Source organism: Martes martes, assembly GCF_963455335.1.
Source record: "Martes martes genome assembly, chromosome: 4".
Lineage (NCBI taxonomy): Eukaryota > Metazoa > Chordata > Mammalia > Carnivora > Mustelidae > Martes > Martes martes.
In genome coordinates this window covers 127,305,654-127,796,761 of record NC_137891.1, presented here as the reverse complement: position 1 = coordinate 127,796,761, position 491,108 = coordinate 127,305,654, and the positions used below count along the sequence as shown (strand labels likewise).

The 491,108-nt window shown below is 39.2% G+C and overlaps 3 protein-coding genes and 1 pseudogene across 13 annotated transcripts; 2 read left to right on the top strand and 2 right to left on the bottom strand.

Annotated features, from left to right (window-relative positions):
- Positions 1 to 51,354: 51,354 nt before the first annotated feature.
- On the top strand, positions 51,355 to 294,698 carry AK5 (adenylate kinase 5; the record flags this gene model as incomplete). 5 transcript variants are annotated; one of them, XM_080801036.1, is made up of 14 exons in its annotated part: positions 51,355 to 51,414; positions 55,859 to 56,045; positions 60,569 to 60,736; positions 65,327 to 65,496; positions 65,601 to 65,714; positions 114,450 to 114,641; positions 185,710 to 185,800; positions 194,458 to 194,534; positions 234,820 to 234,862; positions 239,845 to 239,889; positions 264,860 to 265,023; positions 266,101 to 266,217; positions 277,826 to 278,014; positions 294,636 to 294,698. In XM_080801036.1, 14 exons carry the CDS (start codon positions 51,355 to 51,357, stop codon positions 294,696 to 294,698), a joined length of 1,680 nt encoding a protein of 559 aa, XP_080657162.1. The 5 variants fall into 5 exon arrangements, with proteins under 5 accessions (XP_080657162.1, XP_080657161.1, XP_080657163.1 ...); XM_080801035.1 differs by having other exon boundaries at positions 294,630 to 294,698; XM_080801037.1 differs by lacking the exon at positions 266,101 to 266,217 and having other exon boundaries at positions 294,630 to 294,698.
- A 5,497-nt stretch (positions 294,699 to 300,195) lies between these two features.
- On the bottom strand, positions 300,196 to 419,788 carry ZZZ3 (zinc finger ZZ-type containing 3). 5 transcript variants are annotated; one of them, XM_080801031.1, is made up of 15 exons: positions 419,606 to 419,775; positions 369,435 to 369,569; positions 369,289 to 369,354; positions 367,731 to 367,884; positions 360,920 to 362,475; positions 325,163 to 325,301; positions 321,986 to 322,133; positions 321,787 to 321,902; positions 320,838 to 320,909; positions 314,109 to 314,210; positions 313,373 to 313,468; positions 310,725 to 310,877; positions 305,160 to 305,294; positions 301,987 to 302,087; positions 300,196 to 301,691 (listed from the first exon to the last, which is right to left on the bottom strand). In XM_080801031.1, the coding sequence occupies exons 5-15, from the start codon at positions 362,422 to 362,424 to the stop codon at positions 301,547 to 301,549; spliced, it is 2,712 nt and encodes a 903-aa protein (XP_080657157.1). In that variant the 5' UTR covers positions 362,425 to 362,475; positions 367,731 to 367,884; positions 369,289 to 369,354; positions 369,435 to 369,569; positions 419,606 to 419,775; the 3' UTR covers positions 300,196 to 301,546. The 5 variants fall into 5 exon arrangements, with proteins under 5 accessions (XP_080657157.1, XP_080657159.1, XP_080657156.1 ...); XM_080801033.1 differs by having other exon boundaries at positions 321,787 to 321,899; XM_080801030.1 differs by lacking the exon at positions 369,289 to 369,354 and having other exon boundaries at positions 419,606 to 419,788.
- On the top strand, positions 347,407 to 347,818 carry LOC308340720 (ubiquitin-conjugating enzyme E2 C-like; annotated as a pseudogene). The gene has a single exon. The product of its transcript is annotated as a ubiquitin-conjugating enzyme E2 C-like (transcript).
- A 9,430-nt stretch (positions 419,789 to 429,218) lies between the features above and the next one.
- USP33 (ubiquitin specific peptidase 33) lies at positions 429,219 to 486,368 on the bottom strand. Of its 2 annotated transcripts, none has more exons than XM_080802519.1 (24): positions 486,135 to 486,368; positions 468,227 to 468,358; positions 467,980 to 468,033; positions 467,494 to 467,556; positions 465,541 to 465,693; positions 462,179 to 462,281; positions 461,266 to 461,335; positions 458,872 to 458,985; positions 454,960 to 455,038; positions 452,918 to 453,335; positions 450,510 to 450,650; positions 449,126 to 449,241; positions 447,899 to 448,071; positions 447,702 to 447,796; positions 446,929 to 446,962; positions 444,317 to 444,362; positions 443,694 to 443,874; positions 442,915 to 443,041; positions 441,846 to 442,015; positions 440,639 to 440,720; positions 439,779 to 439,887; positions 432,308 to 432,410; positions 430,760 to 430,828; positions 429,219 to 430,401 (listed from the first exon to the last, which is right to left on the bottom strand). In XM_080802519.1, the coding sequence occupies exons 2-24, from the start codon at positions 468,305 to 468,307 to the stop codon at positions 430,244 to 430,246; spliced, it is 2,739 nt and encodes a 912-aa protein (XP_080658645.1). In that variant the 5' UTR covers positions 468,308 to 468,358; positions 486,135 to 486,368; the 3' UTR covers positions 429,219 to 430,243. The 2 variants fall into 2 exon arrangements, with proteins under 2 accessions (XP_080658645.1, XP_080658646.1); XM_080802520.1 differs by having other exon boundaries at positions 429,220 to 430,401; positions 447,702 to 447,772.
- Positions 486,369 to 491,108: the final 4,740 nt, after the last annotated feature.

Below are 491,108 nucleotides of genomic sequence, written 5' to 3'. Positions count from 1 at the left end.
TGTATTGTAAAATAGATACAATGTTTAAAAAGTTCTTTGAAAGGTGAGGGAGAAAAACCTGTGATCCCGTAAACTTTAAAAAGGTATTTAGTATTCTGCATAGCGCTGCCAGTTCTTTGAATATATGAAGCTGTGTGTGAAGCGAGACGGTGTGGGAAGTGCAAGCCTTCGGGCACAAAAAGATGATTGATTGGATTAAATGGAAAAATGGGTGGTTGCTGCAATTAACAGGCTTGGGGGCTATTATGAAAAGCTTGAACATGGAGAAATTGTTTAAATTTTTGTTTTTTCTGTAATCATGGAACTAAAATTTACTCCAAATAGAGTCTGAGGATTTGATAAGATCATGTGTATTCATTCCATCATGTTCGTTATAAGCATTCAACTTTGAATCATTTTTATCTAGCATGACAAAAACATGTTTATGCTTCTTCGCGATCTTCATAATTTTAAAATTGAGTGGTAACTTCAAATTCCACCCCTTATTTTTGCCTCAGACAAAATAATTATCCCTCCACTGGACAATACAAAGTTTCCAAGTTTTACCATAAAGATAATATTGTAAAGCATACCTTTGTGCATTTGGCCTTTTACATTTGTTGAGTTAATATTCTTTATATAACTTCCTAGAACAGGAATCTTAAGTCAAAATGTACAAAAATTTTAGTGCCTATCAATAATATTGCTTTCCAAAGTATACACTCACAGTGCCATAAAAATACAACCTAACACCAAATTATACTGTTTTCCCCTCTAAATTCCTTGCTACAAAATGTTACCTCAAGGTGGTTATACTTCTAGTTCCTTGACTGCTCTCAAGATCTGATGTGTTTCCTTGTGTTTATAAACTATCTTACGTACTCTGATGTAAATATTCTGTTCATAGCTTTGTTATACATATGAATTTGAATACCTTTATGAAGAAGTGGCATTAAGCCTTGCCATTTTAAAAAAATATTTTATTTATTTGACAGAAATCACAACTAGGCAGAGAGGCAGGCAGAGAGAGAGGAGGAAGCAGGCTCCCTGCGGAGCAGAGAGCCTGATGTGGGGCCCAAACCCAGGACCCTGAGATCATGACCTGAGCCGAAGGCAGAGGCTTTAACCCACTGAGCCACCCAGGCGCCCCAAGCCTTGCCATTTTTTTATGCTATTGTTTTTCCTGGTCTCTTGTGTCTCTTTCCATTTTGTTTCTTTTGCTATTGTATTTTGTGATGTATTTAAAGTTAAGTAGTCAAATTTCGGGTTTCCCTTGTAAAGCCAAGAAAGCACACTATCAGATTGTCTTACACCTGAAATGTCACAAGTTCATGCAGGTCTCAGATCAAGTCTTATTTTCTTTGATTATAAATTTAACTGTTCAACTATATAGAATATATTTCTGTATATACCATGAGATGTTATGCGAGTTATCTATTGCTGCATAACAACTACCCAAAACTCTATAGTGTGTCCATAGCTAGAGAAACAAGGGTGTAGAAATGGAAACATGATTCTAGGGAGCCATTCCTGTAACAATCTACTATTTTAATCAAAATTGATATTCCATTATCCAACAGGATTTTCTACATAATGCTTACCTTACCCATTGACTCATAATTATTCTCTTACTAAACATTCATCAGAAATAAAGTACTTCTGGACTTTCTTTTCTCTTCAGTTAAAATTTATGTCTATTTTGGAGCCAGTACCATGTTATTTAGTCACTGTCGTTTTTAATACGTTTTAATATTTGGCCATTAGGGTTAACCATTTACTGTACTTAATTTTTCACAAAAATTCTTTGATTTTTGTGATTTTGCCCAATAATTTGCCAAATGAATTTTATAATAATTTTTCCAAGTTATAAAAAATAATACTATTTGAATTTTTAACGGAATTATACAGAATCTATTAATAAATTTGAAAAAGGCTGACATCTTTATCATATTTAGTCCTTCATCCTGGAATATGGAACTCTCTCACTTATTTGTGGTTTCCTTTTTTAATTTCTTAGTAGAACTTTAAGCCAGAGATATCTAAATCAAGCTACTTCCTAAGCATTGTTAACATTTGTGGGGTTTTTTGTATTGTTAACATTTGTTGTAATTCTTAATAGATTTCTTCATTATATAGGAAATACATATATAAATTATAAATAGGTAATATCTATAATATTATGTATGCTACTCAGTTATTTTCTAAGTACTCTTTCATTGTTTTAATAAGAAGTATTTAATTATATTAATAATGAAAATTACTTGAAACTTCTGTTTGACAAACTGTTTTGGCTTTTCTAGTTTTTTAATAATGTTATCCTCAAATTACTTTTTTGTCTTTTCCTTTCCAATATTATTTCTTGTATTCCTTTTTCACAGTTTATATTATGGCTGAATACTAACTAATAATGTTAATAGCAAGATTTTCTTGTTTCATTTTTGTTTTAAGAGGGATGGTTTTAGCATTTTTCCATTAAATCTATCATTAGCTCTTGGATTAGAATAAGTACTCGTTGTCATGTTAAAGAAGTAGATTTCTATTTCTCTTTGTTTTTCTGTTGAACCACTGATTTTCAAGTGTGGAAGACAGCCGGCTTTGTACCCAAATGTGGGACACACGAACAGTTTTAAACACCACTCAACACGGGAAATAATTTTTTTTATCTGTAAACATGTGAAATAGCATTATTTAAAATTTGGTTAGAAATTGTTAGCCACAGATACAGAGAACAGATTGGGGGTTACCAGAGACGCGGGGCAGGGGTGGGCAAAAGGAGCAAAGGCAGTCAGAAGGTATAAACTTCCACTTACTGTATAAGATAAGTAGATCTGGGAATGCGATGTTCAGCATGCTGACTCTAGTTAATAATTCGGAGCCCCACCCCACCCCAACCTGTAACCTCCCCGACCTGGAGCACTCTGTGTGTCCCACCGGCCCTGGGGCAGCCAGCCACCTGAGGGCCCCGCCAGGGAGGGAGCATGGCAGTCTTGGCGCTGCACTGTTCCTCCCAGACGGGGACTTGGCAGTCTCTTTGGACTCTGAACTCTTGAGTTTGGCCAGCCTTTAGAATACAGAACACCAAACTGTGATCAGTATAAATTACCAGGATGCCCTAGAGACTTTAGCCCTGGGTGTGGAAAGGACATGTCCGCTTATCCCAACCAGTGTACTCTGTGCATGAAAATCAGGGAAGATGGTCATGATATTAAAATAATCCAGAATGGACCGTGTTGATGGGGAAGTTTATAGAAGAGAAATTGGAGAAACCACCTTCAACATTGTGCTAGATGAATTCCATTTTCCCTTTTTCTCTTTCCTATGTTTCTTTGCACAGGATTTGTTAGTCCACATTTTCTGCGAGGAAGTGTGGAAGAGAACAATGTACAATGACTGATAATTAAAGAAAACATGAAAAATCCTTCTTTCTTGGCTTTTGCCCTTTGAGTGAACCTTACTGCCCAAGAGACTTGTGTATTGCTTTATTTAGCATTGTATTTTTAAAATCAGCATTGTATTTTTTAAAAAAGACACAATACTGTAGTGTACTGTAGTGTAGTGTATTTGAAAGTTGCTAAGAGAGTAGATCTTAAAAGTTTTCATCACAAGGAAAAAACTGTACACCTAAAGCTATAACAATGTTATGTCAATTATATCTCAATTTTTTAAAAAAATTGTTAACTAGAGTCTGCATTTAGACTAGAAGTCAATTCAATTACTCATTTAGTGAATAATTGACTTAACTAACAGAGAAAACAAGCATTTGATTATCGGATCAAAATCACACACATCCATGGCATCTCTAATAAAAGTTTTTATGCATGACCCTCACAGGGAATTCACCACAGTCTATCCATGCTGTTATTATTGTTCTCCAATGAAGTGATAACTCAGATTGAGTCTGTCAACTCTAGTGTTAGATCACTGTTTATTCTTGCTCTCTTTTATTACCTATGCCCCTACCATTTCTTCTTCTGTGTCACCTTTTTCTCTCTTATCCTGTCTGCTCCAAGAACACTGCTGTGTTATTCATTCACTGAGTGAATATTTATTAAGCACCAGTTACATACCAGGCACTGTGATAGTCACAGACAGTAATAGGAGAAAGAGCAAAAACTGAGCAGTTTGCTGCTCTCATTGGACCTTACAGTCTCGGGGAGATAGGTATTAACAGTAGAAGCACTTAAACAAATGTAAAAATTTAACAAGAGAATTCCTAGTAGGGAACCCAGCCTTGTAAGAAAAACCAGAGTAGGCTTCCCTGAGGAAATGGACTGAGCTGAAATTAATGAGTTAATGAGGCAAAGATGAAGAGAAGAGCTTTCAAGACAAGAAGCAGCTCTTACAAAGAACCTATAAAGGAAGGAAGCTTGGATTATTAGAGGAACTTTTTGAATGACCTTATGCATGTAGTTCAAAGAATGAAAGAGAGAGTGCTGCAAGATGAAACTGCATTGCTAAACAGGTGTCACATCCCTTCAAAGCTTTGGGGATCAGGTCAAGGAAAGCCTCAGAATGGCAAAAATCATGCTGGCTTCAATGAGAATGGCTGCAGGTAGAGCATCTGAGAGGCCATGGCTATAGTCCAGGGAATGGTAGCTTGGACCAGTGTGGTAAGGGTGGAGATGATGGAAATGGACATGATGGAAATTCAATTAGAATTTTAAGATCACAACCAACAGAACATGGTGATGGATTATATTTGGAAAGCAGGAGAGAGGACAATTTCAAGGATGACTTTTCAATATCCAACTTGTACAACCAAATGTTTTATAATGCCCCACCCGTTTTTTGTTTTTTGTTTTTTTTATATAAGGATCATAGGAAGTCAACCAGGTTTAGGATTCCTAGACAAGTGAGATCTGGTTCAAATATTTACCCAAAACAATTTGGAAGACGAACTTGCATAAACTTATTATCATTACTTTTGTGGCTGCTAAATAAATGTCACAAAATAAAATGAGTGGAAAGGATACGTTTAATCAGGATCAGAACATGGCTGGGCAGAGGGATTTTGCAATGTGGTTTTTACTATGTATAGTTTAATTGCCTCAGGCAAAACTGTTTGCACCACAAGGATCTGATGTATACAACATTTCATTCATATCTAACAGTCAAAATGTTTCTTTGGGCAAGATAAAATTCAAAAAGGAAATGAGATATTTAATAAAATACAAATAGAAAAAAATCAATTAAAATAGAGGAAAAGGTCTTTCTTTCCAGTGTGTTTGTATCATTTCCTAGGACTAATTTTGATATTGGACCACCTTCAATTCCATTTCAGTTTGGCTTCAAATACTACTCCTCCCTCCTTCCAGTGAGCCATTTAATAATAGCTTGTTGTCCTGCTGTAATCAATTTCTATCTCATGACCTTCTCATTAGCTTCAGAACTACCTCATAATAACATTGCTTCAATACAAGAGTAGAGCAATTGCCCTTTAAAGTCACATTTTTGGAAATTCTGTGATGTCATTAAAATGCCATAATGACCTGGTCAGAAAATCATGTTGCATGCTTTAGTGATGTAGAACTTGAGATCGCATTAGTAGTGTAATCAATTCTTGTCAATCAAAAAGCCACTGGTTCTGTTGGTACAAAGCTAATTGATAGAGTTCAACTCTCCATGAGCTGAAAATTTCCTGTAAGTGCAATTGCTTTTGTTCAATTGATTTTTATTCAATTGTATATTGCTTCTATTCAATAAGCATCTTGTGAATATCTCTGAAGTCCCAGGAAGATTTAATAAATATTTTAACTCTGCCCTGTTTAATAAAGTGTGGGACATCCTGGAAGGCCTCTCTTAGGAAGACGTACGAGTGGTGTGGAAGGGAGGGAAGGTGTTGTGTATTTACAGAAACCTGCTAAAAAGGTACTTTGTTAGGGCAGAATAATAACTCCCCAAAGACATCCATATCTTAATCTTTAGTACCTGTGAATATGTTACCTAACAGAATGAAAGGGACTTTGCCAATGTGATTAAGTTCTTTAGTAAGGGAGATTATATTGAATTTTCAGGGTGGGCCCAGTGTAATCACAGGGGTACTTAGAAGAGGAAGGCAAAAGTGTCAGGGAAGAAGAGATGTGGTGATGGAAGCCAGGGTCAGAGTGATGAAGAGCCACCAGCTAAGGATGTGAGTAGCTTATAGGAGCTGGAAAAGGCAAGAAAATCAATTCTCCCCCACACCTCCAAAAGAAACTCAGCTTTACCAACCCATTTTGGGCTTCTGACTTCCATAACTAAAAGATGGTAAATTTGTTTGTTTTTAAACTGTTTAGTTTGTGGTAATTCATTACAGCTGCAAGAGGACTACGACCATTACTTAAGCTGTCAACACTAGTCATCCCCTGGAGATCTGAGAAGGAAGATTGGGGTCTTGGAGGGCTTTTACTCTCCATTCTTCAGTATTAGTTGAACTTCTCTGTTTTATCATGGATTTATGCAGCATCTTAAAATAAACATTAAAAAAAACTAGAGGGGCGCCTGGGTGGCTCAGTGGGTTCAGCCTCTGCCTTCGGCTCAGGTCGTGATCTCAGGGTCCTGGGATCGATCGGGCTCTCTGCTTAGCGGGGAGCCTGCTTCTCCCTCTCTCTCTGCCTGCCTCTCTACTTGTGATCTCTGTCTGTCAAATTAAAAAAAAAAAAATTAAAAGCTAGATAATATTAGGTGAAAAAAATGTAGAAAATTGTATATGGAATAATTTCTTAACCATCTAAAAAAAAGACAAAAATAAGAAGGAAGCTTACTAAAATGTTACCATTTTCTAGTCCTGGGTATTGAGATTGTGGATGTTCTATTTCTATTTATCCGTTCATTTACTCAATGGTTATTTATTGAGCATCTACTCTGTGCCGGGGAATATGCTAAGAACTGAGGACGCCGATGGGAATAAGATACGCACAATCTCCACTACCATAGAACTTAGACATAGCAGGGAAGGCAGACATTAAACAGACAATTACACAAATCATTAATTAATTATATTGTGGTAAGTTCAACAAAGGAGAAGTACTGGTGACATCATCACAGAGGAGGGTAGCCTCACCTGGTCGAGGGATGCTTTCCTGAGGAACTACAGCTTAGGACTCAAGGATAAATGGGAATTTGCCAGAAAGAAATGGGATATACACTTTTCTTAATTTTCTATGAAGAGCAAATATCACTTATATTTTCATAAAAAATGAATACTTTTACTGTTTTTTAAAGGAATAACTAACATCTCTCCCTCTCTTTATATCTGGTAACAACAGCTGCTCAGTGCTGGAAATGCTCTGCTCACTGATTGATTTAGCCAAATTTAGTTTAACGATCAGACATTTCTCTCTCTCTCAAATACTTCAGTCAAATAAAATATTTAAGTTAATAAATTAAAGCCAGTAGACAAAAAAGTAAAGTAAAACAATGATTAAATAGCCTCCTTGTCTAAAGCTTACATTAGGAAACTGTTAAATTTATTACTTTTGGTAGCCGACCTACCAAGGAGAGCTTATGAAATGCACTTAACATTGACCTTGAGGGAAATAAGACCCAGCTTCTTTGCTAGCTGAAGTTCTATTTTTATCAGATCAAAATTAAGGAATAGAAGTGAAGGAACAAAGGACAGGAGTTATTTTGAAATCAACACAAAATATATCATTAAAGGAATTTTTCTCAAAGGGATTTCATAAATGAAATAACTTGATAGTAAAAATTGGAATTTCAAATTTCTCAAAATTAGAATCTTCTGTTACAATTCCAAGATAAGTATTTCCCAAACTATAATTTGAGATAGCTTGAAGGGGAGAGGGGAGAATACATCTCTATAATAAATATGATGTGATGATGTTTGTTGTTAAGAATTAAGATCTCTAGAAAAACCAAAAGGAAGAAAAATAGAGTCTATTAATAAATACCATACCACCATAATTGCTAAATAAGTAACCTGCTGTCAACTTTATTTAAGTGATCATTTTTATTTGTTTGCTTGCTTGCTTCTCAGTACACTGAGATGTCTGTAACATTTTGAGTGGTAATGTCCTTTAACGAGAATCAGCATAAAGGTAACTATTTTCAACAAAAAATATATCAGAGTGTAGAATGGACTTATAATAATGACATAATGAGAAATTACATGTTTGCAACAGATTTATAACGGCTAAAATGCAAACAAGAGAGACTATAAATAAAGATATTCATGAAAATGTTATATAAATTGAAGATTTAGAGTTCAGATATTCCTGCTATCAGTGAAATAAATAAAACATCTAGGATCTGTAGTGGGTTGAATAGTGTCCTCCCAAAGTTTATGAATGCTTGGAACCTCAGAATGTGACCTTATTTGGAAAGAGGGTCTTTGCAGATGTAATCAAGGTAAGGATCAAAATGACAGATCATAATGCATAATGTATAAAAAATCCAATAATTGTATCCTTACAAGAAAAGGCAGAGACTCACACAGAGAAGAGAGTCACATAAGATAGTGGATTAATGAAACGACCAACCTACATGACACCGAGGATTGCTAGGAGCTACCAGAAGCTGAAAGAGGCAAGGAAAGACTCATCCCAAGAGACTTCAGGGAGAGCATAGCCCTGCCAACACCAGTTTCAAATTTTCAGCTTCCAGGACCATAAGAGTCAATTTCTGTTGTTTTAAGCCACCTAGTTTGTAGTAATCTGTTATGGCAGTCTTAAACAAAATCCAGTGTAGTTATTTTCATAGCCAATATTTTTTAGTGTTATGCTATCTTTATTCATTATTTCCTCTATTTCTTTACCATCTTTTTTTTTTTTTTTAGAAAGAGAGACCAACAAAGAACAATTTGTTTTCTGATGATTATCACAATCAACATTTATTCACTCAATGAACATTTGAGCATTGCATCAGTAAGGATGATTTTATTTCAAAAGCAACAAAAAAGATACTTCATGAACTGGCCAGACAAGCAGTCCACTGAAAGGTAGTTTCAAGGTTGGTTTGCAAACTCAAATGATTTCTTCGAAGACCAAGTGTCCTCCTGATCCTCTGTCTTCAGGACTCTTATTTGTTTCTTGTGGTAGTAGGATGGTTGCTGAAGCTCCAAATAGCATATCCTTGTATATCAGGAAGGCATTCTTAGTAGCTTCCTGGCAGAGTTTCCCTCAAGTAAATATTTCCAGGACATGGACACATGCCCATTTCCAGACCCAACAAAAAGATACAGGATTGATAGGACTAGCAAAGATCAATTACTACTTGTCCCTAATGGCTGGTAACATTGCTTCCAGAGAAAGAGCTAAGATTCTGTGGGCAAAGAAGAAAGAGCAGAATCACTTGAACAAAGTATCTGCAGATTGAATTTGATGAAGTGGGGCCAGATTTCTCTCCAAAATAGATGTTCCATCTAAAATACCACCAGTAGGGGCGCCTGGGTGGCTCAGAGGGTTAAGCCTCTGCCTTCGGCTCGGGTCATGATCTCAGGGTCCTGGGATCGAGCCCCACGTCGGGCTCTCTGCTCAGCAGGGAGCTTGCTTCCCCTCCTCTCTCTGCCTGCCTCTCTGCCTACTTGTGATCTCTCTCTCTGTGTCAAATAAATAAATAAAATCTTTAAAAAAAAAAAAAATACCACCAGTAGTGCATGGGAATTCCTATAACCCTCACACTTGATTATATTTCCCATTCTTGGAGGGGAAAAGTGATAGCCTATTCTTAATATGCATTTATCTGAATACTAGTGCTTTTGAACATGTCTTCATACACTTATTAGCCTTTTGGATTTCCTCTTTTGTAAACTGCCTACTCATGTTCTTTGCCCACTTTAGAGGTGGATTTTCTGCCTTTTACTTGTTTGCAGGAGTTCCTTACAAAGTACAGGTATTTAATCCTTCATTGGTTTTAGACATTTCTGATATGCTCTCCCCCTCCTATAACTGGTCGTTCAACTTTGTCCATTTGTCCTTCATTGAACAGAAAGCCTTAATTTAATGAGATTAAGATAGACATACCTCACAGAGTCACTGTGAACTTTAAGTATGATAATGTATATGGGGCACCCGGGTGGCTCAGTTGGTGAGCAACAGACTCTTGATTTTGGCTCAGATCACAATCTCTGGGTCCTGAGATCCAGCCCTGCTGTGGGCTCTGCGCTCAGCAGGAGGCTGCTTGGGATTCTCCTTCTCCCTCTCCCACTCACATGCTCATGAGCTCTCTCTCTCTCTCTCTCTCTCTCAGAAATAAATAAATAACATAAATAAAACTCGTGGCTACAGTGTAAAAGCTTAATAAATAAATCTTAGATATTACTATTGCTTTTGTTGTAGTTATTTATTTGACCCTTTATATTGCAGAAGACTCATAAATATATCTTTTGCTACCTCAACACCCTACATGTATCTCTGTGGTAACAATTGCTAGATTGTCTCTCATGGTGGACCAACTGTGATCTCTGAGGCCAAAAATCATGCTTTATTCATCTTGTATTCCCATGACCTAGGACATGTTGAAAAGTGTTCAATAAATGTACTTTGAATAAATATATAAATAAATAAGATTTCAAAGACATTTAAATAATGAAGAATACTGGGGCACCTGAGTGGCTCAGTCGATTAAGTGCCTGCCTTTGGCTCATATCATGATCGCAGGGTCCTGGGATTGAGCCCCACAATTGGGGGGGTCCCCTGCTCAGCAGGGAGTCTGCTTCTCCCTTTCCTTTTGCCCCTTTTCCCCCTGCTCATGCTCTCTCTCTCTCTCTCTCTCTCCCATATAAATAAAAAATCTTAAAAAAAAAAAAAAAGCCATGAGATTCCATTACATGTGTATTAGGATGGTCAAAATCCAAAAACTGACAACAAATGCTGACAAGGATGTGGAGCAAGAGGAACTCTCATTCATTGCTGGTGGGAATGCAAAATGGTACAGTTACATGGAAGACAGTTTGTCAGTTTCTTACAAAATGCAATATACTCCTACTGTACAACATAGCAATTGATCTCCTTGTATTTACCAAATGGGTTGAGGGATTATATTCACACAAAAATATGTACATGAACATTTATAGCAGCTTTATTCATAACTGCCAAAACTTGGAAACAACTAAGATGTCCTTCAGTAGGTGAATGGATAAATGCCAGAAAACAAATTATTATTATTCAGTGCTAAAAATAAATGAGCTGTCAAAATGTGAAAAGACATAGAGGAATCTTACATATGTACTACTAAGTGAAAAAAAAAGTCAATCCGAAAAGGCTATGTACAATCGCTATATGATTCCTAGTATAAAACATTCTGAAAAAGACAGAACTACAGAGACTGCAAAAATATCAGTAGTTGCCAGGGATTAAGGAGAGAGAGGGATGAATAGGCAGAACACAGAATTTTTAGGAGAGTAAAACTATTCTATATGATTCTGGTGGTAGCTACATACCATTATACATGTCAAAACCTATACAATGCCCAATACCAAGAGTGACTCCCTAATGTAAACTATGGTCTTGGGGTGAGAAGGATGTGCTAATATAGGTTCATCAATTGTAACAAATGTACCACTGTGGTGTGGAATGCCAGTAGAGAGGAAGGCTGTACGTAAGGGGATGAGGGACAGAGGCTATATGGGAACTCTGTACTTCCCACTCAATTTTGCTCTGAAATAAAGTCTATTTTAAAAAAATAGAAGACATCAGTAAAAAGCACAGACCACATTATTGTTACAAAATGAGAAAAGACAAGTGGTGAAAGCCAAATTCAGTGAATTAATCTAGAAGAAAGTGACATGGTATGTCAAAGAAAGCAAACTTAGTCCATTATTCACGAGAAAGAGTGGCTATTTTTAAAAAATTATTCTATGTATGATATATACTTTTCTTTTGATTAAGTGTTGTTTTAACTACTAGCAAATTTTTTAACCATAGCAGGTAACAAATAGCAAGATGATAGATTTTATTTACAAATAAGGAGAGCAATTATATGGGGCAGTCAGCCAAAGAGAGAATGAGAAAAGTTAAGGAACATAGGTAATCTGTAAATGCAAAATCATTACCTAGACCTTTAATATATGAACACTGGACAAATTCATCAACAACTGACAAATTCTTTCAGACCCATCAAATATTTCACCAGCCTAAAAATTCTTCCCAGTAATGACTCTGAATTGGCCCAAGTGTTCTCATGGACCTGCAGAGTTATAATCAGCATTTTGTATAGTTTTCTTGAATGTATATGGTTGAAAAAAATGTTCATCATTTACACTTAAGGAAAGTAGGGTTTACATTTCAATTTGATAGATTTAGATAAGACATAAGAAAGAAATTCATGGCTATAATGCTTCGTTTTGTTTTGTTTCTTATTATGTTCAATTAGCCAGCTCGACTATAATGTTTTTTAAGGAGGCTGTGAACTACCTCCCCCAAGGATTTTTGAGAATATTGTAAAGACCAGATCTTTATAACGGTTTTGGCCGTAAGACCTCTTCGTATTGTGTGATGCTGTATGTACACCTTACTCTTTCTAACCATACATTTCACTTGCTTATTGTGTAAGGAAGGAGCATACTTCATGCAGAATCCTTGCAAGTTGCCCAAGACCAACAGGGATCAGTGTTGCCTAGAAATGCCTTTCTCAACTTTCTATTCGTTGAAATTCTTAGGTTGAACCTAACAGCATTAAATGCGGAGGCTAACGCTGGACATAGAACCTCTAGACCCTACCTTTTGGCTCTTGAGTCTATTACGGTAGTCGGGGCTGCTTGGAGTTTGGTCTCAGCTAGACATCACTAGCTGCATCTCCTTGGGTGAGTTACATAATTCTTATAAGCTTTGGTTATCTCATATGTAAAGTGGAGGTAATAATAATGCCTACTTTATGAGATATTGCATATATGCACATGGTAAAGCCCTTAGTTCAGTATCTGATACCTAATGAGTACTCAGCTAATGTTAGTTATCAACGTGTCCTTCTTCCCCTCCCCTATGGCCAGCCCTATTCCCAGGATCCAGCAAGTTCTCAAGTTTCTTCTCTGTCAGCCCCACCCAGTAAAAAATCAAATTGCAGGGCTGGCGGGGGGTTAGGGAGGTGGCAGGGGAGAATTATTCCAGTAGTCTGGCTGGTAACTGCCCTGCAAACTTCTGGTGCTTTCCTGAGTTTCACTTAATTAGTAAGATAATTTATTTTCAGTGCTCTTGTTTTTTCCGTAACATCAAGAAAATCTTTGAAAAATTAAAACAAGTATTTCTAATGCTTCTATCCATGGGGAAAGTAAAAAAAACAGAGTTAAGTTATAATCCACAGGGCCAGATATCTCTCTCTATTTAGTGGCATATTCTGGGGGAAAAAAAACCTAAAATTTTCACATAAATAGATCTTTCACAGCATTTCTAATTTTATCTGTTAGTTCTGATGAAAAATCCTAATTTTTTCATATGTGACTTCAGAAGCTTCTTTGTAAATAAGACATAAATTGTTTTCAAAGAGAGAACCATTAGTGAAAGATATGTTAAGGTTATTATGTCAGTAAATTTCTATACTTGGATCCTACTCTTTAAAGACAACAATTACTTTAGTTCTTAAGGGCATCATTAGGTAAAGAGGTCTCTAAACAAATTTAATCAAAATAAAAGTCATTTTTATTCCTTTGTGCTAGTATCACAAAATGAATATGAATGCTCTGTTTACATTTATTTCTTTTTATAGTTAGAGTTTTTTATAATTTGAAATCTAAGTTGATTTTCAAATAAATAAAACAAATTTTAATGTCCCTATGTGGCTCTCCCTTTTTTTCTCCATCCCTTCTTTTAAAAGATTTATAATTATTTATCTCAGAAAAAGCAAATGAGATCAGTTTAAGCCAGACCCAAGGATTCAAAGGAAGCCTTAGAAATAGAGAAAATTGTCTAAAACTGATTTTAGACACCTTAGTGAAGAACAAAATTCTACCAAAAGAAAGTGCTTTCTGATTAACTATGATGGGCCAGGCACAAGAGTAAGCCCTGAGAATAAAAAGTTGAATAACACAGTTCTTAGTTGTAAGGGTCTCATTCTGCAGGAAGGGAGGCAGAGAGCAGCCACTTGAATATATAATTGTGTGACAGGATTCTGGAGCTATAATGGAGGTGTATCTCATGTCCCACTGGGGGCGCCCAGGTGGTTCAGTCTGTTGAGAGTCTGACTCATGATGTCAGCTCAGGTTATGATCTCAGGGTCCTGCGATCAGGCCCTGCATTGGGCCCCATTCTAGGTATTGAGTCAGCTTATCCCTCTCCTTCCCCCGTCTTGTGCTCTGTCTTTCTTTCTCTCGAAGAAATAAATGAATAAAAATCTTTGAAGTCCCACTGGAGTACAGAGAAATTGTTAATTCTGTTACCTTTGTTAACCCTAGTTTTTCTATGTGTATATGGAGACTACATTAGCCCTGTCTTCTAGAGTCATTAAAAAAAAAATTGAATGAGATAATAAATGTGAAGTGTTTAGCACTGTGCCTGGCATGTGGCAGGTATTCAAGTTTGACTGCTGTCATCATTTCTGGTATTGCTACAACTATTATTAGGAAGAGCCAGAGAAAGTTATGGTTATAGCTGGCAACATTAGAACTGGGTGTTCAGAGATGGGAGGAAGGATAAGAATTTGGCTGTCTGGAAGGGGCAAGGGGCAGTCCAGGCAGAGTAAGGACATGAGCCAAGATGCTGAATAAGAGAAAGGCATGGTCTTAACTTTTGAGGAAAGTTGAGTAGCCCAAGCAACTGAAACATAGGAGTATGTTTCTGAGTAGTGGGAAATGGTGCTGTACTGTGAAGAAACTTGTACTCTGTGCTGAGTGCTAACTTCATCCTGTGATCAGTTTACAGCCATTAAAATTTTCCAAGTAGCAAAATCATATGATCAAATTTATGTTTTAGAAAGAAAGCAGTAAAGATACTAGACACAGGAGGCTATAGTAACAGTTTATGAGAAAAGTAGTAATATTAACACATAACGCTTATTATGCACATATGCTAATTGCTTACCTATTTATGTGTATTAATGCTTATAACAGTCTTATAAGGCAGATGCTATTAGTAACTTCACTTTACAGATGTATACACTTAGGTATACAGTTGTTCAATAATTTGCTTAAATGTCCATGGCTAGTAAATATTGAGACTAGGACTCAAACCCAAAAAGTCTTACTCTTGAATCTGCATCTTTAACCACTACCCTTCTCTGCTTTTCAAATAATAAAATCAAGCTAGAAAAAAAGCAGTAAGAATGGAAAGGGAAGTTGTATTCAAGAGGCGTTTTGAAAGTAGAATCAACAGAGCTTGATGACCAATTTTAATTTAATAAAGATGGATGGAGTTCCTACCACATGATGCACCTGCAGCTACAATAATGAAAAAAAAACAGACATGGCACACTGTTCTCATGAAGCTCTTTTGCCAGTGGAAGAGCACACAATATGTGGTTCATAGTAAAAACAAAGAAAGAACAAAATAGAATAACGGGTAGTGGAAAATAAATAGAAGGGAAGATTCTTCAGTTGGGTCAATCTTGACTCCAAGGAGATAGCCTTTAAATAAAGATGTGAAGAATCCAAGCCAGCCAAGGTAAACAATCTAAGTGATTAGAGTTTGGCAAAAGGAGAAGATTGGCAAGAGAAGAGGCTGGGGAATTAGGGAGAGACCAGTTTGTGTAGGACCTTTAAGGCCATGGTGAAACTTGGCCAAAGGTAATGAGATGTAATAAGAGGAGTACGAGATGCTCCACAGGGTTTCAAGGAAAGGAGTGAACTGGTGTTGATGGAAGAGGAGCAGAGGGATGTTAAGGATTCTTTCAGAATGGGTGACTGAGAAGATGATGCTATTTCCATCACAGATGGCAAATACAAAAGGAGGGTCAACCTGGGGCTTTGGGGGCTAATGGTAAATTCAACTTAGGATACTTAGAGTGAATTACTGACAGAATGGCCAAGCTAGAAAGATCTAAACTGGGCTTACTAGTAGAAGAGACAAGGATAGACTTCTTTATGTACGAGTCATAAGCTGGTCCTTGAAATGAATGGTGCTGTCACCCAGGGAGCATCTTCAAATCAGGGTTTAGGCAGAGAAAGATGGAAAACCAGCCTGAAAAGGGGCAATCAGTGAGGAAGAAGAAGGATCAATAGGGAGGAAATGAGGGTCGGGGTAGGAGATTGGGAAGAACAATGCAACAACCATCAAGAAGGAAGAGATCTGGGAGGAAGGGCTAGATTTGGGGATTCAGAGGTCATTATAACCTTTGCTAGAGCAATTGAAAAATCATCTCTCATTTTCCACGGAAACCCATCCAGGGCCTGGCTAATCCAATTGCTGCAACAACAGGTCAAATCACTTGCATGCAGTTGTTATCTATGGATATCTTTCTTTCACATTTCTGCTTTTATGATTTTAATGATTCATTGTTTCAGTTTCTGTTACTGTTTTTTTTCCACTGGGAGAGATACAGGAAGCTGGTAGGAAAGACTTGGGAAGGAATGTAAGCTAAAATTGGAAACAAGACTGTTTTATATAGGTGGAATGGAGGGGGCGATGCTCATGAGATATCCGAAAAGACAAACAAAATTGCAGATATCTAAAAGCAAAATGTTGGAGAAATGACAATTGGGCCAATTTTGTGGTCCTGACTAAGGATTCTTCTATGATAGTCATTAGTAATAAAGCTAGAAAGCTGTTTGGGACTGAATATGGAGGAGCTTAAATGCAAGGTTCAGCGTGTTTGAGTCTTTTCCTATAGGTAAGAAGAACCTCTAAGTACTAGGAAGGAAGGAAGGAAGAGCCAGGCTAAGACAACCGTTAATCTAAGGATGGTGTTTGACAGACTGCGGGCAACAAGGTGTGTTCATTTGAAACGCTGTTCCAGTTAGGGAGGGGTCAGGTGAGGACAAGGCTCATCTGTCAGACAGCATCTGTATCCGTCAGACATCTTCATCAGGCAGACAACATGCCGGGATGGCACCAAACACTGAAGAACAAGTACTTGAAAGACACTCAGAATCAGAGCCCGCTAGAGCTCCCCAAATCTACTCACCCACCTAGGAAGCAAGATCGATCGGAAGAGCCAAAGTACAGAGTCAAAACAGAGTAAGAACAACCGAGACATCCAAAGGGGAGGGACATGGCAGGAAGAAGGGAGGCAAAGGAATCCTTAAGTCCTAGCACAAGTACTGAGGTAATCAGCTGCCACGGTCCAGTGGGGAGAAGAGTTTCAAGAGTGAAAGGAGACTCTGGTGGGTCCTCGAAAGAGGTCTCTCTCCTGCCCCCTCTTGCAGCTGGTCTTGGAGAAAGGTGGCAGAAACAGACCGGCCAGGTAAAGTTTGAGGGGTTTCCATAGAGGAGACTCGTGCCTGCTTCACAGCAAAGCTCTGGAGGTGAAACACAAAGGATCCCAGAGAAGTGTCTTGGGCCGAAACAGGGTGAAGGCAGAGGCACAGAAAAGCCCAGGGACAGCTCCGGGTCATTCATCAGTGCTGGAGAAGTGAGGGGCAATGGCCAAACTTTCTCCTGGCTTCAGAGTATAAAGTAGACAAAGCAAACAGTGAGAGGCCCAAAGGGTCTTACAGTCCTTAAAGAGATCCCACCTGCAGACATTAGTGTGGACAGCGCAAACAGGGAACCACACGTGGGCCTAGTGGATGTCAGCAGGAGCAATTACCAGCTACCTTCAAGAAATCCAGAGCAGAATTCTCTGCTTATTCAATGCCATAATACCATCTATGACCTTCCAGCACCGGCTCCATGTCTCTCCAGGCTCAGATGAGATGTGGAAGGGACAGTGGTTTAAACTGAACTATGTTTAAACCTAAATGGGAGTGCCTGGGTGGCTCAGTTGGTTAAGCATCCAGCTCTTGATTTTGGCTCAGGTCATGATCTCAGGGCCATGAGCTCAAGCCCACAGTCAGGCTCAGTGCTCAGCACGGGGTCTTCTTGTTCCTCTCGCTCTGCTCCTTCCCCCAATCTCACTTGCATGCTCTCTCTCTCGGTCTCTCAAATAAATAAATAGATAAATTTTTAAAAATCTAAATGACTGAGAAATTACTGGATTTGCCTGAGTTAACCACAAATTACAAGACGAAGCTTTCTGCCATCAGATAGAATCAAGAGCTAGAAGTGGAAATTAAATTTAGTTATGGGAAAATAAAGTGAGTCGTCATCTCTTACACATTAGTTTGTTTCTGAAATTTGCACCTGCTGCACATACAGTCTTAATAACTATTTTGTTCCTTGAATAGTTATAATATTCTACTTTTGATAGAGACCAAAAAGGGTACAAAATGCTAAAAATTAAAAATAAAGTTGTATCAAAGCAATAATGTAATAGTGTCACAAGAATTACATATGAAAATACTGGTATCAGAAAAAATAAAGTTTTTATTCTGTTGTATATAATTAAGTGACACATCCATTCAATTTTCATTATGGCTTTCCTAATGACAGCTATAAACGATGCTAAATGTACCCTGTGCGGTTAAGTATGTCAAATACCACTTAATTTCTATTCTAAGAATGCAACAATAGAATCTTCCAGAAACAAGTCAATTAAATGCTTTTGAAATTACTTGGACAATAAAGATCATCAATTTTTACCTCAAAATTTTGTATCAGGGAAGAAAGTGCTTTTAAAAATCCATTCCATCATTCCAGCTGAGGATTGTGAGTGAAGTGTAGTGATGATTTATTTCAATACAAAAAAAAAAGGTTTATAAAGAAAATCTAACTCCATTAAAAAGAAAAGAGCACTGTGTTGCTTTCGTTTCAAGCATTGTTGGGTTTGATAAATTTAAGAGGTATATAGTCCTGTCATTCTCAGGCACCCCAGCCGGACAAGGGGGTTAGCATACAAAGACTAGGCAATGAATGTGGTCTTTGGCTCTGCACTTTTTACCCAGCAGAATTGCTGAAATCTGTCGGTGTTGCACCACAAAATGTTCTGGGAACCTCAACTCTCTTTTACCTTAGTGTTAATTTCCTTACCAAACAGGGCACTTACTGAGGTGTTCAGGAAATATCTGTTCCCTGATAATTGCTTAATAGTCTTAGTCCTAGGGGACTAATCAATCCAGATGGGTCCCTTCTCTATGCCTGATGAATCCCTTCAGGTGCCCATTACAGAAAATCTGCAGTGGGTATGAGGACCGCTTCAATATCTAGGACCTCCCGGGAGTATACAGAGTATTCATTCTAAAATGCAAAAGGCATTTCTACTTCAAAAATCCACAATATTATCTATTCTGCTAATACAGATTCAAGATCTGCCAAAACCTAGTTTATACCCACTGAAGGGTCTCCTGGAATAACACCGGCATGCTCCCAGCCTCTGCTTTTTCAGGGGCTAAGGAGGATGGCCCTGTGCCTTCTGGAACTCACAGATCATCAGCAGCAAACTCTCTTATTTTCCCAATCACTCCTCTCAACATTTCCTTCACGTTCTGGTAAACCCGGTTCTCTCCTGAGATCCTCTCATATGCTGTCTGTTTTTCTTCCATATTCCTGGAAATAATGGGCCTGCAGCTAAAATGGGATGTGAGATAGGTGTCCTCCGTGCTTCCCCTCCAGATCATCTCTTTTCTCCTCCCTGAAAGTCTCTGCCTTTGAATCTCATATCACTTGACCGCCACCCAATCCGTCTTTGTGTTGCAGTCATCCACCTGATTCTAATTCCTGGCTCACTGTCACTCTTTTCAGTGCTACTACTGTCTTAATTCTTAGGCACTTCAAAATCCAGGTAGATGACCTTTCCAATATTCTGGCGTCTAAATTCCTTCACTTCCTCTCCTCCTGGCCCATCACCTGACTCATTCCTTAGCCGTATCTTAGCCCTCATTATTGCCAAAAATGTAACCCTTCCTTCACTGACATTTCCAGCATCCATTCTTCTACCTCCACCTAATTTCTAGGTCACTCTTTTAACACCCTGTCTCCAAAGATCTCTGACCATATCAAAACCAACAATTTGTTGATTCTATCCCCTTTTCACTTTCCTTCACCTCATCTCAGGTGCTCATGGCCCCCTTTATCCAACTTGACTTCCATATTCAATCATTACAATCAATTATCCTGTGTTCATGTTCACGTCATCGTATTCCAGTGTACAGCATATATGCCTGCCTGAAGCCTAACCCCTGTTAAATCCAACTCTCCATCGACAATATGCTCAAACCCCACCTCTACTCTATCACCAAAACAGTCTTCAGAATATATCCTGAATACAAATGATGTGTATCCCTTGTACCATCATCACCCTGGTCCAAGCCATCATCAACTCTGGTCCAAGCCATCACCACCTCTCTCTAGATTAGTGTAATAGCCTCCTGCCTAGTTTCTCTGCCCTTGCTCCCCAGACTCTATTCTCCATACAGTAAACCTGTTATCAAGTAAGTCAGATGATGTCACACATCTGCTCACAAAATTCTAATCTCTTACCAGAGTAAAAGCCAAAGTCCTACAATGACCTACCAGGGCCTATCAACTAAATATTCGTACTAAGTAATTATTTGTTGCAGAAAGGAATAAATGAATATTAATGAATAAAAAACTATTCTAAAAATATATCCATAGTATCCAAAGATGCCCTCTCTATGCTCTCTTCTTTAGAAAGTTAAGAGCTTCGGGTTCAAAGGGGAATATACCTGACATACTCTGCAGACCGGGGATGGAAACTTTTTTTCTTAATTTGACTTGAACTCTATGAGGTCAAGGACAAAGTGTTGGTTATTTTGATAACCTTATCACTTAATACGATGTCTGGGACAGAGTACACATTCGTATTTGTTGTGTATACCACAGAATACCATATGTGAGGGAGGAAAGGATCCATGTAGAATTTGTGAACCTGCCCAAGTGGCTTGAGAAATGTATTAACTGACATTAAATAAACAAATCCCTACTGCTACTTATCCTAAAGGATACGGCAAAAAACTATCACATGATAAAGTGCTTCTTCAGAAATCAACACCTGCAATTTGGAGTGCCTACTTCTGTGAATTTCCATTTGGGATCCATGTCTGAAACCCCAGTTTGGTTTTTTTGTCCTTGAATTTTTAACCTATATAGCACTTCTTTCCCAGTCGGCAGCACACAAGCTTCCTGGACTTCAGTGCCAGTTGCTTTAGAGGATTCTGCCTGGCTTCTTGGAATGACCCCAAGACTCTCCAAAGTGATTTTCATCCCTGTCATGAAGTCTGTATTTTAAGTCAAGCCATCCTGAATGAATTCCTCTCCAACACGTTGGAATCCCATCCAGGTATTATTGCACACTAGAGTAACAAAGAGACAGAAACTTCATGTTGTTTACATAAAATTAAAATATATATGCTTTGGTATTTACAGATACTCTCTGGAAGGAAAAACAAGACACTATTAATAGTAGTAATCTTTGGCAATGGCATAACATGTTGGCCTAGAGGGCAGAAAAGTAGAATTTTCTTTTCATTTTTACACCTTTTGAGGTATTTAATCATTGACTCTATGAGTTTATGAGCTCTACATCGCCCCTCCTAACCAGGCTTAGTGGTCACTTCTGCTTCCTGGCCTGTATGTCTTTGCTGTCTAAGCTCTTCTCTTTCTCCTTCCAGAACCCTTGCCCAAATCTCTTTTCAATTTGGGGAGAAGGGTCCATTATTTTATATATTTTGAAAATAGCTTAATTAAGGGCAAAACAGTATAAATCTTTGTAGACATTCTACAAGTGTACTTTGTTACTGTGTTGGCATGTCTAATAGTCTCATTCAAGCCGTTTCCTAATAATAATGCTGGCTGGCATTTACTGAGCCTGATCCAAGTGCTTTGCATGTATTAACTCATTGAATACCAACAAAAACTCTTTAAGGCAGTACTAATTCAATCCCTATTGTTTATACATGGAAATTAAGACCCTGAGAACTTGAGTAACTTGCCAAAGACTTTAAGTAACTTGCTGGAAAAATCAGAATCAGAATTCAAACCCTGGCATTCAGACTCCAGAACCACACTCTTAACCAGTAAGCTATGCTCCCTCTTCTCATGCAAAAATTTGAAATATGTTTCTGTGAATTAAAAATAAAGAAATGAATTGATGGCTTTTACCTCGTTCGTTGTAAGTTATTCAAAGTAAAATTTTGGCTAGCTAGTTTCTATTTCACATGTTAGTTTGTTATGGATTTCTTTCCCCTTTTTTTTTGCTTTATATTATGCTAGGAGGGTTATTTTTAGTTTTGGGAAGTGTGTATACAAATTATAGTCTGATAGGAATGGGGACTGCTGGCTGAGACAATAGTTCCCTGTTTTTTGGATTTCAAAAACTAGCTATCATACTATGAAGATATTACAGCAGTTCCTCCGTAAGTGGATATTCTCACTGATCTTTGGAGATTACAGTAAGATTGTTGTAACCCATTATCATTTGAGGCTTTCTCTTTCCCTTGGGAATTTATGGAAACTTGGCTTGATGTCCTAATTTCAAGGTTTATGTGAGTACAGGGCCTCTCTATATCCTTCCTGTGTCTCCACTCAGATTCCTGCCCTGGGGCACAAAGTTCAAGCTTACCAATACTTTCCATGAAAACAAAATAAAGCAACACAAACAAGGAGTAATTTTTCTAAAGATTTGGTGTCTAACAAGGGGCATCTGTTGCCTATCACAAGGAGTAGAAGTCCAAACACTTCTGCCCAATGCATCCTGCTATCAGAGTCACCAAGGAAAAAACAACATAGTCAAGCACTGGATGGAACAATGCTTTACTCGCATGGGGAAGAGACAGGCAAGATTATCTCCAGTAGTGAGTAGGGGTCCCCCAAGGCCACAGAGTCCCTCTCAGCAGCCAGCACACGGCAATTGGCTTACATGCACCCCTCATGTGCTACAACAGAAGGACTTCTTTTCTTTCCCACAGGGGACAGACACAGTAGTGGGACTGGTCAGGTGCCAAAGATACACGTGCTTAAGAAGAATGAAGGAGTAGGCCTTGAGTCTGAAACAGGGAAAGAGATAAATCCAGGAAGGTGATAAATCCAGGTGATAAATCCCAGGTGATAAATCCAGGAAGAGCTTTGAGTGCTTTTTATCACTTGATAAGAAACTGTGATAAGGGCCATTCTCATGCAGCCGAGGGGGATGAAAGACTGTGCGCATAGACTGCTTTTCCATTTAGAAATACCACGGGGAGGGGCACCTGGGTAGCTCAGTCGGTTAGGCATTCAGTCCTGATTTTGGCTTAGGTGGTGATTTCAGGGTTGTGAGATGGAGACCCACTTTGGGCTCAGGCGCTGGGTGGGAAGACTGCTTAATATGCTTTCTCTCCCCCTCCCTCTGCTCCTACTCCCCCCAGAAAGAATTATCACTGGGAAGTGATCTTAAGACATAAAGTACAATCCAATGCTAGGAGGCTGAGTGTGGGGTTGGGGGTGGGGGTTAAAGCAGAAAGGCAAAGGTAGGATGAAAGGGCAAGAGAATTCAGTGATAAAATGGGATATCAAGGTTAGAAATACTTGAGCTTTTTCCCACCATAATTTAAAATATCTTAAGGATAAATATAACATACATAGTTAATCATTTAAATGACTCAAATACTTCTTTTTTAATGTTGGAAATGCTAAGGAAAAAAAAACACATTACCTAAATGAAAGAAAATATGTCATCATTAGCTATATCTAAAAACACTGAGTTAGTAGCAAAATGTAGAGAGAAAAAATCTATTCTAAGGAAATTTCTAAATCAAAATGCAAAGATATTAACAGATAACATTACTTTCAAAATAATTACTGAGTTTGCTATATTAAGAAAAAATTCAACCAACGTTTATAATGAAATAAAATGCCAACAGTTTTAGTTGAGGCTCAAACTTTTTCACTCAGCTTTATTGAGATTCAGTTGTATAATTGACATACAATGTGTGTTTAACATGTAGGTTGTGATGATTTGATACATGCATGTATTTGAAAGTAATTACCACAATAAGGCTTTAATGCATCCATCCTCTTACAGTATTACTTCTCATATGTGTGATAAGAGGATTTAAGATCTACTCTCTTAGCAACTTTTCAAGCAACTGGTAAATATACAACACAGTATTATTATTAATTTAGTCACTGCACCGTACATTAGATCCCAGAACTTACCCATGTTAGAACTGTAAGTTTGTACACTTTGACCACTTTTACCCATTTCTCTTGTCTTTCAGCGCCTGGAAACCACCAATCTGTTTCTATAATCTGGCTTTTTCAGATTCCATGTGCAAGTGAGATCGATGGTATTTGCTTCTCTCTGTCTGACTTACATCACTTAGCATAATGCCCTTAAACTTCATCCATGTTGTCACACGTGGCAGGATTTCCTTCTTTGTTTTATGGCTGAGTAATAGTCACCACATTTGCTTTATCCATTCTTCTGTCGATGGACACTTAGGTTGAATATTGTGAGCAATCCCACAATGAACATGCAGATATTTCTGTAAGATCCTGATTTCATTTCCTTTTGATATATACTCAGAAGGGGGATTGCTGTATCATCTAGTAGCTCTATTTTTAATATTTTGGGGAACCTCCATAATGTTTTCCATAGTGACCGTACCAATTTACATTCCTACGAACAATGCACAAGCATTCTCCACATCCTTGCCAACACTTTTTACCTCCTATCTTTGTAATGACAACCATTCTGACAGGTGTGATGTGCTATCTCATTGTGCTTTTGATTTGGATTTCCTTGATGACGAGTGATGTTGAACATCTTTTTATGTACCTGTTGGCCACTTGCATGTTTTTAACCTCCTTGGTTAAATTTATTACTAAGTATTTTATTGTTTTTGATGCTATTGTAAATAGGATTGTTTTCTTAATTTCTCTTTCTTTTTTTTCCCCCAAAGACTTATTTATTTACTTATTTGAGAGGCACGCCTGGGTGGCTCAGTCAGTTAAGCATCTGCCTTCTGCTCAGGTCATGATCCCAGGGTCCCAGGATGGAGTCCCACATCACGCTCTCTGCTCAGCGGGGAGCCTGCTTCTCCCTCTGCCTGCTACTCCCCCTGCTTGTGCTCACTTTCTCTCCCTCTCTGACAAATGAATAAAATTAAAAAAAAAAATGTCAGGAAAGGCATGACTAAAAAGAGGTTTAGGATGTTGGAGCAAAAGTATAAGGGAAATGAGGGAACAATCCAGATGGATATTTGAAGGAAGAGCTATCAGAAGAAACATAATCAAAGCCCATGAGAAAAGAATGCATGTGGCAGGATCTGGGAATCCTAAGGAGGCAGAATGAACAAGTAGAGGGGGGTGGGTAATGTAGGAGGAGGTCATGAAGTCAGAGGGAAGGGTTGGAGGTGGTGTGTGTGTGTGTGTGTGTGTGTGTGTGTGTGTGTGTGTGTGTGTGAAGGCAGACTGTGTAGAACGGTTGTAGCCAGTATAAAATTTTGGGATTTTTTTTCTGAGTGTGATGGGAAGCCACTAGAACAAAGCATGACATGACTGGATTTAGTTTGTAACAGGATCCCTTTAGCTACTGTGTTGAGAATAGAAATGGGCTCCATGGCATGGAAACGGGACGACCATCAGCAGCCCACTGCAGTAATGAAGGTGAGAAGTGATGTTCTTGGACCAGGGTGGTTGTCATGAAAGTAGAGCGATGTGGTCGGGTTCGGGATATGTTGCAAGACTATAGTAACAGGATGTGGGAGATGAAAGAAAGAGAAGAGTCAGGGAGGACCCAAGGTTTCTGGCCTGAGCAAGTGGAAGGATTAAATGGCCATTAACTGAGGTTGAGAAGACCTTGAGAGGGCAGGCAGAGTGGAGATGACCAGGAAGTTGGTTTTAGAATATTAAATTTGAGAAGCCAATTAGAATTTAGAGTGGAACCATCAAATAGGCAATTTCACAAGGTTTTATAGTTTGAGGAACGATCTAGGCTGGGGATATCAATTTGGGAAGACCAACCTTAAGATGGCATGTAAAACCACAAGACTGGTTGAACTTATAAGGGGTCCATAGAGAGAAAAAGTGTTCCAGAGCTGAGTCCTTTCCACAGTCCTCTGTAGATTGTACCCTCTACAGTCAAGAGTTAGAAAGAGAAAGAGGAACCAATGGAAATGACAAAAAAGGAGTCATTAATGCAGTAGGAGTTAAACTGGGATGTGTTGTTCTGCCGCCTCTGAGCTCAGGCTAATTTTACTATTAGACCTCCGTATGATTAATATGTGGATAATATGAATCAATAACTAATTCTGGACTCCATCTGATTGTTTTTCAATCTACTTTAAAGGATTCATAAAATCCTCCTTCCCAAGATGAAGTGAGACAGAGCCCACTGGCAGGAGGTAGTTCGTGCTCATAGATCAGTGAGAGTGAGGGACTAATGATACAGAATATTTGACTTTGCAAGTGTCTTGGAATGTCCAGGAATAGTACAACTGCTGTAGTTGCATCGTACTCAAATGGAGTAGAAGGGAATTGTAATCACAGGGAGCTGAAACACTGGAGCAATATTGAAATTGTGGTTATTGGATTATTAGAAGGCTTAGAAATAACACATGCAGAGTTCAAGTATGATTAATCATGAATCAATTATGATTAGTCACAAATAAGAAGGAAGGAACCCGGCAAAAAGCAAAAACATCTGAAATGATGAAAGATACCTAGATCATGAGAATATCTGGATGCACTACCTCTTTTCTGTTTTCATCTCAACAGTTACAGCCATGTTATTACACTTTGTGTCATTCTGAATTAGGAAGCTTGAGAGATGTTTTCGTTCCTGATTTGTTTTCAATGTACATTATTAAACATCTTTTCAGCATACAAAAATGTTATGGATAAAAAAGAAAAACACACTACCAGAGACAGAAAAGCTCAGTATCTTTTGCTATTCAAGTATTTATAGAACAAGTAAACCATGCTGTTTTCTTCTTATCTATTATTATTCTCATAAAGACTTTTTCTCCATGCCCCTTCCGTCATGACAGGAGACTATTTAGCTCTTTAGAGGCAATTAAAGTAATTTTTTGATGTTTCAGGACAAAATGGTTCCTACCAGTTTGGAAGAGCAAGAACTCAGAGCCAAAAACAACCTACTTGGTTACCTTTAAAGACCAAATTAAAGTGTCTCAGCTCTCCATTACCATTGTCTAACAAACAAGTCTAAAGGGTTTCATTGACTTCTAAAGTTACTTTCCACATTTTGGTCTCATTTTTTTCTGATTCATTAAGGAAGCTTATTTTAACTTAAAAGACTCTACAAAATAATGTCAACAGCAAATAGATTTTTACTTTCAGTGTGGTTTTTGGTAAACATAGTCTGACTATAATAGGCAGTTGGAGAATTAGCTATGATTAAGAGATTTACTAACCTTTATTCATCTGAAGCAAATACTAAGCAAAGGCCAGTGATTCTGACTTCCCTGTTCTAAAAAAATAAGAAGGCCTCAACGTACTGTAATCATACTAATGGTAATCTTCAATGTTTAGCATCATTTGTATGCCAAGGACTGTATTTGAACTCTACATGTGTTATTCCTAAACCTTATAATAATTCAACAAGATAGCTATTATTTTATGCTTTCTAAAGATGGAGAAACTGAGGCAGGGAGCTTAAGCAATGTGTCCAACACCACACACCTAATAAATGGCAGGGCTGGGAAATGAAGCTGCTCTATTTTCCTAACAAAATAGGTTTAAAAAAAAAACCAGGTTTGGTCATAGCTGGTTTTTCTGTATTACATTACTTCTACAATACATTACTTTTACAAGAGAACCTAATTTTTTAGACTTCTGGTGATCCAATTACTTATTTAACTCAATAATAGTGTATAGGAGAGTCAGGAATCCAGACTTGAAAGTCAAGTGTACAAAGTGAGTATGAATTCTTTATTTTTGTTATAGTTATTCTAGTTTTCCCTTGGCCCCCCTCATCCACCAGTAAGTAGGAACAAAAGTCCAACATACTTTAAAGCTTAGTATCACACAAATATTTTAAAAACCCATTTGGGACTGTGTTTTTTTTCCACTGTATTTTTTTCCTGCTTTGTCGAAGATTATTCAATAAATAGTGCTGGAAAAATTGGACAGCTATGTGTAGAAGAATGAAGCTCGACCATTCTCTTACACCATACACAAAGATAAACTCGAAATGGATAAAAGACCTCAACGTGAGGCAAGAATCCATCAGAATCCTAGAGGAGAACATAGGCAGTAACCTCTTCGACAACAGCCACAGCAACTTCTTTCAAGATATGTCTCCAAAGGCAAAGGAAACAAAAGCAAAAATGAACTTTTGGGACTTCATCAAGATCAAAAGCTTCTACACAGCAAAGGAAACAGTCAACAAAACAAAGAGGCAACCCACAGAATGGGAGAAGATATTTGCAAAGGACAGTACAGACAAAGGGCTGATATCCAAGATCCATAAAGAACTCTTCACGCTCAACACATACAAAACAGATAATCATGTCAAAAAATGGGCAGAAGACATGAACAGACACTTCTCTAAAGAAGACATACAAATGGCTATCAGACACATGAAAAAATGCTCCTCATCACTAGCCATCAGAGAGATTCAAATCAAAACCACATTGATGGGGCGCCTGGGTGGCTCAGTGGGTTAAAGCTGCTGCCTTCGGCTCAGGTCATGATCCCAGCGTCCTGGGATCGAGCCCAGCATCGGGCTCTCTGCTCAGCAGGCAGCCTGCTTCCTCCCTTCTCTCTCTGCCTGCCTCTCTGCCTACTTGTGATCTGTCTGTCAAATAAATAAATAAAATCTTTAAAAAAAAAAAAAACCACATTGAGATACCACCTTATACCAGTTAGAATGGCCAAAATTAACAAGACAGGAAACAACATGTGTTGGTGTGGATGTGGAGAAAGAGGAACACTCTTACACTGTTGGTGGGAATGCAAGTTGGTGCAGCCACTTTGGAAAACAGTGTGGAGATTCCTTAAGAAATTAAAAATAGAGCTACCCTATGACCCTGCAATTGCACTATTGGGTATTTACCCCAAAGATACAGGTGGAGTGAAAAGAAGGGCCATCTGTACCCCAATGTTCCTAGCAGCAATGGCCACAGTTGCCAAACTGTGGAAAGAACCAAGATGCCCTTCAATGGACAAATGGATAAAAAAGATATGGTCCATATATACTATGGAGTATACAACTCCATCAGAAAGGATGAATACCCAACTTTGTATCAACATGGACGGAACTGAAAGAGATTATGCTGAGTGAAATAAGTCAATCAGAGAGAGTCAATTATCATATGTTTTCGCTCATTTGTGGAGCATAAGGAATAACAGGGAGGACATTAGGAGAAGGAAAGGAAAAGTGAATTGGGAGAAATTGGAGGGGGAGATGAAGCATGAGAGACTGTGGACTCTGAGAAACAAACTGAGGGTTTTGGAAGGGAGTGATAGGTGAGCCTGATGTGGGTATTAAGGAGGGCACGTACTGAATAGGGCACTGGGTGTGGTGCATAAACAATGAATTCTGGAACACTGAAAAGAAATAAAAATAAATTAATTAATTAAAACAACAACAACAAAAAATCCACTTGGGAAGTATTCAGTATCTTTTTTTAAATTAATTTATTTATTTTAATAAACATATAATGTATTTTTATCCCCGGGGGTACAGGTCTGTGAATCGCCAGGTTTACACCTTTCACAGCACTCATCATAGCCCATACCCTCCCCAATGTCCATATCCCTACCACCTTCTCCCGTCCCCCCTCCCCCCAGCAACCCTCAGTCTGTTTTTTGAGATTGAGTCTTTTATGGTTTGTCTCCCTCCCAATCCCATCTTCTTTCATTTCTTCTTTTCCTACCTCCCCCCAGCCCCCCCCCCACACTGCATCTCCACTTACTCATATCAAAGAGATCATATGATAGTTGTCTTTCTCCGATTGACTTATTTCGCTAAGCATGATACCCTCTAGTTCCATCCACGTCGTCGCAAATGGCAAGATTTCATGTCTTTTGATGGCTGCATAGTATTCCATTGTGTATATATACCACCTCTTCTTTATCCATTCATCTGTTGATGGACATCTAGGCTCTTTCCACAGTTTGGCTATTGTGGACATTGCTGCTGTAAACATTCGGGTGCACGTGCCCCTTCGGAGCACCACGTTTGTATCTTTGGGATATATACCCAGTAGTGCAATCGCTGGATCATAGGGTAGCTCTATTTTCAGTTTTTTGAGGAACCTCCACACTGTTTTCCAGAGTGGTTGCACCAGCTTGCATTCCCACCAACAGTGTAGGAGGGTTCCCCTCTCTCCGCATCCTCGCCAGCATCTGTCATTTCTTGACTTGTTAATTTTAGCCATTCTGACTGGTGTGAGGTGGTATCTCATTGTGGTTTTGATTTGTATTTCCCTGATGCCGAGTGATGTGGAGCATTTTTTCATGTGTCTGTTGGCCATCTGGATGTCTTCTTTGCAGAAATGTCTGTTCATGTCCTCTGCCCATTTCTTGATTGGATTATTTGTTCTTTGGGTGTTGAGTTTGATAAGCTCTTTATAGATTTTGGATACTAGCCAAAATCTGATATCTAATATGTCATTTGCAAATATCTGATATGTCGTTTGCAAATATCTTCTCCCATTCTGTCAGTTGTCTTTTGGTTTTGTTAACTGTTTCCTTTGCTGTGCAAAAGCTTTTGATCTTGATGAAATCCCAGTAGTTCATTTTTTCCCTTGCTTCTGTTGCCTTTGGTGATGTTCCTAGGAAGAAGTTGCTGCGGTTGAGGTCAAAGAGGTTGCTGCCTGCATTCTCCTCAAGGATTTTGATGGATTCCTTTCTCACATTGAGGTCCTTCATCCACTTTGAGTCTATTTTCGTGTGTGGTGTAAGGAAATAGTCCAATTTCATTTTTCTGCATGCGGCTGCCCAATTTTCCCAGCACCATTTGTTGAAGAGGCTGTCTTTTTTCCATTGGACATTCTTTCCTGCTTTGTCGAAGATTAGTTGAACATAGAGTTGAGGGTCTATTTCTGGGCTCTCTATTCTGTTCCATTGATCTATGTGTCTGTTTTTGTGCCAGTACCATACTGTCTTGATGATGACAGCTTTGTAATAGAGCTTGAAGTCTGGAATTGTGATGCCACCGACTTTGGCTTTCTTTTCCAATATTCCTTTGGCTATTCGAGGTCTTTTCTGGTTCCATATAAATTTTAGGATTATTTGTTCCATTTCTTTGAAAAAAATGGGTGGGATTTTGATAGGGATTGCATTAAATGTGTAGATTGCTTTAGGTAGCATAGACATTTTCACAATATTTGTTCTTCCAATCCATGAGCATGGAACACTTTCCATTTCTTTGTGTCTTCCTCAATTTCTTTCATGAGTACTTTATAGTTTTCTGAGTACAGATTCTTTGCCTCTTTGGTTAGATTTATTCCTAGGTATCTTATGGTTTTGGGTGCAATTGTAAATGGGACTGACTCCTCAATGTCTCTTTCTTCTGTCTTGTTGTTAGTGTAAAGAAATGCAACTGGTTTCTGTGCATTGACTTTATATCCTGACACTTTACTGAATTCCTGTACAAGTTCTAGCAGTTTTGGAGTGGAGCCTTTTGGGTTTTCCACATATAGTATCATATCATCTGCAAAGAGTGATAGTTTGACTTCTTCTTTGCCGATTTGGATGCCTTTAATTTCTTTTTGTTGTCTGATTGCTGAAGCTAGGACTTCTAGTACTATGTTGAACAGCAGTGGTGATAACGGACATCCTTGGCATGTTCCTGACCTTAGCGGAAAAGCTTTCAGTTTTTCTCCATTGAGAATGATATTTGCAATGGGTTTTTCATAGATGGCTTTGATAATATTGAGGTATGTGCCCTCTATCCCTACACTTTGAAGAGTTTTAATCAGGAAGGGATGCTACACTTTGTCAAATGCTTTTTCGTCATCTATTGAGAGTATCATACAGTTCTTTATTCTTCTTTTATTAATGTATTGTATCACATTGATTGATTTGCAGGTGTTGAACCAACCTTGCAGCCCTGGAATAAATCCCACTTGGTCGTGGTGAATAATCCTTTTAATGTACTGTTGGATCCTATTGGCCAGTATTATGGTGAGAATTTTTGCATCTGTGTTCATCAAGGATATTGGTCTGTAATTCTCTTTTTTGATGGGATCCTTGTCTGGTTTTGGGATCAAGGTGATGCTGGCCTCATAAAATGAGTTTGGAAGTTTTCCTTCCATTTCTATTTTTTGGAACAGTTTCAGGAGAATAGGAATTAATTCTTCTTTAAATGTTTGGTAGAATTCCCCTGGGAAGCCGTCTGGCTCTGGGCTTTTGTTTGTTGGGAGATTTCTGATGACTGTTTCGATCTCCTTACTGGTTATGGGTCTGTTCAGGCTTTCTATTTCTTCCTGGTTCAGTCGTTGTAGTTTATATGTCTCTAGAAATGTATCCATTTCTTCCAGATTGTCGAATTTGTTGGCATAGAGTTGCTCATAATGTTCTTATAATTTTTTGTACTTCTTTGGTGTTGGTTGTGATCTCTCCTCTTTCATTCATGATTTTATTTATTTGGGTCCTTTCTCTTTTCTTTTTGATAACTCTGGCCAGGGGTTTGTGAATCTTATTAATTCTTTCAAAGAACCAGCTCCTAGTTTCATTGATTTGTTCTATTGTTTTTTTGGTTTCTATTTCATTGATTTTTGCTCTGATCTTTATTATTTCTCTTTTCCTGCTGGGTTTAGGCTTTCTTTGTTGTTCTTTCTCCAGCTCCTTTAGGTGTAGGGTTAGGTTGTGTATTTGAGACCTTTCTTGTTTCTTGAGAAAGGCTTGTACCGCTATATATTTTCCTCTCAGGACTGCCTTTGTTGTGTCCCACAGATTTTGAATCGTTGTGTTTTCATTATCATTTGTTTCCATGAATTTTTTCAATTCTTCTTTAATTTCCTGGTTGACCCATTCATTCTTTAGAAGGATGCTGTTTAGTCTCCATGTATTTGTGTTCTTTCCAAATTTCCTCTTGTGATTGAGTTCTAGCTTCAGAGCATTGTGGTCTGAAAATATGCAGGGAATGATCCCAATCTTTTGATACCGGTTGAGACCTGATTTATGACCCAGGATGTGGTCTATTCTGGAGAATGTTCCATGTGCACTAGAGAAGAATGTATATTCTGTTGCTTTGGGATGGAATGTTCTGAATATATCTGTGATGTGCATCTGGTCCGGTGTGTCATTTAAGGCCTTTATTTCCTTGTTGATCTTTTGCTTAGATGATCTGTCCATTTCAGTGAGGGGAGTGTTAAAGTCCCCTGCTATTATTGTATTACTGTCGATGTATTTCTTCGATTTTGTTATTAATTGGTTTATATAGTTGGCTGCTCCATGTTAGGGGCATAGATATTTAAGATTGTTAGGTCTTCTTGTTGGATAGACCCTTTGAGTATGATATAGTGTCCTTCCTCATCTCTTATTATAGTCTTTGGCTTAAAATCTAATTGATCTGATATAAGGATTGCCACCCCAGCTTTCTTCTGATGTCCATTAGATGGTACATTGTTTTCCACCCCCTCACTTTAAATCTGGAGGTGTCTTGGGGTCTAAAATGAGTTTCTTGTAGGCAGCATATTGATGGGTTTTGTTTTTTTATCCATTCTGATACCCTGTGTCTTTTGATTGGGGCATTTAGCCCATTAACGTTCAGGGTAACTACTGAGAGATATGAATTTAGTGCCATTGTATTGCCTGTAAGGTGACTGTTACTGTATATTGTCTCTGTTTCTTTCTGATCTACTACTTTTAGGGTCTCTCTTTGCTTAAAGGACCCCTTTCTATATTTCCTGTAGAGCTGGTTTGGTGTTTGCAAATTCTTTCAGCTTTTGTTTGTCCTGGAAGCTCTTTATCTCTCCTTCTATTTTCAATGATCGCCTAGCCGGATATAGTATTCTTGGCTGCATGTTTTTCTCATTTAGTGCTCTGAATATATCATGCCAGTTCTTTCTGGCCTGCCAGGTCTCTGTGGATAGGTCCGCTGCCAATCTAATGTTTTTACCCTTGTATGTTACAGACTTCTTTTCCCGGGCTGCTTTCAGGATTTTCTCTTTGTTGCTAAGACTTGTAAATTTTACTATCAGGTGACGAGGTGTGGACCTATTCTTATTGATTTTGAGGGGCGTTCTTAGCATCTCCTGGATTTTGATGTTTGTTCCCTTTGCCATAGTAGGGAAATTCTCTCCAATAATTCTCTCCAATATACCTTCTGCTCCCGTCTCTTTTTCTTCTTCTTCTGGAATCCCAATTATTCTAATGTTGTGTTGTCTTATGGTGTCGCTTATCTCTCGAATTCTCTCCTCATGGTCCAGTATTTGTCTCTCTTTTTCTCAGCTTCTTTATTCTCTGTCATTTGGTCTTCTATGTCACTAATTCTTTTTTCTGCCTCATTTATCCTAGCAGTAAGAGCTTCCATTTTTTATAGCACCTCATTAATAGCTTTTTTGATTTCAACTTGGTTAGATTTTAGTTCTTTTATTTCTCCAGAAAGGGCTTTTATCTCTCCGGAGAGGGTTTCTCTAATATCTTCTATGCCTTTTTGGAGCCCAGCTAGAACCTTGAGAATCGTCATTCTGAACTCTAGATCTGTCATATTACCAATGTCCGTATTGATTAGGTCCCCAGCCTTCGGTTGTATCCTTTTTTTTTTTTTCTTCAAGATTTTGTTTTTTAAGAAATCTCTACACCGAATGTGGGGTTTGGACTTAGAGCCCAGAGATCAAGAGTCCCATGTTCTACTGACTAAGCCAGTCAGGGGCCCCTTCAGTATCTCTCAGATGAACATATATAGCATTTCAGAGAGTCTTCCCCTGCTTCTCTCCTAAAATGGTCTTCCTGTGATGAGGAGAGTGCGTGGCCTTGGTAGGGAGGAGCCAAGGAAGGGCTGGAGTCTTCACTACCAGGTCCTCTGCTTCCTCTGGTCCCTGGGTGATAAGCTTTGTTCAGCTGCTGCTTGACTTTGAGCTGCTACAGATCTGTTGACAGTATAATTCATTACCTGGAGCCTATTGGCTTGGTCAGATGTCAGTCCTTCTCCCTAAGCCTCCTCATCTCAGGCAAGAAAATGACACAAATGTGTCCTTCTTTGATGACCCCAAACTACTTGCTTGTTTTCCTTTTTCTCAGATGTAACCCTTACTTTCAGGAAGACTTCCACCTCAGAGGGGGAGAGTCGTCATCATCCCCTTTCTGTGGTTATCATCGTTGATCTGACTTCCAATCTATTGTCTCAGTCTGGAGTGACTGGGGACCCAGCAGACCCCTCTGATGAAGGACTCGGATCCCTAAAGCTCCCTGGGACCCTGGTAGCACCTTGTTCTCTGGAGGATTCCTATTTAGCAACAAGCCACATCCCTTCTGGGTGTGTGCCCCTCTGCCTGCTGCCGAGGCAGTCCCCAACTAGTTCTGCCCACTCCACAGATGCTCTGTGGCACAGGTGAGGCCACCTACTCACGGGCCTGCTGTACTGAGTAGTGAACTCACAGGGAAAGTTCCTGCTACGAGGCCACCTGGCTCACTGTAGTTACACCACCTCTTCCCCCTGTTCTCCTTCTTTCAATAGTCCCAGGGCAGGTCAGCAAGCCATGAATCAGCAGAGGACCACCAGGCTTTGAGATGTCAGTCTGTCTACTAGCTATGCCACAAACTTTAGGGGGAGATTCCCTTGAGCTTCCTTCCCTCAGCTTTGAGGAAAGAACTGAGCACCTCACTTCCTTCTTCTGCAGGGAGAGGAGGAGATAACTGTCCAACCTCCTCTTATCTGTCTCACTGGTAAACTTTTTCCCTTTCACAGGAAAACAAACCAGAAGTCTCCTGCCAAGAAACAGGCTTTTTTAAATGCAGCATTAGACATCTGAGTAACTTAATTCTCAAAAATATGTTATCTCTTTTGTAAACACATGCAGTATTTATAATCTTTTGGAGCCAGAAAAGATTTCTGTTCTGACTACACCGCCTTGTTACTCATTCAAAATGATGCCAAATATTCAGGATTCAAGACATTTCATTTATTTTACTCTAATTCTAAATCTGTGTTTTGTTTTGTGTGTTGTTGTTGTTTAGCAGAATCCCCATTTTGTTTCTCTCTGTGTGGTAAGGTTCCCATTATAGTTACAGAGAATTTGAACACTTATCAAACTCCTGATAATCATTTATTATTATATAATGGGTAATTTTGATCAGCTGCTCTTTGTACATAATATATTTCTTCTTCATTAAGCAAGCACAGAATCATAAAGTTCAGACCTAAAAGGGATTTTAGACATTAACTCATATGAATCTCTTACAAATGAGAAAACTGGAACTGAGATTTTTAAAATAATTTGGCCAGCGTCATATTGCTAGCTCATTAGCAGAGTTTGGTCAGGGCTCGCTAATCCTTCAGAGCACTTAAAAATATTGAAGTTGGGGGCGCCTGGGTGGCTCAGTGGGTTAAACCTCTGTCTTCGGCTCAGGTCATGATCTCAGGGTCCTGGGATCGAGCCCCGCATCGGGCTCTCTGCTTGGCAGGGAGCCTGCTTCCTCCTCTCTCTCTCTGGCTGCCTCTCTGCCTACTTGTGATCTCACTCTGTCAAATAAGTAAATAAAATCTTTAAAAAAAATATTGAAGTTGGAATTATCTGTGTAATTTTTCATGTATAGCCTGACTTCCCTCACCCTCATCATACTAAATTAAGCTAGTTCAGGGAAGCAACTGTCTGCTTTATTCTCTTGCATTCCTATGCTTAGCACAGGCTAATGCACAAAATAAGTACTTGACAAATATCTGTTAAATAAAGGAATGAATTGATGGATGGATTCAAAGATAAGTATACAGATTCTACTATGCTTGATTTGGAAACTACAAAGATGAATAAAACAAGATCCAGAAAAGAAGCAGACAGAAACCAAGGAATTTGGGAGCCTCCAAAGAATGATTCACTGTAGGAAATCATGTTTCTTCTTCTCTTGGATTGGGAAGGGATCCCTGGGGAGGATGGGTTGAGAGCCTCAGCCCTGGAGCCCTTCATCAGCTCCTATAAGATCCAGGACATAGATCTGTACTCAAGAATTTACACATCATTACTCTCCAGACAACTGCATATTGCATTTTTGTTCTGTTTCATTCTAGAAGAGTGGCTCATCATATGTTAAAAATATACCAGTGTGTCCATAATTTCAGAGGAACAGGTGACTCACTGTTCAAATCACATGAAGGGAAATGACTACAAGTCAGCTATGAACTTATTGGCTCCAGAATAATTCAGGGCAGTAGACTGCCTAGTTCAATGAAGACACTGGCAGAATCTTTTCCGTATGTGGTTCACAATCACGTGTAGAAATGATTTCCTAGGCTCTTTAGAATCCCTTGGTGTTGCCATGTATTCTTGTAATAGTAGAGAGGTTATGTAATTGTCAGGTTAAATTCTTTTTTTTCCAACAAGGAAAGTATCATGGGAGAAAGATGAGATTCCTTCTCCCTGTCCTCAGGTTTAAATTCTCAATCATGGGAAGTCAGAGGCCATAAAAAAGAAAATGCACTTAGTTTACATAAACCACTCAACAAATTACTCACAGCATCTGTTCTCCTAACCACTAGTGAAAAAGTGGTAAGTGCCATTAAAGAAGGATGAACACTTCTGTCAGTGGCATTAGTTGTACCCATCCAGTAATCTACCTTCTGTCTTTTGAGAGGGAACCCAGGCTAGAAACTATACCATATGGCTGAGGTGGAAGTAAGGATTCAGCTGCTAGATATAAATATAACTGAAATATAAAACAAACATATAATTATATCACTAGTCACTGACACTCTCATGGCTCAATTATTTCAAGATGAAATGCCTCATATATATACTCAGCAGTGGACAGTGGTCATCAGCAGACTATGCATTATCCATGGGTCAGTTGAATAATATAAGCCTTCCACAGAGATTAAATTCAGAATTCTGGTTAAATAAAGAGATCAGATAAACAACAATAACAAAAAAAAATAGTAAGTCAAATCCTAGCGAATGTGGAAGAGATGTAGCAGAGATATTCCACACAAAAATATTTGCTATTAACAGAAAGAAAAAAATTCTAGAGGACTTGGAAAGTAAGTCTGTGGCAGTCTCAGGAAAACAAAAAGAGGGAATATTTATGGTATGCAGTCTGCAGCACAGCTGACAGAGTCAGAGATAGTGATCAAGATTTTGAAATTTAATGTATAGAGGTGCTTGAAAGTTTCTAGCAACAACCAAGACAGAAACAGTATAATGAAGCAAACAGAACAAGTTCATCGGTTTCATTTTGTGGAGTTCAAAAGTATATCTATGAATTAGGATTACTAGGGTAGAGTTGCTCACAGAGTTCTTTGAAGTCATTTTTACACATACCTACATTCACCTTGTACTTCATAATTCATACATATTCATAGAAATGGGAAAGTGGAGAAAATGGCCATTCCTGGAAAAGAAAGTACAATTGGCAGCATCAGTGGACATCTAAAACCACCCAGGGTTGTTCACTGGTTTGATTCCAGTGTCTTCTGGTCCTTGCCTTGTTGACAACTGCTATGAACGTGTGATTAGTTCACCATCAATTCACATCCACTTGTCAGAGAGCCTAGCAATTTGATAGAGATCTATGAACTTTATTAACATTTGCCCAAACAGAGAAAATGAAGTTACTTTGTCAATGACTAATTCATTAGGTATTCCTAAACTTTAGAACAATGTGTACCAAACCGCTGCTATGAAAAATATTTCTTACTTATGAAGATTCAACATATTTCTTGGTTGAGTGGTCTAATGGCATATGAAGCAAATTAAACTACCAGTGAAGTCCATTCTTCCTTCAATAATTAAAACAGTTTGAAGCTCCAGAGATTCCCATCTTTGCAGGATTCAAGACTTTTGAGAGCTGGTTCAAGGCAAAATTAGCCAACAAACCCATATTTGCCAAGAACCAGGATAACAACTAAACCTTAAAAATGCTCACAACTCAGTAATTCATAAGGATTTATATCAGCTGGTTTTTATATTCGGTTCATTATCACTATCTCTAATTTACTTTGAGATATAGAAACAGCTTCCTAAAGACAGTAAGAAGAAAGTGAAAGCAGTGAAATGGGCAGAGTAAGGGCTAACTGAGGGTTGGATATGGGGAAAGGTGGGCATTCCTGCCCTTTTTTTTTTTTTTTTTTGGATTTTATTTGAGAGAAAGAGCTGCCCACATACGACATGGGGGAGGGCGGTGGAAGAGGGACAGGGAGACTCTACCTTGAGTAGGGAACCTGTTGCGAGCTGGATCCCAGGAGACCCTGAGGTCACGACCTGAACTGAAATCTCACACTTAACTGACTGAGCCAACCAGGCGCCCCTGGGCATTCCTGTTCTAAAGTCTTTTAGTTACTTTTCATTTCAGAGATAAGATTGTTCCACTCGCTCTTCCACAAGCTGGAATGACAAACTATTGTCACAGTTACAACGTTAAAGTGCACAGATATTAATTATCATTCTCACCCTAGTACTTGATGTGACTTGCCTTATAAAAACATCATTTAAAAAAGTTTGAACAAAATGCTACCTGATTTTATGGGAAGCAGTTATTTCATGCTGCGGGAACCTAGGAAAGCTTCATGAAAGAGACTGCATTTCTTCGAGACACCTTGAAGCAAGAAGGATTTAGACATGCAGAATTGGAGAAATTCCAAGCAGAAAGAAGAGCCCGAGCAAAGGCAAGGAGGCATCAGGCATTAAATGTATCCAAGAAACAGGAAGCAAATCAGTTTAATTTGCACTTACATTGTGGGAGAGAAAACAGTGGATAATTAGGATCAGGGTCTTAAATAATAGAATGAGGAATTCAGTAAGCAACAGACTAGAATTTGGAGGCAGAGAATTAGGTTGTTTCAATTCTGCATTTACCAGCTCAATTAACCCTCACAATAACTCAATGAGGTGAAGGTTAATATTCCCATTTTTATAAAAGAGAAAACTGAGGCTCAGACTGGTTAATAACTTGTGAATTTCACACACCTGAGTAAGAAGGACACAAGACTAGAAAGCAGGACTCTTTCCTCTCTGCTATCTTGTCCCTTGCTGCACCGTCATCTTTGGTTTCATAGCCTTTTCCTCTGTGGAGACCATAAGCATTTTGCCACACCAGCTGAGTCTTTGTTTCCTAAAAACCTAGCACAGTGCTTGACATATGGTACGTGATCAATAAATGTTAGCTGAATGAAGGAATGAACATCTAGCAACCCGTTTTAATGGCAGAAGTGGAGCACAGGAGAAAGCCCTAGACGTAGAAAGGGACCCTGATGAGGGATTATTGGTGTAGCCATAAAATAGGTGAGTGAAAAGGCATTTGCAAGAAATACAAAAAGCCTTTAATGAATACACCGACTTTTCAGTGAACATAAGACTTTCTCTTTCCACTCTTACTGAATGGTAGCTACCAAGTCCAAAGATAATCAGGATGACTGTCCCTATGGAACCGACCACGCCATGTTAAGAAACAACCTTTTTTGAAAGGGGATAGTCAGGATAACAGAGATACACAAAAACTTCCTCTTCTCCTTTCACAAAGGCAGTTTCTATGTTGGAGTTTCCAAAACTTCATTAGCATGAAATTTTCACAAATAACACCTGCCAATTTCTGAAACTTACAAATGAGAATGTTGTGGAAGACAAGAGAAACCTAATTCAGAATTTCCTTAAAAAGAGTATGTTGTGGTCTTCTGCTGCATTTTCTGGAGATAAGAGAAGCAATGACCTCTGGGAATCCATTTGGAGTTTATCATTTGAAAACGGATTAACTGATGTAACACTTTGTTTTGTTTTAAATACGGAAGTGTAGCAATGACCAACAGGTTTTTAGAAAGGTATGAACAAGGTCACAACAACCTCTTTCTGTCCTGTTGATTGTGATTCTGCTAAACCAATGACCAGAGACAGCTGAATAAAAAGACACCTAGCACCTAGCACCAATTATCAGGGATTAGAAGACACTCTCTTATTTGTTTGATTGATTTAAATTGCATCCTGTTTTCTAGCTACAGGCATGGGAGATAATAGCAAAGGCAATTGAAATGCTCAAGCACCAAATTACAGTCATGAAAGAGAACTCTATAACTTGATTTAATTTGTCCCCTGCCCCCTCCCACCATTTAGGCTAGTCAGTGTCAATGAGTTTTGAAAATGATAATCCTAAAAAATAATAGAGCAAATAAATTTGCAAATTCAAAGCACATCAAACAAGGGGCCTGCAAATGCTCACAAAACAGAAGTAACATTTAAATTTACTATGAATTACTCAAATCATCATTTTAGAATATTCATTATATACATGGCACAGTGTAAACTACACAGGCGTACTATGAAGATACATTTTGGAGTCTGAAACAGATGATAGAAACAAATGAACATAAATAAGTTACAAAATATGTTAGAGATACAAGAACACTTTAGAAAGCACAAAAGAAGAAATTACTTAAATCCATTAGGGATGAATACAGATGGCTTTTGTGAAGAAGGTGCATTAAGCGAATCCTTATAGATATGGGAATTCTTCACTAAGTGAAAAACAGAGAAAGCTAATTATAAGCTGATAAAATAAGTAAAGGCTTAGAAATAAAAAAGTATAGGATGCATGGGTTACATATGATCAGTAGAGCAGAAGATATAACTAGTTAGGTAAACTGCAATGAAATTAGCAAGGACATGGAATTCTATGCTAAAAAAAAAACCCAGCAGTTTATTCTCTATACCAGCACTTTCCCATAGTATTTCCTGTAATGATAGCAATCTTCTATATCTGTACACATGGCTATTTCGTACTTAAAATGTGAATAGTTGAACTGAGAAACCACAGTTTTAATTTCATTGTATTAAGGCTATTACTAAATAATTAATGTATCAGATGTAAATAGCCACACATGGCTAGTTTACCATGCCAGACAGTGCAGACTATAGTAGCCACTTAAAGTTTTGTGCAAGAGAGTGGCATGATTGGAGAAGTGCTGTAGTGTTAGTTTTCCTTTGCACAATGTAAAATGTTGATTTACTTGGGGAAAGGACCTCTTTGAACTCATACTGCCCAGGTAATGTTTAGTTTTATGATTTCATCTAATTAAAAAAAAACAATGTGAGTGTTCATTAATTCTATTGCAGAAGAACAATTAATAAAGGAAACATGGGTAAATGGAATAGATTTTAAAAAACAGCAGATGGTAAATTCTGGTAAGTTTTAAAAATTTCTAGCACACCAACATGAATGCCTTGTGACTGTGGAGAAACAACACATTTCATTCCTTGGATGGAAAGATTATATCTTACTCATCCTAAGCTGATTAATGTATTACTAATAGTTTGCTCATGTGCCATACAGTAGAAACACAAAAATAAGCAATATAGACACTCATAGGGCATACTGGTTCTGATACATATGTGTGATTAAGAAATTTTAGGCCTCTAGGCTCACAGAATTGCCATTTGTCAATAATGATAAAAAAGAATAATAAAAAATTAATTGATGTCATATGTTTCTTTTTCTCTGGGGATTCTGTGAAACTTAAAAAAGTTTCTTACTTCAAAGTGTATGTCAGAATACTTATTTAAATCAAAATGAAAATGCTTCTTTATATATTTTAGCTTTAGCTTTTTTAAAATAAAGATTTTATTTATTTATTTGACAGAGAGAGAGAGAGAGAGATCACAAGTAGGCAGAGAGAGAGAAGGAAGCAAGCTCCCCATTGAGCAGAGAGCCCAATGCAGGGCTCGATCCCAGGACCCTGGGATCATGACATGAGCCGAAGGCAGAGGCTTTAACCCACTGAGCCACCCAGGTGAACCTAGCTATAGCTTTTTAAATTTAGAAATTAAATTTAGAAAATTTAGGAATTAAATTTAGAAATTAAACTTAAAAAAATTTAGAAATTAAATTTAGAAAAATAAGTCTGAGACAGATACCATATGATTTCATTCATAAGTAGAATCTTTAAAAAAAAAACAAAAAATGAATAAACAAACAAAAAAACAAAATCAGAACTATAAATACAGAGAACAAACTGATGGTTGCCAGAGGGAAGAGGGAAGGGCCAAATGGGTGAAAGTGACTAGGAGATACAAACTTTCAGTCATGAAATAAATAAATCATGAGAATAAAAAGCAGAGCATAAGGAATATAATCAACAGCAACGTAAGAGGACTGAGAGTAGCTACACTTGTGGTGAAAATAACATAATGTATAAACCTGTTAAGTCACTAAGTTCTATACCTGAAACAAATATAACACATGTCAACTATACTAAAAAAAAAAACAAAACTTTTTAGAGGTTCCTTGGAGTTCAAGGAATATATATATATATGTGTGTGTGTGTGTGTGTGTGTGTGTGTGTGTTCAGGGAACATACATATATATATATAAGTTCAAGGAATATATATATGTATATATATGTACATATACATATATATACATATATACGTATATGTACATATACATATATATAAGTTCAAGGAATATACATATATATGTATATATAAGTTCAAGGAATATACATATATATATATTCCTTGAACTTATATATATATAAGGTTCCTTGGAGTTCAAGGAATATATATATGTGTGTGTGTGTGTGTGTGTTCAGGGAACATACATATATATATATAAGTTCACGGAATATATATACGTATATATGTATATATACGTATATATATACATATACATATATATATAAGTTCAAGGAATATACATATATATGTATATATAAGTTCAAGGAATATACATATATATATATTCCTTGAACTTATATATATATGTATATGTACATATACGTATATATGTATACATATATATATAAGATTTTATTTATTTGACAGAGAGAGAGATCACAAGCAGGCAGGCAGAGAGAGGGGGAAGCAGGCTCCCTGCTGAGCAGAGAGCCTGATGCGGGGCTCGATCCCAGGACCCCAGGACCCTGGGATCATGACCTGAGCTGAAGGCAGAGGCCTAACCCTCTGAGCCACCCAGGCGCCCCTATTTATATTTATTGTAGTCAGGTTATGTTAACTGATAAATACAAGATCTAATGGAATATAGATTTCCCATTGGTAGGTAAAATATTTATGCAGATGTATAAACATTGAAATTCTAAAACATTAGGTTCCAAGTACATCCTTGAAATGACTGGAAATTCCTCTCTTCTACTTGCACAAGAGGTTAACTTTGTGCAACATGTAAGTTAACCTAAGGTGTAGGTTTTCTTTGGAGCTAAGATGGCTGCCATAGGCCAAAGGTAGTGGATGAAAACAGACATGTGGTCAGTAAGTAGCAGGGAGAACTCACCATATGCCACACTCCCTTCAGAGCAGGTCTGACTTCCCTTCTATGTATCTGCTTCTGTATGTTAGTAAACTACTTGTGGCCAATTAGTTAATAGTCTCCTACTATCTTCAGGCCAGAAATCATGCAGTCATCCTTGATATTTTCTTCCTCTCACACACCACAGCCAATCTGTCAAGAAATCCTGCTTGTTCTGTCTTCAAAATAGATCTAGAATCCAACCAGTCCTCAACGCCTTTACTGACTTCAGCTCTCATCTGAATCACATAGCCTCCCACTGTATGACCTGTTCTTACATTTACTCTTACCGCCTCCTTAAACACCACACAGATACTCCTTTTAAAATGTGAGTCAGGGGGTGCCTGGGTGGCTCAGTCAGTTAAGCGCCCAACTCTTGATTTTGGCTCAGGTCATGATCTCAGGGTCATGAGACTGAGCCGCTCGTTGGGGAGAGTCTGCTTGAGGAGTCTCTCTCCCTCTGCCCCTCCCCTGCTTGTCTCTCTCCCTCTGCCCCTCCCCACGCACACGCACGCACTCTCTCTCTCTCTCTCTCAAATAAATAAATAAAATCTTCAAAAAAATAAAATAAAATATAAGTCAGATCACAGTAGTCTGAGCTCAAAACCTTTCACAAATTTCCAGTTCCATTCAGAGTAAATGTGTAAGAACTTAACACAGTTTACAAGGTCCCACGGGATTTGGCCTCATTCTTCCCGGTGCTTCTTCTCCATCACTCTGCTCCAGCCACACCAGCCTTCTTGCTGTTGCAAACATGTCAGGCATCCTCCCTCCCTAGGACATTTGAACTGGCTGCTCCCCCAGAAATTGGCTGGGTTAATTCCCTCAATTTCTCAAATCTTTGCTGGAATGTCACTTTCTTCAAGACACCTTTGTCACTCTTTATTTAAAATTATAACCAGCCCCTGTCTCTCCTTATTCTCTATTTTTTCTTTTCCCATAGCATTTATCACCTTCTATTTTACTTATAACCTATGTTGCTTATTGTTTCCCCTTCCCAGATGTATGTTCCATGCATTTGTTTTGTTCATCTAAGTGCCTGGCAGCCCAGCAGGGTCAGCAATGCCTGCCGTATAGTAGGTGTGCAAGAAATAATCGACCGAATGAATTATCATAAAAGAATATTTTCATTGTAATGTGTGCAGCCTAATCGTATATTTATAAACCATTATATTTCTAGATATTACAAAGACATTACTTAGGCTAGATTTTCTCTGCACTTAAAGATACTCCCACATGATAAATGAGGAATCCCTATGAGTGGCTTTAACTCCTTTAGGTCATCATGATGGAACTTTAAAAGGCTTCAACGTGTTTGTTTAAAAAAAAAAATACACACACACACACATATACACACACATATGTATATGTGTATATATATGTATGTGTATGTACATATGTATGTATACACACACATATATATATATATACACATATATATATATGAAAGTTTACTTTTTCCTCCTAGGGTATCTTCTGAAATTTCTTCGACTGAGTCTTATGCATTCTATAGATACAGATATAGATGGTTCATTCCTGCTTTCATATGTATCTATTTTAGGCCAGGCATTGTCCAAGGCACTGTGAAAGTAAAGATTTCTAGGCCACTGTCCCTGCTTATGAGAAGCCCAGAACTGCACAATGAGCGAGACTAGGCTACAAATTATCACTTACAAACAACAGAGAGTTTATAGCAGCAATTGGACCCGAATGCAATCTTAAAAGCACAAGGAAAGGGCCATGGATTGCAAATTAACTTTTGATCTGCTTGTCATGTGAAAAAATAGCAGGGAACATTTAGTAAGGCATGGAACTTAAGAATGAGATGATCTGGGATCTGAATCACCCTTCTCGTACTTTTTAATATATCTCTTTTCTGAAGGATAATATACATACACACAAGTTGCATGTCTATTTATACAGGACAGACGAGCGTACCCATATAACCTGCTCCCAAATCAAGGAGCAGAACATGAGCACTATTCCCCCAGGCCGTCCTTGAGCACTCTCCCTATCACTTCACTCCCGCATGGGGAACCACAGTCCTGACTTCTAATGCCTAGATTAGTTTTTTCACTTTATAGAAATGAAACCAAATAGTTTGCACGTTTTGTGTCTGGTGCTTAGTCAATATTATGTTTGTGAGACCTGTCCATATTGTTACATGTTGCTGTAGGCTGTTGATTCTCATTCCTCATTGTATTCCATTTTATGAATGTAACATAATTTGTGTTCTACTGTTGGTGAACACTGGAGTAGTTTCCAGTTTAGGACTATTAAGAATAATGTTTCTATGAAGATTCTAATACATAACTTTTGGTGAACACAAAAATATGTATGTTCAGCTCTAGTAGTTATTTTCAAACAATTTTCCAAAGTTGTTGCACAAGTTTGTATCTCCCCAGGAGTGTGAGTTCTCATTACCTCACAGCCTCATTACCATTGGTATTTATTGTTTTTTTTTTCCAATTTAACCATTCTTGTCGGTATATAATGATATCACATTGTTTAATTTGTATATTTTTGATGACTAATGAAATTATTACTTTTCACATATTATTGATCATTTGAAGTTGGATTTGGAGAGCCTCTTTTTGAAGTGTCTGCCCAAGTCTTTTGTCCATTTCTCTACTGGATTGTCTTTTTCTTATTGAGTTGTAAAAGTTCTTTATATATTTGAGTCCTTTATTAGATGTATGTATTATAAATATATCTTCCTATTCAATAGTGATTTTTGTTTTCTTAATGATGTCTTTGAAGAATAAACATTCTTACTCTTAATGTAGTATGATTTGTAATTCATTCTTTTAATATCATAAATTATCAACATAATTAACATAAGTTGCTGTTTCAAAGCTCTTTCAATGAAAACTTATAAAGCCATTTTATTTTTTTTTTTTTTAAAGATTTATTTATTTATTTGACAGACAGAGATCACAAGTAGGCAGAGAGGCAGGCAGAGGCGGGGGGGGGGGAGCAGGCTCTCTGCTGAGCAGAGATCCCGATGTGGGGCTCGATCCCAGAACCCAGGGATCATGACCTGAGCCAAAGGCAGAAGCTTTAACCCACTGAGCCACCCAGGCGCCCCTTATAAAGCCATTTTAAAAGATAACTATACAAAGTCTGAAAATGTATGTAATTACAGTTATGACAATATTTCTGAAAACCTATATATCTGGAAAAAATGGAAGAAAAAACAGCTGAAAAACATTTTTTAAGGGTAGTGAAGAAATATCGAAAGAAAGTCTATTTTTAAAACCTTCTGAGTGCTTTTTACCATATACATATTTCTATGAGTCATGTGCCTTCGTGTACCCATCATAACAATCTTCCTCCACATATCTACTTCTATCATATTGCTAAAACAAATGTTTATATTTATCTGTACTTAATTACCACAAGTCCATCTGTCTCTACCAGACAATGAACCTCAACCTCTTGAGTCTTGCTCTTTATATTCCCAGCTCCAGTGACAAGTCTGGAATATAGAAGGTTATTTTGTAATTATTTAATGAATGAATGCATTGCTTGATGAATAGATAAATAAATAGGATTTTTCCAAATCTTAACTATTCTTTCTCTCTATATATTACATACTTGGAAATTTCCCTAATGCTTTCAGACATTATGGAAGAGTTTTTAATCTCTTACCTCTAAGTTCCTGTAATTTAGGAGTTCTTAGCCATCTTTAAGATCCAGAATCCAAACGTCTGGCTCAGTTACCAGCCAAGGTGGGGAGAAGAAATGGAGCATAGGGAAATTCTGCTTTGGCTAAAGAATTGTGTTACCACCATTATTTCAGCCTGCGTTTACCCCAGATTTCACCGACCAGTGTGTATATTCCACATTTACAAAAAGGTAAAAGCCTCAAGAAGACCTAAAATGAATACATGTAAACAAGAGGCACATTAGGACAATATACAGGGATATGGTAGGTCTTACACATTCAGGGTTTGTTTTTTTTTTTCCAGGGTAAACAAAATATTTACAAATGGCCCAAGATATACACATTGTATATGAGATATACAAAAGTTTCTTACTTTCCATCTGTACTTCATACAGACACTCTCCAGTTGAATGGAAGTTCTTTGACAGCAGCAATCATGTCTGTCTTATTCCCTGCTATATCTCAAAATCTAGCACACTCTCCCACTGTGGGAGCAGAAGACATTCTATCTGGTGACACCAGACATGCACTAATCATCTTGATTGGTTAGCGCTTGCAGGACTGCATTCCCAAGTCAACGAGGAGCAAAGAGCCATAAACCTTTTATATGCCATCCTTAGAATTTCACATTGGGCAATGATATGAAAGCTTTCCCATGGCAGGCATGTGTTCGTTGTTCCTTGTCCTTTCTCTTTCCCCTCATCCAAACCACCAGCCTGGATTTTAAGCATTGCCCTTCCCTCATACAGCCTTTCTCTACCTAGCCACAACTTCCTTTGCAAAAGTAATTATGAATATCTTGCCTTTCATACATCTGGAATACCAAAAAGCACTGATTATCATGCATAAGGCTACCTGAAAATTTGCCATACCTCCAGTTACAGGTATACCTCATTTTACTGCTTTACAGGCATACCTTGCTTTCTAGTGCTTTGCATATATTGTGCTTTTTAAAAATTGAATATTTGTGACAACCCAGTTGTCGAGCAATTCTATTGGAGCCATTTTCCCACAGCATTTGCTCACTTCATGTCTCTGTCACTTCTTGGCAATTCTTGCAATATTTCAAACTTTGCCATTATTATATTTGTTATGGTGATCTGTGACCTGTGATTACAACTAACTGAAAGCTCAGAAGATGGTTAGTCTTTTTAGCAAAAAGGTATTTCTTAAATAAGATATGTAGGGTAGTTTTTAGACATAATGCTGTTGCACACTTCAATATGCATAAACATAAACTTTTACACACACTAGGAAACCAAAAAAGTCATTTGACTTGCTTTATTGCAATACTCACTTTATTGTGTTGGCCTAGAACCAAACCTGCAATATCTCTGAGGTATGCCTGGACTAGATTTTTTCAGACTCTCTAGACTATTTTGTGAAATGCAGGCTTTCTTATCCACTGTTCTTCGTATAAGGAAGTTGCCATTCTTGCCTGGCTACACTAACGTGCATTTAGAATTATATATCCACTTACGTTACATTCCTCTCCAGGAGAGAAGATGTTAGCTGTGCTCTGTCAGATTTCTCTCTGTAAAGGGTGACCTTGAAAGGTCTTGCAGAAAGTGGCCTCTTAAATCCTGGGTGTTTAACCTCAGCTGTGCTTGCTCACGAAGTAGGCTCCATGCCATGCATCCTGGTACTTTTCAATTACTGTTGCAGAGAGAAGGAAAAATGCTTAACTACGGCCATAACTTGCTCTCAAATAAGGTAAAGAATGTCAGAAGCTGGGATTGTAAGTTATGTGGCATATTCCGAGGGCAGATATCAATTTCTGTGGAACTGGAATGGAACACCTGCCTCATTTAAAGCTACCATACGACGCATGGTTTCACAAGTGTTCAGAAAACTTCATTTACTTTACAAGACTCAATGAATTCTTGAGTTCCCTCCCTTGGGTAAAACAAAATGGTAGCTATAGTTAAGACTTCCACAGCAGTTGCTTGTGTGACAAGAAATAGAATCCAGGAAAGATCTGCAAAGATGAACATGAAAGGGACATTCAGACATGGGTTTTGGGACACAGTTGCAGTGTTGCTTCTCTCCCTGGCAGGTGTCAGTAGCCATCAGGGTCACCTTCTCTCTCACACACCGTCCCACAGTGTCAGGCCTCGCACACAGTTAGAGGTCATATTCTTAGGGTGGCCGGGACCATCTTTCAGACAGACAGTGAAAAGACACCTTAATGGGGGAAATGAGTCATCTTGGGAGCTAGGCGGAGGATGGGTATACCTTGATAATGGTGTGTTTTAACAGGAAGATTCTTTACTCTCATGGCTGCCTTCGCGCACCATCTAGTCCCTGGGTTCTCTGACGGCCCACGGCCCACTGACTGCACACCCTTCGGATCCAATTAATGATGGCGCCCACGCCACCTACCAAGTACATTTCCAATTTAAGCGGTCTCCAGCTCTCCACCACCACCACCACCCACTTCTCTCCTCCCCCTTCCCATTCCTCTCTGTGGGGGTTAGTTAACTAGTTGCCTACTTACTAATCCTTCTATTAAACAAGATTTCAGCCTCCCCCCAAGGCCTGACACTGAAATCTGTGAGGATTTGTGACTCTGACAGGGAAAAAATTAGAAAGCAGCTAGCAAAACTTTCCTGAAGGATAGACATACCCAAGATCTAAAAATTATCTTAAAAGGACGGATTCCACCCTGTAAATCCCCTCTTCTCCTTACCTCCAGCTCCCTTTGATGAAAGATCGGTAACCTTAGGCATAAATGACAAATTCTGTAACAATTAGGTTTCTTCCCGGGAGCTCCATGGGGATGCAGGAGTAACTCTGTGGTTGGGGTGGTGGGGGCGGAGAGGAGGCTTGGGGGGCAGGTTTCTAGAACCCCCAATTCTTCCTTTGGCCACCTGGTCCCAGGTTGCCGCGTCCCCCGGCGGCGCGCGCAGGTCAGCGCCGCGCCCGGGCGGTGGTGTGACTCGGAGGGGTGTGACTGCGAGCCCCCCGCGCGCGCCCGTCCCCACCCCCGCACCCTGTGCCCGCCCGCGCAGCGTGACTGGCCGCCGCCGCAGACCCGGCTCCAGGAGGCGCAGAGAGCGGCGCGCTGAGTGGGAGAGGCGAGCGGACTGCTGCCGAGCGGACTGCTGCCGAGCGGACTGCTGCCTGGCGGCCGCCGCGCCACCCTCCCTCCTCCGCTCCCTCCGCCCTTCTCTGGCGGCCGCGCTGCCTGGGAGCCCGGGAAGCCTCCGCTGCTCCGAGCCCGCAGCTCCGGCGCGGGGACCAGCGGCGAGGCGGGGGCGGCGGGAGCGCGGAGACCACAGGCCCCGGGGACAGGCGGAGGGGGGCACTGGCCTGGGCGGGCAGAGCTGAGCGTGGGAGTGTTTGCGCGTGAGATCAAGGGCTGCTCCCGTGCTCCGCGCGGACCCCGCCAGCCCCAGCCCAGATCGCCGCAGCCCAGGAACCTCCCGGCCCGTGCCCCAAGGCACGCGCGGCACAGCCATGAACACCAACGATGCCAAGGAGTATCTGGCCCGGAGGGAAATCCCTCAGCTTTTCGAGGTAGGGGGCTAGGGCTGGTGGACGGCCGGGGGGATCCGGGGAAAGCGTCTCCCGGCCTGGGGAGGGGGAGGCGGCGCCCCGTCCCACCTTGCAGACGCGGGGCACGGAAGTGAAGGGGCTTGCAGAAGCTCGCTTTCCCGCTTGCTTACTCGGGGTAGTCGCCTTTCCAGCGGGTGGCCGGGGTCCTTGTCCGATGGCTGGGCTCAGGAGCCCGCACCTCGCAGATCAAGTTTCAGTCTTCCAGCAGGGCTCTGGAAGCAGGTTGCCCCCAGCGTACCCCTCGGATGTGCAGGGTGGGCTGCCGGCGGCACTCGGCCCCGCTTTCTAGGGGCGAGGGCCAGGCCGGGTGGGTCTGGCGCTCAGGAGCGAGCAGGGACTCGAAACCGAGGGGTAGAGAGCCCTAGCCCCTCCGTGCGCGGAGGGTCAGAACCCCGCCGAGAAGGGGAAGTGTGGACGGAAGTAGCCTTCTGCGGGGATAGCTTGGAGGAGAGGGATGAAGATGCAAAAAACAAATCTAAACCCGTCGAGTGCAGCACTGTCTCCCGGGTGGCAGGCACCCAGCGCTGCTATGCGCTTTCGGTGAATGAACTCCTGAGCACGTTTTCCGTTGCCTTGGAAGGGATCATTCTCCTTCCTCGCCTCCCGGGCTCTAGCTTTCGCCTGCCTTCTCCATCCCACCTAGAGAAAGCAAGTCAGAGAGAGAGAGAGCCGCAAGGCGGGTGTGACTCCTGTTGCTCTGTCTTCGGACCACATCACAGCATCATCTCTACCGGGATCCCAGGGGATAAGGAACACTTGGAAATGTGGGAGAGGAGGCTCGAGGGATGAACTAAAGGAACCTTCTTAGTTCTAAACCGCAGCCTACGTCTTGGAGCCTTTTGCTTCCTTTCCTTCTCTCTATATTTGAATTTTGGAATATTCCTGAGTTCTTTGTGTTTTCGGTTAACAACAAAAACAAACAAAAAATGGAAGCGAGCCAAGCTTCATAGATGGAGCCCTGACAGATGAATTCCATTCACTGCAACCCCCACTCCGCCCCCCCTTTCTGAAAGATGATAGATAGACTGCAGACTGAGCCAGTAAACCAAGGGTCATGAGTTGTTGGAGGTTTGGTCTGCCAGAAGGAATTTTAAAACACCATTTGGGAAAATAATCTGTTGCCTGTTTTTCAAATTGTCTTTAATATGGGCCACCATAATTGCAGATCTTCATTTTTTTTTTTTTTCTCACCTCTGTAAGCCACTGGTTTCAGGTTGGTCTGAAGCCAAGATTTCCAGGTAAACCACACACTGAGCACAAGCCTGGTTTGTGAAACCCAAATCTAGCAAGTGTGTTACTCATGTTTGAAAAGAATAGGGAGGTGTTGCATAAGGACAGGTCTCGGGGGTGGGTAGGATTCTTCAAGAGTTTTCCTTTTTCTTTTTTAATTTTCAAAAAATAAATATGGAGCAGAAGAGTTAAAAACACTAGGAAGGTTTTGTCATGAATATTAATTCTGAGATAAATTTCATTTCTATACTTCTAAAAGAATAACTAGAAACATCTGCAGGAATGCCACCTGATCGCAAATTGCTGTCTATTTTCTTTGTAAATGTAGGTGCTGTTTTTCCTCCTTGGTAACCACAGAGATTTTTGATATTTATTCATTAAAATCTACACCGTGTATGCAGATAGGTGATAGCTGGAATTTTTGTTCAGGTATTATGTTTTGTTTTTCTGCATATGAATGGGACATTTAAAAATAGTGTGCACCCAGAAAGGGAAGTCTACTCCCTTAGGTGAAATGCAGTAATACAATGTACTTAAATGCAATCCTGGATAACTGGAAGATGGAAAAGACTTCTGGTGACCTCCAAAGACTGCATCCCACCAGTAAGAATCTATGCTTTATCCAGCACAAGACAGAAGTAAAACCTACTAGTTCTCCATGTAATAAACATAGACAGTAAAACCAAATGCTTTGTTTCCAAACTGGATTTTCTCCATCAAACCGTAATAATGGTATATGAAGTTTCTAACTATATAGTTTATCAGTTAGGTATCTACCAAACCAGAAACATTGCCTCAGCTGTAGACTTTAGACACCATTATAGATGAAGCAATTGATTATTAAATCTATATACTGTCAGACAGCTAGATGTATTTAATTGACCTTTTCAGATTTTCTCCTGACTTGAAACATCATATCTATGGTAGGTTCAAGTTTGAAATGTGCTTCCATTTTTAGAGTAAATGTTTAAAATAAAAAACACTTTCCCCTGATACTGTCATGATTTCTTAACTTTAGGTGACCTTAGGGTATATGTAGTGATCTTATATTACTGTACCTTAGAACAGAGATTTAGCAATTAATTTGAATTCTAATGAAAGTCAAATTAGATTATTCAGGTTCTTAAAGGATTAACTCAGAATAATAATGTCTCTTGGTTATCTTGAATCCCTGATAGTGGCTGATTATTAAAGGAAAGGGTTAAAATTATCCATGAAGGAGTGGAACTGTTTCCTTCTTAAATCAGTACCCTTGGGGGAATCGGATTTCTTTAGGGAGGCTGGAGATGTATATTATCCAGTTAAAAAAAAATTCATTAAGTATATTCACTCATTTTTGGCAAGGGTAGGGATTTTTAAAAAAGAGAGAGACCATGAGTGCTTCGTATTGTAGTTGGATTATGTATGGGGCACAGATAATCTGGCATTTTCTTTTTATCCCATTTCATATTTTTGCAAGACACACAGAGAGGAATATGTAGGTTTTGGAATCAGAAGCACTGAATTGGAATCCTTGGCTTACATGTTTCCAGCTGGATAACCTTGATCAACTCATTAACATCCCTGAGCCATGGTTTCCTAATCTATAAAATGGGGATAATAATACCACATAGGGCTAAGAGTATATTGGATGAGCTAAGGCATACAAAGAAACAGAGGAAGCACAGCCACAGTTAACTATACTAACATAGAAATGTGAGGAGTTAAACACAATGTGTGTGTCCATGTGTGTGTCAGCATGTGTCTATGTATATATAACCCAGGTCTTGACACACAAACGGAATGTGGGTGCTCAGATTAGTTTTTTCCTCTCCCTCTGCAGTTGAACTCCTCTCAGCACTCTGACAATTTGGTATTTGAGAGAACAAATGTACCTGGAAAGAACTACATACCACTTTTGAGCAAATTGCACAAGAATAATTTGAAAATAAAATACTTTATTTAGCAAAGATGTCAGTCTTTCAAAGGATGTGTGTGTGTTGTACATTAATAATGTATATTGGTGATAATATTCCTCTATGCTTTTTCCGTGAAAAACTGTAAAGGAAAATATTTTGCACATCAGTCCAGTTCCCAGGAGTCATCATTTCCAAATTTGTGGCATTTTTAGAAACCACTACATGTGACATATTCAACACCAGGTTTTCCTCTGTAATCTCAATAGATATTGTGGTGATCTATTTTATATCAAATAGCATTTTTTAACGTGTCAGATTATGTTTTGAATAAATGTGCCCCTACCATGTGCCAGGGACAATGTCAGGGGCTAGAGACTGAAAAATAAAAAAGACCTACTCCATGTTGTTGAAGAGTTTATAATTTAGAAAATGAGAACAACACATAAATTGATGGTTTCAGTATAAATGACGGTAAAACTTTTTTTTTCTGGGTAATATGGAATACCAGGAAGAGGTCCACAAGCCAACCTGGGCGTTCAGAGGAGGCTTCCTGATCATAATAATATTAAAACCACCAACATCTATTGAGTATTTACTATGCTCCAGGCCCTCAATATGCACTTTACAGATATTATATTTTTAATCCTTAAAAACTCTTGGAGGTAGGTAGAACTCCATTTCACAAATGAAGAAACCGAGGCTTGGAAGCTTTAAGAATGGGTAGGAATAAGACAAGTAATGACTGGAGCATTTTTGCACACTATACTTTACCTCACTTTAATAGGGTGCCTCCATTTTAAACAATGTTGTTGTCTGAATTGTGTAAAAGGCAGAGAATGCTGAGTTGAACACTAATGGTCAAGAATTTAGGGGTTATCTTGGGGCGCCTGGGTGGCTCAGTGGGTTCAGCCTCTGCCTTCAGCTCAGTTCATGGTCTCAGAGACCTGGGATTGAGCCCTGCATTGGGCTCTTTGCTTAGTGGGGAGCCCGCTTCCTCCTCCCCCTCTGCCTGCTTCTCTGCCTACTTGTGATCGATCTCTCTCTCTCTCTCTCTCTCTGTCAAATAAATAAACAAGTAAATAAAATCTTTAAAAAAAAAAAGAATTTAGGGGTTATCTTAATTACTCAGCAGATCGTAATTCCACCTCTAATTGTTCGTTAAAAAAATAAATGCAAAGAACAAAAGCAACCCAGAGTTCAAAGATGAGTCATACAACTATTTTAACAAAGGTGGTTTCAACACCTATTTCATATGGGCGTATTTTGTTGTATTCCAGAGCCTTCTGAATGGACTGATGTGTTCTAAGCCAGAAGACCCTATAGAGTACTTGGAAAGTTGTTTACAGAAAGTCAAGGAATTAGGCGGCTGTGACAAAGTGAAGTGGGATACATTTGTCAGCCAGGAAAAGAAGACCTTACCTCCTCTCAATGGAGGACAATCACGGAGATCCTTTCTAAGAAATGGTAATGTATATGTAGAATAATGGTTTATTATTATTATTATTATTATTATTATTATTACAGCAGTTCTTTTTATAAAACACACCATATAGACTGTAGGGGGTCATTTATTTTAATAGGTTTCCAAAAGCCTAGAGAGATATTTGGCCCTGGAACAGGATTAATCTCTGTGCTCCAAATTCTGATCACCCTTGTGATGAGACAAAAGCCCATGCCACTGTCCAACATTTCCCAAAAGGCTTAATGAAGTTTTGTATTTCTGACTTCATTATTTTGCAAAATGAATAACATTAGCAAACTATGAATTTTTCTTAAAATTGCAGTTTCCCAAATAAGTGGATAGACAAAATAGTTATTATGTAACAATTAAACATTTCTTAATTAGCTGGGAAGAGCTTGGCATAATATGTTTCCAAACTCAGAGTTCATATTAATGCATCTGCCTAAGTGCATATTAAGTTTATACTAATTAATCCAACAAGTATTTATTAAACAGGTACTGAATGCATCATAATAGATTAGGCATTTGGATGCTATAAAAGAAGTAGAAGACATGAACGTGTCTAGCAATTTTAAGAATAGCTTGGAACTAAGAACTGGAATTCACCAGAGGAAATTCGGGGTATATTCTGAGAACTTTCTGAACTACATGCTTATCAAAATTAATGGTTCAGCATCAGCCAGCCACCTTTAAGGCTCTGGTTGAAATTGAGAAGTATAATCTGTGTGGAACAGAATCAGAGGAAACCAAGTTTATTTTTTCCCAGTGGCCAAGATCATTATATTTTCAAAATTTACACCACTTTCAAAAATTGTACCATGAAATGTTTGCAGTATTTGTAATACAAGTATTATAAGCATTTGTAACAAATACAAGAGGGAAATAAACTCCAGTTTATTTACTTAGTCATGACCTGCTTAGATTTTATTTGAATCAGTATGTGTGTTGGGGGGGGGTTATAGTGTGTTAATTTTTAAGAAGCACAAACGGAAAGGGTAGGCAGAAACAACATTTTCTCAGAAGCATCTCCAGAGAGCAGGATACTCCCCTATCCATGTAGTAATCATCACTAGTTGGTAGAGGTCCGAAGGTACAAGTGACCATTGTCTCTTGGGCACATCACTCGGTAAATTTCTGCTTTGGTTAACAAATGATGTTTTCATAGCCTTGAAAGTTTCACGTACCTTCCCAAAACAGCTAACTTCCCTGGGTATTGTTATACTGTTAGAATCTGGCCCTTGTTTAATTCAGTGAGATAAGTATGGGGAACCATTTCTAAACCTTAAAGTACTAACAAACCGCAGGTATTACTGGATTTAGTCTAAAATATTTTTATATTTTTAAAATTTAAATTTGAGAGGTATGTCATCCCTTAGTCCAAAAGCTGCTCTTAGACTGGGTATGAAAAGTGACTGTTTTGCAACAAAATAAAATCCAAATGCTTCTATTTCATACCGTTACTTGGCTTGATTATACATAGAAGCCAGGTAGGCCAAGTGTGTAATAGAAAACAGTGGAGACTGTGGTCAGGTAAGTGAGAACAGTCATTGACTAAAGACAGTCATGTACAAATTTTGGAAAAATGTTGACTGAACAAAACACATCTACGGGGCTGTGTTAGGCCCACAAATCACCAGTTTGGAACTCCTGTGTGAGCAGGATAAGCTAAAACAGGAATGGAAAATATAGGTTTAACTTTCATTAGAATTACAATTGTGTATTAATTTTAAAATCTCCATATCTAGTAATACCTTACCAGAATTCTTTCTCTGAGATCTTTTAATCATCAAATAGAACCTTTCAATGTACTATGATGACAAGAATGCCATATTACATTCCTGTATCTAAGACACATGCTGAAAGACAGAAAATGGTTTCTAAATGGAATTTTCTGTAATAATAACATTTTATTTTATGAAATGCTTTGCATAGTTGTGCTTTGTAAGTTTTAGCTATAACTTATGGAATATATTATTAAATTAAAGGAAACTGATAACTTCCTCATAACTTAAAGCATCATTATTTCTAGAAATAAAGTGATTCATGCATATTTTGCTGAAATACTGATGTAGCTATGCTAATATATAATTATCATAAAAAATTATTCTATGAATTAAAACATTTTAATCATTTAGGCAAATTGCTTTCATACAAAAAGGTATGCTAAAAAGCAAAGATAAATTATTGACTGAAAGGATTTTATTATCAATGTAAGATAAGCATCCATTTTTTCCTCCACCATATGTACACAATTGAACAAATAATTAGTTGTGAATAAGAGTTCTAATCCTGTAGCTCCAAATGACCAAAGAGCTTCTGTTCTGGAATGTCTCATTATCGTCTTATACTCAACATGTTTAGAAGCAAGCATAGCATATTTGCTTCAAAACCAACACTTCCTTCTTTTCTTATTTCAATGAAGTCAGTCAGTGAGTCAATTGAGCATTAAAATAACCATTTATTAGCACTACTATTGTCAGACATTCTTTTAGGATTGAGGATGTAGCCCCTGAGAAAGAACAAACATGGTACCTGCCCTCATGGAGTGACCTAGAGGGTATTATGTTAAGTGAAATAAGTCAGTTAGAGAAAGACAAATACTACAGGATTTCCTCACATGTGGAATTTTTGTTTGTTTGTTTTTCACTCACGTGTGGAATTTAAAACAAAACAAACAAACAAAACCAGAATCTTAAATACAGAGAATAAACTGTTCGTTGTCAGAAGGGAGGTAGTTTGAGATACAGGTGAAATAATGGGGATTAAGAGGACACTTCTCTTGATGAGCACTGAGAAATGTACAGAATTGTTGAGTCATTGCATTGTAAACCTAAACTAATAAAACTCTATGTTAATTATACTTCAATTTTAAAAATAAAAAAGATAATAAAGTAAATTAAAAAGAAATGTTTTGTAAATACTATAGAAGTATAGATAGTGAGCACTCTATACAGGTATGATGTATGTGTATTATATACATATATGGTATATATACACACTATGTATATATATCATATGCATAAAAATAATATACACACATATATATGTAATATATATGTATATAAGTCATATACATATGTGTATGGTATATACATAAAAATTATATAGACTATAATGTTGAGGTTGTTTTTTAAGAATTTTTAGAAGAGAGGTTGATCAGGAATAATTGTTGAAATAAGAATAATGAAGTTGGTGATCATTTTGGCTATGGAATAAACAACATTGATGGTGAAAAAAAATACTTAAAATTAGAAGCAGAGTGGGTGATTTAGGAAATACTATATACGATAGGATCAACCACATTAACAGGGGAATGGATCCAACCTAGGCTTGGGTTCAGAGTAATGCTTGGAGACAGAAAGCTGAGTGGGTGTTAGCTAGAGAAGGATGGGGGAGTTTGAGTAGGTACTAGGGGATACAGGAGTTCCTGACCTAGAGGAAGAGGCTATGATATAGACAGGAGTGAGAGAAGCCCACTATTTCTAGAGCAGAAGGGAGAAGGAAGAAAGATGCTATACAAAATGCAATGTGTTCCTTATTTATCTAGACTTGAAACCTGGTAATTGTCTTTGTAATATCACCTCCTTTCATGTCATGGATCCCAATCTTAACCATGTTCTTCATATCTAACCACTCATGTCCATTCCCCGTGCTACCCCTCTAAGTGAAGCCCTCATTTCTCACCTGTGCATTACTGTACCTGACTCCTAGCTGCTACTCTTTGTGCTCTGCATCTCCCTACTTAATCCCTTCTAACCACTACCAGATTAATCTTCCTAAAAAACATTTCATATTAAATTATGTCACTGCTTTACCCCTCCCGCCCCCCCAAAACCCTCCGCTGGCTTTCTACCAGATTAAAGCAAAGGCTCTTCACCCCGTGGCCACACTCAGCCTACCCATTTTCTGGGTATTAGGACTTCTCTGTGCCCCCCAGAATCCTGACACACAGGGTGAGGAAGAAGGAGCCATGAACTATAGGAACCACGGCTGAGGCTTGAACAACATGGGAGTTAGCAGCTGCATAAGGTTGTGAAAGTTGTGAGATTGTATACTACACAACTCTAGGGAGCACCATTTGCAGAGACCAGGATATATACAAACTACCAAACAAGACTAGGCACTACTCAGGAAGTTTCCTATGAATAGGAGTTGGCAAACTATAACCCATGAGCTAAGTCTGTCTCAGTCTGTCTGTCAGTCTGTCTCAGACTGACCTGAGTCTGTTTTTATAAATAAGGTTTTATCGTAACGCAAGTTCATCCATTTGTTTATATGTTGTCTATGACTTCTTTCCTGCTACCGTGGCCAAGTGGAGTATGAGACTGTTCAATGTTCAAAATATTGCATATCTGGCCCTTTAAGAAAAAGTTTGCAGATCGCTTACAGGATGGGGTCTTCTTCCAGTTGAAAAAAATCAAACTCATTTAGTTTGAAAATTTTTCTCTACTCATGGGCTAAGTACAAAAAATGTTTTATTATGCTTATTTTTTTCCCGTTTCAAAGTTCTCTTACTCTTTTGCAGTAATGCCTGAAAATTCAAACTTTCCATATCGGCGGTACGATCGGCTCCCTCCAATCCATCAATTCTCCATAGAAAGTGATACGGACCTCTCTGAGACTGCGGAGTTAATTGAGGAGTATGAGGTTTTTGATCCTACTAGACCTCGACCCAAAATCATTCTTGTCATAGGTATGAGGGCAGAAAGCAAAATTCTTATACTACTGCTGTCTTTGCTTATATATTTACATTTCAAAAAATTATGTTAATTATATGTATTTGCAAATACTAAGTCGGGTGATGACAAACGATAGAAACGAGCTCAAGAGCTCGAGAGAGTAGATAGAAATATTTTTAGCATAATTTTCAGTAAAACGGAATTATTATAATTATAATATAATTATATGATCTTTTATAGAATCTCATTACAATGTCCTAAAAATTCTCTATAATAAATTGAAAGTATTAATTTCCTCAAGATTTATTATCCTATGGTTTTATCTGTTTAACTTTTAACATAGATAACTGAATGCACTTAGAAGTTTTCTAAACATGATATGTTTTTATCTTTTTAACTCAACAAATTGAATTTTTCTTCACTATTAACTTTAGAGGATAATAATAATAATAATAATATGTTGGTAAAGACTCATATAAATGAATCTCCCATATAGCAAACTGGCACCTAAAGAAATATCTAAGTTTTGATGTTTCAGACAAGCAAATCTAGTAGAATAGTGTTTTACACAGCACATAACATCTGAGTATTAATCAAAATAATAATAACAGTTCCTTTTTAACATTGCTTACTATGAATGAGTATGAAAATACTAGTCTGATGTCATTTCACAAGGAACGGATGTGGAAAATGTTGAAAGTCTTCTGCAAAACCCATTTCTGACCATTCTAGCAAATTCTAACTTCCTCAAAATCTGTAAAAATCATGAGAAGACCTGTGAACCTGCAATATGTCATCATTGTCTCCTGTTCCAGTTTGACTCATCTTTCAGAGAGATGACCAAAAGCGAAAATCAAGCGTGAATGTTCAAAGCTCTTCTTGTCAGTAATGTTAACAGAGGGCAAAACGAATACGGCCCCCATGCAAGGAAGTACTGTTTCCAGAAGATATAATGATGATGGCAACTAGGACAAAAGCATGCAAATAAACACACCATGCTATAACAAGAATTTAAGTTCACCATACTAGAAGGAGTGACATTGGTCCATCTCTCAGTGTAATGAAAATGAAATTGCAAATATATTTAACCCTGAATTGTTTAAAACAGTAGTGTAGGAAGAAAGTATAGAAACTGGCTTTCTAAAAGTCATTATTCTTATGATGTATGGGAGGCACAATTGTGCCATAAATCTCTCATTTTTTTAAAATGAAATGTTGTCTGTGTGTGCTTAAAAGTTGGAGGTCCTTACCTAGAAGATGAGGAAATGCTTTCTTAAAACAGAGCTACAAAAACAAACAAACAAACAAATAAATAAATAAAACAGAGCTACAGGTGAAGAATAATTGGAAATTATTTTGCCATTTTATGATGAAATATTCTTTCAATCTTATTTTTCTTGTTGCTGTTACTAAAATATTGGTAATTATTAATAGGACAAATAAATGGAGGCTTGACTGCCCATGAAAAAGGTATAATACCAAAATACTCTCATGTAAAACAACACATATATGAATTTTTTGTGCATTGCAAATTTTGTTTGAAAATGACTAAAATATTTCAACAAACTAAGATCTCTGGAGAAGATGTAAATGCTTCAAATCTCCTCTGCTTCAAAGAACTCCACAGTTCTTTTTTACTCAGTAAAATCAGCTGGCTTCCCAAGAGTGTGATTCTGGTTTTAGACTTACACACTATAAAGTTTTATGTATCCCAGGAATGATGCAGAACCAATGAGTGTAAATAACTTTTAGATTTTAGAGGACTGAGTTATGAGTAGAAAGGAAAAACCGAACTTAGGTTATCCGAGAAAATGGGGGCAATTTTATGAACTGTGAGGAATTATAATTGTACTCGAACCTTATAAATTTGTATTGTACCAGCCTAAAAAAGGAGTGGAGCAGGTACAGATACCCACGTGGTTTTACATTCAAATAAACAAAATTTCCTTTCTGGTGATGCAGAATTTTTTTTAACACTGGACTTCTTGGCACAGACATGAATCTCTCTTACGTTAATTATAAAATTTAAGAGATAGATGGATCCTAATATTTATAAGTATTAGCAATTAATAGAATAAAATTAAGCTCACTTTGGTTTCAGAGAGAATGTGAAATTAATTTGTTAGTTACGCCCATCTAATAAATTAATGCTATTCTCTTCAGTTGCGCAAATCATGTTTGTGTTGTCTGCTATTTGCTTCTGTTAGTTGACAAATTTTTTTTTTCTTGAAGGTGCCATAACTTTCTTAGCATGCTTGATTTTTTTGAATTCAGTGGGATTTATGATCTCTTAGTTTGATGGTTTATGAGATAAAGTGTGGAAATATAGTTTATGAAAGATAACTTTCATTCTTCAAGGATCAAATCAGCTTAAAAATTTTTTTAAGACTTTATTTATTTATTTGACAGACAAAGATCACAAGTAGGCAGAGAGGCAGGCAGAGAAAGAAGGGGGAAACAGGCTCCCTGCTCAGCAGAGGGCCCAATGTGGGGCTTGATCCCAGGACCCTGAGATCATGACCTGAGCCGAAGACAGAGGCTTTAACCCACTGAGCCACCCAGGCGCCCCTCAAATTGGCTTAAATTTGATGGACTTATTCATATAATTTTTTATTTCAAGCCAATCCATGAACCACATAATAGGTTAATAGGCCTGAAACAGCTATTTAGAACCCACACTTACTTTTTATCTGCAAAGGAATTAATTTAATTTCGTAGTAGTTCATAATGTTAAATCTAATAGGGTAGGATTTAGAGTTTCTTAGAAAGAGAATGATTAAAAATGCAAACAAATTCCTATCCTGAGTTTACTAATACAGTAAAAAAAAAGGTGAAAGCCACATGTCATCAGGTGTATTATTTGGTGTTGGGGTTGAGAAATGATTTGCATTGATCTTAGAATTCTGCGCCTTAAAATTTTTATTTTTGTTTTTTAATTTTTAAGGATTTATTTATTTATTGAGAGAGAGAGAGCGAGAAAGAGCAAGGACAGGGAAAGGGAGACTAACAGGCGCCTCTCTGAGCACGGAGCCTGAGGCGGGGCTCCATCCCAGGACCCTGCGATTATGACCTGAGCCGAAATTGAGAGTCAGATACTTAACCAACCGAACCACCCAGGCACCCGTGCACTTAAAAATTTTAAAGAGGAAATAAGCCCTGGCCAACTAAGTCTACTCATTCAGAACTCTCCTTACAAAAAAAAAAAAAAAAGAAACACCTTTCTTTTTTACTTATTCCATTTGCAAAAAATAATTATGAAATAATTATATATAATATGACTTCTACTTCCCCCGCCAAAGCTTGACATATTGAATTAGTAGGGAGAACATCAACTTACTTTTCTATTGAATTTTTATTTTCAACATTGCTTAATAAATTAAATTCCAAAACATTTGAAAAATTCCAAAACATTTCATTCCTTATTGGACGTTGACCTTTAGAAATATTTTTCTGCAGTCAATAATTTATGCTTAAATACTTGAAAATATTTCGGTTTGATAATTACGAAGAAGTAACAAGTCAGGGTGCCTGGGTGACTCAGGTGGTTAAGCCTCTGACTTCAGCTTGGATCATGATCTCAGTGCCCTAGGATCTAGCCCGTAGTCACTGGGCTCCGTGCTCCAAGGGGAGTGTACTTTTCCCTCTCTTTCTCCTTCTGCCTCTCCTCCTCCCCCTGTTCATGTTCTCTCTCTCTCCCATAAGAATAGAATGTTTAAAGAAAAAAAAAAGTGACAAATCAAAATCAGACTGGGCTGATTGCTATATGCTTTATTTAGATTGTTCAGACTTCAGATTCCAATTAGTCTAGGTTGTTTAGAAATATAAATTAAAATAATCCAATATGATTGGAAATAATATCTGAGGCATATATTTTATAATTATTTCAGGACTTAAGCTTCTGAAGTGTAAATGGTAATTACCAACGATTAGTATTGAGTAAGATTGCAAAATGTTGATTACTTCATACTAATGTATCACAAAATCGAAATTCTCATGAGTTCTAGGAAATTGTCCTGCTTTAAGAACCTATTCCATTCACTCTGTATTCATTGCATAAACCTTCTTTGGAATTTAAAGGAGATGAGGCAAGGAGACCCATGCACAGAGTTAAAAAAAAAAAAGATTTAGATAAATTGTCTCAATATTGATGTCCCTTTGGGTTTGAAAACAATTGTTACATTTCACCAAATTGCACATTAGCTCTTTGTTGGCATGGAACGCATTTCTGTTATTTTGATCATTACCTCTTGTGTCCCATAGATTTTTCTTTGATTAAGAGGGGAAAAAAATAGGTTTTGCAAAGAACATGGAACTGTTTCTCACAACTGCATTGTTCAATTTTCTAAAGTAGTTATTTAGTAAACGAGGTAAAGGAAAAAATGTCTCTTTCATCTAAGAAAGTCGATCATAGTTCCGTCCTTTCCTTAGCGAAGCCTACACTTGCTTTGCCTTCAGAGTTAGTACCGAGAATGGTGGAAGAGTGGAGTTACCCACCCTGCTACCCCTGATCTAGACTCTACGTCTCAAAACAGAGGTATTAGCTGTATAAAAAGGAGTTTCTTCTTGTATCCGAAGATCACAGTTCTGCCTGTTTTAAATGATAGGTGGTCCGGGAAGTGGAAAGGGTACTCAAAGTTTGAAAATCGCAGAACGTTACGGATTCCAATACATTTCGGTGGGAGAATTATTAAGAAAGAAGATCCACAGTACGAGCAGCAATAGGAAATGGAGTCTTATTGCCAAAATAATTACAACTGGAGAATTGGCCCCACAGGTACTGCTGTGTAATTTGCTTCTATTCTGCAAAGATTTTTATACCAGTGGTGAGTATAAGCTTCACTGTGGTTTTTTTAATCTTTTTTTTTTAATTTATAAAAGGAAACAACAATTACAGAGATAAAACAGAAATTGATGCAAATACCTGATGAAGAGGGCATTGTTATCGATGGCTTTCCAAGAGATGTTGCCCAGGCTCTGTCTTTTGAGGACCAAGTAAGAATGTCTCTATTTTAAATGATGTATTTTTGCTTAAAACCTTGAGATTTATTAAAAAAAAAAAAGATTTCTTGGAAGACTTGCTGTTATTCTGAAAGAATTCTGGTCTGAAAACAGGAAAGTACATCAGTATGGGTTGACAAAAGGTCATTTCCTTGGCATACATTCCCAAAAATTGGAGACCATCTCTGCCAAAAAAGAAAAAAAAAACTAAATTAATAATAGAATTTGTGGATTTTATTTTAAAAATGCAAATCTCTATGAATTTTATTTCAAAATACTTTACCTAAGATTATGTCTTTAATCTTTAATTACTTAAACCAAGCCTGTTCTGTACCACCCAGCCGTATAAAACATCACGCTGTACTTCTGTGGTTACCAAATCAGGAATCCCTCTTAAGTGAGGTGTAAAATACTAAACCACCTACCTATAACAAGGCAGGGTTCGTGTTGCCAAAACTTACTCAAATTTCAGTAGACTATGCATGCTCAACACCTAATATGTATATTCTTAAGGGAAATAAATCAATTAAAATCTTTTGTATATCTACTTAATCTTTGAAAAGCAGGGTGACTGATTATTCATGTAAAATTTTAATTACAAGAATAACATTGTGGTCATAAAAATTTTAAGTCCAGTGTAAAAAGTGAAAGTTTACTAACACCCTTATTCCATTCCACTGCCCTCCTCTCCTAAGAAAAACAAACACTGTTAAGCTGGTTATAGATCCTTCTAGCCCATTTTCTGTGCATTCAACACACACACAGCTATGCGTGTGCATATGTGCATGCTCATAGACAAATGCATTTTTAATTTTCATAGCTATTTCCAGATGGTCCTCCAAAAAAGACTTTTCCAAGTTATAGTCCCATCAATATTGAATGAAGTATATTTCTCCAGAACATTTCCAACTGGATAGAATTCATATTTAAGATTTTTGCCAGCCTGTTAAGTAAGAAATAGTATTTCATCTTTTAAATGTACATTTCTTGAATTACTACTAAGCATGCTCTCAGATACTTTATTGGTGATTTGTATTTCTTATGTGTATTACCTGCTTTGCTTTGCCTGTTTTTCTACGGACTTATTTATCTTTTTCTTACTTGTGAAGTCAGCTTCACAATATTCTCTAAATATTCAGGTTAACTGTTTGGGGACATTGGTTGTGCTGGAATGTCTTTCTCCCTCCTCAGGTTTCCCTCTCCCACAGTAGTCTGGAACCTCCCGTACTTTCCCAGTTTAAGGACTTGTTTCTCATTGTTCTGGCCTTGATGAGAGAAAACCCAGAAAAATCAATTTTTGTTGCTGCTGTGTTACCTGATGTTGCTGTTGAAAACGGGTGCTATGGCAGCCATTCCACGTGATTCTTGGCTATTGGTGGAGCCCCGAGAGCCAAGGCAGGCATTCCCACTCAAACCCAGTCCGCCCTTTGAATGACAGGCATTTGGCCGGCACAAGCAGCATGAGCTTCCTGATTTTTTTTCTCTATTCCCTTTTGAACTTTCTGTGAGTCTCTCTCTTCTCCCCTGAATAATAACTCAGGTAGATCTCATAGCTTTCCTGGTCACTTGAAAATATTAAACAGACAGGGGTGGCTGGGTGGCTCAGTCAGTTAAGGGTCCAACTCTTGATTTCAGCTCAGGTCATGATCTCAGGGTCATGGGTTCGAGCCCTATGTCAGGCTCCATGCTCAGTGGGGCGTCCGCTTGAGATTCTTTCCTGCTCCCTCTCTGTCTGCCTCTCTGCCCCCCCCCCCGAAAAAAAAATAAACGAATCTTTCAAATATTAACAGATAGTCTTACTTTCCAGTATTAAAAAACCCAGTCCATAATTACATCTCAGTAAAGCTGGGGAAACTTTTTTTCATTTAAAAAAAAAAAAAAAAAAAGTCCAGGGGGCCTGGGTGGCTCAGTTGGTTAAGCCACTGCCTTTGGCTCAGGTCATGATCTCAGAGTCCCAGGATCGAGTCCCGCATTGGGCTTGCCAGCTCCACAGGGAGACTGCTTCTCCCTCTGACTTTCTCCCCTCTCATGCTCTCTCTCACTCTTTCTCTGTAGTGGATAAATAACATCTTAAAAAAAAAAAGTCCAATATAAAATAAAAACTTCAGTTTTCCACTCAGTTTAACATATGTCTTCTTGGACCTGGTTCAGCCTCAGAAAGCCAAAGTGATGTCTCCGACTCCTGAAATTCTTCCTCATGTGGATTACAGTGAGGCAGGTAGTGGGGGAAAGGGCAGGAAATACGTAGCTCTCTGGCAAGTCTCTGGACACCTGACTGATCTCCACCTTCTCTTCCAAAGCCTGGACACAGGTGATGCGCCAGGGGTCATGATACTGGTTGGGGACACCTGTCAGCAAGTTCTGTAAGATGGTCTGGTATCTCTGTAATACATCCAGCTCCTTGCATTTACTGTTCTCAGCCTTTCGTCCGAGGCTGGAAAAGTCCAGTCTCGCATCTTTCTCCGGTTGGCCTTGGAACACCCTAGATAGAGGTTCTTGGCCACTGCAAGTAGAACAGTTGTGCTGAGTTGTGCCACCAGTGCTGACCTGCCAGAGTTCAGAGGTTGCAGAGGCAAAGCTGAAGTGTTTATGCAAAGCAAAATGTTGGGGTCAGCCCTGATTACTCTGTACCCTATGTAGGCTCAAGCCCTTGTGCTGTCTGTTTTTCTGGTACCATGTCTGACCCCAAATGTGTGAGGGTTTTCCCTCCCAGTTCTCCAATCCTCAGCACAAACAAGACATCTGATCATTGCATTCAACTTTGACACTAACTATCCGAGTTAGTCTGGACCCTACCAGTGAAGGGCTCAATCCCACAAGACTGTCCCCACTTCAGAGGTCACTGACAAGTTCCGGGGCCACCTGTATTTCTGTCCCATCACCTATAGATTCTGGGGTTCCCACAATGCCCTCATCAGTTTCGATAATTTGCTAGAATGACTCGCAGAACTCAAGAAAATGCTTTACTTACATTGTGAGTATTATGATGAAGGTACAACTCAGGAGCAGCCAAACGGAAGTGATGTGTAGGGCATGGTGTGGGGTTGGGCATGCAGAACTTCCACGTTCTCTCTGGGTGCAGCACCCTCCCAGCACCTCAACATGTTCACCAACCCAGCAGCTTCATTGCTGAGTTTTTCTAACCCAATCTCTCTCTTCTTCCTGGAGACCAGGGAGTGTGGCTGGAAGTTCCCACCTTCTCATCTCATGTTTGGTCTCTCTGCCAGCAAACTCCCATCCAGACACTATTTTGGGCCCTGCTGGAGTCACTTCACCAACCTTGACTGAAGTGTGGTCAGAAGGTGTTCATTAGGGACAAGAGAAGACAGTCTTGTTACTCAGGAAATTCTGAAGGTTTTAAAAGCTCCATGCCAGGAATCAGGGACAACAGCTAAATATGTGTTTTCATGAGACCACAACTCCTCGGGGTTTTTCTAGCTTTTTGTGTGTGTCTCTGTGGACCCGTATATACACGCATGCAGAAATCTCCCCCTAGACTTCCTCACAGGTCCAGGGCCTGAGAGGAGATGGATTTCTGATATTGACCACATACTGGTGATGGTCTTACTTCACACTTAGGTGTCTTATAGGACAAAGAAGTGTATTTTTTCTGTTAGGGAATATAGTATCAATATGAAGTCCAGACTGACCAGACAGCTTTTCTCCTTGAGGTCATTTGGTGAGCATGGTTCCTTCCACATTGTTGTTCTGCCATTTCCTGGGATGCTCTCATCACCTGGAGGGTCAAAGCAGGGTTGCCACCACATATGGTTTCCAGCAGGCACGTAAGGGGAAGAGAACGTAAACGTCTGAAGGTCTGAAGTCCCGGATGTGGATAGTGGTGGCTATCATGTCTGCTCACATAGCAATGTTAAGAATTTAGTCTTATTATGATTATGAGGCAGGCTGGGAAGAATAATCCAGCTGGGTGGCCAGATGCCTGCCTACAGTTCTGTAATTACGGAAGGATTGGAGAACTAACTGGCAACTTCTACCAGTTTGCCCCTTTGGTCATCCACATTTTGGCACGTTCCCTTCCTCCCAACATAGAATGTACTCACTCACTCCCAAGGAGATCACCCAGAGTCCCATCATTTAGATCAAAAGTCAAGAATTTCTATTTGAGGAGAGCCTGGGTGCCTCAGTCGGTTAAGTGTCTGCCTTCGGCTCAGGTCATGATCCCAGGGTCCTGGGATCATTGTCTTCCCTCCCTGCCACCAATAAATATTGGAGGAATAAGACCAGGAGAAGTGAAATAAAGGCTCCTGTTCAGAAAAGGAAATTCTGGAGATACATGTTGTCCTCACCAAACCATAGCAAGTAACAAATCCTTTCCCTAGCAGTAGAGTGATTTCAACTCCTTGTTCTCTATTGTCATCTGAAGCCCTTGGCCTTTTGAAAAGTTCTTCTTGTCCATTTTCCTACATGGCCACATCAAAGTATTGTGTTGGAGATGATGCCTTCTTTGGGATCTATTGTTAATTTGAAAAACAAAAAACAAAAACAAGCTTCTTCTGGCTATGCTTATGGTTTCTTTGGTAAAACCACTTCCTCAGGGGTGTCTGGGTGGCTCAGTCATTAAGCATCTGCCTTCAGCTCAGGTCATTACCCCAGAGTCCTGGGATCAGTCCCATATCCGGCTCCCTGCTCATGGGAAGCCTGCTTCTCCCTCTCCCATTCTCCCTGCTTGTGTTCTCTCTCTCCGTGCCTCTCTCTCTGTCAAATAAATAAATAAAAATCTTTTAAAAAAACAAAAAACCATTTCCTCAAAAACTTGGTAAGTAACTGCTCTTTTTGCTTCTAGTTAGTTCCATGTGCCGGTAACTATACCTAAAGTTCTTCTCTAGATTTAGATATTAAGCCATGTTGGTTTTTGTTTTCTCATTTTGGTGGTAGTTACTTTGAGGCCATATAAAACAACAGGCAGCATCCTTCATCCGGGTTTTGCCTTGGGGCTGGATTCCTTTTTTTGGAAAGCTGGGAGAGTGTTAACAGGAGTCCTTTGAGCAATAAGAGCTTTGTCTTCTGCTCTTTGGAGGTAAAGAAGCAGTTGATTTTTTTCAAACTGGTAAGTCTTAAGTTCCTGGACACTTTCTTTTCTCTTTATCTGTTAGCAAATTGGTCAGTTCTCTCTCAGGTTTATCTATCTCTTGTTCTGTGTTGCTAAATAAAAAAGAGAACAGTCAACACATATGATCATTCTAGCCCTTTCTGGTCATTTCTTCTCTAGCCATGGGCTCCATAGGAACGTGGTCTACCTTACAAGTTATCACAAGTAAGAGTTCTACCAAATATTTGCAATGGCATATCAAGTGTCATTAATCTTCCAGCCTAAAATTTCTTGCTCTTACTGCCCAAGCGAATCAATGCCATGTGGCATTGATCAATTACTTTAGTGTTTGATATAGTAGTGCCCCACTTACATGACTAGTCTCTGTATTATTTAGAGTAAATCCGGGATGCTGTAATAAAAAGACACAATGACACAGTGACATAACACAGAAACCTATTTCTCTTGTATGTAACAGCTACGCCGTGAATGAGGGCAGAGAACCTTCAACATGTATAGTCATTCGGAGATGCGGGTCGTTGTTCCTCTAGCTCCTAGGGCAGTGGTTCTCAAACTTTTTCGTCACAAGACCCTTTTACACCTTTAAATATTATTAAAGACCTCAGAAAGCTTTCATTCCATGGGCTACATCTATTGATATTTTTCATATGAGAAATTAAGGCAGAAATTTAAAAATATTTATTCCGTCATTTTAAAATAACAGTGAATCCATGCAGGTTAACACAACTAACACATTTTTATGAGAAATAACCATATTTTCCAAAACAATACAAAACAAAAAAAGTGATAAGAGAAACATTACATTCTGCAAATCCCTTTAATTTCTAATTTAATAAAAGACAGCTGGATTCTTATGTCTGCTTTTGCATTCTGACTTCTGTGATACCACACTTCATGTAGCCCCTGGAAAACTCCATTGTGCATTTGTGAGAGAATGAAGGTGAAAAAGGCATGGAATTTGTTAGTATAAAAATAGCTTTGACCTGCGGCCTCCCAGAAAGGGTCTCAGCAATCTCCAAGGGTCTTAAGAGCTCACTCAGAGAACCCTGGGACATGTTTGACATTTGCATGGTGAAAGCGACGTCAGCCATGCCATGCCCCGTGGCCAGCTTCCAGCTGGTTGCAACGGGACAAAGTCCAGAAGGCACATGCTCACCTTCTTAAGCTCCAGACCCTTCTTAAGCTCCAGACCCCAGACTAATGAAGACATTAGTCTTCACAGGCCATTGATGAGCCCTGAAGTCACATGACTACATCCTAACTTCAAGAACCATTGTACAATGGAGTCACGTGTTCAGGCATGGACCTAGCTCCAGAGCTGTTATTATGGAAGAAGGGAAAACAGATTTTGAGAGACAACCAGTAGTGTCCACCACAAGCAGCATGCATTCTTTCCCACCCTTACTTCTCAGCCTAACAGCTGAGCTCTCCCAGCCCTTGGCCTGCCATTGCAGAGGGTGGGGAGGAGATGGAGAAGCTACTTACCACCAGACTTCAGCCCTGGTCTCCTCTTTGCATTTGGTCATAGGTCCTTACTATCTGAAAAATTTCTTCTCACCTTCCACCTGACGAAAAGAAATAACAGATTAGTGAGGGGAGAGGAATCAAGATGAATGGAAATGGGAAGTCTAAGATCTTTTTACCACCAACCAAACATACAGCATAGCCAAGAATTTGCTAGATAGCCCAGACTCCAAGGTGAAAACCTAAGCAAAGTGTTTTTTTGAAGATTGTAGAATTTCATAGTTCATAGGATGACATGATGAACCTCTGTAGTAGTTTTCTTTACTGAGGATTTATTGCAAACAGTACAGCTGAAACCAGTAAGAACTCAAAGGTGCTATTATTGAAAATGAAGGAAAGCCTACACTAAATCTATTTTCTTTTTAAATCTGACAGTAGTTAACAATATATTCAACTAGCTAGCTCCAGCTAATTTTCCAATTTTATGTTTCTACCTCTGCATTCTGCGTGCTGGGCTACTCCCTATTTCTCACAATGACCTGCTCCTGCTATTTCCTCAGTGCTATTTATATCATCCCTTAAGCTGTTTTTTTCACTGTGCATTCCGTTTTTGAGCTCTATTTGTGTTGATACAAATAGACTTAGCTCAGTCTTTTAACTCATTTTTTTAACTCATTCTTTTAGCTGCTTCATAATCTTACTTTCTGTAAATGTATCATATTCGCAGGCGATCAAGTTGCCTTAAAATTTCTGTGGTTGCCAACAATGCTATGACCAACATCCTTGAACACATTTCCCTTTGCATATGTCAAGAAGATCTCTCAGGAATATTTCTAGAAATGGATTTTCTTTTCTTTTTTTTTTTTAAGATTTTTATTTATTTATTTGTCACAGAGAGAGAGAGAGAGAGAGAATAAGCAGGAAGAGTAGCAGATTGAGGGAAAAATTGGCTCCCCACTGAACAAGGAGCCTTATGCAGGACTTGATGCCAGGACCCTGGGATTTGACCTGAGCTGAAGGCAGATGTTTAACAGACTGAGCCACCCAGCCGTCCCTAGAAATGAATTTTCTTTTCTTTTCTTTTTTTTAAAAAAGATTTTATTTATTTATTTGACACAGAGAGAAAGAGAGATCACAAGTAGGCAGAGAGGCAGGCGGGCGAAGGGGGGAGCAGGCTCCCCACTGAGCAGAGAGCCCAATTCGGGGTCTCGATCTCAGGAACCTGAGATCATGACCTGAGCGGAAGGCAGAGGCTTAACCCACTGAGCCACCCAGGTGCCCCTAGAAATGGATTTTCTAATGTAGAAGGAATGTGTGTGTGTATGTGTATGTGTATAATTTTAAATCTGTATTTTAGATTTTTAAAAATATAATATTAAAAAGTGTTCCCATAAATTTATGATCCTTTTTTTTTCCCATTTATCCATACCTCACCAATACTTAATTTCAAATCTTTTTATTTTAGGTTATCTGATGGATTAAAAATGTAAATGTTTTGGTATTGCTTTTTTATTTTGCATTCTCTTAATCCCTAATGAACTGAAATGTTTTTTAAATGTGTTTGTTGGCTAGTTGTATCTCCTTTTTTGAGAATTGCCAAAATATAACCTTGGCACCTTTTTTCTGATGGATTGTTGAGTTTTTAGTATTGATTTGGACATTCTAGATACTAATCTTTTGCTGTGTATTTTGATTACATTTTTTCCATTTATATTTTTCCAAATAATGACAGAGAAACATACAAAATGATGTCCTATCTTTTGCCCTACAGAAGTTTTAAATTTTAATATGATAAATTTATCAGCATTTTTTTGACTTTTACATTTAGACCTTAAGAAAACGTTCCCTGCAGTGTCATAAAAATATGTAATATTTTTATTCCATATTCCATATATTTATATTTATATTTATATTTATATTTATTTTTAACTTTGCTTTGAAGGTTTAGGTGTTTATTCTATCTGCATTAATTGTTGTGCATAGTGTGAGGTAGAGATAGAATTTTATTGTATGTTTTAAGTGGAAATGAAAAACATATCCAGTGGTCCCAGGATCACTTGTTGTCTAGTACATATTTTCTTCATTGAAATGACTTATTCCTGGATTGACATGGGTCTGCTTTGTCTGTTTATATTTTTTGACATCAATTATCATGGTTTCATCCAAAGAACTCTTGTTATATCCTAATGCCTGAAGGACAGTCTCTTCCCCTTCTTTTTTTTTAGTTGGCTTGGCCTATAAATGTACTCTTCTTTATGAATTTTAGAATCCGTTTGTCAGACACCTAAAAAAAACTGTTGAGATTTTATTTTAATTTCAATATAGATCATATTATATATAGGTTAATTTTTAGAGAACCGACATCTTCCCATCCATGAACATTGCCCTATCATTTCATTTACTCAGGTCTTTGTTTATGTTCTTCAGTAGGTAAAGTTTTATAGTGTTCCGTAAAAAAGACTTGTACACTTTTTGTAGGTTCTCTTCCTGGTTTGCCGCTGTTATAAATAAGCTACTTCTTTCCTAATCAATTCTCAATTGATCTTTGTGGAATTTTTGTGTTGGTGAGTGTGTCTGTCTGTCTTTCCCCCTAGGTAGGCTCTTGTTCTGTCCTCAGGGCAGAGCTATCATGCTATAAACTTCCTTCCATTCTTCTTATTTTCCCACCGTTCCCACTCTCATGACCCCCCCACCTGCCCTGCTACCTTAACATATTTCTTTACTATACTGGGTTCTAGTAAGTGTCTTTTTTTTTTCCTGAAGTGGAAAAAAGGTATTAAATGTCATGAATATCCAGAAAAGGAAGGACTCAGGTGACTGCTTCAAAAGTGATCTTGAGTTCAATCTCTCAGACCCTCGCTGTTATCAGTGGAGTTGATTGTAATGTCAATGGAATACAGTGGGTTCTGACTCTCATTTACTGTGTGATTTTGACTGATTTACCAACTCTCTTGAGGCCTCAATGTTTTTCTTTGGAGAATGAAGATGATGAGAACACACAGGGTTATTGTAAAGATTAAATACGATCATGTACCTATAGTTCTTAGCACAATGTGTGGCTAATAGAGACCACTTAACAAAAGGATGTGGTTAGTATGATTAGACATATTGAGGATAAGTTCTCCATAGATTTTTACAGCGGAAGAGCCCTCATGGACTCTCCCTTCTTGTTTGCCAGAGCTTTGAAGGAGAAAGGACCGTCAGGTTCCTTCTAGGGGAACTTTCACATTGATTGATGCAGCCGTCGGAGGCCCCCTGGATTTGTTAAGCCAGCCCGTAACCACTCTGCTTTTATTTTATGTTCTGAGGTTCCTGACAAAACTCTGTTGAAAGAAATTTTTCTTGTGCTAAAAATGGCTAGAACCACTTCAGTAACCTGTCAGCTAGAGTCCAGGGACATTCTACACTGTGGGGCGGAAGCACCTGGAAGCCCACTGATTGAGTAGTGGTGTTCTCAGTATGCATCTTAGCTTTCTATATTTCAGCAAAACCAACGTTCCCTCCCCACCCCCATTCTGTGTACCCTCTTTTGATTCCACCCATTTTCCTGCTGGTTTCTCCTTTCTTGGAAGAAACCAGAGAGATGCCTCCTTTCCTTTCCTTTCCTAGTTAGCCTTGTGCATCCATATCCATGGGATTTTCACGTGAGTAGTGTTTTGGTGCCTCTGGCTGCTTTGTTGGGGACCTGTGCAGAAGTCCTTTGATGATAATGCTGGTTGATTTCTTCCAAGTGTAGTATGTATATATTGCTTCTGTGACCCAAATGTCCCAAAGACCCAGACATTTACTTTCTATTGTATTTATTGATTCCATTTGGTGTTCAGCTAGCCTGATTTTTCCACTGTTGCTATATTTCTTATTTTGTTTTTGGTGCAAGCAAGTATATTATTTCTAGAAACTTGCATTTGAAAATACATATTTTATAATTGATTCATATTGTGTTATCACTTTACTTCCCAACGTTAGCTGTTGTTATTCCACGTTACAGATAAGGACACTGAAGCTCTGATAAGTCAAGTAACTGGCCTAGCAGGTGGACAGAGCTGGGATTCCCAAGGAGGAGATACAGATGTTCTAGACCACTAGCTTTGGAAACTTGAGGTCACAAACTCAGGCTGAATGTGGGCATCAGGCAATTTTTTTTTAATGTGTGCTAAATTCTAAAATTAAGAGATTTCACATTAAAAAGCAGATTTCTACCCCATCTTGCAACGGTAGTGAAGTAGCGGCTCCCAGTTTACGCTGCTGTCATTAGACAGTGTAGGTGATGTCTTGTTCACAACCATCCCCCACTCCCACCCCAGCTGCTATCTCACTGGCCAGCACCAGTCTGGCCTTACGAGGCACCGGAGTCCGTGCCCCACAGCGTCCCTTGTCCTTCCCTTGTCTCAGCTGGGTCTGATTTTAATTATTGGTTTATCACAAAAAAAGATAGCTCACAAAGCTACATACACCCTATTCTGTAGGTGAGGCAACTGTCTGACATAGTGGGGACCACACTGTCCATCTAAATATTAAATGATTGTGAAGCTTTATCCCTCTTACTTGTCAAATTTAAAAAATTAAACAGAAGACCTAGTATTTTTCCCTGCACTTCAGTTCATCATCTTGAGCCATCCTCCTGGAGGGCCCACAGCCTATGAAAAGAATCATGGCCAAGGGGATGAACTATGACTTGATTTGTGACACTCAAGAGACCATTTGGGGAATAACTTCAACAATTACATAACACAAATTCAGACCTGTTTAAATCAGCAGTTCACCATGGTTTGTTTTCTGGGGTGTGTTATTTGTGGTTTTGAGTTGAGGTCCTGATACTTAGTAACAGCAGGCACTAAGCATTCTTACTCCATTGTAGAGGAGTGGTGAAGCAGGGAAGGTAATGGAGAGAGGACTTGATAGCCCCCGCAAGCCAAGACAACTTAGCTTTCACCAGCACCTAGGAGCCTTTGTTTTAAATAAAGCAATGGACCCAAGATGATTCCTGTAATCCTGCCACACTTACTCATGTGCATTCCTCCAGGCTTCTTGAATGAGGGATTCATGCTTCCGAGGGTTGAGCCCATGAGTGCACACGACCCTTATGAATTCCACCTGTCATGCACTGTGGGATCAGAGAGGGTGAAACCGGCTGGAGCAGGTGTTTATAACTATGTGAAAAAAAATTTCTTTCTAGTCGTGATTTCCTCTAGGATTTATAATTTAGCCTCAACTTTGCCATCTAAAAGGAACCTAAAAATAGAGTTAAATTCTAAGTTTGAATGAGTGAAATTGGATATATAAAACATTCTCAACCAGATAAGTAGAGTTAAAAAAAAAAAAAGCCACAAACCAAACACTTAGAGATAAAAGGAAACCCATCCTCAAAGGGCTATCATCCTCCTTGCATAGTGAATTGATTTGACAGACATAATTTGATTTGCTGTTCCTAAGGGGGACAAATTTGATTTGCTCCTAAGGGGGAGTGATTTAATTTTAATCACACAAATTTTTTCTAAGCATTAGCACTTTTTTGCTAAATATTGAAGGAAATATGGTCGTTTTCCCCTGGAACTAATGACCTAGAAGTTTGCTTCTGATTATTTAATAATTACATTTTGAAATTGAGAATATATTATTAGATGATTATTTTTTATTTATTTTTATTTTGATGAGCTGTGACTATAAGACCAATCAAGGTTAAAAGGCTGCTGAGGTTTTTATAACTGCATTGTATAAAGAGAAATTGTCATTTCCGGGTTTCTCAGGAAGATAATATTCAAAGTCCTCTTTGACTTCGCCTTGTAAATTAGGTACTGTTACTACATAAGACATCATCTAAAATTTATTTATTGGCTTAAAATGACAATACTTAAATTTCATATGTTTCTGTGGATCAGGAAATCAAGAACCACTCAAGATCTCTCAGGACATGGTGTTTAAATAGTGGTCGGAGTTAGGCTTCTTTATTCACAGGTCTGATGGTTGGTTTGGGAAGACTCACACAGCTGGGGCTGGAACAGCTGAGTTCCTCTGGCCTCTCTTCCTTTCTCACCATGTGGAGGTCCCAGGTGGGCTGGACCTCACAGCAGCTCAGGGCTCCAAAAGCACGAAACCCAACAGAGCCAGAAGGAAGCCCGATTGCCTTTTCTAACTCAGCTTCAAAAGCCATACATCCCTTCTGTGCAAAACAGAAAAGAGGAGAGGGGAATAAGAATCCACGATTTTTTTTTTTTTAACAGGGAGAGTGTCATTAAAAAAAAAAAAACTTGACATATTTTAAACCACCATACCATGACATTTGGTAAAGAAAGACTGGCTCATTCTTCACTTTGTTCATATCTGTCTCTTTTCATTTCCTCTGTTCCTAGCCTTTTCATGCCAGGTGCTCCCATCCACCTGCTTGCACTTTTAGAGGCCGCACTCTTCCAACCTTCCTTGTCTTTACTGCCTCCACAACCAGTCTGTCTTGTATCCTGTGGCCAGATTAATTTGTCCAAAAGACCACTGCCATTAATTCATTCTTTTGGTTGAAAGTTTTTAATGCCAATTACTGTCCAAAAGCACGTGTCTCCCTAGAGGGCTTGTTTCAGGATCAGGAACATGCCTTGTTTAAAAATGCGGATTATTCTGGTCCCTGCCTAGAATTACTGAATTAAAATATCTTGTACGTCGAACCCAAGGATGCTCAAGTTAAGAAGTTAAATACCTCTCTCAAAGCTGATTCTTAAGCAAACAAAAGTGCAAACTTCAACTTGGTATTTAACTGTACACAGCAAAGGTTCTCAGCCATAGTGTGTTGCCATCGTTACGGAGCAAGCGGGCTGTTGCTAACAATATCAAAGTATTAACATTGGAACCCATGCAGTTACTCCGATAACGTCATCTTCACTTGTCTTCACCCTTACTTTCTTGAGTGAGAGAGAAATTCCTCAGAATGGGAGCAGTTTCACATAAGAGGTTTCCTCATTATTAATGTCACAAGGTTCTCATGTCCCCCTGCAGATTCCCTGTACAATCTCACCGGAGCCAGACTTGGTTTGTGTTCCCACCATCCCTTGAATACATTTCGCCCTTGCCCCCTTGCTATTTGTTTCTCCTTGATAGTCATTTTTTACTGCTTGTCAAATCTTACCCCCTTCTGGACAATTTCCCTGAGGCTCTCCAAGCCTCGGAGATTTCTCTTTACTCTCAGCTTATTCAGCAAAATCGGTAACTGTCTTTAAGATTTATATGACACTTATCATATAGTCCCTTAAATTGTTAACTATTGGCTCATCAGCTTGTTGTGTTGGTCAGCTTCCAGCAGGAAAGAGGTACTGTGCTCAGACAGGCTACACGGAAGAGTGGTTGGTACAGGAATACTGAACAGGTGTGCGTAGGACCTGGAGAAAGTACAAAGGATAGTTCGATATCATGATGTTAGTAAAAGTGAGATCTGTTACCCTCCCTAGGCCTGTAGATTCAAAAAGGAGGAACAGTAGCTTGAATCCAGACAAAGAAACAGACATATGAATAAAGCCTCCTCATCGGAGCCTTGACCTTCATTGAGGAGAGGTACCAGCCTCTGATGACCCCCACAGGATGAGAGCCAAGGGAATAAATATCCAGACTTTCCCCTCTTCCCTTCATCTGATCTGCTGATGATCACCAGTCAGAACCAACCGGAAGCTGGAGGGCAGGGGACCCCACTGAATTGTTCCGGAAGAGCAATCATCCAGGACACAGAGTGGGGGGAGAGTGGTGGAAGGTGAGCTACAGAGGCCTAAAGAAGATATACAGCACAAATACAAATGTGTTAAAGTGGGGAGTCTTGCATCTATGTAGGTCTTTCTCACAGCCCTGCAATGCACTATGTACAGTAGTTGTGCAGTAACGGTAACCTCATTCTTTTATGCCAAATGCATTGGTTTCATTTCCCTGGAGTGCTTGATAAGGATGAGTGACAAAAGGCTTTCCCAATGTTAACATTTTGCATTTTTTGCACAGTGATTCACTCAAACATAAACTACTGTATTTTCTTAATTTCCAGGCCCAGTTCCCTTAATGTCTTTAATAGAAAAGGCCAGTTCCTTGAGAAAATGCAGATACACTTATAATTTGAGTCTCCTAAGTAATTACCAAAAATATAAATTCAAATTAAGCTAGCTGTCATATATTTCAGAAGCCCAAGATACTATTCTCAGATCCTACCAATTTAGACTCACTGACTATAAGCACATTACATTCTGTGAAGAGTAAATATGTGCACAAGGGTGCTCTGTGTTATGTGAAAATAAAGTCAGAGACGCTGGATTTCTAAAATGAATAAACAAGGTAATTATTTACACTGAAAAGGACTCCTACCTTTTCAGAAAGATTCAGCTGGGATTTCCATTATTTGGGTAAAGACAAACATACTTTATTTTTATGAGAGATGCTTTCTAAAAATAATGATATAGCCAGGTTGAAAATAAAGGACAGAAAAAGTTATACCATGCAAATATGGAACATAAGAGAGCTGGAGTTGATTGTTATTAGATAAAGTAGACTTCAGGACAACAAGTATTACCAAAGACCAAGAAGAACATTTCCTAGTGATAAGAATATCAGTTCATCAGAACAACATAAAAGTTTTAAATCTGTATATACCTAATAAATTTTCAAATGTGTGAATCAAACAATTGACAGAAGCAAAGGGAGAAATAAACAAACCTATACTCCTAGTTGGAAGTCTTAACAATCCTTTCTCAATCTTAGAAATAAAAACTAGGCAAAATATCTGTTAAGGACCAACACCTGAGAAATGATAAGCATATCTAGAACACAGTATCCAACAACTGCATAGTACACATTGTTTTCAAGTGCACATCGGACTTTCACTAAGATAAACCATATATTAGGCCATAACACAAGTCTTAATAAATTGTAAAAGCTTGGGGGCACCTGGGTGGCTCAGTGGGTTAAAACCTCTGCCTTCGGCTCAGGTCATGATCCCAGGGTTCTGGGATCGAGCCCCGCATCGGGCTCTCTGCTCCGCGGGGAGCCTGCTTTCTCCTCTCTCTCTGCCTGCCTCTCTGCCTACTTGTAATCTCTGTCTGTCAAATAAATAAATAAAATCTTTAAAAAAATAAAAATAAAAATAAATTGTAAAAGCTTGAAATCCTATAGAGTTTGTTCTTTGGCAACAATGACCAAAAAAGCATTTGACAAATGTCAACATCAATTCATTAAAAAAAACTCAGCAAATTGACAATATAAAGTGAATTCTTTTAATCTGATACGAAAGCCTATGGCTATTATCATTCTTAATGAGACATTGAGTGCTTTCTGCCTAAGACTGGGAACTACAGAGGTGTCCATTCTTACCACTTCTATTGGACACTGTACTGGATGTTCTAATACAGTAAGATAAGAAAAAATCAATAAAAAGCAAACATATGGAAAAGAAGAAGTAAAACTGTCCTTGTGGATAACATGATTGTTTACCAAAAAAAAAAAAAAAAATCCTAACTATTAAGTCCAAACTAATAAATCTAGCATAGTCACAGAATATAGGGTCAATGTCCAAATCAAATTTAGTTCTATATATTAGCAACAAATTCCTATGTATTATGAAATCAATTTTAGCTCTATATATTAGCAACAAATTCCTGTGTATTATGTATTATGAAAATATAGGGTAAGCTACCTCTGGTTTGTTGTTTAATTTCACTCCCCATGATAATTCCTTATTAAAATATTAAAATATTGACTTAGAAGGGTAACATCTTTTTATATAGCATTCTTTGAGTACATAGTCATTAGTACTTGTCTATATATGAGGATGGGACAGAAGGTAAAATGCTTATGTTTACATCGGAAAAGTGGTACTGACTACTGTTCTAATGTGTTTGGTACCTCTTGATTATTGCGTTTAATCTGGTGTAGTCCTCACTTCTTTCTTTTTTTTCCCATGAGTCATGGCCAGAAAATAGCTTCCCATTCATGCTTGAAATAATGTCCTCCATGAGGACATAGATTCATAGAAGCACAAATTTTGGAGGGTACTTTCTCCTGAATATCATAACTGATGGTCTCTGCCTTTGGGGGTGGCTGAGTCATTACAGAGACAAACAAAACCAGACAAAATTAGCATTTTCTCACTCAACTGACAGCAAAAGTACAGCTTCAACTACATGAAAAATATCTTGGGATTTGTTTTTAAAAACTACCTTTGAATCAAAAAAGTTTGGTAGCTACTGATCTCATTTTATAAATGAAAAAATTGAAGCCCAGAGAAGTTAAGTGAATGGCTAGATTTCACAAATCTAGTTAATGTGAGAGCAGGAGTAAGGAGCTCAAAGCCCTGAGCTAGAATAAGCAGGCCACACTTCTATGTCCAGTGCTCTTTCCACCCAACTGTATTGTCTTCCTGAACACTAAAAAAGGATGAGTCTAGTCCCAAAAGATAGGGATTGATCATCTAACCAAACCTTTCTGTAGTTAGAGCCAAAAGATGTTTTTAAGAATAGATAGCATATAAAAATGAATTTTTATTTTCCCAAATGGTCCATTTGAAAGAGAAATACATCCAGTTTTACAAGCTCTGTTATATTTACTTCAAAATCATTGTCTTCATAGTCACCTCCTCATAACTGTTCTCCAAGCATGTCTTAGAACTTTATAAATATTATACTATTTGGTTCTTCTCTACTGAGTAAATGTATTTGTATTTAAGAAAATAATTTTGGGGATGCCTGGGTGACTCAGTTGGTTGAATGTCTGACTCTTGGGTTCAGCTCAGGTAGTGATCTCAGGGTCATGAAATTGAGCCCCACGTTGGGCTCCACATGAGGAGTCTGCTTGTTCCTCTCAATCTACCCTTCCCCCTGCTGGTGCACTTGCCCTCTCACTCCCACTTTCTCTCTCTCTGATAAATAAATAAATAAAATCTTGAAAAAAAGAGAAAATAATTTTGGATTATATATAAGGAAAATCTTCTTTAAAGTACCAATTGTTAAGCATTAGAACAAATTATTAGAGCCAACCATTGATTTTTTTCTTGTTTAGAAATTTTTAGGAATTTTTTTTTAAGATTTTTTTTTATTAATTTGAGAGAGAATGAGAGAGTGCATGAGCAGAGAGAGGGGCAGAGGGAGAAGCAGACTTCCTGCTGAGTGAGGAGCCTGATGCAAGGCTCCATCCCAGGACGCCAAGATCAGGACCTAAGGTGAAGTTAGATGCTTAACCGAGTGAGCCACCCAGGTGCCCCAGGAATTCTTTAATACTGTTTTTGCGCACATTAAATACTCAGTATTTACCGAACGAACGAGTAAACGATGAATGAATAATAAAATAGATAATGTTTTAAAATCTCTGGTGGACCTTTCCATATCCATGATTCTTTGCTTTCTATTAAAATTTAATAATGAGCCTTCTGAAAATTCATTCAACTATGTTTTACTTGAACTACCAAATATTCTAATAAATATCTTCAGGCAGTGTGTATGTACGTATATACGTGTATGTATTTTAATATATACACAGTTAGAGATAGAAAAAAAGAAAGAAAGAAATACACACAAACACACACACAGGCGAGAAGTATTTGGAAAGTTTTTCCAGCTCAGATTTGTTTCTGTCCAAATCACTCATACATTTCAGAGCACTAAATTAGGGACGCCTGGGTGGCTCAGTGGGTTAAGCCTCTGCCTTCAGCTCAGGTCATGATCTCAGGGTCCTGGGATCGAGTTCCCCATCGGGATCTCTGCTCAGCAGGGAGCCTGCTTCCTGACCCCTTCTCTCTCTCTGCCTGCTTCTCTGCCTACTTGTGATCTCTCTCTGTCCCTGAATAAATAAAAATCTTTAAAAAAAAAACAAAGCAAAGCACTAAATTAATAACCTAAAAATATCCTGTTAGAATGATTATACTTCAGTCTCTGGCTCCCTGTTCAAGCAGAAAGGCCAAGGTGAAGGCAGCTACTCCTGTGACTCAAAGAGACTCAAAAGTCAGGCTTCAGGCCCATGGCACTAGCACAATTTGAAAAGACCCGGTCTTACAAGAGCTATGTCTTCTAGAGCCTTGGAAAACTACCCATTTACTAATTACCCATTTGCCATTTAAAACATTGAGTAGGGGGCACCTGGGTGGCTCAGTCGGTTAAAGCCTCTGTTTTCGGCTCGGGTCATGATCCCAGGGTCCTGGGATCGAGCCCCGCATTGGGCTCTCTGCTCGGTGGGGAGCCTGCTCCCCCTCTCTCTCTGCCTGCCTCTCTGCCTACTTGTGATCTCTGTCTGTCAAATAAATAAATAAAATATTTAAAAAATAAAAATAATAAAAAATAAAAAGTAAAACACTGAGTAGAACATTAAAAGTGGACATCAATGATTTTGGGAAATAACTTCATTGATTTTAATTTAAAAAATACCTCTTTTGTCCACTGCTACTTAGCACTGAAAATCCATTTGAGTCTGAGTGTGTGTGTGTGTCTGTGTGTGTTATGGCTATCGAATGAAACTGACAATAAATTTTTCCTTATGGCTTATGGAGCCACCTTGCTAATGTGTATAACCCAGTAGTGGTGAAAAGACTTCAATGTGTGCACTGCATTCAAAGATAATGTTTCCCTGGCCTACTACGTTGAGAAGGATTTTGGAGCTGAGTCCAGAGTGCTGTGATCCTTAGCAATAATGATTCTCTGCATATCCCAGATGGAAAGCCTCTCCAGAATGGGCCATATTTGTACTATACAGACTGAAGTTTTTTAACACTTTGACTTCCCATTCAAGATGTTCTAGAACCGGGGCACCTGGGTGGCTCAGTGGGTTAAGGCTCTGCTTTCGGCTCAGGTTGTGATCCCAGGGTCCTGGGATCGAGCCTCGCATCCGGCTCTCTGCTCAGCGGGGAGCCTGCTTCCTTCTCTCTCTGCCTGCCTCTCTGCCTACTTGTGATCTCTCTCTCTCTCTCTCTGTGTCAAATAAATAAATAAAATCTTTTAAAAAAATGTTCTAGAACCCTAAATCCACATATTACATCTCTATAGGAAAAAAACACAAAACCTTTATCCTCGTCATAGAAGTGGGGTTATATTTAAAGGAGGATGGGGTGGGTGGAGGTGCCTGCAAGACTATTCCTGATTGTCAAAAAGAGTCCCGATTTCACATATTCTGCTGGTCACTTCATTACGTAGTCTCTCAGCTTAGTTTGCTACTCTGGATGTGATGATAGCTATCAGACCATCAACTTCTAAAATGAACCTTCAGTTCATTCCGTTGTTATATCAGAGCAGTTTGTAACTGGAGGTCAGATTGTGAGCTACTTTTTGAGAAACAAGATGCAACTATTACACTTCTGATGCTTGGTAGCACTCAACTAAGTGAATGAGTGGGTAATGGAAGAATAATTTGATTATATCAGCAGGGTTTTTCATAGACCCATTTTTGCCTACCAGAACATAGACTTAGATATAACTTCTTCATTCATTCCTCTCCGTAAGTGCTTTTTCTTGTAAAATAAGAGCCCTGGAAAGTTTCTAGGGAAAGAAAACATCCCATGTATTCATGGAATATTCACATGGGCCACAAGTTTCCAGAACTTCAGGCCCTCTTCAGTGCCTCTGTTGTACCCTGCTGTGTGGCTTCCATTTTGGAACTTTATTCCAATACAATGGAATTTTCATACATACACTTTCACTGTGTTGAAATAACATTTTATGTGCCTGTTTCCACTTTAGATTGGGATATCCTTGTGGACAGGGAACGTGTTTTCGTCCATTTTGCATCTCTTTAATGAGTGTGGCAATTGGCTTATAGTAGATGGTTAATTAATATATGTTGAACTGAAGTAGCACCTGTAAATAACCCAGTATTGTTAGAACTCTATCAGAACATTTTCAGAAAAGAAAGGAATGAAATGATAGTGATTTAGTTTAATCACCTGTAGGCATTATTAAAATAATTAATAAATACTTGTGAAAAGAATGAAAGGATCTTCCTTAGTGGTTCTCATACATAGAAAATCTTGAGATTTTCAAGAAAATCTTGTTCAAGAAAATCTTGAGAACAAGGTGTTCTATGGATATGTTCTCAAATCCTGGCTGGAATTTGTTTGGATCTTACTTAGTTTCTCAGATGTTGTCTGAGAATATGAGTTTATAGTATTTTTCTTCATTGTCCATGTGAATGAGAAGAGTTATTCTCAGATAAGGTAAGCTTGCATCTCTTCTGGGAGAGAAATAGTAATATCCAGTGAATAGAGTAGGATACCATCACTCCTTCTCCAGCCACTAATAACATAATAGTCTTTTCTGAATTTCCTCAGAGACAGTCCTTGTGTTTGAATGAATACTAAGCAATCAATGTAGGTAAGTGTGAAACAGAATTGTATCAGGCATGTGTCTTCTTTTGAGGTGTTAGCTTCTTTCAGCCACACAAATCAAAATAGCTTACACCTAAGAAAATGACACCAGTTTTTCTTTTAGAATGACACTGAAGTTTTGAAAAAACTATTTTCATCTAAACTTCAAATGGGAATCTCTAAAAATGGCATTTCGTGGTGAGTTATCAGCCTATTTTCCATTCAGTAAGTCTGTGTGTGGAGTATTAATAGAACTATCATGTAATCTTACCTATTTTATATTCCCATATAGCAGTTAGCATTTAATATACCCTTGAATTTCATTTTCCTGCAGGAAATGCTTTAAAAAGATTTGGAAATGTGCTTCTTGCTATTAGAATTTATAAATCACTTTTCTAATACTTCTTTTGAATGGCGGCAGTGTCTCAAAGCATAAAATCCCGAGAAGGGAGTTGAGCGAAATTGGAAGGGGAGGTGAACCATGAGAGACTATGGACTCTGAAAAACAACCTGAGGGTTTTGAAGGGGCGGGGGGTGGGAGGTTGGGGGAACCAGGTGGTGGGTATTAAGGAGGGCACATATTGCATGGAGCACTGGGTGTGGTGCAAAAACAATGAATACTGTTACACTGAAAATAAAAATAAAAATTTTTAAAAAATTGGTATTAAAAAAATAAAATAAAATAAAATCCCGTTGTCTAAAATATGTAGGTCCGGGAGAAACTGCACTGTTCTTGCTTTTTTTTTTTTTTTTAAGATTTTATTTATTTATTTGACAGAGAGAGAGAGAGATCAGAAGTAGGCAGAGAGGCAGGCAGAGAGATGCGGAATGTTCTTGCTTTTTTAAGTCATATTTTATCTTACTTGATGCAAATAGAAATATATCCTATATTTAGCTTCAGTAATTTTTTTTGGAAAACTGATTGCTAAGCAGCAGATCAAATAAGGATTTGGACCACATGATATTTAGGAGTTCATTCCCATCTTCTTTGAATTTAGAACATAGTAGACAGTATGTCAGGTTTGCACCCACATAACAATGACAGGACTGCGTGGGTAATCAATTATTCCCATTGTCGATATTGAGGATTTAAATGTTAAATGTTTGTAAAGAAGCAAGGTTGAGAGAGGGGAAAGTTTAGAAGTTGACTTAATCATAAACATTAGCAATATGCTGAGATTTAACACTTCTTCAAGGTCTGTCCCCATGATTTTCTTGTCTGGGTCTGGAAACATCACCTAACCATTTGCTTCTTAACAGACAGTGTTTTCTGTGATCCCATCAGTCATGTGTCACATGCATTCATAATGCAGAGACCATAGACTGACCACTATGAATTGGGCAGGCATGACTCATCCCCCAGGTATATAAAGAGCTGATGTATTCTTTAACTCTACCCATTTGCCTTCATCCCTCGCTCCTGTCCCACCTTGTTTTATTTCAGACTGTTTGCCTAATGCTGGCACTAATAGTTCCCCCATTTTCTAAATGGTCATTAAGACTGAGCACCTCTATAAAGAGAACATTAAGAATAATGATCTTGTTCGGGGCGCCTGGGTGGCTCAGTAGGTTAAGCTTCTGCCTTCAGGTCAGGTCATGATCCCAGAGTCCTGGGATCAAGCTCTGGGGTGGGCTCCCTGCTCAATGGAAAGCCTGCTGCTCCCCCTGCTCTCTCTCTCTCTGACAAATAAATAAATAAAATCTTTAAAAAGAAAAAGAATAATGATCATGTTTTACACTGTATTTACTTGACCTCTTTATATGTAAGGGACACTTCATGGTAGACAGTGCAGCTCCATTAGCTCCTGCTTGCCTCCAGTCTAATATCCGCTTGCCCCCAGTCCGCCCTGCACTACCTACCACTGGCATTCATTCTAAGACATGAAATAAAATATAGTGCTCCCATGTTCATAAGATACAACCCCAACTACTTAGCGTAAAAGTCAATGCCAGCCCAGCTAGTCTCAGCCTACTTTTCCAGAACTTCAACTTCGCCTCATGAAAGGCCCTGAATATATATTAGAAGAATGAATTAAACAAATGAAGAAGTAGATACCCACATAATAAAATCAGTGGTGGGGAAAAGAGATCTTGGAAAAAATAGTGCTGTAAATTTATATTCATTTCCATATTGTCAACCTGGTAGATATTAAATAAAACCTTAATCTTTTCCTCTTCATTATGTTCCTTCATCTTGGCAGCCTAATGTATCCCAATTGTTTTATTGAAATGAAGATTTGTACCATAAAAACCAAACCACAGAAAGGTACTTTTCGTGAACTGTTGGTATCTTCTTAAACAATTCATGATATACTCTGTTCAGCAGGTGCGATTAATGTGGTTTGTGGCAAGTTGTGAAAAAAAATTTCATAGAAATGAATGCATTTGTAAGAGATGAGCACAGAATCATAGAAAAGGGTAGAATATAGCTTTTCAACAAGAAATGCCCAAACTGTAAAAATAACATTTCAAATACTAGTTGTCTCCTTACATTAGTTTCTTTCTTTTTTGACCTAATCATATTATCCACTCCAGATTTTTATTGACACTTTAAAGACCCTGGAACTTTCATAAACTCCCATTCGGAACACTCATTTCTTTTTCTTTTTTAACTTTTTAAAATTAACATATAATGTATTATTTGTTTCAGGGGTATAGGCCTGTGATTCATCACTCTTACACAAGTCACAGTACTCAACATAGCACATACCCTCCCCAATGTCCATCACCCCGCCACCCCAGCCCTCCCATCCCCCCTCACCTCCAGCATCCTTCAGTTTGTTTCGTGAGACCAAGAGTCTCAGATTTTGTCTTGTTTCATTTTTCCTGCCTTCCTCTATGATCCTCTGTCTTGTTTCTCAAATTCCTCAAATCAATGAGATCATAGGATAATGTCCCTCCCTGACTGACTTATTTCGCATAGCATAATACCCTCTAGTTCCATCCACATCATTGCAAATGGCAAGATTTCAGGGTTTGTTGATGGCTGAATAATATTTCTATCTATATCTATATCTCACATCTTCCTTATCCATTCATCTGTCGATGGGCATCGGGGCTCTCTCCCTAGTTTGGCTATTGTGGACATTGCTGCTATAAACATTCGGGTGCACGTGCCCCTTTGGATCACTACGTTTGTGTCTTTGGGGTAAATACCTAGTACTACAATTGCTGGGCTGTAGAGTAGCTCTATTTTCAACTTTTTGAGGAAACTGCATACTGTTTTCCAGAGTGGCTGCACCAGTTTGCATTCCCACCAACAGTGTGGGAGGGTTCCCCTTTCTCCGCATCCTTGCCAACACCTCTCATTTCCTGACGTGTTAATTTTAGCCATTCTGACTGGTGTGAGGTGGTATCTCACTGTGGTTTTGATTTGTACTTCCCTAATGCCAAGTGATGTTGAGCATTTTTTTCATGTGTCTGTTGGCCATTTGGATGTCTTCTTTGCAGAAATGTCTGTTCATGTCTTCTGCCCATTTCTTGATTGGATTATTTGTTCTTTGGGTGTTGGGTTTGATAAATTCTTTATAGATTTTGGATACTAGCCCTTTATCTGAGATATGTCATTTTGAGCACTCATATCTATATAGGGTTTCTTATAAAACAGAGGTTAAACCACAGCTTCTGGGGGCCTGCCTGCAGAGAACCTGATTCAGTAGAAGAGAGTAGAACGCGCTGATTTGGATTTCTTGCAGGCTTCTAGGAGATTGCCACACCAGGGCAGCCAGTGCAAATTTTGTTCTTCCAGGGCTGAAGAGTCTCCTTCACATCATTATCGCAGTTTTCCTCAGATTTCACTCAATTCATGTAATTTTATGTGGTTGTAATAGTGTTGGGAAAGGGGATTTGTCTTGGAGGGAAAAAAAAGACTTAGGGAGAATATTTTAACTGACATCAGGTATCATAAGAATTGCCCTATGGTAGTGGTCCTCCTCTTTATTCTCATATTTGCTTAAACATTGTGCTAATCATATTATGTTACAATTGTCTCTTTGCTCGACTATCAGACTATGAGCTCCTTAAGGTCAGGGAAAATGTCTAACTCCTCTTTCTAATTGAGCCTAATACTTACACTGATCATTGGATATATGAGAGATAAAAATGTTACTTGGGGAACAACAGACTATCCTCAGTCTGTTAGTCCTCCAGCATGATCTCTAAATCAAAAACATGCAAGGACATCAATTGACAGCAAGAAAAAAATCTTCTATTATGAAATTTTGTCTCTAAACCCAGTGAGACCCAAGAGTACTTTCTGAACTCCATGGAGAATCCCTTTTATGTAGCCTAGTGCCTGGGACCAAAGCAGGCCAAGGGAACTCCTCCGACCCTAATCCCAAATCTCAGATCATCCCACCATTGTCACAGAAACACAAATCCAGAGAATGCTAATGGAGGAGAAGAGGACACGAAGTAGAGACAGCAAAGCATGAGGTGGGCTGGTGCTTAGAGCAGCCCAATACAGGCCTTCTGATAATTAAGTTCAGCAAATCTCTCTAGCTGCGTATTCAAAGAGAAAGGTGAACAGCAGAAAGAGAGGTCGGTTTTACTTCTCCAGCTTCTTGGAAATGAAAGGATCCTAGGTGTGGGAAACCACACTTCTACATAGTACTACAGTACTAGTATTATATAGTACCTAGCACTGTGACTCAGTGAAAAGTCTTGATCTGACCAACTTTGGCCCTACTTTTTCTCCTTAAATGTGAAGAGAGAGGAATGGGAGAAAATGGAAGAGGAAACGTGAACTTGTTTGGTTTTTTTTTTTTTTAAGGGATAAACATTTTCCAATTTTTTGTCCTTTTCTATAAACTCAAGGCTCAGGTCATAGAGTTTATAGACATATAACCATGCAGAGCCTATGCATATTAATTGGGAAAAGAGAGTGGACAAAGCATATGACAGAGCTCATCTGTTGTTAGGATCCCAGTTCATCTCTTCCAGTCTAGAATCTTCCACTTGTAAATGTCAAACTTAATTGGAGAATTCCCCATCAAGACATTGATTGCTTCCATCCTCCTGGGGAGGGAAAAATGCCTACCTGTTTAGATTATCTTCTGTGTGGGAGGATGATGTTTAAAAGATTCTCATCTTGTGGGCTGCATACTTCACATAAAATTTTGGTGTTGCTTTCCTCTTAAGCCATCTACCTGCCCTTCTCTGTGAATTTGTTTTCTTGGAAAGACCACTCTTCGCTCTCCATCTTTCTCTAGTTATTCCTTCCTCATCTTCATGTCTCGGCTCATTGTCATTTCCTCATAGGAGCCTTCCAAGACCTCCATGATAAGGTTGGATTTCCCTATTATATGTTCTCATAGTAACAACGGCTCCACTTCTATGTCGTGGTACTTACCACGGTTACAGTTCTATATTTGTTCGTGAATTTTTTTTTTATTACAGTTTGACTTTGCCAATTGGCCATAAGCTCCACCAGGGCAAGAACATACCTGACTGGCACTCATTGTTGGTCCTTGGTGCATAGCATAGAATCTAGCATGTAATAGATACACAGAATATGAATGTACTATTTTATGAGCTATCACGAACTTGCTCCAGTTGTTGTATATTCTTGTTAATACTTGGTATTATTGGTCTTTCGTATTTTAGCCATTCTGGTGGATGTGTTGTTTCAATTTGCATTCCCTGGATTATTAATGATGTGGGCTTCTTTTCAGTTCATTTGTCATTTGGATATCCTCTTTTGTAAAAATGACAGTTCAAGTCTTTTACCTATTTTTCTATTGTTTTCGGTTTTTCTTCTTGATTTGTAAGAATACTTTTTTTTAAAGATTTTATTTATTTATTTCTGAAAGAGAGAGAGAGGGAGGGAGGGAGCATGAGTCATGGGAGGAGGGGCAGAGGGAGAAACAGACTCCCCGCTGAGCAGGGAGCCCACCCTGGGGCTCCATCTCAGGACTCTGGGATCGTGACCTGAGCTAAAAGCAGACACTTAACTGAGTCACCCAAGCACCCTGATTTGTAAGAATACTTTTTGTATTTTCAAAACAAGCCCTTTCTTGATTGTATGTGTTGCAAATATCTTCTCCAACTGACATTTTCATTCTCTTAATAGTGAATTTAATAAATAAGTGTGTTTTTATGTTAAAGGCATTCAGTTATAAAACTCTTTTATGGTTAGGGAATTTTAGGTCCTATTTAAGAAATTCTTATCTACCCTAAGGACTAGAAGATATTTTCTTATATATTATCTCCTAAAATCTTTACCATTCTACTTTTCGCATTTAGATCTGAACATCCATTTGGAATGAGTTTTGCATACTATACCATATAGAGAGTCAAGTATCATCGTTTTCTATATGAACATCCAGCTGTTCAAGTAGCATTCATTGAAAAGACTGTGTTTTCCCTACTCCATTGCAGAGACATCTTTGTCTTAAATCATATGCCCATATATTTGGACAGTGGATCTTTTTCAGAGTTCTGTCTCTGTTTCAGTGGTTTACTTATCTTCCTTAAAACCCAGTACCTCACTGTCTTAATTGCTGTGGATTTTTAATGAATTGAATTGCATTATCTGACAATAAATTCTATCAGTTTAACCTTTTTCTTTAAGACTTTCTTGAAGATTGTCTTGGCTATTCTTGGCCCTCTGCATTTACAAATAAATTTCAGTCTATTTTTCAATTCCCATGACATACAAAAATTGAACAAAGCTGCTGACATTTAGAGATTACATTAAATCTATATTTCACTTGGGAAGCATTGACATATTTTATGATGTTAAGTGTTCCATTCATGAATATGGCATATACCTCATTTTATTTCTGCCAAGGTCTGTGTAGTATTCTTGTGTCATTTTTCATTAGATTTTTTCCACTGGGTGATTAAATGATTTTTTTGTGTGTGTTAAGTAGCATTTTTATTTTTTCAACGAGCTATTTCAATTTTCACTATATATAAACACAGGTTAATAAAACACTACACAAAACAGTAAAATTTCATAGTTAATATTTATAGTTGCATAGTTTTGTGCTGACATGTTTGTAAGTATTGTATATATTAACAAATTTCACAACACATCATTATTCTTAGAAAGTGTCATTAAAAGACACCTAGAAATCTTATAATGTATGACAGTAAATCACAAGTTCTCAACAACAGCAAAAAAGAATAGTAAAGATTTAGAAATAAGTGGTAGTCATTTCGGTGTTTTAGTTTAACATTTTAGATTTGAAACCACAGTATCCACACAGCACACAAGGACCCTGGTACCATATACTCACTAAAGTGAGAGGCAAGCCCTGAAACGCTAAGTAGGGGCAGGTACAGATATCTTCAGTCACTGCTGATGGAAGAGTTTAAAATACAAAGTAAAAGGGTTGAGAAAATGTCATGACTGGGCATGTTGGAACTGAGTACTTGTATAGGATGTACTATCTGTCAGTAGGTCTCAAGAAACTGGGAGAAAAGTGTCTCTGGCTTCGGGTTCATAGTCTTGATACCCCTTCTCAGAAAACATCTCGTATGCCTCATTGTCCAGATGGTCAGGCGTATCTTCTAGAATTCCTTCCCGTGGGCCTCCTTCTTCACTCAGGCTAATGTGAAGACTTCAGCAGGCAGACATTTCTTTCTGGAGGTTCTAGAGTAGGAAGTATTTCCTTTCTGCTCCAGCTCCCTGAGCCTCCCCACAGTCTTTGGCAAATACACTTTGGGTTTTATGGATTTTCTTGGAAAGCCAGCAGTAGCTGGTCAAGTCTTTCTCAAGTAGCAACACACTAAAGCTCAATTAAGTAGCATTTTTAATCCATTTTTCAATTGCTTGTTCCTAGTATGTAAGAATAAAATTGATTTTTGTATAACTGCTTTTATAGGCAGAGAGCATGGTAAATTTGCATATTTATTCTAATGGCTTTTAAATTCTTTTGGCTTTTTTACATGGACAATCACATTGTCTCAAATGACTATTGTATTTCTTTCTTTCCAATCCTATCTTTTATTTCTTTTTCATGTTTTATTGTACTATCAAAAATCTCCATTACAATGTTGACTAGAAATGCTTATAATAGGCATCTTTATTTCAACATGGGGGAAGGTGTCAACATTTCTCAATTAAGTATGATGCTATAAATTTTATGTATTTATTCTTTACCAAATTATGGATGTTCTGTTGAATTTCTAGTTTGATAAGAGTATTTATCGTGAATGAATGTTAAGTTTTACCAAATTTTTCCTCACATTTATTTATTTGTTAAGATGATCTTTTGATTTTTCTCTTCTATTCCATTTATTTGATAAATTACAGTGCTTGATTTTTGAAAGGCAAACTAATTTTTCATGCATGGAATAAACCCATATTGGTCATGACACACATAATCTTTTTATATCTTGATGGATTCATTTGCTGATATTTTCCTTAGAATTTTTGCATCTATGTTCATATATGAGATTGTCTTGTAATTTTTCTTTTTTTAATGTCCTTATCAGGCTTTGGTTTCAAGCTTATGCTGGCCTAATAGAATGAATTGAAAAATATTCTATCCTCTTATATTTGGTAGAAGGGTTTCTATTAGCTTGGTGTCTGGTACAATTTACTAGTAAAGCCATCGGGGTTTTGAGTTTTCTTTGTACAAGGGTTTTGAATATGGATTTAGTATCTGATTTTATGTTTATTCTTCTATCAGTGTAGGAAAGTTGTGTTTTTCTAGAAATCTGTTCATTTCATTTAAATTTTCCAACTTGTTTTCATTAAGTTCTTAATATGCTTTATCATCTTAATTTCTGTAGGATATTTAAGAATTCATTCCCTCCCTCTTATTATCAATATTTATTTTTGCCTTCCTTCTTTTTGTTGATTAGTTTCACCTACGCCCTTAGTTATATTGTTTATTTTCTATTTTTTTCCTGCTATTATCTTTATCTTTTCCTTCTTTCTACTTTTTAGTCAACCTAAAAAGGCCTCATTTTTTTTTTTTTACCATTTTGAGATGAATGCTTAGATCCCTAATTTCAAGGTCTTTTCCCCTGAACATGTTCATTTAAGGCAATAAAATATTCCCATGACTATGCATGTAGCTACATCCCATAAGTTTTGAAATATCATAATTTATTGTCATTTAATTAAAGATATTTTCTACTTCCACTGTGGTTTCTTTGACCAAGGATTATGTTAAGGTGTACTATTTAATTTCTACACACAGAATTTTTTAATTTCCATTTTTGTTATTTATGCAGAGCTTACTTCTACTATAGTCATTGACAGTAATCTGAGTGAGAGTTTCAATCATTTGAAATTTATTTAAATTTCCTTCATGATTCAGAATATGGTCAATTTTTACAAACTTTCCATGTGTATTTTAAAAAACTTTATGTTCAACTTAGTGGTTGTATCTATCTATAAAGTTAATTATGTTAAGATCTCCTTTTCCCTTACTGATCTTTTTGTCATGGGTTCTACCAGTCACTTGGAAAGACATATTAAAATATCCAACTATGATTGTGGATTTGTGACTTTCTTTTAATTCTATTTAAGTTCAGCTTTGTGTGCTGAGGGACTGTATTATTGGGTCATGCAAATTGAGGTTATTATTTCTTCCTGAATAATTAACAGTTTATTGTAATGAAATGATACCCTTCAGCTCCAGTAAGACTTCTCTCCTTAAAGTCTATACTTTGACATTTGTTCAAGTTTTCTTTTTCACTTTTATTGAGGTATAATTGACAAAAATTGTACAACTTGATGTTTTGATATATGTGAAACGATCACCACAGTCTAGCTAACTAATATATCCACCACCTCACATAGTTACCATTTTCTTTGTTTTTCTTTTTTGTGGCGAGAACACTTAAAATCTATCCACTTAGCAAAGATTCAAGTATATAATACAACACTGTTAACTGTAGGCACATGGCTATTCTCTAGATCTGTGGAACTTACTCATCTTGCATAACTGACACCTTGTATCCTTTGGCCAACATCTCATTTCCCTCTTTCCCCAGCCTCTGACAACCACCATTCTACTCTGCTTTTGTGAGGCTGACTATTTTACATTCTGCATGTAAGTGAGATCATGCAGTATTTGTCTTTCTGTATCTTGCCTATTGCACTTAACATAATGTCTTCCAGATTCATCCATGTTGTTACAATGGCAGGATTTCCTACATTTTTAACACTAAATAATATCCCACTGTACATATATTCCACATTTTCTCTTTCCATTCATCTGCTGACATTTAGGTTGTTTCCATATCTTGGCTATTGAGAACAATGCTGCAATGATTATGGGAGGGCAGATATCTCCCTGGGATATTTGTTTCCTTTCGCTATATACATAGAAGTGGTATTTGTGGATTAAGATGTAGTCTATTTTTAACATTTTTGAGGACTATCTATACTGTATTTCATAGTGGCTGTACCAGTTTACATTCCCACCACCAGGGCACGAGGGTTCCCTTTTCTCCACATCTTGCCAATACTTGCTATCTTTTGTCTTTTTGATAGTAGCCATTCTCACAGGTGTAAGGTGATATGTCTCTGTGGTTTTGATTTGCATTTCCCTGATGATTAGTGAGGCTAAACCCCTTTTTAGGTAATTATTGGTTATTTGTATATCTTCTTTTAAGAAATGTTTGTACATTTTGCCCATTATTTTGGTAGAAAATGGATTATTAGGAATTTATTTTTTTTAATTTTTCAGTTGAGGTGTAATTGACATATCATTAGTTCATTTCAGGTTTACAGCACAATGATTCCATGTCTGTGTATGCAAAATGATCACAGTAAGTCCAGTTAATATCCATCACCATACATAGTTAAAAAAATTGTTTTTCTCAGGATGAGAACTTATAATATCCACTCTCCTACCTATTTTCATGTTTTTCCCCCCTTTGCCCTTCAAATATCAAATCAGTTTTGATATTTGTATATTTTTACCACTTTTCTATGGGTTAATGTTTCCGTAGTGTGTTTTTTCCATCCTTTTACCTTTAGCCTTTCTGTATATTTCTATTTTAAGTGTACAGTTATATCAAGCACCTCTGATGCCCTCTCTTATACTTTCATAGCCCACCTTTTACTTGGTCTTTGCTCCTGTGGTCAGCCTCACGCCACTGTAATGCATGGCCACTCCCTGGGGACATTCGACTTCCTGCCTGAGACTAATACGTCCACAGTGTGAAAGTATGGGGAAGGTAATATGCCTGGGGGCAGCTCTCGACCAGTAGGAGACAGCGGCTAGTGGACAGAGGCTCCTCACATGTGTCTCTCAGAAGACCCAGCAGCATGGAGGACCCAGTCCCTGGTCACAGTGACTAAGTGGGTATTATACCTCCGCCTTGGCTTGTCCCCTCTTCTAAAGTCTCCCCAGTCCCCACCACCAGCTTTCCTGTTTATGACTGCTGTCATGCTATAAGACCATATGGCCTGAAAAGCCTAAAATATTCATTATCAGGCCATTTATAGAAAAAAATTGCTAACTCCTGTTCCAGGGATCATAACATGCATCATTAACTTAATGTCTCATAGAATTCAGTATTTCTGCCACTTCCTGAACAAGTTCTTAAAACAGTTGAACTTCATGTACCTGCCTCATGACTAATCTCTATTTTTAAAGACCACAAAATACTTGTAGTGTTCTTTTATATGGTCAATACTCATTTAGTTTTACCCACATATTTACCATTTTATTGCTATTCATTCATTCCTCTGGGCCAGTTTTCTATCTTGGTTTATTTTTCTTCCACCTAAAGAATATTTTTAAATGTTTCCATTAGTGTAGAGTTTCTGAGGACAGATACTCTCAGTTTGTGTTTGAGAATATCTGTATTTACTCTTAATTTTTGAAAGATTTTATTACTGCATACAGAAAAGTAGGTTGGCAGTTATTTTGTATTGGCCACTTTAAAGATAGCATTTTAAAAATAAAATAAAATTTGCATTTCTTTGGGAAAAAAAAGATATCGTTTCATTGGTTCTTGGCTTTCATTGTCACTTTTGTGAAAATGCAGCTGTTTATTGTTGCTGTTGTGAAGGTAATCTTTCATTTCTTCTGGCAGCTTTAAAGACTTTTTTGTTTTGCTTTGCTTTGGTCTTTTTGTCTGTCTAAACTTGTAACAGTTTTACTATGATATGCTTAGATCTGAGGTTTTCTGTTTATTCTTTTTGGCTTTTATACTGCTTTTTGAATCTGAGACTTGGAATCATTTGTGAGTTTAGAAAATTCTTAGCTATTATATTGTTTAATACTGCTTCTTCATTTTCTCTTTTCTTCTAGACCTTTCTAAGCATTCTCTCTCATTTGTCTCTTTTGCTGTCTGATGTACTTTACCTACTCCTGTCTCCCCCTTGTTTCATTCTGGATATTTTATTCTGCTCTTTTAGTTCACAAGTTCTCTTTGGAGGTATGCCTAATTGGCTGTTAAATACATTTAATCACCTAATATAATGGGAATTTGGGGGTGACTCTAAATGGATTTACTCCTGGGAGGCTGGTTCACACACACTCTGATGGTGCAGCCCTGTGGAGTCCAACCAAGAGGGGGCAGCAGTAGTAGTTTCTAGAGCTCCTTCTCCTGGGTGGGACCCATATTCTAGTTTTTTGTCACCCAGCCTTGTAGTCTGTTTAAAGTTCTGCCCAGAAATTATTTCCATGTTAAATGACAGTGAAGTCTAATTATCTATCCTTTTTTTCCCTTTTATGATCTAATCTAGCTTCTGTGAAAATGGTGTGTGTTCAGTAAATGCTTAATGGATGAAAGAAATAATTTATTTTACATTTTCCCTGTGGGAAGAATAGGGAAGCAAATTTAAGCCCAATATTAGAAAGAACTTCCTAGTTATTAGAGTCTTCCAAAAACAAAAGGGGCTGTCTTGTAAGTAGTAGGTACCCATCCCAAGAAATTCTCACAAGAACATTCAAGTTCAAATGTTCAACTTTAAAAATCACTTGTCAAGAGACTGTGGAGATAATTACAGGTTTGGTATTAATTTGGGTCAGATAACCTCTCAAGTTTTTTCCAGTCTTCAGTTTCTGTGATTTCAGTTTTTGTTCCAATTTTTTCTTCTCTCTCTCTCTCTCTCTCTCTCTGTCTGTCTCTCTGTCTCTTTAGTACTTTGCTTCCTGATTTCTGACAGTGTCATCTGAATTATGAAATGTAGGCCTTCTGACACATCTTCATAAAGAATAGGCCAGTCAAAAGTCCTGACAGTTAGAAACAGGGAGTATTAAAACTAGCTCACTTGGCAGTCTGGCACAGTGAGTATGTCTTTGTTTATCAAAGGCAGTTACAGGTTCATTTCAACAGAGTAATCATTCAGGTAAGGGGCTTTAAGTCGATGGACAGAGGAAGATTGGCATGTCTATGTAACGAGAGAAAAAAAAAAGATTTAGTTGATTGGTTAAGAGAAAGAACATCAGCAGTTGAGACGCTTACTTCCTTGCAGACAAAAGTGATACCTCAAATTTTCTTCTTGTTTATATATATATATTCACTCATTCATTGAATCAGCAAAGGTATTTTGAGAACCTAGGGTAAGAAAAGGTATGTCAAGGGTCCACTTTGCTCTGTGATACTTTTCAACACAACACACGTGAATTTTATGAAAATTTTCTAGGGGCTTCACATCTTTTGGAATGCAGTGGTATGCACTTCAATCTTGGGGGGAAAAAACATAAATGATTCAAATATTTTTTTCCTTTAAAATGAAGTACTGTTGGAGAAGATGAGGCCCTAATGACTGGGCATGTGTGGGGGTTACTAGGACTCAGATGAGCACACGAATGGCTGTGGGCGCTCTGCTGAGCCGTCAGCCTGTTAGCCCCAGCTGCCACAGTCCTCACTAGTTCTACATTTTAATTGTTTTTTTTTCTATTTCTAATTATATCTTGTGTCATTTTTACCAAAGAAAGATAGCAAGTTAATTGCAAGTGAATACAGATTCACTTCAAAGTTATCTTTCTCAAACCTGAAGTTGCATTTCATTGATCAAAACTCTTAGATACTCCACATAAGTTTTCTGTAATCTTAAAGCTGCTTTTTAAAAAAATATATTTTTATTTATTTGACATAAATAAAATAAAATAAATATTTTATTTATTTATTTGACAGACAGAAATCACAAGTAGGCAGAGAGGCAGGTGGAGGTGGAGGGCGGGAAGCAGGCTGCCTGCTGAGAAGAGAGCCTGATGTGGGGCTCGATCCCAGGACCCCAAGATCATGACCTGAGCCAAAAACAGAGGCTTAACCCACTGAGCCACCTAGGTGCCCCCATAAAGCTGCTTTTTAAAAAAGGCTTTTAATTTAAAAAATGCAACTGATTTCTGTACATTGACTTTGTATCCTGCCATGTTACTGAATTGCTGTATGAGTTCTAGTAGTTTGGGGGTGGAGTCTTTTGGGTTTTCCATATAAAGAATCATGTCATCTGTGAAGAGAGAGAGTTTGACTTCTTCATTGCCAATTTGGATACCCTTTATTTCTCTTTGTTCTCTGATTGCTGTTGCTAGGACTTCTAATACTATGTTGAACAAGAGTGATGAGAGTGGGCATCCTTGTCGTGTTCCTGATCTCAATGGGAAGACTGTAAGCTTTTTCCCATTGAGGATGATATTTGCTGTGGGTCTTTCATAGATAGATTTTATGAAGTTCAGGAATGTTCCCTCTATCCCTATGCTTTGAAGCGTTTTAATCAGGAACAGATGCTGAATTTTGTCAAATGCTTTTTCTGCATCAATTGAGAGGACCATGTGGTTCTCTCTTCTCTTATTGATTTGTTCTATCACATTGATTGATTTGCGAATGTTGAATCATCCTTGTAACCCAGGGATGAATCCCACCTGGTCATGGTGGATAATCTTTTTAATGTGCTGTTGGATCCTATTTGCTAGGATCTTGTTGAGAATCTTAGCATCCATATTCGTCAGTGATATTGGTCTGAAATTCTCCTTTTTGGTAGGGTCTTTGCCTGGTTTGGGGATCAGGGTAATGCTGGCTTCATACAAAGAGTCTGGAAGTTTTCCTTCTGCTTCAATTTTTTGAAACAGCTTCAGGAGAATAGGTGTTATTTCTTCTTTGAAAGTTTGGTAGAATTCCCCAGGGAATCCGTCAGGTCCTGGGCTCTTGTTTTTTGGGAGGTTTTTGATCACTGCTTCAATCTCGTTACTAGATATCGGTCTATTCAGGGTGTCAATTTCTTCCTGGTTCAATATTGGGAGTTTATCATTTTCCAGGAATGCATCCATTTCATCTAGGTTGTTAGCTTATTGGCATATAACTGTTGATAATAACTTCTGATGATTGTTTCTACTTCCTTGGTGTTAGCTGTGATCTCTCCCTTTTCATTCATAATTTTATTAATTTGGGCTTTCTCTCTTTTCTTTTGGATTAGAAATGCAATCTTATTCAAAGTCTGAAAAGTCTTATACAAATTTCAGTCTTATATAAATTTCTCCAACCAAGATTTCAAAAGCCAACGTTAAAAAACAAAATATAGTCATGATGACACACATGTCTATCCATTACTTCATTGTGTTATGTAAGGAGAAGCACTTACATTGTAGCCTGAAGCAAAACACAAAATGTATTAAAGTAAACCATTTCATTTGTTTAAATGCCAAATGGAAGAATTTCAAAAGTCAAAAAGTTTTTATTTGCATTTCATACTAACCTAGTAATTCAGGGTTTCCCCCCCATAATTTGATATACACTGTAACTAAACCAAGAGTAATATAATATTTTATTTGTCATATATTGTCTTCTTCCTAATATTATGTATTTATTTAGGGAGAGAGTGAGCAGGGGCGGGGGCGGGGGGAGGTAGGGCAGGGGAGAGAGAGAGAGAAAAAATCTCAAGCAGTCCCCACGCCCAGTACAGAGCCTGACATGGGGCTCCATCTCACAACCTTGATTTCATGACCTGAACTGAAGTCAAGTTGGATGCTTAAACGATTGAGCTACCCAGGCGCCCCCATAATATAATTTGTTTTAAACAAATTTTGAAGGATGTAATTTGTTATATTGTGGAAGGCTAAATATTGCCAAGGATTTTATTAAACATAAATTTTACAATATAATATTTGATAAAATAAAGGTTTTAACTTCAAATAATACCCTTATTATATATCACACAAAAATTACAAAGTGATTTTCTAAAGTATTAAAGTATTAAGCTTTTCAGCTTTTTGGAAAAAAGAGCTATTTTTTTGAAAATAGTTTTTCAAAAACTATTTAGAAACGTTTGTTTGTTTTTGGTTTTAATTAGGAAATACTAGACTACAAAAAGGAGAGCTTTTCCTCCTTTTTTTTTTTCATTATTAACATGTAATGTATTATTTATTTCAGAGGTACAGGTCTGTGATTCATCAGTCTTACACAATTCACAGCACTTGCCATAGCACATACCCTCCCCAGTGTCCATCACCCAGCCACCCTGTCCCTTCCACCCCTGTCCCCTCTAGCAACCCTCAGTTTGTTTCCTGAGATTGAGTCTCTCATGGTTTGTCCCTCTCTGTTTCCATCTTATTTCATTTTTCCTTCCCTTCCCCTATGATCCTCTGTCTTGTTTCTCAAATTCCTCATATCAGTGAGATCATATAATTTTCTTTCTCTGACTGACTTATTTCACTCAGCATCATACCCTCTCGTTCCATCCACGTCATTGCAAATGACAAGATTTCATTCTTTTTGATGGCTGCATAATATTTGTGTGTGTGTGTGTGTGTGTGTGTGTGTGTGTATAAAACACATCTTCTTCATCCATTCATCTGTTGATGGACATTTAGGGAGAGCTTTTCCTCTTATTTTGAGAAAACGGAGGCTCAGAAAAAATGAACCATTTGTTCAAAGACCGAAAATTAATAGATGGCAGATTCTAGATTCAAATTCAAGATGATCTGATTCTAAAATTCATGCTCTTACTCACTAATGTTAATGTATGGCTCAGTGACAGTGGGAACTGGGTGGAGAGGAGTCTGAGTGGCATTTCAAAGACAAAATCCATAGACAATGCTGATAGCTCAAAAAGATGAAAGATTTGATGAGTGAATGTTCTCTTCTAGATGAGAGATTTAGGAAAATAGTGTTGCTACCATAAAATACCATAAAAGTAGAAAAATTAATAAATAAGTAAGATAGGAATTTCATTTAGGGAAAAGGGTGTTGAGATTGATTATGCCTTTGCTAAGTCACAAGTAACATGAAGACTTACAGTTAGAGTCATCATATTAAGCATTTGAAAATACAAGACTTAGGGGAACCTGGGTGGCTCAGTGGGTTAAAGCCTCTGCTTTCGGCTCAGGTCATGATCCCAGGGTCCTAGGATCGAGTCCCACATCGGGCTCTCTGCTCAGCGGGGAGCCTGCTTCCTCCTCTCTCTCTGCCTGCCTCTCTGCCTACTTGTGATCTCTGTCTGTCAAATAAATAAATAAAATCTTAAAAAAAAAAAAAAGAAAATACAAGACTTATTTTGTTGAAAGTCAGACCTGAAAATGTAGATTTAGGATCCATCAACTGAGGGCAATGGTTGAAACCAGAAGAGGTAAAAAAAGAACGAGAAGGGCATGAGAATCTGGAGACAAGACCTAAAAACAGTAACATGATCTAAGCCTCAAGGAAGGCCCCCACTTGTGGGCTAAAGGAGGAAAAAAAGGTGAACCAAGAAAATAAATAAACAAATAAATAACAAAAAGTTAAAGAAGGACCAGGACAACTTAGAATCATGAAAACCAAGAAATAATAAACATGGCTCAAATTTATTGAGCACTTACTGTGGATCAAATTTGTGCTGTGAGTTTCACATACATGATCTTATTTAATCTTTATAGTAACTCAAGGAGGCAGGTCTGTATATCTTTATGAACAGATGAAGACATAAAGGCTTTGCAAAATCAAGCCAATATGCCTGTTACTCAGCTGGCAAGTCCTAGGACAAAAACTGGAATGTGTGTTCCCAGCCTCTAGGGTCCATTTTCCAACCAGAGGTCTCTAGAGTATGGGAAAGTGTGGGAAGAAAATGTTAAAATTCTTAAAGTTGCAATTATTGTATCTCTTCTTTTTAAAATTGCATTTTGTGTATGTTTTACAGCAAGCATCCTATATTAGTATGGTGCTATGTGCATGTTTTCTAAATTAATTAATAAATATGTATTTGGGGCACCTGGGTGGCTCAGTGGGTTAAGCCTCTGCCTTTGGCTCAGGTCATGATCTCAGGGTCCTGGGATCAAGCCCCTCATCGGGCTCTCTGCTCAGCAGGGAGCCTGCTTCCTCCTCTCTCCCTCTGCCTGCCTCTCTGCCTACTTGTGATCTCTGTCTGTCAAATAAATAAATAAAATCTTTTTTTAAAAGTATGTATTTATTGGGGTATATGCTCAAATAATTTACTAATGTAAGGATGCAAAAAATATTGGAATCATTTCTTTATTATTATTTTTTTAATCATTTCTTTAAACTGCCATACAAAACTGCCTTTTTGTCTTGTCCCATCTTCATTAAGAAGCCACATTCACTTTCTATGGCCATGCAGTCTCCCCCCCGCCCCCACTGGGAGAATATCTTTTTTTTTTAATTAAAAAATTTTTTTTAATAGACATATAATGTATTTTTATCCCCAGGGGTACAGGTCTGTGAATCGCCAGGTTTACACACTTCATAGCACTCACTATAGCACATACCCTCCCCAATGTCCGTAACCCCACCCCCCTCTCCCAACCCCCCTCCCCCCAGCAACCCTCAGTCTGTTTTGTGAGATTAACAGTCACTTATGGTTTGTCTCCCTCCTGATCCCATCTTGTTTCATTTATTCTTTTCCTATCCCCCTAACCCCCCATGTTGCATCTCCACTTCTTCATATCAGGGAGATCATATGATAGTTGTCTTTCTCCCATTGACTTATTTCACTAAGCATGATACCCTCTAGTTCCATCCATGTCGTCGCAAATGGCAAGATTTCATGTCTTTTGATGGCTGCATAGTATTCCATTGTGTATATATACCACCTCTTCTTTATCCATTCATCTGTTGATGGACATCTAGGTTCTTTCCATAGTTTGGCTATTGTGGACACTGCTGCTATAAACATTTGGGTGCATGTGCCCCTTCGGAGCACCACGTTTGTATCTTTAGGATATATACCCAGTAGTGCAATCGCTGGGTCATAGGGTAGCTCTATTTTCAGTTTTTTGAGGAACCTCCACACTGTTTTCCAGAGTGGTTGCACCGGCTTGCATTCCCACCAACAGTGTAGGAGGGTTCCCCTCTCTCCGCATCATTGCCAGCATCTGTCATTTCTTGACTTGTTAATTTTAGCCATTCTGACTGGTGTGAGGTGGTATCTCATTGTGGTTTTGATTTGTATTTCCCTGATGCCGAGTGATGTGGAGCACTTTTTCATGTGTCTGTTGGCCACCTGGATGTCTTCTTTGCAGAAATGTCTGTTCATGTCCTCTGCCCATTTCTTGACTGGATTATTTGTTCTTTGGGTGTTGAGTTTGCTGAGTTCTTTATAGATTCTGGATACTAGTCCTTTATCTGATATGTCATTTGCAAATATCTTCTCCCATTCTGTCAGTTGTCTTTTGGTTTTGTTAACTGTTTCCTTTGCTGTGCAAAAGCTTTTGATCTTGATGAAATCCCAATAGTTCATTTTTGCCCTCGCTTCCATTGCCTTTGGTGATGTTCCTAGGAAGAAGTTGCTGCGGTTGAGGTCAAAGAGGTTGCTGCCTGTGTTCTCCTCAAGGATTTTGATGGATTCCTTTCTCACATTGAGGTCCTCCATCCATTTTGAGTCTATTTTTGTGTGTGGTGTAAAAATGGTCCAGTTTCATTCTTCTGCATGTGGCTGCCCAATTTTCCCAACACCATTTATTGAAGAGGCTGCCTTTTTCCATTGGACATTCTTTCCTGCTTTGTTGAAAATTAGTTGACCGTAGAGTTGAGGGTCTACTTCTGGGCTCTCTATTCTGTTCCATTGATCTATGTGTCTGTTTTTGTGCCAGTACCGTACTGTCTTGATGATGACAGCTTTGTAATAGAGCTTGAAGTCTGGAATTGTGATGCCACCGACTTTGGCTTTCTTTTTCAATATTCCTTTGGCTATTCGAGGTCTTTTCTGGTTCCATATAAATTTTAGGATTATTTGTTCCATTTCTTTGAAAAAAATGGGTGGGATTTTGATAGGGATTGCATTAAATGTGTAGATTGCTTTAGGTAGCATAGACATTTTCACAATATTTATTCTTCCAATCCAGGAGCATGGAACATTGTTCCATTTCTTTGTGTCTTCCTCAATTTCTTTCATGAGTTCTTTATAGGTTTCTGAGTATAGCTTCTTTGCCTCTTTGGTTAGGTTTATTCCTAGGTATCTTATGGTTTTGGGTGCAATTGTAAATGGGATTGACTCCTTAATTTCTCTTTCTTCTGTCTTGTTGTTGGTGTAGAGAAATGCAACTGATTTCTGTGCATTGACTTTATATCCTGACACTTTACTAAATTCCGGTACAAGTTCTAGCAGTTTTGGAGTGGAGTCTTTTGGGTTTTCCACATATAGTATCATATCTTCTGTGAAGAGTGATAGTTTGACTTCTTCTTTGCCGATTTGGATGCCTTTAATTTCTTTTTGTTGTCTGATTGCTGAGGCTAGGACTTCTAGTACTATGGTGAATAGTAGTGGTGATAATGGACAGCCCTACTGTGTTCCTGACCTTAGCGGAAAAGCTTTCAGTTTTTCTCCATTGAGAATGATATTTGCAGTGGGTTTTTCATAGATGGTTTTGATAATATTGAGGTATGTGCCCTCTATCCCTACACTTTGAAGAGTTTTGATCAGGAAGGGATGCTGTACTTTGTCAAATGCTTTTTCAGCATCTATTGAGAATATCATATGGTTCTTGTTCTTTCTTTTATTAATGTATTGTATCACATTGATTGATTTGCTGATGTTGAACCAAACTTGCAGCCCTGGAATAAATCCCACTTGGTCGTGGTGAATAATTCTTTTAATGTACTGTTGAATCCTATTGGCTAGTATTTTGGTGAGAATTTTCGCATCTGTGTTCATCAAGGATATTGGCCTGTAATTCTCTTTTTTGATGGGCTCCTTGTCTGGTTTTGGGATCAAGGTGATGCTGGCCTCATAAAATGTGTTTGGAAGTTTTCCTTCCATTTCTATTTTTTGGAACAGTTTCAGGAGAATAGGAATTAATTCTTCTTTAAATGTTTGGTAGAATTCCCTGGGAAGCCGTCTGGCCCTGGGCTTTTGTTTGTTTGGAGATTTTTGATGACTGTTTCAATCTCCTTACTGGTTATGGGTATGTTCAGGTTTTCTATTTCTTCCTGGTTCAGTTGTGGTAGTTTATATGTCTCTAGGAATGCATCCATTTCTTCCAGATTGTCAAATTTGTTGGCGTAGAGTTGCTCATAGTATGTTCTTATAATTGTTTGTATGTCTTTGGTGTTAGTTGTGATCTCTCCTCTTTCATTCATGATTTTATTTATTTGGGTCCTTTCTCTTTTCTTTTTGATAAGTCTGGCCAGGGGGTTGTCAATTTTATTAATTCTTTCAAAGAACCAGCTCCTAGTTTCGTTGATTTGTTCTATTGGTTTTTTGGCTTCTATTTCATTGATTTCTGCTCTAATCTTTATGATTTCTCTTCTCCTGCTGGGTTTAGGCTTTCTTTGTTGTTTTTTCTCCAGCTCCTTTAGGTGTAGGGTTAGGTTGTGTATTTGAGACCTTTCTTGTTTCTTGAGAAAGGCTTGTACCGCTATTTATTTTCCTCTCAAGACTGCCTTTGCTCTGTCCCATAGATTTTGAATAGTTGTGTTTTCATTATCTTTTGTTTCCATGAATTTTTTCAATTCTTCTTTAATTTCCTGGTTGACCCATTCATTCTTTAGAAGGATGCTGTTTAGTCTCCATGTATTTGTGTTCTTTCCAAATTTCCTCTTGTGATTGAGTTCTAGCTTCAGAGCATTGTGGTCTGAAAATATGCAGGGAATGATCCCAATCTTTTGATACCAGTTGAGACCTGATTTATGACCCAGGATGTGATTTATTCTGGAGAATGTTCCATGTGCACTAGAGAAGAATGTGTATTCTGTTGCTTTGGGATGAAATGTTCTGAATATATCTGTGATGTCCATCTGGTCCAGTGTGTCATTTAAGGCCTTTATTTCCTTGTTGGTCTTTTGCTTGGATGATCTGTCCATTTCAGTGAGGGGAGTGTTAAAGTCCTGCTTTTATTGTATTACTGTTGATGTATTTCTTTGATTTTGTTATTAATTGGTTTATATAGTTGGCTGCTCCCATGTTAGGGGCATAGATATTTAAAATTGTTAGATCTTCATGTTGGATAGACACTTTGAGTATGATATAGTGTCCTTCCTCATCTCTTATTATAGTCTTTGGCTTAAAATCTAATTGATCTGATATAAGGATTGCCACCCCAGCTTTCTTCTGATGTCCATTAGCATGGTCAATTGTTTTCCACCCCCTCACTTTAAATCTGGAGGTGTCTTCGGGTCTAAAATGGGTTTCTTGTAGGCAACATATCGATGGATTTTGTTTTTTTATCCATTCTGATACCCTGTGTCTTTTGATTGGGGCATTTAGCCCATTAACATTCAGGGTAACTATTGAGAGATATGAATTTAATGCCATTGTATTGCCTGTAAGGTGACTGTTACTGTATATTGTTTCTGTTCCTTTCTGATCTACTACTTTTAGGCTCTCTCTTTGCTTAGAGGACCCCTTTCAATATTTCCTGTAGGGCTGGTTTGGTGTTTATAAATTCTTTCAGTTTTTGTTTGTCCTGGAAGCTTTTTATCTCTCCTATTTTCAATGATAGCCTAGCTGGATATAGTATTCTTGGCTGCATGTTTTTCTCGTTTAGTGCTCTGAATATATCATGCCAGTTCTTTCTGGCCTGCCAGGTCTCTGTGGATAAGTCTGCTGCCAATCTAATATTTTTACCATTGTATGTTACAGACTTCTTTTCCCGGGCTGCTTTCAGGATTTTCTCTTTGTCACTAAGACTTGTAAATTTTACTATCAGGTGACGGGGTGTGGACCTATTTTTACTGATTTTGGGGGCATTCTTTGCATCTCCTGGATTTTGATGTTTGTTCCCTTTGCCATATTAGGGAAATTCTCTCCAATAATTCTCTCCAATATACCTTCTGCTCCCCTCTCTCTTTCTTCTTCTTCTGGAATCCCAATTATTCTAGTGTTGTTTCGTCTTATGGTGTCACTTATCTCTCAAATTCTCCCCTCGTGGTCCAGTAGCTGTTTGTCCCTCTTTTGCTCAGCTTCTTTATTCTCTGTCATTTGGTCTTCTATATCACTAATTCTTTCTTCTGTCATTTATCCTAGCAGTAAGAGTTTCCATTTTTGATTGCACCTCATTAATAGCTTTTTTGATTTCAACTTGGTTAGATTTTAGTCCTTTTATTTCTCCAGAAAGGGCTTTTATCTCTCCAGAAAGGGTTTCTCTAATATCTTCCATGCCTCTTTTGAGCCCAGCTAGAACCTTGAGAATCGTCATTCTGAACTCTGGATCCGACATATTACCAATGTCTGTATTGATTAGGTCCCTAGCCTTCAGTACTGCCTCTTGTTGTTTTTTTGTGGTGAGTTTTTCCGCCTTGTCATTTTGTCCAGATAAGCGTATATAAAGGAGCAAATAAAATACTGAAAGGGTGGCAAAGACCCCAGGAAAATGTGCTTTAACCAAATCAGAAGTGACCCCAAATCATGGAGGGGAGAAAGGGAATAAGAAGAAGTTCAGAAAAAAGAAAAAAAAAATTAAAAAAAGCAAACAAAGAAAAAATATAAAAAAGAAAAATATATATATATTAGATAAACTAGTTAAAAAACATTAAAAAAGAAAAGGGTAAAAGTTAAAAAAAATTTAGCAGAAGAAAAAAAAATTAAATTAAAAAAATTTTTAAATTAACCACAAGACTATAGAATCATGGGGAGAAAGCCATGAGTTCCGTGCTTTGCTTTCTCCTCCTCTGGAATTCTGCTGCTGTCCTTGGTAGGTGAACTTGGTCTTGGCTGGATTTCTTGTTGATCTTCTGAGGGAGGGGCCTGTTGTAGTGATTCTCAAGTGTCTTTGCCGCAGGCGGAATTGCACCGCCCTTACCAGGGGCCGGGCTAAGTAATCGCTCGGGTTCGCTTTCGGGAGCTTTTGTCCCCCGAACGCTTTCCGTAGAGTTCCAGAGGACGGGAATGAAAATGGCGGCCTCCCAGTCTCCAGCCCGGAGGAGCCGAGAGCTCGGGGCCCCAGTCCTCAGTGTGCCCTCAGAGAAAAGAGCCCACTTACTCCCGTCTCCCTGTCCTCTGGCCGCGCTCCGAGCTCACCCAGCTTGCAACCTGTTCAAAGTAACCCCGAGCTGAGAGCTCACTCCTCGGCTCTGTCTCTGTAGCTGGCTTCCCCGGTCTAATACCTGCAAGCTCTGCGACTCTCAGACACCCCCGATCCTTCTGTGACCCTGCGGGACCTGGGGCCACGCTGACCCCGTGTTGACTTCCCCCCAGTTTAGCCTCTGGAGCGATGTCCCTCAGTGGAGCAGACTTTTTTTTTTAAGATTTTATTTATTTATTTGACAGAGAGAGATCACAGTAGACAGAGAGGCAGGCAGAGAGAGAGGGAGAGAGGGAAGCAGGCTCCCCGCTGAGCAGAGAGCCCGATGCGGGACTCAATCCCAGGACCCGGAGACCATGACCTGAGCTGAAGGCAGCGGCCTAACACACCGAGCCACCCAGGCGCCCTGGAGCAAACTTTTAAAAGTCCTGATTTAGTGTCCTGTTGCTCCGCCGCTTGCCGGGAGCCGGCCCCTCCCCCCACGGTCTATCTTCCCATTGCTTTGGATTCACTTCTCCGCAGGTCCTACCTTTCAGAAAGTGGTTGATTTTCTGTTTCTAGATTTGCTGTTCTTCTTCTCTTTGATCTCCCATTGGATTTGTAGGTGTTTGCAATGGTTTGATAAGCTGTCTAGCTGATCTCCTGCTACCTGATGGAGTCTCAGCCTGCTACTTCTCCACCATCTTGACTAACACAATACTAGTTCTAATTGAGTTAAATGAGAACTGTTTATTTCATAGGTTCTTTTCAAATTATCCCTTGGTATTTTCAAAAATTTGTGAAAGCTTTTGGATTAATTCGTTCTTTGTAATCGTAAAAGGAACACAGGCCTTAGACAAGACTGATACCAGCTTTGACTTTTCTGACCATATGATCTCAAACAAACACCTCATTTCTCAGAGCCAGGTGTGTTCATGCGTAAACTGGAGATAATATGTACCTTACAGGGTATTGCAAAGTTTAGCAATATCATACAAAAATAACTTAGCACTGGGCGTGGCACACAATGGATACTTTAGATTCATAGTTATTTATTTATTTATTTATTTATTTATTTATTGGGGTGGGGCAAAAAAGGGCAGGGGGAGGGTGAAGGAGAATCTGGAGCAAACTCTGCACTGAGCCCAGAGCCCCATTCAGGGCTCACTCTCAGGACTCTGAGATTATGACCTGAGCTGAAATCAAGAATCAAGTGCTTAACCAACTGAGATAGCCAGGTGCCCCTACAAGTGATACTTTTAAAAGAACAGCAAAAAGTAATAATAGAAGCAGTACTAATTTACTGTAAAGAATATCTGTAGTTCAATCATCATGTCCCCTCTAAAATCTGGTCACATATACCTTTGGCAGATTTTTGCCTATACTGTCCTTTATTTAACCTGAGTACTTGTTTGAACATAGGCAAGAAGTATTTCCCAGAAATACAGAAGCCACTGCAGGTTGGGAATGCCATTTATATGAGCTACAAGCATACCTTAGAGATACTGTGGGTTCAGGTCCAGACCACTGCTATAAAGCAAATATCACAATAAAGCAAGTCAGGTGAAAATTTTGGTTTCCCAGCACATGTGAAAGTTATGTCTACACTATATACTCTAGTCTATTAAATGTGCAATGGCATTATGCCCCCAAAAATCTTAATTTTAAAACATTTTATTGCAGGGCTCCTGGGTATCTCAGTCAGTTAAGCGACTGCCTTTGGCTCAGGTCATGATCCTGGGGTCCTGGGATCGAGCCCCACATTGGTCTCCTCTGATGAATCTGGGCAAAATCAGTTGAAAACTTTTTGGGAAGGATTCACCATTCTAGATGCTATTAAGAACATTTGTGATTTGTGGAAAGAGGTCAAAATATCAACATCAACAGGAGTTTGGAAGTAGATTCCAACCCTCATGGATGACTTTGAGGGGTTCAAAACTTCCATGGAGGAAGTAGCTGCAGATGTGGTGGAAATAGCAAGGGAACTAGAATTAGAAGTTGAACCTGAATATATGACTGCATTTCTGCACCTCATGATCACACTTTAAGGAGTTGATTCCTATGGATGAGCAAAACAAGTGGTTTCTTGAGATGGAATCCACTCCTGGTAGAGATGTTGTTTGATAGCACATTATCCACTGTAGAACCTCTCCGAATTGGAGTCGATCTTCTCAAACCCTGCCACTGCTTTACCAACTAAGTTAATGTAACAGTCTAGAGAATTTTTTTTTTAATTTATTTGACAGAGAGAGAGAGAAGGAGAGCACAAGCAGGCAGAGAGGCAGGCAGAGGGAGGGGGGAAGCAGTCTCCCCACCGAGCAAAGAGCCCGATGCAGGGCCCAATTCCAGGACCCCAAGATCACAACCCAAGCTGAAGGCAGAGGCCCAACCCACTGAGCCACCCAGGCACCCCTCTAACAGTCTAAATCCTCTGGTGTCATTTCTACAGTCTTCAAAGCACCAATTGACTTTGCCCAGATCCATCAGAAGAATCACCACCTATGGCAGCTATCACCTTGCAAAATATGTTTCTTAACTAATAAGACGTGAAAGTTGAAATTCCTATGTGGCCCATGGGCTGCAGGATCAATGTTGTGTTAATAGGCAATGAAAGCAACGTTATTTTCACTGTACATTTCCATCAGAGCTCTTGGGTAATCAGGTGCATTGTTAATCAGCAATAATACTTTGAAAGGCATCTTTTTTCTAAGCAATAGGTCTCAACAGTAGGCTTAAACTACTCAGTAAACCATGTTTTAAACTGATGTGCCATCAACTAGGCTTTGTTTTTCCATTTTTAGAGCATAAGCAGAGCAGATTTAGCATAATTCTTAAGGGCCCTGGAATTTTCAGTATGGTCAATGAGACTGGCTTCTTAAAGTCACCAGGTGCATTAGCCCCAAACAATGGAGTCAGCCAGTCCTTTGACGCTTTGAAGCCGGGCATTGTCTTCTCTGTACCTGAGAAAGACCTAGATGGCATTCTCTTCCAGGATAAGACTGTTTCATCTGTACTGAAAATCTGTTGTTTCGTGTAAGCTCCCTGCATTAATTGTCTTAGCTAAATAATTTGCTGGGTAACTTGCTGCAGCTTCTCCCTTGGCACTTGGGGCTTCACCTTGCACATCTAAGTTACAGAGAAGCCTTCTTTCCTTAAACCCCATGAACCCACCTCTGCTAGCTTCAGGCTTTCCTTCCGCTGCTTCCTCATCTCTCAGCCTTCATAGAATTGAAGAGAGTTCGTTAGGGCCTTGCTCTGTATTGGGTTTATGGCTTTGGCTTAAGAGAGTGTTGTAGCTGGTTTGATCTTCTGTCCATGACTTTCTCCATACAAGCAATAAGCCTGTTTCACTTTCACTTTCTAATCCTTTATGGATTCACTGGAGTAGCATTTTCCATTTCCTTCAAGAACTTCAAAGTATGCCTTTATAAGAGCAGTGGCTCCTCTTATTCCTGTATAGAGCAGTAGCCCTAAAAATATATTGGCAAAGACATAGAGGGCCAAAGATGTGGCATCCTCAACAGAATTAAACGAGAAGAATGCCACTGCCCACACTTGCATTGGTTGGTGTGTTGAATGCTTGTCTACTTGTTTGATGCTCTTCGCAGATCTGTACTCCCGACTTGGTGGTGTTCTTGGCTTGTGCTAATCAGAGGCTCAAAGAAAGATTACTGAAGCGCGCAGAGCAACAGGGGCGGCCTGATGACAATCTGAAAGCTACCCAAAGGAGACTAATGAACTTCAAGCAGAACGCTGCTCCGTTGGTCAAATACTTCCAGGAGAAGGGGCTCATCATGACAGTAAGTGAGCTACACTTTTACATGTCTGGTATAAGAACAATCTTTCAGATTTCCAATTCACCTGTTCTCGTTTAGAAACCATCTTTACTTAAAAAAAAAAAAATGTGGCTTTTCTTGGGTTTTAGATCCAATGGGAAAAAAAATCAGTAATTTTTACCTGCTTTGCCTTGATTAAGTCATTATGATGAAAATACTTTCACTTTAGTTTAATTTTATAAAAAATGATAAATTTTAATCTTGGCTAGAATTCTATAGCCCCCAAAGATAAAAAGCATTTTTAAATAATTATTTGGATCATTTTAAGTAGTACTTGCCCAATTTCTCAACTCTTCTGTCTGTGGAAACCTAATAAAATTGATAGACTTAAAAACACATAGTTGACATAGTGTTCTATTAGATTTGTATTTTTAAGTTAGGTTTTTATCGCAGTGTACCATATAAGGAAATGAGATCCAAATAGCACAAAAAAAATTTCCTAAGTGTCTGACTTGCTTAAAGCAGTAATACTCTTTGAAAATGGAAGGCATTAATCATTCTGCTCTACTAACCCAATGCTGATATTAATGTTTTCATAATTAGTTTGTTTTGTGGTTAATGATACTCAATATACCAATAAAAGATGGGACTGAATCATTATTTAATACAGTTATGAGAATACAGAAAGTTAGAGGTGAAGAGGCAGCAAAATTATAATCCCATCACATCAGAAATTCAAGAGGAGACAAAGGTATTGGTCATCTGAAGAAAACTTTTTATGGGAGAACAGCTAACATCAGAGCAGCTCCAATGATAACTGGATGACAGCAGAGCTCAGCACATCCCTCCCCCAAGCCCTTGGGTTTTTCTCACCAGACCAGAGGTCTGGTGAGGTTACAATGCCCAGTAAACAATCTGATGAAAATAATGCATGCCTTTCTTAATAAAATGCACGTAAGATTTTTTTTTTAACAAATTTTAAGTAACTCTACTGAAGCTCATCCACAGAGCCCCTTTGACCTAGCAATTACTGGGTAAAAAATCTCTTCATTAGACTAAGATGCCCTTAGATCTGAGACAGTCAGGACACTTGAATAATAATCTCTTTGCAGCCTTTTTAGCACTCTAAAGAAATATTTATTCGAATGTGCTCTTTGAGTCAAAGTTGTCATGTCAGAGAATTGTAAATCTGATCTGAAAATTGTTCATAGTGCCAGAGTTCATTTTATGGTCTAAAAGAGACATTGAAAATAGGAAAGATTCAAGAAAATCAGGGTGAATGTTTCTCTGGCTATTTTTGTTGGGTTTGTTCCCTGTTTCTCTAGCAAATTACCAATGCTGACTTCTGCATTGTGTCATGAGAAAAGAAATTTACCCTGCAGACTAAACCCCCAACTGCAAAGTACAGAGCCAGAGTTTTAATTGATGTTTGCAAGGCTTAAAGGTATTACCAGAGCGTCTCTGATTACTCCCTGCCTGTCACGTTCGTCATCACAAGCAGAGCAGATTTCCCAAATGAATGCAGAGTGGGGATTGTTAATTTACTAATATTTTGCATGGAGGTGAAATGCCATTGCCAGTAATTGAGGGAGTCAATAACAATGTGGATGACAGCCTGTAACCTCACTGCTGAAACCAAATAAGCTTTAGGATAAACGCCTCTAATTATTGGGAGACTTGTCTTGGAAAGTCACCTTTTGAAAAGTGGTGAATGCAAACATAGGCTAGGCTCTGGGGAATAGGATTAGAAAATTTCGTCTGTCAAAGAAGCAAGTACTGCATCCTGAATCACACGTCCTCCTTCAAAACACGGATCATAGTTCGTTGGAATTAAAATATATTTGGTAATATTTCTACCTTAAAGATGAGTTAAATAATAAAAACAATCATCCTTATTCATCACAAACATATTGAGATTTTAATTTAGAAACTGGGCATTAATAGATCAAACCCAAATATTTCCTTTTCTCTGTAGTTTTTTCTGTTGCTTCTACCTGCCCCTCTTCATTGATTCATTTATTCATTTAGTAAATATTTATTGAAAATCACTGGGTGCCAGGTGCTAGGGATGCAAAGCTAAATAAGCAAAAGGTAAGGATCTTTGTTTTATTCCGTTACAGATTACAAATTCCTAGAACAGTACCTGCCTTGTACATAGTGTGCTCCCAGTAAATAAACAAAGCTTACAGTCTGTGGGGAAAGAGATAGTAAACAATGAGTTATTCAATGTGATAACTGTTGCAAAGAAGAATGTACAAGGCATCCTCACATATGTCATGCACCGTGTTAGGAATTGAGGGGAACAGACTCTTCCCACCCACAAGTAAGATTAATCATTCACGCTGGTTTGAGGTCCTTAAAGACCACAGAGACCACATCCCTCTTCATCTCGGTGCTTCTCTTCCTGAGTGCTTTGGAGTCTTGACACTCTCACTTGAAATCTCGTGCTCCAATGCCATTTAATAAATTCATGATATTCTAGAACTTGGTCTCCGACTATAAATTGGAGATGACGTTACCTACCACATAATGTTGTATGGGTGAAATGAAAGAACGTATGTACCATGGGAGAGACTGGCAATGCAGAGGCCATGTTGAGGGTACACTATGCAGCCCCACTGCCTGGCTGATTCCAGCTGTACCACCTACCGACTGCCTGACCCCCGGCGTGACTCCCTGCAGGCTACTTACCATCTCAGCTGCCTGACCTGTGAAATAGGTATAAACATCCATCCTGCCTCAGTGTAATTATAAAGAGTACATTGATACCAGGTGTTTAGAACAGTGCCTGAAACTTTGTAAGGGCAATTTAAGTGATTGATATTGTTTCGTAAATTCTTGTGTTTCTTCCTCTGTCTTCCCTTCACCTCTCCTCCCATCTTTTGGAACCTACAATTACCACTAACAATTCTGTGCTCTTTGAGGGCTCTCTGTTGCCTTTTCTCCCATAGATAGATTATTGAGGAAACTCAAAATGCAGAATCAGATTTTAAAAGCTTCATGTCAAATTCATTTTTTCATTTTTTCTTTAAAAGTGTCTGTTTCCAGTTTTTAAATTGTCCCAGTGTTTGTTTTTTTTTTTTTACTTCTATATTGTTTATCTAATCAAGCCATGTAATGGCTGTGTCTGAATAGTGTGATTAGATTGTAGGAAACATCAACTCATTTTTTTTCTTCTTTTTTTCTTCATCATTGACTCTACCTATTGGCAGATTTGACTCAAGGACAAACCCAGTGCAACTGAAGAGAAAACCTAATCAAAATAGTCAGGAAAATATGCTGTTATCTGAATACTGTATCTTATTGACATGGTTCCCATCACATGGACCTTTTCATTTTTATTCTTTCATTATACTTACCCATATACAGCCACCTGTGCATGAACTACATGCTATGAAATCACAAGGCTAGGATAGTGGGGACATCATAGAATCTTCTCAGACAACTTTATATGTTGTTTTTTAACTTACTATAGGGTCAGATGTAATTGCTCATCATATCTTTTACAGCTCTGTGCTCTTAATTAAGTTAGGTGCTATGAGTTCTCCAAGTTTTTCAAGAGTTTTGTTTAGAAGTTTGTTTGAGTATTACCGGGACCAAGAAAGCTGCTTGTTTAGTCTTACTGGGTAAGCTCTGTTTCATGACATTTTGGAAGCACTGGGCTTGATGAAACTATAGAGTTCTTAAAACATAATTTCCCTTCTATAGGTTTTTCAAAAGTCTCAATAATATATATATGTGTGATGATAATTTTTTATCTTTATTTTTAAAGCTTAAAGAAACCCAGGTCTGTTTTAATCATCCTCACTAAGCTGGATGAAACTCACTGAAGACATAGTATTAGTTACCACTAATGGTAACTTGGGTACCAACTTGGGGTACTTGGGTGGCTCAGTCATTAAGCATCTGCCTTTGGCTCAGGTCATGATTCTAGGGTCCTGGGATCGAGCTCTGCATCAGGCTCTCTGCTCTGCGGGAAGCCTGCTTTTCCCTCTCCCATTCCCCCTACTTGTGTTCCCTCTCTCACTCTCTCTGTCTCTCTCTGTCAAATAAATAAATAAAATCTTAAAAAAAAAAAAAAAAAGACAGGTCAAGCTTAAGTAAGTTTGATGAACTATTTAAAAAATATACACAGTTTTGTTCATTGTTTTAAGAAAAGGGTCTTCTAAAATGATTGAAAAATAATAGGGTAAGCTGTAATGTTTATATTGTTATTTTCCAAAATACACTGTGCTCTTAAGCCAGCCAGAAAACCATGCCACTCATCGGGGAAAGTGTTACACACGTGTGTGCATTGAATAAATGCTACTTAATATAGATAATAATCATTACCACTCTTTGAAAGGCATATTTTTAGCACACACACACAATTAGGGATGACATGCTTACAAATAAAGTCTCTAGATAAATCTATTTGGCTTTAAGGAAAGCTCCTAACATTCGCCTTTTCTCATTTTGCGGTGGATTAGGAAATACTTCATTGCAGACTGGCTTTGGTTCTGGGGAACCACTGGCAGAGAGAACACATCCTTGTCAAAACCACGGTATTGTTGGGGCACCTGGGTGGCTCAGTGGGTTAAAGCCTCTGCCTTCGGCTCAGGTCATGATTCCAGGGTCCTGATATCGAGCCCCACATCAGGCTCTCTGCTCGGGGAAGAGCCTGCTTCCCCCTCTCTCTCTCTCTGCCTGACTCTCTGCCTACTTGTGATCTCTGTCTGTCAAATAAATAAATAAATAAATAAATAAATAAAATCTTAGAAAATAAAATATACATTAAAAAAAAAAACCACAGTATTGTTAATTCACCAGATAACCCTGAGCCCCCCAGGTAACCCTGTATGCCCCATATCATTTCCTTCAAATTTGAGGATACCCATATTACATATTTCAAATTCACCACTGAAACTATGTAGTTCCCATCCCACCAGACACTTGTAGCTGAAGGGAATATAAACAGGAACAATAAAAGTTAATTTAGACAGAACTGAATAATTATTTGTCAATTAACTTAGTTTCCTAGGAATCGACACCACCATTTAAACCCTATCTCTAAGCGGCCAGTGCATAGCCATTGGTTAATCATCACCATCTCCACTAGCATTGCTGCAAGGAGGCGGGGTGGGTGGGTGGGAGGGTGAGGGATGGGGGTGGGTGGAAAAGAAATCTAAACAGCACAAACCCTGGGCAAATTCAGCCACTCACCTAAACAGCAGAAAGCCAGTGAAGATGCTTCCTAACAGTTTACCCAAACAAATTCATTCTCCTAAAATTACTCAGAGAAAGGTTCTGTCATTGCTTCTCAATACTTGAGGTTGATGAATTGGTAAATGGATAACAGAGTGAAGCTGTGTTTCCTTTAAATATTATCACATTGTATCTTGTTTAAATATTCATTGTCATGTAATGAAAAGGCCCATTAATTCCTTTTGGATGGGTTTAGTAACTAAGGCAGAATACAGTCAAGGAGCAGTTTTCAAAGGTTAGTAAGAAAGGCTATGGAGGTGTTCTGGTGCATACTTACTTGGGTAACAGTGTATACATGTGCTGAGTATACAGCCCTCTGAACTGTTTTAAATTCAATTAAAAAAAAAAAAAAGGCTAAGTGGACAGTGCCCTCTGGCATGTTAGAACCTCAGTAGGAAGATCCCAGAGGAAACATGGGAAATATCCATTTTGATTCGAATGCAAGGAAGCTTATAAGAAGTCATACTGTCTGGGCAACAAGCTTTTATAGAATCCTACTGTGTGTAGAAGCAGCAAGACAGAGCTGCCCTAGAAAAACTACTGTTGCTTCTTTTAGGAGAGTGGCATCTTTGTGGATTTTTTTGGAATGGATATTTGGATTTTTTTAAATTAACATATAATGTATTATTGGTTTCAGAGGTACAGGTCTGTGATTCATCAGTCTTATATAATACCCAGTGCTCAGTACATCAAGTGCCCTCCTTAAGATCCATCACCCTTTACCCCATCCCTCCCCTCCTGTCCCCTCCAGCAACCCTCACTTTGCTTCCTGAGATTAAGAGTTTCTTATGGTTTGTCTCCCTCTCGTTTCATCTTATTTGTACTCTCTTCTCCTATGATCTTCTCTTTTTTTCTTAAATACCACGTATCAGTGAAATCATATGGTAATTGTATTTCTCTGATTGGCTTATTACACTTAGTATAATACCCTCTAGTTCCATCCATGTCATTGCAAATGGCAAGATTTCATTTTTTGATGGCTGCATAATATTCCAGTGTGTGTGTATGTACATATATGTACCACATCTTCTTTATCCTTCCATCTGTCAATGGACATCAGGGCTCTTTCCATAGTTTGGCTATTGTGGACTTTGCTGCTATAAACTTTGGGGTGCAGGTGCCCCTTCGGACCACTACATTTATATCTTTGCAGTAAAAACCCAGTAGTACAATTGCTGGGTCATAGGGTAGCTCTATTTTTAGCTTTTTGAGGAACCTCCATGCTGTTTTCCAGAGTAGCTGCACCAGCTTGCATTCCCACCAACAGTGTAGGGGGGTTCGCCTTTCTCCACATCCTCGCCAACATCTGTCATTCCCTGAGTTGTTAATTTTAGCCATTCTGACTGGTGTGAGGTGGTATCTCATTGTGATTTTGATTTGTATTTCCCTGATGTATTTCCCTGATGTTGAACACCTTTTCATGTGTCGCATTCTCCCCTTGTGATCCTGTAGCTGTTTATCTCTCTTTCTCTCAGCTGTCTTTGAAGAAATGTCTGTTCATGTCTTCTGCCCATTTCCTGATTGGATTATTTGTTCTTTAGGTGTTGAGTTTGATAAGTTCTTTATAGATTTTGGATACTAGCCCTTTATCTGTTATGTCATTTGCAAATATCTTCTCCCATTCTATCGGTTGTCTTTGGTTTTGTCAACTGTTTCCTTTGCTGTGTAAAAACTTTTTATCTTGATGAAGTCCCAATAGTTCATTTTTGGCCTTTGGAGATGTGTCTAGCAAGAAGTTTCTGGAGCCAAGTTCGAAGAGGTTGCTGCCTGTGTAGTTGTCTAGGATTTTGATGGATTCCTGTGTTACATTGAGGTCTTTTATCCATTTTGAGTCTACTTTTGTGTATGGTATAAGGAAATGGTCCAGTTTCACTCTTCTGCATGTGGCTGTCCAATTTTCCCAACACCATTTATTGAATGGTGAACCCTTTTCCATTGAACATTCTTTCCTGCTCTGTGGAAGATTAGTTGACCATAGAGTTGAGGGTCCATTTCTGGGTTCTCTGTTCTGTTCCATTGATCTATGTGTCTGTTTTTGTGCAAGTACCATACTGTCTTGATGATTACAGCTTTGTAATAGAGCTTGAAGTCCAGAATTATGTTGCCACCAGTTTTGATTTTTTTTTCAACATTCCTTTGGCTATTTGGGATATTTTCTGGTTCCATGAAAATTTTAGGATTATTTATTTCAGCTCTGTGAAAAAAGTTGACAGTTGATGGTTTGATAGGGATTGTGTTGAATGTGTAGATTGCTGTAGGTAGCAGAGACATTTTAACAATATTTGTTTTTCCAATTCATGAGCATGGAACATTTTTCCATTTCTTTATGTCTTTCTCAATTTCTTTCATGTGTTGTCTATAGTTTTCTGAGTACAGATCCTTCCCTCTTTGGTTAGGTTTATTCCTAGGTGTCTTATGGGCTTTGGGTGCAATTGTAAATGGGATTGACTCCTTAATTTCTCTTTCTTCTGTCTCATTGTTAGGGTATAGGAATGCAACTGATTTCTGTGCATTGATTTTATATCCTTCCATGTTGCTGAATTCCTGTATGAGTGCTAGCAGTTTTGGATTGGAATCTTTTGAGTGTTCCACATAGAGTATCATGTCATCCGCAAAGACTGAGAGTTTGACTTCTTTGCTGATTCAGATGCCTTTTATTTATTTCTGTTGTCTGATTGCTAAGGCTAGGACTTCCAGTACTATGTTGAACAGCAGTGGTGATAGTAGACATCCCTGCCATGTTCCTGACTTTAGGGAAAAAGCTCTCAGTTTTTCCCTATTGAGAATGATATTTGCTGTGGGCTTTTCAAAGATGGCTTTTATGTTATTGAGGTATGTGCCTTCTATCCCTACAGTGTGAAGAGTTTTAATCAAGAAAAGATGCTGTACCTTGTCAAATGCTTTTTCTGCATCTAACAAGAAGATCATATGGTTCTTGTCCTTTCTTTTATTTATGTAGTGTATCACATTGATTTACAGATGTTGCACCAAACTTGCAGCCAGGAATAAATCCTATTTGGTCGTGGTGAATAATCCTTTTAATGTATTGTTGGATCCTATTGGCTAGTATTTTGGTGAGAATCTTTGCATCCATGTTCATCAGGGATATTGGTCTGTAATTCTCCCTTTTGGTGGGGTCGTTGTCTGGTGTAGAGATCAAGGTAATGCTGGCCTTATAGTAAGAGTTTGGAAGTTTTCCTTCCATTTCTATTTTTTGAAATAGCTTCAGAAGAATAGGTATTAATTCTTATTTAAGTGTTTGGTAGGATTCCGTTTGGAAGCCATCTGGCCCTGGGCTCTTGTTTGTTGGGAGATTTTTGATTACTGCTTGAGTGTCCTTGCTGGTTATGGGTCTGTTCTGGTTTTCTCTTTCTTCCTGTCTCAGTATTGGTAGTTGATACATCTCTAGGAATGCAACCATTTCTTCCAGACTGCCTAATTTGTTGGCATACAGTTTCTCATAATATGTTCTTATATAATAGTTTGTAATAGTGTTATTATAGTTCTTATAATTGTAATAGTATTTTTTTGGTGTTGGTTGTGATCTCTCCTCTTTCATTCATGATTTTATTAATTTCGGTCCTTTTTTCTTTTTGATAAGTCTTATGATTTTATTTATTTGGGTCCCTTCTCTTCTTTTTGATAAGTCTGGCCAGGGGTTCATTGATCTTATTAATTCTTTCAAGGAACCAGCTCCTAATTTCATTGATCTATTCTACTGTTCTTTTGGTTTCTATTTCAATGATTTCTGTTCTCATCTTTATTATTTCTCTTCTGCTGCTGGTTTTAGGCTTTATTTGCTGTTCTTTCTCCAGCTCCTTTAGGTGTAAGGTTAGGTTGTGTATTTGAGACCTTTATTATTTCTTGAGAAAGGCTTGTATTGCTATGTACTTTGCTCTTAGGATCGCCTTTGCTGCATCCCAAAGATTTGGAACAATTGTGTTTTCATTTTCACCTCTTTCCATGAATTTTTTTAAACTCTTCTCCAATTTCCTGGTTGACCCATTCATTCTTTAGTAGGATGTTTTAGGACCCTCCATGTATTTGAGTTCTCTCCAAATTTCCTCTTGTGTTTGAGTTCTAGTTTGAAAGCACTGTGGTCTGAAGATAGGCAATGAACAATCCCAGTCTTTTGGCACCAGCTGAGACCTGATTTGTGACCCAGTATATGATCTATTCTGGAGAATATTCCATGTGCAGTTGAGAAGAATGTGTATTCTATTGTTTTGGGTTGGAATGTTCTGAATATATCTGTGATGTCCATCTGGTCCAATATGTCATTTAAAGCCTTTATTTCCTTGTTGATCTCCTACTTAGATGATCTGTCCATTGCAGTGAGGAGGGTATTAAAGTCCCCTAATATTATTGTCTTATTATTGATGTGGGTTTTTTATTTTGTTATTAATTGGCTTATATAGTTTGTTACTCCCTTGTTAAGGCCATAAATATTTACAATTGTTAGATCTTCTTTTTGGATAGACTCTTTAATTATGATATAGTGTCTTTCCTCATCTCTTATTACAGTATTTGGTTTAAAATCTAATTTGTCTAATATAAGGATTGCCACCCCTGCTTTCTTTTGATGTCCATTAACATGGTAAATGGTTTTCCACCTCCCACTTTAAATCTGGGGGTGTCTTGCAGTCTAAACTGTGTCTTTTGTCAACAGCTTATTGATGTGTCTTGCTTTTTTATCCACTCTGATAGTCTGCATCTTTTGATTGGGTCATTTAGACAATTTACATTGAGAGTAACTACTGAAAGATACGAATTTAGTGCCATTGTATTACCTGTAAGGTGACTGTTAATTTCTATTGTCTCTGTTCCTTTCTGGTTTATGTTACTTTTGGGCTTTCTTTTTGCTTAGAGGATCCCTTTTAATACTTCTTGTAGGACTGGTTTGGTGATCACACATTCTTTTAAGTTTCTGCTTGTCCTGGAAGCTTTTTATCACTCCTTCTATTTTGAATGACATCCTAGTTGGATAGTAAAGTATTCCTGGCTGCATATTTTTCTCATTTTGCACCCTGAATATATCATGCCAGTCCTTTCTGGCCTGCCCGGTCTCTGTGGATAGGTCTGCTGCCAATCTAATGTTTCTACCTTGTAGGTTACAGATCTCTTGTCCTGAGCTGCTATCAGGATGTTCTCTTTGTTTCTAAGATTTTCAAGTTTCACTATTATATATCAGGGTGTTGACCTATTTTTATTGATTTTGAGGGGAGTTTTTCTGTGCCTCCTGGATTTTGATGCCTGATTCCTTCCCAAATTAGGGAAGTTCTCCACTATAATTTGCTCCAATATACTTCTGCCCCTCTCTCTCCTTCCTCTTCTTCTGGGATCCCAATTATTCTGATATTGTGTTGTTTATGGGTGTCGCTTATCTCTCAAATTCTCCCCTCGTGATCCAGTAGCTGTTATCTCTCTTTCTCTCTGCTGCTTTATTCTTTATCATTTGGTCTTCTATATCACTAATTCTCTCTTCTGCCTCATTTATCCTAGCAGTTAGAGCCTCCATTTTTAAAATTATTTTTATAAACATATAATGTATTATATGCTCTAGGGTTTGTGAATCGTCAGGCTTACACACTTAATAGCACTCACCATATCACATACCCTCCCCAATGTCCATAACCCAACCACCCTCTCCGCACCCCCCCCCTTCCTCCAGCAACCCTCAGTTTGTTTTCTGAGATTAAGAGTCTCTTATGGTTTGTCTCCCTCCTGATCCCACCTTGTTTCATTTTTCCCTTCCCTACCCCTCCACTCTGCCTCTCAAGTTCCTCATATCAGGGAGATCATATGATAATTGACTTATTTTGCTCAGCATAATACCCTCTAGTTCCATCCACGTCATTGCAAATGGCAAGATTTCCTTTCTTTCAATGGCTGCATAGTATTCTATTGTGTATATATATACCACATCTTCTTTATCCATTCATCTGTTGATGGACATTTAGGTTCTTTCCATAGTTTGGTTATTGTGAACATTGTAGAGCCTCCATTTTTTATTGCATCTCATTGATAGCCTTTTTTATTTTGCCTTGATTAGATTTTAGTTCTTTTATTTCTCCAGAAAGGGATTCTCTTGTGTCTTCTATGCTTTTGTCAAGCCTAACTAGTATCTTTATAATCATTATTCTGAACTGTAGCTCTGACATCTTACTTATGTCCATACTGATTAGGTCCCTGGCAGTCAGTACTGTCTCTTGTTCTCTTTTTTGAAGTGAGTTTTTCCATCTTGTCATTCTTGCAGAAAGTGGTCACTTTTCTATTTGCAGAGTTGCAGCTATTCTTTTATTAGATCTATGAATTGAGTGTGCAGGTGTTCAGAATGACTTGATAGCTATTTTCTGAATTCCTGGGACCAGAAGAAATTAGGGTCTCCTTCTCCTCCTCTATCTTAGACTCCTCTAGTAGTACTCATTTAATTTACTTATTAACATAGATCTTTGTAATCCTGGTTTTAAAATAACCAGAGCCAAATTTAAAAATGAACCCAATTACTTTCATTTTTTTAAAAAAATATTTATTTATTCATTTGAGAGAGAGGAGGAGAAGTGTGCTCAAGCTGGGGAAGTCAAGCCCACTCTGCTCTGACACGGGGCTCAATCCCACCATCCTGAGATCATGACCTGAGCTGAAATCAGGAGTCAGACACCCGGCCGACTTAGCCATCCAGATGCCCTCTGATTACTTTCATTACTGTGGGCTCTCAAAAATAAAATACATACTATGATACCAGTTTCCTTCTCTGATCTTTTGTATAGAAAGGAAAGTGAAAGCACTGAGAGATAAAGCTATTTGCTCACAAAGTGCATCCCACAGGTAACAAAGCATCATCCACTGTTCTGGGAGCAAATTAGGTTGCTGCAGAATCGGCCTCATAACAATGTGAGGAACAGGCAGGTACCGAATCCAAAGCAGCTTCTGTCATTCCGTCTCCCTAACAAGCAAGCACCAACTCACAACTTCTCCACACCCAAAGCTTGCTCAGTATCAGTGCTGTTCACACTCTGCAAACAGAATAAACCAAATGACTCAGTGAAAGCCTCTCCATTCAAAGTGGGAAATTGATGCTGACTATATGACAAGTCCATTGTCAGCACCCGATGATAAGAGCACTCACACCAATAAAGGCAATATTCTCATTGTGATGCTTCAGGCAGGTGTTTACAGGAAAATTGAGGATGAACTTAAAGAACGAACATGCTTCCTTCCCCAAAAGAATGTAAAATATTTTTGTGTTGACTGTATCATTTCAGACATCCATGAAATAGAGTCCAAAGAGGCCTAACACATGACTTTTAAATCATCTTATGTAGGGCCTGACATGATAACCATAAAGTAATATTACCTCGATAAATTGAGATGATACCAAGTGAACAAATCTGAAAGATTCACATGAAGAAAATTCCAATTCCAAGAACTATGGTAGATAAGTCTATCTAAGATAATTTTAGTGAAGGCTTGTGCTGTTTCTATGGGACTGGCTTTCATGACAACTTGTTTTTATTTGTGATTTTTTTAAAGTAAAATGAAACTCAGAGATAGTTGATAGCTGAATGTCATGTCATACTAACAGTTTCCTACAAACTCTCATTTCAACCTTACATTCCTGACAGGAAAATGTACAATACGCACGTATACATTTTCAGCTGGTCATGTTTCCAGGAGATGCTGTAGTCAGAAAAATACTTTTGACAATAGTGTCAGATATTCCACACTTCTAGAATTAGGTCTTAATTTACTTAAAAATGTTATACTGAGACTTATTGGGACATTGAGTAAGAAAATCATATTTTTTGTAAAGTTCTTGGACTAAATTTTTTTTTTCTTAAAGACCAAACTGGTTGGACTTCATCAATATCTTTAAAGAGAGATGGCAGTGTAGTTAAATAAGTGACTAAAGAGGATGAAGAAGAAGAAGGGGGATGGGGGGAAAGGGACAACAAAAGAAAAGGAAGGATAGGCATGAGAAATTTGCCAGTCAGGAAAATACCAAAAAAAAAAAAATATATATATATAATATATATTATATATAATGAATAGATTGGGTCTTAGAAACAATAGCTAATAATTTCTGAGTGCTAACTATGTGCTTCGTAGTATTCGAAGTGTTTCACATGTTTTAGGTCATCGATCTTCACTAACTGTCCATGAGGCAGGCAGAGGCCTGCCTCGTTTCACTGCGCTTCACAGATACGGCACTTTCTACAACTGAAGGTTTGTGGCCACCCTGCATCAAGCAAATTGATCGGTGCCAGTTTTCCAATAGCATTTGCTTACTTTGTGTTTCTGCGTCACATTTTGGTGAATCTCGCAATATTGCAAATATTGTTGTTATTCTTTGTAATGGCGATCTGTGATCTTACGACTCCCTGAAAGCTCAGATGATGGTTAACATTTTTTAGCAATGAAGTATTTGTAATGAAGGTATGCAGATTGAGATTGTTTTTTAGGCATAATGCTATTGCCCCCTTAATGGACAGCTGTTAGTGTAAACATAACATTTATACGCGCTGGGAAACCAAAAAATCCATTGGACTGACTTGATTTCAAGTCAGTTATTATTGTGGTGGTCTGGAAGCAAACCTGCCGTATCCCCGAGGTGTGCTTTTGTTGTTGCCATGCCCGTTCTTAAGTGAGCACACTGAAGCACACGAAGGTGTAGCTGGCCCAGGAGCCCACAAGAGTGGTGCGGCTTTAGCCCAGACCTCGGACGGCCACCCCAGAGGAAGCATCTGTGGTTCCTGTATTGTCCTTTCATTCTAGATGGTGAAGAGGAAAGCCCACTACTGTTTTCTCCAGGCATTTATCATTTGATAAAAACCTCTCTTCAGCTGTAATCTCTTCATTTCTGTTTCTCCAAAAAGAATATGTAAGAAAATTAACTCTGTTGGTGTGTTCCGTGGATAGGCTGTAAAACAAAACAAAACAAAAAGTAATTTTACTAGGTAACAGATGTAAAATAATTAAGGTAATTCATAAAAGTGATCCATCTGAGCACATACACAAGAAGGAAATTTTACCACAGAAGCCCAAGCCTTGTATTTTTGTTTATCACCATTACACATTATCTTCTTTGCTTGCTGAGTTTTACAAATCAAAGGTAAAGCCAAGGCTGCAGTTTAGCTACAGGCAAAACCCTGTCCTTATCTCCTTAGAGTCTTATCATTCATCTTATCCATTATGACCGTTCTTTTATAGTCATCCATTCAAACATTTTTATCCAGGGCCTTTTGCGTGTCAGACGTGAGCACTTTCCCAAGCACAAGGGCCCATGTTTGCGGCGGTAGGGAATCCAAAGATGATGTGGAGATAAATCTGCCTTCTTGGAGTTAGTGTGCAGGCAGTGAGGTAAACATAAATTGCCTGAGAACAGCACAGGATGGGGTAAATGCTGCTCAGAGAGGTATAATAAGCCAGAAGGAGTCAGGGACAGGGGAGTGACTTCCTCCTTTAAAGATTAGGAAAAGCTTTACTGGACATGTGGGCCCTTGAGGGGTGGGTGAGAGTTGGAACCCAGAAATGGGACGGAAGGGCATTTTAAGCGGACGTCAGCAGACGCAAGGCATGTAGGGTATATAATGGAGTTGTGAGAATTAGAAGGGTGCAGGGCCAGTTGTGCTGGACCAAACTGAGGAAGGCACTGCAGGCTAAGGAGGAAAGGGTATTCCGTGGGCGGGGCTGGCTTCAAAGACTCTGAGTGAGGGAAGAACCTATGAAGAAATGTAAGCTGATGGTTGTGTGCAAAACACCGAGTGGAGGAAGTGTCCAGAAGGGATCTGACAAGGGTAGATGCAGGAATGATGACTGCATAAGACACAAGGTTTTACTTCTCCTTGGGGCAGGATTGACAACCACCTGGAGCTGACTACAGACATGGGAGTAACTGAAAACGTGCTTGAAGAAATTAGCCGCCATCAGTCACTGGCATATGAAATGTGGCATAAATCGTACCGATGTAACTGTTTAGATTTCCCATTTGGATAGCGTTCGTGGCAGATTTGAAAGGAAATTGGACAGGAAACCAAAAGTTACATATCAAAGACTAGGATGAGCTAAAGTGCTATGAAGCAACCTTTAAATCCAAGCAGAGAGGAAGCAGGGTCCGTTGAATTACCAACTAGTCTTTCCACAGATAGTTTCAACATAACTCACCAAGTGAGTAAGTTAATGAATTAAGTGCAAAGTTTTGGATTTATTTGGAACCATTTATTTTTATGGCACACAGCCCTACAAATCTTATAGATATGAAGACATAGTACCATTAAAACACTGCATGGTAACAGGTTATTATGAAAAATAAAAAGTTGAGGGGTGGGGATGCCTGGGTGGCACAGTTGATTAAGCATCTGACTCCTGGTTTCTGGCTTGGGTCGGGGTCTCGGGGTTGTGAGAGCCAGCCCTGTGTTGGGCTCTTTGCTCAGTCCGCTTGACATTCTCTCTTCCTCTCCCTCTACCCCTCCCACTTATGCACTCTCTCTCTCTCAAATAAATAAGTCCTTAAAAAAAGTTTAGGGGTACCTGGGTGGCCGAGTCAGTTAAGCATCTCACTCTTGATTTTGGTTCAGATCATGATCTCAGGGTCATGAGATCAAGCTCCACATGGGACTCTGTGCTCAGTGGGGAGTCTGCTTAAGATTCTCTCCCTCTGCCTTTGCCCCTACCCCCACTCACATGTCTTTACCTCCTATACACACACATACACACACACACACACACACATTTTTTTAAAGTTTATATCTGTTAGGGATATGTGTGACTACAAGAAATGGAGTGGCTGAATAGCTATGGCTTAAGCAAACAGGTTTTTTGATATGTGCAAAAATAAGTAGAGATGGCAGATCCAAGGCTAGTTCAGTAACTTAATGGTGTCATCAAGGAACCACACTTCTTCTATCTTTCTGTTCCACCCTTTGTAATGTATTTCCTCATTGTAACAAAATGGCTGCTGTTGCTCTAGTCACCAAATCCATATTCTCAATAGGAGAAAGGGTTTAGCACAAGGGCTGGGCAGCCTCATCTGTTATACTTCATTAGGAAAGAAAAGCTTTCCCTCCTTCCTCTCCCTCCTTCACTGACTTGTACCTAGGTGTCGTGGCTCAGAACTGGGTCACGTACTTTCTGTTGCCTTCAAGGGGAGCTAAGAAATGAATTATTTAACTCCCCAGCCTCTGAAATAGAGGAGGGCAAAGGAAAAAGGAATTAAAACAAATACTGAGTAAGCCAACATAACAATAACTGCTGCAAGGTAAAAAATAATAATAATAAATAATTCCATTTTCTCTGTTTAAAAAGATATGGGACAGAGAAGAGTCAGAGTGTCGATGCACCAAATTAAAAAAAAAAAAGATATAGGGAAATACATTTGCTAGTAATCTGTTCAAAATGATTAAAGTAGAAAGTGTCTGCGCTGAATATTAATGGTGGCTTTTCGGCAAGCTCTTTAAGCATCCCAGGCTCTCCATTCACTTCATATCTAATTCTCACAACAGTCCTTAAAGTTTGATGGAGGAAACAGGCTCAGAGAGGTTCAGAAATATACCATAAATGCTAGAGCCAGTAAATAAGGGACTTGAGGTTTGAAATAGGTTCTGTCTCACAGAATCTACTCAGTCAGTAACAAGGGACTGAGCCAGACCTGCATCTGAGCAAGTCTCAAAACAATCAGAAAACCTATTGAAAAGGCCGTATGAATGTGAACCACAAGATGCTCTTGACTGAGAAATTGAATTCTGAGAGAAATAAAGGAACTAACATAGCATATCAAATGCTATGCCAGCTGCTTTATAAATATTTACCTCTTTTAATCACTCAAGCCTGTCAGGTAAGTATTAAAATTATGGGGTGCCTTACATGTGCCAGGAGTTTTACCTAAGTTATCTCCTTTCAGGTAAGGGCAGGAGTTTGCTGTCCTTTCACAGATAAATCCTCTACCACACAACCTGACTCTTGCCTCACCCACTCCGTGCCTCACGGCGGACACTGCCCTTTCTTCTCCCATCTGCCCTGCTTCACCCCTGGGACTCAGTGCGTGCTCTTGTGTGTTGTTTTCACTGTGACTGACTCCCTCATCTGTCATCCTGCCTGTCACCTCACCAGCCTCAGGATGGCTCATATCCAGGCACAGCCCTGAGCATAGGGGTGCATCTCATTTACCCAGCCCCAGCGGGTGGGGTGGAGACCAATACACAGACATGCCTTTATTCTGAAGGAGCCCACGTGGAGAGGGGAGGAGGGGAGATAGAAGAGTGACCTCAGTGTACAAAGGGCTACAAGATGGAACAAATTCCCTCTGCCTTCTCCGTGGTAAATCTGTGGGACTGAATGAACTTAAAACTCTCTGGGACACAATCTGTGGAGGTTACTCCATGCATTCAAAAAAAGCAATCAAGCATTTGAGGTTACTGAAAGAGAAGTCATAATCATTCCCAACTTCAGGAATGGAAATTGGAATAAGTAGACAGAAAAGACTGAATCAGGAGGCGGACCAACCAGGGAAGGAGTGGAGAAATAAAAGGAATTTTATCGTAACCATCCTAATACCTTGCTGAGTCCCACCTCCTTGATTTAAGGATTTAGCTGAGCACAGACTAAAAATAAACTTAAGAATACATTGTTAGGCAATTTATTTTGAGATTTGTAGCTAATATGAGATACTTAATGAAGACATTGATTTTTGAATTCTAATCTCCAATAGGAGGTAATAAAACAACCCTAGACTTAAAAAGAATGTCTGTAGAGAAGAAATCTGGATGTGTATAAATTGTAGTGTGACTTAGACTATTTTCAGTAACCAGCTTAGTGGGGACTGTGTAGCCAGAACAGTCCCAGATACACAGAGAATACTTTAAAATATTTGGTTAATCAGTGGTGCCTGGGTGGCTCAGTCAGTTAAGCATCTGACTCTTGATGTCAGCTCAGGTCTTGATCTCAGGGTTGTGAGTTCAAGCTCAGTGTTGGGCTCCACAATGGGTGTGGAGCCTACTTGAAAACATATATATGTATACACACACACACATATATGTGTGTGTGTGTGTGTGCAATCGATTAAGGATTACATCCTTATAGATTAAGGATGCAATCCTATATATATATAGGGTTGATTAATGCATTGATTAAGGAGTTGGACTGAATAAATTATTTTTAATAAGTTGAGTGTGAATAAGATGTGGTTAAACTTCATTCATTTGGATTGGATAGGTGCTTCCAAGTAGTGTTTTAAACTCGGGTTTTCAAAAACTCATGCCTTCCCCTGTGTCTGGCCTCGAACCATTGCTGATTCGCAGGTTATTTGAAGATGTCAGCAATCATGAGATTTCTCAGAAAATACCACAGAGTGCGCTTCAGACAGTTTCTACAATTGCTGTCAAATAAGGAGCAAGGAAGAAAAAGAGAAACAATAGATTTTTTCTTAAAGCAGCTTGTTTCTTTCCTGAAAATTTCATCTGAAAATATCAAGATTGTCATGCAACGTGAGATATGTTTTCTTCTCTATTCTGAAACCTTTGCTTAAAAATCTGAATACAGACACCACCATCACTTGATGTAGCCTCGATATGTTTATTTTTAGCTCTTCTACCAAAGCTTTAGAGTTCATATATTCATGACAAACTAAGTTTGACAGAAGTCCAAAAAGATGACTTGGTTCTTACCATTGAATTCAGCAGTAATTCCAGTGAAACTGTGTCTGTCTCAAGATCTTAAAGCCTCAGGTGAAACCGTCTTGGCTATGTTAGCAACGTTGGAAGACTGCAACTTACTTGTGGGTGCCTGTTCACGGCAATTCAGTCTGAATTCATAAAACCATGGAATTTGGTACTAACAATATCAATTCATTAATTTCCTAGAATTGCATGCATAGGTAATTCCATCACGGCACTGTTCTTCTCCATGTTCTGTGAAAGGATAGTTCTACTTTAAATTTGGAAGAGAAGAGAAGAAACACTGGAAACTTCAGTTGGTTCACATTGTCTTCTATTACATGTGTTGGTCACAGACAATATTCTGTTCAGGTAGGGGCTGTTACCCAAGCTTCCCCCACCCCCCAAGTATAATTAATGTACAGTGTTATATTAGCTTCAAGTATACAATATAGTGATTCAACAATTCTGTACATGACTCAGCGCTCATCATGATAAGTGCACTCTTAATCCTCTGTATCTATTTCACTCATCCTCCCACCCACCACCCCTCCTGTAACTGTCAGTTTGTTCTCTAGAGTTAAGAGTTTGGTTTGTTTGTCTCTTTTTTTCTTTGATCATTTTTTAAAATTTCATATGTGAGTGAAATTATATGGCATTTATCTCTCTGACTGACTTATTTCACTTACATTATACCTGCTAGGTAGACCCAACCATGTTGTTGCAAATGGCAAGATTTCATTCTTTTTTGTGGTTAAATAATATTCCATATGTATATACCACTTCTTCTTTATCTATTCATTTATTGATGGACACTTGGACTGCTTCCATATCTTGGTTATTGTTAATAATGCTGCAATAAACATAGGGGTGCATGTATTTTTTCAAATTAGTGTTTTCATTTTCTTTGGGTAAATACCCAATAGTGGTATTACTGGATCATATGATAGTTCTATTTTTTAATTTTTTGAGGAATCTCCATATTGTTTTCCACAGTGGCTGCACCAGTTTTCATTCCCACCAACAGTGCAAGAAGGTTCCCTTTTCTCCACATCATCACCAACTCTTGTTATATCTCATATTTTTGATTCTAGCCATTCGTACAAGTGTGAGATAATAGCTCATTGTTGTTTCAATTAGCATTTCCCTGATGAGTACTGATGTTGAGCATCTTTTCATGTGTCTGCTGGCCCTCTATATATACTCTTCAGAAAAAAACCTCTTTTCACACTGTCTGCCCATTTTTTAATTGGATAACTTGGTTTTTTGGCATTGAGTTGTATAAGTTTTTTGTATATTTTGGATATTCACCCCTATTGGATATATTATTTGTAAATATCTTCTTCTATTCAGTAGGTTGCCTTTTTGTTTTGCTAACGATTTTCTTCACTATGAAAAAGCTTTTTATTTTGGTGTAGTTCCAATAGTTTAATTTTGCTTTTGTTTCTCTTGCCAGAGGAGATTTACCTAGAAAACTGTTGCTACAGCTGTTGTGAAAATGCAAAAAATTTTGTTGTCATATTTGTTGTAAAAAAATTACTGCTTTTGTTTTCTTCTAGAAATTTTATGGTTTAGGTTTGATGTTTAGGTCTTTAATATATTTTGAATTTATTTTTGTGTACAGTGTAGGAAAGTGGTCTGGTTTCATTCTTTGACATGTAGCTGTCCAGTTTTCCCAATACCATTTGTTGAAGACACCTTTCCCATTGGCTATGCTTGCCTCCTTTGTCATGAATTAATTGACCTAATTACCGTGGGTTTATTTCTGGGTTCTCTATTCTGTTCCATTGCTCTATGTGTCTCTTTTTGTGCCAGTACCATAGTGTTTTGATTAACTACAACTTTGTAGTATATCTTGAAATCTGGGATTGTAATACCTCTAGTTTCATTCCTCTTTTTCAAGATTTCTTTGGCTATTTGGAGTCTTTTGTGGTTCCATAAAATTTTAGAATTATATTTTCTAGTTCTGCTGTTGGTAGTTTGAAAGGGGCTGCATTAAATCTGTAGATTGCTTTGGGTAGAATGGACATTTTAACTATATTGATTGCTCCAGCACATGAGCATGGAATAACTTTCCATTTGTTTGTGTTGTCTTCAGTCTCTTTCATCAGCATTTTAATCATTTTCAAAGTGTAAGTCTTTTACCTCCTTGGTTAATTATCCCCGTGTATTTTATGCTTTTTGGTGCAATTGTAAATGTAGTTGTTTTCTTAATTTCTCTTTCTGCTACTTCATTAGTGTATAGAAATACCATGGATTTCTGTATGTTAATTTTGTATCCTGCAACTTTACTAAATTTATTTATCAGTTCTCATAGATTTTTGGTGGAGTCTTTAGGATTTTCTATATATAGTATCATGTCATCTGCAAATAATGAAAGTTTTCCTTTTCCTTACCAATGTGAATGCCTTTTACTTCTTTTCCTTGTCTGGTTGCTGCAGCTAGGATTTCTAGTATTATGTTGAGTAAAAGTGGACATCCTTGTTTCTGATCTTAGAGGAAAAGCTCACTTTTTACCCCATTGAGGTTGATGTTAGCTGTGGGTTTTTCATGTATGTTAAAGTATGTTTCCTCTAAACTTACTTTGTTGGGGATTTTTATCATGAATGGATGTTGTACTTTGTCAAATGCTTTTTCTGCATCTATTGAGATGATCATATTGTTTTTATCCTCTCTCATTAATTTCCTGTATCACATTGATTGATTTGTGAATACTCAACCACCCTTGCAACACAGAAATAAAACCCACTTGATTGTGGTGAATGTTTTTTTAATGTATTATGGGATTAAGTTCTGTAATATTTTGTTGAGAATTTTTGCATCGATGTTCATCAGAGATAATGGCCTATAGTTTTCTTTTTTTGTAGTGTTTTTGTCTAGTTTTGGTATCAGGGTAATGCTGGCCTTGTAAAATGAATTTGGAAGCTTTCCTTCTCTTCTATTTTTTGAAATAGTTTGAGAAGAATAGGTATTAACTCTTCACTAAATGTTTGGTAGAATTCACCTGTGAAGCCATCTGTTCCTCAATTTTTGTGTGTTGAGAATTTTTTCACTGCTGCTAATTGGTCTGTTCAAATTTTCTGTTCCTTCCAGATTCAGTTTTGGAGGATTATATGTTTCTAAGAATTTATCCATTTTGTCTAGATTTTCCAATTTGTTGGCACATGGTTTTTCATAATATTTTCTTATAATCCTTTGTATTTCCTTTTTGTCAGTTGTTATTTCTCCTCTTTCGTTTTTGATTTTGTTCATTTGAGTCCTCTCCATCTTTTCTTCTTCTTCTTTTTTTTTAATGAGTCTAGCTAAAGGTTTACCAATTTTATTCATCTTCTCAAAGAACCAGCTCCTGGTTTCAGTGATCTGTTCTATAGGGTGTTTGTTTTTTGGGGGTTGTTTTGTATTGGGTTTTTTTGTAGTTTCTGTTTCATTTATTTCTGTTCTACTCTTTATTATTTCCTTCTTTCTACTGGTTTTGGATTTTGTTTATACTTTTTCTGATTCCTTTAAGTGTAAGTTTAGGTTGTATCTTTGAGATTTTTCTTGACCTTTTTTAAAAAATTTATTTTAATGTAGGCTCCATGCCCAATGTGGGGCTTGAACTCATGACCGTAAGATCAAGAGTAGCCCTCTCTATCAGCTGAGCCAGCCATCCACCCCTTCTTCTTGCTTCTTGAATTAGACCTGTATTGCTATAAACTTTACTCTTAGAATAGCTTTTTCTGCATCCCAAAGGTTTTGGACTATTGTGTTTTCATTTTCATTTGTCTCCATGCATTTTTTATTTCTTCTTTACTTTCTTGGTTGACCCATTCATTGTTTAGTCGCATGTTATTTAACCTCCATGTATCTGTGTTCTTTCCATATTTTTTCTTGTGGTTGACTTCTGGTTTCATAGCGTTGTAGTCAGGAAAGATGTACGAGATGACTTCCATCTTTTTTAATTTGTTGAAATGCTTTGTTTTCCTTTTAAGTGTTAGATCTCTGTGTTTAAATTTTAAAACTTACATTGAACATCAGATTTTTGTTCTCTTTCCACACTCTCAGAAGGCAAATCAGTATTCTTCAAAGAACGCAAATTCCAGAAATAATGTGCATCTTACCGAAGCAAAAGCTCCACAAAAGAAAGTATTTTTACTGATATCTTTACCACTGTATCCCAACTCTCAAAACATTGTCTGGTGCATAGTAGATGCTCAATTGCTGAATGAAACACAGACCTAAGCCAACACCCCTAGTCATATCCTGGATTTGGAGACATAAAGAGAAAAAGTTACATGCCAGACATTTTTATCAAAGGAGAAAAACAGAGCCATTATTTAAAAGCTAAGTGGTCAGAGGCAAACTGATCATGGTCCTGGGCCATTAATTAGCTCTGGACCTTGCACAAGTTATTGAAACTCTCAGGGCTGAGCTATGACATTTGAAAACTAAATCTCCTAATACTTAACCTCCTAGGTAGGCTGTGGATATTGGATGAGAAAAGGTAGCTAAAACATTCAGTACAATACTCAGAATAGAGAACATACAACTCAGACTATTGTTATCATTTTGATGATGTTGCCCCTTGTACTGACCAGAATTATTATTAGTCCTAATGCAACCACATGTGCCATGCTACTTTCTCATCTTGATTCTTTCATTATATTGGATGTATGACAAGAGACAAACCCTTATATTCCTGTGGCATGCTTAAAGTCTCAGGAATGTGGCTACAGCAGTTCTATGAAATGATGAACAGAAAATTGAACACAACTTAACAGTCCGAATGGAACCTTGCCAAACCTCACCAGCTATAAAAGCCCTTCAGAAGCTATTTTATAGGCTCCTGGTGTTGATTTTTCTCTCTTCTCATTTCTTCTTCCAATTTTGCTTTCACTATCTTCATTGATTTTTACCCCTTTCCCCTCTCTGAGGATAGTCTCAGTAGACACCAGGAACACTGGGTAGGGCTGCCACTTTCATAAGTTGCTCATGGCTGGGTCACTCAATCTCTAGTATATTCAAAGATACTCCATGCTAGGGAAAAGGTGCAAGGGGCTCAATGATAAATATGACATTAAGCAAAACATAGTGTGGCGGGCTGGGTCAAAGGCTAGCTTTGAAGTCTCAAAGACCAGGGTTTGAATATTGGCAAGTTTCTTAAGCTCTCTAAGCCAAAGTATCTTCATCTATAAAATGGTGATGGAGTTAACGGACTCATAAGATTAATTAAGGATTGGAAATAATATGAATAAAGCCCTTCTATCACCCGGCTGGTTAAATGAATAGTCATTAATGTAATCCATAGACCATGTCCCAAAACACTTAGAAACAAATCTAATGAAAATATGTGCTAAGTAATAATAATGAGTCATAGCTTGTATTTCTTGAGCACTTCATTGTGCTGAACAACATCATGCAAATATTTGGAAAATGATGTATGCCCAGTGATGAATTCTCTTATATCACATGCTCAATCATGTCTAAGGCATACCCATTCAAAGTGATGGATTCAATGGGAAAGCTAAAATCCACTTCTTGAAATCTACTGTTACTTTTCAAAATGGCTAAACCAGGAGACAACACCAACAGCTACTTATCTTAATGGAGACATTTTTTTTTTTTTTTTCCAGAAGAAGTGTCAACCACAAATCTGTCTTGGTAGATGCATGCTATGTTATTTTCTATCATTTTACTTCTCAACGTTGGCAAGCAGAGCTGCCTGAAGGATGGGCCGCTTTTTAAGTTTCTATCAAGAGGAAGAGAAATGGAGTCTGTTTACTTCTGTTTTTAATTCTTTTTATGTAAAAATCTTAGGCTGCCTTCTTCAAACAAGTAATATTTATGGAGAGTTTGTGTGTATGCATCTGTGTGTGTGTGTGTTTGCATGCACGCCTATGCGTGGGTGAGTGTTGGGGTTGAGGGATGCAAAAGACTACAAGAAAAAAATAAAAGTCATCCATTATTCTGCAACCCAGAAATAACCACTGTTAACATTTTGGGTCTTTTCCATGCAGTGTATTTCTATGATATTTTGACAGCGCGCTAGCTGAATTCATATTGTAGTCTGCTTTAAAATTTTTTCTAACTCAAAATTATATCTTAAGCATGTTTGGAAGACTTCTTTTGGGCAGTTTACCCTCTCAAAGCCTCCTCCTAATGACCTAGTGTTTCTACTTCAGAGAATTGACATGAAGCTCAAATTAGAAAAGATGTGTGCATCTTTTGTAAGTTACTTCTGGAGCCCACAAATGAAATTATTATTTGTTCTCACCTACACACTGAATAGTCAAAAGGCCCATATTTATTAAACATCTATAGAGCACCCTGTAGATCACAGTGAGGAGCCAGAAAAGGCCCAAGACGACTCTGACCTCTGAGATTTTATATTCTGTTCCCAGAAAAGAAGCAAAAACATGTTGAAAACCTTAGAGAAAAGCAAAGTGAAACTCTTCTTTTGACTAAAGTGGAACTTTGCCTTAAATATTTAAAAAACGTTCTCAGATCTTGAATTCCTTCTATCCTTGGCTCTTTCAATTTTAAAATGAGTCATGCTTCAGAGAATTATTTTTTCTTACCTCAGACATAATTATAATTTTACTCATAATAATGTAATTTGCCAGTTGAATAGTAAATTTCCAACCCCCCCTTAAAAAAAAGAGGAGATAAAAAGCCTATTTTTATAAACTCAGATAATTTATAATGATTGGTTTAAATTAAAACCAGTATTTTTATGGAAGAAAAAATTCCCTGGACTCAAGGGGGAAAAAAAAAAGGAAAAAAATAAAAAGAATCATAAAATCAGAGAACTCCTGCTAAAGGTTCTGTTAATTAATGGTATAGAAAAAATTTAAACTGTTTCTTTTGCCACAAACAGATAAGGGATATTTTTGCGTGATTCTCATGTCACCATGGAAAATTCATATATGTTTGGTTATGTCTGAAAGGTAGAATTAAATTATTTTTTACTTTTTTCTTCTCTTTTTCTACAAATTTTCCTACTATAATGTATACTCTGTTGATAATCTAAAAAAAAACAAAAATGATTAAAAACTGCATATGCTTGATGATTAAACATAACAGTAAGTCAGCCAGTTCAAATAAATAAGAAAAGGAAGAATTCAGCTGAAATAAACACAACAGAAATGCAATACTGACAGGAAACCGATGAAATATTTTCCATAGGAAAAGTACATACTAAGCTTACTTGAACTCGGTGTAAAACCCTCCCCAGATAATCCACTAGCTTTGCTTCATGTTATTTATTTGGTTTCACGGTATGTCAAACAACTGTCAAATATAGTGGCAGTGTTTTTTTCTCCCTCTGTGAAGTCTGCTGGGAATTAATGGATCAAAAGTTCTCCAAACTAAATAACTTTCAGAACCAGGAATTGAATTAACAGACCAAGGGGTGGATCTTGGGTTAGCTAAGGTTCAGGGAGAAACTGGTAAAGGGACCAAGTACAGAGTGTAGCAAGAGCGAGAGGAAGATGCAAGAATAGCGTTGGAAAATGGTTAAGTGAAGCCGTCAGCACAGGGAAAAAGAAGTGGATTTTTTTAAGGCTCAGCCCCTAGAAGGCACTAGGTTGTTTGTACTGACCAGGAGTATTATTAGAAAATATTTATTGTCACCGGTAAATAGATTGCAATTGGATAATACTGCCTAAAAACAATAGTCTTTTTTTAAAAAAGATTTTATTTATTTATTTGACAGAGAGAGAGATCACAAGTAGGCAGAGAGGCAGGCAGAGAGAGGGGGGGAAGCAGGCTCTCTGCTGAGCAGAGAGCCTGATGAGAGGCTCGATCCCAGGACCCTGAGATCATGACCTGAGCTGAAGGCAGAGGCTTAACCCACTGAGCCACCCAGGCACCCCATGAAGAGCAATAGTCTTAAGTTAAAACAACATCTCAAGGCTGGTCGAGGAAGATGAGGCAAGGAGGGGGAAGACAAAGTGGCCAAAGATGTGGGTTAAAGGAGAATTGGGTGTCACGGGTGCTAAATTGATAGTGCTCTGGGGAGAGAGGAGTCAAATGCCCAAAGTTGATTCAGTGAGAAGTCAGGCAAGATGAGGACTGGAAAAAGTCTTTGTTTTAATAGTTGGAAGGTAGTGCCTGAATGGTATCGTCTGCTGCTGGTTAGGTAGATTGAGAGAGAGAGACACCAGATTGGAGTAGGCAGAGGAGTTAGTGGGAGGTGAGAAAACGGAGCTGGGTGGGCAGGTGTCGACAACTCAAGACATTTGACTGTGAAGGAAAGAAAAAAAAAAGAAAAAGCAGTAGGTGAGGAAAGAGTTTTTGGTTTGTTTGTGTATTGCTTGCTTTTGGTTTTGTGTCACTGTTTTTGTTTCATGGAGGGGAGACAAATGTGCTTCGGTGCTGGTAGAAGGGACACAGCTGAAAGAAGACAGGCTCTGAATCTATGCATGTAAACAGCCTAATCAAAAAGTCTAGAATAGATCAAAACCAGCAGTTCAACTAATTTCTACAAATAGATGTTAAGCCCTTATAGGCCAGAGATTAAAAATGAATACAAGATAAATTTTCCATCTTTTAGGAGCTACCTTTTGACAGAAACTCACTCACAGAAAGGGTATTCAAGGCAAGATACAGGAGGCCATGTAATTAATATCTGTCAAAACAAAGTCCAGAAGAAAAACTAGCAGAAAAACAAGAAAGACCAATGCAAGCCCACAAGCCAAGACAAACTCTTCCAGCTTGGTCTCCTTAACGTTCCCCCAACGTGCAGTTCCAGCTCACCCTCAAGCTTTTCTCCTCCTGCTGATTGCCCTTCCTCTTCCCTTCTCCCTCTCAGGTCCTCTCCTCTTGTCCCTCCGTAGTTCACCTCTTTTTCCAGACTTTCCCAGCCTGGATCAGTCTCTTCTGTTTCCGAATTCCCTTACTCCTGAACCTTAACACCGGTACCACACATTTTCACTCTTAACTGTTTCCTGGGAGATGGTGTGGTTTTAGGGGAAGGAGCCAACTTTGGTTTCAAAGTGACCTGGGTCAAATCAAGCTTCTGTCAAATTCCTATAGGACCTGAGCAAGTCCTGTAGCTAGTCTGTCCCTCTCTAGTTGGGGAGACCTATCTCTGAGGGTTACCATCAAAAGTAAATGAATTAGTATGTATAAAGAAACCGAAGGAGAGTTCAGGCTGTTGATCCAGACCCTGTGTTCTGTATCTCTGAGTTCTGCTGTAGCATCCGGGCGGATTTACTTAATCTATCTGTGGAACAGTTTCCTCCTCCATTGAAAGGAGTTCCTAACTAGTACCTACTTCTCAGGCAAAACGTTAAAACAGCACCAGGTATGTAGTAAGTACAGTGTAAATGTTTGCTGTTCCTGTTATTTTCTTTGCTGCCATGAATTGCTAGATGTTACCCTCTAGCAATTCAACAATATTTCTAGTTTTCAGGTAATTCTACTTGAGCAAACACAATGTTTTAATTTTTGAAAACATTTTTTGCATTGTTTTGCTTTTTTTCATTATGTGTTCTTAAAAATGGATGGTATCATGTATGTATTAAAGTAGTTCAATACTTTAAAATTCTAAAATGCTAAAAGCTCTGGATCCAATTCCAGCATGTAGGGGGGTGGGACAGGAGTTTCCCCGCAGCCAATAAACAATGCTCCAACACCGGTTGGGTATCCTATAATTCAACTCAATTCTGACACCATCTACCCAGAGATAGCATCAGGATCCACAGGTTAAGGGCTCAGCCCCACAAGGCTGTTCTCTGAATCTTCCACTTGAGGTGCTAGTCCAAAACCCACCTGTGCTTCTGACCCACTGGCTCAAATTGGAGGTTTCAATGTCCTCCACCTTCAGTCTGATTAATTTGCTATAAAGGGTCACAGAACTCAGAGGAACATTTACCCACTAGACTACTGGCTTATTATGAAAGGATGTAACTCAGGAACAGCAAGATGGAAGAAATTCAAGAGCAAGTTATGGGCAAAAGATGCAGAGCCTCCATGCCTTCTCTGAGAGCACCACTCTCCCCGAATCTCCATGTACTCACCAACCTAGAAGCTTTCCAAACCCTCTCCCTTCGGATTTTGATGAAGGCTTCATAAGCTAGGCATAATTGATTAAATCCTTGGCCATCGATGATTAAACTTAATATCCAGCCCCTCTCCCTTCCCTCCTCCTCCTCCCCCTCCTCCCCCTCCTCCTCCTCTCCCTCCTCTTCCTCCTCCTCCTCCTCCTCTCCCTGCCCCCCCCCCCCGTGTGGGGGTTGAACTCACAACCCTGAGATCAAGATCTGAGCTGAGATCAACAGTCAGATGCTTAACCAACTAAGACATCCAGGAGCCCCCACATAGGTATTTCTTATCATAAATTACAATATCACAGATGCCATTAATTGCCCCTGCTTGTAAAATGGAATATCACAACTCATGAGTTGCTGACAGACCACTATGGCATCAATCTGATTCCTCTTCTTAGCTTGTGCTTCCTTATCCTATACATTAAAAAAAAAAAGGATGACAAATGATTAAAATGATAAAACTATAAATTGTGAAAATTACAAACTTTCTTAAAAGTACCATAACAGAAAATTTTCTCTAGGCAGGACATTAATAGCCAATGCACAGGAAAAAATGACAAGCAAACAAACACATTATAAAACCTTTTTACTTCACTAGTCATCAGAAAAATCAAATCAATAATAAGACTCTATTTTTAGGTGTCGGGTTAGAAGAGATTACTTAAAGTGTAGTATTCAGTATTGGCTGGTACATAAATTGTTGCCACCTTGAAAAACAATTTGGCAGTATGTATTGAGAGCCTTGGCAATGTGTATGCTTTTTGACCCAATAATTTTACTCCTAGAAATCTGTCCTGGTGAAATGAGCATAGATAAGGATAAGTGCTTATGAATAAGAATATTCATCAAAGATATATTCATTTTCTTGGTGATCTCATCCACCTTCATGTCATAAATTCTCTCTACGCTGCTTACTCCCAAATTTATATCTCCAAATTCAACCTCTTCCTTGAACTCTGGTCTCCAATATCCAACTGCCCACTTGACATCTCCATTTGGGTGTCTAATAGACATCTCAGACTTAACATGTACGACCTGAATTCCTGCTTCCTGATCCTTCTCCATGAACACATCCCCAGTCTTCCTCTACTTCAGCCTTCTACGTTTCAGCTGATGCCACCTCTGTCCTTCAATAGTAGTTCAAGTCAAAAAGTCAAGTAAAAACTTGGTGATCTCTGACTCTTGCCGAGTCTTGTACCACACATCCAGCCTGCCAACAAATCTTATTGGCTCTTCCTTCAAAATATATCAATTTCTTCTCAGAACTCTGCCACCCTAGTGTAAGCCACACCATGTCTCTGCTGGATTATCACAATAGCTTCCTACCTGGCCTCCCTGTTTCCAGACTTATGCCCTGCAGACAAGTCACACAGCAACACAAGGAAACTTTTGTTTATTTTTTGGAAAAAAGAGAGAGAGAGTTGGAGAGAGAGAGAGTGAGTGAGCGGGGGGAGGGGCAAAGAGAGAGAGAGAAGCAGACTTTCCGCTGAGAGTAGAGCCCTACCCCGGGGCTCCATCTCATGACCCTGAGATCATGACTTGAGCTTAAATCAAAAGTCTGAGCTTAACCAACTGAGCCACCCAGGCACCTGCAAGGAAACATTTTAAAAAGTTAATCAGATTATATAGTTCCCTGTTCAAGTCCTTCAATAGTATCTCATCTCAGAGTAGAAACCAGAGTCACCTTGCCCCACAAGGCCCTGTGTCTGCTGTGGTGTCCTGTTATGTCTCTGTCTTTATCCTTCCTTTCCTCTTTGTTTATTCCACTTCTAGCACTACCCTCCCTGCTGTCCTCAGAGACCTCCAGGCACAGCTCTGACCACAGGGCCTTGCTTTGGCCATTCCTGGGATGCCCCTCCCTGATATCCACATGCTTTGCTTCTTAACCCCTTCAAGTCTTTGCTCAGTTGTCACCTTCTCATTGAGATCTTACTTGACCCACTATTCAGAATTGCAGCTCCCTTCCACCACACTCTCTACCCCTTTTACCTGCATTAATTTTCTCCAGGAACTTTTACATGTATTACCTTTTTCTATACCATTTAATTTATTCTATTTGTTGTCTATTTCTCCCATTAGATAGTAAGCTCCATGAAGGCAGGGATGAATTTTTTTTTTGTCTATTTTATTCACTGCTATATCTCAATGACTAGAATTGTACCTGGTACATGGTAAGTGTTCAGCAAATATTTGTTGAATGAATTAACCAACTCACAAGAGCAAAAAGAAGAAATAAAGTCCTACAATAGGAAAACTATTAACTATATCATGGTACTTTTAAACAGTGAAATGTTTGTAAATGTTGAGTTGCATTTTAATAACTATACACATATGCAAAATTAAAAACTATCATAACATTTTTTTAGTCTTGAAGGAAATAGAAAAAAACTTTTTAAGATTTTATTTATTTATTTATTATTTTATTTATTTGAGAAAGACACACACACACACACACACACACAGAGCAGGGCAGAGGGAGAGGGAAAAGCAGACTCCCCACTGAGCAGGAGCCCAACGTGGCCTCGGTCCCAAGACCCTGGGATCATGATCCAAGCCGAAGGCAGATGCTTAACCAACTGAGCCACGTAGGCACCGCAAAATATAGCAAAGTCTTAATTCTGGTTATTTCTAGGTGATAATATTACAAGATTTTTTTTATCTTTTATATCACTCTCTTTTATTGCCAAATATTGGATATAAATGTTACTTTTATAAGGTTTTTTTTCAAAAACCATATAATGAAAATATCATTATCATCATAGTTACCATTTATCAAGAGAGTCAGAGGCTGTATGTACAGGTGTTGAGTCTTTTCCGTCTATTTGGAAGGAGACAGCATACAGTTTTGGAGTCAGACAGGTTCAAATCCTACATAGTCTCTGTAAGCCTCCATTTCTTCCTCCAGGAACTAGGCTGACATTACCTCCAGAGAACTTCTCTGCAGATGAAATCTATATAAAACATTTGACCCAGTACCTTGCACAGGGTAAATCTTCAATAATTTGAAGGTACTAGTACTGTTTTTGTTTTGGTTGTCATTATCTCTCATCTGTTTAACAATCTCTAACTGTAATATGGATAAAATAATTTACATTAATAGAGTATAGGAATTTGCTTAAGTTCACATAACAAATGGCAGAGCCAAAATTCCCACTAGAAGGCCATGCTCTTTCTACCCCACCGTTCAACCTCTACCCTACAAAGGAAGATTACCAACTTTTATTTTTACTGTGAGTACCAAAAAGTATGGCATCAAGTTATCTGTACTCAGCTGCTTTGTTCTGACACTCTGCTTTGAATGAATATGTGAACATAAACAATAGTTCTTAGAGTTAAATTATTAGGGAAGAATGTGTAGCTTTAACTTGTGGACAATTTTCAATTTAAAATCTCTCTACTATTCAATAAGGTCAAGTCATAATGACAAGGAAGTGTCACTGGACTGAAAAGTCTGGTAAATTATTCAGTGATTTAAAAGTGGCCTTTAGCTTATATATTCCCTAAGCAGAACATTTGGTGTTTTTAAAAAATTTCTTGAAAAATTATAATGAATGCATATTAACCTTTACCCATTATTGTTAAATGTCAGTGATCTGTCTGTGAGTAGCATCTTTAGAAATGCCAAGATTCTGAGGTTACTTTCTATTGGTCTTTGGTTCCAAAATTAATTATTCTCAAGAGAGAGAATAGAGGTATAGTACAGAAGGTTCTTTTTTCTTCTGATTGAATTGTGATAATAGCTTAATTTTTGTACATAGTTAAAGATAAATATATGTAATCCTAATTTAACAGTTCAGCTCCATTTAATAATTAAAAGTGTCCTACATGACTCCATGAATCTATACAATTTCCTGTTCATACCAGGATACCAAATGTTTGTTTCTTTTTTTAAAGTAATCTCTACCCAACATGGTGCTTAAACTCACAACCCCAGGTCAAGAGTCACATACTCCGACTGAGCCAGCCAGGCACCCTTGTTTGCTTCATTGAAATGGTGCCCATTTCCAACCTTATTCAAAGGCGTGTTTGTTACAGATGAGAAAGATGAGGCTCAGAGAAGTTAAATAACCTTTCTAAAATCACGTCATACATGATAAAACCAGATGTCAAACCAAGATCTAGTTCCAAAAGTTGTTTGCTCTCTAACACACAGCCTCAGATTTATTCAAAAGAATATACATTTTGGCCAGATTTACTTTTTAAAAAGCAATCTAAATTTTGGAGGCAAGATTTTATTGGCAAATTGTTTTTTCCAATGAAAACAGATGCTACTTTTATTTTCTCTCATTTTCTTCTTCAACTAAGTAATACATAAATCTCTCTTATAATGTTATAGGCTCTCCCAAATTATTCAAGTTAATGCAGTCTGCTGTTGTCCTCTTAGTCTGTTACCACACATATAATTGTTGTATCTCCTCTATCAATTAAACATGAGAATTATATTAATTTTGTCCTCTTCCCTCTGTATCATCTGAGGACAAGATGGGACCATACTGCCTTTTTTATAATACGCATATATGAAAATAGTAAATGTGAATTGTTTAAAATAAGAATCTATCATATTAAAGTTACTCATTTTATAAGAAAATTGTATTTTAGTTCAGAAGTAATCATTACTTTTAAAAAGTATTTAACATTTAAGTTGCATTGAGGGTAAATTCATCATAAATTATTAAAGGAAAATAGACAAGTTTTGAAGTTTGGAGGACAGCCATGCTTTTCTAAAGACAAAAGTAAAAACAGCCTTTAGCACTCCTGCCAGCTCATCCCATTTCCAGTATGGGATTTACTATCGCTGTGAGATAGCAGTTCTATCTGCTGAGAAGACCATATAATTTCCCCCTATTACTTTTCTTCCCAAAACAGCATCCCATGCTGTTGAGGGAAACTTTTCTCAGCAGCGTGTTTCGGTCCTCACAGACTGAGGCTGACATGCCGGGAGCAGGTCACAGTGAGTCTGGGACTGGATTCAGGCAGATGCCTTCTTCGGGGCTCTGGTCCCGCCCCGCTGGTTCTCACCTGCTCACGTCTGTCCCAAGCAACGAGTACACAGCTTTTGTTTCCACACTTCACCTCCAGTCCTGTGGAGAATTCCAGCAGTGAGCTTGGCTGCTTGATACTTTTTTCCCAGAGGTCATTGAGAGTGATAAAGCCCCAGATCTCAAAGCTGAAAAGAAGCAAATTCTACCTTCCAGCCTCTAACAAATCATCCCCCACACGGCTCTCACAAACTCTCAGGCAGCCTCACAGCCCTACAGGCTCTCTCAAAGTAAACTCTCATACCAAGCAGAAGAAATTGCAAACAGACCAGGGAGAATTTGGATGACAATTTACTTTCCACCTTCACATCTGATGTAACCGTAAATAACCTAGTATTTCTTAGTGAACGGGATTTAGAAACTTGAAAGATGGATCAAGATTGTCAGAAAGGACAATGGAATGGGAAAAAATACTGAATGGCATTCCTCCTCTTGGTTATTTTCCCACCTAGTACAGTGTTGTGTACGGATGCCATGGACTATGGACAGAAAGGAGTATTTGACCTCACCTGTGCAAGGTGTGAGATACCAGACCCCAGCTCTGGGCCTCTTCACGTTAGCATGGTGGGACCAGCCGGGGCTCCTGGATCCCCCCTCCCAGTTGGGCTTTGCTTCAGAGCAGCCTAGGGCTGCCCTGACCACTCCAATTCTTCTGGGATCATTCTGGCTATCTATCACTATCCTGAAGTTAACAATGACTGCCGTGCTTTGTTCTACAACTCCATTCTACTGTCTTCCTTTACTGGTTCTGTTTTTTATTCTTTTTTTTTTTTTTCCTTTTAATCATCTACAAGTGGCCGGAGGTCACTTTTCATTGCATGCTAATTTCTATCCCATGCTGAACAAGAGAGGGTGCGGGCACAGAGAGATTATAAACATCCACACAGTCTTTCTGTTCACATGTTTTCACACAGTTGAGTGGCTTCTCTCTTGCCATCAGAATACTGCTTGGGCTCTGATTCATAATAATGAGCTTTTATTCATAACTATAGTTCTTATGAACCAGAGCCCTTCTTGGCAGTGTTTAGAACCTTCCAAGAACATATTTACATGAATGACGTTAATGGAACGGTCCTGGCTTGACCAGGAGCTGGTTCTTTGTTCTGTATAGATAAGCAAGATGGGGTAGGGGCCCAACCTTATAATAATCCCTGAACCTAGAGACCTCCAGATGAAAAGAAGATTTTATAGCCCTGGAGTGGTGTTTGGAAAGGGGATTTCAAAGGAGGTCGCAAAAACAGTAAATTTGAGAGTCAATTCAACAGCACTTTAAGGCCTCTTAGTAAGTCCCTTTCTGTCTGGGGTCCCCTGATTGGGTTTATTTTTATTCTCACTGTTGCCTACTCCTTAACCATTTAAGACTCTAATCTAAAGCTTGGTTGAAAAGAATAAGGGCTTCTACCGCAGGCAGTCCTGTGATGGTAGCTCTGTCCCACCCACATGACGTTGGAGCAGCTTACCTTCCATTGGGGTCAGTTGCTTTTCTATAAAATAGAGATAATAACTCCTCCACAGGCTTATTAAGAAGATTTTATTTTATTTTAAAAAAAATTTTTTTAAGATTTTATTTATTTATTTGACAGAGAGAGAGAGATCACAAGTAGGCAGAGAGAGAAGGGAAAGCAGGCTCCCTGCCAAGTAGAGAGGCTCAGTCCCGGGACCCTGAGATCATGACCTCAGCAGAAAGCAGAGGCTTAACCCACAGAGCCACCCAGGTTCCCCTTATTAAGAAGATTTTAAAAGATATGGAGTTTAAGGAACTTTGCGTTTAATAAATATTTGATACATGAAAATCCCCATGATTTCACTGCTCCATGGTTAGTGTACGAACTAGAGAGTGATGGAGGGAAAGAGGGCAAATTTTTTAGCTATCGGGTTCTGATACTCATTAACACTCGTTAGGGAGATCTATCCTGGGAGAAGGAAGAGGGACCAAAGTGACAGAATTAGGTGATTGGATTAGTCATCCCCAGGCTGCTTGGCCCTCTCAGAAAGGACCTAGGGAAGGGACACACACACTGCTCCAAGAATGCATGCCCTTATCTGAACCTTTGGATCTCTCGAATCTGCTTTCGATTTCTTTTATTGTTCCTGTTCCTAATCCTTCCTGATGCAGCATGCACTATTAGCATTCGCTTATCTTTAATAAATCACAAATAATAACCCACTCACTTCATACATTTTTAGTAACTGACACTTACCAGACCTTGAATTCTACCAGTAGATTTTTTAAAAATATGTTTCGTTCGAAATTGTGCAGTGAATTTTAGAAAAGTGCTTTCAAAGATTCTAAGAACAAAAATGGCACAACGCAGAGAGAAATGCATGCCATTTCCTCTTTCATAGTAATGGTGGTGAAAATGCAGGGACTTAGCCTGATCGATCATGATAAATATTTCTTTTAAGAGCACTTAAACACCAAAATTTAACTGAAATTAAATTAAAAACTTAAAAATAAACACCCAAATTTAGACATCAAAGGACTTTCTACACCTTTTCTCCCATCTTCTTTTTGGAAAAAAATTATAAAGAAATTTCAGTGCTCTGGGGAATAAAAACAAAAGAGAGTCCTTCACAAAATTGGGCTTGTGATAAAATCTCTACATTTAATATTCTAAAACAGAAGTATGACATTTTTAATACATTTAACTTACTAATGTCAAAAGGCCAACGTTTTAGAATGAGTTTCTGAACCCCAGTCTCTCTTCGATTAAAAAAAATCTACCAAATCACTCTGGATATAAAAGGAATCAGATTTACTCATGCAAGAAGGGTAAAAGGAGATTTGGGAAGGCTCTTTGCCACAAGAATGCCCCTTACATAAAAATCTTTAGCCACAATTTTTAAGCATGCTTACATTCTTTTTTGTAGGTAAAAAGTAAATAGTTAAATATGGTATGTGTGTACCTACAAGATGAAAGATCCTTGTATAAGATTGCCCAATTTTTGTTCTTAGAATTTTAGCTTGAGTACCTACCAAGTGAAAATGCCACATAAATACCATTATTTATTTATTTTTTTATTATTTTCAGTTAACCACTGTATATAATAATTATACATAAATGTATATAATTAGTCCTTGATGCAGTGTTCAACAGTTCATTAGTTAAGTATAACACCCAGTGCTCATCATAGCACATGCCCTTCTCAATACCCATCACCCTGTTACCTCCTCTCTCCACTCCCCTTCCCTCTGAAACCCCCAGATTGTTTCTAGGTGTCCATAGTCTCTCATGGTTCATCTCCCTCTCTGATTTCTCCCCCTTTGGATTTCCCTCCCTTCTCCTACAGTCCTCCGTGCTATTGCTTATGTTCCACATATGAGTGAAACCATAGGATAATTGTCTTTCTCTGTGTGACTTACTTCACTTGGCATTTTAAGGTTGCCGTGTATTCCACTGCAGGGATCTATCTAATTTGCTGCCATTTTTTAAATTCTTTGACGTTTAGGTTTCTAAGTTTTTACCATTATAAAGATATAACAAGCCCTTTTGTTTATTCATGTCCACACCTTTAATTATGCTTTCAGAATTGGTTCCAAGAAGTAAAACTTCTGGTTCTTCTTTGAGAAGAGTTCTGTCTTATCGGTCAGTTTGATATCAACCTAACATGTAGTGACAAGTAATATTTGTTGAGTTAAAGAGTGAATAAATGAGTAAACATATGATTGAATAGACATCCTTAGATCATTATTCAAGATTTGTATACTCTCTGAAGTAAATTGTAAATGCTTTTGGTGAAACAAATATATTCTTTTTTAAAAAGTATTTTATCTATTTATTAAATTAATAAATTAATTTATTAATTTAATAAATTTATTTATTTATTTGGCAGAGAGAGAGAGATCACAAGCAGGCAGAGAGACAGGCAGTGGAGGGGGGGGGAAGCAGGCTCCCTGCTGAGCAGAGAGCCTGATGTGGGGCTCGATCCCAGGACGCTGAGATCATTACCTGAGCCAAGGACAGAGGCTCTAACCCACTGAGCCACCCAGGTGCCCCATATTCTTTATTTTAAAAGTAACTTCTAGGGCACCTGGATGACTCAGTTGTTGAGGGTAGTGAAGTCGAGTTCTGAGCTGGTCTCCGTGCTCATCATGGACTCTGTTTCAGATTCTCTCTCCCTCTCCATCTGCCCCTCCCGCTTGTGATTGCACTCTGTCTCTCTCTCTCTCTCAAATAAATAAAATATTTTTTAAAGGTTGCCCAAGAAAAAGTATGTCTCAGCCCATGAAATAAATATATTGAATAAATGTGTCATTCCTGAGATTTCCATTGAGAACAGTCATTTTCCAACCGAATGAATTCTAACTTGGTATCTGTAAACTCCTGAAATTAGGTTGGTATCTCAATTTCTTTACCAAAGCATGAACCTAAAATACGGAATTTATTTTTAGTCTGTTTGCCTACCATTCTCAGTACTGTTTCACAATAATTCAAAGTGAATATGCAAATCTCTTTTAAAACCCGGACCACTCCAGGAAAGCTGTGGGAGCTTTCCCTTGAACAGTTCCCAACTTTGTTTTCCTAGCCAAACAAAATGGCTTTTGGCTTGCTTTTACTCTTTCTCTTTCACTTTGCTTGATAATAAAGCGACCAATTAATTCTCCAAGTAGTTACCATGAAATCCTCCCTAATAAGAATTTTCTTTTGGGTTAAAGTTTTTGTCACATTGAGGCAACATGAGTGTGTATTTTTTTTTTTTTTTTTAAAGATTTTATTTATTTGACAGAGAGAGAAATCACAAGTAGGCAGAGAGGCAAGCAGAGAGAGAGAGGGGAAGCAGTCTCCCCGCTGAGCAGAGAGCCCGATGCGGGGCTCGATCCCAGGACCCTGAGATCATGACCCGAGCTGAAGGCAGTGGCCTAACCCACTGAGCCACCCAGGTGCCCCTGAGTGTGTATTTTTAAGAACCGAGAGAAGGAAGCCAAAAGGTCAGTTTTAGCAATGCCCCCTCCATGTACACCTTATTCCTGAGACCCATTTTCTGTAATAGCAGGTTTGTTTTAAGGAGGTGATATATAACAGACACCTAAAAGTTGTCATTGAAGAAGCAGTTAATACATTATGTTAATGTTCAGTAAATTTATCTGATTCCTCAATCTAATAATATTAGTAAGTGCATTCTTCTCAAACTCATAAAATTGATCCCTCTTCCTCCTGACATGGACCTTCTACGACATCAGTAACAAGGCCACTACTTACCCTGTGCTTATTGTGTACCAGGCAGTGAGCCAAGGGACTCATGTTTATTATCTCATTTAGTCCTCCCAATAACACTGTACTTTGAGGTATTATTTGCCTCATTTTATAGATGAGGAAACCAAAGCTATAGAAACTTGGAAGCCCTTGGCTGAGGTCATGCAGCTAAATAGCAAGGGCCATGTGCTTCAAGCCAGATCAGACCATGTGTTCATGCTGCAATGGAACACAGCAGGCGAGATCATTACCCTCAAGCAGGAAGGCCCACATATTTCATCTGGCCTGTGAACCTTGATCAGTAGTCAACCTACATGCTGTGCCAAGGCAGGACAGCAGTTTGAGCTCTACGAGGAAGAATGTTTGCTTTTTTTTTTTTTAAGATTTTATGTATTTGTGAGAGAGAGAGAGAGAGCAAGGAGAGGAGTAGAGGAAGAGGAGCAAGCAGATTCCACACTGAGCGCAGAGCCCAATGTGGGGCTTGATCTCAGGACCCTGAGATCATGACCTGAGCCGGAACCAAGAGTTGGACGCTTAACAGACTGAGCCACCCAGGCGCCCCCAGAAAGTGTTTTAGTGGACACTAATGTCTGTGTAAATGCCAGAAAAAGAGGTGACAGCTTGCGTGCTGGGGATCTGCCATGTGAGACCTAAAAGAAATAATCGTGGAAACACGTGGAAATAGGAGCTAACAGTGTTAGAGCTGTCCTTCCCTAGGGCGTTGGTGCTGTGGGCCCCATCTACATTCTCCTCATGTTTTGTTCAATATGAGAAGAAATTATTTTTCCTACAATCCCTGTGGGTCCCCAGTATTTTCATAGACTGAATTTCAGCTCCTCTTCGGGGCTGTTTCCTAGGTTCCTAGCTGGGGTATCGCACGGCAGATCAGCCATAGGGCTGGGAAACTGGGTCCCGCTGGGCCGCTTTACTGCTGCACTTGCCGCTTTTTCCCTCTGTGCGCACAACAGAATGTAGCTATTTAGAAAGGCCACAGTAATGCAACAGATCCAAAGTGTGGGTTCCATAAAGAGACAGTGTCATGGAAGAAAAGGACCATGGTTTGAAATTTGCACGTCTGAGACTGACTCTCAATCTGCCGCTCGCTATGTGTGTGACCTAATGACTTCGCTTCTGCATCCTGATTTCCCACCTTTGGAAACGGATAAATCATGTTAATACCTGTTTCACTAGTTTGCTGTGACGCTCAAATGAGAGAATGTAGGCGTAAATGTATTGTAAGCTCCCAAAAGCTATGTGTTTTAGTTGTTGGAGGCACGTGTAATAGCTAATGGTCTATTTTACTAAATGTTTCACAGTTTCTTATAAAAACAAACCAACCATCAGTAAAGGTCATGCTTCAGTGTTGACTACATTCACTGCAGCCTCAGACTTCTGCTGCCGCATGGGAGCTCAAAGAGAGCACCACTGGTTTATGTCTTGAGCCACCAGTTACTGAACAATAATTAGGGAACATGACCATGATTTGATTTAGAGTCTACAGCCACATGGTTCAGGCTCCATCCTTCTCTCTTCATACTCAGCGCAAATCCAGAGGGAGGGCAAATGTGTAGTTGGAGGCAGGCTTTGATGGGGCTCATTTACTAGGGACTGGGGAGGGGAGCCTACCATGGTTACAGCTGAGGCAAAACCGCGATAAAAGGTGGGAACTTCATTGCATTGAATGCCAGAAAAAAATCTTGTCTTTTTTTTTTTAATTATTATTACTCACTTGATCAGTGGTTTCCTGTGGGTTTCTCTTTGAACTTTTTTTTTCTCTTTGATTTTCAAAAAGAACCATTGACATTTTGGTGTTGCAGTTACTAGAAAGGTGATACAATGCCAACCAAAGTAAAAGGGATCCGGATAAAATGAGCAATACACAGAAGTTTCACTTTCATTAAGTGACACATTAAATAGTGTTGCTCTGGAGTAAAGCTGAAATAAACAACTGCATCCCTCTACTTGAGTGTGCAGCGTCATGTGACCATCAGTTGCTCCGAAAGTATGAAGGATGTTCTCCTCATCTTTTATGGGCTCAATTCCTCCTCTCAGACTTTGTGTTGTCATTCTTGGCTTCTTTCTTCATCCGCCTCTCTTCTCATACTCTCTATGGGAGCTCAAAATCAATAAATCAAACCCTCTGAGAGTCGGAGCCTTTCTACTTGAGTGTCCCATGGACAACGGAACACAGCCTGTCCAAGACTGAATTCACATTTTCTGCCATTTCCTAACCCTCACTAAAGACACCTTACCTCACTAAATGTCCGCACCATCTCTAAGGAGCTCAGTGTCAAAAACCTTAGTCATTCTTGACCACCCTCTCTCGCAAACCCCATGTCCAATCAGTGCTCAAGTCTTCCTAACTTTTAGAGATCTCCTCAGGTTGGCCTTTCCTGTCACTTCTATTTCATTTAGCATAGCCTCCCCGCCATTTCATCTTGCTGGCATTGCTACAATAACTCACTGCTTTCCCTTTTTCCAGTCCAATTCCTTCCAGACAACACCTGCATCTTTCCTGGGTGATATGTGTGATCACGTCACTCAAATGCTTAAAGTCCTGCATTGCTTCTCTATTACCTCTTGAAAACATGAGAATTTCTTAGCATAAATATAGAGCTATTCTACCATATTTCTTTCTGACACTACTGAAATACTAATGGTTGTGAGGGACACATACACAGAGTGATTTCATACGTTTGTGCTTTTGTAAAAGTGTTACTTTGCATACCTGTTACACTTGGAGAATTCCTTCTCAGGCTCTAAGACTTAACTTAAATGTCACAATCTCTATGAAATCCTCCTCCTTTGCATTCCTATAGCAACTTGTAAATACCTCCGTGATAGCACTCAGCATGCTGTTTTATGATGCACTTTTTCTTAAAAATCATGAAATAGTTTTATTCAACACAACCAAAGAAATAATCGGAGAATTTCTTTTTTTTTTTTTAACTAACATGTAATGTATTATTTGTTTCAGGGTATAGGTCTGTGATTCATTAGTCGTACACAATTCATAGCACTCAACATACCATATACCCTCCCCAATGTCCATCCCCAGCCACCACAGCCTCCCATCCACTTCCTCTCCAGCAACCCTGTTTGTTTCTTGAGATTAAGTCTCTTATGGTTTGTCTCCCTCTCTGGTTTCAGCTTGTTTCGTTTTCCCCTCTCTTCCCTTATGATCTTCTGTCTTGTTTCTCAAAGTCCTCATATTAGTGAGATCTTATGATACTTGTCCCTCTCTGATTGACTTATTTCACTTAGCATAATACCCTTCAGCTCCACCCATGTCATTGCAAATGGCAAGATTTGGGGTTTTTAATGACTGCATAGTGTTAGGTCCCCCCCAAAATGGGTACCCCAATAATGGGTCCGTGATTAAAGGAGTGAGACTGATACAAAGCGAAGGTCAAGCAAAGCTTTATTTCACACCAAGCATCAAGAATCAGACCGACCATCAAACAGACCCGGTCGGGGACGCCCGTACAGAGAGGACGACCCCTCCCTGCTTTCCAGACTTAACTTTTATAGAGCAAAGGCCATGTGGTTGGGCCTGGCCACACACAGGTGGCTAATTGAATTACAATTCACCCCACAATAGCCATGGAAACTAGCCCATCACCTTGGTAGCTAGGAGACAGTATGCGCCCCCACTGATCGGATGTCTCCATCTGGCCTGACCCACCCTTGTACCTGGGCTTTGTTACCTGGAACTGGTTTCTGGGACTTGTTTTTAAGTCCCCTGGGGGAAGGGGAGCAGGACAGTTTAAGGGTTAAACAACAAAGTTATTGTTTAACCTCAATGGAAGCCTCTTGCTAAAATAAAAATATAAAATAGGTCCTTACACATAATAAGAATCAGAGAATTCTAGGACAGGTCAATAGAAATCACCCAAAGGGGGGCACCTGACTGACTCAGTCGGAAAAGCATGTGACTCTTGATTTTGGGGTTGTGAATTTGAGCCTTAGATTGGGTGTAGAGATTGCTTATAAACAAATAAACTTTTTAAAAATTTCCCAAACTAAAACACGGCAGGGAGCGGGGAGAGATAAAATAAAAACAAAAACCAAAACAAAACTGAGCATACTAAATGATCTAACATACATGTTATTTGAATCCTGGAATGGGAAGAGAGAGGAAATGGCAGAAGAATTTAAGTTTAATTTAAATTTAAGAAACAATTTTCCAAAAATTAATGATGGGCACCGAACCTCAGATACAAGAAGCTCAGAAAATAGCAAAGGCTAAGTGTGAAAAAACAAAACACCTAAGCATATAATAACCAAGCTTTTACAAACGAGAGACAAAGAGAAAATCTTGAAGACAGAGGAAAAAAGACGCATTATATACAGAGAAACAAAGATAAGAATCACAGCACACTGCTTGTCAGAAGACTTGCGAGCCAGAAGACAATCAAGTGCTGATACGAAAAAAGAGTCAACAAAGAATCCTGTTCCCAGAGAAAGTGCCTTTCAAAATGAAGAAATTAACACTTCCTCAGACAAATAAAAACCAAAGAATTCGTTGCCAGCAGACCTATAATTCAAGAAATGTCAAAGGAGAACTCATTTTTTCTTATTTGTAATTGCTCAAAAAGAAAACTGAGGCACAATCAGCAGGCATGTGTGTTGTGTTTATAGCATATGTAAAAGTAAAATGCATGACAATGTAAACTGTAAAATTAAAAACAAATGTACAACCCCTGAAACAAATAATACATTATATGTTAACTTTTAAAATAAAATAAATAATAATAAATTGTTTAAAAATTTAAAAAAACATCAACAAATGTACAATGCATGAGCACAAAAGATGAGAGGTAGGATTTGGGAACATATACTTGTAAGGTCCTTACCGCATATGTGAAGTAGTGTAACTGTTTGACAGTGGAACCTGATTAATTAAAGACGTATATTAAAGCAAGGCTAGGTTAATAAAGAAACTGGGAAGCAGTCCTCATTGGAACCGCAGAGAGGGTAGCGAAAAAGTCTACAAAACTGAGGAAGCTCTCCAGGGAAGACGCTGGAGCTGTTAAGGCAACAAGGACAAGGGTTGATACAATTGAAGTGTCAGAAGTACTTAGAATCTCTAGGCTGAGGCGAGTTTAGATGCCTTAGGACAACAAACTGCCATAGATTTGAACAGAGAAGAGGTACAATAAACAGTGTTTGATGTGCATTAGGATTCTAGCTCTTCTGTGTAGAATGGACATACCTTCACAATCTTGTCTGGCCAAACGCCACAACACACCTAGGAGAGAATGTACCATGTTCCTACTTCGTAAAAACCATGTTGCTTCATTTTACTCCCCAGTCCCAGCCACCAGGTCACCATTACCCCCCACCCAGTCTTGTGGTCCGAACTTACCATATGCCCCTTGAACTTCGCGGGTCTAGGATGATCCAGTATGAGAAGGACTAGTGAGGAAATAGGAAGGAATAGTGTATTGCAGAGATTCCCTAGCTCGGGGGAGCCCTGGCAGAAAGCTTCGGATGGCTGTTTCCCTCACAGATAAGGCCCCCCCTTGCAATGGATGCAGTTGACGTCGTCAGCCCCCCTTCTGGACACTTGTACATCGCGGTTGCCGAGGGCATTCATCGTCATTAGTATCACAGGCCCCAAAATGCAGAGGCTCCAGGTTTCTTGCTTCCTTTCTCTGCTGACAACAGGTGATAGCAGAATTATTTGTCCTTTGTATTTAGGAGCCTTAAAGATTAGCATCAGAGACCTCAAGGGCTGGCACTCTGCATAGACTCAAATGCCCCCACCCCCAGCCCCGAGTGTACCATTTAGTTCCTTTATTCCTAGGGACCCAAATAATCTTTGTGGTGGCAGCAGGAGAACCTACAAATGTAGTATACTTGAGGGTGGAGGAGTGTGTTCTGTGTCATGAATTTACTGTTTCATTAGTTCCCTTTTAAATTCTATAACTAAGATATTTGGGCTTAAGCAGGGCATATCCATCTGAAAGGGCAAAGTGAATGGACAAGGTGTCCGTGTTGAAATTTGAAAACAATAAATGGCAGTAGAAACAAGAAATACAGTCAACTTTGTTAATCCCATTTGATCTCCGTGTTTCCATTGCATGGTGTTTCTCAGATTTAAGTTGTACATGTCTTGAACCTTAAAAAACACAAATAACTGATCTTGGTCAGTGCTTAAAGAATGCATTTCACACAGGCCTTGAAAGCCAACGGAGTCTCAAACATACTTGACTATTCCCTGTGGGAAAACCGGGTTTTCTCTCTGTTTCTGTAGCATGTCAACAGCTTGCAGGGTTCCAAGGAGCTAATAATTATTGATGACAGCACCCTGAAGTTCCTGCTGAGCTCACAGAGTCAAGAGCGTTTGAGACTGTGGAAAAGGCACACATTGAACAAGCCAGCTGAAACATGATGGCTGCAAGGGTACTGTGCCTCTTGGCACCCTCCCCCTCAGGGCTGGGATGGCCAAGGGCACTGCCCCGTACATCACACCACAGCCCTTGAAGTGGGAAGGGGAGTTCAGAAAGGGACACGAACCAAGCCTCGCACGCTCAGTGCTTCACTTAGTGATAATAATAGCTCACTTTTCAAAGCACTTGGGCACGGATGCCATGCCAAGCACATTCTAGCCAGCTCTCCCAAGCCACCAACGTCACTGACGGCACTACTACTATCCCTGTTTTTACAGACTAAAAAGGAGCTTTGGAGAAGGTATGTTAATAACACAAGGTAACACAACCAGTTAAGTAGTAGAGCCAGGGCTGGAGATCAGTGACTGACTCTGGAGGCCGCGTTTCCAACCCGTTGCACTCTGCCACCTCCCACACGTGCCTATCTGGAGGATGTTCCTCAGCTCTTCACATCTTTACCATGTGCAACACACGGTGGTAAGCCCTGGCGGAAAATTGTGAGCGTACTTCCTCACTTGAGGTGAGGAGCAGGCATTTACCGAGCACCTCCACTGTCCCAGGCACCATGCTTTAGTACTGGGGCATGAACACCTTTAACCAAAGATTTATTTCTTTATTTGACAGAGAGAGAAAGAGAGGCAGAGAGGCAGGCAGAGAGAGAGGGGGAAGCAGGCTCCCTGCCGAGCAGAGAGCCCGATGCAGGGCTCAATCCCAGAACCCTGAGATCATGACCTGAGCCGAAGGCAGAGGCTTTAACCCACTGAGCCACCCAGGAGGCCCATGAGCATGGTTAAGACCACCCTCAAGGGATGCCTGGATGGCTCAGTCGGTTAAGCATCTGCCTTAGGCTCAGGTCAGGGTCCTGGGATCAAGCCCTGCATCAGACTCTGTGCTCAGCAGGGAGTCTGCTTCGTGCTCAGCAGGGAGTCTGCTTCTCGCTCTCCCTCTGCTCCTCCTCCCACTCAGGCTGTCTTTCTCTCTCAAATGAATAAATAAAACCTTAAAAAAAATTTAAAAAGACCACCATCAAGAAAAGCAGCCACTGTTGGTGTGGATAGGCAGGTAACAGTACTGAGCACCACGTGCTGTCAAGGTAGAGGTGTACTGTAGACCCAAGCCCATCGAAGGTGGTCAGGGGAAGTCTCCGGGAGGAGGTGGCCTTGAATCCAGTTATGAATGAAAAACAGGAAGTAGCTGGGCGAGGCGTGGAGACCAGGAATCCCCAGCCAGAGAGAGCATGGAGGTAAAAGCAGGGCATGGCTAGGAAACAACAGATTAATTATGTCTGGAGTTTAGACGGAGGAAGGGACGTGGAAGAGATGAGGCTTAACAACCCTAACTCCACTTTTCAACTTAATACTGTTAATGCTTTAAGGTTCTCTTAGAACATGAATAAAGGAAGTTCTCTGTGTCTTAAGCAAGATTCAGTTTTGTCCAGATTCTAGTCATCCACTCATTCCTTCGATGAGTATTTAACTCTGGCCAACTTTGGGTAAGGTGCCATGGCCGGCACCAAAGCTTGCAAAGAGCAACCCACGGACTCTGCTTTCAGAGAGGTCACGTACGGGAGGCTGAGACAGATCACACATAGGCAGTTACTAAATATGTCTCTCTGGAGAAACTGATGGGCCCCATCTCTGACATCGGACAGGACTCTTGGCAAAATGGCCTCATTCCTAAATATGCCCGGTCGACCCAAAAGACTCCTAAGAGAAGCTTTCGGCATGGAAGAGGGTACAATACAAACAACAGAAAACAATGAACCCGAAATAGACGGACATGAGAGGAAAACATTAACGCCATTATAATTGTATCTTCTGGGAGATAGGAGAAAATCGTGTCCACATGGAACAGGGACAGGATGCGAAAAACAGCATTAATTATTTAACAGAAAATCATGGTATAATATTATTGGCAGATCCTAACAATAAGAGGTGGAAGGTGGTGTAAGTAATAAATTCTAAAATTGAGAACTCAAAAAATAGCAGTATATGCCATTTATAATCACAGTAAGCTTATAAAATAAATCAATAAATTAATAAATAAAAATCAATCAATAAATAATATATTTATTAATATAAATATAAATAAATTATAATCACAATAAATTTCTTTCCAGAAGAAACAGCTAACATAAAAATGTGTTCTGCCTGCAAGAGAAAGGAGAGTGTTATTTCTTCTTCTTTTTTTTTTAGAATGTTATTTCTCATTAAACCTTTCAATAACATACTCTTTTTCTTTCTATCTCTGGGGATGTATTGCTTTGATTTAATTATTTTTGAATTTAAAAAAAGACTTGGAATAGTCATAACCTTGCTTAGTGTAATAGCTGTGCTCCTGGCAATATGCTTAGATTAATTTTTATAAATCTATCAATATTAATTATCTCTGAGCCCTTTTAGTAAGCCCAATAATTATTCTAAGCTCTGTGGAGGAATAAAAGAATTGCAAGACAGTCCATTCCTTCCATGAGTCTTTGGTTTATTTGGGAAAACAGTGTTATAAGGCAGCGTATTCCAAATACTAATAAGAGTAACAACCTGGGATGTCTTAAGACTTCAGAGAGGAGATGATGTGATGTGGGCTCCAGATCACAGAGAAAAAAGATAAAATTGCACCTTGAGAAGAAGCATATGGTTAAGCGGAGGGGTGGAGGAGACTTTCCCACAGAGATAGCAGGAAACACAAAGGAGCAAAGGTAAGCAGCTCGGACGGGATTAAAAGATGGCCAGTGTATTAATTTGCTAGGGCTGCCATAACAAAATACCAGAGACAGAGACAGAGCTTAAACATAAATGTATTTTCTCACAATTCTGGAGCCCAGAAGTCCAAGATGTCAGCAGGTTTGGTTTCTCTTGGCTTACAGCTTGCCAAGTTTTTGCTTTGCTCTCACATAGTCTTCCCTCTGTCTTGTCTGTGTTTTAACCTCCTTTCTTGTAAGGACATCAGTCAGTTTGGATGAGAGCCCACACTGATGACCTCATTTTTACTTAGCCACCTCCTTAAAGGCCATGTCTCCCCATACAGCCACATTCTATTTAATACCTTAAATTCTAAGGTATTGGGGGTTAGGGCTTGAACAGATGAATTGTGGGGACACAATTCAGCCCATACCAGGGAGTAAACCAGCTTGACAACAGCATAGGATTTATGTTGAGGAAAAAAAACAAAAACAAAAACAAAAACGGGGGTAGTGTGGAAATCATTGTAAAAGGGCAGTCTGGAGAGGCCATGGCAGCATGGACTTTAGTTCATAGGAAATAATAAGTCCCTGAATATTTTTTTTTTCTCCAAAGATTTTACTTATTTATTTGACACAGAAAGAGAAATCACAAGGAGGCAGAGCAACAGGCAGAGAGTGAGAGGGGGAAGCAGGCTCCCTGCTGAGCAGAGAGCCCTGAGATCATGACCTGAGCTGAAGGCAGAGTCTTATCCCACTGAGCCACCCAGGCACCCAGTTCCTGAATATTTTTGACCAAGATGTAGACAAGATCAGCCTGATGGAAGGTAGTATGTGGGATGTTGTGATCGGGAGACCAGGCCAGGGAGTGGTGAAGAGTCAAGCGGTTACTGCAATATTCCAGCCAAGAGAGAATAATTCTAATGTAACAATGGCAATGGTGATGCAGAGGAAGGATATTAGAACATTACAGACGGGAAAAACTTCGGATTCACAGTACATTCACCACCAAGGAACTTAAAAAATTATTTTATCCTAATGGTCATTGGAAATTTCTAGAATGTCATTACAGCCAATCAGAAACTTTGGTTAGCACAAGCTAATTACTGTTACTTTATCGAGTTGACGAGGGCAAGCACTCAGGTTCTAGCTGGTTTTCAGAGCATTCTTGTGAATAAAAGTACATTTCCATTAGACTTTCTGAAATACACAATGCTTCGAAGAGACTTACAGATGCTTATCACTGCTTTCTGAAACCCCAGGGAGACTCCCAAGTTGGAAACCACTAAGTGGACCCAGAAAGTCTCCATTTATAGGTGAGGAAACTTAAACAGACACAACCCAAATCACACTTGAAGTTATTAGCAGAAGGGAGCCAGAATGAGCTTCCTGCGTTTTGTTCAAAATTAGTTATATTCTGCTGAGAGCTAACAGGACCTGCTGTCTGACTAGTATCACTTTTAGGGAAAAACTAAGTCACTTAAAAAGCAAATAATGATCCCCTCATTTATCTTTTGCTTAAGACTGAATTTTCCATTATTAAAGGGTTGCTGAAAGAAAGATAAGCCATTATTTCTGGGTTAAAATTGACTGGTTAAAAACACCACCTGGATACTTTTTCTAACATTGATTTCTCAGGTACTTAATGGCTTATTATCCTGCCATTTTAAACAAGAGCAAGCTTACTGTTTCTTGATATAGTCTGACATAATGGCACATTAATAATCACATTGTTTGAAAGTTCCATTGTCATATACACAAATAAATGGGGTCTTAACCCAAGGTTTGAATTCTACCCATTGTACTCCATGACATTTTTTTCTTCCACGACTCTGCAAACAGAATATCACAAGTGTTGGGCATGTTAATTGCTTATTCAGACCAACCTCAAAAGTCTCCGTAGTGACATCCATATTTTATGGTATAAGTCAAGCTGCTAGATTAGCAGATGGTTGTCGTTAAAGGGAAAGAAAAGTAAAACAGCAGGCACAGGTCTGCCCCTGTTGATGCTACATTTAGGGAGTGAATTAGTCTTCGTATTCTCTTTTGAATTACCACTCCAGTCATGTTCGCTCTCTCTCTGTCGGTAAGCTGTTCCCAGCATTCAGGTAGATTCTTTGCTGCCAAATCTTTAACATCTCAGTAACCCAAGATCTGTGTAAAATATTCTAGATCTTATCTTCCCTTTTTCACATTAAGCATTCCTCATGTATGGGAAACGAGGATAATTTAGAATGAAATGTGGGAGAAATACTTTTAAAAATCTTGTCAGCTGCATAAAACCTGACACTTAAGAGAACTATTGCGCACTACGGAAAACAAAGTGTGGGAAGGATGAGATCTATTTTTTAAAAAAAGAAGATTGATGACAACCTTGAACTTCCTGCACTTGGCCACAAGGAGAATGTAAAGTGGGGAGGCCTCTTTGGCAGGACAGCTCTGAGAGCCACTATTCCAGTGGGCTGGCTGAGTCACAAGCCACAGATTAAGGAAGCAAAGATGGGATATCAGGGACTGTGGGGAAACGTAGAAGAGACCAGCCGGAAGGCTGGATGGAAGATACGCTTGCTCACAGAATGAGAATGTCTGGAAGACAGGAGGCTTGGTAACAACCAAACAGCATAAACAAGGATCTGTACAGCTTATCCCACTGATTATAGTAACTGTCTTCTTTGACTAACCCAAAGCCTGAATCACAAAGGACTGTATTTGGGGGCCCTGAGATGTATTCAAACTAGATACCCTAAGGCTGATTTTCTCATGTTCCCAGAGGGAGACTAAGGAATTTCTTTGATGAGAAACCCTGTTGGTGAAAGTCAAGACCACATCTGCCTGAGAGAAGAAAATGTGGAGATGAGGAAGGAATAGTAGCATTCAGTTCTAAAACATGTAGAAAATTCTTGTTCAAAATGCTAGGAGAGAAAGCGGATGAATCTAGGGCTACCACAGAAAGTTTCTGGGCCTCGCTGATGGGAAAGAAGAAAGGAGAAAAGTAGCATTATCTGGGCCCAGAGGGTGCCTCGCACCAGGTCCTGAGAAGGGAGAAGATTGCAGGAAAAAAAAGATAAACGAAATGCATACAGTTTTCGCTCTTTCAAGAAACTGAGTGTGTGATTACTAAGAAATTTGTGGAATTGGGGAGGTAAAATAACTACAAGTTATGACTGTTTTAAGAAATTGTTATGACTTCACAACCACAGTTTTCTAAAATTCTTTTTTAAGAGAGGGTGGCTTGCAAGGCAGGTGGACCTCCAGCGTGGGTCTTTGTGAATTCAGGAGGGACAACAGGGCCTCAGCTGGACGCTTGAGGTCCGATTTAACCCTCTGATTCTGTGGTTTGGGGAAGGATCACCAGCAGTGAAGGATAATTAGCCATTTGGTGGGACAGGCAGAATATCAAGTTTATTCTGTTTTTGTCTGACTATCATACCCACTTACAGTTATGCTTAGTTTCCTTTAAAAAGCTACGTTGTTGTAGCATGATCTCAAATACTGTGAAATGCCTATACCAACCGCTCACCTGTAATTATTCATAATTGCATTAGTTGTTATGGTGTATGAAACACATACATGACGTATTGCCCAGAACAGGTATTTCATATGAAAATTATTTATTTTGGAAAAAAAGGAAATTGGATTTTGCCAGACTACTGTCCTGGATGGGGTCCTTACCGGCATCAGAAAATGGCTGATGAAACTGTAATAGTGGACACTCCGGCGAGAGTATAGAAACCCACTTCAGCTCAGTGTGTGAGTCCAACAACCTGGGCTCCTACACAGAAAGACAAACCCAGACCCTGTGTAATGCACAAAGGGAAAAAAAATCAATGGGAGGAAGCACAGAGCCAGGGAGATTATCAAAATTACCAATCCATCCAAAAAAGAAAGCTTGTATTTCAGTTTTGAAAAAAAAACACAGGAAATAAAGATAAATCCAAAAAGGGATTTTTTAAGTTCTTAAGATTTTTGTTCTATTTACTTTACATCCATTATATAGCATGATTTCTTAGCTTTAAAGGCGAGGAAGTTCTAAAGAAACTAAGATAATAAACTAATGAGTGAAATCTTAATAAGAACACTTTAAAAGTATGCATTCAATCACTCTAGGCAAATATTAGACTATTTTTATTTATGTATGTTAGAGAAGCTCTAGAAATTTGAGGTTAGTCATTATTGATGTATTTACTTGAAAGCCACATTATTAAAATTTTTACCAGAATGATGCATGGGCACATTTTGTCTTGCGTTGGATCTGTAACAGCAGAGACTCTGAGCGGTCCTTGAGGGAGTGCTCTCCCAAGACACCTGTCATCGAGTGAGGGGGACAGAAGAGAGCAGGGAAAGAAAGCAGAAACAAATAAATGGTTCCAAGAGCAGTCCAGCCCCAGCCTGACTTCACCAGCAGCCCTGGAGGGTGAATGGCATAGAGACGGCCCAGGGGAGCAGCTCTCACCAGACAGAACAGTCCTGGAGTGTCCTGTTAGCCCCCAACCCTGACACAACGGGGGATGGGCGTACTAACCAGGCACATATGTATTTTTTCTTTCAGTCCCTTCTTCACAGAAAAACATCCTCAGGCTATTGACATTGCAGTGTCTGTGCATAGCAGGTGTTCAGTTAATAACTGGTGGTTGAATAAACAAATGGGGAGATGCTACAGAAAAGATATTGAAGGGCATCTGGGTGGCTCAGTTTTTAAGCATCTGCCTTTGGCTCAGGTCATGATCCCAGAGTCCTGGGATTGAGGCCCACATCAGGTTCCCTGCTCAGGTGGGAAGGCTGCTTCTCCCTCTCCCTCATCCCCCGGCTTGTGTTCCCTCTCTCTGTGTGTCTCTCTCTGTCAAATAAATAAAATAAAATAAAAGATGCTGAAGAACAAGATCATAAGAAAACAATAATTATAATAATAACAACTAGCATGTATAAAACATTTGCCATGCGTAGACACTATGCATGAATTGTTTTTGTCAGGTAGGAATTTTTATTACCCTGTTTTACACCTGCAGAAACAAAATGGATGTGTTTTCCAGGGCCAAAGAGCTGGTGTGATAAGAGAGCCCACGTTCTTAACCTTATTCTTCCAAATGCTCAGAAATGAGGAAAGTGAAATAAATAAAATAAATACCCAAAACCACAGAGCCTGGGTCATCTGTAGCTTCCTAGAGTGTTTTTCCCTCTTTAAAAAAAATGGAATTAATAGCTTCATCTCCCTCCCTCCAAAAGGCCAGGAATGTTAACTCCAAGATAATCGTTGAACAAAAATCAGAAATTCTAGAATCCTTGGGTCATGCAGAGTGGTAGAAATACCCACATGATCCACAGTCTTCTGGTCTCTGCTATATGTTAGATTAACCCCTGAGTGTGTGCATACATTATTATGCATTTTAAATTGGTTGTTCATATGGAGACCTGGCTGTAGTTGAAAATTTGCTACAAATCTTATTGGAAGGCATGAGATTAAAATAGATGGTAATTGTTTTTCAGCATTCCTCCAGGGTGCAAGTTTTCGAACTCAAAATCTCACGAATCTTTTGGGGAAAAGTCTTTTTAATGCATTTGGGGCCTAATGAGTTGTTTTGCTCCTCAGTGTGATTACTGGTTTGCTCTGTGCCGTACATGAGATAAGGGACTTAAAGTTAAGACACATCCCTCTGTAATTCACTTGATATATTGGAGAAAAAACTGTACAAGAACACATTTTAAATGAATACTAATATTATCTTAAAATGAGATAAGTCTCTGGCTACTTATAAATCTTTAAAAATTTTGCCTCAAATTTTAAAGAGTGCCTCTATTGATTTGTCCTCCACACTCACTCACAGGATTAGGCTGAACCCCCTTGGCTGTCCCCAGCTGCATTCGTTGTGACCGAGCATATGCGGAACCAGAATCAACACAATCATGACAGAGGTTCTGCCTCCCCTGACAAGACAGCTAAGTAGGTCATGATTTTATGCCAAAAGGAAATGAGCTTTTGGTGGTCAAAGGACTGTTTCTTCATACTCTGTGGAAACCTATTATGGTGATCTAGGATTAGCGTCATCACTGTCGGCTCTCGTGCCAAGTTCATCACTCTGCCTGCCATTTCCTAACCTGCCCTTCCACCACGAAACAGTGGTGGGATTTCTTCTCAAGTATTTTAAAATTCAGGAAGGCACTTTATGGTACTGTAGCTGTTAGCAGCTTCCAGGGTAAACACGGAAATCTAGCCTACTTCTTAGGGCGTGATTTTTGTAATACCTTAAACTTCTTTCTAAGGCAGAACCGTCGAGATAACTCAGATCATTCACAGTGTTTATCCATTCAGTCATCCGTGGAGCACCTCCTCTCGGTGAGTGACTGCACTTGTACAAAATATGTGGAGGGAAAATTAGAGTGTGGCAAGATCGGGGTGATTCGTGGTTCTTGTGCTTTTATTTCTGTTCTGTTGGTTTATGAGGGTATTTATAAATTAATTTAAGCTAGGGGGGATTTTTAAAAAGCAGAAGCAATGATAAGACCTACAAAGTTGTCAGGAAGACAGGTAAATCATTCTGGACTTAAAAGAATGTATCCCACTGTAAATGCTTCCAGGACATGTGATTCTGCCAGACAACCATTCGCCACGCCCCCATACAGTGAAAGCAAACGCTTTTGGGGATCTGTGCACAAAGCTCTACAGCAATAATGGGTCGTCTTACTTAACCTTTTGGTGATCCAAAACCACAAGACAGAAAGAAGCATGATGGTTATCACCATTTTTGGGATGAGGAAAGAGGCTTGGCGTGTCAGTAACTCCTCCAGCATTACACAATGAATAATGGTAGCGCTAGAATGTGAATCCAGATGGTTAGCTCAAAAGTCTCACTCTGCACCTTATCACTTCCCTTGTTATCTGTGGTCAAAGTGAAACAATGAATTATTATTAATTATTTAGAAACTTAATTCTCTAACCAGACACCCCCCCCCCAAAATAGTGTAGATCTTTGTGTTTTCTGGTTCATAAATTATTGTCAGATAAAGAAGAGTATCTTTATTAGATTTGATGGGGCAGCCATAAACCCAGACAAGCACAATTATGGGTCCTAAATATTTGGGGCTCATGTGCCCTCTCTCCTATGACACTTTCTTTAATTCCTAATTTCACCCATGCTATATATCCTTCTTAATCTTCCTTCCCTCTCTGAGACCAATTAATTCTCCTTTCTCCTCTGATCTCCCAGTGCACATTTCTGTATAGGTTTGTGACAGCCCTTACTGTCTATGAATGTTAGGGTTCAAGTGAGTGCCCCCTCACCGGACAATGAACTCTTTAAGGTCCCTATTTACTGAACACTGAACCTCCAGGGCATGGCAGATAGTAGGTGCACAGTGTTGTTTTTTTTTTAATAAATAAATTACAAAAATTACCACAAATTCAATAACATCACTTTTTCACTTACCTTCAATGGAGAGGACATTCATAGGAGCTGAAAACAGAATCCTCTGTATTCTACTATACGATCTAAGGAGCCAAATGTCTTTGCATTCTATACCCACCGCAAACGTTGGGTACTCAACAAATATTTGTTGAGTAAATGAAAACTAACCGTGAGAACTTTCCAATGAGCTTGCAAGGGGCCCTGTGGGATTTGATAAATTTTCCAAATGTCCTACAAAGTCACTTTGTCATTTTGCATAAGTTGACTTAACTGCTTTTGCTTTTGTGTAATCAAAGCTGCCTCATTCCGTGAGCTTGGAGGTTGCATTTGAAATTCGTATTAACTGTGTTTTTCTTAGGCTCGGCTTTGTGTCCTGAGACTCCTAAGGGATGCTCATTGGCTTTGGTCTCCATTGACATGTCCCATGTGTACCAAGTGAAAGTTGTCTATAAAATTTGGGGGGGGGGGCGCCTGGGTGGCTCAGTGGGTTAAGCCTCTGCCTTCGGCTCAGGTCATGATCCCAGGGTCCTGGGATCGAGCCCCCGCATCAGACTCTCTGCTCATCGGGGAGCCTGCCTCCTCTTCTCTCTCTGCCTGCCTCTCTGCCTACTTGTGATCTCTGTCTGTCAAATAAATAAATAAATAATAATTTTTTAAAAATTTGGGGGGGAGCCCATTATGTTGCAAATACTATGCACTTTTTATACCTTACGTAAGGTTACCAATCCCAACCCCCTTTAGGAGGAAATGCCTCATGTCTGTGATGGTAGAGATAAAAATAAAAAGAGAAGCAGACTCCAGCTTGAGGCAACATGGAAGCTGATCGGCTTTTCAGATGCTGTGCTCACTTTGTCTTTAAATGAAGTCAACCTTTGTAGAACAGAATTTCTCATAGCCAGTGTCTTTGGGAGGCTAAGAATGGTTTCCTCTAGGGTCTCAAGTATGTTTGAAAATAAAATGGTAGAGGACTAATTAAACAAAAATAACCTCTAACAGACAAAAAAAAACAAACAACAACAACAACAAAAGAAAAACAGGGAAAAGGTAGAGCTGGGATGGGATGAGATACAGCCATATTCTACAGCTGTACCCTTGACTCGCTCATCTTCCTCCCCGTAGATTCCACATCAACTACTGCCTGAAGGATCTGTCAAGGCCATGCTACTCAACAGCATCGACTCAGTGCTACCCAGGAATCAAATTTGTTGAGTGCACAGTTGGTTGAGTGTCTAGAGTCTAGAACTCTTTTTCTAGATGAATCCACTTCGTGGATAAATTTAACAAATAAAATCTAGATATTGCTTATGGATGACTTGCAACCTCTTTTTCTAAGATTGCTTCCAGTCAGAGGTTAATCATTTTAGCAAAGAAACAAGAAGAGTAACTGTCCTTTTAGTTAAGTCAACTAAATGCACATAAGGTCTTAGCATCAGAAGCATTTATAGGGATGTTTGGCATATTAATTTCCGTCTTCTGTCCATAGACCTAATATAATCTTACTACATATCTGATTTCCATTCTCATAATTTTCTTTTTCTCTCTTGCCTCATTTATTTTTTCCCTAAAACTTGGAGCAAAACTGCTGAATTATTCAAAGGGCCCAACGGCTATTAAGTTGTTAAACAATCCTCCATTTGTTTCCACTCTTTAATTACTTTTTACTATCAAGACTGTCGCAGCCATCTTGCTAATAAGTTAATTATTCTGAAACAAGACCAGTTTGGTTTTTTGGGAACTTGGTACACATGGTATTATCACAAAGTACTAGATTTAGGGTTAGTGAGTAAAAGGAAAAATGAGAATGGTTGTTTAAATGACTCTGAATATGGAAATGACCTTAAAGCTGAAAATACGGAGGAAAAAAGAAATACGTGTGGGATTACCAAAAACATAGGGTTTGTGCTTCTCAGAGCCAAAATAGCTTAGTTATTAAGAGCACAGGCGTTGTAGTAGGACAGACCTGAGATCATACCTAAGCTCTGATCTTCACCAGTTGTATGACCTTAAGTAAGTACTTACCTTTGCCAGCAAACTAGTTCCTGGGGAGAGTGATCCTTAAGGTTGTTCTGGGGGTTAATTGGGATGTTTGCAAAGTGCTTTGCCCATTGCACCTACTCTATTGAGCATAGAGTAGGTGCTCAATAAATGCTAAGTACTGTCATGCACAAAAGCTCAGCTGTCACGTTCCTACGCACACAGTCCAACACACACCTTCTACATGCACATGTCCAGGGATTTCTGGTAGAGGAAACAGCTACCAGATCCAAAAACCCCAAGAGGACCTCCAAATAACTTCGGAACAAGAAGGTACATCACCCAACCCTTCTCAGAAGGCATATCCCAAGACCTTAAGGCAGGTGTCACCCTGGTCTTCTTCAAAGAAATGATGCCTTTCCTCCCTTTCCACTGCTCTTCTCTCTCCTTGGCATATCCTTCCCTTCCCGTCTTCATTTTGCCTAGTCTCACTTGTTCACTTGACTCCTTGCTCAGGCTCCTCAACCCCCACACTGCCCACTCGCTCAGCTCCATTTCCCAGGGCACCCCATGTTCGCCACCCCCCCCGCACAGCCCCTCCCACACGGAACTGTCATTGATTATTTCCTTATCATATTCTCAACATAGACCTTGCTCTCCATGAGGGCAGAAACTTTAATTATTTCCCCAAAATCACACCAACTTCATGTTCACATCTCCAACAAGAGGAAACATTAACATGATCCTTCTAAGAGCTATTTTATGATCCGCAATGACTGTTGACTATTCCCATAAAACATGTGTCCATAAATGTTAAGTGCAGTCCCAAAGAAATCTGTAAAGAGAAAGACAGCCTCTCAGTACTGGTAACACAGCACGTGTGTATGAACTACAAAGGAATTTGACTTAAGATTTTAACTTCTTTCCCACTTGTAAGCGATGTGTTTCATCATAATGTCCTGCTCTCATATCGCAAGATACATTTCCCTCTGCTTTTCATTGTCTAAGCTGACCTCTTCCATCCCACTTGGCCTCCGCCTGAGTCGCCCGCACAATTACAAACTGATCGTATTTGGCCATGGTAGTTAAAGTCAATACCACTGGAGAGAAAATTTGAAAAAAAAAATAAAAGAATGAAGCATCTCAACTAAGAAGAAAGGAAATAGAGAAAAATAAGTAAATATAAGGAACCAGAATGAGTTTGATCTTTGCTGGGCCTAAATTAGCCCCAGTCGCACATCTGGTGCTCAGGCAGCACAGCGGTGTTTTCCGATTCCCAGGGTACCACTTAGGGCTCGGCTGCAAGAGACACTTGAGCGCTACAGAGAATGGAGCCTATAATTAGAAAAGGTACCAAGTGTCACACGCAGCTGAAATTTGACTTCTGAGAACTCCTAACCAGCTTCTTTAGTTCGGAAGCTTTCTTGGCAGAGGTTTAAATCTCTATCTCACCAACTTGTAGTCTGATAAAACCTCAGATGGCTGGAACGCCTCGAGGAAGAGAGATAGAAGAGCAAATAGGAAGGGGAAATGGGTATTTTAACTCATTGGATTTTCTGAGTAATTCAGTTTGACAAGTGTTCGCTGTCTAACTGCCGGGCTCAGAGCCTTGCGAGGTGCAGCAGAGAAAAACTAGCAGCTGCACTGTGAGTCTTGTCTACGATGAGTGTGTCTTGTCTATTTTCCACTGTATTCTTTTCATCTTTTTTTTATCAAGCATTTCTCAAGGTATTTTAGCCCTTACTGGTGCCTTAATAATTACAGGAAGGCTAACATGATCTATTCTCCCCTCCACGCGTCTTCAGTGCCCGGCACATTCCTGGCACAGTGAGTCTTGACAGAACTGAATTACATCACATGTGCAGGATAAGAGATTGGACAGGATCCATGTTCATTCCAAGACATGTCCTAAAACTCTGCTTATTTGACAAAAATCCATTCTAACAACCTATTTCCCAGGCTACTGAGTGTACCTTAAGTTTTGAGGGAAAGACAATGTTTAATAGTATCATCTTAATAAAATACTAACTTATATTGGCATGTACTAAATAGGGGTTTGTTTCTTCTAGTTCCATGAAGTGTGTATACCTTTTCTGTGCTTTCCGCAGCAACTTAATTTTATTTTACTTTTCTTCTAGCTTGAGCTATCCTTGACATATAACATTGTGTAAGTTTCAGGTGTCTAATGTGATGATTTGATACATATATGTGTCGTGACATGATTCCCACAATAAGGTTAGTTAACACACCCATCATTTCACATAATGACAACGCATGTATGTGTGTGTGATGAGTACCTTTAAGATCTACTCTCTTAGCAACTTTCACATATATAATACAGTATTGTTAACTGTGGTCACCGGGCTGAATATTAGATCCCCACAAGGTATTCATCTACTAACTGGAAGTTTGTACCTTTTGACTGACATTTCCCCATTTCCCCTGCAACCACCATTCTCCTTCTCTGTTCTATAAATTTGTCTCTTGTTTTTTTTAGATGCCACATGCAACAACCTAATTTTTAAAGTGTCCCATCACAGTGCCCACAGATCAATGAGCAGGATCTTGGCCATTTGTTATCCATTCATGATTTGGACATTGGTCCGTCTGCTCTGGGTTCTATCTGAGCCTGCAAAATTTAATAACTCGTGAGTGCACCCACATGCCCTTCAGCTCAAAAATTGTTCCAGACCCAGTTCCTGCCACAGACTTGGATCCTTGATCCAAGGATCCTCCTCTCTGATCGGCAGCCTCCTGCATGACCAAAGGCCTGGCCTCTCCTGTCTTATTATGGGGGATGTGGAATTGTCCACCACCCCTGATAAGACAGCCAGAGCAAGGAGCTTTAGGAAAGTCATCTGGAAAGCTGCCTGTTGGTCAGAGGCAGAGCTGAAGCCCTGGCTGGACCACAGACGGGAGTGGCTGAGCTAGGCCAGTCCCTGGGCAGGGGTTGATGGGTCCCTGGAGCAGAAGCAGAGCCGCTTCTCCGACACACCAGACCAGACACAGACCCATAGCAGAAATCTGCTCTCCAGCCCCAAAGAAGCTCTTAGGAGGAGAGAAGACTGAGTTGGGATGAAAAGAGACACAGAATCCACACTAGGTGACTTAGGGCAGGGCTATTTGCAGAAAGACATTTTAGAAGGCTTCTAGGGAGGTCACAGCTGGAGTCAAGAGTAGACAAGGAGGGCTGTGGAGCAGCAGCCAGTTTCCCTGTGAAAATGGTAGCTTGGAGCTAAAGGCCCCCGGGGAGAGCTCTTTTAGGAGCTAGACTGTCATCTGCCTCTTATGATCAACTGTATCTCTCCTTGCTCCTTCCAGTGCAGCTGGCCAGCCTGCAGAGAGGGAGGTCCTTCTGCCAACAGCTCCAGCCACCTGGTAGGGTACACCCATCGTTCAGACAAATAAAACCACCAAGTATGGTCTAAAAATAGGGAATAGGATCAAGAATGTTTGAGTATATTACCTCTGGACCTGGCATGGCTTGGCTTCTGCATATTCTTCGAGGTCTGTCCTAGGAGTCTTTCTAAAAGCCTTGATTTGTTCTGCAAGTGCCCAGCTAGGATTAAGTCTGCCCATGAAGCTGGGAGCTGATCTTCACAGCCTTGCTGTGTGGTGGCACTCACAGTTTGGTGTAGACAGATGTGGATTCAGATCTTGGCTCTACCGCCTGCATGACCTTGGAAAAGTTATATTTAATCTCTCTGGGACCCAGTTCTTGATTCTGGAGATAATGATACCCCTTTTAGGTAGCTAGGTGGTGGACATTAAGGAGGGCACATGACGTAATGAGCACTAGGTATTACATGAGACTGATGAATCACTGATCTCTCCCTCTGAAAACTAATAATATACTATGTGTTAATTAATTGAATTTAAATTTTAAAATGATATTCCTTTTATAATAATGTTGTAGGGACTGAATGATAAACACTTATAAAAAAGTTCCAAAAGTGAGTGGCATATAGTAGGTGCTCAAAAACTTGTAACTGTGCCTGGTACTTTGTTGACTGGTTGTTGAGTGCTGATGCAGATTCTGAAAAAATGATCTCTCAGCCAGTGTAATAAGAACAATCAGGGGCACCTGGGTGGCTCAGTGGGTTAAAGCCTCTGCCTTCGGCTCAGGTCATGATTCCAGGGTCCTGGGATCGAGCCCCGCATCGGGCTCTCTGCTCAGCGGGAGCCTGCTTCCCTTCCTCTCTCTCTGCTTGCCTCTCTGCCTACTTGTGATCCCTGTCTGTCAAATAAATAAATAAAATCTTTTAAAAAAAAAAGAATAATCAAAATTCTTAGCCTCCTTTTCCAAGTCTCTATAGCAGGATTAGTCAATCATTATTACCTTAAGCTTTCAAGGTCAGGAAGAAACTTTTTTCTTAAAACGCATCCTATGTATTGCAACAGTTTTCTCTGGAACCTCTTTATTTTGTTAACTTACTCCCAGCAAAACTTTCCAGATGCTGTCTATGATCTGAATATCCAGTGAAATAAGGATTCTATACAAAAAGCTGAGAAGAGTCTTTTACTCAGATATCCACAGCTTTCCAGTGTTCTGTACTCATCACTTTGCATACCAATCATGTCTGTTTTTAGATCTATCTTCTCACGTTTCCCCCTTATTTCATTCTGTTAAGAAATATGTTCTACACATCCCGATTGAGCAGAGCCATACCACAGGGATTCTGCTAATCAAAATGGGATTGATTTGGCTTTCTCAGACAGAATCTTGTCCCTACCCACCCACCCCACCCCCACCAAATCCATGTAAGTGCTTTCCTTTCAGATTTTGTGATTAATTATGAAGCTTTAGCAACACAGTTCTGCAGAGTAATATAAACTGTCATTACTCCATCACTGATAACTACAGATTTCGCTCCAGTTACCACAGGTCTTTAAATTATTACTATTTTAATGCAATATCCAATTTTTGTTGGAGAAAAACAAAGTCACTGTGAAGAGGATGCCAGCCCGTCAATCAGATAGAGGGAAGTCTCTAAACTTCTAAAAGAGAGTATCTGAAGGGCCAGGTATCTGCATGTTGAGGGATCTCCAGCAGCAAATGACAAAAGCCATTGGTGGAGAGTGTGCTTAATTGAAGTCCCTTGCATGAAACCAAGGAGGGGTAAATAATTCAAGAAGCCAGCCCGATGCTCCGAGAATGACACTTACAGGGTATACAAAACTGAGACAATATGAATAGCAGGACCCATTTATTTCCTCCCCAGACTTAAGCAGGGAAAAAGTGGGAGGTAGACCTATACTTCATGAAAGGTGCAATCTGGAAAGAGAAATTGAAATGGTATTCTCCCTTCGAGTCCATTTAGAGACATTTTGTAAACCTAACATTCCTACCTAGCAGAGTGAGGAATGCAGAAAGCCTTGTCTCCATGGAGAAGATTTGGACAGGCTGCTGCAGCCTGAAAAGCAGAGCCCAAAGGAAACAAAACCAAAGCCTCCCGTCTGCCATTAAAATCCTCATGGGGCGCTGCCTCCCCTCCCCCTACTATAATTTCCTTCCCTAACGCAGGTATATTTTGTATGGTTTTGAAAGCTGTTCCAACATTTGTTATTCAAATGGAAACATGCTTGGGAGTGAACGGGGCAATTTGATAAGCATTTCATTTTGAAGCTGCCAGTTGACCTCCCCAGGTCTCTGACATTAAATGACCTGAAACAGATTATGCAGACCACGTCCTCAGTGAGCCTTTTCCTCAGAATAAGAAAAGAGTTTTGTTAAGATTGCCAGACAGAGGAGCGCCTGGGTGGCTCAGTCGGTGAAGCATCTGCCTTGGGCTCAGGTCCAGATCTCGTGATCTCTGGGTCCTGGGATTGAGCACCATGGTGGGGCTCTCTACTCAGTGGGGAGCCTGCTTCCCCCTCTCCTTCTGCCCCTTCCCCCGCTTATGTGCACACACGCTCCCTCTTTCTCAAATAAATAAATAAAATCTTAAAAAAAAAATATTGCCAAACAGATAACAGTCACCGAACAGATCAAGTTGCCCATCTAATCACTGTCTGTCCCAGGAGGCTTGTCTCTGACCTGTGAGATGTAAATGAACTTTCATTCCTAGAGCTTCCGTCTCCCTCTGACCACCGTGCCCCTGCGGCATCAACACTTCTGCTACGCGTTGCATTTTGAAGTTAACAGCCCAGGTACTAGCAGTTCAAAACCTTTTTCCTTAAAAAGGAAAAAAGAGAAAGAAAGAAAGAATGAATGAATAAAGGGAGAGAGAAAGAGGAAGGAAGGAAGAAAGGAAGGAAGGAAGGAAGGAAGGAAGGAAGGAAGGAAGGAAGAAAGAAAGAAAAATAGATCATCACAACCTGAGTTTCAAAACACGACTTGAGTTTCGAGTTTGCAAACCCGAAGCTGAGGATGCCTCGGTGAAGCTGGGGTTTCTCAGCTTTGGCACTCCTGATACTCAGACTGGGTAGTTCTCTGGTGCGAGGGGGCTGAACTGTGCACCGTAGGATTTATTCCTCAGTCTTTCTGGCCAGCAATGTCTCCCCTGCCTGTTGCGACAACCAAAAATGTCTCCCAACATTGCCTAATTTTGGGGTGGGGGAGGAAGACGGGGACAGAATTTCTTCCGGTTGAGAACCATTGGTGTATATGATCTGTGCAAAAGCAAGAAAGTAAAATGATGATTTAAGAGTCAGTTCTCCTCTTACCATACACACAACCTCTCCAACACTGAATGTGACCATTTTGCAAAACTCTTAGCCAATGAAGTGGCAATCATTCTGTTATTATGTAATCACAGTGCTCTCCAAGATCTGTGTGCCACATTATCTGCTAAGGGCATGGAGAGACGAGCCCCAGGCTAGTCCTGGAGTTGTACAAGTGGGATGTTGTCCGGGTCTCTGCAGTGATCCTGGTGCAGAAGTAAACGGGCCTCAGCAGCATTCGCTCAATCCAGGGCTAAGTTGGGTTATGTGGGTGTCGTTTTCCCTTCTAATAGGTCATGTTCATCATCTAAACGCTTAGGCATTGAAATCTACCCAGCATGTAGTAGTTACTCAGCAAACACTTGTTGAATGTTTCTCTGAATGGCGTTTCACTTGTTGCAGTTTGCCTTTTGGCTTGGACGATCAGGTACTTTAGTCTGTGCTAAAACTAAACATAGCTTTGTTCAAGTCAGTCAGAGGATAGAATATCTCCTGGAAATTCTCGAAGTCTCTTGTATTCATTATTCCATAATCCCCAAGCTAAAAAAAAAAAAAAAGTATGTGTGTGTGTGTGTGTGTGTGTGTGTGTGTGTGTGTGTCTCCAAAGTACAGAAGCAATCAAAGATCTGTAAGATACACTCCCTCAAACCCAGGTCGTCAAAGAGAGAGAAAAAAGAAGGACTGCACTTTACGCTAGGCCCTGTGCTGTGTGTTAAATACACACCATGTCCTTAGGCTTTGCAGCAAGTTGTGTGGGTGTTAAGAACAGGGGAAATAAGTTCCTCAAAGCCAGACACTGCTACAAGGGGAAGCAGAAATTCAAACCAAGCTCCAGAGGAGTTTTAAGCTGTCTGAGCCCAGTGCGAAGAAGCCTTCCCTGACTCGCTTGTGTGCCAGGCCTCAGGTGTTTATTGAACGGAGAGCCCTGCCCACCACTGTGCGGCCAGCATTGCTGACCGCCCAGCCGCCTCTTCAGCATCTCTGTACCCACCATGGTGGCAGCCTCTACAGAAACAGCACCCAGACCCAACCAGACCAGACCTACAGAGGCTCTGGCTCCTAGCACTTCTAGATTCAGATGTTGTGCGGCTCCCCATGGGGGCGCAGAGGAGTGGGGGGCCAGGAAGTCTTTGCAGTGCCTGCCCCAGCGGCTAGCCAGCACAACCAAGAATTAGAGGGTGCTTAACTCCTCAGAGGCAAAACTTGGACCTGTGAAAGGCAGGAAACCAGGAGCACCTGGGTGGCTCAGTCAGTTAAGGGACTGCCTTCAGCTCAGATCATGATCCCAGGGTCCTGCTCAGCAGGGAGTCTGCTTCTCCCCCCCCCCCCAAGCCACACACACATTTTCCCCTCCCCCACTCCTTCCCCTCCCCTGCCTCTGCCCCTCCCTCTCCCCCTCTAGCACCCTCTCTCCCCCAACACTGTGCTCACATGCTCTCTTGCTCTCTCTCAAAAAATAAATAATAAGAAAGACAGGAAACTAAAAGGAAACAACGTATAAATACATCTCCTGTCCCCCCTCCTGTCAGACTCTTCTGAAATGTAGAGGGTCCGTTTAGCCTTTCTAGAGACCAAGCACCAGCTCTATTTCCTTGTGGAGCTGTGGCCTGTCCAGGAATGTACTACCTTACATTTGTTTTCCTTTGTCCTTTGCCTTCTCTTTTTTCCTCACAAGTACTGCCCTGGGATTACACACACACACACACACACACCCTCCAGTAAAGTGTTAACCTATGTTTTGCCTTAGGTTCTGTTTTCTAGAGATCCCAAGCTAAAACATAAACTTATGCCCTTTTATTTATAAAATAACAGTGCTGCCACTCATACCTCAAAAGTCCAAGAAAAAAAAAACAAACAAAATCCCTCTTTAATACGTTACTCCTTACTGATGATAGCTAATAAATATTTTGAAAGAAAAAAAACAGCTATAATATGTATGGATATAAGGGACAGTGCATCAAGATGGCACTCGATGTGTCTTCATGGTCTCCTTATATCTGCCCTAACCACCAACTGCTTCTCTTATCTTGCTTTTAGATAAAAAGGACGTGTTAACACTCATTTGAGCAGAAGGCTATATTTGTCCTACTGTGATGGTATCTGTAGGATGGAAAGTGTCAGTCATCCTGAAATCAAGTCCTAGCTCTGCTTACTAGCTGTTTGACTTAAGAAAGTCATAATATCTCTAACTAGATATTTCCTCAGAAATATCTAGAAGGAAAACCATCTGTGTCACCTTTCTCATGGGCTGGTGTGACACAGTGAGAGCACTTTGAAACACCATTCAGACGCGTTTTAACTGGAAGAGGAGATAAGGAAATGACTTTCTAATTCAGGCTTCCAAAATTTCCCTTGCAAAGAATGATGACATGCTTCAGTAAGAGAATATAAAGGAGTAAATCACTTAAATCTCCGTAAACATCTTCAAGACAATAATTAAGATTAAAAGCTAAAGAATTAAGACTTCTGACCAAGATGGAATAAAAGAGACTGGGTTTTCCCTCCCATGTGAAACAGACAAAAGAAAAAGAAAAAAAATTAAAAAAAAATTTTTTTTTCAAGATACCTTTTATCAAGCACTGAGGTGATTCCTTGAGAGAAAGGAAAGAAATGCAGTGAGCCTGAGGATTGCTCTTACTGCTGTTGAGTTTCCCAGGGACAGAGCAGGAAAAAGGAAGCCTTGTGGAAACTGTGCAGACAGAGCGGTGAGTCCAAGAGACCAAGGTGACTGGAGGTCAGAGGACAGAGTACCAGAGATGTGAGCAACCCCGACAGAGCACTCCGGAGATCTGCCGAGGGTTCCCTTCCGGTATCCAGCCAGGTGCTAAGCAGTGCATGCCTATGAGCGAACTACCTGAAACTGAGAGAAAACCACCCAAAAGGATTAGCTGGTGCTACACCAGGCTTGGAATAGTGCCTTTTTCTGCCAACCAGACTGGAGAACCTCTTAATTCACAAGGTACTAGGTAGAGTACTTGGAAGATCTTGCCTGCACAGTGGGGAATAATTGGCTGTGCACTAAATGCTGTTCTGGTCCTGCCCAGTAAATTTTTTTTTCCCAAGTTTTTATTTAAATGCCAGTTAGTTAAAATACAATGCAACACTAGTTTCAGGAGTAGAATTTAGTGATCCATCACTCATATACATCACCTGGTGCTCTTCACAAGTGCTCTCCTTAATCTCCATCACCTGTTTCATCCCTCCCTCAACCACCACCCACCACCATCCACCACCACCCACCTCCACTCTGGTAACCTTCAGTTTGTTCTCTATAGTTAAGAGTCTGTTTCTTCATTTGCCTTCCTTTTTTCCCCCTCAATGTTCATTTGTTTTGTTTCTTAAATTCCACAGATGTGTGAAATCATATGGTACTTGTCTTCCTCTGACTGACTTATTTCACTTAGCATAATGCACTCTGGCCTCAGCCACATTGTTGCACATTGCAATATGTCATCCTTTTCTTGGCTGAGTAATATATACACACAGAGATATATTACATATACAACATATATATATATATATATATATATATATAATCTCACATCTTTTTTTTTATCTCACATCTTTTTTGCTAAGATTTTATTTATTTATTTGAGAGCACAAACAGGGAGAGGAGCAGAGGCAGACTCCCCACTGAGCAGGGAGCCCAGTGTGGGGCTTGATCCCAAGACCCTGGGATGGTGACCTGAATTGAAGGCAGACTCTTAACTGACTGAGCCCCCCGGGCACCCCAATACCACATCTTCCTTATCCATTCATCTGTCGATGGACATTTGGGTCTTTCCATAATTTGGCTATTGTTGATAATGCTGCCATAAACACTGGAGTGCATGTACCCCTTCAAATCAGTATTTTCGTATCCTTCAGGCGAATACCTAGTAGTGCGATTGCTGGATCGTAAGGTAGCTCTATTTTTAACTTTTTGAGGAATGCCCATACCATTCTCCAGAGTGGCTGTACCAGTTTGCATTCCCAGGAACAGTATAAGAGGGTTCCCCTTTCTCCACATCCTCACCAATACCTGTTGTTTCCTGTGGTGTTAATTTTAGCCATCCTGACTGGTGTGAGGTAGTATCTCATTGTAGTTTTGATTTCTATTTCCCTGATGGTGAGTGATGATGAGCATATTTTAGTGTGTCTGTTAGCCATCTGGATGGCTTTGGATAGTCTTTGGGAAAATGTCTATTCATGTCTTCTGCCCATTTCTTAACTGGATTATTTGTTTTGGGGATATTGAGTTTGATAAGTTCTTTATACATTTTGGGTACTAATCCTTTATCGGATATATCATTTGCAAATATCTTCTGTCATTCTGTAGGTTGGCTTTTAGTTTTGTTGGTTGCTTCTTTTGCTGTGCAGAAGCTTTTTATTTGGATGAAGTCCCAATAGTTTAATTTCGCTTTTTTTTTTCTTTGCCTCCGGAGACCTATCTAGTAAGAAGTTGCTACAGTTGATGTCAAAGAGGTTACTGTCTGTGTTGTCCTCCAGTATTTTGATGGTTTCCTGTTTCACATTTATGTTTTTTATCCATTTTGAATTTATTTTTGTATATGGTATAAGAAAGTGGTCCAGTTTCATTCTTTTGCATGTCACTATCCAGTTTCCCAACACCATTTTTGAAGAGGCTGTTTTTGTTCCATTAGATATTCTTTCCTACTTTGCTGAAGATTAATTGCCCGTATAGTCGTGGGTTCACTTCTGGGTTTCCTATTCTGTTCCATTGATCTATGTGTCTGTTTTTGTGTGAGTACCATACTGTCTTGATCAGTACAGCTTTATAATACAGCTTGGAGGCCAGAATTGTGATGCCTCCAGCATTGCTTTGTTTTTTCAAGTTTGCTTTGACTATTCAGGGTCTTTTGTGGTTCTATACAAATTTTTAGGCTTGTTCTAGCTGTGAAAATGCTGATATTTTGATAGGCATTGCGTTAAATGTGTAGATCATTTTAGGTAATATGGACAGTTTTACAATGTTTGTTCTTCCAATCCACGAGCATGGAATGTTTTTCCATTTCTTTGGGTCTTTAATTGCTTTCCTCATTGTTTTACGGTTTTCAGAGTACGGATCTTTTACCTCTTTGGTTAGGTTTATTCCTAGGTATCTTATGGCTCTTGATGCAATGGTAAATGGGATCAGTTCCTTGATTCTCTTTCTGCTGCATCATTATTGGTGTATACAAATGCAACAGATTTCTGCACATTGCTGTTGTATCCTGCAACTTTACTGAATTTGTATATCAGCAATTTTTTGGTCAGCCCAACAAGTCTTAAAACCAAACTCTGAAAGGATCAAGTTGTTTCCAAGTAACTAAACTGCATTCCAGAACAAAGCTCAAGAATATTTATAGGAATACAAAAATATCTAACACCCAACACAGTAAAAATGACGATGCCTGGCATCCAATAAAAACTACCAAACATGCAAAGAAACACCAGATGTTAGAATCAGCCACGGACGTTAAAAGTTAAAATTGTAGGGGCACCTGGGTGGCTCAGTGGGTTAAGCCCCTGCCTTCGGCTCAGGTCCTGATCTCAGAGTCCTGGGATAGAGCCCCGCATTGGGCTCTCTGCTCAGCAGGGAGTCTGCTTCCCCCTCTCTCTGCCTGCCTCTCTGTCTACTTGTGCTCTCTGTCAAATAAATAAATAAAATCTTTTAAAAAAAAGTTATAATTGTATTTCAGATATTCAAAACCTTAGAGACATAGATTTTTTTAAAGATGCAAGTCAAACATCTAGAGATGAAAACTATAATGTCCGAGCTGAAAGATACCCAGGATGAGATTAACAGTGTATCCATATAGTAAAATACTACTCAGCAATGAAAAGGGACGAATGATGGATGTGATATTGATGAATCTCAGAATAACTGGACTGAGTGAATGAATGCAGACAAAAAAGATTGCATGCTGTGTAAATCCTTTTACATGAAATTCTAGAGGATGCAAAATAATCTATAGTTAGAGAAACATAGGATCAATGATTACCAGGTAGGGGGGCAAGAGGAAGGAATTCATTTCCAAAGGGCACAAGGACACTTTTGAGGGTGATAATTATGTTTGCTGTTTTTATTTTTATGGTAATTTCACAGGTATACAGACATAGATGTCAAAACTTACCAATTTGTACGCTTTAAATATATATGGCTTATTGTATATTGATTATAATTCAGCAAAGCGTTAATTTTTAAAGACTAAAGAGATATGCATGTATTTAAAAAGACACTGCCCAACTCAGGACATAGAGGACTCATAAATAAAACCACATTTTTAAATATTTAAATTTTTGTAAATTTTAAAGAATGGTAAAATGTTTACATCTGTAATTTTTATTACATCTAAGTCTATAGTGTCTACGGACTGCATCTATTGTATAGTATCTATAGCATCTAGAATAGTAACTAAAACTTGGTTTGAGGGCTCTTTCATTTCTTAGCAGTACACTGGAAAATGTCCCCCCATATTTCCCCCCATATTTTCATGGTTCTTTCCATTAAAAATAAAAACCCTAAGAGCTAGGAAGCACAAGGTCAATTTCAATTATCATTTTTTCCAATACTTACTTTACATATTAAGAAAACTCTACACATTTTTCTTAAGCATAAGTGAGTGACTGTACACTTACTCCCAATACCTTTCTCCATCTGATATGTGGTCTCGGCTGAAAAACTCTCTGAGGGTCTGCTTATGACTCAAGGGCTTTAATTCAGTTCCTGTTGACCTGCTTCATTAGAGACACAGTGCTGTGATGCCTGCCATTCTATTTGGGAATGAACTAATTTATGTCTTCTCTTGTTCCCAACTTGTCTGTCCCGACTGTGTCCAGTTTGACGCTGACCGCGACGAGGATGAGGTGTTCTATGACATCAGCATGGCAGTTGACAGCAAGTTATTTCCAAACAAAGAAGCTGCGGCCGGTAAGTCACTGTGTCCTTCAGGCCACCGTATGGCCTGACCACCTGCCAAGTGTCTGGAGCTTTGTAGTAATATCGGAGCACAGCAATCTGCTGTAAGGCTTTAAGGACGACGCTATCCTCAGAGCTTTATACTTTCTGGTTTAAAAATAAAGGTACAAAACAAAATAGAAAAGAAGGACTCTCCATCTGGCCCTCATAGTTAATGGGCTTATTTTATTTATTTATTTTTTTATTTGATAGACAGATATCACAAGTAGGCAGAGAGGCAGGCAGAGCGAGAGAGAAGGGAGCAGGCTCCCTGCTGAGCAGAGAGCCCGATGTGGGGCTCGATCCCAGAACCCTGGGATCATGACCCGAGCTGAAGGCAGAGGCTTTAACCCACTGAGCCACCCAGGCACCCCATAGTTTATGTTTTTCCTCCAGTCATTGCACATGTAAAGTAGCAGGCAGTCCCAGTGTAACATAGGACGTCTGTTACTATAATTGAAAAAACCGAATCTAGCCCATTCTTTGTGCAACAATTAAAAGTTATAGTTCCTCCGGGACTCCTTAACTGTATTTGTCTCTGCCTTGCCCCTTGGGAAAAGCCTCCCCTTCTGTCAGAGAGCTACTCCTATCCCAACCCACAGCTCCCGTGTTGGCTCTGCGCCTTCCCTTCCTAAGCGCTCACACGTTGGACGTTGTGACAGTGCAGGGCTGTCACACTCCCTTCTGTAGGCAGTACTCACAGTTCTGTCCTTGACCCTTTTCTCACTCTCTTTGACTATCTGACTCTGTTCAACTCATTGTTCCTCGTGATCTCAACTATCAGCTGCATGCGGTTGACTCTCAAACCTTCATCCCAGTCCTGACCTTTCTTCTCAGTAATAGCGTCAGTGGGTAGAGACCAAAAGAATTCTGGGCTGTAAGGAAAAAGATTAAACACTTAAAATGTTCAACCATATTTGATTTGAAGCACCCTAAGAGTAGCTTCAAAGAAAGGCAGAATAAAAAGAAAGGCAAGGATATAGTCTTTCTGGGCAGCCCCACCGAGAACAGATAATAATATACACTCACCTGCCTGGTTGTCCAGTGATAGTTACAATAAGATGGCCTACAGCTGGAAAGAAGGAATACTGAGAAACTTGTACCATCATATAAACCAGAGTTCTGCTGCTCTGGAAAATGCTATGACACCTGGGCTTTGTAGGTCAATCCTTTATTTAGAACATTTACTTAGACATCTACCAACAAATATCTAATTGTTAGGTGTCCTCAGTTTGCCCACACAGTGGAGTAGAGGAGCTGATTTAAGCTACCCCTTGTATTTTTTTCTAATTTTTTAAAATGTTAATTCCAGTATAGTTAACATATACGGTGTGATATTAGTATCAGTGTACAGTAAAGGGATTCAGTAATTCCATACGTGACTCAGTGCTCATCGTGATAAGTGCATTCTTAATCCCCTTCATCTCTTTCACCCATCCCCCACCCACCTCCTATCGCATCACCTTCAGTTTGTTCTCTACAGTCAAGGGTCTGTTTCTTGGTTTGTCTCTCTTTTTTTCCTTTGTTCATTTGTTTTCTTTCTTAAATTCCACATGTGAGTGAAATCGTATGGTATTTGTCTTTCTCTAACCGACTCATTTCAGTCAGCATTATACCCTCTAGATCCATCCATGTTGTTGCAAATGGCAAGATCTCATTCCTTTTTTATGGCTGTATATATTCCATTGTACATATATACCACATCTTTTTTTTTTTAAACAGACTTTTTTTTTTTTTTTGACGATCCCTTTCATTTATTTGACAGAGAGAGACACAGCGAGAGAGCAAACACAAGCAGGGGGAGTGAGAGAGGGAGAAGCAGGCTTCCCACCGAGCAGGGAGTCGATGCAGGGCTCGAAGGATCCCTGGATCCTGGACTGATCCCTGATTCAGGGCTCCCAGGATCCTGGGATCATGACCTGAGCCGAAGGCAGACGCTTAACGACTGAGCCACCGAGGCGCTCAGTGTTTTTGTATTCTTTGGGTAAATACTCAGTAGAGGAGTTACTGGATGATATGGTAGTTCTATTTTCAATTCTTTGAGGAACCTCCATGTTGTTTTCCACAGTGGCTGCGGCCATTGGCATTCCCACCGACAGTGGGAGGGTTCCTTTTTCTCCATATCCTTAAAGTTGCCTTCTTTAGAACACTTGACCCTCTACTTCGTGGCTCTCTAATGGCATTTCTCCAAGGCGGCCTTATCCTGTAGCCATGCAACAGCGCTAGCCTCCGTGCTCGTGGGCAAACTGCATGCGGGCAGGTGCGGTATCCTCAGTGTGCTCAGCACCTGCCCCATCGCAGAGGTTTCTGGGGACCTCGTCTTTCCTCTCTATACCTCCAGACTTTTAAACAGCGGAGTCGGCTCACAGTCTCAGCTCCCACGAGCTCCCCTCCATGCCTCAGAAGCCTGAAAGCAGAGTCCTGTCCCAGCCTTAAAATAAGCCTGGTCTATCTATAACAGCCCTTGGTTGAGGAAGTGAGCAGGGAGGGACTGTGGTAAACCAGAAACACGCGGTGCTGCCCCTACAGGAGGCAGCCCCTTGGAAGCCCCATGCTATGGTTGCCATTAAGGAACCGGCCAATGGTTGCTGGATCCTTCTCTGTTTCAACAGAAAACAGAGCCTGCATCTGTAGGTGAAATCCTCAGGCTTGTAAATGCTGCTGACTCACCCAGTCAAACAAGCAGGTCCGTGGCCCCTGCTCTGTGAATTGCCAGCCCCCAGGTTTTCTCCCTCAACTTTTCCCTTCTATCTGGTCCCTCCCTGCAGAATCTCAGCCACCCCACAGCTCCCACATCACCTCATGGCTTTCCATTCTTCCTTTAAATTTTTTAAATAAAAATTGATCATGGGGGTGCCTGGGTGGCTCAGTGGGTTAAGCCTCTGCCTTCGGCTCAGGTCATGATCTCAGGGTCCGGTGATGGAGCCCCGTGTCGGGCTCTCTGCTCAGCAGGGAGCCTGCTTCTTCCTCTCTCTCTGCCTGCCTCTCTGCCTACTTATGATCTCTGTCTGTCAAATAAATAAATAAATAATCTTAAAAAAATTTGATCATGATGATCTGACATGCATATACATAGCGAAATGACTACTACAGTTAAGCTAAGTAGTATATCTTCTCTTCATTTAGTCACCATTTTTCTGTATTTAACCAGAGCACCAGAAATATATTCTCTTAGCAAATTTCCGGTACTTTTTTTTTTTTTTTAGATTTTATTTATTTATTTGACAGAGAAAGAGGGAATACAAGCAGGGGGAGTGGGTAGAGGGAGAAGCAGGCTTCCCGCCAAGCAGGGAGCCCAACGCGGGGCTTGATCCCAGGACCCTGGGATAATGACCTGAGCTGAAGGGAGCTGCTTAATGACTGAGCCACCCAGGTGCCCCAAATTTCCAGTACTTAAGGCAATATTATTAACTATAGTCATCAGGCTGTACATTACATCCCTAGATTTACTCATCCCACGTAATGCAACTTTGTATCCTTTGGCCAACATCTTCCGGTTTCCCCCACCCCCATGCCTTGATAACCATTGCTCTACTCTCTGCTTCAGTGAATTTGTTTTTAGACCCCACCCTATCAGTGAGGTCATGCAGTTTTTCTCTCTTAAGGGAGCCAGGCAAAAATGTCCCTATCCTCACGGCCCATGCCAATCGTCATTCCTCCGGAACACCTTGGGAGTGCAGTCCCTGTTCTTTATCCCCACTGCATTTGTCAGGGCTTTGTTACTCTTTGCCAGCCTTTGACCTCATCCCTGGTCTCTTATCTCATCCCTAGCCTCTCCCATCCGTTAGGAATCCTGTTGCTGTCATGGACTCCTCATCCATTGCAGCTCTGACTACCCTGCCTCCCCAACAAAACGAAACAAAGCAAAACCTTCAATGACTTCCCTGCAGGCTGAGCCCCAGTGTCCTTAGCATGACAAAAACACCCTTAGCTTTGCTGCAATGATTCTCCTCCTGCCCCAGCATCGCCTCCCCCTACCCCCGAAACCCCAACAGGCTTCCTCCAGCTCCAAGAATGTCTCAGGCACCTTCCTGCCTCTGGCCATTTGCACGAATTATTTGGTATCCTGCCCCTGTGTGCATTCTCTCTACTCTCTCACCCCTTAGACCCTCCTTCAGCCGGCGAGATCCTATTTTGTATCTTAGTTTAAATGTGATTTTCCTCAGGAGGCATTCTCAGCCTCCCTCCCAGACTAGATTAGACTCCAGTTCCCTTACTTTTCCTTCAAGGTGTTTATCACACTTGTGATCATATAATCCGGTATAGGGCTGTTTGTTAAAAATCTGTTTCCTTTATTAGAGTGCAAGACTTTATGAAGATGGAGAATGTGTGTGCGTGCGTGCGTGTGTGTGTGTGTGTGTGTGTGTGTTTGATACGCAGTGTGAATCTCATTGGAAATACCACAGAAGCCTCCTTTCACCCAGCTGGTCACCTCAGCTGAGCCACTTGTCTGAGTATGTGGACTCATAGCCTCTCCTCCTCTCTTCCGGTCTCTTTGACCTCTCTCTTTTCCTTCCTCCCCCTCCCCTGTCATGGAGTAACTGGAAAATCACTCCTGCTGGCTTGCGCCAACCAGTTCCAACTCCAGATCCCTTGAGGAGCTCACCTTCTAGTCCCAAATACCTTCCAGATATTTTTTCAAAGAAATGCAATGCTCTTCAAAGGAATTCTAATGCAAACTTCAGTAATAATTTCCATGCCTGTTGGAATAAGAGCTGTGCTCTCCGTGCCTGACGCCTGAGGCACATAGAAGAATTTCAGTTTGTGGAGTGAATGGAGAAGATCAAGAACTGCAAAAGCAAAATGCCTATGTCCTTTTAGTCTTTTTTCAGTCATCCAGCATGTATGTATGTATCAAATGCATAGAATTTCTAAGTTTTGTTCTTAAATTTAGAGATCTAAATTAAATTTAGATGAAATACAACGCCACCTAAAACTGTTTGCAGTGGAGCCGAAGAGACAGGACAAGGGAGAGCCTGCCTTGGGGCCGGCGGGTGGGGGGCACCGATGATGTGTTAGAGGGGCTTTATCTACAGGTCCCCTTCACTGCCCAAGAAGCTCTGCCTTGCAGGAGTGCCCCTCGATTTGGGACTCAAAGTGGGAGGAGCACCTTCCTTAAACTTCAGATTAAAGATCCACGAGAAGGAGAAAAGTCTGTGACATTGTCCCAGAAGGCAATATGGTTAGCTTTCCAGTACCTCTTAGGCCAATTTGTATCATCTTCTCACTTAAATTTAGGGAGACAACCTGAAAATAAATAATCTTTCCGAAGATGATCCTACATCCGAAATGGGTGAAGCTGTGTGCTCCCTGGGGGATTCTATTTCAGCTCTGTATCTACAGAAAGAATATTTTGAAATCTGAAAGAAGTCGAGAAATTCAAAATAGGGGGAAGTGAAAGCTGTACTATCACTTTCACAAAATGCCCTAATTTTGCTGTCCCTTTTGAGTTACGAGATCATTGCAGGTGTTTTATGCATTAAATGGTTCAATGAAAGAAGGCAAAAATGTGTACATATATCTACATTTACCTCCTTCTTCTGTATGTCAAAACTTAGACTATTATAAAGGTCCCATTTTCAGCAAACCCAGCAACCAATGCTAAAAGAACATGAAAGCTATTCAGGCACTATCTGAGCCGATAATGACAGCCATTGTCTAGTGCTTCCTATGATTTATTATTACTGTTGCCAGGAGCAACAACGTATCAAGAAATTCCATCCCTTAATGATACAATAAAATTTCTGTTAAAAGCATTTTGTTAGGAAAGCCAATCTCTTCTTTGTAAGCACAAGTTTTTTTTTTTTTTAAAGGTTTCCCCCCCCCCCCCCTTAAACAAAGATCTCTTCATTCAACCATCGCTGGAGATAGTTTTCTAACACTCTTGTTCCAGTTTAAATATTAACGTGTAATTATCTGTTAACCAGGTTGTTTAAGAGCTCTTCAAAATTTGTACTTTTTTAAAACAATTGAAAGAACAGTTTCTAATTAAATAAAATAAGTAGGACACAGGAACTAAAAGAGGCTGTATGTTTAATAAGCCTTTGTGTTCAGATCGCATTGCTCGTTCCACATAAATCACTCCAAATACCGCCGAGACGAGGGTATCGTTTGAATCCAAGTACCTATCACCACTCCTATGAGTCCACGGTGGGTAATATCCATATTATGGAAACAATAAAAGCTTTTATTGATATAGACAGTGATGCTGTCTATATCAGCCACTCAGAAAGGAGCATCAGTTGTCCCAGAGTGGAGGGGCACTCCTTGATTCCAGTTCTGGTTCTCCCATGTTCACAGCCACCTGGTGACAGGCCTCATCACCAGCCAACCACTGTTACTCATTTTCTGAGAATGTAGAAGAGATGGCAGACTCCACCAAGTCCCGTCCCATAGGGTACTGTGATGAGCGATCATATTCGTAAAGCTGTTTGGACCGCCCCTGCTGAACCTTCCGAGTAGGCAGGATATGTTGGGAGCTATGACTTCTGTCTTTGATCTCACTTTCTGTAGGACCTAGCCCAAGTTATTTGACTTCTGCAAAGCTCATCTTCTTCTTTTCTAAAATGGGGGGGTGGTATTCTATGAAATACTGGTCCTAAAACTTCCATGATCCTACAATGGAAAAATGCACGTTTACTTCTGACATCTTGACTGCCCCACACTACATAAGTGCAAACTGATCCAAAATGGGCTTCAAGACAATCAAATATTTTGGCTCTCAGATACACCTTATAAAATTTCTTATTTGAAAGATAGCAAAAGCACAAAGAAAATTACACACAATGGCATTACTTTGTAAAATTATACATAAACTTTAAGTTTCCATATGACCCCTCTAGTCTCACTTTGTTAATAGCATGTGGTGCGTTGTCTTGCCCACTCCTTTCTGGCAACCACCTTATTAGCAATGGACTTGGCAAGGGCTGTTCTCAAGATGTGCTGGCATCACCCGCAGCTGTGCTCTGCACACCTATGGCAATTCCACAGTTACTTACTCTTCCAAAATTCTTTGATGGATCAAGTATCTTTGTTCTGAAAAAAAAAAAAAATTTAAGATTTTATTTATTTATTTGAGAAAGAGAGTGAGAGAGGGCATGAGAAGGGAGAAAGTCAGAGGGAGGAGCAGACTCCCCGCAGAGGTGGGAGCCCGATGCAGGACTCAATCCCAGGACTCTGGGACTTGATCCCCGGGACACCTGAGCAGAAGGCAGTGGCTTAACCAACTGAGTCAGCCAGGCGCCCCTCCACTCTGAAAAATCGTATTGTCCTTTAAAAAAAGGGTAAAGATACACAAAAACCAGGTTGTTACTGCTTAGTACTTAGACAGTATGACAATGGGCAAGTCCTTAGTTGATTTGATAAACAGTGGGGGTAATCAGGAGTGGAAAAAAAAAAAATAACAGGAGAAGAGATGAGAAAAGACTGTGTGAGGACAAATCTTGAAACTCTCTTTGGAAGAAAGGATGAAAGCGCCCTCTCTGGGAGAGCTCTATCTGAAAAGCCATGTGAGATGCTTGACGTTTTGAATGTTCATTAAACATCAGTCAGTGTGTCTTCTGACCAAGAATTATTTGCAAGGACAGGTCTACAATGAAATGTGGAGTGGTTTGTTTCTTCACATACAGCATTTTATGGGTGGCACTGAATTCTGTCTTCCCGGCTAGTTGGGTGATAGGTATTTCCTGGGGGGAAAGAGTCATTAAAGAGGATGATAAATCAGTTGTGCTTCAGGAGCCCCATTATGAAAATTGCCAGCTTAAGTTTGAGCCATGAGGATTAGTGGGTAAGCAAATTAATGTAACCTGTAGTACCTAGGATGGGGGAAAACTCCCTATTAATAACTTCAGTTAACCTGACGTTTCTCATCATCAGAGACTAAGGTGACCCAAAGCCTGGAGGAAAAACTTGTCAGGTTTTTATGGAAGGAGCAAACTCAGCCCCACTTATTTCCGGAACTTCCTTGCTCTTCTCCCACTCCACAATTTGCTCATGGTGTTCTCTCTATCTCCTTTACTGCTACACACCCCTAAACCACTTCCCCTGCTGGACCATCCTTACTCACCCTCAAAATTCAGGCTCATAGATTTATTCCTTGTGATTGGTTCTTACTTCCATCATCACCTCCACTTCTAGTTGGAATTAGAAGCTCCTTTTTTTTTAAAGATTTTGTTTAATTATTTGACAGATAGAGATCACAAGTAGCCAGAGAGGCAGGCAGAGAGAGAGCGAGAGAGCAGGGAAGCAGGTTCTCTGCTGAGCAGAGAGTCTGATGTGGGGCTCAATTCCAGGACCCTGAGATCATGACCTCAGCTGAAGGCAGAGGCTTAACCCATTGAGCCACCCAGGTGCCCCAACTTAGAAGCTCTTTATTTTGGTTTCTGAACCTTGCTGTTGACAAATCAGTCTCCTCCACGGGACTGTCGTCTTCTTAAGGCTAGAAACAGTGTCTAGAATATCTATATTTTCTATCTAGGAGCCCAAACATGGTGCCCAGCAGAGGAGAAGAGTCTAAAAATGTTTGTGAATTTAATGTAACCATAAGAAGATACGGAAACCTAGTGGGAGATAGTTTTCTATAGAAATATGCACAGACAGCCTTCATCAGGTCATCTTTTCTTTCCTCTTAGGTTCGAGTGACCTTGATCCTTCAATGATGTTGGACACTGGAGAGACCATTGATACAGGCTCTGACTATGAAGATCAGGTAACTAAAGTCTAAAAATATCTCTCTATTGAAATGTTTTTAATTTTAAACTTTGTGTTTTATGAAAATTAGAATTATAAATCATTTTTGAGGTGTTTACAGGTAACAGCATATTCCATGACAAGTCATACTAACCTACAGCTTCAGCCCCCCTCCCCTTCCCCACAGTTTCAAAACAGCAATTAATTAAGGAAAGGTTTGTGGTTTGAGTTACATGAGAAGGAAGTGAGGTTATGTGAGGTTCTCTCATGCAAGAATTTGCCTGTCTCTCTCGATCCCTTTCCAATCAGGAACTAACAGTATTTACTGAGAACTAGCTACAGGCTCTGGATTCTGCTTTTCTATTTCTAACCTTTGAAAAGGACTAATGACCAACAACAACATAGCCAAGAAGTCAAATATATTTTCTATTTTAATAAAACCAGAGAAATTTATCTGGGTCATTTTCCTCTCAGCGGAAGAACTCTCCCTCCTGCTGTATTTTAATAATCCAGAATAGTTGGAAAATGATCTAACTCTCTAATTAGGCTTTTTGTTTAAAAAGAGGGTAATGTCTGAAACTTCCTTCTACTGCTCATCAGTGCTCCTCTACGATGACTGAAAGTCGAATGAACATGAGGGTTTTCCCCCCAATCTTCAACGTATATATGCCACGAATAAAGCAGATAGATCTGGGGCGCCTGGGAGGCTCAGTTGGTTAAGCGGCTGCTTTCGGCTCAGGTCATGATCCCAGCGTCTTGGGATCGAGTCCCGCATCGGGCTCCTTGCTCGGCGGGGAGCCTGCTTCTCCCTCTGCCTCTGCCTGCCACTCTGTCTGCCTGTGCTCGCTCGCTCGCTCTCTCTCTCTAATAAATAAGTTTTTAAAAAATTTAAAAAAAAAATAAGCAGATAGATCTAACCAGTATCCAAATGTAATGGCTGGCTATGCATTTCATATTCATATTCAGAAGCTATTTTCAAGGGACATCTTGGTGGCTCAGTCAGTTAAGCATCTGCCTTCAGCTCAGATCATGATCTGGGGTCCTGAGATGGTCCCAGGTAGGGCTGTGTGCTCAGTTTGAGGAGTCTGCTTCTTCCTCTCCCTCTGCCCCTCTAACCTGCTGGCACTCTCTCACGTGCACACGCTCTCACTCTCTCTCTCTCTCAAATAAATAATAAAATCTTTGAAGAAAAAAAAAGAAGCCATTTTCATGAGCATTAGGTTCTTTCTTTTATATTAAATAGCAAAGAGAAAATATTAACAAGTGATATAATAGGTACTGTGTATTTATAATATTTTTTGCATTTATTAACACTTAATACATACCCCACATTGTGCCAAGTTCCTTAGTTTTATTCTCTCACTAATCCCTTACAACAGCTCTAGGAAATAGGAATTATTATCTTTATTTTATAGATAAGAAAATAAAGACTCAAAGAGTAATTTGCCCACAGTTAAAAATAGTTTCACAGTGGGGAGGTGAACTTAGGGCACATTTCCTCACATCTGCGCCATGCTGCCTCCTAACTCAGCCTCCAAGGACAGGCCACTCAGGGATAGATTTTAAGAGCCTTTTCAGTTGCTCATTCCCAAGACCCTAGCAGAGGCAAATCCCAAACATCACTACTGAAGGGGAGCTCATGATCCAAAATTACAGGCTGCATAAAGACATGAACCATTACCAGATAACCAGCTGATTCAAAAAATGGAAGGTTTCACACCCCAAGAACTAGAGCGAACAAGAAAGTCTGAAAGAAATTCCAATATAGAAATACTTAAAATATTCAAGAAGATAAAAGGAAGATAAACCATGAAACAAGTACAGAAAAGAATGGGAAGGAAGAGGCAAGAAGGAAAAGGAAAGAAATAGCAATTCTAGGCACAAAAAATACTGTCATTGAAATAAAAATTCCATTAACAGTTGGAATAGCAGACTAGACACAGCTGAAGAAACTAAATGATAGAACTGAGGAAATTGCCTTAGAATAAACCAGAAAGCTAAACAGTTGTCAAATGTAAGAAACAATTCAGGAGTCACTGAGGATAGATTGATTGGGCCAACATATTCGAAAAAGAGTTCCAGGAGGAAATAGAGGAGGGATGGAGCAGAGGCTCCCTTTTATTTATTCTTTGATTTATTTTTTTTATTTTAACAGGTACTAGTTGAGAATTTTGCAGAGATGAGAAACAACACAAGTTCCCAGATTAAAGGAGCACATCCAGTTCTGAGCAGGATAAAAACAACGAAAACAAAACTCTTCCCTATTCTTTTTTTTCATTTAGTCATTTAACAAACACTAATTGAGCCCCTACTGTATGCCAGATACTGTGTAGGTACTTGAAATGCGTAATTATAAAAAATGGGCAAGAAGCTTACATTCTAGTGGAGAAGACAGATACTAAACAATCAACGTGATAAATGAGTAAATTCTCTAGATGTCGGAAGTGGTGAGTCCTACAAGAAAAGGAAAAGTAGAATAAGGTAAGAGGATTAGGAGTGCTGGGGTTGGGATAGTATTAAATAGGATGGCCTCATTGAAGAGGGAGGACCTGGCAGGGACTTGGCATATAATGTGAAACTTAGAATACCAAAGACAAAAATAAAATATCAAAAGCCAAAAGGCATTACCTATAAAGGAACAGCAATTTTGGTGACAGCAGAGTAATAAAAGCAAGAGCTTGCATTTCTCGAGCACCCGTTATAAGCCAGACACTGTGTTTTATGGTTTATGTGCATTACTGCTAATCCTTCCAAAAACTCAAGAAGGTAGCTCCGTGTATCCCCAGTTTATAGCAGAGGACACAGAAGCTCCCGGAAGTTAAGACGCCTCCCAAGACAGCCCAGCTAGTGAGCTGGGGAGTGAGGAGACAGACTTTGATTGGCTTGGCACCAAAATCTAGTTTCTCCTTTTACCATTCACAGTAAAGCCTCTATCCGGGTCGCTGATGATCTATTGCCAATTCCAGTTAGCACTTTTCAGTTATCTTTCTGGACCTCTGCTGCATTTTATTCCCCAAACTTTTACCATAAAGTGTTGTGTGGTAAATACCTTAGGCTCTGTGAGCCGTAGGCCTCTGTAGGGATTGTTGAGCAAAGGCAGCCATAACCCTATGGAAACAGAGGCGTACGGCTGGGTGCCAGTAACACTTTATGTATTGATACTGAAACTTGAAACCCACATAGTTCTCATGGGATTTATCTCAACTATTTAAAAACATAAAACCCATTTTAAGCTGAAAGGCTGTACCCAAACAGGCAGTGTGGTGGATTTGACCTGCAGGCCATAGTTTGCTGACCCCAGTTGTAAACCATCCTCCCAGGCTCCCATTCTTGACATTCTCCTTTCCCTTAGACTCTTGCCTCTCTAAATTATTTATTCTGCTCTAAATACTGCACATTCATTACCTCATTCTATCCTCAATTATAGGAAATAGATATTATTATAATATTGTTATAGTTTATTAAAACTTATTTTATTTAAAGTATATTTTGTCATTTATTCTATTATCATCATTTTATTATATTATATTATATATAATTATTTTATTTATAATATAAATTTTATTGATTTATATTATTATATTTGTGATATAAATTTTATTTCTATATTTCATATAATATATAAAATATAATTATTTTATATTTATATATGATTTTTTATAATTATAATTATATTATTATTATATTCCTTTCCAATAAGGAAACTGAGATACAGAGAAATTAAGCAGTTTATTTAAAGTTACACAGCTAGCAAGAGGTAAAGACAGAATTCAGACACAGCCATCTGACTCCAGAGCCAGGACCAGCACAGACAGGCTGGGGTCTGCCGTAGTAACAAATAAAACTCCAAATCTGAGCACTTGCCTTCCAGAGGTTCCTCTATATGAACCTCCAAAAGGGATCATGGATCTTTTGGAAGATGGACCTGCTCTTAATTGCATGTTAGGTCCTTCCACATTTGGTAGGCAGCCGCAGTCCCTGGCCCTCCCCACACACAGGGAGGCTGGCAAAAGGAGCTTGCTTAGACATCCAGGAATGCAGGGATGAATTTGGTGAGCACTGAGTCAGCCTCAGCCATGTATCTCTTGCCCTGCTCTGTGTTCACCCTCTCGGCGCTCCTCCTACTTGTCAATCCACTGGTTCTTGGTGTCCTTGCTAAGCTGCTCTCTGCTGGTCCCTTCTTTAAATGTGAATGTTTCCCGGCATCTGGGGCCCCTTCAATCCTCACTGAACATGTTCTCCTTTAAAAAGCTCAACCACAGCCAAGATCTACTCCGCTCGGGGCACCCAGGTGAGTTCCCACTGCATATGTCTGCCTGCTAAACAGCACTGCTTGGATTTCCCATGTGCCTCTCAAACTCAACACGTCCAGAACCAAAATCCCCATACTCCCCCACAAAATCTGCTTGTCCTTCTGTTTTTCCTATTTCTGTTAATGATACCTCCAGCCTGCCAGCTGCTCAAGCCAGAGACAGGATGTCTTCATAGTCTCCTTCCTTTCTCTCCCACCCTACATCAGTTTGATCAAGAAGCCAGTCAGATCTCCTGTATAGAAATCGCTCCTTCCACTCTGGTGCCACTGCCACAGCCCCGGTTGGCACCCTCAGCCTTCCTCCCTGGGATCACAGAGATAGTCTCCTGACCAGTCTCCCTGCCCCAGCCTCCTCACCCCTCATAATGGTCTTGTTGAAAAGCAAAGCCAGTCATGGGATCCTGCTTCTTAAACACTTTTTGTGCTCCAGCTACATTAAGGCATCTTCAGTTCCCCCAAGTGGATTGTGATTTACACAGTCCCTTTTCTCCGTGTGGAGGCTTCCCCAGCTATATCATGCCTATCCCAGATAGTCACACTCATGCACCATCAAGGCCATGCTTCTTTTCAAGGAAGACTATCTTGTTACATGTTCAGTTCACCTTCTCGGGGGGCCCATGATACCCTATGTTATAATATCCTCTGGCATTGCAGGGATTGTGTTCTGTTCTAGTTGTCCTCAATGCCTGCCACACAGTCTGCCACGCAGCATATCCCCAATAATAGTTCATTTTTAAAAGCCCATAAGATGACTTCAGTTCTTCTTCTGAATATGTAATTTTTGATAACTTGTTAACTCATGCTAATAACTCTTCTGAGCCTGGGTTTTCTCTTCTAGAAAATGGTGGTGATAACCTCACTTGGAAGTACTGTTGGGAGAGGTACACAGGGTAGGGGACCTTGTACGGAACAAATGCTCCATAAATGTAAACTCTTCTTTCCCCTCCCCCAAACTCAGGTTGGACTGAACTTTTCAGACATCACTGCCTTTCTGTGTTTGACAGAGGACCCCATGTCCTCAGCTAAGGGAATGCTAATTGAGCACTTCCGCTTTTCATTCTGGCATGTAAGAACATAATCGTAATCTGTGTTTCCTAACATGTAAAAAGTTTAACATGTAAAAAGCTGAACAGACTGAAAATTCAACAGTTCTTAGATCTCTCAGAGACTCGTGAGGTCACAAGGCAAACCACTATACCAAAAATTAGAGAGACAGACAGGCAGAGTAAAAAAAAAAAAAATCAAAAGAGTAGAAACCCACAAGCAAGAACCTCACCAGGACCAGTGCCAGGGTAGGAAAACCTAACTGTAATTGGGAAATTACGGGAGGCTCAGTGTGGGCAGGTGTAAGAGTTAAAAACCCCAGGGGGAGCCAATCATAGGGGTCTCCACACTTTCCTGAGTTTTATCTCCAGGAGCTCTACCAGGTCCTCAGAGTGAATATCAGAGAAAAATAATTTAGTGCTTCTGGCAAGGGGGATAGGGGGGAAAGGAACCATTTTGAAGTACACCAGAGCCCTCTGTTCTTAATAAGTCCTGTTCCCAGGAGAAACGATTTTATTAGAACCTAACTTGCTGGGATTTTATCAGAACCTTCCCTACCTGTGAGAACAAAAATACCTAACTCCGGCCCCCACCCCCTAACTATCCTGTCCCACCTAAAAGAGGGGAAAACCTAGGATACACTGGTGAAGTTCATAGTCCAGGGGCTCACCAAAAGACTGAGACCTAATCATAGGACTCTATGTATTTCATAGACTGTTTCCTTTGCCCCCTCACCTTACCACTACATTATTAAAAGTTTATATATTTCAATTTCTTTTATGTAGTACATCATGTCCACCTTTCAACAAAAAATTACAAGGCATACTAGAAGACAGAAACACATTTGAAAAGCATGAGAACAAGAGTAATAAATGGCAGATTACTGGACTTTTCAGAACAGGATTTTTTTCTGAAAAATATCATGAATATGTTGAGGGCTTAAGTGGAAAAAGCAGACAACATACAAGAATGGATAATATGCAAGGTAATGTAAGCAGAGAGATGGAAATCCTAAGAAATGCCAAAAAGAAATGCCAGAGATCAAAAACACTGTAACAGAAATGAAATATGCTTTTGATAGGCTCATTAGTAAGCTGGACATGGCTGAGGAAGAAATATCTGAACTTGAGGATATCACAATAAAAACTTCCAAAACTGAAAGGTACAGAGATAGAAGACAGAAAACAAAACAAAAACAAACTAACAAACAAAAACCCAGAACATTCAAGAACTATGAGACAATTACAAAAGATGAAATATACAAATATATTCAAACTGCAAAAAAAACAAAGATAAAGAAAAGTCTTGAAAAAAGCATGAGAAAAAATACACCTTATAGAGAAGCAAAGATAAGAAAGACATTCAACTTCTCAGAAAATATGCAAGAAAGGAAGAGAGTAGAGTGAAATACTTAGTGTGTAAAGGGGAAAAAATGTTTAAACCTGGAATTCTGTATCCTACAAAATTATGCTTCAAAAGTGAAAGAGCAAAAGACTTTCTCAAACAAAAATTGAGGGAGTTTGTTGCCAGGAGAACTGCCTTGCAAGAAATGTTAAAAGAAGTTCTCTAAAGGGAAGGGAAGTGATTTAGATTAGGAATTGGCATCTACATAATAAAGAAAGGAAAACTATTAGAGAATGAATAAATGAAGGTAAAATGAAAACTTTGTTTTTCTTATTCTCAGTTGACCCAACAGATAATAGTTTGTTCAAAATAATAATAGCAATGATGTATTCAATTATGCATGCTTATGTGTAAGTGAAATGAATGACAGCAATGATACAAGGCATGGCAGGAAGAATTAAGAATATTTTGTTATTATAAGCCATTCTCATTGTCCACTTATTTGAAAGTGGACTTGGGTTCTTTTAAATGTATATTGCAAACTCTAGGGCAGCCACTAAAAAGTTTAAAAAGAAATATAATTGATATTCTAAGAAAGGAGAGAAAATAGAATCATTTAAAACCTCAATTAAATGATTTAAAGCTCAGTTAAAGCCATGAAGGCAGAAAAGGATTGGAAGCGAAAAATAGAAACAAAGAAAATGGGTGATAAATAGAAAACAGTAACAAATGTGGAGATATTAATCCAACTATATCAACAAACACTTTAAATGTCAGTGATCACGGGACACCTGGCTGTCTCAGTCAGAAGAGCATGCAACTCTTTATCTTGGGATCAGGAGCTCAAGCCCCACATTGGGTGTAAAGATTACTAAAAAAAATAATTGAACAAATAAACGGAAATGTCAGCAATCTAAAAATACCAAGTAAAAGACAGGGATTTTCAGAGTGGTTCAAAAAATAAGACCCAAATACATGTTGTCTACAAGAAACCTACTTAACTATAAAGACACTTGTAAAGTAATGTAAACAGATGGAGAAAAATACACCATGCTACCCCTAACCAAAACAAAACAAGAGCAGCTATATGAATTTCAGACAGAGCAAACTTAAGACCAAAGAAATTTATCAGGGATAAAGAAGAGCATTATATAACAAGAGAGGCATCGGTATTCAAGAAGACGTAACAATCCTTAATGGATATGCACTGAACTACCAAGTGGGTCCAGGCTCACTGTCTACCCAAGTCCTTGATCCCACCCCTTCCACCTCTCTAGGACCTTGATCCATTAATGGGTATGTCTCCATCTTTCTCAAGGCTCTCATCCTCAAAGTATCTTTCTTTTTCCTCTATCTAACAACCCAACATCTCTACTTTGAAGAAAGGAGCAGTCAACAGCACCAAGTGTCATGGGAAGTCCAAGTGGGATACTGTCTTTTTTCTCCATTTTCCCTCAAAAGCAAACTGGGTAAAAGCAAAGTCAGTTCCTCTGCTCCATGACTTTACCTCCCAGTCTACCCTGGAAACCAGCTTCAGCCTACCCTGTTTCTCTAAGAGACTATCAAAAATCATCTCATTACTGCCAAGTCAGTAGGTCATTTACAATGTATGGAGTCCAACACACCGACGACACTTTCTGCTTTCTTAAAACTTTTGGATCCCTTGGCTTATGCCACTTCTATGGCTTCATTTTTTTTGTCTCCTCCCCTCATTATGGTCTGTGATATGAGAGGAGCCTGGAGAATGGTCTTTGTAGAGCAGTTATGTGTTTTGACTTGATTCTAAGACCCATGGGAAGCCTTGAAGAGTTGTTTTGTTTTGTTTATGGCAGGAGTATATGGGGGAGCAGGACTTAATATAATTACATTTCTGGTTTTTTTTTTTTTAATTGCTCTTGGGGCACCTGGGTGGCTCAGTTGGTGAAGAGTTTGCTTTTGGCTTGGGTCGTGATCTCAGGATAATGGCATCAAGCCCCGCATTGGGCTCCCTGCTCAGTGGGGAGCGTGCTTCTCCCTCTGCCTGTCACTCCCCCTACTTGTATGCATTCTCTCTCTCTCTCTCTCTCTCTCTCTCTCTCTGTAAAATAAATAAATAATCTTTAAAAAAAAATTGCTCTTGCTGCAATGTGAAGAACACATTGAAGGAAGGCAAGCAGGGTCTAGGGCAGATTCAGTGGTCCTGAAAAGAGGGGACAGGTAGTACCTTGCACCGGAGTGGTAGAAGAGACAGACAGAAAGGGATTTATTTGAGAGGTCCTTGAGAGGCAAAATCGACAGAGCTTCATATTAAAATGGATATGGGAGCCAACAGGGAGTGAACTTTGGAAAAAATGCTTGGGTTTCTAACGTGTACAGCTGGGTAGATGGTAGTGGCATTCACTGAGAAAGAACACTAAGAAAACACCAGTTCTGAAAGGAAAGAGCATGAGTGTAATTTTAGACATGTGAGTTCAAAATGCCTTAATGTATCCAAGTAGAGAATTCAAGTGAACAATTGAATATACAAATCTGGTGCTCAGAGGAAAGATCTGGGCTGGAAATAGATTATTTGTGAGCTTCTGAATATAGGTAGAATGTGAAGCTGCATATGGAGAGGATACTTAAAGAGAACATACTTGAGGAGAGAAGAGGGTGTACCACTGAGCAATGAGGACATTTAAAGACCAGGTAGAGAGGAAGATGGGGCAGGAAAAAGATGTCAAAGGAGCTGTTAGACAGGAGGAAAATCAGCAGAATGCAGTGTTCCAAAAACCAAACAAAACAGTATTTCAAGAAGTAGAGAGGGTCAAATGTTGATGAGACGATCGAGAGGGAGAATGGAAAATGGCCATTGTATATAGAAACATGGAGGAAACTGTTGACCTTACAAAGCACTGTTGGGGAAGTTGTTCTTTGTTAGTTTGTAATGGAAGTCAGCTGAGCATGTTTAAAAGCTCACAGGAAGGATCCACTCATTAGGGAGAAGGAAAATATACAAGACAGAAGGTTCCTCTGAATGCAGGAGGACTGGGTTCTGAGGTCAGGTGTGTAATGTGGGAAGTTAATATGTTCCTGTCAGATGCCTTGCAGAGGCAGAGCCATCTGTTGAGAGACACTGAGATTTGAAGCAAGTAGAGGATTGCCTTGTAGAATCCAGTGGAGAGAGAACTAAGGAAACACAGCAGGACTGGCAAGCAGTCAGGGGGTCCATTTGACATTAGTGCCTAGAAATTTATCTTGACCGATCTATCCTTCTCCCCTTTTTTTCTTTCCTGTCATTTAGCAAATGTTTATTGGGTACCACATTGGTGCTAGACACTCTTCTAGACGCGAATGATACAGAGTGCTGTGGAACTTCCATGGGGCACAGAGAGTTGGAGTTGTACCCAATATGTACTGCAAACAGAGAGAGCACAGCATCAGCCCTGGTGGGCCCAGGACAAGAAGGAAAGTGGGCAGAGGACAGTCAGGGGACAAAGTCCAGAAGAACTGGCAGTACCTTTGACTTCTTTAAAAATAAAACACTATGTCACAAATCTGAGCTCTTTATTAAAAAGAATATTTTATCCTGCAATCCTGGCAATCCTGCAAGGATTTCAAATCCTCCTCCTTCTTCCTTGAGCTCTTCTCTAATAATAAAAGTAAACATTCACTTCTTGCCTGCCCCACTGAACAGCAGGAGCGCTTGAGGCTTATACCCCTCCATCTCAGCACTTGATTATATTTAATCTCGTATTTCATTATAGACTGTCTCCTGTCAGTCCTTGATGGTCTCCTATGCGCAACCGTTATGAAAAAGAACATAGACCATGGAGGCAGACAGACCTGGTTTAGAGCCAATGTCGCATGTATAGAGGTCCAAGTTACTTAATCTCTTCAAGCCTGAGTTTCTTCACCTATAAAAATGGACGTAGTTCCTTACAGGCTATTTAGATTAAACAAGGGGCACCTGGGTGGCTTAATTGGTTAAAGGTTCAACTCTTGATCTCCACTCAGGTCATGATCTCTGGGTCATGGGATCGAGCCCTGGCTTCATTTTCTGTTTGAGATTCTTTCCCTTTCCCTCTACCTCCCCTTCTACTCCTCTCCCCACTCACTCTCTGTCTCTCTAAAATAATAAATAAAATCTTTAAAAGAATAGGTTAAATGAGAATCTATGGAAAGATACCTGGCACCGTAAACCATTCTTTTCTTTCTTTCCTTCTCAGAAAGAAGGACCCTATGATGTAATTGTTCTGTGCCTACTCTCCTGTGACAGGGACACCGTCTGAATCAAAATAGACTTAATGAGTAAAATCATAATGCCACATTCCCTGGCCAGAACAGATAACAGGGTTTGTGTGTGTATATATGTGTGTGTGTACTGAATTTCCATAGTGATATTCACCTTCTAAATCAAGAACAACTACATTGAGCCAAAGCATGTGTTGGTTTGTATTTGCAAGGCTGATTCAAACACTGGCATTCCCAAACCAGTATAGTTGAGTAACAAGGCAGTTTTCATAATTTGGGCACTTATTAACTTGTAGCCGCCATGCTGAGTCCTGTTCTAACGTGCTGATCAGGCTTTTGTGGCAAGTCCTACAAGGCCCAGCTGAAGCTGGAAAAAAAGAATGGCTAGTTTTCCCTCTCAGCTCTGCAGTAAGTACTTGTTCTTGGTAGCGAAAACTGTTGGTGGCCCAATGAAATAATAAAAGCAGAGACATTGGAGAGGGACCAAGGTCAGAAAGTTGTAAATCTAGCTTTTCCCAAGCACCGACACAGAAATACCTGCTGTGGGTTGAGGCCGCCAGCTCTCCCTGGCTGTCTTCATGGGCCATGGGGAGTTGGAGCTAATTGATTCTGGAAGAAGAAAGACTAGTCCCATTTGTAAATGTCATAAGTTAATCAGAATGTATTTCCACTATTCTTGACCCTTGACAGAGTCAGAGATGTCCTTCGTATTTTCAGTGTAGACATTAACAGCAATATTATATCGCATAGGTTGCCAATTTGGGCTGGAGTTCAATAAATTTCCACGCTCTAAAGATGTAAAGTAAATGACTCATCACTATGCCCACGTCTAGCATGACTATGAGAAAGATCTTTGAGGAGGTAATGAGAACTGATAGAATTCCTCATTTCAAGGCAGTAGAATATGCTCCCGAGGTAAAAAAAAAAACATAGGAAAGGCTGATTGGTAGAGACCAATTGCTTTCCTCTTTTCAAAACCCCTATTATTCTTGTCAGACAGGTTTGGTCATTAATCTCACAAGCTCCTGTGACATCCTATTAGCTAGAGTAATCTTGAATACCTTGTCATTTTGAAGGCACAATGAAAATATTTGTGCTAACACAATAGTATCCCTGCCTAATAAAGGGATGGAAATAAGAACTGTGTATGACCTGTCACCTGATGTGCCTCGGAGCCTCAAAAACAGGAAACTGTCATTAATGGGAAACCAAATAAGCTTCTCGGATTACAGTGTATTTACAGAAGTAGGGGTGGGGAGAGTGCTAAATGCTGAGAACCCGACCTGAAAGCAGAGGCTTGCACAGACTTCAATGCAAGTGGCAGGGAGCGATGGGATGAGGGTGCCCTTTGGTCTTTGGAGCTGGTTACCAAGCAGCAGTATTACCATCACCCACTTACCGATGATCTTCCTCTTTCTATAGGGTGTTGGGTCACAGTGTATATCCGTATATCAGTTTTCCTAGGGAATCCCTCTTTTTATTTGGGATGGCGGCTGTGCCTCCAGCACGTGAAGACCCCAGGCTTGGAGTCCTGAATGGGTCTGAGTTCTGGTTCTGCCACTTTGTGGCTTGGTGATGTTGGCACATTGGCTTACTACTCTGAGCCCCAGTTTGCAAATCTATAAAATGAAGACAATAATGTGAAGATAAAACAGCTGGTTTCTATCAAGGCATTCTATCAAATGGAAAACACTGTAGATGCAGTTTTGCAGACATGATTATTAACTGTACATTTCTCGTGTCCTCTTTTGAATGTAGAGAGAAAACACATTAAGGAACAATATTACCACTTAGTTTTTAAAGGACCCCAAGAAAAGACTAAAATAGTAAAAACAAAGAATGTGTTTGGGATTCCAATAACATTCTAGAAGTTTGGGGCAGACTTCCCTAACTTTGAACAGCACTTGTTGCCATTTTCAGCATAACTCTTGTCACATGGATTATGGCTTTCTGTGTACATATCTTTCTCCTCTAGTAGATGAAACCCTCAGACACAGACAATGTCTACTTTATTATAATTCAGTTCTTTGCATAATGCTTGACACAATATAGGAGGGTAATCAGACATACTTTCTCCATAAATAGAATGAAGAATTTCATAGTGCGGTACAAGGAGGAAATCTGACATTCTTACACGGTGACCAAAGACCGGGGAATAAAACAAATGTACGTGGGGATGATGATGAAAACATTGTTTTTTTGTTTTGTTTTAAAGATTTTATTTCTTTATTTGACAGACAGAGATCACAAGTAGGCAGAGAGACAGGCAGAGAGAGAAGAGGAAGCAGGCTCCCTGCTGAGCAGAGAGCCGGACTCAGGGCTCGATCCCAGGACCCCGGGATCATGACCTGAGCCAAAGGCAGAGGCTTTAACCCACAGAGCCACCCAGGCGCCCCGAAAACATTGTTTTAATCTATGTTTTCGAAGGAGGGTAACCAGGATGCTGAGAGGTCCAAAAGCAATCATGCAAGAAGTGGTTGAAGGATCTGGAAATATCTGTGCAGAGAAGTGCATTCTCCTAAAAGCATGATGACTGAGCCAGCTCTTGCTGGTCTGCTCAGTTGTGGTGGGTGGTGCTTGTGGTCTTGTGCCCATCTCTCTTCCTGATGCCTTGCGCAGCACCTGAGTGATACTTAGTAGTGAACTCTTCAGTGAAGGAATTCCATTGCCCGTAAGGGACTATGTCATTTTAGAAGAGGGAAATAGATTTTACCCTGCAAGAGAGAATTGAGCCCTAGAAATAGCAATGACAAAGCGGTGGGATTCAGATCAATATATAGAGAATTTTCTAACTAGTGTTAGGGTCCAGTTGAATATCTCACTGAGGATATTCAAATTCAGGATAACCATTCCTCATGGATGCTTTTCAAAACTGATCTGTACTGGCGTGGAGTAGGGGGAAATTACATGCCTCCTAAGGTCCTTCCTACCTCTGAGTCTCTTTGTGTACACATAAGCCAAGGGGTGTGAGTGTGTGTGTGTCTGTGTGTAAAAACATCAACTCCCCCTACCATCATCCCAGAAATATGTAAATATTATCCCCACTAGCCTGCTCCAGGGCCTGAGGTCCCATCACCAGGGAGCTGAAGGGGGAGGGGAAACTTGATGCTGTGTCACTAAAAGGTCTCACTACATTTTCCATCATGAACTTATTTAATCAAATGTAACCAACCACAGATGAATAAAATTGTCATCATTTTAGAACATTGTTAATTGTGTAGTCCTTTTCGGCTTTAAATTCAGACCAGTAAAAGTCGTGGTATTATCAAATATCAAAAACCATAGGAGTGTTCTTTAAAAACGTAACCCCGTTAGGAGTGGAAACGTATTAAGTTCCTGTCAGTCATGGACCCTGAAGTGTGAAGGAATGCCTCATCGTCAGCCAGAGGGGGTGCTGTCCAGCGTTACAACCAGTGGTGCACAGTACTTAAAACCATAGGCTGAGGGGTCGGGCTGCCTGGGTTGGAGTTCTGTTTCTACTAGTTACTCATCGTGCGACCTTGAATTTCTTTGTGCTAGAGTTTCCTCGCTTGCAAAATAGCGGTTTGGAGAGGGCTAGATGAGATAAAATAACAGTGCACTCAGAACAATAATAATACCTAAAACTAGTAAGTACCTGCTCCAAATCTGACATAATGCTAAGCATTATTCGAGTATCCTAACAACCCCACCTCCGGCCCCAAGTTTCAGTTGAGACAGAGGTATTAAGTGACTTGGCCCAGGTCACCCAGCTAGAGAGTGGCAGAGCTTCACACCTACCTAGCTCCACCGAGTCCACTGCCAAAACCCGGACTCCTGACCTCCTCAGCCTCCTTGCTGAGAATGTTGTTTGCTAGCCTTGCATCTGTGTGGGATTTTCAGGGTAGGAACCTAGAGGAGGAAGGGAGGCGGAGGAATAATAATAATATAATAATAATAGCTACGGTTTCTGGAGTGCTTTCTATGTTTCAGGCACTATTCAAAGCACTTCACATGCATTAAGCCTCACCAGAGACTTACAAAGTTTTGTTATTATTCCCATTTTACAGGTATAGAACTGAAGCCCAAAGAGGTTAAGTAACATGTCAAAAATTCAACCAGGCTGTCAGACATCACTGAGACTAAGTCTTAACCACCACACTATGGTTCTACTTTAGAACAGCCCTTGGTGGGACAGGAGACTTTGGGAAACCAGGAAACTATATCACTTCCAAAGGAAGACAGGGTGCTGAGGTGAAAAAGAAACAAAAACAGTTGAAACATAATTACCTTTTTGATGATTTTGCTAGAACTTCCTCCAACACTGGCAGTGGGAATGGGCCCAGAGACGGAGAGATGGGATGGACTTTTGAGGCACACGCCATGTGCTAGTAGGTATGGGGCTTTTTGTTTGCTTGTCTTGTCTTTGATTTTAGAAGCTTGATTACTCAGGAAGACCCACATTTGATTCTAAGCAGTAAATGCAGCAACACTCCTTTTAAAATCACTTTGCTCTTTAATTAATCTTGTTTGGGGGACACCAGCAGAGAACCCAATCTAAAACTTCCAGGCTTTTTTTTTTTTTAACTATATATTCATAACCTTGAAGAAAATTCAGAGTCAACAGCTTTTATTAAGTGGCTGCCCTGTGCCAAGAGCTCTCATGATCGGTTTAATCCTTGCCTCAACCCTGGGAGGAAAGTGTCATTATCCCCAAGGTCACAAAACTAATAATATCTTCATTCCAAGTTCATCTCTTCCCAGTAAGCCATGCTGCTGCCTCAGAATCTATAAGAATGACCCCAGCAACCATCTCCCTGCAAAAAACAAACAAACAAATAAACAAACAAAAAACTAGCTTGTATTTTATCCCAGTATTTGCAATCATAGGAGTCAGTCTCTTCACAGGCTTATAAAATGAGCACACCATATAAGCAGATGTCTGAGCTTGTAAGAAATGTCAAGTCTGCGATTGCTTCTCTTCCATTTCCTTGTCATTTACTTAAATTTAATAACTTCTTATTTATAAAAGCAAAACTAAATGCTCTAGAAATTTTAGAAAATTACAATAAGTATAAAGAAGAAAGTTAACATTAACATTTGATTAGTAGATATGCAGATATATAATAAAGTCCATAATCAATTTTTTCATTTAATAATAGAGAATTTCCCGCGTCATCAAATAATTTTTGTAAACATGTCCTTAATGACGGTATAAAATATAATTTTATAGGTATACTATGTTTATTTTCATCATTCCCTTACTCCAGGATATTTATTTTTCTCTTTTCACTGTTAGAAATAATGTTGCCCTGGCATGTCATTGCACATAGACCTTGCCCCATCTCTGATTATCACCTAGGAAAGATTCCTAGTAATGAGATTATTAGCCCACAGGGTATAAAAGGTAGAATTACGATATTTCTACTTCTTTCTAATCAGATATACTTCAGTGATAAAGCAAGAATTCTTGAAGAGACAAAAGGATTCTAAAAAGGAAGATTTTTAGATACGGCTGTTCATCTAAGTTATTTGAAATAAGAGCTGTCAAATTGGGTCCAATTTAGTTCTACATGACTCCGGATACAGAACATACATTAGATGCTAAAAATATCTGCAGTCCATTGATCAATAAGGTCTGTAATGCCAGTCACCCCGGGGGGCCAGACTAGTTTAAGGCTCTAGGATGTGCGGCAGAATCCCTTGTCGTTCTTTTCCTCGGAAACAAGGTAAATCCACAGTCAGTCCTTTATTTCAGCAAGCAGTTACCCACTTTCCTTGGGCCCAGCTGTGCGCTGGTGCTTCCACGCTTTCTTCCTTTCTCTAGAAACAGTATCATTCAAAACATCCAAGAGTTCTTGCTATTTCCCCAACGCCCAGGTTCCCTTAAATACTTACTCCTAGTTCCCAGAACATCTCCATTAGTTTCCTTACGTTTCATTTGACCTCCCCATTATCTGTAGAGGAAAACGTGTTTTTACAGGAACAAAAGAAATTTGTAGAAGCAAAACTAGGAAAGAAAAGTAAATTGATTCTTCTATATCAGATGGACTAGAAGCCATAGAGAATGATACAACAAACACCATTTATCCACTTCCCAGTTTAAGAAATAAAATGTTGCAAATAATTGAAGCCCTCTGTGCACCGCCTCTCCAATCCCCTGGCCCTCCCCAGAGATTACCACTATTCTGCATTCAGTGTTTATCAGTCCAGCTTCTTTATATTTCTACTCCATGTGTAGCTATGTGCCTAGAATGTAGGTTCTGGGAAAGCAGGTGCTTTGTTCACTGCTCCACTTCACCAGACCTAGAACAGCATCTGGCACATGGTAGGTAGTCAATGAGTATATGCAATATAGATGATGCATCCCTAAGCAATGTAGGAGTTTTTCATGTTTTTAACCCTTAATAAATTGTCCGATATTGTACATATCCTTCTTAGTCCATGCTGATAATGCAGCCCAGCTTCATTCATGTTTACTGCCATATAGCAGTCTGATAGAAGACTATAACGCAATTTCGTAATCTGTTCTTCTAAGAATCAACATTTAGGTTCCTTCCGATCTTTCACATTGTAAATTTGATACACTGAACATCTGGGAACTACCTCCTTTTCCATTATGTAGGGCTTCTCTATAACAAATAACGGAGAAAGTGAACAGGGTCTGGCCCTTGGCTCTGCTAAATCTCTCCGTCTTCTAAATCTCTACTAAGGTGAATGGGAAGTCGAGAAACCAGTTCAGCCCTCTGGCCCTCAGCTTCTTCACAAGTGAAATGAGGCCAGCTGGCCAGCCGCTCTTTCAGTGGGTTTGGGCATCTTCAACTTAATTACACATTTCCAAATTATTCTCACTGAACTGATCCTAAACATTTAAATGTAATCCTTATCTACCAAAAGTAATTGGATTTATGCAGTTTTATCACTTCATGCAATTCTATCAGTAAAAACGTATATAAGTACACTCATACTATATTTGAAATATGTGTCAACTCTAAATGAGAAACATTCAGAACACTTTTAGCAACAACGGTACAGTAGTTAGGTAGGGACTATAGACCGCCTCCATGTAACACTTCGGTATTTTTCTAAATCAGTTTGCTTTCACCGTCCTATCCTTGTAGGCAGTGGAAGTTCCATACTCAGTTATAGTATGGGGAGCCCCTTCTTCCTCTCCTCTGGAGTCTTACTAGAGTCTGGGAAGCTTTACCCAGTCCAAAAGTTTGAGTAAGAGGTTTTTGGTCTTCAGTTACTTATGGTCACCATGATGTTCGTATAGTTTGAGCCTTTGTGCCCTACTCAAAAGTGGGTCACTCCACTCACAGCATCCTTGCTGGTGGGACCAGCTGGATGAGAACCCAGCCATCCACCGACCAAACTCTCCCACAGGCTTTGGCATTTCCTAGTACTAATGGCATGAGAATGGGGCTCAGGTCCCATCCTTCCACACACTATCAACCCCCTCTTTGTGCTGGGGTAGTCTCGCTTCCTGGTTGGGGAAGGCAGTATTGGTCTACTCTCTTCTCTTCAGATCTTACCCTAATCACATCGTCTCTTGGGCAGCATTCCTCCATCTGTCCACACATGCATTCTGTGTGTGTGTGTGTGTGTAAGATGAACCAATAGCACAAAATAAGATGTGGTTACTTTTTCATCACATATCTGGCTAGCTTTATTTCTGGAGATTTTAATCATTTTTATTTTTATCAGCTTTTATTTACTCTGAAGATGATTGCATTCAAATAATGTATTTAAATTCTGAAGACGAGACAGTAGCTATCTTGTTGACTTCATGTTTTCCAAGGGGACTTAATAGATTTGCTAAAACCAGAAATTAATATTTATCACCAAAAAAAAAAATATATATATATATAGTCAGGCAAAGTCAAGTTGAATGGGTAGCAGCTGTACTTGCAGCTCTTCACAGGGGCAAGTTTTAACTGATTCAGCCTGGCACACAAGTAATTGGACAACATTAATTTTACACATTTGCTTGAGTATGTCTAGGCTACCGTTCAAATGGAGATGTTCTTTCTCAAGTTTTTGTTTGCTTGTTTTCTTTTGTGGAGTTTAATTTACAGACTACAATCTTTACCAAGAGTTAAGATCTCAGGTTTCATCTTCTCTCTGAATAAAGATCTTGAATAAGTTAGTTAATCATGTCCTTTCTTTGGCTGTATGGTAAGAAGCTTTTCCCACGGCCCAAGCATGGATGACCAGCTCCCTCTTGCTAAGTGCTCAGTATGAGTCAGCCATTAAGTTAATTCCTTCACATACTGTATCCATACCAAAGCCCCATCTGTTCGGGATTATTAAGCCCATTTCATAGATAAGGAAACTGAGACTGAGCATTGCATGACTTGGCCAAGATAAAACACCTAGCGTGTTGCTGAAGTAGGACTTGAACCCAGTCTCTTTGATCCAAAACCAGGGCTCTAAATCTGGAAGCCGTTGCTCTTGCTGGGCATTAGAATCACCTGGTGAGTTGGTAAACCTGCCCCACCCTCCCAAGGTTCTGATTTTTTTTGGTCTGGGAGAGAAACGTGGGCAAAACTATGTTTTAAAAACTCTCCCGGTGATTCTGATGTGCAGCTGGCCTGAGGGCCACTGCCCCCTGCTACAAAGCCTGGAAGGGATCAGGTGCCCAAAACTAGGAGAGCAGATCAAAGGCACCAGCAGCAGTAGTTTCCAAGATGTAAGAAGTTCGTTTAAACGTGAAGATGTGCCAATTCATGAAGGTGACCGGAAGTCAGAGTGAGTGTAATGGACGTGCCTGGGATTTTGCAAGTTCCAGACGGTTATTCGGCCAGACTTTCCCCATGGTGGCAGGGTTTTTCTGGTGAAGAAACGCTCCTGGGAGGACCCTAACCCAGCAAATAATTCGTCAGCGGTTGAGGAAGGAAGTGTGAGATTCCACAGTTTTTAAAGAACAGTAAAGAGAAGATTCTCGCCTCTGATCTTGCAGGCAACGGGGAGTCAGCCCCATCCCACCTCCAGCAGTCCCTTCTGAGCAGGGAGAGGTCTCATTTGGCATCTGCTCGAATGGAGACTTCTAAAGAGGTTGAAAGACTGTTCTGGTGCCGGAGAGGAGAGAGCCACCTTGGCCAGGCTGCATTTCTCCGTCTCCAGACTTGAGCTGGGGCTTAGAGAGTGAGGAGCATTTGGCGGAGCAGGGAATGTGTGTGTCAGAAATGGAGAACACAGACAAAGACACAGACGTGAAGGAGCACAGGCAGAGGCCACAGTTCCGAGGACCAACTATCCTGGCTTGCCTGCAACTATTCTGATTTTAAAGCCCAAAGACCCACATGCTAGGAAACCCCTTGGCTCTGGGCAAACAGGGATGGGTGCTTGGAAACCATAGTCCCAAAGAACCATGAGGAATGGGGAAGGAGAAGCATACAGCACATCAGTGAAGCCGAAAGCCTGGTTTTCCGCCTGCCCTGGGCAGCATTTTCTGAAGACCAATAAACTCTCTCTGGGTGCTTGTTTGAGCTGCTTTCCAGTGTCTCGGGTCCAAGTCTTCCTCTCTGTGTATTCCTTTCTTTTTTTCTGGAGCACATCCTGGAGTAACTTCTGAAAAACGAATTGGCAGAAAGTAAATTTTTTTAAGTCTCCCATTACCAAACGGTGTTATTCTCTCCTCATTTTCTGATAGGTTACCCAAGGTTTACCTGAGAGGGCAATCAATTTTCCTCAAAATGTGGAAGGCACTGGTCTAGAGCATATTGTCTTCTACTTAGCCATATTATAGTCTGCTGTTATTCTGATTTTCCATCCTCTATTATTACGACATGCATCCTCCCCTCAACTGTCACCTCCCTGGAAATTTTTAAAGATCCTCTATTTATACCTCATTTTCTGAAATTTCCCTGTGACGTACCTTGGTGGGAATCTTGGTTTCCTTCTGTGGGCTGGGCGTTTGGTGTGACCTTCCAATATGGAGACTCCGGCCCTTCAACCGTGGGACATTTCCTAGGTTTTTTCTTTTCTTTGCTCATTTTCTACCCACCGCTATTTCTATTCCTGACTTTTAGACTCAGCTGTTAGATTTCCTAAATTGATCTTTTCGTTCTTTTCTCCCATTTTCTGCCTCTTAGCTTTTCTATTTTCTGCTTTCTGGGAAATTCTTTAACTTCACCTTCCAACTGTTCTACTGATTGATTTCGGCTATCATGTTTCTAATTTTCAAGAGCCTTTTCTTTTTCTCTAACTGTTCATTTCTCACACCATAATTTTCTTTTACTTTTATGGTTGTAGTATCATCTCAGACCATTCTATAACATTTAGATTGCTTTCTAAATTTTCTTTGTTTCTTACATTTCTTACATTTCTTTGTTTCTTATTTCCTTCAGATGTATTTGTTTGTACCTCTTTCTTTCATATTTAAAGGTTTCTGCCCAAGTTTTGAGATCCATGGCCATCTATTTCTATTAAGAATGAGGCAGGCTGAGATGTCCAGGTGGCTCAGTCATTTGAGCATCTGACTTTTGATTTGGGCTCAGGTCATGATCTCAGGGTTATGTGACTGAGCCCAGTGTGTGACTCTGTGCTCGGGGTGGGGGGGTGTACTTGAGATTCTCTCCCCCTCTCTGTCCTTTCCCTGTCCCAGCACGAGCACTCTCTCTCTCTAAAATAAAGAAATCAATTAAAAAAAAAAAAAAAAGATCGAGGCAGACCAGCATGATTAGGCGGTGTATTCATTTCCAGTTGCTGCTCTACAAAATTACTACAAACATATGACTTAAAACAACACAAACTTATCATCTTACAGTTCTGAAGGTTTGAAGTCTGAAAGTCAAGATATCAGCAGAGCTGCCTTCCTTCTAGAGGTTCTAAGGAGAATCTCTTTTCTTGCCTTTTCTAGCTTCTAGAAGCTGCCCACATTCCTTAGCTTGTGAACCCTTCATCCGTCTGCAAGGCCTGCAGCTAGCCTCTTCCAGCCAATCCGTTCCCCCGTGTCCTCCCTCTCCCTGACTACTGCTTGTTTTTCATGCCTCCTATTCTGACTCTGACCTCCTTCCTCTTTAAAAATCCTTACGATTACATCGCCCCACCTGATCGTCAAGAAAATCTGCCCGTCCTCAGACCTCTGACGTAATCGGCTCTGCAAACTTCCTCTTGCCATAGATAACATGCTCGCAGGTTCTGAGGACTAGGATGTGGATTTATTTGGGACAGGGGTTTGGAGCATCATTCAGCCTATTATAGGCAGGGACTGGGCATTTCCTTGTCTACTATGTTCTGCTCCAATGCCAAAATATAGAAATTTTGCTATCGTTTTCCAAACAAGTAACTTCTGGTGTCTTGCCAGGGAACACGATCCTGGCTGTTAGTTTACTCACTGAGAGTGGACTTAGTAGTCCATGTTCCATCTCATTTTCAGCCTCTGGCCTCCTTTCTAGTCCCCAGGACTCAGGTCCTTTGTCTGGAACATGTATTCTATCTCCTTTCTCGAAAGAACCCAAGTAATCTTTTTAGAACGACTCTAATGTTATCACTCTCCTTAAAAACCTCTTAATGCTTCTCACTGTTCTCAAGATTAATTTCAAAGTCTTTTCATGGATTACAAGTCCATACGTGGTTAGGCTTCTGCTTGCTTCTCTAGCCTGTAAAATTTCTCCAAGTAACCTGTACTTGCCTATCCTGGCAAGATTGGGAGTCGGCTATTGCCTGTAGACTTCACTGAGTGCCCCACCAGCACCTCAGTAGCCTGGAAGAGCCACAAAGACAGACATCAAAACTGTCTCCATTCATTCATTTGACCCAATGGTTCTCAAACTTTAAGGAGAATGAGAATCATCTGGAGCATCAGTTAAAACAGTTCCCGCGCCCCACTCCTACAGTTCGCCATTTAGTGGGTCTGAGGTGAAGTCTGAGAATTGGCATTTCTTACAAATGTCAGGCAATCTGATGCTTCTGGTCCAGGGACCACATCTCCAGAATTACAGATTTAAAGACTACCTATGGGGCATTGTCTTGTTCACCTCTACATCCCCACAAGCTAGCACAGTACTTGGCATATGGCAGGGCCTTAGTAAATGGTTACTATCATTATTCTCATTATTGATGTAAGCAGTTAGAAAAGGAAATTTATCTTGAGTTTCTTGAACAGGGAATAATTAATTAAATATCTGTGCCTTCTGAACCATGAAAATACATTTTATACTCTTTTAAAGAAATAGAACTTACAATCTTTCATCTGGTACAGTGCAGGTACCCAGAGGAAACACTGACGTTCAGAGAAATCTGCAAAGGCTCTAAATCTTACATTCTTACAATAAGTGATCACTTTAGGCATAAGGTACATCTCATACCTCAGAAATATGACAGAGTTCTAGACCTTGCCCAAGGATACAATTTCATTAGTAAAAGAGTCATTAAGACAAAAATAGAGAACATTTTCAAATATAGTGACTGTGTCCAATGCATGCTAATAAACTGATTAACACCTTACAGGATTAAAAACAAGAAAAGACCTTATAAAATGAGTCACTATACACACAAAATAAGCAAAGGTGTAGAAAAGAGATTATGTCATTGCTAACTACATTGCAAAAGAGGAATCCATTGCAAAAGAGGAGCTTTCAAAATAATAGTAAATGTCACAAGAAATAGACAAAGCAAGTGGAAGGAAGAATGGATATTTACATATATGGACCCACTCAGCACTTCAACAGGAATTTGTTGCCAAACTCAGAGTAAGTTTAGAATTTGTTTGCTCACATGCATTGGCCCCAGTAAAAAGGAAAGAAACATAACATTCAATGTTATTTGGAAATTAAATTACCCATCTTAAAATTGCTCTGCCTTTCAGCTTGGTTTAAAATGATCCAGAGAGGCCATCAACATGTTCTAGGAACATTATTTGAAGAATAGAAAGTTTTCTTTACAGGAGGACAAACAGTAGTCTTTAGAAAAGCATTTCTTACTCTCTACTTTCTAAGAACATTTTCTGTCTTTCCAAGGCCCACAAGATCTTACGTTATTCATAAGGACAAGAGAGCAGATGGCCTGTATTACCCACATCATAAGCTTTACCATTACAGCTTTTGCACAAGAAAACAAGAACAAGCCAAGGAACCCTTTCACTGCCTTGGTCTGGCCCATTATAGGTGCTTATCAAATATTTATTGAATAACTGGGTGGGTGTATGGACAGACAGACAGTCCAATGAATGGATGAGTTATATATGAGTCCTGAATTTTCTATTTAAAAAAATTTTTACTTGAGCAATACATGTTTATTTTAAAGAAGTTATAAAATATAGATGTTTAAAAAGAAGAGGACCTATAACCATACATCCAAATTTAAGCTATTTAACATGTTAATACTTTAATTTTTATTATGAATTTTTGTATACACACATATCCATTTTTACAAAAATAGGGACCACAGTATGCTTACTATTTAGTTACCTATTAACATAATAATGTGCTGTGAATTTCTTTCAATATTAATAAATATGCTGTGCTCCCTCACCATTTTTAAATAGCTGCAGAAAAAAACACAATAATTTGGGAATTTTCTAGGTTTGGTTAGTCTCAATTTCAAAATCACATTCGATAAATACAGTGGCATTTTTCTCTATGCCTTAAAATAATGAAACTGGGTTTGTTGAAAATATTCAGATAGGCTAGGAAGATGATTATTGATTAACTTGAACTCTGTTTTAATGGAGAAAATTAATTTGTATCGATTCTGGGCAAACTAAGAAGCTCTGAAATGCTTAAAAGTTATCTTAAAATTTATTCTCTTGACTAGTTTAATCATGTCCCTGCTGTCTAATTTGAAATTTAGTAGCAAATCTTGTTTTTTATGGTATACAAACAATTCCAATTTTAATGGGATTATGATAAATATGGATTTGTGGGGTGTGTATTAGTGAAACATTTCTAATACGTTATAGGAGAATATGGAAGGGAGGAACCTTCACTCCTGATGTTAGAGGGGGGCTCAATAATTAGCACCCTTCTTTCTATCTGACTTCTAAATAATTGAGAAGTCCCCAAACAATCCCTTTTCTCCTCTGGAGAGCAAGGGAACAGAGCTCAACACAGTGAGTCTGATAATAATAAATGAGGTTCACATTTGTTAAGTGCTTTTGGAGTTCTACCCGTCATCTCATCTGAGGCAGGAAAATGTCAATATGTCAATTCAACAAGTACGTATTGAACATCTGTGTACTAAATGTCAGGCATGATGCCAGATTCTGGGGTGGCAGAACTCAATTAAGATTCACTTAGTGCTGGCCTTCAAAGACCTCAGTCTCTTGGGAAAGACAAACATGTTACCAAAACATATCCTCACTAAGTGCCTTAGTGAAGATACTTGTGGCTGCAAGTCACAGAGACCTGTTGAAGCTAGCTTCCACAAAAAGGGAAATTTAGTGTTAAACTTTGGGGACCTCTCACAAATCCAAGGAAGAATGTACCTGGCCATTAGGAAAAATGCAGAACTAGGTGCTGAAAGACCATTAAGAATTTCCCTTCAGGGGCGCCTGGGTGGCTCAGAGGGTTAAACCTCTGCCTTCAGCTCAGGTCATGATCTCAGGGTCCTGGGATCAAGCCCCGCATCGGGCTCTCTGCTCAACAGGGAGCCTGCTCCCCACCCTTTCTCTGCCTGCCTCTCTGCCTACATGTGATCTCTCTCTCTCTGTCAAATGAGTAAATAAATAAAATATTAAAAAAAAAAAAGAATTTCCCTTCATTCTACATCTCTACCCCTCTACACATCTTCTACTGGCCTCATTTACATGGTGGTAAAGTGTTCACCAGCTGGTCCAGCCAAAAGAAAGGCCGGTATCTCTCAGTGTAAATTCCCAGGAAAGGGTGTTAATTGTCCGAGCTTGGTGTAGGTGCACTCCTGATCCAGTCACCTTTGGCCATGGTTATAGTTTAGGGGCAGGATGGGTCCTGGGTATTGAATCTAACAGATGCTTACTATGTTGAGAAATGATAGGAGTGTTATGGGTTAATGAGGAGGGAGGCACCTGCTCTGTCTTGTGTGTGTAAAGCGCTGTGGAAGATGAAAAGATGAATGAAATACACAACCACCTCATAAGTTTAAGGCATAACAGATTCCCCACTGAGCAAGGAGCCTGACACGGGGCTTGATCCCAGGACCCTGAGATTATGACCTGAGCTGAAGGCAGACACTTAACCAATTGAGTCACCCCTCCACCTCTAACACAGGACAGAGTATGGTACGGTGCGCATTATCACAGAGATTCAGTATGATCTATGAGCACGTTGCCAAGGGAGATCCATTCTAGCAGGAGGAAAGAGAAGGACTCTTAAGTCCAACCTTAAAATGGATCTTTTAGTAAGAGGAGTTTAGGTAGCTAAGCAGGTCGCTCTAAGGAAGGATTATAGGCTGAATACAGAGGTTGGAAAAGGCAGTGCACATGAGGAACAGCATGGGGGGCTTTTAAAGAGAGTAACACTGGAGCAGCGGGCTGGCCCTAGTCAGGAAGGGCTTTTTCAGCACTGCTGTGATGGAAATTCCTTGTCATCCTTGGAGCAGGAAGACAGCATCAGATCGGTATTCTAGAAATATTCTGGGGACTGAGTGGAAATATGGACTAAGTGAGGAGACTGTTTGCAGGGAGGCTATTAGGAGGATATTTTAATAATTCAGGCAAAGAGAGATGATGGACTGGGGTCAGAGCAGAAGCAAAGGGAATGAGAGGTCGAGGGAGGGTGGATCTGCAGGACCTTTCACCCAATTCCAGGCTCAGTTCTGAAGCCTGAGTCTTGGAGCTCTTGGCCAAGGAGTGGGGGTACTCCTGGAAAGGGGGAGCTGCCTCTCCCATTCGCTCCCCTGTCCCTCACTGTGCCTGCCCGCCTGCCCTACACACTGGGATTGATGTTTGAATGTTGACCGGTTCGCAAGTCTGAATTCTGATGCAATGTCTAAATCCTCCCTCCCTGTGACATATTTTTCTCATTCATGAAAGCCAAGCGCTGCCACGCCAGGGTCCTGTGGAGAGAGAATACTGATAACAGGCCAGGAAAAAAAGCAGCAGCTCCAGATTACCTTTTTTAAAAGCTCACTGCAACTTCAGTAGATGAAAAATGTGTATCTGCAATTCATTGAAGGCAATGAGTAGTCGGTTCTTGAGTTGCCGTGGCAACTGCTCAATTAAGTGAAAAAAAATGAAAAAATAAATGTACTGTAGTTGCTCTTGAGCTTAACATTCTTTGAAGAAAAAAAAAGGAAAAAAAAAAGAAAGTAATATGTTTGGTGAGTTATTTTCCCCAAGGCTTTCCTAAGACTGCATTTTCTGCTTTGCCTTTCCAGCAGCACGCCCTGTCTGCGCCCCTCCATGCCAAGCTAAATGCTAGGCTTGCTGTCATCCGTGGTTAGCAACGCGGGCTCTCGGCTTTCACCTCGGAAGGTTCTGTGCTAACACTCGCTACATCCGGCTTCCACCAAAGGCCCCTTGGTTAAATTTCTGTTTTTAAGGTGGTAGGGTAGAGCCTATATTGGGAGAGTAGGTGGGAACAGTGGGTGGGTTCCAACACCAGATCTGACCCCAACCTTATCTTATAACCTTAAATAAGAGATGCGACTTTTCTGAAAACATGAAGAATTACCCCTGCCTTGATAGACTAAGAAACAAAGGGTATAATAATTATAACACCTTACGCTTGTACTCTGATAACGCTGTTAAGGAAATACTTTCAGTGGTCTCATTTTCTCTTGGCCACCGCTCTCTGGGGTGGCCTTTGTTCTTCCCACTTTGGACAGTGACCTTTACAAAAGCAATGAGCTGATCTTGTCACTTTCCATCTTACAGCTGTCTATGCCTTTCCTCCCATTGCTCTTGGGATAAAACCCAAACTCTCGCTAGAGCTCCCCGGGGCCTCTCAAGGTCAGGGTGCCATCCCCCTGCCTGTCTTCACCCAGCCTCGCTCTTCTGCCTTTAGCTGCTCCTCCTCTGGGTCTTTGCTTCAGCTGAGGGCTCCTCCTGAGACACCCTTATCTCTCCCCACCGCCATTCCCCTCTCTTGCCCAGTTGGCCAACCATGATCCACATCAGAGTTCCTATTTTTTTTATAATTTTTTTTAAGATTTTATCTATTTATTTGACAGATGGAGATCACAAGTAGGCAGAGAGGCAGGCAGAGAGAGAGGAAGGGAAGCAGGCTCCCTGCTGAGCAGAGAGCCCAATGCGGGGCTCGATCCCAGGACCCTGGGATCATGACCTGAGCTGAAGGCAGAGGCTTTAACCCGCTGAGCCACCCAGGTGCCCCCCACATCAGAGCTCTTATTAAATTTTCCTAGAATCTTGTATTTTATATACATCCATATTTAATATACATTTACTTATATGATCATCTAGTTAATATCAATCTCTCTAAATAAACACAAATCTCCCGAGCCCAGGGACTATGTCTAATTCTTTAATTTTAGTACATATGCAGGAAAGACATGAAGAGCCATTAGAGAGAAAGGTTTATTCCAGCCTTTAGAACATTCTCATTGTCCTTTAAAGTTTTATGTCTTGTAACTTCGGGGAAAGAGACCACTGTGAGCTCAAAAGATGTGTCTGAGGAGACCGGTCCTGCCCCTCTCCCCAGGTCAAGTGGCTTCATATCAAAAAGCACAGCCTGTATTCACAGCCTACCCTTTCTCTTCAGACCTCATCCACTCCTCAAAACAGCAGCATCGTGAAGTAGGAAGGCAGTGGTGGATCCTGTAATAGGAATCAGGGAAGGAGCAGAGAGGAAGGGCTTGCATGTTGGGGTTGTGTCAGAGTGGGGCTAAAAGACCAGGCCAAGGCCAGGCTGGCATAGCAAGTGCCAGGCTTAGAAGAAGAGCACATGTGTTGGGACGCCTGGGTGGCTCAGTGGGTTAAGCCTCTGCCTTCAGGTCAGGTCATGATCCCAGGGTCCTTGGATTGAGCCCCACATGGGGCTCTCTGCTCAGCAGGGAGCCTGCTTCCTCCTCTCCCTCTGCCTGCCTCTCTGCCTACTTGTGATCTCTCTCTCTCTGTCAAATAAATAAATAAAATCTTAATAAAAAAAAAAAAAGAAGAAGAAGAAGAAGAGCACATGTGGACTTGGAGGAGAAGCTTGGGTAGAGGGTGAGGGAACTCCGACTGATACCATGCAAGTGGCATTTGCAAGAACCGTAAAACTGTCATTTGCTCTCTCCCCCATAACTCTCGCTCTCTTTTTTTTCCCCTATTCTGAAATATTTAATGGAGAAAAAAATGACCTAGCTTCCCCTCAAGGCAGGCTACTACCAGCCCATGGAGGGCCTTTGTGCAAATTAGAAAAAGAGCCTCCTCTAGACACCCACATCCCTAGGGACACACAGGTTACTGGTGAGTAGGTTCAGTTCCTACTCAGCTCCCCAGCCAAGACCCAACAGTGCACAACCGCGGACCTGTACATGGAAGCCAAGCCTCAGAGGCAGGCCGCCTCCAGATTCCAGCAACAGGGAGAGGGCTGCCTTCTCCCAGCAGCAGGAGTCCAGCCCTCCATTTTGAGTGTCCCAGCTTTGACGAGTTAACTTCTCATCTAGGTTCATCTTTCCTGAGCTGCTTTTATTTCTGCTTTGGCAGTCATTTCTTTCTTCTGTGTGGCATTTTGTACGAGAGACGTTGAGAAGTAGAAAAGAGCAGGCTGGTTTCCTTGGTTTCTGCATCTGTGTGTTTTCTGGTAGTGGGTTGAATGTGTGATTTTCCAATATGATGTCATCGTGCCTTTTAAATTCTCCCAAAGTACTCTTTGCCAAAGGCTTTTCAAAAGGTAGTAAAGTATGTCTCTTTTACCTCCTATGGAACTTGGTACGAAGATTTTAAAACAAAGAGGAGATGAAAAGGCTGGCCTTCGAGTCAACATATTGCAGAAGGCACATAGCGAGGTCACTCTAGAAAACAACCCGTTGACCGTCTTCTGCATTGTCTTGGCAAAATTATAGCAGACAGCCAACAGAAAGGGCAAAGTCACTGGGGGAAAAGGATTTTCAAATATCGTTTCAAAATAAGAGGTGCTGCGTATCAGTGAACCATTGCTGTGAAACGGCCGTGGACTTAGTGGCTTAAACCCACATCCATTTATTATTTCTCTTGAGACAATGGGGCTGGCTAAGCAGGTCCACTGATGGAAGCTGGGCTCACTCACACACCCACCGTGTAACAACCCTTTTATGCGTCACCTTGGCTAGGCTCTGGTCCCAGTTACTTAACCAAACCAATCTAGATGTCGCTGTGAAGGTGTATCGTAGATAAGGTTAACATCTACAAGTTGTCCTCCGTAAAAGAGATTATCTTTTTTTAATTGAGATATAGTTGAAACATAACACTATATTCATTTTATGTGTATAAGATAATGATTTGATATATGTATATATTGCAGAATGATGACCACAATAAGCCTAGTTAATACCCATCACCACACACCATTACAAATTTTGTGTGTATGTGAAAACTCATAAAATCTTCTCTGTTAAGCATCTGGCAAAGATATAGGTCAGTGTTGTTGACTGTGGTCACCATGTTGTACATCACATCCCTAGCACTTGTTTTTCTTAGAACCTTTGCCAGCAACACTTGAGCACCTACTGCATACAAGAGAAAAGAAGGCAACACGCACTTGAGGCACAGGACTGGAAATTTAATTTAACTGTTTTTGTAGGGGCTGTATACATAGGCAAAAATATTTTCAATACAAAATAATTGGGGTGCCTGGGTGGCTCAATGGGTTAAAGCCTCTGCCTTCGGCTCGGGTCGTGATCTCAGGGTCCTGGGATCGAGCCCCACATCAGGCTGTCTGCTCAGTGGGGAGCCTGCTTCCCCCTCTCTCCGCCTGCCTCTCTGCCTACTTGTGATCTCTGTCTGTCAAATAAATAAATAAAATCTTTAAAAAAATACAAAATAATTACTTAACAAATATCTTTGTCTCTATTTGGTAATTCAAAAACCATTTTTGAATTTGCAGGGGAGAAAAACACCTTATGGACACAAACACAATCCAATCCCCAAAACTCTTCATGATTTTGAATTTTCTTATTTAATGGCACATTTAAGTTGATGCTCGGGTTTTGAACTCAGACAGACCTGAATTCGAATCCCAGCTCACACATTTTTTAGCCCCAACACTCAGGCAGATTTCCATAATCCCTAAAACAGAACTTCAAATACGTATAAGGAAGGTGATAGCAACTCCTTCACTAGGCTACTAGTGAACAAATTAAATGAGATCATACCCAATAAATGCAGTTGTTACTACTATAACCAATATAATAAAATGATAGGAATATTATTTCAGGGTTTAGAAGGCACTGAAATGCCTTTTTTTTTTTAATTGTCTCAACTGCCTGCTTACTTCACCTATTCGCACTTTTCCCTGAAAAAAAGCAACTGTGACAGTGCTGAGCCTTATCGCACCAACATGCTGGGGTGTGGAGAGACTTCTCTCCTCTAACTGGATGAGTCTGAAGGCTCATCTGTGAACTGTCAGACTTGCACACCTGACAGTCTGTCCCCAGAGACTGTCAGTGCAAATAAGTATCACCACCCAGGCTAACATTAAGCAAACAACCACAACCAATTAAATCAGTAATAATGATGATAAAGTGATCATAATTTATAATGAAAAACAAGAACAGCAGCAAGAAAGCCTCCTCCCCCAAAGCCATTAAGATGGCCAGTTTTAGCACATGCCACCCTCTATGGGAACAGATTCTTGGGATATGAATTAGAGTCCTCCAAGTGCTCTAAAAACACACTGATTTTAGGTTTGTATTCCAAATACTCTTAACCTTTTACAACTCATTTATCGGAATACTGGTAAGTGCCTTCAAGTATGGGCAAAAAATAAAATTCTATACACTTGAGCCCTTTTTTACCCAAGAAAGAATTTTGCAATCCTGGATAAGTTCAACAGGATTCGATGAGGTTGCTTGCACCTGCTAGTAACCTAACTAAAATTGGTTTAAACAAAGTAAAATGTTGCTTTCTCCCTTAACCACATTCTAGAGATAGACGGTTCCAGAGTCGGGCCAGCTGTAGTCACACAGGGCCAGACTGTTCCCCCTTTCCCATCTGCCCCCCTCTGTATGTGAGCAATGCCTCCCTTCAAGCTCTCCAGGTGGCAAGGGCAGCTCCAAACATCTCACCCTTACATGACTATTTGCAAAAATAGAATGGATGGGGCGCCTGGGTGGCTCAGTGGGTTAAAGCCTCTGCCTTAGACTCGGGTCATGATCCCAGGGTCCTGGGATCCAGCCTCACATCGGGCTCTCTGCTCAGCAGGGAGCCTGCTTCCTCCTCTCTCTCTGCCTGCCTCTCTGCCTACTTGTGATCTCTGTCTGTCAAATAAATAATTAAAAAAAAAAATAGAATGGATGAGTGAGCCTGATCCCCACGCTTGTTCCTGTTTCTTTTTAATTGGGAGGAAATCTGTCCACCGAAGCCCAGAGGCTTGCCTTTCACATCCTGTTGGCCCATTTCGGGTCACAGCCATAGGCCCATAAGGCAGAGAAAAGCAAGAATCTGGCATCTTCAGTGTCCAAGGAGGGAGGTGGCTCTGCCTGCAAGAAAGTGGGCTGTTGAGTAGGCATCTAAGAGTGTCTGCCAAAGCGGGGGTGGGGAGGGGGGGGTGGGAAGGGGGCTGGCCCTGGAAGTGTTCTGGAACCACCCGTTCACCTCCACCGACAGGAGCTCTGTTCTTCCCGGTTTTAGATATTAAATTTCCATATGAGATTCTGTTTGAATTAAAGCTTCCATGGATAACAATCACTGACAACCTTTTGTTTCAGCACATGCTCAAATACCTAATAGACTCGGTGAGTCGAAACTGTTGGCTCACCGTTACCTTCCCTGGATCTCGAACCATTCCTAGCATACAGGATGAGTTGTGTTAATTCCCTATTGCTGCTCTAACAAAATACCAGAAACTTGTTGGGTAAAGAGGACACACGTTGATTATTTTACAATTCTAGAGGTCAGAAACCCGAAGTGGATTTCACTCAGTGTCCCGACAAGATCTCATTTCCCATCAACTCAGGTCTGCACATTGTTTCTAGTGAGAAGAACACCTTTTTTGACTTTCTCTTTGGTCCAGCCAGGATGTTGTGGTTAGTTCCTCCTTGCTGTATGTCCCCACAGCCACCGTCTAACCCTGTTTTACTCCCCACGCGGCCTTACCCTCTAGAACCTCAGGGAGATGGATGTGGACATTTCAAGTTGGAGAATCAGGAAAGCAAGAGACATAGGACAAGGTTGGAGATGGACTCTGGGTTTAGGGGTGGTCCTTGGGAAGCTCTTTGTTGCATCTGTCCGTAGTGATCATCAGGAAGTGCTTCAGACTGCAGAGAAGGCATTGTGGGTGCTCACAGGATGAGTGAAGAACTCAGAGGGCAGAGGGATCGGGGGGCGGGGATCAGAGTGTCCTCTCAATCCTCTACTCGCTCACTTCACCCCACCTGCCTCCCCCCAATCTTATGTCCTTTTTAAAGAAAGATGGTGGGAGGGAGGGACAAAGGATGACTCCCCTGGGCAATTTTTCTCCTGGAAAACACATGAACACACATATAGTATGTGTTGTTCTAATAATTAACCTGATTTTCCTTTTTGCTGAGAGTGACTCATAAGAAGAGAATATTCTCACAGCACCTAACAGAGGGTTGGAGACAAGCCAGTGTGCTCTGTAGTTCCCAACATCGAAGCTATGCTTTGCCTTTTTATCTCCATTTTATAAGGAATCAGAAAACAAAGAGATAAAGGCCAAATCAGTCTCCTCGGTAAGACTCTAGTCAGACGTGACTTATGGCCAACATTAACTTTAAATGAGAAGAAATCAGAATGGGAGCTTGACTCCTTCCTCTACACCAGCAGCCTGACCAAGCCCTGCTTAACAACGGTGCTGCATCTGGCCTAGGAAGACAAGATCCAAGTTGTCTCCCAAGGTCTTCTAGCAGTGAGGTGAAAACAGGAAGTTGTAGGAAAGACTTTTTCTTTAAAATTTTTATTAGAGACACCAGCATTTCAATTTTACATAAAAGAAGAAAGACGCCATTCCTCCTAGAGAACAAGATCTGTAAACCACTATTTAAAGTAGTTCATGTAGAGAACCTGCAATTTAATAAGACTGGGAAAAGGTTAACCCAGCATCCCCTATATTTTTTTATCCCTGTTTACTCAATTATACAAGTACTTCCACAGCGAGCAGACCTCTAATTGTGTATACTTGAGTGAAAGAGAAATGAGACTTGCCGTGAAATAAATTCTTGGGTGTAACTAAATTACACACCACTTCCCATACTTTTTTTTTTCCAAATTGCACATTACTTTAAATGAAAACATGCTTTCAAAAAGAACTGTAAACACACCAAACATTTCCAAAGGGCCAGTCTCCCTTCTTCCCGCTGATAAGATGCAGTTACATTTCTATTCGCCAATATTCCCCTGTCGAAGATCTGAGGAATTTCGAAACTTCATTCACAGCTTCCCAGTGAACTTGACAGTTTCACTTTCAAATCCCATGGTAAGCACCATCCAGCTTCAGCTCCTCTTTTCGCAAATGACTCCCACTTCCTTCCTACTCATGTGACACCAGGAGCGTTCACTACCCCCACGCGTCTCGGACCCCCTCTTTAGACTGTGCTCCTGCGCTGGGTACACAGATGGGACATTACAGTCCTTCCCGGCAGCAGGAGAAGCACCAGAACCCAGGTTCAGGAACCAGGAAACCCCCGTCGCTAGGGCATCCTTCCCTGTCACACAAGCTTGCGGAGCCTGAATTTCCTCATGGGAACAATGGGAAATACCAAACTTGCCCACCTCCTAGTGTTTTTAGGATCGAATGAGAGTATGCACATGAAAAACACCCTAAATACTAACAAGTAGCAAGTCCAGTAACTGTTTTTAAAGTCGTTCACACGAGGTGTTCACTATTTTTGGTTTTAACAAGAAAGATTCCAAAATTTTCATTTTCAGGTGACCAAATGGGGAGATAGACTGGGAATGTTTGGGCTGTTCCTTTTTGGATTATTATTTCTTCCTGTTAAGATTCTGCTTCTCAATGAAGATGACCCCTTCTGAGAACTGCAGAACATTTCCTGCCTCACACCCATCCCCACCTTCCTGCTGTTGCTTCTTAGAACCAGCGAAGGAGGCATTAGATCAGTTCAAAAAGAGACCTAGGAAAATCCTTGTATGCTCGTGTTTCATTGTGATTCTTCCAGAATTTGGGTCATCTGCTTAGTACTAGTTGAGGTAAGAAAAAATTAGAAAAGACTGCTCCTCACATTCGTTTCAGAAACAAAAGAACCTTTTTGAGATCCATTTTTTTGAATCTTGAAGTTGATATCTGTGCTCAGTGTCAGAGAAAGAAAATAGTCTTTTCTTTGCAGTGTTTGTGAATTTTAGGGCAAGAAATTCATCTTAGCTGTGACATTCTGTTGTTAAATAAAGCCTCTTTCTCACAATCCCATTTGAAGCTATATACATTTTTATACCATGAAACACACACACACACACACACACACACACACCGTTTAATACAAACAAGAACTAGGAGGACACTCCCAAAATGACCTACTACTTCTCCCTTCTTCCCAGGGGAGCTTTCATTTCATGGTCCTCAAAAGGATTTTCTTTAAAGATTTTATTTATTTGAGAGAGAGAGAGAGAAAGAGAGAGTTCACCCATGAATGAAGCGGCGGTGGGGGGGGGGTGTCGGCGGGGTGGGGGGAGGCGGGGGAGGCAAAGGGAAAAGCAGACTCCCGCTGCACAGGGATGCCAATGCAGGGCTCAAACCCAGGACCCCAAGACCATGACCCAAGCCGAAGTCAAATGCTTAACTTACTGAGGCACCCAGGCACCACCCCCCCCACAAGGATTTTTAAACATCAACGCTGTCTACCTAAGGATGGACGGTAGGAATATCTGACAACCTGACCTCACCTCTGAGACCAGTGAGAGGATGCTGAGAAGGAAACACCCGTTGGTATCATGGCCCGGAGGGCAGCAAGGGGGGGCTCAGGCACACCCATCCCATGACCCACAGAACTGCAGTTATGCCATTCCTCAGACACAGGGTCGCAGCGGGGATCCAGTGAGCTTCTATCCGCAGAAACACTTCCAGATCTGGAAGGCACTAGTTCAGTGTCCACTTCGTACTGTAACCTGATCTGCTTGTGACAGTGCCGCACTAAACTGGTCCAGCAACCAGAAGTACACACCGTGCTGCGGTCAGTGCAAGCTGCAGGATGTCCTTTCTTAGGATTGGGGAACCCATCTGGGAGGCAATGTTGCCCTACTTTGATCTCTCCCCCCACATTTCAATAATTCAAGGAATCGGGAGTGACGGACATCCATACCGCAAGGTGGTGATGACAGGTGCGCTGACCGGATGGGGAAACACATGCACACGCCAGCTAGCTGCTCTTCCTGCCGATCATACCAGAACCTAGCCTTGCGAAGTTCCCTGCCTACACATCCGCACAGGCAAATAAAGTTGAATGCAACCCGCTTTTGCTTTCCTTATGGTTCTTGATTGACTGGAGAATGAGACATCTAGACCAAAAAAAATCCATAGTCCAAACCCAGTTTCCCATGAAACCACGAATCCTGTCCTGAGGTTCTAGCCGTGACACTTCAACAGGATTCTTGATTTCTCCTCCTCAGGTACCAAGGTGCTCTCATAAATATAGTGCAAGGAGGGGTGGAGACCTGAACTTGGTTTTGTGTGTTGGTGGTTTGGCTGCAGCATTTCCCATCTTTGCCAGCATTTATCACGTCATTGTAAGGCTGTGTCTTGGCTCCATATGTGTGAGTCATAATGGACACTTACATGAAATCTGGGCCAATATTAGTACTATTTCTGTCAGTTGATTTCAACTTGGTATTCTGCATTTTGCCCCCTAAACCTAGTTGAATACAGTGGAGAGCACCTCTGTCTCCTGGCACCCACAAAGCCCAACCTCACCATTCAGACTTACAGGCGACAGAAGGCAGACTAGATGGAGGACAATGCGATGAAAGGCTGTGTGTGACCTGAGGGACGCACCCACAGGCCCTCAGGGTGGAGCCTGGGAGTTCATGGGCTGTGCTTTCTCAAGGGGTGCCTCACTGAAGAGGCAGCTCCCAGCTCCCTGCTCAGAAACACCTTATCAGGTATCTCTCACATAAGCTTGTAGAGCATTTTGCTCCTTACGGAATTGACGTTCTGAATGAATGCCTTTCGCGCAGAACACACTTAGACGAGGAAAGAAAGAGACGACACATAGGGCCTTCAGACTCTGTATGGCTTCCTTTTCACCAAAAAAGAAGCAGAAGAGCTGGCCTTTCGTGTGTGTGTGTGTGTGTGTGTGTGTGTGTGTGCGCACACACACGCACGCACCTGTTTAAGGTGCCAGACTGAGTTTATTTACAAAAGATTCACATAGGAATCATGAGGTTTATAGAGCATCATGTGAAAAGAACACCCTCCAATCAAACAGCCCATTTACCTGGGCTTTCATGACCATGAATGCCGTGTGCATGGAAATAAAGCTGGGGCTCATTTGAAGCATTTGGGCAAACAGATTAGAAAGCTATGAAAAAGAGCAACGGATTAAAAACAGGTCAGACACAGGAAGCCAAACAGAGGTGAGACAGGCCCCTTTATAACACGGTGCCTTGTTTTATGAATCAGATGAACCTTGATCAGTCTCCTAAAACATGACAGCTAGGTGGAAGAAAGATCTGAGGCAGTTTAGCCTGTAAGATGAGTGAAAGTCTGATCATTCAACAATGATATTAAAAATCGAGGGGGAGGACTCCCTCACATAACCTGGATATGTTTGATAGCTGTTTGACAAGCAACAAGCAGAGCTTGATCTAACAATTCTTTTCCAGCAGAGGCTACTGAGCCACTTTTTATGTAGGTGCATCTTAGGTAAACACCAAACTGGTCCCTGTTTGAACAGGTCCCTGTTTCAGGTGGGCTTCCCTAGAAGCAAAACCTGAAATGAGGATTCTTTAAAAGTAAGTTATTAGGGAATGCTCTTCAGAGACAGAGATTCAGGATAGGGCAGGGGTAGGAGCTGAGCAAGGATGGGATTAGCTTCAGCCTGATCTCCAGGGAAACTTATACTGGAGTCATCCCAGTCTGAGGGCGGGGCCGGACTTCTGTGAGCCCTTAGCAACACTTTGAGGGATGGGTACACTAGCCATTTCGGAACAGGACACTAAGAGATTCATGGCGGTAGCTAAGCTGATGGGACTAAATCTTTAGGAGCCACGCTATGTGGTAGGTGATGTGGTTCTCATCCTAACCCTGGCTTCACTAAAGACATGCTGCAGAGTTGCCTGGGTGGCTCAGTTAAGCGTCAGCCTTCGGCTCAGGTCATGGTCCCAGGGTCCTGGGATTGAGCCCTGCGTTGGGCTCCCTGCTCAGCGGGAAGCCTGCTTCTCCCTCTCCCACTCCCCCTGCCTGTGTTCCCTCTCTCACTGTCTCTATCTGTCAAATAAATAAAATCTTTATTTAAAAAAAAAAAAAAGACATGCTGCTATGGCCATGGGCCCCTCACATGACCTCTGTAACCATCAATTTCCTCATCCGTACAATGGGAGAGGGGATGGCAGGGTTGGGTCAGATGATCCCTATAACTCCGAGCTCTGAAATGCAATTATTTCAACAAGAGAAGTGGGGGTAGGCTCACGGAGGAATAATGGACATTTTCCCTATTCATGGAAGGAAGCTAATTAATGTAAATGTGTCCCTGAATGACCACTCCATTAAAAACTCTTCTCTCACCTGGAATTGCTCTGGATACACAGGCAAATCTAAGAAGACAAGCAGTAAAGTTGCCCTGAAGGCGTATGTTCTAAAAAGGGCTGGCCTGGCTCCGTTTGCAAACAAATACTCTCAGAGCGGTTCCTCAAGGGAGCGTTAATGCAACCAGGCAACCTCATTTCACTGACTCCCACATCAAAGCAAATTAGAAGCAAGAGGCTGGAGTGAAGCATGAGCCACAGGCTGTCCCCACAAAATGGCACCACCTCTATGAAGAGCAGTTGGGCAAAATCTATCAGTTATAAATACATTTGCTCTTTGACCACACAGCCCCTTCTCTGGGAATTTATCCAGCAGGCATATGTGTATGAAATGACCTTTAGATGAGCTTACTCGCTGTGCTACTTTTTCCAAAATAATCCAAGATCGGAAACTACTCGGTGGTCCGTCAATAAAGGACGAGTTAAAAACAACAACTGTGGTAGCTTCCATACCATAGAACACTGTACGACCAAGAATATTCTGGATGGGCATGGAAAGTTCTCCCAGATACATCAATAAGTGAAAAAGCAAGGGGAAGAACAATATCATTCTAGATCAGTATGTATATTATGAACATATATGCAATGTGTAATAGAAGTTCACTCCTTTCTGTGTACAATATGGAGGTCACAAGATGATATAATTTTTTTTTTTTAGATCTTGTTTATTTGTTTGACCAAAGAGATATCATAAATAGGCAGAGAGGCAGGCAGAGGGGGGCGGGGGGAGCAGGCTCCCCGCTGAGCAGAGAACCTGACACGGGGCTTGATCCCAGGACCCTGAGATCATGACCTGAGCGGAAAGCAGAGGCTCAACCCACTGAGCCACCCAGGTGCCCCAAGATGTTATAATTATATTCAAATGCATCCATTGGTATCTGGAAGTTGTTTTTTGTGTATCTGGAAAAAGATGGAAATAAAAAACTTCTATGAGTAGTTACCTATACGGAATTGGGGAATGGAAAAATGGTATGGATGGAGACATAAGTAAAAATCAGAATTCGTATCAAATGTCTTTTTATAAGTTTTCATCCTACATTTTTCCCCCCAACTACCACAGGTTCTTCTGTAAGGAAAATGCAGCTGCTGCTTGGTTAAAAAATAAAATAAAATAATTTAAAAGCAGGCATCAATCAAAGCTGGTCCTTCCAGTTTCCCTTATTTCATGCTTCAGTTTTCAGGGATTGGCCAGTGGTTAACCGTATGACTCACAATGCTGGAAAACACTTCCTATCTGGCACTCCACAGAAAGCGTGCTACGTCCAATGTTACACCACAGAGTTGTTTGTAAAACCACCATGACTACACCCACCAGTGAGCTTTGGGTACTGAAGAGTGTTCTCTTCTTCAGATCAGCTTTTCTGATCACAGATATGTCATGCACCAGGAAAATGAGGTGTGACACTATACTGAGCAGTACAAGAAGAACAGCATGAACTCAGGGTTCGGTCTGGGCTTTGTCCCTCATTGCTATGTGATCGTGGGCAACTTGCTTCTCAAACTCTCAATTTCTTCATCTATAAAAGGCAGATAGTAATAGTGTGTCCTTCATAGAGTTGTTTGGAAGGTTAGGTATGTTAATGCATGTTGGCAAGAAATTTAGCATAATACCTATTACTACTGTCATCTAATATTTTGATTTTTTTTTTTTATGTACAGGGTGATGACCAGTTAAATGTATTTGGAGAGGACACCATGGGAGGTGAGTTTCCTTTACTGATCAGACCAGAGTTGTGTTTTAGTAGCTTTGAGCGTATCTTCTTTATTAAACACCAACCGAGAGATAATAAACTACAAACAGCATGTGGTTTTCCTTAGCCAGGCTCCATGATTCAAACTGGAACTCTTTGGATCTTTCCTCCCTTGGTCCATGCAAAGAAAGCAAGGGGGACCCCTTACTTAGAGATGCATTTCCTGACTGCCCAGAGAACATGACCCTCGACGTGCTCAGCGAAAATAGAATGTTCTGGTAAAATATGTCTGGGAAACACTGAATGTTCAATCCCCTTTGGAAGAGGCACACATAATAGCATAGCAAGACTCCCACAAGTCCTGCCATAAAGACAGCTGGCTAACTTTAATTTGACATTCTTTAGACTTATTGGAATTCAAAAGTCTTTTTCCTGCATAGTAGTTATTAATCTGCAGCGTGCTGTTGGGATGCAACCTAAGAAACACCCAAATTATCTTGCTTTGTAACAGTTCTCGTGTCAACAACAACTTTTTTAGCAACAACTAAAAAGTCCAGCCTTAACTAGTGACACATAGAACTGAAAATAGATAAAATTATGTGAATTTGAGATTGTCCAAAAGAGATAAGGTTCCCGATTGCCCTAGGTCATGTACCTTCTAACATTTCCGCTCGGTTATAAATGTTGCTGTAATTATGGCTCATGAAAATATGTTTGTATTGACTGTGAGCACATACAACTAAGGGATCTGGCTTTCCAAATAACCCCTGCTCTAATTCTATGCTGATCCATGAGCATGAGGGGGTAGATAAAGTGCCCTTTGATGATAATGACTATAACAGTATGTGAAAATCTCAGTTACCAGATGACGTCATGGTGATTCATGGGGAAAGGCACATACACGTGAGCCAAGTGCAAATAATCAACGTAGTCCCAACTGGATAGGGATTGACAGTTTGCCGACCAGAAATGCCCTTTTTCCTGGTTATAAGATTAACATGCATTCATTGTGGAAATTTTTTTAAGGTAGAAAATAAGAGCCGTCTAAAATCTTATGACCTCTAAATAATCATGGTTAACATTCTATATATTTTATTCCAGTGTGTTTGTTATATACTTATTTTTACATAGTTGAGAATACATATGTATATGCAAATGTCACTCTTTTTGTGTATATCATAAGCATATTCTCAAGTCATTACAAACTATAATGTTACCTTGTGATGACTACATTGTATAAATGGTTCATCATAGGTACAACTATACCTAATAATAACCACAGACACTTTCCTAGATTGCAAATAGATGAAAAGTTGCTCCACTTTATATAGAATTGTTGAATCACTATATTGTACACCTGAAACTAATATAACCCTGTACGTTAACTATATGGGACTTTTTTTTTTTTTTAAATCATTGCTCAGCTTCAAAAAAGGAAGCTGGAAGTCTAAAGAACATGAGATGACCATCTGGTCCACTAGTTAAAAGCACCAATGTATGCGCCTTTAATAGAAAGCTCCAGATAACATAGGATTTTTCCAGTCGCTGTAGGCTATTCTGTAAAGAGACTGCAGTATCTCTTTGATTAGAAAGAACAAAATTTTCATCCCTCAGTCTGAAAACCAGATGTTTCCAAAAACCCCAAATTCACATCTTTCCTCTGATTTTAGCTTCCCTGTTCCTTTCCCCTCTTGCTCCCAATCCAATTCTTCTTGTCCCATTCTGTCTCTGGAATTGGATCTTTCCCTCAGCTAATAGTGGATTCCAGCAAAAAGGTGGCACTGTGTATATAAATGAAGCATCCCCATTCTACCAAAGAGCAAGTTTGATAACTGTCAGAGGAGTGATCTAGCTTTCAAAAGTACTTATCATCTACATAAAACGTGAAGTGGAAGTCAGAGTCCTATCAGTTCATTTTAAGTGTAAAAATTGCAATTTTGTCACCAAGATGGGAAATAAAAACCTTGTACTACCTCTCCGTCATTTCATCCAAAATTTTAGTCGACTCACCGCCATAGGATGAGCAAAAACAGCTGCTTCCAGAACAGGAAAAGAGCTCCACCTACACTGGGAACTCAGGGCTGGCTCCACCCACCCCGGCCCCTCCCTCCTGGGTCTCCCTACCAAGCGGGCTGCTCCAGGAACTTCCACAGCCCAGGGTCTGAAATGCACAGCTCAGGGCCCGGGGCTCCAACAAAAGCACCAAATACCTTTGAACTTTAGAATCTTTACTTTAAAACTTCATGCATATTTTCCATGAAGTGAAAAAATCACAATATCCTACATCCTAATATGTTACTGTCTACTCAGCGTATATTATAGTTTGCAAAGCATCTCCCTTAGCCTAGGGGGTAACAAGAACCATAAAGTCTTCAAAATTGTCTTCAGTTCCTCCATCTGCAGTCGCATCTGTCCACTGAGGGAAGGATCTAGTCTCAGATCTAGTTTGTCCGGCATGGCACTCTAAAAACTTGACTCTAGAGGTCAGCTCTTGTCAGCCACAGTTCACAACACTCCACGCCCACCCACCTCGCTGGTTTAGAATCTTTGCCCGGCCTTCACCTAAGCACATCAAAGAAACTCTTCTCAAGTTCTTTGTCGAATCGGCCGGCCACCCCCAATCCCACCCCTGTGGGTATGAAAGTAAGCAGCTCAGACATGAGCCAGTCCCAGGATCGACTTGAACATGGTGACATCCTCTGAGTCGGCTAGAGCCCGCCCTTCAGCTTTTCACCATCATTTGCTCACGATGGCCTCTAAGTTGGAGCCGCACTTCCTTTAGTGGCTTGTGTAGACTCCCTCTATGAACTTCAGTGCATCGTGAACTAACCTCCTTCTTCTGTGCTGTTGGCCTGCCCCCAAAGTCTCTGACCCTGTCCTGGCACAGCTGAGTAGGCAGCCTGATCTCCATACCTTAAAGCCAGGGAGAGTTCAAGTCCTCACTAAACTTTTTTTTTTTTTTTTTTTTTTTTTGAGGTTTGGATCCCCTGCTTCCATGCTCAAACAGTTGACCCTTTCAGAGAGCCATTCCCAATTCAAGTTTGGGGTTGTGGTCATCTTTTCAAGTAACCTCACTCTTACGCAAGGTGTCTTAGAATTTGGCTTTACTTTAAGTATCTCAAACATGCAGGGCGCCTGGGTGACTCAGTCAGATAAACGTCCGACTCTTGATTTGGCCCAGGTCATGATGTCAGGGTCGTGAGATGGAGCCCGATACTGGGCTCTGCACTGGATGTGGAGCCTGCTTGAGATTCTCTCTCTCCCTCTACCCCTCCCCCTTCTCAAAAAAAAAAAAATCTCTTTTAAACACACAACAATACATTTGCATCATAAATTTGGCCAGGAGAGAAATGGGACCGTTTCCTGCTGTGGTCCATTCATTTACGGGAACCACAAAATCATAGGTATTTGAACTGAAAGAGATGTTAGAGATCACTACTTGACTTACAACATCTTTACTTTATGAATGAAGAAACTGAAGTCCAAGGAGAGGAAGTCACTAGACTAAGACTAGTCAGTTGAGAACCGAAGCAAAAGTACAGCTACTATCTACCCATCCTTCATGGCCACCTACTAAACCACATGACAGCTGGAAATCTTTGAGGGATCTACACACTCTGGAGGATATTGCACTTTGCCAAAAATTCCTAACCATCCCTTGCTTTGAAGTAGTAGTCCTTCTCTTACACTGTCGGTGGGAATGCAAACTGGTGCAGCCACTCTGGAAAACGGCATGGAGCTTCCTCAAAAAGTTAAAAATAGAACTACCCGGTGATCCAGCAATTGCATTAGTAGGTATTTACCCAAAGGATACAAAAATATATATTCAAAAGGTGTACATGTGCCCTGATGTTTCTAGCAGCATTATCAACAATAGCCAAATTATGGAAAGAACCCAAATGTCCAGCAACTTGATGAATGAATGGGGGGTAAATATATATATACGTATAATGGAATATGACTCAGCCATAAAAAGAATGAAATCTTGCCATTTGCAATGACATAGATGGATCTAGAGAGTGTAATGCTAAGTGAAATATGACTTTACTCATATGTGGAATTTTTAAAAATAATTTATTTAATTTAATTTAAAAATTTAATTTAACAGAACAAACAAATGTAGGGAGGATAAAATAGAGAGGCAAACCAAAAAACAGACTCTTGACTATAGAGAACAAACTGATGGCTACCAGAGGGGAAGTAGGTGGGGGATGGGTGAAATGGGTGATGGGGATTAAGGAGGGCACTTGCTGTAATGAGCACTGGATGTTGTATGAAAGTGATGAATCACTAATTTCTACACTTGAAATGAATAGTACACCGTATGTTATCTAACTGGAATTTAAATAAAAACTTGAAAAAAATAAATAAAGTAGTGGTTCCCAAAACCCAGTCCTCACTCTCATCATCTTTGTGATTTTTGCTCCATCTCTATATGTATATGACCTATACTAGGTATTATTCACTTAATATTTTTCTCTAAATTGGCTCACAGTTATTATTTAAATACACTTATTTTAGAAGGAATTTTATATCATTACCTTAAATGGAAAATAGAATTATTTTCTGTAAATAGGAACTATAGTTAAAATATTGTCTTCCAGATGCCCATTTGTGCTTTAAGCCTTCTTTATTAAAAGAGATCAGCAAATATTAAGAAAAGAATGTAAAATAATGTAAAACTGAGATACTTAAGAATATTTTAAATAATTTTAAAAACTATCTTTCTTTGTAATTCATGCTATTTATTGGCCTATCAGTTTTGCCACCTAAAATTGATAGTTTGCGTTAAAATGAAATAGGTTACCTGGGTCTGGGAATAAGGCTGAAATGGTCACTGGTGCCTATTAACTATGACCCATTAACACATTTACTCAACTTGGGCTTCTTACGAAATAAATCTACAAGAGTTTGGTTTTTACACAACATGAGTAATACCAGGGTTTCAAAACAGTTTTTCTTGCCAATAACTTAAATTATTCTTACTTTAAAGGTTTCATGGAAGATTTGAGAAAGCGTAAAATTATTTTCATGATTGGTGAGTAACCGCCCTCAAGTTTTCTAATGCAACTGCTACTAATACACAACTTGGTAGAGAAAAAAGACTGTTCTTTTCTCACTGTGCTTTGAAGTCTTGCTCCTTTTTTGGTTAGGATAATACCCCCGAGGCTGCTGGGTTGTTGCTTTCGTTTATGCAGTTTTATATTGTTTTGGGCTTTGTATCTTTATAGCGTAGACAAAGTAGGACTCGAAGGAATGCCAGACTCCTGAGTTTAGCCCTACAATAATAAAATACATTATAATCCTACATCAAAATGTAACACACACCTTTTCTGTTTGAACAATGAGCCAATGCTCCCCAAACCTCACTGCTAAAAATATCAGCAATCACATACTCAAACATATTTCAGTAACCATACCCTGCATTCCTTTTAGCTTGTGGTAAAAACAATCTCACTTATCTTATGCCTCGTGCAATGGAAGTCGCTGGTAAGTTAAGTGGTGGGACAGAATTCACCTGGGGTTCACCTGCTTTTTCTAAGCGCCTACTGTGTTCCAGTTTATCTCATTTAATCTTTCTCCAGTCCTACAGGTTGGTGGTTTATCTTTATGATATATCTGTTAACACAGGTAAGGAAACTGAGACTCAGGAAGGTAAAGGAGCTGGTCCGAGGTCACATAGCTAATGAGCGTGAGAGGCGGATGTCCATTTTTCCCCATGGAAATCAATGGGGCTATTTGAGCAACAGTTATAATTACACAGAAAAGCACAAACTATTGTCAGAGCACCTCCCAAAACTTGGTACTTTTCCCTCTAATGATTCAAGTCTGTAGAAAAGTTAATACACCTACCTTTGCACTTTTCAAAAAATGTCTATTCATATTCAGAAATAATGAAAAGGTCCACACCTCCTCAGTGAGTGGGAAAAAGAATGGTTATCAGCACCCAAGAAATAAAATTGGATAAACTTAGAATCTTACGCTCTAAAGTCGGGATGTTGCCTTGGAAATCTCTCACTAAATTTCCCTCCTTGTTAGATGAAGAAACTGAGTCCCAGAGAATTTAGGAGGTTTGATCAAGGCCATTCCACAACTGGTGACAGAGGGGAGACCAAGGCTGTAGCCTCCCATTCCAGACCTCTCCCACTCCACCACTCAGTTGTTGGGTTGTTTCCCTGGACTGTCTCCTACATTGAGTCAGCCACCCCATACTTACTGAGAATTGGACCTGCTCTGGGCAATGAGCAGGAATCACAGAGTTTCCTTTCTAGATGGAAAAGAGAACTCATGGAATTATTTTTTTTTAATATTTTATTTATTTGACAGACAGAGATCACAAGTAGGCAGAGAGGCAGGCAGAGAGAGAGGGGGTAGCAGGCTCCCTGCAGAGCAGAGAGCCCGATGCGGGGCTCGATCCCAGGACCCTGGGATCATGACCTGAGCTGAAGGCAGAGGCTTTAACCCACTGAGCCACCCAGGCGCCCCAACTCATGGAATCATTACCACATAGGAAGGAAACAAAGAGCTGAAGTAGAACCACCTTGGTTGAGTATCTGGGGTAGATGTGGGTAATCAGAGTGATCAAGCAAAGGTTTCCCCACAGAGGTGACGTTTAGGCAGGAAACTAAAGGAGGAGATGGAGCAACGGGAGGGATTCACAGAGGTGACAGGAGGAAGAATTCCAGCCAAAGAGAATAGCGTGTCTTGAGCAGTGAGAGTTCTGGAGCCCAACCTGGGTCCTATCCCCCGACCTGCTTGCCTCTCATTGACCTTAACCGTGGAAACTGGAGGAACTCTTGTCACACTTTTTATATTCTTTTCAGAAAGTAAAAGTACATCATTTCTGCTCCGAAACTGAAGAGAAACTGAAGAGAAACAGCAAAGAAAATTCCCCTTTCCACATAAAATTTAATCATTCTTCTTGGCACCAAGGCCACACGCAATGACTTATACATTCTGTTCAGCTTTTATCTTAGGGGCCAAAGGAATATCTAAGGAATGAGATATCATTCTATCTATCAATATCATATCTAAGGAATGAGCTTTTATTATCACATCGAGATCTGTGTTTTTAATTATGTGGTCCAAAACAAAGCTTCTAAAAATAGTACAGCATATTTTGTGGTTATTATTTTCTCTAGCGATAATATCATTACAGATTTACCCAGTTTAGCACTCACGATTAAATTCTGAAATGTATTTTCAAGCATCACTTCTATCTGTCCACATGTAACTAAAGACCTTGGGTCACCTGTTACTAAGACCTGTGCCCTTCACAGAGTCAAACAGCACAATATAAACTCTTTGACATCAGACACAGCTTGAGACCCCCTAGGGGTCCACAGACTACACTCCAAGAACTGTTGTTCTGAATAAAGGTTTTCCTTATATTAACCAAACTCTCCTGTATTTTAACTTACTGGCCAGTTACTATTCTTGTAAAGATTTCTGCCTACTATTTGGGCAGGAAAAGGTGACAAACCCACTGTGATATGAGGAAAAATGATTGTTGTTGTATTTATTGGACTCTGTTTGAAAATTAAGGCCTTAGTTCTATATACTGCCTTGACAGATGGCAGAGTGTATTTGGGGCTGTATTGCAGGTCAATTGGAAGCTCGTAAAAATACTCGGGATGTCATAGACACACCCATAGCAGTTTTGATGAGCCCTCATATACAAGAGTCCATCGATTCCAGTGCAACAGGTGTGGTGTTGCCTATATGAGAAGACAGTTGAACTTTTAACATTTCAGACTACTGTCTGGACATCTACCAAGACACATGGCATTTTAGTATCAGCCAGAAACTAGGTTGCCATCATCGCTGTTAGTCTGAAGATAAAAATCAATATTCCTAAAGCACTGTCCCCTGCTTTAAAGACCTTCAAAGCCTTCTCCCCACTGGCCTCTAGGTGCCTTCCCATTTCCCACTCCAACCCCCATGACTCTGTGGCTCCAACCACACCTGCCTTATCTTTATCTCTTGAACTTCCCTCACTTTTGCCAGTCCCGCCCCTCGAAATGTCTCCTCCCCTCGCTGACGATACCCCAAGGTCAGGTTTAGGTTCTAGCTCCCTGTGACGTCTTCTCTAGTGGCCAGCCTTCTGCCTGTGTGCTCTTCCATTGCTCATTTAGATGCCCCACAATGACTTAGAAAACAAGTATTTGTTGGCATAATGAATTCTTTAGGAGGCAGTGTGGTCAGTTTCCATAACAACCAAAGTAGCAATTGGAATTCTTGGACTGGAACTGACAGCCGGGTTGATGCTGCTAGTAGCTGTTGCTGGCAGGGCAGTTCTCAGGTTAATTATGAGCCTAATCAGACACTCCTGACTCCATTGTAGCTGCTCCCCTCTCCCTGAGAACAGCAACACCAGCTTACCATTCTCCCCAAAGCCGGTGCATTTCTTGCTCATTTGCGAAGTAGTTTGAGTCACGGTTAATAGCACTGACCACCGTCTGAGTGAAAAACATGTTCAGGGAAGGTGTACTGTCTGGGCCAAAAGGAAAGGAGGCAAAGATTGATCTAGTTAGCCCTTTGAAAGTGGTGTGAATATTACCTCTTTGTTCATGAAGAAGGCAGCTCTGTCACTCTTTCTAGAGAAATACTTCCCACAGGACAGGTATGGAATCTCATGGGATCAGACCAGTGATCAAAAGGATTGAAAAAGGTTCTCTGGACTTTGATAGTTCACACACAAGACGTAAGAACTGTGCTGCTGTACAAGACTGGGGCTCAGTCATGGCTGAAAATGGAAAAGTATTTGGATAATGTAAAAATGTCCTTTAAAGGACCTCATTATGTCCCACTAACAGGCTCCTACAGTTTTCACAACCTCTTCTGATACAATTCTTTCCTTTCTCTCTCTCTTTTTTTTAATCTCTTGATCATTATCTTGCTCTTATCCAATCTATTTTGTTCTCTTCTTTAATCTCTTGATCATTATCTTGCTCTTATCCAATCTATCTTGTTCTCTTCTGTGCTTTCCATAGCCTGCCTGTGCCCAAAGTGTGACATAACCTGAATTTCCACCAATTCCTTTCCAAAGCTTTGGTAGAAGTTCTTCAATTTAGAAAATCATCTGACTTTACAGGTGAGGTGTGATACTAATGGCGTTATGGTCAAGACATCATTCTGGGCCTATAGCATTCAGGACGTCAGGGCCACAGATGGCTTTGTGTACCTTAGCAGGAGTATTGATAAACGACTTCTAAGTAGTAAGCTTTGGGAGGCACTTTTACAATATTTTGTGTTATTCTGTGTATTTTTAACCCAGTGTAAACTAGTCCTATTTACTTACTTAGGGGAAACTGTAGAAATGAGAATTCTTACTTAAAAACTCAATATTTTTTAGAAGATTTTATTTATTTGAGAGAGGAAGAGAGAGAGAGCACAAGCAGGGGCAGCAGCAGAGGAGAGGGAGAAGCAGACTCCTTGCAGAGCAGGGAGCCTGATTTGTGGCTCAACACCAGGGCCCCAGGATCATGACCTGAGCCCAACGCAGACATTTAACTGACTGAACCACCCAAGCACCCCTAAAACTCAATATTTTTATGCCTGCCGTTAATTCACTATAGCCCTAATGTCATTTCATTGTTGCCCTTTTGTCAAAGAACTATGAATTAATCTAATCTTTAGGGAATATTAACTTGGGGCTCAGATTAAAATTTTTCATGACATCGATGCACCTATTTTGTTAAATAAAAACAAAAGGCAAAGCTGTTTGTTTTAATTTGAGGTAGCAGTATTAGAAGCCAACATCCACTGAGCACTTAACACACACTAGACACTGTATAATGTTATCTTATTTAATGCTTGGTTCCACCCTATGGGGTAGGTACCATCCCCAGCCTGACTTTTCAGGTAAGATGTTAGAGAGTTAAATAATTTGCTAGGTGGCACCTGGGTGGCTCAGTCATTAAGCCTCTGCCTTTGGCTCAGGTCATGATCCCAGGGTCCTGGCATGAAGCCCCGCATCGGGCTCCCTGCGCGGCGGGAAGCCTGCTTCTCCCTCTCCCAGCCCCCCTGCTTGTGTTCCCTCTCTCGCTGTCTCTCCCTCTGTCAAATAAATAAAGCCTTTTTTTTTTTAATCTTTAAAAATAAGTAAATAAAAAACTTGCTGATAAGTGACAGATCTGGGGCTTGAGAGCTTGCATTTTATCACTGGCAACAGATACTGCCAATTATTGTCCTTGAAGCGACGGACTTCCTTTATTTCTTTTCAAGAAAATGTCTGCTAGATACTCAAGTCTGAAAATCCATAGTTTATCTGTTAGTCCATCTGTGAGAAGGTAAAAATGGTGTTCAGCTAGGAAAAGCAACTAGTTAAGCAACACAAACAATCACATAGTGTTTTTCTTCAAGAAAACCATTAACCTAGATGTGCTAAAGCACTTTGTGCATACTTCACAGGAAATACTAAAATGACATAGACTTAAGGGCTGAGATTGAATAAAATTAATCTTTTATACTGCTTCATCAAGGCCATTCTTAACACTGGCATTTTCTTTTTGTTTTACTGAGAGTTCACTAGATGAATACATCTAGGACAATTGGAGGCAGCTTTCTTGATTCACGCTGTGGTTTTATAACAATTGCTTCTGTACGATAGTGAAAGGCAATAGACTCTAAGTGTTGTAATGAAAATAGGGGACCTCCCCCAAAATACAAAAACACAGGGCACCTGGGTGACACGGTCCGTTGAGTTATTCCACTCTTGGTTTCAGCTCATGTTGTGATCTCAGGGTCATGAGATTGAACCCCACTTTGGGGCTGCTTGAGATTCTCTCTCTCCCTCTCCCACTGCCCCTCCGCCCACTTTCCCTCTCTCGCTCTCTCAAATAAATAATAATTTAAAAAAAATACAAAAACCCTGGGGCGCCTGGGTGGCTCAGTGCGTTAAGCCTCTGCCTTTAGCTCAGGTCATGATCTCAGGGTCCTGGGATCGAGCCCCACATGGGGCTCTCTGCTCAACGGGGAGCTTGCTTCCTCCCTCTCTCTCTCTGCCTGCCTGTCTGCCTATTTGTGATCTCTCTCTGTCAAATAAATAAATAAAATCTTAAAAAAAATACAGAAACACTAATTCAAAGGTATATGTGCACCCCTGTGGTTATTGCAGCAGTATGTACAGTAGCCAGATCACGGAAGCAGCCCAAGTGTCCGTCGGTAGATGAATGGATAAAGATGTGGTATGCACACACACACCATAGAGTATTTTTTTTAAAGATTTTATTTATTTATTTGACAGACAGAGATCACAAGTAGGCAGAGAGGCAGGCAGAGAGAGAGAGGAGGAAGCAGGCTCCCTGATGAGCCAAGAGCCTGATGCGGGGCTCGATCCCAGGACCCTAGGACCATGACCTGAGCCGAAAGCAGAGGCCTTAACCCACTGAGCCACCCAGGCGCCCCAAGAAACAGACTTTTAACCATAGAGAACAAACTGATGGTTCGCAGAGGGGAGGTGGGTGGGAGATGGGTGAAACAGGTGATGGAGATTCAAGAGGGCACTTGTGTGATGAGCACAGGGTGTTGAATGGAAGTGTTCAATCACTGTATTGCACACCTGAAACTAATATAATGCTTTATGGTAACTACTGGGATTAAATTTGAAAGAAAAAATAGAGCACCCCACCCTACCCCTAGCATCTGTGACCACACTTTGAGAACCAATTATGATCAATTAAGGTATGGGGTCTGTTAAGCAGGTGTATGAAACCCTGTACTTGGCATTTGGGAAATCTTGGAGGATAAAGTAGTCCCTTGTGCTTTCTTTTCACTTGTCCTTCCAAAAACAAATAACCTCACAAATGTGAGCAAGGGGTCAGGGGTAAAGCGGTGCATCTACTGAAAGCTCCTTTCCCTGGGCTGCTGCGGGCCTGGAAAAGTTCTGAATGTTCCTGTGTAGCCAGTGGTGTGAGGGGTGCCTGAAAGGAAAGCCTGGGTGCTAGTCAGAGGTGGGCCAAGACAAATGCTTCAGGAGGACCCACAGGAGACTCCAGAGCAGGGGCTAGCTGCAGGTGGCGAGGACAGGTCTCGGGAATCAGTAGCACTGGAAGAACCAGGACTGGAGGAAGGGTGTGGAGAACCTTCAGGTGAGAGAACAGCCCTGACATGGAGACTGACCTTTGAGTTTGAATTAGTCCCATCAGGCCGCTGTAAAAAACTACCATAGCCTGAGTGGCTTGTAAACGACAGAAATTCATTTCTCACAGCTCTGGAGGCTGGGAAGTCTAAGATCAAGACACTGACAGATTTGATGTCTGGTAAAGGCCGACATCCTGATTCATAGACAGCTTCTTTTCCCTGTAACCTCACATGGTGGAGGGGGTAGAGGGAGCTCCCTAAGGCCTCTTTTTAAAAGGCACTAATCCTATTCATAGGGCACTCCACCCTCCTGCGCTGATCACCTTCCAAAGCCCCAATCCAGATACCATCACATTGGGCTTTAGGATTTAACATATGGGTTTGAAGGGGACACCAGCATTCAGTCATAGCCAAAAATGGACTATCATGGTTATCAGAAATTATTGGATGAGACTATGAAAACTCAGACTAGACTTCATTGAGTTTCTACTATAAAAATGAAAACAGGTAGCCCATCAGCTAGACTGGGTTCACAGAAAGAAGTATGTTTCCATCTGACTGTCAAACCTGTGGTCTGCCCTAACTGACCATCATCTCTGTCCTGGACATAGACGCATGATTGCCACAGCCCTTTCTCCATGAAGGCACGTGGTTATTAAGGGCCCTTTTGGCACTCTTCTGGCCTGACGTCTGTATTTTCAAACTCCGGCCTTTCAGGATGGGAGAGTAAAGAAAGAGAGACTTTGGGCCCTTTCCAAGAGAGCCTCAAATGCACTTACAAACCAATAGGATGGCTTTCTAATGTTGGAGAAATGCAGGCCTTGTGTAATGACAGCCAACCTACTTAATTACACAAACCTTTTTCCTGCAAAAAGGATCTAAGTGGGGCGCCTAGGTGGCTCAGTGGGTTGGGCCTCTGCCTTCGGCTCGGGTCATGGTCTCAGGGTCCTGGGATCGAGCCCCACGTCGGGTTCTCTGCTCGGCGGGGAGCCTGCTTCCTCCCCCTCTCTCTGCCTGCCTCTCTGCCTACTTGTGATCTCTGTCTGTCAAATATAAATAAATAAACATCTTTAAAAAAAAAAAAGGATCTAAGTAATGTTGAATAGAACAAAACACTTTCTTCATTTAATCAGACCAAATTAATAAACCTTTATCCCGGGCTTACTATGCTTAGGGAACTATGAGGTTCATTCAACACCACACGGAACAGTCCTTGGAACACTGCATGACATGGCAGAAGTACAGGGGTTTTTTCCATGTTTTTTAAATTATTTCCTCAAGAAAGGAACGTTGCTGAGTCAATTGAGTCATCCAGAAGGGCAAATTATTGCTAAAAAGAAAAGCACACAGGTGAATGACTTTAACCAAATGAAGAGTTTGGAGAGCTCACACCATCATACTCACTGTCCCCCTACCCATTTCTTGAAATCTTTTTGGAAGCACCATTAACTTACCAACAGAATCACCTGGTGAGGAGTTAGTTACTCAACCTGTTCGCTCACCCAAGGCCGCATCTCCAGGCCTGACTCACTGAAAGCTTCTTTTGCTTGTTCTGAGACCCACTAAGAATGATCAATGCCACAGACTCTAGAAGGACCCAGCACTGGATGTGAGAGAACACCCCAAATCTTATGTTTATATCTAACCTCTCAGTGCCCTTGGGCCAATCCCTTAGCCTCTCTGAATTTCTTTTAAAATAGTAAAATAAGGGTGCCTGGGTGGCTCAGGCATTAAGCCTCTGCCTTTGGCTTGGGTCATGGTCCCAGGGTCCTGGGATAGAGCCCTATATCAGGCTCCCTGCTTGGCGGGAACCCTGCTTCTCCCTCTCCAACTCCCCCTGCTTAAGTTCCCTCTCTTCCTGTGTCTCTCTTTGGCAAGTAAATAAAGTCTTTAAAAATAATAATAATAATAATAATAATAATAAAATTAAATGGCAAAATAGTATTTGTTTTCTGTCTACCCCAAATTTGAGCCACCAATGAATTGACACATTGTTAACTGTTCTCTCAACTGGAAGCATGTACAACGGAGACATCACCCCAAAGAAGTAAAGTGTGAAAACTATTGAATAACTCCAAGTCCTCATCTTCTACCTCTAAATATTTATTTTAATTACCTAACAATAACATTAAAACTAACATATTCTGGTGACTTACTACATTCTAGATACTATGCTGCCTATTTACATACTCTCATATTTATTTGTCACACCAATCATCAGTACTCATGTTCTTTCCCATTTTATAGATGAAGAAGTAGAGACTCAGAAGGTTAGGGAAATTTCCCAAAGCTACACAGTTTAATAAGTGACAGAGTTGGAACTCATACCCCACGTTTCCAGACTTCAATGCCCATGCTCTAACACTATTATAGATATGTAGTAAGGAGAGCTTGTGGGAGTAGAGTGGGTGGGGGAAGAGTTTGCTATAATTATGTGGATAAATGTCCCAATTTTCTATTTGACTTTGTTCCTATATAGCTAACTATTGATGTCTGAAAGCAAAGACAAAATAATAAGGCATCAAACGAATATCAATGAAACAGACCTCTGAGTGCCTCAGCCATGTTCTGCCAATTATTTGCAATTCCATAATAACTTCAAAACAGGAAACAATTTGAAGTCATAAAAGTATCTGAACTGGTCTGAACACCGCCCCCCACCCCAAAGCACATTGATTTTGGAATACACACTGCATCTTTTTACTGAGAAAGCATATCGTGGGTATCTTTTTTGTGAGCATTACCAGAAGTATTTCAAAGAGCCAGGGGCAACAATGAGCAAGTGTTTGAGAATGTGGTTCTGGGTACATCTGAAGGAACCTGGTGCTTCTGAGATTTTCTTTGTGGGTTGAATAGAGCACCTTGACCACATACTGATTTCAAACAATGGCTTAGTTTAGAGGTGGAGGGAAAAAATAGCCTCAGCCAGGATATACAGACTTTACATGGGCTGTGTAACTCTCTAATGATAAAAATATTTTCTCACTGCTATATTAAATTCTCCCATTAACTGTATATTCCTTTGGGTGACTTTCATTAATTCATTTGGTACATTTATTGAGTGTCTGCCATATAACAGCTAAGTGACAGACGTAATCATACAAAGATGAGAGATCTCAAGGAGTTCATATTGTAGGGAGGGAGCCTGCAACCCCCTCAACGCGGCACGTGTCATGGCAGCGGCACAACGGATGGGAGAAAGACTGAAGCTAGTTGTGGGTGTGGAGAGGGAAGTCAGCTGAATCCCGAGAAAGAAAAGGAATTGGCCAAGGGCCAAGTGGGAAAAAAGTTGGCGTGAGTCCATGACAAGGAGAGGGAGCACGTGCTCGAGAGCCTCAGAGGTGAGGAGGTGGGAAGTGGTGAGAGGCGGAGCTGGAGATAGACGCAGGGTCTAGGGCAGGAAAGGCTGAGAACACTGAGCTAACAAATACAGACTTCACCCTGTAGCCACAGGGAGCTGCCAAGGCTTTCACTCCGTCACACGCCACCAGATCTGGATTTCAGAAAACACATTCTGGAAGCAGTGAGAGGGCGCCTAGGCTCCAGCAGGGGGCCTGGCCCCAAGGTCAGATGGGGGTCCTGCAGGGGAGGAACAAGGAGGCTGTGGAAGTGGAAGAGAGGAAACCGATCCAAAAGATTTCGGGAAGTAGAATCCATAGGACATAAAGATCCATTGTGTTCGGGTGAATGAGAGGACTGAGCATGACTCAGAAGTGGCTAGTTTAGATGACCAGATAAACAGAGGTGTCGTTCAAGGAGATAAGACATGTGGAGAAGAAATGACTTTTGAGAGAGAGAGATGAAGAGTTTAGTTATAAACATTTTAGAATCGAGATGCTGGGCACCTGGGTGGCTCAGTTGGTTAAGCGTCTGCCTTCGGCTCAGGTCATGATCCTGGAGTCCAGGGATGGAGTCCCACATTGGGCTCCCTGTTCAGCAGGGAGTCTGCTTCTCCTTCTGACCCTTCCCCCTCTCATGCTCTCTCCCTTTCTCTCTCTCTCTCCCCCCCCCACCAATAAACAAATATTTTCAAAAGATTGAGATGCTTATGCTAACAGGTCCATTAGACAGAGGTCTTTTTTTTTTTTTTTTTTTTTTTTTTTTTTTTTTTTTTTTATCTAGTACCCAAAATAACAAGTCCTGGCTGTAGTCACAGATGTGGAATTCACCAGGACACAACAGCAGTGAAACCACGCATGTGCAAGGGATCACCCCAGGTTGCTTAGGGACCGTGAGGCTGCAGGGAGGTTGAGACCTGAAGTCGAGGAAACACCCATGCCAGAGCCCAGGGAGGAGAAGACAGAGAGGAAAGCAGAATATCAAGAGCAAATGGTGTCCTAGAAGGCCAAGGAGGAGAGAGTCTCCACGTGGGCCAGGTCAAACAGAATGTAATGAGAATTGTCCGCTGAGTCTGGCCACCGCAGAATTACTGGTGCCTTTGGTGAGAGCAGTTTCGGTGAAGAGAGAGGAGTAAAGCCATCTGGTTGAGGGGCGCTTAGGAGTAAGGAAATGAGGATGCGTATAGACTAACTTGCAAGAGATTTGGCTCTGAGAGAAAGGAGGTCAGAAGTGGATGTGAGAGAATCGAGCATATTTATATAAAAAAAGAGGTAGCGCTGGAGGGTCTGGGTGGCTCAGTCAGTTAATCGTCTGACTCTTGATTTTGGCTCAAGTTGTGATGTCAGGGTTGTGGGATCAAGCCCCGTATTGAGCTCCCTGCTCTGTGGGAAGCCTGCTTCTCCCTCCCCCCACTCCCCCTGCTTGTGTTTCCCCTCTCGCTGTCTCTCTCTCTCTCTCCATCAAATAAATAAATAAAATCTTTAAAAATAATAATAATGAGAGAGAGAGAGAGAGAGAGAGAGAGAGGAGGTACAGAATCTAGTTAAGAACACAACCTACTTGAGTTCACACGCTAGCTCCCCTCCGTCCTAGCCAGCTGACCTTGGGCAACATCCTTACACGCACTCTTCCTCAGTTTTCTCACCTGCAAAGTGAAAGTAATCATTTTATCTGGTCATAGTGTTGATGTGAAGATGACATGAGTTAACACATGTCACAGTCCTCCTAGTAAGTGTTCAACAAGTATTAGCTATCATTACAACTATCATATGGTGAGTGAGGGGAGACAGCCAATGAGAAAGAGGATCCCATGGGGCGCCTGGGTGGCTCAATGGGTTAAAGCCTCTGCCTTCAGCTCAGGTCATGATCTTGGGGTCCTGGGATCGAGCCCCGAATCGGGCTCTCTGCTCAGCAGGTAGCCTGCTTCCCCCTCTCTCTCTGCCTGCCTCTCTGCCTACTTGTGATCTCTCTCTCTGTGTCAAATAAATAAACAAAATACTAAAAAAAAAAAAAAAGAGGATCCCAAGAAAGGGGAGGCTTAGGATGGGATTGGAAGTGAATTAGACAGGAGTAAGGACACCTACAGGATGGGGGAGCCATGACGATTTAAGAGGTTGGGTAAGTTCATCTGTTTCTAGTGTCATTTGTTAAAAGTAAGCACTCCCTAAGGGACTGACCTGTTAAGTGGTGTTTTACCTGGAGCATCTGGGGTTGGCTGGCATCAGGGAAGTGGAAGTGAGAAAGCATCTCTTAGACCCTGGGCTGACACCTGCCCTTTGACGGCATTTCCTCTTGTGGCCACGTTACTGCAATTGTTCACAAGACGACACAGGTGTTGCTGTAGGAGGCCATATTTAGCCTTGAGGAACAAAGCAGAATAACAAACCAGAGATTAAGGCGAGGGTAACTGTTTTGTCCTTCCCAAAAGTAACATTCCCAAAGTATTTCCCTCTTGTTTTGCTCTAGACTCTAGAACTAAAAGTCTCAGAGCATTTTTGAGTTGTAAATGAACCATATTTCAACCAACCATCAGGTGGTCAAGGCCATGAAAGACTTTCTCCTCTTGTAACTGAGTGCAGCTATTTTGTGTTAATAGGACATAGTCCTGTGACCCAGTTGATTTATTTTTTTTTTCATATAGTCTGGGGCACTGAGTCTGAGGGCAGTGTTCCTCACAGCTCCACTATGCTTTGAGGAGTGGCTTCCACCAGAAAGTGGATCACCATGTCAGTGCCACGCACCTGCCCATCCACACCAGCCAAGTGACCCCAGTTTAAAGTGGAGGGAACTTATTTGGTCCAATTACATATTTTCCTGCATGGACCAACTCCTATAGTAAATGTGTGGGAAGCTGGCATGGACAGAGCAGCAAGCAGAACACAGTCTTCTTTTTCTTGGAAATCCTCAACGTGGTCTGGGTGGAGCTGTTGAGGCAGGCTCTGACATGGTCCCTCATTCCAACATTTGTTGAGAAAGGGAGAGAATGTTAAGCAGTGAGAAAATTGGCTGAACCCAACCGCCAGTCTCCTAGAATCTACTCCTGGAGACTCCTTCTTCCACTGACTGCTTGCTCGAAGGCAGTGATGGCCGTTGATTGGAGAATGGTTTTTACTAAATCTCCTAGAAGACAAAGACTATGCCCTTTCTTTTTCTTTTTCCCCCTTCTTTCTGCTGCAACCATCAGGATACCTGGCACTCAGTAGGCATTCAATTCATATCTTTAGAAAGAATGAATGAATGGATTAAAATGGAATGGAAACTATAAAGACTTCATTGTCAGAAGTAAATATTTTAAGTTGTCTTCTACCAATAACTTTCTCAGAGACATGATGACAAGAGCAGATGTTTCAAGTAAAACTACAGGGCTTGGCCTTTTTTTTTTTTTTTAAGATTTTATTTATTTATTTATGCATCTGACAGAATGAAAAGGAGAAAACACAAGCAGGGGGAGTGGCAGGCAGAGGGAGAGGGAGAAACAGGCTCCCTGATGAGCAAGGAACACAGCATGGGGCTCCATCCCAGGACCCCAGAATCATGACCTGAGCCAAAGGTAGACACCCAGGTACCCCATGGGGCTTGGCCATTTTTAAGAACCAACCATAACTAAGAAACTCTTCCTCTGGGTGGGTCCTGGAAGATCAACATGGAGTGTTTATAAAGTCTTCCTGGTCCCTTCCCACAGAAACAAAATTCAAAAATTCATGCCTTTGGTAAATTTTGCCAAGTAAAGTAGCATGTGGCTCCTCTCTCAGAATCAAGTTCAAGTCCACCACTATGAACTGGCATAGAGGCCAGGAAGCAAAATACAAAACAAATAGCAAATCATTGACCTCGACGGTACTGATTCCGAGTCTTACCATCATTCAAAGAAGGGAATGTAAACTAGGGTTGATTTAATGTGAATCTGTCCTTGAAGATAGAAGAATAAGAAAAGGAGGAGTTGTTTTTTTTTTAATGTTCCCATCCCTCAAGGAGCTAATAATGTATTTGATGAGGCAAGAGTTGATGTTTATGAAAACTTTAGACCTAATATAGAACAGTGTAGAGTTAACTGACAAGGAACTATTTAGTGAGTTTTAGCAGGGATGGGAGGACAAAGAATGCTCAATGATTCAATGATTGGGAGCCCCTTCCTGGGGAGGCTGAGAACCAAGGGGAGCCTCAGAGAATGGACGGGATCCCCTAAGCTTGAGAAGGAGCTGAGGAGAGGGGGCTTCCAAGAAGGGAGATTTTAAGCAGGGAACAAATTACAGTAGTAGGAATATGCCCTTCATGGCCCAGGAACAAGAAGATGGACCAAATCATAGAAGCACTGGATACTGAGAAATAATGTGATGTTGACCAAGGATTAGTCCGGGGCTGGTGAATAGGTAAGGAAGCAGTTAAGGGAAAAACTACCCTCCAGGAATTGGCTCTACTTCTATTATTTCCCACTCCCTCATTTCTCTTTGGACTCATGCAGCCAAAATCTCTCCTAAAACAGATTGCCAGATTTTTTTTTTAATTTAAAAACTTCTTCTCTCTTTATAAAAATGATACATCTCCAGGGCAACCGGGTGGCTCAGTCGGTTAAGAGTCTGCCTTTAGCTCAGGTCACTGTCCTAGAATCGAGCCCCCTGTTGGGCTCCTTGCTCAGCAGGAAGTCTGCTTCTCCCTCTTCCTCTGCTCCTCCCCTGCCTTGTGTTCTTTCTCTCTCTTTCTCTCACTCACTCCCTCTCAAAATAAATAAATAAAATCTTTAAAGTGGGGCACTTGGGTGGCTCAGTGGGTTAAAGCCTCTGCCTTTGGCTCAGGTCGTGATCTGAGGGTCCTGGGATCAAGCCCTGCACTGGGAATCTCTGCTCAGCAGGGGGCCTGTTTCCTCCTCTCTGCCTGCCTGTCTGCCTACTTGTGATCCCTGTCTGTCAAATCAATAAATAAAATCTTTAAAAAAAAAAAAAAAAAGACATCTTCATCCTAGAAAACATGTATCAATCACAACAAATCACCCAAAATCCCAAAGCTTAGAGATGAATACTTAAAATTTTGATTTATAGCCCTCTTCATTTTTTCTATGTATATATTTTTAAATTTACATTTTTCATCAAAATGAGATTATGCAACCTTAAATCCTACTTTTTATACCTAACAAAATATCTTATGGGCCTTTCCAAGATCCTGAATATACTATGTCATGTCTTGAGGCTTTGTTGCGATTGAACTGAAACAGAAAAACAGAAAATCACTCAAATCATGAGTGTTTAGCTTGATAAATTTTCCCTAAGTGTCACATTCATCTTACCAACATGCAGATCAAGATATTGAACATGACCAACATTCCAGAAGGTTCCTTGTGCCCCCCTCCTATTCACTGTCCATACGTACTTCTAACTTTATATGAACGGAATCATACTGTATGTATGTTTGTATCTGTCTACGTTCAATACATCATTTCAGTGACCACACATTATTTCTTTGAATTGCTATAATTTATTCAGTTTATTCTTATTGTCATGCATTTTCACCACTGTTTGCTTTCATTAAAAATTCTTTAATGAATATCTATGTACAAAACAGTGATTTTTTTTCTTACAATAAATCCACTGACTAAAAAAATTTAAGACTTTTGACTTATATACCAGATTGCCCTTCTGAAAGATTGTACCAATTTTATATTCCCATCATAGCATATAAGACTTCCAATTTCCGTGGTGTGGCCCAAAATTGAACACAGAACCCCAGATGTAATCCAACTACCATCCACCACAAATGTCTCTACCGGTCTTAAATATCCTCACTTCCTTTTACAGCACATAAATAGACTGCAAGTACAAATATCCTCTACGTTCTCTGACAAAGACAAAAATACAGAATGCTGGAAATGACCTTGGAATTTATCTAGTCCAACAAGCTTATTTTCAGACGAGAATACAGAAGCCCAAAGAGGAGAAATGTCAGTGCAGACAGATTCCCAGTTAAAACCAAACCAGAAGACCATGTGTAGGAAAAAAGCTGCAAAGAAATAAAACAGGAGTGCCTGGGTGGCTCAGATGGTTAAGCATCTGCCTTCGGCTCAGGTCACGATCCCAGAGGCCTGGAATCGAGGCCCATGTCGGGCTCCCAGCTCACGGGGAGTCTGCTTCTTCCTTCCTGCTCTGCCTGCTTCTCCTTCTGCTCATGCTCTCTCTTTCTCTAATAAATATGAAATCTTGAATGAAAGAAAGAAGAAAGATGGAAATAAAAAACAAAATGTATTTCCAGCAGTGACCTTTGGGAAGTAGGATTATGGGAAATTTTTCTTTTTACTTTTCTGACTTATTTAAATCTTCAATAAAGAGCATATATTTCTTTGACAGTAGAGAAAAACTATTTTCTTTCTTTCTTTTTTAAAAAGATTTTATTTATTTATTTCACAGAGAGAGAGAGAGCACAAGCAGAGTGAGCAGCAGGCAGCGGGAGAGGGGGAGAAGCAGACTTCCCGCCGAACAGGGAGTCTGAGGCCGGGCTCAATCCCAGGACCCTGGGATCACAACCTGAGCCAAAGGCAGACACCCAGGCAACTGAGCCACCCAGGCACCGCTAGAGTATTTTCTTTAAGAGAAGGAAAACATAGAAAAGAGAGGCTAAGTGTGTAAATTGCCTACTATATTCGTTTAATGCATGCCTAAGATCATAGTGTAGCGGGCTACAAAATAGGAAAAAAGGTGGCTTGATAACTTTAAGATGAATTTGGAAGAGTCAGAATACTCTAGAATAATAAACTCTCAGGGTTTAGAGACCTAAATAGGAAGAGCCTGACTGGGGGTGCCTGGGTAGCTCAGTCAGTTAAACGTTCATCCCTTGATTTCAGCTCAGGTCATGATCTCAGGGCAGTGAGATCAGGCAGACGAGCCTGCTTAAGATTCTCTCCCTCGCCCTCTACCCTACCCCCTCCCTCTCAAAAAAGCAGAGGGGGTGCTGACTGAAGCAACTTTTGGAAGGCTCTAGTCTGTAGACTTGATGAGTCAGGTCTGGAACGGGCCCTGGAGACAGACCTCTGGGTGAAGAAGAAAAAGACAGGTTTTTTAGGAGTATTTCTACTACAATTGGAAATCCTGTCTCTGTCTCTGTTTAGAGATAGAGTTAGGGTGGACATGGGGCTAGCGTGGCATGGGGGCCGAGGTGGAGATGGGGCGAGACGGAGGTGGGATGGGATGGAGATGGGATTAGGTTAGGGATGGGAATGGGATGGGTCTGGGTTTGGTTTGGAGATGGATATAGGACAGAGATGGGTTTAGATGGGGATGTGGTTGGGATGGAGATGGGATTCGAATGGAAGCGCATTTAGGATGGAGAGTGGTTTGTACTAAGAGCTGCAGTAGTTCACAGCATCATGTGGTGGAAATGTTTAGGAATCCCTGCCTTGGCGCATGCCGTTTCCTCTCACCCAGGACCTGAACCTTCCTTGTCTTATCTCTACCTAAGAGCTAAAGTCATGGAACCAATTCCAGCATCTTGTCTTAGTGAGACATTTCACACATCTTTCTGCGTGTATGATAGATTCTGTGAATGGCGGAATCGTTGACTGTTTACAACAGAGATAAAATCATGTCCCTAAAATCTCCAGGTTAGTTGGGGGAGGGGGGCGCTGATAGGGTTACTAGTTTTAACAAATATAAATACAAGACAGCTGGTGAAATTTGAATTTTAGATAAACAGTCATGGGGTGTAGTGTAAGCATGTCTGATATAATAATTCACTGGATGACAGCTGGCAACCCTATGGGGCCATCATGAAAGCCTGGGTCTTGCTTGACTGAAGGATGTGCAGGTCTACCTCGTTTCCCGAATGGCCATACATGTGAGAGACTGTAGAGCTTAGGTACCAAGGCACGGGTGTGGCCTTGGACACAGATTTTTCACTTAACACTTACTTCGGGACGCCTGGGTGGCTCAGTCAGTTAAGCGTCTGCCTTCGGCTCAGATCATGATCCCAGGGTCCTGGGATTGAGTCTCACATCGGGCTCCCTGCTCGGCGGGGAGCCTGCTTCTCCCTCTGGCTGCCACTCCCCCCTGCTTGTGCTGGCTTTCTCTCTCTGATAGATAAATAAATAAACCTTTAACAACAACAAACAAACAAAAAACAGTTCAAATAGTTATTGTAAGGATTAAATGACTCTAAGAGTCATAAACTTAGAGTAATAAACACACACATAAACATAAACACACATATAAACACAGAGAGAGAGAAAGAGAGAGAGAAAAAAAACACTAATTTAATCCAGACTTTTCAATTCACAGACAAGGAAGCCAGCATCCAAAGAGGCAAAATCTCCCAAGGTCTCCCACGATCACGCAGCTAGTTCAATGCAGGAATGGCCTAGGACCAAAGTCGGCTAACTCCCAATGTCATGTACAGGGCTACCTCCCACTCCCTGAAGCTCTCAGATTGTTTACCATCCATTTATTCATTCACTCACTGATCTAACAACTACCGAGTGCCCACTATACACCAGACACTGATACATAAGACGTGCACCTGCCATCAAGAAGTTCATGGTCACGTGTGAGGTTTTTCCATATACCCTGCAGCTGACCTTGTCACTGGCATATTTTATCCTATTCGCCAAATAACCTGAAGCAGCAGTGCATTTCAGAACTCATAGAGATGTTGTCTTTGAGGATAAAGATCTATTTTTCTTAGTTGTTTCCGGTCAGACAGAGTCAGTTCTCAGCAACAGCCTGCTGAAACTCAGCGTGGTAACACAGCTCATCCCAGATACAGAAAGTTGAAAGTGACTCATAGCCCTGCAGTGGTTGGGGATCATTCCTAGGGCACAGTCAGTTCATGATTCGATGGAATAACAGTTTTTCTCTGAAAGGAATCATTCGGTCACAAAAATCTAAACCTAACCTTGGAACACATTTTCTTTTCTTTTTTTTATATTTTATTTATTTGACAGACAGAGATCACAAGTAGGCAGAGAGGCAGGCAGAGAGAGAGGGGGCAGCCTCCCTGTGGAGCAGAGAGCCCGATGCGGGGCTCGATCCCAGGGCCCTGGGATCATGACCTGAGCCGAAGGCAGAGGCTTTAACCCACTGAGCCACCCAGGCACCCCGGAACACATTTTCATTTAGGAAGAAAGTAGTATTTCAAGAGGTAGGAATCGTATAGATCTTTAACCAGCTCTGATGACTACATAAAAATAAGATAGTTTGCTATGCAAAAGATATTTGATACCTTCACAAGCTGTAACTGTGAAGACGATCCATCTCCAGAGATGTTAAAATCGTATCACAAGGGGCATCTGGGTGGCTCAGTGGGTTGAAGCCTCTGCCTTCGGCTCAGGTCATGATCCCAGGGTCCTGGGATCGAGCCCCGCATCGGTCTCTCTGCTCAGCGGGGAGCCTGCTTCCCTTCCTCTCTCTCTTTGCCTGCCTCTCTGCCTACTTGTGATCTCTGTCAAATAAATAAAATCTTTTAAAAAATGAAAATAAAAAACTAGTATCACAATATAAAAGTGCCGTTCCCTAATTTGTAATTACAGAGGTTGACGCTCAAAGAGGATATGTGACTTGATCAGTGTCCTCTAACTAGATACAGATATGAGATATAAACCCAGAACTTGAGTCATTTGGTCCAATATTCCTTTGACATGGAAGGAAAGAGAGTTGTTACTTTCGTGGGGCCACAGGACTCCTGGACGCTGGCCTTATGGAACAACCACCTGTGACAGCATACCAGGTTCTGTGGGGATACCAACAAAAACAAAGCAGTCTGCACTCTCTGCGAGCTTCAGCCTAGCAAAGGAAAGAAGAGAATGTGGGCAAAATACATGCCCTGGAAGCCAGCAGAAGAGAAAATTCCAAGATGTTTATCAATGGTATTAAATGCTACTGAAGGGACAAAAACAGTAAAGACCAAAAGAAGGTCATTAAATTATATGACAGTTACACAATCACTCTTGAACTCTAAAAGATCAACTTCAGAGAGTGATGAGAGCAGGATGTGGCTTGCAAGAGGACAGGGAGTCAATGAAAGAGAGGGAAGTGTAAACAGGCAGTTTTAGGATACTGAAAAAAAATAGGAAAGAAAATGAAAAAAACTAGAGGATGCAGACAATAGTAGAAATATTTTCCTTTGGATTGGAAAGAAACCAGCCTCTTGTTACACCGAAGAGAGATAAGATGGTGTCAACTGAGAGGAGTACATTTAATGTGGACAAGAAAGAGGAGCAAGTTTTTGGAGCAGGAAGAAGGAGAGGATCCTTTCATCATAAAATAATTTATTATTGGGGAAGATGGGTAAAATAGATCATGGGGACCAAGGAGTGCACTTGTCGTGTCGAGTACTGGGTGATGTGTGGAAGTGTTGAGTCACTATAGTGTACTCCTGAAACTAACATAACCCTGTATGTTAACTACCTTGAAATGAAAACAATAAAATAAAGTAAAAATAATTCATTCTTTCAGCCATGAACATGAGGTGTCTCTTCAGACACTGTGTTTGGGCACCCAAGTGAGCAAAGCATACCCATAGCCTGTGTTTGTGAACCTTCGAGTCCAATATGGAAGACAGACCTTAAGTAGTTGGTAGACGGATAGAAGGAGGGATTCCTGCTGGCGCGTGGAGTCCCTCCCAGTGTTTACAGACCCGGCTCCTAGGCTTAGCTCATTGCTGTGATGCTGGATTCAGTGTCCACGGAGGACATTGTAACCTGCTTTATGCCATTCTTATTTGAAATATTTAAAGATAAAAGTGGGAAAGAAACTTGCATACTTGCATTTGTTTGAATTGGGGGTTCAGCTAATTCTTCTCCTGACATGATTTGTTTGGTCTTTTCTCTCTGAGCCCAGAACATACGACCCCACTCCCCCCAACGTTTACCATCCCACCCTGGCGCTGAGCAACGTGCAATAGCTGCTTTGGAGCAGGTGATCTCTTGTGGGGCTGGCCAGTGAGGCCAGGAGTTGGCTCCTAAGAGGGGCTTGACTGATGGATCCAGGAGCTGCCTCCTGGGAGGGGAGGGCTCCTGGAAATAAAGAGCACACTGCGGAAGGGGGCCCAGACAGGCACGTGGAAGTGATCTGCTTCATTTCAGCTCCACCTCAAAGAACAGGAACCCCTGGGTTGACAGCTCTCCTTCTGCAGGCCTCCTCCTGTGTAGCGCTGTTGGAACCGGGTGGGGGGGGGGGGATCCTACTGAGCCGTGATGTGAGAGTTCCCAGTACTTCCGGTTGCACCATACAGCATGTCAGTCTTTCCATGGAAAAAAAACTTAAATTATATTGGAGGTTGAGAAGAAAAGTTTCTCGACTTTTTTTTTCTTTTGACGTGTTGACGACCCCTTCAAAACAGGATCTCATATCGCAGACACTATGTGAATGACACCAGACAGTATTGCGTCTAGGGTCGCTCAGGGCTTGGAGCCTTGAGTAATGATCCACCAGAAGTCAGTGAGATGACAGGAAGTGTGACAGCCCCTCATCTGCTATCTGTCATCTTGTCACCAGAGAGCACAGCCCACTCGTTCTGATACATGGCACCTCAGAAGATTTTTTTTCCGTTATAACTAATTATCCTGGAGGGATATCAAGGCCCCATTGTTTTTTATTTAAAAAGTCGTAAGGGGGGGGGCGCCTGGGTGGCTCAGTGGGTTAAAGCCTCTGCCTTCAGCTCAGGTCATGATCTCAGGGTCCTGGGATCGAGCCCTGCATCGGGCTCTCTGCTCAGCGGGGAGCCTGCTTCCCTCTCTCTCTGCCTGCCTCTCTGCCTGCTTATGATCTCTCTCTGTCAAATAAATAAATAAAATCTTTTAAAAATAAAAAAAATAATAAAAAAAATAAAAATTCGTAAGGCCTCAAAGACATGCAAGTGACATTATATGAAAATCCATATTTCTACTTGCAGTTTTTGTGCCTTCACCGCAGTGATAAAAATCACTTTGTTCACCAGTTTGGAGCCATGGGAAGAATCAAGGCATTGTGTAGATTACTTAAAATTCCACTGTGCCTGCACCATTTGGCCAAAGAATGCTGAGAATTTGCAGCTGTTGCTCCACAAAAGGTTCCTAACTGGGGCAGGGGCTGCCGTTGAACACACAGCTGTTGTTAATTTGAGCTGAAGATTTTTAATTGCCTTTGTGTCAAAATTTATTAAATAACATTTCAGAGGAACAAAAACTGTAATAGTCGCATTAGTGGAGTGCTGAAAGAAGAAAGTCATTGGAACGCGGCATTTTTGCCTTGCAAGCCGAGTCTGAAAATACCTTTTCCACATGACTGGCTTCCAGCCATCCCAAGAAAAGGGTTTCTAGGTAAATCTGGCCACAGAAGCCCTGGAGGCTTCTGCAGGGGCTCAGCCCACCCTTGTCCTTACTCTTTTATCTGGAAGCACTTCTTGCCTGAGTGGCCTTCTCTTGTTCCCGTACTGTCCCTCCATTTCTATTATTGTGGGAGATGAGTCCTAGCGCTCAGGGCAAGTGGGACACTGGCTGGGGACCGGCTGCTCCTCCTGAGTGGTCCGAGTCCTTCTTGGGAGCCTCTGTAATTGCCGTTGTCCTGTTATCTCTAGCCCATCCATGACAATCCTGTGAGGCGACTGAGTCCTCCCCGTTTAGCTGACAGCAGCTGTGTGGGTGAGCAGTAGACAAACAGGCACCTTTCCTTCATTTTTTGCCAAGGCAAAGGAGACAGAAGGCGAGGCCCTTCTACTAATAAAGAACAACAGCTAAGTTTTCCTCAGGAGGGAAGCTGCTAACTGTCCTGAGAAAGGGGTTTTGAATATGAAGAGAGGCGAACCAGAGAAATGGCGGAATAAGTCATAAATCCTCGCTACCATGTTAACATCCCTGCCATGTTTTCATTTTAATGTTCAGAATTCCCTCTAACAGGGAAAACTTCAGTTCATCAGGCACTTAGGAAACGCCTACTGTGTGCCAGGCACGATACTAGTGAGGGACCTGGAGGCCAAGTGGCAGACAGGCTGAGGGCACCAACGTGCTGTCAGAACCACTCATTCTCACAGAGGGGGACTTCCTGGTGGAAGGGGCAAGCGTTTGATGGAGGCCAAAGAGATGATGAGGATCTCAATAGTCAGAGGAGGAAGGAGGGGTCCACGAGGCTGAGGATCTGGGAGAGGAAAAGCATGGTGGCCTGGAAAAGTTACATCTTGTTGCAAAGACAGGACGTAGCTGGACATGACAGTGCTGGGCGAGGATAAGACACACACAAAAAAGAAGGGTTGGAGAAGTTAAACTAGATTCTGGAAGGTTGCAATGCCCCTCTGAGGAGTTTGGATCTTATCCTGTGGGGACTGGAAAGTCACTGAATGCTCTGGAGCTGGGAAGCATCAATGCTTTTCAGGCAAATCATCCTGCTAGCAGGTCTGCTGGGCTCCAGAGCCTCACCCACTCCCCCGTGCAGAGGTGGAATGACTCTTGAGGACCTGCTCACCCTACAGGCCAGCCTGGCTAGCAGGGAAGAGAAGAGGAAATACCTCTGAGAGCCAGAGTCCAGGCTTCAAGTCCTTGACTTGCTACCTACTAGCCAGGCGGCTATGGAAGTTGAGTTAATTCTCTGTGCCTCTGCTTGCCCATCTGTAAAAAGGGGGAAATAGCACCTGACTCTTAAAATTATTTTAAATTAATACATAAAATGCTTAGAACAATGAGTGGTACAGTAAGCTCCTGATAAAGATTAGCTATTATTTTCAGGTGTAAAATCTTACAACTTAGCACTGGTTGAACTTGGGGCAGGGGAAGGCAAGAGAGTCAAGCGTGTAATGGCTCATCCAAGGAATATGGCTTATACTCAGAAGTAATAATAATATTCAGAAAACAGCAGGAAAAAAATCATATTGTGGGACATTCTACAAAATAAATAAAATCTTCAAAAGGGTGGAGGACACATGAGAAAATTTGTTTTATGTGGAAGGAGACCAGAAGGACCTGACAACTAAAAACAATGCGTGATTCTGAACTTGACCCATTGGCTTCAAAGGACATGGCTGGGATAAATCCATGGAAATCTGAACGGATTCTGAAGATGTAGTTACATAGCAGCACGTGCTTGGCTCCTGGTCTGGAGGCAATGCAACTGAAGTGTTCTGTAGTGATGAGACATCAGGTTGGCCACTTACTCTCAAATATTCCAGAAAGTTCTTTATTCTCTACTGATAACTCTACTCTGTGCTTGGCATTGTTTAATAATGAAAACAATGTATTTTAAAAATTAATAGCTAGCCTTTGTTGGGCACTCACTGTGTACACAGCGCCATGGTCAGTGCTTTAAACATGAGTATATTCGGTTCCCCAGGAAACTTCTCTTTCTTCTCTACCCAAAGGGTCCCGTGTCCTTCCCCAGTGCCCTGGAGCAACGTGAACTCTGCCCACTACAGTAGTTACCTACTAACTGCTTGTTGGGGTGCATAATGCTTGCCCAGCCCCCACCCTGGACAGCCCACTCTTCAGGGGCAGGGAATGTACCCCATTCTCCACGGTATCCATGCCTCCCAACACAGCTTCCTATAAAGCATAAATACCTGATACGAGCTTGGTGGATAAAGTCCGTAGACTTGTTCACCACGGTGACTTAGGATGGGTGTCTGATACAGGACTCCTTTTCTAGGTGGCCCAGGCTCTGGCAAAGGCACACAGTGTGAAAAGCTGGTGGAAAAATACGGATTTACGCATCTCTCGACTGGTGACCTCCTGCGTAATGAGCTGTCGTCAGAATCTGAAAGAAGCAAACTGATCAGAGACATCATGGAACACGGTGACCTGGTGCCCTCAGTAAGCAACAGCTGCCTTCCCTGGCAGGGGGTCGGAGGGGGGGATATTTTGGAGTGTTGCAGTTAGTCTAAGCCCCCAAAGACCATAGCTACGTTTTATTTCCCTCTGATGTGAAAGTCCAGAGGCAGGTGAAGGGTCCACAGCAGAGACCCATCTGCCAGACCACGTCCCAGCCCTGGTTCCTTCCACTCTGTTGTTCTGCCAGACCCTTGAGTGTTAGCCTATCTCATATTCTCCCGGGGAACTGGTCCCCACGTAGTGTTAAAACCTTCAAAGCACAGGTGAGCATGCTGCAACAGAGCCTATAATTAGAGTCCCCTGGAAAATAGAAAATAACATTTTGGTCTTGTCTGGAAAGTATGATAGCATTATCTTGCAATCTGGTATCTTCCTTAAACAGTTTAAGTAGCAAATATCCCTTTTATGTCTCTTTTTTCCTTTCAAGTCACCATCCACCTCTGAACCACTGGATGCCATGGGTAGCAAAAAATATTCATCCCTGCCCTATGAGGGCCCTGCTAGGCTCTGTAATTAGGGCTTGTACAGTGCAGGCCATATTAGCTACCCAAGCTGTAGGCTTCCTCTTCAAATAGCTACAGTCCCTAGCAATTCTCTTAAGTCAGTGGATATCAAATTTTATAAAATATTTACTGGAAAAAATCAACAGAGAAGCACATTTTATACCGTGTTTTGCCTAGTTTTAAACTGCCATTATGCCTAATTTATGGAGTGTTACCATAAGAAATACAGCCACTATATTTCATCTATTCTAAGATGCTATTTTAAGACATCCCAGTAAAATATAACTAATAAACTATTCCATATATAACTATACCAGCATGAAAAAAACGCTATTAAACTGTGACTGATTGTAAGATTCATACTAATTTCATAGACAATAAAATGTGGGGGGAAAGTGAAACTAAGGACGAATGAAATACAATATATTTCTATCGGCTGTTAATCTTACATGAACCTTTCTCCCTCCCAAAATGGGATGACTAGTGGAGATGGGTGGTAATGCTAGTGTTGTTCTGTGGAAGAGCTCAGATCCTGACCACTGTCTCTCTGCTCCAGGGCATCATTCTGGAGCTCCTGAAGGAGGCCATGTTGGCCAGCCTCAGCGACACCAAGGGCTTCCTGATTGACGGCTATCCCCAAGAAGTGAAGCAAGGGGAAGAGTTCGGACGTAGGGTGAGCTGTTGTTATGGGGATCTTTCCAGAAGGAAAATAAAGGACATCATTGAGGTGTGGGGGGATAAACTCAAAAGTCTATCTCTCTCCTAATTACATTGACCAAACTTACAGTTGCAAATGCAAAAACTCAACACAAACTGACCAAAAAGAGGGGAGGGGGGTAGGTGATGGTAGTGGATTTATTGCCTCAAGTAACTAAAATGTCCAGAAGTGGTTCACACTTGGTTGGACCCATGTATTCTAATTTGTTCATCCATTGTGTTGTGCCTTTCTCCATCTCTTGGATTCCGGGCTTATATTTCCTCATCCAAGTGATCTCAGAGAGTGTTTTTCTTTTCCAATGGGGGTAGCTGATGACCCAAGGTTGTGTTCATTATCCTGGGTTAAGTCACGAGCCCATCGCTGAACCAATCACTGTGGCTGAGGGGAAGATGGGAGGGCATATAATGGAATATCTAGGAATACCCTGATTCGTTCGGGAAGACCAGGCTGGGGATGAGAAAGGGAGGAGGGAGCACCATACCCGAAGCCTGCAGACTGAGGAAGGGAAGGGAAATTACCCAAGAAAGAATAGGGATGCCCTTAGAAGCCATCAAGGGAAACGATGCTAGACAGGCAGAGTCAAGTGAAGTGTACGCACTGCTCCAACTTCCCACCATCCAGCCTCCCAAGTCCCTCATCTCCTAGTGAAGCAGGTGGGGCAGGACCACTCACAGGGGAACAGTAGTAAGTAAAAACCGTCATAACTATCCTTTATTGAACCTACTGTGGCCTCACTCTGGTGCTGCTACACACTGTACATCCATTTACCTCTAAAGTCCAAGCAAGCAGGAAACATTTGTCCCCAGTTATTAAACAAAGACTCCAGAGCTCACAAGTATTAATATTTATCTAATACCTCTTTAGACTAGTTTCAGACATTTTCCTATTTCATTTCATATATTTTTAATAACCTTTTTTAGATAGATAGATGAAGTACTTTCTTCATGTTAAAGGTGATGAATTCAGCCCAAAGAGACTTGCCCACAGTCATAGGGCTGGTAAGTGACAACTGCTGGCAGGATGAAGAATCGGGGGCCCCGTCTCCATCCATCTCTTAACACTACAGTGTGGATAACAGTGAATCATGCTTGTGTGTTCCCTGGAGATTAGTCTGACCTTCTGAGCTCATTTGATTGAACTTCCTTAGATAGTATCTGAATATTTAAAGGCCAGTTGCTCAGCTTCCCCTACATTTCCTGCTAGCAACCAGAGTCAAAGAAAAAATGCACCAGCCTAGTTGGCAGGAGTGGGATGAGTCCACCAGCACTGGCCCTCAGCTCGGGAGCCTCTGGCAACGAGGAGCGAGTAGCGGAGCCTGTGACTGGTGGTTCCAGGCAGTTCCCAGTGGGGGGCGCTCACATCCACTGTTCCACTGAGCTTTCCCCCACAAAACGAACCACTTGAATTCAAACTTCAGCATACATCAACTACTTTTTTTCAAAAAGTATTCGAAATTTTGTTATTCGAAAGATTGTTATCCTTTCTTTAAAAAAGGTTTCATTTGGGGCGCCTGGGTGGCTCAGTCGTTAAGCGTCTGCCTTCAGCTCAGGTCATGGTCCCAGCGTCCTGGGATCCAGCCCCACATGGGGGTGCCGGCTCCGCGGGAAGCCTGCTTCTCCCTCTCTCACTCCCCCTGCTTGTGTTCCCTCTCTCTCTGTGCCTGTCTCTCTGACAAATAAATAAATAAAATCTTTTAAAATAAAAAATAAATAATAAAATAAAGAAGATTTTATTTGTTTATCTGACAGAGACAGACACAGGAAGAGAGGGAACACAAGCATGGGGAGTGGAAGAGGGTGAAGCAGACTCCCCACCAAGCAGGGTGCCTGATGTAGGGCCCGATCCCAGGATCCTGGGATCATGACCCCAGCCGAAGGCAGACACTTAATGACTGAGCCACCCAGGTGCCCTATGTTATCCTTTCTTTAAATATCATGCTAAAATACACATAACATAAAAGTTAACATTTTAACTACTTTTAAGTGTAGAGTTCAATAGTGTTAAGTGTATTTGCATTGTTGTGCAACCACTCTCAAGAAGTCTTGGAAAACAGGAATTCTACACCCATTAAACAACAACTCCCTGTCTCCCTCCCCTCAGCCCCTGCAACCACCATTCTACTTTCCATCTCTAAGAATCTATTTTAGGGACCTCTTCTAGGTGGAATCAGCCTAATTTGTTCTTTTGTGGCTGGCCTATTTCAGGTAGCATCATGTCCTCAAGGCTCATCCAAGTTGTAGCATGTTACAATTTCCTTCCTTTTTACAGTTGAACAATATTTTGGTTATCCATTCACCCATGAACAGTGACTTCGGTTGGCTATTGTAAATAAGGCTATGAACATGGACCTACAAATCTCTTCTTCAGGACGCTGCTTTCAACTCCTTTGGGTATATGTACAGAAGTGTAATCACTGGAGCATCTGGTAATTCTATCACACACCACCTACCTCAGCCGCTGCTCCATTTTACATTCCTACCAGCAGAGCACGGGGGTTCCAGCTTCTCTACAACCTCACCAACCCACGTTATTTTCTGTGGGATTGGCTAGTCCCTACCTTAAAGGGCATGAGGTGATTTCTTTTTGTGGTTTTGGTTTGCATCTTCTTCTTCTTTTTTTTTTTTTTAAGATTTTATTTATTTATTTGACAGACAGAGATCACAAATAGGCAGAGAGGCAGACAGAGAGAGAGGAGGAAGCAGGCTCCCTGCTGAGCAGAAAGCCCCATTCGGGGCTCGATCCCAGGACCCTGGGGTCATGACTTGAGCTGAAGGCAGGGACTTCGACCCACTGAGCCACCCAGGCACCCCTTGGTTTGCATCTTCTTAAAGATGAATGATGTTGACCATCTGTTCATGTTCTTGTTGGCCATCTATGTATCTTCTTTGGAGAAATGTCTAGTCACATTCCTTGCCCATTTTTCAATCAGGTTGTTTGGTTTCTTGTTATTGAGTTGCAGGAGTTATTTATATATTCTGGATATTAACCCCTTATCAGATATATGATTTGTTAACATTTTCTCCCATTCTGTATGTTTCCTTTTGTTCTGTTGATTGTGTCCTTTGTTGCACAGGGGTTTTTTTAAGCTATTATTTTTTTGGTAATCTCCACACCCACAGTGGGGCTCAAACTCACAACCCCAAGATCGAGGGTCGTGTGTTCCACTGACTGAGCCTGACAGGCACCCTGACACACAGAGGTTTTTTATTTTGATATAGTGTAATTTATCTGTTTCTACTTTTATTCCCTGTGTTTTAATGTCATGTCCAAAAAACCACAGCTCCAAATCCAATGTCGTGAAGCTTTTCTCCTGTTTTCTTTCAGAATTTTATAGCTTTAGTTTATAGTTTTATACCTTTAGGTCATTAATTCATTTTGACCAATTTTTGTATATGGTGCACAGTAAAGGTCCAATTTCATTCTTTTGAATGTGGATATGTGGTCTTCCCAACGCTATTTGTTGGAAAGACTGTTTTTTTCCCCAGCTGAATGGTCTTGACATCTTTGTCAAAAATCATTTGATCATCTTTGTAAGAGTTTATTTCTGGGCCGTCTATTGTATTCCATTAGTCTATATGTCTGTCTTTATGCCAGTCCCACACTGTTCATATCACTGTGACTTTGTAATAAGTTTTTGGTTTTTTTTAAAGAATTTATTTATTTATTTATTTGATAGAGAGAGAGAGCACAAGTAGGGAGATAGGCAGGCAGAGAGAGAGGGGGAAGCAGGCTCCCCGCTGTGCAGAGACCCTGATGCAGGACTTGATCCCAGGACCCTGAGGTCACGACCTGACCCGAAGGCAGCAGCTTAACCCACTGAGCCACCCAGGCGCCCTGTAATAAGTTTTTAAATCTGGAAGTGTGAGACCTCTAACTTTGTCCTTTTTCCAAGATTGTTTTGCCTATTCAGGAAACCTTGAGATTCCATATGAATTTTGGGATGGGTATTTCTACTTCTATAAAAAACAAAAACAACAGCAAAAACAAAACAAACAAACCAACCAAAAAACGCCGGTGCCATTGGGACTTTGATAAGGGTAGTTTTAAATCTGTAGATCGCTTTGGGTGGTATGGACATCTTAACCACACTGAGTCTTCTGTACATTGTTTTACATTGTAGCTTCTCCTAGTCTTTCAGCCAAACTGTAGGTAAGGCTCCCGGGATTCGGGCTGAATAATTGAGGAACAGGGAAATTTTTTCTACACGACTTCAGAAGCAGGGCCTTGGCAAGGCTGGAGGACGGAGAGAGGATAGAAAGGAGTTGTTGGGTCAGGCCTTGACCCCACAGAGTTTGGCGGTTGTAGAAGCACATCATTCAAATACAGTGGGAGACACCCTGTAACTGCCACAGGCCACGGTGTTCACTGAGGTTCAGGCTTCACGGTGGCAGCACACCTCTAGGCGATTTCACACTTATTTTGTCTGTGAACTTAAGGTCCGAAGAGCCCCGGGAGAGCCTCCAAGAGAGTCAGGACGGTCATGCACTTGCTTGGAGTGCTGGGGGAAAATGTCTTTGAAAAGTCTACTTCGCTAAATTGTTCTTTTGAAGGCCCCAAATGGTCCACTGTGGTTAGGAAGATGCATGGTAAAGATGGGCATCCCCTTTTTTTGTCAACAACCGTGTGCAAACAATAACAGAGTTAGAATCTGTATTCTCCCCTGAGGGTTTTTAGAACTAGATCTGCAGGCAAGTCCCTGATTTTAGGTCTGTGGGTTCCAAACTGTTTTGAGCAGTGGCATTCACGTACAGCCCCTTTAAAGCTCATGTCACTCCTGTGGTCCAGAATCCAAAAAGCTGAATCTTGTCCCTGTCGTATATTAGTATGACGCTGGGCAAGTCCCTCAACTTCAGGCTCCTCCTTTATAAATCAGAGGTAATAATACACCTGCCAAAACCTAATTTGAGGATTTTGTGAACACTGAATGACAGAACATACATAAATGTGTTTTCTAAACTTTATAAGGCTATAAAATATTATCTAAATTAGGGTCACTTTTTTTTTTTTTTTTTTTTGAGAGAGAGAGAGAGAGCACTCACATGCTGGGGATGGGGCAGAGGGAGGGGAAAGAGAGAATCAGAAGGAGACTTCAGGCTCAGCACAGAGCATGGCACAGTGCTTGATCCTATGACCCTGAGATCATGACCTGAGTGGAAATCAAGAGTCAGACTTAACCAACTGAGCCACCCAGGTGCCCAGAGTCATACCTCACACAAATCTGTAAATCCCTACTCCATCAAACCTTTCCCCTTTGCCTGTGACCCAGGTAGCATGAGGTAAATGTTTTACATGGCAAATGGTTTGTCCCTGGCCTTTGGTATGTATGAATTCAAAAACCTATATGACCTCCCCCCAACTAAAGCAGAACTCCCCCAACTGTGGGCCCCATTCAGACAGGCATTAGAATGTGGCAGAGGGGTGCCAGGGTGGTTCAGTTGGTTAAGTCTGGGCTCGGGTCATGATCTCAGCGTCCTGGGATGGAGCCCTGCTCCCAGCTCAGTGGGGAGTCTGCTTCTCCCTCTCCCTCTGCCCCTCCCCTGCTTGTGCTCGCTCTCTTTCTTTCAAATAAATAAATTAAATCTTTTTTTTAAAAAATGTGGAAGAGAAGAAACCTAACTGGAACTCAGAGTGAGGAAGAGTCATTAGTGTGGTGAGCAGGCAGTTCCAACCAAAGCTAAAAATCACGATGTCATCTCAAAAAATACGGGAGTGCCCAGTTTCATTAATGAATTGATGACCTACAGGGAGAGGTCTACAAAAACAGTCTTTTACACACTGCTGGGAGGAATTTGCAGAGGTCAAGCATGGCATTGACTTGACCTTGGGTACAGTGACCTTGGAAAATGCTAATGTCCCTTACTTAGGCTGCATTCAAGCGAACACACCCCACCTTCCAAAGCTGCTACTTGCTTGAAGCCTGACCAGAAGGACAAAGATGCTACAAATATACAGAATGAGCCGCTCTCTGGTCATTTGTCTCTGCCGGGACCACATTGTTTGTAGAGTCCCGTCCAAATTATAGGCAGGGAATTAATTCGAAATTTGGCAAAGACAAATACAGACATCTCATTTTCTCCGGAGCTTCAGAGCAATCAGCCAGGCTGGGAGCAGAGTGAGCGTTTCTCATACGCTAATCAGACCCCTAACTGTTTGAAGCCCATGCATGCCTGGGAACGGTTTTAACCAGCCTTGCTCTGTCGCAGAGACTGATAAGCCTGATGCGTGGAACCATCTGTTGCCCCAAATCCCCAATTCGATCAGGCTGATGTCCTTGCACACCTGTAGTTGAGTCCTCGAGACACAGCGTCGGTAAGGATTTGCCTGCCTGCCATACCTGACATCAGAAGACCAAACCCAGGCTGGTGCCCACCGCTCCAGGGTGTGCCTGTGTGCGATTTCTCTATTACCGTCATATCTTCTATTCCCAGCGCTGGTTCTGGCCCCGTTGAATTCATGATCTGTGCCTTCAGTATCCAACATGATATATGGGGAGGAGAGAGGGGGCTCAGTGTGACAGCGTGACAGTGTGTACATGTGTATGTGTGTGCACGTGCGCATGCAAGTGTGTCAAAATGTGGGTGACCAGAGCAGAAGGAATACGAAGTCGGAGCTGGGGTTTCTGACCATCATCTCCCATCTCCTAGTCCAGCTGAGAACCACTGGGCACAGTGACTGGGTCTTAACAGGCCCGTATTCAAAGCTCTGCTGTACAACTCACTGGCAAGTCATTTAATTGTACATATCTCAGTTTCCTCTTCCGTAAAATGTAAATCGACAATGGCTACAGCCATGCCTCTTCGGAAGATTGGCTGGGGTCCTTGAAGAGTCCTTGACACATTAAGCCTACATACAGTGTTCCATAAATTGTTAAGTCCTTTCCAAAATTATGGATTTTTTTCTGGCTACAGAAAGAAAAACTGTATGGCTATGAGACAGTACAGAAGAGTATAAAACAAAGACGCACTAATCACCCAGAGGCAACACCTATTAACATTGTGACGTATGTGACGTATGTCTGAGTTCTACCCATTTGTATACAGATAGTATCATACGGAATGTGTAACTAACAGAGGAATAGCTGTTATTTTTTTTTGAGCACTCAAGATATGCCTGGAACTGAACTAGATGCTTTACGTATGTCAATTTATTAATCTTTATAACCCGATTCAGCAGCTACTATTGTTTCCGCTTTGCAGAGTTATTATCTTCTGGAGGAGGGGTGAAGTGCTCTCCTGCATTAACCCGTCCTTGTGCTCAACAACAGTCAAACTAAACAGATATTAACAGAAATAAAATACGTGTGCTTGCTCTTGGCTTTTTCCTCCCAGGAGCCTCTTAGCTGAAATTGTGCCCTTAGCGTGAATGTGCAGATCATTTTCCTGGGTGTGTGAATGAGGACATTAGTACCCCTCTGTCTGACTACTCTTAATGACCTCATAATACTTCCATCCTCAGAATAAATGATTCTCATTTTCAGAATGAGCTCTTAGCAAAAAAAAAAAAAAAAAAAAAAAGGAAATAAAGGTGAGGGGGGTATGAATCTGGCCAAAGGACTTTCCAGTTGGTGTGTTCTAGTTGCTTGGAATTGTGAGGCAGCTTGGGGACCACCCTGGGATTCCCCACATGCAATTTTCTGCCCTCTTCATCTGACTTCCAGTTCACTGTAGAACTTTGAGCTGTGTAATGGCGGCAAGGTGGCAGTGGGGTGATATTATTATTATTAGGGTTGTGTGTTCAAGAATGCTGGAATGACCCAGATACCCCTCCTCTAGGGAGCTCCCCCAAGGGGAGGGACCTCTGAGGTGAGAGCAAATGGGAAATAGGCCTGCCACTTTATTTTTAACCAGTGGCCCTTACCTCCCAGTGGAGTGAAACCAGGAAATATACTGGGGCGTGGGATTAAGGCAAAAAGCATGGGTAGGGCCTCTGACTCTTTCTAAACCCAAATCTGACCAACGGGGGCTTTTTTAATTCAAAGGGATGAATATATCGCTAGGCTCACGTTTATGTAGTGCTTAAAATGGGCCAGGCACTTGACATCTATTAATTCATTTCATCCCGGCAATTCTCCTACTGAGGTAGAAACTATTATTATCCTCATTTTAAAGCGAGGAAAATGAGGCACCCAGAGAGAACAAGACAGCTATTCTTCTCAACAAAAGAGAGTTTCTGGGAGGCCTGCCCCTGCCCACTGATAAATATGGCCTAAACCAGTGTCCCGACTTAATCAGAAGAAAACGAGAGCCAGGGGTCAGAGGAGAGCAGAGTAAACCCCTCCTCCTGCTCCACCTGCTGGAATCACTAAGGCAAAGCCATCATCGCAAGGCCGCTGAAGCTGACATTCTCATCCTGGCGGCTGCTCTCAGCTGGGTTGGGTGTTCATGCCAGCTTGATCCCAAGAGGCAGTTAGAGCCAGCTTCCGCAAAATAAAATGGTCTCTGACACCACCCACTTCCTTTCCCGCTGTCTTGCCCTCCTCTCCTGGCCCCGTGTGGCCCACAAGGCGTCTGGCCTGAGCCCCATTCTGAAGGAGAAGTCCACAAGCGTGAAGTCACCCAGCTTTAGAGCCGCACACAGTGGCTCAGGACTGTGGCTTTGGACAAGTTAACCTCCCTGAGGAGATGATTTCCTCTTACTTGGAGAAGAGATAATACTTCCCAGCAGGGGATCCAAGGGTTAAAAGGATGGCTGGAGGTAAAGGCCTTAGCTACAGCAATGTTGTTTACTTGCAGGATGCCACCCGCCCCTTAAGGACACTTGTGCTGTAATAGGGATCCCCGAATACCCAAGGCTGTGAAGAACCCCCCTCTGCCGAGGCAGCATTGCAGGGGTACCAGCAGGGTGATGCTGGGAGCAGGGAGTTGTCCCCAAGTGTCTGTGATTCATTCAGACAAGGGCGGAGTGCCCTTCCGGCCACATGATGTTAAAGGCAAACCACAGGCTAATGAAAAAGAGGCAGAGGTGGGACACAGAGAGCTGCTCCGGAGGACTTTCTAACGATAGGTGTAGATTCAGGTGCTTTGGAAAATGATTAAATGATTAAATAGTATTTCATTCAACCATGCAGAAAAGTTTAGGTACTGACACCATTAGTGGTACAGGCCACTTCCAAATGGAATGACTGCTCCATAGCGTTTTATGTAGGAAGGGAGCGTGCGAGGAAGGTCAAACCCGTTTGTCTTGGAAGTGGCTTTTCAAGCTATTATTTTGTGGAGAATTGGCCTGGAGATTTTCTTAAAGTGCAGGACTGATTCAGCAGGGCAGGGAGGGTGCCCGAAACTGCCTTTCTCACTCACTTCCAAATGATGGCTGTGTCTGCTCTGTGGACCACCCTCGCAGCATCCCTTGGAAGACGAAACTGCCTCTCAGTTCTGTATTCACTTTGATGCAGAAATCCGTCACCGCCAGCTCCTGCTCAGATATCCATTATCTCTGTTTGCACCTGCATGTGTCCCTGAATTATCTTTCCTGCCTTCAAGAGTGGCCTCGAAACTCCCGCAATTAGAAAAATCACCTTGTCTTCTCAGACCCAACCAGAAACTGTTCCAGGGAGCCCAAGGCGAACTGAACCCTAGGCTGCCGCCCAAGCCCGCCCTCTGCTGGTGACACGAGTCACTGTCTTCTAAACCCAGCCTTTCCTACTGCTCAAATGCTCATTTTGGTTTTCCCATTCATACAGGCAGAAAAGTTGCATGACATTTTCCAGAGGTTTATTTCACTTTTCTAGATTTGGAGGATTCCCCCCCCCGCGCCCCGTTCCTTCAAGTACATCCTGTCGAGGGGGTAGATAAATGTTCAGCCAACACTTACTAACACCTTACTGTTCTGAGGTGCCTAAAAGTCCTCCTTCAGCCCCCCCCCCCGCCCTCCGATTTTGTTCCCATCCCTCCCAGGCACTTTCCACAGTGGGGTGGCAAACCTTCCTTTACTCACAGCCTGACCACTGCAAGATGACGAAAGGGAGCAAGGTTCTTGGTGGTTGTGGTGGGGGAGGAAATACAGACACAGAGACATCAGGAGCCAAAGAACGTTTCAAGGAAGGACAGGGAGATTGGGAGACTCGTGCTGCTGATCATAGCGTCATCATTCATTCACTGAAACATTCCTTAATCACCTACCTACTACCTACAAGACTTGGGACTAGGTAGGAGTTAAGCACTCCTAACCCTGCAAAGAGATTGTAGCCTAATAGGAGAAATAAGCCTAATAGCTAACACTTATTGAGTTATCATATGCCGAACAGCATTCTTACATTATTTTATTTAATTTTACTTAATCTTTACAGCAGTCTGTGATCATGCTCATTGTACAAATGAGAAAACGAGAGACACCTGACTGTCTCAGTCAGTAGAGCATGCGACTCAATCTCAGGGTCGTGAGTTCAAGCCCCACGTTGGGCATGAAGCCTGCATTTAGAAAGAAAGAGAGAGAGAGGAAGGAAGGAAGGAAGGAAGGAAGGAAGGAAGGAAGGAAGGAAAAGAAAGAAAGAAAGAAAGAAAGAAAGAAAGAAAGAAAGAAAGAAAGAAAGAAAAAGAAATGAAAGAGGAAGGGAGGGAGGAAGGAAGGAAAAGAAAATTGGGGTGCAGAGAAGTTGAGTGATACTTTCAGTTAATGATGGAGTCAGATAGCTTAAAATTACAATTTGCTACGTTCTCTAATAGGGTTCTGGGGTTTGATGGGCCTGGCTGACTGGTTCTCATTTGAGGTCCTTTGTGCAGTTGACTTTATACAGTCAGATAGTGGCTAAGACTGGTGTATGTATCTGGAGCCAGGGCTGGGATGTCAAAAACGGTTAGGAGCTGGCCAGGCACCTCTGTTTGCAAGGCCTCCCTGAGTGGCTAGCTTGGGCTTCCTCATATCTTAGCAGTCAGAGTAGTTGACATCTTAGATGACAGCTGACCAAGCCCAAACTGCAAAATTTCTCATGATCCTGCTTCTAAGAGCCTACGGCGTCATTTTCATTATATTCTATTGGTCCAAGTGGTTACAGGTCAGCTCAGACTCCAGGAGGTAGAGCTCTGGGCTCTGTGTCTCAGCGGGGGAAGAGCTTCGAGTACGCCAAGGCAAGGAATTAATGAAGACCACCTTAGAGAAAGTCACCACACCTTAAGCAGCCTGACTCCAACCTTTGTACACTCAGTCTTTACGTTCCAGGGACCCCGCCTCAGACAGACACAGGCGCACCGGGCTCCTAGTGGGGGTAAAGAAGGAAGTGATTGGCTCTGCCTCAGTGGGTCAGGGAAGTCTTCCCAGAGGAAACACCCATACTCATACACACACCGACATATATGTCCCCTTAGAATGGAGGACAGATTGTGACTGCCTTAGGTAGCATGCTGCATGATCTCTGTGTTGAGGTGACAATGGCCGAGGGCCAGAGGCAGCTCTGAGGAAAGCCACCAATCCAGGAAACAGGAGCTGTGAAGTCCAGGCTCAACTCTGCCACAGTGTAGCTTGGGGACCTTAAGAGGAACCAGAAGGCCAGGAGAAGAAAGAGCTAGAGGTCTTTCCAGAACATCATCGAGTGGAATTTCTGACCATGTTGTGCTCCCCCTGCCCCCAGATCGGAGACCCGCACTTGGTGATCTGTATGGACTGCTCGGCAGACACCATGACCAACCGCCTTCTCCAGAGGAGCCAGAGCAGCCCTTGCGCGGAAGACACCAGCACCATCGCCAAGCGCCTTGAAGCCTACTACCGAGCGTCCATCCCTGTGATCGCCTACTATGAGACGAAAACACAGCTACACAAGGTGAAACGTTTCACTTCCCTTCCTCAAAATGAGCCAATAATCTTTTCTTTCTTTCTTTCTTTTTAAGAGAAAAGGCGGAAAAAGGGAAATTTCCGTCCAGGGATCTAGGAATTAGAGCTGCAAACAGCTGCAAAGTTTCACCTTTGTATAAATCAAAATTAAAGAGCTGCCATCACACAAACCATAAAAAATTGGTCATAGAGTTTTCACAGATGCCCTTACGGTTGCTGAACACAACTCCTTTTTTCCAAAATAGAGAGAGGGAGGGCGGTTGGAAGGGTGGGGATGAGGCCTAGGTTCTGCCTTCTAGATCGCAGCTGAATAGTGTGACCCAAAAGGTCTCTTCTAGGTTTAAAATTCAATGACTTGGAATTTCTAGATTTTTACACAGTTCATAATTGACACTTGGATTTCTTACAGTAACTGTTATTGAGAAAAGCCGCCTACGGGGCCAGGAGAGCAGGGAGTTTGGTGCAACAGTGAAGACACTGGGGGGAAATGGGTCACGCCAATCTAACGATCGGAAAGGGTAATCCCTGGTGAATTACGATTCATTTCACCCCCTCCATCCACTCGTCTAATAAACATGTATGAAGCCCCTCCTGTTGGCCATCCATTGCCCTACTGGTTTAGATACAGATCACGGATGCAGTTCCTGCTTCCTCGAGCTTCAAGTTTCAGTAGGAGAGATAGACAAGCCTCTGATCATGGTATGGAGTCAGAGTGAGCACAGACTGAGTTCCAGCGGCCCTTTAACCAGTCTAGGGGGAAAGGAAAACCATCGAGGAAGGTCACTGGTGGACAACTAAGCTGAGCCTCAAAGAGGGAGTGGGAGGGGAGCAGGGCACCCCACACAGAAGGAGCCCCAAGGGAAAAAGCTCAAGAGGAAGGAGGAACTGGCTAGGACATAGAGTGCCAAGAAAAAGAGAAAGAAGAGATGGGGCTGGAGAGGAAAGAATGGACCAGATCAAGATGAACCTGAGTCAGAGGCAAGTAACTGTCCTGTGGTGGGTGGGAAGCGGCAGACAGAGTCAGGAGGTAAGACAGAATGCTCAGTCCATTGAGCTAGCAGAGAATGGATCTGAGAAGACAAGGCTGAGAGACGACTCCCGGGGAGGCAGGGTGCCAAAGCACAGTAGAGAGCACGAACCCCTACTTTCTATAGGTCACAGGAAGTCAGAGGAGGCCTCCGTCAATAAATAACCAACTTGTCTCTGAGGCGGCTACGTCACCCATTCTTTGGCAGAAACCAATGGTAATGAGTTCTCATCTTCTACACCTGTTAATGATCCATTTTGCAGAATCCTAAGAACTTAGCCCTGGGAATAGAAGTCTGAAAGGTGTCCCTTGATGTAATGCAGGGATGTCAAATATGGGGCATGAGAGCCCCCATCCCCAACTTCCCTCTCCGAAGCTGCTGATCCACTGGTCCCCAGGGCCCTGGCAGCCCTTGTTAGCGCAGCTCTCCAGGCAGCTCCTGGCAACTCACAGGACTTGATCTGCAAGAGGAAACCCATGAGTTGTGCTTTGTGTAACATCCGACTGCTGCAAAAAACAAACACTTACGCTCAACACAAGCAAAAAAAAAAAAAGTATATTATGTAAGAGCGGGGTCTTAAGAATTCAAGGTTGCAAAAGACTTTGTAAGATTAGTGATTTCCACCCTTCGCACAGCCTAGAACACACAAGAAAATTGTCCAAATAGAAGAGAATTTCTTCCACTTTCGATTTGTAGAGGTGAAAAAAAAAAAAATCCCTAAGTCATTCAGAGTTTAACCACTTGCAGAGTTGGAAAAGCCCTTTATCTACCTCTGGTATCATTCCAGCCTGAGTTCCACACACTCACAGGTGATAGGTACATGGATACAGGACCGAGTTCGCAGATACATCTGAGTTCTGGAATCCTCCTTAGAAATAGCTAAGTTAGTGGAAAATGAAGTTTCCGGTTCCATTCGACTCATCGCGTCTGCTTTCCCTGCAACTTGAGGATGCTGGCAGCCGGGTCTGTGGTGAGGTCACATTTAGGATCCACTTAACAAATATTTAAGATGCTCCAGCCCTGACTTCAGAGCAGTGTAGCTCCAGCCTGCGGGACTCCCAGGGGACCTCTCAAGGGAGGTGCCTCTGCCCAAAGCTGGATGAATGTGCTCTGTCCCCCGCATGGCCTAGGGACAGCAGGGACCCTCAGAGTACTGGACACAGGGAGGTGAGACTCGTTTGCAGGTGCCCCGTGGGGGTTGCCGCAGCTGGGTCACAGAAGCGGGGACTGGAGGAGAAGCAGGGACTGGTGACAGGCAGGCATGTTTTCCATGGGGGAAGGAGAAAGCTTCTGTCCCTTTGTGCTCCTCGGCTTCCGGGCTTCTGCCCCATCTTGCAACAGCTTTATCTCCCCCTGGGTTCTGAACGACAGTTTGCGGCTCGTCCTTGGGATGCTCTTTGGATGGTCAGCATCTCCTCCCCGTCCGGCTGGTTTATGGAGCCCCAGGCAGGGCTGTGTACCATCCAGGAGGGCCCCTGGATCATTTCAGGGGTTTTCTTAAAACTAGGTAGGACTGGCGAAGGCACTCCAAGATGCAAACAAACCAGTAGCTCAGTGAGATTTACTTAGGAATGAGAGCCCCATCGTGGTCCTGCCAAGAAGCAGATGGCTCTCCACCAGCACCTCCTTCGGGCCTCCAGTTTGCCTGGGTGCGCAGGGGGTGAATCCGTTAGCTAACACCCCTGCCTGGTGACAGGCAGCCCTCTGGCCCGCAGCTAGCCAAAAAAGGGGCAGTGAAATTTCAAACAAAGGTAACAAAGAAGCAAAATGGAATTGATATAACCACTGCCTCACTCCTTAAGCCCTTATGATGCCATCATTATACAAAACAGAACTTCTTAGAACATAGACCGCGAGATAGAGGCGTATGTGAGACAAATGGATCCCCGGACTTCCCAGCTCTCTTCTCTCCCTCATAAAGGCAGCTTTGCTCAGCATCTGAGAAAGAGCTAGAACAGAACTTCTCTTCGTTCCGCTCTCTTCCTTCCTCATGCTCTGGGCAGACACAGTCATCAATTGTGGTGCGGCTTTCCTACCCAGTCTGGACAGCTGCCTCAGAGACTTTCCCGCAGGGGCAGGAATGGGGCCACACCCAACTCTCCAGAACCCACCCCTAAAAGGAAGCTTTTTTTCCATTTCAGTGAGAGAATTCATTATTTAAAAAACAAAAACCAAAAAAACTGAAATGTAGCATTTCAGGGTAAAAAGCATTGTACTTGGCCAAAGACCCCAACAGAGAAAATTCCGTCTTGGGTACCAGGAAGCCTGAGGAACGGTGCTGTAGAGCTCTGTGAATCTGGATGAGTGATTTCACTGCCTATGCTCACCCTTCTTCAGCCTAATAAGATGGATGGACAGAATAGGACCTCCTGGAACCCTCCAGGCCTATCACTATGATTCTTAGGAATTCGGAAAATAAATAAATATATGTTTATTATATATTCATGTTATGTTAATATAATATTAATATTAATTAATTAATATATGTGGTATAATTTTCTAATCATAAAAGTAACACGGACTTATTTTAGTAAATAGAGAAAGCTAGGCTCTTACGAAGCCTTATCACCACTCAGAGACACACATTCTGGAGTATTTCCTCCACATCCTGTTGCTGTAAATTTTTAAAACATGACTGTAACCATCAGTATATTGATTAACTAGGGCTCCTTGGTGGTAGGTAATAGGCACCAACTTCAGCTGGCCTAACCCAAAACACAAAACTTAATTATAAGGTGATACAACCCACAGCTGAAACCTAGCAGGCCCAGGCAGGCTGTGGGACCAGGTCCCTCTGGCTTTGCACACATGCCTTCTCTCGCTCATCCAGATTTTTCTTTCTCTGGCCCAGAAGCTAGAATATGGCCATCCTGCAAATTCCACATCCACGCGTTACTGCAACAATTCCAAATTCCGGACAGAAATGTTCTGACTGGTCTTGCTTTACTCAGGGTCTCTCCCTGGTCTTGTCAACTCTGGCCAGGCAGGTGGGGTCACATGGGACTTTTTCATTTGTTCGTGGATATTTTGTTGAGTGTGTACTACATGTCAGATACTGTTCTTGGTCCTGGGTACACAGCAATGAACAAGATAGACTGAAAAGAGAAAAATGTTAGACAAGAAAGTAAAGTAATTGCTAATAGGATAATCTCTAGGAGTAAAACAAAACAGAGAGCTGCTGGTGGGGCCTGTATTTTAGGTGGGTGTTTGGAAAGTCTCTGAAGGGGCATTTGAATTAAAACCTGGCCCATATCCACATGGCTGCCTGGGAATCTTCCCTGGGAATTGGGTAGGTAGAATTCCCAGAAGAGCAGGGCTTGTTGTGAGTGGGGAAAAACCCCAGAAACGGCTACCTCAAGTGGCATAAACAGAATTGTATGAATTAATACTTTAGGCTTCTCTTTTTGCCAAGCATAAAAGTCACAACTACTTTTTAAAAAGACACAAACTAGAAAATTCAGGAGTATAGAGATAAGAATCTTCCACCCAAACCACTAATGAACATTTGGGTATATTTTCTTACATTTGTTTTTCTCCACCTGTTACGTACTTTTTGCTCATGATGTAATCAGCCCAGAAACGCCCCAGGCCATAGATGAAAGGGGCTTGACAACAGATGGTAACTGTCCCTGGGTTATTTATTAGTCTTAATCAATTTTTTTAAAAAGGTGGGGGGGGGGGCAATGACTCCGTAAACACGCATTTCACAGCTGCAGGAAATCAAGTTCCTTGGCAACTCTCTCTGACAAGTCAAGGTTTTTGCTCACCTACTCTGCCGCTGCAGTGTCCCATCTTCATAAATAGTTTAGCCATTTTTAGTAAGGCCTGAAATAGAGCAACATCCATTGTTGTTCTGGGGAGTCATCCAACCTGGCAGGGGACTTTTTGTGACCTGAGGGAGAAAGAATGAGAAAGGCAGTGGCTGGCACCGCCCGGAAGGAAGGGGACGCGGAAGGTATGGGAAGGTCAAACTTCACTCTCCACAACCCTTGGTGGACTGGATTCTAAAGTTCGGAATCTAACACAAGTGAAGGAAAGCCCAGATTACCTTTATCCCTTGAATTCTCCATACTTGAGGTCTTAATTTCGATTCTTCTTTCAGTTGACTAAAATAACTCTTTAGTTCATTTTTTTTCTGTGAATATCTGAGAATGTTGCTATAGTGTCTTTACACACCAGTGACAGCATCACTGGATATAACATTTGGGTCATAATATTTTTCTTTCTTTTTTTAAAGATTTTATTTATTTATTTGAGAGAGAGAGAACACAAACAGGGGGAGCAGCAGAGGGAGAGGGAGAAGCAGACTCCCCGTTGAACAGGGAGTCAGACACGGGGCTCAATCCCAGGACCCTGGGATCATGACCTGAGCAAAGGCAGATGCTTAACCACTGAGCCACCAAGGCGCCCAGTCATAAAATTTTTCAAACAGCGTTCAGAAAACATCACTCCATTGTTTTCACGCATTGTGCTGTGGAGGGAAGGGCAGACACAGATTTGGAAGTCAACTTTTTTCCAGCTGCTATCTTTAAATATATTGGGGCTTGGGTTTTTGTTTGTTTGTTTTTTTTAAATTTTTCCATGTCATTCAAAACTTGTGTCCAGATTTCAGTATGCCTTCACTGCCTTGCACTGGCATAGGCACCTTTTTTTTTAACTTGAGAATTTTCTGTAATAATCCTTTATTTTTTTAAAATATTTTTTGAATGAATGGAAGTTTCTGAATGTTTTGAATGAATGAATCTCTCTCTCTTTTTTTTAAAAGTTTTATTTATTTATTTGACAGACAGAGATCACAAGTAGGCAGAGAGGCAGGCAGAGAGGAGGAAGCAGGCTCCCTGCTGAGCAGAGAGCCCGATGTGGGGCTCGATCCCAGACTCTGAGATCATGACCTGAGCCGGAGGCAGAGGCTTTAACCCACTGAGCCACCCAGGCGCCCCCTTTGATTATTTTTGATGCACTTCTATTCCTTGTTTCTCCTCAAACTTCCTCAAAAAACCCTAAAATTCTTAGATCTCTATTCCTTCTCTACAAGGTCAGTCCGAAAGAAATGCAAATGTGACCCCATGTGTAATTTCAAGTTTCCTATAGCCACGTTTTTAGAAAGTCAAAAGAAAACAGGTGACCCTGATTTTATGAAGTCTTTGCAACCCTTGTGTCTTTCACGGACAGCGCGTCTCAGTTCAGAATAGCCACACTCCAGGGCTCAAGAGCAACCTGGGGCCGTGACTTCCACCTTGGAGAGCAAAATTCTGTATCTATAACCTGCCCCGTAACTGTCATTTCTGTGCTCTTGACTTTCTAGGAAAAAATCCCAAATGTGTTTCGTACCTTTCTGGTTCAATTTTCCGCACTATCGTTCCTGCTCCCAAGCTACTGACATTGATCTTAGTGCTCAGGTGCATTTTCCGTTGGCCCCAGCTCAGGTTTTTCGTCTCACGCTGTTGCCTTCTCACCACACCTGTTCTCACGTCATGACTGTCTGCTCTTACGTCACAACAACCGCATCTTCTTACGTTTGGTCTCCACTGGCCACAGTATGCAGCCGTTGCTTCTCCTGTGTGTCTGTGGAACACGGCGTCTTTCCCCAGCTTCGTATTTGTCACGAGTTGTTATCCTGACTTCTCTACATGTCTGCAGCCACCAGGAGAAAGTAAATTCTGGAGCGGGAAGCATGATGTCTGTCTTGTTCACAGCTTTATCCCCGGGCACAATGCCTGGCATGAGAAAAAAAAAAAAGTCCTCAATAAATATTTATTGTTGAGTATTCAAAAAATCATATTTAAAAATTTTCTAGTTCCTCTAGGATATATTATCAGAGCTCTTCTTTCCTTCTGAATCTCTGCGAATGCATCCCTTTTGCCTGTTTCTAGAGTGGTTTTCCCCAGAAACCTCAGTTTGTCTTAAGTTTACTCATCCTCTGTTGTGGTGATCTACTGCTGGGTGACAAACGGCTCCAAAACGTAGTGGCATAAATCAACAGCTGTCACTTGCTTCAGGGGTTTGGAAGAAGCTAGAACTGTCTACCAGAGCACCTACTCATGGCCTCTCCAGAATGGCTGGCACTTGTCACAGCTCGGTTCCTGGGTTCCAAAGGTGGGGCCCCCGTGGGAGCCTCCAGTGAGTGAGGGTTCCAAAACATCAAGGCAGGAGCTGTGAGGCGTCTTCTGGCCAAGCCTGGGCTTGGCGTCACTCCTACCGCGTTCTACTGGTTACAAGATTGTCCCTAAGACCAGCCCAGGTTCAAGGGGAAAAGGGTTCTATTTCGTCTCTCGATGAGTGAGGAGAAAGGTCATGTTCAGGAGAGTATGTAGGGTGGGAGATGTTGTTTCAACTCTCTTTGGAAACTATAATCTGCTATGTTCTTAAATTTGGGGGTGGAGTGGAAGGGAATCTCCTGACCCACAAGACACGCAGGCAATCCTTCATGTCACTTGATGTGTGCTCGAGGCCCGATGGCACTCAGGACTGGTCCTCTTGGGTCTTGTGCTGGAAGGCAGGCTGGGGTGCATCCGGGAGGCTCACACCTAACATGGGATTTCGGGGCTGAGATGTGCTAAGCAGGGACCACCATCAGACCAATATGCACTTGACCTGTGTGCCTCTTTCTGCTTCCCCTCTTGCGCCATATCAGTCCTTCTAGTTTGGGATGTGTTCCCCACTCTCTCCTCAGTCATTCTTTTGGTAACACAGTCTTAAATTAGATTTAGAGAAGGATGTGTTTGTGGGGCTTAAGGAGAACAGCTCTTGCCTTTTGAAGTTGTGACCCCACAGCAGAAGGATAGACGCCTGCTTTTCTGGTCATTTTCTAAGTCAGGAGCAGATTACGGAATCTAATTCCACTGACAATAAGTAGCAATTCATGTTTTCAGAACTCCTGTGACCATTCGCCTTTTTCTGGGTCTCCGTGGGCATTTTAGTGGGAAACTGGGAGAGGCTTGCCAGATCCCATGTCCCAGGAGGTTGGGGGAGGGGCGTCTCTTCAGATTCTGTGAAGATCAAACAGACTAAGGAGAAAAAAGCATTAGTCGGTGATTCAGTGGCCCCAGGTGTGTTAAAATCGTCAAGTGTTCACATTGGTGGCCAGGATTAGATTTATTTCAAAGGATTTTTTTAATTACCAAAGTAATGAGCACTTACTATAATAAGCAAAGAGTAAAAGTGTCTAAGTATGTGTATATATAATGTATATATAGATGCATATATTTATAAATAAGACAACTAGCAATGCTCCCTCCAACCTTACTTTCCTCAGATAACCAGTGTGAGCCGTTTCCTGTGTATCTTTCCACCTCCCCTCCCCACCCCTCTTCCTCCTCCTCCTTTCCCTGTCTCTCAGTCTCCTGCTCTCACTCTCTTGCCCCGACCATCCACACTGTATAGACCATCACCTCCCCCCACCCCGGCCAGGGTGGAAGGTTCTGATTTCATGAAAACCCTACTGTCCTGTACACTTGTCCCTGAAACACCTGGCAGCCAGTACACATCACAGTGATGTTTTCCTGCTACTCGCTACGAAGCACTCTGTAAGGCGAAACATTCTAGAGTTTCTCCAGCCTATTTGTTTCTGGTGTGTTTTGTCCCCTACTAACAAGCGGGCAGTAAACAAGAACACCCTTATTTAGGCTTTTGTTTCTTCTAAGAGAGATTGTTTTCAGCAGAGGCTTTCTTAACCCATTCGCCTCCACTTCCCTTTCTCTCCCTGGCACCGAAGGGTTTTTTGAGTCCAGGAAAGCTCTGGGATTTCCCAGTTCCCAACTGCTTGGCCTCTCCTATGCAGGCCCCCCAGCGGAGCTGGCATCTCAGTTCCGGGAGCAGAGCCTCCCCAGGTTTGGGCTGGGCCTGCCCGGGTTGAGTGCAGTAGGGACAAGGATTTGGAGACAGCGCTCCCTCCTGCCCGCCCCGTGTAAAGAAAGGTGCACGAAGGGGCAGGTGACTTCCAGGAGCCCTAGGGTTCTGTCCTCCGCCTTGACAAATGAGGCATTAATCTTCCATCTGTCTCTGAGGGACAAGAAACTCATTCTTTGTGACTCTGTTTGAACAGTCTCCTCGGCACCCGCCTCCCTCCCTGATCGTCTGGCCCGCGCCGGATCCCCGCGAAGAGCCTTGGATTCCGAGCAGAATTCTTGGCTCCCGGTGTCCTGTGGAAATGAGCTGTGCTCACGGCATGTTGGTATCCTCCCAGAACAGCAGGTAGAAGAGACCGCCAGACCCTGTCCTCTTCTACACACTTTCTTGATTTCCTTCTCTGTAGTTGCTCCAACCACGAGGCAGGTTTTACCTTCGCCCAGCTCAGCCCAGTCCCTTCACTGGGCTTCACTTGAACCCACAACATCTCCAGGGGCCATTGCCAGGGATTCTCCCTGCAGAGAACTGGTGCGGTTTCCTCTAAGGTTCTTGACACATTCAGCAGACATTTACAGGGCATCTGTAATACCCAAGGCATCGTGCTCAATGCCAGGGATTCCAAGAGGAAAAGAGACCCAGGAAAGGCAGCACCACAGCAAGGCGGTAAATACAGTAACAAGTTTTATAGAATGTTCTGGGTCTTTGGGAGCACAGGGCCTGGAAAGGTAGGTAAAGGCTTCAGAGAAAAAGAGGATATTTGGGCAGGTTATAATGGAGAATACAAGTTCTGACAGGCAGAGGGGAAGGGGACAAAGGCCCTGACACATGAAAGCGCCCAGTGACATTAGCACCAGACTGTGATGCCAGCAGATGAGCGGAAGTATGGGGACACTAGACCGACCAGAAAGCAAGGTTAATGCAAGACTTGAAGGGCCTGAATCCGTTCCTTCACTCAACAAATTTGCTAGTGCAGCCTGGTCCAGAAATAGAACGTGGGCCACATACAAAGGATTTAACAATTTCCTAGTAGTCGCATTAACAAGAAAAAAGCAGAAAGAAATGAAATGAATTTAATGACATATTTTATTGAACCCAATACATCCCAAGTAACTATTCAACACCTTGTCAATAATACAAATCATGTGATATGTTAAGATATTTTGTAATATGTCTTCAGTATCTGGTACATAAGCATAACTCAACTCAGATGCTAAATCTGATTTTTGAAGAAATCAGAAAATCTGAAGAAATTTTTCAGAAATCGTAGATTGTATTTGTATTTCATCAAATTTATGGTTAAGAAGGTAGGTTTCACATATCCAAGTTGTTCCATTATATTTTTGAATTTTCCAATAACTGAGTCAAGTACCACTTAAGTTAGATTGATCTTATTTTTTTTTTCCAAAGATTTTATTTATATGATAGAGAGAGGGAGAGAGCACAAGCAGGGGGAGCGACAGAGGGAGAGGGAGAAGCAGGCTCCCTGAGGACCAGGGAGTCCCACGTGGGGCTTGATCCCATGACCCTGGCCTGAGCCAAAGTCAGTAGCTTAACTGACTGAGCCACCCAGGCACGCCTAAAAGTTAGATTGATTTTAATTACATAGCATTAAAGTTTCAGTTCCTCAGTGCTAGCCACTTGCAAGTGTTCAGGAGGCCCCTCTGACTCCCGCATTGGATAACACAGTTCTAGACTATCCTAGAAAGTCTGACCTAAAAAAACCTGGTATTTTAAATAGGAAAATGACCGATCAGGTAGGTCTTAGAATTTTTTTGATGTCTACGAAAAAGAGCCGTCATTGGAAGTTAAACTGCAGGCAAAATTCAAAGGAAGAGGAAAAGAAGGAAAGATTTTCCATGTAACTTTTTAAATGGACAAACCATGCCGGGAGTTTGGGAAGTCCTATGTGCGGAGAAGCCATTCATATGCAGACTACAAATCGTTCTTGAATTGTTGCTACTGCTTGTCTTTAAAGCTCTCTAGAGCAAAGGCATCCGTAGCCCTCCTTCTTCCGACAGCCTTGAGAAGGCGGAGAGCTCTGTGGTCTGACCGGATATGCGAAATGGAGGGCTCCCCAGAAGCATCGTTTATATAACCCTAACTTTTGAAGACTGCAGCGGCCGCGGGGCCCCAGACGGCATGCAGGTGCTGCATATTAAGAGCTTGCCCTTGCCGAGCTTTGTCTGGCAGTGAGGGGTCCCCGTGGTGGGGGGCTCTGTCTGGCTCGAGGGAGGAGGAGATGAAAGGAGGAAGAAGGTGGCACACACAGCAATCATAAACCACTCAGTGGCAGCTTGGGTTTGTCCCAGAAGCCCCATGGCGCCAGGATGTGAAAAACAAAACTAAAACTCAAGCAGTGTTTGTAACAGCCTGGGAAATCTCAGGAGAAATGCAACTAGATCCCGGCAGTGTTTGAACCAGCCCACTGTTCTATGGTTTGCAAATTCACAGAACTAGAGAGAATAGACAAAATGTGCATTTCCTAAGGCAGCGTAACTGCTTTCCTAATTTAGCAATACGTTCTGCTGACTGCCGGGAAATAGTATTACTGACGGCTCTCTTTTGAGAAGTCAGGTGAAAACTCCAGAGATTTTACCGTATTTCCTGTTCACTTGGTCTTAGCTTCTTTTACAGAGAAAAAAAAAAAAACATACATACATATGTACATACATATATATATTTTTTTCTTTCCACCTATACTGATCACTTACTGCAGGCTTTTATACCAAGTCTCAGATTTAAAAAGATAGGTTCTTAAAGTCAAAAGCAAATCCACTTACCTAGGTTTCAATTAAATTAAATACATTAAAACCTCATACATGCTGACTTTGCGGAGTCAGAACTGGAGGTCTTCAGGGGGAAAAGGACGTTGTGAAGTTTACTTTAACTCTTCACGGGAAAAGAGAGCTGCTAGAAAATACTACAGCATAAGCATTGATTATGGAGCAAAACCTTCAGGGGACGTCTTCTTTTCAAGTGTGCACGATTGCTGAGCAAGCCCCCTTCACACAAAACAGTCAGGACCCAGGATTCTTATCTGTTCACTAAGGATGTTCAACACTAGCCGCTTGATAGCTGGTTTCAATGTGTGAAAGTTGTAAGCACTGAGGATAGTTCCTGTAACTTAAAATGCACCCAGTAAGTTGGCTCTTTCCCATTTCCTTGGAGTTAGAGTAATATATGAAAATATCAAAGTCACTTAACCGTTCCCTTAAAATATTCTCCATGTGGGAATTTGCTGAGGAGGGGGACCAGAGACCTGACCCATCTGCCACTAATATGGTCATGGACAGTGTAAACAATAAGCCCCACGTTTAGGGACTCTAAACCTTGTCACCCACCCCCCCATGGGGGAGGGAATCTGAGAGTGGGGCAGGGAAGTGCGTGAACACCTTTTCCTCCTTGAGGGTTAGATAAGCAAGGGAGGTTCTGGAGGGCGGGGACAGAGGCAGGTTTGCTGAAAAGGGATGTTTAGGAGGGCAGGCATTCATTCCAAGGCGTGTCTTGTACATTCAGGTTAAAGGTAGTAAGGCATTATGGGGCAGTAAAAAGGAAAAGAAATGAAGGATTGATACCCACTAGAACACAGGTGAACCTTGACAACTGGTGCTTGGTGAAAAAAGTCACAAAAAAACATTTACTGTGTGAGTCCGTTTATAGAAAATGTCTGGGAATAGGCAAATCTCATCCTGAGCTATTTTCCCAGCCTCCTCTTCTCCTTCCCCCAAACCAAGCAGCATTTGCTCCGTCCTCAACACACGGCCCTTACCCCTGAAGAATCCACATGCTTCCAGATCCCTATCCCTTTGCACATGCCGGTCTCTCCACAGAGAAGGCGCTCGTTCTTCATTCTCTTCAGATGCAGATCTACTCCTGTAGGCCCAGCTTGACTGGCAACACCCAACGGTCTTGATGCCCACCGGTGGGCACCTCACCACCTCGAAAATGTGAACCGCAATTTGGAATACCCTAGAGTATCAGAGCTGGAACCAAACCTGGAGATTACCATGTCTGACATCAGTCCCTTTACAGAACAGAGGAGGAAACTGAGGCGTCAAGAGGATGAACGGCTGGTCTGAGTCCTGAGGCTCACGAGAGATAGTACCATGTTATCTTCACTCCTGGGACAGCGTTCTTTGCCTTACACTTCAGCCCTCTTGCAATTTTTTGACTAGGCAAATATTTGCCAACGACTTTGATGTACCTGTGATTGTATCAACTCATACTTCAGGTAACAGAATCTGTCGGCCCCTTTATGGTCAACAGAGGCTCACCATTTCAGCTTCACTCTTTGCTGCCTCAACTGAATTCAACCATGCAGCCAGTTTGAATGGGTGACCACAGTATCATGTCATCAACAAGTGCGAGGACTTTGGAGTCGGAGACCTGGGTTTTGACCAGGTCCCTGCCACTTACTTAGCTGTATGACCTTGGGGAGTTTAATTCATCTTTCAGAGCCTCAGTTTTGTCATGTGCGAAATGGAGATGACAGTATCTGTCCTCCAAGATCATTGTCAGAATTACCTGATGGTTGAAAAGCATTTATGCTGGGGAGCAGGGAATGGAATGAAGGAGCAGGTGAGGAGGGGAGGGGCTGAGGAAGGGAGAGAGGGAATGAGAGAGTCAGAGAGGGGATGATGGAGGGCTAGAGAGAGGATGAGAGAGAGAGAGAAGGGAGCTAGCTAGCAAGGGCTGAAGTGGAAAAACATCTTATTAAAAATAAATTCATTTCTGGGGCGCCTGGGTGGCTCAGTCATTAAGCGTCTGACTTCGGCTCTGGTCATGATCCCAGGGTCCTGGGATCAAGCCCCACGTCGAGCTCCCTGCTCGGTGGGAAGCCTGCTTCTGACTTTCCCACTCCCCCTGCCTGTGTTCCCTCTCTCACTGTCTCTCACTATCAAATAAATAAAATCTTTTAAAAAATTCCATTTCTTAATTAAAAATAAATAAAAGCACTTATGCTTCATTACTGGTAAAGTTTATCATTTTAGATGATGGTGATGACAGCTTCCCTCAGGAAACATCCCTGCCCTCCCAACACCCTGGAAGGCGCTCCTTATCCAAAAACTCCTAGACTTACCTCAAAACAGTGGTGATTCCTGGTCATTCTTTGTCTCTGCCCTTGAGCTGGCAGCTCCGTGAGATCCTTTTGTCTTGTTCAGCCTGGCTTCTCCAGCACAAAATATATCGTTAGCACCCAGGAAATGTTTGTTGGTTGAAAGGAAAAGGAAGGAGAGGTAAAGCAAGAGGCAAGAGGCTGTGAGGGACACAAACGTCCCAGGTGGAAAGCCCTCACTGTCCTGTAAGGATCCGGACGACACATTTACTGGGGGAGGGGCACTCAATTTTTTTTTTTTTTATGTTTTCGTTATCGTGAGATACATCATACACAGTATTGCAAAAGCAGTGCATATGGTCTGAAGAATTATGAAACGAACAACATGGGTCCAGAAGCAGGAGGGAATGGCAGCTCCCCCTGGTCACCCCAGGTTACCTCTTCCTTCTTCCCTCCACGTGGCCACTTTCCTGGTGTTTATGATAAATCATCCTCCTGCTTTTCTCTATGATTTACCACTCACGGACGATCTCTAACCCACCCAGCTTCGCGTTGCGTGTTCTTGAGTTTGTTGTAACTAGAATCATACTGTATGCATATTCTTGAGACTTGCTTCTTTCTCTCGCTGCAACTTGGGGAGACCAACCCCTGCTGCTGACCCTAGCTGTCGTGTTTCTTCCATCACTGTCCTGTTCCATCATGCGACTCTGCCCCATTTATCCATCTACTGCTGATGGACCTCTGCAGTCCTTCCAGTTTGGGGCCATTACAAACAACCATCTATAAACATTGTTGTTATCTATTTTCTGGGATATTTAAATGTGGTGGGGTTTTTTGGCGGTTGGCAGGGAGGGGGTAGGGGGTGAGTTGAGAATTTATTTTACCTTCAGGATCTGTGAAGTCCCCAGTGTTGTGAAATCGAAAGTACTTTGCACAAAGAAGGTAGACAGGAGTGGAAGAAATCAGGGTTTGTCAGAGTGTGGTCCGAGATGACCCACAGCAAAATCATGTGGAGAATGTGGTAAATATGCAGATTAGAAGGCCCAGCCCAACCCTAGCAAACAGAACGTGTGGAGATGAAGCCTGAAACAGTAGCATCCTAGCAGGCTCGCTGCTCAGCCCCTGAGTCGGAGGTGGGGTCACCAGGCCTCCTCTTCAAGTGGCTGTCCCAGGTGTGGCAGGACACCCCTCAGTGGCTGGGACAGTGTTGGGAAATTCTGAGTGAGGAAGGGGTAGTAGTGTCTTCATGCCCAGGAAATCAGCTCCCTCCCGACCTCCTCTGCCATGGGCCCCTTGTTGGGGTGTGCCAACAACGTCCAAGGGGACCGGCTGAGGTCCCAGCTTTCGCTTTCTTCTCTGCAGTCCCGCCCCATGCCTTAATCCCGTCCTGCTCCAAATGCTCTGCAACACTCAGAAGTCTTAACTCATGTTTCTGTAAGCCTCAACAATACTGTACATCAATAAGGCACCTCGTTTTTGTTTTAAATAGATTCTTAGATCACTGCCAAACTGAACGTAAAGTACAGAATTCTCATATACCCTCGTCCCCAGACACAACACAAACTCCCCCACAATCAGCATCCTACACAACCATCCCATGTCACTATCGATGAACATACACCAACACATCATTCTCACGGGAAGTCTGGGTTACGTCAGAGTCCACTCTTGGGTGTTCACGCTCAATGGATTTTGACAAATATATGATGACGTATACACCATTAAGTTGCACCATCATAGAAATCCTCCTTATTCCACCCTTTCTTTCCTCTCTCCCCACAACTCAGTCTGCTTACTGTCTCCACAGTTTTGCCTTTTTCATAATGTCATATGGTATGTGGCCTTCTTAGAGTGGCTTCTTTGACTTAGAAATACAAGTTTCCCCCAAGTCATTTTATGGCTTGGTGACTCATCTGAGTGCTAAGCATTCCACTGTCTGGCTACCACCGTTCATCCACTCCCCTAATGAAAGCTTAGTTGCCTCCAAGTTTTGGCAATTATGAATAAAGCTCCTATAAACATCCATGTGCAAGTTTTTGTGTGGACATGAATTTTCAGATCCTTTGGGTAAATACCAAGATGCACAATTCCTGGATTCTATGGTTAAGAATGTTTAATTTTTTAAGAAATTGCCGAAGTGTCTTCCACAGTGGCTGTACCATTTTTGCATTCCCATCAGCAAAAGAATGAGCATTCCTGTCGCACCACACTTTCACCAGCCTCTGGTGGGTTTTGGATTTTGGTCATTCTCATAGGTGTATAGTGGTAGCTCCCTGATGTTTTAATTTAGACAAACCTAGTTTTTAAACAACTCCTCACTTTTCCTCTGTGGTTCTGGGCTCTATTTTAAAACTTTGCACAGCAAGTTATGAGCAGGTAATTATTATTAGAGATGGTCTTATCTACAAATATTTCTTAAGACTAACTTTCTAGAGGCACCTGGGTGGCTCAGTCAGTTAAGCGTCCAAGTCTTGATTTCGGCTCAGGTCATGATCTCAGGGTCCTGAGATCGAGCCCTGCGTCAGGATCCTTGCTCAGCGGGGAGTCGGTCTCAGATTCTCTCCCTCTCTCTTCCCTCTTCCTACGCTCTTGTGCTTTCTCTCCAATTAAGATCTTAAAAAAAAAAAAAAAAAGGAAGACTAACTCTCTTTTTCTTTTCCTTTTAAATATAGGTAAATGCAGAGGGGACGCCAGAGGAAGTTTTTCTTCAACTCTGCACAGCTATTGACTCTATTTTCTGAAGGCAAAAAAGCATGTACATTAAGGAGAGTGGAAACAGAAAAAAATATTAAAAGGTTCATCCCTTAACACAGTATGTTTCAAGTTCAACCTTTTGTGCCCCCCCACCCCAACCCTAACATTGCTGTTTGCTTCCCAACTTGACCTGAGAGGTGTCTGGAAATCATGCATGATGTATTCCGTATGATCCACGTATGATCTTCCTCACTCAGACAGCTGTCCGCTCCCCCAGCACGCACACTTCTCTGTCATCTCGGCCACACCTCAGAGCTGCTAGCAGTGCCAGTCTGTGTCAGTGTTGCCCTCAGGACTCGCCAGAGTCTGATCATTTGGTTTCTCTCTGTCAAGTGGGGGGTTAGCGTCCCTCACTTCCCAGCACATTTTCCTTCCTCATCCTGAGACTGACATGCTGTTGCCTGACGAAGGGCCTCCATCTGAGGGGCAGGCCTGGGTGTCTCCTCTGTGGCTATTTCCTCAAGTCTCATCCACTAGTAGTAGCTCAGAGCCAGAGAGACTGGGTTGACAACTCCAATTGTTCGATAATAAGTTTGATTAAATTTGGTAGAAATAATACGATGTGAAATTGTACAGCTTTTCCAAGACCGTAAAACCCAGACTAGTCACCAGTAACATGCGTCCATTCATTTTTTGGAAATTGGCTCCTTGGAATGCTGTCAGAATGGCTAAGAAAACAAACCTGGTAAACTGTCTAACCTAACCTCTTTTAGGTGGTGCATTTCGGCAACAGTACATTAACAACCATGGCCAAACGTAACTTTAAAGCAAGAGGTCATTTGTTACTGCATTCACCTAATGTCAGCTTACAGTTCTGATTTCACAGGATCATCTATTTACTTATTGTTACTGCCAAGCAAGTAAGGAACAAAGTAACAGTAACCAAACAGATGTGGGTGGGAGAGGCTGTCAGTACATGATGTGTAACTGATCCCAGGGCTACATTCATTTCATACAGGCCTTTAACAGGGTTGTGCAAACCTTATCATATCCATATGTAAAGTTGTGTTTTCCTTGCTTCAAACCAGTGAAGTTTGGGTTTTCCTTTGTGCAATTAGTTGCCAAATCAGAGCTTCTTGTATATTCTACTGAAATATTTGCATCTTTCATTCAGTCACTACAAAAGACCATAGTTTCAGTTTGCATGACTTTTTTTTTTTTTCCCTTCAGTGGTTGTGCTGATAAGGATCCAATTCTGGGACAGAATTGTATTTTTAAAGTCATTTTTTTTTTAAATGGAGATGTACAAATAAAATAAATGGAACACACAAAACTCTTTTTCTATTTATTTGTAACTCACATCATTCTGGAAAGCACTTGAAGCCTTATTCCAAACAGAGAAGCAAACACAGTAGTAGTTGAGATTTAGGATATGCTCATATGGTTTTAATTTTGGCCATAGATCAGTTTTGAGCTATTACAGAGAGAATTCTCAGTGTACTCATGATACATGGTAATTTTTGTATTTCCTTTTGCTGTAGCAGTCATTCTTAAACAGAAATGTCAGTGTTTGCTAAAGAAGAAATTAAACTTCTTTGGTTACAATTATGCCTCTATTACCAAAAAGGGGCATGTTCCCACAACTCACAGCTGTCAAATCCTTCATTACTACCCCTAGTTGTCACACTCTCTATAGGGGAGCACCAGGAACATTTCAGCAAATGAGAGAGAGAGGAGGAAAATTATTGGTTATGCCAAGAACACAAAATGACTCTGTAGGGATTAACATTCTTTAAACACATACCACATACTGGCAAACACAGTCCATGCCTGCCACAGCTCTGACAACTTGAGTCAGGGAAATGAGAGAGCCGGGCAGCAGACAGGGCCAGCCATGACTTTTATGGCTATAGCTGGCTGCCCCCTTGGGAAATTAAAAAACAAACAAACAAAAACCCAAACCAGCAGGGGTAAATGGCTTTGCCCCTGAAGAGTATCTAGAGATGCAACAGACTGCTAAAACATGTTACCGATGTGTATGGCTTCACTACTTTAAAGTCACAGGATTTTAAAGCAGGAAAGGATCTCAAAGGGGTCTGTCTAGCAAAATACCTTGTGTGTATGTAAATAAGCCATTAGGACACGATCCCACTCCTTTACAGTGGTCTACAGTCAAGGCCTCACCTGCTCTGGCCCCGTACCCTGTATCACCCCATCAACTGTACTCTCCTCTTGCTCACTGGCTCAAGCTACACTGGCCCTCTTAATGTTGCCTGAACAAGCCAAGCTCTCTGATCCATCAGGATCCTTGCCGCTCTCCTCCCACCTCTTCCACCAGGTTATCCACAGGCTAGTTCCCTCACTCAGTCCAGGTCTCTGCTCAAATTTACACTTGTCATCAAGACATTCTTTGATTACTCCATCTAAAATGACAGATGGGTCCCCATTCTTCCATCATTTTTCATCAAGGGTTCTTTTTCTTCACAGCATTCTCTCTGCTTAACTTTACTTAACATTTTATTTGTACTTTTTTACTGCTGTTCTTCTGCATTAGACTATAAAGCTCTATAAGGGCAAAGCTTTATATCCCCAGTCCCACACGGAGCAATTATTATTGAAAGCTAACATTTAAATCCTCTGAACCTTAGTGATTTCACCTATACAGAGATCATAATAATAAGCACCCTCACTGAGGGGTTGTGAGGATTATACAAGTTACTAATACATCGAAATTATTCACTAGTTCCTAGTGTTAATAAAAGGTGGTTTTTAGTCAACATCATTGAATCCCTCACTTAAAATTGAGACTGGGACCCAGAATTTCCACTCGAGTGCCCTTTCATTCTAAAAACATGGCAGAGAATCAAGACATAGGGCCTAACTGGGGACCCAGTTAGGGCATCATCTTCTCAGCCACCCAGGGTTGAACCATATCCTACAGCTAAGCTAGGATGAAGTTCTTCAGTCTTCTCAGAGCCCTGGAAAGATCCTCTGAGGCAGGCCCTCTAAAGGCCCCACACAGGCACTCACAGACACACTCAGACATAAGTGGTCTCTCCTACCTTCCTAGAGAAAAAATGTAACTCATGGAAACACTAATCAGACTACCAATGAATATTTACTAAAAATAGGCCAGATAGGCCATAGGGATATAGACAGACATAGATGGTCTCTGTTCTCATGGAGCTAAATGTGATACCACTCTCAAAAACCCATTTAATCAGCTACATGAAAAGTTAAAAAAAAAAAAAACAAAAAGTCATGGGAGGGGGAGTCTTATCAACAGAAGTATATTTTCAAAGTTAAGAAATATAAACACTTTATAATCTAAAAAGGACAATATCTTCATAATCTTTATGGGGGAGGGGGACCTACTTGTTATTTGGAGCCTTCCAGTTCTATCCAGTGCACCTGGAACAACGGCTTTCAAACTCTGTTACCCACATTAAGAAATACAGTTTACACAGCATGCCACAGTTACAACTAAAAAAGGAATTTCACAAAACAGTATTTATCCTTACTACCTGTGATATACTATTTTCTTAAAAAAAAAAAAAAAAACAAGTTCTTCACATCTCAGTATATAACTGTGTTCTGATGTAATTTAAACAAAAGGGGGAAGGGGAGACAACTGGATAAGGCATACTGTTAGGTTAAGTGAGAGGCACCAAACATGCATGGAAACAGATTGTCTCAGACAGGAGACTTTGCCTAAAGCCTCATGATCACGTGTTTGCTGTCAAGTTAGAATATGTAAATTCTACATTTGTGTGGTTTTCTAATTCACCATGGCCGATGATTTCAGTGCTTTCCCCCCATCCACAGACCTTCTTCTGTATTCCGTGCTATGAACCTGGAACTGTGCTCAGGTCTGTAACTCTAGGAACCACCCCACACCAGAAAAAAAGACTGAAAAGCAACCCCTGCACATTTCCACCTGCGACACCTTAGTGACATCTAACACAGAGGGAATATTCTTGCTCCAGAAACCGGGTGGTGACTCTGGAGCAATCCGTCTAAGTTAAACTTTATGAACTATATGACTGTGGGCAAGTTATTTAACCTCTCTGGCTAGATCTCCTCATATGAAAACAGGATAATCAAAACACCTTTCTCCTAAGGTAGTGAGAATTAAATCTGCTACTGTATGCTTGCTTGGCACATAGTAAGCACTGAATTATTACTGCTATTACTATTAGTGCATACCACACCAGTCAAAACCTCCTCTGCCTAAACCTTAGAGCAGTGGTTTTGGTGTTCTTCAAAATTACTTCAGTTCTTAGCAAATAACTTGAACGTATCTCAGGAAATAAATCTGACCTACTGAATACCACTTAATATGTTGTCTCTTAAAGCCAATACTTCCTTATAGGAGATGGAAGGACTACTTGAAAAGACAGCCTTGCCCACTCCTGCAGTCAGCAAATTAAAAGGACAACACATTACTACTACTACACCCTTTACAGCATTTTGAAGCCAGGAGGACTATATGCTTGGAGCTGGAAAATGCAAAATAAACATATCTTTACTCAAGCAGAAAATAATCCTCTTTGCCATTCAAAGTTCTCAAATCTTGAAAAAAATAAATCCACATTTAAGTGGATTTATTTAGTGTATTGTTTACATCAGAATTGTATCAGACACAGCCCTCTTCCAAAGCATACTTTATACTTTATGGGACTTTTTGAATGGACCTGAATGGTTCTCCAAAAGCAACTGTTACTATTTCTATAAAACACGGAAGTTACCATCAAGTGCTGCTGTCTTGCTACAAGTTGAAGGTAAAACTCCCGGCATATTTACTTAACATTTAGTATCAAAATGCCCAAATGTTAATGATTCCCTCTTCTCCCAACTAATAATTCCAGGGTGAGAGGTTAAGCTAAGTCCATTTCCTGTTCTTTCTGATGCAATATATTTTATCAACATCATCAATAATCTTTAATCAATATATTACTTTAAAACCCTGTATTTCAGGGCACCTAGGTAGCTCAGTCGTTAAGCATCTGCCTCCGGTTCAGGTTATGATCCCAGGGTCTTGGGACAAGGCCCGCCATCAGGCTCCCTGCTCAGCAGGAAGCCTGCTTCTCCCCTTCCCACTCCACCTGCTTGTATTCCCTCTCTTGCTGTTTCTGTCAAAGAAATAAAATCTTAAAAAAAAAAGATTAAAATAAAACCCTTATATTTCTATATTTAAAATTAGACTACTTTTTCAATTAAAAAAAAACTGAAGGTATGATTTTAATACCTCATAACACATTGAAGGACTAGTAAATAATGTCCCCTTGATTTAAAACTGGAAAAAACTCTAAAAATAAGGTGAGAATATTTAATCTTAGAATACTTCTACCATCTCTTCCGAGAGTCACTGATAATTGCCAGTGAATACCGTGATCTTCAAAAACCATCTGTTTAAATTAGACACATGAACGGGGCTTACTTTCATCAAAAAGAATAAAATTTTTCAGCCTAAGTATAGCTTTCACATCTGGACATTAATAATACCCTTTTTCTTTAACCATGGTATGTGTTCTTTTTGTAGCCTACTTTAATTTAGTGTCTCAGTACATACACAGTGAAAATGTTACATCTTTTCACAGAGCTTCTCATGTTCAAACATTTCCATAATACTACAGTTCTTACTCTTTTTAAAGGACAGGTAAAGCAACCCCTTAAAAAAAATTTTGTTGTTGTTTCAACACTAGTTAAAAAAATCCAAAATCTAACCAAAAGGAAGTCACAACAAGCATTCTATAATATAAACAGACAGTATCCACATAGTTTATTTCTCACAGTTCTCCTGACAAATGAACATTATTCAAGAACATACTGTATACACAGATAAGAAGAAACATACAAAATGTTTTAAATGATGCACAACAAAATCCAGCAGTATAAAAGAATGCATGTGAACTCTTGCTCACTGTGCAGACTAAATTTAATCACTTGTTTAAATAGTAATAAAAATACAATCTTTTATGGATCTTGTGCAGACTACAAAAGAGGGAAATTATTACCATATATATGATTTTTATATTAGGCAGTTTTCTTTGATGAGTTGCACTGACAACTCCAAATACAGAGGCAGAAGGCTGTGTATTTTAAAGGAATTAATGGTGTGAATTAGAGACTTTACACAGTTACTACCACTGGCACTTTTCACCATAGTTTGTACACATCACATGATCATCTTATATAACATTACATTTAAAAAATATATCTGAGTGACAATTGTATAACATTCACACACCATGAGCTGGTTAAGGAAGCAATGCCACAGCTGCCTCCTGTAGTGCTTCGCTGTTGGTAATAAGGACAGTTCATTGTGGTTAAAAGAAATTAGACATCAATATGGTTAAGCAGCTCCGATGTACTAAAGGCCATCAGTGGCCACCACTGGGACAGTGAGTTCTTTTAAAGTGTATATCCTAGAAGCAAATACCATCATTGGTTAAAACTTTGTCTAAGAAGTCAGCTTCTGTGCCGAAAACTATTTTCACAAAACTGAAAGCTACTAAACTGTTTTAAGATAAATACTTTGTCTTCTCATTATCCTATTTACGACCGAGTTCTTTGAAACCTTTGGAATTTACTCTCTTTAATATGTGCTCTCGTTTCCATCTCACCCATTTAAGATCACCACCTAAAAGGCTTTAGGGTGGTGGTGAGAAATTCACCAGGGAAACCCTTTGCTCACCAGGAATGTTCAGCTGCTGAACAGTGATCTAGAGCCACAACGGTGCAGAGCTGGACTTGACGAGAACACTCAGGAAGCTGTCATGCTGTGAGTGTCATTTCAGGGAAAGCAGAGAATCTTTCCAAACTGTGCACATAATTCACAATGATACCATTGCTATGTGTTGAAGAGGACTAGTATATGATGTTCTCTTCCATGTCATCTGTTTGCTGGAAAGTAGTTTGGGTCAAGGTAATTATAACTGGTGCCCTGTGACACACAGTAGTCTCTGTCTAAGAATGTCTCTGACCTATAAACAGGTTCTAACTGGTGATCTTCCTTGTGAATATCTGTTTCATGAAGGCTGCAAAGAAAACACACACACAGACACATCATTAAATGGCACTGGATGCATTTTTGTCTAGATATTACAAAACTTCCTCACAGTTCTACATGTTTAAATCCATTAATCTACCAAAATCTCTAATAGAAAGTTATTTGAGATGTGGTATAATTCAAGAAAATTTCTTAATTGCCTAGAACAACAAGGTTTAATCCACTAAATGTTGTCATTCTCTAAGTAGTCTGGAAATCAAATTCACTAGTGGCTGAAAAGCTCTTTGTCAAAATGTGAGACCCATCATAAAGAAAACACTTACCAATCTGAACAAGAATCACAGAAATCCAATGACATTTCTGGAGGACAATCCTGGCAGTGCCACCGAACACCCTGGATAGGTTCTATGCCACAGTTATCACACTGTAAAAGTTTCAGAGAGAAAAAATACTAAGCTACACTGTTTCAAAGCCTTTTTTTCCTGCTGGGAAACACATAATGTGCACAAAAACATCCTCTCCTCTTTCCCTATGCACTAGACAGTAGCATAATACAAAAATCGTCATAAATCAGATACAATTTCTAGCAAACTAGCAGAAATTCCACCCATTCAAGATGGATGTACAGGTGGGTGACACGTACATTATAATAACTTAGGGCTAACCTTGAATATGCTTTAATTTACTTTTTATTTTTGTTTATTTTTTTAAGGTGTGGTAAGTCATTCAGTTCTTTTATTTTTTTAAATTTTATTCATTTATTTGACAGAGAGAGAGAGAGAGAAAGAGAGAGTACAAGCAGGGAGAGGAGAAGGCAGAGGGAGAGGGAGAAGTAGGCTCCCTGCTGAGCAGGGAGCCTGATGTGGGGCTTGATCCCAGGAGCCTGGGATCATGACCTGAGACAAAGGCAGATGCGTAACCGACTGAGCCACCAAGGCACCCCTAATTTGCTTTTAAAAATTTTTTTAAGTTTTTTATTTTAATTCCAGTATAGTTATATGGAGTGTTCTATTAGTTTCAGGTGTACAATATAGTGATGCAACAATTCTATACATTACTCAGTGCTCATCATGTGAAGTGTACTCTTTAACTCACTTTTTAAAATTTTAAGTAAATCACCTGCAAATCTGGACATTTTATTAATAACTCTTTACTTTAAAGGGACCTCAGACCAGTGTACAATGACTGTAATTGAAAACCACTGATTTGGGCACCTGGGTGGCTCAGTGTGTTAAGCCTCTGCCTTCGGCTCAGGTCATGATCTCAGGGTCCTGGGATCAAGCCCCACATCGGGCTCTCTGCTAAGCAGGGAGCCTGTTTCCCCTCTCACTCTCTGCCTGTCTCTCTGCCTACTTGTGATCTCTCTCTGTCAAATAAATAAAATCTTAAAAAAAATAAAAAAAACAACCACTGATTTAATGCCATAGTTAAAACTATACAAATATATTACAGAACTATTGAACAAGCTATCATTCGTGAACCCAAGTGAACACAAAAGTATTCTCTACACTTTTATCTTGCTGACTTATTCTCCAAAGCCTGATGATCCTAATAACCAAAGCCCATCATAAAGAAAAGGCAGATCTAACTCTTTCCCTGTGTGGTGGCATCCTGGTAGTCCTCAGTCTCTACTGGACAATTTTGGAAATAAATCTCATTTCTAGTTTCTCTGATAATCAGGCCAACTAGAGCGGCTGACAGATTAGTAAACAAGCCACAGCTGGGTCTTACAGCATAATTTTGAGAAGTGGAGAGTTTCCTCTTGAAAGGCCAGAGATAACAATTAGGAAAATTTCTAACGGAGAAGCAGGGTTATGGAAAGACCAAGAGAAAAAATCATTTAATATAGTATGGCTAATGGCCATACTAGAAATTCAGAAGTATAATAATTTTAAGTTTCTGTGTATCAATCACAGCATATATCAGTATGTTTGTAACCACTACAAGCAACTCTATAGTTCTTGGTCTCGTTTTACGTCCTCCAATCTCATCAAATATAGTTAATTCTAAAGCCAAAAGTGTTCTCAAACTTGTCAATCTCTCTCGATTTCCACAGCCACCAATCAAGCCCAGGACAGTTTCAGCTTTTGTCTAAATTACCAGAAGAGTCTCTAGCCAGTCTCCCTGCCTCCAGCCTTGCCTTCTTATCCATTCTCCATACTGTCCAGAATGATCATCTTCTCCATCACTTAATTTTCTTCAATTACATAAATAACACACATGAATACATTACTGTTTGCAAAATTTAACAATATAGTAGTCAGAGATTATCCACTCTAACCCCCCTGCCCTCCTAAAGATTATCAATAGTAATAGTATAATAGGAATGATTTTTCTGAAATGTAAATTTCATAGTACCCTCTGCCTAAACTCCTTCAATGGTTCCCCAACCCTTTAAGGAAAGTTAAACTCCTCTGCAAATTTCCAAGGCACCTCAATAGCCTCACTACTCTCCAGTATGCTCTCTAGTCATAGTCAGCTATTTTACTAATTTAACTAAATTCTTTATGAGATGAAAACAGAATGACAGAAACTAAGTCCATCTTGTTTACTACTGAGTCCCTAGCACTTAAGCAAAGTGTCTTGAACGTAATTGGTATTTCAAAATTGGTTGAAATGAATGGATGTACTTCAACTAGCCTGGAAGAGGAAAAGAAATTTCTCATCTATGAACAACAGCAACAAAAAGAGAAACAGCTCTAACAGATGAAAGGATAAAGAAAATCTCTCTCTCCTTCTCTCTCTCTCTCTCTCTCTCTCACACACACACACACACACGATGGGAGTATTATTCAGCCACAAAACAAGAAAGAAATCCTGCCATCTGTGACAACGTGGATGAGAAAGAAGAGGACATTTTGCTAAGTAAAGTAAACCACGGAAAGGAACAAGTGCTCACTTACATAAGTGAACACTATATACACCCTCACTTATATAAGAAAACAAAAAACTCAAACTCATAGAAGCAGAGAGTAGAATGGTGGTTGCCTGGGGTTGGGAGATGGGAGAGATGGGGAGATGTTAGTCAAGTGATACGAATTTTCAATTGTAAGGTAAGTAAATTCTGAAGATCTAAGGTACAGCATGGGATTAATAATACAGTACAAAAACTTGGAATTTGCTAAAGGAGTATACAGTAAGTGTTGTCACCACACACATACAAATGAGATCATATTTTTGTACTTAAAACTGTGTATACCTTAAATATATACAATTTCTGTCAATTATATCTCAGTAAAGATGGGAGTAAGAAAGAGAAATAGCTGGACAAAAACATCTCATATTTTACCTCAAAATATAGATGCCTCTATGTTTGTCTTCTTTCCACTGAATCATAAACCTATTCAAGTACCTAACACACTATAGTTAAATGAATAGGACTAGAGCTAAACTTATTTTTATCTGTGTGCTAGGAAGTCTGGAATTTAAAACTCCAGAAACTATCTTAAATATCTCTTATCACCCTTTCAAAATTTGAATAAACAGTAGGATTTACCTTGAAGCCCACATGTTGTACAAATCCACTTTCAGCTTGCATCTGCTGGAGCTTCTGCTTCTTTAACTTTTTAAACTGTAATAGTTCCTTATATTCAGGTAAATTCCTATACACGATAGGAATACTTTCTTCATCCTAATAAAGAATAAAAGAGAAAACAAAAATGTTTGATAATTAAAATGAACTGAGTACAAGAAATACTGACACAGAGGTGCTTGGGTGGCTCCGTCAGTGGAGCATCTGGCTTCGGCTCAGGTCATGTTCCCGGGGGTCCTGGAATCAAGCCCCAAATCAGGCCCCCTGCTTCTCTCTCTCTCTGGTACTTCCCCAGCTTCTGCTCTCTCAAATAAATAGTCTTTAAAAAAAAAAAGAAAGAAAGAAAGAAAGACTGACATAGGTATTTTTTCTATTAACAAAATGTTTTTCACTTTTAAGATACCTCACCTTAAGGACTCATAAAAAATTAGTCTGCTTTTAGCAATATTTTAGACTAATATTTTTGGAGGGCTTTTTTTTTTTAAATCTTTATTTATTTATTTGAGGCGGTGGAGTAGCACAGGGAGGAGAAAGGGTTCCAAGCAGACTCCACACTCGGCAGAGAGCCCAACGTGGGGTGGGGCTTGCTCTCATAAGCCCAAGATCACAACCTGAGCCGAAACCAAGCGCTGGCCTCTTAACTGACTGTGTCACCCAGGCACCCCTGGAGGGCTTCTTAATGCAACAGTAATATTGAGTTGTAGTAGGCCACCTAACAAAGTACCAGGGGATGATTCCCATCTCTGTTATACATTAATGCAGACTCAACCCCATTCCAACACATTAATGGCTACCTGAGATACTCCTTACAATCTACTTCTACTTGATCTGCAGGAAGCTCCTCTTCTCTAAGACTTTTATGCTTCCTCAAGTAAATGTAATATTTTCTGAACAATGAGCAAACTAATCTCTGCTCTGTAGTGCCAATGACCAAGTCAGTACGTTCCTGTCTTACCCAAGGGGATAAACTAAATTATAAAAGATGATTATTTAGAATAGAGTATAAAAAACAGAATACTAAAAACAACATAAATATATGAAGCTGAAGTTGACAGACCAATCACTAACTGCTTCTGACTTATTCTCCCAATTTATTTGCGCTCTGCCATCAATGTTCTATTTCTTTTCCTTTGCTACCTCATGACTGATTCCATGGTCACTAATTTCCACAATGTTCCTGTAAGCATCTCCAATTCACAGACCACATCCATATTCTATCAGTTCTGATCCAGACAACTCCTACCCCTCCCATTCCTCCTGTTCCTCATGTTAGGTATTATTAACTACAGTGTTTCTTTTATGTCAAGGAAACTGGTGTTTACAGAAATTATAACATTTACACAAGGTCACATAGTTAATTAGTTGCAAAGTCAGGTACTTTGCAACTTGAACCCAGATTTTTCTCAATATTTAACTAACTCCTTATACACCAAGCAGCCTAAGGCCTAAATCCAAGAGTTATTCTTAATTTTTCACTCTTTTATCTAATTCATCAAAATCTGTCACTATTTAATACTTTATAAAATCTTTCAGGGGCACCTGGGTGGCTTAGTCAGTTAAGCATCTGCCTTCAGCCCAGGTCATGATCCCAGGGTCCTGGAATTGAGTCCTACATTGGGCTCACTGCTCCATGGGGGGCCTGCTTCTCCCTCTCCTTCTGCCTGTTGCTCCCCCTGCTTGTTCTGTCAAATAAATTAATAAAATCCTTAAAAAAAATAATAAAATCTTTCAAATTGCTCCTCTAGAGTATTCACTCTTTCCTCAAGCCCCACAATGGCTTAAAATCTCCCAATGATTTCCTAACTACCTACAGAGACAACTCCCAAGTCCTCAGCTAACAAAAGATTCTTTATAATCTCACACTATCTTTCACCCATTTCAAATCCTTGTCAATTAAAGATGTTAAATTACCTGCCTATGTCAGCACTGAGGATGACAACATAAGTAATGTAATAAATATGTAACACTAATAAATACAATGTGGCCTAACTAAATAATGGGGTAAGAAATCTTATAATGAAATTTATTAAATTCAGATATATTTTAAGCAAATACAGAATAAAAACTGCCAAACTTTTTAATTTGCGTTTTAGGTCTAAGGATACTATTAAATTTGGCCAACAAGACTAAGAAAAGGTAAATCACCTCATTAACCAGCAGGATGGCTACTAGCAAAAGAAGAAAACAACAAGTGTTGGCAAGGATGCAGAGAAACTGAAACACTTGTGCCCTGTTGGTGAGTAAGTGAAATGTTGCAGCCACTACAGAACACAATATGGCGGTTCCTCAAAAATTAAATGGAGAGTTAACATATGGATCCAGCAATTCCACTTCTGGGTATATACCCAAAAGAACTGAATGCAGGGACTCTTAACAGGTATTTGTACACCTATGTTCATGGCAGCATTATTCACAATAGCCAAAAGGTAAAAGCAAAACGTACCACTGACAGATGAACCAATAAACAAAACGTGGTATATACATACCCCGAAATATTATTCAGCTTTAAAAAGGAAACAATGATACATGTTATGAGATGGATGAATCTTGAATACATCATGTTAAGTGACATAAGCCAGTCAAGAAAGGACAAAACCTGCATGATTCTGAGGTACCCAGAGTAGCCAAATTCATAGAAACAAAGTAGAATGGAAGCTGCCAGACACTGGGAGGAGGCAATGGGGAGGTGCTGTTAAATGGTTCTGAGTTTCAGTTTTCCAGGAATTAAAGAGTTCTGGGGATTGGTTGCACAAAAATGTCAGTGTACTTAACACTACTGAACTATTCACATAAAACTAGTCAAGATGGTAAATTAAAGGTTGTTATGTATTTATCACAATTAAAAATTTTTTTTAATACCCATAAACAGAGTTCCTTGTTATAATTATTTTCAAGTTTACTTAAAGGGGAAATACTATGACTAATTTCAGATGAGGCTAAAATAGTGTACAGATTTTTTTGTTTTTTTAGATTTAATTTATTTATCTGACAGAGATCACAAGTAGGCAGAGAGGCAGGCAGAGAGAGAGGGGGAAGCAGGCTCCCCGCTGAGCAGAGAACCCGATGCGGGACTCGATCCCAGGACCCTGAGATCATGACCTGAGCTGAAGGCAGAGGCTTAACCCACTGAGCCACCCAGGCGCCCCTAGTGTACAGATTTTTAAAGTGTATGGAAGTACATACATGTAATCATATTCTCTCTCTAGATAATGCCTTTCTGAAGAGAAACTGAAATCTGTAAATTTTACCACTAGTAGCTTCATAAATATACATTTGAATAGCTATTTCAAAATAATCAGACTGATTTAAACTGGTTCTCATTTTAAAATAAATTAATTAAATCAACCAAACAAAAGTTAAATCAAATTCAATCTACTACATATATTAATCTACTCCTCAGCTGCCTCAATTTTGTTCATCCTTTAATGCCAACCTGACTACCACTTCTTTTGAGTTCTTCCGCTTAAACTCCAAATCTAAAGTACTTCGTTTTCTTCTTTTTTTAAGTACATGGAGCCCAACAAGGGACCTGAAACTGACAACCCTGGGATTAAGACCTGAGCTTAAGATCAAGAGTTGGATGCTTAACCAACTGCACCACCCAGGTGCCCCTCAATCATTTTAAAAACAAGAAAATAAAGGGAACAATCAAGCAGTTACACTGCCTTTTCCATATGTACCTTCAGGTAATCAAAAAGTTGATGAAGAGGGGGTTACTTCACAGAATAGTCTCTCAAATAAATAATGAGGAAATGAAAGACTATCACTATTTTATAACATCAAATGAATTAATGAATCTACTATGTCCAAAAGACAAAAAAGACAAACAGATTGATAAAAGTACACAAGAAGTAGTCCTGCTTGCCCTAACAAAGAAATCTGGGGGGCGCAGTCTGTTAGGCTGCCTTCAGCTTATGATCTCGAAGTACTGGGACAGAGCCCCGAGTCCAGGCTCCCTGCTCAGTGGGCAGTCCGCTTCTCCCTTTTCCTCTGCCCTTCCCCTGGCTTGTGCTCTCTCTCAAATAAATAAATTTAAAGAAAAAAAATTTTTTTTTTTTTTTTAAAGATTTTATTTATTTATTTGACAGTCAGAAATCACAAGTAGGCAGAGAAGCAGGCAGAGAGAGAGAGGAGGAAGCAGGCTCCCTGCTGAGCAGAGAGCCCGACATGGGGCTCGATCCCAAGACCCTGGGATCATGACCTGAGCCGAAGGCAGAGGCCTTAACCCGCTGAGCCACCCAGGCGCCCCTAAAGAAAAAAATTTTTAAAGATTTTATTTATTTATTTGACAAAGACACAGTGAGAGAGCGAATAGAAGCAGGGGGCGTGGAGAGGGAGAAGCAGGCTTCCCGCTGAGCAGGGAGCCTGATGCGGGGGTTGATCCCAGTACCCTGGGATCATGACCTGAGCCAAAAGCAAATGCCCAACAACTAAGCCACCCAGGTGCCCCAATAAATAAAATTTTACCAAAAAAAAAAAAAAAAAAAAGTTTGACTCTTGGTTTTGGCTCAAGTTGTGATCTCAGGGTCATGAGATCGAGCCAGGCATCAGGCTCTGTGCTCAGCATGGAATCTGCTTAAAACTCTCTCTCCCACTCAGCTCCTACGCCCTGTGCTCATGCTCTCCCTCCCACCCCACTTCTCTCTTTTAAATAAATAAGTCTTTAAAAACAATATAAAAAACAAATCTGAATCTGGCCAATTATCTAGACCTACTTTCAATTTATAGAAAATCCAGGGAGCAGAAAAACAGAATTTCTAAGTGACACCAATTATCTAGACCTACTATCAATTTACAAAAAATTCAGGGAATAGAAAAGACAGAAGAGCTGACAACAAGGAGAAGCAAACAAAATACACACAGTGGTAAAGTCTAATGACCCAATTTTTCAACAAAAAAGTCCTAAGAGGAGAAAAGGGTGGTGAGAAGGGAAGGAGAAAAGGAGGAAATCTATTGTAATTTATGACTAGGGAAATGTGAACTGAGCGCATGTTTGATCGTATAAAGAATTGCCTTTTTATAAACATGGTAATAATATTCTGTTATGTCTGGGACTTGCTCCAAAATAACCCAAGATGGATATGAAGTAGGTAAGAAATACAGATGAAAATAAGATTGCAATAAGCTAATAACTATTGAAGTTGGGTGACAGATGCATGTGGGTTCATTATACTATTCTATTATTGCATATATTCGAAAATTTCTTTTATTATTATATATTACATATATATTTCATTATACTATTCTATTTTCTGCATGTTTTTAAGTTTCCTCTCATTTACATGTTATATCTAAATATATAATAATATAATGATATATATCATTAATATATAATAATTTAACAATGTATTGTTTTTATTTTTAACAATATATTGTTTTTTAAAAAGCCCATAAATCTGACTGGTAATTAAAAGAAACCAACATTCCCTGAAGGGTAGGAATAATTAAAAAATTCTGGTGCTCTCATTCTGTACCCTGATCTGTATAAAACATAGATAAATATGTATTTTATATAAATAGGTAACTTACTGATGCCTCTTCAACAGCAGTGTTCATGTGGCTATGAAAACAGGATCGGTCATCGTCTTCATCCATATATACTGGTGGTTCATGGGAAGTCATGAAAGTGGAAGGTTTAAAGAGATGCTTATTAAGGGGGTGCTGTCGTCTGCTTGTTGAAGACTAAGTGAGAAAAAAAATTTTTAATTGAGACATTGGAAAATCATGAAAAGAATCAAAGATGCTCAAATATAACTATTACTTCCCTCCAAGTCTATCTATTAAAAGGATTTCAGCTCTATTCTTCAGCATAGTCTTATGTGGTTGTTTTTTTCTATAATACCTAGAATTTTAAAAGCACAACTAGATTAAAAAAAAAAATGTAGGGGGAATATCCCAACAGCAGTACAACAGATCACGTGCTATCTAGCTTGTATATGGATCCCCAGCACTGATCACACTCTTGATATTCAAATGCTGAACACTCCTCTTACAGTCACCTTACAGAAGATCAGGGAGGATAAAATAGGCTAAGCCAGATATAAACAATCAAGTAAAAAACACTTCCACAACATGATGAATGTCTAAAAATCCTATGTAACACTGATTGTTTACTGTATGTCAATGTCATCTAATCCTCACAGCACTCCTCTATCACCTCTAATTTAAAGATGGAGGTTAAGTTTCTTGTTCAGGGTGCTGCAGCTGGATAGTGGTAGAACCAAGATTACAAACTAAGCCTGTGAGGGACCAAAGCCCGCACTCTCAAACCACTGTACAGACTGCCTCTCTTCACAGACAGTACAGCCACAAAGAATAACCTCAGCTACAGGCAGAACCATCATTTCATTGTTCCAAGACTCAAACTCTAACTATGGGAAAGAATCGCTGTGTCAGTGGCTGGGCTAGATTGCTATAGTTAAAATGCTAACTTAAAATTCAGTGCACCCAAAGGAGGGAACACATTTAGGTTTCTTTCTTTCTTTTTTTTTTTTTTAAGGATTTTTTTTTTTTAATTTATTTCATGGACAGAAATCACAAGCAGGCAGAGAGAGGGGAGGAAGCAGAGCAGAGAGCCCGATGCGGGGCTCGATCCCAGGACCCCGGGATCGTGACCCGAGCCGAAGGCAGAGGCTTTAACCCACTGAGCCACCCAGGCGCCCCAACATTTAGGTTTCTTTAGTATTCCTTTATCATTCCTAGTCTTAGCTGTGAAAATATAAGGTGTCCAACACATCTAAAGTTAACTTGGAAATTAACCATGAAAATTAGAGCTGTTGAATTAAATATCAAGGTTCCAACATTCCAAAGTTAAAAGATGAACTCTACATATTTGATGCAAGTAATGCTATATTGGGGGAATCCAAAATATTTAAATCAACTGACAAATTAAAACAAGCTTCCAAAACTTGGTAAAAAGACGATAAACAAAACTTGTAAGACATGGAGCTATACAGACAATATTCTTAATGTAAAATCACATAAAACAATAAGGAAGCTCTAACAGAGAAGGGTAACAGCATCAGGTATGCCTTTACCTTCTTATGTGAAGGGTGGCAGTGGTGGTGGAGAGGAAATAGCAGGAAATAAAAGAGGCCAATTGTGTGCTTTAGTTTTTGCAATTAAAGCAAAAAATTGGCTACAATTTGATGCAGTGGTCTATGCAGGAGAAGGGGAACAGCTTTTTCACTGTAAAGAGTGGCAGAGAATAGTAGAAAAGGCCTGGGATCAGAATCAGAGGTCAGTGGTTCTCAGACTCAACTGACTCCATTTACCTTAAAGCCTAGTTGTTTTTTTGTTTTGTTTTGTTTTAAGGCCATATTTTAAAGTAATCTCTATACCTAACAAGGGGCTCAAACTCACAACCCTGTGATCAACTCACATGCTCTACCTGCTGAGCCAGCCAGGTCCACCAAGGCCTAGTTTTCTCATCTACAAAAACACTGTAAGGGTGCCTGGGTGGCTTAGTCAGCTAAGTGTCTGACTCCTGCTTTCAGCTCAGGTCATGATCTCAGGATTGTGGGATCGATCCCCATGTTAGGCTCCATGCTGGGCATGGAACCTGCTTGGGATCCTCTCTCTCCCTCCCTCTCTGCCCCAAACCCCCTTCTCTCTCTTCCCCAGTTTAATTAAAAATTTAAAAGGGGGGGGGCTATAGAATAGTACCTGACATAGAACACTCAATAACAGAATAAAGCTAGCTATTATTAGTAAAGTGCAAGTGAAAGTGGTAATACTACCTACACTTCTAGAGTTATAGTGAGGATTAAATAATGTATTTTAATAAACATTTCTATTTTTGTATTTATGTAGCATATCTAAAAACAGAAACTCATTGTGTTTAACGAAGAGTCAAACACCCTAAAATTTTTAACATCACAAAAGCCTTTCTGATATACATTTAATTTACATCTTTCAAGTAGTACCCACTCACATAAACTAACCTATTCCTAAGAAAATAATGAACATATAGGTCATTCAATTTCAAGGAGTAGTAATAACAGAATCCTACCCTGTGTCCATGACCAGTGTAACAAAATAATTAAAGTCAGATTTTAAAAATAAAACAACTTTGTTCTGATAAATGCCTACACTTTTACATAGCAATTCTGACTTTAAGTTTAATCTAAGGTCTAAAGTTTACTTTCACTATTTTTTTTTTTTTTTTTTTTTTTTACCTTTTTGGAGTATATATATAAGTTTGGTGTTCTGCCTGGGACTGGAATGCCAGCTTTAGTTAGTTTTATGAAATATTTCTGCACTCGGCTAGCAACCTAAGGAAATATGACAAGCCATTTAACATAATTACAAGACATGCAATACCTCAATAGTTTTCTAAAATTAAAATATATCTGTGTATCTTAATGAATGCTAACAATTTAAAATTTATCATAAATCTAGAAATAATTTTAAACTGCCAACAAACACATTTATATTTTAAAATCTAGAGCAAAAAAATCATAAAAATACAGGAAATATGTTTGACTCCAAAGCTAAATACATATTTTCCACTAATGAATGCTTATGCTCATACCATTAAAAACACATCTACTAATCTCAATGACAATGTGAAGAAAACTGATAGATTTTTTTTAGAAAGATAACCAAAGAATACTTCCTAAAAATGTTACAAATCTATTAGCATAGTCTAACCAGAAAATATACAACTCTCTAAACATTCAAGAGACACTAAGTTACATTACATTCTAATGTTTCAGTAATGACTGAAGCAGAACTACTTCAAGTTGTTTCACAAATCAAAATAAATAAATAAATAAATAAATAAAAATTAAAAACCGTATTATAGCATTGTGTAGCTAAAAAATGATGTAGCAGATTTGATGTCACCTGCACTATCTTTCACCAAAAAACTATCAAAACATACCAACAATGTGGGACCATCTCCTCAATTACCTGTTTGGCTGTCCTATTGCCCAGTTCATCTGCTATCTTCTGCCAGCGTCGAGATTCTACTTCTTCAGGAGGGTATTTCAGGAGTAGCTGTTCAAGCTTTTTCTAAGAAACAGAAGACCAAATTTAAGAAAGTTTAATACTGAATTCCATAAATAAATATATTTACATAAATGAATAGATACACTCACACTTCCTTTTCAACTATCTCTCTCCCCAATTTTTGGGGTTAGGTCACTAGAAATCCTCGTAGTAGGAAAAATTTCCATTAAGGAAATTAAGACTTCACAGGAAAAATGAGATTAGAGAATAAATCTATGGAAAACCTTGTAAGATTTTCTATTCACTTAAGTAAAAACACAGTACCCCCCAAATTTAATTAATACTTTATACATCTTTTTTTAAGTTTATTTATTTTAATAAACATATAATGCATTTTTATCTCCAGGGGTACAGGTCTGTGAATCACCAGGTTTACACCTTTCACAGCACTCATCATAGCCCATACCCTCCCCAATGTCCATATCCCCACCACCCTCTCCCATCACCCCTCCCCCCAGCAACCCTCAGTCTGTTTTTTGAGATTGAGTCTTTTATGGTTTGTCTCCCTCCCGATCCCATCTTCTTTCATTTTTCTTTTCCTACCTCCCCCCAACCCCCCACATTGCATCTCCACTTCCTCATATCAGGGAGATCATATGATAGTTGTCTTTCTCAGATTGACTTATTTCGCTAAGCATAATACCCTCTAGTTCCATCCACATCCTCACAAATGGCAAGATTTCATTTCTTTTGATGGCTGCATAGTATTCCATTGTGTATATATACCACCTCTTCTTTATCCACTCATCTGTTGATGGACATCTAGGTTCTTTCCATAGTTTGGCTATTGTGGACACTGCTGCTATAAACATTCGGGTGCACGTGCCCCTTCGGAGCACCACGTTTGTATCTTTAGGATATATACCCAGGAGTGCAATTGCTGGGTCATAGGGTAGCTCTATTTTCAGTTTTTTGAGGAACCTCCACACTGTTTTCCAGAGTGGTTGCACCAGCTTGCATTCCCACCAACACTGTAGGAGGGTTCCCCTTTCTCCGCATCCTTGCCAGCATCTGTCATTTCCTGACTTGTTAATTTTAGCCATTCTGACAGGTGTGAAGTGATACCTCATTGTGGTTTTGATTTGTATTTCCCTGATGCCGAGTGATGTGGAGCACTTTTTCATGTGTCTGTTGGCCATCTGGATGTCTTCTTTGCAGAAATGTCTGTTCATGTCCTCTGCCCATTTCTTGATTGGATTATCTGTTCTTTGGGTGTTGAGTTTGATAAGCTCTTTATAGATTTTGGATACTAGCCCTTTATCTGATATGTCATTTGCGAATATCTTCTCCCATTCTGTCAGTTGTCTTTTGGTTTTGTTAACTGTTTACTTTGCTGTGCAAAAGCTTTTGATCTTGATGAAATCCCAATAGTTCATTTTTGCCCTTGCTTCTGTTGCCTTTGGCGATGTTCCTAGGAAGAAGTTGCTGCGGCTGAGGTCAAAGAGGTTGCTGCCTGCATTCTCCTCGAGGAGTTTGATGGATTCCTTTCTCACATTGAGGTCCTTCATCCCTTTTGAGTCTATTTTCGTGTGTGGTGTAAGGAAATAGTCCAATTTCATTTTTCTGCATGTGGCTGTCCAATTTTCCCAGCACCATTTGTTGAAGAGGCTGTCTTTTTTCCATTGGATATTCCTTCCTCCTTTGTCGAAAATTAGTTGACCAGAGGGTTGAGGGTCTATTTCTGGGCTCTCTGTTCTGTCCCATTGATCTATATGTCTGTTTTTATGCCACTACCATACTGTCTTGATGATGACAGCTTTCTAATAGAGCTTGAAGTCTGGAATTGTGATGCCACCGAATTTGGCTTTCTTTTTCAATATTCCTTTCGCTATTCGAGGTCTTTTCTGGTTCCATATAAATTTTAGGATTATTTGTTCTATTTCTTTGAAAAAAATGGATGGGATTTTGATAGGGATTGCATTAAATGTGTAGATTGCTTTAGGTAGAATAGACATTTTCACAGTATTTGTTCTTCCAATCCATGAGCATGGAATATTTTTCCATTTCTTTGTGTCTTCCTCAATTTCTTTCATGAGGACTTTATAGTTTTCTGAGTATAGATTCTTTGCCCCTTTGGTTAGATTTATTCCTAGGTATCTTATGGTTTTGGGTGCAATTGTAAACGGGACTGACTCCTCAATTTCTCTTTCTTCTGTCTTGTTGTTTGTGTAAAGAAATACAACTGATTTCTGTGCATTGACTTTATATCCTGACACTTTACTGAATTCCTGTACAAGTTCTAGCAGTTTTGGAGTGGAGCCTTTTGGGTTTTCCACATATAGTATCATATCATCTGCAAAGAGTGAGAGTTTGACTTCTTCTTTGCCGATTTGGATGCCTTTAATTTCTTTTTGTTGTCTGATTGCTGAGGCTAGGACTTCTAGTACTATGTTGAACAGCAGTGGTGATAACGGACATCCTTGCCGTGTTCCTGACCTTAGCGGAAAAGCTTTCAGTTTTTCTCCATTGAGAATGATATTTGCAGTGGGTTTTTCATAGATGGCTTTGATAATATTGAGGTATGTGCCCTCTATCCCTACACTTTGAAGAGTTTTAATCAGGAAGGGATGCTACACTTTGTCAAATGCTTTTTCGTCATCTATTGAGAGTATCATACGGTTCTTTATTCTTTCTTTTATTAATGTATTGTATCACATTGATTGATTTGCAGGTGTTGAACCAACCTTGCAGCCCTGGAATAAATCCCACTTGGTCGTGGTGAATAATCCTTTTAATGTACTGTTGGATCCTATTGGCCAGTATTTTGGTGAGAATTTCTGCATCTGTGTTCATCAAAGATATTGGTCTGTAATTCTCTTTTTTGATGGGATCCTTGTCTGGTTTTGGGATCAAGGTGATGCTGGCTTCATAAAATGAGTTTGGAAGTTTTCCTTCCATTTCTATTTTTTGGAACAGTTTCAGGAGAATAGGAATTAATTCTTCTTTAAATGTTTGGTAGAATTCCCCTGGGAAGCCGTCTGGCTCTGGGCTTTTGTTTGTTGGGAGATTTCTGATGACTGTTTCGATCTCCTTACTGGTTATGGGTCTGTTCAGGCTTTCTATTTCTTCCTGGTTCAGTCGTTGTAGTTTATATGTCTCTAGAAATGTATCCATTTCTTCCAGATTGTCGAATTTGTTGGCATAGAGTTGCTCATAATGTTCTTATAATTTTTTGTACTTCTTTGGTGTTGGTTGTGATCTCTCCTCTTTCATTCATGATTTTATTTATTTGGGTCCTTTCTCTTTTCTTTTTGATAAGTCTGGCCAGGGGGTTGTCAATCTTATTAATTCTTTCAAAGAACCAGCTCCTAGTTTCGTTGATTTGTTCTATTGTTTTTTTAGTTTCTATTTCATTGATTTCTGCTCTGATCTTTATGATTTCTCTTCTCCTGCTGGATTTAGGCTTTCTTTGTTGTTCTTTCTCCAGCTCCTTTAGGTGTAGTGTTAGTTTGTGTATTTGAGACCTTTCTTGTTTCTTGAGAAAGGCTTGTACCGCTATATATTTTCCTCTCAGGACTGCCTTTGTTGTGTCCCACAGATTTTGAACCGTTGTGTTTTCATTATCATTTGTTTCCATGAATTTTTTCAATTCTTCTTTAATTTCCTGGTTGACCCATTCATTTTAAGGATGCTGTTTCATCTCCATGTATTTGCGTTCTTTCCAAATTTCCTCTTATGATTGAGTCCTAGCTTCAGAGCATTGTGGGCTGTAAATATGCAGGGAATGATCCCAATCTTTTGATTCCGGTTGAGACCTGATTTATGACCCAGGATGTGATCTATTCTGGAGAATGTTCCATGTGCACTAGAGAAGAATGTATATTCTGTTGCTTTGGGATGGAATGTTCTGAATATATCTGTGATGTCCATCTGGTCCAGTGTGTCATTTAAGGCCTTTATTTCCTTGTTGATCTTTTGCTTAGATGATCTGTCCATTTCCGTGAGGGGAGTGTTAAAGTCCCCTGCTATTATTGTATTACTGTTGATGTATTTCTTTGATTTTGTTATTAATTGGTTTATATAGTTGGCTGCTCCATGTTAGGGGCATAGATATTTAAGATTGTTAGGTCTTCTTGTTGGACAGACCCTTTGATTATGATATAGTGTCCTTCCTCATCTCTTATTATAGTCTTTGGCTTAAAATCTAATTGATCTGATATAAGGATTGCCACCCCAGCTTTCTTCTGATGTCCATTAGCATGGTACATTGTTTTCCACCCCCTCACTTTAAATCTGGAGGTGTCTTCGGGTCTAAAATGAGTTTCTTATAGGCAGCATATTGATGGGTTTTGTTTTTTTATCCATTCTGATACCCTGTGTCTTTTGATTGGGGCATTTAGCCCATTAACATTCAGGGTAACTATTGAGAGAGATGAATTTAGTGCCATTGTATTGCCTGTAAGGTGACTGTTACTGTATATTGTCTCTGTTTCTTTCTGATCTACTACTTTTAGGGTCTCTCTTTGCTTAGAGGACCCCTTTCAATATTTCCTGTAGAGCTAGTTTGGTGTTTGCAAATTCTTTTCAGCTTTTGTTTGTCCTGGAAGCTCTTTATCTCTCCTTCTATTTTCAATGATAGCCTAGCCAGATATAGTATTCTTGGCTGCATGTTTTTCTCGTTTAGTGCTCTAAATATATCATGCCAGTTCTTTCTGGCCTGCCAGGTCTCTGTGGATAGGTCTGCTGCCAATCTAATGTTTTTACCCCTGTATGTTACAGACTTCTTTTCCGGGGCTGCTTTCAGGATTTTCTCATTGTTGCTAAGACTTGTAAATTTTACTATCAGGTGACGAGGTGTGGACCTATTTTTATTGATTTTGAGGGGCGTTCTTAGCATCTCCTGGATTTTGATGTTTGTTCCCTTTGCCATAGTAGGGAAATTCTCTCCAATAATTCTCTCCAATATACCTTCTGCTCCCCTCTCTCTTTTTTTCTTCTTCTGGAATCCCAATTATTCTAATGTTGTGTCGTCTTATGGTGCTGCTTATCTCTCGAATTCTCTCCTCGTGGTCCAGTATTTGTTTGTCTCTCTTTTGCTCAGCTTCTTTATTCTCTGTCATTTGGTCTTCTATGTCACTAATTCTTTCTTCTGCCTCATTTATCCTAGCAGTGAGAGCTTCCATTTTTGATTGCACCTCATTAATAGGTTTTTTGATTTCAACTTGGTTAGATTTTAGTTCTTTTATTTCTCCAGAAAGGGCTTTTATCTCTCCGGAGAGGGTTTCTCTAATATCTTCTATGCCTTTTTCGAGCCCAGCTAGAACCTTGAGAATCGTCATTCTGAACTCTAGATCTGTCATGTTACCAATGTCCGTATTGATTAGGTCCCCAGCCTTCGGTACTGCCTCTTGTTGTTTTTTTGTGGTGAGTTTTTCCGCCTTGTCATTTTGTCCAGATAAGATTTGCTTTCTCCTGCTCTAGAATTCCGCTGTTCTTGGTGAGTGAAGTTGGTCTTGGCTGGGTTTCTTGTTGATCTTCTGGGGGAGGGGCCTGTTGTTGTGATTCTCAAGTGTCTGTGCCGCGTGGAATTGCACTGCCCTTGCCAGGGGCCGGGCTAAGTAATCCGCTCGGGTTTGCTTTCGGGAGCTTTTGTTCCCTGAGCGCTTTCCGTAGAGTTCCGGAGGACAGGAATGAAGATGGCGGCCTCCCAGTCTCCGGCCCGGAGGAGCCGAGAGCTCGGGGTCCCGCTCCTCAGTGCGCCCTCAGAGAAAAGCGCCCAACCGCCTCTGCCTCCCTGACCTCCCGTCGCTCTTGGAGTAAAGCAGTCAATTGCTGGCACTTGGAGAACAAGCGCCCGTTCGCTTCTGTCTCCGTGGCCTCCGGCCACGCTCTGAGACCACCAGATGTTCTCTCAGCCTGCTACTTCTCCGCCATCTTGACTCCTCCCTACTTTATACATCTTAATGATTTCCACTGGCCATCTTTTCTTGCTAGACTATGTATGGGTTTGCCCCTATACATTTGACAAAAATACCTAAATTCATTTGGATTTAGAGAGGACATTTAAGGGACTTTTCCCTCCTTTCCACACGTGGTGTTCCATTCAAATATCTGATTTTTAAATTCTTACTTATCCCCTAAATTGTCCCACAGTTCTAAAGATGCAGAATAATCTGGATGCTTGAAATGAATTTCCTAAATCTTCTCATAAACTGCTGAACTCATTATAGCTCTGGGGTTAATCCTCATATGAAACAGAGATGTGTCTCAAACCTTACCCATGAATAATCCTAGCCACATGCCAAACCGTAACAGAATACTCTGCCGTGGCTTTGTCAGCTCCCCTCCATAATAAAAACAAGAATTCACTTTGACACACTGCTTTATGTGGTCCCAGGTCTGTCTCTCCTTCAAAGCTATATTATGAACACTTTATTCCACCCATTTCACTCTTTTTCAATCCCCTTCCTATAATCCAGACTCCTTCTTTAAAAATCATCCCCAAACTGGAATTCATACATTCTCAGAATCCAAAATTCCTGAGGTGTGAAAAAATAAAGTATACGGAAATAAGTTTAATATTTTCAGTTCTTAGTTAAGAAGGATCATCTACAACAATATGCACTTTAGTCATGATCTGGACTCTAAACTGAACCTTTTTTCTTTAACCTACACATTTAGAAATATTACCTGTTCTTCAACAGTCCACAGTTGGTTAAATGTTTCAGGTTTGGTATCATCACAAAGGCGTCCTCTTATCATCTGTATATAAAATACGGCTTTTGTCAAAAATAACAAAGACTACCATTTCATTGTAGCTAACTAAAACACATGATAGATTTTTTAAAAGATTTTATTTATTTGAGAGAAAGAGAGCACAAGCAGGGAGAGCAGTAGAGGGAGAGGGGAATAAGGCTCCCTGCTGAGCAGAGAGCCCAATGTGGGGCTCAATCCTAGGACCTGGGATCATGACCTGAGCCGAAGGCAGGTCTTAACCAACAAAGCTACCCAGACCCCCCCGTATCATGGAATTTTTTTTATTAATTTCAAAATATTTTAGTAAATTTATTATTTAATGTGTATTTTTTAAATTGTTTACAAAATGTTTTCACATTCCTTTATTTCACTTGGATTTTATACTCCTAGTAATACTATAATACAGATGACAGCAACTTCATCTTAAAGAAAAGGAAACATTACTTTTCCCTTTTGAACCCACATGTCTATTAAGATTCATCTAACTACTAGTGGCAAGCCAGGACTCAAATTCTGGTTAAAAAAACACTGCACAGACCTCTTATTTTTAGGATAAAAGGGTACATGTCACACACTGTAGGGGGCATGTTACATGTACTACTCATTTAATCCTCACACAACTCTACAACACAGGTAATATTAATCCCATTTCATACAAAACAAAACTGCAGCTTGGAGGCTTTAATATAAATGACATCTGACATTCCACAGCTAGTAAGTGGCAGAGCTGGGATTCCAACCCAGATTTCTCTTAACTTCAAACTTCATGTCCCCACTATCTTCAGTGAAAGACTGCTTAAATTTTAAGAATACAAACCAGGAAATGTTAAAATAGTTTGTCTATAGTTCAAATTTTCCTGCTCCAAAGCTTTATACTGTTTACCTGAGGACGACTGTTTGAGCCTTCAGGACCATCACTCAAAGGCAACATAGAATATGAAAGGGACTCTCCATCCTTCTTAGGATCTAAAGGACTTTTTGGTCTGGCAGGTAAACCTACTAAAAAGAAGACCATGTATAGGATTATTAAAGTAAGACTGCCAGATACTTCTCTATTTAAATTCTTACCATGCAATTCTTACCTTTATCGAAAACTAGCTTAACTCTCCTAGTATGTCTTTTACGATTTTTAAATTCTCTTTCAAAGTTCCCAAGGCTATTGGTATATTGGTCCCATACAATCTCGGGCAACTGAACAACTCTCTGTGGATATGGAAGCCCTATATCAGCCTGGGAGAAAAAAAATAAAGTGACAGTCTGAATTTAATTCAAAAAATTATCTACTACAGCCAAATTTTCAGGACTCCAAATCCAAACTACCATCACCTAGACATTTCCGTTCACTGTTTGAATCCAACACCCAATAAAGTTAATACAGTCTAAACATTAAATAGTAAAACGACAACAAGTAGAAGAATGAATTTAATAAGACATAAGCACTATTTTTAGATATAGCTCTAAAGCTCAACTATATAGAAATACTGCAATTTATAACTAATACACTTAAAACATAAATAACCAAGAGAGGTTTTACCTTTAAGAACAGCATATGAAATGTTTGACTGCAAAAGATGAGACTTGACACACAGAATTCATTTTAAATATACCTCCATGTTCATGACTTATTCATAAAATAATTAATTACTTTCACATATATAATTCTTATCACATATACAAAAAATTATGACACCTTGAGAATCAAAACTACACATTGAATCTACTTGGAATTCAGTTACTTAACTAACCATCTTTAGAAATGTCATTAGTTGTCTTAATTACTAAAACCAGATTATAATAAATATCTTTAGATAGGGATCTGGGTTACATAGGTTTATATTTTTTGTCAAGAACTCACAGAATGGTAAGACCCTGAGATCATGACCTGAACCAAAGGCAGAGGCTTATTAACTCACTGAGCCACCCAAGTGCCCCTCAGAATTCTTAATTTTTATTTTGCTTATGATATATTACATTATCACCATCATCATAATAGTACACAGCTTAGACTGGCTCAACTTTTGCATAAGAGTCTCTTTTAAAATAGTAACAGTAATATCAAAGGATGCGAGTAAGCCTTAAATGTTCCTTGCATTCTACATACCAATATATACCACAAGTTTCCTTAATTTCAATTAGGAGTTTTTAAATGTCCACTAAAACAAAAAAATCACATGTCAACAACTTAATTAGTACAGTAAACCTAAAGAAATAAGTAAATTTAAATTAAGTACATATGGTACCTAATTTACAATGGTTCAACTTTGGGATTTTTCAACTTTACAATGGTGCAAAAGTGACACATACAGTAGAAACCATGCTTCAAATTTTGAATTTTAATCTTTTCCCAGGGTAGTGATATGTAGTACAATACTCCGTCGTGCTGCTGGGCAGTAGCAGCGAGCCACAGCTCCCGGTTAGTCATGGGATCACAAAGGTAAAAAACCTATATGCTGACAACTACTCTGTACCCATACAACCACCCTTTTTAAAACTTTCAGTGTAGTACTCAATGAATTACATGAGATATTCCACACTTTATTATAAAACAGGCTTTGTGTTAGATGATTTTGCCCAACTGGAGGTTAATGTTAAGCGTTCTGAGAACCTTTATGGTAAGCTATAAGCTATGATGTTCAGTAGGTTAGGGGTATTAAATGCATTTTAACTTACGATATTTTCTACTTAAGACGGGTTTATCAGGACATAACCCATCATAAGTCAAAATATCTGTATATATAACACACATGCACACACACACAAAATGGAAAAAATCAAACTTCTAAATTAAGTCCTGTAGAAAAATTTCCTTCCAAGGAATGTAAGTCTTTCACAATTACTAAGTATCTGGATTTAATGTAATTGCAAACATTTTGGTTAAAAATTGTTAAGAAGGTCAATATCACATCTCTGTTTCTGAGATAAAATGGAAAGAAATTCACTTCTAAACTAAACCTGGAAATGGAAAACCAACAAATAACCAACCGCATACCAATCTAGTAAAAAAGCCTAATTGTATCTTTTTTGCCCACCAGAGAACATGAATTAAGTAAGGTCAAGGTTAGTAAATTTGTTTACTAATATTAACTTTTCTATCATCACCTATTTTAGTTGAATCAATTTTAAGTAACCACTATAAGTACTGCATCTTTTTGCACTAGCAATGTTTAATTATGGCAATGTAGAATCAATAAACACCTAAGTAGACTCACAGTACAGAGAGGGTATATAGAGTCAAAAAAGTTTAGAAGTTTTAACAAATCAACTTATAAATTCCATATTCATTATGATATTCAATGTTCTGAAGCATGGAAAGTAATGACTGCCAAGTAAATACTATCGCTAGAAAAATCCAAATAATAAATTAATACAACTAAATGAAACAAAGTCCCCAGGGCTGTTCCCTCAACACCTGGTAGACCACTTTTGTGACTCATTAAAAAATGGTAACTAATAACTATACTAAGTTATTGTTTTGTTTTTTTAAGGTGAATACAAAGGTTCTTTTTTATAATTTCTCAGTTTTAATGTTTTCCTACAATGCTGATTAATATTTTGCCCCTCAAATTTATTAAATTAGTGAGTCCCTAATTCAAGATACATACTACAGTATAAATACACATTTGCATTACCACATTTACACACAAGAAAGTTATAAGAACATGAATCACTTTCAAATGGTTAACTGTTAAATACAAAAGTTTTAAGGAAAAAAGAAAAAAGGAATTTTTACACTAAAGAACATTACAAAATTAAGTAAAATTTATACTTCCTCCTAATGGACTTGGCAACCTTAACTTAAAGACATTTAAAATAGTTTTCGTTTTTATCACCAATGTTTTCTATCATGCTATATGGAAAATTATAAAAGTACCTCAAAACTTAAGCAGTGAATAAATCCTGAAGTATTTTTTCTTTTTGCCTTGTTAATCCTGAAGTCATGAAAGAAGGAAAACCCTCTTTTCCTTTTTACCCAAGACAGGAAAGGTAATAGGAAAAGATCCTAAAAATGGCTAGGGAATGGAACATCAAGTTCCTAATATAAATATCCAATTAAACCTCCCAGCTATTTCCATTAGAGTATATTTTGTGGGTTGGGGGGGTGGTGCTTAGAAAAGGCAATATCCTGCCTTCAGTAGTACGGTTAGTAGTAGAAGGGAAAAAAATTAAACATTTAAAAAAGTGTATATCCATATTAAAAGAATAAATCAAGTTATTACCAAATATATCTTAATAAGTCTTAGAAAGTGCTCTATATATACCTTCTTCTGGAGTTTCTCCACAAATCCAATGGGATTTTTTAGTGCTTCTTTCTGGTGTTTGCCTAAACTTTCAAGGTCCTGGACTGCTTGAGAACGTTGAGCTTCGAGTACAGCAATCGTCTGTAACAGTCTCTGATAACTACAGAGACAAAGAAAAATACCTCACTAAAATTTTCTAGTAACAACAATAAATAAAAACTGAGTTCAAGCCATGATCTACTATTAAGCCACACAGTCTTTTTAAAGTTACCTGAAAGAGTTTAGTAAAACATATTACTGGGAATAAATGAGGTCTTCCTGAGTTACGAAGTACCTAGTCAGAAAATATCAGTTAGAGAAAGCAAAGCCTTATTTCCCCATCTTAAGTTTTTAACTCTTGAACCTGAACAAGTACAGAAAATAAGAGGGCAGCCTGACTTTCCAACAAGTCATTAAGAAACTGCCAAGTAAAAAATAAAATTGTAAGGTTTTAGCACTAGGAGGGATCTGCAAATTCAGCCCCTCTGTTGTACTTTGTTGTAATAAGGAATCTGAGGTACATTTTCTTGCCCAGAGTTACACAAACTGTCAAATTAAGACATGATTTCAGGTGTCATGGTTCCCATTTGCTCTTTCTATTATATTTCCACTCTACAGGACATTTACTTTCCAAGCAGTTCTTAAGTACTGAACATTTTTAACAAAGAACGGCCTTAAAGATACTTACTTACTCCCTACCTACAAAGGTCTGCTTAGAACAACACATAATTTTACCCACACAAACCTGCTATTTGTCATTACCCTGAAATCTCACTATGGTATGTATATACTAATTAATTCTCTTTATCTCTCTCTCTTTTGGTTCAAATTGTCCTGCCTCTCTGACTAATGTCTGTTTTCAAATATCAATACACATACGGAAATATGTTCGCCCCAAAGTCCTCAATGTTCAAATACACTTTGCAAAAAGAATAAAAAACAAGTCACTCCAAGTTCGCTTCAAAGTAAGTGGTTAAGTCTTTAACATACAGATAAAGCACAATTTTTCTTTACACCTTCAAATAAATTTCACTGCCTTTCCCAACTAGACTGTAAACTCCATAATGGCAAACACATCTAAGAAGTTCAGTTTTCTTTATCCAGTGTGCAACACACTTCCCAGCACAGAGATGATCAATAAATTATTTTTGAATGAAAAAATAATAGACAGGTCTTAGGTCTTGTGCAATCAAAAAGAATACTGAATCTTCTAAGTTCAGAAGTCAGCAAACTAGAACTTTTCAAGGTAAAACAATGCAATTTTGAGGTTCACAGCCATGGCATAATTGCACCATAGCATTCTCTATCACGACACTTCGCCAGCTCCCTGCTTAAAACATACTTATTCTTGCTCTTGAAATATTTATAATAATTAAGGTAAAAACTAGTAACACTAAAGGGGTAAGACTCTTCCCAAGCTAGAGACACTTCATTTAAAAGTTAGAGCAGAACTGGAAAGCAGGAACCATACCAAGTCACTCCTGGATAAGTTACAGAGGTCAGGTCTAAACCCACTTCCATGAAGCCCCCATTTGCTGTGAGGTGTATGGAGTGTATAAACCCTGCCTGTGCTGGCTGTTTCCATGAGGCAGGCTCACCGAGACACAATCTTAGTATGATGGTAGTGAGCTAAGTACTAGAACCTATCCTCTCTACAATACTCTTAACTGTCGTACTCCACCTCCAGAACTCCTTCCCCACTAGCTGAATAACCAAAGACTTCTCAAGGTGTCTTTATGACTGACCTCTGTTTTAAGCAAGATTCACATACTTCTGTATCATTAATATGAAAATGACTATGAGTCTATTAAACTTCCAGCAAACTGCTGAAAGCACAATAACAATAAGGAACACGTAAGAACAGAGTTATGGAAAAAATAAGCACAGGCTTGAAAAAAGTGCTATAGTCAGTTGTTGATGCTGGGAAAAAAGTCCTCTCCCTGAAACCAATAAACTGTAACAATTTTTATTGTACTTAAATTATTTCAACAGAGATGACAAAATAGAACTCTTCAAACTCTATTTGCTTCTCTTTAATCAAGATAAATGATTAACAAATTGAAATTCCTATATAAACACTGTAAAGTCCAGAATAAGCAAAAAGACTGTAAGAAAGTGGTAAACTCAAGTCTTCCAGACCAGCTAATTTGAATTATTTGAGTATCTGAGTCCTCAGAGATTTTACCAGTAAGATTACCACATATATTCCTACACAGAAATGGAAGGAATCATACAAAACTAGGGAAAAAAACAATATGATACAGACAATTCTATTTTCAATCCCACCCACCCATCCACTTCACCTCCAAACGCAAACTACTAAAAACTGATCCAGACATCAACCAAGACAAGACTCATTTGTTCATTAATTTGATAATTATTTACTAAGAGAATAAGATACTATCCTAAAAGCTTTAGTAACTATCAAAACAAATCAGGCATGGACTTAGGTATAACAGGGGAGCTACAACTACACCAGAGAAGGAGAAAACTGTATGGAAGCGAATGGATGGGACTGGACTTCTTGTTGGGGGTAGACGATGGGTATGTGTGGTACATCATCCTAGCCTACTTTTTTGTATATTTGAAATTCTCCACAATGAATTAGAAAAAGAAAACTTAAACTTTGATCCAAATTAATGGGGGGATTAACCACTGTACTCTTCCTAGGATGGTCAGATCACACCTGCTATTGTATTTAGCTCTGCTTTAAGAGAGACAGACAGGTTCATGAAGAGACAAGGTAGATGAGAAAGAATGTAGTAAGAAATAACAACAGTGTCAAACATTTGCTGAATGCATATACTATAAGCCAGACGTTATATATCTTAAGTATAATAACATAGCCTTCACTATAAACTTACGAGATAGGTACCATTATCACTATTTTACAAATAAGGAAACCAAGGCAAATTAAGTAATTTGTCAAGATCACACCAGCCATTTATTGTGGAGATGTAATGTGAGGAATGGTTAAGACTCTGAGAATTTTTAACCTAAAAAATTAAAACTTCTAATAGAATTTTGTTTCCATCTTTCTTTACTTAACACATGGCTATATAGAAAAGAAAACAGACTTTTACAGGCTATAAAGTATAAAGGGTCAAACCAGAATCAAATTGTGATAAAAGTACAATATGAAGAAAAACACTGTCTCAGCCAAAACCAATAAAAAATGCAGTAAAGCACCCAATTACTACCGATGTTCATACAGATATTTAAAGGAAATTCAAGCACTAAAAATACTGCAACTCTTTAATTCCAGCAAAACTTGCTACTTTCACACTTTTGCTACTCATTCAACCAAGTAATCTGTAGAATGATTTTTTAAATATATATATATTTGTGTGAACACAAGTATAATTACAGCATTCCCACAAGGACAACTCTGTATTAAATCTATCAAGAATTATTTGTAACCCATTTCTAGACTAAATCCACTGCTACAAATAGTAGGCTTACCTGTGGCAAAGGATTATTAATTTTATTGTTTCGTGTCTTCAACATAAAATAAGACAAGTTTAGCTTTTGTACTGTGGAATTATATTTAGTAAATATATTTATATTTATTAAAATATAAATACTCTTCAATTCTACATCTAACTTATATTCACTACCCTTCATTCTTCAAGTCCTCTTGAATTCTTTATTCACATCTGTGAACATAAAACATTTATATACAGGCACTTGAGTGGCCCAGTCAGTTAAGCATTAACTCTTGATTTTGGCTCAGGTCACGATCTTAGGGTTGCAACATCAAGCCCCACGCTGCAGGGAGTCTGTTTAAGACCCTCTCTCTCCCTCTGCCCCTCCCTCTTGCTCTCTTTCTCAAAAATAAATAAGTCTTAAAAAACAAAACATAACAAAACTATCCTAGGGGCACCTGGGTGGCTTGGTGGGTCTTGATCTTGGGGGTCGTGTGGGTTTATGTGCCACACACTGGGCTCCATGCTGGGCCTACTTAAAAAATAAAAATAAAAACAAAATAAAGACAACTATTCTAGATCAGAGGGTCTACAACCTTTAGCCTGTTTCTATAAATAACGTGCTTGTATATTTATTTACTTACTTTGAGAAAGAGAGAGACAACTGGGGGAGAGGGAGAGAGAATCTTAAGCAGGCTCCACAACCAGTGTGGAGCCCAACATGGGGCTCGCCCCGACCCCCTCTATAAATAAAGTTTTATTAGAACATAGCCACACTCATCTGTTTACATAATGTCTATGGCTGCTTTCTAACTACAATGCAGACTGCAATAGTTGCAAAGTGCAATTGATTCTCAAAGCCAAAAATATTTACTATCTGACTGTTTAAGAAAAAATCTGCTAGGCCCTGCTCTAGATTAAAGATACAGGGACGGGGCGCCTGGGTGGCTCAGTGGGTTAAAGCCTCTGCCTTCGGCTCAGGTCATGATCCCAGGGTCCTGGGATCAAGCCCCGCATTGGGCTCTCCGCTCAGCAGGGAGCCTGCTTCCTCCCCTCTCTGACTGCTTCTCTGCCTACTTGTGATCTGTCTGTCAAATAAATAAATAAAATCTTTAAAAAAAATAATAAAGATACAGGGACATAACAACAAGTATAACGTATAATCATGAAACAGGTCCCACAGTGGGGAAAATAAACATTTCGGAGATTTTTCTGGGTAGAGATGGAAAAATATAAATACAGATTGTGGGTTATACCATTTTATTCTATCAATGCCGGACTACTGGAGTATAATAAAGTACTTAAGGTTATACAAGAGAATATTCCTTTTTTTTTTTTTTTAGATTTTATTTACTTATTTGAGAGAGAGTACAGAGAGAGAGAGCAGGAGAGAGAGAGAAAGAGAAAGAGCACGAGGGGGTGGGAAAGGAGAGGGAGAAGCAGGCTCCCCACTGAGCAGGGAGCCCGATGCAGAGCTCGATCCCAGGATGCTGGGATCATGACCCAAGCTGAAGGCAGACACTTAACTGGCCGAGTCACCCAGGTGCCCCAAAGAATATTCTTCTTTTTAGGAGATATATACTCAAGTAAAGGATGATGAGTCTACAATATACTTTTAAATGTCACAGCTTGAAAAAAAAGTATATGGCATGGGAAGGAAGATGAGGGGAAAGGGAGAGAAGGAGAGAATATTTAAAAATGTTAACAATTGATGAATTTAGCTGAAGGGGATACAGATGTCTACATACTATTCTTCTAGATTTTTAACATTTATAATTTCCTAAATAAAAACCGAGTAATGAAGAAGCAACTCATTACATTCTGCTGCTGATAAAGAATAGTTTGATTTTTAAAAAAAAGAATATTTGATTATCCTATGAACACTGAACTTAATTAAATAACACTGAAAAAAACTAGAGGAAGGCAACATAAAAATAAATGTATTCAGGGACGCCTGGTGGCTCAGTAGGTTAAGTGTCCCACTCTTGACTTTGGCTCAAGTCATGATCTGAGTCGTGAGATGGAGCTCCATGTCATGCTCCACGCTCAGCACAGAATCTGCTGGAGAGTCTCTCTCCCCCTTTCCCTCTGCCTCCCCTCCTCACCCAGTGCTCTCTCTCAAATAAATATTGAAAAAATTTTTTAAAATATTCATTTAACTATACTGTACAAAGAAAAGGGAAAGGAGTATAGAAAAACTTATAAGCTAACTAGTATGCTTTCACATGTGTGTACATGTATACAAATGCACACATGTATGCACTGGTGACCAGGAGGAACTAAGAGGAAAAAAGAGCAAGACATATGCTGGATATAATTTTCAACAGGATAAAACTATATAAAGTGAACTGGTTCTCAGGAATAACATTCAGAAAATTTTAAACAATAACAAATTCCATCCTAACACAATTTACCAGTATAAAAGTTTTGGGGAAAATGCTTCGAATTACTCTATACCATCATTTCAATCATGTATGGCATTTCTACTTTCAGCAAAATACTGAGCTTAATTTATACATGACTGAACAGAAATTATTTTGGTATCAGCAGAACTTAGGTATTTTAAAATTATCTATTTAGTAAACAAAAGCTGTATGATACTATTTCTGCCTTCATGAAGGATTTCAAACACTTAAAGTGTAGAACAGCAAAAATTTAATAATTCATAAAATGATTTCTCACTGTGAAAATCTGAAAGTCATTAGAAGATGATCAAAAAGCCTTTTATGATATTCTGTGTTAAGAGAGAAACTAATACCTCAGCTTCTGATAATATGCCTTTCCAGGTATAATGATCAATTCTGTATTGGAAATAACTAAAAATGCTGAATTAAAGACAAGTTAAGAAAAAAAACATGTACCTGTTTATTTTAATATCACGGAAAAACTGGTAAGATACTAAGACTTTTTATTAACAGGCCAAAATCTAAGTGAAGGCATAACTGGATCATGTAAGTCTAGCCTCAATTTTCTGTACTTCACTTGCCGGGAAAACAGAAGACAAAGCCACTGAAGTAGGCAGATGAATAGCATCTCCTATTCAGGCTTCTGTACCTTTCACTCCCATCCCATAGAAGAGAGCTGCTTTGGGACTGAGAAAAGGCACAGATAAGAATTTCAACCACAAAAAACTGTTACCACAAGACAGTCCAAATCATATTACCTGGGTGGCCTTAAACAACCAAAGCCATGAGTAAAGTTTAAAGCAGGGCTTCTGGACTAATGCACACACACCCATCCCACACCGAGATACCCACAGAAGCAAATACAATTTTATCTGGAAAAATACATACTCATCTTAGGCCTCAAGGATAACCTTTAAAGAATTTTCCAAAGAAAGTAAAGAGCTCCTATTTAAAAATTACCAAGCATACAAAAAGCAAGACAGAGAGTAATAAAAGATAGGCTTGAAAACAGCTACAAGGAACAGGAAACTACAAAAACTTACTAAGGTGCTTTGAAAAGGAAGCAAATTCAAATTTTTAAAATATGATAATTAAAACTAAAAGCTCAATGGGGATAAATTTTCTCTTTTAGAAATTTCAGGCAAATTCACTGAAGATAAGCTGGAAAAACTACTTAAAAGCTCTTAAAAGTCACAAAGAGCTAACAGAATCATGACATGGTACCAAATTAAGATCCATGATAAGATGAAAACCAGAAAGTTAAAACATGTCTGGGGGCACTTTTGCCCTGGAGCAATTTATTGATCCAGAAGAGGAAGCTGAGCATTGCTTCTGATAGCTTAAAATGACAAATCAAAACTGGATTGTAGGGCCAGACTACACCCTAGGAGTAAGAGTGAAAAGGAAGTAAACCGCCCTCTCAGAATGGACTAGTATATCTCAGTTCGTAATTAACTAGTAAGGCTGAAAACTTATATACCCCAAGACACAGACATCCCATATGTAGTATGTAGTAACCTCAAGAAACTCCTGAATATACAGTGGCATGTATTTACTGCAGTCTTATTCATGATAATCCAAAACCAGAAATAACCCAAATGTCCACCTAAGAAAAACAGATAAACTGTGGTATAGATATACAATGGAATATTATACAGTAATGAAAATGAACAACATACATCTATGTGTGCCAACACAGATGAATATCATAAATGTAATATATCACAAGAGAGTATAAGCAGTGTGGTTCAAAAACTAAACTTTCTTATTTAGGGATACACATGTAAGTGGTAAAACCTTTTAAAAGAGCAAAGAAGGGGGCACCTGGGTGGCTCAGTGGGTTAAGCCTCTGCCTTCAGCTCGGGTCATGGTCTCAGGGTCCTGGGATCAGGCCCCATGTCGGGCTCTCTGCTCAGCGGAGAGTTGCTTCACCCTCTCTCTCTGCCTGCCTCTCTGCCTGCTTGTAATCTCTCTCTCTGTTAAATAAATCTTTAAAAAAAAAAAAAGAGCAAAGAAGGATTTTCATGAAAGTAAGAAAAGTAAGGAAATGTAACTAAGGAACTATTCACAAAGGAGGACTTCTAGAGTGCTATTCATATTGTGTATCACAACCTGGCCATTCTAACTGGTGTAAGGTGGTATCTCAATGTGGTTTTGATTTGAATCTCCCTGATGGCTAGTGATGATGAACATTTTTTCATGTGTCTGGTAGCCATTTTTATGTTTTCATTGGAGAAGTGTCTGTTCATATCTTCTGCCCATTTTTTAACCTGGATTGTGGTTAAACAATTATAGGCTGTTTGATTTCACAGTTACTCTGTACCTTCATGTATTTCTTTAGTATTATATGCATGAGATATTGCACATTTTTTTTTAAAAGGGAAAGCTTTCTAGGAAGAAAATGTTATAGAGAGAACATTTATACTTTTAGAACTTTATTTAAGATTCACAGAGGAGTCCGGATTCAAGTTCCAGCTCTATCAGCAACTAACTATGGGAGCTTATTCAAGCCACTAAACCTTGGGCCTTGGACTCCTCAGCTACAAAATGAGAAGAATGGACCAGATAAGTAGTTGCAAAAGCTCTTTTCAAGGTGAAAAATTCTAGGATTATAAGCCATATGTTCAATTCTGGTTACTCACTATAAAATGCTAAGTGAAATAAGTCAGTCAGATAAAGACATACACCATATGCTTCCATTCATACATGGAATTTAAGAAACAAAACAAATGAGCAAAGGAATAAAAGAGAGAGAGAGAGAGAGATAATCTAAGAAACAGACTCATAACTCTAATAGAAAACAAACTGATGGTTACCAGAGGGGTGGTGGGTGGTGGGTGGATGCATGAAAACGGGTGATAGGGATTAAGGAGTATACTTGTTGTGATGAGCATGAGTAATGTACAGAATTGTAGAATCACTATATTGTACACCTGAAACTAATGTAACACTGAATGTTAACTACACTGGAATTAAAATAAAAATACAAAAAAAAAAATCCTGGTCACTCATTATTTGATCAGGGATGGACTCACTTAATACTGTATACATTTTAATACAGCGTTGTCACTGTTTTCTTCAACATTCTATTTGAGACCTGAGTTTATCAGCTCTGCCCATATTAATACGTATGCCAAGTAACTGCTCTCAGAGAGGAAAGTTATTTTAAAAGATCTAAGGGAGCGGCTGCCTTTGGCTCAGGTCATGATCCCGGGGTCCTGGGAGGGAGCCCTGCACTGGGCTCCCTGTTCAGTGGGGAGCCTGCTTCTCCTTCTCTGCTGTTACCCCCACTTGTGCTCTCTCGCTCACACTCTCTCTCTCTCAAATAAACAAACAAAATATTTCAAAAAAAGAAAAAGATCTAAGGGATAAGTGTCTCCTGCTTCACAATGTCTACTCATGATATATTACTGGCTTTACTCTCACAGTGGTTACTTCTAAAATGAAATTATGTAAAAATATAATGGCTATGGTTTATGAAGAAATTGGCTGTTCTGGCTGTAGGTCAATGAATAGTGTATTTCCTGAAGGCAAGAATCTTATGGTGCACCTATCCCACTAGTTTTTAAGTATGTCTTATATCTCATTTATTGTATTTTATATTGTGTGATCCTTGAGAGAAAGGCCATTTTTCTATTTCTTGTACTATTCTATAGCACAGTAAGATTCAAGAGACACAGAAAGTGCTCATAAAAATGAAAACAAAACCATGAAAGAATATATGAATAACTGAATAGTTATTTAGGTGACTTCTCAGCAGTTACATGACTGTATAAAGAACACTATTATAATGGTATGTATGTTCTTGTAAGTTTTTTAGGTATGCTAAAGATACATACAGCCTTGGTCCTTTTCCTATGTAAGACTTAGAGGGACAGATAAAAGGCATACTTACCAAATTTATGGATGACATGAAGCTGAGAAGGTTAGCAAATACTGTAGATGAAAAAAATCAGGATTAAAAAATAACAAGCAAGCTAGAATACTAGACAAGATGAAATTTAACCACATAAACAAAAAAATGGTTGAACTACAAAGCAGCCAAACAAGTACAAGATGGCATGAACTTGCCTTAAGAGACACAGAAAATTGTGAGCTCCCCAACTGATCTCAAGTTCAATTATGATGTTAAAGTGTGAAGTAGCTGCTCAAAAACACATAACATTAGCTTAAACTTGTATGAAACCAAACACTTTACCAAGTATGCTCACTGTATATATAGCACTATGTCAGCCATTCTGAAGAATACAAGTATAATCAACATGCAATCCTACATCATGATCATTATAATTAAGGTAAGACAGTGTGCATGTGTATACTGGTAGTTGCTTATTTAAATACTAAAAGACAAAGAAGCTTATAAAATTTCTAGTCAATTCCCAGCATCAACAAAAATTATAATGACTAATATACTGCAAGAGGAAAACATACATAATATTTGACCAACCATGTTATAAACAAAGTGATCATACCTGGGAGACACAAACACTATTTCACAGAAGAAGTAAAAACCAAGTAAACACTGAAAATTTGTATATTTCAATATAAAAGAAGGTTAAGATATTGCAGGTAGAACAGTGCAAGGAAAAGCACAAAGGCAGGTTGTTAAGTGTGACACACATTGAAATAACAGTGATAATCCAGAGAAAATACACGAGGGGAAGTTAAGAACACAAAATAAAAATCTTTAAATGAAAGAACCATAGATCCAACAGGACCAAGAAATACCGGTTCTAGTCCCATTCTGAGAAGATCAAATAGATCAGCCTATCAGGCCTTCAGTCTCCTCTTCTACAAAATAAAAGTCTAACATCACTTTCCATTTCCAGAGTTCCTGGAGATAGAGCTTTAACACCTATATTTAAAAACAAAAACTCCACAGGCAATTCTGAAACATGTCCTTCATAAAGAAATACCACTCTAATGCAACAGAGAGCAGCTGCCAAGTTTTGAACGATGATGATTTAAGAAAATCTTTGCATTTGGAAGGCAATATGGCTGCAATGTGTTAATATAAATTTGAGAAAATGGCAAAAGAAACCACAAAGAAAGCAATGTAGCCAATGTATAAGATTACATCCTGAACACCATATTTAGCACTGAAGTATACTCAAAAGTTGTTAACCAGCTAGGGTTCTGAAAAGCAGAAAAGTTAAAAGAATTGTAGATGATCCAAGAGAACCTATTGAAACTGTCTTCAAGATATGAAAGTTTGCTATACAGAAAAAGGAACAGACATAGTTCAAGTCACCTCAAAGTCAAACTCTCATCACTGAGCAGTTGTTCTAGAGAAGAATCTGAGGCTCAATAAAAGCAAAGATTTCATGAAGTAGTGAGTTCTCTGTCAGTATTAAGTTCAAACAGATACTGAATGACCACCATTCAAAGGATACAGTAGAGGTGTCATTTAGGTGGAAATCTAGATGAGACTTAAATCAAGGTCATTCCAAGACCAAGTTTCTAAGGATACTAGAAAAAAGCATTTAAAAACTAAATTTCTTCAGTTTGAAAAGGCTATATATTATGATTTCAATTATATGACATTTTATAAAAGATAAAACTACAAGGGCAGTAAAAAGTTCAGAAGTTGAGGGGAAGGCAGGAGGGTTGAACATGACAGACACAAAGGTGATGTTTTTATACTCATGAAATTATTCTAAGTAATACCGCAATCTTGGATGCATACATTATGCATCTGTCAAAACCCATAAACCTTTAAAGGACAAAAAAGTGAAACATTATGCAAATTTTAAAAAATCATTTAGAAGGTCAGGGCATCCTAGGAAGGAATATAAACTGATGGAAGATCTAACTGTATTATAAATCTCACTGAGGGGTAAAAAGGAAAATGTCCTGACCTAGGTATCTTCGGAGATGAGTGGGACCGCTAATACTAAAGGCAAAAGGAACTGCACATAAGCACATATTCTAACTGATGTAGTTATTTCCCAGAGTTAACGATTCTAATACTGCTATATACTTATATTGGAATTAAACAAATAAATGGTGATAGATGACCAAGTTGGCCAGTGCTGGACTGGGAATTTACAGATAAACAAGGGGAGGAGCTAGAATGATCCAGAGGTTAATATAAGGGATTAGAGATAAAGTCAAAATATGAACTCATGATTAGCTTAGTAGAGATGCAGATGATTATATACAAAATATTTATGGAGCGGAGCCCAGGTGGCTCAGTCGGTTAGGTGTCTGCCTTTAGCTCGTGATCCCAGAGTCCTGCAATTGAGCTCTGTGCTTGGCTCCCTGCTCCATGGGGAGCCTGCCACTGCCTCTCCCTCTACTTATGCTCTCTTATGCTCTCTTATTCTCTCTCAAATAAATAAAATTTTAAAAAAATTTATGGATATGTGTATATACACAGGTTAGTGTACACACACACACACACACACACCCCCCCCCCAAAAATACACCACCTTGATGGGACATAGGAGCCAAGAGAGAAGTTCCCAATGGCCAAAGCCAGAACAATTTGAGCAACAAAATAAAATAGGACTAAATTATAACCCAAGGTATAAAAATAAATATTTCAGTCCATACTGACATAAATAATTGAATGACAAAAGAAAAATCTCCCAAGCAGAATTCCAAATAATTTATGTAGACACTCTGCCCTCAAGGAGAGAGAACCTAACTCCCCACTCCTTAAGTGTGTGCTGCACAGAATAACTTCTTTCCAAAAATACAGTATGGAAAGGGTGAGGAAAAAAGACTACAGTGGAGGAACCTGAGAAATACTACCTCAGCCAAGTAATCAAGTCAACATCAACAGCACTACATCATAGTAACAGTAACATACCCGCAGTATGATGTGATAAAAATGTCGCTTTACCTCTGTGTTCTTCTTCCCCACACCTTCAACCCCAGCCTAATCATGAGGAAAATATCAGACAAATTCCAACAAAGGAATATTAATGCCTGACCAGTACCCCTCAAAACTGCCCAGGTCATCAACAAGGAGTCTGAGACTGCCAGTCAAGAGAAGCCTCAGGAGAAATGAAAATTAAATCTAATTGGTATCCTAGATGGGATTTCAGAACAGAAAAAAGATAATGGGTAAAAACTAATAAAGTACAGGTTTTAGATGATAATGTATTAATATTGCTTAGTTATATCTAATATCATACTAAAAATATTAAAAATAAGGGAAATAGGGGGAAAGAGGTAGGGTATGTAAGGGAATTCTGTAATACAGTCTTGATTTTTCTATAACTCCAAAATTGTTCTTTAAAATACTATTTTTTTTTTTTTAAAGAGAGAGAGAGTTTGCACCTATCAGAGAGCAGTCGGGGTGGTGGGGTGGGGGCGGGGTGGAGAGGGGCAAAGGGAGAGAATCTTAAGCAGGCTCCACAAACTACATTCCACGACCCTAAGATCATGACCCGAACCAAAATTAAGACTCAGATGCTTAGATGACTCACCCACCCAGGCGCCCCTTAAAAAAAACTTAAAAAAAAAACAACAAACAAACCACACCTGTTTAAATAAAACATTTTTAAAAAATAAAATAAAATAATTAAATTAAGTTAAAATAAATCTTGCAGGGGTGCCGGGTGGCACAGTCAGTTAAGTGTCCAACTCTTGGTTTTGGCTCTGGTGGTGATCTCAGGGTCATGAGATTGAGCCCTGCACTGGGCTCTAGGCTCACTGCAGAAATCTTCTTGAGACTCTTGCCCTCTCCCTCTGCTCCTATCCACCCCCCAAGCTCTTGCTCTCCTCTCCCCCCTCTAAAATAAATAAAAATTTTGAAAGATTTTATTTATTTGAGACCAAGAGAGACAGAGAGAGAAAGAGAGAGAGAGATCACGAACAGGGTGACAGGGAGAAAGAGTAGCAGACTCCCTGCTGAGCAGAGGCTAATAGGGGCTGGATCCCAGATCTCCGGATCATGACCCAAGCCGAAGGCAGACGCTTAACCAACTAGGCCACCTACGCATCCCTAAATAAATATATTTAAAAATCAATCAACCAATCTTAAAATCTTCCCTGTAGCCATTATTGCTCTGCTGTCTTAGAATAGCAAAAGGGTTAAATATTTATTTTAGGCATATATTTAAGTTAAAATATAAGAATTTAAGAGAGCCTATCTAATTATGTTAAAAAAATTTATGTTAGCAAATTTATTGTCATTTACTCCTGGTTAAACTTTATCACATTGAATAATCACTCTAATGGTTCTAGAATGCACCAGTTTATAAATAATTCTCAGCTGCTATCTATGTTCAGTATGAAAACCTGTCTGAAACACCTTTCTAGATATTCTCTCTATCCTGCTTAAAAGTGCTAACTGCTAGGGGTGCCTGCGTGGCTCAGTCAGTTAAGTGTCCGCCTTTGGCTCAGGTCATGATCCCAGGGTCCTGACATCGAGTTCCACATCAGGCTCCCTGCTCAGTGGGGAGCCTGCTTCTCTCTCTCTGCCACTCCCCTTGCTTGTACTCTCTCGCTCTCCCACTCCTTCTGTTAAAAAAATAGAATCTTAAAAAAAAAAAAAAGGTAACTGCTAGGGCATTTCAAATATAAAATCTCTATCGGGGCGCCTGGGTGGCTCAGTGGGTTAAGCCTTGCCTTCGGCTCAAGTCATGATCCCAGGGTCCTGGGATCGAGCCCCACATCGGGCTCTCTGCTCAGTGGGGAGCCTGCTTCCCCCCACCCCGACAGTCTGCCTACTTGTGATCTCTTTCTGTCAAATAAATAAATAAAATAAAATCTTACAAAATATATATAAAATCTCTGTCAAATAAATGTAACCTCCAGACCTGTTATGGTTACCCACCTTAAGTCACTAAGCACAATTCTAGTCTTTTAACTTTAGTGCTTCAGCACAGTAGTGACATTAAAATGCACACCACAATGCCTGGCATGGCAATATACTCCTAAAAAATACATTCTGTTGAGGCTGGGCGGGGGGAAGGGGAAGAAAAGGTTAAGGACAACAGTTTCTTCCATTTAGTATGATATATCATCATTCATATATATAAAAAACAATTACAAGTTACATAATAATATGTATTAGATCAACATATTCACACAACAATGTACTTAAAGAAGTGGTGGAAGTCTGTGGGTTTGTTTTTTTTGGTGTATAAGCATCTGGTACCAGCTGGATTTATATAAAATTTTAAAATCACAAGGTGGAATAAAAATATTTTTTACCTCTTGTATTAACACTACTACCTTGTAATTTCATTATACTTGTACTATTAACTTTACACTTTGTTATCTTTGCTATTGTTATCTTCGTTGTACTCTTTCTATGAATATTTAGAGTATAAATTATATTCATACATATGATTATATTTATTATTGATCAAAACCCCCTCTGAAACAGGTATTTGTACCACCTTATAGGTGGCACAGCCAAAACTTGGAAAGGTTAAATACTGGTAGATTCTTGCCATTGATTTTTTCCATAATATGATTATTTATATATCTTAATCTACGTGCAATATCGAGCTTAGATGGTATACACTAGGAAAATTAGCTTAAATCTAATTATCTGTATCTATATACACCTGTATCTAATTTTCTATATCTATATATACTAGGAAAATTAGCTTATATCTAAAATTCAGAAATGACCAAAAACCTAAATGAAGCCTTAATTTCCTGCCTTATTTTTAAATAGCAGAATAGTAATAAAATTAGCCTATTTAACAACTCTCCCTATTCACCTACTAGTACAAATACTAACTCAATAACAGAATGCAACAGAAGAGAAAGAATATCATTTTTTTCCTCGAATGGACCATAAACAATATTTTAAATAAAACATGTCATTCATAATTAAAGAGAAATTCTGATAGCCTCCAACAATTGTACAAAAACACTTGCCCCTTTCCAAAGTCTTCATTGTGTATTTTCTCAATGTATATTTAACCAGAAGTGTAATTTTTTTTTTTTAGATTTTATTTGATAGTGAGACACAGAGAGAGAGAGAGAGACAGCAAGCATACGAATGGTAGGAAGGAGCAGAGGGAGCAGGGAGCCTGACACAGGGCTCGATCCTAGGACCCCAGGTTCATGAACTGAGACAAAGGCAGACACAACCAACTGAGCCATCCAGGTGCCCCAAAATGTAATTTCTAATGCATTTCAAAGGGTATTTTCTTTTGCATTAAGGTTTCACCAACAATCCTGAAAATACAGTCAGGCCTCTGTAAGAAAAGTTATCACTTTTCTCTTTTCAGAGTCTCTCCTGGTACCTGGAAACTGGCAAATTACTCAACCTATTCAAGAAATTTAGCTGTTAAGGAGAGAAAGTAAACAGAAAAATAGTTGAAAAAGTATATGGAGTATGAGATGATTTTTAAATCAGGAAAGACTGAAACATGTAAATGCTGATGGGAAAGGGCTACTGGAAAGGCTGATTCTGAAAAGTAAGAGTAATAACAAATAGAGCAAGGTTCCTAAAAGAAAGTTAAGAGGGAATGGAGCTCAACTCAATGGTGGAAGGCTTAGCCTCAGGCAGGGAAAAAAAGAGATCCCTCCATTTACTTAAAGATCATTTATTATCATCATCATCACCATCATTTCGAATTAAAAGTTTACTACTTATAAGATATTATGCTCTTTACAACTGCTAGCACCCCTGTATATATTACTCTCTTTTTATAAATGAGGAAACAAAACCTCAAGGTTAAGTAACTTGCCAAGGTTTCAAGTGGTAGATCTGAACCCAACTAAGCCTCTCTGACTCGCAAGAGCATAATTAGTAGGCTACACTCTCACTTACAAACTACAGGTACAGATGCAGATAAGTTATGTGGCAGGATGTAGACTGAGGTAGTTCTCTGCTACCTTCTATTTTCTCATGCAGCAGAAAGCAAGATCACCTGCGAAGTGAGGGCCTGGTGGCTTAGCAAGAGTTAAAGAGATCTTAAATAGTCACAAAGAAAAACTGACTAGGGAAATATGGCAGGTCCAGGCACCCAAGAGGCCCCACTTTGTAACTGGAAATCATGAATTTATAGTGGTACCAGTATGCAGAAGTATGTGATTTCTTTTCAGTTGTAACAAAGGAAAAACAATGGGAGAGGGGAAGAAAAAATGTGGCAAGAGAGCTATGTTCTTAAAGATCAGGTAATCTAAGCCAGATAAGTAAAGGAGACAAGGGGACACCTGGGTGGCACCGTGGTTGGGTGGTCAACTCCTGGTTTTGGCTCATGTTGTGATTTCATGGTCGTGAGACTGAGCCCTGCATCAGGCTCTGTGCTCAGTGTGGAATCTGCTTGGGAATCTCTCTCCCTTTCCTCTGCCCCTCCCCTGCCATGTGCCTGCTCTCCCTCTCTTGCTCTCGTTTCTCTAAAATTAATAAATAAGTCTTTAAAGATTTTATTTATTTATTTGACAGACAGATATCACAAGTAGGCAGAGGGGCAGGCAGACAGAGAGAAGGAGGCAGGCAGAGAGAGAGGAGGAAGCAGGCTGCCTGCTGAGCAGAGAATAAATAAGTCTTTCAAGAAAAAAAATAAAGACAAGGATAAAGGCAAATATAGAAAAATTAGAGTTGTTAAGGGAATAAAAAAACTCTGTACATTCTTTCATGTACTTATTTTCCAATTATCAGTTGCCTTTCTATTCTGCACCAATTACTAGGGAAGGAAAACAAAAGGAAAGGCATAAACAAATACACTGCAATCACATCTCAAATGTTATGGAAAAGTAACAGGTTCATAAACATTCTCATAATTAATTGAGACACTGGAGATACAAGAAAAAAGTCTAATGGTGAAAGGGAACAAAATAGTCAAAAGAACCAAAAGCAAGACTCATGTAACAAATACAAATAGGGAAGGAAATGGGTAGTAGATTAAAATGTGTTTCTCCTGGGGAAAGGGACTAAACCAAATCTAACTTACCTTTATAATATGTGGTATCTAAGACTAGGCCAAGCTTATAGTAAGTACTCAACAGATGTTTGCTGAACTGAATTAAGCCAGAGCAAAGAAACAGGAGCCCAGACTGCATGTTTGCTGACTAATAAAAATTATTTTAAAGGGTCATTATTACTGAAGCACCAGCTTTAAGCAAAGGTAAGTACCCTAGCACTGAAATACTTAGGAAGTCTTAATTTACTGTTCCAGTGACCAATGAGAGTTTCACATACTCTTTTTTTTTTTTTTTAAGATTTTATTTATTTATTTGACAGAGAGAGATCACAAGTAGGCCGAGAGGCATGCAGAGAGAGAGAGAGGAGGAAGCAGGCTCCCTGCCAAGCAGAGAGACCAATGCGGAACTCGATCCCAGGACCCTGAGATCATGACCTGAGCCTAAGGCAGAGGCTCAACCCACTGAGCCACCCAGGCGCTCTCACATACTCTTCAGAACACTTAATAAGTCAATATTAGATGCAGGTCTTACACAACCATTGTTTTTTATGTGATTACAAGCATGATTAACAAGCTACTGTAATTTTTTCACTCTCTAAGGTACTTAAATTAATTAAATCTGGGACTCTGAACATAGATATAAATTACTATGTCTAGAAATGAAAAAATAATATCTATTCTAACAATCTCTAAATGTAGGCCCAGGAATCTTTTAAACATTTTAAACAAGACAAGGTAAGTTTTCCCTGGTTTTGTAAGTTACATTAAGTTTCAAAGAGTTACTTCTAAAAAAAAAAAAAAAATTCGTATCTAAGGTCTTATTTCTAACAACCTAGAAACAAACAAAAGAAAAAAATCAAAATTATCAAGCACCAAAATCCTCTAAATCACCCAAAGTATGAAATATTCATGCAATTATAGAAGTACTGATAGTTCCCTTAAAGTTGCAAAACACTTATAAAATACCTGAATAAAATGTAAACTATGGAAGATTCTCAAAAAGAACCAGTCATTTACATTTTTAGCCCCTTGTTATGATTTACACTATGAAGTCAGAATAAAGTCTATAATAAATTTCAGAACATGAAAAGTTTTAAAGAATCACATTCGAGGGGCACCTGGGTGGCTCAGTGGGTTAAGCCTCTGCCTTCGGCTCAGGTCATGATCTCAGGGTCCTGGGATCAAGCCCCCACATCGGGCTCTCTGCTCCACAAGCAAGGAGCCAGCTTCTCCATCTCTCTCTGCCTGCCTCTCTTCCTACTGATCTCTCTCTATCAAATAAATAAATAAAATCTTAAAAAAAAAAATCATTCAAAACTAATGAAAATGTACTCACCAATAAAGTATCTGACATCTTAAATTTTTTTCTCAAACTGTACATCAAATTTAACCAAAATGTTAGTTTTTATGAGATCTGAGACTTTCATTTTTCCAATATCAGACTCTGAATGGGGAAGGTGGGGGATAGGGGTAAACAATGACATAGAACTTTGATGATCTTGGCAAACACTTTTTCTTACCAGCTTAATTAATATTTCATAAGTGTTTATCATCATTTCACACTGACCTTCAAGTGCAGATGACACCTAACATTTCATATTTGTCTCTCTTTTGACAAAAGGAAATCTTCCAGAAAAATAAATAAATCTGAGTATTAGACACATAAAAATATAGATGACCTTACAACAGTTACATATAATACACCACATCTTATTAAAGCAAGTGACCGATCTGTTCATGTATCTCCAGCAACCAGCACTCCACCAGCATGAAGCAGGCACTCAACAGACACTTGCTGAATTAATAAGTATCAGTTGACACCACAGATGGATTAGATCATTTAAAATTCTTAAGAAAGTTTTTTTTTTAAATGTTTCAACTGATTTAAACTACTTTAAGAACAAATTCTATCTAACATTTAATAAAATATATTTGTTAGCTTTCACTGAAAGTTTATATATACAAAGAGTGAAGAAAACTGTACCTGATAATTTACAAATCCTTATTAGTTCTCTTCAAAAGTATGGCCAAGTTAATAAAAATATGATCAAAGTACAACAGATTTCTGTAAAACCACTTCTCAGATCTGCTATTTGGACTAGCCCTTTAAAATTCGGGCCATCACGGGACACCTGGGTGGCTCAGTTGGTTAAGCGGCTGCCTTCGGCTCAGGTCACGATCCCAGCGTCCTGGGATCGAGTCCTGCATCGGGCTCCTTGCTCAGCAAGGGAGCCTGCTTCTCCCTCTGCCTCTGCCTGCCACTCTGTCTGCCTGTGCTCACTCTCTCTGACAAATAAATAAATAAATAAAATCTTAAAAAAAAAAATTTCGGGCCATCTAACAGCCTATAAACAATATAAGCATTTCTTATTATTGTTGTAGATTTAGAACAGAGTTATGTTTAATAGATGTCAGAAGACATCTTACTAGATTCCAAAGTAAAGATGAGTGCTCACTTTAAAGAGGCAAAATGAAAAAAAAAGAAAATACATAATGTGAAGTTTAGAAGTTTTTCCCCTAATAATAAATTTATAACAAAAATGTTTTAATAGAAAAATCAACCTGAAATTTCCCCTTTCAAGTTGAATCATTAAAAAAAATGTTTTTCATCTCAGCATTAAATGCTTTGGATGGGTTCTAAAACTATATATTGCAAGATTTCCAAACCTGGCTGAATATTAGAATCACTTAGGTTTAAAACAGAAAGAGATAAATGAGCCTCCACAGACTATTTAAATCAGAATCTCTAGGGCAAAGCTAGGCATTCATATATTTTTAAAACATTCTAAGTGATTCTAATGTGCAGCCACATTTGAAAATCACTGTGCTATGTCAATCCTATAAGGAAATAAGGACTCATTAGGAATTACCAGTATTAGAAAAGAAATTGCTACTCAAAATTGAGCTAAATGAATGTTAACATAACATTAACTGTTAACAACTTAAGGGCAAAGATAATGTATAACTGCAATATAATTTTTAAAAATTATTTGTGAGCTAAGTGTTTTAAATCTTCACAAATCAAGAAAGCAAACAATCTGTACCATGTACCAGAAGTAATATTTCTAGCAAACTATGTGAGAACAGGTAACTCAACATGCTCTTGTGTTCCACACCCATTCCCTGGATCACTAATCTTGCTGTTTGCTTTTGAATGAATGTAAATGAATTAAGCTTTCTAAACATCTCAAAAAATTTCAATAAGTATTTGATAGTATGAGCCCTCACTCTCTTTACATTTAAACAAATTCCTATGCCTATGTTGGTTCTGATAAAAATAATAATAGTAATGATAATACCTACCTCTGTTTAAATTAAACACACAATTTTATTTAACTACAAACTATAAGAATTTTTACTCACATGGATTTATTTGATTGAAAACCTTCCAAAGGCAAAGTACAATATAGTTAGAAAAAATTAGCTTGTGTATTAAAAATAGAAAATTTATTTTTCATAGCTAAGAGAAAAAATTACCATGCCAAGAAAATCAGTATTTACAGAGTGTGTCCTTATATAAACTATTTAAAGTGTTCGATGATCTTTTCTTTTACCACTTTTTTGGTTACAGTTGGCATGTTTTTTTTCACCTTCAATAAATTATTAAAACATCATCTAGCTGCTGTTAACTTACTGGTCTTTAATACTAACCACAAAATCCCTAACATAGTAACATGTAGGGATAACTCTTCAATCTCCAGAGAAATGTTAGTATAACTGACATTTCTCTTAAACCAGAAGCTCATTTTCACTTGCGTTTAGAGAAATTATACTTTCAAATCCTAACCACTGAATGAACTTGTGATGATCAGATCTTAATAAATACTTGAATTTTATTAGAATCAAGAGAAATAAAACTTATTCTCCACTCCTATTCCACTCCTTTAAAAAGAAAAAAAAAGACACTTATCTTTAAATCCTGCCTCTCAGCTGTGTAAAATTAGTTTTTCTTTGTATGTATATGAGTGAGTAGAGAATGAGCAATCACAGTGGATTATCTCTACTGCTGATGTTCAGTATGAGAAAGAGAGAAGAGGTAAAGATACTTTTTAAAAGAAGAAATGAAATGATTTATTAGAATAGAAGAATGACACCCAGCAAGACCTTTCTCTTTCATCCTGTTTTTCTCTATTCCTTGTCGCACTTCCTGACCACACAGGGACACAAACCAAGAGTCTTACTGCTATCCGATATACCAAAGAGGGTACAGGCTACAGACTGCTTATTTCAATAGTGAATACACATTAAATTTCTAAAAATTTAGAAACTAGGACCCCCTTCAGCACATTCTACAATCCATTTTTAACATATCAAAAATTTCAAAGGGTCCTTAGACTGAACACAATAACTCAACAAATACGAAAGCAGTTAAATCGCTGTGATGATGACTCTAATGCAGAGAATGCATGACACCTTTTTTAAAATACAGAAGCCCTTCTCCCTCCCCATGTGGCCCAGGTAGCCTCCCAGAACAGTGTCCCAGCCACTACCAGCTCTTTGGCAGAGAACAACAGACCCAGGGCCCCATGGGCAAGAGGCTCCAGCAGGAGCTGATGACCTTCATGACGTCTGGCGATAAAGGAATTTCTGCCTTCCCTGAATCAGATAACCTTTTCAAATGGGTGGGGACCTCATGGAGTACCTGGTGCAGTATATGAAAACCTGAGGTACACGCTCTCCCTGGCGTTAGCCAGTGGCTACCCTTACAATGACCTGCACGGTGAAGCTCCTCACACCCCGCTACCACCCTAGCACAACACCCAGGGTAACATCTGCCTCGACATCCTGAAGGACAAGTGATCTATCCTGTATGATGTCAGGACCATCCTCTTGTCCATCCTAAGCCTGCTAGGAGAACCCAACATTGATAGACCTTTGAACACACGTGCTGCTGAGCTCTGGAAAAACACCACAACCTTTAAGAAGTATCTGCAAGAGGGGCGCCTGGGTGGCTCAGTGGGTTAAGCCTCTGCCTTCGGCTCAGGTCATGATCTTAGGGTCCTGGGATCGAACTCCACATTGGGGTCTCTGCTCAGCGGAAGCCTGCTTCCCCTCTATCTCTGCTGCTGCTCTGCCTACTTGCACTCTCTCTCTCTGTCCAATAAATAAATAAAATCTTTAAAAAAAAAAAAAAAAGGAAGTATCTGCAAGAAACCTGCTCAATCCAAATCTCCACCAAGATCACTGTCTAGCCTCTCTCCTTGTGTTGCCTTTTCATTTTTTCTTTAGATGGTCAGTCCTTTTCTTCATTCCTGTCTAGGACTCCGTAGCTTAAGCTGTGGTGTCATTTTTTTTTTAAGATTTTATTTATTTGTTTGTTTATTTATTTAACAGAGAGAGAGAGAGAGAGAGAGCTAGAGAGGGAACACAAGCAGGGGGAATGGGAGAGGGAGAGAGAAGCATAATACCTGCTTGAGACTCGATCCCAGGACCTTAGGACCATGACTGGAACTGAAGGCAGACGCCCAACCAACTGAGCCACCCAGGTGCCCCCTGTTTCTGTTTTTTAAATTAAGTCTCTGGTTGAGCCCTTCTGGTGAATGTATTAATACACTGGATTTTTTTTTTTTTTTCAAAAAATAAAACACAAAATAAAATACAGAAAGCCCTACAAAAAACAGCTACAAACAATAAATAGAAATTTTTAAAAATGTGTATCTCAACTAAGATCTTCCAGGATATACATACTGATTAAAGACCACGGTACTAATAAACACAAAATATTTTTAAATGTTTTTGAAATGTGCAGAATACTACCTAGTAAGACTTAAACACAACTCTTCAATTACTAATGTTGATTAGTAATTATGTTTCTGACATAAGCTGCAAGACATACCCAATGGTATAAAAGGAACTAGAGTGTATAGCAAGTATAGGTGCCATAGAATTAGAATATTAGAGCTGGAAGATGCCACCTCAAGGATAGGTGCAACCTCTTCATCTTATAATTGAAGAAAATGAAGTTCAAGGAGATTAAGGGACTTCATGATTGACCAGCTAAGGGTTGAGAACCATACTAGTGCCTCCTGATTCGACATCCTTGTGCTCTTCCCTCCTTAGCACCACAGAAAATGAAGATCTGGGGGTGGGGAGGTTCTTTATTAAATCCCTTAATACATCTTTATGAGAATAAATTGTATGCTTCTTTAAAAATATTTTCGACTTACACAACAAAGACCAGAAAATATACATCATGGAAAGAAATAAGGTCCCCATAATTCAAACTTCAAAAAAAAGTTATCACTTTTTTTTAATCTTTTGGGTCAAATATATTTTAATAAGGTATTATATGCTGTAACTCAAAAAAGCAGGTGAATATATTACCAAGAAATTTCTTATTCCATGATAAAACATCTCACTATTCTAATAAAAGTTTCATTTCTAAAAGAGCTCTGGAAAGATTTATAACAAGGGAATTAATTATGCAAAAAATTATTTGCTTTAAAAATTGCCAATATTATCCTTTAGAAACCTTTAAGAGCCAAAGAAAATTTTTAAAATCATTTCATTTACAAAAAAGTCATCTACTACATGAAATAAAATATCAAGCATGGCAAATATTTTTATATGGCCCCAAAAGTCTCTGTTCATGTATGCATTAAAAATACAACAGGGCCACCACATACCCGATTAGACTGGTTAAAATTTCAAAACCTGACAATACCAAATTCTGTTGAGGACAGATATAGAGCAACAGAATTCTCATTCATTTCTGATAGGAATACAAAATGCTACAGCCACTCTGGAAGACAGTTTGGCAGTTTCTAACAAAACTAAACACACTCTTACCATAAGACCCAGCAAGTATATATTTAGGTATACTCCCAACTGATTTGAAAACCTATGTCTACACAAAACCTGCAAATGCAATGTTTATAGCAGTGTTATTCATAATCACCAAAATCTGGAAACAATCAACATGTCCTCCAATAGGTAAATAAACAAACTATGACATATCCATAAAACGGAATATTATGGAGAAATAAAATTAGATGGATCATTAGCATAATGGCTCTACTTCTACTCATTTTATATACAACTGGTCAAGAATACAAGTTGGACCCCAAACACCAAATGGTCTATCATGGCATCTTCTGACAGCCTATACTCCCAATAACCTCTTTTCTGGAAGACATTCTTCCAGAAAGCATTGGCCAAAGCAGACTTTTCTTCCCCACCTCCAAATATTAACTCTACCCTTGACCGATGATAATTTTGCGAGGGATGAAAACGTGACCCAGGGAAGTCAATCTACTGTACAGTCAATAACCAGGCTTTTGTTACAGAACGTGATGAGTATCTGAGAAGAAAAGTCAAGTAGAAAGTTGTGACCAGGGCAAGAACAGTGGAAAGTCACCGCTGTTTGCGAACTGAAATTATGCGGGAAAAGTGAGCAGAAAACATCAGTAAAGAAAGAAAAACTAGTCTGTTAGTGCATAAAAGAAGCATAGGTAAGAGAGTATCATCTTAAATACCAAAAGGTTGTAATTTCACAAGGCCTGGCCAGGCTTTATTTCCTGATCTTGAATATTCATAAGATTGCCTACTATTTATTTAAAATAAGCCTTTTTTATATTTGATATACTGTGAATGGATTTTCAGATTCATGCAACCAACAAGCACTTACTAAAACAAGCTCTAACTACCTTGACTTTGTTTATTCCCCTTGCCAGTTTTAAAAAACCTACAGTTCCTTACTAGTTACTGTATTTCAATAACCTTGTATTCAAATTGAATACCATTTGAAGTATTCCACAAAGGCTTTCGGAGGGAACTGTTTGAAGATTATGTCAGTATTTTTTTAATCCACATATTTAAAGCCTTCAAAAAATTACGGTTTTTTTCTTCCCTAAAGACTCTGGATTTCTTGTGGCAAGAAATCCTCAAAGATGGGTTTTTTTAACTGGTTCCTAATACTTGTTTTTCTAAATCTACTCTGTAAAATTCTTGAGTTTCCTCAAGAATTCAGGAAGATGAATGCAACTAACTATACTGTGGTATTATAAAAGTTGCATAATAATCTAGACCTGTACCCCTGGGGCTAATAATACATGTTTATTTAAAAAAAAATTTTTAATTGCATAATAATCTAGAAAAAATCCTGACCACCAGTCAGATAAGGTTTACATGTTTTCCCTACTCTAGAGTTTTAGATTACCTTTTCTAAGAAACAATACACTGTAACATGTAAAATGTTCCCCTTCTAAAGTTGCAAATACATAAAAATTTCACACTATAGAGACAGGCTAGTAATCTCTAGTTATAAACTAATACTCTGCTAGGCAGCATACCTCAAATATAGCTAAATTATTTATCTCTCAAGCTATCTATATTCAATCATTTTACAGTAACTTCAAAGACACAGGATATGTCTTGTATTTTTAATTATTTCTAGCTTCTACTCAAAATTATGAGGTTATGCAGAAAAAGCTAAGTAATATCCTCCATTAAAAAATCTTTAAGTAGGACAGACACATAGATAGGGACACACATTTTCTTTCAAGTCCTTCAAGTCAATAAAGTCAACCTAACTAAATTCTTATTCCATATCGCTTCCTAAAGCCTACTGACAGAACTCTGGATTGTAAAAATGTATCTGAAACTATACAAAACATTCCGATCATACCAAACTTGTAAATTTGTTTTATAATAAAATGACTTCCTCTCTTTGGGGTCTGGTATTAACAACTGAGCTTATATTTTTCATACAACCACATAAAAACATTTATCTCACCACCTGAAAATGTGTTCAGACAACCAAACTAATCAAGAGACAGACCCTTCTTTCCCATGTCCCCCACCAACCCAATTATCTCTCCACAATTCCTAAGTTAACTATGTGAGTGATTATGTAGCTTATTCAACATTTTTTTTTTTTTAAGATTTTATTTATTTATTTGACAGGCAGAGATCACAAGTAGGCAGAGAGAGAGGGGGAAGCAGGCTCCCTGCTGAGCAGAGAACCTGATGCGGGGCTCAATCCCAGGACCCTGCGATCATGCCCTGAGCTTAAGGCAGAGGCTTTAACCCACTGAGCCACCCAGGCACCCCTTATTCAACATTTCTTTTAAAACTTAAAATCTAGTTTTTAAGTAAAAAAAAGGAAATCATTACCAGTACTAAATTTCATATATCCAGAGTATTAAAAATCAAACTAATGGCATAAAAAAAAATCTCTACTATGAAAAGCATACCAAATTTTCTCTGATATTTTCCAACCGGGATGAGGCTTGACATTTCTCCAATGATATATCAACCAACTAGAAAGATACGATTCCTTCAAAGACCTTGAGGTCTATTGTATATGTTGCTATGATAGAGCACAAAAGGACCACTCCGACAATCTCGGGAAGACTGGAAAGATTTCTCAGAGTATATGATGTCTAAATTTAAACATCCTTCTCCCTTTGCAGACAGAGAAAGTAAGACAGCCAGGGAGATAGGGGTTAAGGGTAGGCTAGAGCAGGTGGTCAGGCATATGAGAAACCTCAAGTAAAAGAACATAATAATCAAGGAACTAAAGGTTTAATCTGTTTATAATATAGAGAGGTAGACAGTAAAAAAACAATGTTTAAAAATCACACAACAGTTCATTTGAAAGAATAGATTTACAGTATAATGTCCATTGAGGAAACAGTACACTAGCACCACAGAAAGCAATTAAGGAAGCATTTCCAGTAATCAAGAAGAGATGACAGTGACCTAAATTTTAAAAAGTGTAAATGAGGGGCACCTGGGTGGCTCCATCAGTTAGGCATCTGACTACTGATTTCAGCTCAGGTCTCGATCTCAGAGTAGTAGGTTCAGGCCCTGCACTGAGCTCCACACCAAGCATGGAGTCTACTTAAAAAAAAAAAAAAAAACAACAGAAGTGGCACTGAGAGTAAAGAAATAAAGATGAATCAATACCACTAATGGAAGAGGGAGTGTAGTGAAGAAGTAACTGAAGGTAACTCCCTTTTTTCTAGATTAGGAAAGTGAAAGAAACTACCAATTAAGTAAAAAGACAGTGTTAAATATTGATGTACCTGAAACAAGCAATGGTTAAGTTCAATTTTAGACATGTTCCACTGAGTTTACTGTCGGGAAGGCAAACGGATATCTTGTAAGCAGTCTGAAGCTCAACTATAATCTGACTGGAGATACATACATTTGGAAATCCATCAACAGAGATAGTAACTTAAGCCACAGCAGTGTGTGAGAATATTAACAGAGAGTATACGGAATAAGAAGAAGTCAAGAACTAAAGCATGAGCAGTACCAAAACCAAGGGGAAGGGCAGAGAAAGACACACACACACACACACACACACATATACACACACATACATACAGAGTTATATATTAATTTGAATTACAGAAATGTCATTTTTTAATAGATAAGAAAACTAACAACCACAGAAATTAAAGATATTTACCCAGCATCATACTGCCAGCTAAAAATTATAATGGAAGGGGACTGGAATACTCCTCAAATCTAGTCTACTCCTGTAAATAATTTACAAGTAAAACTTTTAATAGCATTTTAAAAATAAAACATTATCCAGTCATGATTGGGGTCTTTTTTTTTTTTTTAAGAAGATTTTATTTATTTATTTTGAGAAAGAGAGCACAAGCAGAGGGGAGGAACAGAGAGGCAGGGAGAACCAGACTCCCTGTTGAGCAGGGAACCTGAGTGGGACTCGATCCCAGGACCCTGGGATCATGACCTGAACCCAAGGCAAACACTTAGTAGACTGAGCCACCCAGGTACCCCACCATGACTGGTGTCTTAAAAAAACAGTACTTATAAAATATTATACTTGGCTCATTTAACTTCACTCCTCATATCCATATATATATATATATATATATATATATATATATATATATTTATTAAGAAGATACTTTAGATGTTGACTAGTGTTCAATGGCACTTTCTACCTTCATTGCCAATAAACTATTACAAAACCCTTTCTCTCCAAATGAGAGTTTAAACATAATAAAATTTCATGCTTTTATATTCTGAGAACTGTTAGTTAAAACACTTAAAATTAAGAGGAAGGACTATTTAGGACAAGTGAAAAGAAGGAAACAACAACAACAACAAAAGTTGAATGAGTTCTCCAACTTAGCATAAATGGTAAAAATAGTATCAGTGAAAATAAATTTTTGCAAAACAGTCGACATTTACAAGAAACTGGATGAAACTGACAGGCATAAAAAGAGCATATTCACCCTAGCTTTCTGAAATATAGTACATCATATCTGGCCCATTCAAAAAACTTGAAGGGTCTAAGGAAAATAACTAAAACCTAGCTACATTACTGTTTCATCTCTTATGGTTACCACTTTAAACCTAGTAAATTGTTTCACATCTTCTTGTGTGTCCCTTTCTCTTTTACTCATCCTCATGAACTATATCTGAACCAGTAACCTAACTTTTACTTCTGCTCAAACCATAGAACACTTCACCAATACAACTAAAACAACGTCAAGTCTCTTTTACTCTCATTCTTCAATTCAAACTGATATTATTCCAATTTCTCTGACTTCAGTTTCTTAGGAAAAGAAATTGCTTCGACTAATTTTTAAGTTATAAGTAAAAACTAGTCCTTGTTGTCACAAGTGTCAACAAAAAATAATTTCCAAATGGCCAACCTTCAGACTGGGAGTGAGTATCATAAGAAGAAAACATACCTAGTGCATACTGAAATTAAATCATAAAGTTCCACTTTTAGTCATGACAGAATTAACACTGAATATCCTTCTGTCATACACAACTAGACAACCAGAGAAAATACAGAAACAATTATTGTTAGACAACATGCAGTGCAGAACTCTGCTCTGCAGGAGAGAACAAACAGATGAAATAAGGCACACTCTGATCACACTTTCTGCGTGGAAGTACCATCAGTACTACGGAACAGGAAGCAGTCTTGCTGAGCTGAGAGAGAGAGAAAACTGAGTTTGGGGAAGTGAGGCAGCTGGAATCTGTAGGACAAAGAGGAAGAAGGAAAAGTGAGGAAGAAGGAAACACCGAGTATCGGCACAGAGGTCCCCTTGTGTCTTCCACATACAAAGCTGCATGTGTAAAACATGAGATTCCACAGGATCAAGCAAAGAACAACTGTCAAGGAGTTGTACAGAGAAAAATTATCAGTGTTTTCATGAGGCTAGAGTCCTTCAAGTTTCAACTAGCCAGAGGAAAGACCTTTTTAAATGAGACATCAGAAAGGCTATGCCAAACTAAGGCTAAACCAAACCTAGAATATAGGTTACTCTGTACTTCTTCCATCAGGGCAAAAGATAAAACTTAATAGAATCATGGTTATTATCAAGTAAATTAACTGCCTGTCAGAACAAATTTCAATACTTTTTAAAGAAATAGAAAACTCGAATCCTCAACATATTTCAAGCATCTACCATACAAATATTACTAGATATGTGAAAATTAAATCATAACACACTACAGAGAATTCTGCCAACTAAGAGCATCCTGAACAAACTGCCCAGTCTCTGCTCACCACTTTACAAATTTCTCTCTGTTAAAATCAGAGATTTAAGAGAAAAGCAGAAGCAGTTTTCCATGATAATGTAAAAGAAATAGCAGTACCCAGACCTCGATGAAGACAGAAGATACAGACCTCACTGAAGAAAAAAGCAGCAAAGTCACAGATCTCCTCATTTATTACTAAACACTATAGTTTCTGATGACATGAGTCATCACAGAAACATATAAATGGTATAGTTTGCTTACCAATATGTAAAAACAACATTTTTGAGCCTATAAAAAACCTACTAAAATAAAGTTCCTGTAACTAAAGGCTAAGCTTCAATTAGTCTCAAATAAATGATGATTTTTAAAATGGGTATTTATTGCCAAATATAAAGAAACAACTGTTGTTTCTCCATTCAGAATTTAGATACCTGGTAAGTTATGTCAGATACAGACTCTAAACCAGAAAGAAAGCAAACAAGAAAACACATAATTAAAACAAACATCTCTAATGCTTATATATGCATTCAGAGAGAAACTCCTCAGTGCATTACTCAAGAATCATGAGACCTAATTCTAACAAGCTTGGTTATTCTGATTTCCAAGTTTAAACAGAACTAAAAGCACTCAATTAGAAGGGAAGACTGAGTTTATAAAGGAAGGTAGCATGACAGCACTAGCGACAATAAAATGAAAGATAACAAAACTGAAGAAAATTTTAAGAAGTCAAAGAACTTCCAGAAGAACATAGAAAAGAAGCTAAGTTATAAGAACATAAAAAGCAGAGGAGTCCAAATCATTTAACGTAAGCAAAAACATAGATATTCTGGCAGTGATGGCATAAAGTATTACTACATAACCTCTGTCAGCAAAAATGACCCTAAATGAAGAAAAAGTTAAATTATACTCAGGTACAAATACACTTGGATTACAACAAAGGATCACTTCTAGACACCATTCACATCATTTGAAATAAAAGATGCTAACATTCAAAGGAAAAAACCAAGAGCTCACTGCACTGATTATTTTGATTAGTCAATGGCATACTCCTCTTACAACCAAAAATTTTATACTAAGGACAGTTATTTCCCTCTTCTCACTAAACTTTGTGCAAACTAGTGGGGCCACTCTGGCTGTTATATTCCATGCCTTTTTCAATTAGTTGAGAGGGTACGCCATGCATGAGTTTTCCCTGGTAACCTCTGACTTTAATATACTCAATTGCATTCCAAAACATCCCCCAAAGTATTTTTTGAAAATTATCCAAAATATCTATTTAAAGTCAAGCTGTAGTCAAGTAATTTTATATCCCCAATTCATACAGGGCAATTATTTTTCACAGACACACTAACAGAATGTCCTTTAAAACAACAAACATGAAAACATTTTATCCAATAAACAGAACGGGTTACTTACCTATAATGCTGATTCTCTGACAGATAAAACCAGATAATCATGATTACAATTACAAAGCTTAAACTTGGACTAAAGAATTTTGAAAACTGAGTACCCAGTATCTGCTCCCTCAGATAACCAGGAGAAATTCCCACCATGAATTAGAATATGGGCGTTCTCTATCTACCAGTAGTTCATCAGAATTTCAATAAGTAACTTTAAAACCTTAATTGTAAGTTAGGAAATGGGGACTGTATGATGCTATCTAGTCTACTTCTGAGTTGTAGTGCTGTGTCAAACAAGAAACTAGAGAAACTCACTCTGCACCTTATGAAGCACAGTACACACGTAACACTATCTTGTCTAGGGCAGGATGACTCCTCTATTGCTTTCTAAGCAAAATCCATATCCGGTTCGGGAGCCTTCTGGCCCCTTGAAAGAAACTTAGACAAACAGTAAAAGCAGTCTCACAGGAAGTGAACCTACAAGACATAATGAGGATTTTCTCTATGCAGCTTCTGAAACTGATGATCTCAAATGATTCACATAAGCATAGTATAAAAGGACATATCATAATTATTTAAAGTACATTAATGAGAACCAAGTTTAAAAACACAATTCCTATAAATATTCTTTAATATGGCTTGAAAATTTCTTACACAGAGACTACATGAGCAATACTCTTTTGGTGAACAGTAACTAGCTTATTCTTATACTTTTATCTAGAAACTTGAAAATTGGTATAAACATTAATAATCTTATCAATGAGTTAATCTTCCGAAGACATCAAGAATCCAAAAACTCTTCACCTGACTTCATCCTCTGCTTACTCACGTAAAGTTATAAGATCTTTAAATGAAGCTATTCAAGGCCCTTCAAATAATTCACTTAAGTATTCTTGTACAATGAGAATTCAGAGAAAACTGACCAAATCACATTTTCTTTTGAATATTTATTTTCCAGTGATTGCCTTGTGAATTGGGGGGAAAAAGCTCTGAACCTAAAATCTTCCATACCTGCTTTCCCTAGAGCCAGAACTTCAAATCTGAGAGACCTGATTCAATGCTTCTGATTCAAAATCCACAAAAGGTCAATTCCCAAAGAGAAAAAGCAAATCACAGTTAAATACATGATCTCAGTCAGTCTGGCTATTTAGGCCAAAAAGGGAGTCACCAGGTATTATCTATCACTTTAACTGAATTTTTCAACCTCGAAGACCAGAGTTTTTAGATAAAATACATTTCTTCTGATTCCCCACCCACTACTCTTTAAGAGATCAGATCTAGTGAAATAATCCACACCTGGAATCCTGCCAGAAAAAAAAAAAAAGATAATCTTCAGTCTCCCTTCCCTTGTTCCTAGTAGAGTTCTCCAAAAAATAAACAAACAAATAAATAAATATGTAAAAGCACACTATGGGTTCATGGGAATAAAACGGACAGTATCTGGAGATAAAACAGGGTTAAGTATCCAGAATGCCCATAAATTCATTTCTCTGGCCTATGGTCTAATTATCATAAATCAGGTCTAAGGCTAGGCTTCTATACACAGTATCTTTTCAAAAATTCCCAAGTCATTAGATGACCCTATATGTAATACCCTTGTAATTAAGACAAATTATAGGCTAAATGGTAGGATAGAAGGTTGCTGATTAAATAATCAATGTTAATTTCGAGAATAGTTACAACTAGAATGAGAACAGCCATGTTCTCCCAGATCCAGATAAAAAGCTATGACATGCTCAGTGTTTTCCATCGGTAACATTTTTGAATCCGGCCATCTGAAGTATTCATTCCCTACTGGTAAAGATACTCATGCATAATCTGGGCAATGACCAATTCCCAGTTTCAAAGGGAATTATCTGGAGAAATTTAATAGCATGAAGAGAATAAGAAAGAAAAAAAAATATCTTGATGGGGGTGTATGTGTATACCTGTGTGCGCAAGAGAATAATATTTAATCTACCCATTTATCTTTTTTCTTTACCCCAAGTGCATTTTCAAACTGAAAGAAATTAACTTTAGACTTCAAAGCACAGGACAGGTATCAGGATGGTATTTTTTACAATGACAATTTGGGTTAAAAAAAAAGCCAACATTATATCCAATCATCTCTTGGCTCTAAACAAAAAGCAAGAAATAAGGACTCCACTGAAACGAGATTACATCTAACATGATCAAACATCCTCTCTCAATTTTCTTTAAATTATCTCTAACCTAGATGCTAATCAAGACGCTCTCACCCTCCATCTCACTCTTGCCAATACGCTTCCATCAGAGGAAAAAAACTTAAAAGTGCCTAAAGGTGCTACCTTCAAAGGACTGGAGGAAGGCAAAAAAGCAAGAACAAGTGATTTCTTTTGCCCAAGGTCACCAAATGAGGCATTAAATTGAAAATGCTGTCCTAATAAAGCAACTACCATCCAAATCCCAAAGGACTGTGTACCTGAGGAACCCATCAAACTATATTCTTGCAAAGGCTTAAGAATATGGAACATCATTCTTTAAATGTTATGGCCACTATCTTTAGACAATTGTTTTATAGGTTTATCATCCTCAAGAATGATCATCAGGAGAGCTCGAACAAAAAAAGTAAAACAATGAATTAATGGGAAAATATTTTCCATCAATATACCAGCTAGGCCTTAAGAGAGCATCTCTTTTGCCAAAGTAACAATAAAAGGAAGAGAATAGAAATAACTACCATTTTATAAAAATGCACACTTCTTGAGTTCTTGGTTTTTCTCTAACATATATTCTGCTTCTTTTGCCTGCAGATAAGCAACTCTGTTTTTAAAAACTGATGCTTAATAGTAATGGTAAGAACTCTATCTACCTGAAATTGGAAAAAACTTCACTTATTCATTTATTGAGTTTCTATCTCAAATTGGATTTCAATTATTTCAAATACATAAAAATGCTAACCATTCTACAAAAATAAATGAATAAAATGTTCAGATAAAATGACCTCTCTACTAAACCAAATATTAAAATACCATTTTTTTTAAAAGGAAATTTTTCAGAAAAGAAACATATGCTAAAAGGCCACCAAATTATCATATACAAATCTGATCTATAATGTATGGCAGAAAATTATTATGGTCCACAACTAGGATTTGATACTTTGTGATCTGATACATACCAGAATCTGGCAACTGTCACAAGAACATTACAAAGTTTCCTTAAATTGGTGTTTTTACACAGCCTATAAAATCTGTGCTAGTAATTCAAAAGCTTACTTTGTAGGAATAAAGGTGATTAACTCATGTATGTCTTTTACTGTTGCTGATCACAGTATTCATGATAAACCCTGTTCACTATTCATTAACCTTCTATTCAGGATTACTCAGAGTTAGCTCCAATTCATTTGTGTTACTACCCAGAATACTTAAAGCAAATCTAAGTAAAACTGTGATAAATTCGGGCACTCTATTTTAAAAAGTACCTTCATTACAAAGATTAAGAAATGATAGCATTTTAAAATAGTCTCCCCTTGTAATTTAGAATCAGGAGAAAGTTGTCTCAAATGCTTTAAGTAAACTATAGAGCAGACAACTCTTGCTAATGTGCTAATTACAATATACAATTACCCATCATAGTTTTAACAGTAATATCAATTTCTGCAAATCACAGAAGTCAAAGGTAATGCATAAAGTGCATTTTTTTAAATCAAAAGTTTTAATGAGAAATTAGATAAGTAACTAAGATAAAAGTAGATTTCTAGCCTGCCAGATTTCCCTTATCTATATGATATCTAAGCACTCGTTAATACTTTTACACTGTCTGGAAGGCACAGACATTTCATAAAACTCTGCAACTATAAATTCAAAGTGTATTGTGATACCTAAAGATGTTTCCATTTTACAAATTAACTGAAATGATATTAAACTTATTAATAAAAATGCCATCAACCATGTTTCCACATGTCTTTTCTAATTGAGATGTGTGAAATATCAAAACTAGAAAACCATATTGCCATTGAGAAGAGTAATAAAGCTGAGTTTTAAAGTCTTTCCTTTTTTTGGAGTTTTTTTTTTAAGAGTTGAGATCATCATTATGTTAAACCTAAAATTTCAGCTAAAGCACTAATCTTAGCTATAATAAAAATGCTACGAATAGACATTTATGAACAGATACTGAAAACGTGGGGAATAATAAACAAAGCAGAATTCATGGTTACCATATTTACACATACTCTTTGTTGTGTTTCAGTGCCACATGATCTGATTCAAAGTAATAAACATCAGGATCATCATCTTCTTCTTCTGTATTGTGCGGATTGGCACTCTCTTTGGCAGATGGCAAATGTCCAATATTAAGTCTTGCCTCTGAGGGTGGCTTACTTAGTCCTTCACTCCCATAATTTTCAGAGTCACAAAATATTCCTCTTTCATTCTGAGAAATTTCATCAGGATTTGTGGGAGATTCACTTATGTTATCACTAACAGTTGCATTTGTTTCATTGGGACTAAGATTATTCTCCTCAAATTGTCCATTTTCTCTGCAAGGAGAACTGTTTTTAGTGGGACTACCTCTGGTAGGGGCCGCCCTTCGTGGTGAAGTTCTCAGAGTATATCGATGTTCTTGAGGTTCTGATAAAGACATCATTTGAGCTGAAACACAGTCTAGAACAGAAGATGATTCTGGTTCTCCAGAGACTGGCATATTCTCAAGACTTGTGTCCAGGGCGTTACTGGTGTTTTCATTACACTGCTCTTTTGAGGCACTGCTATCTCCCACCACATCTACTTCCTCCTCAGAATCCCTTAAGGATGACTGAATTTCAGAAAAGGGGCCTGTAGCTGGCTCAGTAGTCAGCTGATTAACATGTTCCACAGGCAGGCAGGCAGTTACTATTTTGTGGTCCTCCAACTTGACCTGCACTTCCGAATTTGTGCAAGGCACGTTATGGTCTATATAACTGTCCTCCTTCCTACTATCAAGGAACATTGAAGTGTGGGTATCCGAATCCCCATTTTCAGCTACTGACTTTTCCTGCAACACATATGAACCAGTGCTATTTTGTTTAGTGTTCCCATCAGGCTGACAGTCATCACAGTTTATAACAGCTGAATCACTGTCATCAACACCATTGACAGCCAAATAGCCTGTGATTTCTTCAACTACTGCAGAATTAAGTGGCCCTTCCTCACTGACATTCACCTTTTTAATTTCCCTTTTCTCACAATCATCCAGTATAAGACATCGACAAGCTCGTTTAGTCCCTTGAAAATCTGCATCATTGTCCACTACTGTATTCCTCTGTTCTACTGACTCCTTGTCTGATTTTATAGGTGAATCTTCTTCTGAACTGTTTGGTGCTTCAGATCTAAGACAACGCTTAATTCTTTTTAAAACTGGTGAAACAGGTTCTGTTTGCCTTCTCTCACAATTTTCTACAGCCTGCCTTTCTACGTTATCTTTTTCTGAAGAAGAAAGTCCTCTTTTCCTAGGGCTTACCCATGATTCTCGAGTACTTTGCTGTTTTAAATCAGTAGTTCTTCCATTATTATTTCCTTTCTGAATCTGCACAGGCTCTGGTCTCTTCTTTGGTGATCTTGATCGTACTTGAGAATGAGAAGAGATTTCTTCAGGGTGAGCAATGCTACGATTCCTTAAAGTTCTACCACAAAAAGATTCATCCAAGCCGTTTAACCCCACTGTTGATCTTGTAACACGAGTAGATCGGGAAGCAGCCATACTATGGCAAGTCCCTACAATACGGTCATCATGATCCACTCATTGGGAAACCTTCAAAAATGTAAACAAAATAATGAGAAAAAGGTAATAGTTAATATACCTAAAACAAAAGCATAAAGCTATTAACTTTTAAATCCAAGTATAGCCAATATTAATAAATAACATGATATAATTTCTTTTGTAAATATTTCCAAAAATGATATTAATAATAGCTAACAATTATATGACACTTAATATGTTCCAGGAATTGTTCTATATGCTTTACATACATTAACTCACTTAAGTCTCACAACAATTAAGAAAGCTGCTATTACCATCCTTACTTCACAAATGAGGAGGGTGAAGTATCTGTATCTTTTAAGTAATCTGTCCAAAGCCACACACTTAAGTGGCAGGGCAGGGCTCTACAGACCATGCCCTTAACCTGCCTCAGACACACAGGCACAAAGGTCCCAGAAAAGACTTCCCTGAAAGACAGGATTTCACCTTGGTTATTAAAAGAATACCCTTGAATTTTTATAGCAGTTATCACAAAAACTATCCCAATCATTTCTTATGTTTTCTCAAAATATTCCTGGGAGGTAAAGTGGTAGGCTCTGCTTTTCTTAATTCACTCTTACTAAAATGAGTTTTTGGCCAAATCCTTTGGTAACAAACTATGTGACATCCAAACAATTTCAGCTGCAGTAGAATTTTTGTCATCAAGCAGATGAATAGATATCACAATCCTAGCTTGCAACTGCTAAAAGCAAAACAGAGCAAACCCAAATCATCCTAGTCTCTAGAAGTACAAGAAGTACAGCCAAAAATCAGCAACTGAAAGGAAGTATTCTGAAGAGGATGGAAGAAAAAGGAAAGAAGCCCCCAAAGAAAATATGACATCTAAGAAATCAGGACTACATATATAACCCCATCCTCTCCTTTGAACCCCTGTATCTATGTATATGCCACAGTTTTAACACATGTTGGGAGATGAACTGGTTTTCTCATGTGGATGTTTGGTGTTTCTAAGGTAGAAATGCAAGGGAAATTGAAAAATGCCCCGATTGATCGATCCATCTGGACAAACTCTGAGTGGTTATTATTTTCCAAAGGTTCTCCATAAAGTAAAATAAAGGCGCTATTAACATTTCCAGTACCCATTCTTCTCTTCCTCTTCTGTTTAGCTTCACAAGACAATTTGCCACTTCACTGCTTAACTTCCAAATGGGGTGCAGGATAGAGAAAGAGGCCAACAATGGCTGTACTAGGTAGTTTCATAGTACTTCCCCACCTCCCTCTACCATGCTTCCCATAGTCTCCTTCTCATATAAACCCTCCAAATGCCATTCTACCCCTCCCCTGCAAACCAAATATAATCTCTCCTTTGCCTCAACTAGTTGTGTCTAACAGTAGAAAGGTTATGAAGAACTACAGAAGCCATAGCAACACACTGCCACACATAAAGAAAAGAAAAGGGAACTGTCTTCTTTCTGCCTGCTGACAAATGAATTTAAGCTTCCTTAAAAATACGTACATTGATTTAGAGTTGTTTCAGAGTAAGGCATACTTTTCAATTTTAATTAACTATGTTTGAAAATCTTACAAGACTCACAAACCAGCCCTGGGATTAGAGTATGATAATCTGTCCTAGAGAATTCCAAAGCCATCTCATGAACAAGTACAGGATACCAATCAGAAGTATGAAATACATTTCACATAGTAAACTTTTACTATTTTGGGATTCATTAGAGGGATGTGACTTGTAATTCTCTTTTGCTTAAATCTTGTCATGAAGATTGCAGTCCATTTTAAATCACAGCTAATAAATACTGAATGTCCCATAAATACCCACTTTTAATTACAAAAATTTTAAGCTAAATTTCAAATGGTAGTTTTAAAAAGCAAAAACTAAAAATTACTAAAATCGGTTTATTTGTTTCAGATACCCAAATCTGTAACTCTCAAATTTGAAGATTACTGATTTTTAAATATTACCTATGTAAATAGACAAAAGAAACATAATTTTTAAGCTTTCCTTACAAAATCTAATGCAAATAGTTCATGCTAATTTAATTATATTCATAATTTATTATTCAAAACTGATTATGTTCATAATTTATGATTCAAAAATAATACTGGCAATAGTTAATATTTTATAAACACACAAAAAATAATCTCTTTACTTTAAAAAAAAAAGATTTTATTTATTTATTTGACAGACAGCGATCACAGGTAGGCAGAGAGGCAGGCAGAGAGAGAGGAAGGGAAGCAGGCTCCCGTTGAGCAGAGAGCCCAATGTGGGGCTCGATCCCAGGACCCTGGGATCATGACTTGAGCCGAAGGCAGAGGCTTTAACCCACTGAGCCACCCAGGCGCCCCTTAATCTTTACTTTTTAAAATGTGGTGCCAATTAAGAATATTTAAACCTCAAAGGATTGCAGTAACAGGCACCCCAGCCCTTCTTTCCTTTCCTACCAATCTAAATGAAAGCAAAATCTCTGCCTTGTCATTATTAATAAAATAAACCTATTATTATTAGTTACTTGTAAAGAACATATATATTGTTATTACATATAATAATATAGTATTATATGTATATAATACATTACATAGCATGTATTATATGTATATAATACATTACATAGCATGTATTATATACATATAATACATTACATAGCATGTATTATATACATATAATACATTACATAGCATGTATTATATACATATAATACATTACATAGCATGTATTATATACATATAATACTATATATACATATAATACTATTACATAGTATTATACACGTATACAAAATATATGTAATTATAAAACACTAATTTCAATGAGGAAATTTCAATGAGGGCCTATTTCTTCACTATTCCAGTGATCAAAACACTGATTAATATGAAAGATGAAACCTCTTTTTGTTTCTTCCGATCCCTAAAAAGCATTTTTATTCCATTCATCAACCATAGTGAAGTCCATTATAGTTAAAGTTCTCAAATCCTGTGCTACTGAGCCATATTTAAAGCAAACCTGTTTTATACAAGGACCGGCCCTTTTGGTACCTCAAACTCTCGCAAGTCAAAGTGTGGCCTGAAAAACCAGCATCATGGCATCCCTTGGAAGCTTGTTGGAAATGCAGAATATCAGGCCCTGCCCCAGACCTACCAATTAATCAGATTCCCAGGTGATTTATTTGCCTATCAGGATTTGAGAAGCACTGACTCAGACCACTACATCCAGACAGAATTCTTTTAAAATAACAGTCATCAGGTTCAAACTAAATTAGACCTATTTATAATATATCCTTTAATTCCTTATTTGATTCTAGTAATAAAAATGCATAAATAAAACCAGGATTACTCTGGCTTAAGTAGTACCAAAGAGAGGACTCAATCTCTTGCCTGACAATAACACTGCATGTGCTTAAGGTAATAAACTGGTAAAAATTCTGAAAATTAAATGAAATTTAAACACTCTTCCCTCTGAGGTTGTTTTCTTCTGTTCTAACCTTTTTCTTCATCTTTTCTACTTTGAATAGGCATATATAAAGGCACACACTTTCTGTAGTTATCTAATAAATCAAGTGCAAATTTCAGTTACCAAAAAGGGACTAAAACTGTCTTGATTATCTCAACCAAGTCTCAATGTTGTTTTGCCATGCTTAGCTAAGTATTATAGACTAAAGTAGTTGTCCTCCTCGTTTTAGCTGCATAATATAGTTACTGAAGAAATTCAGTGAAGAGGTTTGGAGCACAAAATTATATTCCTACTAAAAATTAAATTACTAAGGGAAAAAAAGGGAACTTATTTACAAACGAAGTATCTCAGAAAATACCCTTGCTAGGGTATTTTCTATTTACTATTTACTAAATAGGAGACACATGGTGAAAAGCTTAGCCAGCACCCAACTAGGACTAGAAATTCAATCACTCTAATTTCAGAATTAAGCGAAACTGTTAGTTAACATATTTATATGGCAAAATGCAATCTAGCAACTAGAATGAAGTTATATACATCAACTAATGAATATGGCACTTCCTAAAACAGAAGAGAATATGACCAAGCAATCACGAAAATTAAATAGAGTCCCTTCCTTTCTTCTCCACCCTCGTAAGTTTTCCTCCTACTGGACTGCACATCAAGGACAGTCAACCAAATTTTAACCTGTCTATTCATATTAAGCTCCAAATCTTACCTATAATTCTAATATCTCACCCATGCTGTCAAACTATTCTCCCCCAAATTTGAATCTACCTTTACCTCAAATCTAACTGCAGGATTCTGAAATACAGTATCAGCTGTATTTCAGACTATAAATATCCAGCCCCTGGAACACCATCTGCAGAACTGCATCAATATGAACTAACAGGAATAAAACTAAAATGGTCCACCTAATAAAACACTACTCTAGCTATCACCTTTACTTATGAGAAAGAAATCTCAAAAAGATTTTTCAAAAATAATGCCTATAACCTTTTGCTCCACTATAATTACTAAAGAAGTATGATTTATTTTGGGAATTGAGAGACTGGCAATCATCCATTAACATCAACCTTCTAGCCGATATTTATCATCACAATATTTAGTTTTATTAATTGAACAATTTTTTGGAAACTGGTCATGATACCATATCAAACCAAAGTGAAAGGCAAAAAGAGCAAGAGTAACTGGAAAGTGTTACCAATATGATTCTTCTACCTAGAACATAAACATGAGTTGCTTAGTAACGGTTCAGACTATCCTTGTCATACAGTTCTTTTAAGACAAATTTCTTTAGTTGAGCAATTACCACTATTAGGTTAAAAGTAGGAGGGTGAAACGTAGGGACCCACCAATGCAATTCAAGTTGAAAGTTCTTAATATTTGTGTTTTGAAGCTGTGAATTCTATTATGTACTGCCTTATATAAAGGGATCTCTTCTTTCTTCCCCATTAAGAGAGACAGATATATGACAGATAGGTGACACAGATAGATACATAGAATGCTGAATGAATGCATACTTTGAAAGAAAATTGGGGAGAAGCAGTAAGTCAAGGAATTTTATAATGCCCCTTTAATCAAAAATACCTAAAGTGTCAAGGACAGGTATAATGCTCTAGAGATTCCAACATACTTAGTCACTTCATTTATATCCCTGTTGGGAAGAGTGGGAAAATATTTCATCCCTAACCCATTCCCTACAGCTCCACATTCCTATGAACTGCCAGACAGACTGCACAATATGCATGCAGAAGAAAGTATAGAAATATAACAAGTTAACCCTCCCACAAAAATTATCAAACTACAGTTGTCTTCACTACTGCAAAACTAAATAACTTACCTGTACAACCAAAGATCTATCATTGTGGAAATATTATCTCTTTTCCTTATATCCTGTAGGAGTTGGAGCTATGATCTAGAATAGAGCTTAAGCATCAGGGTTTCAGACTCTCAGCTTCAGCCATGGAGAATACTAGAACCTCCTAAATTCCTTTCTTTAAAATAAAATAATAAAAAAAATTAAAGAAACAAATTAACTTAGGCTAACAGATTTACCTCTTCTATAAGAGGAAACAGCAGATAACAGAATATCTATTCACAGTAACATCTCTGATACTTCTTAGTAACTCTATAGCCTCAGAGATACCAAGAAACTAGAAAATGATGTTTAAAAACCAACAAAAACAAACCAAAAAGACCTTGAAATACACTGAATCTTCCCAACGACTCATTATTAGTTTGCATCAAAATGTGGCTCCATTCTTCTCTAGAGTCTATGGGCATTATCGTTTTGAAGTGACCCCAAGATTGCCTTTGATAAAAATTTCTCATACAGAATTTATAATCTCTTAACTCTTATTCTAGAGGCCTCCCAAATCTTGGCCTTCAAGTATTCAAAACTGGGGACTGAACAACAAAAATAAATTATGCACACCAAAGAATCAACTAAGTCTTCAAATATCTATACGATAACCCTGATGATTACTAAAGTGCCTTAAGACTCTATAATGAAGAAAATTTTCTATTATTTTTGTATATGGATTTTCAACTAGGACAAAAACAATACGGATTTTGTTGGCCAGATATTTTAATTAATCTAAGTGCACTCCATTTCTTGGGCAGTCTTGTTAACTAAGAGTTTTACTTTATGATAATGTATATATGATATCCTTTTCAGAGAATCTGGCTAAATGGTTAAGTGCCCATTTGGAAACAAGAAGGAATACCAGGAAAAAGACTAGTAATGTTTATGATGCAGACAATCACTTTATTATATTCTAAAAGTAGATATTCTAAAAGATTTTCACAGTGAAGGATTACAATTTTAAAACTGATGTAGTTAACAAACATTGTGAACTAGTTACTGCCTAGTAAAAATAAACAATTTTAGTCAGCTAAATCACTAATAATATCTAATATCAAGAGATGCAATCTCTCACAAATATCGCCTATAAATTCTTGAAAAACATGAGGTAGGAAAATTGTCTAAATAAAATAATATAATACTACATTAAGAAATATTCTAAACTAATATAAGGAGAGTGCACAGTGAAAACATGATCCTACAAAAAGTACCCTTGACTTGAAAATTCACTCATCTTACAACAAAGATTCCAACTGCCAACTCCTTAATACCCAACCTCAAAAGCCTTTCACAAACAGGGCAAAATATTACCTTCTATATTGTGTGGTGGGGGTGGCAAACATCAGGGGCAGAGGATCCAAAATTTAAGATGTGTCTCTGAGTACACATGGACATACCCTTTCTAGCACTTTATTCCATTTCCAGTCGGCCACCTCCTACCCAGTGTGGATTGGGTTTACTAAAGGAACCTCACTCATTATATTTACCAAGCAAGAGTATCTGCAACTGTCATTTTCACAGAACTGATACTTACAGCTGAGTTCTACCAATATTAAGATAGACAGGATCACCCAGATGTGTTTCTTAAAAGCCTGATACACTGAAAAAGAAACTGTAGTCAATTACTTCTACTAACTAAAGCCCACTTGGCCTTAATTAAGATTACATTTTTTTTCTTACCTTTTTAAAAGTGTTTTTCGCCTAGTATTTGATCCCCAAGCGTCTGTATTTATCTGTCATCACTGTTACTGTCCATGTTACATTGAGACTTCAGGTATTAATTATTTATATGGTTGTACTAGCACAACTTGATATCTGTGAAGGGAAACCACAATATAGTCACTATGGATGTGTTACTCTTTACAGATATGTGGACAAAAGTGGTATTTCTAAATACTTAGATAACACACTGCATTCTCTAAGCTGCACAAATAATTCCTTATATTAGGCTACAAAATCTGTGCTATCTTCAACAGACTGAGATGATTTGTTAATACTCTTACAAATGCTTCTCAGAGTACCCACATAAAATGTTTCAAGATTTAATTCTAAATTAAAATTCTTACAAATTTGGGAGCGCCATAGATTCCTTCTCTGACTCCCAATGTAGACAGAGCTCATTTTCCAGATGCCTGTAACCGCTCAGGCATTAACAGAAAAGTATTTTGTGTGTGTGTGTTTTACAATAATACTAGGGAATAAATCTGTAATGGTTAAAAATGCAGTAAAAAAGATCATGACTTTTTCTTAAATGTGACTTTAAAACATCCCATGTCTTTTAAAGTAATGATTTTGTCTTTTATTTAGATTATCCCTCTATGAATCATTTGTGAACATTATTTTGGCAGTAAAAAGAAGATAAATGTGATGAAATAAATCAAGATGAAGCTATCCAAACGTTCCCTAAAAGTAAGCTTCTTAAAAACATAACATGGTTATAGATTACAACTCTGAGAAACACAACAATGTGCCCATAATCATGACCAAAAGCATTATATAAAACTTTAAGTCATTTCAACCAGTTTATTAGTAGAAAAGTGAGCTACTAAAAAACTCATTCATATGTATCACAGAAACATAAGAATGGCATTCTAAAATGATTTACCATTGTGTGCCACTCTAAATTCCTATATAATAAACAGAAAATGCATAGAAATGCAGATAGCTGGAGTGCCCTTGGGTGGCTCATTTGGTCAGATGTCCAACTCTTGATTTTGGCTCACATCATGATCTCAGGGTCTTGAGATCAAGTCCCAAGTTGGGCTTCATGCTGGGCGTGACACCTGTTTGAGATTCTCTTTCTCCCTCTCCCCTACTTGTGTGGGCATGTGAACACATTCTCTGTCTCTCAAAAATGGAAGGAAGGAAGGAAGGAGATAGATAGCCTTAAACCTGTTTGTGAATAAAATTTGATACTGGAGTTGTCAACCTGCCAGATCTTACCAGCGAAAAGTTTCATTATACCAGAGTAGAAACTAATATAATGTTTTATCAATTATGTTTCAATTTAAAAAAAAACAAGAGAACAAGACAACAGAATAGTGTTTAAGAAATACTGATATCTATCACCAAGTACTTAAAACAAGTCTATTCATTTGTTTATAAATGTTAAACAATGCCATAAAAAATTAACACTATTAATGTAAACACTAAAATCTTGAGTATTCCTAAGCTTAAAAGTTGCTATAAATTCTTTTGTAATAAGCAAATTAAACTAGCCAAAATTCTTATATTCCTTACACTGCATTCTTTCATTTTTGTTTCCTTCACTATACATTTCAAAAGGGGCAGATAAACTAGTTCAATTTGTGACAACTACAGTAATTTTCTTTTTGAATTATTAAGCTATAGTAACTTTCAGAAATTTAAAAAACTTAGCTATTTTGTCTTTTAAAAGCATACAAAATAGAAAACAAACCATTTAAATCCTATTTCTAAGGCCTTCGTATGTATTCCTTGCCACAGAACTTTGCTTGTTTTCACATACTAATAAAATCAACAGACTATTCAAGAATTCCAAAGGCAAATCCAAAACCAATCTTGACTGAAAAGAATTACTTTTCCTACTATTTGCAGTCTAACACTGGTGCTACTGTGCTAAATAGATTACAAGATCTAAGATTCATGGCACATATGAAATCACTTCAAAAGACTACAGAAAATCCCACTAGAAAATATTACCAGTTCTACTGATAAAACAAAGTTATAAGCTACATAACAAAGTAAAACTGTGACATCTAAGCTAAATGCAACCTAAATTATAAGACACCGGAATTTTTTTTTAGTTTTATAGAACCTTGGAAAACATTCAAAACAAAAGTTATATATAGATTCATATTAGTACCCAATTCTTCAGTTGTTATAAGTGAAAATACTGAATTGTGCACTATACCCTGTCTTTAATTTTAAAAGAAACAGACAAGGACATTCAAAGGCGACTGTAAAAGCATTAAGATAACAATAGTCAGGGACAGAAACACCTTTGCTAGACAATTAAACTTATCATTTGCTATAGAAAACTAAACTGAATATTTGGTGCAAAGTATAACCAAAGAAGAGCACACTTTCCTGGCTCCCTAAGTTGTTTGGAACCATGGTTTCAGTGTGCCCTGGATGCCTTCAAAAGACTTTAGAGATGAGCCTATATCTCACAGTCAACACAAAGGTAGCAGAAGCATCAGGTTTGATAGAAGGAGAAAGAAACAGGATTCCCTATCATCAAAATTAACCAACAACTAACTGACCATGAGTAAGCCACTTGGCTCTTCTGTGCTTCATTTCCTCATCTATAAAACAGGAGTACTTCTCAGGGTTACTCTGAAGTTCAGAAGAGATTATGTCTCTGAAGTACTTTAGCTTAGTGGTTTTCAAACACTAGTGTGCCTAAGGAATTCCTGCACCCTACCACCCCAGAAATTCACATTCAGTAGAGTTCTGGATATGCATGCATAAATCTGTACCTTTAGTTAAGTACTTTAGGTCATTGCAATACTTTGCTCCCCAAGGATACGGATCTTACTTTGAAAAAAGTTACATCAGTTTCTTCTGAAGCATTAGTGTTCATAAGCATTACCCTAGGTACCTGTTTAAAATGCAAATTTCCAGGAGTGCCTGGCCAGTTCAGTCAATGGAGCAAGCGACTCTTGATCTCAGAGTTGTGGGTTCAAGCCCCACGTTAGTGGTAGAGACTATTTAAAAATAAAACTTTTAGGGGCACTTGGGTGACTCAGTTAACAGTCGGACTCTTGATTTTCAGCTCAGGTTATGATCTCAGAGTTGTGGGGTTGAGCCCTATGCCAAGTTCTGCACTCAGCAGGGAGTCTGCTTGAGATTCTCTCTCCCTCTCCTCTGCCCCTTTCCACCACGCTTGAGTGTGTTCTAAAACAAATAAATCTTTTTTAAAAAATAAAATATTTAAATAAAATAAACTGGAAATTTCTAAGCCTCATCCTTAGAAATTCGGATTCAATAAACTTGGGGTAGGGCACAGAATCTTCATTTTATCAAACACCACAGGTGATTCAGATGCAAATAGCTCATGATCCATCCTTTTAGAAACCCTATACTAGATACTTACCCCTACATATTTCCCATATTCCCATATTTCCCATATTGTCCCCCACCTCTGTAGTTATCAGCATCCAAGACCAACCTTAGGCTTTCATCATTCACTTTAACTAACTTACCTGACATGTAACTGGTCCTTCTACCTTAAGTCTCATCCCTTACAAATGCATGTTCTACAGAGTGATCTAAAATGCACACCTATGTCTCCCTCCTAACTAAAATGTTTCCAACGGACTTCCACTTCTGGCCAAGACAAAGTAACAGGAATGAGATTTATGTTGCTACCCAAAACAATGAAAAACAACTAAAATTCTGGACAACAGACACTGGAAACCAGACAATGTAACCGAGGACAATGGTCAATGAAAGACGAGAAACAAATGAGGCAAAGTTGATAATTGCTCGAGCTTACTGATGGGAGAGTTTCCAGACTACAGAGTGTGGAGGGTAATCAACAACCTCCCTGAGTTAAAAAGATGAACTGAGTCGTTTGGGGAGGCCAAAGTAACTACGGTCCCCAGAACATCAGATGATCTGCAGAAATCCCCCTCAAGTCTAACCAAAGTACTGATCAGTGTGCATGTCCAAGGCCTGGAAAAACATCCATAAGGAATACAGAGAATGATATCCACAGCCAGGGGTATGCTGGAAAATTTTTAACAACCAGGAGCAGTTTAGTGCTTTGTAGTTATTGGTTTACAGGATTACCAATGTCTGTGGTATGAATATTCCCATCTGCAGCAATTTCAAGCTATTAACTATCACTTAGGGCTAAGTTAGAAAAAGATGCATGGTAGCACATCAAACATTATATAGTATTTGTACCACAGAGATATAACAGATGTAAATTATCACCTGTGCATAAAAACCGTAACATGTAATAATAGAATACTGAGGTAATGAGCTTTGAGGTATCATCCTTTGTTCTCAATATAACTGATTAAATTATAAGCACATACAATTTAATTCTATTAAGAATTAAACCAGGAGCGCCTGGGTGGCTCAGTGGGTTAAGCCTCTGCCTTCGGCTCAGGTCATGATCCCGGGGTCCTGGGACTGAGCCACGCATCAGGCTCTCTGCTCAGCCGGGAGCCTGCTTCCTCCTCTCTCTCTGCCTGCCTCTCTGCCTACTTGTGATCTCTGTCAAATAAATAAATAAAATCTTAAAAAAAAAAAAAAAAAAAAGAATTAAACCAGCACAGGGGCTCCTGGCTGGCTTAGTCAGGCAACTCTTGATTTCGGGGTTCTGGGTTCGAGCCGCAAGATGGGTGCAGAGTTTACTTAAAAATAAAATCTTTAAAAAAAAAAAAAAAAAGAATTAAACCACCCCAGAAACTTCCTAACATTTTAACAAATAGCCCTCACAAGCTCCAGCATACCACTGGCCAAGACTCACAGTGCCCACAGCAACAGTCTGTATACCTTCCGGCTAGAGCAGAAAACCTTCTAATTCACAGAATATCAAATACAATGCTCAAAGGGGCAATGTCTTCGTAGTGGGGTAAAATGAGTTCTAAAGACCACTCTGGTCCCACCTAACAGAATTTTTAAAAAGCCTAAAAATAATAATAATAATAAAGCCGTTTCCAAGGAACTTAACTGTGTCCCAAAACAAACCTCAACAATATTCATAGTAATACAAAAATTTCAGCACCCAACAAGGTAAAATTGACAATGCCTGGCATCCAATCAAAAATCAGCAGACAGGGGCGCCTGGGTGGCTCAGTGGGTTGAGCCTCTGCCTTTGGCTCAGGTCATGATCTCAGGGTTCTGGGATCAAGCCCCGCATCGGGCTCTCTGCTCAGCAGGGAGCCTGCTTCCCCCTCTCTGCCTGCCTCTCTGCCTGCCTCTCTACCTACTTGTGATCTCTCTCTAATAAATAAATAAAATCTTTTAAAAAAATCAGCAGAGAATGTCTTTAGATAGCCCTGTCCTGGTGGTATTTTCAATAGCCACTTAACCTTGCCAGGTACAGTATCGGGGTTGTAAACTAGCATGGAACCTTAAAGCAGGTTCTTGTTGGTGCACAGCACAAATTAGTTATATATTGGGGTGGCAACTTTTCATCTTCAGTTGTCTCTGACGTAGCTTCTACAAAATAATTGTTGTTCTGTTAACGAATACCACTCTGTAATTGCAAAGAAAAAAAGTTGCAGCTGTTCTGTTGACATTCTGAGTGCTTCTAAGTAAACACCATTTTTTAAAATTAGTATTATTGTCCTTTTCATAGGTCTGAAATTTTTCTTCTTAAGGGGAAGGTAGTCTTTTGCTTTTGCCCATTTGCATTACATGGATTATTACAGTGTTTATCTTTTCAGATAGTTAGCTGATAAAAAGCTTTTGTCTGCACCCTGCATACTCATGATGAGGGTAATAAAAGTTGAACTAAGATAGTTTTCATCCATAACGGAAACTCAAATCTTAATCGACTGATACCAGATCTCACATAGCCCAGTCACATTTATAAAGTGAAGAGTAATCAGTCTAATCACAGCATAGGATCAGTAGAATCAAACATTTTGAAAAGTCTGTCCTTGAAGGACTAAGAGAAAAGTATGTTGTAATCTTTACATGAGGACTCTACATTCCTTAACTCCCATTACCATGTAATGGCAGTTATATTTGCAGTTCCCACATTAAAGAAGACTGAGGGGCACCTGGGTGGCTCAGTGGTTTAAGCCTCTGCCTTCGGCTCAGGTCATGATCTCAGGGTCCTGGGATCAAGCCCCACATCGGGCTCTCTGCTCAGTGGGGAGCCTGCTTCCCCCTCGCTCTCTGCCTACTTGTGATCTCTCTCTGTCAAATAAAGAAATAAATAATCTTTAAAAAAAGATTAAAAAAAAAAGAAGAAGACCTGAGAATGTATCCCAAAAGCACGAGCTTAAAATACAACACTGCCATATTAAATTTTTTGTTGACATTAGTCCCAGCAAAGGGTCTGGAAAAAAAGGGGGGGTGTGGGAGCTGGCTCTAAATGTCTTCTCCTATTTATCTGAATACGGATTTCTTAGGAAACTTGACTTTCATTAAAGGTATTTTTAATTAATTGGGCCAACTTATAAAATGTATGCCACATTTAAAATCAGGTGTATTTTCTTATATTATCGTTTGCTCCTTTATATAAGTCAAATAGACCTAAAGGAAGAAGACACATAAAACTTTGTATTTCAGTATGAGTTACCTGATTTGAATTTGATTTTTCTTGACAAAACCCTAACTCATTCATCAGACTCATGTTTATCTACTTAGCAGTTTAGGGAACAATTTGGCAATTTTGCAGTTTTCTAAGATTATCGTTCTCTTAAAGTGCCAGTGTTTTAAAATAGCGTTCTTGTAATTTTACATGCTTTTGTGATGGAGTGGTGTTTTGTTATATAATTTTGACTTGGATTCTTTCCATTTGCATTTGTTTATGTAATTTCAGGAGGAGTACTGAACATCTGAGTCCTGGATGATACTAATAAACTAGTAATTGCAGAGGTTTAAAAAAAAAATCAGCAGACATGAAAAGGAGGAAAATACCAGTCATAATGAGAAAAATAAACAGAAATTGATCCATACATGATAGATCTACTAAACAAGAACATTAAATCATTTATTATAAATGTAGTTCCTATGTTCAAAAAAGTACATGGAGGGGCCCCTGGTGGCTCAGTGCGTTAAGGTCTCTATCTTCACCTCGGGTCATAATCCCAGGGTCGTGGGATCAAGCCCTGCGTCAGGCTCTCTGTTCAGTGGGGAGCCTGCTTCCTCCTCTCTCTGCCTGCCTCTCCACCTACCTGTGATCTCTGTCTGTGAAATAAATTTTAAAAATCTTAAAAAAAAAAAAAGTATATGGACAGAGATTAAGCATGTTAGGTAGAAATACGAAAGACTTTTTAGAAATTTGATTGTTTTCGTATTATAAAAATTATTTTAGTATTTTAAAAAACTGGCTGCGGGGCACCTGGGTGGCTCAGTGGGTTAAAGCCTCTGCCTTCAGCTCAGGTCATGATCCCAGGGTCTTGGGATCGAGCCCCACGTCGGGCTCTCTGCTCAGCAGGGAGCCTGCTTCCCTTTCTCTCTCTGCCTGCCTCTCTGCCTACCTGTGATTTCTGTCTGTCAAATAAATAAATAAATAAATCTTTAAAAAAAAAACAACTGGCTGGGATTAGCAGGAGATTAGCCACTGCAAAGAAAGTAAGTCAATGAAAATGAGGACAAAGCAAAAGACACTATACAAAAGAGAAGAAAACAAGACTGAAGGAAAAAAGCATGAACAAACTGTGGAACACCAACAAGCATCCCAGTACACGAATAGTCAGAGTACCCAAAAGAAGCAGGAAAGGGACACGTGAGTGGTTCAGTCGGTTAAAGGATCTGATTCTTGGTTTTGGCTCAGGTCATGATCTTAGGGTCCTGGAATTGAGCCCCACATGGGGCTCTGTATCTAGCAGGGAGTCTGCTTGAGGATTCTCTCTCTCATTTTCCCTCTGCCCCTCTCCGTGTTCTCCTGTGTGTACACATGCATGCTTTCTCTCTCGAAACTCAATAAATATAAAAATAACAAAAACAAGGTGCCTCATTCGCACAGTAGGCAGTACGTTAGTCTCATAAAAATAACAGAAACAAAAAATACGTAAGTAGGGAAAATAATGGCCCAATACTTTTCAAATTTCATGGAAATTATAAACCCAAAGATCAAAGAAGCTAAAGAGAATGAAATTTAGGGAGACAAGATGGCAGGGAACTAGGAGGAGGCGCCGTTTCAACCTATACCCTAAAGTGAGCTGATTACCTACCAAAGAACTCTGATCACCCATGAAATCAGCCTGAGAATAGAATTATACATGTCTGGAGAATGAAATTTATCTTTAAGGTATTGAAAGATGCTATTAAGAACGCAGTTGCCAGAGCAAATATCTTTCAAAAACTAACATGAAAAAAGATATTTTAAATTATAAATGTTGAAAGATACCATCACTAACAGACATGCACCATAAGAAATATTAAATGAAGTTTTTCAGACATAGCATATTAGATGACAGTCTGGGTCTACCCAAAGGAATGAAAAGCACAGGAAATGGTAAATGAGAATAAATAAAAAAATTATCCCCCTTAGTTTTTAAATGTCCTTACAAGAGAACTGATTATTTTAACCAAAAAAAGATACCAATACATTGTGAAATTTACAACATAGATGGAAGTAAACTGTATCAGCAAAACAACAGAGATAATAATATTACACGTGAAGTGGTATAATATCGTATATGTGATAAATTAAAGATGTATATTATGAAACCTAAAGTAACCATTTAAAAAAAAAACACGTGATAGTTAATAAGCCAACAAAGGAAATAAAATAAAGACATTTTAAAAACACCCAAATAAGGCAGAATAAAAGGGAAATGAGAATAAAGAACATATAGGAGAAAGTTTTAAAAATTGGAAGGTAGGAGGTTTAAATTTACCTATTATCAAAAATCACTTATTGGGACGCCTGGGTGGCTCAGCTGGTTAAGCAGCTGCCTTCGGCTCAGGTCATGATCCCAGCGTCCTGGGATCGAGTCCCACATTGGGCTCCTTGCTCGGCGGGGAGCCTGCTTCTCCCTCTGCCTGCCACTCTGTCTGCTTGTGCTCACTCTCGCTCCTCTCTCTCTCTCTCTCTCTCTCTCTCTGACAAATAAATAAATAAATCTTTTAAAAAAAAAAAATCACTTTAGGGGCACCTGGGTGGATCAGTGGGTTAAGCCTCTGCCTTTGGCTCAGGTCATGATCCCAGCATCCTGGGATCAGCCCCACAACGGACTCTCTGCTTGGCAGGGAGTCTGTTTCTTCCGTTCCCTCTGCCTGCCTCTCTGCCTACCTGTGATCTCTGTCTGTCAAATAAATAAACAAAATCTTCTAAAAAAAAATCACTTTAAATGTAAATGGTCTAAAAACAGTTTAAAAGTAGTTTAAATTATTTGATAAAAGTTATATGGAAAGAATAATTAATAAGAATTCAAATCACATAATTTGACTACAATGGAATTAAATTAGAAATCAGTAATAATGTATCTCAAAAATCCCCAAATACTCAAAATAAGTAACAACCCATAAGTCAAAGAGAAAATCAAAAGGGAAATGAGAAAATTGTAGAACTACATGAAAAAAAACCTACATTTTAAAATCTGTGACATACAACAAAAGCAGTATTACAAGGAAATTTACAGCAATAAACATACATTAGTAAAGATACAAGGTCTCAACTCAATGACATTTAGAAGAGTACAATATAATCATAAAAAGAAGTTAACAAAAAAGGATAGGCAATAATAAATGAATAAATAAATAAGAACCAATACAACAGAAAACAGAGAAAATTTAAAAAAAAAAAAAAAAAAAGAAAGCTTGCCCCCCTGGACCCAAGAGAAGGAGTTGGTTTGTTTTGTTTTTTTTGAACTAGGCTCTATACCCAACATGGGGATTGAACTCACAACCCTGAGATCAAGAATCACATGCTCTACCAACTGAGCCAGCCAGGAACCCCCCACCCCCAAAAGCTGTTTAAGAAAAATCAACAAAACTGATAAATCTCTAGCCAGACTGACTAGGAAAAAATATAAATTATCAACTATTAGAAATAAATTATTAATATAACTACAGATTCTATATTTTAAAAATAATTATTTTAGGGGTGGCTGGATGGCTCAGTGGGTTAAGCCTCTGCCTTCGGCTTAGGTCATGATCTCAGGGTCCTGGGATTGAGCCCCGCATCGGGCTCTCTGCTCAGCAGGGACCCTCCTGCTTCCCCCACCACCACCACCACCTGCCTCTCTGCCTACTTGTGATCTCTGTCAAATAAATAAATAAAATCAGAAAAAAAAAACAATTATTTTAACAAGGGAGGCAAGACAAACCAATGGGAAAAGAATAATCTTTTCAACAAATGGTGTGGAAATAACTGGATATCCACATGCTTAACAGATACAGAGTTACATAAACAAAAAAAGTCCTGGGGATGTACAGTGGGAACGGGCTGCCCAACAATGTGAATGTACTTAATGCCACTAAAGTGTACACTTAAAAATGGTTAAGGGTGGCGCCTGGGTGGCTCAGTTGGTTAAGCGACTGCCTTCGGCTCTGGTCATGATCCTGGAGTCCCAAGATCAGGTCCCGCATCAGCCTCCCTGCTCCGCAGGGAGTCTGCTTCTCCCAATGACCTCGCTCTCTCAAATGAATTAATTTAATTTAAAAAAAAAATGGTTAGGGGTGCCAGGGTAGTAGCTCAGCTGGTTAAGCGCCCAACTCTTGGTTTTGGCTCAGGCCCTATCTCAGGATCTTGAGACTGAGTGCTGCATGCAGGGGGCTGCTTGCTGAGTGTGGAGCCTCCTTAAGATTCTCTCTCCTCGGAGGGGGCTCCAAGATGGCAGAGGAGTAAGAGACCTAAATTTCTTCTGGTCCCAGGAATTCAGCTAGATAGTTATTAAATCATTCTGAACACCAAAGAACTCAAAAGAAGGTTGACGAAAAGAATAACAGCAACTCTATGAACAGAAAAACGACCACTTTCTAGAAGGTAGGACGTGCAGAGAAGTGAATACAAGGTGATATACAGGAAGATAGACCGTGGAGGGGAGGGAGCCTCCATCAGCCGACTCTCAGCAAGTGATACAACAGCAGAGCACAAAAAAAGGAAAAAAGGAGAGAATATGATCAGGCAGGTGAATAGAACAAAGCCATACACTAGATTTGGGGTATATTTTGGTCTGTTAGAAGAATCTGCACCCCAAAATTTTAAAGAAAGAAAAGCTTACATATATACAAAAAATAAATACAATGAAGGGATAGAGTATGATTGTAATAATGGATATTAAAAATTTTTTTAAATGAATTGAGAAATTGGCTGAAAAAGGAAATAAGGAAAAATTTTTAAAAATAGAAAAAGAAAAAAATAAAAATTTTAAAAATTAACTTTGAAAAACTAAGAAATCATGGGGAAAAAGCCATGAATTCTGTGTGTTGTATTCCCCTAGCACTGGACCTTTGTAGTTCTCACTGATTAGTAGATTTGGTCTTGGCTGGATGTTCTTGCTGCTGATCTTCTTGGGGAGGGACCAATTGCATTGATTTTCAAATGTCTTTGTCACAGGAGGAATTGCTCCGCACTTGCAGTGGGCTTAGCCCAGGGGCTGGGCTAAGTAGTCTGCTCGGGTTTGGACCTGGTAGCTTTTATTCCCTGAAGTCTCTCCGCACAGCTTTGGAGGACAGGAATTAAAATGGCAGCCTCCCAATCTCTGGCCGTGGAGGAGCCAAGAGCTCAGGGCCCCACTCCTCAGTGAGCCCTCCGAGAAAAGCACTCAATCACTCCTGTCTCCTGATATCTGGCAGAACTTTGTGCTCTTCCAGCCTGTGACCGAGTGTTTCTGTCTCCAGCACATGACCCATTTGTAGTGTCCAAACCCGCAGATTCCTGTGGCAGACTCCTATGGCAGGGTCCCATGCCACTCCTCCTAGGGGAGGAAGGGGATCTCCCCAGATCTGCCACACATTGGGCCCCTGTTCGAAGGAGTAGTGGCTCAACTATGCCACGGATTTTATTCACCAGTGTGATCATAGTCTTCTTTTTTTGTTCCTCTCCCCTCCCCTGCCCCCACAGTTTCAGGTCTCTTCTGATATGTCTAGTGTATATTTTTCTGGGGTCATTATTACCCTGGTACATTTTGTTCGCTTGTTCATCTATTTTTCTCTGGACAAAATGACAAAATGGAAAAACTCACCTCAAAAAAAGAACGAGAGGCAATACCAACTGCCAGGGAGCTAATCAACATGGACATTAGCAGGATGTTGGAACTAGAGTTCAGAATGACGATTATTTAGATACTAGCTGGACTTGATAAAATAACAGAAGATACTAGAGAATCCCTTTCTGGAGAAATAAAACCTAACCAAGTTGAAATCAAAAAGGCTATTAATGAGGTGCAATAAAAAACGGAAGCCCTAACTGATAGGATAAATGAGACAGAAGAGAGAATTAGTGACACAGAAGACCAAGTGATGAAGTATAAAGAAGCTGAGAAAAAGAGAGAGAAACAACTACTGGATCACAAGGGGATAATTCAAGAGATAAGTGATATCATAAAGCAAAACAATATTAAAATAACTGGAATCCCAGAAGAAGAAAGAGAGGGGCAAAAGGCATAATGGAGCAAAATACAATGGGGAACTTGCCTAACTTGGTGAAGGAAACAGGCATTAAAATCCAGGAGGCAGAGAGAATCTCTCTCAAAATCAATAAAAACAGGTCAACACCCTGACATCTAGTAGTAAAACTTATACAAATCTAAGAGTCAAAGAAAAAATAGTGAAAGCAGCCGGGGACAAGAAGTCTGTGACCTACAATGGTAGAAACATTAGACTGGCAGCAGACCTATCCACAGACACCTGGGAGGCCAGAAAGGACTGGCATGATATAGTCAGGGTACTAAACAAGGAAAAACACACAGCCAAGAATACTATATCCAGCTATGAAGTCACTGAAAGTAGGAGATAAAAACGTTCCAGGACAAGGAGAAACTAAAATAATTTGTGATCACCAAACCAGCCCTCCAAGAAATATTAAAAGGAGTCCTCTAAGCAAAGAGACAGCCTAAAAGTAACATAGACCAGAAAGGAACAGAGACAATATATGGTAACAGTCACCTTACAGGCAATATAATGGCACTAAATTCGTATCCTTCAATAGTTACCCTGAATGTAAATGGGCTAAATACTCCAATCAAAAGACACAGGGTGTCAGATTGGATAAAAAAACAAAACCCATCGATATGCTGTCTGCAAGAGACTCACTTTAGACCCCAAGACATCTCTTGATTAAAAGTGAGGGGGTGGAAAACCAGTGGCAATCCTTATATCAGACAAATCAGATTTTAAACCAAAGATTATAAATAAGAGATGAGGAGGAACACTATATCATACTTAAAGAGTCTATCCAACAAGATCTAACAACTGTAAATACTGATGCCCATAACATGTGAGCAGCCAATTATATAAGCCAATTATTAACAAAATCAAAGAAACACATCAACAATAACTTTAACACCCACATTAATGAAATGGACAGATCATCTAAGCAAAAGATCAACAAGGAAATAAGGGCTTTAAAGGACACACTGGACCAGATGGACTTAACAGATATATTCAGAACATCCCATCACAAAGCAACAGAATACACATTCTTCTCTAGTGCACATGAAATATTCTCCAGAATAACAGGGTCACAAATCAGGTCTCAACTGGTACCAAACAAGTGGGATCATTCCCCACCTATTTTCAGATGACAATGCTTTGAACTAGAACTCAACCACAAGGGGAAGTTGGAAAGAACGCAAATGTATGGAGGCTAAAGAGCATCCAACTAAAGAATGAATGGGTCAACCAGGAAATTAAAGAAGAATTTTAAAAATTCACGGAAAAAAATGAAAATGAAAACACAAGTGTTCAAAATCATTGGGAGGCAGGAAAGGCACTCCTAAGAGTAAAATATATACCAATACAAGCCTTTTTCAAGAAACAAGAAAGGTCTCAAATACACAACCTAACCCTACACTTAAAGGAGCTGGAGAAAGAATAGCAAATAAAACCTAAACCCAGCAGGAGAAGATATATAATAAAGACCAGAGCAGGAATCAATGAAACAGAAACCATAAGAACAGCAGAAAAGAACAACGAAACCAGGAGCTGATTCTTGGAAAGAATTAATAAGATGGATAAAACCCTGGCCAGGCTTATCAAAAAGAAAAGAGAAAGGACCAAAATAAATAAAATCATGAATGAAAGAGGAGAGATCACAACCAACACCAAAGAAACACAAACAATTATAAGAACATATTATGAGCAGGGGTACCTGGGTGGCTCAGTTGGTTAAAGCCTCTGCCTTCGGCTCAGGTCGTGATCCCAGGGTCCTGGGATCGAGCCCCGCAACAGGCTCTCTGCTCAGCAGGGAGCCTGCCTCCTCCTCTCTCTCTACCTGCCTCTCTGCCTACTTGTGATCTCTGTCAGTCAAATAAATAAATTAAAAATTTTAAAAAAAACATATTATGAGCAACTATTATGCCAACAAATTAGACAATATGGGAGAAATGGTTGCATTCCTAAAGATGTTAAACTACCAAAACTGAACCAAGAAGAAATAGAAAAACCTGAACAGACCTATAACCAGCAAGGAAATTGAAGAAGTAATCAAAAATCTCCCAACAAACTAGAGCCCAGGGCCAGATGGCTTCCCAAGGGAATTCTACCAAACATTTAAAGAAGAAATAATACCTATTCTCCTGAAACTATTCTAAAAAACAGAAATGGGAGGAAAACTTGCAAACTAATTTAATGAGGCCAGTATTACCTTGATCCCAAAACCAGACAAAGATACCACCAAAAAGGAGAACTGCAGACTAATAATATCCCTGATGAATATAGATTCAAAAATTCTCACCAAAATACTAACTAAGAGGATCCAACAGTACATTAAAAGGCGTATTCACCACAACCAAGTGGGGTTTATTCCTGGGCTACAAGGTTGGTTCAACATTTGCAAATTAATCAATGTCATGCACTACATTAATCAAAGAAAGGACAAGAACCATACGATACTCTTGATAGATGCTGAAAAAGCATCTGACAAAGTAAAGCATCCTTTTTTTTTTTTTTTTAAGATTTTACTTATTTATTTGAGAGAGAGAGCATGAGAGGGGAGAGATCGGAGGGAGAAGCAGACTCCTGGCTGAACAGGGAGCCCGATGTGGGACTCGATCCCAGGACTCCAGGATCGTGACCTGAGCCAAAGGCAGTTGCTTAACCAACTGAGCCACCCAGGCGCCCCTAGAGCATCCTTTGTTGATCAAAACTCTTCAAAGTGTCGGGACAGGGGGGTACATATCTCAATATCCTAAAAGCCATCTATGAAAAACCCGCAGCGAGAATCATTCTCAATGGAGACAAACTAAGAGCTTTTCCCTCAAGGTCAGGAACATGGCAGGGCTGTCCACTATCACCACTGCTGTTCAACATAGTACTGGAAGACTGAGCCTAAGCAATCAGACAACAGAAGAAATAAAAGGCGTCTGAATCGGCAAAGAAGTCAAACTTTCACTCTTTGCAGATGATATGATACTTTATGTTGAAAGCCCAAAATATTCCATCCCAAAACTGCTAGAACTCATACAGGAATTCAGTAAAGTGGCAGGATATAAAACCAATGCACAGAAATCAGTTGCATTTCTATATACCAACAAGACAGAAGAAAGAGAAATTAAGGAGTCGATTCTATTTACAACTGCACCCAAAACCGTAAGATACCTAGGAATAAACCTAACCAAAGAGACAAAGAATCTGTACTCAGAAAAGTATAGAATACTCATGAAAGAAATTGAGGAAAACACAAAGAAATGGTAAAACATCCCATGCTCATGGATTGGAAGAAAAAATATTGTGAAAATGTCTAAGCTACCTAGAGCAATCTACACATTTAATACAATTCCTATCAAAATACCATCAACATTTTTCAAAGAAACAAAACAAATAATCCTAAAATTTGTACAGAACCAGAAAAGACCCTGAATAGCCAGAGGAATGTTGAAAAAGAAAAGCAAAGCTGGCGGCATTACGATTCCAGACTTCAAGGTCTATCACAAAGCTGTAATCATCAAAACAGTATGGTACTGGCACAAAAAGACACACAGATCAGTGGAACAGAATAGAGAGCCCAGAAATGGGCCCTCAACTCTATGCTCAACTAATCTTCGACAAAGCAGGAAAGAATGTCCAATGGAAAAAAGACAGTCTCTCCAACAAAGGGTGTTGGGAAAATTGGACAGCCACATGCAGAAGAATGAAAGTGGGCCATCTCCTTACATCACACAAAACTAGACTCAAAATCAGTGAAAGACTTCAATGGGAGACAGGGATCCATCAAAATCCTTGAGAACACAGGCAGCAACCTCTTAGACCTCAGCCACAGCAACTTCTTCCTAGAAACATGCCAAAGGCAAGGGAAGCAAGGGTAAAATGAACTAGTGGGACTTCATCAAGATAAAAAGCTTTTGCACAGCAAAAGAAACAGTCAACAAAACCAAGACAACTGACAGACAACCAGAAAACTGACAGAATGGGAGAAGATATTCGCAAATGACATATTAGATAAAGGGCTAGTATCCAAAATCTAGAAAGAACTTATCAAACTCAACACCCAAAGAACAAATAATCCAATCAAGAACTGGGCAGAAGACATGAACAGACATTTCTGCAAAGAAGACATCCAGATGGCCAACAGACACATGAAAAAGTGCTCCACATCACTCGGCATCAGGGAAATACAAACCAAAACCACAATGAGACACCACCCCATACCAGTCAGAATGGCTAAAATTAACCAATCAGGAAACAAAAGATGTTGGCAAGGATGCAGGGAAAGATGTAGAACACTCCTATACTGTTGGTGGGAATGCAAGCTGGTGCAGCCACTCTGGGAAACAGTATGGAGGTTCCTCCAAAGTTGAAAATAGAGCTACCCTACGGCCCAGCAATTGCACTACTGGGTATTTACCCCAAAGATACAAATGTAGTGATCCGATGGGACGTGCACCCCAATGTTTATAGCAGCAATGTCCATAATAGCCAACGTATGGAAAGAGACTAGATATCCATTGGCAGATGAATGGACAAAGGAAGATGTGGTATGTATACATGATGGAATATTATCCATCCATCAAAAAATAACATTTTGCCATTTGCAACAACCTGAATGGAACTAGAGGGTATTATGCTAAGCAAAATAAGTCAATCAGAGAAAGACAATTACCATATGATCTCACTGATATGTGGAATTTGAGAATCCAGACAGAGGATCATGGGGGAAGAGAGGAAAAAATGAAATAGGATGAAACCAGAGAGGGAGACAAACCGTTAGAGACGCTTAATTTCAAGAAACTGAGGGTTGCTGGAGTGGAAGGGGGTGGAAAGGATCGGGTGGCTGGGTAACAGACACTGGGGTGGGAATGTGCTATGGGGAACACTGTGAATTATTTAAGACTGATGAATCACAGACCTGTACCCCTGAGACAAATAATACATTATATGTTAATAAAAAATTTAAAAAAAGATTCTCTCCAGGGCACCTGGGTGGCTCAGTAGGTTAAGCCTCTGCCTTCGGCTCAGGTCATGATCCCAGGGTTCTGGGATCAAGCCCCGCATCAGGCTCTCTGCTCAGCGGGGAGCCTGCTTCCCTGCCTCTCTGCCTACTTGTGATCTCTGTCTGTCAAATAAATTTTAAAAATTAAAAAAATTTAAAAAAAGAAAAGATTCTCTCCTTCTCCCTCTGTCTCCCCAACCCTCACTCATCCATGCTCTCTTCCTCTCTTAATAATAACTTAAGTTAAAATGGTTGATTTTATGATATGTATAGTCTATGACAATCAAAAATCTAAAACCAGGGGCACCTCGGTGGCTTAGTCAGTCAGGCGTCCGCCTTCAGCTCAGGTTATGATCCTGGAGTCCTGGGATCGAACCCATTTGGCCTCCCTGCTCAGTGGGGAGTCTCTTCACCCTCTCTGCCTGCCCCTACCCCCACTCCTGCTCTTTCTCACCTGTCAAATAAATAAATAAATCTTTAAAAAAGCTTTAGGGGCACCTTGGTGGCTCAATCAGTTAAGTGTCTGCCTATGGCTCAGATTAAGATCCCAGAGTCCTGGGATTGAGCCCCACATTGGATTGAGCCCCACATCCTCTCTCTTTCCCAAATAAACAAAATCTTTTAAAAATTTTTAAATCAAAAAAGAACAGGTAACCAAAGAAAACAACATATAAACTATAATCATCAAAATCAAAACATTTTGTGCTAAGAACTCCATCAAGATCATGAAAAGACAACCCAAAAAATGAAAAAATATCTGGAAATCATTTGTCTGTAAAGTTCTACCTTTGCAACATAATGAAAAGACAATCTAATTTAAAAATAGGCAAAGGCCTTGAACGTATTTCTGCAAATAAGACATGCAAAAAGCCAATAAGCACATGAAAAGATGGTCAACATCAGTAGCCATTAGGGAAATACAAACAAGAACGACAAAGATATATCAGTTCATACCCACTAGGATAAATACAATAAAAAGATGGACAGTAGTAACTGGTTGGCAAGGATGTGGTGAAATTACTACCCTCATACATTCCTGGCAGGAATAAAAAATGGTGTAGTTGTTTTGGAAAAGTCTGGCAGATCCTCAGTATGTTAAACAAAATTACCCTATGACCCAGGAATTCCACTTGTAGATACACAGGAAAGAAAAAGGAAACAGGTTCACAAAAAAAACTTGTTCATAAAAGTTCATAGCAACATCATTCATAATAGGCAAAAAATGGAAGTAACCCAAATATCCATAAACTGTTGAATGATAAAAGAAAATGCATTATATACACAAGGGAACATTCCTCAGCCATAAAAAGGAGATGCTTAAACATGAATGAACCTTAAAACATTATGCTAGGGGCACCTGGGTGGCTCAGTTGGTTAAGCAGGGGCCTTCAGCTCAGGTCATGATCCCAGGGTCCTGGGATCAAGCCCCGCATCAGACTCCTTTCTGGGTGGGGAGCCTGTTTCTCCCTCTCCCTCTACTGCTTTGCCTGCTTGTGCTCTCTTGTTCTGTCAAATAAATAAATAAAATCTTTAAAAAAAACAATAACAACATTATGCTAAATTTTAAAAAGCCAGTCACAAAAAGTCACACGTTATATGATCCCCTTGATATAAAATGTCTAGAACAAATTCATAGGAACAAAAAGGAAACCAGTGGTTGCAGAGACTGGCAGTGGGAGAAGATGGCTGAAAGTGATCACTAATGGGTATGAGGTTTCTTCTTAGAGTAATGAAAGTATTCTGCAGTTAGGTACTGTGATGGTTGCACAGCTTTGTGACTATACTAAAAATCACTGAATGGTACACTTTAAAAGGGTGGATTTTATTATGTCTCAATTTTTATACCATATCTCAATTTTTTTAAAAGGTAAGAGATTCTAGGGGCACCTGGATGGCTCGGTGGGTTAAGCTCAGGTCATGATCTCAGGGTCCTGGGATCGAGCCCCGCATCAGGCTCTCTGCTCAGCAGGGATACCTGTTTCCCCCTCTTTCTCTGCCTGCTGCTCTGCCTACTTCTGATCTCTCTGTGTCAAATAAATAAGATCTTTAAAAATAAGAGATTCTAAATCACTTCATGTCAATGAAGTAAGTTAGTTCAACAAAATGGACAAATTCCTTAAAAGATCAGAAACTTACAAAGCTCACCCAAGGAGAAATGTATATACATTAAACCTATCTAAAGAACCATAGTTAAAAACTTACTAACGAGTAGAAGTCCAGACCTTGAGGGCTTCACTGGTGAATTCTGACTGTACTATATATTGCGCATTTGAAGAAGAAAATACCAATCTACTCAAACTCTTCAAGAAAATTGAAGAATACTTTCTCAACTCACTGTATGAAGCCAGCATTATTCTAATACCAAAACTAGACAGACATTACAAGAAAACAATACTACAAACCAATATTCCTCATGAACACAGATGCAAAATTCTGAACAATTTTTAACTTGATTCCAACAATATATAGGCATACCTCATATTATTACACTTTGCTTCACAAATTGAAAGTCTGTAACAACACTGCCTCAAGCAAGTCTATTGGTGTAGTATTTTCAACAGCATCTGCTCACTTTCTGTCTGTTTCGTATTTTGGTAATTCTCCCAGTATTTCAAACTTTTTCATTACTTTCTATTTGTTATGGTGATCTATAGTAAGTGATTACAACTTGGAGAAAGCTCAGATGATAGGTAGCATTTTTTAGCAATAAAGCATTTTTTAAATGAAGGTACATACATTGTTCTGTAGTTATAAAGCTATTGTCACACTTAATATACAGTTTTATATACAGTATAAATGTAAATAAAACTTTTATATGCACTGGGAAGCTAACAAATTCATTTAACTTGCTTTATTGAGCTATTTGCTTTATTGCAGTGTTCTGGAACCAAGCCTGCTGTATCTCCAAGGTATGCCTGTATAAAAGGATAATACATCATGACCAAATGATGTTCATCTCCAAAATGTACAAGTGTTTAAATGTATTTAAGGTTGATTCAATATAATTTATTTTATATTAACAGACTAAAAAAGAAACCCATAAGGTCTTCTATGCAAATACAGAGAAGTATTTGACAACAATCTATATCCCTATCTATAGTGACAGAAAGGAGATGAATTAGTGGTTGCCAGGGTACGGTAAGCGGGGTAAAAAGAGAAACAATAGGAAGAGATTACAAAGGGGCATGGAGAACTTTGAAGCATGATGGCTATAATCACTACCTTGACTGTAGTGATGACTGCACAGTGAATACATGTAGGAAACACATCAAATTACTTAAATTATTGTACAGGAAATTACTCTTAAATAAAGCTATTCCAAAATAAAGCCCCGAAATAAAATACCTTTCCAGGACTACAGGTTAAAAATCTTAGTTTCTTAATGGAGATGAAAATTGTATCTGGGTTGTTCCATCCCCACCTAATTCCACTCTAAGTTCTTCCCAGCGGCCAACCTAAACTGCAATCTCTGATCACAAAGGTTTTCAACCATGGTTAAGGGTTAAGTATCAAAATCATCTGTGGCACTTAAAAAGCAGGAGTTTCTAAATCTGTAAGTCTGAAATTCAGTACAGTTATAATTTATGTATTTTTCTGTTAAATTTTTAAATTTTATTTTTACTACTTTTAACTTTTCTATTGAAGTACAATATACACACAGAGGAAGTGCCCAAATTATAAATGTACAGCTTGAAGAATTACTACAAAGCACAGGTATATATACATATATTTTTTTTAAGTTTATTTTTAAGTAATCTCTATACCCAGCATGGGTCTGGAACTCAAGACCCTAAGAGGCATGTATTTTTTTAAGAGTTCCAAGGATGGGGGCACCTGGGTGGCTCAGTAGGTTGAGGCTCTGTCTTCGACTCGGGTCATGATCTCAGGGTCCTGGGATCGAGCCCCGCATCAGGCTCTCTGCTCAGCAGGGAGCCTGCTTCCCCCTCTCTCTCTGCCTGCCTCTCTGCCTACTTGTGATCTCTCTCTCTCTCTGTTAAATAAATAAATCATTAAAAAAAAAAAAAAGTTCCAAGGATGATTTTGATGAACAGCCAAGGATTAAAATTACTACCTCTGCCTCAAGCATCTTTTATACTCCTTTCTTTTTGCTCAGCTAACATTTATCTGGCCCTTCAAGTCACAAATCAAATGCAACCACGTCCTCCCTCCAAGAAGCTATGTGTTCTCAGGGAACTCTCCCTGTGCATAGCTCATACCAGTGAGCATATAGGGTATTTTTCAAACTGTTTAAGGCAAAAAGTCTTAAGTTATATGCTAGAGAAAAAGAACAAAGTGAAACTAGTTAAAAACAAGTATACTGACTGTACAATAAAGAGTTTGCCTAACCCCTTTGAACCATCCCACTAGGAGATTAAAAATTACAACTTACTATACTCATCTATTTTCTTGTTTGTTTCATTCATCAAAACTATTTTATAGCAAGGCCTCTCTTAACTCTTCCTTTCTCTGGTGCACAGAAAACATTCATTTAACATTATTATTGGGACATTATCCAAACGGAATAAATATGGAGGATAAGTCAGTAAGAGGAGAAAAAAGTTTGAGAAAAGGAGAACAGTACCTATGGGGCACCAAAATAGAAAAAGACTAGGCATATCGGAGTATCTGTAATGAGGCCAGTGAGGCTGGACCCTAGTTAATAAGCATTATGAAATAAGCTTTAAAGCAGACATCTGCTAGAGAGTGAAGGACTTGTAGGCCATAGTAAAAATTTGATCCTGTTTTTTATTTACTTTTTAAATTTTATTTTTAACGTAATTTGGATTATTTACCCTACTGAAGATTTTTAAAGAGGGTAATGACACAATCTGATCCACATTTTTTAAAAGACCATTCTGCCTGCTGTGTGAATGTGAACTCAAGAGCATAATGGGAAGGGACCAAGAATGTAACAATAAATGTGATTAAAAGGAAATAAATGAGGGTCACTGGGGTGGCTCAGCTGGTTGAACAGCTGCCTTTGGCTCAGGTCATGATCCCAGAGTCCTGGGATGGAGCCCCAGGTTGGACTCCCTGCTCAGAAGAGAGCCTGCTTCTACCCTGCCTGCCGCTCCCATTGCTTGTGCTTTCTCTCTCCCTCTCCATGCGTCAAATAAATAAAATCTTAAAAAAAAACAAAACAGAAATAAAAGAATAAAAATTTAAGTAGAAAAGTGACATCCAATGCTGTCACTCATTTTCATTCATTCAACAATTCAACAAGCATTAATTGAGACCAGCTGTAGTCCTGGCACTGTTCTAGGCAATGGGAATATAAACCAAAGTTCCTGCTTTCACAAAGCTTATATATATATTTTTAAAGATTCATTTGTTTATTTGACAGAGAGAGAGGAGAGAGAGAGAGAGAGAGAGCTAGCATAAGCAGGGGGAGTGGGAGAGGGAGAAGCAAGCTCCACACTGAGCAGAGAGCCCAACTCAGCACAATCCCAGGACCCTGGGATCATGACCTGAGTCGAAGGCAGATGCTTAACCAACTAAGCCACCCAGGCACCCCACAAAGCTTATATTTTATATTAACAGTTCAACAGATAAACTGTGTCCTGTGATAAAACTACAAAAAATAAAGGGAAGACAATGAAAAATGATGGAGTGGTTAGGGAGAACTGTATAATGACCTAACATTTAAATAGCGATCATGTAGGTAGTGGGGCCTAGTAGGCCACAGTTACAAACTCTGAATTTTATTCTGAGCAAGATGAAACCCACTGGAGAATTCTGATCAAGGAAAGAAACATGATCTGACTTTCATTTAAAAGGATAGTTTGAAGAGCCGTGTGCAGAACAAATGTAGGCAGCAAGAGTAGAAACACAGAGGATCGTCTTGGAGACTATTACTGCTATTAGAGAAATAATGGTGCAACATCAGTCAAAGTGTTAAATTATCTACTTCAACACAGCTTTTGAAGGCAGGTCCAAACGAATTCTCTTATTGGATGTGGAGCTTCAAGAAAAAGTCAAAGAATGAATCTTAAACATTATTCCTCTGCTCAGGGAGTACTCCTAAAAATGTTGTCCTGGTCCTTGCATTTGTTACTGCCTTCTTTCATCCTTCCACAGTAACTTCACTAATGCTGAGAACTCTTAAATCTGTACGTCAGCTTCTACATTTCCCTTCAGAGGTTCAGTTCCATATATCCAACTGCCTGCTGGACTCTACAAAAACCTCAAATTCTACTTGTTCAAACAGAATTCACCATCTTTCTTTCAGCCCCACCAGCAGTATCTGGTTCCTCAATTAAAATTACTTATTTAATGAATGATACTACCAAATCTCCTACTCTCCTACTGACCGAACCAAAACCCCAGGAGCATAATTCCCCTTTCCTCTACCACCCAATCCACACCTTCCAGATGCATACCCAATCATTTGTCATATGGAGGGGGCTGATACAGGATGTGCATTTTAATGACGTCACAGCACAAGGTTTAAGGAATTTAGTTTGCTTTCTCTGACTTACAGTATAGGCAGCATTGAGTAACAGATTAGTAAATGCTCTAATATTTCTTTAAAAATAATCTAAGGGATAAAAATCTTCAGCCAAAGGCTGTATTCTTTTTTTTTTTTTTAAGATTTTATTTATTTATTTGACAGAGAGACACAGATGACAAGTAGGCAGAGAGAGAGGGGGAAGCAGGCTCCCTGCTGAGCAGAGAGCATGATGCAGGGCTCAATCCCAGGACCCTGAGATCATAACCTAAGCTGAAGGCTGTTTTAGATGTTAGTTAGATGTTTTTCATAAACATCTAACTCCATATAGAAGATAAATCCCAAAGTGTTGATAAAAATCCGTAAGTGCTATCTCATTTTCCCATTGATTTACAAACTCAACTTCAATAGAAAATCTTTTGACTCCAAATACACAAACCTTTCCATGAAAACTGCCTCTTAAAAATGGATTTTAAATAAATAAACAGCAAGAAGAGAAAGAGGTCATTTCAACAGTGCCCATATTACAAGGAAGGGAACTATAAAAGGAAATCATACAGGAGGTACTTTGACTAAGAACATTTTAAAGGTCTCTATTAAGTTTTCCAACTTCAAAAAATGGACCTCATTAAAAAAAAAAAAAAAAAAACCCTCAATATAGTTCTCCAAATTTCCTTTGACTATAAAGACTATTTCTTATTTCCTATTTGCCCAGACTTAGCATCAAAAAACTTCACCCAGAAATACTCAAGGCTAGGTACTTGTAGATTTCTGGGTCTTCTGATCTTTTCCCCTTGACTATAAAGTCATTATAGTTTTGTACTTCATCTTGGAGTAAGCTTCTTACAAATAAGAACAAATTCAGAGTATTTTTCCCTTTCTAGAGGTGAAATTTGAAGTCACTCTGTAATAGCTAACTGAGCCAGACTCCAGGAGTCTAGTGGTTTGTAAACAAACCATTAACTGCTCTTAATTATATATCAACAAAGCATGTTTATTTCTGTAGTAGAAATTCTGGCTTACTGAGCAAATTAAAGAAACTTAGAAGACTGGGACAGAAGATATTTGAAAACAATGGCTATCCACAAAACTCAGTCTCTGGAAAACTCTGCAAACATGAATCAAAGGTAATTTATCTATATGGTGTTAATCCACCTACAAAATATACTTGAAAGACATTGGGGTATACTGGGGGAAAAAACAAGTTTTAGATTCCCATCCAATCTAAACAATTTACTAGTTATGTGACCTTGAGGGATTAACCTCTGATACTCAGTTCTCATCTGTGAAACGGGGGGAAAAAAAAGGCATTCTGACACAGAGAATGGTCCTGAGAATTAAATCAAAGAATTTATATAAAGTGCCCCCAATATACAGTACATAATCACTAGATGTGTATGACTATTGACATTAATTATGTCTATTTGCCAGTCACTACACTTTATTTGCATTATCTCATTTAAAACTCTCAAAACCCTGGGGCACCTGCATAGCTCAGTCGGTTACGTTCGGGACTCCTGATTTCAGCTCAGGTCATGATCTCAGGGTCCTGGGATCCGGACTGCATTGAGCCCCATGGTCGGCTCCATGCTCAGCAAGGAATCTGCTTGAGAGTCTCCCCATCCCGCTCCTTCTGTACCCCCTGGAAAGAAATAGATCCTTAAAACTTTCAAAATCCTATGGAGGTAGGTACCATTACTATTCCCATTTTACAGACAAGAAAACTGAGGCTTAAAAAAGCTAAATACCTTATACAACTCTACACAGCTAATTAAGTGGCAGAACATAGAGTCTTAACCACTCTACTGATACTGTGCTTTATGGTAACGAAAAAAAATTTCTCGTTACACTTTCACCATAACCTCAAAAATCGGCTAGGCATCATCTCAAGGAATATTTATGATCACACAATTAATGGAGTCAGAACTTAAACCTAGATCTTACTGCCTAAACCAGAGTTTAATCCATGAGACTCTGTAGCTCTCTGCATTATGATAATAATTCTATAAAACTGTGAATGAAGAACTTTTTCCAGGAGAAAATAAAATAGGTTATGTCTGAAAAACAGATGATACATGTTCTTAAAGTAATGCTTCCTCCAAATGGCAGTCAACATTCATGGTTTCTAGAAGATATTTACTTGAGAATATCCGTAACAACTTTATAATACTTATATAAGCCCAGTGCTGATCAAAAGCAGAAGGTATTTTGACAGATCAGGTCTATTACTGTTTTCTGTTGTATGTTTCTTGTTTAACAAATGACATCATTTAATACAGAACTACAGAAGACAGTTTAATACTTCTTTGCAAATCAATCTCCTACAAAGTCATTCCCTCTCTGTGTTCATAAACAGGGAAAGGAAATCCATCTATGGAAAGGTGTGAGGCCTAAACCCAATGCACTGTATGAAGTCTGATACTGAGAGTGCCCGTAATTGTACTTATTTATCTCCTAGAAAACTTAAGCCCATTAAATAGTTATTATTAAATATATAGTACTGAAACAATATGAGCAACCAAAGGATTTTTAAGATCAAAATTAAATTCTAGAATTACCTTTAAGTTTTAGTCATCATGATACTTCTAAATGTTCAAAAGGATTAAGTTGGGGGTGCTTGGGTGGCTCAGTCATTTAGCATCTGCCTTTGGCTCAGGTCATGATCCCAGGGTCCTGGGATCAAGTCCCACATCGGGCTCTCTGCTAAGCGGGGAGCCTGCTTCCCTCTCTCTCTCTCTCTGCCTGCCTCTCTGCCTACTTGTGATCTCTCTCTGTCAAATAAATAAATAAATAAATAATCTTTAAAAAAAAAACAACACACTGTCCAACTCAACCATTTCAATCCTAGGTATATACCCAATAGAAATACATACACGGGGAAAAAAATGCACACATAGGTACAACTAAAGACATGTACAAGGATGTTCATAGTAGCATTATTTGTGCCTACCCAAATGCTCATGAACAACAGATAAATAATTTGTATTACACACCAATGAAACAAGCTTAAAGTTCATACAATAATATAAAGAGCTTATAAATATACTGTTTTCCCAAAAAGACACAAATGCATACTGTTAAGTTTACATTTGAGAATGATAAATGTGTGATGATGCAGTTAAGCATGGCTGAGTTCGCCTACATGTACACATGCATGCATACACATACACACACACACACACACACACACACACACACAGTATATGACATAAGCAGCACCAACCATCGTTCCTCCATGAGATCTGATCTATGGCTCATAAGCAGACAGCCAAACAGACAAAATTCTCTCAAGGGTAGTGAGAACTAAGGCTGAAACTCTCAGTGGCCAAGCAAGAGAAACTAGCAGTGCCCTAAAAGGACACCACTCAAATATGCTGACTTAGTTCTGCCTGAAGCCAGATAATAACCTGAACTTTTTAATTTCATCAGTCAAAAAAAAAAAAAATTCCCTTAGTTGACTGATGACTCAGAAGAAATGAGATGAGAAAGTATCTATATATCAACAGAAGGTCCCAAGTAGCCTGGTTATTCTTGGAACAGAAGAGCTTGGAAATGATTCTTAGACCAGCAAGACTGATTCATTCCAAGATGCATTAATTGAGCACATGTTATGTACCATGCATTTACCATGATTAACACAATCTCAGCTCTGCACAACCACTCATCTTTAATGGACATTTGCAATCTAAGTATGTATTAATAATTCAGCCAAGCCTATGTGAAATGTTCGATGTAACGATCCGCTCTATTATCTTCAATTCTTTTAAAGATTTTATTTATGTGAGAGCAAGACAGAGAGAAAGAGAGAGAGGGAGGGAGGAGACTCCCCACTGAGCGGAAGCCCAACGCAGGCAGGGCTCAATCGCAGGACCCTAGGATCATAACCCAAGCCAAAGGCAGACACTTAACCAACTGAGCAACCCAGCCGCCTTTTTTTTTTTTTTTGAAGATTTTATTTATTTATTTGACAGAGAAAGAGAGATCACAAGTAGGCAGAGAGGCAGGCAGAGAGAGAGGGGGAAGCAGGCTCCCTGCTGAGCAGAGAGCCTGATGTGGGGCTCGATCCCAGGACCCTGAGATCATGACCTGAGCCAAAGGCAGAGGCTTAACCCTCTGAGCCACCCAGGCACCCCCCCAGCCGCCTCTTTTATCTTCAATTTTTATAAATGTTTCCTTTCATCATCTTGCAGTTTCCTCACTAAAGATACCTTTCATAGCTGTTATGTGTATTTTGAAAATGTTTACAAATAATTGATTCTTAAGTGCTGGCTTTATTTTTTTTCCCAAAGACTTTATTTATTTATTAGTCAGAGAGAATAAAGAGAGAGGGAGGCAGGCTCCCCACCAAGCAAGAAGCCCAACATGGGACTCGATCCCAGGACCCTGGGATCATAACCTGAGCCAAAGGCAGATGTTTAACCAACTGAGTCACGCAGGCATCCCAAGTGCTTGCTTTAAAATAAAGACACCCTCACATTTATAATAGTTTTAAATTCAAATTTCATAATGCAGTATTTAGAATGGTTATAAATTTGTCAATTAAATTTAGGAAAAAACTAAACTCCCATTCATTTCACTGATTTTATCTTTAAGGATGGTTAATTTAATGTTAGTTAAATTTAATGTCAGTTTCTTTAAAACCCAGTCACAGGTAATAAATGATTATGTAACCCTTTCTAAAAGCCATGCTCCGGGGCACCTGGGTGGCTCAATGGGTTAAGCCTCTGCCTTCGGCTCAGGTCATGATCTCAGGGTTCTGGAACCGAGCTCCGCATGGGGCTCTCTGCTCAGCAGGGAGCCTGCTTCCCCCCGTTTCTGCCTACTTGTGCTCTCTGTCAAATAAATAAATAAAATCTTAAAAAAAAAAAAAGCCATACTCCATCTGTCCTAAGAATTCTCAATTGTCTTGGTAAGCAAAACAATCAATAAAAACAAGACTAGAAAAAGTGTCAAGAGAAAAAATAACCAAGATGAGACAAACCAAGGTAAAGATTCATGATGGGTTAGAATATTTTACCATCCTTTATCAGGACTGAGTCCTTCTAGAAATATCTTTGAATAAGGACTGAATATCAAAATGCAAACAACCTGCATCTTAGATCTTTAGCAATTCCTCCAAGTTCTTGCATTTTTACTGTCATTCTTTCTCAGAGAGGACAAAAAATTTTCATCAGTGCATTCATCTACCTCTAAGCGGATGTTCCACCACCTTTAAGAATCTACAGAGTCAGTTAAGCATCCAAATCTTGATTTCGGCTCAGGTCATAATCTCAGGCTCCTAAGATCTAGCCCCTCCAGAGAGTCTACTTGAGATTCTCTCTCTCCCTGTCCCACCCTCCACTCACACGCACGCACTCTAAGCAAATAAATCAATACTTAAAATGCACGATACTGCAAAACATTAATGTATTCTCACAAGCATAGAGCAACACAATTCAATTTACTATTTCATCTGTGTAGTATATTTTTCTGTTTTTTAAAGTTTTATTTATTTGAGTGAGCCTACACCCAGGGTCAAATCCACAACCCAGAGATGAAATGTTGGATGCTCTACTGAGCCAGCCAGACATTCCCTAGAATACTTTTCTAGTAAGTTCCCTTTTTTCTTTCAGTTTTCTGCTCAAATATCACATCAGGCTTCCCTAACCACTTATAGATGATATTCCTTGCCTCCACACAACTAAAATCTCTATCCCTATTGCACCACTTTCAGCTTTTTCCACTGCACTTACCACCATCTGACGTATATATTAAGTTGAACCATAAGAAAGTGCCAATCTTCCAAGTCAAAAAGGGCCAAATAATAACAATTTAATAAGGTCCAACCAAATACTTGCTTGTTCTGTCTCCCACAACTTGAATATAAGTTCTACTAAAAGGAGTTATCTATTTTATTCACTTTTATAATCCAGAGCCTACTCTCAAACTTGATACTCAATACATATTAACAAAATAAATGATTATTATACAATCATTATTAGAGACAGCCTTAATATAAAGTACAAATACACCTTACCCATTTCACTTCACGTACTGGTGCATTCCCTTCCATTCTTATTTACATGTGCATTTTTAAATCAAAATTCACAAATACACATTTACTTTTTACATCCTGCTTCCCTGTTCCTCCCCACTCAATACGCACATGATTATTAAAGTCTTAAAACTGTTAATAGCTGTACAGAACTCTTATAAGTAGTCTCTAATTTCTCCATTCTCTTAGGACCCTTAGGCTACTTCTGATATTGTACTATTTATTATAAACAAACCTCTGGTGAATGTCCTTACACATTCTTTTTTTTTTTTCTTTTTTATTTATTTGTCAGAGAGAGAGAGAGAGAGAGAGAGCACAGGCAGACAGAGTGGCAGAGGGAGAAGCAGGCTCCCTGTGGAGCAAGGAGCCCGATGTGGGACTCGATCCCAGGACGCCGGGATCATGACCTGAGCCGAAGGCAGCTGCTCAACCAACTGGGCCACCCAGGCGTCCCTGTCCTTACACATTCTATATCTGCATCTGTAATCACACCTTCAAAACAAACTTACAAGATCATAGGATATGAATTTTTTTAGGCCCCTGATGGGAGACCATCAGGTTACTTTTAAGATAAGCTGTTTTTGAGGCACCTGGATGGCTCAGTCCATTAAGCGTCTGACTCTTGATTTCAACTCAGTTCATGATCTCAGGGTTGTGAGATCAAGCCCTGCGCCATGTTCCATGCTGGGTGTGGAGCCTGCTTAAGATTCTTTCCAGGGCGGGGCGCCTGGGTGGCTCAGTGGGTTAAGGCCTCTGCCTTCAGCTCAGGTCATGATCTCAGGGTCCTGGGATCGAGGCCCACATCGGGCTCTCTGCTAAGCGGGGAGCCTGCTTCCTCCTCTCCTCTCTCTGCCTGCCTCTCTGCCTACTTGTGATATCTTTCTGTCTAATAAATAAAATCTTTAAAAAAAAAAAAAAAAAAAAAGATTCTTTCCAGGGCGCCTGGGTGGCTCAGTTGATTAAGCAACTGCCTAGGGCTCAGGTCACGATCCTAGAGTCCCAGGATTGAGTCCCCACCATCGGGCTTCTTGCTCAACAAGGAGTCTGCTTCTCCCTCCGATCTCTCCCCTCTCATGCTCTCTCTCTAATAAATAAAATCTTAAAAAAGAAAGAAAGAAAGAAAGAAAGATTCTTTCTCTCCCTCTTCCTTTGCCCCTCCCTCTCTCTAATAATTCTTTCTAAAAAACTCTTCATTATATTTTTAAAAAGCTATACTTAACAAAACTTCTAAATTTATGTAAAAGTGACTTTGCCAAAAAATGCATTAAAACAGGGGCACCTGGGTGGCTCAGTGGGTTAAGCCTCTGCCTTCGGCTCAGGTCATGGTCTCAGGGTCCTGGGATCGAGCCCCTCATCGGGCTCTCTGCTCAGTGAGGAGCCTGCTTCTTCCTTTCTCTCTGCCTGCCTCTTTGCCTACCTGTGATCTCTCTCTGTGTCAAATAAATAAAACCTTAAAAAAAAAAAAAAAAAGGAAAAAACTCCTTTCCAAAAAACTATGACTGGAGGTGTAGGGTAGGGAAGGGTCTTAGATTTCTTTTTAAATTTCTGTATATCTCTGGGGCACCTGGGTGGCTCAGCAGGTTAAGCCTCAGTCGTCATTCAGCTCAGGTCATGATCCCAGGGTCCTGGGATCGAGCCCCGCATCAGGCACTCTGCTCAGCAGGGAGCCTGCTTCCCTCTTTCTCTCTGCCTGCCTTTCTGCCTACTTGTGATCTCTGTCTGTCAAATAAATAAATAAAATCTTTAATAAATAAATAAATAAATTTCTGTACATCTTTAAAAAGAAAAAGGGGGGGGGTGCCTGGGTAGCTCAGTCAATTAAACATCTGACTCTTGTTCTTGGCTCAGGTCATGATCTCAGGGTTGTGAGATCAAGCCCCATGAGGGGCTCTGTGCTCAGGATGGATTCTGCCTGCCCCTCCTCCCTCTGCTTTCCCCCATGCTCTCTCTACAATCAATCAACCAATAACTTTAAATATAACCTAGACCTGGGGCGCCTGGGTGGCTCAGGGGGTTAAAGCCTCTGCCTTCAGCTCAGGTCATGATCTCAGGGTCCTGGGATTGAGCTCCACATCGGGCTCTCTGCTCAGCAGGGAGCCTGCTTCTTCCTCTCTCTCTACCTGCCTCTCTGCCTACTTGTGATCTCTGTCTGTCAAATAAATAAATAAAATCTTTAAAAAACAAACAAACAAAAAAAACCTCTTTAAAATAAAATAAAAATAACCTAGACCTTTAAAAAGAATCAAACCTGAAGATGGCATGTCATAAATCATAAACATAGCAGAAATCAATAAAGGTTAAAAGGGACATTTTCTAGAAACTCTAACAAGGCACTTAGATATTCTACTCAAGGCTACAGAAGAGTTATAAATGCTGATTCTGAGATATTTCAATTTACTTAAGGAAAAATTTTTGTATCTGAAAACCAGAGTAATTTGACATTTGAGATAGCAATGTTTATCAGAGAAACACACAGATGCCAAATTCCAAAACCTGATTATCAGAACTTCAGATTAAACATATCCCTCAGGAACCACTGCCAAAAACACCATTTCATTCCACTGTTTTTAAGCGCATGGCCCAACCTCCCACAGTAAGAAAACCCATGCTGTAAAACATTACTTACCAAGGAACAAAGGACATAAAAAGATGCTAAGTGTCATCAAGCTTCCCTACTAAGCGTTCTACGTTCTCCCGCCTTTCAAGACTCTATTTTCTGGTTTAATACCAAACACCACTGAAGTCCTTTATCTTCTTATAATCTTTCTTCTTACAAGACCCCTTTTTCTAATCAGTATGTTCATCAAAAGATAAAAGCATCAAAATAGTATAGCAGATACCTAAGTTGGACATTCCAAATTAAATTCTGCTTTATTTCTATCTAAGCCACTTTTTATGATTTTAATTTTTCACTAAAAAGTTTTATCCTTATCCAGAATACATTAATGTACTTTCATTCCAATTCTTTTTTTAAGATTTTATTTATTTATTTCAGAGAGAGAAAGATAATGACAGAGATAGTGACAGAGAGCACAAGTGGGGAGGAGAGGGAGAAGCAGGCTCCCCGTGAGCAGGGAGCCTGACACAGGCTCAATCCCAGGACCCCGGAATCATGACCTGAGCCAAAGGCAGACGCTTAACCAATTGAGCCACCCAGGCGCCCCTCATTCCAATTTTTTTAAGTATATGTGCTACCAAAGTGAGCACTAAATTAATGTATTTCAGCATCAATTTCTTCATACAGAGCCATGGAAATTTATACTAATCGATGAAAAAGTCAGTACAGATACACAAATTAACCACACAAACAAGATGACCTAAATTTTATGATAAGAATTATATGATTCTGTATTTCATAAAAAGAGCAGTAAAAATATTTAGGTTTAAAATCTCTCAAAAATTAATACTACATGACATCATTTACATAAAGTTTGAAATTAAAGAAAACTATGCTGTCAAAAGTCAGGATAAGGTGCCTGGGTGGTTCAGTTGTTAAGCATCTGCCTTCAACTCAGGTCATGGTCCCTAAGTCCTGGGATGGAGCCCGCCATTGGGCTCCCAGCTCCGCAGGAAGTCTGATTCTCCCCTCCCATTCCCCCTGCTTGTGTTTCCTCTCTCACTGTCTCTGTCAAATAAATAAATAAAATCTTTAAAAAAAAAAAAAAAAAGAACTAAGCTTAAAAAAAGAAGTGTCAGGATAAAGGTTACCCTTGGGATGGGAAAGCAGAAAGCGACTGGAAAAAGGTACTGCTACTGTTCTCTTTCTTGCTCTAGTTGCTGGTTACTTGGGGAGTGTTCAGTTTCTGAAAACTCACTGGGCTATCCACTTACTAATGATAATGTTTTACATATGTACATATGTTATGTGCCACACTTCAATAAAAATGTTTTTAAAAGTTAATTACATTTGAGGGACACCTAGGTGGCTCAGTCAGTTAAGTAGCTGCCTTTGGCTCGGGTCCTAATCCCAGTGTCCTGGGATCCAGTCCCATATCGGGCTCCTTGCTCGGCAGGAAGCCTGCTTCTCCCTCTGCCTCTGCCTGCCACTCTGCCTGCCTGTGCGCTCGCTCGCGCTCTCTCTCTCCCTCTGACAAATAAATAAAAATTTTAAAAATCTTTTAAAAAAAAGTTAATTACATTTGAAACTAACAGCAGGATAAGCAAGAAGCCAGAAAACTAAATTTATAGCAAAGATATACCAATAGAGACCAATGGAGCCTGGTACTTTTTTTTTCTTTTCTAAGCAACAAACTATTAGATCCCTGAAATTATACAAAATCAAACTCCTCTAAAAGCCCCTATCAAATCCAGCTAGTTCTTCCCCCAAATGCAAAGGTTTCTCTTTTCAGTCCCTACACCACTACACATTGCAAGCTCTTAACCAAGTCATCAGTTCCATTTTTACTTTGGAACTTCCATCTCTGACCTTCATTTCCTTCTAGTTTTCCTATCTCTGAGATAAATTTTCCAAGTCTCCTCCCCTTCATTTTCTCAGGCACTGTGATTCCTCTCTACACCTCCAAAATGTACATGTCCATTTCTTATCCTTTCCCCACAGGTAAAATCATTATTATAACTCAGATTATTTTAACCTATAAAGTTTTATATCTCTAGCCCAACCTCCATTCCAACCTCCATACCTGTAGAGCACAGGTATCTACCATACCCTGTGCTCTCAATCTAGAGGTTTCAAAAGTACCTTTTATTCAACAAGTACAAATCTCCAGTCATTTTCTTCCTACTCCAAAAATATTATCTTCTCCCTACCTCAACAATCTCAATGAAAAATATCTAACCATCCAAGCTAAAAACTTTCAGGGCACCTGGGTGGGTTAGTTGATTAAGTGCCTGCCTTCAACTTAGGTCATGATCCCAGGGTCCTAGGATAGAGCCACACGTTGGGCTCCCTACTTAGAGGAGTGCCTGCTTCTCCCTTCCCCTCAGTCCCTCTCCCCGCTCATTGTCTCTCTTTAAATAAAATCTTGCAAAAAAAATTTCATTTCAGATGGGGCACCTGGGTGGCTCAGTCATTGAGCATCTGCCTTCATGATCTCAGGGTCCTGGGACCAGACCCCGCTTCGACCCCACTCCCTCAGCTTGTATTCCCTCTCTCACTTTGTCTCACTGTGTCTCTGTCAAATAAATAAAAATAAAATCTTTAAAAAACAAAACTTTCAGATATCTTAACTCTTTCCTTTTCCCACCAATACACAAACTATTTTTTTCTTTTTCTTTTTTTAAAGATTTTATTTACTTAATTGTCAGAGAGAGAGAGAGCAAACACACAAACAGGGGGAGCAACAGCCAGAGGGGGAAGCAGGCTCTCCGCCTAGCAAGGAGCCCAATGTGGGACTCAATCCCAGGACTCCGGGATCATGACCTGAGCTAAAGGCAGACGTTTAACCAACTGGGCCACCTAGGCATTCCTAAACTAATTATTCTTCTAAAATGTCTTGACCTGTTTCTTTTTCTGTCCTACTGTTACTGCCCCCATCATCACCCTATTTGAACAACTGTAACAGTCTAACTGTCTGTGATTATAATCTATTCTTTACCCGCTCACAAAATACCTGTTTTAATAAATCCAGCCCTGATTCTGATTTTTTCAGTCCCCACCCAAAAAATAAAAAAGACAATGATTTTCCCCCATCTTCAATGGAAAACTCTTCTTCCTCAAAGCCCAATTCAATGATCCATCAGAATTAAATGCCTTCTCTTTTGCTCCCGCAAGGCTTAATTCTTCTAGTACAGAATTTATAATGTGTAATTTGGCACGTCTATATTCCCTACTTGATTATAGGCTCCTTAAAGGAGCAGTGCAATTCATTTTTTATTCTTAGTACAATGCTTTAAATTGGTTTGAAAATTGGACACAGAATTCTGCTCATACAACTTTTTTATCTGAATTCCACACTTTTCTTTTAATTCTTCACTTTTAAACAACTCACACTATAAGTTCCTGCCTGTGGTTTCCAGAAAAATTTTCAAAGTTGCTTTAGTTTTATCTATCCTTGCCAATGAGTTGTTCTGAAATTTTATAAACACAACTGCATATTTATCCAAAGCAAACAAATATTAAAAAGAATAAGAACAAAAAGAATAAGAACAAAAAATATTAAAAAGAATAAGAATATATTTTTAGATATAGCTCTTCAAGTTTGACACAGATCCCTTTTTAACACTTTTTTAAAGGTTTTTGGGGTTTTCAGTTTTTTAAGCAATCTCCACACCCAAAATGGGGCTTGAATTTACAACCCCGAGATCAAGAGTCAAACACTCCACCAAAAGAACCAGCTAGGCACTCCCCTTTTTAACACTTTTTGAGAAAGGTTTTTTTAATACCTCTTAACATAATGTTCTTAATGCTGATAAGCTAGCCTGTATCTTTCTACCTCACATCTAAGGATGGAAAGTGACTTCCAAAACCTCTAAGGATGGAAAGTGATTTCCAAGAAAGTGTTTTCTTTTTCAAGACGTATTTATTTTGAGAGACAGGGAGTAAGCACCCATGCACAGCAGAAAGGGGTAGAGGAAAAGAGTCTCAAGCAGACTCTGTGCTGACCAAGGAGTCCAGCTAAGCACAGAGCCCAACTCAGGGCTCAATCTCATCTCCCTGGGATCAGGGCCTGAGCTAAAACCAAGAGTTGGACGTTAAATGGACTGAGCCACCCAGGCACCCCACGACTATTTTCTTTTTTAAAAATAAGATTTTATGTCTGTTTCTAGTCTTGTGGCATACTTAGAGTCACCACAAATTAACAAAAGCTATCAACACTTCTCAGTTCCTTTGTGTCACTTAGATGATCTAAAACCTATGCAGCATTAGCAGATAGGTAGAAAAGGTTCCTGGAATCTAACCAAGTGCTAAGGCAACTTGGGTGGGGTTTACAGAACTTGTTCATCAAGCAACGGAGTTAAGCAGCAGTCACAAAAAAATTACAAAAGGCCTTAAACTTGAATTCAGAAGAAATCAAAAGGGAACTCTCCATCTTGGAGTTCCATATTATCACAGGAACGAGTGTTAAAGATTCAATGTGCCCCTCTGTGCTTAAGAAAAAACACCTGGACAAAGGCAGCTCTGTAAGCCAATGCAGGATTGATAAGCAGCCTGTCAAGAGATGGTAACTAACTGTAGTCATAAACTGTCACAGCCATTTCAACTTGCTCGAGATAACCAAACTGTTTCCTTAAGTGACTATCCAACCTCCAAGATGAACTAGAACTAAATACTGAAATTAAGTACGTCAAACTCACAACATTAATATGTCTATGTTAGGTCTAAAAACCATCCTATGTATTTTTTTTGACAATCTTGTAATGTTTAAGAGAATTTTAACCCTATAGAATCTGACAGACTTATGATTCTAAATTTGAAATAGTAACTGACTAGGGCACCAGGGTGGCTCAGTCAATAGTCTCTGACTCTTGATTTTTGGCTCAGGTTATGATCTCGGGGTTGTGAGACTGAGCCTCGCACATCCAGATCCGCACTTCAAAGTGGAGTCTGCTGGAGATTCTCTCTTCCTCTTCCTCTGCCCCTCCCCCAACTCACACACTCTCTTGCTCTGCCTCTCTCTAGAATAAAAAAAACCTTTAAAAATTTAAATAAGTAAATGGTGACTGACTTCAAATTTAAAGGTGTGAGTGTATGTAGTTTGTTAATAAGCAGTAATGGAATGTTTAAGAGAACTTGTGACTCACTATATTTTCAAGTTTTATTTATTAACTTTAAGAAGAATTTTAAGGGGGCGCCTGGGTGGCTCAGTGGGTTAAAGCCTCTGCCTTTGGCTCAGGTCATGATCTCTGGGTCCTGGGATTGAGCCCCGCATCGGGCTCTCTGCTCAGCAGAGAGCCTGCTTCCTCCTCTCTCTGCCTGCCTCTCTGCCTAATTGTGATCTCTGTCAAATAAATAAATAAAAATCTTTTTAAAATATAAATAAATAAATAAAAAGAAGAGTTTTAAGTATTTGAGAAAGTCCTGCTTGTTGAAATTTTTTATCACTCTATAAGTCAAATGAAGTGCTAAACATAAAATCCAGTATATTAAATGTGTAAACATAATTAAGCAGCAGTGGTACTAACAAATAAAATTCAAAGAACATTTTTTTTCAAAGAGCATTTTCCTACTGTCCAACATTGTTCCCAGTATTTTATATAAATTCATTTATTCAACAGTCACTAAGCATCCAATCCACCATGAACAAGGCATCATTCCAGACTCAGACATGAACAAGGCATCATTCCAGACTCTGAGAACTGAATCAGTGAACATAATTTCAATCTTCATGGATCTTACTTTTTTTTTTTTTTAGTATTTATTTATTTATTTGACAGAGTGAGAGACAGCGAGAGAGGGAGCACAGCAGGGGGAGTGGGGGAGGGAGAAGCAGGCTTCCTGCTGAGCAGGGAGCCTGATGTGGGACTCAATCCCAGGACCCTGGGATCATGACCTAAGCCCAAGGCAGACACTTAACAACTGAGCCACCCAGGTGCCCCGGATCTTACATTTTAATGAGACAATATCAGTTATGATAATAACTGTGAACAAAAATAAAACCAGGGAAAGTGTAGGAAGGGGGTGCTATTTAGATGGCACAATGAAGGTAACATCAGTGAGCATCATCCACTCAAGTCTATGTAAATGATACCTCTCTTGGCTCCCTCTTTAGAAAAAAAACTCTCCACACCAGGTGACATATGAATATGAGAAGAGAGCAAGCCATGCAAATATAGGAGGAAAGTATTACAGGAAAAGAAAACAAGTACACAAGGCTTTTTATCTGGGAAAGGTGTCTTAAGGGAGAATTAATCTATTCAGTTATAAATACTGACTTAATATAGTGGTTTTTTGTCGGGTTCTTAAAAGTAAAAAAAAAAAAAAATTATGTACTAAGGTTTATAAGTAGGTTTTTACTACTATACTGTAGTTTGATACATAATGAAGGGCTGCTAAAATATACCAGCTTTTTTTTTTTTTTAATCTATAATAGGCTGAAGGTGAGAATGACTTAAAATAGGCAAAGAGATCTTTTGGATTGATGAAAATGTTCTAAAACTGGACTATAGAGTTCACTGCAAACCACTGTAAATTTACTAAAAATCAATGAATTGTACACTTAAAAGAGTATGACTCAGAAATCCTCCCTCCAAAAACACCCTGCAACTGATAAGGTGACCAAAATGTTCCATTCTTATACTACCTTGAAATTAATACCAGCACTTAGATCTGCAAATCATCATGTCTTACTTAAAATTGAACCTGAAAGTTTAATTTTACCACAATGGGGCTTCTAGGTACTGAACTACATTGTGGTCCGCTTTAATAAATATGACAGGACACATCACTGTGCAAAATTTCACCTGAAACACTAACCAGTAAGAGCTGCCTTACTGAAATTACATATAAGAACAAAACGTACAAGGGAACAATTTGGATAAATAACACATTGATGAATAAACGTAAGAGATTTGTATTTTAAAGTATTCAAATCGCATCTACTTCCAGTTCTGTTTTTGTGTCTGAAACACAATATTTTAGCAAAAACAGTCCTTGAATACAAGACCTAGAAGAAAACTCAAATATCCCTGTAAAATGTGATATAAAAAATTCATTAGAATACAACATATATTGTGGTGCTAGAACATGGAAGGAAAATGTAAATCCACATAAATGGTCCTATTACACCTCACTCCAAAAGCAGAATTTGAATGCTTAGGTTCATATCCCTGCATTCAGCACCCAGTCAATAAGATTTATAACCTCTTTGCTTCAAACTGCTCATTGTGGATTGAGGGTAATAGTAACCATCCTTACCAGGTTGTTGGGAAGACTAAATAGTGAATATAGTATTTACATGTACCTAGCACATAGAAAATATTCAGTAACTCTTAACTCTGTATATATTATCTCTCTCTCTCTATATATATATATATATATTTTTTTTTTTTTAAGTAAGCCCTATGCCCAAAGTGGGCCTTGAACTCATGACCCTGAGATTTACAACCGAATCAGCCAGATGCTCCATACGTATTTTTTTTTTTTAAGTGGGCTCCACATGGAACCCAACGTGGGGCTTGAATTCACAACCCAGGACCCTGAGATCAATACCTAAGCTGAGATCAAGAGTCGGATACTTAACCAACTGAGCCACCCAGGCGGCCCTATGTATTTCTTTTCCAACTTTTTTTTTAAGTAAACTATACTCCCAACTTGGAGCTCGAACCCATGACCCAAAGATCAAGAGTCACATGCTCCACCAACCAAACCAGCCAGACATCCTTACTTTTGTAATAATCATCTAAAGCAACCCTACACAATCTTCAACATACCTTGTAAATGCCTGGGAATCTCATTAAAATGAGGCTTTGTTATTTGGAATATCTGGGTGGGGCCCGAAATTTGCATTTCTACAAGTTCCAGTGCCCAAGAAGGACACAGAAAGGTTCTTAAAACTTACCAGACATCAGAAGGGCTAGTTTAAATCAGATTTCTGGGTTCTAACCCAGAGTTTGGGAGAAAATGCATTTGTAACAAGTTCCCAAGTGATACTATCCTGCTGTTCCCACTGGAGTACTACTACTCAAAGGTTCTCAGCTAGGATGTACATTAGAAACACTTTTGGGGTATGTGTTTATTGCTTAGAGGTAGGTGCCCTGACTATACCACAGTACTGATTCTCAAAGTGTGGTCTCCTAACCTGCTATATCTGAAACTCGAGGGGTAGGGCCCAGCCATCCACTATTTAAAACAAACAAACAAACAAACAAACAACAAGCCTCACAGGTTTGCTTGCTGTAGTCTGAAACACTGTGTTATAGCTACAAACGAATCAGAATTCCTTGGTGACATTTTGCTAATGACAGGAAGAAAAGTATCTACCTATATTTGTGGCTTAGGTCAACTGAAAATGTCCCTACTCATTCCCCAAGACAGCATTTATTCAAATTTCGGTAACTCTGTAACAGTTATAAAAGTCAGTTACCCTCTCCTTCAAATGTTCTCCTATATCACAATGCTGCCCTAAAGTCAGACATTTAAAATCTCAGGGCAAAAAGAAAACTTTAGAAATTAGGCTAAAACTTTGTGTAACATTTAATTTCTATAAAAGCTCAGCAAATAGTGGTGCCTGAGTGGTTCAGTGGGTTAAGCATCTGCCTGCCGCTCAGGTCATGATCCCACGGGCCTGGGATTGAGCCCAGCATTGAGCCCAGCATAGGCACCTTGCTCACTGGGGAGCATGCTTCTCTCTCTCCCTCTGCCTCTGCCTGCTGCTCCCCCTGCCTGAGCACATGCACATTCTCTCTGTGCATGCTCTGTCAAATAAATAAAATCTTTTAAAAAATGTTTTTAAGTGAAATTGGAGGAATAGAAAAAAAATAGAAAGGGAGAATTTCTGTACAAAAGTTGTACTTATATTTCAAGCCAGCCTGAAAGGGGATATAAACTAGGTAAAGCTTTTAGCTGATTCTCAATTTTTCATAGCCTATAACTTGGTTTTATAATGTGTACACCACAATGCTATACTGTTCATAAATATAAAATAAATACCTTAAAAGTAAAATGGCTTAAACAAACTAGGACGTTTTTCTTGGGGGGAGGGACGCTCAACATACTCCTTAAAATAACAGAGGATACCACAGGGTGTCTGTCATAAAAATTAGAATATGAATCACTGCTTGAAAGGAATGCAAAGAATGAAAAGAAAGCTGCCAAGTCATAGGATAAAAGTCCAAAAAGCCATTAGCCGGTCAGGAATGCTGTACCAAAGTGTACAAAACAAAATGATTAAGTTGAGGGGGAAAAAAGGCTGAAGTACTGTTGTAGGCCAATCAATGACAGAAATTAAAAGTAGCCTGTTTGCCCCAAGTACACTAAAACACAGAAAGGGTCTACCACACGATCTGAAAGTAAAGCTTCTCTTTGATGTCCTCTTTCTATGAGTTCTTGAAATCATGAACGCTAGAGGAAAAATAGACGTCTAAGTCAAAGTGTTGAGATCTCCACGTATAAACTACACTGAATTCCAGGACTTCAAAAGCAGGATAAAAATGCAAAAACGTTGATAAACAAAGTTAAAGTTCAAAAATAGACAATTATTCTATGGTACTAGACTTCAAAATAATGGTTTCCCATGGGATGAGGGTAGTGTTCATGACAATACAACACAAGACAGTTTGAGATTTTGATAATATTCTACTTCTTAGTAATGATTACCCAGGCATGTTTACATTGTGAAAATTTACTGAACTGTAAACTTATGAGAACTTTCTGTATTACGCTGTATTCAAATTTATACTTTTTTAAAAGCAGAGAGCAAATAAAGGACATTTCTCCCTCAGAAAATGAAACATTATGCAAAAACAAACATTAAAAATTTCTATTTAGTGGAGACAGTTCAGATTAAGAATTACAGATTTGGTGTGAGTACAGTTAAGATACAGAAGTATTACAAAGTTCCTTAAGGACTATCAGCAGATAATCTCACAAACACACACACCTTTCTCAGGATAAAGAAATCTTGGCACCTTCCATTTTAAGTGTCAAGCTGAAAAAAAGCATTATTTCACCTTCTTTATGAAACACAATAAATCTGCTTTCTAATGGGGAAGTATATAAGAGCTACAGGATATATTCCTTAGGCTTCTAACCTAGTTTAAAAAAAAAAAAAAAAGAAAAGAAAAGAAAAAATCTAGTAAGAAAGGTATAAATAACTGCCAGAATACAATTAGCAATTGTTTTCCTGGACCACTTCAGTGCCATTTTGCAAAATCAACTTATCCCTTACAAAGTAAGCAGAATTCTGGTAGTATTAAAAGGTATAAATTATGTTCCAATCCCTTTAAATCTCAACCCAATGCAAGGAAGAAAGAAATTCCACCCCATCAAGTTCTTCACCTGCAATTCTCTTTTATCGGATCCCCAAGCACAGGACACAGATTTTTTTCAATTATTTATTTTCAAATATTTATTGTGATTTCACACTCACAACGTTAATTTGGTTTTTCTTCCTAACAGTAATGTAATCATACCAATCTGTAAACAACAGGAAATGTTAGTCATTATTTAATAAAGTAATAGCTTTGGAGCCTCCATAGTTTTAAAATGTAAATAAGTAAAAATATTTCTCTTTTTTCAAAAATTATTTTAAGATCTTGAATAATTATTTCCTAAAGAAAAAAACCCTTCATAAACAATAAACTTTCAATATTGAAAATGCTCTCATTGACATGGACCGTCTAATGCTCACCTGGAATTTCTTATTCATTATTAAATGTCAGTACATGTGCCACACTACTGTTCTTAACAGCTGAATAAGAAAGGTATTGAGATTCTGTAACTAGAGTCCTAGGAGTGCCAATTAGCACTTTTTCATTAAGTAGAAGCATATTATGTCAAATTACATTTCACTATTTAATAAAGGAAATACCTTAACCACACATCCTAAACTGTTGATCTTAGCAGTTTATTTCTAATTCTACAAAAATCTACCAAAATAGTTTTTCTCTTTATAGCTGTGTTTATATACAATAGTTCTCTAATACTGTTTTTTTTTTAAGATTTTATTTATTTATTCAACAGAGAGAGATCACAAGTAGGCAGAGAGGCAGGCAGAGAGAGAAAGGAGGAAGCAGGCTCCCCGCCAAGCAGAGAGCCCCATGAGGGACTCGATCCCAGGACCCTGGGATCATGACCTGAGCCCAAGGCAGAGGCTTAACCCACTGAGCCACCCAGGCGCCCTCTAATACTGTACTCTTAAGTAGTTTCTTATTTTGTCCATTCAAGAAGGAGAGGGGCACCTAGCTGGCTCAGTCAATGGAACATAAGACTCTCGATCTCGGGGTTGTGAGTTCAAGCCCCACACTGGGTGTGGAGACTGCTTAAAAACTCGATCTTTAAAAAAAAAAGAGAGAGAGAAAGAAAGAAAGAAAGAAAGGAAAGAAAAAGAGAAAGAGAAAGAAATTACTTCACTTAATCCTACTAAATTCTGTGGTATGGGAAAAGAATTCTGAATTTTGGCTGACCAAGAAAAAGAATTATAAAACACTGTTTTGTAGAGAATGAGCTTTATTATCCTCAATTTGTAAAGTGCTCTTAAAAATCAATATGAAAACAAATATCACAATAAAAAGATACTAGGTCAAAAGACAGTAGATGTGCCTTAAGAATCACCTAAAAAATACTAACATTTTTTAAAGTTTGGGTAAAAATAAATAAGGTAAAAAAAATTTTTTAATGTAAAAATGAAACACAAAACAATGAGAAAATATAGGATTATTTAACAGAGTTGAGACAATTACCAATTTGGAGGAAAACATTTATATTCTCACTTCACACCAATACCAGATTAGGCAAACAGTTAAATTTATTTAAATATAATTTAGAAAAACTAAAAGAGACAGTATTAAATCAGTATTGTTTATTTATTACACTTCCAGAGGAGGAATTTCAGAAGTTCAAAAGTAGAACAAGATTAGGTCAAAAGACTTGATTACATTAATTTCAAAATTGTTTACCTAAATTCGCAAACGAAATACATCTATTAATCAAAATGTTTCACCTCAGTAGTAATCTAAGAAAAAAGTGGTATGACTTATACCCCATGAAGTTTTATAATACTTAATAAAGATATACAGAGCAACAGCCACTTCAACATGAACATAAACTGATCCTTTGGGTAAGTTAACGTGACAGATATGTTTCAAAACCCTTTAAAAATACACCTAAAAATCACTTCTGGTGCTGGCAACATTCAGGAAGATAATACTATACACAGAAAATTATATATAAATGTTCTTCACACTGCTATTCATATATGCAAAAAATCAGAACAGGGTAATGATACATCTACACACAGAATATTATACAACCATTTATAATTATGGTTATGAAGACTCCTTGTGAGAATGGAAAAATGTTACCTAATATTAGGTTATAAAGCAGATCATGGTATTAAATATTTTATTTGCAAGCATATAAAAGATGCATTTTTAAAATAATGGAAGAAGTATACCAAAATGTTAATATGGCTGTATTAATTCCTCAGATTTAAAATTCTCAAGTCAGCCATTAAAGTCACTAAAACACACAGACAACACAGTTTATACTTAAATATATCTACCATTACTCTAACAATGCAAAGAGAAAACGGTTTAAATTAACATATTAAAAAAAGGCTAGTAAGGCAATAAAGAAAATCCACTACAAAATGAAACATTTCTCACCTCAGGACACTCATCAGTGCTGAGGATGGAGACTCAGTACCAAGGTTCAAAACTATAGAACTGAATTATACGAACTTGTCATTGACTCATTCTAATTATTTGCTTTGAAAACTCCTTTATTAATAAAGGTGCTAGTCTTTAGACAACTGTTCATCACTGATATCAAACAGTAAATGTAACAGAGCCTTATATGGGCAGTAATCCCTTGAAATAATAAATAAGGAATTTAAGAAATTGATAAAAGCAATAAAATAAAGCAAAGGAAATGCCATACACAACAGCATCATTTTTATTTGATATCATCAGAGGAGTTCTGTAGGTCAATTATCAGAAAACTGAAAGCATTAACAAAGCTTTGAAAACATTTACTCATAACAATCTTTTAAAAAGATACCAATTCCTTACTTCCTCAAACACAATACACAGAATAAAAGTTTATTTATGATTAAGGTCATCGTGTGAAACACCATGTACTACACACTGCTCTGCAATATTGTGATTCCCTCAGAAGTTGATGGTAATAGGACTGTATGTCTCTATGCAATGGCCTTAAAACACTACTCTTCTATAGTTCTATTTTTTAATAGCTTTTCTTCCTTTTCCCTTGAAATAAAATGACATTTCAGCTGTCAGTGTGCCTAACTCCAATGGCCAATCCTATGGATTATTATCTGTGGGCTTAAAAATCAGATAACTAACCCTGTTGGTGCTATACAACTTCTTTACTCCATTTAGGAGTTTCTGAAGAAAGACCACAGGCTTATGGTATTTGATTAGTTATTTTGAAGGCTCAGGAATCCTGCTGTTTGAAACGGCTAAGATCACCAACACTCAAAAAATGTTGGTTTGAATTACTGAATATAACTTACTATGGAGGGGCACCTGGGTGGCTCAGTTGGTTAAGCTTCTGCCCTTTGCTCAGGTCATGATCTCAGGGTCCTGGGATCAAAGCCTGCATCGGGCTCTCTGCTCAGCAGGGAGCCTGCTTCCCCCTCTCTCTCTCTGTCCAAATAAATAAAATCTTAAAAAAAAAAAAAAGATTTTATAACTTACAATGGAGCTCCTAATAATAATAACTGAATAGTTTGATAGTCTCCTCAGGAAAAGTTACTGAACTCACTTGTCTCTGACAAGACAAAAATTACCTACCTAAATGAAAAAGAATAGCTGAAAAGAAGAAAAAAAAAAAAAGAGGTGAGAAGGACAAGTTCAAACAAATAGCAAAATCTATACTTCCACTGTGTTAGAAGTCAACACTTAGGACTTCAGGAAATATCTCACTGATCAGTATTTTTAAAGTGTAATTACAGTGGTTGTCAGAGTATTAGCCACAGAAATTTGTACTACAATGTATGCCACATCTATATTAAATACCCCTGCAAATATCAAAGTCTTCCAACAAATATCCCTTGCAGTTAAATCCAGACTGACTTTTCATATGAAATCACATTTTTTTAAAAAGCACCTGCATCATGTTTTCACTGACATTTCTGGCCAAGTAATTTCTTGTAATCTCTCTTGGACCCTGATTCAAGAGGTGAGAAAAAAATTTATATTCTTGATGTAACGAATATGTAACATAGCTATCACACCATATAGTTTACAAAATTATAGGTCTATGGGAATGAGCATTGTTTCAGACCCCAAGAAAAAAACCCAAGTGAGGACAGATCAACACTGTATTATCACTGCCATTAATTTCCTCTCATCACTGAAGCTCATCAGCTCTCACAGATCACTTTCACGACAGTTAATAATTGAGAAAAGGGAAAATATTACTTAAGTTTCACTCAAGCAAACTCAAATCATGTAAGATACATGCCTCTTCCTCCTTAGATATTCTCAGTATATTTCTACCCAGTACCTCAGATAAGTAGTAGTCTCTAAAAGACTGGTAATCCCCAAAATCCACTGCCAAGAACAGTTTATAAAACAAAGTTGTAAGAAACACGCATTATCCCAAGGATCAGATGCATACGGTAACTTTCTGAGGCCAAATTATCAAGCAAAACTTTGTAGATACCTTTGCAAAGGCCATTACAGAACTGTGACCTTTGAGTCCACTGTTATTTTCACAATTCTCTACTTCTAAAAATAACAAAATGCACTCAACAAATGTTACTTAAAAAGAGCTTTACCTAACTAAAGAATTCACAAAGTTTCAATTAAATATCAAATTCAGTTGCTGACTTTTTACAACAAGTGATAATCAATTTCTGAGATAACTGAAAACCATTTAAAAAACATTTTAAGATGAAAAAATTGCCTGAAATTACAGATTCCAAATTCTGGTCAACTCAAATTGCCCTTCAACCACAATGAACCTGCCTAGTCTTAGACCATGGCTCTGTCAACCTTCCAACATCCTCTCTTTTTTGTGCAACTTCTCCAATTCCATCTCAATATCGAGCTACATATTCCACTGTCTGCTTTTCCTCCTTCCCACATCACACCTCTCAACACTCTCACTCTCCAACTTTCCTACTTGAATGAACTATTACGAGAGAAAACCACACTGCCCAAGAAGACTGAAGTCACGTTCATGTGACTAATAAACACTGTTAGTAGGTTTGGGGAAAAAATACAAACAAAACAAAACCTCACAAAATGCTGCTTAGCAACTTCCAAATTGTACATTTGTTTGTATTAACTGGTGATATATCTACCACTCTCCTGTTGAGCTCACTAAATTTCACAGTCAGAACTATTTAACTGAGCTGATTAACTTTTAGAACTTCTGGAAAACTCTACACACACGTGGGTTATAATTTAGAAAATATATCATAAAATATAAGCATGAATATAAAGATAAACATGTAACACAAATATTAACCATAAAAATATAAAGTTCAACTGATAACATCCCTTTTTCTTTAAATTCTATTTTGTATAGATTTTATTTTGGTGCAAAGCTAACAGCATACTAAATCTCTAGGACAAAAACAATGCTATCCCTCAAGATACTTTCACAAAACCATTACCACCAAAAAATCTGTACAAAGAATTTTCTTTTTAAAAAGCAAATATGCATATTTTTGTCAACAGGCATACATCACTAAATAAAAATTTAGCTGAGTAGAAAAATTTTTTTCTGATCGCTAATGTGATAGTGTATCTTAAAACACTACTCCACTTCCTCCTCTTCCTTAAAAAAAAAAAAAGAAGAAGAAGAATACACAGTTACTGCTAAGAATGGTTAGAGCGATTTAAGACTGATTAAGGCAACTTGGCGGAGTGTAACAGGGAGCATCCTCTATATACTTCTCTAGATCAAATGTAAAGGCAAATAACACTTTCTTAGTTTAAAAAAAATGAGTGAATTACTTAGTTATCTGATTAGCTTTGTAATTAACTTCCCACTACGAATACTAAATAAATCCAAAGACTGCTCAAGAATACGAAAAAAAGATACACTGCAAATTCATTTCCGATAAGACATAGGAAGTTGGAGAAAAATTAATTTCATGTCAAACTCATTTAAAGAAAAAACAAACTCTGATACCAGTTTATTAAGAGTTTAGTTTTAACTAAAATTTTGACTTAAAACATTTCACTACTACCTAAACATGTGACCCAAAACAGCCGTCCTTGAACATCAAAGACGGCAACCTCGTAACATAGTAATCAAAGTCATATCGATAATTATGAGTTAATAGGGACGCACAAAGATTACAAGAACGATTTTATTCTGACATCAGGTATTGTCAGAGATATAAGGGCTCCTTCCAAATACTGCCAAAAAGTTATTGTAAATACAAAGTGAGTCAACGTCATGAGGAAGTTATCAATGACCAAGTAAACGGGAGTAAATGATGCCCAAAGAGAAAAAAAATAGAAGGCGCTTAGTTTTAAGCGTCAGAGAATGGTCAGTGGAGAAAGGTACAGCAGCAGAAACAAGCGACAGAATGGTTAACAGGTCTGGAATTCTTTAGAAAATGGCAACAAGGGGAAAAACTGACATGAACGTTTGAAAGTAAGACCAACGGTATCCAATGGAATCGTCACGACTGCGCGAGAATGGCTCTGGACTTCCAAGGGAGTGGGACGGGGCTGGAACTATCACTGCGCTGGGGGAAAAGGAGCGGGGGCTGAGCGTTGCAGACGCTTCTGCAGGTGGCGGAGCGCCCGCAGGGGGGTGGGGAGGAGGACCGTGTCGCCTCAATGGGGTCAATGTAGTCCCTTCAAGACTAAAGGAAGCTAACCTAGCACGTCTCCCGGCACCAAGAGGCACTCGCCCCCGGCCCCTCCCTAACAACTTGCCTTGTAGAAAGAGTTGCGGGTCCCAGGCCCCCGGAACCCAAGGCTTCGCCATCCAGGACAACTGCTCTGCCAACAAGGTCCCGCGAGAATCGAGAGATCTCGCGATACAAACCCACTAGCATCTCGCGAGTTTCCTCTAGAACCAACATGGCGGTACAGGGAAATCGGCATTTCGGAACTTGGAAAGTGCTTCATTAACGGACTGGAGAACGTGTAGAACAGGGAAATAGCAGAAAGTCTTTTCCGCCTTTTATTTCTCATCTATCCCCCCTAGTAGAGAAGAAAAGCAGTAGAAAACCCTAAAACCTCCAGTGACTATGGTTATACCACACAGACACAACATCCCTCTGCTTCAACCAGCCTCCCAGCCTGTCACGTGGAGGCACATTCTCGGCGTACCCGTCACGTGGGCCGCTACTAAGCGAGCGCGCGCTGGTCGTCCTCCCCAGAGCCCTCCCCGCCCCCCTATCGCCCGCGCACACGTGCGCGCGCACCCCCACCCCACGTGGGGGCTTCGCCGTCGCTGCCGACGCCGCCGCCGCCTCCAATCCACCCCCTCCCGGCGCTCGGCTCTAAATCCGGGTCCCAAAGCCGATGGTGCCCCGGGTTCCCTCCTCCTCCATTCTCCCTGCCCCGTGTCTGGCCCCCACCACGTGCCTCGAGCGACTGCTCACCTTTCGCGCGGAGCAGGGCGCCGCGGGCCACTCGGGGAGGCGCCGCCGCCGTGGCCGCTCTCTACCCCCGCCACGGCACTTGCTGGGGTGGCCGCCGCAGGAAGCTCGACAGCGGCGCCGCGGCGCTTCCAGGTGGGTCCCCGCCTCCCGCTCCTGCCACTTCCCGCAGCACCAGCGGCTCCTTCCGGTCCCCTCCTCTCTCGCTGGGACGGGCGGGCGGCGGCGGCTGCAGGCGCGCTCACTACACCGCCTGCTGGTAACCGCGGCCCGTGCAGCGCTGTTGGCCCGGGATCCGCGGAGGTCCGCGGCGGGCCCTCGCCCCTGCACGAGGGCTGGTCTTCTGAGGGCAGGACCCGGTTCATCCCCTGCAATAGTCTTTACTTGGCCCTTCATTGCTTTTGTAGAGGAAAGGCGTCGCTGTAGCCCCGCTGTTTGGAAGACCGCTCCATCCTGCCTTTTGTGGCCTCTTGAAAAATTTGTACACGCTAGCTCCCTTAGCGGTGTGGTCTCAACTCTATGTAGATATTATATATGCTCCTGCTTGCTTCATCTCCAGCCACACGACCCCTTAGCTCACCTCTTTGGCTTTGTGGCTGTTCCTTCCAACGCGCAGGCTCTGTCCAGTTCAAGACTTTCAGCTTGCTGTTGCCTTTGACTACAACTCTTCAGATCTCTTAACTCATTGGTGTTCAATGCGTACTTCAACTCCCTTCTCCAAGGTCAACATCTGAGGCTTCCAGACCACTGTATTCAAATGAGCACGCTTGCACCACTGCTCTCTCCTTCTTCACCTGCATATATATGTATGTATGAAGATATATATATATATATATATATATATATATATATATCTTCTAGACTTTGTCAGTCTCCTGCCACCAATAACGTGAGATCCATAAAGGCAGGGACTTTGTAACTTCTGCTCATTACTCTGTCCCCAGGCCTGTGTCAGGCACAAAGCAGTGTTTAAGAAATGCTGTCAACATTGTCATAAGGGGCTTGTGGCTGGCTCAGTGAGAAGAGCAGGCAACTCCTGATCTTGGGGTTGTGAGTTTGAGCCCCACCTTCAGTATAGAGATTACTTATATAAATAAATAAACTTTTTAAAAAATGTCAACGAGGGGCGCCTGGGTGGCTCAGTGGGTTAAAGCCGCTGCCTTCGGCTCAGGTCATGATCCCAGCGTCCTGGGATCGAGCCCCGCGTCGGGGGCTCTCTGCTCAGCAGGGAGCCTGCTTCCTCCCTTCTCTCTCTGCCTGCCTCTCTGCCTACTTGTGATCTGTCTGTCAAATAAATAAATAAAATCTTTAAAAAAAAAAAATGTCAACGAACTACATTGGGCATGCCGGAAAATTAAAGCCCAATAAACATTGATGGAGATAAGTACTTCCTTTGGGTTCATAGTTCCATTGACAGCCTCATCATTTATGAGCTGTGGAAAAGCTGAGCTAAATCTCCTTCCCTGTCTAAAATTAGAAAACTATATTTCAAAAATACAAAATCCAGGAGCCATTTTAGCTGGAGCTCTCCTGCATTTGTCAAGTACTATTTCACTGCTTTTGTTTTCTTTTTCTTTGAAACTTTTTCAGGCAAGTGGATAAGGCATCTCCTTTTTTTTTTTTCTTGTAAGTTGTTAAATGGTTGAGTTGACTTTTTGTATGTGTTTTAGTTGAGAGTTCAACTCAAAATAACATTTGCTTCCAGATAGAAGGTAACAGATTTTTTTTTTTTTTAAGATTTTACTTATTTATTTGACAGAGCAAGATCACAAGGTGGGGCGGGGAGCAGGCTCCCTGCTGAGCAGAGAGCTGGATGTGGGGCTCAATCCCAGGACCCTAATATCATGACCTGAGCCGAAGGCAGAGGCTTAACCCACTGAGCCACCCAGGCGCCCCTGTCAGGTATATTTTTATAGTAATGCATTAACAAGCTTTTACTGAATCTAATTGGTTCCAGGCCCTATTCTAGGACTAGAGTCACAAAAGTAAATAAGGTTTCCCTACCTTGCTCTGTATACTTACAGAACCAACTTCTATGTATAATAATCATAACAAACATCTCTTCTTGAGTCATATGTGGCAGGCAATATGCTATGTACTTTTTATAACTTACCCTGTTTTAATCTTCCAACAGTCCTGAGATAGATACTAATAATGTTGGGCTCCAAAAGTTACTTTCTCAGATACCCTTCAGAAATGAAGGACTTATTACCAGCAGCCAAGAGTGTTCCACAGACAGCCATGAGCTGTCAGCACCTTCTGGTGTTTTTCAGTGTCATACCTTTTCCCAAGAAGGCTACATCCAAAATGACTGATCAGTGTAGGGCCACTGATAGTATCTCTCAGGATTGTTGGAAGGGGGGCGCCTGGGTGGCTTAGTTGGCTGAACACCTGCCTTTGTCTCAGGCCATGATCCCAGGGTCCTGGGATGGATCCCCACACCTGGCTCTTGCTCAGGGGGAAGTTTGCTTCTCCCTTACCCTCTGCCTCTGGCTTCCCCTGCTTGTGTGTGTGTGTGTGCATGCACACACTCTCTCTCTCTCTTTCTCTCCATCAAATAAATAAATAAGATCTTTAATAAAAATCTTCCTTGTTGGAAGGACTAGCCGTCTCACCTCAACATGGACAGTTCTGATGGATCATCCTATCTGCAGAACAATTTGCATCAGTTGATGCATCCCATCAAGACTGCATCGCAGCTTGACTTCTTCCTCTGCCCACTTCTTCCCTAACCTCACAAATGATCCTATGAGCATTTCCTAATTAATCTGTATACCAATCGTGTAAGTGTCTGGTTCCTGGAACACCCAATCTGTGACTCTCTTCACATTTTCTGATGAGAAAATGGGCTTAGAGAGGTCATATAATTTGCCCAAATTTGAACTTCAGAGATAAAAATATTGTGTAGAGATATAAATATTGTGGGAACAAGAGGAAGTTTGGGAAAGGTTTTTTACAGGGGTTGGCATTCAAGTTATAGCATGAGTTTGCAAAGCCGAGAAGAAATACTTTTGTCAGCTGAGGGAACGCATGAATGAGTGTACAAGAATGTGAGAGGGGAACGGTAAGTAGCCCCACATGGCTGGGTTCTAGGGTCTTTGGAACAAGCACTACAGAGGTAAGGGGCCTCTAAGAGGTAAGACCAGTTCATTGATGGTAAAGAAGATAGTAGGAAGAAGGGGCCCCTAGGTGGCTCAGTGGGTTAAAGCCTCTGCCTTTGGCTTAGGTCATGATCCCAGGGTCCTGGGATCAACCCCATGCCTGGGATCTAGCCCCACAGGCTCTCTGCTCAACAGGAAGCCTGCTTCTCCCTCCCCACTCCCCCTGCTTGTGTTCCCTCTCTCACTGTGTCTCTCTCTGTGAAATAAATAAAAAAAGAAAAGAAAACCATTGATGTAGTTCATTCTTTCTTTTACTGTTTCTTTTAATAAACATGCTAGGAACTATACAATGGCTAGAGATATAGTACTAAACAAAGCAAGCAGACCCTAGTCTTACAAATCCTATAGTCTAGGGAGGGAGGTTGACATTCAAGAAATAATCACAGAAATACCGTACGTAAGTTCAAACTGATAAACACCATGAATAAAAAGTATAGGTCACTATGAGAATATGTCCATAATACTCCAAAGTACATGTTGTAAGGTCTTTAGAAAGAAGAAAAAGGGAGGACTTCCTGACGAAGTAACATTTAGGCTGAATGAGATCTAAAGTATGAATGTGCTTTTAGGAGTTAGTCAGAGGGTGGGGAAAATGTTACACAGAGAGAGATTTGATGCAAAGGTCCCTGTGAGGATGGAACTTACAACTACTTACTTGTTTACTACTAATACCACTACCACCACCAGAAATAAGCTATTTTTTCTATGGATATATATAAAATATGGTATGAAATAATGTGTTCTAATTGCTTTTGTTAGATCATATTTTCCATGTCATATTGTTCAGAAACCCCAAGAAATGGTTCTGTAATTTATTTAGCTATTTTTTTCTTTGGAAGTATCCAGGCTCTTCTACTTTCATGCTATTATAAATGACTGGTTTGATAAATGCCCTTATATTTGGGGGCTAAATCTCCAAGATTTTGGTAGCTTATTGAATGTGTTGGTATGTTAAAAGAGTCTAGGATTCCTGGTTTGTGTGACTGGAGAGATGGAGGTGTCACCGAGGACCACAGGAAATACTAAAGTAGGAACAGGTTTAGGGGAGGAAATGATGTGTGTCATTAGGGTATGGCGAATTTGAAGTAGCTCATACATGCAAATGAAGCTGCCCAGGAATCAATAAATATATATGTGTCTGGGATGCAAGCCACAGGTCAGAACTAAAAGTACAGATTTGTGAGTCTTCAGCATAAAAACCGTAACTGGGGGCACCTGGGTGGCTCAGTGGGTTAAAGCCTCTGCGTTCAGCTCGGGTCCTAGAATCGAGCCCCACATCGGGCTCTCTGCTCAGCGGGGAGCCTGCTTCCCTCTCTCTCTCTGCCTGCCTCTCTGCCTACTTGTGATCTCTGTCTGTCAAATAAATAAAATCTTTAAAAAAATAAAAAATAAAATAAAAATAAAAACAGTAACTGGAACCTGGGTTTAGATTAGGGTATCCAGGGAAAGTACGAAAAAGTGAGAGGAATTAAAAATGTAGAACAAAACCTAGGAAAACTCAAACATGTGGAGGCAAGGAAAAAAAGAGACAACTATATAGAGGAAAAACAAGACACCAGAACCATTAAAGAAAAACTGGATACAGGGGCACCTGGGTGGTTCAGTGGGTTGAAGCCTCTGCCTTGACTCAGGTCATGATCCCAGCGTCCTGGGATCCAGCCCCACATCGGGCTCTCTGCTCAGCGGGGAGCCTGTTTCCTCCTGTCTTTCTGCCTGCCTCTCTGCCTACTTGTGATCTCTGTGTGTCAAAGAAAGAAAAACTGGATACAATCGTACCCCCAAAACCAGGGAGGAGGTAATTTGAAAGAGAGTCATCAACATTAAGTTATCAGAGAAATTTACCAGCTGCCTGTTTCGTGCCACACACTGTGGTAAGCAGTAGGAGTGAACAAGACAAATCCTTTTGGCGCTTATTGTCTAGTGGGGAAGATGTATACCACCCAAAAGACCAAGATATTTGGCATATTTTTAAAAATTATACCTTGCCTAGGGTGCTTTGGTGAAAAAAAATTACACCTTGCCTATTTCTAAAAACATGTGTCTTACCAAAAAATTAATAGGCAAAATTGAATTTAAAATAATTAAAATGGGAAAATTTGGGCAACAAGAAAACAGGAGAATAATGCACTGAAATACATATTCTAGGGTCTGAACACTTGCTTTAATTCTGGCAGATGTTGTAATAAGGAAAAACAAGATCAGTTATGATAGTCTCAGTATTCATAGGATAATAACCAGTTGTTCAGAGGAGTACCAATCCCAATACTATGACCAAAGATAAATCTGTCCCACAGTTTCTCAAAACAAGACTATGTCATATAGTAAACTATCTTCAACAGCATCTTTATAGTAAATCCAACAACTAATTTTGTGGGGCTCTTTATTACGACATCTTTCCACCTAGGCTGAAGGCAATTTTTTAAGCTTGGAAGAGATAAATAGCATTACTCAGTAAGAAATTCTTATGGCCTAATTTAACACAAGGAAAGATTTGAAAATATTTAAAAGGATGATGAATGAACTATAACATTCTTCAAATGAGCCTCCATTTGTCCTCCATAGATGATACCATCCATAGATACCAATCTCTGGCATCTCAACTGACTCCAGGAGCCCCGAGTTAGTACTGGTTTCAACATTTATTCCATCACAGATCCTGAACCACTTTCTGTTTCTACACTTCATTTACAGGGGGAAGATTTTGAAAAAGTCCCTCCAAAGGAATCCTAGAATGAGAAATTCACCATTTTGCAACCTGTAAGGAAAACACTGATTCAGGCAGTACTCATCAGCAGATAGAACTATTAGTGGAAAAGTTGATCAGTAACTTTACAATGGAAGAAGTGAGTTCTCACCATCTGAACCCAGATCAGTCCTTGTATCATTAAAAGTGGAACAACCAAATATTGTGTGTACCCCTCCTGCTTTCCCTTACTTTACCAGGCTGACCAAATGTGTTAGACGGTTGTACCGGTGTCTCCCAATGAACTGCCTTTTGGTATTCAAGCTCTCACATAGTTCCCTCCCAACAGAAGATAGCAGAAATGACACTATGTCAGTTCTAGTCCTAACCTTTTAGAAGCATGCAGCATTTTCTTTCACCTTTTTGGAATCCACTGCCATTCAGTGATTAAGGAAGATCAGGCCAGCCTAGAGAAAAACCACATGCAGAGGTCCTGGATGATAAGATCCTATAGAGAGGCCTTGATGGAGGTGAATGTTGTGGCTCAGCCAACAGTCAGCACCAAGTCCCCAGTTACATTAGGAGCCTTTTTGAACCTTCCCACACAGCATATCTGCTAGCCCGATGCAGCTTCATGAGTGTCTCCAGACAACCCACAGAATCATGAAAAATAATAAATCCGTACTTTAAGCAAGTTCTGAGGGTTTTGTTATGCTACAAAACATAGCCTTCAACCTCAGCAGCATCAGGACTGCTGTTAGAGAACTACACCTGCTATTATATTCATGAACAGTCTCACCCTTCAGTGTCCACAGGTCCTGTGGCAGAAGTTCACATGGCTGAGAAAGCAAACTGACCTTAAACCCAAAGGGCTTATCTGATAAATCAACACCTGAATAGTTGCTATCCTAATTATGCCTTCATAATTTTGCCAAATGTACAAACTGCAAGGGTGAGTTACTGAAGTCATTATCTACTTAGCAATTAAAGCCATGTTGGGGGATGGACTGGGACCCTGGACTTTCTGCCATGGGTGACATGTAAAAAGCACTGTAGGACTATGTTATCTGTCAGGTCATATTATCTGCCCCCAAAACTGAGGACAGAGATACATTTACTATGTACTTTGTAACCTTTAAAGCATTTCCTTTCACAACAACCTAAGAAAGCAGATAAACTCACTTTGCACATGGGGAAACCAAGGTCAGGGACCTTGTCAAGGTTATACATATAGCTAGTAAGTGGCAGTCAGTATTCAAATATGAGCAACTTAATTACAGCTTGATTGCATTAAGACCTTTAATTGTGGGGCGCCTGGGTGGCTCAGTGGGTTAAACCTCTGCCTTCAGCTCCGGTCATGATCCCAGGGTTCTGGGATCAAGCCCCGCATCGCATCGGGCTCTCTGCTCAGCAGGGAGCCTGCTTCCCCCACCCCACCTGCCTCTCTGCCTACTTGTGATCTCACTGTGTCAAATAAATAAAATCTTTTAAAAAGAGCTTTAATTGTTCATATCTCTGTGTATCCACACCTTTTGCCATGTGACTTTGCAATTCCTCTCATTAAAGTAGATTTTATTGCCACCTCCCTGATTTCTGGGTTTCACCACTTAACTTGGTTTGGCCAATGAGATATTGATAGATAGGACACATAAAGAGGCTTGAAACAACTTGCTCCTCTGCCATGACCAAGCAAACAGGCCTGAGTTAGCCTGGCGAAGAACACAATAAACAGCCCAACACAAATGAGTGAGCTCAGCCAGGTCACAAGACCTGCCTAGCTAACTCCCAACTGACTGCAAATACATGAGTGAGCCCAGCTGAGATCAGTCAAAGTCTGATTAGCTGAACTCCGCAGACTTGTAAAACAACTAAATGGTCTTGAATACCACTAAGTTTTTGCGGTTGTTACATAGCATTAGGACAGCAAAAGTAACCAATACAGGGGTGCCTGGGTGGCTCAGTCGGTTAAATGTCTGCCTTCAGCTCGGGCCATGATCACAGGGTCCTGGGATTGAGCCTGGCATCAGGCTCCCTGCCTGCTTCTCCCCTCCCTGTGCACTCTCCCTGCTTGTGCTCTCTCGCTCAGTTTCTTCTCTCAAGTAAATAAAATCTGTAAAAAAGTTGTTGAGAGGTGCCTGGCTGGCTCAGTCAGTGGAACATGCAACTGTTGGTCTCAGGGTTGTGAGTTCGAGCCCCATACTGTCTAAAGATTACTTAATTAAAAAAATAAACTGATGGGGCACCTGGGTGGCTCAGTGGATTAAAGCCTCTGCCTTCGGCTCAGGTCATGATCCCAGGGTCCTGGGATCAAGTCCCGCATCGGGCTCTCTGCTGAGCAGGGAGCCTGCTTCCCTGCCTCTCTGCCTACTTGTGATCTCTGTCAAATAAATAAATAAAATCTTTAAAAATTAAAAAAATAAAGTGATTAACTGAAAACAAGGGAGTGAATGAGTTCTCAGGGAGATGAGCAGAGAAAAAAAAAAAAAAACAGATAAAATGCAGCACCACACAAGTTTGGAGAGGGAAGTTTCTGGTACAGAAGTTACTAAGAAACAGTAATTATCTTTTCTAATTAGAAATTTACTTGTGGGACACCTGGGTTGCTCAGTCAGTTAAGCCTCAGTTGTCATTCCGCTCAGGTCATGATCCCAGGGTCCTGGGACCGAGTCCCACATCGGGCTCCTTGTCCAGCAGGGAGCCTGCTTCTCTCTGCCTCTGTCTGCCACTCTGCCTGCTTGTGCTCTCTCTATGACAAATAAATAAAATCTTAAAAAAACAAAAACAAAAACAAAAAGAAATTTACTTGTGACTTCTGAGAGAAGCATAGGTTTTGGAATCAGACACATCTGGTTTTGAATTCTGATGCTTAGTTGTGTGTGCTTGGGCATATTAATCTGCAAATATGTTTAGCCTAGTGCCTCACATTTGCTAAGCTCAGCATTAGTAGTGATTAGTTGTAGTTGTGTTATTACTAAAATAGTGTCAAATAACCTGTTTTTTTTTCCTCCCTAAAGAAACAGTTTCTTACCTAATCCCTCACCTGCAATCCTCCAAAATGGTAACAAGTATATTCAAACTTCTCACCTTGGAGAGTTAGTGGCGTACCTTCAGAATACAGGAAAATTGCCTCTTTATGATACAATTAACCACATATAAGATTCCAAAGTTTGTATGAAAATAGTAATGCTACTAACAAATGTGACTAATCCTATAACCCATTTCAAAAGAATTCATTGGGAGATACTATATCATGGTGAATAACAGCAATGGTATGAAGTTACATTGACTCTGGTTGGAGTCCTCTATCTGCCATTTCTTTGCTGTCTGATTTGAGGCAAGTCACTTGACCTAAGTCATAAGGTTGAAATAAGGATGAAATATAAGTAAAGTACTTTAGTAGGTTGACTAAGACTCATAAATATCCAATAAATGGCAAGCAGTATTAAAAACAAACCTTTTTTTGATTATCTCCTAATGCCAAAATTATAATAAACGCTGGTGATCAGAGATAGATCGATAACATTGTTGAATTCATGAAGAGGATCGCACTATAATTATGAGGCAGAAGAAAACTTAAAACTGGATAAAAACTGAAATACATCTTAATGACTGTATTAAGCTCATCATTTCATTAAACATCAGAACTTTAAATACTATACCAAATGACTTGTTTTGCATACCTGATTAAGAAATAACAGGAAGATATTATAATACTAACAAATTTTATACTTTTACTCTTAATATCCATCAAATAAATTCAACATCCAAGTTATACATTTTAAAATAATTTTTATTGAACTAATTTTAACAACACTGTTTCAGCTGGTGGCAGGTGCCCCACACCAAAACAAACCCATCATGAATACTATTCACATCCTCAAAGTAATCCAGTTTGTTTTTGTACTTGGAATATAGTTAAACTTTTGACATCACATAATCAAGCAAATAGCGGTGCATACTATATTATTCAAAAAGACTTTATGCATTTCATTAAAAAAATCATTTTGCAAGTAGCTTTAGCTTTATCAACAATCTCATCAACACATTCCATACTTCATGCTCTCAAAATAAAAAGTGCCCTAAAACTAACTCTAAATTTTTTACTGATATTAATGAATACTATCCAGGGTTATAGGAATTAGAGTTTAACATTTTACAGTATAAGAGGCAATAAGTTACGGACATCTGCTGACACAAATTCCACTCAAACTAATTACATCCTTGATACATTCAAAAAGACATATTGTAAATATTAATATGCTAGTTTATATGCTGCAGTGCAAAAGAAGTGACACCCTAACGTTTCCTGAGCTTTAGGAAATTAACATTTTTTCTGACTACAACTCTCAATTTAAAATAGGCTCTTTATTATATGAAGCCATGTCAAAACTATACAATTAAATTAGGGTTTTGGAGAACTGAAGATTGGTCAGAGTTATGGTGTTTTAAGGTAATGAAAAAATTTCCAAAGCAAAAGTATTTACAAAACTACAAAGGATAGTATGGATTTGCATGTAGTATAAAGATCAAAGATAAGCTACTGATTACCAAATGATCATAAATATCCTTTTCCTTTCAAAAATATTACACTGAAAGACTTAATGGTAAGTTATCTAGCATTAAATATACCAACCTGTAGTATATCACATATTTTAACACATTCTTCCATAATGCCCAGTAAGAAGGAATAAAATATTAAAAATCAAGAAAATAAACATGCTTTTAGGAATGTTTTTGCAGGTGTATGTGAGAGGAAATGAAAATGATTTCTCATTAAAACTCCCTATACCCTCAAAATTACAAAGACCGAGTTTCTACTTCAATTTTTTCTTCTGCTTGTAGTATATCAGGATCAATGTGAACAACTGGAGGTCGCAGGATAACTTCAGGCCCTCCACCATATATAGACTGTAGAAAATTCCATGTTTCTTCAGAAATCTGACCAGAATCTGCTCCTAGAATTAAGTGCAAATAGAATAATATTTACAAACCTACATATTCATATTGCAAAACCTTCAAAATGTAACCCCCCCCAGCATGAATCCTCCAGGGATAACTGAGAATTTATGGAACACCAGACCACCAGCCCATATTATTATAAGCTACAACATTATGGTTTGTCTTAGTACTTTCTCCTAGCTCCTATCAAAAGCCTTAAATCTTTCCTCAGATAACAAACACCGGCAGCTTTCCCACTTATCTACCCTACTTCATGTATGAATTGTATCACTGAGCTGGGTAAAAAGTAGCACAGATGGCTAGTAATGTTTTATTCTTAACTGTGACAAATGGCTTAAGTATTATTCAACTTACCTTGCCTGAGCATCACATTGCCACATTTAGTGACTGCAATTTTAGTGTTATCAATGGGACCTGGAGGATCTAAGTCAAAAGGAAAAACAAAGGATCAAAATGTGTACTTTTCAAAGAAATGTACCAAAGAACTATGTATTTCTGTGCCAGAAATAATTGAGGGACATAACTATATAATCAAATTGATTATTTTGTAGTCATATTATTATAGTTAATTTTTTTAAAAATATTTTATTTATTTGACAGAGAGAGAGATCACAAGTAGGCAGAGAGGCAGACAGAGAGAGGGAGGAAGCAGGCTCCCTGCTGAGCAGAGAGCCTGATTCAGGGCTCAATCCCAGGATGCTGGGATCACAACCTGAGCTGAAGACACAGGCTTTAACCCACTGAGCCACCCAGATGCACCATTATAGTTAATTTTTAATTATCTTTTTTTTTAAGATTTTATTTATTTATTTGACAGACAGAGATCACAGGTAGGCAGAGAGGCAGGCAGAGAGAGGAAGGGAAGCCGTCTCCCTGCTGAGCAGAGAGCCCAATGCGGGGCTTGATCCCAGGACCCTGGGATCATGACCTGAGCCAAAGGCAGAGGCTTTAATCCACTGAGCCACCCAGGCGCCCCTATTATAGTTAATTTTTAACTATCTTCTGAACCTCTTCCTTTCTGGGTCTCAGTTCCCCTCCAAAATAGAACCAAGAAAGAAATGGAGAGAGACTTTTACACCACCATCTAAAATCTCACTCTTCAACTATCCATTTGAGGACCACAGGTTAAAATGCACTTTTAATATTATAAAAGAACAATTCTTTTGTAATTTAAAAAGAAATTATGTAATCTTGAGTTATTTCAGATGATCATTACTTAAACTAAAAACAGTAAAAGCACTATAAAATGAAATATTAAAATATATCCTTTTTTAAGAAAAAAAAACCTGTTTTCCCCTTGAATACAAAAGTACAGTGCATGTTCATTATCAAAAAGTGTAAAACAAAACAAAACAAAAAGGCACAAGGAAGAAAAAAATATCGTGATCCTATTACAGAAAGATAAGCGGTTTTAATATCTTTGTGGTCTTTTTGCCCTTGCAAATGTTTGCCAATTTTTTTTAAATATAAAAGGTTCAAACTATGAATATAGTATTGCAACCGTTTTCATTTATCAAGAACATCTTTTTAATTATTACACACTGTCACAAAAATTATTTTTAAAGTCGACATAGTATGTCACATTATGACTATGCCATAGTATGTCATAGTATGTATACGGTTAAAGCACTATGTAACCAATCCTATTGTTGGGTGGATTTTTTTTTAACTTTTCAATATTAAGATAGTAGATTAATTTTGCTCAGTTCCTTTATTCCTTCTATGAATATGGTGTAAGTCATGAAACAGGTTTAGAACAACCAACCAGAATATAAGCTAGAATGTTAGATCCCCGAAGGCCGGGATCTTTTTCTGTCTTGTTCATGGTGTAATCCCAAGTGCACAGAGATATTCAAAAACAAAAAATCAGCAAATAATTTCATTTTTCAGTTAACTACTTACCTCCATCTTTACCCTTCACAAAACTTTCCCATTCTCTAAACCACTGCATACTGATGCAATAAAAAGTAGCTGGAGAGTCCTCCTCTTGGAATGCTCTGTTGAGCTATAGGAAGAAAAAAAAAATCAGTGACCTAGTATCTAGAACTTGCTTTATAGCAGAACAATACAACCAATCAACTTAAGCATCTGATAAGGCCAATTCCTCATAAAGAATGTGATGTACATTGATGCTAAGTTATCTTAGTACCACAGTAACACCTATTAATAAACAAGTATGTCTAGGTTATGTCTCAAAATTTACAAGTACACACAAAAGAAGAAGAAGACACTGGCTAGGTCAAAATAGTCAAGGCAAGTCTTCAAAACAATAAATACTCCACGATTTATTAAAAATCAAATGTATAAATCTTATTTAAATATATTATATCCACTGTCTACCCTTTACTTCTGTTCCTTAAGATATTGGTGGACATGTTGCTATTACAAACACAATGCTGCAATGAATAATCTTGTACATGCCATTGCACAAACAATACACATACATGTATAAGACAAATTCTCAAAAGTGGTGGAACTAAGGTCCCTGAAGATGTTTACTTTTTCTTCTAAGGGCTAAAGAAATGGATATGTGACTCAACTAGGCAAAACTCTACCAGCAATGGAAATCTTCAGCAGTGATCTAATGGGGAGATATACTCCAATGTCAATTTTGTTAGCTACATACCCAGGGCTAGCTTGGTTCCTGAGATTCTGGAGAACTGGCTATTCAATTTTTCTTTTTTTTTATTTTATTTATTTGTCAGATCAACTTTTCCTTTCAATAAATTTCTTTTTTGCTTAAGTCAGCCAATGTGGCTTCTACTGCTTTCAATTAAAGAGTCCAACTGACAGAATAATTGATATAGAAAGGTGGAAGCAAAAGAGCCTAAAGAAAATGAAGGGTATCTGAAATTTATCCAACTGTACTTGTATGAAAAGACAGGGACGCCTGGGTGGCTCAGTTGGTTGGGCCGCTGCCTTCGGCTAGGGTCATGATCCCAGAGTCCTGGGATTGAGTCCCACATCAGGCTCCTTGCTCGGCGGGGAGCCTGCTTCTCCCTCTGCCTCTGCCTGCCTCTCTGCCTGCTTGTGTGTACTCTCTCTCTCTCTCTCTGTGGCAAATAAATAATAAAGTCTTAAAAAAAAAAAAAAGAAAAGACAATGAGACATCTAAAATATTTCATTATGGGTAACTAAATGCCTATGGTACATACTATCTGAAGAAGAAGACAGCCAAATCCAAATAATGTTGCTCCTATAACCAAATCTAATAAAGCCTTGCCATTGTCCCCAAAGATCCTTATGGTAGGTACCTCCATGGTCTGGCTCCATGATTTGACTTCATCTTCTAATACTTTTTCCCTCATCTATTCACTCATGGTCACACAAACCTCTTTGTTATTCCCGGAACCAAGCAGTTACTTTCCTGCCTCTTAAAGCTTTTGCATGACTACCCACTTCTTTTCACACATATCTAAATACCTCCCTCACCTCCTTCAAGTCTTTACTTAAATGTCACCTTTTCACTAAGGCTTATCCTGGTCACCCTATTTAAAAATGCACCTGACACCTCCCTTCATCACTGTACTCTTCATCCCTCTTGCTCAATTTTTTTTCCTTTTCCAAAGAACTCATTACCTTTTAATATGTCATGTATTATTTATGTACTAAACATTTAAGTTATTTGAGGGCAAGGATCTTTCTGGTATATAAGGTAGTTGCTTCCACAGAACAATGAAAGGCAATGAACAATGTTGTAGCTGTCTGATGGTTAACACAGATCAAAGCATGTCTGTTTCAAGGTATAGAATTAGGCACAACTTATCCTTAGAGAACTCAGATTTTTGAAATGTAGTGTCAGACTGATTCTACCAGATAAAACCACTTAATTCATAGCATTACCAGGTCTAGGCATTTTTAGGACTTAGTCTTTGCAATTAGGGTATTTCTTATGTGTCTAGGTGGGACTTTTTAGATATTTAGTTAACTACAATCACCTCATTAAAGATATATAGTTTTTCTCTAGTTCTGGGAAATTTCTCTAAACAGTTGCCCTAATTTGTGCCCCTCCACCACCATTCTCTTCTAAAAAACACTGGATTCTGTTTACCCACTATTCAAACTTTTTATTTCCATCTGTTATCTTCGCGCTTCATTTTAGGAGAAACCTTGAAAGATTGTTCAGAACACTAATTCGCTTTCATCAGTTTTTGTACATGGGTGACAAAACTTTACGGGGTTGGTACTATCCTCTATGCTGTGGTCCAAGCGCCAAACCAGTAACCAATATATGGTGTTGTTTTTCCCATAACCAGAATACACGAAGCTAGGTACCAGATAAATAAAGTAGAAGGATGTATCCATTAGCACCTAGTAACATATTCACAAAAGCTTTGCTTCTCATCTCCACAACTATGGCCTCTACTAGTTTGGAGGTATTCGATTCCAAAAGGAAACAACATTGGTTTTACTGGATTGAAAGTCAAAATAGTCCTCTGGTTATGTATGGTTCCTTATGTCACTGAACCAAAAGTCCAAGTGGGTTACTGTATTGGCTATAAAAAGGATGAAATAAAATGATCACTACACAACAGGAGCAAGGAGGATTATAACTGAAAACCAGATTAAACCCACTATATTAGCTTCAGAGGGCTGCTATAACAAATTACCACAAACTTGGTGCCTGAAAACAGTTATTTCATCTCCCAAAGTTCTGGAGAACAGAAGCCCAAAGTCAAGACATAGGCAGGAACATACTTTAGGGGACATAATTAGGGGAATTTCTGTTCCTTGCCTCCTCAAGCTTCTGCTTTGCAGCTATATATTCTAATTTCTGCCTCGGGTCCTCATGGCTTTTACCTTTTCTGTATATTTTTTCTGTATGTCTCTTTGTAAGGACATTTATCACTGAATTTAGGCCCATGAAGATAATCCAGGATGACCCCATCTCAAGATCCTTAAATTAATTACATATGCAAAGAGTGAGTGACCAAGTGAGGTCACATTCACAGTTAAGGTCAATTCACAGAGATTAGGACATGGAGATACCTTTTTTGGGGACCACCATTCAACCCACCACAACCACCATTCAGTATTTCCATACTGAGAGGTTACAAGTCAAGAGACAACTAGAGAATTCTAAACCAGGCAAGATTACAAAGACCTCAGATTCTTCTGAAATGATGGTCTGGGTTACTTTACCAGGTAAACACGACCACAACCAAATGAAGTGCTGGTTAAGAAAACGGAGTATGGAATGGGTAAGTGATCAACTGTAGATATACATTTCTTCTTTACTGCACACACACACACACACATCTGTGAACATTTACCAAATTCGTAAAAAATTACCATTTACTTTTCTTTTCTTTCATTCCTCTACTATTTTTTAAGATTTTTTTTTTTTTTTTAGGATTTTACTTATTTGAGAGATAGAAAACATGATTGAGCATGAGCAGGGGGGCAGGGGCAAGGAAGAAGCAGGCTCCCCGCTAAGCAGGAAGCCCAAGGAGGTGGGGTTCAATCCCAGGACCCTGAGATCATGACCTGAGCCAAAGGCAGATGCTTAAGTGACTGAGCCACCCAGGTGCCCCAACATTCTTTAGATTACAGTATAAAAGTGAGACTGTGACTGAATTGACTGAACTAAAGATGAATGACTAACATCCAAAAGTGGATACAGTGACTCATAGAACTTCAGGTCTCCCAAGTTCAGGAAAAGGTAGATGCAGCATATATTAGTACATTAGCAAGCTGCACATTGTTAAATAGAAACATGATACTGTTGCCACTGTTGCTGCTTACATGTATGATTGTGTATGAATACTGAGCTGACAAGAGGCAGCCTTTACTGTATGACCCGTGATGAATAATTATCACTCATTCTTACATTCCCTTCTGTGAAGAGGAGAAGCTTACGTTTTCCAGGATCCTATGCTGGTAGCATTCCAGGTTAGGCATTATCAATGGTATATGCAATATATGGAAGTCACAAAAGAAAGAATTTTTTTCTCTGCTCTGGTGGCAGGTGTGTAGGACTGAGGCATCCACAGAGGGCATAAATAGGACATTGTCACCACTTCGAAGCATCTTCCCAAGAATCTTGCACTGATGTCACAGGCTAACATCTTTAACAGCAGCGTCTTGCATCTTAGAGCACCCTCAGAACAACCCACCAAGATCCTAAGATTAGCAGCTGATCAGGTTTGTTAGATTTCTGAGCATTCTCCTGAGATTTACCAGTGGCAAGCAACAGAGATAATTTCCAAAGGTTTTGTACAATTTTTAATTTTTTAACTTTGAAACAATCTCAAACTTCCAGGAAAACTCCAATGTAACACAAAGGAATTTTCTTTCCTCAGACCATTGACAGTAAGTTGCTAAACACATTCCTCTTCTCCAAACACCTTGGTGCATATTTCATATGTACAAGGACATTTTCCTACACAACTAATACAAATGACAAAAATCTAGAAATTAACATTGATATGAACCAGCCATTTCTCTGAAGAAGGCTGGTACCTTTTAGTACAGAGAGATGTTAAGCAGCTAAAACCTGATGAGAGCTAGGTATGTTTAATCCTACTGAAATTATCATTGCTCCCAGGCCCTTTTAGTAACAAAGTTAGGGAATTAACATATGTACATCATTTGTTTCTATACATGCATACACACACACACACACACACACACACACACGTACCCATGTTTGACCACGTGTTCACAAAGGTCCAATCTAATACTAATAGCACAATCCATTTTAGTTTTCTCCCTTTCCACATCTGTAACTCTCTTATCTGACAATGAGAAATCCAGCTCTCATTGTACTCATTATTTGATGAATTCTACATATGGAACCAATCCCTCAATTCTACCACCCACCATCCCCCAATCCCCAGCCAACGTGGATATCCATTCTCATCTTGCCTGGGCTTCAACACCCTTTGACTAGGTGCACACCACATGAGCAGCTTTCCTTAACCCGTCTGGGCTCTGAAACCCCCCCAACATGACCCTACTCCTACGTCTAGCATGGCAGCTAGACCCTACTCCCAGATTTCCTATGAGTCAGCAGTGGTTCTCTTGACCTTCACTGCCCAGTCCTTTCAGTAGTTGTTTAAGTCTCTCTTTGCCTATATTCTTATTATACCCAAAATACTTAGAATGGCTACTGTGCCCCAAACTGTAATGGATATACTCATTGGCCATTTATTTAAGTATTCATGAAATAAACTATTTTAAATATTCAACTAAAATTTACCTCCTTAGATTTAGGGAAAAAATGAGGTCGAAGCACAATAACAAATTGATACCTACACTATCTTCCTCTGTGTGTGAAAATTTCTTTACTTTAGGTAACAGCACACACACACACACAAAGCCTAAATCCAAGAAAAGAAGCAGGTCTATGTGTGTATGTGTGAACATGCGGTGGGCAGCCATAACACGGAACATACTGTTCATCTATTTAACACTTCTTCCCCTCTTTACTGAAAGAATCTCAATTTTCTCTTACAAAATTACCATCCCTCCATCAATACAGTCTTAGTAGGATTATCAATGCATATGCCTCTAAGGTGACCCAATTCTACTAGGATTCCCTACTGGGAATTTGGGTCATAAATATATAGCTGGAGCTATGCTACTAACAATAGCACTTTGAAGAGACTTATTTCTTGCTACCTAAATAACTGGAATTGTACTAGTCCTTGTCCATAAAACCTGCTTGTTTAACAGTGTACATAAAATAATAATAACCGGGGTGCCTGGGTGGCTCAGTGGGTTAAGCCTCTGCCTTTGGCTCAGGTCATGATCTCAGGGTCCTGGGATCGAGCCCCGCATCGGGCTCTCTGCTCAGCAGGGAGCCTGCTTCCTCCTCTCTCTCTCTGCCTGCCTCTCTGCCTACTTGTGATCAAATAAATAAATAAATAAATCTTTAAAAAATAATAATAATAATAACCTAGGGACGACTGGGTGGCTCAGTTGGTTAAGTGTCTGCCTTCAGCTCAGGTCATGCTCCTGGGGTCCTGTGATCAAGTCCCACACTGGGACTTCTCCCTCTCCAGCTCCCCTGTGCTTGTGTTCCCTCTCTTGCTATCTCTCTCTGTCAAATAAATGAGCAAAACATTAATTAATTAATTAATTCTCCCTCTCCAGCTCCCCTGTGCTTGTGTTCCCTCTCTTGCTATCTCTCTCTGTCAAATAAATGAGTAAAACCTTAATTAATTAATTAATTAATTAATTAAAAACAACCTAGACTGGTACTTTGCTATAATTAACCAGTAATACTATGACTGTTTCTCCTCTTTAATTACTTATTTTATTATCTATGAATTACTTCATTTTGCCTCTCTGAATTAGTGCGTATCATTAGTGCATGCTTAAATATTTCTTTTTTTCTCAACCACTGTGATGTTTTAAACTCCAGAGCCTAAGACCCTCAAATAGTTTTGAGCCCACAGAAAAACCTGAATTCGCATATGGATGGGTCATTTAGTCAACATATATACATTTAAATGATTCTGAGTAGAGCTGGCACACAAGGTTACATTTTAGCTTCAGGTGGAGAACATAGTGATTCCATAATGTTATACATTATACTATGTTCACCACAAGTGTAGCTGCCATCTGTCTTGATCCATCGCTATTACAGTATCATTAACTATATTCCTACTGTGCCTTTTATTCCTGTGACTTATTCATTTCATAACCAGAGCCTGTATCTCCTACTCTCCCACAATTAAATTGTTTTTAATTTACTTGCATGCTGATCCTTTTCAAAAAGCAGATAATCTGATGTATTTTAAAACTGCCAAAAGCTAATTCCTCTGTACTGGTAACTGTGAAAACTCCACAGATACAGTTTACATTTCCTTAAAAAGATCAAATAGATTATTTCTTTAAAAAAAAAACACACACACACAAAAAAACAACCCAAAAACAAGAAAACAAACAAAAACCTAGTTGTTTAGTTCTTCCTACTAATTCTGTGACCACTTTCAGATTGTAGCTTGCAATCAAGGAATGCTTCATAATATACTCATTTTGAGCAGTGTATTTTTAAGTATACACAGTTCCACAAAACAATACTATATTTCACAAAAATATGGAAGTAGAGAGCAGTCTGGGTAGATGCTTTCCAAAAAAAGAAAGGAAACCTATAATTTACCATCTCAATAGATTACTGCAAATGCCAATCCATAAAACAAAATTTATTACCAATCATGAAAGTAAAACCCCACAAAAGAACTTAACTCACTAGAATTTTAGTGACCTGTCTCTCACTGTTATATACCCAGAACACTTAAAATCTATTACGACCGTTTCATCTAATCATTTCATTAATATAATATAGTTAACATAGTAATAGTTCTACTAATTGTCAGTTCTTTATCCTATATCACATTTACAATTCAAAAAGCATCACTTTTACCCGAATAAAAATTTCCAATTCTGTTTTTCTTCTTTTTTCAATTTTCTCTGCCTCAATTTGGCAAGTGTGACAAATGTACAGATGGTTGACAGCTGGTCCTCCTCCGTACCTAAAGCATGAAGAATTTAATAATTATGATAATGTTGAAGAAAGTGGATGTTCTAGGAAATTTGTCTCCAACTTTGAGTCAATGGCTAAATCCCTAGTAAAGAATAAATCCCCACAGAAAAATTCTCAGTCATAATTAAACTAATGTAAAAATCATGTAATTGTAACACCTTGATTTTATGTTTATCAGGGTCAATGACTCAATTTATTGATTAAACAGCTTTATATTTCAACTTTCCCTTATGGCTATTTCTGCTACCAAATATGTTAGAGGCAACAACACAAAGTAAAACAAGTGTCTTTCAAAAATTGCAATATAACATAAATCTTAGTTCAATGCAGCCATAGTCTTAATCAAGTTTTAATCAGAAGGATTAAAACTTCTCTCAGGTAAGAATTCATGGAAGAAGTCTTTTCAGTATTTAACTAAGAAAACATAGTAAGGAAATTATATATGAAATGTTTTAAAATAAAATTTAAAACTTTAATATTTCAGAGTTAAATATCACCATACTCTTTTACAGTACAGATAATTAGAACATAAAAATCAGAATTACATTATCTAGACTAGGGTCACATTAACTACAAAGTCTTCCTATTCAAACTTCAGAATGAATACTGATGGAAAACAGAATTTTCTACATAAGCAACATAAAGCACAAGGAACATATGTGAAATAATACAATTCCGTTTTAACAAGTTTCACCAACTGATTTTCACAATACCAAATTGTCTGATTTAAAAAAACAAACCTGCTATACAGGTTATCCCAAATGTTCTGAGGCAGCATCAAAACCAGGTCTTCAATATAACCGGCTTTTCGTGGAGGAACACCTAAAAAAGTTCAGATGGGTGTGTCTCATTCTTAAATTCCTTTATACAACTTTTAAAGGCTAAACTCATTTTTAAACTGATTAATCACTGGCATTTTTAAATCATTATTCTTAAAAATTAAGTAAAAGCATTTTTGGTGATTATGTTCCTAAAAATGAACATATTTCTTGAAGTAGAGAAAAACCAGCTAATCAAGATCTTCAAGCAACTTACATAAATCTTTACTAAACCTTGATTGTGTACTGGGAGAAATCAAAGAAAACTAAGAGACAATCTTTCCTTCATTGAGCTTGAGCTAGCAAAAGAAATGAGGCACTTATATACTTAACTATAATAAAAGGCAGTCACAGATAAATACCATTAAAAGTTTATGGGGAAATTCAGAACTGGAAGAGCATTATGTTAGTAGTTCAAGTGGGGAAATAACAAGCGATAAATTCACATACAGAAATCTTTCAAGGTTTAGGTTTCTATATCCACTACAGGATATTCCCACTACAAAAATAGTTAATTAACAAGAATATTGAGTCTTCAACCATGAAATTTAATCAAGGTACCACACTAAGGTGTTATTTATCACGGGTACGAACACAAACATAGCTGATCACAAAGGCTTAAGTTATATATAGCAAAATAAGTATATGAGGCTTTTTTGTTAAATTCCAAGTACACTTTCATACTTCGGAAAAGAGCCACCTATTAATTTAGACAAAAGGGATAAGAATCATGGATATAGCTGGCAGCTGAATGCCTCTCGGCCAAGAAAAATAATGTATAATAGAAATGTTCACTGTATCATAACTGGCTGTGTGTATCTCTGTCTCTATTACGAAATTAGAATATAGAGAAGAGAAATAGTATCTTTGGTATTCTCAGGGTCTAGCACAGGGTTTGGAACAGGTACTCAGTAAGTATCCCTTCTATGAAGAGGCTATATAAATCAAAGAAAAATATAAATTGAAGAAAAAGCCAATTTCTGGAACTAGAAAATTAAACACATTTAAGTTAGAATGCAGATGAAGAAATGAGAAAATAAGTGGAAGAGGAAAACTCTTGCCTCTTCCTAATTTGTAAATTATTTAACAGCAAACCCCTACCACTACTTTTCATTACAAAATTCCTTACCTCCATGAATACAGAGAAAATCATTATTTGAAATAGGACCAGGTTCAGCAAAAGTCTTAAATTTATTTAGCCACGGTCGAGAAATATAAAATTGAAGGAGACTTGGCTCCATTATGTTCAATAAATTTGCTATCCTTCTTCTCTCTTTTTGTGCCTCTTCACTGCTTTTCCTGTTAAGGACAATGATTCATTAAACTTAATATGCATTTTACTCCATCAGACTGGTAAATGGATTTTTCCTCTTCCTTATTAGATTCAGCATACACAGTAATATTATGAATCTTACTAGGCTTGGGACTAACTCAAGAGACACATATTTTGTATCACCACCCCACCAACTACGTATGTACTCCTAAAGGGCAACACTGTATCATAACTACTGAGAATCCACCTAACTACTGGCACACATTACGCATTCAAATGTTTGTTAATAAGATCCATCTAATCATGTTTTTTTTTTCAGTAGCTATTATTAAACCTTTTATAAGATACTGAAAAATACCAAAGATCCATTTTTATGGTAATACTTCCTTTATTAGCTATTTTAGGAGAAAATTTGGTACTTAATTCCTACCATCAGTGCCTAATTTATCAAAACCAATCTTTCTTTTTTTTTAAGATTTTATTAATTTATTTGACAGACACAGTGAGAGAGGGAACAGAAGCAGGGGGAGTGGGAGAGGGAGAAGCAGGTTCCTTGGAGAGCAGGGAGCCCGATGTGGGGGTCGATCCCAGGACCCTGGGATCATGACCTGAGCCGAAGGCAGATGCTTAAGGACTGAGCCACCCATGAGCCCCAAAACCAATCTTTCTAAAACAAAATCTATTCCTTTGCCTTCAACTAAATGATTTAACATTTTCCTAAGAAAAGATCATTTTGCACATAACCTTTCACTCTACTCACAAAATGAAATGAGAATGAAAACAATTTCTAATCTTTACTCAGCGATACATTTTGAAAGTCTTAGAAGTTATAATCCCAAAGTGAGATGTTCTTCCATATTTGTCAAAATAGCCTACCCATCATAAAAAAAAAAAAAAAGCCTACCCATGAGAATTACTTCCATACCTATAGAAAAGAACATAAGCTTCTGCATTTTGCACAGTAGATTCTGAAACTTCAGTGACACTTTGATCATCAAATTCATACCAGTGATGATTTAAATTGTTTCGGCAGTAGGCAATATAGTGTCCACCTGAATTTGAATTGAAAACATTTAAATAATTTCAGTAATACAAAATTAACATAAGAATTAAAGTACTTTTAAAAAAATTTTTTATTTATTTGAGAGAGAGAGAGCGCACAAGCAGGGGAAGGAGCAGAGTGAAAAACACAAGTAGACTCCCCGCTGAGTAGGGAGCGCAACATGGGGGCTCAATCCCAAGACCTTGAGATCATGACCTGAGCTGAAGTCAGATGCCTAACCAACCAAGCCAGCCAGGCACCCTAAGAATGAAAGTACTTTTTGAATCCTCAGTTCCTAGCAGAGACTGAGATATAGCAAAAACTATGCTCATTTTTTTTTCTAGTCTGTATCCTCCCACCACCACTTGAAATGAAAATAAGGACAAAAATAAAAACTTAAAAAACCAGTGTAAAAATAATCATGTTAAAGTCCTTATTAAATTTCATATAAAGTATAATTTTCAGTATTTCAAACTTCATAGCAAAATTATTTAATTTCCTAAAATTTTCTGCATGCTTTTAACAAACCAAAATAAAATAAATTTTGAAATATCTATTTTTACATTTTCCTTTCATTTAATCAAGTCTTATTGAAGAGATCAATTCAGATGGTTACTTTTATTTTTTTTTATCTAGACATATGTCAAACCTAATATACTTACTACTTGCAGTTCCATGATGACAAATGACTGACAGAAGATCATAGGTAACAATCTGAACTGGACTATCCTTAGCAAGAAATGGCTGAAGATCCAGACCTTCCAGCGGAAATGAAACATGGGTACTGATTTTGGTGGAAAACATCAGTTCATGTCTGAATCTTTTAAGATGGATGCACAAAATCTAAAAGATAAAGATTATTTAAAATTCTATTGTTTTATATGCTAGATAAAGAAGTCTATTAAATATAGACATTGAATTAAATGTCAAGGTTAAACATTACCCTGCAATTATGATAACCTGATTCCAAAGACATTAAGATGTAGAAATGGTGAAACTTGGTACTTCCTAATAAGTCACAGCTATCTGCTTTTCTAATTTTATATTGTATAACCTTTAAGATCCTACAATGTCTGATTAAACTATGTTCAAAACAGTTTTATAGATAAGGGCACTTATTTGCTATGTAACTCAGTATCTTAAAAATGGAAAATCCTAATAGGGTATATAAACACAGCAACTGGTCAATAGAACCACTCCATTCTTCAACAATGCTACATGGTACTATGTTACTGTTTTATGTCCCTACAACATAAAATAAGCTTAATTATAATAAAGCCCATACCTCAGGAAATTTTTGTACTTTACAAAACTTTACTCCATTCCTTAACCTGGGGAGGAAAAAAAAACAAATTTAAATTTAAATTTCCCATATGAATCTACAAAAGCTTTAGTATTTTTAATTTTTTTTTTAAGTAGGCTCCACGCCCAGTGTGGAGCCCAACTCAGGACTTGAACTCACAACCGTGAGATCAAGAGTCAGACACTCAAATGCCTGAGCCATCCAGGCATCCCCAGTATTTTTAAATATACGGCAAAATCTTTTAAAAAACACAGGGACAAAAATGCTCATTATTGAACTATATGCTACCAATTTAAAAACACATACTAATGAATATTGGAGTTCCTTATTTTTTAAAAAAAATGCTTAAACTAAGATTTCAGTAATAAAAATTTAAGGACTTGTTAATTCTTTGACGAATATTTTTTTAAACAAATGTGCTAGTGTTATGGCCTAGCTTTGTCTTTATAAAGACATCCAGATATCAAGTAAAACTGGGTAAAATAGAATCCCAATTTTACAGAATTGGTTGGTCAGGTCAATATATTTTAACTTTTTTTTTTTTTTTAGGTTTTTTTGTTGTTGTTTTTAAGTAATCTCTAAACTAAATATGGGGCTTGAACTGATAACCCCAAGATCAAGAGTCCCAAGCTCCACCAGCTAAGCCAGCTGGGTGCCCCTGTAATTTTTACTCTTTTTTAAATACATAACCTTTATTCTTTTAATTTATTATTTTTAATTGAAGTATAATTGACATGTAACAGTGTATTAGTTTCAAGTGTACAATATAATGATGCAGAATTTGTATACATTGCAAAATGATCACTACAGTAATTTTCTTTAACAACTGTCACCACATATAGTCACAAAATTTTTTTCTTTTTTTTTTTTTAAAAGATGACTAAATCAGTAGTTGTTCCGCCTTTTTTTTTTTTTTTTTAATTTGACAGACAGAGATCACAAGCAGGCAGAGAGGCAGGCAGAGAGAGAGGGAAAGCAGGCTCCCTGCTGAGCAGAGAGCCCGACGTGGGGCTCGATCCCAGGACCCTGAGATCATGACCCGAGCCGAAGGCAGAGGCTTTAACCCACTGAGCCACCCAGGTGCCCCACAAAATTTTTTTCTTTTCTTGTAAGACAGAAAATTTTTCAGATCTACCCTCTTACAAACTTTCAAATACGAAATACAGTATTATTAACTATAGTCACTATTGTGTACATCACATCTCCATGACTTAAATTATAACTGGAAATTTCTACCTTTTGACCCTCTTCACCCATTTTCCCCATTCCTCACTCCCACTTTGGCAATATAATCTTTATTCTTAAATGTGGGAACACATAACTTGAGTTCAAGGGTGGTTATTATTATTATTTTTTTTTTAAAGATTTTATTTATTTATTTGACAGAGATCAGAAGTAGGCAGAGAGGCAGGCAGAGAGAGAGGAAGGGAAGCAGGCTCCCTGCCGAGCAGAGAGCCCGATGCGGGGCTCGATCCCAGGACCCTGGGATCATGACCTGAGCTGAAGGCAGAGGCTCCAACCCACGGAGCCACTCAGGCGCCCCTCAAGGGTGGTTATTATTAATGATCAGTATTAATGTACACTTGACAGATACCTACTTTGGATTTGGGGTAGATACAAAGTTCTGTTCCATCTTCACTATTATCTTTTTCCTAGTTCATGTTTTCAAGGAACGTTCCCCCTCCAGGCCAACTCCCTCTTCAGCTATTAGCTACAGCTTCCAGACAAACTAATACATACTTCCCAATTCATTACAGGTGGTTTTGTCTTGTAGAAAGTACATAGCAGCTTTTCATCCTTATTGACCAAACAATACACCATTCCTTTTTGTCATGAGAACCGACACAGATCAATGTTTCCCTGGAGTTATTGCTAAACAGCCAGATGTTTGTTATCATGAAGGTTCTAGTTCTTATTAGGACACCATTATTCTTCTATTATAGAAATTCAGAAAAATTTCCCAGTTCACACAAATATATCTGCCTTCAATTCTCCAATTACTTTTCTTTTCTAACTGACCACCAAGAAGGCTTAAAAGCTTGAATTTATTACAGGACATTTAAAAGGAAACTAGCAGATATAAAGAAATAATACTTTCCTTAAACTTCTATTCGGCCTTCATACAACAGGTACATCAAAGTTGGCATAACATTTCTGAATTTTCTACAGATTTGAAACTATGTACCTTTATAGTATCTGACTTCCTGAATCTAGTCTGTTAACATGGTAGTTCAGAAGAGAATATTGCCTTATTTATGATGGCAAAACTTATATAATGAAAACATATGTTACACATCCTAGTATATCTTTTATACCACAGTTAGAAATGTTTTATGTAAAATTACATACATAATTTATCTCAAAATATATATAAACTTTTTCATCTTAGATAAGCTGATTAAATTTATCAAACTTTTACCTCAAATTTGTTTTATAGAGCAACCTGTCTTTATTTTTACCAGGACAAAGCTTGCCAGCCTTCATTTTACTAAATAAGATGCAAAATTCGCTTGACATATCCAATTCAAATGAACAAGAAAAATACCATTTATAATACAAAACATGAGATTCAGAACACCGTCAATGACACTTACTTTTTGCATTTTTCACAACTGTACATATTGTCACCTGGAAATAGAACAGATATGGTCATTCCTCTCAAAATAAAAGTAAGTTATTTTCTTTTGGTTCTGCAATTCTTGGGGTTTGCCACATGCTGATTTTGCAGCACAGTAACATAAGGCTCACATTTTTAAGGCTCTGCTCAAGAGTCAGCTCATGATGTTTACTTTGCCTAAAATACCCTCACCTCACTCTCTTTTCAACCCTGAAGGCCTAACTCAAATAACATCCTTTCCATTTACTCACTCAGCAGACTTTACTGACTGCCTGTTACATATTCCAGCAAGGTGCCAAACACACAAAAACAGTGGTATATCTTGAATATTACGGAGAAACTCAGAGTACTCCACATATACAGTTCTTTTATATGGGTTGAATTTTCCCTTCTTTGACTCCCAGAGCAGTTTAAGACACCTCACTTACATATTGTCTTACACTACAGAGATCTGTATAAATTATTTCAGGATATGAGTTATGTTATTTATGTTACCATGGTAGGTACTGGCAACTATGCTGATATGGGCAAGTACTATTTAAGCCACCTTAAGACTTACCTTTTATAAATACATTTTATATAAATATAAACATAAAATATTAAATATATAAATATATAAAATATATAAATATAAAATGTATTAATATTTCATATAAATTTATATGATTTTATATAAATATAAAATGTCCCACTAGTATTTTAGATCATCCACAACAATTCAGCCATAATTGAAAACTGTTTCATATTTACCTTTCAGTTCATCTCTGGCGAAGAAGGCAGCAAGACAATCTTGCAAGGTTACTATTGGACCCCAAAACCAGCTAGGAACACATGAGACAACAAACCTGAAACATTATTGACAGAAAAAAAAAAAAGCAAGTGTTCTGCCAGTACAGCAGAAACAGCAGTTTTAACAATCAATTAATATAAAGAAAATACATACATACCTCTTCACATATTCCATGAAAAAAGCTATCCACCCTTGTGGAGCATATGCTTCGCCACATGATCCTGCTTTGACTATAGAAGTTGGGTGACTGGATGAATGCAGCTTAGCAAGGTCTTCCTTGCCGGGAATTGGCAAGGACAGATCTTGAAAGGTCTCGAGGGTTACAGACACCTAAAATTGTTTCGTGTTTAAAATGGAATGAAAATAATCCAACACAGACATTTATAAGAACAAATCTTAGACTGCCCAAAGCAATTCATAAGCAAAAAATGAAAAAATCAGTAACAGTAATGGCAACAGCAAAAATACTTGCTCTGAACCAGGTGCTGTTCTAAATTTAATCTTCACATAATACTTCATAAGGACACTGTGGCATAGAGAAGTACATACAGACACTACAGACTCAGTACCAAACTCTTAAGCACTACCACTGCATTTATTTTTGGAAATGATCTCTCATGATAGTTTTTAAATGTTTTTTAAAAAAGAAGTAAAACCTGCCACGTAATTTTTAAATAGCTGAAAACATTTCAGGATGATTCCATTTAAATATCTAGTACCCAAATAGCCTACATTAAAATGATCCTATTGAAAGCCCTCAGATTTGACTTAAGAACCTAATACAGTAATTGAAAACTTATTTTTGAGGGTTTTTTTTTTTGAAAGAAGTCATTTCATATTCCTTAATTCTGAGATTCAGAGATATGATTTAAAAACTCATGATTTTCATTTATGCTCAGGTGTATGAATCTGACACTACCTTTATTATCTGAGCCCTAATCTTAACAGAAGAAAATATTTATAAGCCACACCACCAAATGTAGTACATTCACAGCCTTGTGCCTGCAAATAGAAACAGTTTCCCAGCATATTAATTTTGCCAGCCTTGGGAGAATATGCATGTGTTATACACTGTTGCTGAGCAACACATCACCTTTGTACGTGACCAGAGATGAAAAACTGAATTAATTCTTGTTGCTAATGCATGCCTGTCCAATGACAGGTCAAGACCCATACTTTCAAAATGATGTTGCTGTTACTTCTAAAAACACAAATTCTACTCCTAGAATTAATTTATACTGATGTAAACAGAAGAAATACACGTACAGTCCTCAGCAGCAAGGAGAAAAAAAATAAACTTTTCATCCCATTTGTCAAGTTTTTGTTTTGTTTTAAAGAGCATTTGACAGAAATTCCCTGTGTATTATAATTCCCTCATACTCACCCTGTCACAAGTCAGACACTGCACTGAACTAATAATTGTTCCATCAAATATGTCTGAAATAACACTTCGGTATTTCTTGTGCTGTTTTTTTCTCTTTGGAGATGATGCAGATTGAGCTAGGATTGAAAAACAAGTGTAGAACATTTTTTTTAAAAACCAAGGTAGTTCCTTTAGCATTTTTCTCTGGAATCCTTTACAATAAAATTTACAATGCTAATGAAATTCTGTCCAAATACTATTCAAGAGAATTACTTAAAAAAAAAAAATCCCTACAAAAAACCAAGATGAACTAGAAGGTGTTTGGTCTCCTCAGCTTGACTTCAATCAGAATAAATTTTGCTTTTACTTATTTGTTTTTGCATCCAAGTAAGGCCTTATTTGAAGAAAGGATTCTATAATTAAGTTTTAAGAGTTTCTTTATATATTCTGGACACAAGTCCTTTGTCAACTATGTGATTTACAAGTATTTTCTCCTAATCTTATCTTTTCAATCTCTTAATAGGGTCTTTTGCCAAGAAAATTTTTTATTTTTTCTTTTATCGATATTGTTTTGATATCTTTAAAAAACTTTCTGTCTAACACAAGGTCATGAACACTTCCTCTTCCTTATGTTTTTTCCTAAGAGTTTTAGAGTTTTACATTTCATAATACTGGAATTCTCATACATAGCCAAGTGGGAATGCAAAATTATACAGCTATGCTAGAAAACAATTTCATATAACATTAAGCGTAAAACCCAATAAGCCCCTTTCTGGATGTTTACTCTAGACAAACTTACAATCACACAGAAACCTGTACACAAATGCTTATAGCAGCATTCTTCATAACTGCCAAAAACTGGAAGTAGTTCAAATGTTCTTCAAAGTGAATAAACAAACAGTACTATAGCCCTATACAATGAAATACTACTCTGTAATAAAAAGAAACTATTCAGACATGCAACATAACTATACCTCAAATGCATTACACTAAGTGAAATAAGCCTATTTCAAAAGGCTATCAACTGTATGATTCCATTTATATGACATTCCAGAAAAGGCAGAACAATAGTACAGAGAACAGATCAAAAGGGCTAGGGTTTGGGGAGGGGTGGGAGAATGATCTGATTACAAAAAGATAATATAATGGAATTCTTTGGGAGTGTTAAAACTCTTCTATATGCTGTTTGTGGTGGTGGTAACAAGAATCTATGTATGTGTTAAAATTCAGGACTCTACACCAAAAGAGTGAATTCTACTCTATACAAATTTGTGCCACACACACACACACAAATTTCAAATCATGGTTGTATAAAGTTATGCTGTTAATTTTAAAGTATTGACTATTTCATAATTAACACTTTATATTATCAACGCAAAGGAATCTGAGTAACTGAAACTTCTACCTTTTTTGTGTGTGGGTGCCAATCCTGGCCACAAATTGCCTGATTTAGGAGGGCTTGCTGATAAACGTGGATTAACACCTTCATTTGATGGGAGGATCTGTGATGTAGACAGGTCATTCAAATGGACATCAGTAATGTATTCTGTAATATTTAAAATTTGTATTATTATCTCAAATAGTAAAACTATCCCACTTATCAAATAGTATTAATTTAAAGGCTTCTTCATTTGAGATTTTGAACACAATTCACATTAACAAATGTCAAATGAAACATTTGATAGACAAAGTCCTCGTTAAGCAAAATAACAGTAATTTTCCACCTAGGAATCCAAATAATGTTTGTAACACCCTACTGCTGTAGGCAATTCAGGAAGTGATCAGAGGAAACATAAAGCCAAACAGGATTGCATTTATTCTTACTTAGTATTTTTTAATATTTGTGACAGTTTTTAAAAAACTTCAAAACCATGCAGGAGGAAAAAATGTCATTCTCTCAAACTAACCTTATAATCAAAATCTAAGAAGAAATTTAGGCATAAGAAAGAACAAATTATTTTATTCTTACTGGGATAAAAGAAAATGCATTCCTTTATTATGAAAGGGCCTTCTTTTGAAGAAAATTATGAATCAGGAAAATAAAAGCTTCATGACAGCTATCTTTAGAGTTTGCTGTTGGACTCTTAGCACATAACACAGATTACAGGGCAAGGGATTGTGCTCAATTAGTATTTGAGTGAGGAAAAGAGAATTGTTCATGAAAGATCCTAAAAGAAAATGACTTCAGGGATTTTTCCAGATGCAAAATAAGTGACTTTTATTACTTACACATAGGGCATTTCTCATGATTTCAACCATGACTAAAAAAAAAAAAAAGACTACTTAATACTGGAGGAAGAAAGGGTAAGAGACTCACTCTAGGACTTCCTGAAGAGAATAAATGTAGTATTATCAAGGACAGGGATTTACAGGATTTCCTGTAAAGAACCTGATAATAAATATTTCAGGTTTTGCATGCCATATATGGTCTTTGTCACATTTTTTAAATCAGGTCTTTGTAAAATGTAAAAGCTCAAATCCCTGACCTAGGTCATCAATTAGTCACTGTGTGTAAGAACAAACCTGCTACAGACCAATAAAGAACCACTAACTCCCTTAAACAGGCTTTTGACAAGGATGGACCGAACAGGAGTCTACAGCAGCCTAAGTTAAGTCTTTCAATACTGACAGTTCATGTATTTACTAACTAAACAACTTCTAAATACATTTAAACTCTAAACATTGGCCACTATAATTTAGGAGTCTAACATGTTTTCCTGACTAGAACACATTTATGTGCTGTACAAAGGTGGAACCATTAGGATTCCTGTACTCAAGGAAATATCCTTTTCCTCAAGGAATTTTTGGTTCATTCAATACCTAATAAATTGTTTAGTAGTTTCATTCATTAGAAATTACAGAAGATAAACCATTTTATATTACTTGTCTGCCACTTATTTTAAAAGATCAGATAGTTTAAACTTCTGATGGTTTTTTTTATGTACTTTAAAAAACTAAAGACCGGGGTGCCTGGGTGGGTCAGATGGTTGAGCATCTGCCTTTGGCTTAGGTCATGATCTCCAGGTCCTGGGATGGAGCCCCGTGTCAGGCTCCCAGCTCAGCAGAGAGTCTACTTCTCCCTCTCCCCCTGCTTGCCCACTCTCTCTCTCTCAAATGAACAAATAAAATCTTTAAAAAGAAAACAAAACAAAACAAAAAACTAAAGACCACATTAAGCCAGATAAATTAATTCCTCAAGAAATGAAAGTAAAATGCAAAGCAACCCAACTCAATTACCTTCGGCCAGATGGCCACTTGCTCTTTTCAAAAGAACACTGGCTAGTATTATGATATAATTTATCAAAACAGGGTTCATTATAGTTAAACTCTTACATCAAAACATATGCCAAATATCTCATAGCTGATATGACTTCAATGACAACAGTCTAAATTGAAAAGTATGAAAGATTACAAAACTGCAATTTAGGTTATTTTGCTTCTTGCCCAGGATCTCAACAGAATCTGCATAAAATGACATTAACACTCACATGCAATTATTGCTAACTCTACTAGCTGAAAGCCCAAAAGTAACCACTATATAATTCCTTTCTTCAAACTGAATTATATAATGTGATACACTGCACACAAATTAAGCTAAAGCTACTAATCAGCCTATTTTGTTTTTATTATGCTAAATATAAACTATTAACACGTAAACTAGAAATGTGTTCTGATTTTACTGAGATGTCATGCTGATTCCCCCCCAATCAGAAATCAGTAAAATTACAAATATAATCTTAAATACAAATATCCACACTTGCACACATTGTCTACAAATGAAGCACTACCATTTCCAAAGTATTAAATTGTCACCTGAAGCTCTGCTGTGTATTTGCACTTTGACAGTTTCCTGGTTGTTCAAGTCAACCGTTTCAGATACAGAGTCTCTATCTTTATCTAATTCTCCTTCAGAATTTACTTTATTAATCTTATTGCACATCTTCTCTTTTTGCCAATCTTTTGCCATTTCAGAATTGTTCTCATCATCCTGAATCAACATTGTTGTTTCGTTATTATCTTCAGAAAAGCCTCTAGAGCCATTTTCATTTTCTGCTTTATCACTGCTGCTACAAGATTCACAGGATTGAAAATCTACATCTGATTGGCTCTTGTCTTCTTCCATGGTCTCCTCAGTCGTTATAGTTTGAGGATCTTCCTCAACTTCCATGACCTGTTCTTTTAACTCTTCATGAAGCAGATCCATTAAACATCGAAGAAATTCTTGAGCATCCTAATATATAAGCAACAAAGATATTACCATTTCATTAAAAACACGTGCATGTAGAAACATAAGAAAAAATACACAGAATGTGCTTATCAACGGATTTCTAAATGTGTGGCATTATGCTGAAGAAACACCAGGCATTGAAGGCATGGGAAGCCCTAAGTTCTAAAAAGTTATATAAATAAAACAGAAGTAATTTAAAAATGAAATATGAGGGCGCCTGGGTGGCTCAGTGCGTTAAGCCTCTGCCTTCGGCTCAGGTCATGATCTCAGGGTCCTGGGATCGAGCCCCACATCGGGCTCTCTGCTCAGCAGGGAGCCTGATTCCTCCTCTCTCTGCCTGCCTCTCTGCCTACTTGTGATCTCTCTCTCTCTCTGTCAAATAAACAAATAAAATCTTTAAAAAAAAAAAAAAGAAAGATGAGGCAGCTTTTAGTACTGCTGCTACTTTTAAAAAACGGAGAAGGTATAAAGAAAACATGGATTTGCCTAATAGGACAATTAGAATTCGAGATGTCCTGAATTCAAATATTTTATAAGTTTGGCTTAAAATTAAAGTTCATCATTTCCTCAAAGGAAAAACCCATGATCAACGTGGAATGCTTTTTGAAAATACAAATCTATGGGTACAGGACTATGCAAAATGGGTGAGGGGGAGTAGAAGGTATAGGCTTCCAGTTACATAATGAACTAGTCATAGGGATGAAAGGTATAGCACAGAGAATACTGTCAAAGGTATCATAATAGTGTTGTATGGCAACAAATGGCAGCTACACTTGTTACAAGCACAGCATGACTATGTAATATTGTCGAATCACAACACTATACACCTAAAAAAATGCAACACTGTGTGTCAGCTACACTTCAATTAAAAAAAAAGAAAAGAAAATACAAATTTGAAGACCCAACTCATATGTACCAAATCAGTGTCTGGTGATCCAGGAATGTGCACCAGAAAAAATCTAAAGGGAACAGGTATTGTTTTGAAAAAAAAAAAAAAACTATGTTAGGGCCAGGTGTTAACATTAAAGGAAACTATATAAAGCTACAGTAATAGAAACTGCCATCAGTACAACTACAAAAAAAAAAAAAGGAAAAAAAAACAAGTCAATGAAATGAATTAAAGCCCAGAAACAGACCCTATAAAATATAAATGTAAGCATAAACATTAATAAAGAAGAAATTTTAAAAATCAGGTAAGAAAATTCTTAAATCTGTAGTTTGGAACAATTAGTTAACTCTGTGAAAAATGAAATTTGGATTGTAACACAAAATAAATGACAGATTAGAGAATTAAATATTTTGAAAAATTAAGCATTAAATATAGGTGTAATATATGTGTAACTTTTTGAAGCTAAAAGCACTAAAAGAGAGACATAGTTATCCAACACAAATTTAACAATTTCTAGAAAAATATAAAATTACAAGAAAGGTAGAAAAATATAAACTAAAAATATGAGAATAGGTTATTCTTCTCAGTAAATAAACATTAAGAAGTGATGACCTAAAACAATAGACAAATAAATTATAAAGGAAGAAATACAAGTAACTACATAAAAGATAATGCATAATGGCATTTTGCAAACTTATTAAAGATTAGTATTATGAATGAAAAAGAATAAAGACTTACCTGCTGAGAATAGCCCCGAAATGTTGGATTTACTGTTTTAATTCCTTGAAACAAAGTAGTGGGCACAACAGATCCTGGCCTGAGTAGGAAAAAATTTTAATGAGAAATTTGTGACTTTTACTTTCCATTCCAGAAATTTAGCAATCAAGAATTCAAGCTGTTAAAGTGTTTCCAAAAAAATCACTAAAAATTGCCCAGTACTATGTTGCATAGGCTCACCAGAATAGCTTACTAATAATATTCAAAATACATTTTATTGTTCTCCACCCTAATGAAATGGTCATGCTCTACTATGATTTTTCAAAAATACTTGTAATTACTTAAAACAAAATTTTAATTCCTTAAAATTCTGGGGATAATAATTAAGATAAATGTACACAGTACATTGTCTAAATAAGATTTTTCTGAATTCCATGTGTTTTTTTTAAGATTTTATTTATTTATTTGACAGAGAGAGACACAATGAGAGAGGGAGAAGCAGGCTTCCTGCCAATATGGGGTTTGATCCCAGGACCCTGAGATCATGACCTGGGCTGAAAGTAGATGCTTAACAACAACTGAGCCACCCAGGCGCCCCTGAATTCCATGCTTTTATTTGAGTATAGCTGACATTAAGATTTTAAAACCAGCATCAACTAACCATGAAAACAAAAATGAAAAGCCAACCAAATTATGAGATTTAACCACCTTTAGAATTTCATACTGACGAAGTTTAAAGTACAGATTCAGGTCAAAGAATCTTAAAACAGCAGTTAAGGGGTAGTTCTAGCTACAAAGGAACTTAGAAATATTAGAGCCCGCAGCAGCACTGGATAACACCCAATGGGGATAAACAACAATGGAGGATTCTGGCTCTCTGGCTCTCTAATGTTAGAGGTATAAATGGCATCTACTTCATATCCCAAAAGAACTCATTAAGATCATCTTCTATTTTTTTACAAAAAAATAAACTCAAAGTGGATTAAAGACCTAAATGTAAGACCTGAATCCATGAAACACCTAAAAGAAAACATAGGCAATAATCTCTTAGACATTACCCTTAGCAATGTATTTAGGGATATGTCTCCTCAGGCAAGGGAAACCAAAGCAAAAATAAACTATTGGGACTACACTAGAATAAAAGGCTTGCACACAGAAAGGGAAACCATCAAGAATACAAAAAAGCAACATAGCTAGTGGGAGAAGGTAGTTGCAAATGGTATATCAAATAAGGGGGTAATATCCAAAATATATAAAGAAGTTATACAATTCAACACACACACAAAAATCTAGATTAAAAGATGGGTAGAGGACCTGAACAGACATTTTTCCAAAAACATACAGAGGGCCAACAGACATATGAAAAGATGCTCAATTTCACTAATCATCAACGAAATGCAAATCAAACCCACAAGGAGGTATCACTTCACACTGATCAGAATGGCTAGTATCAAAGAAAAAAAAGAAAGAAAGAAAGAAAGAAAGAAAGAAAGAAAGAAAGAAAGAAAGAAATAACAAGTGTTGGCAAAGATGTGGAGAAAAGGGAACCCTCATGCACTGTAGGTGGGAGTGTAACTGATGCAGCCACTCTGGAAAACAGTACAAAGGTCCCTCAAAAAACTGAAAATTGAAATACCAAATGGTCCGGTAATTCCACTACTGGGTATTTACCCAAAGAAAATAAAAACATGAATCCAAAAAGATATATGCAACTCTATATAGCATTATTTACAATAGCCAAGATACAAAAGCAACCCAAGTGTCCATCCATAGATGAATGGATAAAGATGTGGTATATACACAATGGAATATTTATTCAGTCACAAAAAAGAGTAAGATCTTTTCATCTGTAACAATATGAAAGGTCCTAAAGTATATCATGCTAAGTGAAATAAGTCAGAGAAAGACAAATACCAAATGACTTCACTTACACGCAGAATCTAAGAAACAAAACAAATGAATAAAACAAGCAAAAACGGCTCTTAAATACAGAGAACAAACTGGTGGTTGCCAGAGAGGAGATGGGTGAGGGGAATGGGTGAAATAGATAAAGGGGATTAAGAGGTACAAACCCCACGTTATAAAATACGTAAGTCACAGAGCAAGAAGTAAAGCACAGAGAATATGTCAGTAATATTGTAATAACACTGTATGGTGACAGATGGTGACTACACTCATCACGGTGAGCATTAAGTAATATACAGAATTGTCTAGTCAATATGTCATGTACTTAAAACTAGATAAATTGTATGTTAATTATACTTCAATTAAAAAAAGAAAGAAAAGCTATTCTCTTTTCCTGTCACAAAAAAATTAAAGTAGTAACAAATTTTTGTTTCACTTAAGAAATGTTCTTATTAGGGGGTCATATATCTTGAAGAAAAGTGAGGCATTCAGGAATATAAGAATGTTAAAACTTTACTAATGAAATTTTTACAGTAGAAATCATTAAGATCTCAAACTCTTACAAGGTTTATTTTTTTTTAAAGATTTTTATTTATTTATTTGAGAGAGAGAAAGCACACAAGCAGTGGGAGTGGCAGGCAGAGGGAGAAGGAGAAGCAGGCTTTCTGATGATCAGGGTGCTGGAAGCAGGACTCGATCCCTGAGCTGAAGGCAGATTCTTTTTTTTTTTTTTTTTTTAAGATTTTATTTATTTATTTGACAGAGAGATCAGAAGTAGGCAGAGAGCAGGAAGGGGCAGGGGGGAAGCAGGCTTCCTGCTGAGCAGAGAGCCCAATGCGGGGCTTGATCCCAGGATCCCAAGACCATGACCTGAGCCAAAGGCAGAGGCTTAACCCACTGAGCCACCCAGGTGCCCCTGAAGGCCGATTCTTACCCAACTGAGCCACCCAGGCACCCCTTACAAGGTTTTGTGTTTTTTTTTTAAAGATAACTTTGGTGATTGTTTTCTTACAGGAAAGGTTGAGCAGTAGTTAGAAACATTTAAAAAGAAGGACGCCTGGGTGGCTCAGTGGGTTAAAGCCTCTGCCTTCAGCTCAGGTCATGATTGATTTCAGGGTCCTGGCATCGAGCCCTGAGTCGGGCTCTCTGCTCAGCAGGGAGCCTGCTTCCCCTTCTCTCTCTGCCTGCCTCTCTGCCTATTTGGGATCTCTGTCTATCAAATAAATAAATAGAATCTTAAAAAAAACAAAAAGAAAAGAAAAAGAAACATTTAAAAAGGACTAATGGTAAAGGGCACCTGGGTAGCTCACTTGATTAAGTGTCTGACTTTGGCTCAGATAATGATCTTGGGGTCCTGGGATTGAGCCCCACTTCAGACTCCTCACTCAGTGGGGAGTTGGCTTGTCCCTCTGCCCCTCCCCCCACTGTTACTCTCACTCTCTCTCTCAAATGAATAAAATTTAAAACAAAACAAAACAAAAATGGACCAGAGTGCCTGGGTGGCTCAGTTCATGATCCCAGGGTCCTGGGATCAAGCCCCACATCTCCCGCTCCCCCTGCTTGTGTTCTCTGTCTCTCTGTCAAATAAGTAAATAAATATTTTTCAAATAAGTAAATAAATAAAAATTTATAAAAGGACTAATGGTAAAAGCAATTTTCTGAATGGTCCTAAAACAAAATTAGTAAAATATTACACTAATTTTTCTTCTATTGCTACACTTTAGAGAAAATAAATGTAAGGAGAAAAATGAACATTCATGTAAGTATCCATGGTCTGATTTCAGCATTGTCAGAATGCCTACCCCTGCATTAAAACTCAAGCATCAGTAACGGCAGCTTTAGCAGTTCAACATTGGATGTCCAGTCCTGATGCTTCATTTGGCTGTTCAGTTTGAAATATAACATTCCCTAAAATGAACCTGTCTCAAATCTACTTTTTTCAGCTCTATATACATGCACCTCCATCCTTTTAATATTTGATATTCATTTAAAAACATAATAAAGAGAATAAATACAATAAGTACATACCTGCTTTTATGCCAGAGTTCTGTCATCAGTTTGAGATAACTTTTGCAAATGGCTGGTTTCTTATCTGTTCGAGCTAGTCCTCCACAATGAAGAAAAAACTGTGTCAAAGGTGGACTAATTGAAAAAAAAAGGAAAGAAAAATGTTAAAGTGGAATCAAAGCTTAATACTGACTGACTTCCAAGCATTCAAGGAATAGGCAGCACATAGAGCCACATACCTAGAATTACTTTGCTTCCTTTTACAGCTTTGCATTCACTTCTTCATATTCATGTTCTACCCATTCAAATCAAATTTGACCCCACCATATCAGACTCCTCAATGGTGCCAGATCCAGTCAACACCTTTCATTTCGCTTTTAATAGCATTTATTTACAGATGACCTACCCTTCACTCTTCAGCAACTTGCTTCTCCTGAACAATGATGAATTTTTCTACTTTTCTTCTTTACCTCTGGCAACTCTTTTCCCTCTTAATTGTTCTTTTTGCTTTTACCAGATATATAAACATCAAGGTTCCTTAGCACTTGATATTATGACTTTTTCTGTCTTCCCTATATACTCTTCTCCTGGGGTGACTTTAAATTTTCATGCTCATGCCAGATAGTCAAATTTATGAAAGTCAAATGTCTCATCTAAACTCCAGATTTATATCAAATACCCATATTTAACATGATCAAAATTTAACTTTCAAATCAATCTAGTCTTCCTCTAAGCTTCTACATCTCAGTAAGTGGTACTACTATCTAACTGGTGGTTCAAGTTAGCAATTTAAAAGGCAACACTGTCTTTTATGAGCATGATTAGCTGGAGGGAACCTCTGTGAGTCTTTTCAAATAGTTACAGGAAACAGACTGGACAAAGGACCAAACCCTGACCCAGAACAAACTGGCTATCTTAAAAAGATATTCCATGCAAGTGGAAATGAAGAGCGATTACACAAAGCAGACTTTAATTCAAAGCTATAACAATATATAAAGAAGGGCATTATAAAATGATAAAGGGATCAATTCATCAAGAGGGTAACATTTGTAAATATTTATACACCCAACAGAGGGCGAGCTAAATATACAAAGCAAGTATTAACAAATCTAAAGGGAGAAATAGGGCCACCTGGGTGGCTCAGTGGGTTAAGCCTCTGCCTTCGGCCCAGGTCATGATCTCAGGGTCCTGGGATCGAGCCTCGCATAGGGCTCTCTGCTTGGCCAGGAGCCTGCTTCCCCCTCTCTCTCTCTGCCTGCCTCTCTGCCTACTTGTGATCTCTCTCTCTCTGCAAAATAAATAAATAAAATCTTAAAAAAAAAAAAGGGAGAAATAAATAGCAATATAGGAACAATAAAGGACTTCAATACCCATCTTTAATCATGGTTAGATCTTCCAGATAGAAAATCATGAAACAATGGACTTAAACTACATATTATTAGACCAGATGGACTTAACAGTGTCTGCCTTTGGCTCAGGTCATGATCTCAGGGTCCTGGGATCAAGTCTTACACTGGGCTCCCTGCTCAGCAGGAGGCTTGCTTCTCCCTCACCCACTCCCTCTGCTTGTGTTACCCCTCTCACTGTCTCTCTGTCAAATAAATAAATAAAAACTAAAAAAAATGAAAAAAGAGTGCTCGCTTCGGCAGCACATATACTAAAAAAAATGAAAAAAGAAAAGACAATCTGAATACTGTGACTTTTCCACCTATAGAAAGGAATAAAATATTTTCATAGCATCCCCTAACTAAAAATAATTTGAGAAATTAGTTCAAGCTCATGTTCTACATGTAAAAACAAGTAACTTGCTCAAAGACACACAACTACCCAGGGTCTAAGCAAGAACCAGAAGTCTCAGGAAACTACAGGCATGAATAGAGTAACCCCACTGGGAAAACAATGGATTATGTCCCAACCCGGATTCCTGCCTACTCTACCTTGAGGATTAACAAGAAAGAAAAAAATAACTTTTTCAAGACATTTACATAGTTGTTAATCCACATAATTTTCTAAATGGGATCATTTCAGAAAGTAAGATGGAAGGAGAGGAATGCATTGAGGATGGTGAGAAAAGTACAGCCAAGGATTTATGGGATCCTGTTGGCTAGGGAAATTGAACAGAATTATTATTCTTTCTTATATCACTATTAATGTATATTTCTTTCTTTTCTCCTCTAACTCATTTTTTTTTCTTTTTTTTTTTCCTTAAGCATACTACAGCAGCATGGTTTCCTCCCATCCAAGTACTAACCAGACCCAACCTGCTTAGTTTCCAAGATCAGATGAGATCAGGCACTTTCAGGATGGTAAACCCGTATACCAGCAGCATGGTCATCTGCTCAAAGAATGACTTCCTTTTTGTCTTCCGCAAAGAATGACTTTAAAAAAGTTATACAAATTAATTTAACTACTTACCAATTAGAAAGAGCCTGCAAAGCTGCATTCATATAACAAGTATTTCCAATATTTTTCAAACCTGTAAGACCTATTGAGAAAAATCATAAATTATGTTATCATTCAATAATGCAATGACTTAATTTTATAAATGTTTACTGAATATGTAACTATATATGGTACTTATCATGGTTCCCAATCTATGCTAAGAAAATACAAAATAGGGGCACCTGGTGGCTCAGTGGGTTAGAGCCTCTGCCTTCGGCTCAGGTCATGATCCCAGTGTCCTGGGATCGAGCCCCGCATTGGGCACTCTGCTCAGTGGGGAGCCTGCTTCCTCCTGTCTCTCTGCCTGCCTCTCTGCCTACTTGTGATCTCTCTGTCAAATAAATAAATAAAATCTTTAAAAAAGAAAATACAAAATAGAGGAGTGCCTGACCGGCTCAATCAGTGGAGTGTAAGACTCTTGATCTTGGGGTTATGAGTTTGAACCCCACAATTTTTCAAAAAAATTAAGAATTTAAAAAAAAATACATTATAAAAAAATATATTAATGGAAATACAAAATAACAACTTGAAGAACTCAGACTTCAGGTTTGTACAAGTGTTAATTTTCAAATAATTATTTAAATACACATTTAAAAAATTAAAATTCCCTTGTATCAGTTACAAAACACAAAATTTGTACTATATTATACAGATAGTTTATACTAAGAATTGTGGGCTTTGGTAAAGTGATGTTAGAGAAACCAAGCATCATTCAAAGTTGTCAGTCTGCTTTCCTTACAAATACAATAATACAAAACTAAATTTTTTTTGGTCATCAACATCAGTAGAATCCCTTTCACTTCTGGAATTTGAAATTTTCACATTACACAGTTTCTTAAAGAAATGAACAGTGCCATACAAAGGAGTGACAGGAGAATTATTTTACCTCTTGCCTTAAGTTCATCTTCTTCTTCCACTTCTATGTCCAAATCATCAAATACAGCAACCAGAGGAGTTTTTAATGTTGTATTGCTGGGTATTTTAAAATCCTTGATAAAAGAAAAGACAGCCAACTTGAAAAAATCTTTCATGTAAAAATTTTTTTTAATTTTATCTCATATACATCTACAGTCTAAAAGTTAAGAGATGTTACTTTAAAGCTATTAAGAACAAACTCTAGTATTACTAATCAGAATAAAATTTATACTTATATCAAAAAAAATTTACATTTGTAACTTGAAAGCAATAAGGATTTACGCTAGGTAAGAGCTTGTCACTCTATATTAAAATATGTACTTGAATTCAACAAAACCACTTGTGACTTTTCTGAATTTAAACACAATTAATTCAGTGAATTCCAATCCAATTTAGTGAGATCACATCATGGCTAAAAAAAATCTAAGTGGAATACCCTACACTGTCTTCTCAGACTTCTTTAACTTTTTACAGGAAAAAAATACTTAAGTTATTCTATTATAACACACCAACTTATCTGAAGACTTCTACAATCTCTCCTGATCACTTGCTACCTTACTTACTTTGCATCCTTTTGTTCATATGAAATAGTTCACTTGTTTTAAATAGTAATAAAATATTCCAGAATTAATTTTCAAGTATTGGCTTAACTCAAAGGTTACAACTGGTCATCTGCTAGCCCACACTAAAAAAAAAAAAAAAAAAAAAAGAGAGAGAGAGAGAGAGAGAGACAAAGCCTAACAAAAGAAAAACTTTGATCTAATATTTTAAAAATTGGGAGAGCTCACATAAAACTCAGATTATGCAAGTTCTCTTATAACAGATGATCAAACCACAGTGAATCCATACAGCAACACTCAGTTAAAGGAAGAAACTGAAGAGCAGCATGCACTTAGCATGTGCTCGGCTTCTCCAACTTATTATAGCCTTATTCCACCTCAACAATGCATGCATATGTACTTTTATACCCACCCACTTTATACATTCACTTTACTTTCCTGATATCTGTAGATACTGAACATTTGAGTTGGCCACATAGTCTCACTTAGTTATATTTAAGTACAGAGACTTAAAAAAATCACTTAAAATTTTACCTCCCAGAAAAAACTTGTACTAATGACATTTGAATGGTTTCCAATATTATTATTTTATAATTAATGTTCCAATGAATTGGATTCAAATAGCATAGAAATTTTATACTAAAAAAGTCTGTACAAATAACATTTTTTCTCCTGGGTAATTTCTTCAACAATGGGATCAGGAAGTTGCATGAAATTAAATTCATGCCTTTGATGTTTTATAAATATATCTCACTAGAGAATTATTTACAAGCCATCAGAAAAATATCAGTATATTTATTCAACCAGGTTCAACATTCATTAAGAGTATGAAATCGAAGGATGCCTGAATGGCACAGGAGGTTGAGCTACAGACTCTTGATTTCGGCTCAGTTTGTGATCTCATGGTCCTAAGATCGAGCGCCATGCTGGCCTCTACACTCAGCAGAGAATCTGCTTGGGATTCTCTCTCCCTCTGCCTCTGGCCCTCTGCTTGTTCTCTCTCTCTGAGATAAATAAATAAATCTTAAAAAGAAAAAAAGAGTATGCAGAAATGTCAACAGACAGGTGTTTTAACTTACTTTTCTTAAGTCAGGGATGATTATTTTATTAATGTGTTTTTATTTATATTTCATTTTTGTGAACTATCTGCACTTATTTTTTCAACCACCTTTGAGCACTACCCTTATAAATTGTTATTAGTTCCTTATGTGATTTCACTCTGTTACCACATTTTTGTTAATAATGCAAGAGTGTTCACACAAATTTACTTTCAGGGCACCTGGGTGGCTCAGTTGGTTAAGCAACTGCCTTCAGCTCTGGTCATGATCCCGGAGTACAGGAATCAAGTCCCACATCAGGTTCCCAGCTCCACCAGGAGTCTGCTTCTCCCTCTGACCTTCTCCTCTCTCATGTTCTCTCTCATTGTCTCTCTCTCAAATAAATAAATAAAATCTTTTAAAAAAAAATTTACTTTCAAGCTATCAAGGAATTTAAAAAAAACACATTTCTGAATGATAAATAAGTATCAGTGGGAAAAACAGTAATGGTAATGTGGTGATTTACCCACTAGAGCCATTCAAAAGTAAAACTAGAAATGCAGCAAGTTATACCTTGTCTAAAATCTAGTCATTTTAGTTATAGAATGTGTATGGCGAGCTACTTTATTAGCATAAATGCCTACTATCAAAATATGATAAAGATACAAAAGAAAAATAGAAGAGTCTGTATCAGGGCTCCTGGGTGGCTCAGTGGTTAAGCATCTGCCTTTGGCTCAGGCCATGATCCTGGGATTCCAGGATCCCGGGATCCTGGGATCAAGCCCAGCGTCGTGCTCTCCGCTCAGCGGGAAGCCTGCTTCTCCCTCCCCACTCCCCCTGCTTGTGTTCCCTCTCTTGTTGTGTCTCTGTAATAAATAAATAAATAAATAAATAAATAAATAAAATCTAAAAAATAAAAAAAAAAAAAGAGTTGGTATCAAGGAAGAAAAGAATACAAATACAATGTGATTTTTATGACACATGAGGAAAAATCTCACTAATGTGTTAATTAAACCATAGAGAGCAAATGGGTAAAATAAGTTAAAAGCCACTGTTCTAATTTTTTCACTTCCTTTTTCCTCTTTTTATAGGACTGAAAATTCTCAAAATAAAGTGACCAATCTTTGCAAGCCCACACATATTTTGGAAACAAAGGTCAATGCTAAGCTTTAAGATATCCTATCTGGTTTTTGATAAATTAGTAAAATGTTCCTAGTAATATAAATGGGGGTAGAGAAGGGACAGAAATGAAAAAAAGGGAGCTGAATTAGTATTTCTAATTCCCTATCAAAGGCCTGCCCTCTCTCCTAGAACCAAATTGCTAGAAAAAGATATACTTTTTTAGAAAAAAGTATATACTTTTTTATAGAAAAAGATATACTTTTTTAGAAAAAAAGATATACTTTTTTATAGAAAAAGATATACCTTTTTAGAAAAAAAGGATATACTTTTTTATAGAAAAAGATATACTTTTTTAACCATTTTTTTTTAAGTTTTAAAACACAACAGGTGCTTTTCCATCTTCAGACAGGTGCGCTTCGATCTTACCATAACCTATTACTCTACAAAAGAACAAAGGCTAGCCTTAGTGTTTCAGTCAAGAAAAAAATGCACATTACATAAATTTTTCAAGTACAAATTAGGTACAGTTGTTTTAAATTTCAACTACAAGACAAATTCTGAAATTACTATCTGAAAATGTATGATACTTTAGTTAAATAAAGTTAGATTATTACCTGGACATTGTTTTCTTGTGTTTGCTGAAGTGGTCTTACATGAGGCAAAGAAGGCTGAGTTCCTAATTTCCTATCCAAAAATACTTCTTTGCTGCAAGCATAACACCATACTCGAAGAGTGGTAAGGTTCACAGTTAGATAATGCTTTGTCTCCTACATAATTTCACAGGAGGGGAGAAGAGGAAACAAAATTAGATAGAGCTGAAAACATTTCAAAAGGTCACATAAAGGGGCACCTAACTGGCTCAGTTGAAAGCATGGGACTCTTATCTCAGTGTCATGAGTTCAACCCCCACACTGGGTGTAGAGATTACTAAAAAAAAAATAAATAAACGTAGGGGCGCCTGGGTGGCTTAACGGGTTAAAGCCTCTGTCTTCAGCTCAGGTCATGATCTCAGGGTCCTGGGATCGAGCCCCACGTCAGACTCTCTGCTCGTCAGGGAGCCTGCTTCCCTTCCTCTCTCTCTGCCTGCCTCTCTGCCTACTTGTCAAATGAATAAATAAAATCTTTAAAAATAATAATAATAATAATAAACTTTTAAAAAATCATATAAGGGGGCGCCTGGTTGGCTCAGTCAGTTAAGCATCCAACTCTTGGTTTTGGCTCAGGTCATGATCTCGGGCTCATAAGACTTAGCACTGCATCCAGCTCTGTATTCAGTGGAGTCTTCTCTCCCTCTGCCACTCCCCTCATTCGCTTGTGCTCTCTCTCTAATAAACAAATAAATCTTTTTAAAAATCACAAGATAAACTGCTGGCCTTTGATGAATAACAATATACTCAAAAGAGTTAAAATTGGAACACCAAAAACACATTCTTACGGTAAATTGCTCAAGTACAGTGAAAAGTAACCCTACTCTAGAAATTATTCTATTGTCATTTTTTACCACTGTTCAACATGAAGACAAACACAAGAGTAAGACTCTGCTTTACAGTTAGCAAATAAGTGTATATAAGAAAATAATTGACAAATTATTATAATTTATATAATATATAAGATTTATATATATATAAATATTTATATAAACATATATATTTTATATATATCATACATATATTTTGTATATATATAATAATACATAAGAAAATAATTGACAAAAGCACAGTAACTATTCTAGAATATCAGAGTGGCAAACCAATGAGCCCAATGACATGAGTCAAAGCAAAAAACAGCTCAAGCAATAGTGAACTTGTGATCTTGCATATATAAATCTCCGGCCTTTGTATGTATAATGATGCCTGAGCGCCTTGGGATATTCAGGCTTAATGAATTCTCTTGAAGAACTCTGACTGAGAATAACTGACATGACAGAAATGTCAATGTGAAAAAGCCAGTTCATTCTCAAGAAACTCGCAGTCTAGAATGGGAGTTCTACCTAATACTAAAAAGAGGCATGCCAGAATTACAGACAAGCACCAAACCCCAGGATGAAGTAGAAAGGGAACTCTAGTTAAGACGATGTGCAGGAGAAGGTAGTAAGAGTTGAGACCCGAAGTTAGCCAGGCCCCATCACAAGCAGAGGCATCCACTCCTAACTTCAATCTTCACATCTCCTAAAATTCCAACTATCATCTTCACGAATCAGGAGGCATACTTCTCAAATCATTACTCTCTTAATTACAACCCCAATCTAATACTGATCTTAGCAATTCCCCTCCCCACCTTTTAAAAAGTATAAGCTAAGATTTAACACCTCTATATGAAAAAGGGCAAAATTTTGAACTAAAACTTGAAATAATGTTGTATTTGCTTTCCCTTTCCTTAAGGTTCTCCTTAAAAAAATATCCTACATGAAAATTTTCTGTACACTGGGTGATATATGCAATTGTTGAATCACTGTATTGTACACCAAAACCTAATACAACACTGTACTTTAACTAACCGGAATTAAAAACTTAAAAAGCAAGCAAGCAAAGAAATAAATAGATAGGAAAAAAACTTCTATATCATACCTGAGAATGTATGGTGCTGTGATCTACTTGGGATTCACCACAACCAACATATGAACATCTATTCTATAAATAATTATACAAAAAGAAAAATAAAGCATTTTATAACATGTATAAATGTATAATAACACTGCAGTTACAATTAAGTTTTGATTACAGGTTTTAACTTCACGACTAAGTGACTACACAGTCAGTTATTTTAACCAAAAGGTACTGGGAAGAGAAGAATAAAATGAGAATATTTCTAAGCTAAAAGCTATGTCAACTCTGATAAAGGCAAGCACAAAATATTTTAATAATTTACTAAAACTCTGCAAAAGCACCACAAGTTAAAAACCCAAAGTTTACAGTTTAATTTTTATTATTATCAGTAATGCTCTTTTTAAAGTATATTCATTTATGAAATCCTTTAAGTGTCAAAAAATCTTATTTACCTTATTCAGATATAAATTTTTATAATACTAAACTTTTGGAAAGAAACATACATACCTCCAGGCATGCCCAAAGATTTGGTCCTCTGACTTTACAATCCTGACAAGTACCCTATGAAACAAAAATCACATAGACAACATTATCATTATATTGACACAGTCAAATACATACAATTGAGTAGTAATATTATAGAAAAAAATTAGAGCTCATGAAACAGAGTATTGTAGTAATTTACTTAGAAAATACATATTTGGGAGAAAAATCAATCTAATTTTGTAAGGAAGGAAAAAACCCTGTAACTTACATGAGATTTTTGTATTAAGTCTTCTTTTGTTATTTCACCAACTGAATCCAAATGCAGACAATGGTTTCGAAAAACTGCCATTTTGTTAGAAATTTTTTCCTGTCTCCCAAGTATTTCCAAATGACGTAATACCTACAGGACAAATAGCCAAAAAATATTAATTAAAAAATGCTAATATATTTAAAATGATTAAAATAAAGGACAGGGTGCCAGGGTGGCTCAGTTGGTTAAGGTCTGCCTTTAGCTCAGGTCATGCTCTTGGAATCCTGGGATCAAGCCCTGCATCGGGCTCCCTCAGTGGGAAGTCTGCTTTCCCTCTCTTTCTGCCTCTCCCCCCAACTTTTGTGCATGCATGGACACATGTGCTAATAAATAAAATCTTAAAGAAAAATAAAAATAAACAAAGGCTAAAATAATAAGCACATGTGTTTACAAGTCTACCCTAGAATATATTTTTCAAATATACTTAGATTACTTTCATAATTTAACTGCACACTGACAATTTCTCTACAAAATTAACATTTTTTAAAAAGATTTTATTTATTTATTTGACACAGAGAGAGAGATCACAAGTAGGCAGACATGCAGGCAGAGAGAGAGAGGGGGAAGCAGGCTCCCTGCTGAGCAGAGAGCCCAATGCGGGGCTTGATCCCAGGACCCTGGGATCATGACCTGAGCCGAAGGCAGAGGCTTTAACCCACTGAGCCACCCAGGCACCCCAAAATTAACATTTTATTAAAACTGATACCTATGTGTCAATATAAATTTGTTTCTGCATTACTTTTGCTACTTTTTCCTTTCTCTCTCCCATTTCACATTTTAGAATATAAATAAAAGGGGAAAAGTTTGAGTTATTCAATTTAAGTACTCTTAACCTTTTTATTTTTTTTTTAAGATTAACCCAGAGGCTATAACAGGAATTAAAGGGAAAGAATAGTCAAATGGAAACATTTGTTTTCATACTAGCAGCAGCCCCTAGTGATGATATAAATGAAACTATCTGGTATGTTAGGAATATACCAAGATGGTCACAGATCAGAATTTCTCAACATTGCACCACTAACATTTCCAGCCAGATCTTTGTTGTGGGAGTTTGTACTGTGCATTGTAAGGTAGTTAGCAACATTCTTTTTTTTTTTTTTTAATTAAAAAAATTTTTTTAAAGATTTTATCCATTTATTTGACAAAGATCACAAGTAGGCAGAGAGGCAGGCAGAGAGAGAGGAGGAAGCAGGCTCCCTGCTGAGCAGAGAGCCCGATGCGGGGCTCTATCCCAGGACCCCGGGATCATGACCCGAGCCGAAGGCAGAGGCCTTAACCGACTAAGCCACCCAGGTGCCCAGTTAGCAACATTCTTGCCTCTACCTTTAGATGCCAGAACACCCTCACCATTCTGAGCTTTAGCAACTACAGTATAAAATTATGTCCTTAAAGGGACAAAATCGTCCCACGGTAAAAACCACATTATCACAAGATCCTTTCAACAACCCTGAGGTAGAGTACCATTATGATCTTCATTTCACATACGGCTAAGAGAAGTAAATCTGACTGACTTCCCATTGTCAGCATTTGGCAGACCAAGGATTTCAATCCACCTATGTATCTTATGGGTAGAAGGAAGACTCTGAAGTCAAATAGAATTGAAGATACCAATAAGAGCAGAATGGCATAACTAACTTATGGGGCATTTGAAGGATTAAATGAGGTAGTACATGTCAAGTGTATACATACACACACAGTACTATACATACACAAGGACATAAAATTTCATTAGGCACTCTGCAGCATCTCATTTTTCCTTTTTTTTATATGACCAGTAAGGTCTCATACCTGTCTTCCCCATAAGACCATAAGTTTAAGACTCAGTTTCCCATAGCAATTACAATTTTCCTAATATTCTTCAGGAATTTCCTCAATTCCATTAAACTAAACAGAAGGCAAAAAGTTACCAATACACTTAACGTCCTCCAAGATATCACAATATTACAAATATAACTGAGAAAAAGACCACTAGGAATACTACAATGTCACTAAATTTTATCTATCTCCACTATAAATCTAATGAATCATAGAGCTAACTGACATACAGCATTCAATGCTTAGAAATCTTCTGATTGGTTCAAGTAAAGCAAGTGATTTCCAAGTAAAAGTCTCAAGTTTAAAATTCTGTACTTCTAGATCTTCTTTGTACATTCTTAATAATAAGGCTTTCCATGCCTTTGGTTTATCTTTGGGGTTTCAGAACACTATTTGGGAAAAAATAAGAACTTACTAGGAAAGAATAAACACTTACAAATGCTAAAATATTACCACATTACTAAACACATTAAACAAAAAGTTTCAATGAAATAAAAATAGCCCAAAATTATCTTGCAACCTACAAAATGCAAAGGAAATCACCCTGGGGGTTAATAGTGAATAAACAGTTACTTCTAAACATTATATTATTACATAAAATTAGGGATGCCTAGATGGCTCAGTCAGTTAAGCATCTGACTCTTGATTTCCACTTAAGTCATGATCTCAGGATCATGAGATCGAGCCCTGCATCAGGCTCCACACTCAGCAGAAAGTTTGCTAGAGATTCTTTCCCTCTGCGCCCCCCCATGCTTATGTGTGAGTACATGCACTTTCTTTCTAAAATAAGAAGTCATTAAACATTACATTATTACATAAGATTAAACAGCCATGCTCCAGACTTTCAGATGCATGAAGCTAAACTTAAAATAACTGTTAATATTTTCCATTTCTTACTTATGTTTTAGGACGTCTGGTAATCTTCCCCACCTCTCACTTCCTTTTGTGCTTAGATATTTCTTTCCTCTCAACCAATTATCTCTACAGGAACATTTGTTTTCATACTAGCAGCATACTAGTAACAGGAAACAGATTTACACTCTCACCTTAATAAACTAAAAAGCCAGACAAAGTATATAAAACAATGGTTATCAAGCATCAGACAATAGGCAACATGGCAACTACCCCACCTTACTGCCTTGAAAGAACTTCTAGGCCATAGTGTGTGTGTGTATATATATATATATATATATATATATATATATATATATATATGAGAAAACCCAGAGTCCAGCAATCTCCTTGAGTTGAAGGGACAGAACTGAAAATGCAGAAAGGCCAAGGGGGCTAGATTCATAAGGCAGAGTAACAGAGAAGAAACAACTAAATAAACTCAAGAGATTTGTAGAGGGCTACTGTTAGGTTTTCAGCTGAGAACTGATAAGCATGCATGTACATGTGATTAAACTACCCTAAGCAAGGGAAAGTACTGGAAAGGAATAGGTAGAACAATCCTCACAGCCAACACAGATCTGTCTGTGCCCCCACCCAACAGTAACAGTTTAAAGCCTTCATAATATAGAAGGAATAAAGTACTCAGAGGGTATTTCCTCAGTAATAGGAAATAAAGTACCCATAGACTAAAACTACTTTTGTTCTGCCTTTTAAAAGCTCAAAACAGTATTACAGTGCCAAACTACTCCCAAGATACTTAACCGTGTCCCAGAACAAACCTAAGGACATTTAAAGAAATAAAAAAAACAAAACAAAACAGCATCAGACAATACAGTAATAATGGCTATGCCTGGCATCCAATCAAAAATTACAAGACAAGAGGGCCACCTGGGTGGCTCAGTGGATTAAAGCCTCTGCCTTCAGCTCAGGTCATGATCCCAGGGTCCCGGGATTGAACCCCGAATTGGGCTCTCTGCTTGGCAGGGAGCCTGCTTCCCCCTCTCTCTGCCTGCCTCTCTGACTACTTGTGATCTCTCTCTGTCAAATAAATAAATAAAATCTTAAAAAAAAATTGTAAGACAGGAATGCAAGCTGGTACAGCCACTCTGGAAAACAGTATGGCATTTCCTTAAAAAGTTGAAAATAGAGCTACCCTATGACCCAGCAATTGCAATACTGGATATTCACCCCACAGATACAAATGTAGTGATCCAAAGGGGCACCTACACCCCAATGCTTACAGCAGCAATGTCCATAATAGTCAAACTATGGCAAAAGCCCAGATCTCCAACAGATGAATGGATAAAGAAGATGTGGTATAAAAAACAAAACAAAACAAAACAGAAAACAAACAAAAAAAGAAGATGCAGTATATATATATATAATTGAAGACTATTCAGCAATTAATAAAATGAAATCTTGCCATCTGCCCTGACATGGATGGAACTAGAGTATTATGCTAACCAAAATAAGTCCATCAAAGAAAGACAATTATCATATAATCTCACTGATATATGGAATTTGAGAAACGAGGCAAAGGATCATAGGGGAAGAGAGGAAAAAGTAAAACAAGATGAAATCAGAGAGGGAGACAAACCAGAAGAGACTCTAATAATCATAGGAAATAAACTGAGGGTTTATTTCCCTCCAGGGAGGGGAGTGGGGGGTTGGGGCAACTTGGTAATGAACATTAAGGAGGGCATGTGATATACTGAGCACTGGGTATTACATAAGACTTATGGATCACTGAACTCTACCTCTGAAACCGATAATACATTACATGTTAATTAACTGAATTTAATTTAAAAAAAAACACTAAAAAAAAGTATTGAGAAATAATTTTGTCCAGCATGACTGCACATCTCCTGTTCGTCTGCCCTTGTTTTCAAGGCACCCATCTGATGTCTTAAGCCCACTCTCTTGAAATGCCCCTGTGCTATGAAGATGTCCATGGGGCAGTAACCGTATTTATGTTGCTCTGTATCGTATTTTGTCATCATTCAGTTATAAAATCTTTTATAATTCAAAAAAGTTACAAGATAAATGAAGAAAAATCAGATCCTCAGCAAGGAAAAAAAAGAGATCCAGAAATAACACAGATGACAGGATAAAGGATACACTTTATTTATTATTCATTCATTCATTCATTCAGTAGGCCCCAGGTCCAGCTGGAGCCCAATACATGGCTTGAGCTCATGGTGTGAGATCAAGCCCTAAGCTGAGATCAAGAGTCAGATACTCTACCAACTGAGCCACCCAGGTGCCCCAAGGATGCACATTTTCAAGAGAAACTACACTACAAACTGCAATATAGAAAAAGACTGAGAAAATTAAATGAGAGTATCACTCGGCTGGGTGCAAAAGTATAAATCTGATGAATACTAAAATCGTACAAATTAAAGCAACACAACGAACTCAAAGCACAAGACACATGAAAATTACACCATTGCACATCAAAAACAAATCACTTAAGGGGGACTGTGCAGGCTACTGGCTTCCCCACCATACCCTCCCTGGGGCTGCCTGACAGACTAGGTATGGCTAGAAACAAAGAAGTTGGTTAAAACCAGTAATAAAAACACTATCTTCAAAGTAGCCAAGAAAGGCCAATAACGTAAGCTAGGAACAAAGCAAGCCAGAAGATAGAGGAGAAATGTGCACAGTATTGAAAGATCACTGTCAAATCACTACTCCATACCTAGGAAAACAGCTTTCTAAATAAAGGCAAAATAAGGACCTCTTATAAAAATGCTGAAAGTGGGATGCCTGGATGGCTTAGTCATCCTTGTCATGCCTTGGGCTCAGGTCATGATCCCAGGATCCTGGGATTGAGCCTGCCTCAGGCTTCCTGCTCAGTGGGGAGTCTGCTTATCCTTCTCCCTCCGCAGCACCCCCTCATGTTCTCTCCAGCATGCTCTGCTCATTCTCTCTCTCAAATAAAAAATCTCTGAAAAAAATAAAACAAAATAAAAATGCTGAAAGAATTTATTACCAGCATATCTGCACTACAAAACCTACATATGTGCTTCAAAATCTTTTCATGCTCAAAATCAAATATAGAAATAGAGACCTATATGGCCTTTTTTGGCCAAAAATACAGATATCCCTCTCTCTCAGCTTTTTCTTGGATACACATATGTCACGATGCATGCAATGCATAAATTATTCAATTAATTCTTCTACAGATGAATATTGTCTTTGTTTCCATATTCTGCCATTAAAAATAACCATATGATCTTGGGATTCTTGGCTGGTTCAGTCAACAGTGTGTGAGACTCTTGAACCTGAGATTCTGAGTTTAAGCCCTACATTACGCATAAAGATTACTTAAAAAAACAAAAGTGTTTAAAAAACCACACACATAATCTTAATATGGGCCAGTTTGTAAAAACAGATTTCGCAAGATCCCATTTCAAAAATTATACAACTCACATCTCCACTAATAAGGGAATATACCATTTTCTGCACAGCAACACCATTTCCTGTACTAGCAAAAACAAAACAAAAAGTTTTTTTACTTTTACCATTTAAGAGGCACATTGTTAGAATTCACTAGTACTGGGGCGCCTGGATGGCTCAGTGGGTTTAAGCCTCTGCCTTCAGCTCAGGTCTTGATCTCAGGGTCCTGGGATCGGGCTCTCAGCTCAGCAGGTAGCCTACTTCCTTTCCTCTCTATCTGCCTGCCTCTCTGCCTGCTTGTGATCTCTGTCTGTCAAATAAATAAATAAAATATTTTTTTAAAAAAAGAATTCACTAGTACTTTTATTTGTATTACTTGACAACCAGTGAGTTTGAGTGCCTTTTCCTAAGTTTTATGGACTCCTAGATTTGCTCTTTTATTAACTGCTTCTTTGACCTTTGTCTTTTTTTTTTTTTTTTTTTTTTTTACTACTGGGTCCATAATCTCTTCTTGTAAAATTAATCCTATCTTCTGGATTCAAATAGAATTTCTACACTGCAAGTATTTTTTCAAACGACTTGTTTCTTAAGTTCTTAATTTTGATGAAATATAAACAGATTTATCATCTTAGAGCCATTTCTAAGTGTACAGTTGAGCAACACTACACAACATTCACACTGTTGTACAACCAACATTGTACAACTTTCACATTGTTGTAAACCAATATCCAGAACTCTTTCCAACTTGCAAAACTGAAACTCCACAGTCATTAAATAGGAGCTCTCCATTCAACCTTCCATCAGCCCTCGGCAACCACCATTCTACTTTTCTCTATGATTGACTAGTCTGGGGGTCCAAAGACGTTTTCAGTGGAATTATACAGTATGTCTTTGTGATGACATTATTTCACTTAGCCTAATGTCCTAAAGATTCATCCATTTTGTAAGCATATCAGAATTTCCTTTCTTTTCCAGGCTGAGTAACATTCAGTGGTGTGTGTATATACCACATTTTGTTAATTCATTCACCCATCATTGGACTTTGGGTTGCTTCCAACTTTTGGCTATTGTGAATAATGTTACCACGAACACAGTTGTACAACTATCTCTTCAAGTCCTTGCTTTTACTTCTTTTGGGTAGATATCCAGAAGTGAAATTCCTGGAGGGGGGTGCCTGGCTGACTCAGTTGGTAGAGCACGCAACTCTTATCTTAAGGTTCTGACTTTCAGTCCCACATTGGATGGGAGATTACTTAAATAAATAAACTTTAAAAAAAAATTGCTGAAGTGGCTCAGATGGTTGGGCATCTGCCTCCAGCTCAGGGCATGATCTCAGGGTCCTGGGATCGAGCCCCGAGTCAGGCTCCCTGCCCAACGGGAAGCCTGCTTTCCCTCCCCCACTCCTCTGCTTGTGTTCCTGCTCTTGCTTTCTGCCAAATAAATAAAATCTTTCAAAAAAAAAAATCACTGGATCATATGGTAATTCTGTTTTTAACTTTTTGAGGAATCACCATACTACATGTATACATATATACCAGCAGCCATAGTGGCTATACTACTTTACATTCCCAGTCCATTGGAACCTATCGGAAGCCTTTGGAAGCCATTGGAACAAGGGTTCCAATTTCTCCACATCCTCACCAACCCTTACTTTTCTGTTTGTTTGTTTTTTTCTTGTTTTTTGATAGTAGCTATCCGAATAGGTGTGAGGTGATCTCACTGTGGTTTTGATTTGCATTTCCCTAATGATTAGTAATGATAACTTTTCATGTATTCATTAGCCATTTATTTATATATATATATATATTTATATATATATATATTTATATTTATATATATATATTTATTTATATACCTTCTTTGGAGAAAGGTCTAGTCAATGCCTTTCTGCTTTTAATTGGATTGTTCATTTCTTTTTATTGTTGAGTTTAGGAATCCTTTACATATTCTGGGTATTTAAGTCCTTATCAGACATATGACTTGTAGTATATTTTCACACATTCCACAGAAAGTTGCCTTTTTTTTTTTTTTTTAAGATTTTATTTATTTATTTGACAGACAGAGATCACGAGCAGGCAGAGAGGCAGACGGGGGTGGCTGAGCAGAGAGCCTGATGCGGGGCTCAATCCCAGGACCCTGGGATCACAACCTGAGCCGAAGGCAGAGGCTTTAACCCCCTGAGCCACCCAGGTGCCCCTATAGGTTGCCTTTTTCACTCTCTTGACTGTGCCCTCTGAGGCACCGCTTTTAATATGATATAGTCAAATTTATCTATTTACCTTTGTTGCTACGCTTTTGGGGTCATATCCAAGGAATCACTGCCAAATCCAATGTCACAAATGTTTTCTTCTAAGAGTTTTAGTTCTTATGCTTAGGTCTTTCATGCATTCAAGTCAATTTTTCTATGTGGTGTAAGGTAAACATCCAACTTCGTATGTTTGCATATGGGTATACAATTTGCCCAATTCCCTTTGTTCAAAAGACTTTCCCCTCACTTTAAACAGTCTTGGCACTCTTGTCAAAAAACATTTGACAATCTATATGAAGGTTATTTATGGACTCTATGCTAGTCCACTACCTTATGTCTGTCTTAGTAACAATACTATTAACTTTCTTACAGTAACCTTTATCATTAAAGGGTTTAATGTTTTTTAAGATTTTATTTATTTATTTCACACAGAGAGAGAGATCATAAGTAGGCAGAGAGAAAGGCAAAGAGAGAGGGGGAAGCAGGCTCCCCACTGAGCAGAGAGCCCAATGCAGGGGTGGATCCCAGGACCCAGAGATCACGACCTGAGCCAAAGGCAGAGGCTCAACCCACTGAGCCACCCAGGCGCCCCAAAGGGTTTAATTTTTATAAAATCAAACATGTCTCCTTTAACAACTTGAGTTTCTAATCTTAAAATTTCTTAGTCTATATAGCTAAAACTGTAGAATAACCTTAAATATTTTTTTAAAAGATTTTATTTATTTGACAGAGAGATCACAAGTAGGCAGAGAGGTAGGCAGAGAGAGAAGGTGAAGCAGGCTCCCTGCTGATCAGACAGCCCAATGCGGGGCTCAATCCTAGGACCCTGGGATCATGACCTGAGCCTAAGGCAGAGGCTTTAACCCACTGAGCCACCCAGGTGCCCCTAAACAAGGCTTTAATCCACCTGGGGTTTATCTTAAGACAGGAACCCAAATTTACTTTCTTCCTGATGGGCAGACAGTTGTACCAGCACCACTTACTATACAATCTACCAATTACCCATGAATTGTAATACTATCTTTACCTTTATTACACTTGCACATATTTCTGACTCCTTCATTTTGTTTCACTAATCTACTTATGCCAATACCATATTTAATCTGAGTATAGACAATGTAGAGTATTTTGGTAACTGTAAGACATTCCTCCTTCACTACTCCTTTTCAGTTTCCTTGGCTATTCTCTGAATATAGTGGAAAACATGATAGTTTTACCTCTTGTTTTCCAATATTAATACTAATTATTTAACGTTACAGTTTTACTGCATTTACTAGAATCTCTAAGGCAATGTGTAAAAAAAAAAGTGATTTTGAGCATTCATTTCTGGGTCCTTATTTTAATGGTTTAGCCATTTAGGATATTTGCTATAATTTCCTCCTATTCTTAATTTACTTTGATTTTTTTCTAAGCCCAACCTGGGGCTTGAATTCACAACCCCAAGATCAAGAGTCATATGTTCTACTGAATAAGCCAGCAAGGCGCACACCTAAATAGAAATGGTCTTTTTTTTTTTTTTTCAAGATTTTCATTTATTTATTTATTTGAGAGAGACAGAGAATGAGTGAAAGACAGGAGCAGGGGAAAGGTCAGACAGAGAGGGAATAGAAGACTCCCCACTGAGCAGGGAGCCCAACATGGGGCTCAATCCTGGGACTCCGGAATCATGACCCGAGCCGAAGGCAGATGCCCAATTGACTGTGCCACCCAGGCACACCAGAAGTGGTCTTAATGAACTTTACTAAATGTCTTCTCAGCAGCTGATGATTTACTATACTCCTTACTTCATCCATTGATATAACCTATTAACAGATTTGATACGAACGATCCTTGCATTGGTATACCCCTATGGGTCAAAATGTACTATTAGTCTGTTGCTTCATATTTAGATTCTATTGGCTAATATTGTATTCAGAAATTCTGCAAGTGCAATTGAGCTTTTTGGATAACATTTTTATCAGGGATAAAAGTATGTGTGCTTCACAGAATGCATTCAGTAGCTTTGCATCTTCTATACCATAGAAAAGGTTTTATTATTTATCACTGTTGTATGTTCTTTACAAATTAAATGAAACTCAGTTGTGAAATTATCTGCTATGGTGCATCTTTGGAGGATATACCTTCAATCATCTTTTGACACTTTAGTGGGAATGGGTCAATTCAAGTTTTTCACTTCTTGGATCAAATTTACTAACTTATATTTTGCTATTAAATCATGCATGCCCTCTCAATTTTCAACCTGACATCATAGCGTGCATGTAATATTGTCAAAATCTGCATAACATGGGACACCTGGGTGGCTCAATCAGTTAACCCGCTGCCTTCGGCTCAGATCGTGATCCCAGAGTCCTGGGATCAAGTCCCGCATCGGGCTCCTTGCTCAGCGGGGAGCCTGCTTCTCTCTCCATCTTTGCGCCACTCTGCCTGCTTGTGCGCGTGCACGCTCTCTGATAAATAAAAAAATCTTAAAAAAAAAAACTGCATAACATTCCATTAATCTCTCCTATACATGTGTCTTTGATGTTTCCTTTCTCATTCCTTTTTTTCTTCTACAAGTGTTTATCTAGTTCATTGGTCTTTGCAAAGAATCAGCTTTGTAATTTTTCCTCTCCACTATTTTTGTTCTGTTGTTTCCAACTCCATTAATTACAGTTTTATCTTTAATTTCCATGTCCTACTTGGTTTTGGTTTTATTTTCTTAATCCCTAAATATGAGTACTAAATTCCTTTTTTTTTTAACTTAATGAAAGTATTTAATTAGTATCCATTTTCCTCTAAATACCAATGTTGGCCAATTAAACGGAAATTTTCTTATTGCTTTCTAGATAGTTTTAATCTTGCTTTTGATTTTAAAATGTTTTAAGACCATCCTTAGAAGAATGGATATATAAAGGTACATTCACAAATAAATACTACACAACAGTTTGGTCACTTGAAATGGATGGATAATTTATCAACAGGGATAGATCTAAAGTATACAATGTTGGGTTAGAAAAAAAAGAAGATACAGAATAATACATACTATATTAAACCACTAAAGTAAAAATTTAAAACCTGCATTACAGCACAATGTATCTGGATGTAGACCTTCTATAAAAATATAGTTATTGAAGGATACGTACTCTTTTGCTTCAGAGCAAAGAAATGAAGACTGGGGGGCACCTGGGTGGCTCAGTGGGTTAAAGCCTCTGCTTTCGGCTCAGGTCATGGTCCCAGGGTCCTGGGATCGAGCCCCGCATCAGGCTCTCTGCTCAGCAGGGAGCCTGCTTCCCCCTCTCTCTCTGTCTGCCTCTCTGCCTACTTGTGATCTCTCTCTGTCAAATAAATAAATAAAATCTTAAAAAAAAAAAAAAAAGAAATGAAGACTGGGGAAAGATTAAGTACTCTCTGTTCTGGTATCTGGTATTAATTTTTTGGTATCTAAACAATTTAATGAGAACTAGTGCATGTAAACAAAAGCTAGTAATTTGTACCAAGGCAATTTAGTATTCCTTATAATTAAACATAACACTACCTAAACAGAAGGCTCTTAATACTCTAGTTACCTAGTTTTACTCAATTAATTCACTATGATAACAAAATCAGTCTTTTATTCCTTTTTTTGATAAAGATTTATTGATAGTAGGATATTTAGACACAACAAGGCAAGGCAACAGGGGTTCAAGCTACTTCAATTTCTTCTCCAATGTATACCAAAAGAAAGGCAGCATGCGTGCTTTCACTCTGGTCTGACAGTTTGTCCAGGGAAGACAGGTACTAGGCATTAGAAAAGACAGACAACACAAAGGCGGTGAAAATAAATGTACATGAAAATGCCTTTCGTTCAGTATACAGATGTAGATCCCACAAAACTCTGAGATTCCTCCAGAAGCTTGTGGTTCACAGGATAGGAATCACCAGGGAGCACAAGAAAATTCAAGCTCTGCATGGAAATTAAGGCTTTCCATAACTGACCTCAATTTGTCCTTACTTTTGCAATCTTTTATCTGGCAACCTTTTCCTCTATCTACCCTAACTAGACTTATTTGAAATTTTCTCAGCCTTATAATGATGGCAATAACCCCAACTAAAAAATGTTCCTGGTTGAATTCATGTTCTATAATTTACAGTTCGTCTTGCCCATCTGCAGATTCAAAACTGCTTCTGAAGATACTACTCTTAAGCTAGGGGAAAGAGGGAATACCTTGGCAGTACAATCAAGTTTCATGCCCAAAATTCTGCCCGTGCCATCCAAATAACAAGAAGAGCACATATTCAAATTTTAGGAAAAGCATAGGGACCTATGTTATTATTATTTGTTACAAATCATGACATAGTTGGTGGCCTAATAAGAACCTTTTAATATTGAGAAACTGTCTACATTCCATTGTCTAGTCTATTCTAAAAGAGTCAGATTCAAGCAACCATGAGAAAAAATTTACTTCAGGAAAACTGATAAATAATTTAATAGTTTTAGAGAAGATTGATACAAATCCAGAAAGTCTTTACTAGCAGGTAGCAGAACTGTTTGTATTTTTAACAAAAATCTGGATAAAGGCACAGAAGGCAGGCTTGTGAAATCTAGTTATAAAATTATAAAAATTAAGTTTTTTAGGGGTGCCTGGCTGGCTCAGTAGGTAGAGTACGAAACTCTTAATCTCAGGGTTAATAAATTTAAGCCCCACGTCTTAACTGTGAATTTTTTTATAGATAATGGAAAGTAAAGAGTACACTTAGGATGTATAGAATTTTGAATCGCTACATTGTACGCCTGAAACTAATATACCATTATATATTAACTATACTGAAATTAAAATTAAGAACAATAAAAAAATTAACTGAAAATAGTTGTTCTCTTTTTAAGATTTCATTTATTCGAGAGAGAGTACAAGTAGTGGGGAGAGCCCAGGGAGAGGGAGAGGCAGGCTCCCCACTGAGTGGGGAGACTGATGAGGGGCTGGATCCCAGGACCTGGAGATCAGGACCTGACCCCAAGGCAGACGCTTAACCATCTGAGCCACCTAGGTGTCCCTGAAAGTAATAGTTTTTAAGGAAGAAATAAACTATTTGGAAAAATTAACTAAAATTAACAAAGATGGTCATACCGTATTCTATATCAGGGTTCACAGAATCTACTGTTTAAAGTGACACTAAAAGGGTTTCAAGTGTTTAGAATCCAGTTTCTAGCAGATGCATGGAACAACAGTGCAATTCTTACTCAACTTATCAAAAGGTTTCAGAATAAAAAGAGTAATCAGCCTTATCATATTCACAAACTAGATTATAGGGCAACTGCGTTGTTCAGTCCTTAAATGACTGCCTTCAGCTCAGGTCGTGATCCCAGTGTCCTGTGATCAAGCCCCATATCGGGCTCCCTGCTCAGTGGGGAGCCTACTTCTCCCCCTCCAGCTCCCCCATGCTTGTGTTCTCTCTTGCTATCTCTGTCATAAATAAATAAAATCTTTTAAAAAAAAATTAACTAGATTATATCTGGGATATTTTATTTATGAAGAATACTAAAAGCTACAGAGTAAGAATACCTTCCATAGAAATCCTTAAAAATAAATAATTTGAAAACTATCTGATAAGACAAGACTGTGGCTAGGAGTATTTCCTGGAACAAGACTACTTGGGTTCTATGTCCTAGGTTTCTGACCGGGGATTAAGTTATTTCTCTGTGCTTCAATTCCCTCATCTAAAAAACTGGAATGAGCATAAATATCTACCTCATGGAGTTCTGGAGTATATATAAAGTACATATAAAGTGCTGGGGCACTGGGGTGGCACAGTCTGTGAAGCCTCTGACTTGATTTCCTCTGAGGTCACAATCTCAGGGGTCTTGAGATCTGGCTGCCTCAGGCTCTGCACTCAGCAGGGAGACTGCTTGAATATTCTCTCCCTCTTCCCCTCCCCTGACTCCAGCGAGGTTGTGAACAGAGTAAGATAATAATAAATAATAATAAAATATTAACTACTACATAAAATAATTCAAGTAAGGATGTTTAGACAGAAGAAAAAGGTTGGCAGACTTGATGTATGTGTTACAAATATTTGGATATAATGATCCTTTCTTTTATGTATGAGGAATCCTTTCTTTTTTATGTTAACTGAAGAAAGTTAGCATTAGCAATCCCAATCAGTGGTGAAGATTTTCAATGATTAGAGCTATTAGAGATCTGGAAGTAAGGGGAAAAACTCAACTTCCCTTCATTTGATAGGACAATACTGAAGCAGTTCTACAAAAATCTTCACAGGACTAATGCCCCCCTGCACACACACCAGACCCCATTCACTGGCTTTTTTTCCCTTCCTTAACTCTTTACCCACTCCCTCACTGCTGCTTCCCGCATCTCACCTGAACCCATGTCTTTTTGTTGTTTTTAATTTAAGTAAGCTTTACTTAACATGGGGCCCAAACTCATGATCTTAAGATCAAGATTCACATGTTCTACCAACTGAGCCAGCCAGGCACCTCTGCACCAATGTTTTTATCTAAAGGCCTGCTTTCAAGATAGCACTCCAGAGAAACTACAAGGACCACATAAGTAATGCTTCGGATATCTACCTAAAGCTGCCCAAGGAATCTCCTGGTCTCATCTTCTCCCAATTACAACTCATTCTACATTCATATGGAATACATACCTCTTCTGATCAAACACCTTTAACGAATGAAGTCTTTCATAATTTGTCTTTTTCATCTCCTATTACTAAATTACATAACCCATAACTTACTATCAGCCAAACTGTTCTACTGATCCTTTCTTAAATATAACTTGTATCTTTCCAGGAACCCAGTTATCTTTTAATTTTAGAAATGTCCTACAATATTTCCCTGTTGAAAACCTTTCAAAGCTCACATATCTCAAACACCATATCTACCATGACTCAATTACAAGTAATGTCTCCCTCACCTAAATTCCTGGTTGTAATATTCAAAGCACTTACAGTACCAGTTGGGGGGGGGGAAACTAGCCTACTTGACTACAAGTTTGACTATAAATTCTTTAAAGGCAGAAACCACTATTCACTCTTTTTATTTTCTAAAGGGGTTTCCCTGGTAAACTTACAGATGTTTACTTACTTCGCCTTTAAAAATAACTTTATTTTGATACATGCACAATTTTTAAAGTATCAGTTCTCAGAGAACCTGGCTGGCTCATTTCAGTGGGGCATGGGACTCGATCAGAGTCATGAGTTCAAGCCCCATGATGGGCACAGAGCTCACTTTAAAAACATAATAATAATAAAAATAAAAGTTATCTTAATATATATACTATACACATATATATACTATACAAAACTCATGCTTCTTTTTATAGATGATTATACCACTGCACTTATCTTAGATTCTTTGAAACTACCCTATTTATCAAAACGCTCTTGCCATCACATGCAAACTCGAAAAAAAAAAAAAAACTTTAAAAACTGCACTAAAGGAGCTGTTACAGGGCATCTCTGTCTGGCTCAGTCAGAGGAGCATGTCACTCTTGATCTGGGGGTTGTGAACTCAAGCTCCATGTTTGGCTTAGATTACTTAAATATTCAAACTTTAAAAAAAAAACACTGTTACTTATTACTTTCTTTTTAAAAGATGTCCATATTTCACATTTCTCACCAAAAATCTTTCATCACTGGGGTGCCTTGGTGGCTCAGTGGGTTAAGCCTCTGCCTTTGGCTCAGATCATGATCTCAGGGTCCTGGGATCAAGCCCGCAGCTCTCTGCTCAGTGGGGAGCCTGCTTCCCCCTCTCTCTCTGCCTGCCTCTATGCCTACTTGTGATCTCTGTCTGTCAAATAAATAAATAAAATCTTCAAGAAAAAAAAATCTTTCATCATTTATGTACTTCATTTTCTTGCAGAATCCACAGTCTTATTTTATAATTCACAGTGTTCTAATATCTATTTGAATTCCAATTTTTATCAAAGGTTACTTCAGCAAGATTATTTCAGGCTTTAAGGAAGTTCTGATCCTTACACAATGTTGAAATGCTTCTGTCATGGGAAAAGACCACTTCTTGGCATTCCTAATTCAGAGTCTTGGCATGAGGTTCAACTAAGATTGCACATGTGAAAGGTCATTGAAAATTCTAACAGCAATTCATAAAAATTAAAAATGATCTCAACTCAGAATTTCAAATATTTAAAATAAACTACTACACGCTAATGCCATTAAACTGCACTGTTATTTGGTTATTGGTAGTTTATGAAAGACAAAAAAGTGAAAGTTGGCAATAAATGAGATAAAAAATAAGATGCAATCTTAAGTAGACTATACCTCTTGCATACAGAAAGTCAAATATTTTATTCCTGGAATACTTTTCATATGGTCCTTTTCTTCCAATCCTACCAAACTAAATGGAAACAACCGAAATCTGCCAGCATAATGTAACTACTACTGTTACCTTCTTTTAAAATTAGCATTGCCTATCAATAAGATTCCTACTTTTCCCTTTATTTTAGTATCATGAATTCATTAATAATATTTGTATTAGGTTCAAGTAAAAGAGCTTATTATCTGATTTGGTCAGACCTTCCCAAATGATAAAATCGCCTCAACTAGAAATGGATCAAAGACAACCTCATTATTTTTTAAACAGGCTTTTCTTAAAGAAAAAATAATCTAATTAAACTTTAAAAATTATATAATTCTATACATCTCTTAAGCAAGAAGTCTAGAGAGCCTTGTGGTAAAATTCGTCCTCAGTTTAGAGCCTATGCATGTTCCGGTTAGGATTTTACCCTCTGGCCCAATTTCCCAGGCCTAAGGCTAATTATAAGAAAATGTTGAGTGCAAAACACCTAGAAAATTCACAAACAATAGTTCAACCTGCACCCTATAAACATTCAAATGAAAAATATTTTGTACTTGGAAAATATATGAGTAAAAGTCTGAGAAACTACACACTATGGAAATTTGACACAAACAAAAGCTGCAGATGGACAGACTGTAAGGAATAACCTCTGAAACAACATGGATCAAATACTGATCGGAGAGAAATTCCAGGGACCGTGGCACCTAGGACTTTCCCGTTAATAACAATGAATAACGGGCCTTTGGGGCTGCATGAATAGGTCCGAGCACCTCAACTGTGCCGCAAAGCGAAAGCAGAACCTGGGAGCCAGCGCGCTGCGGGGCTTCCAATCGTCGGCGCCCACCGTGGAGGACTGGAAAACCAGAGGGGACACCGTGGAAAGGAGCGGGGCCCGTCTCGGGGATCCGCCTCCCCCTCTAGGCTCCCGCTTCCCAGGGGAGACTCCCCTGGGGACCCTTCCTTAAATCTACGACTGACTTGCGTCTTTCGCCGATCCCCGCCATCCCCGCCGTGGCGGCCACCAGATCATTCCTGTAACGCAGAGCATAGAGACCTAGGCCTTCATCTCGCCCGCGCGCCCACCACCACCCCAGAACAAGAAAAAGAGGCCACTGCAGCGGCTGCAGCCCCAGAGCGCGGGAGCGAGAACCGAGACCGGCCCCCGGCAGCAGGCGAAGCGCCCTCCGGCCCCGCGCCCCTCCCAGGAGCGCCGCGCTCACCTCCACGGCCTTCCCCGCGGACCCCGCCAGCGCGGCCAACGGTGGCCTGCGGCCGCACCTCCACAAAATCCTCTTTCACTCCCCGGGATTCGGAGAGGGGAGGTGTCGCGTCAGGAAGGCCGGGAAACGGCTCCGCAGCGATGCCCGCGGGATCCCCGCCTCCCGCACCGGCCACTTCCCGCAGCAGCCGCAGCTCCTTCCGGTGTCTCCGCGGACGCCGCAGGCGTCTGGGGCGTCGCGGTAGGGCGGGAAGGGGCGGAGCTGCCAATATAACCCGCCCCGCCCCTGGGGCGTGGCCGCGGTAGCTGGGCCCAGGTGTGGAGACCCCGGCCTGCCCTCACCCCTGTCACTCAGAGTACCTCCGGCACCGGGACCCAGTACATGCAGAGCAGTTTTAGGCTTCGGGCTCTTGTCGTTTTCACACATGTTCTCCCCCTGTTCTATATTTACACTATACGACCTTTAGCAAGTCTTGTCTCAATGCATTAGAGAATTTTCATTAAGGCTGGCCACTGAAGGGCCTCAGGTTTCTGACCTTATTTATGCACAGAAGTATTAGGCAACCCAATTCAACGCTGTTTTCTCTCCTCTCCTCTTTCTTCTACCAACTTCTCAGGGCTTAGATTCTCTGAAAGTAATTCCGTTTCCTTTTCCACATGTGCAAAGGAGAAATTCATCTCTCCCATTTTCCCCTAGGCCAAAATCAAGATCAAATGAAATATTTATTGAAACCTTAGTATTTGCTTAGTGCCTAGAGCACTGAAAGAGACCTGCCTTCTAATTTATGTAACTTAAAATATGTTCAGTTGATTGCTACACAAACAATAAAAACAGTTAAATTAATGAAAATTATTCTTAAAATTGCCAGTTTCAATCTATCTGATTATCTCTAACTTTGTAGTCTCCAAAATGGGACCATATAGGCAACTACAATGCAAGATGCTCAATCTCCATCAGAATCAAGTAGAAAATATGGGAGCTTCTACTTCTATTTTTATGATGAAAGTGGAAAAAAATGAACCTTTGCTAGCTAGATAGGGATTGACACCAATACCTTAGTTTGCACCACAATGATCACCTACCTAGGTTCACTGAAAGAGAAAGGAAATTTCACAATTTGGAGGATGCCTACAGCACTACCATTCCTCTCTTTCTTTTTTTTCTTTCAACATATTTCAAAATATTGCAGTTTACATACCACAAGGATGTAGGCAATGTGGTTAATTTTTATTTTTAAAAATCAAATATCTAAATGTTTTAACTATTCCTCATTTGTTAAGAATGATTGTGAAAAACAGTTGTTCTCTGATGTCTTGGTCTCTGGTATCAGACTTAAAGGAGAGTTGTATAGATTTATTTGAAAAAAGACAGTGTTGGGCGTATGGGTGGCTCAGTTGGTGAAGGTGCTTTTGGCTCAGGTCATGATCCCAGGGTCCTGGAATTGAGCCTTTCAGTGGTGGCAGGCTCCCTGCTCAGCAGGGAGCCTGCTTCTCTCTCTTCCTCTGCTGCTCCCTCTGCTTGTGCTCTCTCATTCTCTCTGTCAAATAAATAAATAAGTGACAGTGTTTTAGATTTTCTAACCTTTGATGGCAAGAGGCTCTCATCAATATGCTAGTTGCAAAATTTTTTTAATTTGTACATTTAATGTTTAATCAGAGTAAAAATGGTGGGGGAGAAGAAATGAAGAAAAGGAAGAGGAAAAGAAATAGGGGTAGGAAGAAGGAGGAAGGAAGACAATTGAGTGGTCACATCAAAACAAATACCTTCTCATTTTTGCAATTGAGTATTGGCAAGTGAAAATGTCACAAAACATACGTTTGATGTTTCTATACCTGAGGCTGAATAAGCCTCTGCAAATGCTCTTCCCTGAGTCAGACATGCTATTACCAGACTCTCCAAATTTCCATCCCTCATTCATCTGGCTACCCCCAGCCCTGATATTCCTTGTTTAAAGATTTTATTAATTAATTTTTTTTCTTTTTTAGAGTGATAGAGAGCATGAGTAGGGGGAGGGGCAGAGGGAGAGAGAGAATCTCAAGCTCACTCCTTGCTGAGCGCAGAGCCCAACATGGGCCCGGCCAGGATCTCACAACCCCAAGATCACAACCGAAGCTGAAATCAAGAGTCAGTTGGTTAACAAACTGAGCCACCCAGGTGCCCCTGGATATTCCTTGTTTAAAGCAACACTGTTTACCCTGTTATTCCTCATTTCAGCATCCTGTTATGTTTCCTTCAGATAATTTATTATAAATTTTAATTATGTTAAGATTTTTGTGTATATTTAATTTTTTGCCTATGTCTTCAGAACTGTAAAGCTCAGTAAGTACAGTAAGTATTTTTGTCTTGCTCGCAATATTCTCATAGTCCAGCTTTGAAAGACTCAAATATTTGTTGATTCTCAACTGAGGATGGTAGGTATTTGCCCCAAGGTGGACATGTGGTAATATTCCTGAGGAGGACTGGAAGAAGAGATATTAGCTACATTCCTTCGCAGTAACATGACAGGAGAGTCCAAAACGTCATTAGTGCCACTACTGGGAAACCCTGATTTAAACTGAGGCTTTATAATATGTTTTTGGTTATAAGTGACAGAAACTCAAACTGTTGTTCCTAACGTGTTGAACAAGAAGGATTGGTAGAGGACAGGCAGAAACCAATTTTGTTGTTTCTCATTATTGTCTGAAAATCTCTGAAGATCCCTTTCTGCTCCTAGGATAAAATCTTTAGCAAAGCCTTTAGCTTTTCCAGTCACTCCCAAGTAATTAAAAAATCCTCCAGTTATGTCCTAGTAATAAACAAATGGTCTTTTCTCCCAGGCATTAAAAAATCCTGTCCAGTGTAATGTCAAAAATGCCAGAACCACACAGGTAAAAAAATTATCTGCCATTCTCTCCCTATCCTTTCCCCTGATTTGCTTTTCATTTTGGGCTGCTCGTGGGCTGAGGAAGATAAGGACAGAAAGGATCTTTACTGACTAGGATAGTTACAGCCTGATGTCATTGCCCTGTAGGTATAGTGGAAGTCTGAGGCTTATCTTTCTCTCCTGGAATCATCACTCACCTATAATCCCTTGGTTCAGCAGTATATCTTGTGGTATACCTTATGACATATGCCTTAGTCCCCTGGTTTCCAGGGATCCATCCAAAGGTTAGGATCATTTCACTCATGCAGACAGTCCTATTGGACAGCCTCTCTCAAGATGATCCAGTCCAGCTCTCTTACACAGACGGGGCCCTCACTTGGTCCACCAAAAGCACATGTGTATCTTTCACAAAGTTTGGGCTGTTCCTAATCAGCCTGTGTGCATCTTTTACTTGGAGGCAGTCTTAGCCATTGACTTAGGGCTTCTCTTGTTTTTTCTTGTGTGTGGTTTTTTTTTAAGATTTTATTTATTTATATGTCAGAGAGAGAGGCAGCACACAAGCAGGGGGAGTGGCAGGCAGAGGGAGAAGCAGGGTCCTCGCTGAGCAAGGATCCCGATGCAGGACATGGTCTCAAGACACTGGGGTCATGACCTGAGCTGAAGGCAGACGCTTAACTGACAGAGTCACCTAGGTGTCCCTAACTTGGGACTTTTCAAATAAGAATCAGTTACCAAGTCTTGTCTGTCTAATATGCCAAAGGACACATGTCATCTTTTCAAAATGGTCCTCTTAAAGACTTTCAGACTTGGCTTGAGATGAGGGGGAAGAATTTACCTCTCTACCCCTGTTAGAGTACCTTGATTTGGATGGGAAGGTATTTGGCATTGGCTTTTGAGGCTCTGCCAAGAAAATCCACTTTTATCTATTTGTAAATAGAGTAAGGGTTCACTTTACTCTAGCTCGGGGATTCTCAAAGATAGCACTACTGACAAGTTGGACTAATTCTTTGTTGTGGGGTATGGTTCTGATGCATTGTAGGAGGTCTAGCAGCATCTGTAGTATCCATTAGATGACAATAGCACCTCCTCCCATTGGTGACAAAATCACCCCTACTTGAGAGTTATTGCTTTAGTTTGGATTGGTGCTTCTCAAACTCTTTTTTGATTATCAGATTAGATCATTCAGAAAATTAGGTCAATAGACAAGAATGCTCACAATTAGAGGTTTCCAGCAAGAATCACCATCTGGGCATACCTGTAAGCCACCTGAAGCACGTAAGTAAGCCCATGTACACCATTTCAGATGCTTTTAGGCAGAAAAAAAAAGGGGGGGGGTTATTGGCTCTTTAAATCCAAGGAAGGCTAACTAAAACTGGGAACTCAAACATTACTAGGATTCCTCGTGGATCTCTTCGTCGGTCATTTCTTGAATTTGCCATCTTGCAGTTTTCTCCAAGAACAGACTTCCTAGTTTAAAAAATCCCAAGTAATGGGTTTATTGTCTTTACCTTGGTTAGGTGCTGCTCAGAAGCATTCAGCCGAAGATTCAGGGTCATTGAAGAGCAAAGCAGCTCCAATGACAATTACGTGAATGGAGGAAATGGAAGTTTCCAGGAGAGAAAATAAGAGGCCAGGTCAACCTGATATTATGCAGCAGAACAAAACAAAACAAAAACAAAACACAATAAATCCTGACACTGGCTTAAAGGCCAAGCAAAAAGATTTCTGATGGGCTAGAAGAGGAAGGATTTTTTAGACCAAGGGAAGAACATAGGCAAAAGAATATCAACAGAGGTAGTATGCCAGATATGGGAACCTACAAAAGATCAGTATTACTAGAGCAGAGTTTGAGGGCAAAGAGTCAGGGAATAGGCTAGACAGAGAAGGCAGATCATGAGTGATTTTGTCTGCTAAAAGACGTTTTTCTTCTGGAGATCCATGAAGAAATTTAAGAAAGGCAGCAACATGGTGAGATTTATATATTGGATTACTTGGGTAGCTGTGAATGGCATAGATGGGGGCAGACTATTGTAGAATACAGACAAGGGAGGCTAAGGACCTAGCAGCAGAGATGACCATGAGAGCTACTTAGGAGAAAAAATCAATAGATG

Coding starts and splice junctions, on each gene's coding strand:
- ZZZ3 (XM_080801030.1), bottom strand. CDS start 362,424: ATGGCTGCTTCCCGATCTACTCGTGTTACAAGATCAACAGTGGGGTTA. Junction 322,134..325,162: donor TGGAGAAACTCCAGAAGAAG/GTATATATAGAG, acceptor TTTTTCTCCCAG/GCTGATATAGGGCTTCCATA. Junction 302,088..305,159: donor TACAACATGTGGGCTTCAAG/GTAAATCCTACT, acceptor AAACTTTTACAG/TGTGATAACTGTGGCATAGA.
- USP33 (XM_080802519.1), bottom strand. CDS start 468,307: ATGGCAGTTTTTCGAAACCATTGTCTGCATTTGGATTCAGTTGGTGAA. Junction 467,557..467,979: donor ATCTTTGGGCATGCCTGGAG/GTATGTATGTTT, acceptor AATTATTTATAG/AATAGATGTTCATATGTTGG. Junction 442,016..442,914: donor GCTTATGTTCTTTTCTATAG/GTATGGAAGTAA, acceptor TGTCCTTAACAG/GAAAAGCAGTGAAGAGGCAC.